The sequence below is a fragment of the Nasonia vitripennis genome, chromosome 3, assembly GCF_009193385.2.
Source record: "Nasonia vitripennis strain AsymCx chromosome 3, Nvit_psr_1.1, whole genome shotgun sequence".
NCBI classification, from domain to species: domain Eukaryota; kingdom Metazoa; phylum Arthropoda; class Insecta; order Hymenoptera; family Pteromalidae; genus Nasonia; species Nasonia vitripennis.
The window spans coordinates 12,219,676-12,796,391 of record NC_045759.1 but is presented as its reverse complement, the minus strand read 5'-3'; the positions used below and the strand labels follow the sequence as shown (position 1 = coordinate 12,796,391).

The 576,716-nt window shown below is 45.0% G+C and overlaps 19 protein-coding genes and 3 long non-coding RNA genes across 47 annotated transcripts in view; 10 read left to right on the top strand and 12 right to left on the bottom strand.

Annotated features, from left to right (window-relative positions):
• The first annotated feature begins 116,458 nt into the window (after window positions 1-116,458).
• On the top strand, window positions 116,459-157,214 carry LOC100679089 (neural cell adhesion molecule 1). Its single transcript, XM_003428019.5, has 9 exons — window positions 116,459-116,793; window positions 152,116-152,289; window positions 152,395-152,762; window positions 152,842-152,992; window positions 153,096-153,517; window positions 153,588-153,813; window positions 153,903-153,932; window positions 154,028-154,161; window positions 154,231-157,214. The coding sequence occupies exons 1-8, from the start codon at window positions 116,739-116,741 to the stop codon at window positions 154,123-154,125; spliced, it is 1,524 nt and encodes a 507-aa protein (XP_003428067.1). The 5' UTR covers window positions 116,459-116,738; the 3' UTR covers window positions 154,126-154,161; window positions 154,231-157,214.
• On the bottom strand, window positions 141,494-142,521 carry LOC116416763. The gene is made up of 3 exons (XM_031926329.2): window positions 142,333-142,521; window positions 141,785-142,237; window positions 141,494-141,711 (listed from the first exon to the last, which is right to left on the bottom strand). The coding sequence occupies exons 1-3, from the start codon at window positions 142,414-142,416 to the stop codon at window positions 141,613-141,615; spliced, it is 636 nt and encodes a 211-aa protein (XP_031782189.1). The 5' UTR covers window positions 142,417-142,521; the 3' UTR covers window positions 141,494-141,612.
• LOC100115524 (endoplasmic reticulum-Golgi intermediate compartment protein 2) lies at window positions 156,907-173,919 on the bottom strand. 5 transcript variants are annotated; one of them, XM_032597899.1, is made up of 7 exons: window positions 173,594-173,748; window positions 159,830-159,879; window positions 158,950-159,076; window positions 158,495-158,867; window positions 158,169-158,419; window positions 157,843-158,103; window positions 157,008-157,760 (listed from the first exon to the last, which is right to left on the bottom strand). In XM_032597899.1, exons 3-7 carry the CDS (start codon window positions 159,047-159,049, stop codon window positions 157,570-157,572), a joined length of 1,176 nt encoding a protein of 391 aa, XP_032453790.1. In that variant the 5' UTR covers window positions 159,050-159,076; window positions 159,830-159,879; window positions 173,594-173,748; the 3' UTR covers window positions 157,008-157,569. The 5 variants fall into 5 exon arrangements, with proteins under 5 accessions (XP_032453788.1, XP_032453789.1, XP_008214474.1 ...); XM_032597897.1 differs by having other exon boundaries at window positions 156,907-157,760; window positions 158,950-159,879; window positions 173,594-173,919; XM_032597898.1 differs by lacking the exon at window positions 173,594-173,748 and adding an exon at window positions 173,176-173,272 and having other exon boundaries at window positions 156,907-157,760; window positions 158,950-159,879.
• Window positions 160,751-162,574, bottom strand: LOC100114572 (protein lethal(2)essential for life). Of its 2 annotated transcripts, none has more exons than XM_001599970.6 (2): window positions 162,183-162,574; window positions 160,751-161,825 (listed from the first exon to the last, which is right to left on the bottom strand). In XM_001599970.6, the coding sequence occupies exon 2, from the start codon at window positions 161,781-161,783 to the stop codon at window positions 161,274-161,276; it is 510 nt and encodes a 169-aa protein (XP_001600020.1). In that variant the 5' UTR covers window positions 161,784-161,825; window positions 162,183-162,574; the 3' UTR covers window positions 160,751-161,273. The 2 variants fall into 2 exon arrangements, with proteins under 2 accessions (XP_001600020.1, XP_032453791.1); XM_032597900.1 differs by having other exon boundaries at window positions 161,898-162,219.
• Window positions 162,579-165,715, top strand: LOC116416764. 2 transcript variants are annotated; one of them, XR_004227112.2, is made up of 3 exons: window positions 162,579-163,144; window positions 164,894-165,123; window positions 165,212-165,715. It is a non-coding gene; the product is annotated as an uncharacterized LOC116416764 (long non-coding RNA). The 2 variants fall into 2 exon arrangements; XR_004227111.2 differs by having other exon boundaries at window positions 164,894-165,715.
• Window positions 173,920-174,725: 806 nt separating the features above from the next.
• Window positions 174,726-200,854, top strand: LOC100115485 (transient receptor potential cation channel trpm). Of its 7 annotated transcripts, none has more exons than XM_031926326.2 (24): window positions 174,726-174,860; window positions 179,335-179,500; window positions 180,148-180,254; window positions 181,529-181,623; window positions 183,085-183,167; window positions 184,002-184,058; window positions 185,142-185,328; window positions 185,407-185,780; window positions 185,880-186,016; window positions 186,095-186,251; window positions 186,345-186,501; window positions 186,601-186,909; window positions 187,029-187,569; window positions 187,822-188,033; window positions 188,520-188,687; window positions 189,735-189,797; window positions 191,368-191,586; window positions 191,989-192,337; window positions 192,960-193,105; window positions 193,329-193,663; window positions 193,787-194,042; window positions 194,121-194,663; window positions 194,793-195,304; window positions 195,486-200,854. In XM_031926326.2, the coding sequence occupies exons 4-24, from the start codon at window positions 181,561-181,563 to the stop codon at window positions 195,775-195,777; spliced, it is 5,160 nt and encodes a 1,719-aa protein (XP_031782186.1). In that variant the 5' UTR covers window positions 174,726-174,860; window positions 179,335-179,500; window positions 180,148-180,254; window positions 181,529-181,560; the 3' UTR covers window positions 195,778-200,854. The 7 variants fall into 7 exon arrangements, with proteins under 7 accessions (XP_031782186.1, XP_032453786.1, XP_016845133.1 ...); XM_032597895.1 differs by having other exon boundaries at window positions 195,468-200,854; XM_016989644.3 differs by lacking the exon at window positions 181,529-181,623 and having other exon boundaries at window positions 195,468-200,854.
• Window positions 176,912-181,013, bottom strand: LOC103317668. The gene is made up of 3 exons (XR_004227113.1): window positions 180,862-181,013; window positions 178,783-178,919; window positions 176,912-177,276 (listed from the first exon to the last, which is right to left on the bottom strand). It is a non-coding gene; the product is annotated as an uncharacterized LOC103317668 (long non-coding RNA).
• Window positions 200,855-201,057: 203 nt separating the features above from the next.
• On the top strand, window positions 201,058-210,887 carry LOC100115453 (glucose-6-phosphate 1-epimerase). 2 transcript variants are annotated; one of them, XR_001729705.3, is made up of 7 exons: window positions 201,072-201,232; window positions 201,901-201,952; window positions 206,803-206,861; window positions 207,036-207,391; window positions 207,477-207,785; window positions 208,730-208,796; window positions 208,830-210,880. XR_001729705.3 is itself a non-coding variant. In XM_001600124.6 (6 exons), exons 1-6 carry the CDS (start codon window positions 201,067-201,069, stop codon window positions 208,736-208,738), a joined length of 933 nt encoding a protein of 310 aa, XP_001600174.3. In that variant the 5' UTR covers window positions 201,058-201,066; the 3' UTR covers window positions 208,739-210,887. The 2 variants fall into 2 exon arrangements, 1 of the variants encoding a protein (XP_001600174.3); XM_001600124.6 differs by having other exon boundaries at window positions 201,058-201,232; window positions 207,054-207,391; window positions 208,730-210,887.
• On the bottom strand, window positions 210,267-213,525 carry LOC100114538 (putative SERF-like protein). Its single transcript, XM_001599760.6, has 3 exons — window positions 213,068-213,525; window positions 211,636-211,747; window positions 210,267-211,552 (listed from the first exon to the last, which is right to left on the bottom strand). The coding sequence occupies exons 1-3, from the start codon at window positions 213,072-213,074 to the stop codon at window positions 211,477-211,479; spliced, it is 195 nt and encodes a 64-aa protein (XP_001599810.1). The 5' UTR covers window positions 213,075-213,525; the 3' UTR covers window positions 210,267-211,476.
• Window positions 210,977-217,224, bottom strand: LOC100115387 (protein disulfide-isomerase A3). The gene is made up of 9 exons (XM_001599682.6): window positions 216,702-217,224; window positions 216,357-216,588; window positions 216,020-216,228; window positions 215,829-215,945; window positions 215,234-215,760; window positions 213,068-215,123; window positions 211,822-212,798; window positions 211,636-211,747; window positions 210,977-211,552 (listed from the first exon to the last, which is right to left on the bottom strand). Exons 1-6 carry the CDS (start codon window positions 216,854-216,856, stop codon window positions 214,867-214,869), a joined length of 1,497 nt encoding a protein of 498 aa, XP_001599732.2. The 5' UTR covers window positions 216,857-217,224; the 3' UTR covers window positions 210,977-211,552; window positions 211,636-211,747; window positions 211,822-212,798; window positions 213,068-214,866.
• Window positions 217,225-228,339: 11,115 nt separating this feature from the next.
• LOC116416765 lies at window positions 228,340-230,745 on the bottom strand. The gene is made up of 4 exons (XM_031926330.2): window positions 230,157-230,745; window positions 229,033-229,158; window positions 228,646-228,908; window positions 228,340-228,560 (listed from the first exon to the last, which is right to left on the bottom strand). Exons 2-4 carry the CDS (start codon window positions 229,133-229,135, stop codon window positions 228,543-228,545), a joined length of 384 nt encoding a protein of 127 aa, XP_031782190.1. The 5' UTR covers window positions 229,136-229,158; window positions 230,157-230,745; the 3' UTR covers window positions 228,340-228,542.
• Window positions 230,746-240,024: 9,279 nt separating this feature from the next.
• LOC100115281 (protein dead ringer) lies at window positions 240,025-322,992 on the top strand. 2 transcript variants are annotated; one of them, XM_008216238.4, is made up of 8 exons: window positions 240,025-240,606; window positions 270,648-270,839; window positions 270,922-271,374; window positions 305,434-305,506; window positions 317,760-317,943; window positions 318,189-318,878; window positions 318,954-319,153; window positions 319,225-322,992. In XM_008216238.4, exons 1-8 carry the CDS (start codon window positions 240,499-240,501, stop codon window positions 319,377-319,379), a joined length of 2,055 nt encoding a protein of 684 aa, XP_008214460.1. In that variant the 5' UTR covers window positions 240,025-240,498; the 3' UTR covers window positions 319,380-322,992. The 2 variants fall into 2 exon arrangements, with proteins under 2 accessions (XP_008214460.1, XP_016845143.1); XM_016989654.3 differs by having other exon boundaries at window positions 270,922-271,383.
• Window positions 321,097-326,268, bottom strand: LOC100115242 (adenosine deaminase-like protein). Its single transcript, XM_008216234.4, has 8 exons — window positions 326,117-326,268; window positions 324,541-324,742; window positions 324,329-324,456; window positions 324,067-324,255; window positions 323,762-323,996; window positions 323,544-323,679; window positions 323,357-323,457; window positions 321,097-323,279 (listed from the first exon to the last, which is right to left on the bottom strand). The coding sequence occupies exons 2-8, from the start codon at window positions 324,613-324,615 to the stop codon at window positions 323,079-323,081; spliced, it is 1,065 nt and encodes a 354-aa protein (XP_008214456.1). The 5' UTR covers window positions 324,616-324,742; window positions 326,117-326,268; the 3' UTR covers window positions 321,097-323,078.
• On the bottom strand, window positions 324,882-326,265 carry LOC103317667. The gene is made up of 3 exons (XM_016989636.2): window positions 326,257-326,265; window positions 326,191-326,209; window positions 324,882-325,575 (listed from the first exon to the last, which is right to left on the bottom strand). The coding sequence occupies exons 1-3, from the start codon at window positions 326,263-326,265 to the stop codon at window positions 325,319-325,321; spliced, it is 285 nt and encodes a 94-aa protein (XP_016845125.1). The 3' UTR covers window positions 324,882-325,318.
• Window positions 326,269-326,408: 140 nt separating the features above from the next.
• CPR49 (cuticular protein RR-1 family member 49) lies at window positions 326,409-327,783 on the bottom strand. 2 transcript variants are annotated; one of them, XM_008216223.4, is made up of 4 exons: window positions 327,438-327,783; window positions 327,186-327,318; window positions 326,678-327,096; window positions 326,409-326,577 (listed from the first exon to the last, which is right to left on the bottom strand). In XM_008216223.4, exons 1-4 carry the CDS (start codon window positions 327,522-327,524, stop codon window positions 326,527-326,529), a joined length of 690 nt encoding a protein of 229 aa, XP_008214445.1. In that variant the 5' UTR covers window positions 327,525-327,783; the 3' UTR covers window positions 326,409-326,526. The 2 variants fall into 2 exon arrangements, with proteins under 2 accessions (XP_008214445.1, NP_001161326.1); NM_001167854.1 differs by having other exon boundaries at window positions 327,183-327,318; window positions 327,438-327,781.
• A 43-nt stretch (window positions 327,784-327,826) lies between these two features.
• LOC100115104 (enhancer of mRNA-decapping protein 3) lies at window positions 327,827-332,280 on the top strand. Of its 5 annotated transcripts, XM_016989650.3 has the most exons (8): window positions 327,827-328,170; window positions 328,334-329,063; window positions 329,151-329,307; window positions 329,539-329,707; window positions 329,800-330,050; window positions 330,148-330,272; window positions 330,355-330,615; window positions 330,708-332,280. In XM_016989650.3, exons 4-8 carry the CDS (start codon window positions 329,550-329,552, stop codon window positions 331,299-331,301), a joined length of 1,389 nt encoding a protein of 462 aa, XP_016845139.1. In that variant the 5' UTR covers window positions 327,827-328,170; window positions 328,334-329,063; window positions 329,151-329,307; window positions 329,539-329,549; the 3' UTR covers window positions 331,302-332,280. The 5 variants fall into 5 exon arrangements, with proteins under 5 accessions (XP_016845139.1, XP_032454056.1, XP_032454054.1 ...); XM_032598165.1 differs by lacking the exon at window positions 327,827-328,170 and having other exon boundaries at window positions 328,657-329,063; window positions 329,489-329,707; XM_032598163.1 differs by lacking the exons at window positions 327,827-328,170; window positions 328,334-329,063 and having other exon boundaries at window positions 329,075-329,307.
• A 215-nt stretch (window positions 332,281-332,495) lies between these two features.
• Window positions 332,496-342,671, top strand: Nedd4 (neural precursor cell expressed, developmentally down-regulated 4). 5 transcript variants are annotated; one of them, XM_031926047.2, is made up of 16 exons: window positions 332,496-333,132; window positions 333,610-333,793; window positions 335,980-336,180; window positions 336,265-336,425; window positions 336,638-336,815; window positions 337,019-337,134; window positions 337,259-337,397; window positions 337,787-337,921; window positions 338,368-338,418; window positions 338,524-338,794; window positions 338,872-338,930; window positions 339,007-339,072; window positions 339,144-339,373; window positions 339,458-339,579; window positions 339,693-340,332; window positions 340,891-342,671. In XM_031926047.2, the coding sequence occupies exons 2-16, from the start codon at window positions 333,632-333,634 to the stop codon at window positions 340,991-340,993; spliced, it is 2,634 nt and encodes an 877-aa protein (XP_031781907.1). In that variant the 5' UTR covers window positions 332,496-333,132; window positions 333,610-333,631; the 3' UTR covers window positions 340,994-342,671.
• Window positions 342,672-346,985: 4,314 nt separating this feature from the next.
• On the top strand, window positions 346,986-559,737 carry LOC100114760 (semaphorin-1A). Of its 2 annotated transcripts, XM_008216230.4 has the most exons (14): window positions 346,986-347,882; window positions 364,578-364,580; window positions 391,585-391,747; window positions 392,073-393,036; window positions 546,841-546,937; window positions 548,679-549,088; window positions 550,018-550,106; window positions 550,452-550,593; window positions 551,054-551,402; window positions 551,753-552,078; window positions 552,600-552,890; window positions 552,976-553,186; window positions 553,272-553,810; window positions 553,911-559,737. In XM_008216230.4, the coding sequence occupies exons 4-13, from the start codon at window positions 392,928-392,930 to the stop codon at window positions 553,555-553,557; spliced, it is 2,310 nt and encodes a 769-aa protein (XP_008214452.1). In that variant the 5' UTR covers window positions 346,986-347,882; window positions 364,578-364,580; window positions 391,585-391,747; window positions 392,073-392,927; the 3' UTR covers window positions 553,558-553,810; window positions 553,911-559,737. The 2 variants fall into 2 exon arrangements, with proteins under 2 accessions (XP_008214452.1, XP_008214453.1); XM_008216231.4 differs by lacking the exon at window positions 391,585-391,747.
• On the bottom strand, window positions 530,902-539,338 carry LOC116416797. Its single transcript, XR_004227129.1, has 3 exons — window positions 539,035-539,338; window positions 537,929-537,931; window positions 530,902-530,914 (listed from the first exon to the last, which is right to left on the bottom strand). It is a non-coding gene; the product is annotated as an uncharacterized LOC116416797 (long non-coding RNA).
• Window positions 538,351-538,971, bottom strand: LOC116416796 (trafficking protein particle complex subunit 11-like). Its single transcript, XM_031926517.2, has 2 exons — window positions 538,736-538,971; window positions 538,351-538,663 (listed from the first exon to the last, which is right to left on the bottom strand). The coding sequence occupies exons 1-2, from the start codon at window positions 538,840-538,842 to the stop codon at window positions 538,579-538,581; spliced, it is 192 nt and encodes a 63-aa protein (XP_031782377.1). The 5' UTR covers window positions 538,843-538,971; the 3' UTR covers window positions 538,351-538,578.
• A 5,540-nt stretch (window positions 559,738-565,277) lies between the features above and the next one.
• On the top strand, window positions 565,278-567,470 carry LOC100114498. 2 transcript variants are annotated; one of them, XM_031926422.1, is made up of 3 exons: window positions 565,278-565,540; window positions 566,552-566,798; window positions 566,892-567,470. In XM_031926422.1, the coding sequence occupies exons 2-3, from the start codon at window positions 566,580-566,582 to the stop codon at window positions 566,970-566,972; spliced, it is 300 nt and encodes a 99-aa protein (XP_031782282.1). In that variant the 5' UTR covers window positions 565,278-565,540; window positions 566,552-566,579; the 3' UTR covers window positions 566,973-567,470. The 2 variants fall into 2 exon arrangements, with proteins under 2 accessions (XP_031782282.1, XP_008214477.1); XM_008216255.3 differs by having other exon boundaries at window positions 565,281-565,540; window positions 566,546-566,798.
• A 3,974-nt stretch (window positions 567,471-571,444) lies between these two features.
• LOC100114681 (homeobox protein 2-like) overlaps window positions 571,445-576,716 on the top strand; it is a 7,180-nt gene continuing 1,908 nt past the window's right edge. The window contains exons 1-5 of the mRNA XM_008216229.3: window positions 571,445-572,323; window positions 572,432-572,617; window positions 574,151-574,234; window positions 575,669-575,863; window positions 576,037-576,353. Of these exons, the coding sequence (XP_008214451.1) occupies window positions 574,172-574,234; window positions 575,669-575,863; window positions 576,037-576,353 (575 nt within the window). The 5' untranslated portion in view covers window positions 571,445-572,323; window positions 572,432-572,617; window positions 574,151-574,171. The remainder of the gene's footprint in view (window positions 572,324-572,431; window positions 572,618-574,150; window positions 574,235-575,668; window positions 575,864-576,036; window positions 576,354-576,716) is intronic.

Genomic DNA, 576,716 nt, shown 5'->3' with positions numbered 1-576,716 from the left:
CGACACATAAAAGGAAGGTGAGATTAGCGAAGAATAAATCAAAAACCAAAATGTGTAAACGCAATTACACCACGCTCCCCGATTATAATAATTTATTTTAAAAACGCATCGACACATCAAAGGAAAGTGAGCTTAGTGAAGAATAAATCTAAAACCTAAATGTGTAAACCCAATTACCCCACGCTCCCCGAGTACAATAATTTACTTTAAAAACGCATCGACACATCAAAGGAAGGTGAGCTTAGTGAAGAATAAATCTAAAACCTAAATGTGTAAACCGAATTACCCCACGCTCCCCGATTATAATAATTTATTTTAAAAACGCATCGACACATCAAAGGAAGGTGAGCTTAGTGAAGAATAAATCTAAAACCTAAATGTGTAAACCCAATTACCCCACGCTCCCCGATTATAATAATTTATTTTAAAAACGCATCGACACATCAAAGGAAGGTGAGCTTAGTGAAGAATAAATCTAAAACCTAAATGTGTAAACCCACTTACCCCACGCTCCCCGATTATAATAATTTATTTTAAAAACGCATCGACACATCAAAGGAAGGTGAGCTTAGTGAAGAATAAATCTAAAACCTAAATGTGTAAACCCAATTACCCCACGCTCCCCGATTATAATAATTTATTTTAAAAACGCATCGACACATCAAAGGAAGGTGAGCTTAGTGAAGAATAAATCTAAAACCTAAATGTGTAAACCCACTTACCCCACGCTCCCCAAATAAAAAAAAATTTATTTTAAAAACACGTCGGCACGTCGATCGAAGGTGAGATTAGCGAAGAATAAATCAAAAACCAAAATGTATAAACGCAATTACACCACGCTCCCCGATTATAATAATTTATTTTAAAAACGCATCGACACATCAAAGGAAGGTGAGCTTAGTGAAGAATAAATCTAAAACCTAAATGTGTAAACCCAATTACCCCACGCTCCCCGATTATAATAATTTATTTTAAAAACGCATCGACACATCAAAGGAAGGTGAGCTTAGTGAAGAATAAATCTAAAACCTAAATGTGTAAACCCACTTACCCCACGCTCCCCAAATAAAAAAAAATTTATTTTAAAAACACGTCGGCACGTCGATCGAAGGTGAGATTAGCGAAGAATAAATCAAAAACCAAAATGTATAAACGCAATTACACCACGCTCCCCGATTATAATAATTTATTTTAAAAACGCATCGACACATCAAAGGAAGGTGAGCTTAGTGAAGAATAAATCTAAAACCTAAATGTGTAAACCCAATTACCCCACGCTCCCCGATTATAATAATTTATTTTAAAAACGCATCGACACATCAAAGGAAGGTGAGCTTAGTGAAGAATAAATCTAAAACCTAAATGTGTAAACCCACTTACCCCACGCTCCCCAAATAAAAAAAAATTTATTTTAAAAACACGTCGGCACGTCGATCGAAGGTGAGATTAGCGAAGAAACATGTGTAAACGCAATTACACCACGCTCCCCGATTATAATAATTTACTTTAAAAACGCATCGACACATCAAAGGAAGGTGAGCTTAGTCAAGAATAAATCTAAAACCTAAATGTGTAAACCCAATTACCCCACGCTCCCCGAGTACAATAATTTAATTTAGAAACACGTCGATCGAAGGTGATCTTTACGCAATTACCCCACGCTCCCCGAGTACAATAATTTACTTTAAAAACGCATCGACACATAAAAGGAAGGTGAGATTAGCGAAGAATAAATCAAAAACCAAAATGTGTAAACCCAATTACCCCACGCTCCCCGATTATAATAATTTATTTTAAAAACGCATCGACACATCAAAGGAAGGTGAGCTTAGTGAAGAATAAATCTAAAACCTAAATGTGTAAACCCACTTACCCCACGCTCCCCAAATAAAAAAAAATTTATTTTAAAAACACGTCGGCACGTCGATCGTAGGTGAGATTAGCGAAGAAAAAAGTGTAAACGCAATTACACCACGCTCCCCGATTATAATAATTTATTTTAAAAACGCATCGACACATCAAAGGAAGGTGAGCTTAGTGAAGAATAAATCTAAAACCTAAATGTGTAAACCCAATTACCCCACGCTCCCCGAGTACAATAATTTACTTTAAAAACGCATCGACACATCAAAGGAAGGTGAGCTTAGTGAAGAATAAATCTAAAACCTAAATGTGTAAACACAATTACCCCACGCTCCATGAGTACAATAATTTACTTTAAAAACGCATCGACACATCAAAGGAAGGTGATCTTAGTGAAGAATAAATCTAAAACCTAAATGTGTAAACCCACTTACCCCACGCTCCCCAAATAAAAAAAATTTATTTTAAAAACACGTCGGCACGTCGATCGCAGGTGAGATTAGCGAAGAAAAATGTGTAAACGTAATTACCCCACGCTCCCCGAGTACAATAATTTACTTTAAAAACGCATCGACACATCAAAGGAAGGTGAGCTTAGTGAAGAATAAATCTAAAACCTAAATGTGTAATCCCACTTACCCCACGCTCCCCAAATAAAAAAAAATTTATTTTAAAAACACGTCGGCACGTCGATCGAAGGTGAGATTAGCGAAGAAAAATGTGTAAACGCAATTACACCACGCTCCCCGATTATAATAATTTATTTTAAAAACGCATCGACACATCAAAGGAAGGTGAGCTTAGTCAAGAATAAATCTAAAACCTAAATGTGTAAACCCACTTACCCCACGCTCCCCAAATAAAAAAAAATTTATTTTAAAAACACGTCGGCACGTCGATCGAAGGTGAGATTAGCGAAGAAAAATGTGTAAACCCAATTACCCCACGCTCCCCGATTATAATAATTTATTTTAAAAACGCATCGACACATCAAAGGAAGGTGAGCTTAGTGAAGAATAAATCTAAAACCTAAATGTGTAAACCCACTTACCCCACGCTCCCCAAATAAAAAAAAATTTATTTTAAAAACACGTCGGCACGTCGATCGTAGGTGAGATTAGCGAAGAAAAAAGTGTAAACGCAATTACACCACGCTCCCCGATTATAATAATTTATTTTAAAAACGCATCGACACATCAAAGGAAGGTGAGCTTAGTGAAGAATAAATCTAAAACCTAAATGTGTAAACCCAATTACCCCACGCTCCCCAAATAAAAAAAAATTTATTTTAAAAACACGTCGGCACGTCGATCGTAGGTGAGATTAGCGAAGAAAAAAGTGTAAACGCAATTACACCACGCTCCCCGATTATAATAATTTATTTTAAAAACGCATCGACACATCAAAGGAAGGTGAGCTTAGTGAAGAATAAATCTAAAACCTAAATGTGTAAACCCAATTACCCCACGCTCCCCGAGTACAATAATTTACTTTAAAAACGCATCGACACATCAAAGGAAGGTGAGCTTAGTGAAGAATAAATCTAAAACCTAAATGTGTAAACACAATTACCCCACGCTCCATGAGTACAATAATTTACTTTAAAAACGCATCGACACATCAAAGGAAGGTGATCTTAGTGAAGAATAAATCAAAAACCAAAATGTATAAACGCAATTACCCCACGCTCCCCAAATAAAAAAAATTTATCTTAAAAACACGTCGGCACGTCGATCGCAGGTGAGATTAGCGAAGAAAAATGTGTAAACGCAATTACCCCACGCTCCCCGAGTACAATAATTTACTTTAAAAACGCATCGACACATCAAAGGAAGGTGAGCTTAGTGAAGAATAAATCTAAAACCTAAATGTGTAATCCCACTTACCCCACGCTCCCCAAATAAAAAAAAATTTATTTTAAAAACACGTCGGCACGTCGATCGAAGGTGAGATTAGCGAAGAAAAATGTGTAAACGCAATTACACCACGCTCCCCAATTATAATAATTTACTTTAAAAACGCATCGACACATCAAAGGAAGGTGAGCTTAGTCAAGAATAAATCTAAAACCTAAATGTGTAAACCCAATTACCCCTCGCTCCCCGAGTACAATAATTTAATTTAGAAACACGTCGATCGAAGGTGATCTTTACGCAATTACCCCACGCTCCCCGAGTACAATAATTTACTTTAAAAACGCATCGACACATAAAAGGAAGGTGAGATTAGCGAAGAATAAATCAAAAACCAAAATGTGTAAACGCAATTACACCACGCTCCCCGATTATAATAATTTATTTTAAAAACGCATCGACACATCAAAGGAAAGTGAGCTTAGTGAAGAATAAATCTAAAACCTAAATGTGTAAACCCACTTACCCCACGCTCCCCGATTATAATAATTTATTTTAAAAACGCATCGACACATCAAAGGAAGGTGAGCTTAGTGAAGAATAAATCTAAAACCTAAATGTGTAAACCCAATTACCCCACGCTCCCCGATTATAATAATTTATTTTAAAAACGCATCGACACATCAAAGGAAGGTGAGCTTAGTGAAGAATAAATCTAAAACCTAAATGTGTAAACCCACTTACCCCACGCTCCCCAAATAAAAAAAAATTTATTTTAAAAACACGTCGGCACGTCGATCGAAGGTGAGATTAGCGAAGAAAAATGTGTAAACGCAATTACACCACGCTCCCCGATTATAATAATTTATTTTAAAAACGCATCGACACATCAAAGGAAGGTGAGCTTAGTCAAGAATAAATCTAAAACCTAAATGTGTAAACCCACTTACCCCACGCTCCCCAAATAAAAAAAAATTTATTTTAAAAACACGTCGGCACGTCGATCGAAGGTGAGATTAGCGAAGAAAAATGTGTAAACGCAATTACACCACGCTCCCCGATTATAATAATTTATTTTAAAAACGCATCGACACATCAAAGGAAGGTGAGCTTAGTCAAGAATAAATCTAAAACCTAAATGTGTAAACCCAATTACCCCACGCTCCCCGAGTACAATAATTTAATTTAGAAACACGTCGATCGAAGGTGATCTTTACGCAATTACCCCACGCTCCCCGATTATAATAATTTATTTTAAAAACGCATCGACACATCAAAGGAAGGTGAGCTTAGTCAAGAATAAATCTAAAACCTAAATGTGTAAACCCACTTACCCCACGCTCCCCAAATAAAAAAAAATTTATTTTAAAAACACGTCGGCACGTCGATCGAAGGTGAGATTAGCGAAGAAAAATGTGTAAACCCAATTACCCCACGCTCCCCGATTATAATAATTTATTTTAAAAACGCATCGACACATCAAAGGAAGGTGAGCTTAGTGAAGAATAAATCTAAAACCTAAATGTGTAAACCCACTTACCCCACGCTCCCCAAATAAAAAAAAATTTATTTTAAAAACACGTCGGCACGTCGATCGTAGGTGAGATTAGCGAAGAAAAAAGTGTAAACGCAATTACACCACGCTCCCCGATTATAATAATTTATTTTAAAAACGCATCGACACATCAAAGGAAGGTGAGCTTAGTGAAGAATAAATCTAAAACCTAAATGTGTAAACCCAATTACCCCACGCTCCCCGAGTACAATAATTTACTTTAAAAACGCATCGACACATCAAAGGAAGGTGAGCTTAGTGAAGAATAAATCTAAAACCTAAATGTGTAAACACAATTACCCCACGCTCCATGAGTACAATAATTTACTTTAAAAACGCATCGACACATCAAAGGAAGGTGATCTTAGTGAAGAATAAATCTAAAACCTAAATGTGTAAACCCACTTACCCCACGCTCCCCAAATAAAAAAAATTTATTTTAAAAACACGTCGGCACGTCGATCGCAGGTGAGATTAGCGAAGAAAAATGTGTAAACGCAATTACCCCACGCTCCCCGAGTACAATAATTTACTTTAAAAACGCATCGACACATCAAAGGAAGGTGAGCTTAGTGAAGAATAAATCTAAAACCTAAATGTGTAAACCCACTTACCCCACGCTCCCCAAATAAAAAAAAATTTATTTTAAAAACACGTCGGCACGTCGATCGAAGGTGAGATTAGCGAAGAAAAATGTGTAAACGCAATTACACCACGCTCCCCGATTATAATAATTTATTTTAAAAACGCATCGACACATCAATGGAAGGTGAGCTTAGTCAAGAATAAATCTAAAACCTAAATGTGTAAACCCACTTACCCCACGCTCCCCAAATAAAAAAAAATTTATTTTAAAAACACGTCGGCACGTCGATCGAAGGTGAGATTAGCGAAGAAAAATGTGTAAACCCAATTACCCCACGCTCCCCGATTATAATAATTTATTTTAAAAACGCATCGACACATCAAAGGAAGGTGAGCTTAGTGAAGAATAAATCTAAAACCTAAATGTGTAAACCCACTTACCCCACGCTCCCCAAATAAAAAAAAATTTATTTTAAAAACACGTCGGCACGTCGATCGTAGGTGAGATTAGCGAAGAAAAAAGTGTAAACGCAATTACACCACGCTCCCCGATTATAATAATTTATTTTAAAAACGCATCGACACATCAAAGGAAGGTGAGCTTAGTGAAGAATAAATCTAAAACCTAAATGTGTAAACCCAATTACCCCACGCTCCCCGAGTACAATAATTTACTTTAAAAACGCATCGACACATCAAAGGAAGGTGAGCTTAGTGAAGAATAAATCTAAAACCTAAATGTGTAAACACAATTACCCCACGCTCCATGAGTACAATAATTTACTTTAAAAACGCATCGACACATCAAAGGAAGGTGATCTTAGTGAAGAATAAATCTAAAACCTAAATGTGTAAACCCACTTACCCCACGCTCCCCAAATAAAAAAAATTTATTTTAAAAACACGTCGGCACGTCGATCGCAGGTGAGATTAGCGAAGAAAAATGTGTAAACGCAATTACCCCACGCTCCCCGAGTACAATAATTTACTTTAAAAACGCATCGACACATCAAAGGAAGGTGAGCTTAGTGAAGAATAAATCTAAAACCTAAATGTGTAATCCCACTTACCCCACGCTCCCCAAATAAAAAAAAATTTATTTTAAAAACACGTCGGCACGTCGATCGAAGGTGAGATTAGCGAAGAAAAATGTGTAAACGCAATTACACCACGCTCCCCAATTATAATAATTTACTTTAAAAACGCATCGACACATCAAAGGAAGGTGAGCTTAGTCAAGAATAAATCTAAAACCTAAATGTGTAAACCCAATTACCCCTCGCTCCCCGAGTACAATAATTTAATTTAGAAACACGTCGATCGAAGGTGATCTTTACGCAATTACCCCACGCTCCCCGAGTACAATAATTTACTTTAAAAACGCATCGACACATAAAAGGAAGGTGAGATTAGCGAAGAATAAATCAAAAACCAAAATGTGTAAACGCAATTACACCACGCTCCCCGATTATAATAATTTATTTTAAAAACGCATCGACACATCAAAGGAAAGTGAGCTTAGTGAAGAATAAATCTAAAACCTAAATGTGTAAACCCACTTACCCCACGCTCCCCGATTATAATAATTTATTTTAAAAACGCATCGACACATCAAAGGAAGGTGAGCTTAGTGAAGAATAAATCTAAAACCTAAATGTGTAAACCCAATTACCCCACGCTCCCCGATTATAATAATTTATTTTAAAAACGCATCGACACATCAAAGGAAGGTGAGCTTAGTCAAGAATAAATCTAAAACCTAAATGTGTAAACCCACTTACCCCACGCTCCCCAAATAAAAAAAAATTTATTTTAAAAACACGTCGGCACGTCGATCGAAGGTGAGATTAGCGAAGAAAAATGTGTAAACGCAATTACACCACGCTCCCCGATTATAATAATTTATTTTAAAAACGCATCGACACATCAAAGGAAGGTGAGCTTAGTCAAGAATAAATCTAAAACCTAAATGTGTAAACCCACTTACCCCACGCTCCCCAAATAAAAAAAAATTTATTTTAAAAACACGTCGGCACGTCGATCGAAGGTGAGATTAGCGAAGAAAAATGTGTAAACGCAATTACACCACGCTCCCCGATTATAATAATTTATTTTAAAAACGCATCGACACATCAAAGGAAGGTGAGCTTAGTCAAGAATAAATCTAAAACCTAAATGTGTAAACCCAATTACCCCACGCTCCCCGAGTACAATAATTTAATTTAGAAACACGTCGATCGAAGGTGATCTTTACGCAATTACCCCACGCTCCCCGAGTACAATAATTTACTTTAAAAACGCATAGACACATCAAAGGAAGGTGAGCTTAGTGAAGAATAAATCTAAAACCTAAATGTGTAAACCCAATTACCCCACGCTCCCCGAGTACAATAATTTACTTTAAAAACGCATCGACACATCAAAGGAAGGTGAGCTTAGTGAAGAATAAATCTAAAACCTAAATGTGTAAACCCACTTACCCCACGCTCCCCGATTATAATAATTTATTTTAAAAACGCATCGACACATCAAAGGAAGGTGAGCTTAGTGAAGAATAAATCTAAAACCTAAATGTGTAAACCTAATTACCCCACGCTCCCCGATTATAATAATTTATTTTAAAAACGCATCGACACATCAATGGAAGGTGAGCTTAGTGAAGAATAAATCTAAAACCTAAATGTGTAAACCCACTTACCCCACGCTCCCCAAATAAAAAAAATTTATTTTAAAAACACGTCGGCACGTCGATCGAAGGTGAGATTAGCGAAGAAAAATGTGTAAACGCAATTACACCACGCTCCCCGATTATAATAATTTATTTTAAAAACGCATCGACACATCAAAGGAAGGTGAGCTTAGTCGAGAATAAATCTAAAACCTAAATGTGTAAACCCACTTACCCCACGCTCCCCAAATAAAAAAAAATTTATTTTAAAAACACGTCGGCACGTCGATCGAAGGTGAGATTAGCGAAGAAAAATGTGTAAACGCAATTACACCACGCTCCCCGATTATAATAATTTATTTTAAAAACGCATCGACACATCAAAGGAAGGTGAGCTTAGTCAAGAATAAATCTAAAACCTAAATGTGTAAACCCAATTACCCCACGCTCCCCGAGTACAATAATTTAATTTAGAAACACGTCGATCGAAGGTGATCTTTACGCAATTACCCCACGCTCCCCGAGTACAATAATTTACTTTAAAAACGCATCGACACATAAAAGGAAGGTGAGATTAGCGAAGAATAAATCAAAAACCAAAATGTGTAAACGCAATTACACCACGCTCCCCGATTATAATAATTTATATTAAAAACGCATCGACACATGAAAGGAAGGTGAGCTTAGTGAAGAATAAATCTAAAACCTAAATGTGTAAACACAATTACCCCACGCTCCCCGATTATAATAATTTATTTTAAAAACGCATCGACACATCAAAGGAAGGTGAGCTTAGTCAAGAATAAATCTAAAACCTAAATGTGTAAACCCACTTACCCCACGCTCCCCGATTATAATAATTTATTTTAAAAACGCATCGACACATCAAAGGAAGGTGAGCTTAGTGAAGAATAAATCTAAAACCTAAATGTGTAAACCCAATTACCCCACGCTCCCCGATTATAATAATTTATTTTAAAAACGCATCGACACATCAAAGGAAGGTGAGCTTAGTCAAGAATAAATCTAAAACCTAAATGTGTAAACCCACTTACCCCACGCTCCCCAAATAAAAAAAAATTTATTTTAAAAACACGTCGGCACGTCGATCGAAGGTGAGATTAGCGAAGAAAAATGTGTAAACGCAATTACACCACGCTCCCCGATTATAATAATTTATTTTAAAAACGCATCGACACATCAAAGGAAGGTGAGCTTAGTCAAGAATAAATCTAAAACCTAAATGTGTAAACCCACTTACCCCACGCTCCCCAAATAAAAAAAAATTTATTTTAAAAACACGTCGGCACGTCGATCGAAGGTGAGATTAGCGAAGAAAAATGTGTAAACGCAATTACACCACGCTCCCCGATTATAATAATTTATTTTAAAAACGCATCGACACATCAAAGGAAGGTGAGCTTAGTCAAGAATAAATCTAAAACCTAAATGTGTAAACCCAATTACCCCACGCTCCCCGAGTACAATAATTTAATTTAGAAACACGTCGATCGAAGGTGATCTTTACGCAATTACCCCACGCTCCCCGAGTACAATAATTTACTTTAAAAACGCATAGACACATCAAAGGAAGGTGAGCTTAGTGAAGAATAAATCTAAAACCTAAATGTGTAAACCCAATTACCCCACGCTCCCCGAGTACAATAATTTACTTTAAAAACGCATCGACACATCAAAGGAAGGTGAGCTTAGTGAAGAATAAATCTAAAACCTAAATGTGTAAACCCACTTACCCCACGCTCCCCGATTATAATAATTTATTTTAAAAACGCATCGACACATCAAAGGAAGGTGAGCTTAGTGAAGAATAAATCTAAAACCTAAATGTGTAAACCTAATTACCCCACGCTCCCCGATTATAATAATTTATTTTAAAAACGCATCGACACATCAATGGAAGGTGAGCTTAGTGAAGAATAAATCTAAAACCTAAATGTGTAAACCCACTTACCCCACGCTCCCCAAATAAAAAAAAATTTATTTTAAAAACACGTCGGCACGTCGATCGAAGGTGAGATTAGCGAAGAAAAATGTGTAAACGCAATTACACCACGCTCCCCGATTATAATAATTTATTTTAAAAACGCATCGACACATCAAAGGAAGGTGAGCTTAGTCGAGAATAAATCTAAAACCTAAATGTGTAAACCCACTTACCCCACGCTCCCCAAATAAAAAAAAATTTATTTTAAAAACACGTCGGCACGTCGATCGAAGGTGAGATTAGCGAAGAAAAATGTGTAAACGCAATTACACCACGCTCCCCGATTATAATAATTTATTTTAAAAACGCATCGACACATCAAAGGAAGGTGAGCTTAGTCAAGAATAAATCTAAAACCTAAATGTGTAAACCCAATTACCCCACGCTCCCCGAGTACAATAATTTAATTTAGAAACACGTCGATCGAAGGTGATCTTTACGCAATTACCCCACGCTCCCCGAGTACAATAATTTACTTTAAAAACGCATCGACACATAAAAGGAAGGTGAGATTAGCGAAGAATAAATCAAAAACCAAAATGTGTAAACGCAATTACACCACGCTCCCCGATTATAATAATTTATATTAAAAACGCATCGACACATGAAAGGAAGGTGAGCTTAGTGAAGAATAAATCTAAAACCTAAATGTGTAAACACAATTACCCCACGCTCCCCGATTATAATAATTTATTTTAAAAACGCATCGACACATCAAAGGAAGGTGAGCTTAGTCAAGAATAAATCTAAAACCTAAATGTGTAAACCCACTTACCCCACGCTCCCCAAATAAAAAAAAATTTATTTTAAAAACACGTCGGCACGTCGATCGAAGGTGAGATTAGCGAAGAAAAATGTGTAAACGCAATTACACCACGCTCCCCGATTATAATAATTTATTTTAAAAACGCATCGACACATCAAAGGAAGGTGAGCTTAGTCAAGAATAAATCTAAAACCTAAATGTGTAAACCCAATTACCCCACGCTCCCCGAGTACAATAATTTAATTTAGAAACACGTCGATCGAAGGTGATCTTTACGCAATTACCCCACGCTCCCCGAGTACAATAATTTACTTTAAAAACGCATCGACACATAAAAGGAAGGTGAGATTAGCGAAGAATAAATCAAAAACCAAAATGTGTAAACGCAATTACACCACGCTCCCCGATTATAATAATTTATATTAAAAACGCATCGACACATCAAAGGAAGGTGAGCTTAGTCAAGAATAAATCTAAAACCTAAATGTGTAAACCCAATTACCCCACGCTCCCCGAGTACAATAATTTAATTTAGAAACACGTCGATCGAAGGTGATCTTTACGCAATTACCCCACGCTCCCCGATTATAATAATTTATTTTAAAAACGCATCGACACATCAAAGGAAGGTGAGCTTAGTCAAGAATAAATCTAAAACCTAAATGTGTAAACCCACTTACCCCACGCTCCCCAAATAAAAAAAAATTTATTTTAAAAACACGTCGGCACGTCGATCGAAGGTGAGATTAGCGAAGAAAAATGTGTAAACCCAATTACCCCACGCTCCCCGATTATAATAATTTATTTTAAAAACGCATCGACACATCAAAGGAAGGTGAGCTTAGTGAAGAATAAATCTAAAACCTAAATGTGTAAACCCACTTACCCCACGCTCCCCAAATAAAAAAAAATTTATTTTAAAAACACGTCGGCACGTCGATCGTAGGTGAGATTAGCGAAGAAAAAAGTGTAAACGCAATTACACCACGCTCCCCGATTATAATAATTTATTTTAAAAACGCATCGACACATCAAAGGAAGGTGAGCTTAGTGAAGAATAAATCTAAAACCTAAATGTGTAAACCCAATTACCCCACGCTCCCCGAGTACAATAATTTACTTTAAAAACGCATCGACACATCAAAGGAAGGTGAGCTTAGTGAAGAATAAATCTAAAACCTAAATGTGTAAACACAATTACCCCACGCTCCATGAGTACAATAATTTACTTTAAAAACGCATCGACACATCAAAGGAAGGTGATCTTAGTGAAGAATAAATCTAAAACCTAAATGTGTAAACCCACTTACCCCACGCTCCCCAAATAAAAAAAATTTATTTTAAAAACACGTCGGCACGTCGATCGCAGGTGAGATTAGCGAAGAAAAATGTGTAAACGCAATTACCCCACGCTCCCCGAGTACAATAATTTACTTTAAAAACGCATCGACACATCAAAGGAAGGTGAGCTTAGTGAAGAATAAATCTAAAACCTAAATGTGTAAACCCACTTACCCCACGCTCCCCAAATAAAAAAAAATTTATTTTAAAAACACGTCGGCACGTCGATCGAAGGTGAGATTAGCGAAGAAAAATGTGTAAACGCAATTACACCACGCTCCCCGATTATAATAATTTATTTTAAAAACGCATCGACACATCAAAGGAAGGTGAGCTTAGTCAAGAATAAATCTAAAACCTAAATGTGTAAACCCACTTACCCCACGCTCCCCAAATAAAAAAAAATTTATTTTAAAAACACGTCGGCACGTCGATCGAAGGTGAGATTAGCGAAGAAAAATGTGTAAACCCAATTACCCCACGCTCCCCGATTATAATAATTTATTTTAAAAACGCATCGACACATCAAAGGAAGGTGAGCTTAGTGAAGAATAAATCTAAAACCTAAATGTGTAAACCCACTTACCCCACGCTCCCCAAATAAAAAAAAATTTATTTTAAAAACACGTCGGCACGTCGATCGTAGGTGAGATTAGCGAAGAAAAAAGTGTAAACGCAATTACACCACGCTCCCCGATTATAATAATTTATTTTAAAAACGCATCGACACATCAAAGGAAGGTGAGCTTAGTGAAGAATAAATCTAAAACCTAAATGTGTAAACCCAATTACCCCACGCTCCCCGAGTACAATAATTTACTTTAAAAACGCATCGACACATCAAAGGAAGGTGAGCTTAGTGAAGAATAAATCTAAAACCTAAATGTGTAAACACAATTACCCCACGCTCCATGAGTACAATAATTTACTTTAAAAACGCATCGACACATCAAAGGAAGGTGATCTTAGTGAAGAATAAATCTAAAACCTAAATGTGTAAACCCACTTACCCCACGCTCCCCAAATAAAAAAAAATTTATTTTAAAAACACGTCGGCACGTCGATCGTAGGTGAGATTAGCGAAGAAAAAAGTGTAAACGCAATTACACCACGCTCCCCGATTATAATAATTTATTTTAAAAACGCATCGACACATCAAAGGAAGGTGAGCTTAGTGAAGAATAAATCTAAAACCTAAATGTGTAAACCCAATTACCCCACGCTCCCCGAGTACAATAATTTACTTTAAAAACGCATCGACACATCAAAGGAAGGTGAGCTTAGTGAAGAATAAATCTAAAACCTAAATGTGTAAACACAATTACCCCACGCTCCATGAGTACAATAATTTACTTTAAAAACGCATCGACACATCAAAGGAAGGTGATCTTAGTGAAGAATAAATCTAAAACCTAAATGTGTAAACCCACTTACCCCACGCTCCCCAAATAAAAAAAATTTATTTTAAAAACACGTCGGCACGTCGATCGCAGGTGAGATTAGCGAAGAAAAATGTGTAAACGCAATTACCCCACGCTCCCCGAGTACAATAATTTACTTTAAAAACGCATCGACACATCAAAGGAAGGTGAGCTTAGTGAAGAATAAATCTAAAACCTAAATGTGTAAACCCACTTACCCCACGCTCCCCAAATAAAAAAAAATTTATTTTAAAAACACGTCGGCACGTCGATCGAAGGTGAGATTAGCGAAGAAAAATGTGTAAACGCAATTACACCACGCTCCCCGATTATAATAATTTATTTTAAAAACGCATCGACACATCAAAGGAAGGTGAGCTTAGTCAAGAATAAATCTAAAACCTAAATGTGTAAACCCACTTACCCCACGCTCCCCAAATAAAAAAAATTTATTTTAAAAACACGTCGGCACGTCGATCGAAGGTGAGATTAGCGAAGAAAAATGTGTAAACCCAATTACCCCACGCTCCCCGATTATAATAATTTATTTTAAAAACGCATCGACACATCAAAGGAAGGTGAGCTTAGTGAAGAATAAATCTAAAACCTAAATGTGTAAACCCACTTACCCCACGCTCCCCAAATAAAAAAAAATTTATTTTAAAAACACGTCGGCACGTCGATCGTAGGTGAGATTAGCGAAGAAAAAAGTGTAAACGCAATTACACCACGCTCCCCGATTATAATAATTTATTTTAAAAACGCATCGACACATCAAAGGAAGGTGAGCTTAGTGAAGAATAAATCTAAAACCTAAATGTGTAAACCCAATTACCCCACGCTCCCCGAGTACAATAATTTACTTTAAAAACGCATCGACACATCAAAGGAAGGTGAGCTTAGTGAAGAATAAATCTAAAACCTAAATGTGTAAACACAATTACCCCACGCTCCATGAGTACAATAATTTACTTTAAAAACGCATCGACACATCAAAGGAAGGTGATCTTAGTGAAGAATAAATCTAAAACCTAAATGTGTAAACCCACTTACCCCACGCTCCCCAAATAAAAAAAATTTATTTTAAAAACACGTCGGCACGTCGATCGCAGGTGAGATTAGCGAAGAAAAATGTGTAAACGCAATTACCCCACGCTCCCCGAGTACAATAATTTACTTTAAAAACGCATCGACACATCAAAGGAAGGTGAGCTTAGTGAAGAATAAATCTAAAACCTAAATGTGTAATCCCACTTACCCCACGCTCCCCAAATAAAAAAAAATTTATTTTAAAAACACGTCGGCACGTCGATCGAAGGTGAGATTAGCGAAGAAAAATGTGTAAACGCAATTACACCACGCTCCCCAATTATAATAATTTACTTTAAAAACGCATCGACACATCAAAGGAAGGTGAGCTTAGTCAAGAATAAATCTAAAACCTAAATGTGTAAACCCAATTACCCCTCGCTCCCCGAGTACAATAATTTAATTTAGAAACACGTCGATCGAAGGTGATCTTTACGCAATTACCCCACGCTCCCCGAGTACAATAATTTACTTTAAAAACGCATCGACACATAAAAGGAAGGTGAGATTAGCGAAGAATAAATCAAAAACCAAAATGTGTAAACGCAATTACACCACGCTCCCCGATTATAATAATTTATTTTAAAACGCATCGACACATCAAAGGAAAGTGAGCTTAGTGAAGAATAAATCTAAAACCTAAATGTGTAAACCCACTTACCCCACGCTCCCCGATTATAATAATTTATTTTAAAAACGCATCGACACATCAAAGGAAGGTGAGCTTAGTGAAGAATAAATCTAAAACCTAAATGTGTAAACCCAATTACCCCACGCTCCCCGATTATAATAATTTATTTTAAAAACGCATCGACACATCAAAGGAAGGTGAGCTTAGTCAGAATAAATCTAAAACCTAAATGTGTAAACCCACTTACCCCACGCTCCCCAAATAAAAAAAAATTTATTTTAAAAACACGTCGGCACGTCGATCGAAGGTGAGATTAGCGAAGAAAAATGTGTAAACGCAATTACACCACGCTCCCCGATTATAATAATTTATTTTAAAAACGCATCGACACATCAAAGGAAGGTGAGCTTAGTCAAGAATAAATCTAAAACCTAAATGTGTAAACCCACTTACCCCACGCTCCCCAAATAAAAAAAATTTATTTTAAAACACGTCGGCACGTCGATCGAAGGTGAGATTAGCGAAGAAAAATGTGTAAACGCAATTACACCACGCTCCCCGATTATAATAATTTATTTTAAAAACGCATCGACACATCAAAGGAAGGTGAGCTTAGTCAAGAATAAATCTAAAACCTAAATGTGTAAACCCAATTACCCCACGCTCCCCGAGTACAATAATTTAATTTAGAAACACGTCGATCGAAGGTGATCTTTACGCAATTACCCCACGCTCCCCGAGTACAATAATTTACTTTAAAAACGCATAGACACATCAAAGGAAGGTGAGCTTAGTGAAGAATAAATCTAAAACCTAAATGTGTAAACCCAATTACCCCACGCTCCCCGAGTACAATAATTTACTTTAAAAACGCATCGACACATCAAAGGAAGGTGAGCTTAGTGAAGAATAAATCTAAAACCTAAATGTGTAAACCCACTTACCCCACGCTCCCCGATTATAATAATTTATTTTAAAAACGCATCGACACATCAAAGGAAGGTGAGCTTAGTGAAGAATAAATCTAAAACCTAAATGTGTAAACCTAATTACCCCACGCTCCCCGATTATAATAATTTATTTTAAAAACGCATCGACACATCAATGGAAGGTGAGCTTAGTGAAGAATAAATCTAAAACCTAAATGTGTAAACCCACTTACCCCACGCTCCCCAAATAAAAAAAAATTTATTTTAAAAACACGTCGGCACGTCGATCGAAGGTGAGATTAGCGAAGAAAAATGTGTAAACGCAATTACACCCACGCTCCCCGATTATAATAATTTATTTTAAAAACGCATCGACACATCAAAGGAAGGTGAGCTTAGTCGAGAATAAATCTAAAACCTAAATGTGTAAAACCCACTTACCCCACGCTCCCCAAATAAAAAAAAATTTATTTTAAAAACACCGTCGGCACGTCGATCGAAGGTGAGATTAGCGAAGAAAAATGTGTAAACGCAATTACACCACGCTCCCGATTATAATAATTTATTTTAAAAACGCATCGACACATCAAAGGAAGGTGAGCTTAGTCAAGAATAAATCTAAAAACCTAAATGTGTAAACCCAATTACCCCACGCTCCCCGAGTACAATAATTTAATTTAGAAACACGTCGATCGAAGGTGATCTTTACGCAATTACCCCACGCTCCCCGAGTACATAATTTACTTTAAAACGCATCGACACATAAAAGGAAGGTGAGATTAGCGAGAATAAATCAAAAACCAAAATGTGTAAACGCAATTACACCACGCTCCCCGATTATAATTTATATTAAAAACGCATCGACACATGAAAGGAAGGTGAGCTTAGTGAAGAATAAATCTAAAACCTAAATGTGTAAACACAATTACCCCACGCTCCATGAGTACAATAATTTACCTTAAAACGCATCGACACATCAAAGGAAGGTGAGCTTAGTGAAGAATAAATCTAAACCTAAATGTGTAAACCCACTTACCCACGCTCCCCAAATAAAAAAAAATTTATTTTAAAAACACGTCGGCCGTCGATCGAAGGTGAGATTAGCGAAGAAAAATGTGTAAACGCAATTACACCACGCTCCCCGATTATAATAATTTACTTTAAAAACGCATCGACACATCAAAGGAAGGTGAGCTTAGTCAAGAATAAATCTAAAACCTAAATGTGTAAACCCAATTACCCCACGCTCCCCGAGTACAATAATTTACTTTAAAAACGCATCGACACATAAAAGGAAGGTGAGATTAGCGAAGAATAAATCAAAAACCAAAATGTGTAAACGCAATTACACCACGCTCCCGATTATAATAATTTATTTTTAAAAACGCATCGACACATCAAAGGAAGGTGAGCTTTAGTGAAGAATAAATCTAAAACCTAAATGTGTAAACCCAATTACCCACGCTCCCCGATTATAAAATTTATTTTAAAAACGCATCGACACATCAAAGGAGGTGAGCTTAGTGAAGAATAAATCTAAAACCTAAATGTGTAAACCCAATTACCCACGCTCCCCGATTATAATAATTTATTTTAAAAACGCATCGACACATCAAAGGAAGGTGAGCTTAGTGAAGAATAAATCTAAAACCTAAATGTGTAAACCCACTTACCCCACGCTCCCAAAATAAAAAAAATTTATTTTAAAAACACGTCGGCACGTCGATCGAAGGTGAGATTAGCGAAGAAAAATGTGTAAACGCAATTACACCACGCTCCCGATTATAATAATTTATTTTAAAAACGCATCGACACATCAAAGGAAAGTGAGCTTAGTGAAGAATAAATCTAAAACCTAAATGTGTAAACGCAATTTACCCCACGCTCCCGATTACAATAATTTACTTTAAAAACGCATCGACACATCAAAGGAAGGTGAGCTTAGTGAAGAATAAATCTAAAACCTAAATGTGTAAACCCACTTACCCCACGCTCCCAAAAAAAAAAAATTTATTTTAAAAACACGTCGGCACGTCGATCGATAGGTGAGATTAGCGAAGAAAAATGTGTAAACGCAATTACCCCACGCTCCCCGATTATAATAATTTATTTTAAAAACGCATCGACACATCAAAGGAAGGTGAGCTTAGTGAAGAATAAATCTAAAACCTAAATGTGTAAACCCAATTACCCCACGCTCCCCGAGTAACAATAATTTATTTTAAAAAACGCATCGAACATCAAAGGAAGGTGAGCTTAGTGAAGAATAATCTAAAACCTAAATGTGTAAACCCAATTACACCACGCTCCCCGATTACAATAATTTATTTTAAAAACGCATCGACACATCAAAGGAAGGTGAGCTTAGTGAAGAATAAATCTAAAACCTAAATGTGTAAACCCACTTACCCCACGCTCCCAAATAAAAAAAAATTTATTTTAAAACACGTCGGCACGTCGATCGAAGGTGAGATTAGCGAAGAAAAATGTGTAAACGCAATTACACCACGCTCCCCGATTATAATAATTTATTTTAAAAACGCATCGACACATCAAAGGAAGGTGAGCTTAGTGAAGAATAAATCTAAAACCTAAATGTGTAAACCCAATTACCCCACGCTCCCCGATTATAATAATTTATTTTAAAAACGCATCGACACATCAAAGGAAGGTGAGCTTAGTGAAGAATACATCTAAAACCTAAATGTGTAAACCCAATTACCCCACGCTCCCGAGTACAATAATTTACTTTAAAAACGCATCGACACATCAAGGAAGGTGAGCTTAGTGAAGATAAATCTAAAACCTAAATGTGTAAACCCAATTACCCCACGCTCCCCGATTATAATAATTTATTTAAAAAACGCATCGACACATCAAAGGAAGGTGAGCTTAGGGAAGAATAAATCTAAAACCTAAATGTGTAAACCCACTTACCGCACGCTCCCCAAATAAAAAAAAAATTTATTTTAAAAACACGTCGGCACGTCGATCAAGGTGAGATTAGCGAAGAAAAATGTGTAAACGCAATTACACCACGCTCCCCGATTATAATAATTTATTTTAAAAACGCATCGACACATCAAAGGAAGGTGAGCTTAGGGAAGAATAATCTAAAACCTAAATGTGTAAACCACTTACCGCACGCTCCCCAAATAAAAAAAAATTTATTTTAAAAACACGTCGGCACGTCGATCAAAGGTGAGATTAGCGAAGAAAAATGTGTAAACGCAATTACACCACGCTCCCCGATTATAATAATTTATTTTAAAAACGCATCGACACATCAAAGGAAGGTGAGCTTAGTGAAGACTATATCTAAAACCTAAATGTGTAAACCCAATTACCCACGCTCCCCGATTATAATAATTTATTTTAAAAACGCATCGACACATCAAAGGAAGGTGAGCTTATGAAGAATAAATCTAAAACCTAAATGTGTAAACCCAATTACCCCACGCTCCCCGAGTACAATAATTTACTTTAAAAACGCATTGACACATCGAAGGAAGGTGAGCTTAGTGAAGAATAAATCTAAAACCTAAATGTGTAAACGCAATTACACCACGCTCCCCGAGTACAATTATTTACTTTAAAAACGCATCGACACATCAAAGGAAGGTGAGCTTAGGGAAGAATAAATCTAAAACCTAAATGTGTAAACCCACTTACCGCACGCTCCCCAAATAAAAAAAAATTTATTTTAAAAACACGTCGGCACGTCGATCGAAGGTGAGATTAGCAAAGAATAAATCAAAAACCAAAATGTGTAAACGCAATTACACCACGCTCCCCGATTATAATAATTATTTTAAAAACGCATCGACACATCAAAGGAAGGTGAGCTTAGTGAAGAATAAATCTAAAACCTAAATGTGTAAACCCACTTACCCCACGCTCCCCGAGTACAATAATTTACTTTAAAAACGCATTGACACATCGAAGGAAGGTGAGCTTAGTGAAGAATAAATCTAAAACCTAAATGTGTAAACGCCAATTACACCACGCTCCCCGATTATAATAATTTATTTAAAAACGCATCGACACATCAAAGGAAGGTGAGCTTAGTGAAGAATAAATCTAAAACCTAAATGTGTAAACCCAATTACCCCCACGCTCCCCAATTATAATAATTTATTTTAAAAACGCATCGACACATCAAAGGAAGGTGAGCTTAGTGAAGAATAAATCTAAAACCTAAATGTGTAAACCCACTTACCCCACGCTCCCAAATAAAAAAAAATTTATTTTAAAAACACGTCGGCACGTCGATCGAATGTGAGATTAGCGAAGAAAAATGTGTAAACGCAATTACACCACGCTCCCCGATTATAATAATTTATTTTAAAAACGCATCGACACATCAAAGGAATGTGAGCTTAGTGAAGAATACATCTAAAACCTAAATGTGTAAACCCACTTACCCCACGCTCCCCAAATAAAAAAAAATTTATTTTAAAAACACGTCGGCACGTCGATCGAAGGTGAGATTAGCGAAGAAAAATGTGTAAACGCAATTACACCACGCTCCCCGATTATAATAATTTATTTTAAAAAACGCATCGACACATCTAAGGAAGGTGAGCTTAGTGAAGAATAAATTTAAAACCTAAATGTGTAAACCCAATTACCCCACGCTCCCCGAGTACAATAATTTAATTTAAAAACGCATCGACACATCAAAGGAAGGTGAGATTAGCGAAGAATAAATCAAAAACCAAAATGTGTAAACGCAATTACACCACGCTCCCCGAGTACAATAATTTACTTTAAAAACGCATCGACACATCAAAGGAAGGTAAGCTTAGTGAAGAATAAATCTAAAACCTAAATGTGTAAATACACTTACCCCACGCTCCCCAAATAAAAAAAAATTTATTTTAAAAACACGTCGGCACGTCGATCGAAGGTGAGATTAGCGAAGAAAAATGTGTAAACGCAATTACACCACGCTCCCCGATTATAATAATTTATTTTAAAAACGCATCGACACATCAAAGGAAGGTGAGCTTAGTGAAGAATAAATCTAAACCTAAATGTGTAAACCCAATTACCCCACGCTCCCCGATTATAATAATTTATTTTAAAAACGCATCGACACATCAAAGGAAGGTGAGCTTAGTGAAGAATACATCTAAAACCTAAATGTGTAAACCCAATTACCCCACGCTCCCCGAGTACAATAATTTACTTTAAAAACGCATCGACACATCAAAGGAAGGTGAGCTTAGTGAAGAATAAATCTAAAACCTAAATGTGTAAACCCAATTACCCCACGCTCCCCGATTATAATAATTTATTTTAAAAACGCATCGACACATCAAAGGAAGGTGAGCTTAGGGAAGAATAAATCTAAAACCTAAATGTGTAAACCCACTTACCGCACGCTCCCCAAATAAAAAAAAATTTATTTTAAAAACACGTCGGCACGTCGATCAAAGGTGAGATTAGCGAAGAAAAATGTGTAAACGCAATTACACCACGCTCCCCGATTATAATAATTTATTTTAAAAACGCATCGACACATCAAAGGAAGGTGAGCTTAGTGAAGACTATATCTAAAACCTAAATGTGTAAACCCAATTACCCCACGCTCCCCGATTATAATAATTTATTTTAAAAACGCATCGACACATCAAAGGAAGGTGAGCTTAGTGAAGAATACATCTAAAACCTAAATGTGTAAACCCAATTACCCCACGCTCCCCGAGTACAATAATTTACTTTAAAAACGCATTGACACATCGAAGGAAGGTGAGCTTAGTGAAGAATAAATCTAAAACCTAAATGTGTAAACGCAATTACACCACGCTCCCCGATTATAATAATTTATTTTAAAAACGCATCGACACATCAAAGGAAGGTGAGCTTAGTGAAGAATAAATCTAAAACCTAAATGTGTAAACCCAATTACCCCACGCTCCCCAATTATAATAATTTATTTTAAAAACGCATCGACACATCAAAGGAAGGTGAGCTTAGTGAAGAATAAATCTAAAACCTAAATGTGTAAACCCACTTACCCCACGCTCCCCAAATAAAAAAAAATTTATTTTAAAAACACGTCGGCACGTCGATCGAAGGTGAGATTAGCGAAGAAAAATGTGTAAACGCAATTACACCACGCTCCCCGATTATAATAATTTATTTTAAAAACGCATCGACACATCTAAGGAAGGTGAGCTTAGTGAAGAATAAATTTAAAACCTAAATGTGTAAACCCAATTACCCCACGCTCCCCGAGTACAATAATTTAATTTAAAAACGCATCGACACATCAAAGGAAGGTGAGATTAGCGAAGAATAAATCAAAAACCAAAATGTGTAAACGCAATTACACCACGCTCCCCGAGTACAATAATTTACTTTAAAAACGCATCGACACATCAAAGGAAGGTAAGCTTAGTGAAGAATAAATCTAAAACCTAAATGTGTAAACCCAATACCCCACGCTCCCCGATTATAATAATTTATTTTAAAAACGCATCGACACATCAAAGGAAGGTGAGCTTAGGGAAGAATAAATCTAAAACCTAAATGTGTAAACCCACTTACCGCACGCTCCCCAAATAAAAAAAAAATTTATTTTAAAAACACGTCGGCACGTCGATCAAAGGTGAGATTAGCGAAGAAAAATGTGTAAACGCAATTACACCACGCTCCCCGATTATAATAATTTATTTTAAAAACGCATCGACACATCAAAGGAAGGTGAGCTTAGTGAAGACTATATCTAAAACCTAAATGTGTAAACCCAATTACCCCACGCTCCCCGATTATAATAATTTATTTTAAAAACGCATCGACACATCAAAGGAAGGTGAGCTTAGTGAAGAATACATCTAAAACCTAAATGTGTAAACCCAATTACCCCACGCTCCCCGAGTACAATAATTTACTTTAAAAACGCATTGACACATCGAAGGAAGGTGAGCTTAGTGAAGAATAAATCTAAAACCTAAATGTGTAAACCCAATTACACCACGCTCCCCGATTATAATAATTTATTTTAAAAACGCATCGACACATCAAAGGAAGGTGAGCTTAGTGAAGAATAAATCTAAAACCTAAATGTGTAAACCCACTTACCCCACGCTCCCCGAGTACAATAATTTACTTTAAAAACGCATTGACACATCGAAGGAAGGTGAGCTTAGTGAAGAATAAATCTAAAACCTAAATGTGCAAACGCAATTACACCACGCTCCCCGATTATAATAATTTATTTTAAAAACGCATCGACACATCAAAGGAAGGTGAGCTTAGTGAAGAATAAATCTAAAACCTAAATGTGTAAACCCAATTACCCCACGCTCCCCAATTATAATAATTTATTTTAAAAACGCATCGACACATCAAAGGAAGGTGAGCTTAGTGAAGAATAAATCTAAAACCTAAATGTGTAAACCCACTTACCCCACGCTCCCCAAATAAAAAAAAATTTATTTTAAAAACACGTCGGCACGTCGATCGAAGGTGAGATTAGCGAAGAAAAATGTGTAAACGCAATTACACCACGCTCCCCGATTATAATAATTTATTTTAAAAACGCATCGACACATCAAAGGAAGTGAGCTTAGTGAAGAATACATCTAAAACCTAAATGTGTAAACCCACTTACCCACGCTCCCCAAATAAAAAAAAATTTATTTTAAAAACACGTCGGCACGTCGATCGAAGGTGAGATTAGCGAAGAAAAATGTGTAAACGCAATTACACCACGCTCCCCGATTATAATAATTTATTTTAAAAACGCATCGACACATCTAAGGAAGGTGAGCTTAGTGAAGAATAAATTAAAACCTAAATGTGTAAACCCAATTACCCCACGCTCCCCGAGTACAATAATTTAATTTAAAAACGCATCGACACATCAAAGGAAGGTGAGATTAGCGAAGAATAAATCAAAACCAAATGTGTAAACGCAATTACACCACGCTCCCCGAGTACAATAATTTACTTTAAAAACGCATCGACACATCAAAGGAAGGTAGCTTAGTGAAGAATAAATCTAAAACCTAAATGTGTAAATACACTTACCCCACGCTCCCCAAATAAAAAAAAATTTATTTTAAAAACACGTCGGCACGTCGATCGAAGGTGAGATTAGCGAAGAAAAATGTGTAAACGCAATTACACCACGCTCCCCGATTATAATAATTTATTTTAAAAACGCATCGACACATCAAAGGAAGGTGAGCTTAGTGAAGAATACATCTAAAACCTAAATGTGTAAACCCACTTACCCCACGCTCCCCAAATAAAAAAAAATTTATTTTAAAAACACGTCGGCACGTCGATCGAATGTGAGATTAGCGAAGAAAAAATGTGTAAACGCAATTACACCACGCTCCCCGATTATAATAATTTATTTTAAAAACGCATCGACACATCAAAGGAATGTGAGCTTAGTGAAGAATAATCTAAAACCTAAATGTGTAAACCCACTTACCCCACGCTCCCCAAATAAAAAAAAATTTATTTTAAAAACGTCGGCACGTCGATCGAAGGTGAGATTAGCGAAGAAAAATGTGTAAACGCAATTACACCACGCTCCCCGATTATAATAATTTATTTTAAAAACGCATCGACACATCAAGGAAGGTGAGCTTAGTGAAGAATAAATTAAAACCTAAATGTGTAAACCCAATTACCCCACGCTCCCCGAGTACAATAATTTAATTTAAAAACGCATCGACACATCAAAGGAAGGTGAGATTAGCGAAGAATAAATCAAAACCAAAATGTGTAAACGCAATTACACCACGCTCCCCGAGTACAATAATTTACTTTAAAAACGCATCGACACATCAAAGGAAGGTGAGCTTAGTGAAGAATAAATCTAAAACCTAAATGTGTAAATACACTTACCCCACGCTCCCCAAATAAAAAAAAATTTATTTTAAAAACACGTCGGCACGTCGATCGAAGGTGAGATTAGCGAAGAAAAATGTGTAAACGCAATTACACCACGCTCCCCGATTATAATAATTTATTTTAAAAACGCATCGACACATCAAAGGAAGGTGAGCTTAGTGAAGAATAATCTAAAACCTAAATGTGTAAACCCAATTACCCCACGCTCCCCGATTATAATAATTTATTTTAAAAACGCATCGACACATCAAAGGAAGGTGAGCTTAGTGAAGAATACATCTAAAACCTAAATGTGTAAACCCAATTACCCACGCTCCCCGAGTACAATAATTTACTTTAAAAACGCATCGACACATCAAAGGAAGGTGAGCTTAGTGAAGAATAAATCTAAAACCTAAATGTGTAAACCCAATTACCCCACGCTCCCCGATTATAATAATTTATTTTAAAAACGCATCGACACATCAAAGGAAGGTGAGCTTAGGGAAGAATAAATCTAAAACCTAAATGTGTAAACCCACTTACCGCACGCTCCCCAAATAAAAAAAAATTTATTTTAAAAACACGTCGGCACGTCGATCAAAGGTGAGATTAGCGAAGAAAAATGTGTAAACGCAATTACACCACGCTCCCCGATTATAATAATTTATTTTAAAAACGCATCGACACATCAAAGGAAGGTGAGCTTAGTGAAGACTATATCTAAAACCTAAATGTGTAAACCCAATTACCCCACGCTCCCCGATTATAATAATTTATTTTAAAAACGCATCGACACATCAAAGGAAGGTGAGCTTAGTGAAGAATACATCTAAAACCTAAATGTGTAAACCCAATTACCCCACGCTCCCCGAGTACAATAATTTACTTTAAAAACGCATTGACACATCGAAGGAAGGTGAGCTTAGTGAAGAATAAATCTAAAACCTAAATGTGTAAACGCAATTACACCACGCTCCCCGAGTACAATTATTTACTTTAAAAACGCATCGACACATCAAAGGAAGGTGAGCTTAGGGAAGAATAAATCTAAAACCTAAATGTGTAAACCCACTTACCGCACGCTCCCCAAATAAAAAAAAATTTATTTTAAAAACACGTCGGCACGTCGATCGAAGGTGAGATTAGCAAGAATAAATCAAAACCAAATGTGTAAACGCAATTACACCACGCTCCCCGATTATAATAATTTATTTTAAAAACGCATCGACACATCAAAGGAAGGTGAGCTTAGTGAAGAATAAATCTAAAACCTAAATGTGTAAACCCACTTACCCCACGCTCCCCGAGTACAATAATTTATTTAAAAACGCATCGACACATCAAAGGAAGGTGAGCTTAGTGAAGAATAAATCTAAAACCTAAATGTGTAAACGCAATTACCCACGCTCCCCGAGTACAATAATTTACTTTAAAAACGCATCGACACATCAAAGGAAGGTGAGCTTAGTGAAGAATAAATCTAAAACCTAAATGTGTAAACCCAATTACCCCACGCTCCCCAATTATAATAATTTATTTTAAAAACGCATCGACACATCAAAGGAAGGTGAGCTTAGGGAAGAATAAATCTAAAACCTAAATGTGTAAACCCACTTACCGCACGCTCCCCAAATAAAAAAAAATTTATTTTAAAAACACGTCGGCACGTCGATCGAAGGTGAGATTAGCGAAGAAAAATGTGTAAACGCAATTACACCACGCTCCCCGATTATAATAATTTATTTTAAAAACGCATCGACACATCAAAGGAAGGTGAGCTTAGTGAAGAATAAATCTAAAACCTAAATGTGTAAACCCACTTACCCCACGCTCCCCGAGTACAATAATTTATTTAAAAACGCATGACACATCGAAGGAAGGTGAGCTTAGTGAAGAATAAATCTAAAACCTAAATGTGTAAACGCAATTACACCACGCTCCCCGATTATAATAATTTATTTTAAAAACGCATCGACACATCAAAGGAAGGTGAGCTTAGTGAAGAATAAATCTAAAACCTAAATGTGTAAACCCACTTACCCCACGCTCCCCAAATAAAAAAAAATTTATTTTAAAAACACGTCGGCACGTCGATCGAAGTGAGATTAGCGAAGAAAAATGTGTAAACGCAATTACACCACGCTCCCCGATTATAATAATTTATTTTAAAAACGCATCGACACATCAAAGGAAGGTGAGCTTAGTGAAGAATAATCTAAAACCTAAATGTGTAAACCCACTTACCCCACGCTCCCCAAATAAAAAAAAATTTATTTTAAAAACACGTCGGCACGTCGATCGAAGGTGAGATTAGCGAAGAAAAATGTGTAAACGCAATTACACCACGCTCCCCGATTATAATAATTTATTTTAAAAACGCATCGACACATCAAAGGAAGGTGAGCTTAGTGAAGAATAAATCTAAAACCTAAATGTGTAAACCCAATACCCCACGCTCCCCGAGTACAATAATTTACTTTAAAAACGCATCGACACATCAAAGGAAGGTGAGCTTAGTGAAGAATAAATCTAAAACCTAAATGTGTAAACCACTTACCCCACGCTCCCCAAATAAAAAAAAATTTATTTTAAAAACACGTCGGCACGTCGATCGAAGGTGAGATTAGCGAAGAAAAATGTGTAAACGCAATTACACCACGCTCCCCGATTATAATAATTTATTTTAAAAACGCATCGACACATCAAAGGAAGGTGAGCTTAGTGAAGAATAAATCTAAAACCTAAATGTGTAAACCCAATTACCCCACGCTCCCCGAGTACAATTATTTACTTTAAAAACGCATCGACACATCAAAGGAAGGTGAGCTTAGTGAAGAATAAATCTAAAACCTAAATGTGTAAACCCACTTACCCCACGCTCCCCAAATAAAAAAAAATTTATTTTAAAAACACGTCGGCACGTCGATCGAAGGTGAGATTAGCGAAGAAAAATGTGTAAACGCAATTACACCACGCTCCCCGATTATAATAATTTATTTTAAAAACGCATCGACACATCAAAGGAAGGTGAGCTTAGTGAAGAATAAATCTAAAACCTAAATGTGTAAACCCACTTACCCACGCTCCCCAAATAAAAAAAAATTTATTTTAAAAACACGTCGGCACGTCGATCAAGGTGAGATTAGCGAAGAAAAATGTGTAAACGCAATTACACCACGCTCCCCGATTATAATAATTTATTTTAAAAACGCATCGACACATCAAAGGAAGGTGAGCTTAGTGAAGAATAATCTAAAACCTAAATGTGTAAACCCAATTACCCCACGCTCCCCGAGTACAATAATTTATTTTAAAAACGCATTGACACATCGAAGGAAGGTGAGCTTAGTGAAGAATAAATCTAAAACCTAAATGTGTAAACGCAATTACACCACGCTCCCCGATTATAATAATTTATTTTAAAAACGCATCGACACATCAAAGGAAGGTGAGCTTAGTGAAGAATAAATCTAAAACCTAAATGTGTAAACCCAATTACCCCACGCTCCCCATTATAATAATTTATTTTAAAAACGCATCGACACATCAAAGGAAGGTGAGCTTAGTGAAGAATAAATCTAAAACCTAAATGTGTAAACCCACTTACCCACGCTCCCCAAATAAAAAAAATTTATTTTAAAAACACGTCGGCACGTCGATCGAAGTGAGATTAGCGAAGAAAAATGTGTAAACGCAATTACACCACGCTCCCCGATTATAATAATTTATTTTAAAAACGCATCGACACATCAAAGGAAGGTGAGCTTAGTGAAGAATAAATCTAAAACCTAAATGTGTAAACCCACTTACCCCACGCTCCCCAAATAAAAAAAAATTTATTTTAAAAACACGTCGGCACGTCGATCGAAGGTGAGATTAGCGAAGAAAAATGTGTAAACGCAATTACACCACGCTCCCCGATTATAATAATTTATTTTAAAAACGCATCGACACATCAAGGAAGGTGAGCTTAGTGAAGAATAAATTAAAACCTAAATGTGTAAACCCAATTACCCCACGCTCCCCGAGTACAATAATTTATTTAAAAACGCATCGACACATCAAAGGAAGGTGAGATTAGGAAGAATAAATCTAAAACCTAAATGTGTAAACCCAATTACCCCACGCTCCCCGATTATAATAATTTATTTTAAAAACGCATCGACACATCAAAGGAAGGTGAGCTTAGTGAAGAATAAATCTAAAACCTAAATGTGTAAACCCAATTACCCCACGCTCCCCGAGTACAATAATTTACTTTAAAAACGCATCGACACATCAAAGGAAGGTGAGCTTAGTGAAGAATAAATCTAAAACCTAAATGTGTAAACCCAATTACCCCACGCTCCCCGATTATAATAATTTATTTTAAAAACGCATCGACACATCAAAGGAAGGTGAGCTTAGGGAAGAATAAATCTAAAACCTAAATGTGTAAACCCACTTACCGCACGCTCCCCAAATAAAAAAAAATTTATTTTAAAAACACGTCGGCACGTCGATCAAGGTGAGATTAGCGAAGAAAAATGTGTAAACGCAATTACACCACGCTCCCCGATTATAATAATTTATTTTAAAAACGCATCGACACATCAAAGGAAGGTGAGCTTAGTGAAGACTAATCTAAAACCTAAATGTGTAAACCCAATTACCCCACGCTCCCCGATTATAATAATTTATTTAAAAACGCATCGACACATCAAAGGAAGGTGAGCTTAGTGAAGAATAATCTAAAACCTAAATGTGTAAACCCAATTACCCCACGCTCCCCGAGTACAATAATTTACTTTAAAAACGCATTGACACATCGAAGGAAGGTGAGCTTAGTGAAGAATAAATCTAAAACCTAAATGTGTAAACGCAATTACACCACGCTCCCCGAGTACAATTATTTACTTTAAAAACGCATCGACACATCAAAGGAAGGTGAGCTTAGGGAAGAATAAATCTAAAACCTAAATGTGTAAACCCACTTACCGCACGCTCCCCAAATAAAAAAAAATTTATTTTAAAAACACGTCGGCACGTCGATCGAAGGTGAGATTAGCAAAGAATAAATCAAAAACCAAAATGTGTAAACGCAATTACACCACGCTCCCCGATTATAATAATTTATTTTAAAAACGCATCGACACATCAAAGGAAGGTGAGCTTAGTGAAGAATAAATCTAAAACCTAAATGTGTAAACCCACTTACCCCACGCTCCCCGAGTACAATAATTTACTTTAAAAACGCATTGACACATCGAAGGAAGGTGAGCTTAGTGAAGAATAAATCTAAAACCTAAATGTGTAAACGCAATTACACCACGCTCCCCGAGTACAATTACTTACTTTAAAAACGCATCGACACATCAAAGGAAGGTGAGCTTAGGGAAGAATAAATCTAAAACCTAAATGTGTAAACCCACTTACCGCACGCTCCCCAAATAAAAAAAAATTTATTTTAAAAACACGTCGGCACGTCGATCGAAGGTGAGATTAGCGAAGAAAAATGTGTAAACGCAATTACACCACGCTCCCCGATTATAATAATTTATTTTAAAAACGCATCGACACATCAAAGGAAGGTGAGCTTAGTGAAGACTAAATCAAAACCTAAATGTGTAAACCCAATTACCCCACGCTCCCCGAGTACAATTATTTACTTTAAAAACGCATCGACACATCAAAGGAAGGTGAGCTTAGTGAAGAATAAATCTAAAACCTAAATGTGTAAACCCAATTACCCCACGCTCCCCGAGTACAATAATTTAATTTAGAAACACGTCGTTCGAAGGTGAGCTTTACGCAATTACCCCACGCTCCCCGAGTACAATAATTTACTTTAAAAACGCATCGACACATCAAAGGAAGGTGAGATTAGCGAAGAATAAATGAAAAACCAAAATGTGTAAACGCAATTACACCACGCTCCCCGATTATAATAATTTATTTTAAAAACGCATCGACACATCAAAGGAAGGTGAGCTTAGTGAAGAATAAATCTAAAACCTAAATGTGTAAACCCACTTACCCCACGCTCCCCAAATAAAAAAAATTTATTTTAAAAACACGTCGGCACGTCGATCGAAGGTGAGATGAGCAAAGAATAAATCAAAAACCAAAATGTGTAAACGCAATTACACCACGCTCCCCGATTATAATAATTTATTTTAAAAACGCATCGACACATCAAAGGAAGGTGAGCTTAGTGAAGAATAAATCTAAAACCTAAATGTGTAAACCCACTTACCCCACGCTCCCCGAGTACAATTACTTACTTTAAAAACGCATCGACACATCAAAGGAAGGTGAGCTTAGGGAAGAATAAATCTAAAACCTAAATGTGTAAACCCACTTACCGCACGCTCCCCAAATAAAAAAAAATTTATTTTAAAAACACGTCGGCACGTCGATCGAAGGTGAGATTAGCGAAGAAAAATGTGTAAACGCAATTACACCACGCTCCCCGATTATAATAATTTATTTAAAAACGCATCGACACATCAAAGGAAGGTGAGCTTAGTGAAGAATAATCTAAAACCTAAATGTGTAAACCCAATTACCCCACGCTCCCCGATTATAATAATTTATTTTAAAAACGCATCGACACATCAAAGGAAGGTGAGCTTAGTGAAGAATACATCTAAAACCTAAATGTGTAAACCCATTACACCACGCTCCCCGATACAATATTTACTTTAAAAACGCATCGACACATCAAAGGAAGGTGAGCTTAGTGAAGAATAAATCTAAAACCTAAATGTGTAAACCCAATTACCCCACGCTCCCCGAATAAATAATTTATTTTAAAAACGCATCGACACATCAAAGGAAGGTGAGCTTAGTGAAGAATAAATCTAAAACCTAAATGTGTAAACCCAATTACACCACGCTCCCCGAGTACAATTATTTACTTTAAAAACGCATCGACACATCAAAGGAAGGTGAGCTTAGGGAAGAATAAATCTAAAACCTAAATGTGTAAACCCACTTACCGCACGCTCCCCAAATAAAAAAAAATTTATTTTAAAAACACGTCGGCACGTCGATCGAAGGTGAGATTAGCGAAAGAAAAATGTGTAAACGCAATTACACCACGCTCCCCGATTATAATAATTTATTTTAAAAACGCATCGACACATCAAAGGAAGGTGAGCTTAGTGAAGAATAAATCTAAAACCTAAATGTGTAAACCCATTACCCCACGCTCCCCGAGTACAATTATTTACTTTAAAAACGCATCGACACATCAAAGGAAGGTGAGCTTAGGAAGAATAAATCTAAAACCTAAATGTGTAAACCCACTTACCCACGCTCCCCAAATAAAAAAAAATTTATTTTAAAAACACGTCGCACGTCGATCGAAGGTGAGATTAGCGAAGAAAAATGTGTAAACGCAATTACACCACGCTCCCCGATTATAATAATTTATTTTAAAAACGCATCGACACATCAAAGGAAGGTGAGCTTAGTGAAGAATAAATCTAAAACCTAAATGTGTAAACCCACTTACCCCACGCTCCCCAATAAAAAAAATTTATTTTAAAAACGCTCGGCACGTCGATCGAAGGTGAGATTAGCAAGAAAAATGTGTAAACGCAATTACACCACGCTCCCCGATAAATATTTATTTAAAACGCATCGACACATCAAAGGTGAGCTTAGGAAGAATAATCTAAAACCTAAATGTGTAAACCCACTTACCCACGCTCCCCAAATAAAAAAAAATTTATTTTAAAAACACGTCGGCACGTCGATCGAAGGTGAGATTAGCGAAGAATAAAAAAAAATGTGTAAACGCAATTACACCACGCTCCCCGATTATAATAATTTATTTTAAAAACGCATCGACACATCAAAGGAAGGTGAGCTTAGTGAAGAATAAATCTAAAACCTAAATGTGTAAACCCACTTACCCCACGCTCCCCGAGTACAATAATTTACTTTAAAAACGCATCGACACATCAAAGGAAGGTGAGCTTAGGAAGAATAAATCTAAAACCTAAATGTGTAAACCCACTTACCCCACGCTCCCCAATAAAAAAAATTTATTTTAAAAACATCGGCACGTCGATCGAAGGTGAGATACAAAAAAATGTGTAAACGCAATTACACCACGCTCCCCGATATAATAATTTATTTTAAAAACGCATCGACACATCAAAGGAAGGTGAGCTTAGTGAAGAATAAATCTAAAACCTAAATGTGTAAACCCATTACCCCACGCTCCCCGATAAATAATTTATTTTAAAAACGCATCGACACATCAAAGGAAGGTGAGCTTAGGAAGAATAAATCTAAAACCTAAATGTGTAAACCCATTACCCCACGCTCCCCAATAAAAAAAATTTATTTTAAAAACCATCGCACTCGATCGAAGGTGAGATTAGCGAAGAATAAATCAAAACCAAAATGTGTAAACGCAATTACACCACGCTCCCCGATTATAATAATTTATTTTAAAAACGCATCGACACATCAAAGGAAGGTGAGCTTAGTGAAGAATAAATCTAAAACCTAAATGTGTAAACCACTTACCCCACGCTCCCCAAATAAAAAAAAATTTATTTTAAAAACACGTCGGCACGTCGATCGAAGGTGAGATTAGCGAAGAAAAATGTGTAAACGCAATTACACCACGCTCCCCGATTATAATAATTTATTTTAAAAACGCATCGACACATCAAAGGAAGGTGAGCTTAGTGAAGATATATCTAAAACCTAAATGTGTAAACCCAATTACCCCACGCTCCCCGATTATAATAATTTATTTTAAAAACGCATCGACACATCAAAGGAAGGTGAGCTTAGTGAAGAATAATCTAAAACCTAAATGTGTAAACCCAATTACCCCACGCTCCCCGAGTACAATAATTTACTTTAAAAACGCATGACACATCGAAGGAAGGTGAGCTTAGTGAAGAATAAATCTAAAACCTAAATGTGTAAACGCAATTACACCACGCTCCCCGAGTACAATTATTTACTTTAAAAACGCATCGACACATCAAAGGAAGGTGAGCTTAGGGAAGAATAAATCTAAAACCTAAATGTGTAAACCCACTTACCGCACGCTCCCCAAATAAAAAAAAATTTATTTTAAAAACACGTCGGCACGTCGATCGAAGGTGAGATTAGCAAAGAATAAATCAAAACCAAAATGTGTAAACGCAATTACACCACGCTCCCCGATTATAATAATTTATTTTAAAAACGCATCGACACATCAAAGGAAGGTGAGCTTAGTGAAGAATAAATCTAAAACCTAAATGTGTAAACCCACTTACCCCACGCTCCCCGAGTACAATAATTTACTTTAAAAACGCATGACACATCAAGGAAGGTGAGCTTAGTGAAGAATAAATCTAAAACCTAAATGTGTAAACGCAATTACACCACGCTCCCCGAGTACAATTACTTACTTTAAAAACGCATCGACACATCAAAGGAAGGTGAGCTTAGGGAAGAATAAATCTAAAACCTAAATGTGTAAACCCACTTACCCACGCTCCCCAAATAAAAAAAAATTTATTTTAAAAACACGTCGGCACGTCGATCGAAGGTGAGATTAGCGAAGAAAAATGTGTAAACGCAATTACACCACGCTCCCCGATTATAATAATTTATTTTAAAAACGCATCGACACATCAAAGGAAGGTGAGCTTAGTGAAGACTAAATCTAAAACCTAAATGTGTAAACCCAATTACCCCACGCTCCCCGAGTACAATTATTTACTTTAAAAACGCATCGACACATCAAAGGAAGGTGAGCTTAGTGAAGAATAAATCTAAAACCTAAATGTGTAAACCCAATTACCCCACGCTCCCCGAGTACAATAATTTATTTAGAAACACGTCGTTCGAAGGTGAGCTTTACGCAATTACCCCACGCTCCCCGAGTACAATAATTTACTTTAAAAACGCATCGACACATCAAAGGAAGGTGAGATTAGCGAAGAATAAATAAAAACCAAAATGTGTAAACGCAATTACACCACGCTCCCCGATTATAATAATTTATTTTAAAAACGCATCGACACATCAAAGGAAGGTGAGCTTAGTGAAGAATAAATCTAAAACCTAAATGTGTAAACCCACTTACCCCACGCTCCCCAAATAAAAAAAAATTTATTTTAAAAACACGTCGGCACGTCGATCGAAGGTGAGATAGCAAGAATAATCAAAACCAAATGTGTAAACGCAATTACACCACGCTCCCCGATTATAATAATTTATTTTAAAAACGCATCGACACATCAAAGGAAGGTGAGCTTAGTGAAGAATAAATCTAAAACCTAAATGTGTAAACCCACTTACCCCACGCTCCCCGAGTACAATTATTACTTTAAAAACGCATCGACACATCAAAGGAAGGTGAGCTTAGGGAAGAATAAATCTAAAACCTAAATGTGTAAACCCACTTACCCACGCTCCCCAAATAAAAAAAAATTTATTTTAAAAACACGTCGGCACGTCGATCGAAGGTGAGATTAGCGAAGAAAAATGTGTAAACGCAATTACACCACGCTCCCCGATTATAATAATTTATTTTAAAAACGCATCGACACATCAAAGGAAGGTGAGCTTAGTGAAGAATAAATCTAAAACCTAAATGTGTAAACCCAATTACCCCACGCTCCCCGATTATAATAATTTATTTAAAAACGCATCGACACATCAAAGGAAGGTGAGCTTAGTGAAGAATACATCTAAAACCTAAATGTGTAAACCCAATTACACCACGCTCCCCGAGTACAATTATTTACTTTAAAAACGCATCGACACATCAAAGGAAGGTGAGCTTAGGGAAGAATAAATCTAAAACCTAAATGTGTAAACCCACTTACCCCACGCTCCCCAAATAAAAAAAAATTTATTTTAAAAACACGTCGGCACGTCGATCGAAGGTGAGATTAGCGAAGAATAAATCAAAACCAAAATGTGTAAACGCAATTACACCACGCTCCCCGATTATAATAATTTATTTTAAAAACGCATCGACACATCAAAGGAAGGTGAGCTTAGTGAAGAATAAATCTAAAACCTAAATGTGTAAACCCACTTACCCCACGCTCCCCAAATAAAAAAAAATTTATTTTAAAAACACGTCGGCACGTCGATCGAAGGTGAGATTAGCAAAGAAAAATGTGTAAACGCAATTACACCACGCTCCCCGAGTACAATTATTTACTTTAAAAACGCATCGACACATCAAAGGAAGGTGAGCTTAGGGAAGAATAAATCTAAAACCTAAATGTGTAAACCCACTTACCGCACGCTCCCCAAATAAAAAAAAATTTATTTTAAAAACACGTCGGCACGTCGATCGAAGGTGAGATTAGCAAAGAATAAATCAAAAACCAAAATGTGTAAACGCAATTACACCACGCTCCCCGATTATAATAATTTATTTTAAAAACGCATCGACACATCAAAGGAAGGTGAGATTAGCGAAGAATAAATGAAAAACCAAAATGTGTAAACGCAATTACACCACGCTCCCCGATTATAATAATTTATTTTAAAAACGCATCGACACATCAAAGGAAGGTGAGCTTAGTGAAGAATAAATCTAAAACCTAAATGTGTAAACCCACTTACCCCACGCTCCCCAAATAAAAAAAAATTTATTTTAAAAACACGTCGGCACGTCGATCGAAGGTGAGATTAGCAAAGAATAAATCAAAAAAATGTGTAAACGCAATTACACCACGCTCCCCGATTATAATAATTTATTTTAAAAACGCATCGACACATCAAAGGAAGGTGAGCTTAGTGAAGAATAAATCTAAAACCTAAATGTGTAAACCCAATTACCCCACGCTCCCCGATACATAAATAAAAATTTAATATTTAGAATACACGCTCCGGATCACGATCGATCAAAGGAAGGTGAGATTAGCGAAGAATAAATAAAAACCAAAATGTGTAAACGCAATTACACCACGCTCCCCGATTATAATAATTTATTTTAAAAACGCATCGACACATCAAAGGAAGGTGAGCTTAGTGAAGAATAAATCTAAACCTAAATGTGTAAACCCACTTACCCCACGCTCCCCAAATAAAAAAAAATTTATTTTAAAAACACGTCGGCACGTCGATCGAAGGTGAGATGAGCAAAGAATAAATCAAAAACCAAAATGTGTAAACGCAATTACACCACGCTCCCCGATTATAATAATTTATTTTAAAAACGCATCGACACATCAAAGGAAGGTGAGCTTAGTGAAGAATAAATCTAAAACCTAAATGTGTAAACCCACTTACCCCACGCTCCCCGAGTACAATTACTTACTTTAAAAACGCATCGACACATCAAAGGAAGGTGAGCTTAGGGAAGAATAAATCTAAAACCTAAATGTGTAAACCCACTTACCGCACGCTCCCCAAATAAAAAAAAATTTATTTTAAAAACACGTCGGCACGTCGATCGAAGGTGAGATTAGCGAAGAAAAATGTGTAAACGCAATTACACCACGCTCCCCGATTATAATAATTTATTTTAAAAACGCATCGACACATCAAAGGAAGGTGAGCTTAGTGAAGAATAAATCTAAAACCTAAATGTGTAAACCCAATTACCCCACGCTCCCCGATTATAATAATTTATTTTAAAAACGCATCGACACATCAAAGGAAGGTGAGCTTAGTGAAGAATACATCTAAAACCTAAATGTGTAAACCCAATTACACCACGCTCCCCGAGTACAATTATTTACTTTAAAAACGCATCGACACATCAAAGGAAGGTGAGCTTAGGGAAGAATAAATCTAAAACCTAAATGTGTAAACCCACTTACCCCACGCTCCCCAAATAAAAAAAAATTTATTTTAAAAACACGTCGGCACGTCGATCGAAGGTGAGATTAGCGAAGAATAAATCAAAAACCAAAATGTGTAAACGCAATTACACCACGCTCCCCGATTATAATAATTTATTTTAAAAACGCATCGACACATCAAAGGAAGGTGAGCTTAGTGAAGAATAAATCTAAAACCTAAATGTGTAAACCCACTTACCCCACGCTCCCCAAATAAAAAAAAATTTATTTTAAAAACACGTCGGCACGTCGATCGAAGGTGAGATTAGCAAAGAAAAATGTGTAAACGCAATTACACCACGCTCCCCGAGTACAATTATTTACTTTAAAAACGCATCGACACATCAAAGGAAGGTGAGCTTAGGGAAGAATAAATCTAAAACCTAAATGTGTAAACCCACTTACCGCACGCTCCCCAAATAAAAAAAAATTTATTTTAAAAACACGTCGGCACGTCGATCGAAGGTGAGATTAGCAAAGAATAAATCAAAAACCAAAATGTGTAAACGCAATTACACCACGCTCCCCGATTATAATAATTTATTTTAAAAACGCATCGACACATCAAAGGAAGGTGAGCTTAGTGAAGAATAAATCTAAAACCTAAATGTGTAAACCCACTTACCCCACGCTCCCCGAGTACAATTACTTACTTTAAAAACGCATCGACACATCAAAGGAAGGTGAGCTTAGGGAAGAATAAATCTAAAACCTAAATGTGTAAACCCACTTACCGCACGCTCCCCAAATAAAAAAAAATTTATTTTAAAAACACGTCGGCACGTCGATCGAAGGTGAGATTAGCGAAGAAAAATGTGTAAACGCAATTACACCACGCTCCCCGATTATAATAATTTATTTTAAAAACGCATCGACACATCAAAGGAAGGTGAGCTTAGTGAAGAATAAATCTAAAACCTAAATGTGTAAACCCAATTACCCCACGCTCCCCGATTATAATAATTTATTTTAAAAACGCATCGACACATCAAAGGAAGGTGAGCTTAGTGAAGAATACATCTAAAACCTAAATGTGTAAACCCAATTACACCACGCTCCCCGAGTACAATTATTTACTTTAAAAACGCATCGACACATCAAAGGAAGGTGAGCTTAGGGAAGAATAAATCTAAAACCTATATGTGTAAACCCACTTACGCCACGCTCCCCAAATAAAAAAAAATTTATTTTAAAAACACTTCGGCACGTCGATCGAAGGTGAGATTAGCGAAGAATAAATCAAAAACCAAAATGTGTAAACGCAATTACACCACGCTCCCCGATTATAATAATTTATTTTAAAAACGCATCGACACATCAAAGGAAGGTGAGCTTAGTGAAGAATAAATCTAAAACCTAAATGTGTAAACCCACTTACCCCACGCTCCCCAAATAAAAAAAAATTTATTTTAAAAACACGTCGGCACGTCGATCGAAGGTGAGATTAGCGAAGAAAAATCAAAACCAAATGTGTAAACGCAATTACACCACGCTCCCCGATTATAATAATTTATTTTAAAAACGCATCGACACATCAAAGGAAGGTGAGCTTAGTGAAGAATAAATCTAAAACCTAAATGTGTAAACCCACTTACCCCACGCTCCCCAAATAAAAAAAAATTTATTTTAAAAACACGTCGGCACGTCGATCGAAGGTGAGATTAGCAAAGAAAAATGTGTAAACGCAATTACACCACGCTCCCCGAGTACAATTATTTACTTTAAAAACGCATCGACACATCAAAGGAAGGTGAGCTTAGGGAAGAATAAATCTAAAACCTAAATGTGTAAACCCACTTACCGCACGCTCCCCAAATAAAAAAAAATTTATTTTAAAAACACGTCGGCACGTCGATCGAAGGTGAGATTAGCAAAGAATAAATCAAAAACCAAAATGTGTAAACGCAATTACACCACGCTCCCCGATTATAATAATTTATTTTAAAAACGCATCGACACATCAAAGGAAGGTGAGCTTAGTGAAGAATAAATCTAAAACCTAAATGTGTAAACCCACTTACCCCACGCTCCCCGAGTACAATTACTTACTTTAAAAACGCATCGACACATCAAAGGAAGGTGAGCTTAGGGAAGAATAAATCTAAAACCTAAATGTGTAAACCCACTTACCGCACGCTCCCCAAATAAAAAAAAATTTATTTTAAAAACACGTCGGCACGTCGATCGAAGGTGAGATTAGCGAAGAAAAATGTGTAAACGCAATTACACCACGCTCCCCGATTATAATAATTTATTTTAAAAACGCATCGACACATCAAAGGAAGGTGAGCTTAGTGAAGAATAAATCTAAAACCTAAATGTGTAAACCCAATTACCCCACGCTCCCCGATTATAATAATTTATTTTAAAAACGCATCGACACATCAAAGGAAGGTGAGCTTAGTGAAGAATACATCTAAAACCTAAATGTGTAAACCCAATTACACCACGCTCCCCGAGTACAATTATTTACTTTAAAAACGCATCGACACATCAAAGGAAGGTGAGCTTAGGGAAGAATAAATCTAAAACCTAAATGTGTAAACCCACTTACCCCACGCTCCCCAAATAAAAAAAAATTTATTTTAAAAACACGTCGGCACGTCGATCGAAGGTGAGATTAGCGAAGAATAAATCAAAAACCAAAATGTGTAAACGCAATTACACCACGCTCCCCGATTATAATAATTTATTTTAAAAACGCATCGACACATCAAAGGAAGGTGAGCTTAGTGAAGAATAAATCTAAAACCTAAATGTGTAAACCCACTTACCCCACGCTCCCCAAATAAAAAAAAATTTATTTTAAAAACACGTCGGCACGTCGATCGAAGGTGAGATTAGCAAAGAAAATGTGTAAACGCAATTACACCACGCTCCCCGAGTACAATTATTTACTTTAAAAACGCATCGACACATCAAAGGAAGGTGAGCTTAGGGAAGAATAAATCTAAAACCTAAATGTGTAAACCCACTTACCGCACGCTCCCCAAATAAAAAAAAATTTATTTTAAAAACACGTCGGCACGTCGATCGAAGGTGAGATTAGCAAAGAATAAATCAAAAACCAAAATGTGTAAACGCAATTACACCACGCTCCCCGATTATAATAATTTATTTTAAAAACGCATCGACACATCAAAGGAAGGTGAGATTAGCGAAGAATAAATGAAAAACCAAAATGTGTAAACGCAATTACACCACGCTCCCCGATTATAATAATTTATTTTAAAAACGCATCGACACATCAAAGGAAGGTGAGCTTAGTGAAGAATAAATCTAAAACCTAAATGTGTAAACCCACTTACCCCACGCTCCCCAAATAAAAAAAAATTTATTTTAAAAACACGTCGGCACGTCGATCGAAGGTGAGATGAGCAAAGAATAAATCAAAAACCAAAATGTGTAAACGCAATTACACCACGCTCCCCGATTATAATAATTTATTTTAAAAACGCATCGACACATCAAAGGAAGGTGAGCTTAGTGAAGAATAAATCTAAAACCTAAATGTGTAAACCCAATTACCCCACGCTCCCCGAGTACAATAATTTAATTTAGAAACACGTCGTTCGAAGGTGAGCTTTACGCAATTACCCCACGCTCCCCGAGTACAATAATTTACTTTAAAAACGCATCGACACATCAAAGGAAGGTGAGATTAGCGAAGAATAAATGAAAAACCAAAATGTGTAAACGCAATTACACCACGCTCCCCGATTATAATAATTTATTTTAAAAACGCATCGACACATCAAAGGAAGGTGAGCTTAGTGAAGAATAAATCTAAAACCTAAATGTGTAAACCCACTTACCCCACGCTCCCCAAATAAAAAAAAATTTATTTTAAAAACACGTCGGCACGTCGATCGAAGGTGAGATGAGCAAGAATAAATCAAAAACCAAAATGTGTAAACGCAATTACACCACGCTCCCCGATTATAATAATTTATTTTAAAAACGCATCGACACATCAAAGGAAGGTGAGCTTAGTGAAGAATAAATCTAAAACCTAAATGTGTAAACCCACTTACCCCACGCTCCCCGAGTACAATTACTTACTTTAAAAACGCATCGACACATCAAAGGAAGGTGAGCTTAGGGAAGAATAAATCTAAAACCTAAATGTGTAAACCCACTTACCGCACGCTCCCCAAATAAAAAAAAATTTATTTTAAAAACACGTCGGCACGTCGATCGAAGGTGAGATTAGCGAAGAAAAATGTGTAAACGCAATTACACCACGCTCCCCGATTATAATAATTTATTTTAAAAACGCATCGACACATCAAAGGAAGGTGAGCTTAGTGAAGAATAAATCTAAAACCTAAATGTGTAAACCCAATTACCCCACGCTCCCCGATTATAATAATTTATTTTAAAAACGCATCGACACATCAAAGGAAGGTGAGCTTAGTGAAGAATACATCTAAAACCTAAATGTGTAAACCCAATTACACCACGCTCCCCGAGTACAATTATTTACTTTAAAAACGCATCGACACATCAAAGGAAGGTGAGCTTAGGGAAGAATAAATCTAAAACCTAAATGTGTAAACCCACTTACCCCACGCTCCCCAAATAAAAAAAAATTTATTTTAAAAACACGTCGGCACGTCGATCGAAGGTGAGATTAGCGAAGAATAAATCAAAAACCAAAATGTGTAAACGCAATTACACCACGCTCCCCGATTATAATAATTTATTTTAAAAACGCATCGACACATCAAAGGAAGGTGAGCTTAGTGAAGAATAAATCTAAAACCTAAATGTGTAAACCCACTTACCCCACGCTCCCCAAATAAAAAAAAATTTATTTTAAAAACACGTCGGCACGTCGATCGAAGGTGAGATTAGCAAAGAAAAATGTGTAAACGCAATTACACCACGCTCCCCGATTATAATAATTTATTTTAAAAACGCATCGACACATCAAAGGAAGGTGAGCTTAGGAAGAATAAATCTAAAACCTAAATGTGTAAACCCACTTACCCCACGCTCCCCAAATAAAAAAAAATTTATTTTAAAAACACGTCGGCACGTCGATCGAAGGTGAGATTAGCAAAGAATAAATGTAAAGCAAAACCTAAAATAATTAAAAAACAAACAAAGGAAGATTAGGAAGAATAAATCAAAACCAAAATGTGTAAACGCAATTACACCACGCTCCCCGATTATAATAATTTATTTTAAAAACGCATCGACACATCAAAGGAAGGTGAGCTTAGGAAGAATAAATCAAAACCAAATGTGTAAACCCATTACCCACGCTCCCCGATAAATAATTATTTAAAAACGCATGACACATCAAGGAAGGTGAGCTTAGTGAAGAATAAATCTAAAACCTAAATGTGTAAACCATTACCCACGCTCCCCGAGTACAATTACTTACTTTAAAAACGCATCGACACATCAAAGGAAGGTGAGCTTAGGGAAGAATAAATCTAAAACCTAAATGTGTAAACCCACTTACCGCACGCTCCCCAAATAAAAAAAAATTTATTTTAAAAACACGTCGGCACGTCGATCGAAGGTGAGATTAGCGAAGAAAAATGTGTAAACGCAATTACACCACGCTCCCCGATTATAATAATTTATTTTAAAAACGCATCGACACATCAAAGGAAGGTGAGCTTAGTGAAGAATAAATCTAAAACCTAAATGTGTAAACCCAATTACCCCACGCTCCCCGATTATAATAATTTATTTTAAAAACGCATCGACACATCAAAGGAAGGTGAGCTTAGTGAAGAATACATCTAAAACCTAAATGTGTAAACCCAATTACACCACGCTCCCCGAGTACAATTATTTACTTTAAAAACGCATCGACACATCAAAGGAAGGTGAGCTTAGGGAAGAATAAATCTAAAACCTAAATGTGTAAACCCACTTACCCCACGCTCCCCAAATAAAAAAAAATTTATTTTAAAAACACGTCGGCACGTCGATCGAAGGTGAGATTAGCGAAGAATAAATCAAAAACCAAAATGTGTAAACGCAATTACACCACGCTCCCCGATTATAATAATTTATTTTAAAAACGCATCGACACATCAAAGGAAGGTGAGCTTAGTGAAGAATAAATCTAAAACCTAAATGTGTAAACCCACTTACCCCACGCTCCCCAAATAAAAAAAAATTTATTTTAAAAACACGTCGGCACGTCGATCGAAGGTGAGATTAGCAAAGAAAAATGTGTAAACGCAATTACACCACGCTCCCCGAGTACAATTATTTACTTTAAAAACGCATCGACACATCAAAGGAAGGTGAGCTTAGGGAAGAATAAATCTAAAACCTAAATGTGTAAACCCACTTACCGCACGCTCCCCAAATAAAAAAAAATTTATTTTAAAAACACGTCGGCACGTCGATCGAAGGTGAGATTAGCAAAGAATAAATCAAAAACCAAAATGTGTAAACGCAATTACACCACGCTCCCCGATTATAATAATTTATTTTAAAAACGCATCGACACATCAAAGGAAGGTGAGCTTAGTGAAGAATAAATCTAAAACCTAAATGTGTAAACCCACTTACCCCACGCTCCCCGAGTACAATTACTTACTTTAAAAACGCATCGACACATCAAAGGAAGGTGAGCTTAGGGAAGAATAAATCTAAAACCTAAATGTGTAAACCCACTTACCGCACGCTCCCCAAATAAAAAAAAATTTATTTTAAAAACACGTCGGCACGTCGATCGAAGGTGAGATTAGCGAAGAAAAATGTGTAAACGCAATTACACCACGCTCCCCGATTATAATAATTTATTTTAAAAACGCATCGACACATCAAAGGAAGGTGAGCTTAGTGAAGAATAAATCTAAAACCTAAATGTGTAAACCCAATTACCCCACGCTCCCCGATTATAATAATTTATTTTAAAAACGCATCGACACATCAAAGGAAGGTGAGCTTAGTGAAGAATACATCTAAAACCTAAATGTGTAAACCCAATTACACCACGCTCCCCGAGTACAATTATTTACTTTAAAAACGCATCGACACATCAAAGGAAGGTGAGCTTAGGAAGAATAAATCTAAAACCTAAATGTGTAAACCCACTTACCCACGCTCCCCAAATAAAAAAAAATTTATTTTAAAAACACTCGGCACGTCGATCGAAGGTGAGATTAGCGAAGAATAAATCAAAAACCAAAATGTGTAAACGCAATTACACCACGCTCCCCGATTATAATAATTTATTTTAAAAACGCATCGACACATCAAAGGAAGGTGAGCTTAGTGAAGAATAAATCTAAAACCTAAATGTGTAAACCCACTTACCCCACGCTCCCCAAATAAAAAAAAATTTATTTTAAAAACACGTCGGCACGTCGATCGAAGGTGAGATTAGCAAAGAAAAATGTGTAAACGCAATTACACCACGCTCCCCGAGTACAATTATTTACTTTAAAAACGCATCGACACATCAAAGGAAGGTGAGCTTAGGGAAGAATAAATCTAAAACCTAAATGTGTAAACCCACTTACCGCACGCTCCCCAAATAAAAAAAAATTTATTTTAAAAACACGTCGGCACGTCGATCGAAGGTGAGATTAGCAAAGAATAAATCAAAAACCAAAATGTGTAAACGCAATTACACCACGCTCCCCGATTATAATAATTTATTTTAAAAACGCATCGACACATCAAAGGAAGGTGAGCTTAGTGAAGAATAAATCTAAAACCTAAATGTGTAAACCCACTTACCCCACGCTCCCCGAGTACAATAATTTACTTTAAAAACGCATTGACACATCGAAGGAAGGTGAGCTTAGTGAAGAATAAATCTAAAACCTAAATGTGTAAACGCAATTACACCACGCTCCCCGAGTACAATTATTACTTTAAAAACGCATCGACACATCAAAGGAAGGTGAGCTTAGGGAAGAATAAATCTAAAACCTAAATGTGTAAACCCACTTACCGCACGCTCCCCAAATAAAAAAAAATTTATTTTAAAAACACGTCGGCACGTCGATCGAAGGTGAGATTAGCGAAGAAAAATGTGTAAACGCAATTACACCACGCTCCCCGATTATAATAATTTATTTTAAAAACGCATCGACACATCAAAGGAAGATGAGCTTAGTGAAGACTAAATCTAAAACCTAAATGTGTAAACCCACTTACCCCACGCTCCCCAAATAAAAAAAAATTTATTTTAAAAACACGTCGGCACGTCGATCGAAGGTGAGATTAGCAAAGAAAAATGTGTAAACGCAATTACACCACGCTCCCCGAGTACAATAATTTACTTTAAAAACGCATCGACACATCAAAGGAAGGTGAGATTAGCGAAGAATAAATCAAAAACCAAAATGTGTAAACGCAATTACACCACGCTCCCCGATTATAATAATTTATTTTAAAAACGCATCGACACATCAAAGGAAGGTGAGCTTAGTGAAGAATAAATCTAAAACCTAAATGTGTAAACCCACTTACCCCACGCTCCCCAAATAAAAAAAATTTATTTAAAAACACGTCGGCACGTCGATCGAAGGTGAGATTAGCAAAGAAAAATGTGTAAACGCAATTACACCACGCTCCCCGAGTACAATTATTTACTTTAAAAACGCATCGACACATCAAAGGAAGGTGAGCTTAGGGAAGAATAAATCTAAAACCTAAATGTGTAAACCCACTTACCGCACGCTCCCCAAATAAAAAAAAATTTATTTTAAAAACACGTCGGCACGTCGATCGAAGGTGAGATTAGCAAAGAATAAATCAAAAACCAAAATGTGTAAACGCAATTACACCACGCTCCCCGATTATAATAATTTATTTTAAAAACGCATCGACACATCAAAGGAAGGTGAGCTTAGTGAAGAATAAATCTAAAACCTAAATGTGTAAACCCACTTACCCCACGCTCCCCGAGTACAATAATTTACTTTAAAAACGCATGACACATCGAAGGAAGGTGAGCTTAGTGAAGAATAAATCTAAAACCTAAATGTGTAAACGCAATTACACCACGCTCCCCGAGTACAATTATTACTTTAAAAACGCATCGACACATCAAAGGAAGGTGAGCTTAGGGAAGAATAAATCTAAAACCTAAATGTGTAAACCCACTTACCGCACGCTCCCCAAATAAAAAAAAATTTATTTTAAAAACACGTCGGCACGTCGATCGAAGGTGAGATTAGCGAAGAAAAATGTGTAAACGCAATTACACCACGCTCCCCGATTATAATAATTTATTTTAAAAACGCATCGACACATCAAAGGAAGGTGAGCTTAGTGAAGAATAAATCTAAAACCTAAATGTGTAAACCCACTTACCCCACGCTCCCCAAATAAAAAAAATTTATTTTAAAAACACGTCGGCACGTCGATCGAAGGTGAGATTAGCAAAGAAAAATGTGTAAACGCAATTACACCACGCTCCCCGAGTACAATAATTTACTTTAAAAACGCATCGACACATCAAAGGAAGGTGAGATTAGCGAAGAATAAATCAAAAACCAAAATGTGTAAACGCAATTACACCACGCTCCCCGATTATAATAATTTATTTTAAAAACGCATCGACACATCAAAGGAAGGTGAGCTTAGTGAAGAATAAATCTAAAACCTAAATGTGTAAACCCACTTACCCCACGCTCCCCAAATAAAAAAAAATTTATTTTAAAAACACGTCGGCACGTCGATCGAAGGTGAGATTAGCAAAGAAAAATGTGTAAACGCAATTACACCACGCTCCCCGATTATAATAATTTATTTTAAAAGCGCATCGACACATCAAAGGAAGGTGAGCTTAGTGAAGAATAAATCTAAAACCTAAATGTGTAAACCCACTTACCCCACGCTCCCCAAATAAAAAAAAATTTATTTTAAAAACACGTCGGCACGTCGATCGAAGGTGAGATTAGCGAAGAATAAATCAAAAACCAAAATGTGTAAACGCAATTACACCACGCTCCCCGATTATAATAATTTATTTTAAAAACGCATCGACACATCAAAGGAAGGTGAGCTTAGTGAAGAATAAATCTAAAACCTAAATCTGTAAACCCACTTACCCCACGCTCCCCAAATAAAAAAAATTTATTTTAAAAACACGTCGGCACGTCGATCGAAGGTGAGATTAGCAAAGAAAAATGTGTAAACGCAATTACACCACGCTCCCCGAGTACAATTATTTACTTTAAAAGCGCATCGACACATCAAAGGAAGGTGAGCTTAGGGAAGAATAAATCTAAAACCTAAATGTGTAAACCCACTTACCGCACGCTCCCCAAATAAAAAAAAATTTATTTTAAAAACACGTCGGCACGTCGATCGAAGGTGAGATTAGCAAAGAATAAATCAAAAACCAAAATGTGTAAACGCAATTACACCACGCTCCCCGATTATAATAATTTATTTTAAAAACGCATCGACACATCAAAGGAAGGTGAGCTTAGTGAAGAATAAATCTAAAACCTAAATGTGTAAACCCACTTACCCCACGCTCCCCGAGTACAATAATTTACTTTAAAAACGCATTGACACATCGAAGGAAGGTGAGCTTAGTGAAGAATAAATCTAAAACCTAAATGTGTAAACGCAATTACACCACGCTCCCCGAGTACAATTACTTACTTTAAAAACGCATCGACACATCAAAGGAAGGTGAGCTTAGGGAAGAATAAATCTAAAACCTAAATGTGTAAACCCACTTACCGCACGCTCCCCAAATAAAAAAAAATTTATTTTAAAAACACGTCGGCACGTCGATCGAAGGTGAGATTAGCGAAGAATAAATCAAAAACCAAAATGTGTAAACGCAATTACCCCACGCTCCCCGATTATAATAATTTATTTTAAAAACGCATCGACACATCAAAGGAAGGTGAGATTAGCGAAGAATAAATCTAAAACCTAAATGTGTAAACCCACTTACCCCACGCTCCCCAAATAAAAAAAAATTTATTTTAAAAACACGTCGGCACGTCGATCGAAGGTGAGATGAGCAAAGAATAAATCAAAAACCAAAATGTGTAAACGCAATTACACCACGCTCCCCGATTATAATAATTTATTTTAAAAACGCATCGACACATCAAAGGAAGGTGAGCTTAGTGAAGAATAAATCTAAAACCTAAATGTGTAAACCCACTTACCCCACGCTCCCCGAGTACAATAATTTATTTAAAAACGCATGACACATCGAAGGAAGGTGAGTTAGGAAGAATAAATCAAAACCAAATGTGTAAACGCAATTACACCACGCTCCCCGAGTACAATATTACTTTAAAAACGCATCGACACATCAAAGGAAGGTGAGCTTAGGGAAGAATAAATCTAAAACCTAAATGTGTAAACCCACTTACCCCACGCTCCCCAAATAAAAAAAAATTTATTTTAAAAACACGTCGGCACGTCGATCGAAGGTGAGATGAGCAAAGAATAAATCAAAAACCAAAATGTGTAAACGCAATTACACCACGCTCCCCGATTATAATAATTTATTTTAAAAACGCATCGACACATCAAAGGAAGGTGAGCTTAGGGAAGAATAAATCTAAAACCTAAATGTGTAAACCCACTTACCGCACGCTCCCCAAATAAAAAAAAATTTATTTTAAAAACACGTCGGCACGTCGATCGATGGTGAGATTAGCGAAGAAAAATGTGTAAACGCAATTACACCACGCTCCCCGATTATAATAATTTATTTTAAAAACGCATCGACACATCAAAGGAAGGTGAGCTTAGTGAAGAATAAATCTAAAACCTAAATGTGTAAACCCAATTACCCCACGCTCCCCGATTATAATAATTTATTTTAAAAACGCATCGACACATCAAAGGAAGGTGAGCTTAGTGAAGAATACATCTAAAACCTAAATGTGTAAACCCAATTACACCACGCTCCCCGAGTACAATTATTTACTTTAAAAACGCATCGACACATCAAAGGAAGGTGAGCTTAGGGAAGAATAAATCTAAAACCTAAATGTGTAAACCCACTTACCCCACGCTCCCCAAATAAAAAAAAATTTATTTTAAAAACACGTCGGCACGTCGATCGAAGGTGAGATTAGCGAAGAATAAATCAAAAACCAAAATGTGTAAACGCAATTACACCACGCTCCCCGATTATAATAATTTATTTTAAAAACGCATCGACACATCAAAGGAAGGTGAGCTTAGTGAAGAATAAATCTAAAACCTAAATCTGTAAACCCACTTACCCCACGCTCCCCAAATAAAAAAAAATTTATTTTAAAAACACGTCGGCACGTCGATCGAAGGTGAGATTAGCAAAGAAAAATGTGTAAACGCAATTACACCACGCTCCCCGAGTACAATTATTTACTTTAAAAACGCATCGACACATCAAAGGAAGGTGAGCTTAGGGAAGAATAAATCTAAAACCTAAATGTGTAAACCCACTTACCGCACGCTCCCCAAATAAAAAAAAATTTATTTTAAAAACACGTCGGCACGTCGATCGAAGGTGAGATTAGCAAAGAATAAATCAAAAACCAAAATGTGTAAACGCAATTACACCACGCTCCCCGATTATAATAATTTATTTTAAAAACGCATCGACACATCAAAGGAAGGTGAGCTTAGTGAAGAATAAATCTAAAACCTAAATGTGTAAACCCACTTACCCCACGCTCCCCGAGTACAATTACTTACTTTAAAAACGCATCGACACATCAAAGGAAGGTGAGCTTAGGGAAGAATAAATCTAAAACCTAAATGTGTAAACCCACTTACCGCACGCTCCCCAAATAAAAAAAAATTTATTTTAAAAACACGTCGGCACGTCGATCGAAGGTGAGATTAGCGAAGAAAAATGTGTAAACGCAATTACACCACGCTCCCCGATTATAATAATTTATTTTAAAAACGCATCGACACATCAAAGGAAGGTGAGCTTAGTGAAGAATAAATCTAAAACCTAAATGTGTAAACCCAATTACCCCACGCTCCCCGATTATAATAATTTATTTTAAAAACGCATCGACACATCAAAGGAAGGTGAGCTTAGTGAAGAATACATCTAAAACCTAAATGTGTAAACCCAATTACGCCACGCTCCCCGAGTACAATTATTTACTTTAAAAACGCATCGACACATCAAAGGAAGGTGAGCTTAGGGAAGAATAAATCTAAAACCTATATGTGTAAACCCACTTACGCCACGCTCCCCAAATAAAAAAAAATTTATTTTAAAAACACTTCGGCACGTCGATCGAAGGTGAGATTAGCGAAGAATAAATCAAAAACCAAAATGTGTAAACGCAATTACACCACGCTCCCCGATTATAATAATTTATTTTAAAAACGCATCGACACATCAAAGGAAGGTGAGCTTAGTGAAGAATAAATCTAAAACCTAAATGTGTAAACCCACTTACCCCACGCTCCCCAAATAAAAAAAAATTTATTTTAAAAACACGTCGGCACGTCGATCGAAGGTGAGATTAGCAAAGAAAAATGTGTAAACGCAATTACACCACGCTCCCTGAGTACAATTATTTACTTTAAAAACGCATCGACACATCAAAGGAAGGTGAGCTTAGGGAAGAATAAATCTAAAACCTAAATGTGTAAACCCACTTACCGCACGCTCCCCAAATAAAAAAAAATTTATTTTAAAAACACGTCGGCACGTCGATCGAAGGTGAGATTAGCAAAGAATAAATCAAAAACCAAAATGTGTAAACGCAATTACACCACGCTCCCCGATTATAATAATTTATTTTAAAAACGCATCGACACATCAAAGGAAGGTGAGCTTAGTGAAGAATAAATCTAAAACCTAAATGTGTAAACCCACTTACCCCACGCTCCCCGAGTACAATAATTTACTTTAAAAACGCATTGACACATCGAAGGAAGGTGAGCTTAGTGAAGAATAAATCTAAAACCTAAATGTGTAAACGCAATTACACCACGCTCCCCGAGTACAATTACTTACTTTAAAAACGCATCGACACATCAAAGGAAGGTGAGCTTAGGGAAGAATAAATCTAAAACCTAAATGTGTAAACCCACTTACCGCACGCTCCCCAAATAAAAAAAAATTTATTTTAAAAACACGTCGGCACGTCGATCGAAGGTGAGATTAGCGAAGAAAAATGTGTAAACGCAATTACACCACGCTCCCCGATTATAATAATTTATTTTAAAAACGCATCGACACATCAAAGGAAGATGAGCTTAGTGAAGACTAAATCTAAAACCTAAATGTGTAAACCCAATTACGCCACGCTCCCCAAATAAAAAAAAATTTATTTTAAAAACACGTCGGCACGTCGATCGAAGGTGAGATTAGCAAAGAAAAATGTGTAAACGCAATTACACCACGCTCCCCGAGTACAATTATTTACTTTAAAAACGCATCGACACATCAAAGGAAGGTGAGCTTAGTGAAGAATAAATCTAAAACCTAAATGTGTAAACCCACTTACCCCACGCTCCCCAAATAAAAAAAAATTTATTTTAAAAACACTTCGGCACGTCGATCGAAGGTGAGATTAGCGAAGAATAAATCAAAAACCAAAATGTGTAAACGCAATTACACCACGCTCCCCGATTATAATAATTTATTTTAAAAACGCATCGACACATCAAAGGAAGGTGAGCTTAGTGAAGAATAAATCTAAAACCTAAATGTGTAAACCCACTTACCCCACGCTCCCCAAATAAAAAAAAATTTATTTTAAAAACACGTCGGCACGTCGATCGAAGGTGAGATTAGCAAAGAAAAATGTGTAAACGCAATTACACCACGCTCCCCGAGTACAATTATTTACTTTAAAAACGCATCGACACATCAAAGGAAGGTGAGCTTAGGGAAGAATAAATCTAAAACCTAAATGTGTAAACCCACTTACCGCACGCTCCCCAAATAAAAAAAAATTTATTTTAAAAACACGTCGGCACGTCGATCGAAGGTGAGATTAGCAAAGAATAAATCAAAAACCAAAATGTGTAAACGCAATTACACCACGCTCCCCGATTATAATAATTTATTTTAAAAACGCATCGACACATCAAAGGAAGGTGAGCTTAGTGAAGAATAAATCTAAAACCTAAATGTGTAAACCCACTTACCCCACGCTCCCCGAGTACAATAATTTACTTTAAAAACGCATTGACACATCGAAGGAAGGTGAGCTTAGTGAAGAATAAATCTAAAACCTAAATGTGTAAACGCAATTACACCACGCTCCCCGAGTACAATTACTTACTTTAAAAACGCATCGACACATCAAAGGAAGGTGAGCTTAGGGAAGAATAAATCTAAAACCTAAATGTGTAAACCCACTTACCGCACGCTCCCCAAATAAAAAAAAATTTATTTTAAAAACACGTCGGCACGTCGATCGAAGGTGAGATTAGCGAAGAAAAATGTGTAAACGCAATTACACCACGCTCCCCGATTATAATAATTTATTTTAAAAACGCATCGACACATCAAAGGAAGATGAGCTTAGTGAAGACTAAATCTAAAACCTAAATGTGTAAACCCAATTACCCCACGCTCCCCGAGTACAATTATTTACTTTAAAAACGCATCGACACATCAAAGGAAGGTGAGCTTAGTGAAGAATAAATCTAAAACCTAAATGTGTAAACCCAATTACCCCACGCTCCCCGAGTACAATAATTTAATTTAGAAACACGTCGATCGAAGGTGAGCTTTACGCAATTACCCCACGCTCCCCGAGTACAATAATTTACTTTAAAAACGCATCGACACATCAAAGGAAGGTGAGATTAGCGAAGAATAAATCAAAAACCAAAATGTGTAAACGCAATTACACCACGCTCCCCGATTATAATAATTTATTTTAAAAACGCATCGACACATCAAAGGAAGGTGAGCTTAGTGAAGAATAAATCTAAAACCTAAATGTGTAAACCCACTTACCCCACGCTCCCCAAATAAAAAAAAATTTATTTTAAAAACACGTCGGCACGTCGATCGAAGGTGAGATTAGCAAAGAAAAATGTGTAAACGCAATTACACCACGCTCCCCGATTATAATAATTTATTTTAAAAGCGCATCGACACATCAAAGGAAGGTGAGCTTAGTGAAGAATAAATCTAAAACCTAAATGTGTAAACCCACTTACCCCACGCTCCCCAAATAAAAAAAAATTTATTTTAAAAACACGTCGGCACGTCGATCGAAGGTGAGATTAGCGAAGAATAAATCAAAAACCAAAATGTGTAAACGCAATTACACCACGCTCCCCGATTATAATAATTTATTTTAAAAACGCATCGACACATCAAAGGAAGGTGAGCTTAGTGAAGAATAAATCTAAAACCTAAATCTGTAAACCCACTTACCCCACGCTCCCCAAATAAAAAAAAATTTATTTTAAAAACACGTCGGCACGTCGATCGAAGGTGAGATTAGCAAAGAAAAATGTGTAAACCCACTTACCCCACGCTCCCCGAGTACAATAATTTACTTTAAAAACGCATTGACACATCGAAGGAAGGTGAGCTTAGTGAAGAATAAATCTAAAACCTAAATGTGTAAACGCAATTACACCACGCTCCCCGAGTACAATTACTTACTTTAAAAACGCATCGACACATCAAAGGAAGGTGAGCTTAGGGAAGAATAAATCTAAAACCTAAATGTGTAAACCCACTTACCGCACGCTCCCCAAATAAAAAAAAATTTATTTTAAAAACACGTCGGCACGTCGATCGAAGGTGAGATTAGCGAAGAAAAATGTGTAAACGCAATTACACCACGCTCCCCGATTATAATAATTTATTTTAAAAACGCATCGACACATCAAAGGAAGATGAGCTTAGTGAAGATAAATCTAAAACCTAAATGTGTAAACCCAATTACGCCACGCTCCCCAAATAAAAAAAATTTATTTTAAAAACACGTCGGCACGTCGATCGAAGGTGAGATTAGCAAAGAAAAATGTGTAAACGCAATTACACCACGCTCCCCGAGTACAATTATTTACTTTAAAAACGCATCGACACATCAAAGGAAGGTGAGCTTAGTGAAGAATAAATCTAAAACCTAAATGTGTAAACCCACTTACCCCACGCTCCCCAAATAAAAAAAAATTTATTTTAAAAACACTTCGGCACGTCGATCGAAGGTGAGATTAGCGAAGAATAAATCAAAAACCAAAATGTGTAAACGCAATTACACCACGCTCCCCGATTATAATAATTTATTTTAAAAACGCATCGACACATCAAAGGAAGGTGAGCTTAGTGAAGAATAAATCTAAAACCTAAATGTGTAAACCCACTTACCCCACGCTCCCCAAATAAAAAAAATTTATTTTAAAAACACGTCGGCACGTCGATCGAAGGTGAGATTAGCAAAGAAAAATGTGTAAACGCAATTACACCACGCTCCCCGAGTACAATTATTTACTTTAAAAACGCATCGACACATCAAAGGAAGGTGAGCTTAGGGAAGAATAAATCTAAAACCTAAATGTGTAAACCCACTTACCGCACGCTCCCCAAATAAAAAAAAATTTATTTTAAAAACACGTCGGCACGTCGATCGAAGGTGAGATTAGCAAAGAATAAATCAAAAACCAAAATGTGTAAACGCAATTACACCACGCTCCCCGATTATAATAATTTATTTTAAAAACGCATCGACACATCAAAGGAAGGTGAGCTTAGTGAAGAATAAATCTAAAACCTAAATGTGTAAACCCACTTACCCCACGCTCCCCGAGTACAATAATTTACTTTAAAAACGCATTGACACATCGAAGGAAGGTGAGCTTAGTGAAGAATAAATCTAAAACCTAAATGTGTAAACGCAATTACACCACGCTCCCCGAGTACAATTACTTACTTTAAAAACGCATCGACACATCAAAGGAAGGTGAGCTTAGGGAAGAATAAATCTAAAACCTAAATGTGTAAACCCACTTACCGCACGCTCCCCAAATAAAAAAAAATTTATTTTAAAAACACGTCGGCACGTCGATCGAAGGTGAGATTAGCGAAGAAAAATGTGTAAACGCAATTACACCACGCTCCCCGATTATAATAATTTATTTTAAAAACGCATCGACACATCAAAGGAAGATGAGCTTAGTGAAGACTAAATCTAAAACCTAAATGTGTAAACCCAATTACCCCACGCTCCCCGAGTACAATTATTTACTTTAAAAACGCATCGACACATCAAAGGAAGGTGAGCTTAGTGAAGAATAAATCTAAAACCTAAATGTGTAAACCCAATTACCCCACGCTCCCCGAGTACAATAATTTAATTTAGAAACACGTCGATCGAAGGTGAGCTTTACGCAATTACCCCACGCTCCCCGAGTACAATAATTTACTTTAAAAACGCATCGACACATCAAAGGAAGGTGAGATTAGCGAAGAATAAATCAAAAACCAAAATGTGTAAACGCAATTACACCACGCTCCCCGATTATAATAATTTATTTTAAAAACGCATCGACACATCAAAGGAAGGTGAGCTTAGTGAAGAATAAATCTAAAACCTAAATGTGTAAACCCACTTACCCCACGCTCCCCAAATAAAAAAAAATTTATTTTAAAAACACGTCGGCACGTCGATCGAAGGTGAGATTAGCAAAGAAAAATGTGTAAACGCAATTACACCACGCTCCCCGATTATAATAATTTATTTTAAAAGCGCATCGACACATCAAAGGAAGGTGAGCTTAGTGAAGAATAAATCTAAAACCTAAATGTGTAAACCCACTTACCCCACGCTCCCCAAATAAAAAAAAATTTATTTTAAAAACACGTCGGCACGTCGATCGAAGGTGAGATTAGCGAAGAATAAATCAAAAACCAAAATGTGTAAACGCAATTACACCACGCTCCCCGATTATAATAATTTATTTTAAAAACGCATCGACACATCAAAGGAAGGTGAGCTTAGTGAAGAATAAATCTAAAACCTAAATGTGTAAACCCACTTACCCCACGCTCCCCAAATAAAAAAAATTTATTTTAAAAACACGTCGGCACGTCGATCGAAGGTGAGATTAGCAAAGAAAAATGTGTAAACGCAATTACACCACGCTCCCCGAGTACAATTATTTACTTTAAAAGCGCATCGACACATCAAAGGAAGGTGAGCTTAGGGAAGAATAAATCTAAAACCTAAATGTGTAAACCCACTTACCGCACGCTCCCCAAATAAAAAAAAATTTATTTTAAAAACACGTCGGCACGTCGATCGAAGGTGAGATTAGCAAAGAATAAATCAAAAACCAAAATGTGTAAACGCAATTACACCACGCTCCCCGATTATAATAATTTATTTTAAAAACGCATCGACACATCAAAGGAAGGTGAGCTTAGTGAAGAATAAATCTAAAACCTAAATGTGTAAACCCACTTACCCCACGCTCCCCGAGTACAATAATTTACTTTAAAAACGCATTGACACATCGAAGGAAGGTGAGCTTAGTGAAGAATAAATCTAAAACCTAAATGTGTAAACGCAATTACACCACGCTCCCCGAGTACAATTACTTACTTTAAAAACGCATCGACACATCAAAGGAAGGTGAGCTTAGGGAAGAATAAATCTAAAACCTAAATGTGTAAACCCACTTACCGCACGCTCCCCAAATAAAAAAAAATTTATTTTAAAAACACGTCGGCACGTCGATCGAAGGTGAGATTAGCGAAGAAAAATGTGTAAACGCAATTACACCACGCTCCCCGATTATAATAATTTATTTTAAAAACGCATCGACACATCAAAGGAAGATGAGCTTAGTGAAGACTAAATCTAAAACCTAAATGTGTAAACCCAATTACCCCACGCTCCCCGAGTACAATTATTTACTTTAAAAACGCATCGACACATCAAAGGAAGGTGAGCTTAGTGAAGAATAAATCTAAAACCTAAATGTGTAAACCCAATTACCCCACGCTCCCCGAGTACAATAATTTAATTTAGAAACACGTCGATCGAAGGTGAGCTTTACGCAATTACCCACGCTCCCCGAGTACAATAATTTACTTTAAAAACGCATCGACACATCAAAGGAAGGTGAGATTAGCGAAGAATAAATCAAAAACCAAAATGTGTAAACGCAATTACACCACGCTCCCCGATTATAATAATTTATTTTAAAAACGCATCGACACATCAAAGGAAGGTGAGCTTAGTGAAGAATAAATCTAAAACCTAAATGTGTAAACCCACTTACCCCACGCTCCCCAAATAAAAAAAAATTTATTTTAAAAACACGTCGGCACGTCGATCGAAGGTGAGATTAGCAAAGAAAAATGTGTAAACGCAATTACACCACGCTCCCCGATTATAATAATTTATTTTAAAAGCGCATCGACACATCAAAGGAAGGTGAGCTTAGTGAAGAATAAATCTAAAACCTAAATGTGTAAACCCACTTACCCCACGCTCCCCAAATAAAAAAAATTTATTTTAAAAACACGTCGGCACGTCGATCGAAGGTGAGATTAGCGAAGAATAAATCAAAAACCAAAATGTGTAAACGCAATTACCCACGCTCCCCGATTATAATAATTTATTTTAAAAACGCATCGACACATCAAAGGAAGGTGAGATTAGCGAAGAATAAATCAAAAACCAAAATGTGTAAACGCAATTACACCACGCTCCCCGATTATAATAATTTATTTTAAAAACGCATCGACACATCAAAGGAAGGTGAGCTTAGTGAAGAATAAATCTAAAACCTAAATGTGTAAACCCACTTACCCCACGCTCCCCGAGTACAATTACTTACTTTAAAAACGCATCGACACATCAAAGGAAGGTGAGCTTAGGGAAGAATAAATCTAAAACCTAAATGTGTAAACCCACTTACCCCACGCTCCCCAAATAAAAAAAAATTTATTTTAAAAACACGTCGGCACGTCGATCGAAGGTGAGATTAGCGAAGAATAAATCAAAAACCAAAATGTGTAAACGCAATTACCCCACGCTCCCCGATTATAATAATTTATTTTAAAAACGCATCGACACATCAAAGGAAGGTGAGATTAGCGAAGAATAAATCAAAAACCAAAATGTGTAAACGCAATTACACCACGCTCCCCGATTATAATAATTTATTTTAAAACGCATCGACACATCAAAGGAAGGTGAGCTTAGTGAAGAATAAATCTAAAACCTAAATGTGTAAACCCACTTACCCCACGCTCCCCGAGTACAATAATTTACTTTAAAAACGCATTGACACATCGAAGGAAGGTGAGCTTAGTGAAGAATAAATCTAAACCTAAATGTGTAAACGCAATTACACCACGCTCCCGAGTACAATTACTTACTTTAAAAACGCATCGACACATCGAAGGAAGGTGAGCTTAGTGAAGAATAAATCTAAAACCTAAATGTGTAAACGCAATTACACCACGCTCCCCGAGTACAATTACTTACTTTAAAAACGCATCGACACATCAAAGGAAGGTGAGCTTAGTGAAGAATAAATCTAAAACCTAAATGTGTAAACCCACTTACCCCACGCTCCCCGAGTACAATAATTTACTTTAAAAACGCATTGACACATCGAAGGAAGGTGAGCTTAGTGAAGAATAAATCTAAAACCTAAATGTGTAAACGCAATTACACCACGCTCCCCGAGTACATTACTTACTTTAAAAACGCATCGACACATCAAAGGAAGGTGAGCTTAGTGAAGAATAAATCTAAAACCTAAATGTGTAAACCCAATTACCCCACGCTCCCCGAGTACAATAATTTAATTTAGAAACACGTCGATCGAAGGTGAGCTTTACGCAATTACCCCACGCTCCCCGAGTACAATAATTTACTTTAAAAACGCATCGACACATCAAAGGAAGGTGAGATTAGCGAAGAATAAATCAAAAACCAAAATGTGTAAACGCAATTACACCACGCTCCCCGATTATAATAATTTATTTTAAAAACGCATCGACACATCAAAGGAAGGTGAGCTTAGTGAAGAATAAATCTAAAACCTAAATGTGTAAACCCACTTACCCCACGCTCCCCAAATAAAAAAAAATTTATTTTAAAAACACGTCGGCACGTCGATCGAAGGTGAGATTAGCAAAGAAAAATGTGTAAACGCAATTACACCACGCTCCCCGATTATAATAATTTATTTTAAAAGCGCATCGACACATCAAAGGAAGGTGAGCTTAGTGAAGAATAAATCTAAAACCTAAATGTGTAAACCCACTTACCCCACGCTCCCCAAATAAAAAAAATTTATTTAAAAACACGTCGGCACGTCGATCGAAGGTGAGATTAGCGAAGATAAATCAAAAACCAAAATGTGTAAACGCAATTACCCACCTCCCCGATTATAATAATTTATTTTAAAAACGCATCGACACATCAAAGGAAGGTGAGATTAGCGAAGAATAAATCAAAAACCAAAATGTGTAAACGCAATTACACCACGCTCCCCGATTATAATAATTTATTTTAAAAACGCATCGACACATCAAAGGAAGGTGAGCTTAGTGAAGAATAAATTAAAACCTAAATGTGTAAACCCACTTACCCCACGCTCCCCGAGTACAATAATTTACTTTAAAACGCATTGACACATCGAAGGAAGGTGAGCTTAGTGAAGAATAAATCTAAAACCTAAATGTGTAAACGCAATTACACCACGCTCCCCGAGTACAATTACTTACTTTAAAAACGCATCGACACATCAAAGGAAGGTGAGCTAGGGAAGAATAAATCTAAAACCTAAATGTGTAAACCCACTACCGCACGCTCCCCAAATAAAAAAAAATTTATTTTAAAAAACACGTCGGCACGTCGATCGAAGGTGAGATTAGCGAAGAAAAATGTGTAAACGCAATTACACCACGCTCCCCGATTATAATAATTTATTTAAAAACGCATCGACACATCAAAGGAAGGTGAGCTTAGTGAAGACTAAATCTAAAACCTAAATGTGTAAACCCAATACCCACGCTCCCCGAGTACAATTATTTACTTTAAAAACGCATCGACACATCAAAGGAAGGTGAGCTTAGTGAAGACTAAATCTAAAACCTAAATGTGTAAACCCAATTACCCCACGCTCCCCGAGTACAATTATTTACTTTAAAAACGCATCGACACATCAAAGGAAGGTGAGCTTAGTGAAGAATAAATCTAAAACCTAAATGTGTAAACCCAATTACCCCACGCTCCCCGAGTACAATAATTTAATTTAGAAACACGTCGATCGAAGGTGAGCTTTACGCAATTACCCCACGCTCCCCGAGTACAATAATTTACTTTAAAAACGCATCGACACATCAAAGGAAGGTGAGATTAGCGAAGAATAAATCAAAACCAAAATGTGTAAACGCAATTACACCACGCTCCCCGATTATAATAATTTATTTTAAAAACGCATCGACACATCAAAGGAAGGTGAGCTTAGTGAAGAATAAATCTAAAACCTAAATGTGTAAACCCACTTACCCCACGCTCCCAAATAAAAAAAAATTTATTTTAAAAACACGTCGGCACGTCGATCGAAGGTGAGATTAGCAAAGAAAAATGTGTAAACGCAATTACACCACGCTCCCCGATTATAATAATTATTTTAAAAGCGCATCGACACATCAAAGGAAGGTGAGCTTAGTGAAGAATAAATCTAAAACCTAAATTGTAAACCCACTTACCCCACGCTCCCAAATAAAAAAAATTTATTTTAAAAACACGTCGGCACGTCGATCGAAGGTGAGATTAGCGAAGAATAAATCAAAAACCAAAATGTGTAAACGCAATTACACCACGCTCCCGATTATAATAATTTATTTTAAAAACGCATCGACACATCAAAGGAAGGTGAGCTTAGTGAGAATAAATCTAAAACCTAAATCTGTAAACCCACTTACCCCACGCTCCCCAAATAAAAAAAAATTTATTTTAAAAACACGTCGGCACGTCGATCGAAGGTGAGATTAGCAAAGAAAAAATGTGTAAACGCAATTACACCACGCTCCCCGAGTACAATTATTTACTTTAAAAGCGCATCGACACATCAAAGGAAGGTGAGCTTAGGGAAGAATAAATCTAAAACCTAAATGTGTAAACCCACTTACCGCACGCTCCCCAAATAAAAAAAAATTTATTTTAAAAACACGTCGGCACGTCGATCGAAGGTGAGATTAGCAAAGAATAAATCAAAAACCAAAATGTGTAAACGCATTACACCACGCTCCCCGATTATAATAATTTATTTTAAAAACGCATCGACACATCAAAGGAAGGTGAGCTTAGTGAAGAATAAATCTAAAACCTAAATGTGTAAACCCACTTACCCCACCGTCCCCGAGTACAATAATTTACTTTAAAAACGCATTGACACATCGAAGGAAGGTGAGCTTAGTGAAGAATAAATCTAAAACCTAAATGTGTAAACGCAATTACACCACGCTCCCCCGAGTACAATTACTTACTTTAAAAACGCATCGACACATCAAAGGAAGGTGAGCTTAGGGAAGAATAAATCTAAACCTAAATGTGTAAACCCACTTACCGCACGCCTCCCCAAATAAAAAAAAATTTATTTTAAAAACACGTCGGCACGTCGATCGAAGGTGAGATTAGCGAAGAAAAATGTGTAAACGCAATTACACCACGCTCCCCGATTATAATAATTTATTTTAAAAACGCAATCGACACATCAAAGGAAGATGAGCTTAGTGAAGACTAAATCTAAAACTAAATGTGTAAAACCCAATTACCCCACGCTCCCCGAGATTACAATTATTTACTTTAAAAACGCATCGACACATCAAAGGAAGGTGAGCTTAGTGAAGAATAAATCTAAAACCTAAATGTGTAAACCCAATTACCCCACGCTCCCCGAGTACAATAATTTATTTAAAAACGCACGTCGATCGAAGGTGAGCTTTACGCAATTACCCACGCTCCCCGAGTACAATAATTTACTTTTAAAAACGCATCGACACATCAAAGGAAGGTGAGATTAGCGAAGAATAAATCAAAAACCAAAATGTGTAAACGCAATTACACCACGCTCCCCGATTTATAATAATTTATTTTAAAAACGCATCGACACATCAAAGGAAGGTGAGCTTAGTGAAGAATAAATCTAAAACCTAAATGTGTAAACCCACTTACCCCACGCTCCCCAAATAAAAAAAATTTATTTAAAAACACGTCGGCACGTCGATCGAAGGTGAGATTAGCAGAAGAATAAATCTAAAACCTAAATGTGTAAACCCACTTACCGCACGCTCCCCAAATAAAAAAAAAATTTATTTTAAAAACACGTCGGCACGTCGATCAAGGTGAGATTAGCGAAGAAAAATGTGTAAACGCAATTACACCACGCTCCCCGATTATAATAATTTATTTTAAAAACGCATCGACACATCAAAGGAAGGTGAGCTTAGGGAAGAATAATCTAAAACCTAAATGTGTAAACCACTTACCGCACGCTCCCCAAATAAAAAAAAATTTATTTTAAAAACACGTCGGCACGTCGATCAAAGGTGAGATTAGCGAAGAAAAATGTGTAAACGCAATTACACCACGCTCCCCGATTATAATAATTTATTTTAAAAACGCATCGACACATCAAAGGAAGGTGAGCTTAGTGAAGACTATATCTAAAACCTAAATGTGTAAACCCAATTACCCACGCTCCCCGATTATAATAATTTATTTTAAAAACGCATCGACACATCAAAGGAAGGTGAGCTTATGAAGAATAAATCTAAAACCTAAATGTGTAAACCCAATTACCCCACGCTCCCCGAGTACAATAATTTACTTTAAAAACGCATTGACACATCGAAGGAAGGTGAGCTTAGTGAAGAATAAATCTAAAACCTAAATGTGTAAACGCAATTACACCACGCTCCCCGAGTACAATTATTTACTTTAAAAACGCATCGACACATCAAAGGAAGGTGAGCTTAGGGAAGAATAAATCTAAAACCTAAATGTGTAAACCCACTTACCGCACGCTCCCCAAATAAAAAAAAATTTATTTTAAAAACACGTCGGCACGTCGATCGAAGGTGAGATTAGCAAAGAATAAATCAAAAACCAAAATGTGTAAACGCAATTACACCACGCTCCCCGATTATAATAATTATTTTAAAAACGCATCGACACATCAAAGGAAGGTGAGCTTAGTGAAGAATAAATCTAAAACCTAAATGTGTAAACCCACTTACCCCACGCTCCCCGAGTACAATAATTTACTTTAAAAACGCATTGACACATCGAAGGAAGGTGAGCTTAGTGAAGAATAAATCTAAAACCTAAATGTGTAAACGCCAATTACACCACGCTCCCCGATTATAATAATTTATTTAAAAACGCATCGACACATCAAAGGAAGGTGAGCTTAGTGAAGAATAAATCTAAAACCTAAATGTGTAAACCCAATTACCCCCACGCTCCCCAATTATAATAATTTATTTTAAAAACGCATCGACACATCAAAGGAAGGTGAGCTTAGTGAAGAATAAATCTAAAACCTAAATGTGTAAACCCACTTACCCCACGCTCCCAAATAAAAAAAAATTTATTTTAAAAACACGTCGGCACGTCGATCGAATGTGAGATTAGCGAAGAAAAATGTGTAAACGCAATTACACCACGCTCCCCGATTATAATAATTTATTTTAAAAACGCATCGACACATCAAAGGAATGTGAGCTTAGTGAAGAATACATCTAAAACCTAAATGTGTAAACCCACTTACCCCACGCTCCCCAAATAAAAAAAAATTTATTTTAAAAACACGTCGGCACGTCGATCGAAGGTGAGATTAGCGAAGAAAAATGTGTAAACGCAATTACACCACGCTCCCCGATTATAATAATTTATTTTAAAAAACGCATCGACACATCTAAGGAAGGTGAGCTTAGTGAAGAATAAATTTAAAACCTAAATGTGTAAACCCAATTACCCCACGCTCCCCGAGTACAATAATTTAATTTAAAAACGCATCGACACATCAAAGGAAGGTGAGATTAGCGAAGAATAAATCAAAAACCAAAATGTGTAAACGCAATTACACCACGCTCCCCGAGTACAATAATTTACTTTAAAAACGCATCGACACATCAAAGGAAGGTAAGCTTAGTGAAGAATAAATCTAAAACCTAAATGTGTAAATACACTTACCCCACGCTCCCCAAATAAAAAAAAATTTATTTTAAAAACACGTCGGCACGTCGATCGAAGGTGAGATTAGCGAAGAAAAATGTGTAAACGCAATTACACCACGCTCCCCGATTATAATAATTTATTTTAAAAACGCATCGACACATCAAAGGAAGGTGAGCTTAGTGAAGAATAAATCTAAACCTAAATGTGTAAACCCAATTACCCCACGCTCCCCGATTATAATAATTTATTTTAAAAACGCATCGACACATCAAAGGAAGGTGAGCTTAGTGAAGAATACATCTAAAACCTAAATGTGTAAACCCAATTACCCCACGCTCCCCGAGTACAATAATTTACTTTAAAAACGCATCGACACATCAAAGGAAGGTGAGCTTAGTGAAGAATAAATCTAAAACCTAAATGTGTAAACCCAATTACCCCACGCTCCCCGATTATAATAATTTATTTTAAAAACGCATCGACACATCAAAGGAAGGTGAGCTTAGGGAAGAATAAATCTAAAACCTAAATGTGTAAACCCACTTACCGCACGCTCCCCAAATAAAAAAAAATTTATTTTAAAAACACGTCGGCACGTCGATCAAAGGTGAGATTAGCGAAGAAAAATGTGTAAACGCAATTACACCACGCTCCCCGATTATAATAATTTATTTTAAAAACGCATCGACACATCAAAGGAAGGTGAGCTTAGTGAAGACTATATCTAAAACCTAAATGTGTAAACCCAATTACCCCACGCTCCCCGATTATAATAATTTATTTTAAAAACGCATCGACACATCAAAGGAAGGTGAGCTTAGTGAAGAATACATCTAAAACCTAAATGTGTAAACCCAATTACCCCACGCTCCCCGAGTACAATAATTTACTTTAAAAACGCATTGACACATCGAAGGAAGGTGAGCTTAGTGAAGAATAAATCTAAAACCTAAATGTGTAAACGCAATTACACCACGCTCCCCGATTATAATAATTTATTTTAAAAACGCATCGACACATCAAAGGAAGGTGAGCTTAGTGAAGAATAAATCTAAAACCTAAATGTGTAAACCCAATTACCCCACGCTCCCCAATTATAATAATTTATTTTAAAAACGCATCGACACATCAAAGGAAGGTGAGCTTAGTGAAGAATAAATCTAAAACCTAAATGTGTAAACCCACTTACCCCACGCTCCCCAAATAAAAAAAAATTTATTTTAAAAACACGTCGGCACGTCGATCGAAGGTGAGATTAGCGAAGAAAAATGTGTAAACGCAATTACACCACGCTCCCCGATTATAATAATTTATTTTAAAAACGCATCGACACATCTAAGGAAGGTGAGCTTAGTGAAGAATAAATTTAAAACCTAAATGTGTAAACCCAATTACCCCACGCTCCCCGAGTACAATAATTTAATTTAAAAACGCATCGGACACATCAAAGGAAGGTGAGATTAGCGAAGAATAAATCAAAAACCAAAATGTGTAAACGCAATTACACCACGCTCCCCGAGTACAATAATTTACTTTAAAAACGCATCGACACATCAAAGGAAGGTAAGCTTAGTGAAGAATAAATCTAAAACCTAAATGTGTAAACCCAATACCCCACGCTCCCCGATTATAATAATTTATTTTAAAAACGCATCGACACATCAAAGGAAGGTGAGCTTAGGGAAGAATAAATCTAAAACCTAAATGTGTAAACCCACTTACCGCACGCTCCCCAAATAAAAAAAAAATTTATTTTAAAAACACGTCGGCACGTCGATCAAAGGTGAGATTAGCGAAGAAAAATGTGTAAACGCAATTACACCACGCTCCCCGATTATAATAATTTATTTTAAAAACGCATCGACACATCAAAGGAAGGTGAGCTTAGTGAAGACTATATCTAAAACCTAAATGTGTAAACCCAATTACCCCACGCTCCCCGATTATAATAATTTATTTTAAAAACGCATCGACACATCAAAGGAAGGTGAGCTTAGTGAAGAATACATCTAAAACCTAAATGTGTAAACCCAATTACCCCACGCTCCCCGAGTACAATAATTTACTTTAAAAACGCATTGACACATCGAAGGAAGGTGAGCTTAGTGAAGAATAAATCTAAAACCTAAATGTGTAAACCCAATTACACCACGCTCCCCGATTATAATAATTTATTTTAAAAACGCATCGACACATCAAAGGAAGGTGAGCTTAGTGAAGAATAAATCTAAAACCTAAATGTGTAAACCCACTTACCCCACGCTCCCCGAGTACAATAATTTACTTTAAAAACGCATTGACACATCGAAGGAAGGTGAGCTTAGTGAAGAATAAATCTAAAACCTAAATGTGCAAACGCAATTACACCACGCTCCCCGATTATAATAATTTATTTTAAAAACGCATCGACACATCAAAGGAAGGTGAGCTTAGTGAAGAATAAATCTAAAACCTAAATGTGTAAACCCAATTACCCCACGCTCCCCAATTATAATAATTTATTTTAAAAACGCATCGACACATCAAAGGAAGGTGAGCTTAGTGAAGAATAAATCTAAAACCTAAATGTGTAAACCCACTTACCCCACGCTCCCCAAATAAAAAAAAATTTATTTTAAAAACACGTCGGCACGTCGATCGAAGGTGAGATTAGCGAAGAAAAATGTGTAAACGCAATTACACCACGCTCCCCGATTATAATAATTTATTTTAAAAACGCATCGACACATCAAAGGAAGTGAGCTTAGTGAAGAATACATCTAAAACCTAAATGTGTAAACCCACTTACCCACGCTCCCCAAATAAAAAAAAATTTATTTTAAAAACACGTCGGCACGTCGATCGAAGGTGAGATTAGCGAAGAAAAATGTGTAAACGCAATTACACCACGCTCCCCGATTATAATAATTTATTTTAAAAACGCATCGACACATCTAAGGAAGGTGAGCTTAGTGAAGAATAAATTAAAACCTAAATGTGTAAACCCAATTACCCCACGCTCCCCGAGTACAATAATTTAATTTAAAAACGCATCGACACATCAAAGGAAGGTGAGATTAGCGAAGAATAAATCAAAACCAAATGTGTAAACGCAATTACACCACGCTCCCCGAGTACAATAATTTACTTTAAAAACGCATCGACACATCAAAGGAAGGTAGCTTAGTGAAGAATAAATCTAAAACCTAAATGTGTAAATACACTTACCCCACGCTCCCCAAATAAAAAAAAATTTATTTTAAAAACACGTCGGCACGTCGATCGAAGGTGAGATTAGCGAAGAAAAATGTGTAAACGCAATTACACCACGCTCCCCGATTATAATAATTTATTTTAAAAACGCATCGACACATCAAAGGAAGGTGAGCTTAGTGAAGAATACATCTAAAACCTAAATGTGTAAACCCACTTACCCCACGCTCCCCAAATAAAAAAAAATTTATTTTAAAAACACGTCGGCACGTCGATCGAATGTGAGATTAGCGAAGAAAAAATGTGTAAACGCAATTACACCACGCTCCCCGATTATAATAATTTATTTTAAAAACGCATCGACACATCAAAGGAATGTGAGCTTAGTGAAGAATAATCTAAAACCTAAATGTGTAAACCCACTTACCCCACGCTCCCCAAATAAAAAAAAATTTATTTTAAAAACGTCGGCACGTCGATCGAAGGTGAGATTAGCGAAGAAAAATGTGTAAACGCAATTACACCACGCTCCCCGATTATAATAATTTATTTTAAAAACGCATCGACACATCAAGGAAGGTGAGCTTAGTGAAGAATAAATTAAAACCTAAATGTGTAAACCCAATTACCCCACGCTCCCCGAGTACAATAATTTAATTTAAAAACGCATCGACACATCAAAGGAAGGTGAGATTAGCGAAGAATAAATCAAAACCAAAATGTGTAAACGCAATTACACCACGCTCCCCGAGTACAATAATTTACTTTAAAAACGCATCGACACATCAAAGGAAGGTGAGCTTAGTGAAGAATAAATCTAAAACCTAAATGTGTAAATACACTTACCCCACGCTCCCCAAATAAAAAAAAATTTATTTTAAAAACACGTCGGCACGTCGATCGAAGGTGAGATTAGCGAAGAAAAATGTGTAAACGCAATTACACCACGCTCCCCGATTATAATAATTTATTTTAAAAACGCATCGACACATCAAAGGAAGGTGAGCTTAGTGAAGAATAATCTAAAACCTAAATGTGTAAACCCAATTACCCCACGCTCCCCGATTATAATAATTTATTTTAAAAACGCATCGACACATCAAAGGAAGGTGAGCTTAGTGAAGAATACATCTAAAACCTAAATGTGTAAACCCAATTACCCACGCTCCCCGAGTACAATAATTTACTTTAAAAACGCATCGACACATCAAAGGAAGGTGAGCTTAGTGAAGAATAAATCTAAAACCTAAATGTGTAAACCCAATTACCCCACGCTCCCCGATTATAATAATTTATTTTAAAAACGCATCGACACATCAAAGGAAGGTGAGCTTAGGGAAGAATAAATCTAAAACCTAAATGTGTAAACCCACTTACCGCACGCTCCCCAAATAAAAAAAAATTTATTTTAAAAACACGTCGGCACGTCGATCAAAGGTGAGATTAGCGAAGAAAAATGTGTAAACGCAATTACACCACGCTCCCCGATTATAATAATTTATTTTAAAAACGCATCGACACATCAAAGGAAGGTGAGCTTAGTGAAGACTATATCTAAAACCTAAATGTGTAAACCCAATTACCCCACGCTCCCCGATTATAATAATTTATTTTAAAAACGCATCGACACATCAAAGGAAGGTGAGCTTAGTGAAGAATACATCTAAAACCTAAATGTGTAAACCCAATTACCCCACGCTCCCCGAGTACAATAATTTACTTTAAAAACGCATTGACACATCGAAGGAAGGTGAGCTTAGTGAAGAATAAATCTAAAACCTAAATGTGTAAACGCAATTACACCACGCTCCCCGAGTACAATTATTTACTTTAAAAACGCATCGACACATCAAAGGAAGGTGAGCTTAGGGAAGAATAAATCTAAAACCTAAATGTGTAAACCCACTTACCGCACGCTCCCCAAATAAAAAAAAATTTATTTTAAAAACACGTCGGCACGTCGATCGAAGGTGAGATTAGCAAGAATAAATCAAAACCAAATGTGTAAACGCAATTACACCACGCTCCCCGATTATAATAATTTATTTTAAAAACGCATCGACACATCAAAGGAAGGTGAGCTTAGTGAAGAATAAATCTAAAACCTAAATGTGTAAACCCACTTACCCCACGCTCCCCGAGTACAATAATTTATTTAAAAACGCATCGACACATCAAAGGAAGGTGAGCTTAGTGAAGAATAAATCTAAAACCTAAATGTGTAAACGCAATTACCCACGCTCCCCGAGTACAATAATTTACTTTAAAAACGCATCGACACATCAAAGGAAGGTGAGCTTAGTGAAGAATAAATCTAAAACCTAAATGTGTAAACCCAATTACCCCACGCTCCCCAATTATAATAATTTATTTTAAAAACGCATCGACACATCAAAGGAAGGTGAGCTTAGGGAAGAATAAATCTAAAACCTAAATGTGTAAACCCACTTACCGCACGCTCCCCAAATAAAAAAAAATTTATTTTAAAAACACGTCGGCACGTCGATCGAAGGTGAGATTAGCGAAGAAAAATGTGTAAACGCAATTACACCACGCTCCCCGATTATAATAATTTATTTTAAAAACGCATCGACACATCAAAGGAAGGTGAGCTTAGTGAAGAATAAATCTAAAACCTAAATGTGTAAACCCACTTACCCCACGCTCCCCGAGTACAATAATTTATTTAAAAACGCATGACACATCGAAGGAAGGTGAGCTTAGTGAAGAATAAATCTAAAACCTAAATGTGTAAACGCAATTACACCACGCTCCCCGATTATAATAATTTATTTTAAAAACGCATCGACACATCAAAGGAAGGTGAGCTTAGTGAAGAATAAATCTAAAACCTAAATGTGTAAACCCACTTACCCCACGCTCCCCAAATAAAAAAAAATTTATTTTAAAAACACGTCGGCACGTCGATCGAAGTGAGATTAGCGAAGAAAAATGTGTAAACGCAATTACACCACGCTCCCCGATTATAATAATTTATTTTAAAAACGCATCGACACATCAAAGGAAGGTGAGCTTAGTGAAGAATAATCTAAAACCTAAATGTGTAAACCCACTTACCCCACGCTCCCCAAATAAAAAAAAATTTATTTTAAAAACACGTCGGCACGTCGATCGAAGGTGAGATTAGCGAAGAAAAATGTGTAAACGCAATTACACCACGCTCCCCGATTATAATAATTTATTTTAAAAACGCATCGACACATCAAAGGAAGGTGAGCTTAGTGAAGAATAAATCTAAAACCTAAATGTGTAAACCCAATACCCCACGCTCCCCGAGTACAATAATTTACTTTAAAAACGCATCGACACATCAAAGGAAGGTGAGCTTAGTGAAGAATAAATCTAAAACCTAAATGTGTAAACCACTTACCCCACGCTCCCCAAATAAAAAAAAATTTATTTTAAAAACACGTCGGCACGTCGATCGAAGGTGAGATTAGCGAAGAAAAATGTGTAAACGCAATTACACCACGCTCCCCGATTATAATAATTTATTTTAAAAACGCATCGACACATCAAAGGAAGGTGAGCTTAGTGAAGAATAAATCTAAAACCTAAATGTGTAAACCCAATTACCCCACGCTCCCCGAGTACAATTATTTACTTTAAAAACGCATCGACACATCAAAGGAAGGTGAGCTTAGTGAAGAATAAATCTAAAACCTAAATGTGTAAACCCACTTACCCCACGCTCCCCAAATAAAAAAAAATTTATTTTAAAAACACGTCGGCACGTCGATCGAAGGTGAGATTAGCGAAGAAAAATGTGTAAACGCAATTACACCACGCTCCCCGATTATAATAATTTATTTTAAAAACGCATCGACACATCAAAGGAAGGTGAGCTTAGTGAAGAATAAATCTAAAACCTAAATGTGTAAACCCACTTACCCACGCTCCCCAAATAAAAAAAAATTTATTTTAAAAACACGTCGGCACGTCGATCAAGGTGAGATTAGCGAAGAAAAATGTGTAAACGCAATTACACCACGCTCCCCGATTATAATAATTTATTTTAAAAACGCATCGACACATCAAAGGAAGGTGAGCTTAGTGAAGAATAATCTAAAACCTAAATGTGTAAACCCAATTACCCCACGCTCCCCGAGTACAATAATTTATTTTAAAAACGCATTGACACATCGAAGGAAGGTGAGCTTAGTGAAGAATAAATCTAAAACCTAAATGTGTAAACGCAATTACACCACGCTCCCCGATTATAATAATTTATTTTAAAAACGCATCGACACATCAAAGGAAGGTGAGCTTAGTGAAGAATAAATCTAAAACCTAAATGTGTAAACCCAATTACCCCACGCTCCCCATTATAATAATTTATTTTAAAAACGCATCGACACATCAAAGGAAGGTGAGCTTAGTGAAGAATAAATCTAAAACCTAAATGTGTAAACCCACTTACCCACGCTCCCCAAATAAAAAAAATTTATTTTAAAAACACGTCGGCACGTCGATCGAAGTGAGATTAGCGAAGAAAAATGTGTAAACGCAATTACACCACGCTCCCCGATTATAATAATTTATTTTAAAAACGCATCGACACATCAAAGGAAGGTGAGCTTAGTGAAGAATAAATCTAAAACCTAAATGTGTAAACCCACTTACCCCACGCTCCCCAAATAAAAAAAAATTTATTTTAAAAACACGTCGGCACGTCGATCGAAGGTGAGATTAGCGAAGAAAAATGTGTAAACGCAATTACACCACGCTCCCCGATTATAATAATTTATTTTAAAAACGCATCGACACATCAAGGAAGGTGAGCTTAGTGAAGAATAAATTAAAACCTAAATGTGTAAACCCAATTACCCCACGCTCCCCGAGTACAATAATTTATTTAAAAACGCATCGACACATCAAAGGAAGGTGAGATTAGGAAGAATAAATCTAAAACCTAAATGTGTAAACCCAATTACCCCACGCTCCCCGATTATAATAATTTATTTTAAAAACGCATCGACACATCAAAGGAAGGTGAGCTTAGTGAAGAATAAATCTAAAACCTAAATGTGTAAACCCAATTACCCCACGCTCCCCGAGTACAATAATTTACTTTAAAAACGCATCGACACATCAAAGGAAGGTGAGCTTAGTGAAGAATAAATCTAAAACCTAAATGTGTAAACCCAATTACCCCACGCTCCCCGATTATAATAATTTATTTTAAAAACGCATCGACACATCAAAGGAAGGTGAGCTTAGGGAAGAATAAATCTAAAACCTAAATGTGTAAACCCACTTACCGCACGCTCCCCAAATAAAAAAAAATTTATTTTAAAAACACGTCGGCACGTCGATCAAGGTGAGATTAGCGAAGAAAAATGTGTAAACGCAATTACACCACGCTCCCCGATTATAATAATTTATTTTAAAAACGCATCGACACATCAAAGGAAGGTGAGCTTAGTGAAGACTAATCTAAAACCTAAATGTGTAAACCCAATTACCCCACGCTCCCCGATTATAATAATTTATTTAAAAACGCATCGACACATCAAAGGAAGGTGAGCTTAGTGAAGAATAATCTAAAACCTAAATGTGTAAACCCAATTACCCCACGCTCCCCGAGTACAATAATTTACTTTAAAAACGCATTGACACATCGAAGGAAGGTGAGCTTAGTGAAGAATAAATCTAAAACCTAAATGTGTAAACGCAATTACACCACGCTCCCCGAGTACAATTATTTACTTTAAAAACGCATCGACACATCAAAGGAAGGTGAGCTTAGGGAAGAATAAATCTAAAACCTAAATGTGTAAACCCACTTACCGCACGCTCCCCAAATAAAAAAAAATTTATTTTAAAAACACGTCGGCACGTCGATCGAAGGTGAGATTAGCAAAGAATAAATCAAAAACCAAAATGTGTAAACGCAATTACACCACGCTCCCCGATTATAATAATTTATTTTAAAAACGCATCGACACATCAAAGGAAGGTGAGCTTAGTGAAGAATAAATCTAAAACCTAAATGTGTAAACCCACTTACCCCACGCTCCCCGAGTACAATAATTTACTTTAAAAACGCATTGACACATCGAAGGAAGGTGAGCTTAGTGAAGAATAAATCTAAAACCTAAATGTGTAAACGCAATTACACCACGCTCCCCGAGTACAATTACTTACTTTAAAAACGCATCGACACATCAAAGGAAGGTGAGCTTAGGGAAGAATAAATCTAAAACCTAAATGTGTAAACCCACTTACCGCACGCTCCCCAAATAAAAAAAAATTTATTTTAAAAACACGTCGGCACGTCGATCGAAGGTGAGATTAGCGAAGAAAAATGTGTAAACGCAATTACACCACGCTCCCCGATTATAATAATTTATTTTAAAAACGCATCGACACATCAAAGGAAGGTGAGCTTAGTGAAGACTAAATCAAAACCTAAATGTGTAAACCCAATTACCCCACGCTCCCCGAGTACAATTATTTACTTTAAAAACGCATCGACACATCAAAGGAAGGTGAGCTTAGTGAAGAATAAATCTAAAACCTAAATGTGTAAACCCAATTACCCCACGCTCCCCGAGTACAATAATTTAATTTAGAAACACGTCGTTCGAAGGTGAGCTTTACGCAATTACCCCACGCTCCCCGAGTACAATAATTTACTTTAAAAACGCATCGACACATCAAAGGAAGGTGAGATTAGCGAAGAATAAATGAAAAACCAAAATGTGTAAACGCAATTACACCACGCTCCCCGATTATAATAATTTATTTTAAAAACGCATCGACACATCAAAGGAAGGTGAGCTTAGTGAAGAATAAATCTAAAACCTAAATGTGTAAACCCACTTACCCCACGCTCCCCAAATAAAAAAAATTTATTTTAAAAACACGTCGGCACGTCGATCGAAGGTGAGATGAGCAAAGAATAAATCAAAAACCAAAATGTGTAAACGCAATTACACCACGCTCCCCGATTATAATAATTTATTTTAAAAACGCATCGACACATCAAAGGAAGGTGAGCTTAGTGAAGAATAAATCTAAAACCTAAATGTGTAAACCCACTTACCCCACGCTCCCCGAGTACAATTACTTACTTTAAAAACGCATCGACACATCAAAGGAAGGTGAGCTTAGGGAAGAATAAATCTAAAACCTAAATGTGTAAACCCACTTACCGCACGCTCCCCAAATAAAAAAAAATTTATTTTAAAAACACGTCGGCACGTCGATCGAAGGTGAGATTAGCGAAGAAAAATGTGTAAACGCAATTACACCACGCTCCCCGATTATAATAATTTATTTAAAAACGCATCGACACATCAAAGGAAGGTGAGCTTAGTGAAGAATAATCTAAAACCTAAATGTGTAAACCCAATTACCCCACGCTCCCCGATTATAATAATTTATTTTAAAAACGCATCGACACATCAAAGGAAGGTGAGCTTAGTGAAGAATACATCTAAAACCTAAATGTGTAAACCCATTACACCACGCTCCCCGATACAATATTTACTTTAAAAACGCATCGACACATCAAAGGAAGGTGAGCTTAGTGAAGAATAAATCTAAAACCTAAATGTGTAAACCCAATTACCCCACGCTCCCCGAATAAATAATTTATTTTAAAAACGCATCGACACATCAAAGGAAGGTGAGCTTAGTGAAGAATAAATCTAAAACCTAAATGTGTAAACCCAATTACACCACGCTCCCCGAGTACAATTATTTACTTTAAAAACGCATCGACACATCAAAGGAAGGTGAGCTTAGGGAAGAATAAATCTAAAACCTAAATGTGTAAACCCACTTACCGCACGCTCCCCAAATAAAAAAAAATTTATTTTAAAAACACGTCGGCACGTCGATCGAAGGTGAGATTAGCGAAAGAAAAATGTGTAAACGCAATTACACCACGCTCCCCGATTATAATAATTTATTTTAAAAACGCATCGACACATCAAAGGAAGGTGAGCTTAGTGAAGAATAAATCTAAAACCTAAATGTGTAAACCCATTACCCCACGCTCCCCGAGTACAATTATTTACTTTAAAAACGCATCGACACATCAAAGGAAGGTGAGCTTAGGAAGAATAAATCTAAAACCTAAATGTGTAAACCCACTTACCCACGCTCCCCAAATAAAAAAAAATTTATTTTAAAAACACGTCGCACGTCGATCGAAGGTGAGATTAGCGAAGAAAAATGTGTAAACGCAATTACACCACGCTCCCCGATTATAATAATTTATTTTAAAAACGCATCGACACATCAAAGGAAGGTGAGCTTAGTGAAGAATAAATCTAAAACCTAAATGTGTAAACCCACTTACCCCACGCTCCCCAATAAAAAAAATTTATTTTAAAAACGCTCGGCACGTCGATCGAAGGTGAGATTAGCAAGAAAAATGTGTAAACGCAATTACACCACGCTCCCCGATAAATATTTATTTAAAACGCATCGACACATCAAAGGTGAGCTTAGGAAGAATAATCTAAAACCTAAATGTGTAAACCCACTTACCCACGCTCCCCAAATAAAAAAAAATTTATTTTAAAAACACGTCGGCACGTCGATCGAAGGTGAGATTAGCGAAGAATAAAAAAAAATGTGTAAACGCAATTACACCACGCTCCCCGATTATAATAATTTATTTTAAAAACGCATCGACACATCAAAGGAAGGTGAGCTTAGTGAAGAATAAATCTAAAACCTAAATGTGTAAACCCACTTACCCCACGCTCCCCGAGTACAATAATTTACTTTAAAAACGCATCGACACATCAAAGGAAGGTGAGCTTAGGAAGAATAAATCTAAAACCTAAATGTGTAAACCCACTTACCCCACGCTCCCCAATAAAAAAAATTTATTTTAAAAACATCGGCACGTCGATCGAAGGTGAGATACAAAAAAATGTGTAAACGCAATTACACCACGCTCCCCGATATAATAATTTATTTTAAAAACGCATCGACACATCAAAGGAAGGTGAGCTTAGTGAAGAATAAATCTAAAACCTAAATGTGTAAACCCATTACCCCACGCTCCCCGATAAATAATTTATTTTAAAAACGCATCGACACATCAAAGGAAGGTGAGCTTAGGAAGAATAAATCTAAAACCTAAATGTGTAAACCCATTACCCCACGCTCCCCAATAAAAAAAATTTATTTTAAAAACCATCGCACTCGATCGAAGGTGAGATTAGCGAAGAATAAATCAAAACCAAAATGTGTAAACGCAATTACACCACGCTCCCCGATTATAATAATTTATTTTAAAAACGCATCGACACATCAAAGGAAGGTGAGCTTAGTGAAGAATAAATCTAAAACCTAAATGTGTAAACCACTTACCCCACGCTCCCCAAATAAAAAAAAATTTATTTTAAAAACACGTCGGCACGTCGATCGAAGGTGAGATTAGCGAAGAAAAATGTGTAAACGCAATTACACCACGCTCCCCGATTATAATAATTTATTTTAAAAACGCATCGACACATCAAAGGAAGGTGAGCTTAGTGAAGATATATCTAAAACCTAAATGTGTAAACCCAATTACCCCACGCTCCCCGATTATAATAATTTATTTTAAAAACGCATCGACACATCAAAGGAAGGTGAGCTTAGTGAAGAATAATCTAAAACCTAAATGTGTAAACCCAATTACCCCACGCTCCCCGAGTACAATAATTTACTTTAAAAACGCATGACACATCGAAGGAAGGTGAGCTTAGTGAAGAATAAATCTAAAACCTAAATGTGTAAACGCAATTACACCACGCTCCCCGAGTACAATTATTTACTTTAAAAACGCATCGACACATCAAAGGAAGGTGAGCTTAGGGAAGAATAAATCTAAAACCTAAATGTGTAAACCCACTTACCGCACGCTCCCCAAATAAAAAAAAATTTATTTTAAAAACACGTCGGCACGTCGATCGAAGGTGAGATTAGCAAAGAATAAATCAAAACCAAAATGTGTAAACGCAATTACACCACGCTCCCCGATTATAATAATTTATTTTAAAAACGCATCGACACATCAAAGGAAGGTGAGCTTAGTGAAGAATAAATCTAAAACCTAAATGTGTAAACCCACTTACCCCACGCTCCCCGAGTACAATAATTTACTTTAAAAACGCATGACACATCAAGGAAGGTGAGCTTAGTGAAGAATAAATCTAAAACCTAAATGTGTAAACGCAATTACACCACGCTCCCCGAGTACAATTACTTACTTTAAAAACGCATCGACACATCAAAGGAAGGTGAGCTTAGGGAAGAATAAATCTAAAACCTAAATGTGTAAACCCACTTACCCACGCTCCCCAAATAAAAAAAAATTTATTTTAAAAACACGTCGGCACGTCGATCGAAGGTGAGATTAGCGAAGAAAAATGTGTAAACGCAATTACACCACGCTCCCCGATTATAATAATTTATTTTAAAAACGCATCGACACATCAAAGGAAGGTGAGCTTAGTGAAGACTAAATCTAAAACCTAAATGTGTAAACCCAATTACCCCACGCTCCCCGAGTACAATTATTTACTTTAAAAACGCATCGACACATCAAAGGAAGGTGAGCTTAGTGAAGAATAAATCTAAAACCTAAATGTGTAAACCCAATTACCCCACGCTCCCCGAGTACAATAATTTATTTAGAAACACGTCGTTCGAAGGTGAGCTTTACGCAATTACCCCACGCTCCCCGAGTACAATAATTTACTTTAAAAACGCATCGACACATCAAAGGAAGGTGAGATTAGCGAAGAATAAATAAAAACCAAAATGTGTAAACGCAATTACACCACGCTCCCCGATTATAATAATTTATTTTAAAAACGCATCGACACATCAAAGGAAGGTGAGCTTAGTGAAGAATAAATCTAAAACCTAAATGTGTAAACCCACTTACCCCACGCTCCCCAAATAAAAAAAAATTTATTTTAAAAACACGTCGGCACGTCGATCGAAGGTGAGATAGCAAGAATAATCAAAACCAAATGTGTAAACGCAATTACACCACGCTCCCCGATTATAATAATTTATTTTAAAAACGCATCGACACATCAAAGGAAGGTGAGCTTAGTGAAGAATAAATCTAAAACCTAAATGTGTAAACCCACTTACCCCACGCTCCCCGAGTACAATTATTACTTTAAAAACGCATCGACACATCAAAGGAAGGTGAGCTTAGGGAAGAATAAATCTAAAACCTAAATGTGTAAACCCACTTACCCACGCTCCCCAAATAAAAAAAAATTTATTTTAAAAACACGTCGGCACGTCGATCGAAGGTGAGATTAGCGAAGAAAAATGTGTAAACGCAATTACACCACGCTCCCCGATTATAATAATTTATTTTAAAAACGCATCGACACATCAAAGGAAGGTGAGCTTAGTGAAGAATAAATCTAAAACCTAAATGTGTAAACCCAATTACCCCACGCTCCCCGATTATAATAATTTATTTAAAAACGCATCGACACATCAAAGGAAGGTGAGCTTAGTGAAGAATACATCTAAAACCTAAATGTGTAAACCCAATTACACCACGCTCCCCGAGTACAATTATTTACTTTAAAAACGCATCGACACATCAAAGGAAGGTGAGCTTAGGGAAGAATAAATCTAAAACCTAAATGTGTAAACCCACTTACCCCACGCTCCCCAAATAAAAAAAAATTTATTTTAAAAACACGTCGGCACGTCGATCGAAGGTGAGATTAGCGAAGAATAAATCAAAACCAAAATGTGTAAACGCAATTACACCACGCTCCCCGATTATAATAATTTATTTTAAAAACGCATCGACACATCAAAGGAAGGTGAGCTTAGTGAAGAATAAATCTAAAACCTAAATGTGTAAACCCACTTACCCCACGCTCCCCAAATAAAAAAAAATTTATTTTAAAAACACGTCGGCACGTCGATCGAAGGTGAGATTAGCAAAGAAAAATGTGTAAACGCAATTACACCACGCTCCCCGAGTACAATTATTTACTTTAAAAACGCATCGACACATCAAAGGAAGGTGAGCTTAGGGAAGAATAAATCTAAAACCTAAATGTGTAAACCCACTTACCGCACGCTCCCCAAATAAAAAAAAATTTATTTTAAAAACACGTCGGCACGTCGATCGAAGGTGAGATTAGCAAAGAATAAATCAAAAACCAAAATGTGTAAACGCAATTACACCACGCTCCCCGATTATAATAATTTATTTTAAAAACGCATCGACACATCAAAGGAAGGTGAGATTAGCGAAGAATAAATGAAAAACCAAAATGTGTAAACGCAATTACACCACGCTCCCCGATTATAATAATTTATTTTAAAAACGCATCGACACATCAAAGGAAGGTGAGCTTAGTGAAGAATAAATCTAAAACCTAAATGTGTAAACCCACTTACCCCACGCTCCCCAAATAAAAAAAAATTTATTTTAAAAACACGTCGGCACGTCGATCGAAGGTGAGATTAGCAAAGAATAAATCAAAAAAATGTGTAAACGCAATTACACCACGCTCCCCGATTATAATAATTTATTTTAAAAACGCATCGACACATCAAAGGAAGGTGAGCTTAGTGAAGAATAAATCTAAAACCTAAATGTGTAAACCCAATTACCCCACGCTCCCCGATACATAAATAAAAATTTAATATTTAGAATACACGCTCCGGATCACGATCGATCAAAGGAAGGTGAGATTAGCGAAGAATAAATAAAAACCAAAATGTGTAAACGCAATTACACCACGCTCCCCGATTATAATAATTTATTTTAAAAACGCATCGACACATCAAAGGAAGGTGAGCTTAGTGAAGAATAAATCTAAACCTAAATGTGTAAACCCACTTACCCCACGCTCCCCAAATAAAAAAAAATTTATTTTAAAAACACGTCGGCACGTCGATCGAAGGTGAGATGAGCAAAGAATAAATCAAAAACCAAAATGTGTAAACGCAATTACACCACGCTCCCCGATTATAATAATTTATTTTAAAAACGCATCGACACATCAAAGGAAGGTGAGCTTAGTGAAGAATAAATCTAAAACCTAAATGTGTAAACCCACTTACCCCACGCTCCCCGAGTACAATTACTTACTTTAAAAACGCATCGACACATCAAAGGAAGGTGAGCTTAGGGAAGAATAAATCTAAAACCTAAATGTGTAAACCCACTTACCGCACGCTCCCCAAATAAAAAAAAATTTATTTTAAAAACACGTCGGCACGTCGATCGAAGGTGAGATTAGCGAAGAAAAATGTGTAAACGCAATTACACCACGCTCCCCGATTATAATAATTTATTTTAAAAACGCATCGACACATCAAAGGAAGGTGAGCTTAGTGAAGAATAAATCTAAAACCTAAATGTGTAAACCCAATTACCCCACGCTCCCCGATTATAATAATTTATTTTAAAAACGCATCGACACATCAAAGGAAGGTGAGCTTAGTGAAGAATACATCTAAAACCTAAATGTGTAAACCCAATTACACCACGCTCCCCGAGTACAATTATTTACTTTAAAAACGCATCGACACATCAAAGGAAGGTGAGCTTAGGGAAGAATAAATCTAAAACCTAAATGTGTAAACCCACTTACCCCACGCTCCCCAAATAAAAAAAAATTTATTTTAAAAACACGTCGGCACGTCGATCGAAGGTGAGATTAGCGAAGAATAAATCAAAAACCAAAATGTGTAAACGCAATTACACCACGCTCCCCGATTATAATAATTTATTTTAAAAACGCATCGACACATCAAAGGAAGGTGAGCTTAGTGAAGAATAAATCTAAAACCTAAATGTGTAAACCCACTTACCCCACGCTCCCCAAATAAAAAAAAATTTATTTTAAAAACACGTCGGCACGTCGATCGAAGGTGAGATTAGCAAAGAAAAATGTGTAAACGCAATTACACCACGCTCCCCGAGTACAATTATTTACTTTAAAAACGCATCGACACATCAAAGGAAGGTGAGCTTAGGGAAGAATAAATCTAAAACCTAAATGTGTAAACCCACTTACCGCACGCTCCCCAAATAAAAAAAAATTTATTTTAAAAACACGTCGGCACGTCGATCGAAGGTGAGATTAGCAAAGAATAAATCAAAAACCAAAATGTGTAAACGCAATTACACCACGCTCCCCGATTATAATAATTTATTTTAAAAACGCATCGACACATCAAAGGAAGGTGAGCTTAGTGAAGAATAAATCTAAAACCTAAATGTGTAAACCCACTTACCCCACGCTCCCCGAGTACAATTACTTACTTTAAAAACGCATCGACACATCAAAGGAAGGTGAGCTTAGGGAAGAATAAATCTAAAACCTAAATGTGTAAACCCACTTACCGCACGCTCCCCAAATAAAAAAAAATTTATTTTAAAAACACGTCGGCACGTCGATCGAAGGTGAGATTAGCGAAGAAAAATGTGTAAACGCAATTACACCACGCTCCCCGATTATAATAATTTATTTTAAAAACGCATCGACACATCAAAGGAAGGTGAGCTTAGTGAAGAATAAATCTAAAACCTAAATGTGTAAACCCAATTACCCCACGCTCCCCGATTATAATAATTTATTTTAAAAACGCATCGACACATCAAAGGAAGGTGAGCTTAGTGAAGAATACATCTAAAACCTAAATGTGTAAACCCAATTACACCACGCTCCCCGAGTACAATTATTTACTTTAAAAACGCATCGACACATCAAAGGAAGGTGAGCTTAGGGAAGAATAAATCTAAAACCTATATGTGTAAACCCACTTACGCCACGCTCCCCAAATAAAAAAAAATTTATTTTAAAAACACTTCGGCACGTCGATCGAAGGTGAGATTAGCGAAGAATAAATCAAAAACCAAAATGTGTAAACGCAATTACACCACGCTCCCCGATTATAATAATTTATTTTAAAAACGCATCGACACATCAAAGGAAGGTGAGCTTAGTGAAGAATAAATCTAAAACCTAAATGTGTAAACCCACTTACCCCACGCTCCCCAAATAAAAAAAAATTTATTTTAAAAACACGTCGGCACGTCGATCGAAGGTGAGATTAGCGAAGAAAAATCAAAACCAAATGTGTAAACGCAATTACACCACGCTCCCCGATTATAATAATTTATTTTAAAAACGCATCGACACATCAAAGGAAGGTGAGCTTAGTGAAGAATAAATCTAAAACCTAAATGTGTAAACCCACTTACCCCACGCTCCCCAAATAAAAAAAAATTTATTTTAAAAACACGTCGGCACGTCGATCGAAGGTGAGATTAGCAAAGAAAAATGTGTAAACGCAATTACACCACGCTCCCCGAGTACAATTATTTACTTTAAAAACGCATCGACACATCAAAGGAAGGTGAGCTTAGGGAAGAATAAATCTAAAACCTAAATGTGTAAACCCACTTACCGCACGCTCCCCAAATAAAAAAAAATTTATTTTAAAAACACGTCGGCACGTCGATCGAAGGTGAGATTAGCAAAGAATAAATCAAAAACCAAAATGTGTAAACGCAATTACACCACGCTCCCCGATTATAATAATTTATTTTAAAAACGCATCGACACATCAAAGGAAGGTGAGCTTAGTGAAGAATAAATCTAAAACCTAAATGTGTAAACCCACTTACCCCACGCTCCCCGAGTACAATTACTTACTTTAAAAACGCATCGACACATCAAAGGAAGGTGAGCTTAGGGAAGAATAAATCTAAAACCTAAATGTGTAAACCCACTTACCGCACGCTCCCCAAATAAAAAAAAATTTATTTTAAAAACACGTCGGCACGTCGATCGAAGGTGAGATTAGCGAAGAAAAATGTGTAAACGCAATTACACCACGCTCCCCGATTATAATAATTTATTTTAAAAACGCATCGACACATCAAAGGAAGGTGAGCTTAGTGAAGAATAAATCTAAAACCTAAATGTGTAAACCCAATTACCCCACGCTCCCCGATTATAATAATTTATTTTAAAAACGCATCGACACATCAAAGGAAGGTGAGCTTAGTGAAGAATACATCTAAAACCTAAATGTGTAAACCCAATTACACCACGCTCCCCGAGTACAATTATTTACTTTAAAAACGCATCGACACATCAAAGGAAGGTGAGCTTAGGGAAGAATAAATCTAAAACCTAAATGTGTAAACCCACTTACCCCACGCTCCCCAAATAAAAAAAAATTTATTTTAAAAACACGTCGGCACGTCGATCGAAGGTGAGATTAGCGAAGAATAAATCAAAAACCAAAATGTGTAAACGCAATTACACCACGCTCCCCGATTATAATAATTTATTTTAAAAACGCATCGACACATCAAAGGAAGGTGAGCTTAGTGAAGAATAAATCTAAAACCTAAATGTGTAAACCCACTTACCCCACGCTCCCCAAATAAAAAAAAATTTATTTTAAAAACACGTCGGCACGTCGATCGAAGGTGAGATTAGCAAAGAAAATGTGTAAACGCAATTACACCACGCTCCCCGAGTACAATTATTTACTTTAAAAACGCATCGACACATCAAAGGAAGGTGAGCTTAGGGAAGAATAAATCTAAAACCTAAATGTGTAAACCCACTTACCGCACGCTCCCCAAATAAAAAAAAATTTATTTTAAAAACACGTCGGCACGTCGATCGAAGGTGAGATTAGCAAAGAATAAATCAAAAACCAAAATGTGTAAACGCAATTACACCACGCTCCCCGATTATAATAATTTATTTTAAAAACGCATCGACACATCAAAGGAAGGTGAGATTAGCGAAGAATAAATGAAAAACCAAAATGTGTAAACGCAATTACACCACGCTCCCCGATTATAATAATTTATTTTAAAAACGCATCGACACATCAAAGGAAGGTGAGCTTAGTGAAGAATAAATCTAAAACCTAAATGTGTAAACCCACTTACCCCACGCTCCCCAAATAAAAAAAAATTTATTTTAAAAACACGTCGGCACGTCGATCGAAGGTGAGATGAGCAAAGAATAAATCAAAAACCAAAATGTGTAAACGCAATTACACCACGCTCCCCGATTATAATAATTTATTTTAAAAACGCATCGACACATCAAAGGAAGGTGAGCTTAGTGAAGAATAAATCTAAAACCTAAATGTGTAAACCCAATTACCCCACGCTCCCCGAGTACAATAATTTAATTTAGAAACACGTCGTTCGAAGGTGAGCTTTACGCAATTACCCCACGCTCCCCGAGTACAATAATTTACTTTAAAAACGCATCGACACATCAAAGGAAGGTGAGATTAGCGAAGAATAAATGAAAAACCAAAATGTGTAAACGCAATTACACCACGCTCCCCGATTATAATAATTTATTTTAAAAACGCATCGACACATCAAAGGAAGGTGAGCTTAGTGAAGAATAAATCTAAAACCTAAATGTGTAAACCCACTTACCCCACGCTCCCCAAATAAAAAAAAATTTATTTTAAAAACACGTCGGCACGTCGATCGAAGGTGAGATGAGCAAGAATAAATCAAAAACCAAAATGTGTAAACGCAATTACACCACGCTCCCCGATTATAATAATTTATTTTAAAAACGCATCGACACATCAAAGGAAGGTGAGCTTAGTGAAGAATAAATCTAAAACCTAAATGTGTAAACCCACTTACCCCACGCTCCCCGAGTACAATTACTTACTTTAAAAACGCATCGACACATCAAAGGAAGGTGAGCTTAGGGAAGAATAAATCTAAAACCTAAATGTGTAAACCCACTTACCGCACGCTCCCCAAATAAAAAAAAATTTATTTTAAAAACACGTCGGCACGTCGATCGAAGGTGAGATTAGCGAAGAAAAATGTGTAAACGCAATTACACCACGCTCCCCGATTATAATAATTTATTTTAAAAACGCATCGACACATCAAAGGAAGGTGAGCTTAGTGAAGAATAAATCTAAAACCTAAATGTGTAAACCCAATTACCCCACGCTCCCCGATTATAATAATTTATTTTAAAAACGCATCGACACATCAAAGGAAGGTGAGCTTAGTGAAGAATACATCTAAAACCTAAATGTGTAAACCCAATTACACCACGCTCCCCGAGTACAATTATTTACTTTAAAAACGCATCGACACATCAAAGGAAGGTGAGCTTAGGGAAGAATAAATCTAAAACCTAAATGTGTAAACCCACTTACCCCACGCTCCCCAAATAAAAAAAAATTTATTTTAAAAACACGTCGGCACGTCGATCGAAGGTGAGATTAGCGAAGAATAAATCAAAAACCAAAATGTGTAAACGCAATTACACCACGCTCCCCGATTATAATAATTTATTTTAAAAACGCATCGACACATCAAAGGAAGGTGAGCTTAGTGAAGAATAAATCTAAAACCTAAATGTGTAAACCCACTTACCCCACGCTCCCCAAATAAAAAAAAATTTATTTTAAAAACACGTCGGCACGTCGATCGAAGGTGAGATTAGCAAAGAAAAATGTGTAAACGCAATTACACCACGCTCCCCGATTATAATAATTTATTTTAAAAACGCATCGACACATCAAAGGAAGGTGAGCTTAGGAAGAATAAATCTAAAACCTAAATGTGTAAACCCACTTACCCCACGCTCCCCAAATAAAAAAAAATTTATTTTAAAAACACGTCGGCACGTCGATCGAAGGTGAGATTAGCAAAGAATAAATGTAAAGCAAAACCTAAAATAATTAAAAAACAAACAAAGGAAGATTAGGAAGAATAAATCAAAACCAAAATGTGTAAACGCAATTACACCACGCTCCCCGATTATAATAATTTATTTTAAAAACGCATCGACACATCAAAGGAAGGTGAGCTTAGGAAGAATAAATCAAAACCAAATGTGTAAACCCATTACCCACGCTCCCCGATAAATAATTATTTAAAAACGCATGACACATCAAGGAAGGTGAGCTTAGTGAAGAATAAATCTAAAACCTAAATGTGTAAACCATTACCCACGCTCCCCGAGTACAATTACTTACTTTAAAAACGCATCGACACATCAAAGGAAGGTGAGCTTAGGGAAGAATAAATCTAAAACCTAAATGTGTAAACCCACTTACCGCACGCTCCCCAAATAAAAAAAAATTTATTTTAAAAACACGTCGGCACGTCGATCGAAGGTGAGATTAGCGAAGAAAAATGTGTAAACGCAATTACACCACGCTCCCCGATTATAATAATTTATTTTAAAAACGCATCGACACATCAAAGGAAGGTGAGCTTAGTGAAGAATAAATCTAAAACCTAAATGTGTAAACCCAATTACCCCACGCTCCCCGATTATAATAATTTATTTTAAAAACGCATCGACACATCAAAGGAAGGTGAGCTTAGTGAAGAATACATCTAAAACCTAAATGTGTAAACCCAATTACACCACGCTCCCCGAGTACAATTATTTACTTTAAAAACGCATCGACACATCAAAGGAAGGTGAGCTTAGGGAAGAATAAATCTAAAACCTAAATGTGTAAACCCACTTACCCCACGCTCCCCAAATAAAAAAAAATTTATTTTAAAAACACGTCGGCACGTCGATCGAAGGTGAGATTAGCGAAGAATAAATCAAAAACCAAAATGTGTAAACGCAATTACACCACGCTCCCCGATTATAATAATTTATTTTAAAAACGCATCGACACATCAAAGGAAGGTGAGCTTAGTGAAGAATAAATCTAAAACCTAAATGTGTAAACCCACTTACCCCACGCTCCCCAAATAAAAAAAAATTTATTTTAAAAACACGTCGGCACGTCGATCGAAGGTGAGATTAGCAAAGAAAAATGTGTAAACGCAATTACACCACGCTCCCCGAGTACAATTATTTACTTTAAAAACGCATCGACACATCAAAGGAAGGTGAGCTTAGGGAAGAATAAATCTAAAACCTAAATGTGTAAACCCACTTACCGCACGCTCCCCAAATAAAAAAAAATTTATTTTAAAAACACGTCGGCACGTCGATCGAAGGTGAGATTAGCAAAGAATAAATCAAAAACCAAAATGTGTAAACGCAATTACACCACGCTCCCCGATTATAATAATTTATTTTAAAAACGCATCGACACATCAAAGGAAGGTGAGCTTAGTGAAGAATAAATCTAAAACCTAAATGTGTAAACCCACTTACCCCACGCTCCCCGAGTACAATTACTTACTTTAAAAACGCATCGACACATCAAAGGAAGGTGAGCTTAGGGAAGAATAAATCTAAAACCTAAATGTGTAAACCCACTTACCGCACGCTCCCCAAATAAAAAAAAATTTATTTTAAAAACACGTCGGCACGTCGATCGAAGGTGAGATTAGCGAAGAAAAATGTGTAAACGCAATTACACCACGCTCCCCGATTATAATAATTTATTTTAAAAACGCATCGACACATCAAAGGAAGGTGAGCTTAGTGAAGAATAAATCTAAAACCTAAATGTGTAAACCCAATTACCCCACGCTCCCCGATTATAATAATTTATTTTAAAAACGCATCGACACATCAAAGGAAGGTGAGCTTAGTGAAGAATACATCTAAAACCTAAATGTGTAAACCCAATTACACCACGCTCCCCGAGTACAATTATTTACTTTAAAAACGCATCGACACATCAAAGGAAGGTGAGCTTAGGAAGAATAAATCTAAAACCTAAATGTGTAAACCCACTTACCCACGCTCCCCAAATAAAAAAAAATTTATTTTAAAAACACTCGGCACGTCGATCGAAGGTGAGATTAGCGAAGAATAAATCAAAAACCAAAATGTGTAAACGCAATTACACCACGCTCCCCGATTATAATAATTTATTTTAAAAACGCATCGACACATCAAAGGAAGGTGAGCTTAGTGAAGAATAAATCTAAAACCTAAATGTGTAAACCCACTTACCCCACGCTCCCCAAATAAAAAAAAATTTATTTTAAAAACACGTCGGCACGTCGATCGAAGGTGAGATTAGCAAAGAAAAATGTGTAAACGCAATTACACCACGCTCCCCGAGTACAATTATTTACTTTAAAAACGCATCGACACATCAAAGGAAGGTGAGCTTAGGGAAGAATAAATCTAAAACCTAAATGTGTAAACCCACTTACCGCACGCTCCCCAAATAAAAAAAAATTTATTTTAAAAACACGTCGGCACGTCGATCGAAGGTGAGATTAGCAAAGAATAAATCAAAAACCAAAATGTGTAAACGCAATTACACCACGCTCCCCGATTATAATAATTTATTTTAAAAACGCATCGACACATCAAAGGAAGGTGAGCTTAGTGAAGAATAAATCTAAAACCTAAATGTGTAAACCCACTTACCCCACGCTCCCCGAGTACAATAATTTACTTTAAAAACGCATTGACACATCGAAGGAAGGTGAGCTTAGTGAAGAATAAATCTAAAACCTAAATGTGTAAACGCAATTACACCACGCTCCCCGAGTACAATTACTTACTTTAAAAACGCATCGACACATCAAAGGAAGGTGAGCTTAGGGAAGAATAAATCTAAAACCTAAATGTGTAAACCCACTTACCGCACGCTCCCCAAATAAAAAAAAATTTATTTTAAAAACACGTCGGCACGTCGATCGAAGGTGAGATTAGCGAAGAAAAATGTGTAAACGCAATTACACCACGCTCCCCGATTATAATAATTTATTTTAAAAACGCATCGACACATCAAAGGAAGATGAGCTTAGTGAAGACTAAATCTAAAACCTAAATGTGTAAACCCACTTACCCCACGCTCCCCAAATAAAAAAAAATTTATTTTAAAAACACGTCGGCACGTCGATCGAAGGTGAGATTAGCAAAGAAAAATGTGTAAACGCAATTACACCACGCTCCCCGAGTACAATAATTTACTTTAAAAACGCATCGACACATCAAAGGAAGGTGAGATTAGCGAAGAATAAATCAAAAACCAAAATGTGTAAACGCAATTACACCACGCTCCCCGATTATAATAATTTATTTTAAAAACGCATCGACACATCAAAGGAAGGTGAGCTTAGTGAAGAATAAATCTAAAACCTAAATGTGTAAACCCACTTACCCCACGCTCCCCAAATAAAAAAAATTTATTTAAAAACACGTCGGCACGTCGATCGAAGGTGAGATTAGCAAAGAAAAATGTGTAAACGCAATTACACCACGCTCCCCGAGTACAATTATTTACTTTAAAAACGCATCGACACATCAAAGGAAGGTGAGCTTAGGGAAGAATAAATCTAAAACCTAAATGTGTAAACCCACTTACCGCACGCTCCCCAAATAAAAAAAAATTTATTTTAAAAACACGTCGGCACGTCGATCGAAGGTGAGATTAGCAAAGAATAAATCAAAAACCAAAATGTGTAAACGCAATTACACCACGCTCCCCGATTATAATAATTTATTTTAAAAACGCATCGACACATCAAAGGAAGGTGAGCTTAGTGAAGAATAAATCTAAAACCTAAATGTGTAAACCCACTTACCCCACGCTCCCCGAGTACAATAATTTACTTTAAAAACGCATGACACATCGAAGGAAGGTGAGCTTAGTGAAGAATAAATCTAAAACCTAAATGTGTAAACGCAATTACACCACGCTCCCCGAGTACAATTATTACTTTAAAAACGCATCGACACATCAAAGGAAGGTGAGCTTAGGGAAGAATAAATCTAAAACCTAAATGTGTAAACCCACTTACCGCACGCTCCCCAAATAAAAAAAAATTTATTTTAAAAACACGTCGGCACGTCGATCGAAGGTGAGATTAGCGAAGAAAAATGTGTAAACGCAATTACACCACGCTCCCCGATTATAATAATTTATTTTAAAAACGCATCGACACATCAAAGGAAGGTGAGCTTAGTGAAGAATAAATCTAAAACCTAAATGTGTAAACCCACTTACCCCACGCTCCCCAAATAAAAAAAATTTATTTTAAAAACACGTCGGCACGTCGATCGAAGGTGAGATTAGCAAAGAAAAATGTGTAAACGCAATTACACCACGCTCCCCGAGTACAATAATTTACTTTAAAAACGCATCGACACATCAAAGGAAGGTGAGATTAGCGAAGAATAAATCAAAAACCAAAATGTGTAAACGCAATTACACCACGCTCCCCGATTATAATAATTTATTTTAAAAACGCATCGACACATCAAAGGAAGGTGAGCTTAGTGAAGAATAAATCTAAAACCTAAATGTGTAAACCCACTTACCCCACGCTCCCCAAATAAAAAAAAATTTATTTTAAAAACACGTCGGCACGTCGATCGAAGGTGAGATTAGCAAAGAAAAATGTGTAAACGCAATTACACCACGCTCCCCGATTATAATAATTTATTTTAAAAGCGCATCGACACATCAAAGGAAGGTGAGCTTAGTGAAGAATAAATCTAAAACCTAAATGTGTAAACCCACTTACCCCACGCTCCCCAAATAAAAAAAAATTTATTTTAAAAACACGTCGGCACGTCGATCGAAGGTGAGATTAGCGAAGAATAAATCAAAAACCAAAATGTGTAAACGCAATTACACCACGCTCCCCGATTATAATAATTTATTTTAAAAACGCATCGACACATCAAAGGAAGGTGAGCTTAGTGAAGAATAAATCTAAAACCTAAATCTGTAAACCCACTTACCCCACGCTCCCCAAATAAAAAAAATTTATTTTAAAAACACGTCGGCACGTCGATCGAAGGTGAGATTAGCAAAGAAAAATGTGTAAACGCAATTACACCACGCTCCCCGAGTACAATTATTTACTTTAAAAGCGCATCGACACATCAAAGGAAGGTGAGCTTAGGGAAGAATAAATCTAAAACCTAAATGTGTAAACCCACTTACCGCACGCTCCCCAAATAAAAAAAAATTTATTTTAAAAACACGTCGGCACGTCGATCGAAGGTGAGATTAGCAAAGAATAAATCAAAAACCAAAATGTGTAAACGCAATTACACCACGCTCCCCGATTATAATAATTTATTTTAAAAACGCATCGACACATCAAAGGAAGGTGAGCTTAGTGAAGAATAAATCTAAAACCTAAATGTGTAAACCCACTTACCCCACGCTCCCCGAGTACAATAATTTACTTTAAAAACGCATTGACACATCGAAGGAAGGTGAGCTTAGTGAAGAATAAATCTAAAACCTAAATGTGTAAACGCAATTACACCACGCTCCCCGAGTACAATTATTACTTTAAAAACGCATCGACACATCAAAGGAAGGTGAGCTTAGGGAAGAATAAATCTAAAACCTAAATGTGTAAACCCACTTACCGCACGCTCCCCAAATAAAAAAAAATTTATTTTAAAAACACGTCGGCACGTCGATCGAAGGTGAGATTAGCGAAGAATAAATCAAAAACCAAAATGTGTAAACGCAATTACCCCACGCTCCCCGATTATAATAATTTATTTTAAAAACGCATCGACACATCAAAGGAAGGTGAGATTAGCGAAGAATAAATCTAAAACCTAAATGTGTAAACCCACTTACCCCACGCTCCCCAAATAAAAAAAAATTTATTTTAAAAACACGTCGGCACGTCGATCGAAGGTGAGATGAGCAAAGAATAAATCAAAAACCAAAATGTGTAAACGCAATTACACCACGCTCCCCGATTATAATAATTTATTTTAAAAACGCATCGACACATCAAAGGAAGGTGAGCTTAGTGAAGAATAAATCTAAAACCTAAATGTGTAAACCCACTTACCCCACGCTCCCCGAGTACAATAATTTATTTAAAAACGCATGACACATCGAAGGAAGGTGAGTTAGGAAGAATAAATCAAAACCAAATGTGTAAACGCAATTACACCACGCTCCCCGAGTACAATATTACTTTAAAAACGCATCGACACATCAAAGGAAGGTGAGCTTAGGGAAGAATAAATCTAAAACCTAAATGTGTAAACCCACTTACCCCACGCTCCCCAAATAAAAAAAAATTTATTTTAAAAACACGTCGGCACGTCGATCGAAGGTGAGATGAGCAAAGAATAAATCAAAAACCAAAATGTGTAAACGCAATTACACCACGCTCCCCGATTATAATAATTTATTTTAAAAACGCATCGACACATCAAAGGAAGGTGAGCTTAGGGAAGAATAAATCTAAAACCTAAATGTGTAAACCCACTTACCGCACGCTCCCCAAATAAAAAAAAATTTATTTTAAAAACACGTCGGCACGTCGATCGATGGTGAGATTAGCGAAGAAAAATGTGTAAACGCAATTACACCACGCTCCCCGATTATAATAATTTATTTTAAAAACGCATCGACACATCAAAGGAAGGTGAGCTTAGTGAAGAATAAATCTAAAACCTAAATGTGTAAACCCAATTACCCCACGCTCCCCGATTATAATAATTTATTTTAAAAACGCATCGACACATCAAAGGAAGGTGAGCTTAGTGAAGAATACATCTAAAACCTAAATGTGTAAACCCAATTACACCACGCTCCCCGAGTACAATTATTTACTTTAAAAACGCATCGACACATCAAAGGAAGGTGAGCTTAGGGAAGAATAAATCTAAAACCTAAATGTGTAAACCCACTTACCCCACGCTCCCCAAATAAAAAAAAATTTATTTTAAAAACACGTCGGCACGTCGATCGAAGGTGAGATTAGCGAAGAATAAATCAAAAACCAAAATGTGTAAACGCAATTACACCACGCTCCCCGATTATAATAATTTATTTTAAAAACGCATCGACACATCAAAGGAAGGTGAGCTTAGTGAAGAATAAATCTAAAACCTAAATCTGTAAACCCACTTACCCCACGCTCCCCAAATAAAAAAAAATTTATTTTAAAAACACGTCGGCACGTCGATCGAAGGTGAGATTAGCAAAGAAAAATGTGTAAACGCAATTACACCACGCTCCCCGAGTACAATTATTTACTTTAAAAACGCATCGACACATCAAAGGAAGGTGAGCTTAGGGAAGAATAAATCTAAAACCTAAATGTGTAAACCCACTTACCGCACGCTCCCCAAATAAAAAAAAATTTATTTTAAAAACACGTCGGCACGTCGATCGAAGGTGAGATTAGCAAAGAATAAATCAAAAACCAAAATGTGTAAACGCAATTACACCACGCTCCCCGATTATAATAATTTATTTTAAAAACGCATCGACACATCAAAGGAAGGTGAGCTTAGTGAAGAATAAATCTAAAACCTAAATGTGTAAACCCACTTACCCCACGCTCCCCGAGTACAATTACTTACTTTAAAAACGCATCGACACATCAAAGGAAGGTGAGCTTAGGGAAGAATAAATCTAAAACCTAAATGTGTAAACCCACTTACCGCACGCTCCCCAAATAAAAAAAAATTTATTTTAAAAACACGTCGGCACGTCGATCGAAGGTGAGATTAGCGAAGAAAAATGTGTAAACGCAATTACACCACGCTCCCCGATTATAATAATTTATTTTAAAAACGCATCGACACATCAAAGGAAGGTGAGCTTAGTGAAGAATAAATCTAAAACCTAAATGTGTAAACCCAATTACCCCACGCTCCCCGATTATAATAATTTATTTTAAAAACGCATCGACACATCAAAGGAAGGTGAGCTTAGTGAAGAATACATCTAAAACCTAAATGTGTAAACCCAATTACGCCACGCTCCCCGAGTACAATTATTTACTTTAAAAACGCATCGACACATCAAAGGAAGGTGAGCTTAGGGAAGAATAAATCTAAAACCTATATGTGTAAACCCACTTACGCCACGCTCCCCAAATAAAAAAAAATTTATTTTAAAAACACTTCGGCACGTCGATCGAAGGTGAGATTAGCGAAGAATAAATCAAAAACCAAAATGTGTAAACGCAATTACACCACGCTCCCCGATTATAATAATTTATTTTAAAAACGCATCGACACATCAAAGGAAGGTGAGCTTAGTGAAGAATAAATCTAAAACCTAAATGTGTAAACCCACTTACCCCACGCTCCCCAAATAAAAAAAAATTTATTTTAAAAACACGTCGGCACGTCGATCGAAGGTGAGATTAGCAAAGAAAAATGTGTAAACGCAATTACACCACGCTCCCTGAGTACAATTATTTACTTTAAAAACGCATCGACACATCAAAGGAAGGTGAGCTTAGGGAAGAATAAATCTAAAACCTAAATGTGTAAACCCACTTACCGCACGCTCCCCAAATAAAAAAAAATTTATTTTAAAAACACGTCGGCACGTCGATCGAAGGTGAGATTAGCAAAGAATAAATCAAAAACCAAAATGTGTAAACGCAATTACACCACGCTCCCCGATTATAATAATTTATTTTAAAAACGCATCGACACATCAAAGGAAGGTGAGCTTAGTGAAGAATAAATCTAAAACCTAAATGTGTAAACCCACTTACCCCACGCTCCCCGAGTACAATAATTTACTTTAAAAACGCATTGACACATCGAAGGAAGGTGAGCTTAGTGAAGAATAAATCTAAAACCTAAATGTGTAAACGCAATTACACCACGCTCCCCGAGTACAATTACTTACTTTAAAAACGCATCGACACATCAAAGGAAGGTGAGCTTAGGGAAGAATAAATCTAAAACCTAAATGTGTAAACCCACTTACCGCACGCTCCCCAAATAAAAAAAAATTTATTTTAAAAACACGTCGGCACGTCGATCGAAGGTGAGATTAGCGAAGAAAAATGTGTAAACGCAATTACACCACGCTCCCCGATTATAATAATTTATTTTAAAAACGCATCGACACATCAAAGGAAGATGAGCTTAGTGAAGACTAAATCTAAAACCTAAATGTGTAAACCCAATTACGCCACGCTCCCCAAATAAAAAAAAATTTATTTTAAAAACACGTCGGCACGTCGATCGAAGGTGAGATTAGCAAAGAAAAATGTGTAAACGCAATTACACCACGCTCCCCGAGTACAATTATTTACTTTAAAAACGCATCGACACATCAAAGGAAGGTGAGCTTAGTGAAGAATAAATCTAAAACCTAAATGTGTAAACCCACTTACCCCACGCTCCCCAAATAAAAAAAAATTTATTTTAAAAACACTTCGGCACGTCGATCGAAGGTGAGATTAGCGAAGAATAAATCAAAAACCAAAATGTGTAAACGCAATTACACCACGCTCCCCGATTATAATAATTTATTTTAAAAACGCATCGACACATCAAAGGAAGGTGAGCTTAGTGAAGAATAAATCTAAAACCTAAATGTGTAAACCCACTTACCCCACGCTCCCCAAATAAAAAAAAATTTATTTTAAAAACACGTCGGCACGTCGATCGAAGGTGAGATTAGCAAAGAAAAATGTGTAAACGCAATTACACCACGCTCCCCGAGTACAATTATTTACTTTAAAAACGCATCGACACATCAAAGGAAGGTGAGCTTAGGGAAGAATAAATCTAAAACCTAAATGTGTAAACCCACTTACCGCACGCTCCCCAAATAAAAAAAAATTTATTTTAAAAACACGTCGGCACGTCGATCGAAGGTGAGATTAGCAAAGAATAAATCAAAAACCAAAATGTGTAAACGCAATTACACCACGCTCCCCGATTATAATAATTTATTTTAAAAACGCATCGACACATCAAAGGAAGGTGAGCTTAGTGAAGAATAAATCTAAAACCTAAATGTGTAAACCCACTACCCCACGCTCCCCGAGTAACAATAATTTATTTTAAAAACGCATCGACACATCGAAGGAAGGTGAGCTTAGTGAAGAATAAATCTAAAACCTAAATGTGTAAACGCAATTACACCACGCTCCCCGAGTACAATTATTTACTTTAAAAACGCATCGACACATCAAAGGAAGGTGAGCTTAGGGAAGAATAAATCTAAAACCTAAATGTGTAAACCCACTTACCGCACGCTCCCCAAATAAAAAAAAATTTTATTTTAAAAACACCGTCGGCACGTCGATCGAAGGTGAGATTAGGCGAAGAAAAATGTGTAAACGCCAATTACACCACGCTCCCCGATTATAATAATTTATTTTAAAAACGCATCGACACATCAAAGGAAGATGAGCTTAGTGAAGACTAAATCTAAAACCTAAATGTGTAAACCCAATTACCCCACGCTCCCCGAGTACAATTATTTACTTTAAAAACGCATCGACACATCAAAGGAAGGTGAGCTTAGTGAAGAATAAATCTAAACCTAAATGTGTAAACCCAATTACCCCACGCTCCCCGAGTACAATAATTTAATTTAGAAACACGTCGATCGAAGGTGAGCTTTACGCAATTACCCCACGCTCCCCGAGTACAATAATTTACTTTAAAAACGCATCGACACATCAAAGGAAGGTGAGATTAGCGAAGAATAAATCAAAACCAAAATGTGTAAACGCAATTACACCACGCTCCCCGATTATAATAATTTATTTTAAAAACGCATCGACACATCAAAGGAAGGTGAGCTTAGTGAAGAATAAATCTAAAACCTAAATGTGTAAACCCACTTACCCCACGCTCCCCAAATAAAAAAAAATTTATTTTAAAAACACGTCGGCACGTCGATCGAAGGTGAGATTAGCAAAGAAAAATGTGTAAACGCAATTACACCACGCTCCCCGATTATAATAATTTATTTTAAAAGCGCATCGACACATCAAGGAAGGTGAGCTTAGTGAAGAATAAATCTAAAACCTAAATGTGTAAACCCACTTACCCCACGCTCCCCAAATAAAAAAAAATTTATTTAAAAACACGTCGGCACGTCGATCGAAGGTGAGATTAGCGAAGAATAAATCAAAACCAAAATGTGTAAACGCAATTACACCACGCTCCCCGATTATAATAATTTATTTTAAAAACGCATCGACACATCAAAGGAAGGTGAGCTTAGTGAAGAATAAATCTAAAACCTAAATCTGTAAACCCACTTACCCCACGCTCCCCAAATAAAAAAAATTTATTTTAAAAACACGTCGGCACGTCGATCGAAGGTGAGATTAGCAAAGAAAAATGTGTAAACCCACTTACCCCACGCTCCCCGAGTACAATAATTTACTTTAAAAACGCATTGACACATCGAAGGAAGGTGAGCTTAGTGAAGAATAAATCTAAAACCTAAATGTGTAAACGCAATTACACCACGCTCCCCGAGTACAATTACTTACTTTAAAAACGCATCGACACATCAAAGGAAGGTGAGCTTAGGGAAGAATAAATCTAAAACCTAAATGTGTAAACCCACTTACCGCACGCTCCCCAAATAAAAAAAAATTTATTTTAAAAACACGTCGGCACGTCGATCGAAGGTGAGATTAGCGAAGAAAAATGTGTAAACGCAATTACACCACGCTCCCCGATTATAATAATTTATTTTAAAAACGCATCGACACATCAAAGGAAGATGAGCTTAGTGAAGACTAAATCTAAAACCTAAATGTGTAAACCCAATTACGCCACGCTCCCCAAATAAAAAAAAATTTATTTTAAAAACACGTCGGCACGTCGATCGAAGGTGAGATTAGCAAAGAAAAATGTGTAAACGCAATTACACCACGCTCCCCGAGTACAATTATTTACTTTAAAAACGCATCGACACATCAAAGGAAGGTGAGCTTAGTGAAGAATAAATCTAAAACCTAAATGTGTAAACCCACTTACCCCACGCTCCCCAAATAAAAAAAAATTTATTTTAAAAACACTTCGGCACGTCGATCGAAGGTGAGATTAGCGAAGAATAAATCAAAAACCAAAATGTGTAAACGCAATTACACCACGCTCCCCGATTATAATAATTTATTTTAAAAACGCATCGACACATCAAAGGAAGGTGAGCTTAGTGAAGAATAAATCTAAAACCTAAATGTGTAAACCCACTTACCCCACGCTCCCCAAATAAAAAAAAATTTATTTTAAAAACACGTCGGCACGTCGATCGAAGGTGAGATTAGCAAAGAAAAATGTGTAAACGCAATTACACCACGCTCCCCGAGTACAATTATTTACTTTAAAAACGCATCGACACATCAAAGGAAGGTGAGCTTAGGGAAGAATAAATCTAAAACCTAAATGTGTAAACCCACTTACCGCACGCTCCCCAAATAAAAAAAAATTTATTTTAAAAACACGTCGGCACGTCGATCGAAGGTGAGATTAGCAAAGAATAAATCAAAAACCAAAATGTGTAAACGCAATTACACCACGCTCCCCGATTATAATAATTTATTTTAAAAACGCATCGACACATCAAAGGAAGGTGAGCTTAGTGAAGAATAAATCTAAAACCTAAATGTGTAAACCCACTTACCCCACGCTCCCCGAGTACAATAATTTACTTTAAAAACGCATTGACACATCGAAGGAAGGTGAGCTTAGTGAAGAATAAATCTAAAACCTAAATGTGTAAACGCAATTACACCACGCTCCCCGAGTACAATTACTTACTTTAAAAACGCATCGACACATCAAAGGAAGGTGAGCTTAGGGAAGAATAAATCTAAAACCTAAATGTGTAAACCCACTTACCGCACGCTCCCCAAATAAAAAAAAATTTATTTTAAAAACACGTCGGCACGTCGATCGAAGGTGAGATTAGCGAAGAAAAATGTGTAAACGCAATTACACCACGCTCCCCGATTATAATAATTTATTTTAAAAACGCATCGACACATCAAAGGAAGATGAGCTTAGTGAAGACTAAATCTAAAACCTAAATGTGTAAACCCAATTACCCCACGCTCCCCGAGTACAATTATTTACTTTAAAAACGCATCGACACATCAAAGGAAGGTGAGCTTAGTGAAGAATAAATCTAAAACCTAAATGTGTAAACCCAATTACCCCACGCTCCCCGAGTACAATAATTTAATTTAGAAACACGTCGATCGAAGGTGAGCTTTACGCAATTACCCCACGCTCCCCGAGTACAATAATTTACTTTAAAAACGCATCGACACATCAAAGGAAGGTGAGATTAGCGAAGAATAAATCAAAAACCAAAATGTGTAAACGCAATTACACCACGCTCCCCGATTATAATAATTTATTTTAAAAACGCATCGACACATCAAAGGAAGGTGAGCTTAGTGAAGAATAAATCTAAAACCTAAATGTGTAAACCCACTTACCCCACGCTCCCCAAATAAAAAAAAATTTATTTTAAAAACACGTCGGCACGTCGATCGAAGGTGAGATTAGCAAAGAAAAATGTGTAAACGCAATTACACCACGCTCCCCGATTATAATAATTTATTTTAAAAGCGCATCGACACATCAAAGGAAGGTGAGCTTAGTGAAGAATAAATCTAAAACCTAAATGTGTAAACCCACTTACCCCACGCTCCCCAAATAAAAAAAAATTTATTTTAAAAACACGTCGGCACGTCGATCGAAGGTGAGATTAGCGAAGAATAAATCAAAAACCAAAATGTGTAAACGCAATTACACCACGCTCCCCGATTATAATAATTTATTTTAAAAACGCATCGACACATCAAAGGAAGGTGAGCTTAGTGAAGAATAAATCTAAAACCTAAATCTGTAAACCCACTTACCCCACGCTCCCCAAATAAAAAAAAATTTATTTTAAAAACACGTCGGCACGTCGATCGAAGGTGAGATTAGCAAAGAAAAATGTGTAAACGCAATTACACCACGCTCCCCGAGTACAATTATTTACTTTAAAAGCGCATCGACACATCAAAGGAAGGTGAGCTTAGGGAAGAATAAATCTAAAACCTAAATGTGTAAACCCACTTACCGCACGCTCCCCAAATAAAAAAAAATTTATTTTAAAAACACGTCGGCACGTCGATCGAAGGTGAGATTAGCAAAGAATAAATCAAAAACCAAAATGTGTAAACGCAATTACACCACGCTCCCCGATTATAATAATTTATTTTAAAAACGCATCGACACATCAAAGGAAGGTGAGCTTAGTGAAGAATAAATCTAAAACCTAAATGTGTAAACCCACTTACCCCACGCTCCCCGAGTACAATAATTTACTTTAAAAACGCATTGACACATCGAAGGAAGGTGAGCTTAGTGAAGAATAAATCTAAAACCTAAATGTGTAAACGCAATTACACCACGCTCCCCGAGTACAATTACTTACTTTAAAAACGCATCGACACATCAAAGGAAGGTGAGCTTAGGGAAGAATAAATCTAAAACCTAAATGTGTAAACCCACTTACCGCACGCTCCCCAAATAAAAAAAAATTTATTTTAAAAACACGTCGGCACGTCGATCGAAGGTGAGATTAGCGAAGAAAAATGTGTAAACGCAATTACACCACGCTCCCCGATTATAATAATTTATTTTAAAAACGCATCGACACATCAAAGGAAGATGAGCTTAGTGAAGACTAAATCTAAAACCTAAATGTGTAAACCCAATTACCCCACGCTCCCCGAGTACAATTATTTACTTTAAAAACGCATCGACACATCAAAGGAAGGTGAGCTTAGTGAAGAATAAATCTAAAACCTAAATGTGTAAACCCAATTACCCCACGCTCCCCGAGTACAATAATTTAATTTAGAAACACGTCGATCGAAGGTGAGCTTTACGCAATTACCCCACGCTCCCCGAGTACAATAATTTACTTTAAAAACGCATCGACACATCAAAGGAAGGTGAGATTAGCGAAGAATAAATCAAAAACCAAAATGTGTAAACGCAATTACACCACGCTCCCCGATTATAATAATTTATTTTAAAAACGCATCGACACATCAAAGGAAGGTGAGCTTAGTGAAGAATAAATCTAAAACCTAAATGTGTAAACCCACTTACCCCACGCTCCCCAAATAAAAAAAAATTTATTTTAAAAACACGTCGGCACGTCGATCGAAGGTGAGATTAGCAAAGAAAAATGTGTAAACGCAATTACACCACGCTCCCCGATTATAATAATTTATTTTAAAAGCGCATCGACACATCAAAGGAAGGTGAGCTTAGTGAAGAATAAATCTAAAACCTAAATGTGTAAACCCACTTACCCCACGCTCCCCAAATAAAAAAAAATTTATTTTAAAAACACGTCGGCACGTCGATCGAAGGTGAGATTAGCGAAGAATAAATCAAAAACCAAAATGTGTAAACGCAATTACCCCACGCTCCCCGATTATAATAATTTATTTTAAAAACGCATCGACACATCAAAGGAAGGTGAGATTAGCGAAGAATAAATCAAAAACCAAAATGTGTAAACGCAATTACACCACGCTCCCCGATTATAATAATTTATTTTAAAAACGCATCGACACATCAAAGGAAGGTGAGCTTAGTGAAGAATAAATCTAAAACCTAAATGTGTAAACCCACTTACCCCACGCTCCCCGAGTACAATTACTTACTTTAAAAACGCATCGACACATCAAAGGAAGGTGAGCTTAGGGAAGAATAAATCTAAAACCTAAATGTGTAAACCCACTTACCCCACGCTCCCCAAATAAAAAAAAATTTATTTTAAAAACACGTCGGCACGTCGATCGAAGGTGAGATTAGCGAAGAATAAATCAAAAACCAAAATGTGTAAACGCAATTACCCCACGCTCCCCGATTATAATAATTTATTTTAAAAACGCATCGACACATCAAAGGAAGGTGAGATTAGCGAAGAATAAATCAAAAACCAAAATGTGTAAACGCAATTACACCACGCTCCCCGATTATAATAATTTATTTTAAAAACGCATCGACACATCAAAGGAAGGTGAGCTTAGTGAAGAATAAATCTAAAACCTAAATGTGTAAACCCACTTACCCCACGCTCCCCGAGTACAATAATTTACTTTAAAAACGCATTGACACATCGAAGGAAGGTGAGCTTAGTGAAGAATAAATCTAAAACCTAAATGTGTAAACGCAATTACACCACGCTCCCCGAGTACAATTACTTACTTTAAAAACGCATCGACACATCGAAGGAAGGTGAGCTTAGTGAAGAATAAATCTAAAACCTAAATGTGTAAACGCAATTACACCACGCTCCCCGAGTACAATTACTTACTTTAAAAACGCATCGACACATCAAAGGAAGGTGAGCTTAGTGAAGAATAAATCTAAAACCTAAATGTGTAAACCCACTTACCCCACGCTCCCCGAGTACAATAATTTACTTTAAAAACGCATTGACACATCGAAGGAAGGTGAGCTTAGTGAAGAATAAATCTAAAACCTAAATGTGTAAACGCAATTACACCACGCTCCCCGAGTACAATTACTTACTTTAAAAACGCATCGACACATCAAAGGAAGGTGAGCTTAGTGAAGAATAAATCTAAAACCTAAATGTGTAAACCCAATTACCCCACGCTCCCCGAGTACAATAATTTAATTTAGAAACACGTCGATCGAAGGTGAGCTTTACGCAATTACCCCACGCTCCCCGAGTACAATAATTTACTTTAAAAACGCATCGACACATCAAAGGAAGGTGAGATTAGCGAAGAATAAATCAAAAACCAAAATGTGTAAACGCAATTACACCACGCTCCCCGATTATAATAATTTATTTTAAAAACGCATCGACACATCAAAGGAAGGTGAGCTTAGTGAAGAATAAATCTAAAACCTAAATGTGTAAACCCACTTACCCCACGCTCCCCAAATAAAAAAAAATTTATTTTAAAAACACGTCGGCACGTCGATCGAAGGTGAGATTAGCAAAGAAAAATGTGTAAACGCAATTACACCACGCTCCCCGATTATAATAATTTATTTTAAAAGCGCATCGACACATCAAAGGAAGGTGAGCTTAGTGAAGAATAAATCTAAAACCTAAATGTGTAAACCCACTTACCCCACGCTCCCCAAATAAAAAAAAATTTATTTTAAAAACACGTCGGCACGTCGATCGAAGGTGAGATTAGCGAAGAATAAATCAAAAACCAAAATGTGTAAACGCAATTACCCCACGCTCCCCGATTATAATAATTTATTTTAAAAACGCATCGACACATCAAAGGAAGGTGAGATTAGCGAAGAATAAATCAAAAACCAAAATGTGTAAACGCAATTACACCACGCTCCCCGATTATAATAATTTATTTTAAAAACGCATCGACACATCAAAGGAAGGTGAGCTTAGTGAAGAATAAATCTAAAACCTAAATGTGTAAACCCACTTACCCCACGCTCCCCGAGTACAATAATTTACTTTAAAAACGCATTGACACATCGAAGGAAGGTGAGCTTAGTGAAGAATAAATCTAAAACCTAAATGTGTAAACGCAATTACACCACGCTCCCCGAGTACAATTACTTACTTTAAAAACGCATCGACACATCAAAGGAAGGTGAGCTTAGGGAAGAATAAATCTAAAACCTAAATGTGTAAACCCACTTACCGCACGCTCCCCAAATAAAAAAAAATTTATTTTAAAAACACGTCGGCACGTCGATCGAAGGTGAGATTAGCGAAGAAAAATGTGTAAACGCAATTACACCACGCTCCCCGATTATAATAATTTATTTTAAAAACGCATCGACACATCAAAGGAAGGTGAGCTTAGTGAAGACTAAATCTAAAACCTAAATGTGTAAACCCAATTACCCCACGCTCCCCGAGTACAATTATTTACTTTAAAAACGCATCGACACATCAAAGGAAGGTGAGCTTAGTGAAGACTAAATCTAAAACCTAAATGTGTAAACCCAATTACCCCACGCTCCCCGAGTACAATTATTTACTTTAAAAACGCATCGACACATCAAAGGAAGGTGAGCTTAGTGAAGAATAAATCTAAAACCTAAATGTGTAAACCCAATTACCCCACGCTCCCCGAGTACAATAATTTAATTTAGAAACACGTCGATCGAAGGTGAGCTTTACGCAATTACCCCACGCTCCCCGAGTACAATAATTTACTTTAAAAACGCATCGACACATCAAAGGAAGGTGAGATTAGCGAAGAATAAATCAAAAACCAAAATGTGTAAACGCAATTACACCACGCTCCCCGATTATAATAATTTATTTTAAAAACGCATCGACACATCAAAGGAAGGTGAGCTTAGTGAAGAATAAATCTAAAACCTAAATGTGTAAACCCACTTACCCCACGCTCCCCAAATAAAAAAAAATTTATTTTAAAAACACGTCGGCACGTCGATCGAAGGTGAGATTAGCAAAGAAAAATGTGTAAACGCAATTACACCACGCTCCCCGATTATAATAATTTATTTTAAAAGCGCATCGACACATCAAAGGAAGGTGAGCTTAGTGAAGAATAAATCTAAAACCTAAATGTGTAAACCCACTTACCCCACGCTCCCCAAATAAAAAAAAATTTATTTTAAAAACACGTCGGCACGTCGATCGAAGGTGAGATTAGCGAAGAATAAATCAAAAACCAAAATGTGTAAACGCAATTACACCACGCTCCCCGATTATAATAATTTATTTTAAAAACGCATCGACACATCAAAGGAAGGTGAGCTTAGTGAAGAATAAATCTAAAACCTAAATCTGTAAACCCACTTACCCCACGCTCCCCAAATAAAAAAAAATTTATTTTAAAAACACGTCGGCACGTCGATCGAAGGTGAGATTAGCAAAGAAAAATGTGTAAACGCAATTACACCACGCTCCCCGAGTACAATTATTTACTTTAAAAGCGCATCGACACATCAAAGGAAGGTGAGCTTAGGGAAGAATAAATCTAAAACCTAAATGTGTAAACCCACTTACCGCACGCTCCCCAAATAAAAAAAAATTTATTTTAAAAACACGTCGGCACGTCGATCGAAGGTGAGATTAGCAAAGAATAAATCAAAAACCAAAATGTGTAAACGCAATTACACCACGCTCCCCGATTATAATAATTTATTTTAAAAACGCATCGACACATCAAAGGAAGGTGAGCTTAGTGAAGAATAAATCTAAAACCTAAATGTGTAAACCCACTTACCCCACGCTCCCCGAGTACAATAATTTACTTTAAAAACGCATTGACACATCGAAGGAAGGTGAGCTTAGTGAAGAATAAATCTAAAACCTAAATGTGTAAACGCAATTACACCACGCTCCCCGAGTACAATTACTTACTTTAAAAACGCATCGACACATCAAAGGAAGGTGAGCTTAGGGAAGAATAAATCTAAAACCTAAATGTGTAAACCCACTTACCGCACGCTCCCCAAATAAAAAAAAATTTATTTTAAAAACACGTCGGCACGTCGATCGAAGGTGAGATTAGCGAAGAAAAATGTGTAAACGCAATTACACCACGCTCCCCGATTATAATAATTTATTTTAAAAACGCATCGACACATCAAAGGAAGATGAGCTTAGTGAAGACTAAATCTAAAACCTAAATGTGTAAACCCAATTACCCCACGCTCCCCGAGTACAATTATTTACTTTAAAAACGCATCGACACATCAAAGGAAGGTGAGCTTAGTGAAGAATAAATCTAAAACCTAAATGTGTAAACCCAATTACCCCACGCTCCCCGAGTACAATAATTTAATTTAGAAACACGTCGATCGAAGGTGAGCTTTACGCAATTACCCCACGCTCCCCGAGTACAATAATTTACTTTAAAAACGCATCGACACATCAAAGGAAGGTGAGATTAGCGAAGAATAAATCAAAAACCAAAATGTGTAAACGCAATTACACCACGCTCCCCGATTATAATAATTTATTTTAAAAACGCATCGACACATCAAAGGAAGGTGAGCTTAGTGAAGAATAAATCTAAAACCTAAATGTGTAAACCCACTTACCCCACGCACCCAAATAAAAAAAAATTTATTTTAAAAACACGTCGGCACGTCGATCGAAGGTGAGATTAGCAAAGAAAAATGTGTAAACGCAATTACACCACGCTCCCCGATTATAATAATTTATTTTAAAAGCGCATCGACACATCAAAGGAAGGTGAGCTTAGTGAAGAATAAATCTAAAACCTAAATGTGTAAACCCACTTACCCCACGCTCCCCAAATAAAAAAAAATTTATTTTAAAAACACGTCGGCACGTCGATCGAAGGTGAGATTAGCGAAGAATAAATCAAAAACCAAAATGTGTAAACGCAATTACCCCACGCTCCCCGATTATAATAATTTATTTTAAAAACGCATCGACACATCAAAGGAAGGTGAGATTAGCGAAGAATAAATCAAAAACCAAAATGTGTAAACGCAATTACACCACGCTCCCCGATTATAATAATTTATTTTAAAAACGCATCGACACATCAAAGGAAGGTGAGCTTAGTGAAGAATAAATCTAAAACCTAAATGTGTAAACCCACTTACCCCACGCTCCCCGAGTACAATTACTTACTTTAAAAACGCATCGACACATCAAAGGAAGGTGAGCTTAGGGAAGAATAAATCTAAAACCTAAATGTGTAAACCCACTTACCCCACGCTCCCCAAATAAAAAAAAATTTATTTTAAAAACACGTCGGCACGTCGATCGAAGGTGAGATTAGCGAAGAATAAATCAAAAACCAAAATGTGTAAACGCAATTACCCCACGCTCCCCGATTATAATAATTTATTTTAAAAACGCATCGACACATCAAAGGAAGGTGAGATTAGCGAAGAATAAATCAAAAACCAAAATGTGTAAACGCAATTACACCACGCTCCCCGATTATAATAATTTATTTTAAAAACGCATCGACACATCAAAGGAAGGTGAGCTTAGTGAAGAATAAATCTAAAACCTAAATGTGTAAACCCACTTACCCCACGCTCCCCGAGTACAATAATTTACTTTAAAAACGCATTGACACATCGAAGGAAGGTGAGCTTAGTGAAGAATAAATCTAAAACCTAAATGTGTAAACGCAATTACACCACGCTCCCCGAGTACAATTACTTACTTTAAAAACGCATCGACACATCGAAGGAAGGTGAGCTTAGTGAAGAATAAATCTAAAACCTAAATGTGTAAACGCAATTACACCACGCTCCCCGAGTACAATTACTTACTTTAAAAACGCATCGACACATCAAAGGAAGGTGAGCTTAGTGAAGAATAAATCTAAAACCTAAATGTGTAAACCCACTTACCCCACGCTCCCCGAGTACAATAATTTACTTTAAAAACGCATTGACACATCGAAGGAAGGTGAGCTTAGTGAAGAATAAATCTAAAACCTAAATGTGTAAACGCAATTACACCACGCTCCCCGAGTACAATTACTTACTTTAAAAACGCATCGACACATCAAAGGAAGGTGAGCTTAGTGAAGAATAAATCTAAAACCTAAATGTGTAAACCCAATTACCCCACGCTCCCCGAGTACAATAATTTAATTTAGAAACACGTCGATCGAAGGTGAGCTTTACGCAATTACCCCACGCTCCCCGAGTACAATAATTTACTTTAAAAACGCATCGACACATCAAAGGAAGGTGAGATTAGCGAAGAATAAATCAAAAACCAAAATGTGTAAACGCAATTACACCACGCTCCCCGATTATAATAATTTATTTTAAAAACGCATCGACACATCAAAGGAAGGTGAGCTTAGTGAAGAATAAATCTAAAACCTAAATGTGTAAACCCACTTACCCCACGCTCCCCAAATAAAAAAAAATTTATTTTAAAAACACGTCGGCACGTCGATCGAAGGTGAGATTAGCAAAGAAAAATGTGTAAACGCAATTACACCACGCTCCCCGATTATAATAATTTATTTTAAAAGCGCATCGACACATCAAAGGAAGGTGAGCTTAGTGAAGAATAAATCTAAAACCTAAATGTGTAAACCCACTTACCCCACGCTCCCCAAATAAAAAAAAATTTATTTTAAAAACACGTCGGCACGTCGATCGAAGGTGAGATTAGCGAAGAATAAATCAAAAACCAAAATGTGTAAACGCAATTACCCCACGCTCCCCGATTATAATAATTTATTTTAAAAACGCATCGACACATCAAAGGAAGGTGAGATTAGCGAAGAATAAATCAAAAACCAAAATGTGTAAACGCAATTACACCACGCTCCCCGATTATAATAATTTATTTTAAAAACGCATCGACACATCAAAGGAAGGTGAGCTTAGTGAAGAATAAATCTAAAACCTAAATGTGTAAACCCACTTACCCCACGCTCCCCGAGTACAATAATTTACTTTAAAAACGCATTGACACATCGAAGGAAGGTGAGCTTAGTGAAGAATAAATCTAAAACCTAAATGTGTAAACGCAATTACACCACGCTCCCCGAGTACAATTACTTACTTTAAAAACGCATCGACACATCAAAGGAAGGTGAGCTTAGGGAAGAATAAATCTAAAACCTAAATGTGTAAACCCACTTACCGCACGCTCCCCAAATAAAAAAAAATTTATTTTAAAAACACGTCGGCACGTCGATCGAAGGTGAGATTAGCGAAGAAAAATGTGTAAACGCAATTACACCACGCTCCCCGATTATAATAATTTATTTTAAAAACGCATCGACACATCAAAGGAAGGTGAGCTTAGTGAAGACTAAATCTAAAACCTAAATGTGTAAACCCAATTACCCCACGCTCCCCGAGTACAATTATTTACTTTAAAAACGCATCGACACATCAAAGGAAGGTGAGCTTAGTGAAGACTAAATCTAAAACCTAAATGTGTAAACCCAATTACCCCACGCTCCCCGAGTACAATTATTTACTTTAAAAACGCATCGACACATCAAAGGAAGGTGACCTTGTAGACTCGGCCTTCCACGAGCTCGGCGATCTTCTTCGTCGGGAGAAACTCCTTAATCTTGGCGACTTCGTTCAGCTTTTGTAGATCCATTTTAACTACTGCTGCTGCTGGTGGTCTTTCTTACTTGCTGCTTTTGTAGCTTACTACTGCTGCTAGTGCTGCGAAGCGAATGAATTCTCACCGGCGACGGCTCGACTTATATTCGCTCCATCGCTCCCCTCCACTTGAACTCGTTTGGCGCTCTTTTGCGCATCTCGCTGTTGAGATCGATGTAGTCCTTGAGCCAAGCCTTCTGATTGAAACTGAGGATTCTGTGAATTTTCTTTAAGCGGAGACCATGTTTGAGCGCCTGCTTAAGACTTCTGTAGTGAATGACGTAACGCTCTTTGTCGTGCAGCGTAGTCATCAGCTTCTCTTGCAATCCACTTGAAGCTGGAGCAAGGCAGGGATTGCGTCATGGCCCACCCGTAGAGGTTATTAACGTCAAAGTACATCAAGTACTTGGACTTAGTAGCATCTCCATATCGGTGAGCAGCTCGAGTTCAACGCCCGTAAACTTGAGCATCGCGTCCCACGAGAGACCGGGTGTCGTGTAGTAGTGAGCATCCAGACCGTAAGCCTTATTGCAGTTGTCTCGAAAATTCTCAAAGATCTCGGTGAGTAGTAGCACATCTGTCTTGAGATACAGATCCGAGTATTCGCCGAGCGTTTGAATGTCGAAAGCCTGCCAGACTGCCTTCGCGTGCTCGTAGTCGTCGCTGACGATGTCGCTGTCAGTCAGAGTGCTGTAAAATTCCGACTGAGCTGGCAGACAAGTCTCGTCGAGTTTGTCCAGCTCTTGCAAATAGTATGCCAACTTATCCAAAGACGAGGCCATGAAGCGAATAGAGTTGATGAATCGAAAGTTCACCTCGCTCTTTCCCATGTATTTGCTGAAAGAGATGTAACGCTCTTTCATCTGCGGCAACATCACAATACGGCCCGAAAAGGCGTTAGAGATCTCCCTAATGAAGAGGTGAGTCGTAGCTGTCTAAGATGTGAAAAATAACTGGAATCGTCCGCGAGTCTTTGTAATTTATATTGCAGCCGCTGTGGGGGCCGGTCCGCGATACTTTCCCGTGAAGTGACAATGATCCTTCACTTTCTTGTCCTGCTCACTGAAAGGTCAATTCATCTATGGGTACTGAATGCTCGTAGAGCTGCTCGAGTTCTTGACCGAGCTCGTGAAGACTCGTAGCGAACCATTTAGCTGCTTCCTGTTCACCAACGGCCGTCTTCCTGTAAGTCTTGTACGTCGACTTGGATTCGTTGAAGCTGCACTTTACGTAGTAGCCGATGCTGAGCGCTTCGTGCTCTTGATAAGCGCGCTTGTCTGCTACAGGTTTGAGCAGACATTCAAAGTCAGCGTAATGTTTTAATTTCAGCTTGTTATTCGTCTCGTTCGGCAGTTTGAAGCTGTTGAGCTTCGCACAGTCTCTCTCGTGCTCCGATAGTTTGTCGGCAGTCCAAAAATAGTGCAGACAACGATCGCAAATGAATTGCTTCGCTTCGCGAGAGCGCAGCTGAGACAAGACCAATCGCGATAAATATTTTATCCACACATAGTGGAATTTCAGAGAGGGTACGTCCTCATCGTCATCGTTCTGCTCTTCCTTGTCCTCGTAATGGTCTTGTACGAAGAGAAGATTGACGTGCTTCTCTCTCTTCAAAGCTGTAACGTGACAGAGAGATACGTCGAACTGTCCTCCACCTTTCTTCATCAGCATGTACAGATTGACCGAGATCTCGTTCTGTCTCTCAAACTTTGCAATCTGCTTATGCATGACCGGGAACTCGATACCCGTGAAATCGAGCTCGTTCTCGAAGGCTTTGTACTTGCCAACTCGGCTTGAATTTTTCTTAACCGGATGCAAGGCTGAGAGTATGGCTCACTTGAAATACTGATCGTCAGCGTCGTTTTGCACGTTGACACAGGCTTTCCTCCTCTGGATCGGTGATGAACCCTCCTCTTGAAACTCCTCTATTTCTCTTTCGATGGGCTGACTTACGTTGCTCGAGAACCACGTATCGAGATTCGTAGTCTGGAAGATTGACTGCGATTTTGTATTGAAGTGCTTGATCGCAGTCGTCTCTTCCTCGGTGGTGGTGATGACGTACTCGGCGGCGAGCTCGGTATTGACCTTGATCGACTTGTGTTCGGCCAAAGCGAGCTCGATCTGCTCTTTGAAAAGGCTAGCAGCATCCTTCATGAAGCTCTTGACGTCGATGTGCTGCACGTTTGCGATGATGCCACTTCTGATGCGGCTTTGGAAAGCCGAATGCACATCATCCCAGACGACTCGTGGCTGCTGCTGCTGCTCCAGGCCACCTCCTCGCTTCAAGCCGCCTTTGAGAATTCTCCAAACGCTCTGGAGATAAGTGTGAAAGTTCTGCAGCTGTCGAATTTTACCAACGGAATTCGTTGGCTGCTCCAGCAGAGTGTACAGCGAATCGATGGCTGCTCGTGCAATATCCATCCAACGCTGGATATCCTTGGCGTTCGCCTCAAGACGAGCACGCTCTCAGATTGTCGATTGTAAAAATATAATATTCCGCGGAGATCATGTTGCTCTTGTCGCTTCGGCTTCAAGAATGAATACTAGCGCTCGGTCGCGACGACTTAAATACACGCCGTTGTCAGCCTGTGCGCGCGCTGAATAGAGGGATATGCAAGTATAAGCTTGTTCTACGTTATTTTTTTTATTTTTTGTCGTGAAAACAACAGTTTTTATGATTTTATCACAAAAGAAAATACATAAAATATTAGTAACACACATCTTCTCCAAAGACACCGCGATACGTCTGCATCCACGATCTCAATGCGTGAACATTTCGTCCAGCACATTGAGAATCGGAGGAGGAGAGCCAAGTCATTAACTTTTATTTCATTCGGTCATTAATTTAATGTAATAGTGCAAAATGTTTTGTCTAACAAGACTGAACTCAGAATACACCCATTGGTACATTCATTATGGCATCGAGTACATGAGATAAGAATAAAAATAATGCCATCTCTTCTTACACTGGCGTTGCGCGTGCGTTCGCGCGCGCGCGCGCGTGTGTGTGTGTGTGTGTGGGTAGAGATACTGTACCGTGCACAGCTATAATATAATATACTAGAGCTTGAACAGCGCGCTTCGCGCGCCTTAACCTAAAAGACTTCCTGACTTAGATGCATGCGCAATAAATGAGCCAATCACAAAACGTCTATCTTGGCTTCACAACATCAGGCCATGACTTTTTTATTTAGGGAATAGCCAGGAAGTAAGAGAGAAGGAGACCAAACTCCTATGGCGCCGGAGACTAGAAGTGGTCCTACTTTTCCGTCAAAGATCGAGACGAATGCCCGAATGGCGACAAAGTGTACTATATAGCACAATTAATTATGAAGCTGCGAACCCAAGTTCAAACCCACCACTGGGAATTTTTTTTTATCAGTACACGCACTACTTATTAATAAATCGAACTTACACTAACAAAATTAATTATAAACCCAATACAAATTAAACTTAAACTTAATCACATATCTCAAACCCCAACCGGGGAGCAATAATCATATACGACTTCAAGTTTCAGAGGTATCAATGACCGAGGTGTTTAAGGCGTTGGTCCACAAATTTTTTACCTGGGGTTCGAATCCCACACTCCGAATTTTTTTTTTTTTTTTTATCAACAATCCTCAAGTCATTAAGTATTAATTTCGGAATAAAACAACAATAACAGGTAAGGATACAACCTACTTTCAGGAATTAAATGCATATGAAAAACGAAACGAGACTTTTACCTATTTAGTCCGGGAGCTGGTGACACCGTAGTATGCATTTTTAGGTTCGTACGGTAACTTAATGTTTTCTTATGATTTTTGGGTCGTAGAATCCAAATTGTTTATTATGTACAGGTAACTTTTTTCTGTTTCAATCCTTATGCTATATATATATATATATATATATATATATATATATATATATATATATATATATATATATATTTTTTTTTTTTTTTTTTTTTTGGAATTTCTACAACAATGGGAAGATAAAGCTAAAAACAATGGAAAAAAATACGAATTCATCACTGATTCTACATGTTATGGACTGAAGATTTCGTTGCGCGGTGCTCTTGAAATCTGTGACTTTCTTGTCTATGAGTGTGGTTTTATTTATTTAATGACGTCGCGCTTAAATCAAGACAACCTAGAGGTAAGTGAACGTATTGTACACTGCAAAATTTAAACCATCCGTATTTGTATTATTTTTATTCAAAATTGTTCATATGCTTATATGTATACATTTTAGCGGTTCTTTGGAATGATGAGACATTGTTGCGGATCGAATGACCACCCCGACTCTGCACTATTTATACAAATGTATAAATTGATTTCAACATACTCCCTAATAAAGCCGCCAAAAGGTTCGAATATTTCTAGTGGAGAAATAGTCGATGTGTTATTAAAAATAAAAGACATGAAGGATGAAGATGATCCGAAACGAAAACAATGGGATGCGCAAATTGACACCATCCTTGATAAAGGATTGAATTCCGATGCGCTTTATAAATCCGCAGAATTAATAGAAGAACACGATTACTTCCAGTGCTCTACCTCTGACTACGTTTTAGCGTATGTTGCTGGATTTGTGGCTCGAAAAGGGAAACGCTTTGCACGCATAATCCAAAGTGATCGCAGAAAGTTCGTTGTTTGCGAGAACTGCATCTCTTCTCTTAGCTTACAAGAAAATGAGGATGTGACAGAGCATTACAAGCTAATAGAAATGCGCTCGAAAGGCTATATGTACAAACCATCCATGAAGCTGTTTCGATTAATTAGCACTTTGGAAAGAGCCACATTGAATGTTTTAAATACGTGCCCCATCAATTCCGATACACTTTTTCAAATTACAAATGCTCTACACAACTTGTCGCCTGTTCCTTTAGTTGGATGCAAAGATCATGAAATGGCATTCACACATAGAATACTTGCTTTTTATTTGACAACGCGAATGTTTTTTTATAACAAAGCAAGCAAATAAGAACGACTGCATCGAAAATAAATAACACGAGAAAAAAGAAAATTATCTAAATTATCATATGTCAACAATGACGAAACAATGTTACAGCAAAACAATACGCAAGCCAAACAAAAATCCAAGAAAAGAAATATTGTTATTAAATGTTCAGTACCGCAGAAAAGACAAAAAACAAATAAAATAAAATAAATTTTCAAAAAAAATGTCATACATCATTTTATATATGGCTCCTTTATTATTACTTCTTTATTAATAAATGTATTTAAATTCAAAATAATCATTTATTTGCAATTTAACAATGTCTTAAGGATTCTTGATAAAAAAAAAATTTGGAGTGTGGGATTCGAACCCCAGGTAAAAAGTTTGTGGACCAACGCCTTAAACACCTCGGCCATTGATACCTCTGAAACTTGAAGATTGAAAGTCGCATATGATTATTGCTCCCCGGTTGGGGTTTGGGATATGTGATTAAGTTTAAGTTTAATTTGTATTGGGTTTATAATTAATTTTGTTAGTGTAAGTTCGATTTATTAATAAGTAGTGCGTGTACTGATAAAAAAAACTTCCCAGTGGTGGGTTTGAACTTGGGTTCGCAGCTTCATAGTTAATTATGCTATATAGTACACTTTGTCGCCACCAGGAGCCTCTGACTTCAGCTAAATGCCCGATCTTTGACGGAAAAGTAGGACCACTTTCTCGGCCATTAAGAGTTTGGTCTCCTTCTCTCTTACTTCCTGGGAATAGCCTCACTCTCCCGCACTCCCCGATCCCCGTCGGTCACTAGTCACCACCGCTGCTCAGCGCCACTTGGCGGCGCGGACGGCGACTACCTAGTCGGCCGTATACCTATAGAGTAAAGGTACTGCACCGATACACGATGCGTATATACGCCATACGGTATGCGTAGGTACTATACAGCATACGCTATAGTTTATACAGCCAACCCAACAGACAGCTCTGGCTCTGCTCTCCTCCCTTCCCTTGTGGTCGCTCTCGTGTGCCGCGGCGGCTTGCACAGGCACAGCTCTCAGAGTCTCAGCCCAGCTCAGTTCGAATCTCGCGGCCCGGCGTAGCGCACGTCTCTACTCTGCTTCCTGCAAGTATACCTGTGCGCTTTCTCTTCGATAATCCTTCGCCTGTGCTTACCAGAGCTGTTAGCCGAGTGTCACAGCTTGCATAGCACGAACGTCCGCAGTGTGTGCGAAAACTGACCAGTGCGCGATATATACCTACATTTATATTTATATAATAGCCTGTAGTGTCCGAAGGAGAACGGGAGCCAAGATGAACCGCCGCCTGCTCGTCGCCGGCTTCGCGCTGCTGCTCTGCGTCGGCCAAGGTAAGAGAGACGATCCGCGTTAAATAAATGCTGAAAACCATCCTTTCACAAGCAGCGGCAATCTTCGGCCCGGCCTTTCTATACGATCTGCAATACTTAGTTCGACAGCTTTGCGCTTTTTCCGAATTCCAAGCATGGCCGCCGCTAGCGACGATGATTATAATTTATAGAGTATAGAATGAATATATATATATATATATATATATATATATATATATATATATATATTCATACATATATATATAGCACATGCGCATCAGCGACGCCTCGATAATCCGGCCGCACAGGCGGCGGGAGAGATAAGAGCTGACTGGCAATTTACTTCGGCCCGCACCGACACGTCGCGCACGCGGCATCGAATTTTCTGATCCACCTCTCATTGTTCACCGATTGCCCCCTGCTTCTCTTGACTACTTATGCGGCTCTTTTCCTCCAAGACGAGAATGTCGAGTTATGCAGAAAGTGACGCTTTTCTTCGAACTCTGTCCGCATTGAAGATACGTCGGCCGTCGCTTGCTATATGCCGAGACAAAGATCAGCTGGCCATCAGGAAGGTGCGCGCGCGGATTTTCTCGGAAAGCTAAAACTATACAATCTTGTACAGTAGACCGCGCGCATAATACACCATAATACGACAGCCGAGCCGAACAACAATAAGAGAATGGAAGGTGCAGAGAAACGTAAAACTAGAAGGGGACCATCCGCTCGGCTCTTTAAAGCGAAAAGCGAGACGAGACAAGAGATTAAAAGAGAATCCGGCCGGAGGACGAGTTTGTGCGTGTGTCCACTGTCCACTGCGTACGGTCCAGGTGAAGGCCCATGCCGGCATACCGAAGGGTACTTATGTACTCTCGTGTATAATAGTGCAGGTTTAGTGCGGCGGGGGCGTGCTCAGAATCAGCTGGAACGTTCATGCGCGCACAAGCCCACACACATATTTAAGCAAGTCTTACTAGTACTATGTATAATAAAACGAGCAAAAGTGAATCCACGGCAGCGAAAGCGAAAAGTCAGCGCGCGGAGACGCATCAGTCATCAGACGTACACGGGACACTCGGTCGCAATCGATCTCCGAATCTTATTCTCTCTCAGCAGCTTCTCTTTCCTGCTCGGGCTTTCGCAGTCTGGCCGGCAGCTGGCGGCTTTTCGCTTTTCCGAGGGCACGCGCACGGAGAGCCCCCAAGGTATCGAGAAAAACACTGAACGCTAAGCGAGCACGTTAAGAGACGGTGCATAATGCTGTGTATTTTTTCGGCGCGCGTTCACTGGAAATTTGGCTGAACGACACCGTCTTTTTGCGTGCACGTTCGCTACTTCACGGTGAATGTTCATCAAAATAAACCCTGCGCGCAGGCTCCATCGTTACGTGCTTTTCGAAGAAAAAGATAGCCTTTGTTGCGCCCCGGGTAATTCGATTACCTGGCCCGCGAGCGAACATTATGTTGTATATAGCCCCTATGTCCCTATCAAAAATGCCTGAAAAGCAAGAATTTACACTTTTTTCTCGGATTTTCGCACTATTTTAAATTGCTCGCAACTTTCGATGGGGACGGTCAATTTCAATGATTTTCTTTTGTTTTCTTTTTTTTCTTCTCAGCAGTCCATTGATGCCGGAAAAAATAAGCGCATAATAAGGCTATTTTGGCCACCCACGCTTTATACATGTTGTATCTCCGAAGTCGCCCGTCGTTGTTCAGTTTTAATTATTTTATGGAAAACAGCGCTCAGTCTCCCTTCTTCCTCTCGTACAATATCTATTACACAGTAGTGATCGGCTATATAATCCATGTGGCAGCGCTTGCGGGGCCGTTTCTCGCGAATTATTCGCACAAGCGCGGGCTGGTCCGCTGCCAGCGCTCTTATTCCAGCGTAGTTCGGGGCACAGTATACGGGGCCGTCACGTAGCTGAAGATAAAAAAGCTCGTGAAAAAGCTTATAAATCGGCTCTGTAATAAGTGTAAAGGATGCGTAAAGTCGCAAGAGCGGAGCTTCTAGCGGACTTTTCTTTCTTCTCGATCTCTAAATCTCCTAAACAATATTATAATAAAGGGGTGGCGTTGCGCGCGTGTACATCGATATCGATCTCTATATCTTAGCATATAGCTTCTCTCTCACGCTCCAAAGCGTTCGCGCCGCGCGCGCTTTCCAAATTGAAAATGCGATGGTGGATTTTCGGGGGGGGGGGGGGGGCAGATGAGGCGATAGCCCGGCTGCCGCGGCGTTCTTTTTTCTGTGTTTTTCTCTGTCATTCGACACGAGCAGCGCGACTTGTGATAGTGCGGGCAGTGTGACCGATGCCATCGAATAAGGAAATTCGGCTGTGCCGCGGCAGCAGTCCTGCACTGCGCAGAGGTTTACAACATTATAATATATTATATACTTACTCAACAGCAGAACGCGCAGATGGTGCGGCTGCATGACGTCACAGAGCGCGCCGAGCCGCTTCGAGTCCGCTCGTAAAGCGCCTATAGGTATGTAATGTATAGAGGCGGGAGTGAGAGCTTGCAGTGAGAGCTCTTTCATTCGGTCGTCGGAATAACTTACGCGAGAGAGAATATTTACCGTTTCCGCCCGCTGCCCCTTCGCCGCCGCCGGCGGATACAGGCCTCGGGGTCAAAGAGATCGGGGTCGCGTCGCGTACAGTACACGTCCTTACCTCGATCCTCACCTGCACTCTATGTGCTTAAAAGTACTCGATCTCGTTTCTATATGAGCATTCTCCGCAATGGCTGTGCTGCTGATATGCTCGATATCAGTCTCGCAAAGCGCAAGCGCGGAGGAAAAGGAAAGGATGCGAATGATTGAAGAATACTGCAGGACGTGTGCGCGTAATCTGATATCCCGCCGCGTGCATGTCGCGGCCTGCAGTAGGAGGAGAAAATTTATGCTCGAAATCGGCATTCCAATGAAAACTTGGATAACGAGCGCGCACGCTCGTTCCACCCTTGAAATGAAGCTAGCTGCGGGGAAATCGGGGGAGCCCAGCCCATATGTCGAAATCGAGCGTGCGCGTGTAGCGTGTAGGTCTACGTTCTATTGTACTGTAAGTGTACGCGAGTCGCGCTTAGTAATGAGAAGCGGGCGTGCTGATGTCATCGCGGCCTGAGAAGCCCACTGCGTCGCTCTTCTTCTCTGTCTCTCTTTTTTTCTCGAGAGATAAGCTGCGCCGCGGAAAAGCCGACGTCATTCGCGGAACGTCTGCGAGAGAGAATCTGTTAATATCCGCCGCCGTCGGACTAATTGATGCGATGCCGCTATTTCGGGAACTACGTTGCTGCATTTGACTCGCTATTCATTCGCGGTTCGGTGACTAATAATTACACCAGCTATGCTCTCGTTAGTCAAAATTATCAAAAGCCCCGCGCGATGAGATCGCCCGTCATCCAAGCGATGTGAACTTATTGCATTACTTTTACTTTCAAGTGTAATGAGTCAAAAACGTGCGATCTCGCTGTAACGGCCAATACGCGCGCGCGTTTTTATTTTCTAACCTCTCCGAGCGCGCGCCAGTGGATTGCTCAACGGCAGAAAGTTTTTTCTCGAGCCTCGCCTCTTTAAATGCTCATTAAGCGCAAGCGCCCAAGTAATTCAGTAAATAACCTAGACATCCTTCACATCAGTTGCGATTGTTTGCTGCTGCTCCGCTTTCTTACAGCTTTTGTCTAATAAATGGCCTGCTTCGTTACTCTTTATCGTCCGAGTACTTAACGAGCGTTCCATTTTTTTAAACGATCGAGATATGAGCTAGAGTTGCGCTACGAGAGCTTCTTGATTGCTGTATCACCGCGCAGTTACGAGACTCTCGCAAACTTATATTCTGCAGGCTCGAGCGCGCGCGAGCCTCTTTACTTCGAGGAATAGTAGGATTTCTTTCAGCAGTCACTTTGTGCGCCCCCGGTCGAGGCTGGTCTGAATATCTTGCTGCGGTTCTCCCGAGCCATTGATCGATCGGGTTCTTTCTGCTTTTCGTGCGGGGGAGCGCTATATATAGTATATGTATATAAGCAGCGCAAGCAGTTCCTTCTTTCTTCTTATTATATATTTCAATTCATGTTCCGCCTTAGCGCAGCGCACGCATGTAACCTATATCTGGATTCCAGTTGAATTTTACTCACCGCGCGAACGTCGCTTCGCGAAAAGCGAGGAAAGCGCTTTGAAGCGCCTCTTCTGCTCTCTAGTCGAAATACCTCGAAAAGTGAGCGTTTAGGAGGGAATTTGAATTTCAAAGCTCGCTCCATTGTCAAGCGCCGAACAAACAGCTCGGCTTCTCCATGTGTTCTCGGACTCTATTATTTTAGTGAAAGAATAGAAGGTATGCGTCGACACGTAGAAGAGCGTATGAAGATGCGCCTGGATTTTTCAAAAACTTGCGACTACAAAGCTCGGCTAATTGAAGTGTAATTGTAAAGGAACGATTGCATCATGCGAGGTGAATTGGTCGCTATGGTAAAACCGACAATTAGATTAGGATAGCGAAAGTCCATCAATACGTTGGCTCGACGAGCGATAAACGGGTATCTTCTCGAAGGTGTGCTTGCTCGCGCCGACATATACAGCCTTGTGTCGGCGTGGCGTTTCGATCGAAAGGCAAACAGAGGAAACGTGCCGTTTGAAAAACAGGCCCAGGCCCCGCAGAGGCGAATGCGTGGGCGAGTCTTACACCTGCCGCTCGTGTCCACGAACCCCAACTTCTCTCTCTCTCTCTCTCTCTCTCTCTCTCTCTCTCTCTCTCTCTCTCTCTCTCTCTCTCTCTCTCTCTCTCTCCCTCTCCCTCTCTCTCGCCCTGCAATGGCTTCCGCATATTCTGCTGCTTGGTCGTGTCCTCTGCCGTGAATCGTCACACGCGGCCGCACGTTATTTTTAACTTCATCATCTTGCCTATTCCTGCCATTTTGCAACCGGTTATGCGAATAAAACTCGTTCGATATTGAGTCGCAGATATCGTGTGCAGAAAATTCTTCGAGCCGAACGACTTTCCGGCTGGCCTCATTCTGCGCAAGTATCGTTCGTTCGCGCGCGAAAGTAAACAGAAAGTGCATCCGATGTGATCACACGCTTGTTGTTGTTGTTACGCAACGCTTGTAGACGAGCGAGCGATAAAATCTTCGTACGGGAAACCGCTTTCATTCACGCAGTGCCGAAGTCGAATCCACAGAGAAATGAGCGAGTAAGAGCTGTTGAGTGATACGATCGAATGAAGACGATAAGAGATTGTAAAGAGCCATCAGAGGTGCGCGCATTCCCGCAATGTGAGTCGCAGCGGCGGTCGCCCGTTATATATATATATATATATATATATATATATATATATATATAATAGGTGCGAGCAGCAGCGCTCTCAGGAGTGGAGCCTGAATTATTTATGACACACGTTCGGTATATAATGCAGAGATTGCAGCTCTGCGCCAGCGTTAACGACGCTAATTATGACGCGATGTTGTGCGAATAATATAAGTACTAAGTAGTTAGCGAATCGTGCACGCCGTACACGCAGAACGGACGATTGTACAATGTGTCATTCGATTTCATTTGCAGAGCGGACCTGCTCTTCTGTTGAGATTTCAATATTAAGTCATCGAGCAATTTTCCAAGCCCATTTCCTGCACGCATCTTCGTGAATCATCGCCCCCCGAATGAACATTTCTATCTGGACCTGGCGATCCACTCACAAGAAGCATCCCGGGAATCCGAGCGCGCAGATAGCGCTCTCGGGAAGTTAGCTTATCAGAGGGCCCAGTTCTCAAGAGTCCTCCTACTCGCCTCTATGCCAGGCCTGTGTGTTGTCTCCCTGGCCTGCTGCACGCTCAGGAAGAAAGCGATACGCCGGAGAGTGGCTGCTAGTCTTACTCTATTTACGGACTGGCGGATAAGGAGAGCTTTTGTCTCGGGATATTCGGTTCCACGATAGAGGACGGACATTGGACAAGTCATGGACAAGTCTGCCTGCTTAACCGATGTATAGTTGTATAGTCATATTCTTCGAATTGCTTTCTACTGTTGTTTTGACCAGCTTATCAAATCATACTCCTTCTTGGGCAATTTTTCTGCAATTGCTCTGCAATGTAGTTAGAGAGAGAGAGAGAGAGAGAGAGAGAGAGAGAGAGAGAGAGAGAGAGAGAGAGAGAGAGAGCAAATATGCCGAGCACAAGCTCTCCTTTGTACTGGCTTCCTATGCGACTTTCCTTTCTGTGCCTGCAGTGCCGCCTGCACAGCTCAATCTCGTGTTTAACTTTTTAACTTTTTCAAGCAACTTAGCTATTCGTGCAACCGTGCAATCCCGAAGATTTCCCGACGAAAGGATCGCACAAAGTCGAAAAAGTGTGCCGCGATATCGCACCCCCAAAAGGGGACAACAGCCCAGAGGGAGGCGCGTGTTACCGGAAGCGGATATTACATTAGTGCACCATCTGCCGCGTTTTATGAAGAGTACCCTCGCACATGCGCGCGGCTGCGGCGGAGTAATGCCCTCTCGACGACGCTTTCTCGACAATCGGTATTCTTCTCTCAATCAATTGTACCCGATAATAAATGTTGTCGCTACGATATTCGGAGCGATGAAAGTGCGTTGATTGAAGCAGCCAAAGTAAAAGCATAAACGATGTGCAATAGGAAAAGTCGGAAAAGCGCACTATGCGCACCGTACTATACAAGGCGACGCGAGAGAGAGAGAGAGAGAGAGAGAGAGAGAGAGAGAGAGAGCAGTGTAAAAAGAGAATTCCGCTGAGCGTGCACAATTGAATTACCTGGAACGAATGACTTTGATAATTGAAGTCTCGGCTCTTTCCTCCCCTCGTCCCGCTCTCTCTCTCTCTCTCTCTCTCTCTCTCTCTCTCTCTCTCTCTCTCTCTCTCTCTCTCCCGCTCTCGACGCGTACCGAGATAGCTTCAGGTCCAGTCTGGCCTATCATCTTGAGACGACTGGGCGCTGCTACGTACACAATAAGACTCGTTAAGAATGACTCGATATAAGTAAGATTCGAATCGCCAGTTCTATCCGGCGCTGCTGCAGCTTTATCGACTCGTTTTATCTGAATCTCCGAGTGCGCGCGGGCTTACGTAACTCGTGGGCTTACGTATGATACTGCGCGCAGTCGGTGACTTTTTCTCCCGTTAATCGGAGAGCTCGAGACGCGTAAACTCGATACAGAAATCGCACTGGCTTCTGCTCCAGATATCTCTGCTGATCCGTCAAAAGCGATACTTATACGCGGCGCGAAGGTCGATCTAAAACCGGGAAATCGGAGCGGAAATTCGAGCTCGTGCCGAAGCTCAAAGATAAGTATCGCGGTGTTATCTCTGTACATATCAGGGCTTAGAGGCACGAGAAGTGGAAAAACGGAATGCTCTTTCCGGGCTCTCGACCGGACACCAGGAGTATAGAGCGCGCATATAGTATGGAGCACGATTGGTAGTGCATTAAAATAAAGCAGAGTTCGATCTCGAGCCCTGCAGCTCCCCGAAAAGGGAGACGAGGATAAATCAGAGGAAGGCGCGCTGTGCGCAGACAAAAAAGACGGGAAAGGAAGAGATCCATCCAGCCGCTCCTATTATATTGAGCAATCAAACGCAGCCGAATGGGAAAAGAAAGTCCGTAGTCACGCGGAGCTGAGCCGCGAGCCGCGCGCGCTCGGGGTCGAAGTAAAGAGCCGCAAGTTCAAGGCCAGCTGCTGAAAAATCCAGTTTCTCTCTCCCCTCGGTCTGCACTCCAAGTCTACGCGCTATCCCGCGGCGAGCGAGCGCGTGCGCAGTTCGCGCAGTTTGCGCACGCCCGCGCGAGGCGCCCCGGGTCTTCACTCTTCCTGCGTGCAAAGAAGGTCCTGCGCAGTTCCCATCCGAGTCCTGACGGCGCGGCGGCCGCGGCGGAAGACAGCGCTGCAGCTGCGCGCTCGGGCGACGCACCTCGTCCTGTGTAATGCGGCAATAATCCTTTTTTTTCCTTCGCGAGCATGGCCGCGCCGGATTATATGCCGGGGCTAGGTTGAGGTCGACGTTCTTCCTCTCCTTTCTCTGCTTTCTTTTCGTTTGTTTTGTTTTGTTTTTTATGCTTCGACAGCGGAACTCACGTATTTTTCTTCCGAGCTGACGCCCGAGAGCTGCATTTCATAGGCTGCCTAGATATTGTCATTGTGATTTACTATCTTACTTTCTCCTGCGATGCAGTTGCACCTTCCGTTCCGCAAAGCTGTTATTCAGGACACGCAAATGGATGTGTGTACACTGTGCAGTACGTATCTCGCGCCGGTTTAAAATTTTTTGAGCAGTCACAAAGCCGAAGCTACTCCCAAAGACGTTGGCGATTCGCGCATCTTCGACGCCCACTACGAAAATGAACCAATTTTTCACAGCTTTGCGCGCGCGTGGATAATCGATTTATAGAGCCTCTCGCTATGCCCCCATGAGGGCACGACGCCGACGTCAGCTCTAATTGCATGCGCATTGTACAACGCATCCGGGCCGTGGCTCCGGACGCTCCTCTCGAGAGTCAGTTACGAGAACGACGAAGGTGGTTTCCAAATGTCTAAAGTCTCCCACTTGATGCATTTTTTCAGCCTTTTTCACAAAAGAATAAATAAAAAATAAATAAAAAATAAGCGAAATATAAGAAGAAGACTGCTGCACTTGGCCCGACAGATCTGGTAACGTTTCCGCGTCCCAAATGAGTAAGCCTTATATTCCGCTGTATTTATATAATCTCGATTTTTCAACGGTAAACATTGCGAAGACTGTCGAGGCGGCTCTCTAGACAGAGCGGACAAGAGAAAATTGGAGCAACTGCAGTATGAGACACGCAGCCGGCGTCGTAAATAAAGGCCAGAAGAGCAAGTACACTGTCAAAAAAAACACAGTCATTTCTGCTGTAAAGTCCGATAGTTTTAACCGTTCTGCCACCGTAACGACTCTTCAGTAAAAACAACGGTGTGCCACTGGTAATTTTGGCGAGTCTTCGTACAATGACGGATTACTGGTGCCATTTCAGTTAAAATGGTTGAGTTTTTTTTTCAGTGTAGGCATCGCATCGGGGCTTTTGCCTCCGCGATCAGAAAGAAGCTCTCGCGAAGAAGCTATAAATACCCGCGCGCGAAAGTCGCCTCGCCGCGCCTCAAGACTCCGCTCGGTGTCGCGTGATAGAGAGAGAGAGAGAGAGAGAGAGAGAGAGAGAGGGGGGGGGGCGGATCGAGCCCTCTAGACTGATCGGATTGAAGGCCAGCGTATGTTCGAGCGCATTCGCGGTGCGACTTTCTTTGCGAAGTAAAATGTTGTAATGCACATGCAAAGAGTCGCAGAAGAGGACTCGGCCGCGGGAAGAAGCAAGAGTAGCTATATACACTATACGGATTACGGGCGAGCTGCTGCGAGGTGGATGACGTCAGCGTCTAAAATTTCGAGCCAGTCCAAGGTCTCTCTCGCGCCGCAGTGTGATGCAGCCTACCGCATGAGTTGGCGCGCTCTCGTATACAAAGCCCGCCGGGGCTCTTGAACTCGGACGAATCGGCGAGACTATGCGCTCGCATACGCCTACTTAGTCTACTTACTTACTTTATCGCTTCCTTACTATACTCTGCTCCTCTTGTATGCGGGCATTGCATTTGATGCGGCATATATAGGCGCCCGAACCGTATCAATCAGGATTTTTCAGGACATGGCGTGAATAACGTTGTGTCAAAATGCACGTCGATCGAATCTTCAGGCTATGCAATCCAACCAACTGCTGCGATATAAAAGCAATCCTCTCGCGTGGTACGAATATCGCCGTGAAATTGATAATAAAACTCCAGCTCGCTTCGTAACGCAACACAAGACTTTCATTAATGTTCAACTCGATATCAGCTAAAATTTGATTGTTTCGCGATTTGCAGAGAAAAGGGCCTTTTGATGATTTATATGTATATCATTATATTATATGCCAGCTTATTGAGCCTGATGTGTGCCGTGTGTCTCCTCCTTCGATATACTGAAGAATCAGCAGCGCACACACGCTTGCTCACAGCTTGCGAAAATCGTCAAAATCGATCGATCGTTCAGAAATCGTTCAAATATCGTTATATACTGCCCGCGCGAGGATAACGGTGCGGCTGCGGAAAAAGGATATTAATTGTAAACACAGCGAGCACGTATAGGCAAGTTGTTCTCTTCTTGAGCCCCCGGCTATGCCGATCAATTCTGCCAACGATATCGTTTCGAGCGCGCTCGCGACAACTCGCCTTTATTTTCCCCTCTCGAACGCCTTGCAGTTCCAATCGGATTCAGTAATGGCGGAGTTCCCCCACCCCTCCCTCACCACTGTATTCCGAGCGAGCGAGCTTAATTGATATTGGAGCTGTTTATTCCGCCGCGACGAGTGGGATATAATTTTCTCTTGTTACAATCAAATATTCGCGGATCCTTCGCTCATTATAGCAGCTAATGCCAGTAGCTGATGTACAAGCCGCACGGCATTCGACTAACGAAAGCTCGCCGTTCTAATTAAGCATTCAGCTCTCGCCCTCGCCGATAAGTCATGAAAGCCTGAAAGCAGCTGCGCAGTCCGTAGACCGAATCGGGACAAATGTCGCTCTAGCCGCTCCCCGAAATTTCCTGTCACGCGAGACTTTGGTAAGCTCGCGTCCGCGCTGCCACATTCGAATTTCGGCGGCAAAGCGGCCTCCCTGCTCTTTATTAAATATTAAATTAAATCGTCCTTTTGCGTGGAAATTTCGGCGCGAGCTAAGATCTCATTTCATTGCAACGATACTCCGGCGCCTCTTCCGAGAATACAAAAAGAATTCCCCGAACGTCCCGATTAAGTACATCCTCCGAGCGCATCAGGCTTCGTGAAAGGCGAGCGATTGTTTTGTTCACCCGCAGCGTCAGCGCGAGAGTGAAGCCGCTCTACTTACACGATTACTTTTTCTTCTAATAGCGCATTCCCTTTGTTTGTTCCAGGTAAGCATGCAGAAAGAGCGCCAAGTAGAAGTGATTTGTTGCTTGAAATCAAAGCTGTCCCATCCGCGCGAACGGTGAAGTATTATTTTGGATGAAAAATATATGCAGTACACAACCCTATGGGGTGCAAGTATACACACCTGGCTACGCTGGAAATTTTCCAACTTATAACAAGCGTGAATAACGCGCGTTGTTTGCGCAGATGAAGCACAACTATGCCCTTATCTCCGTCAAATTCCTCTGCGCGCTATATGGAATTACATAAGCTACACGTATTAGAGCGCCGTTAACTGCGCAGTTAACGAAGCTGAAACAATTATGCGATCGGCGTAGGCATTAATGTACAATATATAAACTAGCACAACTCACGATTTGCTGCGAAGAGTAGCACAGTTTAGAAATACTGTCAACAGTAGCACAACTCGCGACTTTATATTACTTAAAATGAGTGAGTATTTTACGTTTTTATTGGGTTATTTTGTTGGTCAAGTTCATGAAAACCTTGGACAAAGACAGACAAACCTCAAAGTTTAAAAAAGTTTCGGAAATTTTAGGAGCTTTCTAAAAAAAGTGAATAATTTAAAAAAATGTTTGTAAAAAATTATTGTACTTGTGAAAACAATTTTAAATTCGGTTAAAAGTTGTAAATTGTGAATATTTAAAAATATTCATTAGGGACAGTTTCGCAAAAATCGGGAAATTTTGAAGAAATTCGTTGTTTAAGTTGTGCTAGTCTTCGCGGGAAATTTTGAGTTGTGCTAATCTAGCGTGCGTGAAATGAGTTGTGCTACTTATGACGGGAAATTTGAACAGTGCTACTCTTCGTAGGGAGCGACGATATGTTCAATCGGCCATTATCGCGTTTCCTACTAAGTATGCCTGCCCCTGGTTTGTTGACCCAACAGTATCGCCAGCCTACATCAAGTGGCGCGGTAGCGCCACGAAGGCGAGTTTGAGAAGCAGACGGAGCCACGTTGCCCGTGACACTATTTACTTCTATATTGCTGTTCGGATTATTCATGATACAGAAAAAAATGCTTATCGTTTGGCTTATTAGTATCTTTTCTTAGCTGAACTATGATTTCAAACGAACATTTTTGTACATAAGCCGTTTTTTTAATAATAAACGAGTGTATATATCGCGAATGCTCGGAACAGTTTCTCTACATTTTTCTCCAGTGTGGTAAGACCGTGAAGTTGGCTTCCTAGCTGAAAAGTGGTAGGAGCGTGAAGTTGGCCGCACAAGCTATTATGTGTAATACAGTTGGGTATAATCGCTTTCCCAGAGAATAAATGTGTTTACATTGTCTGCTTGAATTTAAGGTTATGTTTTTGAGGTCTGGGTGGTGCGCTCCGTGGTTTTTCGTGTCTAAGAAAATAAATCATACGAGGACGGCGTCTACGTGGACAGGGTGGCCGATGACGAGGTCTAGGTAGTTCGCACTTGGTTTTCGGTGTCTAGGTGTAGAAATCATTCGAGGGTAGTATATCAGAACAATCACTTTAGGGATAAAAATGTTACAAAAAGGCCATGGTCGAAAGGTGCTAAAGATGCTTATTTATTTTATTTTTAGGACAAATATGAAATACTCAAAAAAATTTACTAAAAAGTAAAAGGTTAGGCGAGTTTAATATATTCCTCAACGAAATAACTGATAAAAAAGAAATGAGATCAATCAAACAAAGTCAAGTTTATTATATTGGATCATAATGAAGCATTAACATTTTTTTTTTTTTTTTTTTTTTTGTCAATAAAGGGCTTACTTAACTTAAAATTAAGTTATATAATGATGAATTAAGAACAACTCTCAAGATACTTACTAGGTAACTTGCCATGACCGTTAGTTTAGTTGTGTAGTAGTGTGGGTAACCTGTTAGTTATTAACAATTTATTGCAAAAAAACGCGATTTTGGTCTTTTTTGGCTTATAACTATAAATCTAAAGGCGCTGTCAGAATGACTCAACGAGATGATTTGTAGAGAATAGAAATATCTACAAAATGAGAGGTCGAACGCCTCAATCGGATAATTAGGTCCTGAGATAATTAGGAAAAACCGGAAAATCCGATTCTTTGGTCTGTTTTCGGAAAAAATCATTACAAAAGGTACAGTGGGATATTTTTGTCGAACTCTCTGTTCCTATTTATAACCGACGCTCTGCTCATCGGTATGTGTCTGCTCATCGGTGCGCGCGCTCGGCCGATTTTCGCGAACTTTACGATGGTTTTTCGCATGCTTCCAGGCACTTGATCGAAAAACTGAAATCTACGTTTTGTAGTGCACGATGTCAACTTTTCGACCCTTTTTTTGCACCACAAACTTTGAATCGCAATTTTGAAGAAACTAATAATCCGACAGCACCTAACTTTTGCACATATAAAGAACATTATAATCCCTACTTTTCCCAAAATTGTAGCGCTTCTGCTCAAAAAATGACGGAGCTATGAATTTTCGAAAAAACGCCTAGTTTTCCGGTTTTCTCTAATTATCTCAGGACATAATTATCCGATTGAGGCGTTCGACCTCTCATTTTGTAGATATTTCTATTCTCTACAAATCATCTCGTTGAGCTTATTCTGATAGCGTCTTTAGTTTTAAAGTTATGAGCAAGAAAAGACCAAAATGGCTTTTTTTTTTTGTTTTTTTTTTGCAATAGATTGTTAATAACTAACCATAAGGAACGGGCATGCGAGTGAAAAACATATACCTTTTCATCTGCTTATCATCCTTTGCATGATCGCACAATCGGTTTGCTGCAACAAATTATGTCACAATAAGGCAGTTTTAAATCCCTATCATTTTTCGCTCGACAGCAAAAATCAGTGGTTAGATAATCATCTCGCTATACTATTTGGCAGCGACGGCGCTGTATTAATTTGCGCTGGATTTTACGATGCCACGCACACAAGTGTCTAGCGGGTGAATCAGCGTCGTGCGTCTGCGATATGCGGCATCACGCGTTCATTAATGCGCGCGGATTCAACTCGCGCGTCTGCTTACTACGCTAGAGTGCGTCTTTGAGAGTAAGTAAAGCGTACGGATGACTTGCCGCGTGGTTTGCTATATGCGATAGAATAAGTACCGTTTACATTGGCTAGCTCAGAGAAATCCGCTGATCATGCCATTGACATAGTGAAATTATCAAAACTCAAAGTACAAAATATCATGATTATGAGAAAAAAACCTATATTTATTTACGCTGTATATAATATGGAGTAATCGGGTAGCGCGCTGTTATGTGTACTATCATGAACTCGTTACTATTATACAGAAACACTAGAGACGATAACGCAAAAATAAGGTATCAAACTTAAAAATCTGTAGTTTCTAATGATTGCGTCAGAAATGGGGTAGCCGAATTAATTAAAAAGATATTTGCTGTAGAAACAATGAAAAAATATGATACTCTAACCTCTTCCGTCGCATCTTTCATTCATAATCACGAATTTTCCTCTTGCCACGAGCTCTGTATGTCATGGTTTGACTTTGGTGACATTTTTTAAATAAATAACAAATAAACTGCGTAGCAAAAACTCTCATGACATATCGCCTCGCGTCGAGTAGAGTGAGGTTATGCGACTCAGTTTATCGGCTGCTCGCTACCTACCACGAATTCAAGCATGCGACGTTGCCAAGTTTATCTGTGCATGAATAACTATACGTGTGTCGTTGCTATACGTATGTAGAAGCAAAATTAATGCTATTTTAACATTATTGGTATTAAATCACTAATATCAACTATAACCACCTTAAAATCTATAAATAATGTTAAGAAACGTCGGTTATAAAAATAGATAAAAAATGTTGCAATATTTATTTTGCACGCTCAGTTCACTAGAGAGTCCGTGAAGAACTGCCTTAACAGAGGCCGCCATCATTGATCCACATAAAGCAGCGCGTAAAACACGCGTGATAGGCTCGCTTTGCATTCCAAGAGCGCGGCAAAACAAGAAAAATAACCGGACCGGCGTAAAACCTTTCGCCCGTGCAGCTCAGTTGCAAAAGCGTCGGCTCGCGCTCGACTCACTATACTATACAATAAAATCAACGCGCTCCGGTATATACAAGCGGTCTAATCTCGCTGCACGCCGAGGCTGTGCTGGAGTTTTTACGGCTGCGGCGACGAGATGGACGACTGGTATGCTGCTTTCGAAAACTGAAATTACGCGGACGATGATGACGAGGTACGTCTCAGGCTCGATTGCGCGCGGTTTAATCTTTGTCGCTGGCGTTTACTTAGCCGTAATCTGATTCGGTCCGCGCAACTGACATACAGCTCAAGCTTTTTTTCGCGCGCAGCGCGTTGAATAACTATAATACACAAGACTCCCCGTGGCAGATAAAGCCTTGAAATCTCAGGGCAAAAATGTTTACGGTCGCGGTCGCCTCCCGTAAAGGCCGTAAAGGCTGTCTCTTCTTTCGCTGGCGGGGGCGAGACACTGGTGAGAGTCGATGCGTCGCAGCCACAACCGCAGAGAAAAGTCGAAATGAGTTCCTTCCTCGGCCGTGTACACAGTCGCGTAAGAGCTTACGCAACTGGTATTTATGGTATTTGCAAGTGCTGTAGAAAGAAGCGTGCGAGCGAAACAGATAGCAGCGCGTGCGCAGTCTCCTCTTGCCTCAGCTGCGCGAGGCTATGAATCAGGCGCACCCGGCAAACAAAAGCCCTGCGCCGAAAAGCCATCCTCGGCTTCGGTGCGCAGTGCGGCTTCCTCGTCGACGCCGTCTCTCGCGTCAGGAAATTTCGTCGGTATCGCTCTCGCACCACTCCCTCTTGCCTCTGCTGCTGCCGCGTCTACATTACCCGTGCATCTGAGGCTTTTTTTAAAAGCTCTTCTCGTACTCAAACGCGAGCGAGTTATTGCATTCGAAAGGCGGGATGATAAGGCCGGAGTCGACCTTGTCTGGGCGAGAGAGCGGTTCGCGCCGGAGTGGCTTTTATTGCGAAACTTTTCATTGTTCCTTTGCCTTTTGTCGGAAAATTAATTGCCGATTGAAATGCGCCGGAATCAACGTTATATAATATATAGGCATACTGCAGAGTCGGAGCGCGGCTCGCCGTGAAATATGCATGCTACTTCTCCGGGGAATGCGACCGAGTGACGGCCGGATTCTCGGTCGTCGAAAGCCTCGGCGAGTTGCGCGATATCATAAGTGCTCGTCCTCGCGCGCTTTACATGCCTCGCGGCGGCGCCCACGATATTGCCTCGTATAATAGTGCTATACTCTGCGGTGCCAGGAGCGCGACTCGCAGGACTGTCTGATGCATGGCGCACGGAGAGTGTCTGAGTGTTTGTAAGCGAGTCCCGCGCGCGCCAGCTGCGAGATTTGGATTTTAGGTCACAGCGATTCGAATCCGGAAGTGCTCGCGCTCGTCACTTTCCGTTGCGCAAGACGGGGATACAGGCTAATGGAATGATTGAGCGCGCGCGATGAGTCGCTTTCGACATTGACATTTCGATTGCGCGAGAGCCTGCTTCATTGTCGCGCGCTAGTTCTGCGGATGCTGGAGGCGATGAGGAAACATTGAAATTGAAACATTGGGCGATGATCGACTCGCCCGGAAAAGCATTGGACGTGAAAGTTCCCGCACGCTCGATAAGCAGCATAGAGGGATCTCGTATAAACGCCTCAGGCTGGGCGGCAGTTCGGTTCTCAGACCCATCGAGAGCCTTCCCGTGCAGAATCGGCTGTTACCTGCGATTAACTGAAATTTCTGTACAGCACACGCGCGCATCGCGCTCGAATGTACGCAGCTGGCCTGAAAATCCATGGTTATGTTATGGCCGGTTATGGGAAACGCTCGAGGAAGGAATCGGCCCGGAAAGATTGCCGCGCTGACGCGCAATCGAAAATCCGTTTCGATTGCAATCCTGTTCTCCGGCTTCTTACACGCAAGCAGCAAAGCAGACTGGAGAGAGATAGAAAAGAAACCTAAGAAAATCCTCATAATAGTCCATCAATTAGCCAGACTCGCGTGCCGATGCGACATAAGCATCGCCGGGCAAGCGCAATTAGTGTACATACACATACGTAATGCAGTAACGATTGTAACGCGAGAGGATGAATGAAGGGATTCCGAGAGATTCACCGTCGCCTCGCGATGGAGACGCTATCCACAGATGTGCGGTAAAACTAGTTTTTCTCGCAGAGGCTGCAAGTGTGCGTAGCCTAATTCTGAAGGCAGAAAGTGAAAGCCTCATTATAAGCTAACCGTATACATTTTTTCCGAATCGATTCCCATCCGAAGCTGAACGAGGCAAATGGATTTATCAGTCCCGCTACTGCTGATGTAAGCGTGTAATATTCGATGCTGTCCACTTCATTATAGGAATGCCTAAACGCGCGATAAACCGCCCTGCCCGCCTCGCCGTGGTTGTATGTGCTTGTTAATTAATGTAGCATCGCTGGCAAAGCAATCATATCGTTCGATTTGCTCTCGCGCCTGGTATTTCTGATGGACTTGCGGCTCGGATAGGGTTAACGGTATCCACAACTTCATTTCGAAACGAAACAGCCAGCGCGCGCGCGCTGCAGTCGACCCGAGTTCTGCTGTAAAACATGCTTCTCATCGCGCGCGACCCGCAGCCCTCGGATAAGAAATCGGACGAGAAGAAAAACACCTGTTGAAGAGAAGCTCAGCACGCAGAGTGCGCCTCTTGCTCGTTTTATCTGGTTTCACGACCGCCTGCCCCCCCCCCCCCCCCCCCGCTCTCGCTCTCTCTCTCTCTCTCTCTCTCTCTCTCTCTCTCACTCGGTCCCCGGAAAATCAAAGGCGGCGGGGCCGGCGCGCCTTACACTTCATCGCCGGCTTGTAAGAGAATATTATAAAAAGCTACATCGTCACTCCTGCACGGGATGAGCGACACAGACAGAGGGATTACGATAATTCGATGATGCTCTAGCGTCGACCAACGACACTCGCTGACGCTTATTTCTTTATTTGCCTTTTACTCGGAAAATAATCATCGTCCTCTAAAACTTTCGATGAATGTGCTCCGTTCACCTCTAAATTACGAAGCGATGTATTCGACGGCGTCGCAGGTGCCTCGATTTTCGAAACCCATGCATCACACACTCTCCTGTCTTCACGCACGAACCTCCTCCGTATTCCGTCCGCGCGCGCTACTCGGCTACTCCTAGCACAGGAGCTGCGGGTAATCTATTTGAATTAATAATGCACGTGAAAAGCTCTCTTTCTCTGTCCTTCGTATGACTGTGCGCAGCGAGGGTACAATATGTAGCATGGGCGATTCTCTATTGGTAAGAATTCCGTAAAGTGCGCTTACTTTACAGCGGCGCGGCGCACAGGCACGTATGCGCTGTATATCGAGCATGAAAATCGAAAAAAATTCTCGCCCCACACACACACGCGCGCGCGCGCGAGCGAGCGAGCGGTAAGCAGCGTAAACCGATGACTCGCCTTGCATTACTCATGAGCCGAAAAACACTTCGTATACATACATTCGTGGCATAATTACACATACCTACTGCGTGCAACAGCTCGTCCATTCGTAAAAGCCGCACAGCCGCGCGCACACGTATGGATTTCGGGCGATTGAAAATGAAATAGTAAAAAAGACGGGAATGCGCGCGAGGATCGACTATTCTCGGATTAATCAACGCCCCGCGTTGAGAGATCCACTGAACTTGGCATTGTTTTCCGGTTATTAATCGATCGGTTCAGCGCTTCTGCGAACGTTTTATATAATAGTGCGCAGGCATAACGCATCGAGAGAGGCCGCGCTTGAATGGCTTTGATTGAGGGGAGCTACCCTGACTCGAGCGCAGCTGCGGCACGCGATATCAAGTGCAATTGCGTTCTGCTTGGCGAGAGATAGCGCCGCAGCCGCGAAAAGTCGCAAAAGTTCTATACGGGAGCTCGGGCGAGTATAATACTCGGCTGCGCATACTTGCATACTCATATACAACCAATCGCGCAAGCCATTAGTCACCACAGGGGATACGCGATGCGGTGATTATTCATCTGTAGCGGACGATCGAAGCGATGACGCAGCTCTGAGAGTAATTCGCTTTCGAGTCGCACGCGTATCAGCGGCAACAGCGACAAGGGAAAGCTTGCACTCGACGCGTGTTTTTCTTGTCAGCTGTCCCCCCAGCAATGGAGCTCCGGCGGGATAAGGAGAAAATATTCTCCTCTTCGTAGCGGCACGCGAGACTGGCGTTTGTGTGCTAAACAGGGTCAGCGGAAATCCAAAGACACTGTACGGAATATTCCAGCTCGAGTCTTGTCGTGCGCGCGTTTACTGGGTCAGCGACAATTATATATATATATATATATATGAAATCGCGATCCCGAGCTGATAATGCAATTCACGGTGTGCGCTGTGCTGCGAGCGAATGCGAGAACCGCCTATCGTTCGGTCGACTGTTCGATTCAGTTCGATTCAAGCGGCGACAGCCATTACGCAGCTCTCCTATAGTAAAAAGTCAGGCGCGCAAATGGGCCGCATGAGGTGCATGCTCGCCGCTGAAAAATGGACTTTGGCTCGGCAGGTTCGTGCGCAGCTGTTTGTCGGGCGACAATGAGGACTCTCCGCCCCTCCGAAAAATCCGCTTCTACCTGTTACGCAATTCTCTCGTGATTATTCAAGCGATTCGTATGCAGCGCGCCGCCCCGAATAAAGCAAAGTAATACATCAAGCGCATGATTCGCTTCGGGTGAGTCAGGTAAGCCTCGTGTCGCGGCTCACCTACATGCCGCTGCAGGTAAAACGTGGCGCTCGTAAAATGTGTGTACGAGCGCCACGACGTGGATATATAGAGGAAAAAAGAATTGCGCGCATGCATGCCGTAAAATGTAGGCTTATATTAGTGCCGTTGATGCAAAGGCCTGCAAGGTCTCCAGATATGCTAATTGAATTCTCGACTTTCTATATATACACAGCGTTGGAACGTCGAACGAAGCTGCGCGCTCGCGCGATTGGGAGGAGTGCGCGCGATGTAAAATGATCGGCGGGGATTGCGCCGTGCGCCTCGCAGACTCTGAGTGCACGCATTAGTTACGTCGAGACGGGGGAGAGCGAGTGACCGAGTTGCCGGGCGCCGCTCGCGACATTATGCGGAAATGACGCGTTTGTAATACTAATGCTGGCTATGCCGACCGATAAGCACCGAACTTGTACAGTGGAGAGCGGGGGAGGCCGCATGAATAATCCCCGCCACGGCGGAGGTATATAATCGTCGTTGCGGCTATACACAACTCCGGGACAAAAGTAGCGACGCGGCGGGCGTGGAGGTGAAAAATAGTGCCAGCAACGAAAGGGATTGATGAGAGCAAAGTGACGGCGCGACATCAGCGTCAACATGTGCCGACGAGGCCTCGTGCTTCCCGAGAGCGCTGAATTCTATCGGCTCTCTCTCTCTCTCTCTCTCTCTCTCTCTCTCTCTCGTCTAAGAATAGAAACTCCCCATTTCCATAGAGCGTCGGCTCCGCTTTTTTTACCCTTTTTCCGGACGCTCCGCGCGGCTCTTTCCATTCCACTCGCCTTTCCTTTCTTCTCCACTCTCGCGCGCGCTCCCCGCGTGTGAGGCGCGCCGCATCAGAAAAACGCGTAGAACAAATACGAGCGATAAACGCGCGAGATACACCTAATCTCGAGGAGTAAATATCGGAAGGCACTCCGCGGCCTAATTAATTAGCTCGTTAGCACCACGCGGTCGGAGCGATATAACTAGGAGCTCCGCTCCCCGTACCAGCGATTACCGCGCTGACTATGCACACGGAGCGAGAATCGCCGGGCGTCAGTGGCTTCTTTGTTCCGCTGTTTGCCTACACTCGCGGCGGCGGAGGTGCCTGCACATACCGCTTACTTATGCGGAGAGAGAGAGAGAGAGAGAGAGAGAGACGAGGCCCTTTCCTGACGATGCTCCGTCGAGCTTTTCACAATCGGCTCGTCACAATGAATCACCGGCGGCTCTGATTCAGCCGCCTCGGCATATGCTGTGATTAGCCGAGGAATTCAAGAAGAATCGCAGCCCTATCAGCAGCCAACTAGAGCTATCCCGACGCGGTGCGCGCGGCGACCGCACGCAGTCGAATGGGTCGACGAACTCTCGAGGGACCGTCGGCCGTCTCTGCGCAGCGCGCGCGTACGAAGAAGGGCTACTTAAAAAAAGCTGCGGCTGGCCGCCGAAAAGAAGAATACTCTCCGCGGCAATTAGCCGTTCGGCTAGATTCCCCCGACGAATCAATCGCGAGCGTGACTCAGTCTCTCGCGCGAGCCTTTGTATAGCTCGGCCGCGTATTCTCTCTCTCTCTCTCTCTCTCTCTCTCTCTCTCTCTCTCTCTCGTCTTTTTCTGCCTTTTACACGCATACTTTCTCTCGTCCGGGCTCTTCCGCGCGCTGCGCGCGACGAATATAGCCAGAGGGCTTCTCCCTTTTAACCACCGCGTAGCAGCGACTACTGCAATCGCGAGTACGGTGCGCGCGACACCGGCCGCCGCTTCGCGGAAAGATTCCAAAGTTAGCGCGAGTCTGCGGCTCCTTCCACGAACTTGACTCGTCGAGCTGCTACTTTTCCTCGGCGGCCGCCGCGCTCTTTATGCGCGCGCGTACGCTACGTGAGATCGAGACTTGAGATTGCTAGAATACTGCTATACTTGCTATACAGCTCGCCCGCACATGCTCCGAAAAAGCAGGCTGCACGTATTACCTTGCGGGGGCGGTAGCAAGGCCAGTCGAATTACACGCTCCTCGAATGGCGATCGTCGCAGTCGGCGGCGGCAGCAGCAGCGAAAATCTCCGATACGTGACGTCGCGCACTCCCGGCGAACGTTTTCCCGGAGCTCCGACACTGCAGGAATGTTTTCGGACCGCGCGATCAAACGCGTCGGGAATTGCCTGCCCGTATCCCGTATCTCTGGTGCAATCGCTCATCTCTATCATTTGAGAACTGTTTCGCGCATCCTCAACCCCTTGGACATCCGGCCGGCGGCGAGTGTAATCTCCCGCATCTCCTCCTCTCATCGCGCGCGGCACTGCATTTTTCTGTTTACGCGACTCGGCTTATTCGACTCCGCGGCATGAAAAAAAAAAAAAAAAAAAAAAACGAGGGAGAGAGAAGGGCCGCCTTGTGCTGCGCAAATATTATACTTATAGTCACGCGCCCCTGTGTAGCATCTCTGCAGGTCTCTCCCGCGCGCTCTGCTTCGCAAACACATGCGCGCACGCGAGCGGCCACTTTTCGAAATGGCGCATTCGCGCTCGGCCGCTAATTTTACTGCGTCCAACTTTTTCATCGCTTATTAACGAGGCTTCGCACCTTCGCGGCTGCGCCTGCAGGCTCTTGGGCTTTCCCTCCCCTTTTCTACGCCCAATTGTGCAATTTCCATTGCGTATAATTACCTGTTGGCTCCACTTAGCTTCAATGCAAACTCTCTCCTCCTCCATGTCTCGACTGTCGAGAGCACAATGAAAGAGCGAGCCGCGAGCACTCGAGGATAATCAAGCGGCCTCGAAGCGCCCGCCGCTCCTTCGCCACAAGCTGCACTGCGCAGAACGGGAAAAGAATGATCGCCAGCTCTGCATGCATGCATCTCCGCAGAAAAATGACGACGGGCGCATTTCAACCATACAAAGACGACGATTACTCGTGCGAATTTTCCCTGGTTTCAGGAAAGCCATGCAGAAACGAATCGCCTGCATCTCCTTCTCCAACGTGATTTGCGACGCCGACAATTGCTTCTCGTAAAGATCGCAACAACAGAGAGCGGGGCTGACAATGAAACAGCCTCATCAGAATCCTGCTCTCTGATGAAACAGTTCCTGCGCCCGCTCGAGCGAGCTTTTTTTTAGCTCTATATAATACGCCAAAGCCCCTTGACCGCCGCGGCAGCGCGTCATAACGGCCGCGCTTTGCTCCGTAATAGGCGGATGTCGATCGGTCAACTGTGACGCCGCGTCGCTTTTTTCCTGGCTTCGTCGGGCCTTACCACGCTTCGATTGAGAGAGAGAGAGAGAGAGAGAGAGAGAGAGAGAGAGAGAGAGAGAGAGACAACGTGCGCGCGTGATCATTGTTTTTCCCCCCAGTATCGGCTTTCCTCGGAATCGTCAATTAGCCCGCAGTGTCCGAGGCGCGAGGCGAAAAAGCCATTGATCATTGAGAAACTCCCAAGCGGCAGACTTTCGAGCGAGTTCAACGCCCGCTCCCGCTGAATGGAATACCTGAGTTGCCGGCTCGGCAAAAAGCGCTCGCGCGCAAACACGATTTCGGGCCCCCTCGAAGCGCGCGCAAGTACACAACATCGGCGCGCGCGACGCTCGTGGAATACTTAACGGTGCAGCGACTGCACACACGCGCTGTACACGCACGCGAGCGCCTCGGCCTGCAAAAAGCATTTATTCGAGACTTCCCTTTTACTCCGAGGCTGCGCAAAGACTGCGCAGCAGTGCGTTCTTCGGAGGCCTGCTCGTTTGTAAAATAAAAAAATAAACGCTTTTTCTCCACGCCGTTATCTCTGCCATTCCACGCTCGCGTATGCTGGATACACAGGGAGAATTCATCTGCGTAACTCGAGAGCGCACGCCCCCCAACGAGCGTATCAGCTCCACCTATCACGCGACGTCGAGTCGAAAGCACTGGGGGCCAAAGTGTCGAACCGAATTCCACACCGGCCTATACACTTTTTCTCCTCTTTCTCCACGATCTAATTCTATCCTTCTTTCTGTCTTCCCTTCGCCTTCGGAATCGGATTCGGTCTAATCTGGCGTCGCGACGACGATAGCGGCTCCGAAAGTAGGTCACTTTCTCCGACTCTCCGGGCTTTTCCGCTTCGAAGGGAGACGCGCCGCGCTATGTGGGCGAGAAAAAACTCGACAATGCCGCCGCCGCCGCCGCCGCCGCCGCCGCCGACGCTTTCGTAATAAAGTTCCGTTCCGAGTACGAGTGCGGGAGGAGCTGGCGCGACCACTAGAAGCGCTGCGCACGAGAGTCGAGGAGGGGCCCCGGCGTTTTATCGCGGGAACGTGAGCGCGCGCGGCTTGGCTCGGCGGACAAATTCCAGTGGACCCGCGCGCGGAGTGCTTGAATTGAGGCTTTCTCTCTTGCCGCAGGCATTAAAGGCTGCCTTTGAGCGGCTTTCAAAGCGCTCGTATTAAACTCATTTTTCGGCCAGTCTGTTTACACTTTCCCAGTGTCGAGTACTCGGTGCACAACTTGGGGAGTGTAAACGTATTTCTTCGCGGCTTCAATTTTCTTCGAGAGAACGGCATAGAGGAATGCATGCATGCGCGAGTCTGCCTCTTCAAAATAAATTTAGACGCGGGCCCCCTCTCCGCGCCCCTCTCATTTCCTCGGTCTCCTTCTTCGCTCTCGCGGTCCCCGGCTCCGAAGCGGAGACAAAGCCGTAAAGCGTAATATTGCATGTCTCGGGGTCGATTTCGGCTTCGAGGAACGAGGAGACGCCGATCCATCGGGTGGAATCCAGCTTATACGCTGCATCGATCGAGCCGAGGTGCCGCCTATACTTGTGCGCTCGCCGTGCCCGTGGGGGCTCCCATCACGATAATTAAGCGTATAACAACTGGCCCCGAGAAACTCGGCGCGTAGATTTTCGCAAACGAGGAGAAGCGAAGGTGTATAGCATCAGTTTGACCTCGCGGGGATCGTTCGCTATGCACGAGTCAGCAAAGTGGCGCGAAAAGTGGCTCGCAGGATCGCTTCTCGCGCCGCGCGAGCTGTAGAATTATTTGTAGAAAGCGAGACCGACTGCCGCGTAGCCTTCGGCTCTGATTTTTCGATTTTTCACATATAGCTTCGGTTAGCGTCTTTTGCAATAATTTATTTCTCGTACAAAAAATCTACCTACAGCTAGGAAAATAAGTTAATTGCCTAATGGAATTCGCCAGTCGTCTGTCTCTTCCGGGCGCTAAAACTAAAAGCCAGCCAGCGCCGTGAAAGCGTTGAATATCCTCGTCCAGTGCTCCCAGCTGGAGCCGAGGCTGGTCACGGTTTGCCACATCTGAGAGAGCGCCTGGTCGACGGAAAGCTAATTATTCACCAACACAGCTACGTTAAAGTTCTCAAAGTATCCTCTGTATACTCACACTGAAGATGCCGCCAGCGGCCGGCGCAACGTCGCCAACAGCGGATTGAAGCTCGTCGTCCTTCTTCAGCTTGTCGCTCGCTGCCGATCCTTTCTCGGCGCCAGCCTCTTCCTCCTTGCCGTTCTTCTCGAACTCGGCTTTGGATTCTCGATAAAGTTCCTCGACCCCTTTTGGCGCTACTGCCGGTTCATCTTCATCGTCGGACTCCTCTTCTGCTGCTGCTGCTGCTGCTGCTGCTGCTGGCAGTGATGGCTCCTTAGCTTCGCCGATCTCCTCAACTGCCTCGTGCTCCTCGCTCTCGAGCTCCTTGGATTCCTCCGAGTCGCCTCCTCTCTCTCCATCAGATTCCGCAAGCGAGTCTTGCTTATCTCTGCTTTCCGAGTCGAGAGTTTCCAACTTCTCCAGGCTCGGTTCTTTTTCCGCCGAGACCGTTGCTTCCGTTGCCGTTTCAGACTAAGATTGCAAGCAACGCATAGGTTACCAAGTGTTAACGCCTGCCCGTTTCCTTCTTCGAAATGCGTACGATTGAACAATTGTGTGTCACAAACCTGCCTCCTCGTCCTCTGCACGGGCGTCGAGTAGCAGCCTTCGATCAGCAGGATCGACAAAATGATGATGCACGTCTTGTTCATCTTCGCGAATTATACTCGTTCACTCGCAAACGAAGCTTGACACTGACGATTGAACCGGGGTTCGCTTTCCTCGGCGAAGCAGAAAAGGAAAATGTCGCAGTTCGGCCGTTCGCCTCGCCTTTATAAGCTGCGCGCGTTGTTGTCGTTGGAAAACGTGTTTAATCGCCTCCGAGCTGCCGCTCCAATCTCGTACGCGTTTTACATCCAAGCTGGAACTCTCGGCGCCTTATCGAGGCATATACGATCCAGTTGCGTCAAAATTTGGGATATCTCGCCGAAGAAATGCTCTTTGTCCTTGGTGTTGGTAGTGCGCATGAGATGCGATCCTACATTTTTGAAAGCTTGAGATGTTTTTCTCGGAAAATCGGGCTATCGCTTGGCAGACAAGAGAGCTTGACATTTTTCCAGCTTGACTGGCTCTTGCGATTTTCTCTTTTTATTTGAAATGACAAATCAGCATTTGATGCCTCTCAACTACTTGTGGAACTGGCATAAGGAAGAAATCACCTCAGTTGAATGCGACTGCTCATGCGAGAGACTAAAACACTTGACAAAGGGTCTCCACGTATTGCCCTCGACGCGTATGCGCTGTTTCCTCTCTTCAAGTTCTATACTCAAGTTTCAGGCTACAGTTCTGGACCTACACATAAGCGAGTATACGTATGATATAGCAAGTCGAGTGACTTTTCGTCCGAGGCGAAGGGGGAAGGGGCCGGGGGGTCTAAGAAGATAAACCGAGTGCTCGTGCATATCGATAAATCTCGCCGATGTTAATTTCGAATCCCTATCTCGCGCGACGCGTACATCTGAGTCGCGCTCGTAAATCGTTGTCGGCCCGCGAGCACGCGCGTCTCCGCGCTTCCGCTTACTTGTGCAATGCGCGTCCTCGCGGCGATGGAAAGTACAACGGGCGAACGGCGACGGTCCTGCACTTTGTCCGAAGATTTCGACTTTTGCCGCCATCGCTGCGAACGGACGCTGAATTCCTCGGCCTCAGAGTCGGCGGTCGCGTTCGATTGTTCGATCGCATTCCCGGCGGTCATCAGCATACCTGCACGCGCTACGGTTTCTTGCGTGAAATCGGCCCGCGAGATTGATGCCTTATCCCGGCTGTCCCGCGCACGGGCTTCCATATACCTAATTGATTTATACGCGACGTCGGCGAGTACATGCTTTCACCGCGAAACTTATGCCGCCATTGTTTTGCAAATATCAGCAGCGTTGCGGGCATAAAGAAATAGAGCTCTCCCCCGTGCCGCGAGCCTCCATTGTGCGCAGCCGTGGCGCCTTCGCAGGTTGCGTGCGTGCCTGATGAATCGCGTCTGCGCGCGCGCAGGTACACGCGATCCCCATTGAGCTTCGCAGATGTGGGGCGTCGCCGCGTTGAATTTCGTACGCATAATAGGTAACCTGTCCTGCACTGGGCGGCCGGCAGGCTTTTGCTCGCGTTAGCGGGAAAAATCGTGCGACAATCGAGCCTATTGATTTGCAATACGTGCTGTGCAGCGGGTATTTATACAAGATCGAATGCTACTTTTAAAGCAACTAGTAAATAGCTGGGGCTCTGTCTCCGCGACGCCCTTGCTGCTTTTCACAGCGGCCCGCGAGGAGAGCTACGTGCGGGCGTACGGAGCAGCTGCTGCAGCGAGGGCTATTAGCCAAGTCGGCTCCCTGCCCGCATGCGCGCGTCGGAGGATCGGGAATTGGGAATAATGGGAGCAGGCCGAAGATTCGAAGCGAGCATCTCGAGGCACGGGCTTGTGGAGCAGAGAGACGCGATTCTCGAGCTCGCAGCGATCATTGCAGGATTCCACTGGGATCGAATTTATCGTATCGAATTTCACACCTGTTGTCCAGTGCAACGACCTCTGAGAATACAGCAAATTCAATTGTCCCCATGCCGCACTCCGCCTCGTCAGCTCGCTCTCCCTCTGCGCGAGCGTTCCACACATACACACACATAGCCGTGTCGTCGTCGTCGTCGTTGTCGTCGTTTAATTGACCGGTTCGCGTCGTCGTATATAGCTGGCGGCGCACATTCATGATGCGAATGCGGCCGCGCTCGACGACAGTTTTTCTCTCTCGCTCTCTCGCTCTCTCAGAGGCTTTTTGCGCTCTTGGCGCTCTCGGCAGCATTGACCTCCGTCCACTGCACTTCCGCCTGCCGATCGCGCGCCGCCAGGGAGATGAGAAGGAGAAAACGAACCTTGTTGACTGCTGCGCGCTGCGATAGGGAAAAGAGCCCGGGGTGCTTATTACAGTCAGCGAGCGATTCTTTTTTCACGGGCCTCGTTATTCCGCCACGAGATGCAGTTGAAACTTCGTCATCGAATCATGCGAACGATTTCGCGAGGAAATAAATTAGATTTTCCATTCGGACTCCGGACACCACTTGAGAGATTGAATTATCGCATGAATAATTCAGCGCTCTTCGTCTTTTCTCCTCGCTGCCCGCTAGTTAAAAATCAAGTGTTTTTCGAACTGACGCGATTCGCTATTTATTCCAGCTTACGCAACTCTCTCTCTCTCTCTCTCTCTCTCTCTCTCTCTCTCTCTCTCTCTCTCTCTCGCTCTCTCGGGTAAAATTAACCGCCTATCTGCCAGCTGGCCCGTTTCAAGAACAATCGTAAAGCCATTCCGCGTATATTTGCTTTAATTGAAATCAGCCGGGAATGTCCAATAATCGGCCGGGAATTCACTGGCCAATTAACGGGTTCATCTTGATATGCGAAAACGCGATTCGGCTCCAGTATTTCAAACTTGCAACGCTAATTGATCCATGCGCGTTACGCTTTTTCCACCGCACGACTCATTTCACTCACTCGTTGACCGACGCGCGAAGGCCTGCTGGGGTATTATTAAAGAGCGCGCGATATATCGGCAGAGGCCTTACGTAATAGCCGCAGGGTGCGTTATCGCGTATTTTTTCTGCTTCATTCTCGAGGCTGATCCAGCAGAAAAACGCTGCGCGATCTCGCCTGGGTATTATTGTACATAGTTATTCGCGCGATAAATTTTTCCGCCGCTCCGGACTCGGTTATCGTATACGCTCGCAAACGTACACATTGTGTAACGGGTTGAGTAAGGCGGCGCAAGTTTGTAAACACTGATCTCCTTCTTCAGTCTGCAATTCTAAGCGAAACTCTTTTCCAAGTGCGAGTTCTCCCGCTCTTGGATTTAACGCGTTGCCAGAATCGTCACTTTATATTATTGGAGTATCAATTTTCAGAGGCGACGATCGCGCCTGCAGCTTTTTGGAAGAGTTTCAAAACGCCTCCGGCCCGCGCTCGATGATGCACAGCCGAGTCGAGATATCTTGGCTGCCGCGACCCAAATCTCGGCCGCGTAATCTCTCTCTCTCTCTCGAGAGAGAGAGAGAGAGAGAGAGAGAGAGAGAGAGAGAACGCATCTCGCAGGCGCGCGCGAGCGCATTCGAATTTCGAAAATCAAAATTGCCGCTCCGCGCGCCGATAACGACGAGAGATCTCGAGCCGTTGAACTCTGCGGCTGGAGAGACTTTCGGCGCGCTGGGCTGGAATTTTCATCGAGTGACGCAAACCGCTGAGATTCGCATTGAGAAACGCAAGCGTTATACGCTTCGTTCTCTATTAATAAAGATGATGATCGCTATGTATACATTTGTGTAACCGTACGACGATGTTTCAATGTACCAAAATATCTTTCGCTCTCGAAATAGCATTACTGCGTGTATAGAGGCTTTGCTCCTCGCTCCGCTTTCTGGACGTGCAGAGGAACGCATAAAAAATGACGCTACCCTACCGTAGAACTAATAGTCAGAGAGAGAGAGAGAGAGAGAGAGAGAGAGAGAGAGAGAGAGAGAGAGAGATTCATCTTTCGCCCGCATGTCGCCTCGCGCGTCCATCTTCATAAAAAATTGCTTCGACTCGACGACTCCGAGTGGCTTCGGAATCTCGAAACACGGAGAAAAGAGCCGTGTTCCCGTGCGATGATTATAATATACTCGCTCATTCGATTCGATAATAAGGCGAAGAAAAAATTAATGGGAACCGACTTTTTTTCGTTGGACGCGATAGAGTGCACTGACTCGCATCGTCTCGATGCTTGTTTTTAATGAATCACAATTACAGCCGAACGTGTTGAGTGGCGGCTCTCTATCCTTGCAAAAACGGAAAGCGGCGTTTGCTTCCTTTTTTTGTAGGCTCAGTGATTTATTTGTTTATCTGCGCATAATGGCGGTGAGAGAGACTAGAGAGAGAGACTAGAGAGAGAGAGAGAGAGAGAGAGAGAGAGAGAGAGAGAGAGAGAGAGAGAGAGAGAGAGAGAGAGAGAGAGGTATCGATCGAGCATTCTTCTCTCTCCGTACTTGCCGTCCATCATCCTCTTCTATGCCGCAGCCAGTGTCAATTAATTACACTCGCCTGTCGCCTGCGTATCCCCTGAAAAACGACATCTCCCGCGGCTGGCGCGCCACAGTGACTCATTCACTCTTGCGCGCGTGCGATCGCACATAAAGGATAAAAAATAGAAAATTCATTAGGAAAATTCATTCGCGAAAAGCACAACTCTCGACGGGGACATTATTTCGTTATGTTTGTATGATTCACCTCGTCGTGCACACGAGGGAGAGGAATTCTGCTCGTGATGCTCTCATCAAGCCGAGGAGTAGAGAAGAGAGATCGATGACGACGCTCCGCGCGCTGGCCTCGTTGCCTTCCGGATGCGCTTTTTCTCGCTTTCGACGACTGTTATGACGTGTCGTTGCCTCTGCTGCTTCTATTCGTGTAACGCCCGCGCGCTCCGCTGCTAGCGGGGAATCTCGCCGATTGACCGCGCAGCGAAGCTATAGGACACGCGCTGCACACTGTATATATAGGTGCGCAGCCAGTCGAGAGGACAAAGAGCGAGGATCCGCTACTTTTTCCGAGAAGCGCCGACTCGCCAAACAAGACTCGGCAGGTATTACCGCGCGCGTGACGCGCCTGCGAGATGGCTTCTTCAAAGGTCTCTGCAAGGCTCTCGCGGCCGATTACTCGCGTTCATTGTTTTCGGAGTTGCCGAGTGGAATAGCGTACCTAATTCCCGGCCGTTGATCGCGCCCGAATCGATTATTCCGCGCGGGCACTGAGCGAGCCCTCCCTCCCCCGAAAAGTAGGAAAAAGGCCAGCTGCACAATCATCGGCGCGCTCGATCTGCCCATTCGGACGCGGCGTATTTTGCTTCGGGAGAAGCCTTTCGAGGTCGAGTGTTTGGTCGAGATCTTGAGAAAACAGAGGTGTACGCGCACCGTCGAATCGACTGCGAACGGTAAACGTGTGCGCAGCAAAACAATGCGCTCACGAGAGCGCGTTTCGTAGACGGCGATAATCGTTCTGCGACGATTAACAATGCTCATTAGTATTTTCAGCTCGCTTCGAACAAAGTAGAAAAGACAAAAGCGGCGGACTAATTTTCGAGCAAAGCTTATTTATTAGAACAGTTAGCGGGCATCTAGCTCTAGCGGGATCTTAACGGTTTTCCAGCAATCAAATATACTTTTGCACATAGACCGGACTGATACACGGCCGTTGAATTGAGGCCAATAAAAAGAGTGTACGGCAGAGGGAAAAAATTCGTGGCCGTAACTGAAATTATTCCGAGGATGACTCACAGCCGTGTATAGCCTAGGCAGTTAAACTCGTCTAAAACGTGCGCGCGTATAATATAATAATGTTTGTTTTCAGCAGCACCTGGCTTAATTGGCGTCAATTCCACAGGGTCACGATGTACGAACGTAGTTGTATAGGAGGGAAAAAGTGGAAGTCGGTCTCCCGCTCGAAATAGGATTAGAAGCAATTAGAATAAGTTATCGCAAGTGCGCAAGGAGTCGTAAGCATAAATCATCTCCCGAAAGCCTCTCGATCGCTTGGCGTCGCGTAGCACAGCAGCAGCAGCAGCAGCAGCAGCAGCAGCAGCAGCCGGCTAGCGCTTATTACGGCCGAAAAAAATAGAGGCACAAGCACCGCCGGCCAAATTGCTGATCTGGGGCGCGCGCTAACACTATAACGACTGAGAGAGTATATGCGCGCTTGCAAAAAATAGCCGATGAACTAAGCCTGCGCGCTCACGGCCGTGCGGTAATTTTTCTCCCTCTGCCACAGCTCTGTTTCGTCTGCGCGGCCTTCGCTGGAGCAAACAGACTCGGAAACGAGGCTTACGTAATCGCGCGGGCATATTTGCATATCGAAGGTGAACCAATGGGCCCCTCTGCGGCGCGCTTGTCTATCGCGCTGCTTTCCCGATTTCGAGGCGAGGCTTCTTCTCGGCGGCCCCGCGCGCAGTCACAAGTGCACAGTCTTGTCGCCATCTCTCTCGAATTACGAAATCGGGGCGAGAAAACGTGCGGGCTCGAGGCAGAGTTTGTCGTCCGTAGGACAAATAAACAATGACTCGGCTATGGCCTACGGTGCATCGCAGCAACTTGGAAACGCGCCAAAATCTCTCCGCGGCTTGCCTGCAGGCATTAATAGATTGTTTAGACCGCGGGATTTTTGCCGCCGAGCTTCCGGTGTTCGACATCCGCGTTCCCTTCGGAAGGAGAAAAACCCCGTCGATTGCGAGAGTCGCGCGATGGAGGAGCTGCCTGAATAACGAACGCCCGCCGCGCGGCAGCTGCGTGCGCTTGGCCCTCCCCGAAAGCCCTGCATTCACAAACATAAATAAGAGAATGCAGGCGCAGCAGCAAAGGCGAGCTCGAAGGAGCGAGAGCGCGAAAAGAGGCCCCGCACCGGACGCGCATAATAAGCGCTGGGACGCATTTCATGGCTCGCTCGCGCGCGCAAAGGAGAGGAGCCACTCCCTCGCGAGTCGCGGCCGTGCACACTGCAGTCTGCATAGCTACGCGCGCACCGATGCATATACGCCCTTCTGTCGGAATCCTCCTGCTGATGCCGCCCGCGAGAGAGCGAATGAAACGGAGTGACGCCAGGCCGCGCATTCTCTCACGCGCTAATGGTCATTATTGACGGGGGGCAGGCACTCTGGCACTGCAGCTCGTCGCTGAATATATACATACGCTACAGAGCAAGTGCGTGCGTTCGGCTCGAAAAGATAAGGATCGGGCGTTTCTCTCCTCCCGCGGCGAAATCTAATCGACATCTTATATGCATGAATCGGCCCTGCGGATTTATTCGCGACGACAAATTGTTCGTTTGCCCTTAGAGTACGATAAAGTATTCGGCTTATCCCCGAAGAAGCCCATAACTGACGCTGCACGCAAGGCTGGGAAGATAAAAAATGAATGACCCAAATGCTCGATCACGCGCACACACTCGTACAACTCAGGGATCATGCTGCCGTCGCCACCCCGTATAACGTCGGCGTCGGAAAGTCGGCTACGCGACCCGGAAAACAGACGGACGGACGAGAGAGACAGAGAGAGAGAGAGAGAGAGAGAGAGAGAGAGGGGGGGGGGCTGCCATCAGAAAAAGTAGGGAAAAGATCGAGTAAACAGAGACGTCGTCCTCGAGACGCGTGTCTATACGCGTGTCTGTCGAGGGAGTTGCCCGATCGATAGATACAAGATCGAAAAACACGGGGTGGGATATAATCTGCTCTCGATGAGGCTCGACCGCGGAAGGAGGGCTCGTTTGAATATTGGCTCGTCGTTTTTCTCGTCGCGCATTCAGAAAACAAAGAAGACGAATCGAAACCAGATTCGCAATAGATTTTTGCCGTGCTTGATATTTCCCCTCGTGGAAGACGTCGTGCAAACAAATCCAGACTTGCGCAAGAAAATACACGCACGCGCACACACTCGCGCGCGGCGCATCACGTCATCGCCTCGGGCGTGACCAAACCTGCGTGTGCCCCCAAAAATTATGTCATCCCGGCAGAATTACCCGCGCGCTGCTCTCCGCATCGGCGAAAATACTTTACTTGGCGCGCATACGTGAAACGTAGTGTTACGCGACAGTCGGGAAGATTTTTCAATGTGTTTGTTTGCTCGCGCGCGAGAGAGCGGCCGGCTTTCAGATTTAAACAATATTTATAGTAGAGCGCACAATTCGCTCGCAGGTCCGTCGGCTCTCTCGCGTAGCGCGTGGAAGGTCCGCTTCTGTTCGGAAGTCTGTTAAAAGCGCCCGTTGTTACCAAGCGCGGCCGCGCCTACGCCGGCCGAGAGAGGGAGAGAGAGAGAGAGAGAGAGAGAGAGAGAGAGAGAGAGAGAGAGAGAGAGAGCTACACTCTCGCTAATCCGCCCAAAGACATTAAAAGAAAACGCCCGCTGCTGCGGCCACTGGACAGAGCGGCCTCTTTTAGAGTCGCGCACAATTGCGCGCCAGCTCGCCGATTAGAAATGGGTCGCGCGTGTGGCCTTGGCAATCCATTACACAGACACATCTATTAACGCTCGCCGGGACTCGATATGGAATTTTCAAATTTCAATGTCCTCCTGTCTAACTGCATCGCGCGATTCGTATGCAGGCTGCGGCCCGGCCTCCGCGGGCTAACAGTAGTCTGTCAAAACTTTCAAAGCCATTAAAATCGACAGAGTTGTATCTAAGCTGCGCCGCAGGGACTTTTTTGGCCAGAGCCGCGATGACATCACGCGCCTGTCCCCTCCTATTCGGAAATAGAGTCACGCCGGGCGCTGCCGTTAGGCCTGTATAATATTATAATGTACATACATTGTACGCAAGCGCCCGATAGATTTCGTTGAGACTATTCTCAGAGCTGATCGAATATGCGCATCCGGGAAAAACCCGCGTGAAATTTACCGAAATCGCGCCACGTGCTCGTAATAGCTCGTAAATCGCGTCCAGCAATCGCGAGGTAAGAAAGGTGTGAAGCGCGTTTTAAAATGAAATCGCCGCGAAGAGTCGGTAATAACCGGCAGGCTATTAAAAATTATCCACCGAGGTATTATAGTGTATGCGCCGCTGCAGTCGCAGCGAGTTGAGTAATCGCTCCTTCTCACGCGATCGCGCGCTAAAATCGGCGCCGTTCCGGCATATAATTGTGCCGACTGAATCTGGGTCACGCAAAATCGATACGCAGAGGCTCGCAGACCCTTAGGGCGCTTGGAGCGAGAGCCGACTCGACCGATCGGACTGCAGCTCGTCGTCGGCCGTCATCGCGAGCGCTAAATAATAACTGATTTACGCTCGCCCTCCCGCCTGATCTCTCGCAGTCATAATAATCGTGGAGAGCGATGAGATACGAGTGTATAAGGATCGTCGATGACACGATTTACGCTCGGCCCTCCCTGCAGTCCCCTGTCAAAGACGAGAATATGCAGATGGCCTATTTTTCCCGCTCCGCGCGCCTACACTGCAGGGTGTGGCTGGCCTGTTTTTATCGATTCACCCAGCGTTTTATCCATCTCTCTATTCTTAATTGGATTTCCAGGATTCCCTTATTACATTCTACAGCGAGGATTAAGATATTACAGGTTACGCAAGCGTGCCGGCTCGGAGTAGTTTCTCCTCATCTCGATAATGCTCGAGCGATAAGGAAGTCGGGGCAACGAGTGCAATGAAAGTGGTACACGTGTTGCGCGCGCGCGTCTCTATTTTTAGGGCCACGGCGGAATCGGGCGCGGTCCACAAGTCTAATTTCATCTCGACGCGCGCGCGCGCGCGCGCACACACACACACACACACACACATATAGGCAGCGCTCGCGGCTCGAAACGACCGAATGCAACGACTTCTAACGAGAGGAATTCCCGCCGTTTTTCAGGCTCGAGTTTGCCGGCGGAGAAGCTGCCGCAAGACCAGGCGGACGACGATGCCCCGGAGGCGGCCGACGAAGCCAGAAAGAGCGGCCCGGTGCTGCCGCTCACCGAGTCGCACCTCTTCCGAGTCGAGCTGGGCGGCGCCGTTCGCATGCCTTGCCAGTTCAGCAACGTCGACCGTGAGTATAGACGCATTATACATATCGTTATATATTATATGACGTAAAGTCGTGAAAGTTTGATCGGCGATAACGATTGCGGACTGCGTTGCTCGCTGCCTGCAGCTGACGTGGCGATAAGCTGGAAACGGGACGACGAGCTTCTCTTCCTGGAGGAGACCAAGTTCGCGGGCGACCCGGAGAACCGCTTCAGTCGCCTAGCCGACAACAGCCTGGAGATCTCGAACGCCAATGAAGCCGACGGCAGGGCCAAGTTCGTGTGCACCTACCTGGAGGAGGAGCGCGGGCCCAACAACCCGAAGATCGTGCACCGGATCGAGATCGCCTCGGCCGGCAGCGACGACGAGGGCTTCATCGTCGTCACGCCCAGCGCGATGAACGACGTCGAGCAGGGCGCCAACCTGACCCTCGGCTGCGAGGTCCGCGGCCAGAACCTCATCGACAAGACCAAGAGCATCTCCTTCGCCCGAGAGGCAAGCCTGTTTTCCCTCTGATTATCCAGTCGTCCAATTTTCCAATATTCCAATTTTCTAATTTGCCAATTCGTTTTAGGGCCACCGCGTCAAGCTCGACGAGGAGACTCGACACAGCATCGCGCTGAGGGTGAGCAACGCCACGAGACACGTCGCCGGCGACTACCAGTGCCTCGTCGAGATCGGCGCCGCCCGGCCGCTCATCAAGCACCTCAAGCTTCGCGTCAGACGTGAGTGCACGATTATTGTCTCTGATAATTGCCCGCAGCAGTCTCGTACTGTCTCTACTGGCCACCAGATTATAACCATTCACTGCTGCACTCGCACACGCAGACGTGCCGGAGATCGAGCACGAGAAGGAGCAGCTGGGCGCGCAGGTCCGGGCGAGGGACCACTACTTCACCGGGCTCGGCAGCGGCGTCGTCAGCAAGATCGGCTGCGTCGTCCACGCCCACCCGCCGGTCACCAGGATGCACTGGCTCAAGGACGGCCAGACGCTCAGGACCGACGAGCGCCACCTGATCAAGAGCGACGAGGTCAAGAGCCACCACGTGCTCACGATCAACGGCACCTCCAAGGCCGACCTCGGCGAGTACCGCTGCAAGGCCTGGAACGAGCTGGGCGAGGCCGTCGGGCCCGCCATCTACCTCACCGACAGCCCCAGCCAGCCCGTCTTCAGGAGCGGCGCCGCCGTCGACGACTCGATCGAGCTCCAGTGGAGCGTCATCAGCTACAAGCCCATCGTCCAGGCCGACGTAGGTTGCTCCTCCCGCCCCCGCCGAGCTAACCCGCCTATTAAGCCGTCGCTTCAATCTCTCCTCGCAGGTCGTCTACCGCAAGCAGGCTGAGTCCGCGGAGAACTGGATCGCGGCCAAGGACGTCAAGGTGGTCAGCAGCCTGGGCAAGGAGCACGTCATTCAGGGCAGGATCCAGGGCATCGCTCCGGGCCTCTACGAGGCCAGGGCCAGGGCGCGCAACGACGAGGAACACGCCGACGACAGCCAGGGACTCGCCTGGGGGCCTTTCTCCGACCTCAAGAAGTTCAACGGAGGTGAGTTTCGCGATTCGCGTCTCTAACGATATGACAATTGCGCGATAACGATCTAATGCTCGCTCTCTCTCTCTCGATTTTCTTCACAGAGTACAAGGACGACGCCGATGCCGCCAGTGGTAAGCCATTTCCTGTCCAATATCGCCCGATACATGATGCGGGTACACCCACGGCCACGGCCATTCGCAGCTCTAAAGTGTCTTTTCGTTTTCAGTGAGGGGCTCCGCGGCCAAGCCGAGCGTCAGTTCGATGACGCTGCTGCTGCTGCTGCTGCTCGTGGTCTCGCCGTTGGCCTTACGCTCGCGCCTCTAATCGTCCTCGAGTACTTACTCCACCGAGCCGACATAGGTATTTATCGGCGCCCCCGCCACCCCGCGCAATCCAGCGACGCCTCGTTTCAATGAGACAAATCCACAGGTACACAATTTGCAGCCAAAGCGTTCACCAGCAGACCTCGTGATACAGACGGACGTCATCGCGCACGAAACTACTTACTGAAGAGGAACAGTCGCAGCCGTTCTTGCATCCCGCATAGAGCCAAAGACGAGCCCAGCGGCAGCGCCAGCCGATCAGCTCTCTTTCATCTATGGGCTTCTTCTCCTCATCGCACGCCTGCGACTATTCCGGCAGCTCATCGCACTGCACTATAAGTAATTAGCAACGACGAACGACTATCCCAGAGCACGACTACACCTACACTGCAGCCCACAAACAGTACGATGCCATAGCTACATGCCTAACGTCTAGATCGTCGTCCTATATCCTAGAGAGGGAGAACGAGAGCGAAAGCTCGCGGATCATGCATATGTCGCCCATATCATGCGAGTACAACTCTACGAGTCATATAATCTATCTCTAATTTTTCTTCCCGAATTTTTATTCCTTTGTGAATAGTAGAGACCGGACACGCAGTAGTGGACAGTTGCAATTTCGCGCAAGCTGCATCCCCGTCTGTAAATGTTGCCCATTTCGTCTCTGATGGATATTCGCCGACGCAGTGAAAAAGAAGCTACGAGTTTTCCAATAGTTTCGCGAGTAGAGCGGAAGAGGCCCTGCATGCGGGCCTGTGCTTCATTCCGAGATAGATCTTCGCTCTGTCTTCGCGATTCGATTCGTCGCGCTCAAGAATCATTCGAAAACTGCAGTTTCGCCAGTCTTTGTATTTATGCAACACGTCACGAGTCTCCTAGGTGTGCCATTTTAACGTTCGCGTTACGTACATTACTTTATAGCCGAGCCGGTCATTAGGCGGAGAGATAAGGAGAAAATGATTAGCGATGGCAGAAAAGCATTTTACTTTATGAAACCTACGAGTATAAGGTATATAAGAGATATATTCTATACATAAATATATTTTAAATAATTTATATACAGAGTAAAAGAGAAGAAGAAAAGACACACCGACGCTCTGCAGCAAAAAAGTATTCGCCCCCATGCGTACACGTTGATAAGTCAAAAGCAGATTTATGTACGCGATCGACGCTATAATTTATTTTTGTATGCTTGACTTATATTTTGTTGAGGAAAGAATTTTGAATCTACTGCGTTCTATTAGAATTGCTTACATGCCACACACGTTCTTCGAAGCAGTAGTTTGGCAAGCAAACTTTTATCTTTTTTATTTATACTTTTTAAGCATGCCTTACGTAACTTATTTCGGAAAGTTGAGAACTTTTCGCGTCAATTGTGTAAGCGTTCTTATCAAAAACGATGAAGATATTCTCTGATCAGAGCAATTGTTTTAAATAATGCTCTGATGTCATCGAATAATTCTTTCGAAGGAGAAATTAGTTTTGTCGCGAACGACCCTCCGACAATTTGCCTTTCAAAATAAAAAGAAAAACAAATAGACGATAATATTTTTGCAGCCACGTTTAAAACTGCCGTTCAATCGCTGCTACTTGAGCGAGAGAAAATGACGAGATACAAGTGCCGTTAGTCGAACGTTTCGCGTTACGATGCGTAGTTGAAGGGAAGAACGAGAAGAAATGTCGTTTTACGCGACGGTTTACGAAAGTATAACAATGCCCGAGAGTAAATTGTTCTAAACTACTACTATACGCTATATACAATTTAAAATAAAAGTTAGACAAATAGAGATATCATATACGTTACCTAAGATAATGCATACCTATTATACTGTAATTGTAATTGTGCGATTGTGTCAAGGAGGAGTGTATGTTATAATAATGTGAATACATGCGAGAAAGGAGCTCGTTGATGCTAAGCGCGGCATGCGTTCTATATTATTAATATTATTATTATTATTATTATTATTATTATTATTATTATTATTATTGTATTAAACAAATTAGGATTTATTTTGAAAATTGTCCTGCTGAAGATATTTTTTTAAACGGCAGCGTCGATTCAACGCAATCAAACGATACAACAAAGAGCGCACGACGCAGGCATACGCCAAACGAATCAAAATTGAATTATTCAAATGAACAGTCATTGACATGCCAGTGTTTTTAGACAAAAATATCTTCATCGGTGCACTTAGTGTAAGAGAGGAGGCCAGGCATTTCAATTATTGCCCCGTTGATGGCCAGAACATCGCGAATTCTAGGTGCGAAGCCTTAATTCCTTGCGTCCATTATGATCTTTAGAAGAATTGCAGAGGCAGCTAAACTCTGCAAGGCATTGAACCTTAAAAGGGCAAAATTACTTGTGGAATTTTTATTTAAGAACAACATTTTTTATGGTAAACAATGGATATTATAAGCATTAGCTCGGTCAACTAGTTAAATTGCTTCTTTACCAGACAGTCCAAATGATTAGGTGGTTTTATCAACGTAGCCTTATTATTAACTATGAAAAATCGTTTTCCTTTACGACAATATATAAAAGAGAAGATTACATTTAGCATTATATGTTACTTGTGATGTGCGCTAGGGAAATCATTTTTACTGCGTATTTGATGAGTATGATAGATTTATTTCTTCTTGTCCGTTAAAGGTGCAGAGAACTGTATATATAGGTATATACGCGTTCTCTTTTCCTATATTTTTACTTGCGAACTTTTCCTGTAATATCGAACCAATCTGTATAATCTTGTAAAATACGCTTATACTATTTTTTGCTATAAAGACTTCTGTGTGACAGTTACGATGCATTGCTATCGACTAATACTTTTAACGCGTTGGCACATTAATTGGCACGTTAATTAATACTTTTGTTTTTTATACCTGTCACTTTTTTTCAAATCTATACTTACGAGGAAAGGATCATGTTCGACGAAAGAAAATAGAACATAAAATATAACTGTTGAACAATCAAAAGAATCTTTATGGACTGCTTTGCAGTTTTCAATCCACACAATACAGCTTATCGTTGCCTTAATGTTTGTAACTTGTACAATCACAGAATAATGTAAAATATATGTTATAATCATAAAATTTGTTGATTCGATTATTATATAATCCAACCTCCTTAAATTTATATTCGTCAAAAATTCCCTTTTCTTTTTTTAAATTCACATCTCAATTAATTTCAATAGTTTTCTATTTGATCCACATTCCTTCAGAAACTTTTTCGCATTTTAACAGTATACATACAAGAGTAATAAAAGTCGCGCACACAAATTTATCGAATATTATTAAATTACATCGAAGCATCACTCTATAACACCTATTCCAAGCTGATAGTTTCACTTTTGTGCGTTGAATAGTTACTCTAAACAGATCTGTCCTTTAATTTCACTTACGTCGTATAAAAATCGCAATGGCAACATAGTTTTTCCGTTAAATTTTACTAAGGTTTGGAAAGTAGGTCTACATCGTCTATACTAGGCGGTGCCATCACGTTAATCAAATTAATCGGATTTCCAATAACTTTTCCTTTGCTATCTACTGTAACCTTTTCGTCACTCTTGCCATTACTGTTTTGTAAAAATTTATAGCAAAATAAACACCAAAAGTTCTGGACAATGCTGTTTAGTATACCTAAATTCAGAAAAGAATGGAAGTAAGTATTGAATGTCAGAAAATTGCTTTTCATAAATCGTCATTATATTTAAAATCTTACCATTAGTAACAAAAATGCAGCCAACAGTGGCACATAATTTAACGAGAAATTGACCAATGGAGTCTCGTTCTTGGCTAACTTTAATCTTTAATGCACTAGTGTCGTACTTGAAAAATATTCCAGGTATGCCGTGTGAACCTTTTGCGTGATTGATAGGCCTTTGATGATCTTTCACACTGTACTGGTATGTTTTGGACTTGTGCATCAACATGTTTATGTCGGTAGATACAACTTCAATAAAGTATTGAAATAGCATCATATCTAACAGAAAAATAGTGATGAAATTGTGTTATAAGTTTTAAATCAGTTGGTACTTAAAAACTTACTATCAGTCGTAATTTTTTCATCCCCTTCCAAAGGATGAATGATTCCTGGACTTGGCTTTCCAAAGGAAAAGCGATTTATTCTATGCGTGAAATTGTACGCAGTACTTGAATGGAATGATGTGAAGTGAAAATGACCCCTTGGCAGAATTACTGATTTGCCTGAAGTCACATGAAAGTTTCCAGCTACTTTATTAACATCCAAACTGCCATATATACGACAAGCATTTGACGGATAGCTAGGTATATAGTCTCTAGAACAATTACAAATCATTTGTGTCAAATATCGCATATTTACTGAATTTAATTTAACTGAATCGGGCTTTCACCTCTTTGGCATTTCATTGGAAAATGTTAACTGATTAGATTTCCACAGAAGCTCATGAAGAGCATGATACTCTTCTCTAAAATAGTAGTTCATGTGTTTCAAGGCTTCAAAATGAGCTCGTTGATCTGGAGTCAGATCCCACCATGTGTCTTCTAGATGAAAATTCTCTGAAGTCATCAAATTTTGATTTGTAGAATCTAAAATGTCTGCTCCGATTCGATCGCATGGTGTTGCTACGGTTATATCAATATTCATCTGCAGCTGGCTGTCATACTCAACATCTGGTTCGAACTTGAACTGCAACCGGCTGTCCAGGAAGTATGAAGTCTCTGCATAGATGAGGTAAACTATTATACAGAAGCTGGCCAGTGAAACTAAACAGAAAAATTCAGTTTTGATCTTGAGAATTATTGATCGAGTGTCGAAATTGGATGTTACAGCTGATGGGTAACTTACACGTCCCACCAACTGCTGACTGCTTCCTATAATCCTCTGGAATTTTAGTAAATGCATCCAACTCCTTCACAACCTTGATTATGTTCCTTTTTCGAAGCATTGTTGATAAAAATAACGTTGAAAACTACTAGAGGGGCAAATTTTGCAAAAATAAATAAAGCACGAATTTTGGCTTTGAATAGTATCAGACCAAAAGAGCTTAGAAGTAATAAGTGTTGCACAGTCGTAAGATGCGTATAGTGTTCATTATGATTTGCAGTGAGGTTAGATCCGCCCAAACAATAACAAGCAAATCTATCTATAGCTTATTGTTTCTATTTAAATTCCATCAACTCACGAATGCCTTAATTATAGAACTTTTGAGAAAATACGTAGGCATCTGACTCACGTACCAAAAAAAGAAGTATAAAAAGGCTATCGGCCCAACAAGTGCGCCGCGATGATGACAGCTCGCCCTCGCCGCGACATTTTTGTTCCACGTGTTGACGTCTGCGCCGTCCGCTACAGTCTACACGGTATATATATTATAGGCTACTTCTTAATTTCCGCGCTTTTGGCGTTTCGCTTTTTTAGCTCGGAACATACCGTAGCATGCTATTATCATATATATATATATATATATATATATATTCGCATACGACACGTAATAGTGCTCGACGCCCCCTCTACGAGCCCACGCTGTTACTAATGATAGGTAACTCCAAGTCCGCAGATGGTTCGTTGCTGTCTTTTGAAAATAGGATATTCCGCAAGAGTTATTTGCGGTAACTGCAGCCGCGATGGCGATTATTGTAGTCGACGGGTCAGGCTGAGTTGTTACCGGTGCGTTTTAACGTAATAATTGATCAATGAGAAAGAATCTGCTACTGTAAACTGTTACCTCTGTGTTGTTTGAGTGAAAGATCCGTTAAAGGATAGGTGTATGACGCACTGAAAGCAAAAAATATAAGCAAATCAGGAAATCGCGTCCATTCATCAAGGAAATAGTGTATATGAATGTTATAAGGAATATAAATAATGTTGAGTAAACGACGAGACGGAATAAACAATATGATTATTATACTTTCTTTGTCAACAATTTTTTTATCCGGGGGTATAATGTTATTCCTATGAGCAGTCGACTAAGTGGGAAAAACGAAACGACTGCAATACTCAATTTTATGAAAATGAAATTATTAGAGACACGGCATCAGCCGATGAGCGTCTAATATATAATACATAAGAAAGAGCACGAAAATTCGCAATGCTATCGCCTATATACGCGTGACTTCTCAAGTTTCCCCTCGCCAAATTCGGCCCTTCTTCCTCTATACTCTATAGACGTCCTGCGCACGTTACTCATCTCGCTTGCAACGAAAGCAATGCAGGCGAAAGTGTCGTTGACCCTGGTATACTCGGTCACAACATAGCGTCGTACCTGCGCCTACGGATCTACGATGCAGATCCGAAATTAGAATTAGGCGCGCTTGCCCATCACAACCTGATCACAACGCGCACTCTACTCCTCTCGAGTCTCGCGCACGCAAGATGACGATTGACAATATTTCGCGGGCTTATAAACGAACTCGCGCGTCGGTATATGACTTGATGTGTGTGCGTGTGTGTGTGTGCGCGCGCGCGCGCGCGAGTATCACGCTGCTCGTGTTTATTTTCGAGCGATTCGACCAAGTCTCCGTCCAAGAATAACGAATTCATCTCTGCGTAGTGAGCTGCCACGCTTGTGGAAGCTATTATTCGATCGATCCGCTGAAAGCGAATTGCGGAAAGGCTGCACGAAATAAACAAAGACAACGCTTTGACCTTTTCAGACTGAACTTGAGACGTTTATTCGTACAGATGAAAAAGATGAAAATTATATAAAATTTGTTTCATCGAGAAAATGCTGTGACAATTTTGAGATATACATTAACGGTGCGAGTAGAGTACGGCTAAAAATTAATAAAAATTGTTCGGCATCCAGGCGATATAGTACGCATACGAGTACGGCAGATTTACACACGCAGATTTGGTACGATACATTATAAAGCATTCGTTAGTACGGCATGGGTTCAACAGTATGGTACGACGCGATGGGTGCATATCACAAATGCGCAGAAGAGTAGAGATTCGTGGAAAACCGAGTAGAAAAACTCTGGTTGGCCCTTGTTCTCCATACCATAGCTATACAGCCGACAGCGAGGCTGTGTACCGCTACACAAGAGATATGAAAAGTAACGAGGCCAAACGCGTGCCTCGTCGAATACAACAACAACGCAGTCAGTCGCATACGAGTGTTGTACAAAACGTTGCAGAGTAGGGAGTATTTTGAAAAAATCCGGACGCCCTTAGACGTTCTTGACGGCGGGCGCTGCGGTGTGCTGGATGGGAATGATCTTCTCGCCCGGGGCCGGCAGCGCGAGAGTCGGCGCGGTGATGGTGAGCACACCGTCAGAGGAGAGGCTGGACTGGACGTTGCCGATGTCGTGGCCCTCCGGGAGGACGTAGCGGCGCTGGAACTGCCGGGAGATGAAGCCGTGCTCGTCCTTCTTCTCCTCGTGCTTGGCCTCGACGATGATGCAGTTGTCGACGGTCTTCACGCTGATCTCCTGCGGGCCGAACTGCTGCACGTCGATGATCACCTGGAACTTGTCCTTGTCGCTCTGGACCCTGGAGACGCCGCCGGTCTGCTCGAGGAGGTTGCGCCACGGGCGGAAGTAGCCCCGGAACGAAGGCACCGACAGCGTGTGCAGCAGCTCGTCCCGGGTCAGGCCCATGCCGAAGTGCTGGTCCATCAGCCGGCTCGGACGGTCCAAGTCGTCCCACCAGTCACGGAACATCGTTGGAATCAAAGCCATTTTTGGGGCTTATATTCTTACGCGCTGAGTAAGCTGCTTCTCCTGCAAAATTAAGAGGATCATTCGTTACTTCAACGTACCTATAAAACGTCGAAAAATCAACAGGACGCGAACTCGAGGTAAACGACGAACGCAACGAAACGTTATTCCGATCGCACACGCGATCACTCAGGGCACTGCCGATATTTTGTCGATAGTTGAGGAATCGTTGACGAAACGTTGACTTATGCGAACGTATACTTGTGTGAAATCGAAAGACGCGAATCAGCTCTCTCGGCCGTAGCGAAAAACAAATAATACACAATTCCGAGATGCAACGGACACAGGCAAAAGCCGACTTGCAAAGATAACCGCTAGGAAGTGTAGGTACTCAGGTATGGAGAAACTGGAATAACTCACGTGTTATCGTATCGACGTTCGATTTCAAACTGAGTACTGACTGTCGGCGCTGCGCGCCAGCCGGCTTTATACGAGCGCCGCTGGCTGCAGCCCCTACTCCTTCGAGATGTTTCTGCGCTTGTCTCTCGCGATTCGCGCGCGTTATACGCACCGTCTGTGTAGCGGCCAGCGGGGCGCAGCGCGTTTTTCGACTACCACTATAAGTTGACCAGTCCCTCCCGAATTATCTCGGCTCTTCTCCGCGTGCAAACTCGGCCGCTCCCTCTCCTTTATTTCTTCATTTCTCCTGGTGCATTAACAGCAAAGGGAGCTTTCGCGAATTTACTAGACGCCGCGCGAGTAGCCCAGCAACAAGAGTACAAGTTAGTTGCGATCGGACCAGCTGTACGCGCGACTCCTGCGAGTTATAAAAAAACAGAGATGATATGAGTATAGAGAGAAGTGGAAATTTCGCGAAAAAACAGCTGCCGGGCGAAATTTCGTCATTTTTTAGAATTTATATAGAACGTAGTAAATTATTACAAAATATAAACATTCATTCAATACTGGAGCGACTTAAATAAACGCATACGTCAGATCCTGAAATTCAAAACAAGCCGTTGCATAAGCTGATCTAAGCAAGGCTCGAAAATATTTCCTAAAAAACCTGCGCGAAACATACACCTTGCCATACTCTCTCTCTCTATATATATATATATATATATGAATTCTACACCCACGTGAAAATACATATAAATACATGTATGAAGCATATCCACGCGATTAGCGCGCGGTGAATCAGCGGTGCCTGATTTGGAAAAGCGAGTTTCTCGCGCCAGCGGGAAAACTTAGCGGTCACTATAACGCGGCGCGAAAAATAAAAGCAGAAGGTCGCAGCAGCTGATGCTGGGAGTCAAGAGAGCAAATATTCGCGCTAAGAGGCGCGGCATCTTCGGTCTATTGTAATTGTATGGTACACACATGTAAGTAACAGTATTGCCGAGTTGGACCTGGCTTTTTTTCGATAGAGTTCAATTGAATGTTGCTTGTAATAAACTTTTTGAGGCTGCACCAATGCTGCATCTCATGCATGGCTTCAAAGTTATCGGGGCGAGTGTGGAGCGCTCTTATCGCAGTTTATACACGTTAGTGTTCGCAACACGAAAACATCGTAATTTTGGGAATTTTAGAACTTCTTTTCTCGTAAATATAATAATTATAATGCTGGTTATTCGAGAAAACGTCTCCTAAAATATTTGCTTAAACATGACGTTTTCGGGCGTGTACACACACACGCACACGCACACACACACACACACACATATACTTATAATATTTTTGCATTTATGTAAACATCTGATAAAAGCAAACCCATCTGCGGTATCTTTCGCGATAAAGCCGAAATTCAGATTCAGTCGATAATTGTGTGCAGATCAGCCTTACTCCTGTACTTATGTTACTTGCGCAGAAAGTTCGCGAACTTGCTGGAAATCATCCGCAATATGATACAGTCAATGCGTATATCCGCAATTCGGTTGCTTGCACGCGTTTATATACATCGCGATGTATAATATCAAATTGATTACACATAGCGGCGGGGAGCGCCGTCCCTCCACTCTATTTTTAGCTGCGAATTCTTTTTGAAAATGTATAAGTATAGATTTGCGAAGAAACGAGTCGGCGCACAAGACAATGCGTGTTCTCGATTCTTCTCATTCACGATACGATAAAGTTTATCCTTTATTTATGCGTACAGTCCGAGAGAGCGTTGACATACTTCGAGCATCGTTGCATCCTCGATAAGCACACCTTGAAAAAAGCATTCATAAAGAATTTTCGAATGTCCGCATTAATTAAAGACTTATCGTATTAAAAAAGTATTCATAAAATTATCAAATATATACAAAATGGTATTAATCAGAAGCAAAGTATTTCGTAGTAGTAAAAGTATTAGTAGTAGATAGTATTAGTAGACACCAGCAAAAACGACCAAACTGATTCTTTAAAACTACTGAACTCTACGGTAATTTTGGCGAGTCTTCGTACAATGACGGATTACTGGTGCGATTTCAGTTAAAATGGCAGTGTAGATAATAGTCAACTCTAGAAGTTGATTTAATGAGTTCACATACAATTTACAATAATTGGTATTTAAAAATTGACTAAAAATACTAAACACCCTTATACCACCAATGTAAACAGAGACTTTGTCGACGCCATGTTTTCTAATTCCCGAAGCTGCCGCTAGTATCGCATTGCAATAACTTAAACTCCCAATAATTAAAAAACACTTAAAACTGCTAAAAAGGCACTCTGCGTCGGTTGAATTTATGTAAATTCGCTATTTTTAGCTTTTATGACAGATTTTAGGGTTGATGAAGATCGAACGACACGTGAACTTGTGTCGTTGAGATGCGTGTTTACATGGACAATTTTATATGAGCTCGTAGACACACAGCTCGCGAAGCAACAATGTGTCGTTCAATTTTCAACCCTTAAATCTAAAAATTGCGAATTTACATAAATCCAACCGACACAGAGTGTCTTTTTAGCAGTTTTAAGTGTTTTTTAATTATATGCGTCGCTTATGTGGACTGTGTGGAACCTTGTGTGAACTATGTATTGGCGGTATTGTTGCATTGTAACAGGTAGAAACAGTTTTGAGCTTATCATTTTTTATCGTCTTAATTTATTTTTATAATTTGATGTATACAATTTTATCATAATTTCAGATTTTATATAGATGATTCTGAAGTTCTGTCCTGCTCTGACACAAAATGTATATGGAAAGAACCTCAGAATGAAACTTTGCAGCAGTATAAAGCCACCAAAGTACAATGTCATGAGTGCTACAGTCATAGGTGTATAAGGATTGTAACGGTATTCAGTTATCTGATGTACAAATTAACAAAATTAAAGAAATTTTACAAGAATCTGGTGACAATGCTTTTACGAAGTATATGTAAGCACAAATATTTGAAAGTTATCGCTTAAATTGTGTATATACCCTGGTAGAATATACAACATCTTTTATATTATTTTTTTACAAGTAATGGAAGACACGCTGTGATAGATATCAATAAGAATGTTGAAGTTAGAAACTAACAGGTAGAATTAATAAATTCAATAGTAAATAATGAAGAATCAGATATTATGAAAAGAGTATCTCAAGTTCCAGTAAACAAGATGCAAAATTATTGCTATAACAAGATTACCAAGCTTTATGAAGAAAATGTTTTGCTGGCTTGTATTAATACAGAAAGTTCACTTTCTCAATGGACTTAGACTTAGACAGTTTTGTATCACTGGATCAAGAGTTTATAAGATATATACTTATTGTTCAAACAAGAATCCAGATTGGAAAAAAAAATCTTTGGGTTATTTACATGGGAAAAAATATAAGTTGATTGCCATTGCAGAATATGAGAAGCATAAAAAAAAAAGTAATAACATGTGGAGCAGTTATTTCTCAATCAAATGCATGGATATCATACAGTCCAGATGGTATTGTAATGGAAAATGGTAAACCCTCAATATTGGTAGAAGTGAAGTGTCCGTAGGACGAAAAAGACAACAGCATTATGACTATACTACCAAAGATTAAATATATTAAAATTGAAGGTAAAGCAGTAATATTCCGTAAAAAGCATGATTACTATTGACAGATACAACTGGGAATGGCATTACTAAATGTACAGTCGACTGATTTTATAATATTTGCCTCTTTCGATTCTTCATACCTAATTTTAAGTGTATTAATTGACAATGACTATATTGAAAATGTTTTAACAACAGTAAAAAAAAGCATATTTTAATTTAATGATACATTACATACCTTTGTATGCAAGAAACGAATTGTAATAGCAATGACGATATACAGGAAAATTAATAAATAAAATTACAAAAACATACGTTTTATTATTAATTAAACTTATCATCCTTTAATATTGAAGAACTTAAATTAACAACTGCACAAATTATAGTAAATATCTCTTCAATTTTCGGTACAAGATAAGAAGGAAGTTTCCTGTTTAATATCTTGAACACTTTTATTCTTTGATTTGATCGCTCGATATGAATCCGAGCTTTGGCTATGGCAGCATTTAATAAAGCATCTGCCTTTGAAAATTGCTGATTATTCTTTAAAAAGGGTGGTCTTATTAATTTTATGTCACTTAAAAGGCATATCTCATCAATTAAAAAACCTTTATCAGTCATAAGGTCATCACCTGCATCCAATAATTCTATTAAATTGCTCTCTTCAAATATGGCTTTATCGGAACGTCTTCCTAGGTAATTAAGCCTGCTGGAAAAACCGCTGTGACAAATCTTACAGTGTTTGTATCTTTGTAAGAAGAGTATGATGCTATTCTACAGCATAATTTTTTTGGCTGTTGAATGTAAATTTCTATGCCATCTATAACAGCTCTTACATTCTCAAAATTTCTGAAACATTCTGGAATATTTTTTAACACTTCTTCTTTTAATATCCAACGAATAGCAAATTTCAGTCCATTAGATAAAATGTCGATCATTTTTATCACTACTTTTCTACAGTTTTCTTCAGAACAAATTTGAAACATAGAACTTAAAATACTGTAACTAATGTTCTGCTTCAATTTAATAAAAGTCATTATTATTTGGTCCAACACTGAGAGCTTAGTTACTTTGTTCGATGTAGAAAATAGAACCACATCAACTATATTTTTAATTACATTCAAAATTTGAAAATTTGTAATGCCTGTCATTGTTACTAGATCTTTTTCTGAGATTTAATCATATCAAAATATAGTTCTGAATTCGCTTGAACACTTTGATCTTTCACTTCTACTCTTGACTCAAAAGGAATTTGTACACTATCTCTTTGAATTTCACAGTCACTTAGATTATTATGATCACTGAAATCTGCAGAACCAGTTTTATTTAAATTATTACTTTGGTTTTCACAATCAATAATCAACGTTTCATTCTCAGCGTCCATATCTTGATCAACATATTTGTTAGCTTTTCTCGGTTTTTTTGTTATGCTTGTATACAAATTCAGTTTTTTCTTGCATCTTTCTTCAGACCTTTGTTTTCTCTTTAAAGCATTTTTTTATTTTCTTTAAATCTTGACCTAGAATATTAAGGGACGGTACTGCTGATACTTTCAAACGTCTTCTAGCACTGGAAAGATCTGCATACGTAAAATATAACAATATTATTTTTTGCTTTAATTTATAAATCAACAACAATTGTTCATTTACCTGGAAATGCATAATCTTCTTTACAAAAATGTAAAGAGCATACACGGGCATGGTCACTCAAAACATTTTTCAACTTCAGACCTTTTTAATTTTTACTTTTCTTTTTCCACTTTTAGGGATTTTATGGAAACGTAGGGTTGGGTGCGTTAATGCAGAAGTCTTGCAATCAAAAACACAACAATACACCCTACTTACAGTTTTGTGAGGTGACAATTGCACACCCCTATCATCTAGCCTATCGTCACTTATCTTATCACCTTGCTCCATTTCGTGTCAGTTTAATTGTTCAATCATAATTTAAAGAAAAAACAAATCCGTCCCATACAAATCGTGCACTGTTATCACGTCTACGGCCGCCATGTTGATGACGTATCATTGAGAGCAGACGCTCTCACGCTCTTGGTTATATTGCCAATCGCCCGATACACATAGAGGAAAAAACCTCATTTGCTGATGACTGCTCCTACCGGAATTCGACTCCGCGACCCCTACTTGAGCGGCCGTGCTTCCGCCGCGCTGCATGCGCCTTAACCAACTGAGCCACGGCCCACCGCCTACGGCTAGTGGCCCCATCTATCGGAACTGTCGTGAGATCGTACTTCGTATAACATGAATGGGACACTCAGGACACTATATGAGTATACTGACCGGACTACTCACTACACTAGCACTGGGAAAAGAAATGAGATCAGTCTATCGACTGTCTTATATACGTATTTATTTTTGAATCAAAATTATTATTGCTATAATATGCGTACGTATACGTACGGGGAGAGATAAAGAAGGGAAGGAATAAGCGACAATGTAACGAGTACGTGGTCAATCTGAGAAATTAACTATTTTTTCAACAGCTTTAAAAATTTTAAAAATAACACGATGAATCGTGCGAAAATTAATATTCGGGCATCTATTATGATTTATTTGTCGAGCTGAAAATCGAACGAGCTTTGTCCCGTGCATAATACTTGCGCGCACAAGATATAAGTGAACCTGAGACAGCTGACAGTCGCGCGCCTGAATTAAGCGATTCTCTAATCCACTATATCACCACCTATCACGCCGTCGTTCGAGAGGCAACGGGGAGGGGGACAAAAGCTCCAAACACACGCGAAAAAGTCCCTCTCCATCCCCTATACCAAAATGGCCTGCTCTTTTTCAAGCTCTATCGATTTCTCTCGGGATCGGAAAGACGCGCACTGCTGTGCCTGTGTGCTACGTACAGCTGTATGCAATACCTACGTATTATAACGTTCCAAAGGATCGACCAAGTACGAATAATGCCAAGGTCGTGAAAATGAAATTCGCCGCCTCCCGCATGTGCGCAGCGCGGCGGGGCCGAGTGTGGCGCACCTGCGCGCACATACCCGACAGCTGAAGAGTTAACGGGTCGTCGGGATGACGTAGGCGGCTGGATGGCATCGGGCTGCGCGCTCGAAGCTCGAGCCAGTTCAAGGGAGGGCTTGCAAGCTCCGTGTCGCTGTCGCGTGACACGGGACCCTTATAATATTATATATATATATATATATATATATATATATATGCGTATTTGGACACACAGCAATATGTAAAAAGTTACTAATTACAGAAAAATAGTAGCCGTTAAAGGACAGCGGAGCCCAAAATCTTGAATTAAAAAAAAATCGTCGAAAACGACGACCCCTATCAATAAAGGTTATTTTTTGGTAGTTAGTACAATTGGTTATTGCAACTTTTTTTGGCATATGGTATAGAATAGCACATATATGAGCGTATGCACAATTGATACTTTTCAGTTAACGAGGATTAACGCGTCATCGAGTTAAAAAGCTCCAATGGGCTGATATACCAAGCTGTGCCAAGTTAGCTCCTTTAATTAGCTCCCATTCCGAACCACATTGGATAAAAATCATACTGCTGCAGTGCATTTGCCGAGAGCAGTTAATTATCCGCTGCCCTAGAAGAGCTCAACTCGCAGATATGCAGAGGGAGATATTTCGATTCTTAAATTATTTTCAAAGGTTACGTTTCACTGAGCTATATAAGTATTTTTCTCTCGAATCGAGGTCGCAGCTGGTCGCAGCTTATCGCCTCACTATGCATTCACAACAATGTATAGGTAATCGATAAAATAATCATCCCATAATATAACAAGCTCTGATCGTACATACCGAGTGTTCAATCAAGGTATGCTGCACTTTCGCGCGTCGCCCAACATACAACATCCAATTATCGCTGCCTTCTTATTGGATGCTCGCTCGGCATGTATCTCTCTCTCTCTCTCTCTCTCTCTTAAAAAAATGATGGCCTTTGTTGTGAAGCATTTAATACGTGATTCTGATTAGTTGCTGGTTGGTTGCCTAGGCAACGAGATCAGAACCGCGCTTTAAATTCATAACCCTCAAAACAGTCATAACTCATAACCCTGGTAGAAATATTTGAGGTGTTTAAAATGAAATGCGGAAACCTTGATAACAGATAAAATATATGTAATATAACTAGCAACAAATTTTAGTAAAAATTAATCATTACCAAGAGTGTGTAGTATTATCCCTAACCCTATTTGAAGTAGTAATAAAGTGTGTGAATATTATTTTGTTTTTTTTTTTTTTTTTTGAAATGTCAGTGAGAAGTTCAATTAAAAGAATAAAGAGTTTGAAGATATACTGTGTCTCTGTGCCCAAAGTCGCCCCGGTGAAGTTTGAGAGGTGAATTTAAAGAAAAGTTCAGTATCCGAGTCAGTAAGTTTAAGTCTATCATTATACAATGCTCTTTGAATTGTAAAAAAGCTACTAGACAACTAAAATATGACACTGCCACTTCCTATGTTACCTAGAAATATGTAACCTAGATGATTCTGATTTTTAAACTGTTTTCGTTCATATTTTCACATCCAGGCTCATGCGAATTTTTTAATTGAGCAGGTCAAATTTTACTTACAGCCAGTTACGCAGAAACTACTATCTCTAGCACATTGTATTTCTGGTTTCTAGCATATTTTTACATGGAGAAAGTGATAAATGTTTTGGCTTTTTAGTCAAGGTTTTAGGTAATTAGAATTTTGATTTTTAATAGTTGTGAGAGATTTTTTTGACCGATATCTGTTTTTTCATTTTTGCATTTATTCTCATTCGAAAACTAGCAGGTCTAGAGAGCTCATATTTTGCATATAGATTACTTTTGTGATTGTGGAAAGATATTTAAAGTTGAATCAACTGAAATACTTTTGTGTTCGACTATAACACTGATGTGAATGCAAACTCATGCTATACGACTAAATAATTATCATGAGTGTTGTAGTCGAACACAAAAGTATTTCAGTTAACGTTGATTCAACTTTAAATATCTTTCCACAATCACAAAAAAAATCTACATGCAAAATATGAGCTTTCTAGAGCTGTTAGTTTTCGAATGAGAAAAAATGCAAAAATGGAGTAACAGGTATCGGTCTCAAAATCTCTCACAACTGTTAAAAGTCAAAATTCTAATTAATGCCTTGACAAAAAAGCTAAAATACTTATCACTTTTTTCATGTAAAAATACACTGGAAATCAGAAGTACAATGTGCTAGAGATAGTAGTTACTGCGTAACTGGCTATAAGTAAAATTTGACCTGCTCAATTAAAAAATTCATATGGGCCTGGATGTGAGAATATGAATGAAAACAGTTAAATCATGATCATGTAGGTTACATGTTTTCTAGGTAGCATAGTAAGTATCTGTGTAAAATTTCAGTTGTATAGCTTTTTTATAATGCAAATAAATGGCATTGTAACGATAGACAAACGCACTGACTCTCATACTGAACTTTTCTTCAAATTCACTATTCGAACCAATGATGACGACATTGAGCATTATTAATATATTTATTAAAAAATAGTTTTGAGGGATTTATTAACATGTTACATGCTTATAAAATATTAGCAGACGTTAGTGTGCCGCACAACACTTATAATAGATTTTCTACCAGTGTTGTTAGACAGAGATAGACTCAAGAGCGCGCTTCGCGGCCTTCATTCCTTGTAAGAGAAAAGAAAAGGTGGCTTGTGTATAGAGAAAGAGCAAGAGAGAGAGAGAGAGAGAGAGAGAGAGAGAGAGAGAGAGAGAGAGAGAGAGAGAGTGAGAGAGAGAGAGAGAGCGCCGCGTGCTAAGCTAGCGCTAGAACAAAGAGCTCGGGCAAGAATGCTTATGTAATATGACAAAATCGAGCTCTTGTAATTTTGAGGACACACTCTTGAGCATACAGTATGTAAAAAACATGGGTGCCACTTCCAAACCCTATGCCAACAAATAGTTACGGGCCAAGATATCCTTCTTACCAAAAAATCGGACCGATCGAGAGACATTTTTAACAAAAATATGAATTACATATAGTTAGCAACAAATTTTGTTATCTAAAAAATATCAATTAAACATTGCTAGCAATTCGATAAAAATGGTGTATATTTTATATATTTTCAATAGAATTTTTTTTTCAAATTACATCAAATCAAAAATTTGTTGGTAAGAAGAATATCTTTTTGTTTTTTTGCAGGATTTAACCCAGGCTTGACCCCTTAATGAACAGCGGAGCCCGAGATCTTGAATTTAAAAAAAATCGTTGAAAATGACCACCCCTATCCAAATTTGCGAGCAATTTAAAATATAGGGTAAAAGTCGTCGAAAATGGGAAAAAATGTGGGCCTGAAAAGCCCGAATTTTCACTTTTTTCTTCGATTTATTTATTTATATTTTAAATTGCTTGCAACTGTCGATACGAGACGGCCGTTATCGACGATTTTTTTTAAATTCAAGACCTCGGGCTCCGCTGTTCATTGATGCCGGAAAAATAACGATTACTCGGCCAGGTAATAAATAAATTACCCGAGGCGCAATATCAGGCGCAATAAAGGCTATTGGGTTTGGAGGTGGCACCCATGTTTTTTACACATTGTATGTCCAAGCGCATGTAAAAAACTTGGTCTGGTCAGTCTGTCCTCAAAATTACAAGAGCTCGATTTTTCGACCTCGTATATGCTGTGCACATACGTACATACACGCGAAAAATTCCGATACGCCGAGTTGTATCAGGTGTAAATTAAATGCGCTATTTTTCACCGCACTTGAAGCTATGTACCTATAATGTGTAGTGTGTACGTGTACGTGCGCGCGCGATATTTTCTCCCACGTCCAGACACCCCCCCGAGCTGAGAACTAGTAGGGGTCAGGCGTATACACGATACACTTATACGCTGTGTGCAGTACATTGGGGCCAGGGCTAGGTTAGGTTGAGTTACGACGACTGCACGTATTCGTCTCTCCACACGACTATGCAGCTGTATTGTATGCACCTATGTACCTGTAGGGCTCGTAATGCTCCTTTATATATATATTCAGATATATATATATATATATATATATATATATATATATATATATATATATATATATATCTGAATGTGTATTACGTATTAGGTATCTTACACACGCGCACGTTCATTCAACCGAAATAAGGACAGGCTGTCTCTTTGAATCCGATGAAAGCGGCGCTCCATAGCTCTGCAGTATCATGCATGGAATAAATTTGCTTCGAGCTGATTGCGCCAGATAAGTAATTGCTATTTTTTGCATCGCAGCTTCGATCAGGCGGCTGTAGAAGCTGATCAGGTGGATGCATGCATAAATGCCCGCGTGTTATTACATCTTCGAGATGTTACAACAACAACGATTCGATATTATTTTATCATATAACGTCTCAACGCACAGTGTATACGTGCGCTATTACGAATAAACAGTTAGTCGTTAATAAATACCTAAATCCCGCGAAGCTCGGTCCCCTCGCTTTGCACAAGTGCAAAATTTAAACTTCAATCAGTGGCGCCCTCTGGCCCGTTAAGCTGGAAATCGGCCTGGAAACACGCTAGTTGACTAGTTGTGCCGTCGCGCCGCGCGCGCAGTCGCATAATTACACACGCACACAGCCGCGGAGTCGGAGATGAGATGAGAGACAGCTGAGGCTGCCGCGAGCGTGAAGCGGGTCGAGACTCGAGGCGCATCGTCGGCTGCACGAGCAGCACGAGCAGCACGAGCGGCGTCACCTGCACACCGTCGTGCACGCGCCTTCATATAGCATCTCTCGGTGTACTTAACCCTCTCGCTCGCGGAGCCCGTCCTCGTCGCGTGCGGTTGCGCTCGGTCTGATAATGCATTGTAAGTACCTGAAGTACCTACATGCTACGGCGCATCGTGTCTCGTGACGTCTGCACAGCCGCTGCGTGAGCCGTCCCGTCGAGCAGCCAAGCGCCGCCGCGCTGATGCCAGTATTGCCAGTGCCAGCCAGCTCCGCTATAGCAGTACTCAGTATAGTTCGCTCACCGCTGCGCGCCTACTCCTCCTCTCTCTCTCTGTCTCTTCTCTCTGTCTCTTCTCTCGTTCTCTTCCTCTCGCGCGCACACACGCCACTGATCTGGTATACCTCGTACACTCTCTTTTTTATTCGCGTCGCTTTCGACTGCCACCAAGTGTTCTCGTGTCTTGCGCTGCAGAGTCGCATCTGCATCTCATCGTAGCTGTACGCGGAAGTATAACCTAAAAGTCTTCGACGCTGGAGAGAGAGAGAGAGAGAGAGAGCTGCAGCACCGTGTGTCGAAACTGTGCACGCGCACACTTAGCTGTGCTGCGGGTATAACTAACGAGGTGAATTGAATTGCGCGTACTCGCCGACGGGGCCAGAGATAAGCCAGCCACTGCACGCTTCCTAACCTTAAATCATACACTTACGCCAAGAGCCACGAGTTGTGTGTGTGTGTGTGTGTGTGTGTTGTGTGCAGTATATTCTCAATAGCTACAGTGCGCGCACGAGAGCGGAGGCGAAGGTTATCTCGCTCGCTGCCTCTCCGGATATCGGACAAACGTCCGCGTGATTCCGCGCCAATTAGCGCTCCTATTCCCGCTCATTAGCGGGGCGAGAAAATGAATTCCAACAATAAAAGAACTCTCTGCGAGTAAGCGCGGCCCGAGTGAGAGCTGGCGAGAGAACAGTGCGCGCCTTTATTCGCTCTATAGCTGCGGGAGCGAATAAAGTGGAGCAGAAGCGCGTGATGCGAGAAGAGCGTCTCGTTCGACGCGAGCCGATTGGCGTTAATTGCGGCTGAAGGAGAAAAGAATATACAGCCCGAGGGACTTCGGAGCCGGAGCAGTCTGCGCGAGGGGGAGGCTTGTCAATAAAGAACAAGCGTGCGCGCGCGCGCGCGATCCTCAATGAGAATAAGCGGCTGGAGGAGTCGTTGTCGTTGTCGTCGTCGCCGTCGCTGTCGCAGTCGCGGAGAAGAAGGAGAAGACGAAGAGGAAGACTCGTTGGCGCTTGTTGTCGACGAGCTGCCAGAGTTTTATTGTAGCGCGGGAAATATGTTGTTCGCCGCCGCCGCCGCCGCCGCCGCCGCCGCCGCAAAGTGTCAGGACAGCGAGAGCTCCCGATCTTTCACTGCTCTGCGAGGAGGTGAGTTTAAGGATCCCTTCTCTTTTCTCCAACTGCGCGGCGTTTCTCGTTGCTCGCACGAGTGCAAATTCGGGTAGAGAGACTACGTAGCTGGGATCCGGGAAAGCAGTGGACAACGCGCCGCGTGAATCACAAAACGCGTTGCCCCCTAATTCGAATTGGATTCCGAGATTTATACGTGCGAAGCACCGACACTTGCACCGTGAACGCATATACTTATATGAGACGCGCCGAGACAAGAGAAAAGTACGTTGGTTAGAGCCCAGGCGAGAGATTTCTCGCACTGCTGCGCTGTCTGCGCAGAATTATCTGCCATCGATTCGACGGGACTTTTCGCAAAACAAAAATAAACGAATGTGGGTGGCTAATTTTGATTTTTGCGCGCGGTACGGCAAAACTCGTGAGTCATCGCGCCGCCGGGACTTTATCACTAATACTGGCGTGCGCGGCGGCAGCAGCCTGCTGACCCGTAGGTCTCTCCCCGAACTGATTCATGCATTATTATATTGTATGCAGTACTGCTTTAATTTATTGGGCAGTATTTTTCTCTCGTGCGGCTTCGTCAATGTTTGTTGTTTTGTTTTGTTGACAAAGTCGAGAATAGTGTATCCGTTTGTTTCGAAACTGCGCACCGTCTTTCTCGGTAAAATAATAGTACATTACGATACGTGTGACTTAAATGGTTCTTTTCAGATTTGAATTTTTCCAATAACTTTTGAACTAATAGTGATAAACTAGTTGACATATACCATTTTGGAAATGCCAGAGGCTGCTTAATCAGTTGGAATCACACACGTTATTGGATTTCTAAAACTACCAGATCTGGCATTCAGACCCAAAAGGCCGATGAAAGACACAATTTTGAATTTTGATATTATATCATTCCAAAGGCACTTTGCATGCTTCCTAAGGTATATTCAGTTGCTTTCGTTCTATTATTAATGATTTATGGATTACTCATGATAAATAAACCCTCAAGAATATTTTTTGTATGAAAGAGGATGACGGATTTTGAGGTTAGGCGGTACGAGAGAAACGCCATCTACACGCAACACTACGCACGATAGCCATGAAATTCATATGTTAGCTATTAACATACAGATAACAGATATTTCCTGCAATATTTTGTATGTATACTATAGAAATCTATAGTATACATACAAACTGTTTTTGTTTCGTATAGAATATTTGTAAGATGTACACGAATATATTAGCAATCACTGCTCCTAACGTGTGTACATGTACGGCAATGATATCTTTCTCTCAGTGTACGAAGATAAACTCAACGTTCGAACGCTTTGAAAGTTTGCAGTTTTTTAATTAGCTTTTGGTTCGAAAACGTTCAACGTCACAAAGTATCCGCAAGCACTTGCAAATTCGAACGGTCTAAATGCATGCTGCATCAATTGCCCCTATTTGGAAAATGAACTAACGCTATTAGCATCCTGCTCACAGGTCAGTGTATTCTGGGGAAACAAATCAGTTTCGTGTCAGTTATATACTTAATTACTATTCGTCATAATTCGTAGCGCGAGTATCGCGATATCAGGATGTGATTTTTCTAAGCAGAATCAATAAGGGTTATTAAGCGCTCAGAATCATGCAATCCCTTGTGTGCGCGTGCAGCCAGCAATTTTGCCAAATGTCTGCATCCACGCGAAAATTGGCCTAGTTTTAAAACCGCGAAATTGGGCAAGCGGAAAAATCAGCGATTTATGCTTTCACTTTTGTCAGCGCAGGTCGTAAAGTCGTTCTCTTTTTTTATTTTGCGTGAGGCGCTCGCTTGATTGAAAGACCAATGCATTTTTTGACTTGCGCTTGATTCCGAGATCGAGATGAGTCGTGTCGGAATTTCTTCTCGTGTACAGGGCGTACCTAAAGTTCAACCGCTGCGCGTTTCTTAAATTTCGCCTATACGACGGCGCTTTTTATCGCACATAAAATCTGCAGCAGCTGGCTCAACGTTTCTGAAGAACAGCAAATTTTATTAGGCACATAGTGAATTTAAGTGAAGCAGAAGTGATAGCTCCGTCATGAATAGAAATTGAAAATTACTTTTATTTACACGCTTTATTGGCAATTGGATTATTTCTTAATTCGTTGTCTCAGAAAGTGCTAGGCGATAATAAAGGTGTCAGCTTATCAGTTTTATTAACATCGCTCCCTTCCAAAACTTTCTCACGGCACGTGTATAGAGGTGCTTTGTGTTTCGCTTTATTTTTGCATGCTCCACGTTTCCGAATATCAAATTTCTTTTAACGTTGCAAGAACCGCCTCTAACAGCTACTTCCTTCATTCGCAACGATACGTATAGGTGTCCTGGCATGAAAAATAAAAATTTCCCGCCGAGTCGTAGCAACGGTTTCGCACTCTTCTTTGTCGTCCAGGAATTTCTTTGCAGCGTCTTTGCATTTGCCTGCAACAGTTCAAATATTGATCAGAGAAATAAGGCGCAAAGATTCTGTTGATGTTCAATGAAAATTTTTTGCCGAACAACGAACGAATGTTTTTCTCGTTAAGTAGTAACTAACTGCACTGCATCATTCTTAAGTTAACCATTATAATTTAACGAGATAAGTACTACGTTCTAAATAGAGTACTAGAAGTGTCCCGCATTATTGGTATAATTTCAGGCTGCAAAGCTCATCAGATCGGGAAAAAAAATTAACTGTGCCCCACACGCACACAACAAAGGCACATCTTATACTCCACATTGTGCAGCTTTAATCGCAACGTTTCTCTATTCCTTTTTCCATTCTCTCTTCGTACGAAACGAGCCTATAGTGCGCAGGTTTAGAAAATCAGAGAAATTGAAAACTCGAACGGCCCTGACGTCAGAGGGACATGAAAATTTCAGCGCTTCTTTAATGCATCGAGCAAAAACTTTTTTTGCGGTTGAATTTCGTTTTACAGCTGCGCTGCTGCCTTGCGGCAGTTTTATAGACCATGGCTTGCCCTCACCGCCGATGCGCATGAAGCTATCAAGAAATGTTTTAACTCGCCGTACAATGTCATACTTTTTCTAGGATATCTTTCAAAATATTGTGACCCGAGGGTATTTGTTATGCTGATATTTTTGCCTCTCGTACACAGGAGTTTCCTTAAAAATAAACAAGGTTGTTTATCACGAATGGCTAATTTTTCAAAGCAACATATTCCAAGCTCCAATATAAGTGAAACACAAACGGGTGTACGGCGGCCAAAGGAAGCTGTCATTCAAAGCACCCTTTGAACCGCTCCGTCAGATTCTTGCAGTGGAGTAGCCCAGCGCATCCGAAAACAACCGCAGAATTCACGCTCTCGCGCGAAAGGAAACAAAGCCCAGCTCAGAATTCATGACTTTAAAGCTCGACGGCGCGCGCAAAGCCGCTGAGCAAAGCCCTCGACTCGCTCTGGCCGTGTGTGAAAAGCTGCCGACGACGCTGACGACGCTGTGCACGTGATACGAGAGAATTCGTTTGTGAGCGCACGCGTATGCGCGCGAATAAAGCCTGCGGCTCTGAATGACTTAGGAAAAAAGCGGAGTAATGAGAAAGCCTGCTGCTGTCATTAAACTAATGCCCGGCGACAAACGAGGTCGCGAGCGCGTGGCGCACTGCTTTTACATTCCACGAGAAATCGAGTAAACTCTTAATCGCTCGCGCCAGCCCCGACGCGCGCGAACCTATCTATCGCGAGCCGATAAGTATACCTATAGGTGGAGATTGGAGTCGACTCGCGTGCGATTGTCGCGCGAGGCGAACAATGCGTTATTGCCTCGACTTTCTCGAAGCTGCTGTCAGGCGCGCACTTGTCGCATTCCGTACGTCTATACCCTGAGAGACAAGCTTGCGCTCTATCTCTGGAAAAAATCATACGTGATGCGCAACGATCGCGATGAGAAAAAAGCTCGCAAACGACTCGAAAGTACTTTTATACCTACGTGAATTTTCACCCCTGCCTGCGCTTGAGGAGAATTCAATTTTCTTGCTTGCCCGACTACTCGAGGTCCATATATTCCGGATTTTTTCCCCCTGCTGTAGAACTGCACTCTGAAGTGTGATATATGAGATACATAACCTGAAAAACGTTTTGCTGTCTTTTATTAGCATTAATATTCGATTATAATGATTATATTTGCAAGTACACGACGAACGATTCTACCAGGGTTTCTTTATTCGTATAATATTTATTGGAAAATGTGAAACGCCGGCGCGCCGATATCGAGCGATCGGATTATATCCGCAGGCTTGAAAGATCGGCTCAATGCGTGAGCGCGCGTACGCAGCTCGAACAGCGAGATTAAAGTCTTGGTATATGTGTACGCGTGGAGCTTTGTGAAAAGCGCACCTGCATCATCGGCAGAGGCGGCACGAGAGCTGTTCACGGGGGGGGGGGGGGTGGTTTTGACAGTGCGGAGCTATCGAAAATCCGAGCTCTGATGAAAGCTCGTGCGCGCAGCGTCCTACATTTCTTCTTTTCTTTCTGTTCGCAGCAGGAGTAACACACATGAACCCGCTGAAAATCCACGGCTCCAACCTTGCCTGCCACCAGCTCTACGATTATGTAGTAACCAAGCCTTAATTTATCCAGCGGACCAGCCTCTCGAAAATGAAATAAAGTCGCAGCTTTATCATCCGAGACTGTACCTTCAGCAGCAGGTATGTGCAAATCCACAGAAAATCGGACACTTCTGGGGGTCTGAGTGAAAACAGATTTAAAATTTCAGAGCACACCTACGAGATTTTTTTTTTTTTTTTGTCGGGCAGTCGAAATTCTCTTATGGGAAATTAACATGGGAAAGATAACATAACGAAAACTAGCCTTTTCTTAACTGTAGGTACTCAATGTCCGGAGGCGCAATCGAAAAACGTTGTGTATTAATACGATCAAAGTATCCGAAGAAAGCTTTAATTTGAGGGCTGGTGAGTTAAAAATGGTTTCCTAGGTTAAAAGTTACAAAAATCCAAGTATTCATATGGTAATACAGATTTTTGGATTGCGTCTTTATACACTGAGTGGATAAAGTTGAATCGTGGCTAGTTTTCTTAAATCTTTCCCACGTTAATTTTCCATAAGAGAATTTAAACCCCCCTAAGGTTTTTCGAGTTCTGCACGGCCTAAGGAACGCAAAAAGGTTGGTCTGGTAGGTGTGCCCTCAAATTTCAAATTTGTTCACTCAGACCCCCTGATGTCCGGTTTTCTGTGGATTTGCAGGCATATGCAACGCGGCAAAAGGGCTCCATCTGGATAACCACGAGCCATCGTCGATGTAACGTTTTGACAATGCAACTCTCTTCTCCCGCAGATGATCCCGTGTGTTTGGTCTTTCGCGATATGCAGAGCGTGTCTACTAGCCCAGCAGCCGCAGTGTAAATTGGAGGAATGATTCACAAGAGCAAGAGCATCCGAGTGGTACGTGGCGCGAACGTAGGAGGACATTAAGAAAGAAAAGAAAAGCGAGACAGTATTTTTTCACTCTTAGCCCCCCAGTGCAGCGCTACAGTGCTGCAGCGATGTCACGCGCATCTTTTACCCTCTTTCTGCAGCTTTCACGTGTGTATACGTGTTACGCTCGCACTGTAGTCTTCCTGCTTACAATCAGTATTTATGCGAGAGCCCTGCAGCCCGGCCGCATGGAAGTTGAGAAACTCGCGTAAGGGTTTTCAAACTAACGGATGTTCCGGATGGCCTGGTTGTACTTTTCCAAAAATCCCCACATGTAGAGCAGGAGCAAATAGTTTTTTTCGCGAAAGTATACCGCCTCTCGAAAAGCTCGGTCACATAACCCCGGCAGTGTTGCTTCTCCGGCATCTCTCTGCATATGTATGTGCATATAGCTCTACTTTGTTCGCACTTTATTTATTATTTTTATGCGCATACACATCAGCCCTGGAGCTAAATCTGTTTGTACGCAGCTGCGCATGCAACTTTCACCGCAGAGCAAGGTCAAAACGGATTTTTCTCGTCTTGATTAAAATCCAGTAAAGACCATTCGCCTGTCACAGGGCGCACACATTACTTTTCAATGCACTTGCACGCGATTTCGTCAATCGAATACACTACTATCAGAAAATTGACAGACGACAGTAAACTCCCGATGGGCAATCAGGCTCGTCCCCGTGTCGACTGTTCGCGCACAGAAGTAACTATGTATCTCGACTCGAGGCGCTGTGTATACACCATCAGCCACTTCTTATCTGATACAAACTATCTTATCTCCCTAACGCGCCATTTGACAAGTGTGCGTGTGTGCGGTCCGTGCGATTTCGTTTCGCCCCGCCTCTGCTGGCTTCTCTTCTTTTTTTATCTTCATTTGTGAGCGCTCGGGTCGGTCATTCGGCGCCGCGACATCGTCGAGTTTCAGTTCTGTAAGCTCGCCGCCAGCAGAAGAGAGTAAGGCCGCCGAGAGCGAGTTTTCTTCGCGAGCGATGGCACACGTGGATTAGACGATACGCGATGTGACGATGTGCATCATGTATGTCATACTTATACTTTGCGGAGCAAGCGTAACTACCACCGATTATACTCTTTTCGAAATTGCTTCTCGTTTTTCGCACATGCATAACCTTTTATTTAATACACTGTTTTATTTCTCGGTTATCTCGTCGAGTTTTCGATTGTTATCATTTCATTTTGCTTTTTTTTATTTTATGTTGCTTTCCGATTGGCGGAAATCACGTATACAGGTTGAACACGACAAGCGTCACGGCTCAGCGAAATGGCGATCGGCAGCGTGATCTGCGGAGCTAACACTCCGAAAACCAAACGAAAGAAAACAAAGGTATATTTTTTTTCACAAGTTTTTTTCCACCTCGCGAAGAGAGAATCCTGAATTTGCTTTTACCCCTCCGGGACTGTTCTTCTATTTCTGTCCTTTTCTCGCGTGGAGCCTGCGTGCAGCTTTGCTTCATTTCTGTCTGCCGCGAAGTCTGCGATATTCCAAGTTTTTGCGCGTCATGTGATCAGTGCATGATGCAAAATTAATAAACTCGTAACTCGCGCGCGGACGGAGTCGATCGGGCATGATTTTTTACGCGGAGCTGCAAAATCGTAGCTGTGAATTCGATCAATAAGTAGTCAATAAAATAAATACGGCGTTGAGCCTACAATCAGTTGTCAGATCGTCATCTGTTTATAGTAGTCACGTGTGCGCCCACAGATAATACGTTTGTCTTGAGTATATGTATGCGTGAGTATAACTAGGAGGTGATAAACTTTACGTGTCCGGTGTACTTTGAACGCGGACAGATAAAATTTGTGGATACACAAAAATTAATAATATAAACGAATTATTGTTATAAACTAAACATAAACTCGGTCGTATTGGATAAATTGGAGTTGTTATCTCAATTCGCGTTATAACAAGGAAAAAAGTCCTATTTTTAACCATTACGTTATACCTTCTCAACAATCATGGAGCTTGAATTTCCTCGGCAGACTAAGTATAGCGCAGGCGTGCATTCTTTTAATATTCCAACCAATCATCTGCATGCTATATATACAATTATTTGATCAATGTTATCTAACGTGCGCTCCGAGTACGACCGCGTAACGCAATGGGAAAGAAAGAGATCGGCTGGAGCAGAAGGGAGTGAGGTCATAGAAAAACTTCATCAGCATCAGCCTATAGCTGGTCTCAGAGATATATGTGTATAGGGCATAAATCAGCGCTCGCACGTGGTGTGTACATGTGTGCACAATGCAACGTAAGTAAGCGCATGTACGGCTGTGAGCAGCCTGCAGGAATAAGTGTGTAAATATGCGCCGAAGAACCGGATGTGCACTTACTCACGTAATTGCGATTCTCTTTGATAATATGTTTGCATCGTAGCTTGTATTGCATGTGTATGTGGCGCGCGATGGTGTGGTCTATAACGCTTATTCGCTTAATCCGATGAGAAATTTATCAGCTTCACCCGTTTCGCGCATACACTACATATAGAACATTAATCAGGCCTGGATCACGCATAAATTATCCAATAAACTTCCGCTCTAACAGCAGCTCGTGCACAAATATTTAATTCTACCAATGCCAATAAGCTCTCTGGCCGTGTTCACTTGTGAATAGCCCTGCGTTCGAGTGTTTTTCGACTTTTAACATATAAAGAGCGCCCAGCTTCATCAACGTCATCGGTTAAAAACGCTCGACAACCGTTAGCGCGCGTACCAGTCTTGCTCTACGTGGTGATGGTACACTGTCAAACCCTCGTACGGTTCAATAATTCTCATGAAATGTTTTCAGACGACGGAACGAAGCTGGATCGAGGCCACCTTCCAGAAGCGAGAATGCACGAAATTCATACCGAGTGCCAAGGACGAGCACCGGTGAGTCTTTTGCCATAGTTGAGCTTATTATTACTATTCCCTCCTTTGCAAATTCCTCAACGATCCGAGTTACGATTGAATGCTCGTGTCGGTTGATGAGGTGACTCGGGCATAGAGGGAAATACTTCGAGTACTGCATATAGGTGTAAGCCCGACAACGAAACAATCGCCGAAATACAGAAGGCTTTGGCAAACGTGCATACAAAACGCCTTATTTGCGCTCATATTTTTCTATTTATTTTTTTTTTTTTTCATACTTTGTCTGTGCTTAGGGATCGACTGAAAGAATGCGTAAGAATCGTGTCTAATTTTTGCGCATATTTTACGTCCGTGACAGGCGTTGTTGGCTTTTGTGCGATTGAAGTCGATTGAAACAACTGAAATAAAAGGGGAAGCGTGGGGGAGGGGGGTGGGGGGAATAATTGCACAAGATTCACAGCTTTTTCACGATTGTCAATCGTCATTTTCTAACCCATCTGTATAGATTTAGCGCGAAGCCTCCTTCTGTTTACACGTCCGTCATTCTCTGTGTTTTTCTATATAATTTCACACGTCATTCACATTTGTATACACTCATGAAATCGAAAGCCGTCGGCGCCGCAACTCGGCCTGCGCTGCTCGCACTGATCATCAGAGGCACCTGATGCCGCGCAGCTTATAAGTATTATGAGCAAGTCGAGTCGCCGCGCTTGCATTTCGCTATGTACATCAAAATGCATTTGTGTATGTCTCGAAATATCAGGCGCGAACTTCAGAAAAAACAAACAATGTGTTATCTCATATCATTTTTCTGTTATGATTTACTTTTGTTCTCTGTTCTCATTACGTTTGTAGGTTACAAGAAGTACACGGCGATAAGAATGCAGAATACGATGTGATCACTACTTCAAGGTGAGGCACAAAGAGACAATTGTGCATCCCCCTATACTTATATACGATCCTCCCGCTCGATCTACATCTCCATATGCCTGCGCATACACAGGCGCAACCACTCATATGCAGCTACACAGACGCACACACACACACGCGTGCTCGCGTCGACGGATCATCAGGCTTTGGATTATTTGAATTTTTATACGCGTATGTACTCGCGCGCGCGCACACACACACACACACACGAACACACGAGATCTATATAAAGTGTATCCGTTCGACTGCGCGTCCACCTGTTGCTCGCGAGCGCGCGGGCACACGTCGAGCCGCGATCGTTAATGTGATGCAGAATAAAACGGAAAGGGAAACGACGTTGCAGATAATTTGCTGCTGCTGTCACCGCTACCGTTTCCAACTTCCGCTGGATCAGCTATCACTTTAAGCTTTGTCTCTGACTTTTTACTTCGTCTTCTTTATCGCTGCTTCGAAATCTCGCAGAGTGGACTCATCTCACATTAAACCTCTCTGTATAATGACTGTAGCATTGATTTTTCTCAATAAATCATCTGACCCGCACAGCTGAGCTCCGCAAGGTTTCGAAGTCACCATCTTTCATTCTCCCAAAGTTTGACGTTTGGTTGGCTAATTTCTTCATAATCGCGCATAACTCAGCACCAGCAGCCTCGTATATTAACCCGCGCGCTCATTTACACTTTGGTTTGGTTCTCTACACTCATAAAACTCATAAAACTCATAAAACTCATAAAACTCATAAAACTCATGTATCGCTGTAGACTGGCAATGCCCTCGTAATACCGCTTCATAGCCTGATGATTATAATAAAACGAAGACGAAATAGAGCAGCCGAGCTCGGGAGTACGCGACGTAGTATGCCTACAGCCATCGAGGCGTCGAACGAGTCTCTCGCATATGCTGCTTCAATGAGCGGCTTTTGCTGCGTTATCCTGTGAAGATCTCACACACGCACACACACATAGAAGTTTATCGAGTGATTTGGGTAGCGAAGAGTATGCGCGAGAGTTGGCGACGGGGCCCAGCGGGGCTTCTGGATTGATCGACACCGGACCGTTGAGTTTGCAGGTGCTGCTGCGGCCACTCGTACACGCACCACTGCGGCACCGGCGCGGATGTCCAGAGCTTCGCGAGCAGTGCCGCGGCCGAGGCCGAGAGGGACGAGTGGAGCCCGGGAAAGAACACCAAGCACTGTCCGACCGATGCCTACGGAACCATCGAGTTCCAGGGTCTGCCGCATCCCACCAAGGCTCAGGTATTGCCCGCAGCGCATCGCAGACAGTGGTCGGGCCTGTGACGGGCCTGTTCTAATCTCCATTATCGTGTCACGCAGTACGTTAGGCTAGCCCACGACACGAAGCCGGAGCCCATCGTCCAGCTGCTCTGTCGGGAGTGGAACCTCGGCCTGCCGAAGCTCCTGATCACGGTGCACGGCGGCCGCTCCAACTTCGAGCTCCAGCCCACCCTCAAGAAGGTCCTGCGCAAGGGCTTGCTCAAGGCCGCGAAGACCACCGGCGCCTGGATCTTCACCGGCGGCACCAACACGGGAGTCACCAGGCAGGTCGGAGACGCTCTGCTCTTGGAACGATCGCAGAGGCAGGGTCGAGTCGTCAGCATCGGTATCGCTCCCTGGGGCATCCTCGAGAAGAGCCACGAGCTTATCGGCCGCGGGAGAGAGGTCCCCTACGACTCGCTCGCCTCGCCATGGTCAGTGCAGGACTCTCTCTCTCTCTCTCTCTCTCTCTCTCTCTCTCTCTCTCTCTCTCTCTCTCTTCCCCTCTCTAATACTCGCTCTTTTATCGCCAGGTCGAAATTCGCCGTGCTGAACAATCGACACGCGTACTTTTTGCTGGTCGACAATGGGACTGGAGGTCGCTACGGCGCCGAAATCGTCCTCAGGAGGAAGCTCGAGAAGTATATATCGAACCTAAAGCTGCAGCCATGTAAGTCACCCTACTCCGCGGATATGCGAGCGCTGCTCGGAGAGGAGTGTTGAACAAATTTTTTTTTTCACTCGCCAGACACGCACAGCAGTATTCCCGTGGTAGCCTTAGTAATCGAGGGTGGAACCAACACGATACGCTCCGTTCTGGAATACGTGACGGACGAGCCACCCGTGCCCGTAGTCGTCTGCGATGGCTCCGGCCGTGCAGCGGATCTTATTGCTTTTATGCACAAGTATGCGATTTCACGATTTTCCTCGTATGTACGCGTAAGTGCGCAGTAAGTGAGTAGTGAGTTTACTAATCTTTGCTAACGCGAAAATCGCAGATATGCCTCTGAAAATGAAAGCGAAGAGGAGGAGGGACCACTCGAAAGTATGAGGGACCACCTGCTGGACACGATAAAGCGGACGTTTAAAGTCTCTCCGGAGCAGGCGAATCAGCTGTACTCGGAGCTGCTCCAGTGCGTGCGTCGAAAGCACCTGGTGAGTTCGAAGGAAATAAGGCAGTAACGCACTGCCCTAGGCATACTCGATTGATCACGCAAGCCTTGATTCTTCTCTCTTCTTCTGCCGTCTGTACAGATCACCGTCTTCAGGATATCCCAGGACCAACCGCAGGAGCTCGATCAAACCATCCTCACGGCGCTCTTCAAATCCCAGCAACTCTCGCCTGCCGAGCAACTCTCCCTCGCGCTGATTTGGAACCGAGTCGACATCGCGCGCAGCGAGATCTTCGTCTACGGGCAAAAGTGGCCGCCTGGCGCCCTCGAGCAGTCGATGATGCAGGCGTTGCAGCATGACCGCATCGACTTCGTCAAGCTGCTACTTGAGAACGGCGTCTCCATGCGCAAGTTTCTCTCTATTCCGCGCCTTGAGGAGCTTTATAACACGGTATGTTATCCACGGGTTCGCAAATTCAATCAAAAGCTGCAATTGACTCGGAACTCTTGCTCGGAGTTATTTGCTCGAAGACTTTTAAAACTTTTACTAATTTCCTTTTTCTCCAACAGAAAGAAGGCCCATCCAACACCTTGGGCTACATCCTGCGGGACGTCCGACCGCACATCCCGCGCGGATACATGTATACCCTTCACGACATCGGTCTCGTGATTAACAAACTCATGGGCGGCGCTTACCGCTCGCAGTACACGCGTAAGGAGTTCCGTTTCCTCTACACGCGCGTCATGAAGCGCTCCGGTGGCTACCAGCAACATCACGCGCACCGAAACAGTTGCGCCATAGCCCTCAACAGCCGCTCGTTCTCTGGCTCCGGAGGAAAGTCTACCATGAGTCTCTTGGCCGAGACGATACCCGCAACTCAAGAAACCGCGCTGTTCGACTATCCTTACAATGAATTGTTGATTTGGTCGGTCCTGACCAAAAGACAGCATATGGCTTTGCTTATGTGGCAGCACGGAGAAGAGGCTTTAGCTAAAGCTCTTGTAGCTTTAAAACTCTATAAGGCGATGGCGCATGAAGCTGCTGAAGACGATTTGGAAACAGAAGTTTACGATGAGCTCAAGGGATATGGCAAGGAATTTGAGAATATCGGTCAGTGCCTAAGAAAATAAATTATTATCACAACCACCATACTTTTGTAATCGAGACAATCTTATGAAATCGCCGACTAAGGCACGTTTATACTTTCTGTAGCCGCGTAACCCGCGTCAAATACATCGTCGGTGTGTATTATTGCGTATTGCATTAACTGCATTTGACTCGACATAGTTTCTCTTACATATCCTTCGTATACAATGCTTTCATAAAATGTGTTAAAAAATGTTCTATAATCAAATATCACAGCCCTGGAATTGCTGGACTACTGTTACCGCCAGGACGACGATCAAACTCAACAGTTACTGACGTCGGAACTAAAGAACTGGTCTGGCCAAACGTGCCTTTCTCTCGCGGTGACCGCCAATCATCGGGCTCTCCTCGCTCACCCCTGCAGTCAGATTATCCTCGCAGATCTCTGGATGGGTGGACTTCGCACTCGCAAGAGTACCAATTTCAAGGTAAATGCACCTACCTCAATTCCATAGGACATAAAATAGTCGTGTTTCAAGATTTTGCTTCTGTTAAAATTGGACAATCTCCCTCTTCATCGACCTGGAATTTTTTCGTATAACAGTTCTTTTCTTCGTCATCGTTTATACAACAAGAACGAAATTATAGAGGCACAATCCAGTTGATTATTGTTGAAATAGTCTCCTTTGTGCTAAACGAACAGCAGACTCTGTATCAGTCCGTGTTTTAATCAGCTAAGTGGACCACCAGGAAGCAATTTAAAGCTGACCCGGTGCTGCAACACAGAGACCTAATCAATGTGCTTTGCGTTGGGCTGCGGTAAATCACAACAGCGCGTCGTACATCGATCGAACTCTCAGCCCAAACACTGCTCGAGTTAGTTGTTTATCGGTCAGCACGAGTTAGGTGGTGTTACTACGGAAAATTGCTTCGAGAACTTTGCGTATGAACGAGTCTGTTGAAATGCGTTTCAGGTGATACTGGGACTGTTCTGTCCGGTCTACATAACGCAACTGGAATTCAAGAGCCGGGAGGAGCTGCAATTGATGCCCCAGACAGCTGAGGAGCATCTTATCGCCCTCGAAGACGAGAACGAAGACAGCGAGTCAGAGCATGGAACACCTACCGGACCTGATGTCGAGGTATCTACTCTATTTCCTTGTATAATTAATCTTCTACTTTTTAATTTCAACAAGAAGAAATCAAGATGATTCTAGTCACTTTTCTTATTAAAAGAGAATTCGATCGTATCGACTAATATATTCATAAGGAAAGAATCGTTCGAATTCAATCAATTGCATACTCTGCGCCACGAGGAACTTATAGTAATGAGATTAGCAAGAATAAGAATAATCAATTGAAAAAAGATAGCATTGACGGCAGGATATTGAGAAAAATGACTGGAATCTGTACCGTCCTTGGCCGCGCGCGTCAACGGAAGCTGCGGTAGCCCCGTATATATAATGAAATATCGACTAATACATTAGAGCCTCGTTGAGAGCGCCATAGGAGGGAAACAGCTTATAACTAAAGCGCAGAACTTCCCAAGCTCTCTCTCTCTCTCTCTCTCTCTCTCTCTCCCTCCCCCTGTAGCTATATGTGCACTAAGTCAAATATTGAACAGAGGTGTCAATTTATAAATCCTTATTTTTCGTTTCTTGGTCTTCCGAATAACTTCTTTGTATAATACAACTATGTCTAAAGACATTCACTTATTATAAGCTTTGTACTTACTCGCACTTTGCTATACGAAGACTAAACTACATTTAACGCTAACAATCCGTAGAGCCTGGTACTAATAAAGATCGTAACGATAGGAGCTGGGCTACGCTTTGAGCAGATGCGCTACTTTAATACCTTACATGCATTACACTCACCTGAAACTATGATTATTCTCAGGCTTGTAATAAAAGGAGAAAACACGTTGAAATTTTCGTTTTCCCAAGTCTCCTCGGAAGCAGGCATAGAGAAATCAAACTGAATGGGCTCCGAGCTCGGCTATTCTCTTTCTCTCTCTAGCGTTTACTCGCTACCCGCTTTCTCCTCTCTTTTTTTCTCAAACACAATACAAATCTACGTAGGAATAAAAGAAAAGAGGAAACTGCTAAATGTAAGACATAGCAGGTTGTGTTTTGAGGTGCAAAACAGGCCTGTTATCCCGTGCGTTCCGCGCTGATTACTTTTTTTAGAAACGTCCACCGTGCAGGAGCCTGAGCATTCGTGGCAAAGCCAAGAGCCAGCAGGGGGCCAAGGTATAAAACCGACACGTCTGCTTTCTTCCCCATTGCACACCATCTTATATTAAAACTCTTTTTACTCTCATCTTCTTCTCTCTCCCTTTCTTTGCTATTCTTCTCTCATTCGTCTCGTAATTTCTCTCGCCTGCCTGTGAACGATAAGAAAGATAATAGCAATCGTGACGTCAGTCGCTCTGTGCTGATGCTGTACCCAATACATTGAGCTGTACGCAAATCGATCGCTGGTTTGCCCTCGTGTTTGCCCTCATCGCGACAAGATTTTGGCACCTATATTCCTAAAATAAGCCGTGCATACACTCACTTGCTTGCTTCATTTTTTACTTATTTCTGATCATCGCGTCTATCGCCCGCTTATCCATCTATTCTAGCTAATATTCTGGTTATTGATTGCCTGGGAGCTTTTTAAGAGTGACGGAAGATTGTAGACTCGCTCGTATGATTGAACTTAAAGAGAGAACTTTGATCTTGTACGTGTTGTCCGATGCGCTTTGCTTAAAGAGGTGGCGGTCTGTGGGCTCTAAATGTCCGATGACACGGCGTGCTCGAAGAAACTTAAATTGACAATCAAGTGCAAACTCTGATTTTTAAAAAACAGTTTCACGTTGCTCATTGAAACATTACACTCTCCAAAAGCAACAGGTGCTCCCCTTTTATCTATCTTTTCAGCAGTTGCTTTCGATCAGATACTTCTCTCATGCTGACTACTGTTTTCCGTTTTCCTTCAGCATTTCAATATTTTTTCAAATTTATCCGCGACTCGAAAATCTTGCGCATTCATTTTTTCCACGCAATAATATAGACACTCAAATCTTAAAGTCCACTTGAAATATTTTACTCTCTTTATTATCTTTTACACGTTTCCTGTCAACCTTTGGTTTTCATCGAATGCTTTTCGTCTCGATTGTGCCTTTCTATAATCTATTTCTGTCCTCTCTTTCTCTGTTCGATATAGCATTTAATCTTAATTGTGATATTTGCCTGCTAGATATATTCTCCTATGTAAGCATAGAAATTGCATTTCAAACGCTACGTCGAAATCTGTGTAAATAGTTCGAATGTGTGTGTGTGTGTGTGTGTGTGTGTGTGCGCGCGCGCGTTTGTGTACAATTCTCTCTTTTGAGTTTGTAAAAGAAAGATGCGAGTCTTACAGAATGACTATTCTTATCCATTCTACCTTTTATGACTGTTAAACTAAGGTATACTTTAATTTAGTGCTAATGTGACCAGTTGAAGCATTTTCTGCATCCACACTACATTTACTGTACGCATACAATCTAGAAAGTTTAACATAGTAAAGAGTGCAAATTCAGCAATTCAGTCTGTGCCAAAAAAGCACTTCATTATCTCTCTTACTGTCTCGCCTATCCTCCCACGCATAAGTAGTTGTCAGTTAAGTTTTAACGAAGATCTATATTTGTTTCAAATACATGAGAATCGCAAATGTACTCGTCTGGACACGCATATGCATATAACTGTCTTTATTGTTGTCATCGTCTATATCAGTGTTATTGGGATGTCCATTAGAGCGTCACGCGCTCGTTTTCTTTTTTTTTTCGGCAAGCAGGCACTGATTGGCAACGAGCACGGCCTGGGCAGCGCCGCGCCCAAGGAGACGATTGTCCACGAGAACGGCAAGGTCTTGACGGATAACGACGAAGGAAATCATCGGGCCTACGGGATACTGTCCGAGTACTACGACAATAAGAATAGCAGGCCACTAAGACTGAAGAAGAAACTTTACGAGTTTTACACGGCGCCGATCACCAAGTTTTGGGCCAATGCTGTAAGGCTTTCTTATCTTTTTACCGTCTTTACTGCAATTATCATCGCTGTAGGAATCGATCAACATATTCTCAGAATTCTTTATGATTTATTGATTTATCGGTTTCATTGAATATTCCAAACAATCCCCTGCAGCTCTGACGCATATTTTAAGCTCCGACAAACCGCAGCTCACTAAATTCAAATCAATTATGCCACATTATGGCGGGACTGGTAAAAGCATCCGATGGATTGAAAATTTATGCATTTCGATTTGAACAAAGATTGCAAAATGCTGAATTTTTCATTCAAGTTTGGTTATATTAATCAAATCGCTTGGCAGACAGCTTCGAAAGTGGTCTAGACAAATCTGACAGTACCGAAAAAAGAACGATTTTCTGAAGTGAAAAGATGAAATTTTCAGATAGCCTACGTCATATTCCTGCTGCTATTCTCCTACTCGATTTTGGTGCGCATGGGCGACGTGCCCTCGTGGGCGGAAATCTATGCGATCGCCTACATCTGCACAATGGGCTGCGAGAAGGTGCGCGAAATCGCGACCTCCGAGCCCGTCGCACTCTCGCACAAGTTCAGCGTTTGGGCCTGGAACATGTGGAACCCCTGCGACGCTGCGGCCATCATCTTCTTCATCATTGGATTAGTGCTGAGACTCAGGCCTTCGACTTTCGACGTCGGCAGGACCATCTATTGTGTCGACTGTATGTACTGGTATCTCCGGATGCTCAATATTCTTGGCGTGAATAAGTACCTTGGTGAGTTGAAAGACAGTTTTTATGCTCAATAAATACCTATGCAAACTCGACAGCGAGTCGTATGCGCGATAATTAATTCGCCTTTCCTTCGTATTCAACATTTTTATGCGTCGCCTCCGTATCCACTCAATTTTTTATTTTTTGCTTCAAGCATGTCGGATATGCACTCAAATGCGCGTGTATCAGACTCTTGGCCGACGCGCGTCGTCAATAGCGAATAGATCCATATACCAGAGGCTTTAGATAGATATGTGTGCATACGTTATTTGAATCATGTCTTGACGTCGTTCGCGAAGGCTCACATCGTACAAGGATATACGCGCGCGGATTCAAAGGATTCTGCGTACTCGCGTGGAATTTTTTCAAATTCAATAAAATGTGTCTCGTGCTTGCTTCTCACCTCATTTATGAAGCAATAATATTCTACGCCTAGATATGGGCCAAAGAGAGGAATTTGTCCGTGCTATTTCATATTCGGGAGAAATCGAATTTTTACAGAAATATATTTACAGTTTACAATCAATGTTGAAATGAAAAAATGACCTACCTAAAGTAGATTAGTTTTACGTAATTAACCAATTACCAAATTCAGCATTCTCCTAATACCTACAATCTTATGCAGGTCCATTGGTCACCATGATGGGAAAAATGGTGAAGAACATGATATACTTCGTGGTGCTTTTGCTAGTGGTATTGATGAGTTTCGGTGTCGCCAGACAAGCCATTCTGAACCCCAACGCCGAGCCCAACTGGAGGATTATCAGAGACGTAATGCATATTTTTTGTATGAGTTATTAGCATAAAATATAAGTATATCAGTCGTAAATGCCCAAACTGTCAAATCAGCAGCAAGCCCTTCAAGCTTGATTGTCTCACACCCTACACTATCAAGATTATAATGAACTCATCCCAAAATAAACACCTATCTAAAAGCAGGCCACGTTCACACTCCAATTCCTGAAATCTAACGCTGTAAATCTTACCCCCTCAGGTGTTCATGGAACCGTACTTTATGCTGTACGGTGAGGTGTACGCTGATCAAATCGATCCAGACTGCGACAACAACCCGGGTATGGAGCCATGCTTACCCGGCCGCTGGATTACTCCGGCAGCCATGTCGGTTTATCTATTGGTGGCGAATATCTTGTTGATAAATCTGCTCATCGCCGTCTTCAATAACATCTTTATCGAGGTGAACGCAGTGGCCCATCAAGTTTGGATGTTTCAGAGATTTACTGTGGTTATGGAGTACGAGCAGAAACCCGTGCTACCGCCGCCGCTCATTGTCGTTTCTCATCTTTATCTTATTATTAGATACATATTGAGGTAAGACTTGATTAAAATTTTCACGCAAGCCCGATTATATCTCAGAGTTTTCAATTTCATAAACTTTCACGCAAATCACGCAAAATTTTCATGCTGCAAATCATGCCACATCTTTCTGCGTAGGTACGTGACACAGGGCCGCTTGCAATCGGGCGAAACGAGTGACAACGGGCTCAAGCTTTTCCTCGAAGCTGACGATAAGGAGCGACTCTACGACTTCGAGGAAGACTGCGTTGAAGGCTACTTCCGTGAGCAGGAACTCAAGCTGCAGATGTCTACCGAGGAGCGGGTCAAGGTCACCACTGAGCGCGTTGAAAACATGCACCAGAAGATCGAAGATATCGACAAGAAAGAAAGCAATCAGTCATCTTCTTTACAGGTGCGCTTATATTATCGAAGCTCTTATTAAAAATTTGTAATTGCAAAATCTAGAAAAAGACTATAATGATATTTTCAGACTGTAGAGTTTCGCATTCGCAAGCTCGAGGAGTTAAACGAACAGACCCTGGCGCATCTTGGGGTAATCCACCGTTTCATGGCAACTTACATGCCAGTTGGTGGAGGAGGAGCTGGCGGTGGCGGTGGTCCTGGAAATGAAAACAGTAGCAGCACCGAAGCGCTTCGGCACTTGGACGTAGAACTCATACGACCTCGCCGGGTATCGGAACGTTCTGAGGCTGGAATGTCGGAATCGGATTCGCACGCGCAATTACCTTGCATCCCATTGCGACGCAAAAAGCTCATCCGCGCAATGACCGATGCCGCCTATATGAACATGGCAGCTGGTGGCCTCGTGGGTCAACAGCAGCATCGAGAGCAGCTCCAGGAACAGATGGAACAAGACGAGGCGACAGATTTGAATAGAGCGGTTGAAGCCATGGTTGGGGACAATCTCAGCAGAAACGGCTCGTCAGTCAGCGGGGAAATTGCGACGTTGCAGGACGAATCCAAGGAAAATACAAGTCACGATGAAAGCGATCTGAGCAAAGCTGTAGGAGAGGTAATTTGAGCTGCGATCAAGACAGTCTTTTTCTAATTTCTTCGCTTCATTGTCTTAATGATTGTTCGAAATCTCAGTATATTTTTATAAGTTTCTTTGAGTAAGGTATAATGATTTCTCTCTTTACAGTTAAAAGACTTGAAAGCAGAGAAATCCGATGATCGCGATACATCTGGCGATGTCACAGCCACCACTGATTCTCGCCAAGACTCCGTTGAGAAGTCCAGCCGTCAGAACAGCCGTACGCGTTCGGAATCACTTGCAGATGATGCAGCGGCTGCTGCAGCCATAGCTGCGAGCGTTTCGGGTGTAGTCGTACCGTCAGCAAGCTTTCAACGGGGTGTAACATGGGCCGAGCCTCGCGTCGCCGTCATTCAATCCTCGGGCTCGAGCAATTCGCGGTCACTCCTGCTAGCTATGCGAGCCGAATACACAAGTATCACTGACGAATTAGAGAGCTACTGCGGACTGCTAAGCCCACCTAGAACACCGCCTGTTTCGCCACCTCCCTGTAGAGTCAGAAGTGTTTCAGAAAGAAGTAACCAGAACCCTGTAGAGATAGCCTGGCAGATTGAAAATGAACATCTTAGAGATGCCGAAGAGTGCGATTATCAGCAGATGGAGGATCTGATTCAGAGGAGGTACTTTTTAACTAAATTTTATTATTCACACCTTTTTCTCAAAGTAATTGCTTCTATTAGTGAAATGAATTAGCTTCTATTACGGATTCCTAAAATTTAAGCAAACACTAGTAGATAAACACATACCAAACTTAATTAACCACATGGTTTAACTTCGCCTAAGAAGATCATCTTTCCACAGGTACCATATTAGTGATGAAGAAGACAGCAGCCACGACGATCCGGCAGTAGTAAACACCACGTCCTTCTTCATCAGCAGCGAACACCATCCACGTCTGCGTCGCGCATCGGCTATCGACGAGGATACAACAACGCGTCGTCGTTGCCATCGGTCTCCACCTTCCATCAATGTCACTCGTGAGATCGAGCAGACGCTTGCGCGACCCGCCGCTACTCGTGATTCCGCCGAGTCGGATCCTAATGATAAGGGAATGAGCGGTGTTGCTGCCCCTGCTTCCGAGACTATGTGCTAAGTTGTTCCATTTAGTCAGGTTGATGATGAAGTGGGAAGGTTTCTTCAAAGGAGATTATTTATTTCCATATACTTTAAAGTGCAGTGTGCATAAAAATGACATCTCGAGAGTGAAATTCGATCGTTTCGAGTCGGGGTAAAATTTCGAAATAGTACATTACTATACGTGTGACCTAACGCGATAAAACACCGTGCAATAAAGGGCTACTTAGGTCACGGATAGGCGTTACATAAACGCGGATTTATGCCACGCAGTGCTATAAAATAAATTCAAAGATAGCATATTACGCATACTTTGTGAAGTCTTATCTCGGACTTCTTTCATGCAACCTCATTTTAAGAATAAAATTAATTATTACATATATTGCACTCGGTAAAGAGAACACCCAATGAACTAAAAGTCGTTAAACAAGCTAGATGATTTTCTTTAAAGAAACACTCACCATTCGCACTAATTACTTCACAGACGTTCCATCTTTGAGATTGATTTTGTGTGTATGTTTGCATACGAAGAAAATTGAACTAGCTGAGGTGTAAGGAAACCAATCGCCTATGTGATAGACATACGCAATAGCATACATAATTCCACGTCGATGGAAAATTGCGCAACTTTAGACAGATCGTCAAAGTTTCACTCTGCCACTTTTTGCTGAATATGTAGTTGTACTACGTTGTTGTAATGTGCGGTAAAACAATCAATGGTGCATCTTATCGAAGATTAAGTCACCGCCTATATTTAAATTGAATTGCGCAATTTCTATTACCCTCGTAGATCGAGAAACTCATGCTTATCACAGTCGATAGAAGAGAATAAATTCCACTTTTTTACCTGATGGGAGCGTGGTAATAATTCGAATGAGGACTTGTTGATTTCTGAAGCAACCTATATCAGAGTTTTAAAATGCGCAAATTAGTTTACAACGATTCCACATATGGCGAAACAGTTTCAACAAATCGCATGGAATAACGACAAAAATGAAACTTAAAAAAAAACACAAAGTTTTAAAAAACGATTATGTAGAACCGAAGGACACGATATTCATCAAATTCCGGAATGAAATTTATCTATACTTCGTGTACGATTGTATATAAATATTTTCTTCGGGAGTGTGCAAAACTTAACTAAATCTATTGCCTAAGATTTATCCAATTTATTAAGGTACTTAGAATATTTGACTAAGAGAAAACGATTCGGCTATTTGCCCTCGTTTGATCGGGACATAAACTAGACAAGTAGATTTTTATTAACTTTGAGCTATTCGTTACTTAAAACCGAAGACTTTACGTCGATCGGTCTTTTACAATTTACATTGTTTATTTTATTGTTGTTTTCACAACAAAAATCTACGTGATCAATTACTTAATGTCATAGTTTGTCTTTGCTATAAATGATTTTTTAAAGAAATTGTTGACGATAAAATAAATGCACCATTAGCTTATGAATGCCCCAAAAAGTTATACGCGCGCGACTTGCATATTTCATGTAAATAAACGAAATCAAATACTGCACGAAAAGATTGTTTGGCGCCGATTCTTTTGAGACGTTCAACTAGATGAACTAGATGCTGATGGTGAATTACAATAAATTTACTCGTTGCTAAGCCGAACTGATATTTCCAGCCCTAGTGCTTGGTACTGATTTACTAAACACCAAGAGTGATCTCTAGTAGATCGATGACGACTTTTTCGAGGCTTTTATAGTTTTAATTTTATCATTTTGTAGTATATTATTATATGCGCATCGTCAGCATGTATATAATCAATTTAGTCGAATTTATAGAAATGAATGAAATATATCATTTGAACTGCATATTGATTGATTTTTAGTGTATCAAAATATTTAAACATTTACTACATAATATAAAGCTTATTTTGATGCACCAAAAGTCGGTTTGAAAGCGATTGTTGATGAAAATAATTTTAAACGCAAGGGATTGTGTGTCTTACGTCCTGTAACGATGAAGTGTACACCACATCGAATCTATAATGTATAAAAGCATACGGAAAAGTAACAAGGAAAGCAAAATATTTTGTGCGATTGAGCCAAGAATGCTATTTTTATCTATAATGCGGCATATTTATTAAATTAAAAAAAATGAAATTTGCGTAGAGTAAAGTAAGGCAACAGAAACAACCTGTATGAAATTTTGTCCCGTGGCGAGTGTCAAAGTCCTTTTAATCAAACAAATGGAAATATGCGTGATACTCAAATTCTTTCGACTTGATTTAGTAAAATGCTTCGCTAAAACGAAAGAGTATTTACAAGGACCATACATTCGTCCATATCACGCGCGGTGAATGAAGTATATAAAACATATTCCCCACGTATAAAAAGGACTGCGCCAAAATCTGTGTTATATAAAACTTAGGATGAATTTGCCGAATATAATACCGGCCAAGAGAAGAAATTATATTTAATTATCTTGAGGTATAACATTTGCATGAATTTGATTTATATGTTTTGTATACGTAATTGTATGTCACACTATCACATGATACTGTCAGCACTATTCTATGCATGTGTGTGTGTGCGCGCGTGTGTGTGTGTGTGAGAGAGAGAGAGAGAATCGTAATGTAACAATTAGATTTTTTCAACGGTATAATGTTGAGTAATAATATATTCCATAATATTATTTGTAGTCAATTGATTCATATTCACGAACGCTGGAGATGTTATCACATCCAAAGATCATTGCTACTTTGATCCCTCAAAAATCATAAAAATCAATTTTTTAAGAGGACAGTATGTTTATTTGTCTGAATATGTTTCATACGTAATTTTATATAATTTTTTCTCGGGCGACATTGGATAATTGTAAATATATAGCGTTTATTATTGTAAACGAAGTATCAAATCAAACGTTCAAGCAGGCCTGAACACTCTTCCTTCAGAATGTAATGATAATATTTTATCAAGACATAATATTTTACCATCGTGTAGCCAATTTAGAGGAATTTCTTCAAGTTTAGCGATTTTCAGGGTAAAAACAATAGATGTACTGTGAAATTAAAAAAGAAGAGAGCATAATGACGATTATAGAATTCTTCTAAATTTCCATAATGCATCAAATGTTTTTTATTTAAAATAGAATTTTAAAGAAATTTCTCTATTAAAAAAAAAAACGGAAAATATGTGAACAATAATAACGCAAATCGCTTTGGTTTATAATTTTCATCCCTCTTCTTTTGAGTTATAAGAGTGTATTTTCGTGCATATATGAGATAAGTAAAAATGAAAGAAATAAAAATAATCGAGAAATCTCGTGCTTGATAGTTGAGATATATATTTATTGATAATGCTATCATTAAAAAAGCGATTCTCGAGAAAGGCCTAATAAAGAAAGAGTAAAATATGTGTCATATCTTTGTGAAAAATGCCGAGAAAAGTATACAAACTGGACACACCGCCGAGCGGAGGTAGCTTTCGACGAACGACAATATATTTTTTCCAATTCGTCGCAAATTACTTCTACCACGGATATCGATATAATCACCACCCATTTCCAATCTCTCTTGGATTGCATATTACATTGTCTAGTCAGTAAAAAAATTTGCGAATTACACACGTTCATCAGGATAACTATTGTTTTTTCGCTTTTCGTGTATGTTTCCTGTGTAACGCCGTCATAAAGTGCATGTTTACTACAACATTAATGAAATGATTATTTACCAAACTCATTTGTGTTTCACAATTTTCCCAAGTAAATTACAACAAATCCAAGCAATATTCGTATACTATTCGTCGTGCATGCCAATAAATAATTGTACGAAATGTCTGATAAATGGAGATGAAATGAAAAGCAATACGAGCTCTGCGAAGCATGCCAAACATCTCGATTCTCTTTTGCCAATCATTCCCCGTTTATTTAGTACACGCTGCATCAGTCTCTAATCTCATTTTTCGTGCATATGGCCTCCTACGCATGTATGTATGTACTTTAAATTAGACCGAAATGCATTTATGTCATTTCAACTTGTCGACACTGTACACTCGATGTATAATGCGATGCTATTCTAAAGTTTAAGGTAAACAATTCTGACTGACTGTACTTATATAATTATGGTTATATGCACTTATTATCTTATGAAAAGAAAAACTTAATCGTACCGCGACTCTCTAAGTCCACTATATTACGTACCGATTACCTAAATCCGGTTGACGAAGCTTTCAAAGTTTTACTCGGTGCTTGCAAGACTAACCAAACGATCGCCGAGCACGTTAATTCTAAACTGTGAGGAGATTCTGTCTACCATCTCGTAATTTTCTAAATCGTGTTTTAATTTGTGGCGGAAGCTCGACTCTGTGGAAAGCTTTAGTTTTCATACAATAGTTCAAACAGACTGTGTTGAATGCCTGAATAGTCAACAACTTTGTTTTTATAGCAGTTTTTCTCTCCTGTGAAAATTTTGCACGAGCGTACAATGCCAGTTGGCTCGCGAATGTATGAGTAATGAGGAGTATAATGATAAAAAAAAAGAGTTGTATCGGTGAAATTTAATTGTTAACTGCGCATCGTCAGCAGTTAACAAGTTCAAGGGGAAAAATTGTAACGCCTATACATATCTTGGACGAGCACTAGCTGAGCGACTAACGCGCTTGTAAGACGTTATCATTGTATGTGTTAATTAGCCTTTTCGATATGTATAAGCGTATTTCTACACTAATTTTTTGAAATCCGAGGGGCGGGGGGGGGGGGGGGGGTAAGGCTCGCGTAGACGACTACATCGGAATTAACCGAGAGGGATGTATTTTTTTACATTTCACTGATTATAACTGTGTGCATACAGTATGAAGATCTGCGATGTGTGAGGCGTAATTGAAAAGTGTCGTGTGAAAAACAAATGCTACGTCTGAGGGGGGAAGAGTACGCGGAGGGAAAGAGACATTCAAACAACTTATTTTCCTAGTCATCAGAGACAATATAAGCTATAAGAAGGTCGTGCCACTGACTCTGTATATTTACATGCGTGTATAAATTAGCACAAAGGATGCGGTTGAATCGATATGCGATAATATGCGCGCGATCCAAAATACATAAAATACAAATGTCTATGAAATAAATATATTTAACGTGAAACGAGTGGAGTTGATCTTTATTAGCCTCGGTATAACAGTTTGAATTCTCCCGCGGGGCGAAGGTGACGGTCAGCCGACGCAGCGTTCCAGCTACCTATATATAATATAGTGGTACTGTACTGACTAGCGAACTGCGAACGGACGCAGCACCCCCCTCCGCACGGACTGGCGGCGCGCACACACATGACACAGACTGACTGTCTGACGCACACCATGAGCGAGCCACGAGAGCCGTCGAGTAGAGCAGCCGGGAGAGCAGCGGCTTGCGCCGCGACTCGCGAGTGCAGCGGCGGCATTCGCGCTTCTAACATGGCAGCGGCTACCAGCGTTGTCGTGCTCGACCGGGGCAACAACACCACCTGTACCATCAACCTTCACGGTGCGTCTTGGCTCGTCGGCCTCCTCGGCGCCGCGACGCCGCGCTGCGAAAGCTCGGCTGCCCCCAGGCTCCGACCAGCCACCGCAGCGAACCTCTCTGTGCGCGTGTGCCAATTCATATCGCATATACCGTCCATTCGGCCAGTTGTTCGTGCGGCGAGTTGTTTTCGTTGTTGTTTTTTTTTTGTTGTCGTCGTCGTCGTCGTCGTCGTCGTCGTCGTCGTTGTCGTTGCCGTTGTATCGTCGCTGCTGGCTCTTTCGTCGTCGCCCTCGGCGCGACGGTGCACGTTGTACGCCGCGCGGGACGTGCGCTCCGCTATCCCAGAGCCGGGCGCGGGCCGGCGCTGCGTGCGGAAGAAAAAGGAAAAAGGAGAGGCAATTATTATTGTCTATTTTGCTCGTCGCTCGGAGCTGGGGAGAAAGATCGGCGCGCCGGCCGGTCCGCGATGACGTTGTACGTCGATTCGAATGTTCCGCACGTCGAGTGTGACATAACGCATATTCAAATGCGCTGGGTCCGCGGTTCCGAGTCCATGCAAGCGCCTGAGAGATTCGAGCGAGCGTCGCATAGCGCAGGCCCGAATCGGATTCGAACGACTTTTCCCGCGCGCTCGTTTACTCCTGGCTCAGGCAGAAGGAAACTAAAGAAGCTGACGTTGTCTTTTGCAGGTGCGACCGTGGTGTCTTGGAGGGTGAACAACCAGGAGCAGCTGTTTGTCAGGTGAGTGCAGAGTCCGGGCGCGCGCGCTTCCTGCATCGCGCATAATTCATAATTCATCAAGGCCGCGAATTAATTTGCGCGTATCTGATGCAGACGCTGAAAAAAGGCCGAGGCGAGAGAGCCGTGGTCGCGGGCTCGGCGCGCAGATAATAAAGCCTTCGAGGCTGTTATCGCGCGTCGTGTCTCTGTGTCTGCGCGCGGCATGCGGAACACGTGCTCGAATATTTCCGACGACTCGAGCGGCCTGAACGCTCCTCTCGGAGCCTCTCCGAAGGAATGTTCGAGGGTACAGCCGCGTAAAAACGTCTAACCGCATCGTCCGAGCGCGCGACGAATCGCCGCGAGAGATAGAAGAGAACAATCGGCCGACGAGTCGTGCTTACGTCATCGCGGGCCGCTCTCGAACTGCAAGCTCATCTACGGCGCGGCTGCTTTTTCCTCTCTTAATTCTCTCGGCCGCGCTCCCGAGGATTTTCCGAAAAATCTCGCCTTGATTCACGCGGTTATATACGTATATACGTACAGTCGGAGGCAAAAAAGCTCGAAAGGTACTTTTTTCCTTCGCGCTGCGAACTCGTTAGCGGCGGCTCTCTCTCTCTCTCGGCGCTGCGTCGGCTGCGCGCATGCCGATTGACATACGGGGGGGGGGGGGGCAAAAACTCGGACCACGGGAGCGAGTGAGAGAGTCGCAGCGCTGCAACTCGAAGGAAAGGAAACGCGGCCCGCTTTGCGGCCTCAATTAGCCGCGATCTAAATAATCCGAGATTTGCCAATAAAACGTGCGCCGAGCGTATGATGATGACGAGAGGAGAGGCGAGTGTGCTACACACGCGCGCGTCCTTGGACGCGGAAAGACTGATGCCTTTTCGAAGCCGCCGCGCGTCATGTTATATTCTCTTATATTTACAAACAAAATCCGGCGGCTCCGAGCGACGTCTGAACTTTTGTTGTTGATAATAACGGCTCGATACGGGCTGTTATTAACCGGCTCTCGTGCAGCGGCGCGACGCGTTGTGCAATTTCAGGTCACGAGGTCATCGTGCGCGGTTTTTTGTTTTATCGCTGAAACGAAAGTGCGGAGTGAAAAAGCCTCGCGCGCCCACGGCTGATCGATCAACGTGGCGAGGGACGCCGCGCGTGTGCGCGCGTGAGACGGAGAAAAAGAGAGAAGAGCGCTCCCGTATCGGCGCTTTCTCAGGGTGCCCGATCTAACTGTACCGGGCCTTTTACGGTTACGCGCAGGGATCCTCTGCGCGCGGGAAAAGGGCCTGCCCCAATACGCATACGCGGGGTCAATATTAATTTATTTAAATGCCGTCGCGCGCACGGGTCGGGGGGCCGCGTATTTAACTTTTTACGCGTGGGAACGGCGTCGCTCCTGCGTAAATCTCGCGCGAGCGTCTCGAGATGTATCCGCGCGGTGACGCAATATAATGTATTATAACGCAGGCAGCCGCTATTAGCGGAGGATGCAGGCTTAAAGGCCGATGATGATGGATCCCAGCAGCCAGGCAGCGGCTCTCCGCTTCCTCTCTCCCTCCCATCTGGGCCACGGCGCTGTTTGTGCCAGCGTGTATTTTGTAACGCGAGCAGGATATTGTCTCGTCCGCGAGCGCGTATACCGTTTTTCCTTTCTTCGCGCTCTCCGACTTGCCAGTTGAGTCAATGTTTTGGGGCTCGCTGGTTACCCCCTTTGGTTACTCGGCGCTTTCTCCCCCACAACGTGTTATACCTATAAGTCCTAGAAGTATGGGCATGCCAGTATAGGAAGGAAGGAAGCGAGGACCGAGGATCCACACTCGGCGCGTATCGCGTTCTCCGCTCGCGATGCGAGAGGAGAAAAAACGTCTAGAATCTTGGCCGGCCACATGTGCCAGAATAAATACCGTAATAAGTCGTAAGAGGGGAAAAAGCCGGGAGAGTCGGGGCGAACTGGATACAGGCGGCACTAACGATGCAGTATCAGAGCTCAGCGCTGCGCAGTCCATTTGCACGTGCTTTTTTGCGATTCGCGCGCGTTTAATTCCTCTCGCCGTCGCGTTTTTTGCCGGCCTCGTCGCTATACGATATGCAAACGTCAGGCCGGGAGATCCTTGCGCAACTTTGCGATGAGAGAGAGAGAGAGAGAGAGAGAGAGAGAGAGAGAGAGAGAGAGAGAGTATGATTCGTCGCGGATCCGAGCGAAGGGACAATCAAGGCATCTGTCGAGAGGGCTCGCTCCCTCGGGCGCGACGCCAGTCAAACGCATAGCCCTCATGAATTAAAGATGCGACGACAAAGACACGCGCCCTCGAAAAAAGGAGCCCAAGGATCGAGGCGCGCGCGCGGCCATTAATCGGAGAAACGACGAAAAGGGGACGGCTGGTGCTTGGTTGAAACAACAAACTAGCCGAAAGCTCGCGCTGGAATCGAACGAGCGCGCGCCGATGCGGCGGCGAGCGAGGAGCTGCGAAGCGACTCGGGAGGCTGCTGCTCCTCCCGGCGAGCTCAATGGGAATGCAGTAGAATGTCGGCAAAAACCGCAGGCTCTGGGATCATTAGTCTACGCTCTCTCTCTCTCTCTCTCTCTCTCTCTCTCGCCGGGCCCAAGTAGAATGCGCCAGTATACCGGGTACGCCGCGCGGAGGCGAAACATTTCTCGCTCTGCTCGGCGTTTTCTCGAACAGTGCAAGGAGCGCGCGTTTTTTCCCCGCGACGACTTCCTCGATTTCACGGATGAAAAGCCAGCCGAGCCGATCGCAATCGATTTCCTCGCGCGCCCATTCGAAAAAAACGCCCGCTCTCGTTGGGAAGAAAGCGAGCGGCCTTATTGTTTTCATTCGCGCCGGAGCCGAAAAATCCGTCGCGGCAGACGAGAGCTGATGCGCGGTGCGAAGGAAACGGAGCGCGCGAGAGAGAGAGAGAGAGAGAGAGAGAGAGAGAGAGAGAGAGAGAGAGACTGAAAGCGGAGGGACGGCAAAAAGCTCACGACGACGACGCCGGACGTGTAATTTCGCTGCGTTTGTAGCCGCTGATGAAATAATTCATTGCCAGCGCACTTCTTCCCCAGTGAAAGCTCAGTGAAAGCAAATGCCGATATCGTTTAGAGGCTGCTGCATAACGGATGAGTTTTTTGCCCGCGCGCTCGACCGCCGGAATCCGCGGAATAAGCGATAACAACCGCGCGCACTTTATCGCCCGTCAAATCAGTTTAACGCGGCCCCGCGCCAGGTAAAATGTATCGGCGACAATTGTTATCGGGCTAGGATTTGCCGAATCGTCGATCGCGCGATAAATAATCCGTAGAGTCTGGACACCCGTTGTGCACAAGCTCGCTCGCGCGCATATATATATATAAGCTATATACGCAGAGCGCGTCGGCAGCGTTTTTGCTCCTCCCGAGCGGCAGCAGCAGCCGCCTCCTCCCGCGGGCGGCCGTCGTCCTTCGTCCCGAAACTTTGTTTAACTAAGGCTGGCAAGAAACGAGGCTATTTATATCGCCGCGTTAAAACCACCCTCTGCACAGAGAGTACACACGCGGAAGATGATTGCGCACGAGCAAAAAGTCCGCAACGCGTGAGAGACGTGCGCTGGATATGTACTATGCGCGCATATACATGTTGAGGGGGTGGGGGGGAATTGCGCGTCCGTTTTTTCGTCGGCCCGACTGCGCGCGTTGTAATTGATCGATAGACGCCGGCTGACACTCTCGCGCCGACCTACAATTCGCGCGCGCTCGATCTCTTTCTCCGAGAGTGTACTTCTAATCCGCGCTGAGTGCGCGTCGGCATGTAATGTCGCGCAGCCCATCGCAAGCAGAGAGACAGAGTAGAGCGCAGGGAGGAGCTGGGCTCCGGAGCGTCGGTTGCTGGAAACTGCGGCTCGTCGCAAAAAGCGCACCAGACAGCGCCGGGGCTTTTTGCCGCGCGTTCCTCCTCCTCCTCCTCCTCCTCCTCCTCCTCCTCCTGCTCTCTTCTCATTCTCCGCTCTGCTCCCTACTGGCCGCTTTTTGTCTCTCCGCGCGGCTTATTCGCTATCTTGCTCTGCCTCCTTCTCCCCTGTTCGCCCGTCTTTTTGCCTCGCAAGCGAGAGCGAGAGAGCGAGAGAGCGAGAGAGCGAGAGAGAGGAGCGAGTCTGAGGACGATTTTCTCGCTCGCGGGGAGATTGATGTCTAAACGCCGCACTGTTACTCGCGTGTCGTTATAATTCCTCTTGCAAAGCCGACTCGGCTCGCTCTCTTTCTCTCCGCGGCTATCTCTGCGCGAAAGCTCATTTGTTGGCTCGTCGTTAGCGACGAGGACCGGCAGAGCCAGCCGCTGCAGCCCATCGGAGATAGCGCGCGCGTCCTGAGGGGGAGACTGATCGCTGCAGGACGACCATTAGTCAAGAGCTGTCAGACGCCCGAGATCCCGGGAGGGAGAGCGAGAGAGAGAGAGCGAGAGAGAGCGAGAGAGAGAGAGCGAGCCTGCGTCTCTCGCTCGAGCCTCTTTCGGCATAACCGAGGCTCCCGTAATCGGAATAAGCAATGCAATTTCATAAATACGCCGGAATTAATTAGTGTACTCGCAACCCTTCTCTGCCCCGGCCCCGCAGCCGCGACTAATCATCGCGGGCAAAAAGCTGACCCTCCGGCGCAAAAACGCCCCCCTCTATCTGCCGCGAGCGCGCGAAATTTTGCGTAATCCGCGCAAGGCCGCGCGTATGTTTGCGCAGGGAGGGGGAGCGGCATGAAAAACTAGTTTGCCTCCGCGCGCCGAGCGAGATCGTTAACGTCCGCTCGGAGCTGCAACCGATCGGCTTTTGTTTGAGCCGATCGCTGCGGGAGAAAAATGCAACAATGACTTTGGATAATTTGTCCCTCTCGTTTCCAGCAAGCAGGCGGTCTTCGACGGCAAGAAGGCGATCCGAGGCGGCATTCCATTCGTCTTTCGTAAGTGTGCACGCAGCCTGTCTGTCTCTCAGATTTCTCTCAAAGCATCTTCTATGTACTATTATGCTCTTGTACTATCGTACTATCGTACTATCGTACTATCATACTATCATACACACGCACGAGCATCGCCAGAGAAGCAACCTTGTAACCCGTAACCGTCAAAACTGACAGATAACTCATGTTGCGTAGCGCAATTCGGGGCCTGGACCTTCGGCCCCGGCCACGGCTTCGCCAGGATAATCCGTTGGACGGTGGAGAAGTCGCCCGAGCGTCTGCCGAGCGGCGACGTCGAGGCCATCTTCTCCCTCATGGACAACGAGTTCACGCGCTCCATGTGGAATTACCCCTTCAGGTTGACCTACAGGCTGATCCTGCGGGAGAAGGAGCTGCACTTCAACATCGGCGTCTACAACCCGAGCAAGGAGCACACCTTCAGCTTCAACCTGCTGCTGCACACGTACTTCAAGGTGCCGGACGTCAGGCGCTGCCAGATCACCGGGCTGCACGGCTGCACCTTCATCGACAAGGTCAGCGGATTCGATTTCGTCAGCGATTATTATATAAAGCCATATAAAACGGCCGCCTGTACTTACGCCGGCCACTTACTTGCAGACGCGGGACAACCAGATCTTCCAGGAGGGCCGGGACGTGGTGACGGTCTGCGAGTGGACGGACCGCATCTACCAGAACACCCAGCCCGAGCACATAATCACGAACGTCGTGTCGGGCAGGAAGATGCGCGTCCAGAAGTACAACTTCCCGGACACGGTCGTCTGGAACCCCTGGCTCGAGAAGGCCCGCGACATCCCGGACTTCGGGGACGACGAGTTCCCCAACATGATCTGCGTCGAGAGCGGCCACGTCAGCAGTCCCGTCATCCTGCTGCCGGGCACGGCTTTCGAGGCTAGCCAAATTCTTCAGGTGCGCTGACAAATATCCGCAAACAACTTACTTACCCGCGACTCCCTTCGGAAAGGTCTACTTATGCAGCGCGCGCGCTTAATAACCGGACAGCCGCGAGGAGGAAAACATTTATTCAAAAAAGAGCAGACCTTTCATTTGAGCTCAGAGCCGATCCTTGAAAATGCTCCCAACTTTGCTGCAGTATCGAACCTCGGTTCCGCTTTTATTACCAGCGCTAATTGCCACATACTTAGGTCATCATATACCTACGGGAAAAAGCTTGCACTCCGATTTCTGTTTTAGATACTATAGTACTTATATATATATATATATATATAAGGTGATTTTCAATTCGTTATTAGTTTAATTATCTACTTGAACATAATGTCGCGGAATGTTGTTAAAAAGTATGGTATAACAACGAATAACTCGAATTCAACACCTATCGAACAGCCAGAAATAAGTAGGGAAAAAGTCGTGTCTATCGTTTTAGAGGTCAAATCCAAGTAATTATGCGGAAGCGTTTGATCAAATGTGCATCAACTATATTTAAGTAGTCAACTTAGCAATTGTTTTGTGATACACTTACCAAGTCCTTGGTATAATTGACGAAAAATATTGTTGGTGTCATTTTACCGAGCGCTTATTGTTAATGCAACCCAGCACCTTTTTCCACGAAGCTGAACAATGTAGCCATGTCCGGGTCAACAATAATAACGAATCCCCAACTAGTTATTCGCTCGTGCCCAAACGAGCACACAATCGAAATTTACCGACTATTCTGACACTCGGCGTGCAAAGTTACATTCTTCGATGCAGAGCGTGCGCGAAATCGGGCTTAGTGCGTGAATCCGGTATTTCGCACTCTCTAAATACCAAGGAGTAAATACTTATGCTCTTCAGCTACTCTTATGTTCGTCTTGCGGCCCGCCGATTATTAAGTGCAAGTGCTTTTCTCGCAGGTGATGTGAGTAGAGGGTGGCGGAGGATCCTCGCAAAACAGCGGCTCCGGCGGTGCTCGTGGCAGCGGCACCAGCAGCACCACCACCACCACCAGCAGCAGCAGCAGCAGCAACATCGGCAACGCGGTCCTTAGCAACGATCTCTTCGGCGGCAACAGCGCTGCCGGCACTGCCGGCAACTCCATGCTGTGGCCCAGCGGTGCCAGCTGGCTGTACGTCGCGGCGCCTCCGGCCTCCTCTCACGTGCCGCAGTCCGTCCAGCAGCATCACCATCAGCACCATCAACACCACGTGCACGCCCACTGCGTCGCCCAAAGCTGCGCCATTTGCTCGCTCAACCTCTAGCTGACGCAGGAGATGGACGAAAGCTGAGTGTGATGCGCGGGATCCCATTCCGAGTACATAGAGATATGATTAGTGCGTCTTTCCAAATTGACATTCGCTCGCGGAGCTCAATGTTCCGAAAGGCTCGACATACTCGAGTATCTCTGACGCGCGAGTATCGACGCCCCAACACGCGAGCGCGCGCAGTCTGTGAGATTACGCGCCTGTCTCTCCGAAAGTCGTGCATATGAGTAATGAGTATACATACGTATGTGCGTTAACAATTACGCTCGCGTTACTTGGGACTACTTGGGAGACAGAATGCATGCATATAATTGAAGGATCGAATAAAGAGTTCTTTCATCCGAAATCTACTACGATTCCACTATTGAAATATTCTTGCGCATGTAGGCCGCGCGGGCAGATCCGCTCGTTCTACTGCATTGAAAACCATGCAGATAATAATGCTTGCAGGATTACGGATGATCACAAGCGTTATCTATAGTATACATGTAGCAGTTAATCGAGATTTTTACATTTCACATTCAGATTCCTCGATAAAAGAGACAGGGCGCTTTTTGTACGATTGAATAGGCAGATTATGGTGCTATAGCTCTATATCCAACTTCCCACGATAAATACTTGAATGGTTCACAGACTACGAAATCATCAAACAAATGCAATACGCACAGACGTAAAATGTACGCGGTACGAGACGAGTTATGAGAGAAAACAAATAATATGCCTCCTGCCAAATTTTAAATACTATAGCAATAGAAAAATGTTGAGTATATCTGTGAGTCTTGCGCCGTTTAATCATGGCGAAGCATCGAAGTACATATAAGCAATAATTACATTCTAGTATACAGTCGATATCTATACAATAAACGAAACAAAAATATATTTGGTGTGAGTGTTCAGAATCGATAAACAAAAGTTAGCGTATATTATAAATGAAAAAAGTAGCATTTCAGCGTCTAAAAGTGAGGGTTAATAATATCCATTATGCACGGCGGAGACCGGTGAATTTTTAAAAACGAACAAATAACATTCAATTGCTATTATTGCCGAGATAATGATTCCTTCTACAGGACAATACTAATTATTTTGGATCGATTAAAAATCGACGTGTTACTTCAAATATAAGTAGGCTTAGAGGATAATTTTACATCGGTGCTTAAGTGGGATATTTAAAAAAAAAATGACATCATAGTGCCATTTGCATCATTTTATTTAGAACAATTTTTTTTTTTACTCATTTCATCTCTCGATTTATACTACATTACTACATCGACGAAATTTCCATAAAAAGTTTCCTTTTTTCAAAATAAAATTCGACAAAGATCGATGTATCGCTCGTATACTCCGGTTCCTATATCTTACTTTGCTACGATATATTACTTACAGCAGGTACATAGTACATTATTAAAGAGCGCAACGTTGTGGGAAATGAAGCGATTCAACTGCTTTTAGTTCAATTAAGATTTTAAAATATATAATGTAACAAGTGGATTGTGTACAACGCTGTAACACTGTTACAAACTTTGGTTTTGTAGAGGCTAGTAGTACCTTTCATCGTTATGATACAAGATTTATTGATTTTTATACCTTTCTTTCCCATGTTAGCACTATGATATATAAGATTCAGTCTTCCATTGTATTTTTCAGTTTGTTAAGAACGTTCTGCAACTTTATGCCGAACTATCGATGTAATATTTTGTTTTTGTTTCTATTTTCAACGAATACAAACGCAGAAAACTCAGAGTTCTTAAACATGAATTAAAGTGTACTTTTTTTTGGGAAAGTGCAATAAAAATTTGGAAAATATTTTCAATTGTGCTTTTAATGCAATCTGTATGTATTTCCTTTATCCAATAGCAAATCGGTGGGTATGGCGATTAAAGAAGAAAAAGACCATTTATGTACATTTTTTCTATTAAAATTTTAACGTTTGATAGATTTATTGTGAGTTAAGATTGATTGACTAAAATATAACATTCAGCACACGCACCAGACATTATTGAAATTAATCACAAAGTTCATTTAATCGAAGATTCACATTTACAAGTTTTCAAACTCATTGATAAGGTACATTCGTCGCATCTCAAACACAACTCCTAAATCTAAAGTGCTTGCTTGCACAAGAATTCAACTCGCATCAATGATTTTATTCACAATATCTATTATTGAACAGTTTATGATAATAATTCATATAGGCTATAGCACTTGTCATGTTTTGTACGGCTTGTAAAAGTTAATAATGCTGGATTGGAAACCGTACATCATAGCTTCGTGTGCACCTTTGTTCTTCAGTGTTTACAAAGCTGCACAAGAAGTTACTAATAAATGAAAATTCCTTTGCGTCAGAATTATAGTTGGATAATTTTTCTTTAAACTGATTTTCAAATTAGTTTTCTGGTTAGTTATTTTACAGCCTGTTTTGACATCTCAGCATCTTGTTGCTTTTTCAGTTGTTTTTCTCTCATTCTCTCTGCATCTCTGTAACAAAATGCATTGTTGAAGCATTGCCCATTAACGATAGCACATGAGAAATGCTGCTTGTTTGATAAAAATTATATTACCTTTGCTTTCTTTGTTCAAGGGTGAGGCCCTTGTTACTTTCTTGCTCGGCAGCTGCCTTCTTGCCACTTTTTTTCATGTTTTTGGCACGAGCCAGTTCACGTTGATTACCCCCTGGAAAAATAATGAAACAGACTTAAGAACATTGCGAAAAAAAGAATTTTATTAAGTACGACTCAGAAAATGACCTGTTTCCACGCCAAGTAATGTTCTTGGATAAAGTTCAACTATCAATCGTTGTGAATTTTATAGTACGCATGTATAATGTCAATGACCTGATTTAAACAACTCTCGTTAAAAATGATAAATGTGAGCAAAGATGTAAATCCAGAGGGTTGATATGGCAATTTTCAAATCCTACATGAACTCATTCATTTTGTAACTATAAGGTTCATGTTTCGGAGAGAGAAATACAGTCGTAATTTTTTCTCACTTTTCACTCGTATAGTGCGAGATAATTATTGATAATGGGTGCTCATTAAGGAAGTCAACAAAAGCAGTAGATAAGCCATCCATAAAAGTTAGCTATGAGAAATAGAGCAAAAGATTGCATAATAGACTGGAAAAAAATAAAATTTGTTGTTGAATTCCAAGGAAAATTATAACGTGGGCATTTTACAAAAATTGTCAACACTGAGTCTCAGCTGTTACAAAATCAGCGACGTGCTTCTTCGGATTTCCAAACATCAGCAGTTGATTGCGCAGTGAGTGGCTATGCCAATCGCATCTAATCTCAACAATCAAAAAGCCGCGGCTTGCGCGTGCCTGTCGCAATTTTCGATTTTTAAAACAATCGGGGAGTCCTGCGCGAAAAACGTGCGGCCCAATCACAACACGCCGTACTACCGTGTACACGCCAACACGCGTAAGCACAATCTCACATCGACACAACAAACTCGCGCAATGTCCGCATTGAGAGCAGAAGCGCAGCCGAGCAGACGTGGAACGTGAGATTTTTCTGGAAGCTTTCTCAAGCCTATAAAGAAAGATGAAAAGAACATGCCTGCCGGGTGTCGAATTTCAGGCCACGTAACGATTCACGAGGCCAGAGTTTGGCCGTGCATGGGACAAAATACGGCCCTGACTCGGACCGCTTCATACGCCTTTCCTGCAAATGTGTCGTTTGAAGAAAGAGAAGATCCAGGGTCTAGACTCGCTATCTGGTCTGCAATACGTAAACAATGTAAATACTTGGAGTGCGCGCGCTCTCGATGGAGCAAAGCCTCGTGCACATGTTGGTTGCCTGTACGGAACTCAGCACGGCTACGTACAGCAACAACAGAGGGAAATATGGAGGAGGAGGCAAGCTGTATGTACAGCGAAAACATGGAGGAGGCGCCAATTTCTTTTTCCCGCTTGGAAACTGGCATCTCGCAAATAATGTAGCAAAAAAACTCCATGTAACGGATGAGACAAGTGTAAATTGTTACTCACGAGTCATGATTTTTAGCCTTGGTCTCCGATAAACAAGAACTCGACGGTTCGGACGCGCAGAAGTTGTACGTGCGCTGCTGGGAGGACTCTCCGCTGCACTCTCGGACGCGCGCACTGAAAACTACTTATGGGCTCCGGCTCGAACTCGTCGCTCGAGTCTTCTTCTCCACGAGAGTCGAGATGAGCAGCGACGGCGACGACGAGACGAACAAAAAAAAGACGTAAGTAAGTACAGAGCCTGTCTGTCGCGCGCTGTTCCGATGTCCGATATATATATAGGCCGTCCGCCTTCTGCCGCCGCCGTCCTCGTCTCGTCCTCCCCGTCGTATTCTGCTCTGATGGCAAATTGGCATTTGGCATGGGCTGGTTCGTTGGTTGAGGCAAGCGACGGAAGGGGGAGTTGCGTTGGCTTTTGGCCTTTGATGCGCATGGCTCATGTTTCAACACGCACGGTACGCTCCTTCGCTGATCGCTCTTTTTATATAAGTAAGAGTGCCGCACGGAACTGGAACTTGGACGAGGAACCAAGAATTAGGAATGATAACACAGTTTTAGACTTTAGACAGTAGACTTTAGACTATAAGTACTCTTGGCCGCTTTCAGTTTATATTTTTCTTCTTTTTCTTCAATACTTGTGAAATATAATTTTTCGAGAATACCACTTTAATATTTCCCATCTCAATTTTTCAATTGATAAATTTACTTTCACGCATACGCATCGGTCATTAATTATTTCTTGCGTTGCGTGAAGCCCAAGATAATTATTGTAATAGTTCCTGCAGAAAACTTGGGAGATAATTAAGTGCTATAATATACTATCGAACGTAAAAAAAAAGAAATTTTAAATGCTGTACACTTATCAAATCTGGGGCTTTTACGCAGAACATAATGTATGCATAGAACATAAAGTAGGCTTAAAAAAATCAAAGTATTATTTTTCATATAAAACAATTTATTGACTTCTGTATAAACATAATTGAATGCATTCGTTAAGACTTACTTTTATAATCAGACGCGCTCGCGCGCGAAACAAAATATATACGATTGACGGTATAATTTTCCAAAAGTAATCTCATTGCATAATCTGGGAAAATATATCTATAAAATGCGGTATTCTTAAAAATTTTCACCCATCACTCGTACCTCGTTAAAATTCAAATACATTTAGCGATGACGTGCTTTTTGTCATTTTCTTATCTGAGAAGCATTAAGAAGATACACTCCTTGGTTTGACATTCATTCGGCAAATACAATATAGCAATAATTTCATGGTACCACTTCCACACAAAACGATTTTTGCGAGCTCTTGTTACATAGTATCATTCGATCTTGTCCTTGGCATGACAGTGTGATAGATTGGCGCTACATTGAAAAAACAAAAAGCACAGCTTCGGCAGGAATGATCGTCCCAGCTTTTTTACACGAGAAATGCAATTTTTGCAAGAAACTGGAATGAGTTTATACGATAGGAGGTAGGCTTTTTTCTTGCTATACTCAAGGTGGTATTAATAACTTTCAAAAAGTAGCTCGCGCTGGAATTTTTTTTATTCGCTAAGAAAACCTCGGAGCTATGTTGAAAACTAGAAAAATCTGCAGCAATTTAGATAATGAAAATGAAGCTCCGAAATCTCGTAATGAAGTTTTCCGTTTTTCTTTAGCCAAATCACAAAATTATGAAATAACACGGAAAGTTATTGCATAAGAAAGCTCTTGAAATCACAATGAAACGCCAGCATAAATACAGCACGAACGTTCATGAATTCGCCACTTCTCAATCGTACGACGGAGGAAGAATTTCTTTACAGCTCGTCTTGTGGGGCCTTGGTCGGTTTTCCGCTGCGATCGTATCCCTTCAGAGGATTGGTAGCGTGCTTGGCAATGTACTTGACAAAATCGTCAAGATCTCGGCCACCCTCGTACTTAACTGGACTATCCTTCGAATCCTTTGGCACCCAGAACAGCGTAGGGAAACCGCGAACCTCGTAGGGCTGCGGAACGTCGTTGGCGGTCGCGTCGAACTTGACGATCTCTACGTCCTCATCGACGAGCTTGTCACCTGATTAAACAAACGAAAACATGAGTATTGAAAATAAAAAAAAAAAATAAAAAATAAAATAAAACGTAAACCATCGGAACACTTGTTAATCGAACGAGATAAGTCCTTACCCAATTCATCGAAGATGGGAGCAAGTTTTTTGCAGTGTCCACACCATGGAGCGTAGAACTCGATAAGCGTGTCCTTGCCATTGTTCGTCACGACCTCGTCGAAGTTCTTGGCAACTGCTACTTTGACGCTACCAGAGTTGTCCTCGGGAATAGGCTCAGATTTCTGGTAGGGCTCAAGAGATCCAGCCTGCAAGTCGTTGAGGAAGATTTCAAAGGCCTCAAGACTGAACTCTTCTTGGAGAGCGAACTTCTGGTTGCGCTCGTCGCGAGCGAGAATGACGGGCTTGTCGCCCTTGACGAAGTCGATGCCAAACTCGTTGAGTTCGTGTTGGAACTCATCCTTGGACGAGATGGCAAACGTGTAGTCGTATTCCTTCGCGAAGTCCTTGGCCACCTTCATGATGCGGTTGCGCCAGTAGTTGGTGCCCTTTGGATTCTTAACATAGTCAACGGCGTAGTAGGCGACGATCAGGGGGTTCTTGAACTCGCCAGCGTTGTCACGCGTACGAACGCCAACGAGACCGTAGCTGCAAAGGAGAGTAATTTTTATTTTCGAGTCGCCTTTTAACTTTGTGTTGCGATGAACGACACTTACTAGTTTTGTTTGATGAACGCGCTGACTTCCGAGATGGAATCTCCGCCTTCGTAAACCTGTTTGCTAGGCTCAAATTTATTTTGTAGAACTTTAGGCCGGAAAATGACGATGTTGTTCCTGGAATGGAGTAACATCATGATTATAGTTAGCAAGTTGGGACTTTGTCGACCATCATAGGATGAAAAACTCACTCGAGTCCTTCCTTTTCAAGAACTTCCTTGGCGATAGTGTGTCCAAATCTGACCTTCTCTCTGAGCTTCTTAGCAACGTTGTGGAAGGCAGCAGACAGCGGGGAGTCATCCTTCTCGAAGAATCCAACAACGCTGATTTCATCGCTGTTCAAGAATTCTTCGAAGGCAGCAAGAGTCTTGAGCTCCTTCGAGGCTGGTCCAACTTGACCCTGGCGATAAACAAATTCCTTATGAGACAATGTGAAGCCAAGGGACAACACCGTCCAGGTCACAAAACGGTCTGGATTATCGAGATCCAACAATTATCAGCGGGTTACTGGATTGTCGCACAACTTACCCTCATGTACTTGGCAATACCGGCAGCCTCCCTTGGTCCATTGTAGTCGTTGACCAGCTCGTCTTTGGCGAAGATCTTGAGAGTCGGGTAGCCACTGACGGAGTACTTGTTGCACGTGTCCTTGCCAGCTTCCGTACAGTCGACCTTGGCCAGGGTGATGGGCGGATCGCTGCCCCTCAGCAGTTCGGCGGCCTTGGCGTACTCGGGCTTCAGGCGTTTGCAGTGTCCGCACCTGCGTGCACGAGCAAGATCGCCATTGACGGAAGGGTTGATCGAACGAACTTGCGATACGCAGTTGCACGAGAGAGCAGAGCGGAGTCGGGAGGGGAAGGCGAATTGACTTACCAGGGCGCGTAGAACATGACGAGCGTGTTATCATGGCGCCGGAGCTCCTCGGCAAAGTCGCCGTCGCCCCATTCGAAGACGTCCTCCTCGGCGGCCCAGGTGCCGGTGCTCGCGACGAGCGCGAGGCCGAAGAGCGCCAGGTACTTGCCTACCATGTTTGCGACTCCGGAAAGGCGGAGGATAACGGAGTGGAAAGTGTTTTTTCTCTGCTTGTAGATCGTAGACTGCGCGAGTGAGCTCCTATTGCTCCTAACCAAGAGTGCCGGCAGCGGCGGTGGCGCGTGAAGACGTGGCCTTAGCTCTCCTCTGCTCCGCACACACCAGTTCACGGACTCGGACTACGAATGTACACGCACATAGTCGCGCTCGCGAGCTCTTTAGTGCTGTCGCGACGTGATTGGACGAGCCGGCTATACTCTATACCGCTATAGCCGCCGGTCGCGGCTCGTGTCATGTCCTTTCCTTCCTTCTCTGTTGTGCTTGTGCTGCGCCGGCTGCGCGGCGCGCGCGCGCCAACTTTAGATTCGCGCATCGCTGATCGTGTTCTGTATGAAGCGTATACGTGGCTCAGCTCTCATGGGCGCGTGGGCTATTAAACGTGTTCGTACTTCGTTCCAGCTGCGCGATTTAGCTTGTGATTGTTGGCGAAAGCTGTTTTCCCCGATGTAAACATGCTGATCTCGTTTAACCATAATAAAGGACTTGCTTCGATCGACGATGATGAATACTTGCGTAGTTGCGTTGTTTCGGAAGAATAAAATGCGAATCAACAATGTCCACGTGCAGCGTGAATTGACGCGGATCGACGACGGCGGGTAAGGCAGTGAGCCACCTTCCCTCTAGGGCTTTAGCAGCTCTTTCTGTAGCTGACCGCTGACGTGGCGCACTTAGTCGGCAGGTAGCGCCACCGGGCATTCGTGGCCCCGAGAATTAGGACATTTATAGGACAGATAATAAATGATAATATTAAATGTCGGTATTTGCGTTCGGTTTTTCGCGCACAAGGCCGGGAGCGAAAATGTCCAGTCGAGGCGAATCTTGGCAAGTGAGCAGTAGGCACTGGATCGAGAGCGAGGAAAAAAGAGGAAAAAAATGAGCTGCGGAGCAGCTGGGGAAAAGTGGAGGCTCGTAAAATTCATGCAGGTACAAGGTGTAAGCGCAGTAGAGCCGAGCGGCCGCTGCATATCGCCGGATTTGCATACCTTAGCTCGGTAGGTATAATATTGTGCGCGGCGCAATCTATATTATGGGTGCAGCCAGGTCGAGGGGAAGGAAGGAAGCTAATGCGAGGGGGGTGTGGTTTCGCGATGAACCGATTTTTTCCGATTTTTTCTCTCGCGCGCGTCTCGCTGTCGGTCTGCCTCGCACATATTGCGAAGCAGTGACGCTGCAGTTTGGCCGCGGGACGCGCGAGGAATACTTGCGCATTAGAATTGGCCGGAGGGCGGCTTTTTCTCGCGCGCGCGCAACCGGCAACACGTATACTCGCTGCTGAGAAACGAGAAACTCGAGCATCTGTAATTGGGCGCGCGCCCGCGCGGCCATCAATCGCCTGCCTGCAATGGAATTTCTGCAATTATTGCGGGCGACATCTTTTCCCCGCCGATGTAATTAATGACCCCCGTCTCATGCGTGCACGTACTTGTAAAGTACAGCAAACTTCACACGGCAATTAGAGAGAGAGAGAGAGAGGGGCGTCGGTCGATAGCTCCTCAATAAGATGAGACACTCGCGCTGGGAAGCTGGAATTTCCGGTTGATTCGCCGCGCGCTAACGATGGGGTGCAGGCGCCCTTGCTCCCGCTGATGCCATTTGCACAATAATGCGGCGCAAATTAGCTCGCGCGTCGTCGCCTCTCGAGTCCACAATAGCACAGCGGCTACTATCTGGTTCGTTTCGATCGCGGACTCTCATCGATTCGCCGGCTCTCTCGCTCTTCTCCGCGGCCGCGCGGCGCATTAGCATATTGGCGGCGGCGGCGGCGCGCAGCCATCTTGTCGCTATAGGCCCGCTCGCTCGATTCAATATTGATATAGGCCAGCGGACGCCGCGTCGTTCGCGGCTCGCCACTTTCCCGGAATCGATGCAGTCCCCTGTTTTTTCTCACTCGCGAGTCGGAGACGTGAAAAGTGGACGGCGAAGCTCCCTCTCTCTCTCTCTCTCGAAACTCCGATCCGAGGTGAATACATTTATTTAGGACTCGTCTCCAGAGACAATTTAATAAAAAGAGAAAAAGCGAGCTCTTTGTTCGTTTGGTGCGCGCGAGAGATTATCCGTCACCCGTGGGAACTGCGCCGCGCGGTAATAATATAAACGCGTATGTGCGCTCGTTTTCTCGCGCGCTCGCGCGACGCTCATTTCGATGGAAGGATGTTTAACATGCCGCGCCTAAACCGCCGTCGTCGCCGCACTGCCGCTGCCGCGCCTCAAAAAGCCCACTTTTTCTCTCTCATTCTCTCTCTCTCTCTCCCTCTCCTGTGCCTATGCGCGAGTCATACGTACACCTACTTCGCGTTCTTCTTTCCTTCGGATAAAGGAAATCAATATAGCCGGCCGCTGTATGTCTCGCGGTGTTTCACTGCAGTCCTGCTTCACGAATTATACTATGTGCCTCCGCAGCCAAACTGCAGCGGTAAACGTTAAACATAATTCCATTTGAAAAGCTGTTGCCACCCCGTTGCATATTTTTATTTTATGCATTCAGACTCCGTTGGTTTTTTTTCACGTTAACTTTCGAAATGGAAATGAATCTTTCTTCCTCTCTTCTTAGTCTAGGCGCTCGGCACTTTTCGTCGGACTTGAATGGCCAGTAGATCACCAAGGTTTTGTCGTATGTATTTTTGCCTCCTGAACACGAATTTCGAGGGTGCAATGCCCAAAAGTGGTCAGGTAATTTTTTATTAACGCAAAAAATTCAACCCAAAAACAGTTTTGTAAAAGAGTAATAAAATCAATTATTTATGCAAAAGCAAAGCCTTTTTCAGAAAATCTTATGAGAACATTTTTGATTTAGAATCATGTAAAGAATCTAAAAAAATATTTTCCGAGTTGAAATAACTTAATTTTGTTGAATATTAACAATTAATTTGTTAATAACAAACCATCGATTCCACCCTCGAAATTCGTGTTCAAAAAATGCAAAAATACATAGACAAAACCTTGGTGATCTACTGGCCATTCCGAGTTTCTGTAAAAACATGAAGGAAGTGTGATTTGATGCATTTTTAGTCGAAAAATCGTATTTTTGGAAAATGACCCGTTCGTCCATTCGTTCGTATACATCCATATGTATCTCAGCTTTTACTTAGTGGATTTCAATTCACCAAGTCTCTTTTTCTTGGTTTCTGTTTGTACTATATCATGATGGGAAAACAGTTCGTTTTTACATTTTGTAGCAGCGTTTTTATAGCGATTTTTTAGTCTCGAGATTTAAGTTTTTTCTAACAAAGTCATTGAAAAAGTTGACAGACAAGAGAATAAAATAAGCTATTTTTTTACCGCGGAGAATTTGTAGTATCGTTCCTTAATCGTTTTAACTCAAAAACTAAATGTCGAACCTTTCCAAAAATTAACATGCGTAATTGTTAGGTTATTAAAATTCTACACCACTTCAAAGATAACTAGAATTAGAAGGCAGCTGTATAACTGAAAACTGCATCGCTTTGATCTCTCAGTTTAATAATTATAGCTACGCGAAAGAAGGAGAGAGAGATAGAGAATTATAATTGAACAGAAAAAAACACTTTATAAAATTATATATCAAGTAAAAACATAAGTTTGATATCAAAGCAATACAGTCATACATAATGTTGAAGGAAGCTACGTGCCAAAGAACTGGCAGCGATTTTTATCTGTTGCTGCAGTAAACGGAGCTGTCAATCCCGAGGACGAAACCAAGAAGAGTAGGTAATTTTATTTTCTAATATGCGTTGTAGCCAACTTGTTTGTAATAATCATGGAATGATAAAAAAATGCAAAAATGTTTTTGCTAAAATAAAAAATACGGCCATAAAACAAAAAGAAGTTTGCATAATTCAATATAACTTTTTTTTCCGAATTCGGAATCCAAAAATAAAACTGCATGTCAAATTTCATTGACATAAAGATAGTGTAGTTCCAGAAACATGACGGTATACGTACACACACACACACACGCGCGCGCGCACTATTTATGCGAGCATCTTTTGTCATAACGCCTCTCCGAGATAATCGAAACATGTAATTCACACATCCTTATACACTGATTCAAAGATTATCTCCTCAGTTATTGAGGCATTGAGTAGCAGACCAGAGCGTACGGCCCACCGCTCCACGGGCTGTGCCGCGTCCGACGTGGTAGCCAGGGCCCGGGGCATCTCGTCCATTGTAGTCTGTATATGTGCAAATCCACGGGCAAAAAGCAGTGTGTGGTAACAAAGACTGGAGGATTCTCGACAGTACGTAACTTGGGTGTTGGAAGTTGCAAATTTCAAATTGAGGACACGCCTACCAGACCAACTTTTTTGGGTCTTTGAGTCACCTGGAGTAAAACAATGTCCGCATGTACCGCCGATAGCTTCCCAAACTTTTTTACGGGACAGTTAAATTCTCTTATGGAGATTTAACATTAGGAAAAATGAGAAAAAACCAGTCACGATTAAACTTCACCCACTCAGTGTCTTTAAGCGTAATTCAAAAATCTGTTCTACTAGGATCGGGGTATCTGAAAACAGCTTTAATTTGACGACTGGTAAGTTAAAAATGGTCGCCTGGGTCAAAAGTTGTCTAGGCTTGAAAATACGGAGAGTAAGATCTGCTATCTAATCAAATTAAAGCTCTTTTCTTCTAATTTTGTTTTAAAAATTTGGATTAACATTTTATTTTTACAAGCAGCTACGTATATGCCTATCAATCATGGCCGTTTTTTGACCATTTTCATCGTCATATATATGGGGAATTCTACGGGAAAAGTACCATTTTCTGGTTAAAGAAACCGAAAAAACCAAATGTTGGGCACCCATCCGCAACTTTTTTCTTATTTTACATGTTTAGAACAATGCAAAACTACGTTCTAACACCGAAAAAAACTCAAATTCGTCTGAAAATGGCCATTGTTCAAGGGCACGCACCTAATGCATAAGAGCACAAACGGAAAATGTATTCCGGTAGAATGAAAGAACGGGAAAAAAGCTTCAATTTGAAAAAAATTACGTTAAAAATGCTTGATTCGGTCAAAAGTTATGCACAATTCAAAATGCGGACAAATCACGAAAATTGCAGGTTTTTCAGTCAAGAAATTTGTATCATTTTTCATGATTTTTCCGCATTTATAATTGTGCGTAACACTTGGCCGAATCAAGTATCAATAACGTATTTTTTTTCAAATTGAAGCTTTTTTCCCGTTCACTTATAAGGTGCTCTCGGTAGGTTAGCACGTTTTCTCGTTAATCTAACCTACATAGGCTCAAAAAGGACGCAAAAAAAACGCAAAACCAGGTAGCTCTGTACCACCCACACTTGCTGCTAAGAGTCAAACTATCGGCCCGGACTGAAGGCTGTAAACCTCGCGTTTCTTGGGGTTCACTTATCGAGCGTTCTCGGTACCTTTGCACGTTTTCTCGTTAATCTAACCTACCTAGACTTAAAGAGGTCGGTAAAACACGCAAAACCAGATAGGTCTGTACCACCAGCAGTTTCTGCTAAGAGAGAAACTATCGGCCCGGAGCGAAGGCTGTAAACCACGTGTTTCTTGGGTTTCACTTATCGGGCTTTCTCATTACGTTTGCACGTTTTTTCGTTAATCTAACCTACCTAGGCTTAAAGAGGTCGTTAAAACACGCAAAACGAGGTGGGTCAGTACCACAGGCAGTTTCTGCTAAGAGACAAACTATAGGCCCGGACCGAAGGATCTAATTCACGTGTTTCTTGGGGTTCACTTATCGGGCTTTCTCATTACGTTTGTACGTTTTTTCGTTAATCTAACCTACCTAGGCTTAATGAGGTCGGTAAAACACGCAAAACTAGGTGGGTCTGTACCACAGGCATTTTCGGCTAAGAGACAAACTATCGGCCCGGACCGAAGGCTGTAAATCGCGTGTTTCTTGGGTTTCACTTATCGGGCTTTCTTATTACGTTTGCACGTTTTTTCGTTAATCTAACCTACCTAGGCTTAATGAGGTCGGTAAAACACGCAAAACTAGGTGGGTCTGTACCACAGGCATTTTCTGCTAAGAGACAAACTAACGGCCCGGACCGAAGGCTGTAAACCACGTGTTTCTTGGGTTTCACTTATCGTGCGTTCTCATTATGTTTGCACGTTTTTTCGTTAATCTAAACTACCTAGGCTTAAAGTGGTCGTTAAAACACGCATAAATAGGTGGATCTGTACCACAGGCAGTTTCTGCTAAGAGACAAACTATCGGCCCGAACCGAAGGCTCTAGATCAAGTGTTTCTTGGGTTTCAATTATCGGGGTTTCTCATTACGTTCGCACGTTTTTTCGTTAATCTAACCTACCTAGGCTTAAAGAGGTCGGTAAAACACGCAAAACTAGGTAGGTCTGTACCACAGGCATTTTCTGCTAAGAGACAAACTATCGGCCCGGACCGAAGGCTGTAAATCGCGTGTTTCTTGGGTTTCACTTATCGGGCTTTCTGTTAGATTAATCCTAGTTGGATGGTTGGTGAGGAGAACTCGTAATTAAACAAGGCTCTAATATTCTGTTATAACTCTCTTTATTTTCTTCTTATATATATAACTCGGGCGAAGGAGCTGTTGCTTCGAGAGCGGTCGGCAGGAGAGTGAGTACTTTGCAGAGCACGCGTGAATACCTAGCGCTGCCCGCATGGTGGCGCTAGATTAGCCCTGTAGTCTACTATAGACGGCAAGCGGCGCGAAGACTCGCCAACGCTCCCTCCCTTCGGGGCGCTTGTCCTCCTGTACGTCTGCGTTTTTTATTCTCTGAACTTTACTCTGAATTAGTTTCTCCTTGGTTTCCTGTATCTGAAATATGTACAAAAATTCTTATTCGTCTGATATATATATATATATATATATATATATATATATATATATATATATATATATATATGTATAAATAAAACTCTGAAAATTATAATTAAGTGTGAATTTCTATGTTCAATATTTTATCTCTGAGGTATTTATGAGTATCATTAGGCAGAGGTTTAGTCATAATGTCTGCCACATTGTCGGTAGTAGATATCCATTTAACTCTGATTTGCCCCTTTAGGACACACTGTTTTATGTAGTCTCTGTGTGTTTCTGCCATGTGACTTTTACTACCTGTCTTTTCTCTGATTTGTAGTTTTCTCTGAATTGTTTCCAGATCATCATCAAAGTTTTTCAACTTGTGATTTCCTTCCATCTGAGTGCAGTCCCCTGCAGATTTGTTATCGCACCACAGGGTAACAGGATACATAGTTTTCCCTGTTATATCTCTGATAGCTTTATCCAACGATACAATTTCTTGGCAAGCATTGCTCATTGCCAAGTACTCAGCTTGGCAGGTAGAGAGTGATACGTAAACTTGTTTATAGCTTCTCCACATAATTGAGTCGCCATACAATTTTATTACATATCCTCCAGTTGAAGATGAATCTTCACAATCTCTAAAGCTAGCGTCTGTCATTGCTTCCATATACTCATTTTCTGCTCTGAAAATCAAACCTATTTCTGAGGTTCCTCTGAGGTATCTGAAAATCCTTTTTACTTCCTTCCAGTCACTTTCAGTGGGTGACAGCTGTTTTCTTGATAGAAAGTTTACTGCAAATGCAATATCAGGTCTGGTGGCATCTGCCAGATATAGTAAGCTTCCTATAGCTTCCCTATACGGTGCATGAGTTGCTATCTGAGCTTCTTCTGAATTTATGAGTTCTCTTTTTCGAACCTGTCTTGTAACCATAGGTGTTTTCTGTGGCTTACTATCTTTCATATTGAAACGTTCAAGACATTTCTCTATGTACTCTGATTGTGACAGTTTTAATATTTTCTGATCTCTGTCTCTGGTTATTTTCATGCCTAAAAATAATTTAGGTTCTCCTAAGTCTTTCATCTGAAAGGTAGAACATAATTTTTCTTTTATCTGTTTTAGTTTCGTCTGATTGTTGCCTGCTAGAATGATGTCGTCTACATATAGCAGTAATACTACCATCTGATTTTGTAATCTCCACGTGAACAGACATGGTTCATTTATGTCCTTTTCTAGTCCAAGTTCCAAAGCAACTTCTGAGAAGCGTTTGTTCCATCGCTTGGGACTTATTCTGAGGCCATACAAGGATTTTTGGAGTTTACATACTTTATTTTTCTTAATGGATGGGTCTATTTGTATACCATCTGGTATTTCCATGAATATGTCGTCTTCAAGCGTTCCATTCAGAAATGCTGTCTTGACGTCCATCTGATAAGCAGTTAAATTTAACTTATTAATGATTGCAAAAGTCGCTCTAACGATTGGCAATCTTGAGACTGGTGCGTAAGTTTCTCTGAGTTCATATTCTTTTCTATCCTTGAATCCTCTGATAACTAATCTTCCTTTGTAAGTCGTCTGACCGTCTTCTGAGATTTTCCTTTTGAATACCCATTTGGAATCAATGATGTGTGCCTTTTTGCCATCTTTGTCTAGAGAGGGTCTGTCTACTATTGTCCACACATTGTTGTCTTCCATAGACTTTAACTCTTGTTTTATTGCTTCTGACCATTTATGTTTGTCGTCTGATTCAATAGCTTCTTTATAACTGACAGGATCTCTGTTCGTTCGTGCTATAAAAATATATCCAAGTTCATCTTCTTCTGAGTGTGTATCTCTGGTTTCTCCAGTTGGAGTAGATACTTGTGGCAGATCGTGATTGGTATTTTCTACTTCGACTACTGCTTCTCTGAGATGTGTCCAAGTTCGTCTGTTTGTCTTGGCTTTTCTTTCTAGACAAGGTCGCTTTTCTGGTTCAGGTTTCTTAGCCTTTGAATCTTCTGAATTTTTGTCATCTGCTTTTCTCTTCTGATTTTTCTCTTTCTCTGATTTTGAATCTTTTGGTATATCTGGTTGTGTTTTGACAACATCTGTTGATATTTCTAGTGTCTCTGATTTTTCTCTTAGGTCAGTTTTATACACATCCCTATACACCAGTTTTTCATTAAATCTCACGTGTCTGGATGTAATGAATCTCTGAGATTCAGAGTGCCACAAAACATAACCAGTTTGAGAATATCCAACCATGATTGTACGGATTGCTCTGTCTGAAAACTTGTTCGTCGCATTCGGTATTTTGGCATAGGCCAAACATCCGAAACGTCTGATTTTGTCTAGATGCATGTTTCCATTTGGAACCATTTTCTTGATTGGTATCTCTGAATCGATTCCTTTGTGTGGAGTTCTATTATAGATATGGACCGCCACTTCCAAAGCTAGTATCCACATGCTCTTGGGTAGACCAGAGTCTATCATGAGCGCTCTGATTTTCCACTGTATGGTTTTGTTAAACCTTTCAGCGGTTCCATTATGTTGTGGAGTGTAAGGAGGTGCGAACTCTCCTTCAATTTTCTCCTTTTCCATAACTTCTGAAAATTTACCTCCAGTAAATTCAGTGCCATTGTCCGTTCGGATGAAACACACTTTTTCTTCTTTGCCCAGTAAATTTCTTGTAGTTACCAAGAATTTTTCTAAGCAATCTCCAGCTTCACTTTTGTGTTTAGTAGAGTATGCTTTGGCAAATCTGGTGTAATCATCTATAAATCCTATTATGAATTTATTTTCCCCAGGATACGAGACTGGTTTAATTGGTCCCATTGTGTCTGTGTGTATCCTTTCTAATGGCCTTGTTGCTCTGACTCTGACTTCTGAGAACGACAGGTTTTCCATTTTTGCTAGGACGCAAACTTCGCAGTCTGTAATGGACTTGTCGAATTTTACCTTTCTGAGTTTATCTTCTGACTTTTGTAGCAATAGTAAATATTGCAGAGAAGCGTGACCTAATTTGATATGCCAGAGCATTCCTTCGTTCAGCTTCTTTTCTTGTCTATCTGATTTGTTGTTCACATTGTTTTGTAGATATTTCAGCATTTCGTCTGACGAGTCGTCTATGTTTAGGATTTTCCTGTTCAGAATTTGTTCATCTAAGTTTGTATCACAAACTTCTCTCTGACTAGATGAATTTGATTCTTGTACAGTTCGTTCTTGCTGCTTCTCCCTCCCAATCTCAGTCGGATTCCTCTGAGTTTCCTCTGATGCGTTAGTTTCATCTGATTCGTTTTGATCCTCAAGATCCTTGATATCTGACTGAGATTGCTGCAAGAACTCGTCTACCGAGACTATGTTAGCCGTGCATGAATACTTATCGTAGACTTCTTGTTGCTCATCTGATTGTTCATGTTTTGCTACGTTTAAAGAAATTATCCAGTTTGGCTTTTCATACGTCCCAGCTAAATACTCTTCGTCTGAATTTTTATCGTAGATTTTAAGTATTTTATTATCCAAATAAATACTCAAACCTACGTCTGCAAAACGTCTGAGAGAGATCAGATTATCTGAAATATTTTTGGCAGAAATTACATTTGTCAAAATTATTTTGTTATTTTCATTTGATTCTGATTTTAAAATTAAATCTCCTTTGCCGTCTATAGAGATGTTTGCAAATTTATTTTTATTTGCACTTCTGATATATTCGCCTGAACTTTTTCTGAAGTTACTTAAAATTATGCTCTTATTTACTATATGCTCTGTTGCGCCAGAATCCGCAATAAGTACTAGTTTTGTAGGTGTTTTATTAATTATATGTGTGTTGTTACCTGTTAGCATCGCTTTGACCTTGTATCCCTTCTTCTGATTTCGGCCTGGTGTTTGTACATCGACCTTGTGTTTGAAAGATCCCCTTCTTACATTATTTCCACTACCTCTGACATTATTATTAACCACCCCTTCCTCTGTTACCTCTACCTCTGAAGTTATTACTGTTGTGTTTGTGTTGTGTGTTTGTGTTGTTATATGTATAAGATTTTACATACCCATCTTTGTGATTGTCCTTATTTGGACAATTATCCCCTTTGTGTGGAGCTACAGCCTGGCAATAAAAGCAGTACCATAGATTGTACTCTTTAAGAGGACAAAAGGCTGCTCTGTGTCCCACCTTATTGCAGCGATAACACTTGTCTGTGATTATCGCCTGTTTAGCTGCAATTTTTTGCCTGTCGTCTGAAGGCTGACCGTCTGATTTGCGTCTGTCTGATTCCAGCTGTAGTATCAAAGTTTTTATGTCATTAAGGCTCATCTCTGATTTGGTTGCTTGAAGTCTGATAATATTAGCCGATCTGATTTCTTTAAATTTTATACTAACAGCTTGAATGAAGGCCGATCTTATCTCTTCCTCCGTCAGAGGTGTTTTGGTAATACAATTTTCAAAATCTCTGATAATAGAGTCAAAATGATCGCAAAATTCGTTTACTGATTCTCTATTGTTCATTTTGAGACTATATAATTTTTCTCTGACTGAAGAATCGGTAACATTGGCCTCTGCTCGTCTGAACTCTTTGATTTTAATCACTATTTCTAATGGGTCTTTTATTTGTAAAATCTTATTATGGTAATAATCATCTACGCGACTTATTAGAATGTCTCTGACTTGGTCTTTTCTGTTTTGTCTTTCTATTACTGTCTTTGAAACGTCTGATTGTTGAGAATCGTCAAGTATGTCTGCAAGATTATTAGCTTTTAATTCAGCATTTATATTGTCTAACCAAATGTTAAGTGGTACTTTTTTTGTTAATTTATAATTTCTCTTTATGTTTATTTTTGAATTAGTTGCGTTTAGGGCAATAGATCGTCTGAGTTCATTACAAGCTCTGCTGAGGTCGCCTAATGCGCTTGTTCCGTCTGATAAGTTTGTTGAATTGATATTTTTACTAAACTCTGTCTCACTTATGTCTCTGAGTGTGGAACTGGCAGGGTGGATAATTACCTCTGAAGTTAATTTTCCTATTTGTTCTGTGAGTTTCTGTATGACGGTGTTTAGGTTGTCAATATTTTCCTTCATATCGAGTATGGCTACTGTTTGATCTCTGATTATTTCAGCATGATTGTCGAGTATATCGGAGTGTCTCTCGAGAGCATTCTCCAGATTATCCATTCTCCACTCCATTTGTGAGTCAGTAGGTTGAGACTTTCCCTCCATATCTCTTTTTGGGGGTGTACCCGGGGGTGTATACCCTTCTATATCTGAATCTGTATTATAAACAATTTCTCTGATTAGCATTCAATTTTTATTTATTATTTGAACTCTGAATTTTAGGCCTAACTTCTGATTCTGAATTAATTGTTTATATTCTGATTTAAAAACACTTTGTACCTTGGTGGATATTCAAATGATCGTCCACTTGATTTTCGTTGCCTTCGTTGGCCACCTCTTTCTCATTTGATGGTAATGGGTCTGAAAAACTCCAATCAGACATAACGCTTCTGATGTTCTTTTCCTCTGAAATAAAGTTAGAATGCTCACTCTGACAGCTTTCTTTGATTTCTGCCAAGTTGACCGCACTGCAAGTCAAACCAAGCTTGAAAATCAAGCACTAGCACCGTGCCTCCCGGACGCCACACACGTGCTCCCTCCCAGTCTAAGTAAACGAACGCAATTCACTTAATAATTTGCGAGGGGGCGATCGCACACGCGTATGTCGTCCAAGAAATCACGAAAGAAAGTGTAATTATCTTTTAATAATTTTAAATTTTATAGAAATTCAAATTCACTGCACCGCCGTTTCATTGAAATTTCTATCAAGGCGTGTTTTTAAAATTTATTCGAGTGCACCTGAACACTAATAAGCCAACAAAAAAATTGAAGCTTTTTGATTTACTCGAATAACTCTGACATTCTGAATAGGAGTGAGAACGATATAACTGGAATTATTTTTCTCTGATTTTATTTATTACATATATACACCGATAGCCAATCTAATCCGTTACGTCTGATTCTGATTAGACCATATATTTTGAAACTCAAAAAGGAGAAAAAAATTTACGAGAAAAATCCGTGCGTGTAAAATTTGTTTTGATTCCGAGAGAGAGAGAGAGAGAGAGAGAGAGAGAGAGAGAGAGAGAGAGAGAGAGAGAGAGAGAGAGAGAGAAAGAGAGCACAACAAACCGTGCGCTCGACTCTGACAGCGTCGCTAGTCGCGGCTCACCTCCCCCCGATTCCCGGAATCGGCTCGTGCAGGCTTTTGCCGGCGACTTCTCGTGCGTTTCGTTGTCGCGCGCTTTTGTCTTGTGTTAAGACTTTTGATTTTCTATAACCTTCTGATCTATTCTGTAATTATTAAGACACCGCACTGTCTTTTCCTACTATTCTTTACGCAACTCTCATTTTTCTTGTCGATGCGGTAACACAACACACTCCCGAAACCGATCAAAAATTAAACTTTCTTTTGCTATATCTGATTACTACTCTGACTACACCTTACAAAAGCTTGTACTTACGTTTTCTTCTGAAATTTGTCCTCTAGACCTCTGATACGTCTGATTTATTTTCCTCTGAACAAAGATAAAAATAAAAACTTCTGAGTCGTCTTCTTCTCGGTTCTTCCTCTATTCCAGCGAGCTGGCCCACAACCTGTTAGATTAATCCTAGTTGGATGGTTGGTGAGGAGAACTCGTAATTAAACAAGGCTCTAATATTCTGTTATAACTCTCTTTATTTTCTTCTTAGAGAGTGAGTACTTTGCAGAGCACGCGTGAATACCTAGCGCTGCCCGCATGGTGGCGCTAGATTAGCCCTGTAGTCTACTATAGACGGCAAGCGGCGCGAAGACTCGCCAACACTTTCTCATTATGTTTGCACGTTTTTTCGTTAATCTAAACTACCTAGGCTTAAAGAGGTCGTTAAAACACGCATAACTAGGTGGGTCTGTACCACAGGCAGTTTCTGCTAAGAGACAAACTATCGGCCCGGACCGAAGGATCTAATTCACGTGTTTCTTGGGGTTCACTTATCGTGCGTTCTCATTACGTTTGCACGTTTTTTTGTTAATCTAACCTACCTAGGCTTAAAAAGTACGTAAGAACATGCAAAATCAGGTAGGTCTGTACCCCCAGCAGTTTCTGCTAAGAGAGAAACTATCGGCCCGGACCGAAGGCTGTAAACCACGTGTTTCTTGGGTTTTACTTATCGGGCTTTCTCATTACGTTTGCACGTTTTTTCGTTAATCTAACCTACCTAGGCTTAAAGAGGTCGTTAAAACACGCAAAACTAGGTGGGTCTGTACCACAGGCAGTTTCTGCTAAGAGACAAACTATCGGCCCGGACTGAAGGCTGTAAACCTCGCGTTTCTTGGGGTTCACTTATCGGGCGTTCTCGGTACCTTTGCACGTTTTCTCGTTAATCTAACCTACCTAGACTTAAAGAGGTCGGTAAAACACGCAAAACCTGATAGGTCTGTACCACAGGCAGTTTCTGCTAAGAGAGAAACTATCGGCCCGAACCGAAGGCTCTAGATCAAGTGTTTCTTGGGTTTCAATTATCGGGGTTTCTCATTACGTTCGCACGTTTTTTTGTTAATCTAACCTACCTAGGCTTAAAAAGTACGTAAGAACATGCAAAACCAGGTAGGTCTGTACCACCAGCAGTTTCTGCTAAGAGAGAAACTATCGGCCCGAACCGAAGGCTCTAGATCAAGTGTTTCTTGGGGTTCACTTATCGTGCTTTCTCATTACGTTTGCACGTTTTTTCGTTAATCTAACCTACGTAGGCTTAAAGAGGTCGGTAAAGCACGCAAAACCAGATAGGTCTGTACCACCGGCGTTGCTGCTAAGGGACAAACTAACAGCCCGAACCGAAGGCTGTAAATTGTGTGTTTCTTGGGGTTCTCTTAAAGGGTGCTCTCGGCACGTTTTTTCGTTAATCTAGACTACAAAGGCTTACAGATTACGTATGGAATCGCAAAACCAGGTAATAGGCTCAAAGAGTACGGAAAAACACGCAAAATCAGGTAGGTCTATACTACCGCCAGTGACTGCTAAGGGGCGAAGTATCGGCCCGAACCGAAGCCTGTAAATCGTGTGTTTCTTGGGGTTCACTTCACGAGCGTTCTTGATGGCTTGGCACGTTTTCTTTTCAATCTTACCTTTATAGGCTTGAAAAGGACTAAAAATACGCATAATCATGTAGGCTCGAACTTCAGGCACTCTCTGCTAAGGGCTGAACTATAGGCTCGTGTGCACTCTTGTAAACTCCGCGCTTTACTTATCGGGCGTTTGCGTTGCTAATAGTATATTGTGAACCGGGGGGGGGGGGGGATTGGCTTATTCTATCGAGGGTGATGTCTTAAGCACGAGTAGGAGTCAAGGGCGCCGTAGGGGCCCGAGACGGACACCGTACTTTTTATGATAAGTGAACGAATAGGCCACTTATCATTCATATAAGAGGAATTAAAGTAAAACAAAAGTATATTGAAAATTTTGATAATTTTGAAAATTTCGAAAATTTTTAATATACTTTTGTTTTTCTTTGAAAAGTCCTGGAATTTCACATTCCTTTCATATGAATGATAAGTGGCCTATTCGTGTACTTATCATAAAAAGTACGGTGTGCAACAAGGGTGGAGTGGCTTTCTCAGACTCGGGTGATGTTTTAAGCACTCGTGCTTAAAACATCACCCTCGCTAGAAAAAGCCAATCCCCCCCCCCCCTAATGGCACAATATACTATTAACCCACTAGCCCTTAAATTAATTCTTTTTTTTAATACTTTGATTCTATTAAAACACATTTTTAGTTTGCGCCTCCAGACAAAAAGTGACAATTTTCTGGTCTTCGTTAATTTTCCCTGTGTTAAGGAGGTTCGTCTGATTTAGAAATAACAGATTCGGGGGAAAAAATTCACACACGTAGATATGTATAAATAAAAAGCTTATGTAAAATTTTGAGTCGTTTGGATACCCTAGAGGCGAGATATTAATAAAAGTATTTTTTCCAATTTTACATGGAGACTTAAGGAGAATTTCATTATCCCTGGTTTTAATTTGCAAATATTTATGGGATTAACAAACAGTTTTTGCAAATTTTTGTAGAAGACAACTAATATTCGTCGAATTCAAATTGGTTTTGAAAACGATCAATGGGTACCTCTATGCATAATATATAGTTAGTTTGATAAAAAATATGTGTACTTAACCTCAAAAACAGAGTCAAATGTCGTCTGCATTACATTTTTTTATTGCATAAATATTTCTATTTCTTTTATCTAAAGTCATTATTTGTTATAAACTAGCTTTTCATTAATCTTAAATGAATTATATCTCTTGTATCAAAAGGAAATAAGAAATAAAAAAAAACATCCTTATTTTGACTAGCGACGTACCAGATCGGTGAACTGCTACGTAAAAAAGTTTGGCTAGCGATCGGCGATTCACGCGGGAATTTTCTCACTCCAGTTGACCCAAAGAACCAAAAAAAGTTGGTCTGGTAGGCATCCCCTTAATTTGAAATTTGCAACTTCCAACACCCAAGTTGTGTACTGTCGAGAATCCTCCAGTCTTTGTTACCACACACTGCTTTTTGCCCGACAAATATGACCCGATCCACTGGGTTACCGCCCTGGAGAATCATATACTAACCATCTTGCACAGTAGCTTGTCGTGTGATATCCTGTCGAAATCATGGCTAAAGTCGAAGAGCAGCAGCACCGTTAAAAGCTTCTTTCTGTCATTTATGCCCATGTCCTCAGTTAATCTTAGGAGCGCAGTCTGGGTGCTGTTGAACTGTTGAAATTCAGTCTGGCAAGGGTCAGAGAGTTTATGCTGTGCTAGATGGTTGGTGATCTTGTCATGAGCCAGCTTCTCCAATACTTTAGAGAGGAATAGTCAAGAAGAGCAATCGATCCAAAGTCGGGAGAGAGGAGAGAGAGAGAGAATTAGAATTAATTTACGGCTAAAGACTCAAGGTCCGTAACGGCCACAAGCTGTACATTTGTCTTACAGTTCAAATAAAAATGTAGTGCGAGGAGGGCTCGCTGCCCAACTAACGGGTGCGCACAAATAGCAGTAAAATAATAATAATAATATAAAATAAAAGTTAGTATCTAAAGTTAATATCTAAAAAAACGCTTATAAATAAATAGGTATTTGAGCGTATGCAAATAAATAAATTAATACATACGACTATAGAAATATAATTTGGGGCTTAAAACTAAAACTAAAGTGACAGACTAGATCCGCCTTGCCTAGACAGAGAATAGTGACGAGGTGTGTTTACAATGCTAAACGGACGAATTACACAGATCACATAGAAATCAAGATCTCGCTAGAAGGTGCTGGTTCAATTGGTTCTTGAAGCAGGGGCGCTTGTACAATAGACGCAAATTGTTAGGGAGATCATTCCAAATGTATGCGGTGCCTATACAGAAAGAGTGCCTAAAGCACTCCGTACCGAACGAGTTGACCACGATATCGAGCTCCGAGCGCCTCCTCACGGAAAAAAAATGGTTGGTAACAGTAACAAACCGCTTGGCAAAACACGCACCAACTATTTCTTTGGTTAAAGGTCGGTCCAAGTACTGGGTAAGTATAATAAAATAATTGGTAAGTTACCTGCTTTTTTGGTAACATTTATCAAGTTATCGGTAAGGTTAACCACATGAAAAAAAAAAAAAAATTGTCGATGCGTATTTTGCCAAGCGGTTTGTTACTGTTGCCAACCATTTTTTTCCGTGGCTGCTTCCGGATTTGTCCTTGGGAACAAACTTGAGCCTCTTGGCGAGATAATCAGGCGATCCTGTGCGCATGATAGTAGCCAACAGGCAGATCGCCAAAAAGTCGCGTTCCGCAGGACATTTTAAGATCTCGAGCCTTTTGTAGGTGGGCGAGATGTGCTCGAAAACTTTAAATCCGGTGGCGAAGCGTACGGCCGCATTTTTGCATCGACCTAACTTAGTAGCGAGCTCGTTAGAGAGGTCCAGAAAGATTCTCGCGCAGTAGTCGAAGTGAGGAAATACTAGAGTCTTGATTAGTGTTAGACGAGTGGAAGCGGGCAAATAATCAGCACACTTGCAAAGCCGTGAAAGAGCCGCAAAACTACGCTTGGCAATGGCATTGCATTGGCCACGCCAGGAGAGCGTACAGTCAAGGATTACGCCTAGGACCTCGAGGGAATCGTCAGTCACGATAGTAGTGTCGTTGAAGACAATGTCTGGCAGGTTAAGATCTTGCAGCCGGCTAATAAACCCTCGAGAACCGACCCACATAGCTTGTGTTTTTGTGGCATTGATGACAAGCCCGTTGTCCACTGCTCATAAAGAAATGGCTGCGAGGTCCTCGTCGATCCTGGCAACGATGCTACTTGGAAATAAATGAGCAAGTCGTCCGCGTAGAGAGAGATTGCGCGCGCTATTCGAGTTAAACAAGGAGATTGTTATTTCGGAAACAGCGAGTGTGTTACGCTCGTAGTGAAGATCGATTTTTCAAGAGCTTTCGACCTAATGAATATCGACCTGCTGGTTGCTAAGCTGCATCGACTTGGATTCGCGGATGGGGCGTGCACGTGGATCAGGACGTACCTTACCGACAGATCGCAGGTTGTCGTCTTCTCCAACGGGGAAACCTCATCGCCTCTTCGTCGGTACACTGGAGTTCCGCAGGGCAGCCTTTTAGGACCTCCGTTCTTCTCTCTTTTTATCAACGACTTGCCGCGAGTACTTGAGCACTGTAAATGTCAGCTCTACGCTGACGATTGCATAATCTACATCAGCGGTAAATTCTCAGAATTAAATGGCATCGTTCAGAAGGTCAACTACGACCTTGCTAAAATTTCCCGCTGGGCCTTAGACAACGGACTAGTGATCAGGGTTTCTGACCTCTCGGGGTTTCATTAGTAGACTTGCGAGGGTTGACACTCCGGACATGATACTTGACGACACGGTTATTGCGACGTGTTCATCCCTGAAGATTCTCGGCGTTGTTATTTATTTATGTTATATTTTCTTTTTTTATTTTTTTTTTTTTTTTGTAAATAATTTTGTATAGGATTATAGCGTGCCCTACTGGAATGCCAGCCCATTATGCATAATATACTGTGTCTGAGGCAATTAAATTCAATTTAATTCTCTCATAATTCTCTCTCCCTCGGACACCTCGTGCGTAGTAGCCACTGTTCGTCCTAGACGAACGTTAGTGATATAATTGTTTTGAATAAACGTCAGCATTAAGTTTTTAATCAATCGCGTGTTTAGTCGCACCTATCCACGAATCATATTTGACTCGGCCGAGCTGTGCCTTCTGCACGCTCGGCGCTGGCCATCCACTCAAAATATAATAAACGTGGCTCTTCTAGCAACGAATGTATATACGTTGTACACGGCTGAGACTTATTGATATTAATTAAATAGCCAAGCCAAGCCAGCCGTTACAACACATACGGATATTTTTTTAAAACACGTGATTCGAACTCCGAAAATTGGACAATTACAAAGTTTCCACCAGGAGAAAGCAAAATCGGCCTTAAAAGGTGTGCTTCCACTGCTTTGAAAACTGATGTATCGAAATTTCCTTATATATCTAAAGAAATGTGGAAAATGAATGATAATACGCGAGCTGCGCCAAATATGGACACACTTATCGTTTTAGGCTACAACTTTTGATTACAAGCGTATAATTGTTGGTTCAGCTCAGGTAATTTACTTCTTTTCAAGGACCGGGACCTTTAAGTTTCGTACTTTGTTTCCTCGCAAATTCACCAGCTTAGCTTAATAATATTAACAAAAAAAAACTTCAGCGTCTCCTTTTGGACAATAGAATAAACTTCACCCCGTGTATAAAACGTCATTTTATATTTGCAATAATCATAACACTTATACATTGTCAACAACTAAAAAGTATTGAACTTGTTTGCTGCATATAAAAAAATTGCTCGCAGTTTCTTTTCGACCTTCTCTCAATTCATTTTCAAGCTAAAAAAATGCTTTTCAGGCAACTTTTTCTCCTCTCATCTTGTATCAAAATGCTACTTAGGAACTAATGACATACCGAACTGGGCAACATCCTATACTGAGCGCATCTCGCTTCTCGCCTAATAGAATTGACAACGCGCGTATATATAAGCAATTCTACGAGAAGTCGGGCACTTCTCGGTCGAAAAATCAAAATCATGTGTCTTAAAAAAAGTTATGGACCAATTAGCCAATTAGATCTCGGGCTCATCTATCCATTAGAGTTGGAGAAAACATATTTGCTCAGCCAGGTAATAAATTACCTAAGGCGCAATATGTAGGCTGTTTTTTGATGCCTGATAATTGCAGGCCCGTAACTTTTTGTTGTCACACGATTTCCATTAGCTACCCTTTTTCTTTACCTTTTGTATTTCCTAACGAATGCTAAGAACTTGGCCCAGTGAGTGTGCCCTCAAAAGCTCAAGACTTCGATTTTTCGACCAAGAATTAGTGCGCCGGACATATCCGGTTTTTCGTAGAATTGCTCGTATCTGTTATACCGTTGAATAGAAAATAGAATCAGAGTAGAAAATAAAATGTGTTTATATACCTATATATTTAAATGTGCTTGAATCGACGGAACGCAATGAAAAATGCTGTTTATGCGATATATAAGTGATGACTCAGTCTTGTTTGAAATGGAAAGAGAAATCAACGCATATATAACGCGTTGCAGATAAGCTACGTATTACATTTCTGTCTCGGCGTGTCAAATAAAGATAATGAAAAAGTGAAAAGTGTTTGTTTCTTATTTGTCATTTGACATTTTTCTAAGGTGCGATGCCTAAGATTATTGCTGATGCTTTATCAGGATAGATATCTATTTCTGCGGCTGATAACCCAAATGCGACACAAGTCCACTTTTCGCAAGATTCGAGATAACTGTGGATTTCATTATCTTCAAATAGGCCCTTTTCATGTAAAAATGTCGGGAATCGCTCAAAGTTTTCGCTATAAAGCTAAGATATACCTAAGAAGTAAGTCCATGTAAGAATGCGATTTTCAGATTTTGTATAACCCGACATGACTACACAAGTCAATATTTTGAAATAAATTTTTCAGGTGCTATAGTGACTACCCTGGGACGCGGTTATGTTCATTTTGACGTTCCAAAAGTTTTTTCGGAAAAACAACGCATAATCGATCCGACTCTTCAGTAAATACTCTGGAAAGAAGCGGAAAATGAACTTATGACTGGTGTGCCGATTGCCTCGCAATAAATCTTGCAATGTGTGTTTCGCGGGCGAGAACCGCAGTGTAAATAAGTCCAGGAGCTCCTGCGGATACTTTTCCGACATTGCACAAAGGAATAAATCTATCCATAACCTGGTCACAGGCCATAGCGCCGTGTGTATGTACGTGTGTTAAATGCGTGAATTCATCGGTACACCGCATTATGCATTATGCAAGTAAGTCTGAAAATTAAAACCGTTTTCTCTCGCGAAAACACAAAAAAGTGAACCTATGCAATTTTGGCTGTCAGCTACAGATTTGTTTCGAAATTTCCTCAAAATTCTTTTAACTTATATACATATAGGCATATGAGTAGTTTCACGAAAATAATACACATCTCTGCCCCTAAAACTATGAAAACAAATGTCGTAGCACTTTTTTCTAATTCTACATTATGTTTGAAACAATGCAAAACCAACGCGCAAAAAGTGCCTCATCACGCTGTTTTCTCGACTACTCAAGTTCAATGAAAACTAGCCATTGTTCAATGGCATATACCAAATGCAAACAGAAAATGTATAATATGAGCAGAATAAAAGTTTATTTGATAATATCGAAAAATCATGAAAAATAGGTACGCGAATTACTTGACCTTGAACCATCCTGAAATTTTGATGAATTTTCAAAATTTTTCTTTGTACGTAACTTTTTACTAGATTATTGCAAGCATTTTTAACGATTTTTTTCAATCAACGCTCTATATATCACATCTGTGTCGTTAGATTCAAAATCGTAACTATGCATTCGGACCGAATGTTTGCATTTCTTAACCACCAATCAAATCGCTTTATTATAACGGCTCCACAAAATTGGGTTATCACTTTTTTTGATTGATGGAGGTAACTTGCAAAACATATACAAAATTCAAATTTCGCGCCAAAATATTATCGACTAGCTTATCGTCGTAAAAGTTTTATGTAATATTACATACATGTATGTATCAATAAGTATCTCGGTAAAGTGGCATTAGGTATAAATGTGATCTTCCAACTTTGTAAAACGACATAGGTGCATATATTAAGTATAGTTGATCAAACATTTTAGTGGCGCGAAATTAGAATTTCCGCGTGCACAATATAGGCGCGGGTCATTGCGTCCAAAGTACTTAGCTTCGTGAGAAGAAAGGCACGGAGAAGGGGTGGAGAAATCGATAAGAATAATTGGCCTGTGCCGGTGGATCCACGCCGGCGCTTTTATATATATATATATATATATATATATATATATATATACGCGATAGGCGCGCGCGGGCTTTTGAAAAATAAAACAAGCTGCATGGCATATACGCGGATAGTTTCTGAAATTACCGGTAATTGCGCGGCTAGCAGCTATACTCGCACAAATTCTGAAACGCAGGCGCGGATTTAGCCCCCGCGCTTGCGATACAATCTCGAAGCCGAGTGCAGAGAGCGATGATTTTCCACTTATTTGCATGATTCGCCGCTTAGTCTAACGGGTCCTGCATCTCCGTGCAGCCGTGGCGTGTGCTGTGTGCGTCGGCTCGCATGCAAACCGATGATTTTTTTATACACACGGCTACACGCATGTGCTCGGGGATTTCGAGGAATTGGATTTATTATTTAAAATCGAAGGGGAAGAGGAGGCAAAGTTCAGCGCGTGTGTGCAGCGCGCGTCGGAATTCCGGATAATGAGAAATGGCATTGGGTAATAGGGTAATAGCCGCGCAATTTCGCGAGAGCGCGCGCGGAAACAGGAGCACATCGCGGGGGGATGATCGGCACTTGCCCTCGGAGCTCCATTACCGGCGCGCTTTACGAACTTGGCGGCCCGTTAACACCCAGCGGCCGATCCTCCGTAGCCCGTATACGCGCCGCGCGCGGCATAATGAGCTTTTATTTTCATTCCTACGCTGAGCAGCACTTTTTCCGAGCTTTTCGCCGCGCTCGCTCGCCGATCGAGTCGTACTCGTGCACCCTGTACACGGGAGTCCTCCCACTCTCTCCCTCCATCAGCAGAGCGCAGAGCCGCAGCGGCCAGCGGGAACGCCTTTCTCGCGCACAACAGCAACACAACCTAACCTCTGCGGCCCTGCCGCGGCAGCTAGCGGTGGCGGCGGCGCCGAGCCGAAGCTGCAGCGGCCGAGTGGAGGGGGGCTGGCGCTGCGGACCGGCAAACTCGGCTCAGACCGCAAGTAGACGCGGGAGCGTGCGCGCGCGTTTCTTCCGGACACCGACACCGTCGCCGTCGTCGTCTCGCAATTATTGTTGTTGTCAGTTGTCGTCGCGCTCGTATCGGCAGGATCCCCCAGGTTGCGGCGCCCGCCCGCCCCTCGTCCGGCTTTTCGCGCGCGCAGGGCTGCAGCATGACAGTTGCTATTATGAGCGAGACTCCCGGTGCAGACAACTGACTCTTGCGACAGTGGACGCGACTTAGCAGCAGCAGCAGCAGCGGCAGCGGCATCGGTCGAGTATACAATACGCGCTGGTGTGCCCCGCAAGTGAAAGAGAGAGCCAGCTAAGCGCAGTACGCCGGACAGAGAGTGCGGACAGTCGGTGCACTGCAGCAGAGTCAGCAGCGAGCGTCCCGTCGCTCGCTCCCAAAAGCAGCCAAGATTCGGATCAAGAACAAGGAGCCGGTGCCGTCCTACGCGATGGAGATCCTGGACGAGTACCAGGACTCGATGGGCCAGCCGGTTCCAGGGGACGTTGCCAACATGGCCAGCATGGCTCACCACCGGCACACGCCCGACAGCCCCATGGTAAGTGCCCTTCACTGTGCCGAAAATTCGACTCTCCTCGAACAAACAACGAATTAATGCCTCGATCACGATTCGCAAATCCGACACACCTCTGCGCAGTTCGCTCTGTACGTCAACGGCGATTTCTCCCAATGCGACATGTGTACATCGTATACTAATTCGGAATCACTTGGCACCTCGTTGCGAAGAAATCTCTCCGAAATCCGAGTCCACGTAATTCCCAGACGTTCTCACGCTGTGCCTCCGTGTGCGACTGTGTGTGCGCGCGCGATACGCGACCGCACATCAATTAAACAGTCGGCTACCGTTTCGCGCGCACCTTTTTATCCTCGATAATGGACTGCGGCTACCGTGAGCCGCCTTTTTTCCTGGCAGTCTTCGCAATTCGCAGCGTAGCCTCGCAACGAGATCGTTACACTCTTCGATTTCGGACGCTGCACCCAACCTTAACCGGGCTGCGCGTCCGCGAGGGAATATTCCGCGAATCGGCAACGCCGCACGAGTGGGCCCATTAACTCTCGAGGTCGATCAAATCGCGCGCGTAGCCTGCAGGAAGATAAAGCGCAGAACGTATTTCAAAGTATAATACGCGATGCGCATCGCTCGCATATTCGATTGCGTGACTCTCGCCTCGCGCGCATTTCCCATTCAAATTCAATTCGCAACAAGGCTCTTATATTTTATGTCATTAATATTAATTTTATAATTGAACCTGCGTGAAATAAGAGGAGCGCGTGTTCTCACAAATCCACTTGAATCACAAAGCCCCGGGGAGAGCTCTGCACTCGTTCTGCGATGCCCTCGCGCGTGCAAACAATTTCTGCCGCATTACACATCAGCGATTAAATCCGAGCATAATTTTTTCTCTCGCGTCTCAGGGACGTCTCCGCAGTCAGCGGGAAAAGGGCCGCTGACGGGAAACGGATCTGTCCGCGGCAGCAGCACGCGCGCGCGAGCGCGGGGAGGGTCGGGGGGGGGGGGCAACAACGAGAGGTCGCGCGCGAACGAACACGATAAATCGTTCGAGCGCGCGCGCGGAGACTTAACAAGCCGATGACACGATGCGCGCAAGTGAGTGCAGGCTTTTGCTTGCACTTGTGTTGCTCGGCGCTCGCGCGCGAGAGCGTATTATGTAAATTGCTGCCGGATCTTTAGCGTCTCAAACTGCTGCCTCGCTCGAGTGAAGATGCGTGGAGATTTTTCCCTTTTTTCGCCTGTACGCTCGCGCGCGCGCGATATGCTAAGGAATGAATCATCGCTCGGTTCGTTGAATCGATCGATTGAAGCGCGGCACTCGTACGCGAGCTGCGGTCCTTTGTGCGAGCTGCACAGGGATTGCGTTATATTCGACTCTTGTTAGCACTCGCGTCGATTAATGCGCGCTGAACACTCGACGCGGCGATTTTTTCCTCCTCGAGTCCTCGTGCTCTTGCGCCTTTTTCGCTCGCGCGCGAATTCATCACGGTGAATTAATATAAAAGGAGAGGAGGAGATTGACGCAAGCCGAGAGACGTACGTATCTCGCGATGCTAATAGATAGGCGGGCAAATATTTGCGGTGGCTCGAGCGCACCGCCGCAGCGAGAAAAATATCTTATCTCTCGGCGTACCTACGCGAACCTGTAGCATCGCCGGAGTCGCTATAATATATCGATTGGCTCTTTCGAATATATACACATTCGACATGTGTGCGCGTGTGTCGTCGTTAAATGTGGCCGCGCGCACGAGGCCGTTAATGCGTTATATAAGTTATAAAGCGTGTCGGCAATGATTCTTTTCTTCTTACTCGTGTTTCCTGCACAATTATTTGGAAGCAGAGAGGACTCGTGTTTGTCAGGAAATCACAATCATCTTCTTTTATTGTCCTCGTCGTCGCTTTTTTCAGCCTCGGCTTTTCAAGACTCTTTTCAGCGCGCGGAGGAATTATTTGAATAGCGCTGATTTCTAAAAAATTCCCGAGCCTATTCATCGCGGCCGATGTATAATTTCGCTGAATATTCAAGGACAGCGCAATAAGTAAGCCCGGCGTTTCTGGGAAGAAAAAATCGTAATAAAGTGTAATAAACGCCGATACTTATGCAGAAGCATGCGCGCGGCTTGAAAAATCCAAAAGCGACGGCCGCGATGTCGCGGATCAATAGAATGACGAAATGGCCAAGAACGAGCGAAGTACACCTATTCGCCACAGCCCGTTCTACCTCGTTCTACGCGCGCGCATCTGGGACGTCGGGTATATTTATAACGCCGAGCCGTGCGTGTGCCTCATGACTAGCTCGGCGACTGTCAGTTCGCCTGATTTTGACGAGTGGACGCAAGAGCGGCCGATGATATTGAAATGTTTTTCTGCTAAAAATATTCGCCTCGCGCCACCCGGGGTGGTGGTGGCTGTTTGTCGAATTTCTTCTCGCGAGAGGATTGCTTTTCTACGTACAATCGTAAAGCGCTAATGGCCCGATATACTAGTCGCATCGATCATTTAATGATTTAACGCTCGCCGATCGCAACTCGGCGCGGTGCTCGCTGCCCAGCGCATCGATGTAACAAGCTCGCGGCGCTCACAGGCGCAGCTGCGGTGGCGCCAGGGGCTCGCTCGCGCGAGAGGGAATTCGCCCCTCGCAGAGAGGCGGGGATTTTCCGCGATCGGCCAATCGGCGCTCTCTCGGCCCGCGGGTTCACCGTCGATATTCGCTTCGCCGCGCGTTTTCCGCGCCAGAACGGAGTCGCGTCTCTTGTTCACGTAGAGCGCAGCCCTTGGACGATTCACTCGTCGAGGCTGGCTCGCCTCCGTAATTGAATGAGAAGGGTATTTCGCAGACCGCAGCTGTGAAAGAGGCGGGCCCTCTGCGGAGCAAAGCGCATGAGCGCGTGTATAATGAGGCACTGCACACTGTTAACTCGCTGCACGCACATGCCGCGAGCCCTCGTTTTTCCCCCGAGTGCTGCATGCGCGGCCGTTGACAATTCCTCGCGCCGCGCCGCGAGACGCGGGACTTGCAGGGGATATCACAGGGCCGTCGTGCTTCCAAAGTGTATCCGAAAATTGGCCGCCGGCGTAATTGGTCAATCATCGGCGACCGAATATCGCGCCCGCGCAGGTATACGCGAGTCTCCCCTCGGAGCGAGCCAGCCAGCCAGAATAAACTCGTTTTACGATGGCCCTATAAAAATCTCATAATTAGATTTCGGAGCTAATTTCCTGGCGGAACGTCCGAGCGGCTTACACGCACACTCTCGCGCCTTCTTTAGAATTGCAAAGGGTCTCTATCTCTCTGCATAAAGCGGCTCGATTTTTTGCTCTCCTTGCGAGTCCGCAAAAGCGGCGGCGGCGGCGTTGCGCAGCTTTCGGGCCTCGAGTGTTAATTTTAATTGCGGCGTTCCGATTTTTTCCAGCCTCTTTAATAGCAATGCGGTGTGCGCGATAAGAGCGCGCATGCGCGGCGCAGCGTAGGCGCACCATAGCTCCGTGTAGCTGCCTGTGTACATAGGACGTGCGCGCGAGAGAGGCTGATCGCACACATCGCGAAAAGCATCGCGGCCGGCGGTGGGGAAAGCCGCGCGCTTGCGCGCTAGTGGGGGCAACGCGCGCGACGGGCGTCCGATAAAAAGAGGGAGGCCGCCTGCCCATTGGCTGGCTGCCCCCGCCACTCGGCTGCCGGGCCACGCCCAGTTTTATTCGTCGCGCGCGGCGGCGCACCCTTCGCTCTGCATCTTTTTCTCGACTCGGCCTGCAGAGCGTCAACGCTCGTTGGATCGGAGTAGAATTCGACGCTCCGAGAGCGCATATAGGGGTCAACAATCTCGAGCGTCGAAGGCCGCCGGGCGCAAAAAGGCTCATAACTCGTAATGCAAACGCGATACACGCTGCCCTCGCGCGCAAACGAGCGTGCAAGCCCGCCGCGGATTGAGCCGTTCCGGTGCGCGTCGAGAGCTTTTTCAGCCCCCACCTCGCGTGCCCGCGCTCCTGCACGGGCATGTCCGATGACGCGGCGAGACGAGGAAATTAACCAATTTACTCGCGCAGTTGAAGCCGGGATTGAAAGAGAGCGCGAGCGTCTCCTGGCTAGCACTATCTTCGCCAGCGCACGCGATATCGCATCGGGCCGCTGTCGCCCACGCGCGAGCGCGCTTCTCGTGCATTTCGATAAAACGGAACGTGATTGCCGCACGTGTAGGTTCGCCGTTAGTTTGGCTTTCGCGCTCGTTTTGTCATTGACGAGCCAATAATGTCTTTATTGCGCTGCTTCACGCCGCACGCGCGGTCACATCTCCAATGCGCCTCGGTGCGCTGGAGAATTAGTCGGGAAAATCGAGCGTGAAATCGCGGCTGCATCGGCAAACAAGGCTCCCCCGACTTTCGCCGAGCCTGCTGCAGAGACGATAAATCCCGCAGCGAGCGCAGGTAGGGCCGCAGCTGTGTCCGCGCAGCCGAAATTATCCGGAAGAGTTGGGGGAACCGCGCGAAGCAGCGTGAAAATCGGCTTAGAGGCGGACCCTCTTGTCTATTGTAATCTCCGGAGGCCGGCTCGTGCCGGGACTCTGATTACCCGATGCGCTCTCTCCGCGTGAGGTCGCCCCGCAGTCTCTTCTCCTCTCCGACCTTTTTTTCTCTCCCTCGACGCTCGACGCGCCTAAGCAGGCGTGCATTGTTTTGGGGCGCCTGCGACGTCGGTGCCCAGCAGCGGCACTTGGACCGTTGTCAATAATTTGGAATAAGTAGCGGCCGACGATGTACCGACGCTGGGAGAGATTCTCCTTTCCTCGAAGTGAAAAACCCGTTCGTCGATACGAGCCATCAAAGAGAAGAAGAAAGACCGAGGACGATTCTCTCGCGTGCTCGGTTTACTTAGGACCGCGGGAGCGTTTATTATGCTCCCTCCCTCCCTCCCTCCCTCTCTCTCTCTCTCTCTCTCTCTCTCTCTCTCTCTCTCTCTCTCTCTCTCTCTCTCTCTCTCTTTCCTTCGTTCTCCGCTCTCCGGCCCAAAAGTCAAATATCGCCGCGCGCGTATCAACCGATTTCCTCGCCCGCGCGCACATTAGCCTCGAGAGGCGCAGCGAGGGAAGAGCTCGAGCGCTCTTGAATCTATAAACTCTCTTACTCTGCCGCGAGCGCGGACGGAGCTTATTTTTTCTACGGTCGTTTCATATCTGCCGCCCCGACTCGGACCAGAGAGCCGCGCACGTGCGTGCATTAGCCTTCTAACGCGACCGCTCCGCCACACACGAAAAACAATTGGCCGGACCCGAGGACGACTATAATTTATTACGAGAGACTTGGAGTGATTCAGATGGCGTATTAGGCTCGCGACTGAGCGAGACTGTTATGTAAACATTGGGCTTATTGGCGTGCCGGAACACCCGAGCGGACTGCGCGTGCAGACCCTGAGCACTGTTTTGTTTCTCGTTCGTAGGCAGCAGTGAGTCTCGATCGATGAGAGTTTTATTTTCCCGTTTTTCTCGGGAAAACAACTGGGGCATTATGTAGTCGTCGCTCTCGCGTCATTGGAACTCTGCGTGAAGCAGCTAGCGTAAACAGTTTGTGTGTGCGCGCGCGTCTATTTCGATGAATTTCACTCATCGCCGCGGAGATCCGAGAAAAAGTAAGGAGAGGAAAGGTCGGCTCGCGATATGCGCGTGTGTACGACAATTATACATCGGCTCTCTCTCTCTCTCTCTCTCTCTCTCGGCTCGTTTGTTGACTCTTTCATTTGGCCTCGCTCGCTGCTCGCGGCGGCGGTCATCGACTCCCACCTGCGCCGCGAGGCAGAGAGAGAGAGAGAGAGAGAGCGAGAGAGAGAGAGAGAGAGAGAGAGAGAGAGAGAGAGCAGATATCACGTGTGTGTGTTTGGCCACACACTCGCCCGGCTTTTCGGGATAATGCGCTGTACACCTATCAGAAAGCGGCCCCGCGCGCGCTCATTGACTTTGCACTCTGCCGGGCTCTCCTGCAGCCCGAAATTCAATTTGAAGAGCGAGTTCGCGGAACTGACTCGCGGCGTCGATTTCGGGAAGCGAGTTACACTTTCGAGGAGATTTATTCAAAGCGAGAAATTCTTCGATTTCGAGACGACGCGCGAGGAGCTGTACTTACGTTGCGTGAACAGACGCACAACGAGACTCGCGCGACTGCTTGATCCTGGCAAACAAGTGTCGCGGTGTACCGCTACGCGCGCGCCGAGCGCCATTTTCCTGGAATATGCAAAGTGTAATCGAATCATAGCTGGAGCTGGGAATGTTTGTCTTGCGATTTATCTTGGAAATTCTCGTCGAGTTCGCACAACCGAATATTAAGAAGTCCTTGTGTCTCGTGCGAAATTGCAGCTCCCCGCGAAAGAGAGAGAAAAACGGGCTGTAAACAATGAGGCATGCCATTTTTGCCGCGGAAAAATCGGCATTCCGTGTGGCCTTTTTATTCGAGCGCGCAACACATGCGCGTTCGCGAACCGACTCGACGTGTTGCGCGCGGAAAAAGCAGCGACGACGATTTTTTCAATAGCTCGTGGCTACACAGTGTACAGTGCATATTCCGGCAATTATCCTCCGCGTAATGCCGCAACTATCATTTTTCTATTTTTCCCCCGTAAAACGCGATTAATAATCGCTCCAAGACTCGCCTTGTCCTCGATATCGACGGCTCCCCCTCCTTCCCTCTCGTTATATTCCTTCGCGTTTTTTCTTCATTACTAATTTTCACGGCGCAATTACATAGCCGCGCCGCATTGTTATACTCGCGACGTGTATACGAGCATATCACAAGTGGCACGTGGCGATTGTTATTGGCTGAAATGCTTGCCAATGGCCTTTTGTTGCCGGGATTAGATTGCCGGGGGCCCTCGCGAGAGACACTACTCGTATAATAACGCGGGGGTCATTGATTGCACAAGTGCACTTGTTCCGTTTCGTTGACCGCTTCTCGGGAGGAACGCTCGCGACGGCGATCGTTTGCAGGGAACCGCGCGTTGAATCAACGATGAATTTATCATTGTAAAACCCTCGTGGGAACGCGATCGCGCGGGGATGTGCATTTTTGTATATTAAAGTCAACAGAGATGGAGTTTGTTTACGACACTTTTCAAAGTCATATAATTTAGAAGACTATATTATATGCACGTATGCGAGCTTTTCCCAATATAAAAAGCGCATGAAGTAATGCGGCAACGCCGGCGATTAAATTTTCGTGGGAAAGCCTGACGTCATAATTCAAATTCGCCATTAGCAATTATCTCCTGTAATTCTCGTAATAACGCTCGCTTGATAAAAACGTAACGAGCAGCTCTACTGCGAGCTCTAAAGAAAATCGAAATTAGACCATTATCGACCTTTCAAAATCAGTCCGCGATATCGCGTAACAAAAAAAAGGTGTAATAAAAAAAATCATCTCGACAAATACGCGCGAGAGAGATGCTCGGAGTGAAGGTTCGCGCTTTTTGCGCAAGCGGTGCAGCTCCCCGTGCTTTCAATGCCTCAAAACTTTTACCTCCGCGCGCGAACGTACACACACATACATACACAGCCGAGGCATCGACGAGTGTCATAACGCCGGCAAAGCCGGCTGCACGTATCATTATCCGCGAGTGGCAGCAGCGGCGGCGGCGGCGGCGGCGGCGGCGGCGGCAGTGCCTAGATAACGTTGTTGCAATCGACGCAATTATATTTTTACGATCCGAGCCAAGGCCTCTATTCTGTGACTATTAATGCGCGGCTCGCCTAGGGACTCGTATAACTTTCCTGTCTTTTTATTATATCTGTATCCGCGCTCGTGCGTGCGTGTGTGTGTGTGTGTGTGTGCGCGCGCTCGCGCGAACGAGTCGGCAGTGTGCAGCCCGTGTGTCTGCGGCATAACCTAAATACTTGGATATTAAAGTTGCAGCCGGCTTTTTTAGAGCCGTGAATGTACGCTAAGCGCCGCACGTTCCTGCTGCTGCTGCGCTGAGTTTTTTTGGTTTTCAGCCGTGCTTCGCAAAATCTAACTTTTTTCAGTATTGGCGATATGATAGAATTCGCTCGTATATTACATGCAAACGAGCCGCAGTGATAAACATTGGTCGACGCAGCTCGCGCGCGTGTACTCTGCATAATTACGGCCAACAAGAGCAGCCTGGCCTCTCAGGCCGACGAGAAAAATTAATTTCTCGATCAATGCGTTGAAGCGAAAGGATGAACACGGCGATTGTCAGAGAGCAATAATTAAAGTAAAAAAAAAGAACTCACGGGTCTAGCTGCAAAAGTCGGCGCGCACTCGATAATCGTTGGCCGTATAACCGCTATACAGCGTGGACGTGAAGTCATTATTCTCGGAAAATCGCCTATGAATCAGGAGCGCGCGCGAGCGAGCGAATTATCTATTTGCGCTCCGGGTACAAATGGGTTAGCCAGTCGTTTTATTGCAGCGAGCCCCGGCCTGCGACGTGTGCTGCGCATAGGTGTAATGCGGCGAGAGAGGGACACGACCTATGCGCGACACTGTCTCGCCTCGTCTGCCTTCCGAGAGCGAATTGCCTTTTTTACGTCCGCTTGCGTGCGACTAGTGTCATAATGACTGCGCGCGGAGAGCGAGCGGGAGAGGGGCGGCGAGGATAACGGCTGCGGTCGTGTTTGAATTTCCAATAATTATTCCTCGAGTCGAGTTCTCGAGTGCGTGAGACATTCGAAATTTCGTGTGTGCTTTGGACTCGCTGTGTGGTTCTTATTAATTTTTCTCCTGCGGCTTTTGTGAGATATTTAATACGGCCGAATCGTTACATTTAGACGCGGCGGTTCTTGCGCGTATGTATAAGGAAAGCATCGCGCGACCGTCGACGAGAGTGTCTTTGCGCACGTTCACGGAGTTACTGCTAGCTTTCTCTAGGCCGAAGCCGTCGTCGGGTATTGAGAAAAACGTGGAAGTTTGTCAAGAGTTCGACGCGCGCTCGCGGCATTGATTTAGGGTCAGGGACAGTATGCGGGGGCCTGTCGAGTGGATGATTTTATAAGCTCCTTTTGGGTAGAGTTGTTAGTTTTTTGCCGCTACGCGTTCGGGGGGATCTTCGGCACACTGTCCGCAGGTAGCCTCGTAAACGCCCATATATTATATTCCGCGGTAGCCCGGCGACTTTCTTGTTTTCCCCAAACGGTTGGAGTGCGGCAGCACAGGGCTCCCAAGGCGAGGTCTCAATCGCCCCTTGAGATGTTTTGAAGAAAACTGTCCGCTGCAGCGCCCCCTGTATAGAGAAACGATTCGCCACGCGCTCTCGATACACAGCGCGGCCGGAGCTTCCTTCTCGCGAATTAGCATCGGCGAGCCATAAGTCAGGCCGGTGCGTGTACCGTTAGCCGCATAATATGCAGACGGCGACGGCGATCGGGAGATTTAGCAGCAGCACGGCGATATCGGCTGCAGCGATCCCGCTTTCGAGATCGAGGGCTGTAATGTTATCTTGTCGATCGCTACATCGTGTCTATAGGAAAGTTTTCGAACCAGAAACACAAATAGCTATATTAGGCTGAAGGTTTGTCCTGCGGATCGAGGCACACATTTCTCAGTGTTTACACAGCGTTTACACAGTGTTTACACAGTGTTTACACAGTGTTTACACTGCGTGTTTCGAGCCGGGGTTTGTTGTCGGTTCCGCGTTCGCGCAATGTTTGGCTTTTTTCTCCTCGGACATCCTACGAATTTTCGGAATTCACGCTTCCATCGAAGCGTCTCTCGTTGTTTATCACTCGGGCTACTTATGTGTTTTTTCGGCCAATGAGTCGGCGTAATTCCGCTGTACAGCGCTGTGTTGTGTGCAGAGAAGCGAAAGCCCGGTAGGAGGCTCGATGCACTTTCAAGTTTCAATCGCTCTCGCTGCAACGTCGTGGAATCGTTAAAGTAATTGGCCGGCTTAAGCGAAATGCTTTATAAGCGGAGGTTTTGCAGCGGTTTCCCAAAACAATAACCGCGGCCATTCTCACGTCCAGCGCGCCATTCGGCTGCTGCCTCTCGAGATCACGCGGGGATGATGGGAAAAACGCCGCCGATAAGAGTAGTCGCGGCGGGAGAGGTCGAGGTGCGATTTAATACACGCTCCGCTTTTATCTCTTGCCACTTTCTACTCGGCGGATTTTCACACGATTATCGAACCTGCAGCAAAATATATAATACATTATTTGGACGCGGCGAGCCGAGCGTGTTTTATTAGGCTTATAAAACTATACCTATACGGGAAGCTGCGGGGAAGATAAGAGAAGAGGCTCTCGAATCACAGCCGAAGAACCGCGGCGACGCTAGGGGGCGTAACGGCTCGGAATAATAAAGTGTTTACGGTGCGCCGACGATTTTTTATTTTCACAAGGGCGGAAATCGAAGGTCCTCTTTCGGCGGCGGCGGCGGCGGCATATTCCCGAACATGCGGTCGGCACGTGCTCGGCACGAGTTGCAGGCCCTCTTTTTCCTCGGCCCCGGCGCACGCGCCCCGCACATAATCTATCTCGCGTCAGTGTGTCCCGGCTCTCGAGAGAAGTCGTCGCCGGGAGGGCGCGATGCTTCGTATACTAAGTATTCCGATATGCAGGTTTCTACCTTGCAACGCGTTTGATTGACGAGCATTTAATAATTCAGCTGATGGTGATGATGATGATGGCTTTCATTATTATTCATGAGGATGAGCGTGGAAACTATCGCGAGAGAGAAAACCTGACGTGCAACGATTGCGCATGCGTATTGACATTAGCAAGGATATAAATTCACCGCCTGTCCGATATCGCATACAGACTGCTATTGACTCTGTTTGCTCGATGCAGCGTTGTTGCGATGAGGCAGTTTCCACTCGCATTTCCATCCGCGACTGTCATTCAGAGAAATCGGCAATTATATAACTCCCGCGTCTTTTTTGCTTCGTAAATCCGGCGTGCACTCAGTGCCTTGTCGCGGCCGCAGTTTGACGAGCGCTCTCAAGGCAGCCGCGGCTTTTCCTCCGGTGTGAGATTCGGGTGCGATCGCGCTATACAGAGACATCATCGTCGCGGTGGCGGCAGCGGCCGCGGAGGCCCAGGGGCCGAACGATCGCAGAAGCGGCGTACGTGCGGAATACAATTAGCAGTAAATTAGCATGCGCCATATCGGCGGGCCGGCCGCGCCGATAATAAAATCCCGCATATTACAATGATTGCATCGGATTTTACAATGCTGCGCTGTCGACCACAAATTATTAATTTAATGGCCCGCGGCCGCCGCCACTGCTGTCGGTGAGAGGTTCCTTCTTTCATTCGTCTTTGTATACTCGCTCTCGCTTCTCTCTCACTCTCTCTCTCTCTCTCGCTCGGATTCGTACGCTGCTCGAATGCAGCAGCAGGTGCAGTGCCGTCGTTCCCAGAGCGCGAGTCGGCGCTGTGTGCTGCAGGAAACGCGCGCTCCGCTCTTTATCGAAGTTTCGTCAATGTTAATTCATTGAGGAAAATGTATAAAAAACTATGATCGGCCAAATTAATATGTTGCGCGAGTATCGATAGCAACGACATATTACCGGCGATTATTCCTCGCGCGTCCTTCGAATCGCTATAGCCTCTTTTACGACGTTTTCGAAAACGATAGCAGTTTTATTGTGAAACGCACGCCGCGGCTGCACTCGTAAAATATTCTCTCTGCCGCTGCCGCTGCTGCTGCGTTTAATATCACTTTGTATTGTTATTGCGAAAATGATGTTACGGCGACGTACGCATGATATACGCCTCAATGAAAGCGCGGTTACGATGCGTGGAGCGTAAAAAAACTTTTCTCCTACATCGGCGTCGTAACGAAATTTCTTCTTCTTCTTCTTTTCGTTTTACGTAACGCGCCCTCTTTGCTTGACTTTCACCGCGCGCTGACGTTTCTATCCTCGAAAAGTAGTCCGAGCCCTTTTGTGCAGCTTGTAACGGCGGATGAGATTTCTTTCTTTCCTCTCTCTCTCTCTCTCTCAATCCTTTGTCTTCTCAAGCAAGGCAAAAACGCATCGACAGTCGCGCTCGCAGGTGAAAAGCACTCCGTCTTCCGTCGTCGCGCGCAGCGGCAGTCTGAGTTATGTGACGTTTGTTTTATTGTCATTTATACACGCATAGGCGCGAGAGGGAGAGGAAGAGCGAGGAGAAGAGGCAGCTGCAGTCGTACGCGACACCGGAGGAGGCGCCAACGAGACGCGGGAAGGGGGAGTATCATTTAATGGCAGTGCGCAAATTGGATTCTATTCAGCGCGTTAATTAGGAGCAGCTCGTTTACTTTGTAGCGTCGCGTTTGACGTTGGCAATTACGAGGGAGAGCTGCCGGCCGCGACGTTTCCGCAGGCGAGGTGTCGAATCCGAAGTGGGCATCAGCGCAAATCGAAAGGTTCTCGAAAAAGAGCGTCTGCAGCGCCGCATTAAAACTGTTTGCGCGATTCGAAAGCTTCCATTAAGGACGGAGGAATTTCCTCTCTCGAGAGGGGCGGATATTTCGGAGGAGGTTAAGCCTCGTCGAGTGTGTGCGCGCGCTCGTCGCGTCCGAGTCTGCGAAACTCTCCGGATCTTTATCTCTCTCTCTCTCGTGGTGCTCTCCGAGCGAGAGGGAGAGAGAGTCGACGTCTGGCGCGCGAGTTGCGCGCGCTCGTAAACGCGTCTCGTAACTCGAGGCGTTATAGACATCGCCGGGGTATATAAACGTCTCCTCCTATGTACTTACCGTGCGCGTCCCCTCGCTGCTTTCTCCCCCCCCCCCCGCCGCTGCCTCTTCTTATTCATCACGCGCGAGAGGGAGAGAGACGGAGAGGATGAAGATAAAGACAGTATTTGCCTCGGCGATGCTCATCCGCCGAAATTGCGCTCCACGCGCGTTCGCGAAAAAACGTAATCGTGCGACCCGAGTCTCCTCTCTTCTCGCGTCGAGACGCATATAGAGGAGAAATGACAAAGCCGCACTCGAGAGCGACACCGTGTGTGTGCTCAACGCGCGATGCGATCCGCCTCGAGCGAGCGAGCGAGAGAGAGAGTCGTATATAGCTCTCCCTGCGCCCGGCCGCGCGCACGCAACTCGAAATCGTATGCGTTAGCGGTAAAGTGCTCGGCGGCGGCGCGGCCGCATTATACATGTCTCGCTCTATTATTACGCGCGCATTATGATGCACGCCGCCGTGGAATTCCGCGCTATTCGTGCGCTCTGCTCTCCTCTCGCGCGCGCGCGAGATGATGCGCCAGCCGCGCTCTTATTCCGGCACTCGCGGCCTCGCGTCGACGCGGTGCGCAGAAAAAGCTCGATATCAAGCTCTCCCCCACGGCGGCAGGCGCATGCACGGGCCGATGAAAAAATTCATCCGCGCGCGGGCCGCGATTGGACGTGCATCGCTGCTCGGGCTCGGCCGCGTCTGCCTCCTCTCCTCTCCGCCGCACCACGCCTCTTTATCTTCCTCTTCCTCACACTCGCTCCGCTCTCGCGTTCTGTGCCCCTTGGCTCCTCTTAACTCTTCTTCGCTCGCTATATCTCGGATCTCTCCTTGCTCCCTCGTACGTTTTCTTCGTACTTTTGCGCGATAATTTTCAATTTTTCCCGGCGGCCGATCGCGCGGAACTGCGGCAAAAAAGGCCCGGCGAGCCGCTGCAGCGAGTCGTTCGAAAAATTTGCGTAATTATAGACGCAGCTGATCGGAGGCCGCTGCTTTCTTCGCGATGATGCACGACGCGCGCTCGGCGAGCATGTGCCCGCGTGCTTTTATTCGCTGCGGCCTGACGGGGGAACGTATGATTCGCGCACGTATGGTATATTTTCGACTGTTTCACGTGTTTTACGAGACGAGCGCAGTAAATGAACCGGTTCATGCGCGCGCGCGCGCGTATTTTCGCGTTTTTACGGGCGCAAAGTATGCGAGGTCATCGGCGCGGCGGGCGAGTATCGCGCCGCAGCGACTAATGCACAGATTGCCGTGTGCCCCGTAAAAACGCCGCGAGCTGATTGCTACGTACGTGTGGGACGGCGCGCGATGTATCGATGAGCGTCCGTTTGAGAAAGAGTCTTCTTATAAATCCGTCTCTCTCTCTCTCTCTCTCTCTCTCTCTCTCTCTCTCTCTCTGCTCTCATCCAGCCGGTCTATCTGCGCGCGCGGCCATAAAAAATCTCGCTCTCTCACACGCGGCCGCGCGGACGAATGAGCGATGCAGCCCGCGGGAATGAAAGTGCCACGAAAATTATATGCCGGATAATGCGGGAAAGAAAAAAGAAGCAGACACCTGTGCTCGGCTCGACGCGCGCTCGAGAAGGAGACGAGGCGGCGGGGGGGGGGGCAGAAGACCATAACCGCAGCGCTTAATGCATAGCCGTTCCTGGCCCGCCCGGCTGTTGCCGTCGCTGCAGATCGGCGAATTTTATAGGCCGTTCGGGCCTCGCCGGCTTTAATAGCCGAAATTCTGCGCGCAGCTCTTCCTCCATGTTTCGCCGACTCCATTCGTTCTTGTCTTGGGGGTTGGGGGCAGATTCGAGCTCTCGAGAGCAGCTCATGCGTGTGCGCGCGTGTGTGTGTGTGTGTGTTATTATAGGTGGAAGCGTTTTGCCGGGCCGAGATTTTTTGCCCAAATGACACGCCGCCGCGAGATGTGTTTCTAGCATTGCTCACGTGAACTTTTTCTCCCTCTCCCTCTCCGTCAGACAGCTGCTAATAAGCGCTCTGCGCGCGGAACGGATTTTACAATTTCGCCGACAACTGCGCTCCCGCTGCAGACGTCTACATTATATCATTATGTTTCTGCGCGCAGCCCCGACATATATAGGTACGCGAGTTTCCAGCTTCGGACGCTTTTACGACTGCTTTGCACTTGCCTCGAAATTGCGGCCAGATTAGAGCCAAATGGAGATTATAGACTCGCCGGGCCGCGAGTACGTGTATCATAGGAGCGAGTAATCGGATTCTTCAATAGGGCGCAAATCGAGTTAGCCGAAAGCGAATTACAGAGAAAGAATCTCGAGGAAGCGAGACATCGGCGAGTGAGCATTCCTTTTATATCTGCTTTCGTGCTATTTCTGGGCTTCTTCGTTCTCCCGAGACGCGTTACGCAAGCAGTGCAGGACGCGATTATGATGTGCGCGGAGAAGGAAAGTCGAGTCGCGGTGTCAAAGGGCTGCTGCGGGGGTGACGACACGACACGATGACACCGCCGCCGCCGCCGCCGCCGCCGCGACGGATTATGCAAGGTTTCGAGGCACATAATCGATTCGAGGCAGCGGCAGCAGAAGAAGAACAGCTTGGTAATATCAAACGCGAGCTGCGACGCGCCTTGTACGGATTCTGTTACTAATATGCGGCGGCGAGAGGAGAAGAAGAAGCGGCGGCGAACCCCTTCGCGCATATTATCCGATACCAATAATGCGACTAATTGAGTTACCGACGCCGGCAGCCTTAAGCTGATATGCAGCTTTATATTAGCAGGCAAGGTAACGATTGCACACGCGTGTCGGCCATGTTCCTCCGCGTTATGCATTTTACAATACGCACACGAGCGAGAGAGCGGATCGCCCTCTCTGCTCTGCTATCCTAGCGAGCATCGTCCGTGCGCGTATGCGTGTTCACGTGCACACATACACAGCAGTCAGCGTACAGTGCAGCGCGGCTGCGTGCGCGCATGTGCGTGATGCAGCCCTATACGCTTTAATTAAGTATGCGCGCGAGAGAGCGATGCTTTATCGCCTGGCCCCGAGCGGGAGCGCGCGGCGGCGGCGGCGGCGATCGATACGCCGCTGCACGCCTGTTGAGCGCGACTGCAGAAAAGAGGGGACCTCGCGAATAATTTTTGCCCCGCTCGCTCGAAAGTAATACTCGCATTTTCGTCGCATTGCATCTGCGCGGCCGCGAGGGCCGACGACGGGAGAAATGGGATACATCGCGCGCGGGGCTTCCCCCCCTCTCCACTTTATTATTGCGGCGCCGTCGTCTTCGATTTTATTCTCAGCGGCATCGGCGAGAAGGTTCAAGTCCTTCGATTCAAGCAGGAGAGGCTAAATAGTCCTGCGCGGCCATTACGCGTGCCGTGTTTACAGCTGAGAGGAAGCAAAGGAAACATAACAAGTGTGCGACGCCGCCGCCAGAGAGGGAGGCGAGGAGGCAAGTGCGTGCGCGGGGAGCAGAGAGAGAGAGAGAGAGAGAGAGAACGCGCGCGTGACCCGCTCTCCCGCTGCTGCGCTCGCTAACGCGCGCGACAGGCGGCGGCGCCTTTGAAGAGCGAGCGGTCACACCTCACGGCCACGTGCTGCTGGGCTGCTCTGCTCTCTCGGAAAGCCGATCACTTAGTTTTGCTTTGATTTTTGCTGCTGCTGCACCTGCGCTGCGCTTAGTTCCGCTGCCCCCGCGCGCGACCATCGCGTGATTCAGGAGAGAGAGAGAGAGACGTTTTTTCTCGCTCGCGAGCTCGCTCGACTGCTTTGGATGTAGCGATCGAGGCGCGCGCGCACAACCCCGATAAATAAGCAGAGCTGACTGTTATTGAGCCAGCTCTCCCCCGGCTTCGCTGCGGCGAAATTGGCGCGCGCAGTTAATTGAGATTTTCGGGGGGATGATTCGAGCCGCTGCGCCTTTGAAGTTCCCACTCGTATACTTGTACGTATAGAAGAAACCACGGGGGCTTTAATTGATCGACCGGCTTTATCGAGTATGACCAATTCCTAATTTACTCGCGGGAATTTCCAGTAAAACATTTTAACGAGCGAAAGCTCCTTCGCCGGCGGATCGTCATCGTCGGAGATGTACACAAACATCTGGATTGATCCGTCAGTGCTGCGCGAGAGCGGAGTCTCAGGACACAGTGAATTCGAGAAACAGCGGCGACGGTGGCGGCCAATTTGGCCGGGAGCCAGCGAGCGGAGGGCGTCCTATGCGCGAGCTGGCCCGCGAGGCAACAAACAAGCAGCGCGCGCGCGCGCGAGAGGGAGAGAGAGAGAGAGAGAGAGCCGTGTGTCTCGAACACGCGTTCCTCGCGATGTAAACAATGTCAACCGTCGCCGGGGATCCGAAATCGATGTAGACGCGCTGGCCACTCGATACGGGCTTGTCGACAAGTTGTACGTACACACTACGTCTTCGAGTCGTACAAAAAGCCGCGCGGCGGAGAAAAAACTTTCCAATAAAAATCCCATCATAAATTGCCGCCCGAGATTGTTATTACAGGGGGCCGCGAGCTGCCGCTGACGATCTCGTGATCGGACACGGACGGACGTCGGGAGGCCAGCCAAGCACGCTAATTAATCTAATTATCGGCCGCTTTGTAGCATTATGAAATAAAACGCCGAGAAGCGCCGTTATTATAATATACGCATACATATAAGCCGCGATCTCGTTATTTATAATGCGAGCGCCCGATGCGTGTCGTGTGTGTGTGTGTGTGTAGGGATTTTGGGACGGGATTTCGGCGGCGGCGGCGGCGGCGGCGGCGGCCAGTCACGCAATGCATCGAGCGTAATTCGTGGAAGCCGATATCCTTTATTTTTAACAGAGCGGACGGGATTTTTACGACGAGAGTGCGGTTCCTGAAGATTTCAGTGCGACTCTCCCTCCGTACATTTTCGTTTAATACGTCATATCGAGCGGCCGGAGCTCTCTGCGGTCTACTCCATATAGGTATATAAAAAAGCTCCTCTCTCTCTCTCGCACCTTTTTCTAAAACACGATCGATCTCGTAAATCCCTCTCGCTCGTTTTTACAACCAAGCGAGAGGGAGAGAGCCCTTCTCTGGGGGCTATACAGCGTGTAATTTCATCGATCGTTTTTTCTCCTCTCCCTCGCTCGAGTCTCGTCCGTTCGACACTCCGCCGGCGGATTGTATTATCCCGGTAGTTAATGCTATTTCGCGAGTATCTGCCTCTCTCTCTCTCTCTCTCTCACTCGAGCTCGTCCGCAGCTCTTTGACGAGTTTACGAGCGGTGCACGCGCGTGTATGTGTGTGTGCGCGCGCGCGAATAGCTATGCCCGAACGTGTGAGAGAGGCGTTATACGTTAGGAATGTCTCGGATGGACGGACGTCGGACGGATGGCTCTGCAGGGCATATAGCCGCCGCTCCGCTGGCTCTGCGCTGCACACATGTGTGCACGAGGACTTGATGCGCATTGATTTATGCCCGACGTTACCTTTGCCAATGGATTTACATCCTGATATTTATTATTCGGAATATTATCGCAAGCGCGTTTATTGCGTTAGTCCAAATGCGCCGCTGCTTCTTCTTCGTCTCCCTCTCCCAGCTCTCGTTCGTCCGGGGGGAAAGAAGGCTGCGAGTGTTGTTGTATTGAGTGCCGACTAAAAATATGTTTAATGGCGCCGAATTGCGACTTTATCGCCCGGCCGCGTCGTGAAAATATTATGTATTAAAGCCGGCTTCGAAATTCCAACGTGTGTTTCATCGCAAGTGTGCAAGTTTTTGAAATACAAACTTCACGAAACTGTCTCCCGAGCCGCCGTTGTTTCATATTATACCTACACCGGACGTTAATTGCGCAGAGCCGGGGCAGTGTCGCGTGCGTCTACGCGCGAATAATCGAGAGAGCGAGAGAGCGAGAGAGCGAGAGAGCATACCGAGAACACTGCTTCACGCGTTTGTGTAATGCGAATTTTTGAATGGCGGCACAAGCCTCCCGCTCGATCGGCGCCAGCCTTCCGCGAAGCGAAATTTTATCGGCGAAATAAAAAATTGCCTCGCCGGCCTGCGGGAGAGCGCAGCTCTTTTATAATTTTCGGGAGGCCGATTATTCATCGAATACACGTGTGTATACTTTTTTGTTATATTCAGGGAGCCGCCGACATTCGGCTCCCGGTTGTTTCGCTCTGCTTCGACATGCGATCCCGGCCCGTACTCCGACCTTGGATCACGCTATCCTCGCCGATTATTTTTTTCCCACCTTCTGGGGAATCTTCATTGTACTCTCTTCCCCTCTATCTCTATCTTGCATACTGCGTCTCTTTTCACAACGAGATCGTCTGCGGGCTCCTCGAAAGCGCAAGTCGCGCGCCCTTCCTCCCCTGAAGCCGATGCGCACCTGCGCGCGACGACGGGGGTATGGTGCTCACCGGCGCATATAAACAGAGCGCGCCGCGAGTAATGATTGTAATTCAACGACGTATTTGCGCGAGCAAGAAAAGTGGGCTAAACGACGGCCCATGTGCGCGACTGACCTAATAACCGGACTCGGTTGCCCCTTTGTGCGCGCGACTTCTTCTGTCCTTTTTCCAAGTTTAGGCAATTCAAAGAGCAGCGCCTTTGTTTTTCGCTGCGGAATAAGGGCCGCCGCTTCGCATTCTCGGGGATTCTCTTTTCTCTTTGGGCTTTTGTTGGCCCCCGATGCGTAATTGCTCTCGGCGGTTATGCCGGGCAATTATACAACTTTTCGGAGAGGATGCTCTTGCGCTAAGCATTTTTTTCTTGCTCCAATTATTGTCCTCGGCAGAGGAGGCTATACACTATTTATTACTCCTTATAGACTTGTCAAAAGGAAGTACGCGAGACATCCGTTATGCAAGTGAGTCGAAAGAGAGGAGGAGAAAAAGTTGACGGTATACACAGCTCGGCGGGGCAAAAATATGGAAATTTATTCCATAATCACTTCCGAAATTGCCAGAGGAAGCAAAACAATCCGGCTCTCCCACACGCGGAGCGAGAGCGCAGATCATTCAAATTCTATTGGACATAATGACACGTTCTCCCGCGCTAGCTCGGCGCTCGGATCATTATATTGCCCCCTCGATGCCGCGTGCACTTCTCGCGTGGGCTGCAGCTGCACGCGACGCGAGAGACAGCAAGAGAGAGAGAGACCCTTATTTTAGAATTAGGCGCGACGTCGCGACGGCCTTGATCTTCCGAATAATTTTTCGCGGCTGCGTATAAGGGGACGATAGTAAGGCGTGATGAAATTTGCCGTTTGAAAAAGCGATCGCGATATATCGAGAGCCGATCATGAGTGACGCAAGGATCTAATGACTGCGTATACGAAAATAAGTCTAATTGTCTTTGCGCAATCGGCCGCTGCACGAGGTACCGTTTGGAAACGCTGCACTCGAGAATTCGAATTCCCAACGTCGTTACGCAAAGCATCGAAAAACCTCAGATCCGCGGTGAGCGAGATATGTGTGCACAATATAATATCATCGGCAGCCCGCAGAGTCGGATTCGCCGGCTCATTCAGCGGCGTCATGCGATCTGCGGTCGCAGATGCCGGTCTGGCCCTTCTGTCGGGGATTGCGGATTCCTTGGGAAAAGTTCATCCCGATTTACCGTGCGCGCGTGCGATTTTAACCAGATCTGCCGGCTACAGCGTAATCCAACTAGGGCGTGCGACGACAGAGGAACTTTCTCAAACAAAGTATATTCGCGGGCGCGCGCGCGCAATGAGAAAGCCAGCTGTTCAGGAAATTGATCGAGGGTCGCTGCAAGAAGCCCATCAGGCATCTATAGCTATATACCGCGCGGCGCATATCCGAAACCGCGCGGCCGCGACTTCCGCCAACGCGCTGTCATCCTCCTCTTTCTTCTTCTCCGCTGATTCTCACCGCAGTGTATAGACGATGTATGTATGTTGTAACATCGTATATACGCTTTCAAAGCTGCGCTGCTGCGGCGGCAATCACTATTTCTGCGCGCCGATTGTTCCCAGATATGTCGGCCTATAAGAGCGTTTACCGTTAGCCGCGCGCGCGCGCGCGTACGGTGATTTACACTTTTCCGTTTGAATAGGCTATTTTCGCGCGCGTATTTGAATACGCTTCTCGGAATCGACGGCTGACCTTTCGATATGCTGATGCGCGGCCGAGCGTAATTTACGGCTGATTTTCATCGGAGCGAAAATAGGCCGCGGATCTTTTGTTCTCGCGAGTCCAATTTTGCGCGAAATCGCGCGGAATTATTATTCTCGAGTGTGCTTGTCAGTCAGGTCCCTCGGCCGAGCTCTCGAGCGCTATATTTTATTAATAAACGTCCGGCTATGATTAATGGACGGGTGGCAGCTCTAGCGCTGGCGGCCGACAAAAAATAATAATATCTCCGCAGAGAGGCGCGGGCGTGTACGCGTGGCTGACGACGACCTCGAGCTGCTCGAGGGGATTTCGTTTTAGAAACTGTAGCGAGCTACGAAAACGTCGATCGGTGCACAATGGGGGGGGGGGGGGGGGAGGGAGGCCGCTAGAGGAAAAACCTATTGTTTCGTGGAAATCCGGGAAGGAATCAAGCCTTGCGAGGCTTATTAGTGTAGCTTCGGCGGCACATCCAGCAGCGGGAGAGGAAGAGAGAGAGGAGGATGGAAGATTGATTGCAGCCTCGGCGGCGCTGGCTCGGGCGCACAAGACGACGCTCACGTGGCGGGCAGATGTGTCGGGGACCGCGCGAGTCAGTTTTTCCGTATTCCGGCCGGGGGCTTTTCCGCTCGTCCTGCCTGCCTGCCGAATTTCCGAACTACGTACGCTCGAAAATAAACCCGATGAATCTCTGGATCGGCGAGGAGCTCGTAACTGAAATCGCAGCCGCGTTCCTCGGCGGCAGTAAAGCCTCTTGGCTCCTGACCATCCCAATATATTACATGCCCCTTACGCAAAGCGGCATCGGGCGCGCATTGTGCAGCGCTCCGTAAATCCAATCGAATCCCGCCGCCGCGGAGCGCATCACCCACGCGCGCGATTATTATTCTCGGCGAGACATAATGCGCGTGGAGCGGAGGCGAAATTTTGGCCGAGCCGCGCGCCAACGTTCCCAATTTAATTTTACGATCGGATTTCAAGCGCATGCCGGAACGTGTCGACGCTCTCTCTCTCTCTCTCTCACTCTCTGCGTTTCTCGGCGAGCGGAGCGCCTCGTAAATTAGAGCGCCTGGTCCTTGCGCCGCGCGGCGAGCGCAGTGTCGTATTATGCTTTGAGTATACTAAATTGCATTGTGCAGTCGGCAGCGGCAGCCTTGCTTTTCCTGCTCGCCGCCTGCAGCCCTCCGGCTTTTATAACCTTTAACTTTTGCAGTGTATACGCCTGACGTACGCGTCTGCGGCCGCGGCCGCGCACCGTCTAAATCCGGACGCGCGCGCGCTCTCGCAGGCTTTTTATTGATCTGCAGTCGCGTCTCGCTGCTTATACTGTTGCGGCGAGCGAGAAGTCGATGAATTTTATAAGCGCGCGATCCCGATGCGGCGCAGCCGTTAAAATCACTCGGACTATAAATCGCCGAGAGCTTTTGACGACTGCTCTCGGGCGTCGTCCTTTCATTTGCATCGCGAGCGTCGCGTCGTAAGTCAAACTTTGACGAGCGAGCGCAGAAGGGCGGACGAGAGAGAGAGAGAGAGAGAGAGAGAGAGAGAGAGAGAGAGAGAGAGAGAGAGAGAGAGAGCCTCTGACTCGTTCGATATCGGACCGCGGCGATGATTCACGACCCGCGGGCTGTATTTTCTCGCGCGCGAAAGGATTTCGAAAACCTTTCGATTACTCACGCGTTACGTCCAACCCCGCCAGCGTCGCAACATCGATAGCGTGGGTGGCTGGATATTGTTAGAACTACGAGGGCCAGAGCGGGACGGAGGAGGAAAAGCCAGAGGAGGGAGGCCGGAGAGCGAGCCTCGCTAATGGGGTTTTAATGACGGCCAGCTGTCCGTCAGTCATACAGTTTTAGACAACTATTTCGTCGTCGTCGTCGTCGTCGTCTTCGTCTTCGTCTTCGTCTTCGTCTTGGTCTGCGATATCGCATTGGTTCCTTTCGATCTCGCGTTGCCGAGCCGCCGTGCGTCACGTGTTTGCTGTATACAGGGGGGGGGGGGGGACAACGTCCCCGATTTTCCTTTTCCTCGCTACCTTGTGATTGTTGCTCTCTCCGGGGCAACTTCTCAAAAATCTCATTAACGCGCGGGGCAGAAAGTTTAATCCACCCCAGCGCGATGAGAGGACAGACGACATCGCTCGAAATTTATTTTCGCTTCGTCGCCCAATGGCGAAAAGAAGCAAGAGGAGATCTCGCTGCTCGAGCGCAGATTAATAGTCCAAATAATCAAAATAATTCGTACACACAGCCAGTCGACCACCGAGGAGCGCGCTATTTTCGGCCGCCAAACGTTTTATTCGCCCCTTGCTTATCCGTCATCCGCGCGAATACTGCCTTGCTGCTAGATCATTGCACACCGATTCGGAATTTTCGACACGTGTATGGGGCCAGACGAGCGTGTCTCGCGAAAGCGGGTCAACCGGAGACTCGGAGGAGCGATGCGGCTGCTGCTGCTGGGAATAGGATAATTAAACGGCTTGTTGTATACTCGACGCTTTTTGGCTGGATTCAACATTGTTTTGACCTACCCTCTGCTGTAATTGATCGATCGCAGATCAAGTTAATTTTCGGCTTGACTATCAAAAGACGGATATTTTTTTTTTTTTTGTTGCAATTCGATCGCATTGTATTTTTAACAACTGAAGAAGCAACTGGCTGGTTGAAACAACCAGCTATCTATCAGAAGCCGGTACATGCTGAGATCAAACGATCGATTTGCTTCTCGCGAACGCGTACAACACGTTGCCTGCTTCTTCCACACTTTGTTCTTTCCCCTGCTTATTACCCGCGTTTGGTCGCACAGCGCTGCCGGCGAAACTCTCTTTCGCTCTCTGTCTGAGGCAGTAGCGGCTTTTTTCTCTTGTGCGTGGGTTATAAATAAAGCTTTCCGCGAATCCAGCCAGGAATTTTATTCGCAAGCGCGCGCAGATCTGCACGTGGCTCCGTATAGTATAACGCCGATGTCGAGCGCCTTTGTGTTTTTTCGGAATAGCGCCGATAAAGACATAAAGAGAACGGAGCATCGCGTATTTGCGAAGCAAATTTCGCCAAATACACACATGCGACGATCAAATATTCATTCGTTATATGCATATTCGATATTTATTAAAGCCAAGTGCAAATAACGACTTTTCGTGTAACTATAAATTCATTATTCAGGAGCCCGCGCACGATTTCAGTGTAGGCTTACGTTTTTATCTGTCACATGCATTTTTCATGCAATTTAAATTAAAATTTCAAATTTCATGCGCCTCCGAAACGCTGCAATATTCCGTTGATTGCGCATACCGCGCGAGGGCATAAGAGAGAAATACGCTTCTTCGAAATGAAAAGTCTGTTGAATATTGGACGGAAAAAAATCGTTGAATATTGGACGCGCGCTGGCGGCGGTTGACAATCCGCGCGGATATATTTTTACGATTTGAATAGGAAAAATATCACTCTCTCTCTCGCGCTTTGCGCTTTGCGCTTTTTCGCGAAGAGCGCACTTTGTTCTCGCGGATTTATTAGACGATAAATTTCGACCGGGAACAACAATGGCGCGGCTTTCGTCGCGGGCCCGAGATAACGAGTAATGAATTGCGTTGTTTTCCGCGCAGAGGAAACAAGTTTCGCAAGTGCGTAGCTCTCCGTACGTACGCGACAACAATATACGTGCGCTGCGGAGCACTTTATATCACTCAATTTATTGTTTAGAAATCTCCTGGCAGATGACAATTGTTTGCAGTGGGAAAAACGCAATTAGCATAAATCTGCGTTTGAGAAAATTCAATTACCGCGCGCGAGTGAAACTCGGTCCGCGCGCAGGAGATCGCACTCGCGAGATCATTAGTCGAATCGACACGAGGGCGAAGCGCGCGTTGGTCCGCCGTGCAGGATATCGAATGTCTCAACGGACGGCGGCAGCAGCGCCCCATGCCGAGCGGCATCTCGCATAGTTGCATAAGCGACCGAATCTCTCTCTCTCTCTCTCTCTCATTATAAAAATAAATCGCCTTGCGCCGACGGCCGGGATCCTCGGCGGGTAGGAGAATCTGGCGGACACGTGAGGGACCAGATGCAGCTACTTTGTGCGCCGCTCCGCGCGCGCCCTTTTTATACCTACTGCAAGATGCCAACATACCGAGAATCCACCCGTGGCTTTCTCGTTTTAATAGACGCGCCTCGACAATTTATTCGATTCCCAGTGTACACACGTACTATGCTTGCGCGCCGAGATAGGATCGAACTCGCGAAGCTTTCGTACAGCGAATTTATATCTGCCAAGTCGAGGGAGTCGCGGGCATAAATCAGTGCCGCGCGCGGCTACCGTTAAATGGGATCGTCGCTTATTGATTCGTGCGTGCGCGTATAATGCGATATACACTCGTACGCGGCCGTATCTCCCTCTCGATCTAAATCGACCGAGCGACTCTCCGAGAGTTTTATTCGAGAGAGAGAGAGAGAGAGAGAGAGAGAGAGAGAGAGAGAGAGCGATCGATGCAGCCGCGCAACAATGCGCAAACTTCGATCTCGCTATTGGCGTGTCTATGTTTTTATCGCGGCCTGCTTGGTATTCATTGGATCAGAGAGATCGAAGGAATAATAACGAGGATCGATATCGCCTCGATCTGCGAAGCTACATCGATCCCCCTCCGGACACGAGCTTTTAATTAAGCACCAGTGTTGTTGTCGCGGTAGTATATTAATCTGCTCTTGAAATACAAACGCCGCAGATCGCAAGGAAGAAATCGATCAAGAAAAGCAACATCCGCGGCGTGCAGTCAGAGTGCCCTATTGTCTCGTCGGCTCTCGGACGTATAATATACTCTCTCAGGTAACCTTTCCCTACGGGTCAATAGTTAGATTAATTTGACGTCCGCAGCGGCGACGTGGGAACTCCGCGGGAGGTCGTGTCGCGAATTCCCTTTTTGCAGGAGGCCCCGGCTCGGGATCGGCCCGCGCCGCGCTATCGGCACTTCGATAAATGTATCGATCGCTATCGATCGAAAGTGATGGATTCGACGCGTGTAGCCGCGCTGCAGCGCGGGGAGGAAGCGGGTGGGTGGGTCAGGGATCATCGTCGCGGAGGATCGATGGATCGCTGCTCGATTTCGGATTTGCATGTATCATCCCGCGAGTCGCTAGAAATAGGCGCGCAGTCGGCAGACGAATGATTAATCTGCAGCCCCGCGTATGTAGTTTAAACATCTTGAGGATAGAAAAGAAGAAAGGAGCAATAAATCTTTCCGGCAGCTCCGCGTCTCTCTCACGAACTGCTGCTAAATAGATAAACAGACCGTTAGCGACTCCAGCGGTTCTCTCTCTCTCTCTCTCTCTCTCTCTCGCTCTCTCGGATGCCCGTCTATTTACGTATACGCACGAAGGAGGAGGACGTACGGTGGGGAAAATCAAGCGGTAAAAAACGATCCACGGAAAAAAGGCAAGACGAGACCAACAGCGAGCCCGCGGCGTTTTGACACTGATGGCCAAATATTTCTCCGCTCTCTCGCGTCTTATATACCTCTCCTCCCACTTTGCCGGACTGACGTTTCATCGCGCGGATCGTATACAACTCCACTTATTGCGGCTTTTTTCGCTTTGGCTCGCTGCATGCAAAAGTTACAGACTCGCTAATTTATACGCGTAAATTTCTTGCGACCTCGGCTTCGTCGTATTCGTCTCCTTTTTTCACCGTTCGCGCGCGATCGCGTTCGATTCTCGCTGGAACGCGCTACACCCTGAATATCGCATTTCCAGTCCCTTCTGCGTGCACGTGTCGCATTTGAAGCATTGAAAGAAAAAAACGCCCGTTACACAGCGAAGGAGTAGCGTAACATTCATAAAAGAGTATTGATGTCGCCTTAGGTAATCTCTCGAGAGTATGTGTGTATTGTTTTAAAAAGGTATTGGCAGTCTTGTCTCGGGCTTCATTCGACTCGGTGTATAATTACGCGAAGCCGCAGGAAATACATAATATTGATTTGCACGCATACGTGACATTTGCTACCTTTCAGTCGATATTAATGCACGCCTCGTGAGCGTCGTCTGGAAAAATTCTCCTTCTGCAGCGGGAAAAAAATTCCTCGGCTGCCTATTATGTCCTTAATCAACTCATCCGCGCGAATGACTCAATCTCCCCGCCGGCGGACATTTTAGAAAACTGACAAAGGGCGTCTCGCCAAACATCCGCGTTTGTGTTCGAAGGCAATGAGAGAGACAGGCATTATGGTAATTCTTAATGGAGCTTTTCTGCCGAAGCTGAGAGCTGCGTTATGGAGAAGAAGCCAATAAGCCAGCGAAGCATCGATTTCCCCTCCGCGCGCTGTCGTTCGAGCGTCCTGGCGATAATTCATTCGGACTGTCGCGCATATCCATATTTTTCGTCATTCCCAAGCGCGCGCTGTACATTTGAATATACGAATACGTATACGCGAAATACTTGCGCAAGCCAGCTACATAATTGCGGCGCGATAAATATGTATTCGCACGGAAAATGACGATTATTTTCGAGAATAAAGGGACTGCAGCTCTGCTAAAAAGAGCTAGGCCATTTGGCGCGAGCTATTTCGTAACGCGCGCGCGCGCGCGCGCGCCACAACGGAGAGCGTGATTAAAACAATGAAACGCGCGCGGCCGTTATTCAAGTGAATTGCGCGCTAACGCTCTGCGTACGTGCATTATGTATCGTTTCTTGCCAATGAAGCCGTACACGCGCGGGATCTGAATGAATTGCACCGGACGCGGCTGATTTTCCACTTTTCAGCCAAATCAATCTCGAGGCACTAGGGGGCGATGTTGAAACCGCGTCTGAACGGTGACAAAAAGAGTGGGCCCTTATTAGACACAAAGAGCCCTCGCTGCGAGCTGCCGGCGCACCTCGCGGGGCTCCCGGCCCCCTCCCGGCCTCCTCTTCGCTTCCTCTCTCGCTCTTCTCGCTCTCCTCAGCTCGGCCGAAGCCGCTTTATATAGACCTATAACGCCACGAGACACTCGGCACTTTGTCACGAGGCGCACGAGCGAGCGGCAGTAGGCGCCGGCGTGATTTGTGAGGCGAATCCGTGCCTCGCTCCTTCCTCCGTATGGAGCGTAGCGCGCAGGCCATTGTCGGCGGCGATTAACGGCGATGCGAGGGAAATCGAGCTGACGGACGACGTTCGAATGACGGCTTTCTGGCCACTCCGCGGCTGATCTGCCGCGCGTGATTTAGGCGCCCGGGAGGATTTATCGCCCGCGCCGCGGAGCAACGCAAGCGGGCAAAACGTAGTACGGAGCTCGATTCGAAACGCAACGCGCGCAGCGGGAGAAGAAGCAGGAGCGCGAACACGTTAATTGGAAGATTTTAGAGAGACCTCTCGCCGAGCCTCGGCCGGGAGAGCCGCTTAGGCGATGATTTACGCGCGCGGCTCTCTTAGCTCCCGTTCGACTAGCCGAGCTGCAGCCATACTTTGATGTGCCAGCGTAAAGCCGCGAGGAAAAGAGGCGTTACGACATTGAAAATGCATTCCTCCGGCGATTCTCCGGCCAGCCGCGAAAAATGGACTGACCTTGCGAAACGGATCAGCCCGCCGAACGGCGCTGTGGTTACGGCGCCGTTCGGCGGGCTTTATTATTATTTTCATACGCCGATAAAATGCGCAAAATGCAGGCCTCGTCCGCGAGCGGCGGCTGATGGAATTTCATTACGAAAGCTCGCCTTTTACTGCGGCTCTATAATAGACGACGATATCGCTTTATAATTTCCCAAGCGAGAGGAGCTGCATCGGGCACAAAGTACACGATGCGGCAATAACCGCAATAACTGCGCCGGCTCGTAAATCGATTGGCGCGATGCGCTATACCGGCGCGCATACATCTGCGAATGTCTGTATGTATAGCTATATATATATATATATATATAGCCCGCCGCTGCGTCGTGACTAATGCATCAAATCTCGTTAAGACGTCTTCTTCGTGCGCGCGGCGGCTGCGGAGAACCGGTTACTCCCATCGAGCAGAAATTTTCTCCGCGACGCGAGCCGAGTTCCGCGACGAGGCGCCTGTACCATCAGGCATTGATTCGGAGAAAATCACAATCTGACGCCGACTTTTCCATCATCCTGATGCTGCACAGCTTCGCCCGAGTCGAAGATTACCATAATTTTCCGAATCGGGCCCACTCGTAGTATTGAAAATGAGAGAACATAGGAGCTGGCCCGAGCCGAGATCGAGAAACGATCCGTAAGATATTCCAATGAATTCCGCTCGGACACCCACGCGCGTTTGGGATTGAATCGTCGCGCGCAGACAATGGCCCTCGGGCCCGATCGATCGGCAGATCTGATCGGACCGGAATCGGTCGCCGAGCATTCTCGCTTTCAAGGACGGCCCTGCGTCCGTCCGCTTTGACTAATGGCGAAACTCCCGCGTCCCGATCGCGTCGAGCCAACGAAGAAAGGGAGGAACGGTTGCGCAATGGAGACGAGAAAATCCAAAACGGAGCGAGCGAAAAAAGCGGCGCGCGCGGGGACTGAATAGGGGTGGATCCCCGGAGCGGAGAGCCGCGCCCACTTGTTTGCCCGCGGGGTGACACTCTATTCTTACCTGTTTAGCGCTCTGGGGTGGCTCGGCATTATATACGCGTACACGGCCGGGCGATGTTCACCGGAAGGTGTAGAGCGTGACTCGGCGCCTTCGCGTCGTCGCGTCCACCTACGGATTCGATATACGCCGGAATAATTCGAGCTTTGATTTCGGAGCTTGTTCGTCCGCCTCCTACTCCACTCTCGGATTACAGCGCATATGCAAGTCTAATTTTATGGATATCAAATAGCGGGGCTATAAAGAGTGGTCTCGAGAGCGGCGGCGGCGGCGGCGGCGGCGGCGGCGGAGGCAGCAGCCCCTGCCCCGGAGATCTGCATTATCTGCGTCGCTCATTACAATAATTATGGACGCGCGCGGGCAACATCCGGGGACGAGTCGCTCTATTGTTGTCGCGTAGGCGCAGTCGTCGCCGAGATATATTATCCTCGATCCGCGCTATAAGTCGATAAGTCCGTGGAAAAGTCGAAAGACACGTCGGAGAGCACGTGCAAAAATATTGACCCTCGGCGTGCACACGGAATTTGCTGAGCGATTATCTCGGCAAGAAATCCGAAGAGCCGCACAGTCGCGTAGCTGCGCGCAATCTTTTCCCCGCGCATGTTAACTCGGCGCTTACGACGCTTATCGACGCCGCTATACCGAGAAGACGCGCCGCGCTCGCGCAATTTTCCCAGTTAATCCTCGATATAGCGGCATTATCGGGCGACCTGCTACTACGTACCCTCCGACTAATCGCTCCTCGATTCTCTGCTTGCAGTCGCACCAGGAGGAGGACCTGTCCGACCCGGACCGCCAGGACGAGGAGAGCGGCGAGGAGCTGCCGCAGCAGCCGCTCCAGGCTAACAACCACTCGTCCGCGGACAACACGCCGGTGCCCACGCCGCTCTCGCACCTCAACAGCCTCATGAGCTCGAGCCACCCGCACTTCCTGGCCAAGATCAAACTCGAGGTAGGTACCGGCCCATATTTTGTAAGCCTATCATCTAAACTTGCTCCTCCGAGACGCTCACCCGAGAAATCCAAACTCGCAGAACGAGATGGACCTGCTGAACAACAAGAGCGGCCTGGAGGCGCTGCAGGCGGTGCAGGCGGCGATGGGCGGCGGGGGCTTCAACCTGCCGTTCTCCTTCCCCAACCCGAGCGCCTTCCTCGTGCCCAACCAGCAGCACGCGCAGCTGGCCCCGGGCGGCATGCCGCTCAACCCCTCGAGCAACAACAACAACAACAACAACAGCAGCAGCAGCAGCAGCAACAACAACCAGAACCTCGGCGTCGGCGGCGGCAACAACGTGCCCTCCTCGGCCAGCTCGCACTCGAGCGAGTCGTCCCAGGGCAGCGGCCGCAACGGCAGCGTCCTCGAGACCGCCAACCGGGAGTCCGTTCCCGGAGGCGGCGCCGGCAGCGTGCACTCCCAGAGCGGCTCCCAAGCCCAGCAGGCGCATCAACAGCAGACCAGCTGGAGCTTCGAGGAGCAGTTCAAACAGGTGCGTCAGGCAAGTAACTTCTCTACTTCTTTCTCGCTTTTCTGTGCTCGTCTTTTGTTTCGTCCGTTTTGTTTGCATATCACTGCTACCGCAATTGACAATTCCATTTTTCGCGAAAATCCAGATAACTGTGGATTTAACATATCTTTATGCATCAGCCCTGTTTTCATGGAAAAATGTCTGGAGCTGCTAAAGCTTGCCTTAAAGCTGGAATACACCAAAGAAATAAGTTCGTAAGTCCAGCTTTTCCTGATTTTGTTCCCGAAATAACGACACAAGTCAACTTTAAATTAAGTTTTTTATGTCTGATCACGGCTTCTCTTATGGGGCTTGCTTTTGTAAGGCTATAACAAAATATTGCCTTTCAACTCGTTTCCAGACATTCCAAAGGATTATCATTATTATCTCGGAAAAACAACGAGTAATCGATCTGATTTTAGTGAATACTCCAAAAAGGGAGGAAAACGCGAACTTTAGGCTGGAAGTACAATTTTGAAATTTGAACTTTTTATGGATAGCGTGCGCGTTTCGCGGGCGAGAACCGCATTGTAAATAAGTCTAGAGTTTCCGCGCGGCACAACGCCACGGCTCCATTTTTTTGCGACACTGCACGATGTTGCCCCGATCTTAAGAATCGTTCTTTACTTTATGCTACCGAGAAATTTGGCATTGTGATTTTGACGATTTTTAAAACTTTCAAAATTTTAATAACTATTTAATAACGTAAAAACGACCAAAAACAACGTTATTAAATGTCAGTAAACAATGTTTACTCAGCTCATTTATGTCTTTCGGCGTTCTAATAATTTTGTCACACTTGTACTTGCCAATATAACTATAGGAAGTCACGATTTGGAGTTATAGCAGTGTACACTTTTATGACTTAAAAAAAAAAAACTTTTTTCTGCCCTGTCAAAAAGTACCAAACGACTACTTTTATGTCCTTATTGCTTTCCAGCTAACGGTTTAAATTAGTGCGCGGAATAAGTCCTTGTTAAATACGTGCTTTTGAAGTAATATTTTTTCTAGAGTTCTGTCGACACTCGACAACCGAGGTGTGAAGAGTGGCATACATTTTTTCAAAAGTTTTTGTGTAGCCTGTCCAAACAAAAAAAAAACAGTGACCTAAAACAACGCGACACCACAAATCTTTTGAATAAGCTCAGTTTTTCAATAAACCTTTTGCAATATCTCGTTTATTAAAGCACCTCTACGCCTCACTGTCGACTCGGCTCGTCTGCTTGAACGAGCGTTGTTAATTTTTCCATTATCCAAAGCTGAAATTTCAAGCGAATAAACGCGCACCAGAGAAAGAGAGAGAGAGAGAGAGAGAGAGAGAGAGAGAGAGAGAGAGAGCGTCCGGCCTAATTGCGACCCTCTCTCGCGCGCGCGCGCGCGCGGGATAATTATATCGACGCCGAATATTGAAGAATCGCGCGAGAGTGCCGCCTCGTTAGCGTTTTTCTCCCCCCAGTGCTGCAGCAGGCAGCCCTTTGGCTTTTTGCGGAGGAAGGTGTGGTTTCGGATTAACATTTAGATTGTGTCCCGCTATAGGATAAATAGCGCGATGCGAGGGAGAGAGAGGGTCGCGCGAAGTCGCACGCTCGTGTGCACTTGTACACAGCAGCAGCAGCAGCAGCAACAGCAGCAGCAGCAGCAGCGTAATTGATCGCGCCTCCCGTGCGTAATTGCTAATTGATACGGGATTTTTTGTGCGGTTCGCTGGAAGTAGGTAGCATGAATAAAAGATGAAAAATACAAGCATGCGTGCGAGTGAATTTGGCGAATTGAAAAAGAAACCGTTACGCCGGCAGCTGGGCGCGAGCGGAACTGCGAGGAACCGCAAAACTCTCCTATTCGCGGAATGTATGTGCGCGAGTACACTAGGAGAGAGGGAGAACAAAAAGTATACCGCGCATAATACATCAGCTGCGCGCCTATTGAGGATGCGGGGCACGAGTTGCTCGTGCAAAGGGATCGAACTCGTTTTGCAGATGAAAAGCCAACATTCCGGCGCTGGCCGAACAAAGCCGCCTCGGATTCCTACGCCGACTGTTTCGCGTCGCGATGCGTGCGAAGGTGTTGCGCAGCGGCAGTCGTCGATACGTAGAGCGCGGAGCAAAGGGGTACATCGCTCGTTGTCGGCGCTTGGCTAAAAATGCGCGCTTCGCTCCACCCACTTGAGCGGGCAACAAGGGCGCGCCGCAGCATGGGATCCGTCGCATCCATCATTCCGCGGTGGGGGCGTACTTACAGGGTCTTTAATCTTGCTCTCCGTCCGAGAGCGTTCGCTTTTTGCACCCTCGCTCGCTCGCACAGTCGTTTACGATGATCCAATTCAAAGTCTTGTTCTCGGCTCTCTAGTCCGCAGCGTTTATGATGCGCACTCTCTCTCTCTCTCTCTCTCTCTCTCGGCTCTTACTCGCCGCGCGTATGCGAGATGTTGATGTTGTCGGTCTGGAAGTAATTAAGCGGGGGCTTTTTTTCATTCGGCTGATTACGGCCCGGTTTTATTGGCCGAGAAGAAGATGTAGCTCTTGGCATACAAATATTAATAGTCTTGCTCGAGAGCGAGTTCTTCCGCGCGAGCTCGGAATCGAACGGACGACAGGGGGGAGAGCGGACTCTCGTCCCGCGAAAATTCCGCGCGAGTCTAATAAAAATTCAAACGAGAGTAGCAGCTAGCTCTCCCGACAAGTGCTCGTTGCGCAAAAAGTCCGCCGCACGTAGGAAAGTAGGAACGGACGGAGCGGGAAGGAAAGAATGAAATTGAGCGAGATATATTTTATGCATACGCCGCGAATTACGTGCATGTGCATGTGCACGTGCTGGCCGGGACGTGTGTGCGGCGAACACATCCTCCGCTCCCGTCCGTGTATCTCAGTGTATACTGCGCGCACACGTACGAATATACGTTCTCGAGATCGGCGCAGCGGCGTAATACCGGCGCGCCGTCTACTATACTTTGCAGCCATTGTGAAATAACTCGTAAAGCTGCAAATTGCCGGCTATTTCGCCTGCCGATATGTACGTGCCTCGCTCTCTCTCTCTCTCTCTCTCTCTCTCTCTCTCTTTCCCTCCCTGTGTATCGGTGTACTGCTGTATGCGTCTGCGCGCGAGCGAGGCCTCACTCCGAGAGCGAACGAGAGTGCGATGCTTCTGAGCTACGTGTGTGCCTGGCTTACTTTGTAGCCGAGTCTTTAAGAGGGGGAGGAGGAGGGCACTTTTTTACGCCGGCGGTTGAGAGTTTGTTACTGCCGCTGCTGTGTTGGTTATATGCTGGCTTCTTTATGGGACGTGCGGAGGAATTGGTATCACCGCGTGTCTTCTCTCGTTCGCGAATTCAGGCACTGCGGCGAAATCGAGTCGAGGAAAGCGAGCGGAGAATTTTTTCTTCTTCCTTCCGCTCGGATGTCTCGTCGATGATAAAGCGCAATTTCGTCGCGTCGTTAAGCGACGACATTGTTCGCGCCGCAGCGTCGTCGCTATCGCGTCTCCCCATCGCTCGCTCGCGCAGGCAAATAAGAGCCGAGTCGTCCTTTGTAGGCGCGTATACAGCCAGTAACGGGTCTGCGCGAGAGCGGATACGCGAAAACAGGCATAAGCACAACTCGCCACAATTTTCGAATTCCGCGATCTCGCGGTCCTCGCCTCGTAAAGATGCCCGGCCCGGATAAGCGGCGCGCGCGGAGCTCTGCATTGTGTTCGTTCTGCGCGATGAAAGCGCGCTGATAGCGCCGAGTCGGCTGGGAAATCGCCGGCGCGCAGCTCTTTTGCTTCGTTTGCTTAGCGCGCGCGGAGCAATGTGTCGAAAGTCGCTCGACACCGTCTTCAACGCCGCCGGCGGGAACTTTTCCTTCCGACTTCTAACTTACTACCCACATAGGGGAGCGCTTGCATAACAGTTTCTCACGTTGCAATATCTGCATAGCTAATACGAGGCGTGCTCGTTCTCATTTCGCGACGAGACAGGCCTTATCGAGGCTTCGAATTGATCGGGCCCGCGCGATTAACAAAGAGTCGTCGGAGAATAATCGCCCGCGACACCAATGCATAACTCTTTTATGCGTAGCCTCGCGCGCGCTTCTTCGCTTATCGCTGCTAAATTAATTTTCATTTCATTAGGAAGCTCCTGATAGCGGCGGCGCGCTTTTTTATCTCGGCCCGCACTACGTAAGAGGGAAAAAACGGAGAGGAATTGATTTTTCAAGCGCTTATGGATTTGCGGCCGACTTTATCGTAATTGAAAAGGCAGCTTTGGCTAATGAAAAAAAGAAATCCATTCCCGTTTTACGTCCCGAGGTTTTAATGCGTCAACGGCAGAGCTTGCTCATTAGCAAATGAAAAAAGCGTCGCGCGAAAATAGACGTATTGCAGCACTGGGTATGAGAAGCCTCGCACTCTTCGTGTAAAAAATAATAAATATTCGCGCAGAGCATCGGCCGCCCTAATAAAACTCGGGGCCGTGCGAATTTCGCGAAGAAGAAGAGCAGGGAGCAGAGACGCGCGTGCGTGCCGCGGAGAGGTGAGAAACAAAGGATCGTCGAGGGCGATGATGGGCTGCTGTTGGCGATGACGAGGTGTTGAGTGCGCCGAAGGAATTGCATACGTTTAGCGCAGTCCGGCTCGAGCGCCGGGAGATAAGAGGCAGTTTATGTCTTTGGGCTCTTTCAGGCGCGAATCGTAAATGCAGCTCTTGCGGAGGAAATTCGCGCGTTTTTATCGATCGCGCGAAAATTGGAGAAATTCCGCGCGCACGCGCTGCGCGATGAGAGTGCGAGCTACCGGCAGCAACGATCATCCGGATAAGCAGCGTCCGCTCGTTGGCCATCAACGATTAACGGCTCGTTCGCGCATCTCCAGAAGGCCATTATCCCTCGCACGGCAGCAGCGGAGCATAAAGCGCGAGAAGAGGCGCTCTCTCGTATAAAATCATCAGCTTCGCACGGCCGCGGGCTAACGATCGACCTAGCACAATAAAACTCGCGCGGCCGCGTAAATCCATCCCCAACGAGCTGGAAGCGGCTGCGAGAAAAATTCGCAAAGAGTTGCGGGCTTTTACTGCTGCGAAGAGGAGAGAGAGAGAGAGAGAGAGAGAGAGAGCCTCGGATTCTTAGGGGCTTTTATGTTTCCTTGTTTGTGGTACTTGCAGCGTCTCTCCTCTTTATCTTCTTGTTAGGTTTTTCTCTTTCAACTTTCGGTAACTGTCTTGTAAATAGCTCCCGCCGCAGCGTCGCTCATTTCCACGCGGTAACTCGGCCGTTTGGCTTCCCGCGCTCTTACGCGCAGTTACGCATCGTATCGGCCGGCGCATCGGGAGCGCGCATCGCTCGGGCTCGATTTCCGCATCGTGGCTCTCCTGTACTGTTGTACTGTCCTCTACGACTCGATCGCGTATTCGAACGGGCCTTTACGCACCTTGATGCAGGGCAAGCGAGTAGTCCCCGAAATCCCGTCCCCTCTCGTTGCCACTCCTCGCGATGATTAACATGCCGAAAGACGGGCATTATATAGGAGCGTCGACGCGCAATTATACGCAGGCTGCGAGGACGAATCTCCGACGATTTATCAGTGAGCCGCTAGATTTGAATCCAGCAGATACGTGGACCATTTGAATTTCAATGAGAGAGAGAGAGAGAGGGAGAGCGCGTGGGTGCAAGTGTCGCCGGTCCTCTCCCTCCCGACAATGCCGCCGCGTTAATCACGGCTTTTCACGGCGCTCGGCTCGTCTCTCCCGCTCTATCTCTCTCTCTCTCTCTCTCAAAGGGCCCTCGGCTCGCGAGACGCAGGATGATCAATCTGATGCCTCTTTCTTCCTCCCGCGCCACAATGCCGGCTCACTTTTGTGCGCTTCTTGTATACACGCGTGTAATGACATTGTTTGGCTTATTTTTTATCTCCCTCCGCCAAGAATTTAAAACGCTGCATTCTCCGCGCGCTCTTTGATATTCCCGGGTCGCGCGCCGCGTCTACAATTTGTTTTTCACTCTTTTTTCCAGAAATTTTACATTCAAGCCTTGCTCAAATCATTCATACTTCTGCTGCCGCCGCCGCCGCCGCCGCCGCCACCGCTATTGAAAGGCAGATTTCTCGAGAAAACAAGGACAAAAAGTAGCGACGAGCCGGAGAGAATATAAACTCTTGACAATTTGTTAAATGCCTCCGCAGGCCCAGCTGCACAATGGCTGCTGCTCCGTGAATTATCTTCGATCGGCCATTGTGGACGGATTTTCCATACGTCACATCTCGCGCGGGCATTTATGAGTATGCTTCCAAAGGCGTCCTTCTCTCCCGTTTATTATGTCGGTGAGACGAATCTCTCGCGCCGCTCCGGGACTTTTTTCAAAGCACGCGAGATGAAAAGGTCAAATCCTCTCTCGATGTCACACACGCATTCCGCCCGTCATTATACTCGAGCGGAATTTTAAGGAGTTCGCGCGTGAATACATCATCGAGGCACACGTACCGCGCGCGTGTGATGCCGATAGCGAGTGATATTGAGAGAGCTGGTGTCGTTGAATATGTAAGCGCCTTCTTTTATATTATTTTTCCTTTGAAACGGCGGCGCGGCCTCCTCATCGAAAGTGGCTGGACTTTTCTAAGCCAATTCGCCGGCGAGTCGCGAGGGCAAACAAAGCGCCGATCTGCATTTCACATGAGAGGGTCTGCACTCGAGAGCGGCGCATAATAAGGATAATTGACGGCTGGCCGCGTAGCTGTGCTCTCCGCTCTCGTTATTGTCTCCGGCCGCAGACTCGTGACGGGCGAATTACTTTAATGGCGCCCTTAAACATCTGAAATATATGATAAACCTTGGGGCCCGCCAGCGGCAGCATCGGCCCGTCCTCTCTTTACGATCCTATATATTTTCAATGACAAACGAGGCCTCGTCTGCCTGGCTCTAGACGAAATCTAGACAGTGTGCGCGGTTACGTGCAGAGACAATACAACGTCGGAGACGAGTCGAGCGAGATCCGGGCCGAGAGCGCGAGCCAATTCAGAGATAAATAATTTCGGAAATCAATTATGCAGGCGCGAGGCGAAAATTGGATTTTCCTCGTCCCTTTGCCGAGACTGCAGCGGCAGCAGCTCTCGTTTGCGGTTCCTCGTCGCCGTGCGGTTTCTGATGCTGCGCACGAGAGCAGCTCTCAAGAGAGAGAGAGAGAGAGAGAGAATTAACGGCTACTTTGCCTCGCTGATGAGTCGCGCGCCCGCGCGTGGGTATACCTGCTAATCAGTTATTCGCCCCGGACTGAGGGAGAGCGAGCATCGTCGTCGCTCAATTTCTTTGTTCGACTCGGAAATAACGCGAGCCATTCATCAAGTGTCGCGCGGAGAAGAGATCCTCCTCGATTCAGATTCAGCGGCGCGGTTCCCTCAACTTTTTCGCCTTTGCAAACAATTTATTCGCGCGCACGAGCTAATATAGAGAGATCGCGTCGGACCACTCGAAATGAGCGGCTATGAAAGTCGAGCACTTGACGGGATTATACGCGCAGCGCGTCCTTAGTCTGTGCATGCACGTAGTTGGAGCTAATTGTACGTTGGCAATGGGGAGCTTTATTAACTCGCGCGGACACCTATAGCTGCGCGCGCGCGCGAATAATTGCCTCGCTTCCTCGTACGCGTCTTTTGAAATATAGAGAGCAGCGGCGCTCTATCGGAATTTCATCGTGTGCATACAATGTTCGCTCGGACAGCTGGCGGCGAGTCGGCCAAATGAACATATCGCGCGCTTCGAGCCTTTCAAAGAGCTGGCCCGATGATGCGCGGTCGCGCAGGTGGTCCTAAGGGTCATTATTATAATTTCGTTGGCTAACTCGACGGCCGAACTCGTTCTCACGCGCTTTGAATTCGTGCAGAAAATCGCGCGCCGAGTGACAATTTGCGAAGCTCCAAATTGATTATTCCAGCTGCGAGCTGCCCCTAGAGAGATCTTGCAAAATTGAAATGTGAGCGCGATTAGTCAGGCCGAAAGGAAGATATTAAGGCTCTGTGTGAACGCGAGCAATTGGCCGCTTTACGCCCAGCTCGTAATGCGCTCGCGCGGCTTGCACTTTCCGCGCTTGGTTTCACGCGAGGCTTGGCCGGGCGACACGCGCGCCCGCTAAATTATGCGTTTCGCGTGCACCAAAGCCGGCACTTTGGGGGGAGTGCACTCGCGCGCACGACGTCGAGAGGAATTTTAGTTCCTGGCCAATCTTTCAGCGCCGAAACGGGTCCTCCGCTAACCTGCTTTTCGTCTTTTCGTGTGCTCATGGTCCATCGATTCGACCGCGGCGGCCAGAGCAAATTGCGCGCGGAAGGGTCGCGAGTGAGCAGCGCGATAGGGGCTCGCTGTCTGCGCCGCGGAAAAAATGAATAATGGAATCGCGCGAACAGTGGCGAGCGCGTAAATATAGGCGCGGGCGCGCGGGCGCGCGAGCACAAACGCCGCGGCTCGAGCGAAAGCAAATAAAGAATACACGCGGAGACGAAGCGAGAAGGGCGGCGAGATGAGGACGAGCCGGAGAGGAGAAGCGCGACGTGCGTACGTCGGAGATGGCAGGAGATCTAAGACGCTTACGCTTCCGCTAATCCGAGAATCGAGTCTTTTAATGCACGCTCTCGCTCGCTCTCTCTCTCTCTCTCTCTCTCTCTCTCTCTCTCTCTCTCTGGGGAGGGGATTTTACGATTATAAATATCGAGCGATACCGGGAAGAGCCGAGACCTCCCGGTCCATCGCTGCGCACTATATGCTCAATCTGTCTTTCTCCCGCGGCGCTCTGCGCTATGAGCTTCATTTTTCTTCTCCGCTCTCGCTGCCACCGCTTTTTCGGGGATACACTTATAAGCTTTTATTGAGGATATGCGCCAGCGACGAGTTCGCAATTAGCCCAGAAATAGCCCCTTTCCAGCGAATGATTTTTCTCTCGCGTATGCGAGCGCGCGCGCAAGAATCAAGATAAAAGATGTGCCAGCCTCGAACAGCTGGATGGGCTACTCGCGAGCAGACGCTGCGGCAAATTAAACTGTGTACGTGCGCCTCGATCCAAGGCAGAAAGATCAACCGAATGCGACCCGCAGATTTCCCAGAAGCTCGGCCTCGTGTTTATCATTATTTTCAATTTGCCGACGACAGTCCCGTATCAAACTGATGCTCATTTGTTCGCTCGCCAAGTACGCATCGTCGGATATCGAGGCCGCGCGGCACTCGCGAGCAGATGTCGGGCCATTGTGTCGACTCCGCGTAGGAGCTAAATTTAGCTCCTGAGCCTTGCAAGCAGCGCTAGCAGAAAGAACTCGATCGCCCGATTGTCAAAACACGGCTACGCTACAGCCGAGCAAAAAAGATCGGGCCGATATATTCCTGCCGTGAATCAACAAAGCCGCGGCGCACGCGTCGATCCGTGCGCGATCTCCTTCTCCCGCACAGTTATAGAACATTTAATTTTAAAAGCCAGCCGCGTCCGAGCGGATATAAGTGTAGTTATATGCGCGAAGCTCGGGAGGAGGACTTTTTTGTGGCTCCGCTCCTCCGCCGCGGCAGCTGTCAGCGATTCTCGGTCGAGATAGGACGCTACGTATATCCCCTTTGAGAAAAAAGCGCGTATAACGCGTTACATACGATTCGACACGTTGCGTAGCTTGATCGTCGTAAATCCTCGATCGTTTCGTAAATCTCCGCCTGCAACGACGTGACAAAGTGGAGCGAGATGGAGACGTCTCTCTGCAGCGGAGAAGCACGCGAGCAGAGTCTAGTCCCATTAGCGTCCGCTGGCCATTGTCGAGCCGGTAATTGCCGTACGTCGCAGCTCCGGCGGTTTCCTCCTCGCGCAGTGCCATGTACAAGCTACGTCACGGCTTCTTCTCGCTTTGATGCGCGACACGGGAGGCATTACGCGAGCGCGAGATCTCTCGTCTCGCTCTCGCCCCGTGTCTACTGCTGCGGCTTGCAATCGAACGCGCCCGAGAAATCTCCATCTTTACGCGATGAAAATCGTCGCGACTCTGCCGGCGCGGTCGCAGAGAGCGGGCCCGGCTATGTTTGGCCCATCGTAATTAACGGCCGGGCCAATCATCAGTCATTTAAAAGGGGAAAAAAGATGAAGCGGCAGCGAGAGCTGACACCTCGGCTAGCCGAAAAAATCCCTCCCCTCTACGGCTGGGCGCGCGCGCTAATGAAATCACATTTGACTAATGACACGACGATAAACATCGCGCGTCGGAATTATTTCCGTCCTTTTTCCGCCGCTGCCGCCTCGGCGAGTGTATAAAGTGGCAGTACAGCCGATCAGCCATTCCATTTGTCTGGCTGGAACAGCAAAGAAAAATACACGCTAAAAAAACTCGTTCTACTTACTTTCCGATAAGCGTGACGCGAGCGCGGGCGTTAAGGACCATTAAAGCGACGCCGGGCGATACAAATATAGAAAAGTCACGGGTCCTCGGGCGCGTCGACTTTTTGATATATTCCTCCGAAAAACGAGACGAGCCGATGCTCGATTCTCGGATTTCTCCGATTTCTCCGATTTCTCGGGGGGCCTATTTGTAGCTTCCGGAGTCCTTCGCAGCTTGTTCGGCTGAGTTTCATCTCGTGATTAACAGTTTGGCGGAACGTTTCTTTGTCTCCGGTCGCGCGCGCGCACACTTTGTTTTGCCGGGCAAATGAGTAAATTATAAGCCGCGCGGAGGATGATTAACGTTGACAAGGGCGGCCTTTAAAACTAATGCAATAACAATGCTCCGCTGGCAATAAGGCAAAGAGCAGCGGCTCTCACTCTCGCACACGCGCACACACGCGCGCACACAGGCACACTCCGCTGCGCGAGCGAGCAAAACTCTCGGTTTTGTCGAAAGTCGTATAACTGAAAACCTGTTTCGAGATTGACAGTTTACGACTCGTACGCGGATTTTTATATCTTCATGCCCGTAAAGTACCCCGGCGAAAAAAATTCATTATCGTAAAATCCCTCGAGAGAAGGGCTCTCCCTCTCGTTCGGCTATCGCCTATAAATTATTTTCGCAAATCGAACCCTTTGATACTTTTCAAATTGTACGCTTGCAGATGCAATAATTTATTCCGAAGGCAATCTCACTCGCGAATATTGCTTGCGTAAAATACTCGATATTTCGGCGCTTGTATCTCTCTCTCTCTCTCTCTCTCTCTCTCTCTCTCTCTCTCTCTCTCTCTCTCATTCTCTCGCGAATAGAAGAACGAGGAGCTGATTGTACGGCGCGATGTCGGCGGTATAAAAGCCCCTCGAATACAAGCGAGCGGCAGTCGCACGGCGCACAGCACACACGTGCGTGGCACGGGGGAAGGAAGGAAGGAAGGAAGGAAGGAGAGAGCCGGAGAGATATGAGCGAACGGTGTATACTTACCCGGACATAAAGTCGAAGATGGCGGCACTCGTCGATAAGAGGCTCGCCGCCGATACATCGCGCAAGATCGTAAAGCCTTAAGCGGAGGGAGCGCACGGCATAGCTGCGCAAAAAGCACACCGCTCGCTCGGTGCCCACTTTTGTGTACACAAGAGGGAAAACAGGGTTGCAGGACGGAAGCGGATGTAGCGGCCGTAACTCCCCGCGCACCACACGGGCACACATGCATCCACGCGGCCCCCGCACGTACACACACGCCAGACACGCCGCGTGCAGCTTTGCAGAAAATTTGAAGAAAATTCCTCTCTCAGCCGATGCGATTCGAAAAAGAAAACAGCCAATCTGCAGCTCAGGCCATTCGCTTTGGAAACCACACGTGTATACGCGCAAAATCCATACGCCGCCGCACAAGCGCAGGCACTCTCGACTGATTGAGCGATCGTATAACGCACTCGAGCCGCGAGGTGAAAGAGCGACAAGCATCGCTTTTACCTGGAAACGTCGTTCGTCGCGTTTTCCGGGAGGCTTTGCATCTGGTAGCCGCTCATCAGCCCGGCGCGGAGAAATCGCACACTCTCGCGCCGCTTTGCATATAGGAATTTGAATTTTTATAGGGACTCGCTCGCGCGCGCTTCTCCTTTTTCTTGCGCCGAGGCGAGGAAAATGGGCCCCTTTGTCATTCAAAGCGTCCGGCAGCAGCAGCAGCAGCAGCGGCAGCCATTCGTCCAAGAGCGAGGATGCAGCATACATGTGCTGTACCGATGTTTTTTCATCTCGCCTCGCTACGGCGATTGTGCGCGCAGCCCGCTGTTTGAATAGCCTGCAGGAGACGCTGTACTCGAAAGAAATGTTTTCTCCTTCGACTATTTTTAACTTCCATTTGTCTACTTATGCGCGCTCCCTTGTTTATCCACGGACACGGGCGGCGATACCGATCATCCTTCTTTGCGCCTAATCTCCGTTCCGTTGGCGAATCTCGCTCTATGTGCGCGCGGTGTAATTACGCGCAGCAGGCCAAGTTATCTATAGGGTGATTAGGGCCACTAAGCCCGCCGGGGAGAATTATTTCTTTTCTCTTCGATTCTCAGCGATTTATACCGAATTCGCGCGCGCTAATCGAACGCCGAATGTTTCACGCGCGCATCCGCGAACGATTACGAAATAATTAAAGTTGCTCTGCAGCCTCGATCCCTCCTTGAACCATCCATCAAGCAGTCTGCGCGGATCCGTTATCGGCGAATCGCGCGCACCGGGGCCCTTATCCTGTGCGATAAGCCGCCGCGTGAAATCGCTCTCGGATCATCGTGAAAAAATAAACACGAGCGAGCCGCGCAGATTAGCCCGCTGAAAAATGAGCGTAATTATTTATCCCGCATCAAGATAAAGCTCTCTTGCGCGCAGCGCGCTCGTGCGTACACGGCCCTCTTTACCCGCTTGTACCTGCGCGTAAAGCCGCTGTATGCCGAGGATTCCTTTATTGATTGTAACATCTGTAGATCGTCGTAATTGTCCGGAACATTTTTCTTTTTTCAATCAGCATTCGCATGATTTGTTTCTGTAGAAAAAAGATCGGGAGGCCCAAAACGTTATGCGTCCGTCCGGAGAGACGAATCATTTTTCACCCAAGCCCGCTCGATCGCTCGATTATGGCGATGATGATGCGCTCGTCTGGATCGATTAAATACTCGCCCCTTTATTTCGATTGTTCCGCTGGCAGTATAGGCGCACGATTACGATAATGGCTTTTTTTGGTCCACGTGCACTTTCAATCATTTTATAATGAGCTCGTGAACGTGTCTGCGTGAAAAAGACGTAAAGTCCGATGGTGAGAGAGAACGAGAGAGAGAGAGAGAGAGAGCATAGCATGGAGTATGGACACAGCAGCGGGCTGTGATGGAAATTTATACGTCAGCGATGGCTTTTATTTATGGGGGAATCAATCTTGAAGGATTGAAAGGAGGCTTTTTTTAAATTAATCGCTGAAAGATTGCGTGCGTGTAGTATATCGCTTTGGACTCGCGGTCGGCTATACGATCAGCCGTTGTAATTATAAAATCCCCGATAATTAAGAGGATAGGGATAGTTTATTAAGCATAATTAGTTGTAAAATTGTTTTTCACGGCTCAATTAGCCGCACGCCACGCGGGGCATAATATAATTCACCATGAGATACCTACATTCTCGTACGGGAGAGATAAGCCCGGCGACGAGGAGATGCTACATTATATCAATAGAGGTCGCATTCTATACGGAGCCAATATAATAGCGAGGCGCGCGTAAAAAGCCGCGGGCATAATAGAAAACAGCTCGTCGCTTCTGATCGAAACAAAAGCGGCGAGGAGGAAGAGGGCCGTCCCGCACAATAATCCCGTAAGCTCCATAATTCATGAAACGAGTGCGAGTCTCCGTGAAAGGATCGCGTGAATAGGAACGAGCCGACTTGTCCGCTACCAATCCACATCTCTCACTCTCATTGAAATCGTCGCGGCCAGCGCACGTGCCTCGCATCCCCGCGCGGCCGGCGTGGCGGCCTCTGCAGAAGCTGCCGCTGCTGCCGGACTGAGGGATCCTCGCCGGGTCAACGCTCGCGGCTGTGAAGGGGAGAAAAATCCGCTGCCACCTGCGGCACTAATCGAGACAAATTGAAAGGTGTCATCTCGCGAGAGGATGGTCGCTTGAATATATCTATTATACACGAGAACGTTCGTATGCACGGCCGCGCGGCTGTGTATTCAAAATTAGTTCCGCGAGCTGCTCTGCTAGTTCTGATTTTACCTGCGTACGGCCGATCGATATTGCGAAAATAATAAAATGAGAGCTTGATTATCGCGGGTGAAAGTTAATTAGCCGATCGATCGGCAGCTAAGCCAGGATAACGCCATTATAGCTATTATATACGCAGCAGCGTTTCGTTTCCTGCTTTCGTGTGTACGCGCCTACACGTTGTTATTATAAAATCGCACGTAACGGAAGTTTTATCGCTTCGGCTCGCGAAAATGACCCCCTCCCTGGAACAGTTTTCATAAAACGCCGCGTTTTACAGCGCCGTTTAAAAAAAAAGCAATTCTCGGCTTTGTTTCTTTTTACACTCTGTTCAATCGCAGCTGATGCATATATATATATATATATATATATATATATATATATATATATATATATATATATATATCGCGACGACGAATAGCGAGCTAGTGGGCATAAAAATTTAATGCATGTCCGAAGGATCGATGCATGTGGCAGACGTATAGGTCGCTCGAGCTCGAAAAATACCTTTACGATCGTTATGTAAAGTAATTGCGGTGCGGCTCGACACTTTGCAGCAGTGTCTTCATCCTCTCTTGCTCAATAACTGATGGACAATTTTTACCCCGTAATTGGGGCTTCACTTCGTCGAATCCCAATAAAATGATGCGTTTGCCATTTAAATAATAATAATAATGCGCGCTTGTAATTTATTGCAAATTTAGAAATCTGACACTGATGCAGGACGGATTGATTTATTGGCGTTTCTCATTAGTTTACATAATTCAGGGATGTCTGCGCGCGCGCGCGCGGCCGAGGTGAAAAATGTGTATACGCTAACGTATACGCTCTGGGCGGAAGAAAAGAAAATTCCCGCAGCAGTGGGTGATCATTCGCACGTGGCTTCCGATCCCCTACACTTTCCCTACTTACTTTGGGTCTGCGAAAAACGACTCGTGTCGAATCGACTCGATCGAGGCCTGTGATAATTAAGCCGTTCAATCGTCGATCCACTCCTCGGCCCCCCTCGAGCAAATACGGCGAAGCACTACGCAGAAGCGCGTGTTTCGAGAATAAGCGAGCGGGGGAGAGAAAGCAAGCGCTAATTTTCGTGCGATTTGTCTCGATCGGTGCGCGCGCGGTTGCATGTGCTCCCCTACACACTGTTTTGACTCGCAGGCCGGCTCTGACTTTATTGTGTCGTATTACCCACTCCGCGGGGAAGCGGGAGGGCGATGCATTGTGTATACGCCGGGGACACGCGAGATATGCGGTCTAATTCGTCGTAATAAAACGGACACACGCGATACCCGTCACGCGAGCACAATTTTCGTCGTCGCCGAATCGGATTCGCCGTCGGAAAATTACGCAAGAAAAATGCACTGCGGCGATTTTTCCTTGACCCCGATCGAGCCGACGCATCGTAAATTATCGCGCGCTTTTTAGAAAAAAATGTACCTCAAGCTCGCATACATGTCGCGTATACGTTATAGAGAGACGCCGCGAAATTCCCGCAAAGCGGAAAGGAACCTGCATAGATTATATAGCGTGCGCGTAGAACGAGCGAGCGCGAGAAATCGAAAGTACGCGAGCGTACGACGACGGCGGCGGTCGCGATTATTCCCGCGCCAGCAAAGCGGCGTTATTAATCATTTTACGAGCCGAAAGGCGAAACCGCGGCGAAATGCTCCACAACCGACACACGCTCGCCTGCAACAAAAGAACGAGAAAAAGAAGTGCAGCAACCGATGAAAATCGAGACCGCGAGGGCGCGAAATAAATTGACCCTAAAAACGCGCTCGACGTCGCAGAAAAGAGAGCCGGGAGTTGTAACAATGCTCGCGTTGTTCGCCGTCGCGGAATCGCAGAAATTGTTTTCGAGAAACGCGCTTAATATGCTAATGGAATTATCGGCGCGGCCCCGCGTATAATGGCATTCGAATTTGCGGGAAAACGCGTACAGCGCGCGGCTCGACTTATAATTGTGTTTACGCTTTTAACGCAATTAGTCTAATTGTCGCGGCTGCGCAATTTATTCATGGAGCTGTCCTGAAAAATTGCAAATTAGAATAAGGGATTCTCGCTGCGCACGGCAGCAAACAAAAAGGCGTCCCCAAGCTCGCGCGCGCAGAAGAGGGTCAGCAGCGCGTGCTGGTCAGCCGCGCGTTTACGAGGAATAAAATCGAAGGCGGCGGCGGCGGCGGCGGCGGCGGCACTTGTCAAAGGCTTTCTCCTCGCCTGCCCCGTGTTCTCGCGCGCTCGCGACAAAACAATGTAGCGTCGTCGCGCGGCAGAGCCGACTTTTCGTACACTCCGCTGCGCAAGCGCTCGCGCGCATTGTTTCGGATTTAATGCGCGTACGTGCCGAGTGCGACTTTCTCGCGACTTTTGTGCAGCGAGTGCATTATTCTGCAGCGAGCGCGCGCTCCGAGAGTTTTAATTTTGCATTGGAAATGGGCGCGCGGAGCTTTTTAATGATCGCATGCGGCTTGCGAGAGCGCGACGCGGGATTGTCTATTATGCTAATTTCCTGCTACATTCAGCTCGGTTGATTAATTTTTCTCCCTCTGCTGCACTCTCTTTCTCTATCTCACCGCTGCATGTTGTAGCCAAGTGAGATCACTGCTTCTATTGTTATTCTGTCCACCTTTACACGTATTGATGTTGATTGTGATTTGTGAGCCCGGAGACCGCATCTAATTTGCCACCTTGTTTGTTTGTTTTAGGTATGTATCGTAAACTTTTACTCACGAGCGTGACAAAGGTGGGATCGTCGGATATTCTTCGAAAAGGTATGGTTGATTGAGAGGGCTCGAACGAAAAAATGGGACCGCTTAAGAGACCGATGATCGATGATCCCCGGACGTTTATCAAGCGCGACGATCCCTGTACGCGGGATCATAATATCATCGTGGCGTCCCTTTTCACGCTGGCGCATCACTCGATACGAATAACGAGTGCAAATCGCGAACTTCTCTGAGCTACCGCACCTGCACGAGACCTGTATAAACAGCTATAGATCAAGTACCCCAGTAGTTGGTTGTCAACCCTACAATCAGAACATTACATCTCGAACTTTGCTATCGGAATTGAAACAACCTCGAACAAACCTCGAACGTTTTCAGCAATTTGCAAATAAGGCCACCGCCGCGTACTTACGCAATCCGTTCAGCCAGTACTATCGATACGAATCGATGACAAACGGCCGAGGAAGAGGAAACAAAAATGAAAATAAAAGGAGTGATCGAGGAGGAAGAAGAGCCAGCCGCGCGCGAGTGACGCGACGCACGTGCAGCGCGCAAAAATGTAAACCGCTGGCGTCGCGAGCGCGCGAAAGTGAGACTCGCACCTGGAAGCCATTACCCGGCTGGTTAACAGTTTCTGCGAGGGCGAGTGTGTAGCAGCACGTGCTCTCGCGCTCCCCTCGCCGCCGCTGCTATACTCTCATTCGTTATTCAGCCCCGGACCGGATCTCGTAACGAATTTTCTCGGAAGTTCAGCTTTTTCTCGCTCGATCCTCGTTTTTGTCCATTTTCGATCGCGCTGCACTGCGCAGCCACTTCGATATACGCACGAGCATCGGATCCGCCACGTGTGGTTCGCTCATCGCCCGCAAGAGACTGCAGCGAAGAAAGGAAGGAGAGAGGAGAATTGTTTGAAAGCCGCGACTTTGATCTCGGGGGCCCTCGCGCGTACACACGCGACTTTACGGCCGCGTCTGTGCAGCTCTCGGAATCAAGCTCAACGTTGAAAATCAATCAGCGCGAGTTTGATTTTTTTTCTCCAAAAAGTATCCGAGATCTTGCAATAACCGATGTAAAAGACGCTGAAATAAATCGCAACGTAGTAGGGGCTGCAGCTATATGCCCCCGCTCGCTCGCTCGAATCAATCAAGCCTCCTCAAAACTGCGCTGCAGCAGCGAGCCTCGGTCTCTCTCTCTCTCTCTCTCTCTCTCTCTCTCTCTCTCTCTCTCTCTCTCTCTCTCTCTCTCTCTCTCTAACCGAGCGATCAAGCCCCTTAACAAAGTCATTAAGGCCCCGCGAATCGATCGATCTCGCAAAAAGCCCGTGCGAGGGAGAGAGAGAGAGACAGCTGCAGCTCGGCCCCCGCCCCCCCCTCTCTCTCTCTCTCCCGCTCGTGCGTATAACGTCTATAGAGCGCGCGATACTAATGACCGGAGTTGGCTCGCCGGTAATGCGCGGGGCGGGCTCCGGGGCGCCTCCCTAATCAATTAATCAGCGAATCTTTTACCATGTTGTATTTTTCATTCGACGCTCGTAATCGTCGGGACTTGATTTCGGCTCGATCGGGAATTATTCAAATTCTGATGCATAGATTGACACGGCGCGTATGCGCGGATGGGCGTGTGGAAGACGCGAGCTCGCCGAGGAGGAGAGAAAAAGCGGGAAGGCAGAATAAAGAGGAGCTGCCTCGCTCAGTCTCGGAGCCGGGATCGTTTACACCCGCAGAACCGCGGTCGGCTTAATGCGCCTTGTGCCAGGCCAAGATCTATGGACTGGCCGTAGTTTATATGCTAATCCGTAAAGAGTGTTAAATACTCGATCATTTATCACTCCGTCGCTTCTCCGCAGCTCCTCTTCTCCTTCCTTCCGTGCGCCTTTCTTTCGCTTGCCCCTGCCTGCCTATACCCAGCTGGGCTCTCGCGTTTTCGCTGCTTCTATACCTTTTTACGGCGCCACTTCTTCTTCTCTCCTCGTCTCTCGTCGCGAGCCAGCGTAATTTTCCGGGCCGCGCGGACGGATTTACCTCTTTTTGTTTGCTCTTTAAATTTTCGCGGAAAGCCCGCGCAGCCAATTCCGCGGACGTCGATTCGCACAATAGAAGCGGGACCATTGATTTTTCCGCTCGCGGAGGACGTACAGCCCTCACACGCCCGCGCGTGCTTTACGAGCCGCGCTGCCGTTCGCTGATTTATCGAAAAAAAGCCGCCGGCTAATTGAAAACCGACGCGAGCGCGATTAATGCCGAGTTTAGGAAACGAGTGCGCGGTCAAAATCGTCGTCTCTCTCTCTCTCTCTCTCTCTCTCTCTCGCGCGCGCGTGCGCGCGCGAAAGTCCGAGCCGGAGATCGAGAGCCGGGCAGGCGTGAATCGCGCGCGCTTAATGGCTTTTAACGTTGAATGATTTATCGCGCGAGAGGGAAGGCGCGCCGCGCGCTGATATTGACATCGATTGCATTCGACTTTTTTACTGCTTCTCCTCTTCTTCTTCCCCTCCTCCTCCTTCTTTCCTCGAGAGCGACGACGTAAACCCGAGCGCTGCGGCTCCTTTTTTTTGCACTGTTCAAGGCGAGAGAAACCCCTTGAGACTCTCTCTCTCTCTCTCTCTCTCTCTCTCTCTCTCTCCGCAGTCCGCAGGGCTGGCCAATTTTTCGGGCGGTCACGAGCCGGAGAAAAAAATATCGATTTCCCCTAATAACAATAAACAATCGAGGCAGTCTCGCAGTGGCAGCTCCCAGGTATGCCTATAAGGCTTTATAGTCCGCTGCGGAGCGAGACTGCGAGCAAAGGTCAATAATGTAATTGAGGATTTACTGCCTGCTGCGGGGGTAGTAGTCGCCCCGGGCCCGGGAGAGCGTTTATGGGCGCCGACGATATTTTCGAGATTTACGATTGAAGGATGCGTTCTCGCGACGCCGACGCCGCGCGCGACTACTATACAAGCTCTCCCTCTCTGCTGGACTCCGAAGCGAGCGAGAGCCGCTCAATATTTATAAACACGTGAGCAATTTTCCTAATAGACGCGGTCGAATGCCCTCGCGCCTTCGCTCGGCTGTAATTTCGACGCTCGAGTCGCCGAAAGGAATGGGAGAAAAGTGCGCTGTAAAAATTTCCGCCACACAAATAAATCGAAAGTCAGCGGCTATATGGCCCGCCGACGATGCGCCGACGATGCGCCGTCGCAGATAAGCCGCAGCAGTGAAGGAAAGTCGCAGGACGCTCGTTCCTCCGCCTAAAAATTCGGTTTAATCAATACCGACGCATCGGACTCGCACCTTAGCTAAATTTAATTTGAAATGGACATTTCATCGAGCCGCGCATCGAGTCGGCCATTAAAATTCATAAGTTATGAGTGCCATTCGCGAATCGAACGAGATGCGAGACGCGAGATGAAGAGCCGAAAGGAGAGAAAAAAGACGCGGCATTCCAAAGGGCTGCGCGCAGGCTCGCTCTCGCTCCGGGCGAAATTTTAAGTAGCCGATATGCGCGCCGCGCACTCGCACGCACTTGTAAACAAGCCCGGTTTATTCTCCATAAATTAGCGAGACTTGTGCCGCTGCGATATAATATAACGGCGGCGGGGGAGGGTATATAGGTATAGGTACGGCCTTATAGACGAAAATCTCGGGAAAAAGTCATCGGTCACGGATGAATCGGCCTAATGGCAGGACCCTCTGCGCTTGTTTTCATTGGCCGCGCACCGCCGGCATTGTTTACCTGCGCGCATCCGAGACTCGCAAAAATAATTTGACTCTGACCTCCTTCTTTACACGTCGTGGCGGATCGCTATTGATACAGCGGGCGCCGTCGTCGAGCGTCTTATCAGGCCGGCAAAAGTCCGCGGTTACATTCCTAATCGGCGAGCGCAGGGCGAAGGAGAGCGAGAGAAAGAGATGGGGGGGGGGGGGTTAATACGAGGCTCGAGCGCTCTAGTCTGTCCCTTATTATCCAGCCTTGAGCTTGATTAATTGCACCCTGACCGTACTAAAGCCCATTTTCTTGCCGCACTCTCTCTCTCTCTCTCTCCCGTCCTCTTCTTCTCCCTCTCCCGGCTCACTCGACGCAGCCGACTATTTTTCTTCCTCCACTTTATTATTGACAGATGTTCGTTGATGTTGAGCGGACTTTTGTTTGTATTTATATTCTCGGGCCGCGCGAGCGCAGTGGAAGGTAGGAAATGTGCCGATATATCGAAGTTAGCATCGACGAACGGGCGCACGAACGAATATAAGCGCTGAGGGATTCCCGCGTCAGGTATAAATCCGGACACCAAGAGGTTTCTAATCCCGCGGGAGAAACGAAGATGCGCCTCTCTTCCGCTGCAGCCCGTGACCGTGCGTAGCTCTGGAAATCGAAAAATATTTGCGCATGGGCTGCCTTTTTCCAAGCAATTCTGCATTGTAATCGGCTTTGCCATCGGTTCGCCCTAACTGGATTCTAATCGCCACCCATGCGAGAGACGGGATAATTTGCATTTGCATTTGCAGCGGCGGCGGCGGCGGCGGCGGCGGCGGCGGCGGCGACGCTGGCCGGGCTAATGAGGCTCGTTCCTTAATCGGGAAGTTATGCTATTAGCCGGCTATGCGGATACAGGTATACAGACTGCCTTAATTGCGGACTTATTACCGCTGTCGGTAATGCCAGCGTATAAATAAGAAGTCTAGGGGGGAATCGATCGTCAACGCTTGTATATTTTCGAACGTGACTCAGGCAGTTTGGTGAATCAAACGGCGATCGTTGCGTTGGCAGGAGGACCGCGATAGATGCGAGACCCCCCGGGGCTCGAACGGCGCAGATTCCGCCGCCGAGATTCGAGAAAGGCAGGCAGAGGGGTGGACAATCGAAAGCCAATGCGGGCGCCAGTGCGATTTCCCTACGAATTTTTCGGGCGTGTCTAGAGGGAAAATTTGCCGTGCTGTATACAGTGTATACCATTATGCGGCTACGAGCGAGAGAGGAAAGGACGGCCGCATGGTGGGGGATATCGTGCCCTTGGTGGGGATCTGTCTCTCTCTTTCTCTACCCCATGCGGAGAGAGCAGAAGAAGGAAGGAGAGATAGACTAGAGAGAGAGAGAGAGAGAGAGAGAGAGAGAGAGAGAGAGAGAGAGAGAGAGAGAGAGAGAGAGAGAGAGAGGAGAAGGAGGAGGAGGATAGGACGGGCGAACCCTCGGGGGCTCGAAGAATTCCGAGCCGAGAAGGACAAGCCAGTGTCGAATGGTCTCGGCCAATGCTATAACGCACGCACGCTCCGAGAAACCACGCCGGTGACTGAGGCGAGCGCGCGCGCAGCAACGCTTCTTCCTTCCTTCCTTCCTCTCTCTCTCTCTCTCTCTCTCTCTCTCTCTCTCTCTCTTCTCTTTCCTCCGCGTATCCTCCGCGAGTTCTCCGCCGCGCGGGCAACCCTTTCCCGCACACGGCGCACCGAGAGAGAAAGAGCAGACGACGCGCGCGGATGTGGCCGTGCCGCGCAGTACCCAGAGGACGAAACAGCCGCGCGTGTGCAGTGTGTAGTCGTATAGCCGTATAGTGCCCTGTGATCGAGACTGAGTGCAACCAAGGTCCCGGTACAAGATGTTCCAAATGGACCCAGCGGTGCAGGAGAAGATGTTCCAGTCCTCCGACAGCTGGGACGACGAGGGACTCAACAAGAGCGGAAGCGTCAACGGCTCGAGCGCCAAGAGCTCCGGCTTCGGCGACTCGACTATGAGTTTGCTCAGCAAGGTCTGTACTACATCCGTCTTCTTCTCGATATCTCGATATATCGAGTGTGGCCTTTATCGCACTTGTCAAACTTGTAATTTTATCGAACCGTCCGGCGATAAAAGGCTTCCATTCAAGTTCAGCCGCGATAAGCCAGCGTATCTGTAATGTATAGGTATGCAGAGAAACACAACAAGGCCGAAATAGAATAGGCGGCGGCTTTCGGCCCGGGGGAGCCGAAAAAAGTAATAACGGCGGCTGCAAGAAACGAGAAACGAGAAACGAGAAACGAGATCGTAACCGACGCGCGTTATAAAAATTTTTACGGAGCCGCAGCCTCATTTATATGTTAAGCGCGCCAGCTCGTACGAGATTTCGCCGCTTTTTCTGCTGCTCGCGGCGCGCACGAGTCTATTAAAAGACTCCCTTTTATTTCCCGGATTATGACTGTTTAACGAGCGATACGAGAGAGCCGAGTCGATAGGCGCGACTCTTCTTCGAACCTGCATGAAAAATTGAGATGTTTGTGTATTACGACGGGACGACAGGCAGCACGTTAAACACGCGTCCGAGGAGTCTCCCTGCTCGATTTCTCAATCCAGAAGACGTTTCCGAGAACGGCTTCGATATTTCCCTAATACCGCCAAATTGCATCGCGCTCGCCCGAGCGTCTTCAAGGCCGCCTGTACATTTGTTCACGTTCGCAAGTGCGCGTCTGGGAGGAGGAGAGAGAAGGAGAGACGCGCAAAGGCTGCAGCCCTCTCTTCCTTTTCAGCGGGGTGCCAAGGCCTGCTATGCGTAGCTGCTCGGAAGCGCCTCGTTTATAGGGATTCCGGAGATGACCGACGCCGCCAAGGGAGAGGGCCTTGTTTATTCGGCGGAGCTTCGCATCGGAATTCTTCCGCAAGATCTAATCGCAGAACAGCGAGCACACCGCTAGCGTAGACTGTCGATGCACGACGCCGCGAACGGACTCGGCTATCGAATTTTTTCCGGCTTATCGGAATCTCTCGGGAAAAAAGGGCGCGATAGTGTAAAGCCGATTATTTCCGAGGCGTTTTATCGCTCGAGATATACCGCCGCCGCCGCTGCGCCAGCGAGAGAGAGAGAGAGAGAGAGAGAGACTTAACGGCTGCGCGAGATTTAAATAACCCGATGATCCGCGCTGCCGAAAATTGAATCGAGCGACTATGTGTGCGCGTTGGAAAATAACAATCGAGCGCGCGCTCGCGACTACTCTCCAAAAATAATACGCGCGCGCTTATAAGACGCTCTTGGAGCCTCACCAAAAATTGCGATCCCCGAGCCTGATATCAACGCGCGAATCTGTGTCAGAGATGAGTGGTGGACGCGACGGGCGACAAAGCGACTGTCCTCGCGCTAACAAGGGCGGTGGGGACGAAAACGAGCTTATCGCCGACGATGGCGAGGTAATCGAGAGGCGATTCGCCTCGGGCGCTGGCGCGCTCTGCAATTACACGCTGCCGGTCTAATTCTAGTTTTATCGCGCGCCGCTTGCATAAGTACAGCGAACCGCCGAGAATTTCTCGGGAACATTTTGGCTCGGCTTCGGGCCAACTCCACACGCGCGCAGTTTCCGAGCGATGCATATTTAGTAGAGCCCGCGGGAGAGCCGGCGCGAGATAGCAGCTATGCATGCGCGATGGTATCGCGTGCCGAACGCGATATCCGTTACGCGATTTCTTCGCCACAGCGGAGCCGCATTATCGATTCGAAAAATGCCCCCACGGATCTGCGCAACTGTACGCACACTGCGCGTGCATTCCCACGGCGAGTTTGATAGGTTAGGGTGCAAGCGGGTGCAAGCGGGTGCAAGCGGGTGCAAGCGGTTCTCCTCTTCCTCCGTAATACTAATAGTCCGCAAGTACGCGGGAGCCCGGCGTTTCTTTATTAATACGGTACAGCGCAATTGCAATTGCTTTCATTGCATGTCTTAACGGGCGAAATCGCTTCTGGAATTAAATAAATAGTTACCTGCACTCGCAATAGAGTAATTGCGAGATCGCGCGCAGACGTGCAATTGAAATACTCGAACTTTGCGCCTCGTCGACCACTCGTGCATTATAATCGCGCGCCGCGTATGCAAAATACTCGGAAAAATAGAGTTATGGTAATATCGAGAGCGCATTGTCGCGCGTTTTGAAATTCAAATATGGCGCGCGCGTCAAAGGATGTATCCAAGGGCTCATCATCATGTCAATCGCTATTCAAATCCGAGAGCCTGCACAATAGAAAATCTCGTGCATTATACGTCGCGTCCTGCTCAAAAAAGAGCGGAAAAAACACGTGTATATAGGGTTGAAAGAGAGAACGAGCGACTAGTCGGCCGTGCGCTCCTGGGTAATTGGTCGTCGCGCGCGCATTTAAATATCAATCTTCTCTCGCTCGGACGCGGAGGGTCATTATCGAAGGGTTCGGCAGATGAACTCGTGGCTCGTTTGCGTATCTAAGGGCGCGCGAGTCGTTAAGGCCGCTTTGCCGCTCATGTGTGATGCGGATCTCTCGAGCGTTCACGCGTACGTGCGGTCCGAAACGCTATTTTCCCGCGTAGAAAAAAATTAACGCGCGCGCGTGTGTGCGCAGAGAATCACGGATTCGACCGAGAGCTGAAAGAGATAAGAGAGAGGGGGGGAGGGGGGGGGCTGCCCGGACAAATAGAAACGTTCCCCCGCCGCGGCTGCCTGCGAGAGTTTCTCGGCTACATAACGCTGTCGTGTAAACACGCGCTAACTGCCTGCTGCCGCTCTTCTCTCTTTCTCTTTTTCCCGCTTCGCCTCGGTCTCTCGCGCAGTCTCCCGACTCGCCTGCGGCCAATTTTATCGAAATCGGATTTTTGAGCCAAGATCGCGGCCGGCGCCGGTACCCGGTGTGCCGCGCAGCTTCGCAGGAATCTCGAGGCGCGCGCTGCACCGGGCTTGATTAAGCGCGCAAACAGCGCGAGTCTTCCCATCCCGAGCGCGCGCGCGCGCGCCCGCGATTCGTGGAAGGAGCCTCGCCTCACCGGTCTCGCCGCTCGGCGGGGATCGAGCAAACAGCCGAGCGAAACGATGAACCGCCGACGACGTGTGTGTGCGCGCTCGATTAGCGCGCGGGTGCGACTTGTTTCGCTTCCTCGTTAATAAGGGAGGAGATGCCTCGGGCTCGCTCCGGCCTTTTTCCTTCTCTCTCCCTCTGCAGCCGATTTCACCGATCGATGCGCGCCGAGCGACTGCATGCGGCCGTAGAGTCCGAGGGAGACAATGACGTCGCTGTGCGGATAACGCGTGGGAGCGCTGCGCACAAGTGACTGCGAATCGCTCCTTTTTTCGCTGGCTGCTATCCACATAGCTCGCGTGGGAAGCGCGCTGGCTCGCGCGTCTGCGCCCTTTGTCTGCCGCTTCCGAAGAGCCTGCAGAAGAAGCCTCGCCGAGCTCGCGTATAGCCGACAGGCAATTTTTGCACATCGCGTCGCGGTAATGTGTGTATCAAGATATCTCGCCGACGATGAATCAAACGAGCGCCTGAGTTACGGCCCCGCGCGCTGTATTCAAAATACATCGGCTAATTTACAATCATCGTCGCGCTCGAAAATGATTTTTCCCCCTCCGCTGCAGGCACGGGACATTAATACCCGAGCGAGCATACAAGAGAGAGAGAGAGAGAGAGAGAGAGAGAGAAACTCGGACGTAGAGCATAATAGTTTATAGCTGCGCGAGATTCGATTGCATCTCGTCGCGAGCGCGCGCGAGATAAACCTCTCGCGGTTATTTATGCCTTGATTTATTACGATCGAGCGGCCGAGCAGGTACGAGCGCAGAGCGAGAGCCGAGAACTGAGAAGAGCATCGGGACATTTGATTCGAATAAGTGCGCGCAAGCCAGCCGTACAAAAGGTGCGCAAAATCCAGACTGCTCGATCGCCCTGTGCATCATGATAAATGTGAGAACTGAATGAATCTCTCGATCGCTAACAAACTCTCTCTCCTTCGACGATAATTTTATATTCCATCAGCTCGCCAACGGGCCGTTGTATGCGCGCGCGAGAGATGTGAGTAATTCGATCGAGCGGAATAAAAGCTCGTTTTATTTCGCGCGCGAGCGCGGCGTCGATTTATCGAGCCAGCTCTCTCTCGCGAGATGAATAATGCCCCTCTCCCTCGGGCCCGCCGCTCCTCGCCTTCCTTTTCTCCTTTTTAATTCGCGCCGCCGAGTCCCTCTTCATTTCATTAATTATCATTTCGTTCGCGAGCTGAGGAATCGACGACGATCGCTCAGCGCTGCGCCGAGAAGGTGTGGATATTAATTTGCGCGAGTGTAATTTCATCTCTCGCATCATTTGATCGCTAATCGATAAGTCCGCGGAGCCTCGTGCGCGAAAAACGTCTCTCAATACCGAGAAACTCGGCGCAACGGAACCGCGCAAAACAGCCGCTATCGGGCAGCTCAAAACCGGAAAGCCCTCGTGGAAGCGCGCAGAAGAAAATAACGACAACAATAGAATGAACTTAGATTGAAGTCGGTCGCAGTAGAGTGAGCGCCTCTCCGCTGCGGAACCTTCATTGTTCTCCCTTCGGCGCAAGGCGGCGGCATTATAATACGCGGCGGCGGCGGCGGCGGCGGCGGCGGCGGCTCTTCTTTTCTCGCGAGCGCGCGCGAAAATTGAAAATTTTACGAGCGGGATTTGCATCGCCGACTCGACTGCGATCGCGCTGATTGATTTTCGCTTTTTGCTAATCCCTCGGGGACCTCTCGTCTGCTACAGGTACGTACCGAAAAGAGTCCAACTTGTCTGTGCGCAGACGTGAGTAGTGTGTGGACGAAAGAGCTTTGTGTGCGATGAGAGGGTCCACTGCTCTGCGGTGTGTATCGAATGAGAGCCGGCTCTAACAGCCGTCAATTATCGGCTGCGCAGCGTCTAGCAGCGGGAGAAAGCACTTGGGGATCGATCTCCCGGCGCGCGCCGGAACACATACACACACACACACACACACACACAAACGCGCGCGCGAGTGAATTATAGACACACGTTATAAAGTAGGCGATTTGCTCTCGAGAGCTCGCCTTTCCACGCCGCGGAGAGAAAGCGCGCGATATTACCTTCGCAAATTATCGCATTCTCGAAAGGTCATGAAGGCGCGCTCGAAGAATCGCGCGTCGCATGTACACGACACGTAGAAAGTTTGGAAAAGCACGCGCATATAAAATTGAAAATTAGCCGATAAGCGCGGCGCTGCGATAAGCTAATTCTACCGCGCGCCCGCAGACCGGTACTCCCATATTCGCGAATGCGTAATGTTATTATTGTAACTACGCGTGTTTTTCGAATTTGTGGGGATTTACGCCTCGTGCTCGAATTGAAAGAGGCCTCTCTATCGATAAGATAAGCCCGCCTCGTCGAATATTCCGTCGAATGTATAATATTACGCCGTGCGCGATGTTCCATGAGTCAGCCGTGTACTCGTGAAAAAAATTACTCAGCGCGCGCATTAGTCAATCCAGGCAGCCGAGCACAGTCACGGCGCGCACTAAATGGCCGCGTGAAAAAGAAACTAATCACGCGCGCTCGCGCGCAGTTTTATTCATGAGGAAATAAGCCTAGAAAGCGGCGGCGGCGGCAGACGCGGCTGCTGATCAATTAGTATCCCCGCTGCAGCCCGGCTGGCTCTCTCGCCGAGGCCGTTATTTCGCGCGGGCCGCGTAAAAGAAGAGGTAAACACACGAGTCCGAGAGCTGACGCTGTAGAAAGAAAACGAGATGGAGAGAGAGAGAGAGAGAGAGAGAGAGAGAGAGAGAGAGAGAGAGAGAGAGAGAGAGAGAGAGAGAGAGAGGCGGAGGCGGGGAGAGAACGAGTTAGCGGGGTATTTTTGGAAACGTGCTAATTGAAAGAGATTGAGCGTGTACCGGGGGTAATACAAGCCGCTCTCGTGCTCACCTACCGCGCTGTACGCAAGGATAGTGCGCACTTTTGCTGATGGTGGCGCGTGTGATTCAATATTTCCAGCTAAGCTTTAATTTAATTAATTTTATTCGAGACGCTTCGCAAAAGGCTGGTCGAAACTTTAGTTCAAGCACTAGACGCGACAAACGAACAACGGACGAGACTACAAAGACTGAGACTACATGTCTGCCTATCGGAGACAACTGGGCTATACTTCACAGCCCTTCTCATGCATAAAATTGTTAATATGCGAGAGCCCAGTTACCTGGCTGAATTATTTACTAAGCGCGAGCTCTGATCCTTAGCCATAAGTATTTATCTATGCGACAGCTGGCCAATAGTGGCCACACCAAAAGTTTTATTCGACTGTGACGCGAGCTGATATCGCATAAATTCTCTATAGGGCTAGTCAAAACCAAAAATATTGTTTTGTGATATATTTTATTTGTATGCGATCTTACCGCAATCTGTGATATACCTCATTTTAAGTTTATTGGTATAATGTATTCTACCAGTATTAGCAATATTCGCATTTCAGTATTCGTCAGAAATCATTGTCATTTTCTACTTTATAAGTTTGTAAGTTATGTATTTATTATGTATGTATTATTTTGCCATAGTGCGAATAAAGCCCTATCTATCTATTTATCTATCTCTCTCTCGGATATAGGGATTTTGTCGGGGCTATAAAAAAATGAACTTTGCCAAATTTCGAGAGAGCTTGCAAGCACACAATGCCGGGCGAAAGCGTGTCGAGGGCGACGACACCCGCGCAGCCAAAAATTTGATTGCCCCCTCCCGGCAGGGAAGCCTCGAAAATAGCGCGTTCCGCGAACGCCGGTATGGCCGTTAGATATAAAGGCCGCGGCGCAGCGAGTCGTCGCTCGCGGAATGCCCCGACGACGCCTAGATTCGATTTGTCATGTCGCATCGTCGTCTCGTTTCGGAGTGTATAAACCTCTCCTCGGTCCTTTTGCTTCTCGGCTCTCGCTTCTCGCTTCTCGGCGGCGGCGGCATTATATTCTCGTAGCAGCAGGCGATTCGGGCTCGACAGCTCGTTTGCGCGGACTCTTGTCTCTTAATCTCGACTTAATTATCCCACTGGCGGGAGCGCGGATGAACCGCGGGCTATTTTCGATCGGTTTTTTCCCCGCCGTGTTGTTCGCGCGCAAAGTTTTCCGAAATGCGCGCGCCTTACATTGTGTGCGCCTGTATGCAGCCGCTGGCGTTTCAATTAGCCTAATGGCCCATAACTTTTTGACGTTTGCTAAAAGCCGCGCATAAAATTTTATTGCACCGAACGCTGTCTCTCTCTCTCTCTCTCTCTCTCTCTCTCTCTCGCGTGCAACGAGTTTATTAGAGACGGCGCCGTTAATTGCTTGTATATTTTCGGAGGGCAAAAATCCGATCAACAAACAGCGGCCAAGAGCCGAAGCAACGTGATTTCGCGCGATAATCAAAATATTGCCCGGCGCATCTCGCGCTCAGCGCGCGTTGGCTGCAGTTGGCGCGACGCCAGGCTCGTTTTGCGGAGGCAATAACGCATGTCCTTGTTACACCTCGGCGAGCGGCGAGCGCACTTTGTACCCGCTCGCCGCGTACAAAGTCGTCCGCGCGCGCGGATCGCATATTACAAGCCGCCGCGTTTATTGCACCTACTCCGAAAGGCCGGAATGCCCCGCCGCTCGTAGACTGCCGGATTTGTCGTGGCATCAATTACGCCGCGATATTTCTAATCGAAATCTCAATCTTGCTTTTCATTGCCCGCAAACGAGGCGGACGCGCGGGCTCGTGTTTTAGGCCGCCGGATTAGCCATAATATCGGAGCGGGAGGGACTTAATATTCCCGCGTCTAGTCGCTGGAAATCCGGCCTGCGGTCGGTGTAACACGAAAGAAGCAGAAAAGCGCACAGACGGCGGCTCAGCCCGAGAGAAATCCCCGGACAATTCCGCGTCGTCGTATCTGGCGACCTCATCTGGGATTAGCTCTCGAGCGGCTTATCCGCGCTCGATACATCCGATTGATTTGAGCGCGCCGGCTGCATCGTCGTCGCCGCCGCCGCCTCCACGGCTGCGGGAAGAAAGCCGGCATTGTTCTTTGCGGACTCGCAATTATCGCTCTCGAATCGAATCCTCCGCTGGGCCGCGAAGAAGGATTGCTATAACGCCGCTGCACGCGATGGGGGAAGAGCGAGCGAATGGTTTTGGGCTCTTTTATAGCCTTCTCGAGGACGGCCGTTTTTGCCGTTCAGTGGCAGTCGATGAGATGAATGAAAACCGAGTATAGGCCGCTGGTGAGACTGAATGATCGAATTGCGCAAGAAAGGGTTAATGCCTCCGTTTTTTTGCTGCCTTTGCTGCTGCGCCGGCGCAGGTAGTTTTACGCTCCCAGCAGCAGGCCGATCGTTTTCTCGGGCTCCGGCCTATTTATTTTAAGCGGTTTCGCGTGATATTATATAGCCCGAGGATGTTTAGGCGACTGTTTGCAAGCCTTTACCTCGCTATAAGCCGTAAAGACGAGCGATTCCGCTCGACGACTGCGACGAAAGCGGTGTTTAAGAGGAGCCGAGCTCGGGGGGAAAAGTCCCGATAAACTGCTCGAAGCACTGGCATTACGGCCGAAAACCACCACGGAAGCTGCACGCGAGAGCTTTCGGACAAAGGGCCACTCCCGCACTGCGGGCGATGCGATCGATAGCTCGCGGGCACAGCGCAGTGCAGCAAGCGCGGGATCGAGGCAGCGAGTGCGCAAACACGCCGGCGGGCCGTATACGGGCGGGGATAAAATTTGCATGCGCGAGCGCAACAACGCCGCATTATCTCCCGCGGGGAGGAAATGGAATCGCGCTCGGGCATTAAAAGGAGGGCGAAAAAAGTCGAAAATTAAAAAAAAATCCCACGAGGTCAGAGAAGCCGTGTGGTAGTGAGCATGAAGCACGCTCGGAGAGGCTCGAGCGCGCATAATGATGATAATTACGCGGGGCTCGCGATCTTTAATGCCGCGCGCGCTCGCTGTACGTAATGGCGGTATAACGCGGGCCGCTATTATGGCGCTCGTATAACCCCGCGCAGGATCTTGATATCCCCACTGTTCGCTCTCTCTCTCTCTCTCTCTCTCTCTCTCTCTCTCTCTCTCTCTCTCTCTCGAGCTGCTGCTGCTGCTGCTCTGCGCCGCAGTTTATACGACGTGTATGTGTGCAGTGCGCGGCGTTTTATGCGCGCGAGCGAGCGAGGGAGCGTGTGTGGGCAAAAGGGCCCTGCGGTTGGCTGCGCGGCCAATGTGCACTCGGCGAATGGGACGAGTGATTTCCGAGCTATGGCCAAAGATGTTGCGGCGCGCTTGTCGTCGTGCTGTAATTCACCGAGTTGTTGCCCGCGTCGTCCTCGCGGCTCGTCCTCCTCCCCGTCGCTGCAGCCGCCGATAAAGCCGGGCTTTACGAGCCGCGCTTGTTTGCCCCGGAGACGATAATACTCTCGGCTGCGGAGAGGCCGAATGATACTTTTATGGAATCGTCGCCGCGGGCTGCGCTCGGCCGCGATAATATGCAAAGCTAGCGCTGCCCGTGTCGCTGAACTCCGCGAGCGCGGTGCCCCTACCTTACTATCGAACCTCTGCAGATGCGCGCGTGCATTGTGCTTCCGCTCGTAAAATGTATAAGGTAAAATCGCAGCCGCCGCCGGAAGTATCCTTTCTCCACTTTCTGACCCTCTTCTCGCGAAATTCGCCGGTAATTGCGCGCTGGCTGCCCCGGGCCGGTACATTGTATTTTCGGCAGGTTTTTTGCGGCCGAGCGAGCGTTCTCAGGCCGCGCGGGCGCGGAGATTCCTGCGGCTTTCGCTCGACATATGCGCGCTTTCGGGGGTTCATCGCGCCTACGAGAGGGGAGAAAATCAAAGCGATCCGCGCTGTATACTGTATAGAGCCGGTGTGGCTCCTCGGGCAGCCACCATTTTGCCCGGCGGCAGCAATGAAAAGCCTATCCGCGCGCAGGCGCGCTATCGGCCGCGCGAGATCTCCCGGGACGCTGCAATTTGCGACGCGCGCTATCGGCACTCGTTATCAGCCGGAAGAGCTGAGCGAGCGACGGGCGCAGACCGGCTGCGCGCTAGATTGAGATAGGAGCCTGCAAAAGAGCGCGCATCGATAATTATTGCGCGCACTCGTAAAGGGCACTTCTTTTTTCTGCTCTATCACTGCGTATATACACTTGGAGCCCCCGCACGGCCGCGGAAAATAACAGAAAGCCAGCGATTCGCATGTAATCCCAGGCAGGACTTTCACGGAATTCCGCGATTTGCATACGCATTGGCCGCGCGCAATGGAAAAGAAAGCGCACGCGGGGACTTATCAAGAGCGATCTGCCGGCGCGCGGAAGGAGGGAACGTTTTTAACGCTTATTATCCGCGCGATTTTGCCTGAAAATATCAATTCAAGCGCCGCTGCCGCGCTGCTTTGCATATTTACGATTGCACTCGAGCGCGAGCGATAAGAGCCGCACTTTTTCGCGCGCGTGAGCCAAGCTGGGAAGGAACGCGGAACGACGACGAGTAATAAGCGCCGCAGCGAATATCATCCGGCTGGCCAGTTGTTTAACGGCGCGGGAGCACGTTCGCCAGCTCCTTCTTTTAGATTTTCTCTCTCTCTCTCCCTCTCTCTCTCTCTCTCTCTCTCTCTCTCTCTCTCTCTGAGAGAGAGCCTCGCATTCTTCCGTCCGCGATATGCGGGCCTTTATTCAGCTCTCTCGCAGGCTCGCAGGAGAGCAAGTGCGCGCGTGTGGATAAAACAAAAGAAGGGGCGGAGTCACCTCTCTGGCTCTGCTTTTGTGCTCCGCAATCAATAGCAGCAGCTCGCCTTAATGGAGCACTGCTTGCATTCGGCTGAGAGAGGGAGATTTCTGCGCGGAAAAAAGGCAGTCCGATTCCGCGCGCGACTTAACGAGCGCCGGGAAAGGTCCGAGGCGTGTGTGCATTTATGAAAAGCAGCGATCCGAGCGAGTCCGGCTAATTGCCCGCTAGCTCTGATCGATTCGAGCGATAATTATTCGGAGCGTCGAGGGACTGGAGGCGCCGGCGGTTTAAAGCGCATTAGTGTATACCGAGCGCCGCTGATTGAGCGAAGGTGGGAGGCGCTCCGCATACAATTTTTTTTTCCCTCATTCGGCGCCCGAAAATATTCCTCGGCGATGGACGATGGCGTCATTGCGCGTAACGTCCACGAGCGCACAGAGTCGAGGCGTGGGCCGGGGTCAGGTATCTCGGCATTATAAAAGCAATTAGACGCGCGGCGCAGAGCGTGCGCATGAGGTATAACAAATATGATAATACAACGGCTTAGCTACACGCCCGAGGCGCAGCTCTCTGCTCCCTCTGCTCCCTTTTCTCCACTCGACTCGGCTCGGCTCGCGAGCAGTCGAGCAGGGGGGCAGGTTAAGCGTTAAACGCTATCATTAATAATCGGGGCCCCGACTAATCTCCCTGTTGTCGCTATGAGCGCACTAATTTTCTCTCTTCCGTTTTTCATTGCCACCACTCGATACGACGACGCTAACTCGGCTTTCGCTCATTCTGTTGCAGTTGTACGAAATAAACGACGACCCCAAGAGGAAGGAGTTCCTCGATGACCTGTTCAGCTTCATGCAGAAGCGAGGTGAGTACTTGACATTTTATTCCCCTATTCTCGACGTGCAACAGCGACTTACCGTCCGGCGAGCCCGCGCGACAAGCGGACAATAAAACTCGCCGCCGCCGCCGCCGCCGCCACCGCCGCACGTGCTTATCACACCTGGATTCCTCCCGAGCGATCCCGTCGGTGTAATGCTTAAAATGCGTCCCGCGCCGCTGGCTTTCTATTCGCCGCGCGCGGAACAAGAAATGCCTTTCAAAGCACACAGGCGCAGCATTACGTTATACGGCTTTTAATCATTCGTCAATTAGCCGAGGCAGCGAATTAGCATAGCGAGCGCGACGCGATGCCGGCGGAAATAAGTTCGGTTCACATCCTCCTTATCGAGCGCGCCTTGCGCAATTCTCACGCGCGCAGATGTCCTCCGGTGCGCGGCATGCGGGCCTCGCGGAAGCGCGCACGTGCGTCTCTCATTCGCGGCCGTTTACTCTCTGCAAGGTATCTGCGAATCTCGTGTTAGGAAGGTAGCCAGGTCTGTAGGCCGCGGTGCCTCGAACATTGCTTTTACTTTCGACTTATAGACTTATGTGACCCTTCCTTATCAATAACGAAACCTAAAACCTCAATTTTATCTTTCATAAAATCACATTTATGTCGGTTTAATCGTAAGCCGCGTTCTATTAATCGTTTACATACTTCTCTTAAATTTACCCGTGACAAATATATTGACTTTGTATTTGAAATGCCTTGTATACATTCCTCTATTATTGTTTGGAATTTACTTGGAGCAACCGTGATGTACCTTCCGGCAATTTTGTATATCTGAATAAGCCCGCATGCGTTGTGATAGTCAGATATTTTCGCGATTCTTCTGCTACTGGTATTTGCATGTAAGCGCGAGGCAAATCTAATTGAGAGTACTTAGGTCCGCCCTGTAATACTTCGAATATGTCGTTAATTCGCGGAAACGATCTCTTAGTTATTATTAAGTGGTGGTTCAAAGTTATTTTGAAATGGCGTCACCCACTCGCTTGCATCTACTCTTTCTACGTGATCAGCTTTTTCTAAACGCGAAAGCTACATGTGTTGCTCCAAGTGCCACAGACTCAGTACCTGGGTGAACGTGTAACGTTATTTCATGACGATTATGTATATATATATATATATATATATATATATATATATATATATATATATATATAAGCCTGGCGTGTCGCTGAATAATTCTTCGAATTCTGCTAAGATTCGCTCTCCGACGTTGTTCGTGTTTATATTTAACATCAGGTTTTGCCCTGATACAGTAATGTCGGGTTTTCCTTGAATTTTCAACGGCCAAAGCCCGAATTCTGAAAGCCATTGTCGGCCGATTAGTGGAACTTTTTCACTTTTCAAAACTAAGCAATTCATTCTTTTTGTCATGTTATTCAGCGATACGTTTAATGTCTTTTAATTGGCCCCGTGGCTCCATTCTATTTATATTCTATACATCTTCATACCCGAGTAAGTTTATATGCGCTTTAGTAACCTTGAGATTTCTAAAGTTCTTTTCTACAAAACCTTCCGACATTACTGTATAATGTGTGCCCGAATCGATGCGTACATTAATATACATGGGACCTGCTACTGATCTATTCTTCGTGTAATTAAGTTGAGCATTCGCGGTACCTGTTGCTCGTCGCCGTTGCTGAGAAGGAATTTGTTTGCTGATTTCTGCTTCCTGATGCAGGCTCCCTCCATATGTCCCTTTATCTTGCCGAAATTGCAGGTCAGGCCTCGATATCTGCACTCCTTTGTAGGATGACCTGTGTTTGTCGCCCTTCGTATGCGTCTTTGTGGCCTTGATCTCGTCGTACATTGGGTTTGTCCTTCTGATTGTCTAATTTATAATTTTTGTTAGCCAGAGTCTTCATTACACTTGCCGCGATTTTCATAGCGTTTTCTCTCGCTGTGGCCTCTTTCAACGCTGTATCGAACGTGAGATCGGTCAGTTTCATCCGACTCTTGTTTAGTCCTATTGAATGTGCAGCGCTCCATCACCTCTGATGGTATGGGTTTCAAGTGTTCCCCTTAAGAAGCTTCGCCAAATCGTCGTATGATTTCTCTGCCGGGTTCGCGGGCACGCAGAGATTCTTGAATAACTTATACGTGTCCTCGTCGCAGTGTGCGCAGGAGATGCGCTCTTTTTATGTCCGGAGTAGTTTTCCGTTGCTGTTGCTGCTTCCTTGACCACCCCTGTTTTTGCGTTGTCGACGTCTCGACCGATCTCAACTCGTACCAGTGTGAGTGTAGTGTGTCTCTGGAGCTGGTGCCTTCTACCTCGAACCCTCTTTTTATCAGCTCGTCGATTATCTCCTGTTATTTGGTTTTTTAAGGTGGTAAGCTTCATTCAACGTACGTTAGCCTCGTGCTCTTGCCCGGATCTGATTTGGTTTCGCTGATCGAGATCTAACCGTTGGAGAGAAAATGTCGGTCCGTCGCGCGTCGGTTTCGTTGTTGTGCTTTTCCCCAAAATGGCGTAGTGCTCGTTCGTATTGTCGAAACTCCGCAGCTGGTCGCTTGCCGCAGCTTCCTTGACGAATATTCGCTGGTAATCCTCGTCGCCAATCGGCAAGGCATCACGGTCTTGCGTGGGTTCTGCGAATCTCGCGTTAGGAAGGTAGCCAGTTTTTGTTAACTGTACTTATTTGTAAACTGGACTCGCCACATCTTGTCGCTTAATATCATCACGCATACATGGCACTCTCGATCTCTCGCCGGGACGTTGTCAATGCGACAATTCAAGGCATTCGTCAAACGCGTCGGCAGCCGCGCGGATAAGCCGGCTGCATCAATTAGACTGTGCGCGCGAGTGTATCGAGTTTCAATAAGACTGCGCGCGCTGCTCGCACTAGCCCCATAAATAATGCGCCGCTGCCGCGAATTTCAAATAAATATCTCGCCTGCTCCGGGAACCGTTCATCACTCAGAGGTTCAGAGGTCGGGCTCGTGAGGAATCGAGGAAATATGCAAAATATTATTCCCGCGCGGGGAATATTGTTTCTCCGACGCGGAGCTGCTAAATGATATTCGACGATTTGTTTCAATCGCGCCGCTGGGCTATAACATTAATATAGACATGTAATCGTGGGAGAAGTCGGAAGATGGAAATCAAATAGTTGCCCAACGCTAAGACAACGCAATTAGAATCGGGATTTCATCAAATATTATCGTATTTCGGGCCAGCCGCGGCTCGACTTCAAAAAGCCATGAAATCCGGTTCCTTCGACTTTTCGAGCAAAGATAAATATAAAGACGATCGAGGCTCTTTTCTCTCTCGCTCCTCTCGTCTTTCTCCCGCTTCTTCTGCCTCGGCGGCGGCGCGTTGAGTAAACGAATGATTCGTCAAGTTTTTGACGTTTCTTTATAAATAAATGAGAGCGCGGCGGAAAAAGAGACAAGTGGAATGGGGCAAGCCGGGAAGCGCGAGTTTCGAGGAAAATAGCTCGGCCGCCGCGGTGCTAGTACATTTGCGTATTTCCTGCACTGCAGCGGTCAACAATGAGAGAGTCCTCGATTTGCCGTAGACTGCGGCCGGTGGCCGAGCGAAACATAATCCGCGATCCAATTCTCTCTAATTATTGCTGCGCGGCCACCGCCGCCGCCGTCTTTCCTCTCTCCCTCTTCGCGTTACAATAATAGCACATCTCGCTCTCGGACACGCGTGTCACGGGGGCGCGAGATAGAGAGCGGAGAGAGCGAGAAAGAGAGAGAGAGAGAGACGTCGCATCTTCAAGCGGTTGATTGATGGAGGAGTCGCCATGTTTATAATTAGAGGCCCCGCGCCTCTCGGTTTCCGGTAGTCGACCGACGTCTATGGCGCGTCGACGACGTGGATGCCGCAGGCCACTTCCCCCCCCCCCCCCGCGCGCCCAGTCGAACCTCGTCAAATTGGATTTCCGCGTCGATCCACGCAGTATTTTTAGAGAGGGCAACTCTTACCCGATTGTGTGCTCGCGCTCGATTTGGAAATTTTCAATCCTCCTTCTCCCTGACGCGCACTTCCTTTTCAATTTATAATACGTGCCGTGAGAGAAGCACCTGTCACGCTCGGCGTCGATTAATTACGCGGCTCGCTCCAAAATCCAAGAAAAGCCGCCTACTCGAATTACGATTCAATTACGCGATTACCAAGCCGGCGAATATTGCGCGCGGAGACGAGAGAGAGAGAGAGAGAGAGAGAGAGAGAGAGAGAGAGAGAGAGAGAGAGAGAGCAAAACGAGCGCTCGGCGAGATGGAACTCGATCGAAATAAAATAATACGGCAAAAGGACGAGCGGCCGCGTTCAGCACTTATTTATCGTTCATGCAGCTGCTAGCACCTCCGCGGCGAGCGGGAGGGTGAGAGAGAGAGAGAGAGAGAGCCTCCTTTCGAGCTCTGCGGTTATAAATCTCGAGCCGTTTAATATGCAAATCCGCTGGCGCGCGCGAGCCTCTTCCAGTCCCGCTGCTTTTGTTTTTCTGCGCCTGGCAATATTGTGAGCTGCCGCGGGAGAAAGCAGAGAGATGGATGGATCGAGGGATAATTCGATTATGTCATTAGCCGCGCGGATAATCGACTCTATCGGGCATAAATTCGACGCTGTGGATTCGCATGCTGTTATATGGCGTTGTTTGTCTCGGCGAAAAAAGCGAAAAAAGGCCGAGCGTACATTCGCGAGCGTGTCGCGAACGCGCCAATAACACGTCCGCTTACAATCGAGCGCGCGCGTGCTTTTTCCATAAAACAGCCGCGCGCGTATTTATACGGTGCAATGCACTCTATCGTTATCCGCAATTATCGAAAATGGAGGAAAAGTGGGCTCAATTTTCGACACTTCGCGCCTGATGACAGAGTTCGTTTCGTCAAGTCGCCTTTCAAATTGCGCGCGAAAGAGGAGCCGGGATGAATTTGCAAGCAGCCTTATCGCGCACAACAAACACACGTAGAAAATCGGCACACGTGTCGCACAATGCAATCGTCGCGCGATACGCACGGTAAAATTATTTTCCATCACGCGCTAGCGACATGGAACAAAGGAGCTGAAAAGTCTGATTTTTCTCGCGTTATGTGCGCATATTTTGCGCCGCGGTCACGTACGCTGCACACCGAGCGCAGTGTACGTATATTTTGCCGCGAACAATTGACGTGTCGCCCTTATTTCATTCGAATGCAAAATTTATAGCGCACCGACTCTGCAATTTTCTTATAAAACAAAGCGCAAATCGCCGGGCAATAAAGCGCGAGAAGGTGTGGATCGGAGAAAAAAGCCCCGCGCGATAATTGCCGAGTGCATCAAGGTCTCTCGCGTCGCGAAAAAGGCACGTACAAAGAGAGCGGCGCGGGCTCGATTGAAAAAGCCAACAGCTCCCGCGCGGCCCTTAAACTCGTCTCGCGAGCGCATCAAAGGGGTCGCATCTCGAATCGCAGGCGCACAGAGGATCTAGGAATACACTTTATGAGCGCGTTGCGTCACAGGCGTATACGCGCTCGCCGCCGTCGTATAACTCAGCGGTGGTCTCGCGCGTCTGCTCTGCTCTCCCGCTTCCATCAGACGGCGCATTAAATCTTGCGATTAATTGGGCGCACTCGGTTTTCGACATGTTTGCGCGCGACGCGAGCCTCTCGCTTTGATTTATCGCGCGAGCGGTACGTAATTTGCGACGATTTTTATAACTGGAAACTTTCGGGCCGCGTTTTCAAACTCGGAGCGTGAAATCGCTCGCAATCCTTCCGATGAGCGGTCCGTTACAATCCCCGGGTTATATCCTCAGCGGGGGCGTCCCGGCCGAATATCTCTCGCTTTCCCCTCGGATCTTCCGAGAAGCGGCGAGGCAGACCCGCCGTTTTACGATCGACTCGTCAATGAGCCCCGAATCAGCAGTTTGGGGAAGAAGTGCTTTTATTTTTTTTCATCTTCCGGTCGATTCTTGCCGATGCGCCGCCGCTGCAGCACCAATTGCATAACGAAACTGAAACTGGCGAGCCGTTTTGTAACGGCGAGCGGTGGAATTTAAATTTCATTCCCCCCATTCGCTTCGCCGCCGGAGGCATTTGCAGACTCCGGTAAACGGGCAGATATCGACGTGAAAAACGAGCATCTTTTATTGCTGTCGGCGCGCAACGATTTCCCATGCACGCGCGCACGCACTGACAAAAGATTATTCAAATAACTCGAGATTCATAGTCGCGCCGCCGCGTAAAAGTAAAAGTAAAGTCCGAATGAAGGGGAGCGAGTCGCTCGAGACTCGAGTAAAGCCGACGAGGAGAAAAAACAATCACAAATGTTCCTACGGCACCGGAGGAAGTCCCATAAGGAAGGAGTTGTCGAGTACAGCTCGCGTGTAATACAGGCGGAAATAAAAGATAATGGCCGCTAAGTAGACTGCGGCTACCGCAGTTGCGCGCGTTCGAGAGAAATCAGACCGCCGGGCGGATTGAAAATGTTTTGTGTGTGTGTGTGTGTGTGTGTGTGTGTGCCGAGAGCCGGCTGAAAAATTATGGAAATGACCGCGCCGTTGTCGTTTTTTTTCGAGCTAGTCGAGGAATGCGTGCGGCTACTTTAGCAACTCGTTCTCGGGCGAATCAATCATAGAAAAATGCGGAGCCAGGGAGCTGTGCCTTCAAAGCAAAGAATTAGCATAGCCCTAGAACGCGATACAATGCGCACGGTAGCTCTCCCTCGCATCGCGGGCGCGTCGCTGCCGGGCACCGGGGGCAATTACACACATGCGGTAGCCATGTCGCGCTGTCCGGCGGATCTCCCGCCGGGATTCGCGTGCTCGGGCCAATTTTCATCTCGGCTCGCCGCGCGATTTCATATTAAGCGCGGCAGGTGCAATTTTCGAGGGGGACTGCTATGCAGCCGAGCCGAGAGCGGAGAATCGGCCTGTCACGCTTTAAATAAAATCGACGCGCAGACAAATGATCCATTCGCCGAATTCCATCCCTCATCGCGTCGCGCTCGCGCTGCAACTATTTGCAAAACAGCCGGGGGGTGGGCCGCTGCAGCCCCCCGAGTCGAGGCGCAATTCCAGACACGTACTCTCTCTCTCTCTCTCTCTGGCGCTGCAGGAGCATTTAGCAGAATGACGTCTGCAAGTTCGGCCCGCCGCCGCGCTGGAAAAACAAGCACGGGCGAAAGAAGGATCATCAGTCAGGGGGCGCGAGTGACGTAATTGTCGAATTCTCGGCTGCTCTCTCGCTCTGCTCCAGTTTAGCATTTACTTGCCGGGATCACCTTAGCTGCTATTGCGCGCCGAGTGTCAGTCAGGGTCTGGATTAATCGCTCGGCTCGCGCGAGCTTTTTCGCTTTCCCCGGCTAGATTTATAGCCCCGGGAAATTCGAGGCGCGCTAACAAGCAGGAGCCGTTTTCGGGCGTAATTAATTTTTTCTCCTCGCGCAGGCAATGACCGATTGAACTTGACTGTCTTCTGCGAAACTAGGCGGAAAAACGGGGGGCGCGCGCATGAATAATCGAGAGCGCCCGCGCGCGAGATAAAGAGCCGCCGAGCGAGCGCGGCGTGGGAAGAGTGAATTACGAGCGGGGCCGCCGACGGCTCTCTCCTCTCTCTCTCTCTCTCTCTCTCTCTCTCTCTCTCTCTCGCCCTGTCTGGGCTAATTCGCTTATTAATATTTCACTGCGGCCGCCCGCGTCGCCCCGGGGGTCCTCCGTACTTTTCGCGAGTCTATGCGTCGAATCGAATCGCGGCGCGGGCCGCCGATGCGGTAGCTGCTGCGAACAAATGTCCCATCAGGGCTTTCGAATTTGTCTCCTCGCGGAGCGCTTTCCCATCCGTCTTTCGGCGGCCGCCGCCGCTGGCAGCCGCGAGCGCTTGTTGCTTGGTTTTCTCTCTCTCTCTCTCTCTCTCTCTCCCTACTCCGCGCGCAAGAAGAAGACTGCCGCTCGGGCCACCGCAGAGCTGCGCTAGAGAGTAGAGACTGAGTAGAGAGCCCCGGAAGATCTATGTATTTACTTTAGTTCGCCCGCGCGCGCTCGCGATCGTTTGCCAGAAGTTATGTGCGCCCCGGGAAGATTGAGTGAATTTCGGTGCGGGCCGATTACGAGTGCTGAGAGACGTGCGAGCGCGCCCCTTTTTTGCGCTTTGACAAATTTCCCCCGCGCTGATGAATGACTCGACTTTCTTCTTATCTCCGCGATGCAACCGATCCCGATATATAAGCACTCGCGGCTTTCGGCTCGAGCTGCTCGAGCTGCTCGCCGCACCACAGCGCGGGCGTAAAGCTGCGCTCCGCGTCACATCAAAGCTTCGCCACATTGTTGGCAAGTACTCCGCCGTCTGCGCTTTAAGAGCGCTTTTTTTCGCCCGCGCGCGCCATGTAAAACGACGATCGAACAAAGCCGACGCTCGAGCTCGTAAAACCTGCGGTATCAAAGAGCGAGCACTGCACCTTTATCGTCCGCGCATTATGAAAAATCGAATAAACGAGTGTCTCCGCGCCGCGCAGCACGTGTCTCGCCGCCGCACATCACACAGCGCGCGCATGTGGTAGCCGGCTCAAAGGAATTCCCGGACGCGCGTATCCCTTATAGAAGCGGCTTTTAAAGTCCCGCGCTTTATAACTTGTTTTACAAGCCGCTCGCGCGCGACTTTCGGTAATTTACTGCCTCGGCGGCGGAGGAAAAGTTTTACAAGTCTGGCGGACTTTATTTTATAGACGGGACGGGCTCGATGATGATTCTCGACGCGAGAGAACGAGTTTATATTTATTTATTTACTCGAGTCCGGGCGGCTTTAGTGAGTGTCGGGAAAGTTATACGGCACGGAGGTGTTTAGAGCCTGCTTGCTTCATCGGCCTCGTTTTATGGCTGCGCAGCTTCCCGATCTACTTGTCGGTTTGGACTCGATAAAAATGCTCTCTCGCGTATCGTCGCTCAGTATTGCAGTGGGACCACCCAGACAGTGCCGCGCCCTCTTCCTCTCGAAAACAAACACATAGAGAGCGCGGATTGATCGAATCTGATTTATTGAGATCCCGAAAGAGAAAAAGTGTCCCACTGCTAATGCGCCACAAGTGCGCGAGAGAGAGAGAGAGAGAGAGAGAGAGAGAGAGAGAGAGAGAGAGAAAGGGCGTCCCCGCGTAGGAGGCTATACAAACAGGAGATGCGATCATCGAGCCGACGCAACAAGTGGCCTTTTATTCAGCCCCCCTCTCCGCGCACGCGCGAGGAGAGATTTCGATGCCGCGAAGATTCGATACTAATTCGGTACCGGGAAGCGACAGATTAACGTGAATTACGACGCTGCATATATATGAAAAAATTAATAGAGTTTTATGCCCGATTATATGGAGGAGTCGTAAAACGGCAGACAAAGTTTCGGACCATCGCGCGCGTCCGAGTGGCTGCATCGTCGAATAAAATGGCCAATATATATACGCGATCGTGAATCTATCAGGCGCAGAATAGAGAAGCGCCAACCTCTACATTCGGCGAGAGATAATCAAACAGCCGCTTACAAAGTCACGGAAGGCCAATAAAACTTGGGCGGCGTTTCATCCTCTCCGCGGCCTTTCCCCGCCACCCGGCAGGATAAAAGCTGCGCGTATCTCAGGTTTATGGCTGTTTATCGCGCCGCGGCCGTAATGATCCCCGTCTCGTTCGATCGCGAACTCTTTTAACGACGCAGTCAAAATTAATCCAGCGTGCGCGCGAGGTCGTGAATTTCGCGGGAGGCGTCGCTGCCCACGACTTTTATGGAGAGCGAGAGCTCGATTCTTCTTTGTCGCGAATCCGCCTATAATATCAGAGCCTACTATGTGTGCGTGTGTGCGCGCGCTCGCACTTGTCGCCTCGGCACTTGGTGTGTTCCTCCCCTCGTAAAACGACGCGCCTCGGAATTCCTCATTGTGCGATGTACGAGGCTTCGCGACGATCGTAAATTACTTGAATATTTCCGCGAAATCCTAACGAGATTAGAAGCCTCGCGGCCCTCGTCGGCTTTGTCTCTCTGAGAGACGAGCTGCAGATGTCTATTTCGGCGGCGGGCGTCGAAAAGCTTTGAGCGCGCGCGAGAATATCGAACAATGTTGCAACGGCCGAGCGCGATCGGGAACGCGGCTCGATAAATCCTCTCTCTCCCGCGCCGCAGCCGTTCCTCGTCCTCCTCTCGCCGCCTCCGCGGCGCGGGCAGTAAACGTCGCGTGTATTTCATGCGCGGACTCCACCCCCAGATGCCAATTTCGCTCTTTTAACCCCGACGACTGCTCGTCTCGCTGCCGAGTATGAATATGCGTCAAGAGAAACGCGAGCATTGATTGCGACGAATTCCGTCCGGAGCGCTATTGGAGCACGGAATGAGAGACTTTTGCGAACGGTTAACTTGCTTCGCGAAAATGATATTTCATAGCCGCGCGCCCTCGACGGCCCATAAAAGCGCAAGGAAATTGGAAAGAAACGGGCGAGAATGGAGATATCGTGCATGCGCGGGGGTGCGGGAGAATATCGTTAAAGCGGCTGAGATCACGAAGGCCAATAGGAGAGCGAGCGCGGCCTGGCACGAATCATTCGCGATGTGTATACTCCGCGTGAGAAGAAAAAATATCGAAGCGATTTCTCAATTATGCCGTAAACGGACGCGCGCATACACAGAGCGCAGTAATAATCCTTGAGGGAGGAAAAAAGTACGGCAAATCGTCGGCGCGCGAAATCATATCTCGGCGCGCATGCAGGATCGTTCCTCGGCGGCGGTCGTAAATGCGGCGCGCGCGGCCTCGTGTGTGTTCGATAGATATTCCATGGCCGTCACGCGAGATTCTGGGAAAAGTCGTTTCGCGCTCGCGCCAAAAGCCGCCTAAGCATTAAGTTGCGGCTCCCTCGTCTCCTTTTCCGTGCTGCGCTGGCTTAATAAAGGCCTCGGCCGGCGTGTATATTAGATCGGACACACCTCTGCGCGTCGGCGCATTTTAGGTGTTTTACGCGCAGCTCGCCCCCCCCCCTCTCTCTCTCTCTCACACTCTCTCTCGGGGCGAGATTATAAAAAGAGTCGCGTTTTTCATCCTCCTTTTTTCTCTGCCCCTCGCTGCACTCGTTTTCGTTATTATATGCGCGCAGATCGGCCGGTGATTTACGCTGACGCGATAACTCTCGGCTCCGAAAACCTCTGGCGGCCGGAGATGAGGAAAAAATGTGCATCCAGCCTCCTGTCACAATAAGCCGTAAAATGCAGCGTTTTGTTTCCTATACCAATTACCCCGTCCTACATTGTGCGGCTCCACCCATGCGCGCGCGCGCGCGAGAGAGAGAGAGAGAGAGAGTTTATACGACGTCGTTCCTCATCTCGCTCGGCGGCGGAGAGAAGATGCGCGGCGCTCGATACGCGATGCGCGCTCTGCCCGATTTATCGCGTAATTGTTGTTATTACGTGCAAGCCCCGCGTACCTCGTACGTGATGTAATTGCGCGCGCGGCCGAGCATCGCGGGATTAACGTTGACTGGCTAATGGGGCCGGCGCTCGCATGCCAGCTCCCAGCGCGCTGTTTGCTCAATGAAACGCCGAGTTTATTGCGCGCGCGCGCGCGGCGCAGCCTTGAGGAGAGAAAATCATTTCCTCCTTTTTGCTCGCGCGCGCGCGGTGCAATACTGCAATCTCGATATTCGGAGGAGCAAAGGGCGTCGCGAGTCAAATCGCTCACGTTATTATATATTGTGTGAGCGAGAGAGAGAGAGAGAGAGAGCGGGCTCGAGCCATTATAAAAATAACTGCTGATTGGACGCCCTACCGAGAAAAGTCGTAATCGCATCCGCCGCTCCCCCTCTGTCTCTTCGACGGCTCGCCGCTGTCCTCCGCGCCGCGATTCGCCCGGCTCTTATACTCCGATGCAGCGCGGCTCGAAATTTCAATGCAAACGCGTAATTGTCTCCGCGAAAAAGTGAGCCTGCAAACTGCCGGCCATCCCTCGCGTATATCGGTGTATGGCGGGGAAAAGCGGCTCGGAAAAAACGCAGCGCCTAACCCTAACTAAGCGCGCATGATGTATCGAGCGTCCGCCATTTTCCGCCTCTTATCGCTCGGCCGGTCTTTACATACCCCTGGCCGCATGCACGTGACGCGGGCAGTAATTGCGGGGCCAATAATAAAGCCCGAGGGGCCAAGCCTCGCTCTCTCTCTCTCTCTCTCTCGGTCTCGATAGCCCAAAATTGCCGGTTCCCCCACTACGGCGGGGGAGCCGGGCGCGCGGGAATGGCGGCCGACACACAGCTATAACTATATACTAACGCACGCGTGGACTCTGTTTCAGGAACGCCGATCAACCGACTGCCCATCATGGCCAAGTCCGTGCTCGACCTCTACGAGCTGTACAACCTGGTGATCGCGCGCGGCGGCCTCGTCGACGTCATCAACAAGAAGCTCTGGCAGGAAATCATCAAGGGTCTCCACCTTCCGTCGAGCATAACCTCGGCCGCGTTCACGCTGCGCACCCAGTGAGTCCAGTGGCCTTTTTTTCTTTTTTTTTCGCGCACCCGCGCATCCCCGATTCCCGCGGTGGCGCGCGGCGCAATTACCGTAACGGCCAACTTTTCCGCGGCTCGGCGCACGCCACATCGATTTCCAATTTCATCCTCGCTTCTTTCCACTTCTGCCTCTGGCCGCGCGGCTAGAGATGATACAATTTCACGGGCGGTGCGCGTGGAAGAATGAAAAGCCATAATCGCTGCTCTCGTTTCAGATACATGAAGTACCTCTACCCGTACGAGTGCGAGAAGAAGCACCTCTCGACCCCGGGCGAGCTGCAGGCGGCCATCGACGGCAACCGGCGCGAGGGCCGGCGCAGCAACTACGGGGCGTACGGGGGCGGCGGCGAGGCCGGCCAGCAGCAGCTGATGCACCACCAGCGCAGCCCGCACGCGCCCTCCTCGCTGGCCTCGCTGCACCAGCAGATCTCGCCGCTCTCGCTGGTCTCGGCGGCCGTGCAGCAGGCCGCGGCGGCGAGCGGCCAGCACCAGGTCGGCCCGCAGAACCCGGTGAACGGCAGCGCGGCGCACACGCCCCTGCTGCACCACCCGCACCACCCCCAGCACAGCCAGACGCCCGTCGCCGGCATGGCGCCCGAGTTCGAGGCGCACATGGCCGAGTACGTCAAGCGGCTGCAGCACGAGATGCGGGTGCGCAGGACCTCGCCGAACCGGCTGATCCACCGGCAGGGCAGCGCCTCGCCGCCCCCGGCCAGGTCGCCCTCGCGCGACGCCGCCATCCTCGAGATGTCGCGCTTCACCCTCTGGAACATGTACAACAACAACCTGCACCCGGGCATCGGCTACCCGCCCTCGGCCGTCTCGCCGCAGAACAGCTCGCACTCGCCCCCGCCGCAGCCCGGCAGCCCCGAGCCCCAGAAGGAGGCGCTCGACCTGGGCCTCAGGTACGTAGTACTGCGCTCGACTCCGAGTAGTCGACCCCCCGCTAACCCGCGCCACCCTCTCTCTTCTTCTCGCAGGTCCTCGCCGGGCTCCTCCTCGCCGGCGCGACAGAGCCCGCCATCGTCCGGCGGCAGCATCGCCATCAAGCGCGAGCTCGAGCTCACTAGCGGCACCTCCGCCAGCAAGAGGCTCTGCATGGACGAGGACGGCCCCGCGGAGAGCGCTCTTGGCGCTCTTCCCGCCCTCCCCGGCACGCACATCAAGATCTCAAACCGAGGTAGGCTAGCGATCTTCCTTCCTCCTTCGAGCCCTCGACCGTGCGATTTTCCTCACCTCTCTCTTTTCCAGGGGACGGCCGCGACAACTCGCTCGTCGTCAGCATGGAGCTCAACGGGGTCATGTACCAGGGCGTCCTCTTCGCCCAGACCGACGGCCGGGCCAGCGTCAGCGCCTCGACCAACAACAACGAGACCAAGGCCTCGACGCGCAACGTCGTCTCGTGAACGCTCTCGCCTCCCTCTTCTCTCCTCGCCGAAGAACCTGACACTCACACCTAGACACACTCGCACACCTCTCGAATCCCTTCTCATTTCAGAGCGCACTCTCCGACTCGGCTGCTTGGCGAGCCCTTTCGCGCTCCTCGCGCTTCTTCGATTCGACAAAGAAGCGCACTACACTGTTCGTCGCTGTCACCCCCCTCCCCCTCCCCCTCCCCCTCCCCCTACGTTCACCTTTTTCTTCCGCGACTCGCTCGAGACGTCTCCGGCCGTGCAGTGATGCGTACTACTTCGCTTTTATTACACACCCACACACACACACACACACAGGTCGTGTGCCCGTAGCCCAAGTCTCGATATTCAAAGAGAGAAAATGGAAAGATAAACGACGCTTTCATTTTTTTACCAATAGTATGAACAAAACAAGTGCTTAGATTTTATCGAATGAACGTATTTTCGCTTAGTTTCTTTTATACGAGTGAGGACGACGACAGCAAATTGCGGAGACGTTTCGATGTATGCGAGCGAGCGTTATTCAGTAGGGAATCGTCACACATAGTATTAGTCGTCTCACGAAAGTCAAAACGAACTTTCTTTTTTTTATACATATACATACATGAATGATAATCGTTTAAATCGCCTAATCAAAACGTCCTAATTTATTTATTGTCTCAAAGTCTTAGATTTTTGTGTTGTTTTTTTTTTGCGAGAATCCAATGCGCCTTGCATAATAATGGTAACTTTACGACAGATTAAGCATAATGTAGAAAGTATCCTCGCGTGTAAAATGAGTAGAGATCGCCGATACATTTCAACTCTTAACTTCCCTTTACAGATTTTATATAAGCATTTTATTAATATTTCTATACGTGTACATTCGTTTTATCTACTATGACCAACAAACTATTGATTAATTTTTTGTGAGTGTCGTCTTAAAGGCCTCTGGATACCTTCATTTGTCTCTTACTGAGTTCCACGGTTTTAAATTTGTTCGAATAAAATTTGTCATCTTCGTTAATCTAGCTTCTGACATTTCCATACTTGAAAATGAAAAGGAAAAATGTCATGATCTCTTTTTACACAAGATTTCATAGCTAAATTCAACGGATAACTATTGGCTATTCGAACAAATTACGAGGTATAAAGTATACCTGTCGGAATATTGTAGACAACTTTGTTGGTATCTTGCGTCGTATAAGAGAGGAAATACCCTCATTTTTTCTTATTTCTTTTGCTCTTTTTTCTTTTAAGTTTGTACATATTATTGTGTCAAGATTGATTAGTTAAACAGAAAATGAACGATCTGATGAGTATGTGAGCCTGCGCGTGTGCAAAAGTAAGAGAGAATGAATGAATAGGCGATCGAGTTGTAATTTTTTTATATTATAAATGGAATTATTATTATTATTATTATTATTATTATTATTATTATTATTATTATTATTATTATTATTATTGATGGATATTATCGAGATTTTAATTATTATATATTCGCGCTCGAAAAATTGGATTTTCTTTTTTATCATGGACGAATCTCGCGAATCGTTAGACGTTTGTATTTTTTAAAGAGGCGAGCGTGAGTAAGCGGTTTTAAGGATTAATTTGTTTCTTTGTTTCATATATTGAGTGATTCGCGAGCGTTAAACCTGTGTTTACTGAACTTGAATTTTAATCAAATAAGTGGTCTCAATAGCAATTGAATTTTACATATAAGATTTTTAAGTTTTTTGTTAACATATCGACACAGTGCAATCAAATTATTATCTGATTTTTTAATATTGTTTTTACACAATGATTATGATTTTAAATCCTCTAAAGAGTCGAATTATTATTTTTTTAATTTTTGGTACACACATAATAATGCCATCATCAATTGTAATCAATAATTTTTGTTCCAATTAATAATGGAATTTTTATTTTTGATACCACAAAGAAATAACTTTTCAAGATAACGATTGTTGTTCATTTTTTACGCTAAACTATTAGAGTGCAGGATATCAGCATACTTTTATTCTGTTCTTACATTAAACCTATACTGTCTGATTAAAATTCTCGTTCATTGCACGTAAAGCAGTTTTTTATTAGGAAAAAGATTGTTAAATTGATATAACAATATATGTTAGACACGGCGATATAGCAATTGAATTTACGATTTGACTTTGATCGTAATATAATCACTCAAAAATTGCGCAGACTAGTGCGTAAAATTAGAGTGAAAAAGCAAACAGCAAATGTGCGAACTACATGTGACAGATGTAGGAACGATGAATGTAAACAGGAAGAACCTAATTATATTCGTAGATGTGTAAACAATTTTAAATCTAATGCAACAAAACAAAATGGCAAACATGCGATCGTTTTTTAGTCATAGCTGTTAGGGTACTTAACATGTAAAAGTTAAGGTGTTAGAAGTATAGCGAGATAAATACAGGATATGCGAATGTTCAAAGATGAAAAAACGTCGATTTTGTGGTTCTTTCTTTTTTCGTTTGTTAGAAAGAAAGAACGAGGTATACAGGAAGAAAATGAAAGATGCAGGTCTATAAAGATGGGAGCAGCTAAACGGGAAAGGCAAATTTTTATTGTTCATAGTTCGAAGATTAGCCAAAAAAGACTGTTACATAAGACAAATATTACTCTAGAAATTAATTCTTACTACGATCTAACTATTAAAGATATTATCATGTCATTTATAATAAGAAATCATTTTGCCTAAACTTGACTACTAGCGATAGTTGATGAAAAGCTACCATCACAGCATTTCTTTTTCGACGTTGGCGCGCGAGAATGCGGGAGGCCTTTCTAATCAAAACTACGTTTTTAATAAAGTTATTATTTAAAAATAAAAGGTTTGATGGAAAAATCAAAGAAACGTTTGACTCTTAATATATTATGGTCTCATTGAAAAAAAAAAATTACATTTATTTGAAGAAAATTTGATCCCCGATTTCCATCAGACTCTTTCGTCCAGCTAAAAAAGTCATTGCCCACCTAATTTACCGATCACTAAAATTCTTTTCAAAGAACCATATCCCGTATTGCGGATGAAACTTGAGTACGCAAAATGTAGTAAGCAAAAAGAGGTCTAGGTTATATGAAAAAGATTCTTGCATCCAAGTATTATAAACCGAGAGAGAAAGAAAAAGGTAGAGAAAGTGAAGAAGGTACGTTAGGTGGTTCCTTGTTAAGCGTTTTTTTCTTCTCTTCTCTCTAAGGCTCACTGTGACACGCAATATATATATTTTTTTTTAATCTGTCACGCTCGATTGTGATTCGGCAAAAAGCTCGTGAGGCATTCGTTAACTGTTAGAGCCATCCTGTGCGCGAGTGCCAGCCGGCTATTACTTAGAATATATTATAAATATATATAAATGAATATATAATTATTATTTTTTAACTAAGTAACAACTGCACCATAAACTTACAACGTATAATATTGTAATGATGAATGTGTATATATATATAAATGATATCGATCGACGAAAAAAATGATAAACATAGAACACCGATGACATTTAACTGTATTGTAGTATCTCCTCAAACATAGCAAGCTTAATATTTCTCTGTAAATCAATGTAAACGTGCTCCACAATCATAAATAAAAAGGAACATACTTTTATGTCTTTATTTTATTTATTATTTCAATTTTCTCCCATCATTATTGTGCTTGGAGTGTAATGAAGACGAATTGTCACAGAAAATTATTTATTCAGTAATTTCTCCGCGAGTAGTATCGAATCTATTGATTATTTCTAACAAATTATTTTTTTCAATATCAGTAGCAAAAGTATAATCAACGGTAGATTTCATCAGAGTTACAAGGTCTTCGTTATTTAGGTTGAAATACTTGGCAGCTAATTGCAATTCTTTTGACAATGTGGTATCGAAAACACCTTTATCGTCGGTCTGTCAACGAAATACAGAAGTATTAATTATGAATTGATGTAAAAGTTAAACAATGTATCAAAATTTTATGAACATACACATATACATATGGGATGCTTCGAATCATTCAAGTATTTGAAATGGTGTTCGTCATAAGTCATCACAGTTTTACACTTAACATTGGATGTCAAACATAATTCTGTGAACAAGTATAAATTCCTCTAATCAGATAGTTTGCATAAATTTACAAACTGTGGAAAATCGAAATTTAGAATTGTGACTTACCAACAGGAATCTTAGAATCTAATAAAGCTTGGTATAGTTTTTCTGTCCCATTTGTACTTGGGTGTATGCAGGTACCATGACCAAGCCTTTCAGGCTTAAATTTTAGGATGTCCATTGTTTCAACCTCATTGGCTACCTGCAAATTTTAATCAAAATATATGAGTATCCGTCTACCTTTTTCAAATACCATATGTGTAATGAATTAAATAATTAGGCACCTCAGCACAATGGGCAGCAATCCTCAAGCCAGCTTTTCGTGCTTGACTGAGTAATTCAATAAAAGCATCTCCTTTAGTTGGATCTCCACTCAAGTCAATGCCAACTATGTTCTCATACTCTTTACTCATTTCTATTGCTAAGTGAATATTTTCTTTAGCTGCTTTGAAACCTTGTTTTCGATTAACAGATATTAACAGCTTCACAGTTATGATCAGTCCTTCCATTTTACAGGATCTATTAATTAAAAATTGTGTCATCCTTTGTTTATAGTTAAATTAAAGACAGTGAACAAATATTGACTTACTCAATAGCTCTTAAAATAGCTAGTATATATTCCTTTTTTGTCATTCCATTTTCTGCTCGTGGCGTACTTCTCAATTCTAAATAAATAACATTGTCATCATGAAATTCTCTTATCGTATCATAAGTAGCAGTGTATATGGCTTCAGGTGTGGTGGTAACAGAGTACGCGAATGAAAAAACTTCAAATATTCTGAAAATATATCAGTTATTAGATTACAAAATTAAATAATTATCAAAATTAAAAAAAATAAATATAATTTTACTCTGTTAAAGATTTGCACTTCTCAATATGGAAAATTTCACATTTTTCAGTTTCAACTGGATGTTTCGTTTTGTATAGTTTTGTGAGAGTCTGCCTGCTCAAAGACCCATTCAGATGTGCATGCAGTTCCTAGTATAACATTTAATAAATCTTTAATAGAAACACATAATAAGGAGAAAAAATAAATATAATCAATCTGAAATATTGACTTACAATTTTTGGTATTTGTTGACAAAATCTTTTTAAGCTTTCATTGCTTTTCTCCTGATCATCTTTGTTTGCGCTCATCTTGATTACTTCAGAATTTAAAAAGCTTTTCAAAATTTTTATTTGTCTTTTTATTATTAATTCTCACAATAATTTTAATTCTTTCTATTTATATCCATAATCCTAGACTGATGATATCTCTAAAATCCTGTGATAACAACTTTTTTTAGGAATTCGTTATTGTTAGCTGTATGAAATTTGTCTTTAAAATTAAGATTCAAGGAATGAAAGATAAGGATTTCATTATATCAATGATCAAAAAATAAATAAATAAAAGCTACTAGAAATAAAGAAGATACTATTTATTTTTAATTTTATAATTTATTTAAAATAAAAGTTCTTGGTTTAATAAATAAATAAATAAATAACTATTGATAACTTGTATCATATTCTTAATATGGATCATGTGGAAGCTTAAATCCAACAAGGTTAGCAGTTTCCTTAACGCTTCGTTCTCCCTTTCCACCGTAAAAGCTGCTTATTTCTTGATATTTTCTGAGAGAATGAAGATAACATAAGTAATTCTGAGCTAGAGTTTGCAGTTCTTCACGAGCTTTGCAGAGAACCTCTGATGTTGGCTTATGTGCACGGTTCTGTTCTACAATATATTGCATTACCAAATTATCTTTTGTGTTCTTCTTCGAGGATGTACGGCGTATTTCATTGGCCAACTGGCGCAGAAGTGCCACATTCTTGTTCATTTTTCCAAACTCTTTTATGAGTGTTATTTAGCAGCTATAAATTCAGGATCGCTTTCAGTACACAGCAAATCGTCTTTTTTCTGCCAAAAATCTGTAGGTACTGTATCTAAGCTCTTTTTAGGAAATATGTGCAATGACGTTCCACTGAAGGTATTGGGATGCTCAAAGTTATTCTTTAATTTAATCTCGGTAATGTACGGCTTCAGTTTATGAACATAATATGCAGTTTGCTTGAGCAATGCATCAGTTGTGTGGCATTCAAGTTCCGACCAACTGTTACCTAATAAAATACAATTGCGTATTAAAGGAGTCCAGTTAGCATACAGAAAGTTATTTGTGAGTTGCTTTGAACAATGAGGCATGAAAACAAGTGTAGACCGATTATTTATAGTTCTTTTTCCTTCTTCATTGTTCTCAATTACATGGAGATTCAATTTCTTTAAACTCTCTTTTTCATTGATCGTGAATAGTGGATCGTAAACATAAACATTGGAGGAGTAAATTGATTTAACAGACAATAAAGCAGCTAACTGATACTTTGGGCAAATGTGTTCGGAGAAGTTTCCAAGACCATAACAAACAATGTCAATGATAGCATCTATTTCTAAAGTGTCCACTGTTTTTTCTAATTCGTGAATCAGTGTCTGATGAAATGGTGATTCTGTAAACTTTTGCAAAGCCGATTTTATCTTGGTGACAATCTCGTCCACAGAATGACATTCACCAACGTCTAAATTTTCGTTCGATTTTGATGGAATTTTACGTCGTTGCCGACGACTACTGTATTTAACTAATTTGAACTCATCGTTTTCCGCACTAACCATATCTCAAAGATTGAGTAGCGAATTATTTGATGTAGTGAAGTAAACAAAAGTGTTTGGAAATAAGAAGTTACCTGAGAGAGAGGTTAGCAACTACTGTTCCGCTGCAGGCTGCAGCTGATGGATAATGGCCGGATTGCGGTCGCCATGTCGTTTCGTTACCGGAAGTTAATACAGGTATATATATATAGTTAGAAACATAGTTATCGCAAAGCCGCGAAATTCAAAATGTCTAATCTTCAATAATGGGAATTATCGGCGGTTACGAGAGTAGCAATAAGTAAAGGATGTATTTGGTTGCAAAAGAAAACTGATTTTATTCAGCACAACTTATGTACATACAAGTTTTCTCGTCTTTATCGACAAAGTGATTTTGCGCAATTTATTTTCCCTATCTCGTCGGATCCCTCTCAATTGTCGACTACAACTGGCCGTCCTTCCTGATGGAAGTTCTGCGAAGCCTGTTGGGATAAATATAGGAAAAACATGTTATACGATTTTCGGAAAGAGAGATAAAAAAGAATCGCGATAAAAAAGAATTATAGAAAGAATGATGCGCACCTTATGGTCCGCAGTTTCAGGCTCGACATAGGGGTGGGCCTTGATGTACTCCAAGCCCCTGGCGATTCCGGCGGGAAGCGGCGGTGGAGTTGGCAAATGGTCGCCCTTTGCCCGGAAGCCGAACTGATCGGCGACGTAGGTCAGGTGGTATTGGTTGCCCTCGTGGTCGACGTACGATATCTCGCCCTGGCTCACGGGCACGGCCACATCCTCGACCTGCTGGACTACGCTCTGCTCCTGCACGTCGATGCCGTTGTCCGAGCTCCAGACGTTGAAGTGGCTGCCGTCGGGATTCACTTCCATGTCCTGCTTGATGATTCGGGCACTTCGGGAGCTGGCCACAGATTCGACGTTAGGGACGTTCTGACGATGCCTGGCACCCGACTGCGGCTGATGATGATGCTGGACGTCGGTCGGTTCTGGTATGCAGCGATAAATCGATAGAGTCGATAAATACGCACGTAAAAGTTGTCATAGCCTTTTTAAAAGAGATGCTTATAAGTACTACTTTGCGCGTGAGTTTGAGCGGCTTGAAAACTTGGAGGGAAATTCCTGCCGACCTGCTGTTGGTGCTGATGATCATGCAGCGTCGCGACTTGCTCAGCCGGTGCGGCGAGGGCTGCCGCCGCGAGAAGCAGTACCTGATGCAAAGGTTATGATAGTTAAGAGTAATATAACATTTCCAATCATTTAGCTGGTTTATGTTGCGCTTGTTCAGAGCACGAGAATATAAACGTGTTCAGGTAATAATAGTACTTACACCAAAGGCCAGCATCTCGAATATATGTTTGTCGTGGAATAGACTTGCGGCGGCAGTCGGAATGGGACTGATATCGACTGCAGTCATCTCGGATCTTATATATACCTCGAGCTGCTTTTTTTCTACTCGCACATCAAGTACCCGAAAGTTATCCTTAATTCAAAATCAGAAGACGAAGCGACAAAGTTTAACCGAAACTCATCTCATCATCAATATCTCTAATTATATACGCCGTTGCAATTTGCATGCGCAGAAAAACGCTTAAACGCATAGCGCGGCCTGTCGCCTGCGCGTGCGTGCGACGTTCGACCGTTCTCGAGTGCGATCAGCGCAGCCATCACACTGCAGAGTGCAGGGGTCGGCGCCGTTTTTTGCAGATAGTTCAGATAGTTGCGACGGTCCGAGCGCGAGTGAATATAGGCTCACGGCTGGGTTATAAATAGCCGAGGAAGCGAAAGCACAATAAATTCATGGGAGATGCCTCGACCGAGAGTGAAAGGATCATCGCGTATCGTACACCTAGGGCCACTAGAATTTATATTCCGATCGTCTTGTAATAATTTTTGAATCGCGAATTTGATCGGCCTTGAAACCGCAAAGATTTATGTTTGAGCTCATGTGCATTATATATTACTTTCTAATTATAACATAAATAAGAAAACTTATTATGTTATAATTATGTAGGAGTCAGCTCTGTAACACGCGGAGTAAAACTTGCGTATATGCGATAAAGGTATTTTAAAACTGTTATAAAAATTGATTTTGACGAAAGGGCTGGAAACTCGTTAAATGATATTATAAAACGGATGTTATCTAGCAGCGAGATTAACTGCCACGGATGATTATAGAAAACTTTTTTTGTGAATAACGGTTCTATTTTCCTTGCGTCATTTCAGGATTACGCGATACTAGTGCGGTAAAGCGGTACTAAAGCAGTAAAGTCCTCACGAGGGTGGAATCCCTTTACCCCCATTTTTGCACGAGCGTACTTATATCAGCAGCTTGGCTCATATATATATATTACCTCGCTGCATATGTTTGCATATTATAAGCAAGTTACGTAATATTTATATTTCTTCTAAATGAAAACGGGATTTTGTGTGTCATCACTACATTACAAATGTTTTAAGAAATTTTACGATTTTTCTTTACATTACTCAATTTTCACTTTTGAATTTCCCGCCCTTCAAGCATATTCATGATCTACTGATGAGATATATATATAGGTATTGGCTTTTAGCCGTCATCATATCTCATCGTTTTTTAAATTTATTTATTTATTTATAAGTACAAGTGAGATAAGTTTATTATTCATAAGTATGTACGAATAAATTTAATTATAGGTTAGATTATCAAAATCAAAATACTTTTCGATTTTTTTTCTCGCCAACTTCCCTGATCTGTAGCTAATCGAGCGAGTATAATCGCAAATAACCGTTATACAAGTAATATACGGTATAAATAATTCATGTTTTCTCGCAATATCAAGAGATCTCATCTGCTCGCTCGCGCCGAAAGTCAACTGTAGAGTGTAGACACGGCCTCATGCCTCCTATAGGTATATTGTATCGAAAATACGCGAAGCTGCACTGCACAAGTATAACTATAACACCACTCTATGCGCACGTAAGTATATAGGCGGATACATCTGTTTGCATTTGCGCCTGTCCTATAACCTGTTGTTGCTCTCAGCGTTTTCTCTCTCACCTTCAGGTACATACATACAATACTTACATCGCGTCGAACCGTTGGGTTATAGATCTCGACGAGGAGCGATTACCGGCGACAACGGACTACTCCGTCGCGGAGGTCAACAGTTATAGGCGTATCAAAGGATCACTTGGAGCATCGCTTTCCTCATTTTAGAAACGTAATTGTGCTCGATATTCCAAAGGGCTGAACGTTTGTATTTGTCGTTTTCATTGTTCTGCATCTTTTCTATTTTATCTTGGAGTTTGTCTTGTATTCTTATACTCTTGCTCTTGCCACATAAAGTTTCTTTCAATGACTACATCTAAATAATCTTATACAGACGTTGTTTCTTATTTCAGCTGGAATATCATATAGTCATTCTTAAAGCTTATTTCCTTGCTCTTTCCAGTGCGATTCACGATGTCGGAGCAATTTTTGGGCTGCACTGTGTCCATAAAGTGCGTTGATGATTTAGGTAGCTATCAAGGACAGATTGTTGCCTTGAATGGCCAGAGTGTGACTCTCGCCAAGGCTTTCTGTAATGGTGTTCCTCATAGTTCTTCACATGTAACGCTAAGGTACGCCTCTGCTATTTGTTTTTTGTTAAAACAAAAACACTGCTGCATTGAGTGCAGTTATAAACTCTATGTATACAATATGATATTTTCAGAGCAAAAGACATATTGAATGTAGACATTGTATCAGTAGAAGATCCAAGTACAGCTCAAAAAGATGTACAAGCACAGAGTAAGGTTACTGTTAAAAAGCCGATTGCCAAAAGAGCAGGTAGATCAGTTTCAGAATGCTCTGTACCAATTGTACAACCCCAACCTGCTCAAGTTATGCCTAATGTAAAGAAAGCACCATCCGAGGTCCAGCCTTATGCTGAATTACCCAATACAAATGGAAAAGCTGGTCCAGGTACGAGATTCATATTTTTCAAGTTAAGAAGTGCATGAGTTTGTACAATCCTTTTGCGTTTTATTATAACTTAGATGTCTTGAACATTTTCATATAGGAACATCTAGGACATCTAGAAAAAAGATGAGTGAAAGAGATGAGCAAGCTTTTGGCACACCTATCGATCAGTCTTTACATCAAGAATTTGACTTTGAAAAGAATTTAGCTCTGTTCAACAAAGAGGTAGCTATTGTTACTATAAATTAAACACATAGCACGTGCTGTATGCAAGTCTATCTGGAAAATAAAATAAATAAAATTTTAGGCTGTTTGGCAAGAAATCAATTCTAAAAAACCAGAAGTGGTACAACAATCCCAGAATAGAAGCGGCAACAAAGCCAGATACAGGCATGACGAAAACGTGATTGAATCAGAACCTACTGCTCTAAGGCAAATTGCTGTACCAGGTGGAGGTTCCAAGGAATATGTCACGGATGATGGTTTGGTAATTCCCAGTATAACATTGGATCTGCAACGGCAGTTGATCGGTGCTGCGGATCGGCTCGGAATTAGTTGGGAACGTAGGGTCCGTGTGAATCTTCTATTATATCTATCTAATATAAATTATTCATTTTATTTCAAAATATATTCAAGTTCTGATCGTTATTGTCTTCGCAGGTTGAATTACTTGGTCGAGCAGGTACAGAAATAATCTTACAACTACTAGGCGGCGCTCATCGTCTGAACCCGAATAATGCGCACCAAAGGCCGACGGTTGTAGCGCTTTGCGGCCCGCACAGATCTGGTGCGGCAGGCATCAACTGTGTCCGACAGCTTTCCAGCCACGGTGTCAAAACGGTCGTATACGTCGAAAGTTCAGACGACATTTCTTTGCTGCAGGAACTATCTCTCTACAAGCTCACGGGTCATAAGGTCGAGACAGAGGTTAAGAAGCTTCCACCCGTAGCTGACCTTATAATCGTCGCTCTATACGAGGAGAAGTCGCCTAGAGATGTGACACCAGTAGCCAAATGGGCTAATGGCAATCGAGCCTCAATACTTGCAATCGAGCCTCCGTCTAGCGGCACTCCAGGCATTATCAGCAAGTACAGCTTGGTTTCGGGTCTGCCTCTTTCGCATTGTGCTGAGAATGGCAGACTGTATCTGTGCAACTTGGCCCTGCCCAGCAAAGTTTTTTGCGATGTGGGTATCACCTACAGGTCACCTTTCGGACCTAAGTTCGTCATACCTTTACACCTCAACAGTTCCTAGCAATTTCGCAAAGGCTCCTGAGTTTGTGATCGATCGACTGACGACGAAGAATATGATTAAGATGATGAAGATGCCGCAATGGTTCGATGTACTTTGACAAAGCTTGCGTTTAGTGTAAGCGCGTCGCATATTACATATACTGATGATAAGGAACACGCCTTTGTATACTGTTGGGGCGATGATGATCCTAGCTTCGTCTGAATGATAATACTTAACAATCGCATGTGTATTATCCTCTGAAACAAGACTCACACTACACAATCACCTCTGCGCATGGCGGCAAGAAGAATTAAGCGATTGCTCATAGCTCATATGTCTGTAGGTGTAGTGTTTGTATACCCTGACTGAAATGTCACTTGAAAGACAGTTGGAAATTCGATGTAAATTTGCGACGATTTCTAATCATAAAAGCTTAAACTAATTAAATCTCACTATGTACTAAAATATCATTAACAACCTTGGGGTTTCAATTGTTTCGCGTAGAGACTTTCAACCAGGGTTCATCGTCTTATGAATGTATGAAAGATTGATATGAGGATATAAAGGTGTTACTAACAAGGAAAATAAAAATGAGGCAACACTAGGACGATTGAGAGTGTACAGAAGCTATAATTGTATTCTAAATTTGAGCAAGCAACGCTTGCATTATTTTTTACTATTTTTAAAAGATAGGACTTGGTTCACCATAGTAATTGTGATTTCCAAGAGTCAAGCTAATTTGCGTCAAGAAATCTGCGTCAAGAAATCTATTACGATTCTTGGCCAGAAACACCAATTTCTTTGAGGTATAAATGATAAATATTTTTACTTGTGTTTTTTGAAGGAGAAGTGAACGTCAATTTTAATCGTCGCACTATTAATAATTTATTCACATTTTATACATAATAGTGAAAAATATGCTGACATCCGAGAACTGATTTGTGTAAGCTTACTTATTAATTTCTTATTAAACTATGATATATTAAACTCCCTAAAAAAATAAGTGTATTTAAACACGTCTATTTTCCCATTAAAATTGTTTCGTAAAATGCACGAACTCGAACTTTCCCCGCACTTGTGTATCCGCGACTTTACCTGGCGCTTTTTTACTTACCTCTGCATAATTCATTAAGAAGCTCATTCCATATACGTAATGGGAATCGGTGGCAAGAGAGCGTGCAGCGTTTTCTTTTTTGTCAATACTTTGATAAGCCAGCGTCGACGGCGTCGTTGTCATTGTGATCGTTCGAGCAAGTGCACATTAGGTATCCGCTTTATCTCTTAATACTTCTGCGAAGCTCATAGTACGCGTTATCGCATTCTGATTTAAAGCCATTTCTTATCTATCATCAGCAGAGCGAGTAGTTTAATTTTATATTTTTCCGCCGTGCTTCTATATGTGTGTCGAGAGAGCGATTTCCGTCCGACGAAGAATGCGCTAACAAGTGCGTCGTCATACGTCGATCGTCGTTCGGTTCGGATGAGGTGAAATTTTTTAAAAATCGTCATCTCGCCGCGCGACGCCACAAGTGGGAAAATTTTCAGTCATCGTACACTGAAAGTGGCCTTTTTACATAACGGCGATGCGAGCAGCCGTCTTATTGTTGCAGCTGTCGATTCCTTCTTACGATCTCGTTGCTCTGCCTGTTTTGCGCTGATTCAGTACGTGTCTATATGATCTGCGTTGCTCAAGTGAAGTTTTGTGCAATATGCTCCATGTGTATTGAGTGTACTTGTTTCTGCTCTAAACGTGACAAAAAAATAGTGTAGAATTTTATAACGACTCATCGAGTAATGGACTTGTATTTATACCATATCCGCATGGATAAGAGGCGCAAGTGTGCAAGTTAAGGTGAGGCTCGCGAAAAGTTTCGTTTTTTTTGTCAATTCAAAAAAAAAAAATTCATTTTTTTAAATGTTTAGTGTTGTTTCTGAAGTTGCGATATGCAATGTTAAGTCTATGATAAATTTATAATAATGCAATAATATGAAATATTGATGGTGTCACTGTATATGAGTAATTTTTATGATTCTAACAGTACTATTACCGAATTTTCTTGTAAAATTGAACGTTTCACTATTGAATTACTAGTTTTATAGTGTTTAAATTTATTCTCTAACTGGTATAAGGAAAGGCTCAAACGATTTACAATAATTTATGACCTCAAAGGGGAATATCTATAAAATAATTCTAAAAGTAAGCTTTTACAACCCAGAATCAAATAAATTGCATTTTCAAACAAACAAAATAAAAGGGCATTGTAACTTCTGAACCAATACTCAATTTAAACGATGTATTCTTTCAAATTAACAAAAAGTTTGACGCCAGTTTGACAGGTTTTAAGGAAATAATGCCAGGTACCTTGACATATCCAATGTACGCTTGCGTGGAACCACCTCAACCCAGACGCAGAGCTCACTCATGGACCCATCACCATCGCCTATCATATAATCAGCAGAATGCTGAGCACAACACTAGACCTACCAGAGTCTCGTTAGCCCATCCTCCTGTAGTAAGAGCACACAATACATCTTTCTTAGTCTTAAACGTACTTTGCAGATCTGGCAATACATGACTTATGTATAGCACACTTCCAGATGTGTTTGAGTGTATATGTATACGTGGTTATTATTTAGAAAAAAGTAAACTTAGTGCCAGATTATTGAATAAACAAAAGTGATATTTTGAATATAATACTACAACATACGTATCCATATTGTGGACACACATAAGGCTTCTTAAACTTCCTATTTAACATAAAAAATTCACATACAGAAAAGGTATGTTGATGAGATGCTTTCATTTTTTCCAGTGGTAAAGTTTTTTATGAACGTGCAGTATGCTTCTATTTCAGTACTAATGTTTGCACTACACATATTTAATATGGAAAATTGTTGATAAAAATAAAATAAAATAATAATTGTTTTAAATTCATTAAAAAAAATGGTTTCTTATAATCACGGATTTAGATACCTAATTATTATTAGAGTAAAATACACAGTCGTACTGAATGTAATAGGCAAGCTAAGCGCGATATCGCTTGGAAAAAATCAATATGTAAATTACACTGGCATTGAAAATAATTGTAGTACAGTTAACAAACACTATAAGGTACGCGACAAAGTCCATTTCAAATGAGCAACGCAGTGTTGCCGCAAGCAAACTTTTTGGCGGGAAATAAGTTTAGTTTGAAAAGTCAATATATATGTGTGTGTGTGTGTGTGTGTGTAACGTAATACGTAAATATAGAGTTTATTGCTAAAAACTTACAACAATTTTTAGACAGTTGAGTAAACGTATATTATTGGTCTATATTGTTTATAATATTGCATATTATATCAATAAAACAAGTATAATGAACGTGTAAGAGCTAATACGCAGTGCTACACGCAGTACAGAGAGATAATTTCTGTAATGGAACAGTTGAGAGAACCTCGTTTGAAAAAACGATTTGACAACTGATGATTTGCACTTAAAATATTGCAACAACACAGCACAAAAGGCGTTACAGTAAAAGCCGCAAACTCGTTAAATATCCAATCAATCCTTAGTATACTTGGCTCGAATTAGTGCAAATCAAAGCCAACATCAACGTCGACTTTCCGACCGCGACACAATATAGGGTCCCTATATATACTTATACGTATTATATATAGGTGGTGGCGCGCGGCTGGCGCAGTGTTGGCACTGGCAATCGCTGAATCATGTGGTGATGTAGTCGCAGCTTAATCATACAGTATATGTATAAATATATAGCTATATAGCTACAACGGGCCACAAGTAAAAAGGGGAAAGGCAGCCATCTTTGAAAACGGGCAACATGTCACATCCGTCTCTCTCATGATATTCCGTGACGTAGTGGGGTTAAGAACAAAATAGGTTTCTTGAATGGCAGCCGAGAATTACAAGTGCGAATCCTGTTATTAATTCTCTGCTAAGCTGGGGGAGCGCAAGGGTAAAGTTAAAAGGCGAAGCAGCAAAGCGCGCGGCACGCAGCAGCCGAGGACCCGACAACAGCACCCGCACGTCTCGTTAATGGCAGAGGAAAATGTCTACGGCTACAATCCGACAGTCGGCGCCGACGGGAACGACGTACGTAAATCCCCCCTCATGACAGTTGTCTGACAAGAGGCCAAGCGTCCCGCCTCCTGCCTCTGGTTTTCTATTTCTCAACTGGACTCGCGCTTTTACCGAGTCCGATCCACGCTTTGCTCTTCCTCTCCCTTCTTTGCGCCCTTATATCGCAGTTTGCTCGGTGACCTGCACCTGCGGCAATTGCACACACTCGGCGACGCACGAATAACTGTTGTTTTCAGATTAATGCAAATTCCACCTGCTGATGGGGGATATTGTTGCTCACTCTACTTATTGCACTGGCTTCTTGCCATTCGTGCAATAATACCCCTGCACTGTTTCATCTCCATGTCTTATTGTGATGATTTGTATTAATTGAACACCTGCCGAGTTACTGGATTCTTTCATTTCTCATAGCTCTACCCTTGCTCTTCTTTATGTGATGCTCTGCATTTTATACTCGTACTGTATGATGCTCCAAAAACTACAATGCATTGTCTTGCAAAAAATTCAATGTACCACTAGTAATCGGTGATGCATAGTGCAATTGCCTTTGCACACCACTCGACACTATTCCAATGCACTTGAACTGTTAAAAGCAATTAACTATTTTTGTGCACCTAGAGAGAAGAGGCTACAAGCAGGTTGAGGTTGAGGGTACTCGCAGGCCATAATCTAGCTAGGAAGGACATATTTGGAGCCAGCGATCCCTATGTTCGCTTAGAGTTAAATACCATCAATGGCAATGAGACTGTGGATGCTGTACTTACAAAGACGAAGAAGAAAACTCTAAACCCAAAATGGTCCGAAGAATTTATATTCAGAGTGAGTTTTTATAAGTCCTTTGTGTTGAGTAATGCTTTATGCTTTCCAAAATGTTTATTGATTCTATTATTCGAATCATCCTAGGTTAAACCTCTGGAGCACAAATTGGTATTGCAAGTATTCGATGAGAATAGATTAACAAGAGATGATTTTCTTGGAATGGTAGAACTGACTTTAAACAGCTTGCCAAAAGAACAGGAAGGCCGAACCATTCCCAATAAACAATACATTCTTCGCCCCAGAAAGTGAGTTCTGAACTGTTTTTTTCTCACTTCAATTGCTTATGCATTATGTATTTTATGAGTCATCTTTGATTCATAGCTATGTTATTTTGAATACAAACAATTTTAAAATATTACCATAATTACCATGATAATAATGATAAAATTATCGTCAATGTTTTCTTTATTAGTATACTGTATAGTTTATGCGTTAAAAACATTTTTTTATGTTGCAGTACAAATCAAAGATCCAAAGTTAAAGGAACTTTGGAAATATATCATGCCTATGTATCAGATTCAAATGGTGCCATTGACAACGGCGATGCTGATGCAGCATCCGATTCTGGAGGATGGGAACTTTTGGACCAACCGACACCAACTTCTAATCTCACACCAGAAGAGCAACCTGCTGAGGTAAAAATAATTTTTTTACAGGTTTCTTCAATATTTGTATATGTGTACAGATTTTGAAAGCATTGTTAGTGTTTAAAAATGTTATTTGTTATTGCAAATTTATCAAAGAGCATGGTGCACAAAAATTGTTATGCACACAAAAATGCCAATATACTATAAACTGGTGCAATAAATTTATTCATTTTTTTTTTTTTATTAATCAGGTGACATCGATTGGTCCACTACCTCCAGGATGGGAAGAGAGACAAGATGCCAATGGAAGAACGTATTATGTTAATCATATAGCAAGATTTACACAATGGGATCGACCAACTGTGGCGTAAGTTTCTGAATAATTAGTACTACCTATTTTTCAGACAATATCAATGTCAGTATGAAATTTTGTTGAATTCTCAAATTCCTGTACTTGTAGATTATTTCAAATATGTAATATATTTTCTTAGGAATGTTATGCCAACTGGAGGTGTAACACAAGAACAACGAAACCTGGATACTGCTGCAACAGAATTTCAAAGACGATTCCACATTAGTGTGGATGATGCAGAAAGTAGACAAAGAACTTCTGGTATCAGCATTACGCCGGTAAGATTTAAATTATTTTGCTCTTTCACAATTTTATCGTAACATCTTTGATTTTGTTAGTTAATATCAATAATTGATGCTACGTAAAACTGGGATATTCAATATTCTATGACTCATATCCACATTGTAGCAAATGTAGCATATAGTATAACCTTTCAAAAATTGGCATACAAAACGTTAATAATACGTTTGTCTAAGTACAAGTAAAAGCAAATAATTGTTATGAATATTCATTATAAATTAAAAATTACATCAAATATAAATAAATTATAAAATTGGATTAGATTTTTCTATGCATTATAACAATTGGTTATGAAAATTTAAACAAAAATATATCAAATAAGTAGCATGCTGTATGTAGCATTTTGTGCATGTTTTGTATATATAAGGATGGTGAAATGTCTCCGGAGGTGGATGACGAATGTGAGGGTAGAAATCTAAGGGAGAGGGTAACAGATAATGCATCTGGCGCCCCTGGAGATTCAATCAATCGACCTGATAATGAGGCTGATCATGAGAATCAGGTACATTATAATTTTCCCAATTATCAGGACGAATTTTATTTAGTAAACACCTGAACATATCTGAAACGATTTATTTAATTAAAGTTTTTGTATCCAATGCTTCTGATTTTTTTACTAAAATTTTAATTTCTTTTTTATTAATCTGTATATATGTACAGATTACAAAAGCATTGTTAGTGTTTGGAAATGTTATTTGTTATTGCGAATTTATCAAAGAGCATGGTGCACAAAAATTGTTATGTACACAAAAATGTCAATAGTCTTACAAAGTCAAATAAATTGTTTATAATATAAATGTTAGAAGAAATCAACTCAAGCACACGCAATTTCTTTTACATTTATAAACGTAATAACATATTTAGTGATACGATAAGAAAATATTATGATGTAGTTGTAGCATAGTAAATAAACTAAATGTATGGTAATTTTTTTTCATTTATCTGTAGAACGATGACAATGTAGATAGTCCAGCTGGTTCTAGAAGATCATCTGAACAGGTATTTTATCTCTTAAAATTAACTATAGTTATATTAAGCATATTATACTTTTATACATCTGTTAATAATGCAAAATAACCCATTAACCATATCGAAATAAAACAGATGATAATCGAGAGTCCAAAGCCAGTAAACGACGAAGGTCTACCTCCAGGCTGGAGTATGCAGTTGGCTCCGAATGGCCGAATGTTCTTCATCGATCACAATGAGAGAGCTACGACGTGGGTTGATCCAAGAACAGGCAGACCAAGCTCAATACCCTGGCACAATGTGCCTTCGGCGACACCAAGGAGTGACATTGACCAACTGGGACCGTTGCCTGAGGGGTGGGAGGAAAGGGTACATTCTGATGGCAGAATTTTCTTCATTGATCACAGTATGTAATCGTATTAAAAAGTTGTTTTATATGATCAGGGTTCTATCTTATTACTGATTAAATTATTATCTATGTAGATACAAGAACAACCCAATGGGAAGATCCTCGAATGTCAAATCCTCAAATTGCAGGACCAGTGAGTAACAATGCAAATTGTAATAATTAAAAAGTGAATCTCAAACCTCGGTGATTATGTAATTTTCCATTTTCAGGCCGTTCCATATTCTAGAGATTATAAGCGTAAATATGAATACTTGAAATCTCAATTAAGAAAACCAGTAAGTTTAACACCTTAAGACTTAGAATAATTTATATAAAAAGTTTGGCTTAACGTATCAATCTGTTTTAGAACAACGTCCCGAATAAATTCGAAATCAAAGTTGGCCGAAACAACATTCTGGAAGATTCATATCGTATTATTAGTTCTGTAAATAGGGTTGAAATTCTTAAAACGAAATTGTGGGTTGAGTTTGAGGGTGAAGTTGGCCTTGATTATGGTGGCCTAGCGCGTGAATGGTTCTTTTTATTATCCAAAGAGATGTTCAACCCATACTATGGCTTATTTGAATACTCAGCAATGTGAGTGATTTATTTAACGTTTTTAAAAATTTGTTAATGCAAAACTGCTATACATAATCATGTTTTCAATTGCTTTTTGAATAGGGATAATTATACCTTACAAATCAACCCATTTTCGGGAGTGTGCAATGAAGAACATTTGAATTATTTCAAATTCATCGGACGTATAGCCGGCATGGCTGTATATCACGGAAAACTGTTAGATGGTTAGTTTTTATGCTTTTAAGTGATACGTTTTATGAACTCTACTTAAAAAAATAGATTCCTACTCAAACAATCGCTTTGTCAAGAAGTTTATAGCGTCAACTTGATTTTTCAGCCTTTTTCATACGACCATTCTATAAGATGATGCTGAGCAAGACAATCGATCTAAAGGATATGGAGAGCGTAGATACTGAGTACTACAATTCTCTGCTATGGATTAAGGAGAATGATCCAAGCGAGCTTGAGTTGACATTCTGCGTTGATGAAGAATCTTTCGGTCACACGTCTCAACGCGAGCTCAAGACCAACGGCGCTAATGTACCAGTGACCAATGAAAATAAAGACGAATATATAAGTCTGGTGATACAGTGGCGTTTTGTATCGCGTGTCCAGGAGCAAATGAATGCCTTCCTCGAGGGCTTCAATGCCCTGGTGCCTTTGACCCTCGTCAAGATCTTCGATGAGAACGAGCTTGAACTTCTCATGTGCGGCATCCAACACATCGACGTCAAGGACTGGAAACAGAATACCTTGTACAAGGGTGACTATCACGCAAACCACATAACCGTCCAGTGGTTTTGGAGGGTGGTGCTGTCATTCAATAATGAAATGCGTGCGAGATTACTGCAGTTCGTTACAGGCACGTCGCGAGTGCCCATGAATGGTTTTAAGGAGCTTTATGGCAGCAACGGACCGCAGCTTTTTACTATTGAAAAGTGGGGCACACCCGACAACTATCCTCGGGCCCATACTTGGTGAGTTCTCTATTTAGATTTTTTAAAAACATTATTGTTTACAATAACAAATAATCGTTGCTTTTTATTCTTCTAATAATAATCTCAACTTATTGAGTACAAACGATAAAAGATAAATGCAAAAGTTTTAAATAAATTTAACAAAAAGTAAAACAGAGTAAGTGTAGAGATAAATAAAAAATTTATAAAGAATCCACCGAGTGTCAACAACTTAAACGATTTTTAAAGTAAGCGCACAAAGTATTGATTTGCCCAAGGTCAGCGTTCAAAGAAATTGACTGCTGCCTTTCTCAGTGAACAATTATTTTATAACTTTAAAATTGTAGTACTTCTTTCGTGTCTACTGGGCATTTCAAGTTGGCAAATTAAAGTTCTTAATTATTTTAATAGTATAATAATAACTCTTTATTTGTTGTATAGATTTTTATTTGTTAACAGTTACATATAATATATACTTACATAAAATCTTAGTAGATAATTTGAATTCTTAATTATTGTAAAAATAGTCGTTACTATATTTTCCTTATAACATTTTGGATTTTTTAATTTTACTTACAGTTTCAATCGCATCGATCTGCCGCCCTACGAGAGTTACCAACAACTCAGGGACAAGCTAATCAAAGCGATCGAGGGCTCGCAAGGATTTGCTGGGGTGGATTAGCGCGAGATTCCGTTTTTCATGATGATACCTGTAATATAATGTATATATGTATACGTATATGCATACTAGATGCTAACTTTTTCTCTAAAGCTATATTATTTTACTTCTACTTTTTAAGAAACAAACGAATTGGTAATACATAATTCCATTATCGATGAATGAATTAAAAAAAAGAGATTAAAAAGGAAATCATGTTCAAGGGCGATAGTATTAAAAAAAAAAGAAAAAAACGAAGTAATAATGACGAAAAAATAACAGCTGTTGATAAAACTTAACTATAACTTTTTGAAATTTCCGATTTCGATTCTTATACAATTCTTAATGCATTTACAATTGAAGGCTCGCAAAACTCGACGAGAGTAAAAATATGTGACGATTCTTGTTTCAGAATGAAACTCAACAATCGACTTGACGTATATTTAATATACAAAACACTTTAGTCGTGGGTCGTGGGAATATGCGAGAGAGAAATGAAAATAGAATTATAATAATGATGATGATGATAAAAAAGTAAAAAGATAAATCGAACGTTAGATATTGCATATATGAAGAAAAATTTCTAAGTGATATATTGTTCGGTATTGAACATAAAGTGCTTCATAGATTTACTAATCAATTATAAAATTGTAAATATGTTTCTAACACGAATGAAAATTCTCTAGTTGACTATGATATTCCATTTATGAGTATTGTTTTTTGTTTGTTTGTTTTTTTTTGACGGATCCACTGCGTCAAGCGGAATTTAGTTATTATATTATGCAATGACGAGAATATATAAGAAAACACATTTTAAACGTTTACACATGAAATAAGCTCACATAGATTTATAATGTATTTATTAAGTCGCTCCCATTGGCCTATTGTATGTCGTCGAGTACTCTGTAAAAGTCCAATGCTTTATTTGTTTATCTTTGATAGAAGTATTTTTAAACTTGAAAATATTTATTTGTTATTCTTCCCTCAAAAATATTTATATATAAATGTACATGATTGTATGAATTTGTTTCCTGGCCTTTCGATTACGTAATGACATTTATGCGTGTTTTTTCTCCACTTTATTGTATATTTAGCTGTGAATAAGTATTGAAACATTTATACGCGTACAGCTCAAAATAAAAGTAGAGCAATGTTATGAATGGATATAATCAATTATTTGAAATAAACTCCCATTTTTTATGTAAACTGTTCTTGTAAAGCGCCCTTGTCTTGCATAATTGCATGATTATAATAATTAAATAACTCTACTTTTATTCTGGGTTACCCAGGATATCTGACAATTTTAGATGAACTTTTAATGTTAATTCTTTTAAGAAAAATATCAATTGTTTATTAATTATACAAATTTATTAAATATTTTCTTTTAATGAATAAAAATAGATGAACAATAAAAAAGGATTTTTTTGTATTGATAAAAGTATGATTTATAAGTAATTTTGTTATAAAGTGAGCACGTCAAAACTCGTATGGTTTAGTGGCGTTACTGTACATGTCTGAGAATTTTTAAATTTTAAAAATTGTAGAATAACATTGAATAACATCAAATCTATTGACTGTATAATACCAAAAAAGGAGACTCGTAATGTTTATAGTTTTTTTTTACGTCAGGCTGCAACTGAAAATGTGTTTTTCTGCTAAATTGTTAATAAATTGTTGTCATAGTTGACAAAGCCTTAAAAAACTGTAGCTACATAAAATGTTCAGTTGTACTCAGTCGTTAAATAAAAAAAATGGCTGTAGAAATATTATTGGAATGCGAAGCTATTAAATAGTCAACAAGACAACGAGTTCGGCGAATGCGATAGACCTACGGAGCTCAAAGCTTGAAAAGTTATTGCACTATACATATAATGATAATAATAATAATAATAATAATAATACAGTTTCAATTAAACGAGTATTTTCGAAGCCTGAGGTGTGAATAATAGTTATAATAAGAATAATAGTTAGAATAAGAATAATAATAGTAAGTGCACGTTTCGCAAAATCAAATTTATTTTTGCGTTGACTTTAAAAGTTAGTAATAACATTTTAACATTATTAATGGTATAATACGTAGTAAAAATAGAAAAAAAGTACATCGCTACTTCATTGATTCTTTTGCTGAAAAATAAGTATTATTTGAGTTGCATACGTTTGTAGATTTGAGAACAAAGTATAAAAATTGAAAGTCATGAAATTTTCAAAAGTTTATCTCATTGATGTCAGTCAAAATGGATTCTTTAATGAATCAAACAAAGGAAAGTAACATGGGTGTTTATCTTCATTTAGTGTAGATTATACCAGTTATCGATATCAAGTACTAACATTGTTTCTTTTTATGAGAAAAGAAGCGTGCATATTTTTCTCTATATCTTTATAATTAGCAGAGAACAACCTCTGCGCTCGATTAAAAACATAAATTAATATATGTTTTAAGCTTTGTCTGTCGCATCACAAGTGTGTCAATTATATCAAAAAAGTGTTTTCTGTTTCTTACTGTCGCGTCTTGCGTCATTTTTAAGGCTTGTTGTTTCTAAAGTCAAAAGGTTTGCTTCTCAGATGAAAAAATAATGCAATGCTTTTTCTCTTGTTATCAGTCTCGGAGTTTCCGTTAGTAATATTTGCAAAAAATACACTTAATAATTTTATATTCTTTGTCCTTATATAGCCAACAAAAGTTAACGAAGGTGTTATGTTTTTCTAATTTTATTACTAGATACTTTTATTGAATACTGACCTATAATTGCTGACAATTATGCTTATATAATTTTTTAACACTGAGTTAATAGAAAGTTTTCTAAACCGTTACTAAGATGTATAATTTTAATGTCAGCAGCTTAATTTTGAAAAATCGGGATGAAATATTATCTTTAAAGTACGAAATCACAACAATTTAATTAGTTTCCTTTGGAAAAAAATTACAGTTCTACAAGGTAAATGTCGAAACTTTTAAATTAATGATTGCGTCATTACAATTGTGTCAGTATATAATACACAAACGAGGTTAATACAATTTTGCCGATTTATAAGGATAGAAAAAAAAGGTATCACCGCAATACAAGAAGATGTTACCAAGTTGCTTTTTGGGTTGGCTAACACTTCTATGTAGTATATGTCTTCGTTAATTCTTTGATTGTACCGACGAAAACGTGGTTAAGCTAATTCAGAGTGAAGCCCATTTTGGCCACTGACCATAGGCGAGTAAGAACAACAACAAAAAAAAGTAAATGATACACAGGAAAAAGTACGATTAAAGGTGTTGTCATAAGCGAGTGTATAACAAAGCGTTTGTATTTTAGAAATATCTACTATTTATTTATTGAACCATATGAAATTTAATAATCAGTTATTTTTAACGATTATATGAAACAAAACGAAAAATAAGTTGAAATAAAACAATTGGTCTATATTCTTGTATTCCACAAATTGAAAGGTTTCACATACACTAACTTATGTACCCCTGGTATTAAGTAGAAATTAGAGAGTTGTAAAAAATTAACGTAATATATACATTATGTTACTGCGCAGCGAATGTGTGCCTTGATTCTGTTGAAGAAGCTTTGAAATATGATTATTATGAAGTGTGGCAGGAGTATTTTAACTATGTTTTCACTACGCGCTTTAGTTGTTGCACACACACACGCACACACACACACATACACACATATATATATATATATATATGCGCGTCATAATGGTCTTTTTTTGGTTAAAGAGCCAAATCAGCCTTGAAATATGAAGAATAGGATGAATAACGTAAGGAGGATATCCACAGTTTTTTTGATTGGTCTATTTTGTATTTTCAATTTATTTATATACATACACTTAAGCATAGCAATCAAATTGTATACCCTTTTGCAAAATGTAGTGAACTAGACGAATAAGAAACTGTAGATATCCGAGGTTCCTTAAATAATTGTCTTATTACTAATCACTTTGTATTCATCAACTTGCATACATAAAATTATTAATATACAGATTATGTTATGAAAAAATTATTTTGTGTAATAAATAGTTTATGTAATATTATATAATGATATATAGTACTACACATCGTAATAAAATATTTAAAAATTTATAAACTATAATATATGCAGCATTGTATTTTATTAAAAAAAGTATCAGCAACATTTTGTAATACAATATAGTCGATGAAACTGATTACATTCCGATAGATTTTCACTATGTTTAAACTATTTCTTCAGTATGAAATAATTTTTGTACTTACAAAAGTGACTGAGTATAATAATTATTCTTTCACTCTTCCATGATCTATAGATAAAAAGCTACGAATTTTTAATTAAATAATAGTTACAACATTATTGTTATTATTATTGTTATTATTATTATTATTATTATTATTATTATTATTATTATTATTATTATTATTATTATTATTATTATTATTATTATTATTATTATTATTATAATCAGCCAAATTTTATTGTTTGCATTGTGACATCATTAATTACGTTGAATAAGCTATGTATGTTAACAAGTAATAAATTTAAATGGTAATCATGAAATCGAGTCTAAAATGCTGTTCAAATTCAACGTAAACTACTACAATAGTTTTACTTCAATGGTGAAAAGATCGCAAACGAGAGAGGGAGTGGGAGGGGAGTGTTATTGTACATATACGTACAGATTTAGAAATTTTCCCAGGGTGAGTAAGATGCAAATAATTTAGAACAGGTAATTTCACTACAATTGTCCTCTCTGAAGCTTTCATAACGAAACCAAGCGTTATCAGGTCAAGTTGGACAATAAAAATAACATAAGTAAATAAATAAATAAACCAAGCATATTTCAGCACTTCGAGTTGAAAGAGACAAAGTAATACGAAAAACTCAATCAATTACAATTAGAGCTGCCAACAAGCCAAAAATTACGGCATGTAGCGGCAGCCTAATGCATAGATAAATATAAGCAATCGCATAACTTTGTAAATAAATAAATAAATATATATATATATATATATATATATATGTATGTATGCATAGTATACATATACAAATTTTCGTCGTTGGTCGTGTGTACTTTATATGATGCATACTAATAAATGATGAAAAAAAAAATAAGATATATCTCTTTCGCGATGCGGCAACTGATAGCTGTATATGTCGAAATGTAAAGTGCAATTAACACATAACGAATTCGATGCTAGGATAAAAATAAAAAAAGACAAACAAAAATATAAGCAGAAGATCGATATAACAATAATAAAGATATATAATAAAATCAGATTTATAGGATGAGCGCAATGCAGAAACAAAGAAACAAGTCAGAGTGAGCGATGATTTAATTCCAGTACGTACTGTGTATACTTTAATTTATCGATTAAAGGCAGTGATGATACACACATGTATCTTACTAAGAAGGATAATTAATATAATAAGATGCAAGATACGAGTGGGCGAGCGCAAGCACATTTCTATTATACACACACAAACGCGCGCACACACACACACACCCACACCCACACACACGCGCGTAAGGATAGCCTTTCCGTGGTTTGTAAAGCGCTTGTATACGTATACCGATTAATTTGTTATTTCGATCTATATATATATGTAACTTATTCAGCTCTATAATTACTCCACTTACTTATATCTCTTGTCGTTATATACTTAATTTCCATTGTACCATACACAGTATAAGGAATTGAATAAAAAGAAAAAAATCGAATGACCTCGTTACCTTCATTTAGCCTACCCCAAGCCCCAACAGTGCCTGCAGCCCGTCTGTACTTATGCATAACTAAACCATTCGAATCTCCCGCCCTTGAAGGGCGGTCGCGTTTGTCGAGTTGGTCGGCAGGTGTCTCCCGATTCGGCGGGTGCATGCACTCTACTACTACTCGCCGCTCTCTCTCCTCTCTCTTTCTCATACACTCATAGCCGCTTTGCTCACACCGCTAATGCTATGCTGTCGCACATGTAGCGCATATACATACAAAGAGGCGCAAGTGAGAGAGAGAGAGAGAGAGAGAGAGAGAGAGAGAGAGAGAGAGAGAGAAAGGCGAGGGCGGCCCGAGCAACCGTCAACAAGCTGCGCTGCTCTAGTGTTGTTGCAGAGAGGGAGGGAAGATCGGTTGCGGAGCCGAAAAGAGAGGGACTGCAGCACAGCTGTGTCCGATAATCGCTCGCTTCTCGCGCGTGTGTATGTGTGTGTGTGTGTGTCTGTAAGTGCTCCGTTGTCCGTACCTGACCTGTGGACTTTGCGTGCTCTCGAATCGCGCGCAGCGACTCGGCGAGTTACGGTTGTTTCGCGCGACGACGTCGACGGAGGAGCACACGCAGCGAAGCATTTCGGATCCATCTCCCTCCGCGGGACAACGCACGCGCGTTGATTGATATCGACTCTCTGCTGCTCCGCTGCAGCTCCGAGTAGTCCGAGTCCATCGGCCGCCGTTGCGCTCCTGTGGCTCCCGTGTCTGCTCCAGTGTGTGTGCGCGAGTGCTTTCTTTGCGGCTGCGATTACTTACTCTGCTCGGCTGTGTGCAGCGTCCTCCCAGGACCCAGACGACGAGGCCGCAGGCCTGAAGACTGCTCGCGTCCTCCGCGAACCCGCACAGTGTTGCTGCAGCTCCTCCAGCTTGATAGCTATAGCCATACGCGCGTATTCTGGGGCTGTGTGCGCGAGAGCTATATGTATGCGAGAGCGAGACAGATATAGAGAAGAAAGTGTGAATAACCTTTGGCCGCGCTGTTGTTGTTGTTGTTGTTGTTGTTGTTGTTGTTTGTGTGTTTTCAACGCGTTGCTCATGCGTCTACTCAGCTTGTCAGTGTAAAAGCAAGAGCAAAAAGTAGAAGAATTAAGAGGCTGATAGAAGGTACGTCGCCGTGCGGAGCGGAGGGTGTCGTCCTCTGGACGTCCCGATAGGCCGCGGATACGTTGCTGCATTGCGGTAAGTCACCATCTCTCCCTCTCTCTCCCTCTCTGAAAGAACATCTTTTCTCTCTAAAAAACACGATTTCCGATGGAGTTTTCTGGTATGCACGGTTATTCTCTCAGAGTTTTCACCCCCCCCCCCCCCCACCCTTCGGTTGCTCCTGCGCCCTTACGAACTGTGTTGTATACCTATACAGATATATCTGTAGAATAGTGACTGGTGTGCGAGGATGTGTGAACGTCGCTGTGCGTGGGCGCTGCATATAGTACCGCTGCGAGCTGGGATTTTGTTTATAAACGGCTTGTGTGGAGTCGGTCATTGACACCGGACTCCTTTCTTCTATCATTCACGATGCTACTTAGATATTATGGATGATTCTCAGAAAAACGCGATTTGTTATATGTGTCGCTGATGCATATAACATATAGGACGTATTACTATCTGAGATGCGAAACTCTTCGCTGGGAGCGACATTATAACCTGAAAGTAAATGAATTTACCACATTCCGTTGCTATTTCGAAAATCTTGTATGTTTCTGTATTAGTTTAAAAGTAAACGTTTACCTTACAGTAAAACGGTTTTCCGAACACATAAAAAAAATAATGTGTGTTATTAAAAAAGAAACGTAGTTCGTCTTGGGACGCTCTGCAGAAGTCATAACTTAAATTGATTCAAGTTGAAAGTATTTAAAATTATACTTATCTAGCGTATGAAAGTCTTGTTATAATTATTATTTAAATGAATATTATTTCATTTGATAGGATTACAAATAAATAAAGAATTATTTTTAAAATAGTTGCATATTAAAATATCACTTGAAGAAAATCCATTTCTAAAAGGGAGATTGCGATAGTATTGAATTGAAGCTCTTACAGAGCCAATTCGGACCGTTATAAAAAAATTTCATTGGTGGGTACAGTGTAAATAGGGAGCAACTTCAGAGAGTTCAACAACAACAAAATCAACGCGCGCGGCATGCGCGCTAAGCCAATTTCTAGTTATTGTAAATCTTATAAACAAATACATCAGTCTATTTCTATATTGAATATGTTTGTCAGGTACAGTAAGCCACTTTTTTCATTATTTTATCTTACAAAACAGTAACGATTGCTTCATGTAAAGTTGCATTATGACTAGTAGTAGCTTCATAAATCATGAGGATTAAAAATAAAATGTTTCATCCATGTTTCGCATAAGAAAACAACATTACATCGTTGAGAGACATAATCAATAATATCCAAACTGCTATACCTGCATTAAGGCTTTGGTAATTGATAGTGAAAAGTCAAAGTCCTTTTGCTTCCTCCTAGAGGAAGCTTTGTCATAGTAAAATTTTCAGTTTCGCTAAAACTTCGTACAAACGCATTTGAAGGTGTTTGGAGTTCGAATCATGCGTTTTTTGAAAATGTCCGTGCGGATGGCTTTGTGTGTCTGTGCCTATATGTGTATGTGTGTACGTATACTGTTATCATTCTGGAAAAACGTAACCGATTGCAATAAAATTTGACGTGCATATGTGCAAATCCAGAAAAAACCGGACACTTTTGGGGGTCTGAGTGAACGAAATTGAAATTTGAGGGCACACCCCCCAGACCAACTTTTTTGGGTTCCTTAGGCCACCCAGAACCCGAAAAACGTTGGGCTCCCGCGATTAGGAAATACCTAATATTTTTTTTGCCGGGCACTTTAAATTCTCTTATGGGAATTTAACATGGGAAAAATAAACGAAAATCAGTCACGATTCAACTTTACCCACTCAATGTCTAAAGGCGCAATCCAAAAATGTGTATTACTAGGATCGAAGTATTAGAAGAGAGCTATAATTTGAGGGCTTACATATATATATATATATATGCGCCCATCAATTATAGCTGTTTTTTGATCTTTTTCATTGTCATATATACAGCTGATGAAACCGGTAAAATGTTTAATCCGATTTTTGAAAGCAAAATTATAAGGAAAGAGCTTCATTTTGAGCCGCGGATGGCTTAAATTGACCGTTGGGATCAAAAGTTATAAGGATTTTAAAAATAGGAAAAATCGCTAATTTTCGTTAAAAAGTTGGTGATTTTTTGCCATTTTCAAGCCTAGACAACTTTTGACCTAGGCAACCATTTTTAACCCACCAGCCCTCAAATTAATTCTTTTTTTAAATTCACAAAACATTGCACCGAGTGCCACAATAAGCCAGCAGAGATAATTAAGGTTTTAGCACGGTAAAGTTAACGGTATTTGTACTACATATCACTAAACAAAAATTTTCAAATGATTTACTTTAATTTTGTCATTTTTACTCATAATCCTTTAAAGGTTTTAAAGGCGTCGTGTCCCCTCAAGGTGACTCTCCAGCTAAATTTGGAAGCAAAATAAAAAAATCTTGTTCACAACCTAGGTTAGCTATTTATTAAGAAAAAAAAGACGAAGTTTTACAATCTTTAAGGGTGTACTGTGCGCGTATTGAAGTTTAATTATCTCTAATAAACTCTCTATTATTAAATAAAAACAATTTTTCACACTTATTTGTTTTTAAACCTTTACTCCCATCCAGGCAAACTCTAATTCAATAAAATTGAAATTTGGCTATACACGGAAATGAAAAAGAAACTCGACAAGAGTCTATTTAAGGCAACAAACTTTCATTATTACTCATTTTTTAGAGTGTTCCATGATCGTTCTAATAATACAGTTAAATGTCTTATACCATCTCGTGTCGTTCGATCTATGAATTTATAAGTTTAACTGGACGCACATCGATTTATTATAGGCTTCATTTTTTTCGCTCTACTTATCCCTTCTCTCTCTATTTTTTTGCAGGGAGCAACTAGAAAGGAAATTATACGCTTTAGCGCGGAATTACGTGTAATATAGGAAAAATACTTTAAAGAGTAGGTCATTGTTTGTAATTTAGACGACAAAATACTGGTCGTTTGACCGGTAATGTGAACGGAAAAAATCAATGAGTTGGCGCATTTTTTAAATCAACTACGTGCGAATATACATAGTTTGAACAGCATTTTGTTGTAGTTGTTGTAAGGTTATGCATATTGGTAATCGTGATTTTAAAAACGTATTACTGATATTAATTATAATATGAGGACTGTTTTATAAACGCAGAAAAAATGAATAGTATGTCGCGCAACTTGAGAGGAAAATTGTTATTTCTAGCGAAGACGAGATTTGAGCACGCGCTTAAATCTCATCCAAGATAGAAATTGCCATCTCCTTCTGGTTACATATTGCGCTTTTTTGGCAAGTGCAGGTAAAGACTCCTTTTTCATGCATATAAAATGAATGGAATGTTGCTCATTTTCAGTCGAGCATACCGATAAAAATATAAAAAATTCCAAAAACATTTGAAAAGAGAGTTGTGAGTCGGGTGCAAACTTTTACTTCTGTTTATTTGTTTGTGTTCATTCCATTTATTTTCCGCGTTTAGTATACAAGGTTTTTTTATATAATAAAAGATTTGAAATAAATAAAAAGAAAAAGAATAAACAAAAGTCGTATTTTTCTATGATCGATTTCTGGTATGTCAAAAAATTCTATACTTCTCTCGAGAACAAAGTTGTGCTGTGGTTATCCCTGTGTACACCTTAGGTTTATAAAATACTATTTTACTCATGAGCAGTGCGTGTAGAAAAAAGGCTGAAAACAAAAAAGCTCGAAAGCACCCCTTTTTTCATTGTTTTCTCTTAGTGGCTATGCACTTCCCCTACTTCAAGCTCGGGACCAACAATTTGAAGCAAAGCATTTGTTTCGGTGTTTCCTAATTTCTTTGTTCGTTTGCTAGTCGAGTGGTTTGAATATCAAAAGTTTACGGATACTATAAGAGTTGAGTTTTTTGTTTATTCGAAATACGAGTGGTTTCTTTTTTGCTGTTCCGATAATGCTCAGCGTTAATCACTTTTGTGTGCAGATTTTTTTCACAATGTTTTCTTTTCTGGAAAACGCTGCAGGGGTTTTTGTAAAATGAGAAAAATTGCTGTGAAAATGATTTTCACTCGCGTTTTATTTTTATATCAATAATTATAATAATTTTATGTAGCAACTTCCAGGTAGAAAATTGGCCCTATTTCTTGGCAGAATTGCTGGCCAACAACGAAGTTACTGGAAATACCCTTAAACAAATTTCTCATAGTACTTTATTTTAAAAAATTTTGACCAGAAATTCTGTAAAATTATCAGTTCTCGGAAAAATAATGAGCTTCTGCAGTATTCAAATTGCATCTTTTGTAGGAAAGGGGAAATAGTTATTGTGTACCAAAGGCGTAAAGTGGGCTTTTTTAGACCGAGTGTGGAGTATGCAGTACGAGTCAAGGCGAGTTAGCCCGAGCCGAAGGCGAATGCGTTTCGAGCCGCAGACGAGTACTGCAACCACACGAGGCCAAAAAGCCCGCTTAGCCCTTGATGCAAACCATATTTTTTGTAACGCATGTACTGATTTTCGCGTTTTTAGAATATTTGCCAATGAATTGAGTAGCAGGCGTAAAGTACTTTTATGCCCGCTGGTCGGAAAACGATTACTTTTGTCCCTAATTTTAGGTCAAAAAACGTGAAAATCGTGCATGTGTTACAAAAAAGTTTTTTCTCTCTATAGTACAAGTATTTTTTCCAATATTTAATGAAAAATATAAGTACTTTGAAAGTTCAACAAAGCTGAGTATAGCCGGTGTCGTTTGACCAATCAAACTTCTAATTGCACAATTTTAACGCACATAAATAATATGATGCCTGGTGCAAACTCTGAACCATAAAATACTTCTACAGCTTCATCAAAAGAATAACGACAGCTTGTAAAAAAGCTGAAACTATGCAGAACAGCATCATCAGCAGCGATGTACATCGACCTGAAAAATTAACTCGCGCAAACTACAGTTTGTAAATTCGTTATTTCTGTTTCCTAATAAAAAGGCCGCGTCGACGCTACTTCTGAAAAATAGGTTGGCTAAAAGTTGTTGTTAGCCGTTGCCGGCCCATATCGACAAATTAGCAAAACGAAATTACTCGTTCGTTCCGTCCGTTGTTTAACGAAGAAGAGCGATAATGACTTTTCGCTTCACAAAAGCTCGTGGTTGCTGCATTGGAAAACTATAAATATAAAGGGAAATCTCCGGAGCGCCGTCAGAGAAACTATGGCGAGCTATGCAGGGTACGGCACTGAACTAGCGAAACGAAATTCAATGCAGCTGTCCACAGGAAATATCGTGTTTCGGAAAACTCTGGCCGCGGACATCAATTACACTGGAGTCTCTTCGTATGGTACTAAAGTTTTCAAAACCAACGTCGTCGTTCTTCTCCGCCCTTTGCACATCTTTCTCTTTCCCGCTGTTTGCGCTTTTGGAGATATAGGAGAAAGGAAAATAGAATGCAGAGAAGTATATGTGCAAATCCACAGAAAACCGGACACTTCAGGGGGTCTGAGTGAACAAATTTGAGTGTACACCTAGCAGACCAACTTGTTTGGGTTCCTTAGGCCACCCAGAACCCGAAAAACCTTGGGTTCCCAAGATTAAAAAATACCTATATTTTGTCGGGCAATTCTCTTATGGGAATTTAACATGGGAAAAATTAACGAAAACTAGCCACGATTTAACTTTACCCACTCAGTGTATGAAGATACAATCCAAAAGTGTGTATCACTAGGATCGAAGTATCAGAAGAGAGCTTCAATTTGAGGGCTGGTGAGTTAAAAATGGTTGCCTAGAGAGAAAGTTGTCTAGGCTTGAAAATAGCGAAAAATCATGAATACTTATGGATTCTTTACGAAAATCGGCGATTTTTAACTTATTTTTGAAATCCTTATAACTTTTGATACCAGCGGTCAATTTCGACCACCTGGGGCTCAAATTGTAGCTCTTTTCTTTTTATTTTGCTTTCAAAAATCAGACTAAACATTTTACTGGTTTTAATAGCTATATATATATATATATATATATATATATATATATATATGGCATTGAAAAAGATAAAGAACAGCCATAATTGATGGGTTGATCGAAAAAATAAAACGTTGATCTAAATTTTGAAAGCGAAAGTAAAAGAAAAGAACTTTAATTTGAGCCCCGGATGATGGAAATTGACCGCTGCGGGCTCGTAAAAAATGCGGGCTCATAAAAAAAGTTTTCATGATTTTTCGCTATTTTCAAGCCTAGACAACTTTTTTCCTAGGCAACGATTTTTAACTCACCAGCCCTCAAATTGAAGCTCTCTTCTGATACTTCGATCCTAGTAATACACGAATATACATATAAATTTCATAATTATATATCGGCAAAAATAAATGTTATAAATATTTTTCGCTTATGGTATTGCGCCCCTTGGAAATTTTGCGGTAATTTATTTACCAATATACTGTATATTCGCATAAAATTTATAATATCGAAAAATCTGAGTAGCCTTAGAAAGTAGATGACTACTCGATCGCTGCTGCATAATTGGCTTTGTTAGCAACTATCAAAACTCTGCGGGTACAATAAGGCTGCCCCAAATTTGTTTCTATAACTGCTGGCAATCTAATCACAGTTGCAGACCGACCGCGAAACAGTGAGCATTGAAAACTTGATCGGATTTGCATCGATCAGAGGGCAAGCTCCGCGTTCTAACGGAGCAAACTTCCCCCTTCGTTTCTTTATCGTCAGATTCCAATTGTCGATCTCACATCGTTCTGCGGGGTGGTGTTTTTTCAAACGATTCTACTTTCATTTACATATGTCTCGCATCGTGAAAACTGATCGATCTGCAGTCTGAGTCTAGACCATGCAGCAAAGGGGAGATGCAAACAACACCCCCTCCAGGATGGCGGGTGAATTTTGATATTCCCTCCCGCGTGGAGTGCAAGCTATTTTTCGCGCTGGGTGATTCGCAAATTGGCTGCCGCCAGACGTTATACGCGTTGATTGTACGGAGGAGGAGGAGGAGGAGGAGGACGAGGCAGTAGCGGCGGCGGGAGAGGCCGGCTTGAATGTAAATTGACACTCAAATGGGGCCTTCATTCGATCCTTTATGCGGCGGCGGTGTCGGCGCTCGCTTTGCCATTTAACTATCTTGTTTCTTGGCTTGGGGCGCTTGTGTATAATATAACGACGAGCTTATTGCTTCTCGTGTGTGCTTAACGAGCTGTGCGCAAATTCGCACGTATAAGGAGATCGCGTGACTTTTGCGCTCTCGATGTAACAGTGTTGCTCTCGGGTCGAGGTGAAGTTGAAAACTACTGCGACAGGACAAGTAGATTTTTCAAAAGCTGCACACACTCCGTCAGCTGTTTAACTTTGAGTACGATTTGCGTCGGTGTGAGTATGGAGCGGGACACTCTACTTTGCAAACATGTTTTATGCACTCGACCCTTTCTCGTTGAGGCTCCGCGTCGGCATACGCGCGCTCCGTGTTAATATTAATACTCGACTTTAGAAATTAGGAGGGAGAAAGCAGAAGTTTCTAAATATTCGAATGAAGTGCTCCTGCGTACTCATGTCCTTTGACGCGCGCATAGGGCTTTCGCGTGAAAAATAAATCTTGATATATATATATATATATATATATATATATATATATATATATATATATTACAGGTGAAATTACACTCTAAGACGTACGGGTCAGGTGGAACTCTCAAAAGCGTTGTTCAGGCGTTCATCGCGGAAGAAAATCTTAGTCACATTCACGTTTATGTAGTGAACTCCATGGTTTCTGATGCGAAGGCTTAAGTTCTGTTCGATTTGGTATCATCGGGATCCCCAACGTATCACAAGGGAGCATTGTTAAAGTATATATCTATGGAAAAAGACCACGTCGACGTTTGAAAAAATATTCCACGAATAATCTCCTTTTCGCTGATGTGCGGTAACGTTTATATCGACGACCATTACGCTGCGAGACTCGACTCACACTTGACATGCAGTCGTTGTCGCGCGGCTTGAATGTGGTTTTACTCTCGTTCGCGGGGAGAGCATGTGCATGTGCGTGTGCTGCGTCGTCATTTCGCTTTTCTTTTATCGGAGGGATTTTAGCTTTGCGGGCGATTTGTGTGCGCGCAAGAGATAAAGAGATAGTGAATCGTCGATGCAGTCCGGCAGTCGGAGTCGCTTGGATGTGGATCGATGCAGCCACGCTGGCTGTTTGTTATTCTGCAGGCGAACATACGGTGCGCATCACACGCAACAGTATTCGTTTATAGTCGGGGCATTGCTTAGACTGTGATGCTTTGATTCCATGCACTTCATAACTCAGATTGACACAGGACGCAAAGAAAGAGTGTAGATCGCGGTTATCTCCTTCCGAGTGGAGAGCTCGGAGATAAGTTGCAGAAGCTCGTCGAACAATGGCGAGCCCGGCGGATAAAAAAAGCATCGACGCGAAAAGACGTAAAACAATTGGAGAGCCTCTTTACAATAGTTTTAGACGTCCACAGAGCTCGCGCGCGGTAGCAGTAGCGGCAGTACCGTTAGAATCGTCTGAAAGACTCTGTCTTTCTCCCGGGGCGAATTGAAAGCCGTGACTGTGGATTCCCTAGCTCTTCTCTTCGCTCTGCGAGGGGGCAAAAAAAGAAGTCGCGAAGAAAAGAAGTCCCTCTTTACGATCCAATTTCCGCTTATTCGCGCGTATACATCCTCTCGGCGCTGGAGACTGCGCGACAGAGAAAGCGAGGCAGACAGAGAGAACTCGACGATGTATAAAGTCGGTCGCGCGCAAATGGCAACGAAAACTTTGTAATGCCCGCTGCGTCATATCGAATTCCATCTCTCCTCGTCGCTGTCTCGGGCTGCGCGCGCGGTATATATAGGTCATTTAAGTAGATTTCAAAGTGAGTTATAAACGCGCTTCTTTGACGCGGGGAGGAGGGAGAGGAGAACAATTTTAAGAGAGTTGAAATTACTTTTTCCGACCTTTTTTCCATTATGGAAGCCGCAAGCGCGCCGCGGCGTTTTTACCCGGGCTTTAATTGCTGGAAGGCTGTTTACGACTACATGTGCCGCGCCGATTCGAGAATTTGCATTATTTTTTCGTATACACGCTCGTCGGTCCATAAATCAAAGTAGCTCGGCTGAGAGGGGGCGGAAAAAGAAGCGTCGCGGAGATAGAGAGAGAGAGAGAGAGAGAGAGAGAGAGAGAGAGAGAGAGAGAGAGAGAGAGAGGACGAGGAAGGCCTATAACTCAATCCAATAACGATTGTCGTCGCGCGCGTCTTACAATGCAGCAGAGCAGCAGCAGCAGTCGGTCGGAAGCCGACATTCCGAGAGCAACAGCAGCGGCAGCTCTTATCTAATAAAAGCCCTTCGAAAGAATAGGGAAAAATTCAGCGCCCGGAGAATCCTCCGTTTCGAGCACCGCGACTCGTCAATGGGAATTTTCCGAGCGGTGAATCCGCGACCGCTTGTCTCTCACGTCCTCTCCCGGCGCATTCCCAGTCGTCGTCGCCGTCGCTGTCGCCGCGCTGCTCCTATTGCCATTCCCTCCGAGCGATCCGCGCAAAGAACTTCTTCTTCCTCCTCGTCCTCTTTTTGCTTCCCCGAGATGCATGTGCACTTATACCGCCGCTGCTGCCGTGATGTGTTTACGATGATGAATTAAGGTTGCATGCCCGCGCGGCCAGCGCGCGTGCTTCATCTTGATGCCGCCGCGCTTGTAATGGAATACATTGCGCGGGCGGATTTCGTGCTAAGAATGCACCGGGTTATGCGCGAGTTTTTAAAGATTTTTCCACTCCAGGCCAAAGGCCGGCTCAGTTTGCCGGAGATGAAGGAAAGTAACGGCGAATGCAGGGATTTTTTATCTCGCCGGGTAATGGCTAATTTCGAGGCTAAAGCTGTCGATAAAATTACCGTGAAAACTTTCCACCCCGTCAGCTCGCGACGTGACGATGCGTAGGTATATATCTCGTGACCATGAGTGATTCGGAGCAAGAAAGCGTACTATACTATACCATAACAGCCGCGCTGTCGGGGTTAAAGAACTCGCCGGTCGGGAGAATTTCTGAAAAGTCTTGAGGGCGCGCTGATGAAGCCAATCGGGAGGACAATTATAAATTCATTAAAGCTCTGTACTAATGAGTTTTCGATCGCGCTCGTTATTATATACCCGCGCCGCGGTAGCTCCCGTGCCGTATATAGGTATATATACATATACCTATACGGCACGGGAAAAAAATCGAAGAACGAGGAATAATGACCGAGCGGGAATGATGCGCATACGCATACGTGCAGGTAAATATACTCGCGCGCGAGAGAACATTGCGAACGATTGTTTTCGTCAACACGCGCGCAAAAGAGAGAACGGTGGCAGGGCAAAATAATTCTAACGAGTAATGAAAGCGCGCGTCGATGATGAAAGTTGCAGGAAATGTTTTTTCGATATCGCTGCTCTCTCGCTCGCTTTTATGTGGCTTCGCAGCGCAGTATCATTATCATATTTTATCATCATATTTTATCATCCCGTTAGCGTGGTTAAAAAAAATGCCCAGCGAACGTGCGGAATAGGAAACGCATTCGCGGAAATGAATGATAATGAATCCGCTGATGGGTTAGAGCGACGCGCAAACGCATCTTCCTTCAGCCGCCGCGCTGCGCGTTTGTTTGCCTTCATCGATTGTTACGCGTGATTTATGCATTCCGAGAATTAACCTTCGATCAATTTCAATCGCTCGATAAAACGGGAGACAGATCGAGACTGGCAATTACATTGAGCAAACAGTCGCAGTGCTACGAAGATAATTGAATGAAATGCTGATGTTTCATGGAGCGAGCAGCATGCGCAGGATAACAGGCGTGTTTGCTGAAGCTACATTATGATTACTAATGTTTGAATAATTCCAAGTGCAAAAAGCCTCGAGCCAAGTGATCGCAGGAGCTTGAGTTTCGAGAGAAAAATCGACAGCTGCACGCTGCAGCGAATAATCCTCGCGGGAGAGGGAGCGAGGGCTGTATGGAAGCGGCTATTTTCGGCTCAAAACACGAGGACGCGATGCACCGACAGCGAAGCGCGGCGTACAAGCTGGCACGTAACAGTAGTCGTCGAATCCCTCGACATCGCCCTGTACGTTGCAGCGAAGCGGCTGAAAGCGAGTGAGATATTGGAAGTCAGGGACTTTGCCTCCCTTATTGTATGGCCTAGCTGCGCTGCAACCTGCAACTGGTCCGTTGTCGCGGAATCCAAACACGCTGTTCCGCCTGGCGGCGTAACTAAAGGTCGGCAGAAGACGGGATGTAAAGAGCTGCTCTTTGTTTCCCGGCGAATTTTGATTAGCTTTTCTGCGCTGCAGCTGCCGTTTCGCAAAGTGCGTGTCTCGCTTGTCGCGAGAGCGAGCGCGAAAGAGCGAAGCTGAATAGTGAAAATCTACGACGCGGAGAGAGTGTGCAAGAGGCTATACGCTCAAGATGAGACACGAATCCGTTATTCAACGCGCGGAAATTGAATCGTCCCCGCGTCTCTCATTCATAAGGCATGCGCTACATCAAGGCACGCATACACATAGCCGCACGTGAAAAAGAGGAGGAGTACTTGTTACTCCTTAAAAACGGACCATTCAATTATTCAGCAGCGACGAGGAACTGACACACATCAAAGTCTCGCGCATGGTAATAATAATAATAGCGGAGGAGGTAGTCCTGGCAGCCCATAGTCGCGCACCTATATATTTTATTCATGAGTCGAGGATCGCATAAATTTCCCTTACTGAGCGCGCGTGCGCGCGCTGCCTTCGCCAATGATAAACAAATAACTAACTGCTATTCAATGAAGCCCCTCAACTCTCGCAGGGAAAATACACAAGAATAGAGACGGGCTTCGTAATTTTTCCCGCCAGCTGAGTCTGGATCGTGGGCATTTTGAAAAATTCAAAGATTCAAAGCATCGAAGTAAAGAGCGGGAACGAGCGGACGGGGCGCGCGATTAGAATAGCCGAAGGGATCTCGAGGATGAGTTCGAGTCTGCGTGTACGGGGGGTCGAAGCGGGCCGCGCCTTCGTCGTACATCCGTGCGAGCGCTTTATTAGACGGTATAATAATTGTACGTAAGAGGAGGTTATTGCTGACACACTTTGCGAAATTGTAGCCGGCGGATAGGCCAGAGCCGACTGAATTGGCAGCGAGCTGCCGAGGGATTTGCGCGGTAATGACCGGCGAGTTCGTGTCGGCGCTGATTGGAGCGCCAAATCGGCCTGCAGTGCAGCTCTCGCCGCCTTTTGCATGGCTCGACGCGGCTGAGCTTCTGGGAAACTGGGCCGCGGCCTGCAGTACGGCTTATTTCCTTGGCAAACAGAACCGCGCGAACGACGAACCCATTTTTCCCCGGCTGCGAGGAGACAGCGTTATCGATCAAATCCAACACTCAATTAGACCCGTCCATCACAGCGGGCCGGCTCCGATGCACGAGGAGTAACAAGTACGAGCAACGGAGGAAAGAAAGCCGCGCGCACACACGTAGCTCTCGGCGAATCTTCGGGCGGGCGGGCGGCGGCCATAGCTAGCGCAGTCTGCACTCGGCTCCATTATCGTTCCTCGGCACGGCGCTCGGCTAGTGCCGGAAAATAGGACTTTGATTGGGACAGAGGGAATTTCAATTGAAAACGTTGCTGCGCAGCTACAGCCCGTAAATAACATTTGCTTCTTCGCGTTCGCCAACTTTCGATCCCGGTGCTGCTGCGCTCGTGAGTCGGCATGAGGGGGGCAGAACTTTGCGCGAGAAAGACGCGCGCACGGAAGGGAGGGCTGGAGGGAAAAATAGAGGTGAAAAAAGCGCGCCGATAGAAGTGGAGAGGATGCGAGGAGAAAAGTAGAAACGGGGGAGTAAAAAAAGTGGTGTCGGCAGCGTCCGAGAGGGGCGGCGGCGAGCAGGAGATAAAACGAGCAGAGGGACAGCCGCCGCCGCCGCTACACACATTTCTATCATTATGCCGGGCACGACTCGTCGATATTCCGGTTTCCCCATTTCGGATTCCCCTTCGCTCTTTCAAGCGCTTTCTCTTTATCTCTATTTCTCTCTTTCGGCCCCGACCCGACAAAGTGTAATCATTCGCGGGACTATACCAGCACTACTATGCACGACGGACAGCCGACAGAGCTCGTCATTCGGCCGCCGGATCACGGCGTGCTACGAGGGGACAGCTTTTTCCTACCTCCGGCGGTCTTTGCAGCGGGCTCGAGACATCGAATTTTTTATCCTAATGCGCTGGCTAATTTGTGCCGCGTGTGGCTACGCACGAAATTCGTATGTACTAATGCGCGTTGCCGAGTTTGACAGATTCGGGGCTCGGCAGCTGTGACGCTGCTGCGGCTTTTTTCGGGATGGCGCGCGCGCGTCTATGATGACAGAGAGACGCAGTCGGAAATTGTAAATCGCGGTAACGAACAACTTTGCGGACGAAACCGAAAACAGTCGTCATCGCCCCCCAAGGCAATTCCTCAGTCACGACTTCCACTTATCGACTTGTGAGCTGCGAATTTCCTCCCCCAGTGACAAACTGGCCGTCGCTGGAAGTACAATACACACGTGCCCGACAGGACCGAGAGAACAAAGCAAAGAAAAATTTATTCAGCCGTCGCGGGGGACGGCTTCGGGGAGTCGATAGGCCGGAGAATTACGCGGAATTAATAACTGACAAATACAAATGCGACTCTCTTTCCCGAGTCCATTACCAGTTCGGTCTACTCCTCGTAAGAGAGCGAGAGCGAATCCGGCGCGCTATCGATCTGAGGCCAGTATAGGCGAGCGCGAACGACGTGTGGAGAAGGAGGAGGAGGAGGAAAAGACAAAGCTGGCGCCGGAAGTGATTCGTCGTGCGCGAGCGCGCGCGCGCTTTCGATTGTCTACTGCTGCTGCTGGGAGCAACGTCGCTTTGCGAAAATCTCGGAGCTGAGCACACACGTGACGTTGCCTCCGGGCGACTACGTGCTGCCTGATGAATTCGAGGAGGGAACGATGAGTTTTGGGGCTTTTTTTAGCTCGCCGGCTTTGTTGATTTATTTCTGCTGATTGTCGTTTGGATCGAGGACGCGCTCCTATCTTCCTCGTCGCTAATTTCCACTTCCGGCCTTTCTCGTTCGCTCTATCCCGAACTAAGATTAAAACTCTACTCGTACCCGTGAACAAGAAAGATACGCTTCATTCCAGCTGAGCATTTCGGTTGATTCTCGTCATCGGTCAATCTCAAAATAGCCATTCGTTGCTGCCGAGCTTTCACCCGTTTCCGGGACCCTCCTGCATTGTGCGATCTGCCTATGCACACATGCGTACACGTCTGTACGGCCGAGCGGGCAAATTGAAAGTTTAATTCGTAGCGAAATTCAGTCAATTTCAGACCGGCGCCGCGAATTACTTCATTTGAAGATCAACGCGCGTGCAAACGAGATTCGATCCGACGAGAGATAGCACGATCGACGCTGTTATTGTCCGCGCGTGTGTATCGCGTCGATCTAATAATAACAATCAGCGACAAAAGCCGGGGGGACGATCAAAAGTGCAAGCGAATGTTGATATTCGTGTGTGACTTTTTCCAAGTGAGGGTGTCCGCCGATTTACGCGGGAAAACAAAAGGCCGATTTTGTTTTACTAAAATCGTTTTCCTGCCTATTTTTAATCCATTGATTCATAATTGAGGTGCTTGAAAATGGCCATTTCTAGATAATCTTGCGATGATCTCTTATTGGTCTCCCATAAAATTTTCAAGGTTATGCACAACTTTTTAAACTTTTGCAGTAAGACTTTTGAACTAAAAAATTAATACCATAATACGAGTCGAGGCGAGCGCTTACGAGCCAGACAGTACTGCGACCACACGAGGTCAAAAAACCCGCTTACACGATAGTTTTTGTAACGTACGCATTAATTTCCGCGTTGTTTGTGCCTACAACTGGCATTAAGGCGACTTTTAATGGGAGCACATATCGTCGCTTCCAATAAAGACTATAGCACTTCCCAAATCACTCACGAAGAGTAGGACATTTCATTTCCCGCCGTGAAGACTAGCAGATTTCACGTCTTTGCCGCGATAAACAACAAAACGGTGTATTATTATAGTTTAACTTTAACAGGTTTTTCATTGTTTTGCGAAATGGATTCCACGATATCGAGTAATGAAATAACATTCTCGGTACTAAGGATGTGCGAGACTGAAAAAAGGCTCGAGATTTCTCGTCCCGTCTCGAGAAAAAAATCCCGTCTCGACTTCGAGATCTCGTCTCGTCTCGAGAATCCCGAGAGTTGTCGAGAATCCCGAAATATTTCGAGAATCTCGACGCTTCTTGGGATTCTCGAAATATTTCGGGATTTTCGAAAAACTTCGGTATATAGTTAAGGAAATAAGTAAAGAGTGTAATTTAATTAGTGGACGAAGGAACTAGTGCGCGAAGTAGGTGATTCTCGCATGCGAGTCGAAAAAAGGCCGGAGGCACCTTATATGCGCACGTGTTACGTATAATATACTATCGAACTGTATTTTGAACTGTATTTTTTGACACGACTTCTGTGCAGCTCAATTTTGCATTTATGCTTTTGCGAGGCAGCACACGCGAAACCGTGTTTCAGAAACAGAGTATCAAAAAAATGTTTTACGTTATAACATAAGTTTTAAGAAAGCTAAGCTCTTGATGTTTAGGTGAATCTTCTTCCTAAATACCTACAACGTATAAGTCTTCCAGAACTCTTGAAGTAAATGTACAGGTGTTTGAAACGGCTACCTATTTTCAATGCTTTCTCGACGAAGTCAAAGAGACGTGTTCGCGCGAAAGAATTACACACACCACTTATCGAACGCGCGAATCTCTCAACTGCATCATCTTCATCGGCGAAGAATTCAAAGTAATATAATTTACTTTTTACAAATAACTACCTGAATTAAAAATTGGTTGTTCTGCTGACTGTATTATTTTTCTGTTGATTGTGTTTCTCTGGACTATATAAGCTTTTGAATTCTTCGTATCTTATGTTTGAAAAAATGTTAAGGTTCCTTGTGAAAGCCGAGGCGAAACCACTACAAGAGACTAACAATTTTCCAGCTAGACCAAAACGTATTTTTGAACATTGCATATACGCTTTGATATTATATTTTTTACCGAGGTTTTTTGAGTATCCGAAATTCTTCGATAGAATCCCTGCGGAATACGAAAGCCCGGGGTAACAAGAAAACCATAGAGCGCACTATTAATATAGACTTGATTTTTTCTTGCATCAAACGCCATTTGTATATATTATTATATATGATTTAAATTTATATATTCTAATGCATATTCAGGTTTGTCGGGAACCCCTATTTGTAAGACTAACAATTTTCCAGCTAAAGCAAAACATATTTTTGAACATCGTACGTATGCAAGCGTTAATTTTTTTTACTTATTTTTTTATTGAAACTTTTCAAGAATCTCGAAATTTCTCGATAATCTCGAGATTTTTCGGGATCCTCGAAAAAGTTCGAGATTGTCAGGGGAAACGGAATTACGCCTCATCTCGAAAAAATGCTCGAGATATCTTATCACAATTACACGAGACTTGCTTTCCAAAGCTTGCTGCTTGTTCATCAAAAAGTTAATGCGAGTAGGCTTTTATTACGACATGTAATTCTTCCATTTCTGAAGTCTCATTGGACCATTGTCAAAAATTTTGCAAGACCAATGCGAGAAAATAACACGAATTCTATGATAGGATGTTGTTCAGTCAAATTTATGACGTCGCGAAGAGAATTTTATTCAGGGATTAATTTGTGATTTTCTTTTATTTTGCAGAAGGTGAGTGACGACAACCATCCAAGCCCAAAGTTTGCAAACTATGAGCCATCGTGTAAGTCCAGTTGGAATGTAACAACGACTCCTAAGTTCGATCCATATTCTCGCGGGATTGCGCACACGCATTCGGAAATAATCGACGAGGGGCGCACGTGTGTCGGATCCTCTCTCGAGTAACTTGCCGTGTAAAGCCGCGCGCGCGCGCGCGCATAGGTGTGTGCAGAGAAGAGAGCGAGATAAACGCAGCGCGCCGGCAGAAGAATAACGCGAGTACGTGTAGCTGCTGCAACGCGCACAAGCAGGTGCATTAGGCGCGAGAGCGTGCAGCGCATCGCGCGAAAAGTAAAGCTCGTCACGCGAGCTTTCCAATTTCCTATGGGGTAAATTAATTCCGCCGCGCCACCCCTTTCGCGTTCTCCGAGATGGGCCAGGCCAATTATACGTGCAGCGCTTCGCGCGCGTGCCGACGCTATTTCGCCCATTTATACCAGACTACTGCTGTTGCGGCTGCTGCCGCTGCTGCGCCGCTAGAAGATCGTATAATGCGCGACTCGGAGGCGTGCATTCATTGCTTCCGAATGGCGCCAGCGCTGGCCCTGACGTTTATGCGTCGTTCCACTCGTTCGCGCGGGCGCGAGAAGCGGGAGAAAGTTGCGCTGCACGCGTCGTTTGCGTGGCGCGATGCCGCTGCAGATCTCGAGAATCCCGCTGCGCGATTCCGCTTTTCGCGTGCGAGTGGCTCGGCTTTGACTCGCCGCGAGAGCCTGGCTGGCCGAGGATAAGCTTGATTGGCGCTTTTACGGCCCGCTCCTTTTGGGGTCGCCGTCTCTCGTTTGTCGCACTTCGGAAGTCGCTCTCTCGGAGCGAGGCTTGAGCGAAATTGCCGCGCTTTCGTTCGGCGGAGTATAAGAGGTCCGTTGCATCGCTTCGCGCGAATTCACGCGCTCGATTTAACTAGGGGGGGGGGGGGGGGGGAATGGCCGGTGCACGTAAATAGGGCCGAGCGCGAGCCGTGCAGCGCCAGGCATAAAGGCGAATAAGGGCAGGAGAGCAGCACACCTAGATTATGTGCATACTTAGCTCGAATGTTTCCTGCTTGTCTGCGCGCCGTGTTCGTTGCCCTGCACCGTGTGTATACTCTCGAGCTCCTCCCTCAGCGCGCCAAATGGAAGGAGCCATCCTTCATGCGGCCGGACAGCGGCTCGACCGCCGCTTCCGCGAGCCTTACCCTCGAGGAGGGAGGATAAGGTCGAGGGAAACCGACCCCTGTACTCGCGCATGTACCTTGGCTGTGTGATGCCCGCGGGCTTATGCGCGCAAAGCGCGAAAAATTCACGGGTATACGCAATCGACTTATTTATTACGGCGGTACATAAGTCATTTAGCCGCCGCCAAATCCGCGCCGATGAGATTCCAGCAAGTGCCTATACACTGCAGTCGAGATAAGCTTCCCCGCGCGCGCTATCTCCCTGCAAGCTCTACGACCGACTGTTACGCGGTAGTTACCTAAGCTATAGAGCCGCGCGTAAACTCTAATGCGGAGAAGGGGTAATATTTTCCAGCGTAGCGCTGCATTAGAAGCCGCGGTGTTTGCGTTAAATACTTGTAACACTGCGGCTGTATAGCGTACGATGACGCGCGGGCTTGTCATCCAATTGGGAAAGTTGGCAGTGCGTCAACTAATTTTTTGCGCCCCTTCCTCCCCTGCGCATCTATCCGAGTATACGTGTACGTACGGCTGAGCAGCCGCAGCCAAGAATTTATAAACTTACAGCTCGCGCCCGCGCGCAGTAAAGTCTACATATATATATGCATACAGCTATCGTCGTCGTCTGCAGCTCCGCGAGCGAGGAAGCATAGCCGTCGAGAAGTCGATCGATAAACAACGTAATCGTTTTGTGGGCTGCTTTGTTTTTTCCCTTATCCCTCGCTGGCTCCGCGCTCGGCTCCTTTATTCCACACAGCGGGCTGCGAGAGGAAGACGCGCTCCGCTGAAATGGCGCGAGATGAGCTCTGCGCGTTCGGATTAATTTTAAGTGAAACGTATAGCCCGACGGAGTCGATAAAAGTGATCTGCGTGTATTTTAGAAAAATTCAATTCCCCCGGCTTTCGCTCGATTTGCCTCTAATTGGTCAATTTTTCGCGCTTCGCCGCTCGATTGGGATTGATCGCGTCGCAGCTGTGAAACTCGTAAAAAGTATTATAAAGGAGATACAACAATGGCGATGCTAATTCAATATGGCTATGACGCGCTGCAAAATCTATTATGAACGTATTGTGTCGCTATACTAAGTACCGCCAGGTTATGGTAAATACACGCGGGATTTGCCGAGTTTGACTTTGAGAGCTTTACATCTAATTAATACAACATGCGCACGATGCGCAGCTCGCCGTGGTAACACACAGAGTGCGAAATTATTCAGCAAAGAGCGCGGGTCTCAAAGTTAAACGTCGTTACGCGCGCGGATTATATTGTGTTTCTTCGGCTTTGTTCGCATCGGCGCGCAAAGTACCGAAAAAATAAAATTTCGGCCGCACCGACATATCGAAGCCAGCCACTCGGAAATTCGCGGCGACCCCATACATCACGCACTCTGATCTCGTGCGCAAAGTTCGGAGGTTCCGTTATTAAAACGATTCGCTGACGAATCCGGAAAACTTGCCCTCGTACATCAAGCGGCGACGGCGCTGGCAGTCGCGCGAGCGAGAAAAAAAAAAAAAAAAAATATATATATATATATATATATATATATATATATATATATATATATATATATATATATATATCGGTCATCCGCCCGCTCGCAAACTTGAACGACTGACTTTCGCTCGAACTTTCCTGCAGCTGTGGCGGAAGCGAGCGCGCGCGCGCGACTTCTTCCCCGAGAGGGGGTGCGAGGGAAATTTCATAATCCACCGCCGGCGACGACTCTGTATTCCAGCTTATACCTAATTAAAATTACAAGAGATGGGACCGGAATGAATGGGCCACGCCGGCCCCGCGGCGCTAGAACGTCTTAATCGCGTGCGCGCCGCGCGCTCGCTTTTATTCGGTTTCAAGAGCTGCTTCTTTTTCGAGTGAGTAATTTACGAGAGGCTGATCTTGCGTATTCGGCCGGGCCGATTGAATTTCGAGACGGCTTTATTCGAGCTAAGATATACGCACTAGGCGCTGGCTGCGCGGGAGTTTGAAAGATTTTTTATCTTATCTGCCGCATCGGGAAGCTCATTTCGCTTCTTTGACAGAGGCTTTCAACTTGATTTACCTTCTCCATTACGATTTGCCCTCGGATCCAACAATAACAATGCGCGAGGATCGTATACTGGAGATCAACGATAGCCGATAATTGTCCGTCCGGTTACGAGTATCCAACAGATGCTCGACGCACACGTAGGCCAGCTGCTCTGCTGCTGCAATTATTCAATTTCGCTTATTAAACGCAATGCGCGCTGATGCGCCGAATACACGGCAAACTTCGCTCGCTTTGAACTGCGCTTGCAAAAGAAGGTCGGCCGTTAATCTATTTCGTATACATAATGGATACCGAGAGAACAAGGCTGCAGCGCTCCGACAATAAACATCAAAGCCGAGACGACGTACATAATACGTGCTTTTGTCGTCGAGGTAAGAGCCGAAGCTTTTAAAGGATAATCGTGCGACTGTCAGCTGTGTACAGTAGGCGCGCTTGCAGCGTATATAAGACTCCGGTTCTCCTTTCAAGCCGCGGTGACGTCGTCGCACGGCACATAACTTTATCACGAAAGTTGCCGGCGCGCCGCGAGCGATGACCGGAGAACAAAGCTGCTGCTGCCGCCGCTGCGCAGCCCGCGAGCTTTCCGATAGTTTGGACGCGCGCCGTGCCGGGCCTCCTGACTTTAAGTATAGATAGCGAAACGCAAGACGAAGCTTCGAGAAATTGATTTTCTTTATGCGAGGAATGTCGACACGGCCGAGGCGCCGGGACAAGGAATTGGATTGATTTTTTTACCTCCGGCAGAAACAGCTCCCGGCTTTTATAGCTACCACTCGTCGCGCTTGCCGACTAAGGAATTGATTTTCTTCGTGCGGTGCGCTGTGCTTCGACGTCTTAAAGGAGTAGCAGTTAAACCCCGCGACAACGGGATGCGAGTGCAGGGATTAGATTAGTGCGCGTGAGAAGGACACGAGAAGAAGGTGCGGTTAAGTTTTAAAACGCGGTCGAATCATTCGCGAAGGGGAGGGACAGGTGCGGGCGGTTGGTTCGTTTTTGCCCTCCACTCCGCCGCTCGCGTTATCCCGCAGCCTGCAGCCTGCGCGCGCAAACTTTTATTCTCGCCGGTAAATACGTCCGCGAATTGAGTCATAAAACTCGCAGCGCGAGCGTAAAAAATTAAATCACGTAGTATACACACAGCCTCCCCCGCCGGCAGCGGGAGAGAGTAGAAGGAACTTGGACTTTACAAGATCCCTTAATGCTTGCACATGCCTAATTTATGTATGAAGGCGCCGCGGCGGAGTTGCTCGGAACTACTCCCGATCCCGCCGCTGCCACCGAGAGCAGCAGCGGCAGCGGAGAGTCTTGACGCGGCCCCAGCGTCTTTATTAGCGAGTGCCAAGGAACTTTATACCTGTATATTTTACCAGAAAGCAGTCACGCGACTGCGAGCCTCCACCCGACGCCCGAGTCCTCCTCCTGATGCCAGTAATTTGCCGTATCCGCGGAGCAGCATACGTATGCATTATAGTTGCGCGCGTGAATCCATTCCGAGTTGCAGCTAAATTCATTTGCTCCGAGATGCCTGCTGCTTCTTCGCGCGGCTGTCGCTCTTGTCCGAAGTTCTGCGTTGAATTCGCGCGCCCCATTTCTTCAACTGTCCACGCGATCGATTTGAGAGAGTCCACGCAATCAGTTTATTGGGTCCTGTGTGGATAAAGGAGGTTGGCCGCTCGGTGAAGTCAAGATATTTACTCGAAAATTTCACTTCATTTTCCTTGGCTGTGTTGGTGAACCTGTTTTTTGATAACGCCGTGGCGGAATAAGTAGGTGATCCGGCTCTTGTCCCAAAGGTTGCAGCTTCGAGTCCCGATCGGAGCAGGATTTTTTCCGAGATTTTTTCTAAGGTTCTTCGATTTCAATTAATTTGTAACAAATAAAATTGCAGCAGTTTCTGCTGTAAAGCACGGCAATTTTAGCTGTGTTGCCAGCGTAGCGACTGTTCAGTAAAAACAGCGATAGGCCATTGGTAGTTTTAGCAGGTCTTGGCAAGCTGTCTCTATCTCGAGGATATGTAGGTCACGTATAACCTTTTTAAACATAAAAAAATCTAAATAATTTAATATAAATCTGATCATATAAAAGAGTAAAATACCTTGAATAACAACCATCAACTTGGGATTACCATCCCATTACTGCATGCAGAGTGACTATTAGCAAATGAGTTACATGAAAATTTTTAATTTTGTTACTTATTGGTCCCATAATGGTCATTACTTATAATTTTTTTATCATATCACTGAACAGTCGCTACGGTGGCAACACTAGCTAAAATTGCTGTGTTTTACAGTACAAACTGCTCTGTTTTTTTTTCAGTGTGACAACGTAACGTGGTGAGGCCAGGAATTCGAAATTTATGATTTTCAATCCCTGGTAGAAATTGGCCGATTTAAAATGGTGAAAAAGCTAAGAACTTGGTAGTTTTCTTTGTCAGTTCTTGTTACAAAATGTGACGCTTTTTATCCTAGTTCTTTGACAGCTCTTATATCGAGCCGTTGTCGAAAAGTAATGCCAAAGATAGTTGGTCAAATGACAACGTCTGCGTGGCTCAGTTGGCTAAGGCACGCGGCTATTCTTGTATAGGGCTCGGGTTCCCGAGTCCCCGGTCAGTCCAAATTTTTCGGATGACTTTTCGCATGCAAATCATTATTCTATATACTTTCATTAAAAAAACTCAAATACAAGCCTGCTAGTAATGATTTTCCAATTCTAATCTCACATCGCCATTAACCAAATGCATGATTTAACCAAACTACCTTCGGAAGTAAATAGTTAAGAATACTCGATCTAAAAACTGCCAAAGAACTAGGATAAAAAGCATTACACCTTGTAACAAAAACTGACAAAGAAAACTACCAACTACCATCTTAGATTGACAACCTCAGAACTTGGATTCCGTTTCTACCAGGGATGCCTCCATAAAAAATAGTGTATTGTCCTTTCTAACTAGGTGCATTTAAGCGCGCTCCGCGTGCGCTACATTTTAAGGTTAGAATGTTTAAATTTACCGCCATTAAAATAACTACTCCATTTTCGGCTTCAATTTTCCGGTACCACTTTTTAAAAGAGGAATTGGATTTAACTAGTCCAGTAAAAGTTAAACTATCAGTCTGTGACGAAATTACTGTTCAATATGGTAAAAATTCCTGCAGAATATACTGAATTTTATTGGACGATTTCTCTCCGTGCACTGTCGGTGAATAGCCAAGTACTGGTCACTCATTCATGTATTTATTTACCTCAATATAATTTTATTCCGCGAATTTAAGGATTTCAGAGAAGCGAAGTTAACCAACATCGCGAAAAATTTTAACCATGCATAATTCATAAGTACACTCTCTGCGTGCGTGTAATTTAATCAGCATGTATGTAATAACATTTTTTTAAATACCAGACTCATTAAAACAGTCCGGTGAAATTATAAACAGCTGTTTTACTTCAACGCACCGAGTCGAAGGCGAACGAAACCTCGCAGTATTGAAATTCCTGAAAAAGCAGCCAAGAGTCAAGCTCCATATAACAATTATAATACATTTCTGCGTCATTAACTCGGCTGCAAGAATGTACTTCAATTGAATTATGTTCGCCTGAAGCAAAAAATGACAGCTAACAAGTTTTAAGCGGAATGCTTCCTCGACGAAATCTTAAATGTGTCAACAGTTCATAATTCTCATAAATCAAATCTCCATCCACTTGGCCTCTACGTTTTATCTCGTTCAGAAGAACGCTTTTGCTGCCAAGTATTTAAATCCACATTTTCACAATAGAAATCAAAATAGTGGAGATCAGCAATAATCTATAAGTTAAAATTCCGAGAAATCCATTGCGGTTCATTCGAAAACACAATCCGTTATTGCTTTCGTTCCCATTGTCGTCGGATGTTTTTTCGTCGCCATCGGATGAGAATAATATTGATTATCGATACGCTGTACTGCAGCGGGCTATATTACGTGCCAAAGGAGAAACGAGAGCTTCTTATTTCCGGAGCCGTAAGTGTTGAATAACGAGCTCATACCTACGCGAAGCTGTCATTTGCGTTTTTTGCAAGCGTTTCGATGAATAGCAAATTCGATTTAATGCAGTACACGAAAATAGGAACAATAGAAACCAAAACAAACAATAGCCCGTCGGCTGACAATGAAGAAAAACTTAATAAGATCGCGTACTTTGAGTGCGAGCCAGCCCGAGAAGCGCAGAGCGGAAGGGGGGGGGGGGAAAGGTCGATCCTCGGAAATTTCGACACGGGCCTGCGCACTCCTCGCCGGATCCCATAAGGCACGTATCAGACATAAGAAACGAATGTGCGGCGACCATCCCATAGATTTCCCATGGAACACGCCCGCGCTCTGGCATAATAACCCGACGCACGACCCACATACTTCTATATATACATACACGCGCTCTCTCTCTCGCTCAACACGGCAATGAGTCATACGCGGTATGTGCGGCCCTTTTCTTGCTCGAGCCCTACTCCTCTTCCTCCTCCTCCCCGCGCGTCGTCGTCGTATAGTCGTTTTTACATCTCCTCTTTTTTCCCAACGACGACGACTGCATATGCGCCGCATATAGCTATATAGAATACAGAACGAGCCGCGAGTGCTTTGGCTCCGCTGAGGAGAGTTTCTCCACTTTATACAAATATACGCGGCGAGGATGTACGTAGGCGCGCGTACGTTTCCATATGCGCGAGCTTTTCGAAATCCCCTTTGCGAGGCGGTATGGCGGCGGCAGTAGCGCAATGCGACGTTGTCACGCACTTTCGTGAATGCGAGCTTCCGTATTTCCCGAGAAAATCCATTTTTGCTGGGCTTCCTCCGGTTTGTTATCCTTCTGGGATGCGGCATTCACGGGCATATTTTTTCCCCGCAAGAAATCGTCGCTGTGCGTCATTACGCGGCGGCTCGTGTGTCAGGAATATACACGAAATAATATAAAGTCATGAAAACACGGCGCACACAAGAGGCCCCGAATCCAATCGGAAAGCGAGCAGTAAAAAATAATGCGCGTATCATAGATTCGTCCCCAGGCGGCTGGCGCGCAGCAGCTCGATATACACCCCCGTTCACTCTATTTCTGCGCCGAGCGCGTCTAAGTCAATAACGCCATAAATCCGTGCCGGCAGCGCGGTGAAAAACTGCCACTCGGCGAAAAATATATACGAAAATTATTCGAGCGTAAATCAGTCCGACGTCTTCTTTCCTCCCTCCTCATCCCTCCTCATCCCTCCTCATCCCAGGCAGAAAAAATGCATTACAGCCCATGGAATGACTAATAGCCCAGAAATCTCGCAATCGCGCTGTTTAGCCCCTTCCAACTGTCGCGACTCGCTAAAATCTTCCATACATCAGCCGGCCCGCGCTGCATACCGAGAGAGCCGGGGAGACGGAGTCGGGCGGAGAATCAGCCGGACAGATTCAAGATGTAGAGACATGCCGCCCAACTTGTCCTCTCTCCATTATATCGCGATCCAATAGAGAGCAAACGTATATATATATATATATATATATATATATATATATATATATATATATATATATATATATATCGGGCCTGATTTATAGCTCTAATGACGAGTGCGTAATAAGATTTGGCCGCGCGCGACTGGAAGAAAATTATTGATTCCGGTCGACGGAGCTGCGGCATCCGATACGTATACCTCGACTTCTGCATCGCGCTCTGTATTATTACTTAATAACGACTCCCTCTTCTTCGGGCGGACTCTCCGCCGTTCTCCGCTCCGACCTCGCGCTTCATCGCGCACAGCTCGACGCGTAAATCCAGCATACGGAAGCTATCGATCGGAGGCCATCCGTGCCACAGAGCCTGAGATCGAAGCAGAGAGCAAGCGAGAGAGAGAGAGAGAGAGAGAGAGAGAGAGAGAGAGAGAGAGAGAGAGACAGAAGCGCAAAAGCTCTGGCCCACGCTTCTGGTTTTACGGGCGTCAAGTGCCGTTCGCTTTACTGCTGCCGCCGCCGCCGCTGCTTCTTTATTTTTATCAGAGGACTCGCTCGCTCGCCCGCGCTGTCTCGCTTTGATGGAGTGCGATAAAGGCCACCTAGAGCGCGAGTATCGACATCGGGACGCGGACGAGCTTTCCCGCTCGTCACCTTTCCTCTGCTGCTGCTGCTGCTGCTGCTGTTGCTTTGCTTTCTCTGTGTTTCTGCTGACGCTCGCGCATACGCGCGTCGAGCGTCTCGCTTATTTTGCTTTAGATCTCGAGGGCTCGCTCGCGGCACGGATTAATCAGCTCGCCGGCGGACTTTTCTCTCGGCGTTGAGTCCCGGCCGAATCGGGTTCGGTATTCCGCGGTGCGGTATAAATAGAAAGTTCGCCTGCGTCAGTGGGTCGTAGCTTATGCATGACTCGCGATTTTCGATTATTTCCCGTATTTAGTACGCGAGGAAGACACTCTATTATGAGCCTCGTGAATTATGCCTCTCATGAAATTTCTAGCGCGAGCCAATATAATATGTGAAGACGAAGAGAGTCGCGCGATGGAAATAATTAACGAGATGCGCTTTTGTCTACTTTCTGATTCGCGCTCAATCAGCCATGCGCGGTAACCCGCCTCGATGCGCTTCTGAGCGACATGAATATAAGCTGCATTAATGAGCGACGGCCCACAATTATAGCCGAAACACATCGGGGAGCGAGACAATGACTCGGCGGCAAAGTGCTAATGAAAGCCGAACCCCCCGGTCATCGTCATCGTATGTGTCGTGTTTCTGCGGCGATTAGATATAACGAGGCCGCACACTGTACGCATAAGTATACGCGCGCGATCCCCGAAAATATCGGCACAAAAAAGTCGATGTGATGGACGACTGCCACTGTGGAGGGGGAGGGAAGATCTCTCGAACATGGCGAGCACGCGCCGGCAGTTAGAGGGGATTCCCCGCATTCTTCCGGCAACTCTGCATCGAATTCTAAGCGCGGCGAGCTTGCGCGCATCATGCCGTGCGTAAATGCCGTGCGTAAAACGCGGACGGTGCGTCGAAAATGCCTAATTTCCCGGATATGCGTGCTGGGACGCACTCATGCATGTATGCATGGGAGCAGTCGCAGGTGCCAGAGCTTACCGAGAGTGCAGGATGATGATGCATCGCCCCGAAGCTTTCCTCCTTTATACGGAAGATTCTCGAATCGGGAAGGTCGCCGACGGATATTTTGGGCTGCCTCGCTGAAGCAGGCTGGTGCGGCGAATATTGTATCGATTCAGCGGACGGTGCAGGATAATTAGTATGCAAGTATAGAGTGGAATGCCGTTGCAGCTGAGTATACTCGGCTCATTGTGATTGGCTGTATCTCAAACATTGTTAATGGCTGTCAGCGTAATACGTAAACGTATACCCGGAACACATGGCAATAATCGACTCTTGGGCTTACGTCTGATCGATCGTGCCTGCAAATAGAATCAATTAATTATATGCATCAGCTCCAAGATCCGGAATTATCAGCTTTATATGCTCGTTCGGACTTCGCAGAGTAATGATCGAAGTCTTATAAACAGCGCATCTCTCTCGCACTTGTTGAAAAGGGAATAGGGGGAAAGAAAACGACGACGCTGCACACAACACGAGCACGTTTATCGCGCGTCCTCTCCTGGCGGTCCTCCGCGCGAGTCACAAAAAGCGGCCCCACGCGCTTTACGAGTATCCCAGGAAATTTTACGATGTGCTCGCTGCTCATCACGTTTTACACGGCGGGGATTAGAAATTCGTCGCTCAAGCCCCGGCAGCAGGACTTTCGATTTTTCAACTTTTACGAGCGCGGCGGAGGGGCTGTATCCCCTGGAAGGAGTCCGAGGCCCGCTTGTTTTTCCGACGGAGAGGAAATGGACTTTCCCGCGATTGTGCTCTGTGTGCTTTCGGCTACTTTTACGCGCCGCCGCTGTTTGCGTCTTACCTCCTAGCTCCTGAATGAGAAAGGGAAGATTAGTTGCGCGAAGACCTGCGAAATCGAGTTGAAAACTTGTGGCAACATTTCAACCATCGCACGTGATAGTATTGTCAGCTACCTCTTCCCGACATCTTTTTTTCTTGAAGATCGATAATGCGTTTGCATAATTATAGATATGCTGTGCTGCGGTTGAATGCACTAATAACGTGATACTACGAGTATCAGTCTACCCGCTTTGCATATGATTGCATGTTTTTCAACATGTTTTGTTGTACCCGTACTTTACAAAAGGTTTTTGAAATTTGAAACATTTTTTACACTTTGTATCCAATTAGGTTCGAATATACAACTTTCATTCAATTAAAGTTAATTGGAAACTGCATTTTGATATTGATAAAAATAGTATCAATTTTATTTTGTGTATACAAGCAGCGAGAACCATTAACAAATAATGATTGATTTGACGGATTGTATACAATTTTTGTTGTAAACTTTTTGAATTTTTATTGCAAAGCATAAAATTATCAATAACTAATGAAGTTACTATATTTTGAAACCTCGATGAGGCAATGCACGCGTACACAACGATACTCTTTGTTATTATGTATATGACCTTCACTTATTTGCTACTACAGGATCCATGTTTTTCTCATGCCCTGTGAAAAGTTTGTTTGATTTAAAATCTTTTATTTCGTACAAAACTCACTTAATGGCCGGTGTTTGACATGGAATCTAAGAACCCAATTGTTTTCTGTGCCATTTGTTAGGCAGAATGTAACGCTTTTAACACACTTAGTTGGCAGTTCTTCTATTCAATCTGCTTACCTTGTTTTTCAGTACAAACTGCCCATTATTGTTGACGGGGTAACACAACTGGTGTTACTCTAGTAGAGTTACACGTGGCTCATCGGGGTTTGAAGTTATCATTGGAAAATAGTGGCTAGCAGGCTTGGATTCAAGTTTTTTTGTTTAAAGGAAAGTATAGAATAATTATTTGCATCAGAAAAAATTCTGTCAGACCGAGAAATTAAATCCACACCTTGCACGAGGACAAATAAATATACGGTCGTGCGCCTTAGCCGACTGAGTTTACGCACAAATATTAATAATTGTATATCTTGAATCCAAAAAATTAATTGATTGATTGATACATTTATTTAATATAATTCTCAATATAATTATTGCTACATTTGGGAAATTTAAAATATGTCTAGTTTTTTTGCATTTTACTTCTGGTTTTTGCCAGTTTTTGATTTTACGACCATTTCAAACGGGCGCTTTTCTAGCAGGGTGAGTAAACTCGTTTCTACTTCGTTGTCTTTTTCCAAAATTAATGAGCAAAATTGGCATCATCTTACTCAAAATAGCATTTCATGTTTAATCTTGATGATAAGCAAAGTTTAGTTAAGATCAGTGAATGTATTGTATGTTTTTTGAGATAAGCTTCTCTTATAAGTGCAGCAACCTTGCCCTCTTCTACCCTAATAAACGTTAATTTTCCTTCGTGTGGCATGGTCGTCCATGAGCAGCCGCTTTTCCTGCACTCGAAATATGCCTCATCAAGCCGAACGTGCGTCATCCCGACTTCCGACTCTCTGCAGCGGCAGCAGCACTCTTCATCCCTCTCCCCATTTGCGCCTGTCGTAGTGCCCTCGCGATGCATTCCGCATGTCCCCGCAGGCGCTGGGAAGAAAGCGCCTTCGAGATACGGAATACGGAAAATCGTGAGCTGTTATAGGAAGGCGGAAAGTAGGCTGGTCTGCAGACCATGGGTTTCTGTGGTCGAAATGACTTCTGTCATATACATAAAGAGTAATACACTGTATCAATATCGTCATCCTCAATCGAGAAACGTTCGTGCGAATTTACGTAACGCGTTATATGCATTTTCAATTGTAGACAATGGCTGTATCCCCCAGAGCAGACGCTGGTCGCGCTATATGGGATCCTTTATAAGCTGCTTATATGCGTCTTGATATACCTGACCTCGAAACACGCCACGCGTGTCTCTATATGCACAACTCCGAGCTCTTAAGCCTATGCGCAGGTAATACACTGGGCAATGTGTATGCAAACTATGTGTATACAATACCGTTTCTTTTTCGTTCCGAAACATTGCTGGTATAACGAGAGCTAATCAAAGCCTGGCGCGCGATCGCCGTTGACTCGGGAAACAAATTAATTCAAATAATAATATCATTGCCGTGAGATCGAATGCAACGTACATCCACCTGGTTCTGGCGACAGAGCGAAGGGATGATAAAAAAATAAGCAATACCGTGGCGGGTCGAGGAAATAGAAAGCGAGAAAATCGAAGCCGACGTAAAGATATTTTCACGAGGTCGTGGCAGGTAAAGTGCGGCATTTCAAATTCGGATTTCTCGGAAATGCGACAGGAGACGCGCTCGCTCTTGCCGCGAGTGACGAGCGTTAAAAAAAATTCGCATCTCAGCATTTTGACGGTCGATTATGCCGTATTTCAGTTACCTCATAACCTCATGTCCGAAGAAGCGAATTGCGAGTGTACGATAAATTGAATTTAGCACACAAAGAGCTGATTGCGTTCGTGCATAAAAAATGATTTATTCAAATACGTACACGGGCGATTCGACTCGTCCGTGCATAAAGCGGGGGCTGCACCCCCGCCACCTTTTGACAAAGGCGACCGTATTTTCCATTGTGCCGCCGGAGCAGCGCATATATGTATAGTTGTATACACATAAGGTTTACGTATACGACGGCTAAAGCGAAGCCCCACGATCTTATCAGCTTTGGCGCGCATATGCACCACCGCCATCTCCTCGTTACAGTAGCTCGGCCGCTATCTTTTCTCAGCAGCGCAGCGCTGCACAGAGTGCAGCTAACGGAATCGGGGCTAGACAAAAATCGCGCGCGCGCACACACACGGCTATTCGAGTTACGCGCCGCGGTAACGGGCTTCGCGAGGGTTGATTTATGCGCTGGGGAGCTTCCTTAACCCATTTCTCTCAATATGCTTTCAGCTGTCTCTCGGCGTCGGCGTGTGTCGCTCTCTCAAAGCTATGCTATGTAGCGCGCGCGCGCGCTGCGTCACTCTCTGCATGTGCTTTGTGGCGCGTTTGCGAGCGCGCGAGCATTTCGTGCGCCTCAGCACAGCCCTATTACTCTCCGCACGTATAGCGTGTACTGCGCGCGCCCACCGCAGAATCTTCGCGAATATTAGAAGCCCCTCTGCACTCTCTTTCTCTCCCCTATCATATCTCGCTACATCGAGAAGAAATCAATTATGATTTGTCAACTAGCTGAAAAATCATTTGTTCATTTAAAACATTGTTGAAGATCACAGGGTGTATGCGATAAAAATGTTATGCATATCATTCGATCCCGCGCGCTTGTTTATCTGCGGCGTTGGCACTCGTTGTCGTCTTATTTTATCCCAGCTTTTTTCTACGCGAATCCTGCGTTTTTTACCGCAGAGCTATGTGCAGAGCCGCGAGTTACGCGTTGAGGATGTTGCTGACGGACTCTGTTTATGGGACCGGGAATATTTATTTCAGCAGCAGCACACATCTATCGGATAAAGTATTTTGGTTTTTTGTAGCTTTCTTTCGCCCCAGTCTTCAATATCATATGAAAAACCGACAAAATGTGTCAGATAAGTGTGCTCGCGCTTAAATAAAGTCTAATATTTTCAACATAATCATTGCGGGTTTTAGCGGGATTTGCAGATAGTATGAACCTGTGCATGAACCACGGCAGAATTGGATCCGAAGACTAATATCAATGAAAATCCGCATCAGACTAAGTAATGTGCTTCTGTCCTCGATGATTAGCAAAAGATAGGATGGCTAGAGCAGGTGTGCAACTGCATGGTCAAAGCAAGACGTAGTCACCGGATAAAGTGCGCCAGGGACGTTCGCGTCCGCGTTACTTTGAATGCGCGTAGTTAATCTCGCGCATTCGCAAAACGATTATAACTTTGGGGAGTAACCTAATTTTGATGGGTTTGAAACCCCCGTTTTAGCGCGTCATTTCCTTAACGTGCTGAAATTCCTATTTATCTCGTGGTGTATGTAATTAGTTTTTAAGTAGTTTAGCGTGCTGCCGCTCCTGCACACTCTCCGCGCCGAATCCGAGACAACCGCGGACCCGAATTAAATGGCGATACACTCGTTTCGCGGCCGGTGTAAAGGCGATTCCGGATATTGGAATCGCAGCGCGCGCCATTCAGCGAGATGAACAGGAGCCGTACAACCGAGCGCGAGCAAGCAACTCCTCGCTATAATACGGGGGCGGCCTCTGCGGTACAGTGCGTATTAGGCGAAACTATCGCGCCACTACTATATGCACGAGGTGCGGCAGTGGTGCAGGCGGCCGTCGTCGAGAGACAGGTGTACATAACGTCGCTGCTAATTACTGTCATTCCGGCATCGCGCGCCGCCGCTAGCTCCTTTCGCTGCAGCGAAGGCACAATGCCGCGCGCATAACTGGCGAGATATTCACCCGGTGACGTAGGCATACACGCGCGCCGCGCCACCCCGACGACGAGGGTGTTTGCTGCACGCGCCCTCCGCGCTTCGAGCTCGAGGGATTCTCAGCTCTCTGCAGGCGCTGTCAAACGCGGATCTCGCGCGATGTTTATTGTTGTCGGGCGATGTCGCTGCGCTGTGTCCTATCGCTTGTTTATTTTGCTTCGTACGGAGTTTCGTGGAAGTTAAAAGCGCCGGCGATAATTTGTTGATGGGTCGTTTCGCGGAACGCTTACCTCTCAATTATTACGGTCGAACAGCTCGGGGAAACGATCGTTTATTCATCGATACGTCGGATCGCGCTCGTTCTGCCGCTGTTCGATTTAGACGCTTCGACGTTACCGGATCATGCCTGAATAATAGAGCTTCATACGAAGAAATTTATTTCATCTTCCTGGATATTACCTGGCGAATTCAGCAACGCGAATCGACGTTCGATAATCCATCGAGCTCTGCACGAACAAATTCAATTTCTTCACCTGCAGCTCATACATCGAATCAAGAAACACTAGTCGAATTAACTGTTCGATTCTAAAATGAGTGATTCGTTGGGACCGCGAATGAGAATTTTCGAATGAAGGTTGTCGCAACGTCGTGCGTATACACCGCGTAAGGCCATCTAGTGCAAACTAGTTCAGCACCCCAAACATAGAGAGCGAGGCAAACTTTTATACGAGCGAGTTAACTCTCTCTCTCTCTCTCCCTCGCCCGCGCGCAATTCCATTCACGGCTGAAGATCCAGTCATAACCGCGCATAGCCTCTACGTCGCTCTCCAGAATAATTCGAGCTCCCCTCGGCCCTCTTTCTCTCTCTCTCTCTCTCTCTCTCTCTCTCTCTCTCTCTACCTCTTTCCATCCGTCCGTACATATCCCCGTGAAGCTTCCCTTAATCTCTAATCTTCATTTACGGATCGGCGCGGCGGGCGCTCGTTCGATTTCCGCGCTCGCTCGGATTCTGGAGAGATCGGAACGGACGCCGGATATGGAAGTCCGACTTTGCCGCGGACGCTAGATGCCGCGCGCGTCAGCGCGAACGGATTGGAATGCCGTGTGCTGTATAGTGCTGTACAGTGCTGTACAGTGCTGTATAGTAGTGGCGCGCGATGGGAGGGTGTGCCGGCGCATCGATTCGGCAGCCAAGTCGATGCAAGCGAGAGAGAGAGAGAGAGAGAGAGAGAGAGAGAGAGAGAGAGAGAGAGAGAGAGAGAGAGAGAGAGAGAGAGAGAGAGAGAGACCGAGCGAGCTGATCCCTCAGGAAAATGTGTTCCGATGCCGTCGCCGCCGCCGCCAATGCTCGGGGATATGGAAAACGTGTGGACGTTTCGACGTGATCGCGTCTTGCGAATTGCGAGGCACTCGTCCCCCGACGCCTCCGCGCGCCCCCGGTGTATATATCGTTTATTTATTGACTCGAGTAACTCGCCGAATCTGCGTGATTGTACGCAGCGATGTTTTTTTGCCCGATATAATTATGGGTCTCGATTACCGCGGGCGATCCTACGTATACGTATACTCGAAATATAATGCATGAGCGTAAAACAGCCCCGTTCGCGGCGCGCTAGAAATCAAAAGAAACGCGGCCGTACGCAGCTCCGCGCTCGGGGAATCGTGAAAGAGCATGCACACGTACCGCCACTACGGATTGATGAAATGCGCGATTATTCGCTGCCAAGTGCATTTTAGCTGCCGCCGAGGAGAAAAAAGAAATATAAAGTCGCTCCTGAAAGCGCATGTGATTGACTGAAAATCAATACGACAAGCCAAGCAAACTGTCCATTGAATTCACGAAATATACATTCGACAGAAATGCTTTTTATAACCGCAGCGTATTCCGTGAACTGCGCCGAACACGCGCGCTGGTATTTATAAAAAAGGCCAGCTGTATTTTCGAAAAGTCAATGTTTATTTCGTATCACTGTAACAGAAATTCGTGGTAAATGTAAAAATATTTCTACAGTCTACTCATAATGATTTAGTATTTTCTGCATTCCCATAGTTCTAAGTTCTATACGAAAGCATGTTATGGAGTAGAATTCATAGGTAATGGTTACTATGTCTTTTTCTGCAGGGTGTACAAAAAAAAACTGCAGGGTTATACTCGAATGGGCGAGCGTGTACTACTGTTATATGAAAAAGAAAAACGAGATCGGAGAGAGCGGGAAAAGCTCCGTGGCAGCCGCTTGATTTCATCAGCTCTCCTCTGCAACCTATAGGATATAGTGGACATAGCAAAAGGGCTTGGGTAGCTCCGGCGGCCGCGGTTTCGAGCGCCGTTTTTGCCATTCCAGTGTCTTCCCTAACGCTCTCGCCGCTCACTCCCTCCCCTTCCTCTCCCGCCAAGCGGAAGTATCGACCACAGAGCGCGAACCAGATTCGATTATCATTTCTTTCCTCGCTCTCTCCCGTCCGCGGGGTAGAACGCTCCGCGCGACACGTTTATTAGATTCCCACTCTCTGTACTCGCAGTCCACACATGCGAAAGTGCGAGATACGTGAGCGAATTCCAGGAAAGGAGAATCCCGCGAATTATTTTTCTCTATCTCGCTCCCTTGTTTTTTGTTCGAGCGCGCAGGTGCGAGCGTACGTAACTCGCTTTTAGCGCTAATTGTACTCTATTGTGGTGGGCTAAAAGCCGTGTGCGGCGGGATCCGTACTCGCGCGCAGCGGCGGCGGCGGCGGCGGCAGCGACGCGCGAGCGCGTGAAAAATGAAAGGGCTGTTAAAAGCGATTTCGGAGAACGGACCGGCGGCGCTTGATAAACGACGGGGCGGCGGAAGCGAGCGGAGAGAACCAGCGGGAGCTGGCCTGCGGACTATGATATTTGCTAAGCGCGTTTTTCCACGGCGGTCTCCTCCTCTTTTTTGCTATACCTGCAGCGCCGCGTGCGATTGTCGACGGACCTTTGTTGGTTTTGGGGCCACTGCGCGTCATTCTGGGCGGCTTCGAAAGCGCTGTTGCTGTGATTGAAAAATCGCACTGATAATGTTGCCGTTGAGCTTTTCACGGCGTGATCGATGAGTTTCAATTATTTTTCATTCTCCGCTTGAAGTCGTCCGATCGAAAAATCACGAAAATGAATTAATTATTTTTCGAAAAATTCGTAAATGACGAATCGCGCAAACTTGAGTGCGGATGCGACATAATGGCTTTTATTTAAATTTTAAATTTTCTCTTTTAGTACATACGTGAACTGCGCGAATAGCGATTGGCTGATATAAATCAGAAGCTTTTAAGCTTTTAATATTGATGATGATGATGCGTAATGTAGGACAGCTGTTTAAATGCAAAGTTTATTTCACGCTTGTAACGCTTCTTCGTCCATCGGTTATTTATATTCTTGAGTAATAATAGTCTTCTCCATTAGAGGTTGGACATTCGACTACATCATGAGAGAGTAGGATTGTGCTCTTTAATTTCTTTAACAGTTTTAAATTATTCGTAACATTTTTATTATTCTTATTTCGTTGCCTGCGCGTAGAGAGGAGCGAAAATAGAGTTTTCCGAGCATCAAATAAAATGAGCTATATTTATGAAAGAAAATGTTTAGCGATTTATGCCGTTCTGTACTGGAAAACTCTCACCTTTATAACGTATCGATAAACCTTATTGGCAGATTTCGCTCAACTTTTGCAAGAATAATAACCTAAGTCTCAATTTCTTCTTCTTTTAACAATTCCTTCTCATTCTCACTTGTAATTAATGCTTCACTTGACACGCATAGCCCGAGCCAGGTAATATCATCTGTGTAAGTAACATTTCGGATACTTCTCGTCGGGTTTAACCCCATTTTAAATTGCTCATAGCTTTTCATGTAGAAACAGATATTTTTTTGCTACCTCTTTTCTTTACATTTTCTACACAGGTATACCCTAACGAAATCGTCGATCCGGTGCAAGCATGCTCCCAGAAATACGTAATAGTTCCATTTTTAGGGCAAGAATAATAGTGTCCGACTTCGCGCAGAATGTTCATAAGAGCAGCTCGCAGACGTTTTGTTGCATAGCGAAAAAATAAGCCAACCTTGCCTATATCAGCTTCGAAAACTCGCACAGCATCGCAGCAAGGTCGACAAACGCAAACAATACGCTCTGCCTCCGCCAATCCTTCCTTCCGTGACCCACATCCGAAACTGCGCCGCATGATGCACCCACACTCTCGCTCACACACGTACACACACGCGCTGCCAGTCGTGTCGAGGGCGAGCAACACAGTCGCGGATCGTATGTCGCGATATCGCCCAAAGGAAAACCAGCCCCGCAACATTTCTTTCTTTTTGGCCCTGTACGTGCAGCTCTCGGCGCGCCCAATTCATTAGGGACCGGTGGGACCCACACGATTCATATCCGCGTCCAAGCCGGAGAAGTGCTAAGCGCGCGGGATAACGAGCGTCTAAAGATGGCATTCTACGGATTAGGGGACCAGCGAAAGCGGCTGCTACTGCGTGCTGATGTTAATGAGGAAAATGTCAGGGAAAAAGTTGCATTATGGAGCGGCCGCTGAGGAGAGCCCGCGATGAAAGGCGGGATGTTTTTTGAAGCAGCGATCTGTGCTCTGCTCGCTCTCTATCTCTCCGGTATTGGGCTGGCAAAGCTGGCTAAGTAGTTATTTTGCGTTTGGCGGCTTCTTTCTAAAGGTGCTCAGCTGAGTCCGTAATTAAAAAGTACCAGCGCGGGGCTGGCTTACTTTCGAAAGAAGACGAAATTGGCGCGCATGCGGTTGATTAGAGGTGTTCGTCGTATGCATCGCGGGGTGCAATTTTCGCCGCAGTTTTCAGCGCCGTGATTTGAATTTTTACTCCCCGAATCACGCGGCTTTCGCCGATACCAACCGCAGATAGAGCGGCAGCGGCCCCGAAAAGCCCGCCGATACGCATCTCGACGGCGCGTAAAATTATCATCAAAAAATAATCCGCCGCCAGTGCGCCGCAGCCACCGTGTGATCCGTAAAAAGTCGATAAAAAGAGAAACGTCCTCGAGATAAAAGAGACGATTCTCCGCAGCGTCAAACACCTCTGCGCGCAGAGAGAGAGAGAGAGAGAGAGAGAGAGAGAGAGAGAGAGAGAGAGAGAGAGAGAGAGATGACACGACGCGAGAGTACGGGACGAAAAATCGAGCAAACCAAGTTCGCGCGCGCGCAGTATAAAACTCGTTCCCTTTCCGCGACCTCAGCACATAATCGCGAAGTAATCCCCCTCTGTCAGTCAGCGCAGCGCCGTAGCCGTATCCGAATCGACGGATTCGCCCTCGCGAGCTTTTTATATCACACAGAGCCGGGCTTTTCCGTCTCCTCTCTATGCAGCGGAAAGAGTCCAGTCTGGTCCTGCTTCTTTTTGTCTCTGCTCTTGTGGACGTAGTCCGAGAGCTGTCAGGCTAGCTGGGATCGGGCTGCGATTAAAAACGCTACACTGCGTCGACGACATATATTAATGCCATCGCCGATCGTCGCGCGTAATGAAGTCCGCTCATGCATCCTTACCGAAGGAGTCGAAATCGTTGTCTTCAGTGCTGGAGTTACAGAATTTCGGAGTCGGATTGCCAATATTGAAAGCGCGAATTCGACGATTATGTGCTCCGTTTAAACGCGGACGCTTCCGAGAAACTCACTTGTCTTCGCTAATCGTAATAAGCCTGCGGCAGACAAGCCTGCACAATCGAGTTATCGAGAGAAAAGACTCACCCCCACTTTCTTCGGCGGCAATCATCTCCCTTTCTCAGCAGCAGCAGCACTCCATTTATCCTCGATCGCTCGCTGCAACTTTTTTCATCTGCAGCGCGCGCGGCCTCGAAATGATGAAAAAAGCCGCGCGCGCACACGAAAAGTTGGCTTCTTCGCCGCGCGTGTATACATGCGCATCCTCTTTTCCCTTTTTTTCGCTCTATCCGTGTCGCTCGATGCTTTCGATCTCCCGACTCCACTACTCCCTTTATCCTCGGTTTCTTTCTTTCCTTTTTGAGCGCGAGGACGAGAGGCTGAATTTTGCGCGAGGCGGCTCGCGTCAGCGATTTCCGAAGTAGCGAGAGAGAGAGAGAGAGAGAGAGAGAGAGAGAGAGAGAGAGAGAGAGAGAGAGGGAGAGAGAGAGGAAGAGAGCTAGATTCGCGCGCTGGGAAATAAAGAGCGGGGAATGAAGAGTATTTTCAATGTTTTCCGTCCTTTCGGACGCGCGCGCGCGCGCTCGCGGCTGCTTTTTTCGCCGCTGTCGGGGCTTTGATTTTCCCTCGTCGGATCTTGTGCTGACGCGCGAGCACCGAGCTTTTTTTCCCGATGCTGGTCTTTATAATTGAACGTGTATGGCTGTGTGTGCGTGTGTGTGTGTTTTTATCGATACTCTCTGATATCGCTGTATTCTCTTTCCTTTGTTATGCATAGAAAAAGTTGCGCCTCTTTTTTCGCCGCTACCTCGGGGGGGCCGAACGTTTATTTCGGTCCTATTGTGCAGTTTCAAAGTTTGATTTCCGCTCCATTGGTCAAAAAATCGAAACGCAAACTGCACTTTCCTGCATATAAACTCGCCTCCATAAATTATCTCATGGCCCTACAACTCAGAAGCCGCAGATCTCACGAACGCGAAAACAAGCAGGCACGTGCGCTCGCAGTTAAAAAGGAAAACAACAGTGTGCGTAACGCGTTCACGGCTGATTTCACGCGACACGTGCGCTGATCGATCACTCGGCGTCGTTACATGCGTATCGAGCCTTGGACTCGGCGGCGAAAAATCGATTTCCCCGCGCCCCCTACGTACTTATATACACGGCGAACGAAATGACTGTCTCACACCCTGTCCCCGAGGACGATCCTTGCATCAGCGTTCGCCCCTCCTCCATACATCACACACTCACACGCGTATTCGTGTTCGCGTTCGGTCGACCAGCATATTCCGCGTGTTTTGCCGCGGGTAATGAGGTTGCCCGGCAGCTCGGCGAGAGCGGCGCGGTATCCGAAATGAAAAACGCAGTGCTCCCGTGGAAAAACAAAAGTCGCAGCGCCCATTGTCTCCTTTTTTGTCAGCAGCTGGTTCTCTCTTTTCTGGGCCGCACTTCGAAGCGGGAAAATCTTTGCGAACGCGGACCGAGAGTGTACGTATGTGAGCAGCTTCTTCCGAGAAAAATACCGGCGAGATAAGATTTTATTGTACGAAATTTCAGCCCTGTGCGTATGCGCGAAATAAACTCGGCTAAGAAACGGGCGGGGGTATATTTTTTCGCCCGCGCCGGCGCGCGCGACCTTTGTTTTCGGGTGCCCCCGTGTTTTTCGCGTATACATTACAGGCAACGCGCGAATAAAAATGATTTACCGGACGAGCATTTTGAGCTTTTTATATCGCCGAGTAGTTTTAGATGCGCGAGTATTGCTGCATTAGCCGGAGTAGTGCAAGATTATCGTGCGCAAAGCTGTTGCGAACCTTTTTTTTGACTTGATACGAGCGCAGTGTACACCAGGAAGAGTTAGTTGGCGTATCAGGAAGACGTGGGGGATGCCATTTCGAGGAACTAATCTGCATATGAAGCAATCAAGTTTATCAAATGTTGCACTTTGAAGCTTACCAGGTTATTATGCCGTGCGTGCTTAAATTCTTGGAAGACCTCCGCTATCGCTGAAATGTCGACTCTGAGCCGATTAATAATTTCCCTTTGGGATTTAATTTACTTTGCAACAAAGGAGCTATTTCAATTTCAATTCTATGCCTTTGACCTGCTAAAATTTTCGGAGATAAAAATTTGATGTGTTAAATATTAGTTACTTTGTTTCGCTCGCTACTACACGTGCTCCTAACAGCGTGCGTCATTTTACGGTGCTGTAATAGTACATTACGCAACTAGTGCGAGGGGAACACGATTTACGCACGCGTGGTAGTTCGTGTGCTTAACTACCACAAGTGCGTAAGTGTCGCGGAGCTCGACATTATACTAAATTAGTATATTATACAAATTAAATTTATTTCATAATGCGAAATAGGTCACGCTCCTGTGAAAGCTTATTCATACAAAAAGTTCGTTAAATCATTGTCGCTATATACGAGTGTGATTATACTAAACTAAAATATTTTTGCAAATTTAAAAATGAATTATTTTTAATAGAAAATTATTACATCTTTTATCAAAAAATATTAAACTAAAACACAAATATAGTGTATCGTACATTGTAGTTAATTACGATGATTATGTACATTAATTCTAACATTAGAATTATTAAAATGAAAAGAAATATTTTTGTCGACGCTTTTAATAGTAAATGATTGTTCGCTTTTTTCATCACTGTTTTGTCTACGTTTTTTCATCGGTGAACCACATGTAGCTTGCTGTATTTCGGTTAATCGATAAAATTCATCCTCAGCGTGTGGTTCATTATCATCATCTCGACCTTCTGAATCAAATCTGGTTCTTTTCAACGAAACTGTTACATATTTTTTGGGTTGATCAACTGTAATTTCTGCTCCAGAAGTAGATGCTACTCGATTGTCACACTGCTGTATGCGATTTCGGGTGGAATTTCATTTCCATAATCGGATATATCGTCTGTATCACAAGAACTGTTAACACTCATGTTTACTTTTCGGTTAGGTACCAATAGGTTATAAACAAGACGTCTTGCACTAATGATACACAATTTCGCAATCATACATATGTAAAACAAATGACAGCGACAGGTTAGGTATTCCCACGCACACTGTGAGAGAGCGTGCCTAAGTCGATGACTTTAGCGCCAAAACAAATGACTCTAAAGTCGAGCTCCGCGCACGCTGTTATGAAAAAATATTCCTGATTCTTCACCTCTTGTTCTTTCTCTTCATAAATAAATCGCGAAGGTATGATGTACGGGCCAATCGACAAAAATGCGGCCCCAGCACAGTCGCAGAAACGCCGTAGGTATATGTAGGTTCCGCTTTAATTTGTAATTTCGCGAGTTTGGCAAACTTAGATTCGGCGCTCAGCGGGATAGCGATGCTTAGACAGCTGACGAAATTAGTCTCTCGGTGGTGAGCGACGGGAGAGTGGGCTGACGAGACGCGCAGGCACGCGTGTTTCGGCGCGACGCCCCCCTGCTCTGGGTTATACCTATATACACCCATAGACTCGCAGCCGCGCACCTGAAGTTGATTCTTCGTCTTTTGAAGACTCGAGGGCTGCCGTGTAAGTTTGCTTGTCAAATTTCGCGTCGGCGGGAAAATGTGGCTTTACCCGTGGCGACGGCGCTTAATTTCTCTTGATGGGATGCGCTGTGGAAAAACTTCACTCGGCCATATTATACGCACTCGGGGAGCATAACTTATCTTTGGCGGCTGCGGATCGATCGCGTCATATAATATGTAGAGCGCGGCTCTCATCAGCTTGCATGATTTCTCTTTCCGCGAATGAAGAGAAATGGCTTTTGGATTATTAAGCGGACTGGTTTGCAGCTGCTTCCTCGGTGTCAAGTATCCTGCCTTTTTCGAGCCGATATCGCGCACGACTGTGCGTTAATATTAATTCGCTTGTTTCGAGTCTGCGCGTATAATGAGAGCATTAAATCATTCAATTTCGTCGAAAATACGGAAACATTAGCCCACTTCTCGCGTGGTATTAATGCGATAGCTAGAGCCATGAATCGCAACAACCATTTCTCAGGATTTCCCCCATTTGATTTCCAGAGTGCAATCCTAGCCGAGCAGGTCGGGCCATTTGCATAAACAGCGGAGTTATTAATTTCAATTGATTTAGCGTGCAGCGTCGATTCAGCGCCGGGGTTGGCTCTTCGCCGTTGTACGAACTCGGAGCTCCTCGAGTTTTTCAACAAAACGCTCCGTGTTATCTCTCACGAGGCATCAAAGAAAATAGCACGCTCCCGACGTTATTACGCAATTCAACAGCGGGCGACCCCGCATATCTCCAAACCGCACTGACTCAGCAGCAGCAGCATCGCCTATCTTCCCCCCTGCGCCGGCTGGTATAGGCCGTGAAGGCCGGCGCCATCTACGAGCCGGAAGCGCAATCGGACATTGCAGTCACGAGCCTCGCGCAAGCGCGATCGTCGACCCCGTGCGCGCCGGCCTGTGTCCCCTGCGACGACGATGCGTTCCCCGTGTTAATTAACGCCTCGACTGCTGTATTGTGCGAGCGCTTCTTACTTCCATATTGACAGATTTTTCAAAGTCCCTTCCGCGTGTCGGCGCATCGGCGAATCAGAAAGATCGGGTCAGCGGGCCGGCGCGCACTGCATCGGAATCAATCCGAAAAATTCGCTTTGATCTCCTCGTTCCGATTCGATGACGCGCGCTCGCGCAAACTCCACTCGCCGAAATGCATAGTTCCTTTCTGCCTCGGCCTGCGCAGATATAAAGAACAACAGGGCGAGGGAGATAGAGCTGGGTGAGCTTTTGCACGTTTGATGCGAAACTCGCCAGCCGGCGCTGCTGCTCATCCTCCCCCGGCGGCCGGCAGCCGCGCGCTAGCGTCCAGAGTGTCCGTCCGAGCGGCAATCGCTTTTTTCCTCCACCCGTCTGTCTCCCTCCCCCGCCCCCCCCCCATCCCTCTCCCAACGCCCCTCGTTCTCACGGCTACTGTGTATGCCATTTGTCGCGTCGGATCGTCCATTATCCTTTCGCGTCGCTGGCCGTTCCGGCCGAATAACATTTAAAGGAGTGAGCGCCGGTGCAGCGCGTACGGGCACGCTGCACACGGACGCACGGACGGAGGCTTGCGATACAGCCACAGAGAGCTGCAGCCCGTTTATAAATGCATGTATCGTTGGCTGGCGGGCGGCGGCCGCTGGCGCCAAGGTGAAATAGGCAGGGCGGGGGAGGCCGGGAGGAGTCGCACTGTTTGCCCGACTGTGTAGTGGTAGAAGTGGGAGCGATGCACTGCAGGATTTGGCGCAAGATCACTTGTTCAGGCCGTTCGAAATCATCGAGTTTATTTTATATTTGATTTTTGAGCTGATCTGCGACTCACTCGGATATTTATGACGGCTCCTTTAGGCCGAGAGAGAGAGAGAGAGAGAGAGAGAGAGAGAGAGAGAGAGAGAGAGAGAGAGAGAACGGAGGCAGTATCAAAATGTGCATAGCTCGAATCTTATGAAAAATGTATTGACTCGCGGCGCGATATTACATAAGATGTAAAGTAGGAATCGATTCAAGCCGTTGAATAATATTCAGATAAATTATCTTGGAGTTCGGGAGAGAGCGGCAGTGCCCGAAAAATTTGAACATTTTTTACGAAATCGCGCTGTTTGGCTTTTTTCTCCTCGGCAGAAGCAGCGGCTAAAGAAAGCACGCAGGCGGGAATAATCCCCGTCTCCCCCTCGCGCCACAAAATACTTGAAAATATTTACCCTCTTCGTTTACTTATGCATCCTGCAAAATTTGTTTTAGGATCACTCGCAGCGCGCCCGCCGCTTACGACCATATACACGCGGGGAATTCGCGTTTATATGCCGCCACTGCAAACACAACTTTTTTTCGCACGAGGACTCTCCCTTTCGTCCAGCGACATATCAGCGCGGACGAGCGATTAATCGGCGGGGCTGGAATCGCGGTGAGTTATCAGAACTTTGAGTTACGACGACCGTATAAATTTATATTTAGGACGTGCGTTGCGGCATGAGGGTCTGGGGGCGAATGCTCATAAGCGCAAATACACAAATCAAGCGAACGCGCCGCTGCAGCGTGTACACAGCCGTTAATTTCTACACTTTAGTTCCTGATATTACGCGCGCAGGTGCGCAGCAGCGCGGCGAGCAGGTATATAGGTATCGACCGCGCGGTCCGCGCGAGAAAACGCTCGAATTATTCGACGCAGCCGCGTGCGCGATCACACGCGAGAGTGCGGGACTAATGGAATTTTTAATTTTTGCTTGCAGGTCTGTCGGAAAAGCCGAGCCCAGCAGCCGAAAAAGATAAGCAGCCGAAAAGCCTGCAGCAGCGGCGGCGGCGAGGAAGAGAGACGGCGCCGCGAGTGTGCGCAAACGCGGCGGGGCGGCGAGAGGGGAGAGGGAGAGCCTGCGCCGCCGGCGACGCAACCGGCGAGCGAGTCAGTCTGGCGCTGATCGTCCGCGAGGCGCGATCTCCGAGTGTCGTTTAGCTGGGTGTCTCTTGCAGGCCGAGGAGTGCAGTGTGTGCCCGCGAACCGCACATTTGGCGCAGCGCCGTCGCCGCGTCGGGAGTGCGCGCGCCCCCGCACATGTGTCCGCTGCAGAGTCGAGGAATCCGAGTGCGGTGCGCTAGACCAGCCAGCGAGGAGCACAACGAGCATTAGCCCGGCTGCGCGCGAGGAGCCGATATGCGCCGGAGGACGATCTGCAAAGAAGCAGCAGCAGCAGCAGCAGCAGCAGCAGCAGCAGTGCGGCTGGAAGCCGGCTCCCGCGGCACCGACCTCCTGCCTCGAGACAGCAACGCCGGCGAGGACGCCCTCGAGCTCCGCTTCTTCGCCAAGTGATACACGCCCTGCAGCAGTGCGCGCCTCAGCCGAACACCGCCGGCCCGTGTTACACCCACCCCCGTTGTTCTTTCGTCGCCTTCTTCTTCTTCTCCTCCTCCTTCTTCTTCTGTTGTCCCCCGGTCTCGGTCGATGCTCATGCTTGTGACTTGTGCGTGCGACGACTGCAGTTGAGTTCTCCGCGCTTCTGGCCTCTCGCGACTCGCTCCTCGTCGACCGCGAGCAGTGCGAGTGATCGTCCCCCGAGAGCAGCGCCGTCGCCGTCCTCCTCATCGCCACCATGGGACAGCCGAGCGCGACGCTGGCCTGCTGGATGCTGCTCGTCAGCCTGGGCCTAGGCCTGGCCGCCTGGCAGGAGAACGTCAGGCCCAAGATGTACGTCCAATTAGGTGAGTCTCGACGCAATCTCGTTTATCTTTTGCCTCGAGCCGAATCTGACAAAAGTTCGATGGAGTTGAGCAGCTCCTCTCCGCAAGTTAGATTGGCTCTGTGACGTGTTTAACAATGAAGTTATGCCCATTCTGGCCGAAGTATCGCCGTTCCGTGTGTGCGCTGGAATTCCGAGCGAGCAGATAAGATTTCGAGCAGTCGTGCAGGAAAAGCGGGGACGACGCTTTTACTTTTCCGGCGCCCGTGCGCGCACTGTTTGGGGGTTTACGCGATAAGAGCTCGCGCGGAGAATGGCCGAGAGAGAGAGAGAGAGAGAGAGAGAGAGAGAGAGAGAGAGAGAGAGAGAGAGAGAGAGAGGAGAAATAGGAGGAGAGCGTTTGGACGTCGATAAGTTACCGTTTCAATGGGATTACTTTTGCTTGGGAGGATCCCAGGGAGAGCTCCATTTGTTCTCGAAATGTAAAACTCCATTTACTTATCAGGAGGAGCTTTTCGCGATATATCCCCGAGCTTTATTATTTTTTCTTCTCTTTCCTCCCGACCGCGCTGGCTGCAAAGTTGCGGATGCATTTTTACGACGCTTTTTCTGCTAGTCCTTGTTTGCCGCGCGCGCGCGCGCGAATGTTAATCACGCGATAAACTTTGGAAACATCAACGCCCCGCGCATAATCCGGGAATTTCACGAGCCGCCAAGTTACAGCTACTCTTATCTACAATGCGCATTCCTCCCTCGTGCAGTAAAAAACGACGACGACGAGGTCATTAGGGCCGAGGAATATTTATCAAAGTCACGGGGAAAAAGTATCAAAGTTATTACGCGAGAGGTGCAGCATCAAAATCTGTGCTTGACGTTCTCTCCGCCCGCGACGTTACCCCCCTCACTCCGCGATTCTCGCGTGCATCGCCGCGCCTCAAAGGGAAAAACCTGCAGCGCTGCGCTCGTTGGCTTTTAATTTAATGTAAAGGCAAGCCGTAAACAAAGTTTTCACGATTCCGAACGAAGACCCGTTGCTACTTTGGACATGCCCTCGACGGCGACGACGTCGTTTCTCGTTTGTCGTTAGTGGCAGCTCGCTTTCCCGCGATAACTTGCACGCGTCTATTTACACGCCGACGTGACATTGGAATACTATCTCGAAAGAAAGCATCTGCAGCGTGGAGAGCGAGAGGAAAAAATGACTCCGACGATCGTGTCTGTTTGCCGTGTCTTATGCAGCACGCGTTCTCGTCCTAAGTAAATCTTTCCCGCCGGCAGCCGGACGTCGCACGTGAGAGACTCCGGGTGTCATTGTTACGGCAGCTGCCGGCTCGGATGAGTTTCCTCGCGCCTCGACTCTGAAATCCAAGCCTTCGCCTAACGCCAACGTACGCGCAGTTATATTTTCGGGGCGGCGAGGGGTCGCGGGCGACGTCAAGGATCGTCTTTGCTTGGAGCTGAGCAAAGCGATAAGACCGAATTAAAAACCAAATTCGTCGGCGTAATTTCTCGATGAAATGCGGGATAAGGGCACGATGAAATTTCCCGGTCGCGTAAACCGTTTGACCCGCATCGGGTCCCGCGAGCGCAGAGAAGCTTCGGGATCCCCGCGGGATAGAGTCGCGTGACCTATTATTTCTCATTTCCCCAATTCCGAATCTCGACGTCTCTCGTCGGAGAGAGAGAGAGAGAGAGAGAGAGAGAGAGAGAGAGAGAGAGAGAGAGAGAGAGAGAGAGAGAGAGAGAGGAGTTGCGAAACGGAGATAAACGAGCCAAGTTCGATGACGGACGTGCGGCGCTTTCTAATGCCTTTTTTTGTTACTTTTTAATCGGCGCCATTCCGAGCGAGTAAAATGCCGCCGGTGCGCGAGAGTCAGCGCGGGGCGACTGTCCTCGAGAGAGAGAGAGGAGCGTCGGTGGCGTTTTATGGAACGACGCGATTTTATCTCGAGTGCAGGAGAGAAGCTCGGAATAGTAAATTTAAGGCTTACGGTCGTGCGGCGGCGACTCTCAAGACGCTTCTCATAGATTAAGATCGCATCCGGAAATGTACTTTATGACTGGTCGACCATTATGCTTTTCATATACGAAAGGGACGCACTTGTAAAATATAGCCTATAGATGCCATCCTATTTCGTGCTATCTGGAAAAGTCGTGCTTAAAAAGGCTTAATCTGCGCGATGGGACACAATCTCCCCCGTGCTCCAATCGCTTCGAATAATGAATTTCGTCGAAGCGCAGTAGATGACTTCTAAAAATGTGTTTGTGTGTTTTTCCACTCGAAAAACCGATGACGTTCCCAGCATCCAGAATTCTAAAAGTGGAACACATGATATGAATTCCGAGAGCAGGCTCGAGAGAGCACATGCAGCGCACATGGCGATATAGGCCCTTGATCCCTTCCCCGCGCGCGCATGCACTGAGAGGGAGATAGCGCTGTGGCGGAGAAAACGAACACACCGGGAGGAAGAGATAAGTAGAAACGAGTCAACACTCGGGGCCATTGTCGAAGGCAAATTTTCCGCCCCCTCTCGAGCCGCGGAGCCTTTTAACGTAACCCAACCGACCTACTGCTATACACAACCTTCCCCCCCCTCTCTCTCTCTTTCTCGTTGTCGCCCCCCAGTTTACGCTAGCGCTGCCGCATGCATGGTAATACCTACAGGGCAGGGCTTCTGAGTGCGTTTTCTCTCCGACACACAAACGCGCGCGCGCGCGGCTGCGGTTCGCCCTCTGCAACGGAATCGGTGAAATTACTGGAATGAAATATGTAAAGCGGGTTTTCGAGGAATTATTTTTAGCTTACGAGTGAGCTGCTCGTTTCGGAATAAAAAAATTACACCAAGCCTAATGGCGAGAGTAGAACACGCTGCAGGGCCGCGAGTGGCAACGGCGCGCTTTATTTTTCATTGTTGCAGAAAAACTTTCGTATAATCTATCTCACCCCTTTGGTCACGAGCTCCGGTCATATCCACTCGAAACCGAGAGAGAGAGAGAGAGAGAGAGAGTGAGAGAGAGAGAGAGAGAGAGAGCCAGCGGCAGTCCCGCATCATTCCAAACGGATCATTTTCAGCTACACGCGCTCGCCTCGACGACTATTACTCGTCGAGTACAGCAGCAGCAGCAGCAGCAGCACCGTTCGTTCGTTCCCACAATGCATTGTGTCCCGTACACGTACTATACTCTGAGCCGGCGTCGCCGCTGGTGGAGAGAGAGAGAGAGAGAGAGAGAGAGAGAGAGAGAGAGAGAGAGAGAGAGAGAGAGAGAGAGAGAGAAAGAGATGGGGAGAGGACTGCACACACTAGAGTACGCAGCAGTAGGGGGTAGGTTCATTTCAACCGTCGCTTTTCGAGCGCGGATTTACTTTCTTTGTTTTGACGCATCGGGCAATTTGGAGCCGCTGCCTTTGATTTCTGCTCTCCCTCGCGTGCTCGCGCGCGAAACAACCGAAAATTTCGGCCAAGGTACACGTTTTTATAACCGATCTACGTGTTTCTTTTTTCTCGCTTTATCGAGTAAGACCGACAGCCCGGGCTCTCTTGATATCTGGTTACGAAAATTTCTCGCCCGGTTAATTAGCTCTCGAAATTCCCGCTCCACCGGTGTCAATGGGTCGATCAAAGAACGCGCGCTCGAAATAGGTCAACTATGCGCGTCGGCGCGCAATTATGTTTATCGAGGCATTTTAGCCAACGGAATAATTAGAATTTTTTCACACTTTGGTAAAATCGGAAAATCGAACTCTGCTCTACCGGGTGTCCTCCACCAAGCCGTCTATAGGGGAAGTGCAGGTGGAAAAAATTTACCCGGGAAAAATCATAGTGAAAAGATTTGGAGACCTTCTTCGGATTTTACAGACCATTTTACAGACTGAGGGGAAGATAATCCGCGGAGGAAGGGTCGAGGATGAGGCTGCTGGTTAAGGGGCAATAAACTTGCTCTCCATACAAAACATAGTTTACTAAATTTCTGTACAAACAACGAAATCAAAAATTGTCAAACCAAATTTTAATAAATGAAAAATTCACGTACTAAAATAGTCCAAAACTAAGCACTTTTTATCGTTCAAAATTCGTTGGCATCAAATATGTTTGCCTACAAATATTAATTTATAGATAGTAAGCAATTTTTATTTGTTGGTTATTTCATAAATAAAAAGAGACACTATTGGTGACGGCCGGCGGGAAGGTTAGTAATTGAAAATCATTATAATTTTGTTTATTCTTATCATATTTGTACTGTTTAATTAGTATTCAATAATTCAACAAGCCCTTTATAATATAAACGTTTTTAAATATTTTAGTTGCGTTTTTAGAACAATTTACATACGTCTACACTATTAATAAACAAATAATAATTTTAGTACTGTGAAAGCATTGAGATTTCTCATGCTTCATTAAATCTTCATTAAATTTTCTCTACCTACACTTCCCCTATGGGCGGCTTGGTGGAGGACACCCGGTATACTGGAGAGCGTAGCAGTAGCAGCAGCGGCGGATAATTATATTCCATCTTGTTAAAAGCGCGCGGAATTTCGACGATAAAAGTTTTAATCAATAATTCGAGAGCAAGTGCAATTTATTAAACAAACTTCGATAGCTGAAATCGTATACGCGCGCTTCGGCATGATGATTTCGTGTTTATTAAAAAATAATAATAATAATGAGCGCGCAGCGCGACTTATTCACGACGGATCGGGAGATTAAAAATCCACTGCAGCAGCCAGCGGCTTATGTACATTTCATCACGGTTGGGCGTTTCAATGGAGCCAATTCTCTGCAAGTGAAACGTAATTTCGTTTTGTAATTTTATTCTTATAAATGTTTACTCCTGTGCACCCATACACGATTAAGCTTGTTTCCATATGCCGGACTCTTGGTTTAAAAGTGTGCTGCTTCCTCCGCCGCTCGCACGTCAGAGCGCAAAGTTTATATCCGCGCTCATGAGGCCAGAATCGCTAATTCGAAACCCCATGCAGGTGCAGCGGCGCCATCGGAAGGGAAGTGGCAAGCCCGCCCGCGCGAAACTAGGGAGAGGGAATTCCGATCGGAAGAATGCCCTCCATAATCGTGTAATCGCTAATTGGAAGCCAGTGCACACTCTCGGCTCCCGCGCGCATTATGCAGCCGCCAGCGGATTAGGCGCTCGCTAAAATATTCCGGATCACGTAGAGCTGCTCTGCTCTGCTGGCACATCGGTATAAAGCGCCACGGCCTCGCTTCTGAGTTATGTTATGTTAATAACAAGTGCATCACGAGCGCGCGCGCTCTCGCGCAAATTCACTTTATGAGCCCGAGAATTCGTTCTAATCCTCCGGGGCTGCTGCGCGCAGCGACTATACATACCTAGCACCGCACCGTGCTGCGAGAGGGAGGGGGGGGGGGCAGGGCACGCGCCGCGCGAATTTATGTTTCGCGAGAGTGTTTATAACGTCGGCCAGCTTCCTCTGCTGCAGCTTTTTTCCACTGCTCCTTTTTCGAGAGGCAGTAGGAGCTTGCGCGAGAAGATTGTGATGAAAAATTTTCTCTTTTCGTTGCCGCGCTGCTGCTGCTGCTGCGAGAGAGAGAGAGAGAGAGAGAGAGAGAGAGAGAGAGAGAGAGAGAGAGAGAGAGATAGAGAGAGATAGAGAGAGAGAGAGAGAGAGGCAGGCAAGATTTGAAAGTTAGCCCCGTTGCGGTGCGAGTTGCTCTCGTTCTTCAGGCTAACTTGGAAAATATTGCCTGTTTTCTTTATTTCGCCCGACTTGCTTCCCTTCTTCTTTTTTCTGCTCAGCGCGTTGAAGAATTTTTTATCCGCGCTGCTGGCAGGTTTATACCGCAGATGGCTGCGGCTCGAAAGGGAAAATCAGTCCCTCTATTCAAACGTTCGAACACACTTTTGTACGCGCTCACATAATAACGCACAATGCGGAGGCAAGAGCTCAAATAGTCGAATCGGACGCACCTTTCGCGTAAATTCCGGGCTGAAACGAAAAAAAGTCCCAGCAAAGACAAAAGCACAAAGAACCGCTTGCCTGCGTCGCGTCTCTCTTTGCTCGGCTCGCGCGCGAACAATAAATCAATTACCCGATCCTAAACTAATCTCTTTTTCTTTGTCCGCCGCCTCTCCGTTTCTCGCCGGCGGGGCGGCACACGCGTACACAGAGTTAGCAGCAGCAGCAGCAGTACCGGGCGGCATTATTATCTGGGTGCTATTCGGATTTGCATTAACATACATGCAAGTTACTCGGCGGCGCGTGTGCCCGGCTACACCGTCACAGTAGTATATAGAGACTACGGCTGTTGTGTGCGCGCGTATAGATTATGTACACAGACACACGTCGAAAACTGCTCGGCGCTAGACCTGAATAGATACAGCTAGGATTTAGAGGGCAGCGAAGAAGCTGCAGCACTTAATTGTGAACTACGGTAATTGTCAATTACACACTGCGGCTCGGCTTCTTTGCCTATTTTATATGGTGTCGCGCGCGTCTGTCTGCGCAGGCGTTTTGATTAATGACGCCGTGCTGCGCGGTGGCGTGGGCGCGAGCGCGCGGGAAGATGGATTATCAACGGGATTCATCGATACTCCGAGTTGGCGCTCGCGTCTCTCTGCAGAGAACTGGACACCCTCTGCGCGAACGCCTTTTTTTCTCCTCCAGCTCTCTTTCGCTTATCTGGTTTCAAGGCGGTGTCCTGCTTACGCAATCCAATACGTTTCGCAATGCTCTCGACACGTAATTCGTATGATTTTTGCGCCGCTCCAACGACTGTTTTCAACGCGGGAGATCCGGCTGAGAGAAAAAATTATCGCGCACTTTGCGCCAGATCACATCAGCGACAGCAGCGGCGGTGGCGAACAATCGGATATAAAAACGCGCGTCGCGCGAATGCAAACGTTACGAGCGCGCGTTTTTACGAATAAAAAGCCATTTGCTTCCGCCGCCGCCGCCGCCGCCCCCAACTTTTGCGCGCTCGCTCGTTCGGTTTTTCATTTTCCCGATCGAGTTTCGATTTGCCATTCGCTCGCGCCGGGAGCATAATAATTAACCCTCGGACCGGGCCGTTACGTCACCGGCGACCCCATAAATCCGAATTAAGCCTTTTTCCTCCCACGCCCTCCCTCTCGACGCCACCGCTGTTACTCGTTCGCGTACCACGCGCGCGCGAAATTCGTCGGATAGAGTTCGTGATTCTAATTCTAATTTAATTTGTGTTTGCGCGCCTTTTGAATTCTACCGGCTTATCGCGCTCGCTCTGCCGTGCGGAGGACGATACTTTTTTCTTTTTAATTCGCTGGCTCGCGCAGAGCGAAGAGGTTAATTCGTTATCTTCCGTTTATTTCTGCTCGGCTCTTTTCGTATCAGCAGGGGATTCACAACTAAGGCTAATTATACAAAATACGCGGCGGTGCGATAAGACTAAGTTTCGCGTTTCAAGCGGTCGTTCCGATCCGATACTGACGCGGCGCGACATATGCAACGGAAATCGCCCCAAGGGAAAAAAAGACGCGCGATCGGGTTTTCCACATGCCACACACGCATTATCATAAGAGCTCTCCCTCACTTTCCCTCTCGCTCGCTGTAACGGCCAGTCCGACAAACAGTCGAGGCGAGAGCCGCTCTCTGCTGCTCGCATGCTGATAAGGAGTTGGGTCGGTTGCCGGGGCGGATTACGCTCTCTCGTTCTCCCCGAGTGCGTATGCGCGGGAAGCGCGCGCTTCGTTATGCCGGCGCGTATCGCTTCCTTATCTCCACCACAGTGTCGGCGAAACGATGACAGTCGCGCCGAGGGCTGCCCCGTCGCTCGCGCGCGGCGATTTCCGAACGCGGCGAATTATCGCGCCGGCCGAAGAGAGAGATATCCACGCCGAGCGTATCTAATCCTCGCTGCTGCTCCCTGCAACTGGCTTTCAGAGCACAATGGTCAATTCCGCGTGCGGCGAAGTAGTATAGAGGGGTCGAGGTGAAAAATTAATTAGGGATTATTTCGCGGCTTTGATCGTCGGAGGGAGATTGGTATACAGTTGCGGTATACAGGATGCAGGCACGGACAGCTGTAGTTTTTCATATTCGATTGCCGAGCAGTTTCCGCTCGCTCTCTCGGAGCGACAAACATGGCAGAAGCTGTTTGTCTATGCACAATAACAGCCAGGTTGAATGGAGCGGAATAAATAACGCACGCGCGCGTGCTAGCGGGATCTTTACACCGGCATAATTTCTCCCTTAGCGTCCCGTAGCCTTGGATATACATATTCCGAGGCAAAAATAGCAGCGGCAACAACACAAACTTCGCGATTGCTTTTTAATTTTCCCTACGATAATTGAGCTCGATGCCGCGCTCGCCGGCGAAACTTTTTCAATGCAGCTAAGTAAACTGTCGAGGAGAGCTGGAGTCGCTCGCGTCCGCGCACAAATGAATCGGAAAAAATTGTTTACATTCGCGTTTATACACTGCCTGCCGTAAGAAAGTCTGCAGAGGGAGAAAGGAGAAGTTTGGTCGAGGGCCTAATATATAAGAAGCGCTGATCGATCTCGGAGAGCTTACGCATGTATGAATGCAGGAAGGTCATCGAAAATCAGAGCGGCGGCCCTTGAAAAATTGCCGAGTGGCGAAAAACACCCTTCTGGTCGTCGATTTATATTTATCGCGCGCGGCAGGCCCTGTATATCAATAATGCATCGATCCCTCGGCGATTCTTTCTCTTTCTCTCGGTGTATTTTCAGCTCGCGCGGCGATAGGAGGCCTCTCCCAAATCCTCCCGGACCCCGCCGAGGCGTGGAAAGCCGGACCCCGAGTCTAGCCTCGTATTTTTTTAATTCAGTTACAGCGAAATTGGTTTATCGCGGAATAATGCATGAATTATTCAGGCCGGACAATTCGCAGTCCAATCAATTTGGATTGAAAGCGGCGCGCTGCTGCTGGCTAAGAGAGAGCGAGGGTGTAGTTATGGGGGGATGCCGCCGGCGGAGAAGGGACGAGTCCGGAGGATGTGAATATTTAGAGTCTCTCTCTCTCTCTCTCTATCTCTCTCGCGCGCGCACGCTACATTAGCCAAGAACTGCGGGAGTTTTTGTTAAATCGCGCGCGATGCGCAATTGCCTCCGCGTGCATGAATTATTTCTAAATTCAACGCGCGCCACTCTCGCTTATGGCCAGTCGCAATTAGCGAGTGCGGTCCAACTTGCTTTCAAAAGGTGCGTCCCGCTGAGTCCGCCGCCTAGTTTCTGACCAGCCTCGTCGGCTCGGATATATCATACACCGTACGGCGATTCTGCCGTCTCGACCATTGTCCGCCTCAATCGCCGTTAATGGCTCCAATTAGAGTTCAATTCTGAGAATTTCGCTATTATAGAAGGAGCAGTGAGCGAAGCTCCCTCGCCGGCCTCGAGTTCGCAGCGGACTGTCGCCTCCAAGAGTGACAAATGCAAAATAAACGAGCTCTCACCCACGACGCCCGGCGGCGTCAATGGCCTCTTTGAAAAGTAAACTCGTCAACGCAGAGACTATTATAATACGCGGCGGACGGGAGCTCGCTTATCGACGTCGTACTTACGATGCCGAGAAACTCTCTCTCTCTCTTTCTCTCTCTCTCTCTCTCTCTCTCTCTCTCTCTCTCTCTCTCTGCGCGCACGCAACGCACACAAGGCAGAAATTCTCCAAATAATCATCATTTGAACTATAATTCGCGCGAGGGGAAGGGCAGGAGGCGAGGGCAGGTCGTTACCGAACAGCAAGTACCCCGATAGAGCGCCCGAAGGCGAGAGCGAGCGAGCTAAATGTAGATGGTTAAGTCGAGCGTGCAGTCGGGCTCTTGAAGCTCCGCTCTATCTCTCCTGTGCGCGCGCTCGAGCCGTGTATTGCCCCCACCGCCGCGGCCGTTTCGTCTTTTGCCGAGAGGACGGCGTTGCTTACCGAGTGTGCTTGCTTCAACTGCTGCTGCTGCTGCCGCCGCTGCACATACATGCATATGCATGCGTTTGTGTGCCGGGCTCCCGCCGCAGTCGTTCGGGATTGAATCTTAAGACTCGCTTTGCCGTCCTCCCCTGGCTCTCCCGCTGCTCCGCCGAGCTCCTCCAAGGCACAGTCGACTTGAGCTTAATGATTTTAATCGACCAACACGCCGTTTAGATGGCCTTTCCCCCGAACTTGCCGCTGCTGCTTCTGAATCGGGAGCGACTTTTTGCTCCACGTACCATACCTAGATACTAATGGGTATGGGCTAGCTTTTCAACTATACAAAAAAGCCGCGACGACACGAGCTGTTTTGTACACTAATCGCGCGGCTATAAAGCGTTCTAGTTTGACGGGCTCATCGGTCCGACGTGAATGACCTCAAAGATATCGCTGTGTTTGTGCGGCGTACACAACAGAGCCTATATAATACGATAATCAATATCGCGGAGCTCCCCACGCGCGCGCGCGCTGTATACAGTTATACACATCCACTAGGCCGTACGGCGCGTCACGGATTTGAAAGGGCAAAAAGCGCTCTTCGATTATCATCAAAATATGCATCGTCGCGCGAAACACTATTAGCCTGCTGCTGTGTGCTTCTGCACGCTGCGCGCGACGTGTGAGAAGACAAAGGCACGGAGGGCAACAATTCATTATCGGAAATTGCCTGTGCGTATGTTTGCTCGCTGTATCGATGACGAATTCGATCCTCTCCGTCTACGAATATGCGCAGCGCGTGGTATTTCCATCGCGAAAAAACGACGGCGTTATGGATCGATTTTTCATTTTGCGATCATGCAGTTTGCTAATAATCATGTTATCCCCTGCTGGCGGTAGAATTCAACTATGTACTCAATTCGCACCAATGTAATAATCAAGCTCCGATAATGGCTATAGTCCATAATCACATTTACGTATCTCTACTGTTATTGCAAAGGCCAGAGGTTAACATGTTTTGATTGTATTGACGCAATTTTTAGAAATGTTGACAAAATCTACTCTCGCGACGGAAACAGCTAGCACAGTTTTTCAGCCCACCAGCGCGTTTACACACATACACGCAGCTCCATCTTAATTAAAGGCCTCCGAGCTTTTATGAGCTCGTCGCGCTGCTACATAGACATTGATTTTTACGATCGACGAGTCCGCTCGCTTCGGCGTAGACCAAACGACATCCAATTAATCCGCGAGCATACGATTCCCGGAACGCGCGCTCAAACAAACGCTAATGCGAAACGACTTTCCTCTCTCTCTCTCTCTCCCTCTCGCTTTCGAAGAGAGAGAGAGAGAGAGAGAGAGAGAGAGAGAGAGAGAGAGAGAGAGAGAAAGAGACGTTTAGTGAAGGCGTTCACGTAATCGATATATCGGCTACGTGTATACGTGTGTACACACGTCCCTCGAATTAATTTGGCCAGCGAGTGGAGACAGAGAGGGAGACGATAGATAAGAGGAAAACAGCGACGGGAGAAGGTTGGAAAATGATTAGAAACGAATGTATTTTTTCGAGGAAGTGTGCTGGTGATGGATACGTTGGGGTGTGAAGAGAGACATGACGTCGGGTCGATTGGACCTACCCTGATGAATAAGTGATTAGCAATTATTGGCTGTCGTCTAAAATTTATTACTCGACTCAGAGGATATGAAAAACTACATACTTGTTTGATTGATTAGAGAGTAAGTAAGGTTGGTCACAAATTTTTAGGCCTATGCTGCTACGATTTTTCGTACAAAATACTAGTTAAAAATTGGAGAAACTGCGCGACGATTAGATGTAAAAGAAAGTGGGATTCAAGTAGAATTGAGGATACGTCTGCAAAATTGATCGCCGGAATATACAGTTGACCAATGAATAATCCTGCAAGACGAACATTTTGAGCTATCGCAATTTTAATTAGAACCAGAGCTACCCTGGACGTATTCGGGTCAACTCCGAATAGCAGACATGCTTTTGGCGGCGTAAAAGACACAACTCCGTAATTTCTCCGATAGCGAGTACAGAGCGCGAGAAAAAAGAAAGAAATGAGACACGCGATAGGTACATAAAGAAAGGAAAAAAATGACTCAGTCACACGCGCAGCGGGGGAAACGCGCGAACGAGTCACGTCGGTCCTTTGTGAATCCAGAGCTCCAGAGGGGGATGCGCCGCGATGCGTCGTCGATTTACGACGGGATTAAAGAGGAGAATAGCAGTAAAGTCGGCAGTTCCTCGCTCGCACGCACAGACTCGCGATCAGTCCATTCATTCCCAGAGTCATCGATTTTCCCCATGATCCGCCGGACTTTTTGCGCCGCTCTCTCTCTCTCTCTCTCTCTCTCTCGAGTCATCGACTCCCCGCGCGGCGATGGCAGCTTGCGGAAAGTTGGTAATTGAAAGTTGTCTGAGCAAAGAAGGAGCAGGACGACCCGCCGCAAGACGGAGAAAGAGTCGACGTCGTTTGTTTTAGCCAGGCAGTTCGCTACTCGATTTCTCGCTCCTTCCCTCTCTGTTTTTGCGCTGGGCGAGCTCCGATGCTCCTGGTGTTTTTTCGCTTTTTGCGCCACTCTCTTTGTTGCTGCTACTGCTCAGCTGATGCTCTCGAAGTGGAGAGTATCTTCGGCCGGAGGAGTTATTTTTGCGCTTCGGAGTCATTATCGAATCGTGTCATTGTTGCGAGTTTGCTCTCCGAGATAAAAGAGAGGCGGAGAGCCTCTCGATAAGGAAATGAGTCATGCACGTCAGTCAGTGCACATCGAGTCGAAGCTGTTTTCGAAAAAGTCGCTTCGCTAAAAGCCACTTATCGGAGTGCGTAGCTGATTTGTCTCCTCTCCCGTGGAAATCCCCGCGGCGAAGCAATATAAAAATCACTACAATTTCCGAGCACTCAATCGGCGGAGATATAGTACGCGCGCGCGAGTGCATGCGCGGCAGCAAGTGTGATGCCCTTGTCGATTTCGGGCTAATGCGTGGCAACGTACGTCAATCCCACGGAATCCTTGTCTGGAGAGCTCTCGTAATGCGAAGATCAATACGACTCGGCTGAGAGAGTGTGAGTGAGAGAGGAAGGAAGGAGGTGCCGCCGCCGAACTTTCCAGCCGCGCACTGTCTTCCGATGCACTTTTCCTCGCGCAGCGCTGACGAGCGGCGACTGCGCCGATACAAACTCGATCATCCTGCATCGCTGTATCATTCCCTCGCAAGAAAAAATTGCGGGGTAGAGAGTGCGGGGGAGAAAAGCGGGGGACGATAACGATAAACGTCAAGATCAAAATATGGGAAGAGAAACTTTTCGAAACTCCTAGACACTGCATATGTGTGTGAGTGTAGGTGAAGGGAGATCGTAAAATAAACAGAATAAATGCAAACAACGGAGCCCCTCTTACCGGAGCAGCAGCAGAGCGGGAGTCGGCGCCAAAAAGTGTCTTCCGCACACGTAACCGTTCTGGCGCGGCCTTAAATTTTCACTACCCAAAGATATAGCCAGCCGACGTGTCGCTTCCTCCCTCGATTTTCCATCCATTTCCGTTCGAGCCTGCAGCGGCTCTCTTACTCACCCTCACTCCCCTATACGTCCATCTTCCTCTGGTTCGGCTTTGGCTCCGGCACTTCGACTTGTGCCGCGCGCGGGTCGTTAAAATTTTATCAGCGATGGCCCAGAATCTTCGGGGGCGAGCATTGCCGCTGCCGCTGCTGCTCTTCTGCCGCGAGAAGATCCGAACACTGGCTGCGCTAGCTGCTACGGCCATTACTCGGAGATCGAGTTCGAATCGTCAATTACAGAGAGCCGGAGAGCGCGCGCCTTCCCGACGAAATCACGATAAGATAAGCCGAGCGCGCTGCCAACGCCGATAGTTTCCTTGCACCGGACTAGTTTGCCGCTTCCTGCTGCTGCTGCTGCTGCCGTTCGGTCTTTATTTACCGAGGCACGTCGAGTGTGTCGCGACGATTAACAACAATGTTTCGGAGCGAACGTGTATGGAAAACGCATTACAAACCGAAAGCCATTTCCGAAGTCTGCAGTGGCGCCCGCCGAAGGAAAGAAATCGAATCCTCGTTGCGATAGGCGAAGCATGCATACATGATATAAATCCGCGCTTATCCCCGGAACACCATATGACGCTCTTGGAGCAAAAGCCCGAGCGCGCGCATCACTCGAAATGCAGTTTTCCAGCGGCAGCCGCTGCTGAAAAAAAGAAGCAAACTATCCGCGACATTGTTTTATTCATGAGCCCTGCACGCGCGCGGCTGATGCAAATTTGTTTTTCTCTATGTATATACACGGAGAGACGCTCTCGCGGACTCGGCCAATCTCCATAAAGAGGTTAAATCAGCCGCCGCGAAATATTTTGCTTTACGATGATGCTGCTGCGAGCTGATGATGATGGCGGAGCCAAAATATAGTCATTGTATCGGGATTAATCTCGAGCGTCGCTACAACATAAGCTAAGCGTTATTTTATCTGTATAAGGTACGCGCGCGTATGAAGTTCGGAAAGCGGAATAAGGACGTTTCAAGCGCGGTGTCGTTTTTCAGCAGAAATTTCCGCGAGTCTAGATAAGAAGGCGAGAGGAAGATTCAGTATTACGAATCCATCCGTTCCCCGATATAAAAAGCAAATCCGCAGCTTCGCGAGAGAGCTGCGCACTACCCATCGTGATCCGGCGGCGGCAGCAGCAGCCCGTCGGGTAAACACTCAGCCAGTCGTGCATAATTTCCAATCAGACTACTTAATCGAGCATTTCCAGCTTACGCAATCGGCCTTTCTCTCTCCCTCTCCACTCCATCCCTCTGCAGCTGCAGAGTCAAGCGCGAGACAGAGCTGTGTAGGTATACGCGCGCGCATGCGCGCGCGTGTGTGTGTGTGTAGGCGCGGCGCGCTCTCAGCCAGACTTAATTCTCGTTCGAGGGGCTCGCGCCGAGAGCGAGAGACAGGGACGCTTCGCGAGAGCTAACGTTTTTCAGCGAGGGTTTCCGTTTTGGCAACACCGGCCTAGCTCACGCTTGCGTAGACGCATGCAGTCGAGATCGAAGCTTGCCGCTCGCGGGGGAGCGAGAAAAGAGAGCGAGAGAGAGAGAGAGAAAGAGAGAGAGAGAGAGAGAGAGAGAGAGAGAGAGAGAGAGAGCGAGAGAGAGAGAGAGAGAGAGAGAGAGAGAGAGATACGACGCTGCTAACGTTTTCCCCCACTCATTTCCGTTTTAATCGCTCCATGCAAATCCTCTTACGTCGTTGTCCTCCTCCTCCTCCATCTCTCGAACGTCGAGGCGAATCGAGAGCGACTTTCACAACACCGCGGCGAGTGTGTTGAAATTCTTTGAAAAAGTGATAAGAGAAAAGTACAGCTCTTTAAAACGACGCTGTATTAACCGGATTTTAAAATTCAACGAATACAACTTGTCCCATAAATGTAAAAGCTGCGAACAGGTGTGCTGCTGTTGCCGCAGGCCAAGAATAAAAGCATTCGATATTTATGCAGCGAAGTGTTGCTGATGCCGTTGCCGCTAATTGAACGAATATCGAGGATTCGAAAATGTCTCGTGTCTGGGGTCTGCCCTGAATAAGCTATATGTTATATAGAGCTCGGAGCTGCTCGACTGAATGCAGCCGCGCGCATGAAATGAATATCGCTTCATTTGGCACTCCCCATCAGCGGCGGCCGTCGGTATATAATATCAGAGCGCTGGAGGGGGGCTCTCCTGTCGATATCCGATCGCTCGGATTCCGAGATGATGTTCCCCTGCGGGACCGCGAGAATGCCGGCGCACCCACACACGCGGCGGCCAACAACCGGTTGGTCGGCTTGGTCGCCTCCAGCAGCAGCAGCGGCTCGGATCAGCACTGCTGCCCAACGGAGGGGGACAGAGACTAGCAGTAGCCCAGCCGCAATACGGATGCAGCTCTCAAGATCGACCCATAACCGGATACAGAGAGAGAGAGAGAGAGAGAGAGAGAGAGAGAGAGAGAGAGAGAGAGAGAGAGAGAGAGAGAGAGAGAGAGAGAGCTGGCGCTCTGCAGAGATGGAAATGGGAATACGCGCAGTTCCGCGTCCCCCAGGACGCTTACATGGGTATTGCTGCCACTGGCCGCTCCTCCGACGAGAATGGACCCGATCGACCGACTAAATAATCCATGGAATATCGATAAACTGCATCTGCCGCCGCGTGCAGTCAAAGGACACGACGCGACATTTTTCCAGCCCCCTGCTCGGAACTCGCGCAGCGGAGCTTCTTTCGCGATGCTGGAAACGACGTCTCTATGCTCGGAAAACAATACTGTCGCTTTATTACGGCCCGCGCAGACCAAAACTCAATAACACGGATAAAGATTTTCGAATACCGGATTCCCCGCATTCCTCGCCGCCGCCCGAGAAAAAAGGGGGAGCTAGTGAACGACGATGGAAAAACGGCCTGAGTTTATGGCGCTACCACGTGACGACGGCGGCGGCGGCGAGTCTCTCCGCCATGTTGGCTCGCGGGGGGATGAACCGCAGCGGAGACGCACGAGGTTTGCCGAGCGCGCGTCGCCATGTGGTCCGTCCTTTGCGCAGCCGGCGATCAATACCCCCGAGTGTATACGTGTACAGCGCGCTGGAGCCTACGTAGTCGCGCGCTACAGAGTGAGATAGAGGGACAATCGGGGAGAGCGAGACGGGACCGCTGCCGATGTATCAAAAATTGAAGAGTCACTTGCTTACGCCCGCAGCGCAGCATAATTATATGCGCAGGAGTGACCGGTAGCGAGAGCTAATGGGATTCATAATTGAGCGACGGGTTGCAAAGTTTTTAATTAAAAGCTGCTCGCGGCCGCGCGCCGTTTAATTTTCCATCGAGAACAGCGGATTAGCGAGCTAAAGAAGTACTGGCGGAGTCGTGCGGCTGACATTTCGGCGGACGTTGTATTGTCTTCTTCCCTCGCGCTCCGCTACTCGCTCTCGTGTGTGCGCTTGATTTCCGAGGGCACTCCCGCGGCAACAAACACTGCAGCGGATAGTACACCGCAGTAGTAGCCGAAAGAATGCGCTGCAGGGGCGGACTGTTGTGCAGTGGATATACGATTACCACCGGTGCTCTCTGGTCGAGGGGCGATAGCCCTCGCGCAGTGCGGCTGCTATCTCGCAGCTGGGATTAATTTGTTTTAATGAGGAGGAACCGAATCCAATCTTCATTAGGCCGCGTGTGTACTTTTCCACTTTTCGCGCGGGCACTTTTCTCCCGACAATGCTCGAGCGGGAACTCGCGGGAAGTTTGACCAGCGCAGCGATGGGTCTGCTTTTGAGATGCTCTCAAAAACTTGCTCTCTCTCTCTCTCTGTCTCTCTCTCTCTCTCTCTCTCTGGCGGCCGCAAACATTTTGGCTGATTTGAATGTACGCGCGCGGTGCTTTTGAGAGCTGCCGCGGTCGAGCCGGCGATGGGCAAAGTTTCAGCCGCGCGCGGCCGAATGAATAACCGAAAAATTTCAGAGTAGAGGCTCGAATTGGAAAAACAAGCTATCGCGGAAAGGGCTGTACAGCGTCGCGTGGTTGTATCTAGGCATGCGAAAAACACAGCACTCGAGGTCACGGCTCGGATGCAGTAGGTGCAGGGAAGACTTGCGAGCGTACGGGAGGGAGAGCTGAAAGGAGCTGAGATGCGAAAGAACAAAGTGGGCGAAAGGGGAGAGAGGAGGAAAGTGGGTTGCGCTGACGGGGAACATGAAGGGGACAGCGTGAGCAGAGAGAGAGAGAGAGAGAGAGAGAGAGAGAGAGAGAGAGAGAGAGAGAGAGAGAGAGAGAGAGAGAGAGAGAGAGAGAGAGAGAGAGAGAGAGAGAGAGAGAGAGAGAGAGAGAGAGAGAGAGAGAGAGAGAGAGAGAGAGAGAGGAGAGAGAGAGAGAGAGAGAGAGAGAGAGAGAGAGAGAGAGAGAGAGAGAGAGAGAGAGAGAGAGAGAGAGAGAGAGCTGCTGCAGACCATTCGGACGATCTGCCTTTACTGTCTCATCATGCAAATTGCACGAGTGCAGGGGGCTCTAAGCGCCTCCTGAATCTGCGCGACTCTGCGCGCGCTGTATGCATTCAGTCTCGCTTCCAGTGTTTCCTTTCCTCTCTCTCTCTCTCTCTCTCTCTCTCTCTCTCTCTCTCTCTTTCTTCTTACGTATTTATGCGCACGTGTGTGTGCGGGAGTCGTAGCTCACTCGTGCAGTTGGATTGCCGGGTGGGAGAGAGAGAGAGAGAGAGAGAGAGAGAGAGAGAGAGAGAGAGAGAGAGAGAGAGAGAGAGAGGCGAGTGTATTTTTACCTTATTCGCGATATCGAAAGTGCATTAAGTTTACAAAGCAGATACACTCAAAGAGACAGAAGAGGAGGCGGAGGGAAAGAGGGTTACGGGCCGAGGGAGCGCATAAACTTTGCGCGAAATTTGCATGCCCGAGAGAGCGGGAGAGAAAGGGAAAGAGAAAAAGACAGATATACACTGCGCAACGGCGGAGCAGCAGCGAGCAGCGAGATATCGAATCAAATGGACACGGAAGGAGAATGACACAAAGAGTTAGAGACGACGGATAAAAGCTCGCCCTGCCGTGCCGTAGATGCCGCAGAGATTCCCTCTGCTCCACCCGCCGGAAGAACTCCCGGAGCAGCATAGCGCGTCTCTTCCGCTCGAGCGCGAAAAAGGATCGCTGCAGTCTATATTTATATGGCGCACGCGGCGATAGGTATCGCGGCGGCCGAACGTTCGATTCGCTCGTTACCCACGCGCGCCCTCTACCGTCAATGCACCTACGCGCGAGATCAGGAAGCTTGTACAGCCGGCGCTGGAATAAAAAAGCTTATTTCGAGATCGTTAATCGAGCGCTACATATTGACGGAAACGCTCGGCCCGTGTTTGCACTCTTTGGGCGCGGCCTATTTGACGCACGAGTGTGTGCGTACTTTGTTTTAATTTCTTTCGGCCGCGCGCGGATCGACACGCCGAGAAACGTGATGCGCCAAGGCGATTGGAGTGAAATCAATTAATTCCTTGTTTGATCGACGCCGGCACTCGATGGCCTCTATTTTCGTCCTTTGCCGCCTGCTCCGATCCAACTCTATCTGCGTCAGAATTGAAATAACGCGTCGTCGATAACTTCGGCCGGCTTATGTTCGTTTGAATTTTAAAACAACATACGCACAAAAAAGGTTGCATAGCGGCAAAACGAGCGTGCACACGCCTGAAACTTATCGACGCGAACAATTGCCGAGCGTCCGTCAGTAAATCTAGAGGTTTTCCTCTCTTTGCCTCGAAAGCAGTGTCACCCGGTCTCGATCGGAGCCAAAAAACAGCGCCGAGCGCTATATGCGAGCCCATTGAAATTACGCAAGCGGCCAATCGAATCGACGGGTTTCCGCCCTCGCAGAGGAATTTATCGTGACCGCGGAGCATCAGGGATGCAGGAGTTCCTTTGCATAGAAATAAAATCTGCCACTGCAGCCGCAAGCGGCCCGAGTATAAATTTGCGCGGCTTTCCATCTTATTGACGCGCATTTTCGCGTCCGTGCGCCAAAGCCAGGTCGTACACAGTCGAATTGATTTTTCGAAAAGACGAAGACCGAAGTAAGGGTATCGGTGATTCGCAAATACAGCGTATATAACGAGGCTGCTTTGCCTCCGCCGAGAGAGCACACTAACGAACAAAGACTGTTCACCTATATACATAGGTATACACGACAAGTTCCCCCGCGAGCAAATCTCCGTCAAACGGATTCTCGCTTGCTTGCTTGCTTTCTCGCTGCTGGCGCTGCTGGCCGTCACAAAAGAAAACAAGCAGCTCGCGCTTTTGTTCGACAACGTTAACTGAGTCACCGGGCCAGAGATTCGATTCTTCATTCGTTCGCCACTACTCACCTGTCTATTCCCCGTCTGCCCAACTCGCTCCGGTTCGCCGCAGGAATCGGAAAAGTCGCCGCGGCAAAAAGCAGCGGAAACTTTGCTCCGTTCCCGCCCCCGCCCGCAAGAGAAGAAGTATTCGACGGCCGACGATGTTTGCCGATAGAGTATAAAACTCTCTTCTCTGTGCGAGCTCCTTTTTCTTTTTCTCCTCAGCGCCGCCGCGGCTTCTCTGTCATTACGCAGGATATTAAATTCTCGTCCCTTCGCGGCTCGGCGGCGAGTTTCTTCTGGCGCGGACGGCGATCATCGAGTTAGCGCTCGGCCGCGACGTTTTTTGTACGCAACTTTACCGCCAGTTATGCGATTTTTTCGCCTCAGCTCGTGATCGACTCGACTGGATGAAAATTTCAAACCGATCTTTATGATGGCGCCGCGCGTAAGTAGCCGGGCGGCGGCGACGAACGAAGCCCTTCTCACACTTTTCTCGCTCGGCTGCTGCTGTGTATCTGCAAGTCAAAACGCCGAGGGCGAGTCGTCTAGCGGGTTTTTCTATTTTTCTTTCGGAGTTTGTGTGCGTCTTGCGGATTATTCAAATGAAACAAAAACGGTATAGCTTACCGATGCGGGAAGAAGCTCGAGCCGGCTGCAAAGCGAAGGGAATCGGCTTATTTTAAACTTCAACTCGGCTGTAGCGGCGGCGCGACGCTCCTTCGAGAGATATTTTTCTGAAAAGCCATTCTCCCGAGCGGCGGAACGCGCCTTATAAACCCTTCTTTATGCTGTAAGTTTTCGCGCAGCCGAGAGCGTCTCTCTCTCTCTCTCTCTCTCTCTCTCTCTCTCTCTCTCTCTCTCGCTCCGCCGGGCTGTCAAACATCGCTTACCGTCATTACGCCGCACGCAGCCGATCTCCTATGCACCGAGAAGAGGCCATTCGGCGCGCATTGCGATGCATGTATGCAGATGGAATTTCAGTTTTCCTGCTTCCGCGCGTGTGTGGCGCAACTGCGCTATCAATTGTGAGAGTAGCGCGCGCGCCGCATCCCCGAAAAGTCGATACGCGTCGAAGTTCGCGCGCTAAAAACTCGCGCCCTCTGCGTACTCTCGTATCGGTCAAACTTCGGACTCGGCGCGTCGAACGAAACTTGCACATTTCCGCGACAGAGAGCAAAACGACGGGAAGAACAGGCGGAGAAGAAGAATCACCGAGAGGGAAAAGGGCGGCTGCCGCTGGCTCGCTCTCCGGCGGAGCAATCGCAAAAACTCGCGGCGAAATGAATTCTGCGCCGGCTCTCTGCACGAAACGACGAAACATATCGATCGGCCCGGCCGGCGAGGAGGAGGAAGGGAGAAAGCGCTCGGGCAGATAGGAAGAGGAGGCTGGAACTGGCGCTGCAGCGTCGGATAAAGTTTTTGGACTCGAGTCGCGGGCGCGACTTTTCGGCGGAAAATGGATAGGAGGACCGGCCCCGCGGATGGACGAGCGGGGGCTGGCGTCGTTCGTTTCGCGAGCGGACAGCTGTGCGCTGCACTCGTGCTCCCTCATCGGCGAAAACGAAAGAGAGCTTCGCGATTCAAGCGCGCGGGGGAGGGAGCTCGCGAGCAAACAGAGGCGCAGCTAGCGCGCGGAGTAATACCCGACTACGCGCGCGCATCCGAGCAACTCGACAAACAAACATCGCAAGACTCGCTCTCGCGGCTGGGCGAGCTGCGCTCTCTGTACAGCTAGTGCGCGGGGAATTTCTTCCTCTCCAAATATGGCACGCGCGGAGCTGCGCCGAGGCATACGCTCGCGCAGAATCCTCTCGCATACACGTACGGGTGTGCGTCCCCAGTCTCCGCTCTCTCCCTGCATCCGCCACGGCGTTATCAGACGTAAAGCCGCCCCCCCCCCTCGCTCCCTCTCTCTGCCCCATCTCAGCAGCGCGCGCCATAGTTACGGCGTAGTTACCGGTTACTGGTCGAGAGCGCTGCGGCGTGCCTCGGGGCTTATGTGCGCCGTGTCCCCTGACCTCGACATAATTATCAGTCACCTAAGCACGTAGCGCTAATTGCATAGACCCCCGCTGAAAGGGAACGGGAACATGTCCGAAATAACTGCCTCGGGTTAATCAACACGCCGTGCCCGCGCGTGCAGTCCGGATCCCGATGCGCGCCCGCCTAACTTCTCGATGATCTTCGCGGGCGCGAGCGCTGTGTTTTTCGGGGCGCGCGAGTGCGGGCATTCGCTATATTTTATTCATACGTCAGCAGGCTGTGTACGGCTTGTATTAAAACTTTATTATCGCTCTCTCGGCTTTACGACGGGCTGTTTACATGATACAGGCACGCGTCGCGGCGACCCGTCCACCGCTGCCGCATCATAGCGCCCCCTCGTCATCGCGCGCATTATGCGCGAGGCGCGAGCCTCTTCTGGAAGAGAAAATTAAAGCGCCAAAAAAGCTAATCGGCGAGTTTTCATTTTCGAAACGCAATATTCGAGAGATTTCACGGGCCGATAGAGCCTGCGCTCTCTCGAAAATCTCGCTCGCGGCGTACGCGAGCGCATAATAACGGCAGCCAGCGGCAGGAGCGCCTTGGAAAAAAGCGCTTGGCATGCACATCCTCGCTCGCGCGTGTTTCGAGCCTCTCGCTCTCGCGCGGTATAATAATCAGAGCCTGCTCCTTACGCCCGCTGAATATTACGCCGTTATTAAGCTCCGCGCGCGCCCTGCAGCATCAGCCGAAGCGCCTAATTATCGCCTCCGTACACACCTATACGTCGGCTCGGGTCCTCCTCTTCGCTTTTTGCCCCCACGCGCCCGTGTACTTTTTCGTTTTGGACGCGCTCAGCTAATGAGGCGCGCGACACGGCCGGGCCTCCTTTTTGTCCCTTTTCCTAGCTGTCGCGCGAGTTATCTCGCTCGAGAGGCAATATTATTTCATAGCGGGTAGGGGAGGGGGGGGGGTGTAAATAATTAAGCCGGAGAGCTGCGCAAACTGCACCGCTCTCCCGGTGTTGATTCAATTAGGAGATTGCTCGGATTATTTGCACACGCTTTTCGGTCAAGTTCCCTGATTAACGCGCTTAAATCACCGCTTTCCTTTCAATTCAACACTGACGAACGCACGACGTTTTTCTGTTACAGGTGAGTGTGACAAAGCGCCAACGAGTCGCACGTAAGTAGCGATAAAAATAAGCTAGGCCAACCCTCGAAGCTGAGCTGCAGCATCGCTAAAACGCATCGCCGGCGATCTAAGCCATCCATAACCGGAGTGTGACAGACGTTCAGCGTAGGAAAATGAATCCGCGCTCGAGCGAAAATCGACGGACGTTATCGGGGAGTCGACCCGGGAAAAATAACGGGCGATCCTTCACCTCGAGCGAAACAACTGGGCTGCGCGTGCGATTTTTCGTCCCTCGCGTGCATTCTATTAGCGGGGATGAACGATCGCGGCGTTTTTCCAGCCGTCGATATTATTGCCGCGAGCCGTTTCGTAAAACGCCATAACGTGTCCGCAGCCATTTGCAAAAATGCACTCTCGGTAATACACGCCCGCGCAAATCGAATCAGTCCCGTTGACTCGGCTACTAATTATCTCGCGCGCGCGTCCATCAATCACCGGGCGACAACGTTTTCATTCGAATGAACACCGTGGAGTGACGCCTCCGAAAGTTTTGCTCGCATGCGCGCATACACGCATTCGGCCGATAAGCATCGCACGGAAATGTCCATTCGCGGAGTGTACCTTAATCAAACACGAGCCGCACTCGGTGCAGGCGCGCGCGCATGTGTACCCCGGCAGCGAAAATTTTACGTCCCACCCTGGTAGAAAATTGAGCAGCGAAACTGGTGAGCAGACTAGTGACTGGCCAGTACGAAGTACATGTCACTGGCTAAGAACTGCCAAGTATAATTTATACAAATCTATTATACGAATAAACAGGTATAATAAGAGCAATCAAAACATATTTAATAACGATAATTATTTTTAATTAAAAATTTACTTAAATCTACCGTTTACTCAAATAATTGTGATAATTTTTCAAATGTACGTGTTAAAGAGGCAAAAAGCAACAACCTAACCTAGTCTGCTCATATCTTACTTATACTCATATAGCAGCACAATCAGTATCTAACCATACACACATACATATAAGAGTATATACCACATATAGTATTCAGGTTGTATATGTTGTCTGCTATGCTATACAGCAGAATGACAGATAACACCATACACAGTTCTCACATTCTTAGTCAATGTTAAAAATGATATGGTATACACTGACTCAATCATTGTTGATTAAGTGTAAATTATAAAAAAGTGTCATCTATGTGCCCAAAGTCACCAATGATAAGGTCTGCAAAGTGAATTGCACAGATATTTTTATCTCACTAGGAATGAAGGCGCGCTTCGCGCGCTCTTGATTCTATCCCTGTCTAATAATACTGGTAGAAAATCTACCATAAGTGTTGGGCGGCACACTAACGTCTGCTAATATTTTATAAGCATGTAACATGTTAATAAATCCCTCAAAACTATTTTTTAATAAATATATTAATAATGCTCAATGTCGTCATCATTGGTTTGAATAGTGAATTTGAAGAAAAGTTCAGTATAAGAATCAGTGGGTTTGTCTATCATTAAAATGCCATTTATTTGAAATTTTACACAGATACTTACTATGCTACCTAGAAAACATGTAACCTACATAATTATGATTTAACTGTTTTCATTCATATTTTCACATCGAGGTCCATATGAATTTTTTAATTTAGTGTATCAAATTTTGCTTGTAGACAGTTGCACAGAAACTACCATCTCTAGTACATTGTATTTCTGGTTTCCAGTGTATTTTAACATGAAGAAAGTGATAAGCTTTTTTGTCAAGACATTAATTAGAATTTTGACTTTTAACAGTTGTGAGAGATTTTGAGACCGATACCTGTTTCTCCATGTTTGCATTTCTTCTCATTCAAAAACTAACAGGTCTAGAGAGCTCATATTTTGCATATAGATTTCTTTTGTGATTGTGGAAAGATATTTAAAGTTGAATCGACGTTAACTGAAATATTTTTGTGTTCGACTACAACACCCATGATAATTATTTAGTCGTATAGCATGAGTTTGCATTCACATGAGTGTCGGAGTCGAAATCAGAAGTTTTTCAGTTAAGGTGGATTCAACTTTAAATATATTTCCACAATCACAAAAGAAATCTATATGCAAAATATGAGCTCTCTAGACCTGTTAGTTTTTGAATGAGAATAAATGCGAAAATGGAAAAACAGGTATCGGTCTCAAAATCTCTCACACTATTAAAAGTCAAAATTCTAATTACCTAATACCTTGACAAAAAAGCCAAAACATTTATCACATTCTCCATGTAAAAATATGCTAGAAACCAGAAATACAATGTGCTAGAGATAGTAGTTTCTGCGTAACTGGTTATAAGTAAAATTCAAACACTTTATTCTTTTAATTGAACTTCTCACTGACATTTCAAAAAACTAAATAATATTCACACATTTTATTACTACTTCAAATGGGATTAGGGTGCCACTTTTCAATACACATGTTGTAATACTACACACTCTTGGTAATGATTAATTTTTACTAAAATTTCTTGCTAGTTATATTACATATATTTTATCTGTTATCAAGGTTTTCACATTTCATTTTAAACACCTCAAACATTTCTACCAGGGTTATGAGTTATGACTGTTTTAAGGGTTATGAATTTAAAGCGCGGTTCTGATCTCGTTGCCTAGGCAACCAACCAGCAATCAATCAGAATCACGTATTAAATGTTTCACAACAAAGGCCATCATTTTTTAAAGAGAGGATCAGTATGCGAGCCAGTTACTGTGAATGTCCAAATCTGTCATTATCATGCTAAATCCATGATATTAAAGTTGGATGTCTGTTCTTTTGTGTGAAGACTTGTTAAATTATTTAAAAACTGACTGCCATGTCAGTTTTTACTTAACCATCTTGGTTCGGCTTTTGATCTTGAACCCTATGGCTTTAGCGGCAAAATATACAGGTGGGTCTATATACATGAAAGACGAATTCATATCAGCTAGAATGAATTCAACTCAATATATTATTTCAACATGTCAATACAAATTAAGATGCAAATTTGTAGTCCTCTAGGTATGATAGTTTACAAATGAGAGCAAAATCAAATTTTTATTGGTTTCGATTACTTGTTTCACAGTTTTATTTTTGCTCTCATTTGTAAACTATCATACCTAGAGGACTACAAATTTCCATCTTAATTTGTATTGGCTGTTCAAACAATATATTGAGTTGAATTAATTCTAGCTAATATGAATTCGATTTTCATGTATGAGCCCACCTGTATTTTTTGACGCCGAAGCCATAAGCAGGCTGTTTCTAAATAATTTAACAAGTCTTATTGCAAAAGAACAGACATCGAACTTCATTATCATGGATTTAGCATGATAATGATAGTACTTGGACATTGACAGAAACTGGCTCGCATACTGATGAGGTTGAAATATCTGTTCAAACCTCATCATTGGTGATTTTGAGCACAACGATGACACTTTTTACACAGTACTTGCACTTACACAACACAAAGTCAGTCAGTACCGCATACTTGTACATACTTTCATATATGCTTCTGTAGGGTTAGGTTAGCACATAGCTTTTATACTAAAAGTTTACATTGAAACATTGTCAAAAAAGATATTTTTGATTATTTCTTTTGATTCTAATTCATTAATATTAATTTCCAATGTTAAAAATGGTACGAAACGCACAATTGTCATTAGTTATAATTTCAAGTCTGATTCCCCAGTCCTTGGCCAGTGACTGTATCAAAAATCTGACGAAATAGGCACAGCGACTGGCGAGTCACTGCTGAACGCACTGGCCAGTTCAATCTGAACTGGGCAGTGACTGCTAATAAACTGCTGAACATTTCTACCAGGGCAGCCGCGAGCTGTATTGACACAGTCCTGCGTATGGCCTCGATCAATTAATCCTGCAGCGCCTGCTCTCTGTGCGCAGCGCTTACGTAAATAAAGGATCTTTTCGCAATTAATTCGAGTTTCCACATTATTTCTCGCGCATAGATACCTACTCTTTGCGCGCGCGCGGGACAATCGGAAATTGTGTTTGGGCTATCGATCGCTCACCCTCTACGAAAATAAAGCACCCGACATGCGAGCATTTCTCATCGTCGCTTTGAACCGCGCTCTCGGACTCATCGATGGATTTTACATTATCACGATGAAAATCGCAAAAAAAGCCAGCTCGACGGGGAGCGAAAATTATAGCGTCACGAGTGAGCTTGTAAAAGTTTTAACTAGATTTGCCGCGCTCGCGGATTTTTCCAAGACCGGCTGCGGGAATTTCCGCCGAAAATCCCCGGCCAAGCCTGCGCCCTGTAGTACGCACACACACACACACACACAATGCATAGAGGCAGCGACACACTGCGGAGCAAGTTTAATCTACCGGAGTACAAATATAAAGTCAAAGTCGGAGAATCCACGAGTAGATGCTCCCTCTCTCTCTCTCTCTCTCTCTCTCTCTCTCTCTCTCTCTCTGCAGCAGCGCGAGCGGCGTTTTATCAAAATTCGAGCTCGAGCAAACTGAGCTGCCTCTCTGCCGCCGCTCATAAGCCCTTTGGAGCCGAGGAGAGATAGCGGAGGAGAGGAGACGGGAAAAAAGGAGAGAAGCGCGCGTATATATCGCGAGATATCTCGGCTCGCACAGTAGCAGCGGCAACGGCGCTGGTAGTAGTGGGAAGAGCTTGTTCCGGCTTCATGTACAAGCAAAAATGAACGGAGCGACAGGAGCTGCGCCGGCGCCTTTTTTCGAGATTGTTACTCGAGTGAGATTAAACGCGCCGTTGCTGCGCGCAGTGTCGCATTCTTTCAGCGGAATGTTGCTCTAACGCGTTCATGAGATTCCCGAGAATGAAATGATCTCGCCGCTTGTTACGCCTATCATCAAAAAAGGGTTCTTTGCTGTAATTCTTTTCATCCAGCGCAGGGCAGCGTATCCATCGACGCGCAGGTCCTAAAAAGCCAAAAACCTGCGTGCTTTACCGCCCCATCAGATTTGCCAGGACAGTCTGAGTACTTCTTACATCGCCTGTAGAGTATATAGAGCAGGTCTTAAAAATAAACACGCGTACACGCACGCGGTCGTATAATAAATTCGTGCCGGGGCGCGGCCGTTTCATTTTTCCCTCCGCTCTCGCTCGGCCGAAATTAAAGGGCAAAAAGGAGGAAGATGAGGCCGACGTCTGCAGCCCACTGCTGCTCGAAAATAGTGTCTACTTTTTCTCCTTCAGCCGCCGCGTCGTTTTATCTCGCGCTGCTGCAGCGGGCGTCTTTGTGTCAACTCGCGCATTGTTCCCCGTTGCGTCTGGAACGTGATAGAAATGCGACGGCGAATTTTCCCTCCTCAGCGCGATTGTCTCCTGTCATCGTTTTCACGTTGACAAGCGAGTATCGAGAAATTCAGCGACGAGTCAAGCAATCCCCGCGTTTTCGACTAATGAGCCCGCAGAGAGAGAGAGAGAGAGAGAGAGAGAGAGAGAGAGAGAGAGAGAGAGAGAGAGAGAGAGAGAGAGAGAGAGAGAGAGAGATACAGGCGCGCGTTTCGGCTGCGCAAAAGGGAGCAATAAGCTCGTATACCGGAGAGCTTTGCTGGCTTTTCACGAGGCGCGGCAGCATTAAAAATTTACAGCGAGCAGACTCCGGCACAGCTGTGCACGCTCCACGCAACCTGCGTGCGCGCATGTGTGTGTGTGCAGTCCTCTGGTTTTGTCTCTCTCTCTCTCTCTCTCTCTCTCTCGCTCACGGCTGCTTTTTTCTTCATTTCGGCGTCGCTGGAAGTCGAGGCACGTTGGAATGGTACGTTTTTGTAGGCAGAGGGGCGACGCCGTGACTTATGTCCGCGTTTGCATCGGGAATATGTAAAGAGCGATTCGCGCGCGAGAGAGTCTGCGCTGCCGTGAGAAAAATTTATTGAATGAAGAGATGGGCCCGGAAATTTCCCTGACGCGACGCGCGCTCGTGCAGCGAAGAGGGAGAGTAATTGCGACACGATTGAAAGAAGAGAGTGCTCCGTGAATAAGGCTCGAGCTTCTTTTCCAAGGCTTTTCAAAGTTGCTTAGAACATTAAAAAAAACACATTTTTTTGTTTTTTTAATTACACGCGCTGATGTGGTGTACGTGTCGCGACTCAATGAACGCGCAATTAAAACGCCTGAGCAAATAAGCTGTGTATCGTAAATAAATTATATCAATGGCTTCAGTTTTGCGCGCATAAAGCGATAAATAAGATAAACAAAACGAGGGCAAATTTAATTAACGAGCGCAAATTTAATATTCCGGCTCCGCACTCAAAGCCTCGGCTGCGCTGCAGCAAACATTTGGCCGAGAACGGCCGTTGTTTTCGTAGGATGTACTAATTAAAATTTGAAACGGTTTTTTTTGCCGCCGTAAATTGAGCGTAAACAAGGGCAAATTGAACCGAGCCCACTTTAATATCTTAAATGCGCAGCAAGCAGCGAGACAACGTATTGCAAACAGACACGGCCGTATCTTGACCCGTGCGCGTCCCCAGAACAATTACACATTTTCGAAATTCTGCAGCCAGGCCCAAGCCGGCCATCAGCGCGGCTCTTTCGTCGAAAACGCACTGGTGAATCCTCGGCCCGCTAGTCTCTCCCACTCTCGAGGAGAAGGATATAGTTCAAGCGCTCGGCCTCGCGCGACGTAAAAGGATCAGGAAGTTCAGAATTACGACTAGCAGAATTTCAGCTCGCGGTGTAATTTATCGCCCGACTCTCCCCGAAGTCCGAACGCTCCGGAATATCAGCACCGCAGAGGAGGATGCTGCCTCTCTCCCTCTCTCAACTTTGGAAATTCCAGGCGACCTACCTACGGAACCGGCTCTTCTCTCTCGCTCTCGTAAATTCTCTCTCGCCCACGTACGAGTGTACACGCGAGATGCAGAATTTTCATCCGAATGCCCGTTCCCTCTCTCCCTCTGTCTTTCTCGCTGCGCCTGTCCTCGTTCTTCGCGTCCTCGCGAGAGGGGACAAATTTGGGATTGTCGCGTTGGCGCCGATGCGGTGCTCCGAGCTGGGACAGCCAGCGGTTCGCTGTTTACGGCGGATTGTGCTCGAGACGAGGCGCACGATGAATTCGGAACGAAGACCGCTGCCATTGTGCGGCGTTTTTGCGTGTTCCAGCAGACTTATTAATATCGCTCTTTCGCTCTCGAGATAATCGTCCGCTCAATCATTCATCCATCTCCGTTCTCGGAATAAACAAGCGATCGCCGGCTCAGCCACTCATTTCCACCTCCGCCGTCGAACATCAGCGGCAGCAGCTCGAGAAAATCTCCTCCGCGGACTCTCATTAAAACTTGGCTGCTAAAGCTCCCGCGCCCGCCTTTAAATAAACAATCGCCCGGGGGTGTAAACTAGGAAGCCCCGAAGAATACAGTGCATAGGGAGCTTCTTCGAGCGACGATCTTGAGTGCAGCTGGCGGTCATCGAAATAGTCTAGGCGCTGAGCACTTTTCATCGGACTTGTGGCCGACTGCTGCCTTAAATGGCCAGTGGATCACCAAGGTTATTTCTAAATCGAAAATGTTCTTACAAGATTTTCTGAAAAAGGCTTTGTTTTCGAGTAAAAGAGTACTAGAATCCGGTCCGAATCGCGATTTTTTTCTCAAATTTATCAAAATTGATCAATTGTTAGTACTCTTTTACTCGAAAACAAAGCCTTTTTCAGAAAATGTTATAAGACCATTTTCGATTTAGAATTGTATAAAGAATCTAAAAAAATGTTTTCTGGGTTGAAATAATATAATTTTGTTGAATATTAACAATTAATTTGTTAATAACAAATTACCTGACCACTTTTGGGCAATCCACCCTCGAAATTCCTATTCAGGAGGCAAAAATACATAGAAATAACTTTGGTGATCCACTGGCCATTCACCCGTACGCGCGCCCTCGCGGCCCAGGAACCAGGCGAAATCCGCTAATCGCATCGCGTTCCATATAATTGACCGAGCTCCAGTAGGGCAAAGACGGGATCGGCTCAAAGTCTGGCCGCGGGGGCTGATTCGCGAAACTTGTGCCGGTGACACTTGGCCTTCGCTCGCGCTCTCTGATTGATTAACGTTTCGATAGAAAGCGTTTAATCGGCCGAGTGCTTGTAGCAGCAACGCTATACCAAGATGGCCAAGTGTTTGGTCCGAAAAGTGGGTCAGCGGCAGGCGCTCTGCCGTCTCTGCGATGACAAGACTCGATTCGACGCGGACGCCATTAATCCTCGCGGAAGCTTTCAAATCTTCGGCGAGTCGACGCTACACGGACGCACGCGGCGCGGTAGCCCCTGCTTTGTGGAAAGGGACGAATTTCTAAATTTGTTCGAGCGCTCGACTAACCGGCCCGGCTCGTCCCCGCTCCAAGTAATATAACTTTTTGCTCTCGCTGGCAAGATTTTCGTCAAGTTTTATGATACGCTCGACAAACTTCGGCTTGTACCGCGACCGAGCTCTTTTTCCGCGCGCAACTTTGCCAAGCCTTGTTATCTTGCTAATAAGCTCTAAACATTCCTTTCTTGCGCTTCTTATTTATCATTTGCATCTTGCTCCGCGCACTGATTCACCTCTCTGCAATTGCAGGATTTTATCGGCCGCGAACGCCAAACTGGCTTCTTTTTCGGTCTACAAAAATAGACAGCGGAGCGAGCAAACTTTGAAAGTTTTCCAACGCGAGAAACAAACATTGTTTTTGTAATCGAAGCCTGTATGCACTTCGTTAAAAACGTATACGCACACAGCGGAGCAGAAATTGAAAAAAAGCGACGCTCTTCCGTAAAACACGTAGGCGAGTTCGGTCGCCCAGCACAAAGATCCACGTTTGTAAATAACTCGTAGGCGCGGGGCTTCTGGAAAAGGCGCGCTCGAAACGTATACAGCACGTAGTTCGGTAAATCAGTCGCGCAGGACCCTCGAAGCGGCCGGCGCCGGTGAATCAGAATTTCTCTTGGAAGGAAAAAATTCTATTTTAAATTTCGCTTTCTCTCCCCTCTGGCGCGAAAAAAGGGGTCCGCTATTATTAGCCCGGCTCGACGCGTGCCATCTTTTTTTCGCTCTCCTCTCGCTTGCAATTTCCTCTCTCGGGTTCTGCCGTTCCGGGGAAGAGCGGCTTTCGGGGGGCGAGCGCGTGCGACGAATATTTTCGATGATTGCTTTAACGAGGCGGACGACGACGAGGGATTTGCGCAAAGGCCGCGCCGATAAAAGCGCCAGTTAGCGAGCGTTTTGCGCGCACGGAGCCGTGTGCCACTTTGCCGGGGATCCTGCACTCCTTTTTCTCCGCTTTTTTCGCTTTCCATTACGTACGCGCGAGTATCAAAGCGCGGCCAGGTAGTTTTGGCACGCGCTCCTGATGTTTTTGCGCCTTTTTTCGTTTGCCGCCACGCGGAGGATTTGTTTCTGCGTTCGCACTGGACCGAGAGCGCCGCGCGCGCTCTCTATTAAATTTGCACGCGGACGCGACGTACGCTAAAGACCGCTCGACATGTTTGATCATCGGCCACCTCTCGCTGCTCCTTTCACAAAGCTCGTTCGCTCGGCGGGCGAAGTTGAATTATTTTGTTTGTTAACGGCGACCGCGCTCGCCGCGCGAGTTTCATTAGCATCGGCCGCTCTTATCGTGTACACATAAAGTCCCTTCTATTAAATTCCGTCGCGCATGCAGGCCGCCGGCGACGCAGCTCTCGCTCCCCCTCGCTTATCTCAAATTACAATCGCCATAACTCAAACCGCGAGTTCTTTTGTGATTAAAGCCGGCTAATTAGTCAGCTGCTGCTGTTGGCTGCGCGGCGGCAAGCATCGCGCGGTATTATGAAGTCATTACCGAAGCCGACAACGACTGGATTATTACGAGGAGAGGAAAACCAGAGGCTCCGCGTCCTCGGTGTTTCTTCGGTTTTTTTTTTTAGCAACGATCAGGTTACGGAATGCGTCAGCGTCGGAGTACAGTTAAAATGGCGACCGTCGAGAATAACGATGTGCGTAAAACCCACGCCAATTATGAATAAACGCCTCGAAAATTTGCCGTATCGGGCTATTCCGCTTCTAAAAATAAGCGGGGTCGAGCCGGCCGGCAATCAACGTCAAATCGTTGTCGCCCGACGAGAGCCGAGAAAAGCCCGCGCGAACCTTCGTCAAATCGTCCACTCGATTCCGGCCAAAGCCAGGGTCACTCGCCGTCGTCGGCGTTGGCCAGCAGCAAGGCATTATGCTAAATCAGCCGTATCCCCCTCGGCACATAAAAATAAGCTGCTCGACGCCGCCAGCTGAAACAAAAAAGAGGCGGGCGGGAGTGACCCGCCGGACGAAGGGTCCGAGAAGATGGAGAGCGCGAGATGAAAGAAAGCCAGCGACAGCCGAGTTTCCGGCTTCCGCGTCCCTTATCGCTGCGAAAAAAAGAGCGAGAGCGCGTGTGCAGGGCCGCCGCCGCCGCCTTTATTTTGCAAACAGTATTTGCCAACTTAGCCGTCGCGGCCTCGTTAGTATTCGTCGCTGAGAGCGCGCGCACTAACGGCATTTTAATTTCGGGCATTCCGCATTCGTACCGACAAAGTGCTTCCGGCGCGCGGCACCACCCTTCGTCCCTCTCCCTCTCTCGCGTGCCTTTCTTCTCTCCGCGTGCGCGCGAGCTTTCCATTTCGCGTCCGTGTGTGCAGCCGGTGCGCGCTCGTTTCTGTTCACTTGTTGGTTGGATGCTACGAGCGAGTGTTGGTGCTAGGCATTCCCGCCGGGTTTAATAACGAAAGTTTTTTGCGGGGAGAGAGAGAGAGAGAGAGAGAGAGAGAGGGAGATAGTTTGCGGATTGTTCCGGCCGATTTTTCCTTCCCGGCCTCGACGCTCTTGTGTTTATTTCCGCGCCGCGCGCGAGTTATTATTTGGGCTATTGCAGTAGGGAGTGTCGAATAAACGAGATGTGAGCTGCAATTTTACGCCAGCTGCTTCCGCAATGTTGCGGGTGAATTTCCTTAAATAAACACTGACACCGGGCGGCTAGCGCGCGGGGGTATCGATTGCCCGCTGAATATGCAATGCAACAAATTATCCGGTGTGCAGCAGCCCCTCTGAAATACTGCGGATTAAATTAATTACTGCACTCCGCGCGACCGCCAACAACTCAAAGCAGCCCCGCAACTTCCCCCCGATTTAACGCTTTCGATGTATCCATCAGCCGGCCGTTTGCATCGCAGAGCCCGCGACAAAACAAAACGAAAAATGCATCCCGTTTTTCGCGTGAAGCCTTTCGTTTTCATCCCTTTCCCTACGCTCTTTTCGGAGCCTTTCTCCCTGCTTCTCCCTCCCTCTCCGATGAGTCTGCGCTTTTTTTCGTCTATACTCTGTACCGCAGGCTATCCTGTATTCCCTTTTGCGGAATTCGCGATGCAGCTACAGTGGCGCGTGCACCGGCGGACTCATCGCCTGCATTTTCGGGGGATGCTAATAGCGAGCTCGCCTCCTTCCAAAGAGCCTCGCTGATTATTAGTTTCGTCGGAAAAACACGCCGAGAACGCGTCGCCGCAGTGTGATGTTCTCTCGTGGTTGTTCCTTCGCTCGAATTCGCGGCGAGGGAAAAACAGCGGCAACAAGCCCGAAAGCGAGAAAAAATTAGGCCGTCCGGTTGTACAGCATAATCAGCTGCGTCGTGCGATGCACAGGCGTCTCTTCACAATTTTTTTAAACAACTTCAATTCTCTCCTCGCGCAGCTGCACTTGTTCCGGGGCCCCGGGACTATCTCAACCTAATGAACAGCCCTCGAAAGCGCAGGCGCGCAAAGAACAAAGCCGCACGGCTGCTGCTCCGCGCGCATAAAAAGCGTCGCCTTTTCTCTCCCCTGCAGCTAGGAAAGAGCTCGAGTCACGGAAATCCAGATCCACCCCCTCGCTCCGCGCTCTTTCCATACGTCTAAATATACACTCCATAAACGCGCGCATAATGCGCGAGAGAGAGAGAGAGAGAGAGAGAGAGAGAGAGAGAGAGCCGAGAGCCGAGAGCCGAGAGCGCGCAGAAGCAGTGTAGGCCGTGTAGGTGTGTGTACGCGCGCGGCTCTCGCGTGTTTGCCCTTCCGAGCGAGGGCCAGCCAAGCGAATTACGGGGCGATAACCGAGGCTGCTGCAGAGAGCGACGACCTGCAGCTCGCGGAAAAATTAAAACTAAAGCGCCAGAGCAGCAACCCCTTTATACATGCCAGCGCAGCTACTCTTCCTTTCCGCGGCTCTAGGCCTTTGTTCCAATGCTGCTGCTTCTACGCTATTTCTGTCTTTATTTCTCCACTCGAGCAGCGCGCAGATTAGCCCCGCTGCGAGAGTTTTCTCGCGGATAATGCGCGCGCGACACTTAATGTGCGCTAACAAATAAACGGACGTGATCTTGTTAGCGCTTATTGTCATGCTGATGATTGGTTCTCCGTGCAGTTTATCGCGCGGCTGCAGCAGAATGTGTGTCACGCGATGCACGCGAACTTAAAATAAGGCCGCCGCCTCGCGGAGAGATACCGACGCGTCACGCGCGCTCGCTGCGTTATAAGGTTGCGTCAAAAAAATATTTTTCAACGCCGAGTCGCTGTATAATACGGCGGTACAAATCGTTAATCGATAGCGAAATTCGCCGAGCTCATACAGCTATGTATACTGCGACATCAGCCGAACTTTATGGGGCTATCTATGAGCGTTAGAGCCCGCGACATTACCGGCGCGGGCTCTAAAGGTTATTTTACCAGGATTTAGTGAATTTTATAATGAATAAAACCTGCGGGGAATATCCATACTGTATATTGCCGCGCGCTCGCCGCTCTGCCCCTTATAATACAGAGGAGCTAAAGCTTTTATCATCTACGGCCAGCAGCAGCGCGCGCTCGGTTCCAAGATTTACGCCAGCAGCAGCACGCCCTGCATCGCCGACGATTCATTCGCAGGATAATTTAGTGACGCATGTAATAATAAGCGATCGTCGTCGCAGCGTTTTAATCAAAACTGCAGACGCACCAGTTTTTTTTATTCCCTCCCTCCCCACATCCATCCGTCTGTCCGCTGGTCCATCCTGCGCAGTTTCATCTGCCGCGTGTACATGACGTCAGTGTGTATACGCGGCGGCGGCAGCTCTGGTTAATCAGCGCGAGCTCGAGTCCCGCGACGAGGCTACAATGGCTGAAACAATATCGAACGGATGACCGCGTCGAGCCTGCGGGCTCGCTCTTTTTTACTATCTTCCCCCATATACTCTCTGATCGCGGTTTATATCTGCGCGACGATGATAAAATCTCTCTCTCTCTCTCTCTCTCCTTTTTTCTTGCCATGGCTCTCCCTCTTCATAACTTTATATTATTGTACTCCTCGGGGAGTCGTTTCCTTTTTTTAATGCCTCGGACTTTGAGTGCGCTCGAGAGGAGGAGGCGCTGATGGAGGGAATTGTACGGGTCGCATAACGTGTAATTGAAAGAGCCAAGACAATGGGTCCTGTTGCGTGTATTAGCGAAATTTTTTATCTTTTATTTCCGGCGGCGGCGGCGCGACGCGACACGCCGCTTGAATAAATTCAGCCCGGGGCTGTCCGCTGCATTCGTAAACAATCGATTTCGGATGCAATAAAAATGCAGTGGCTGTTGCGCGCGCTGCTGCTGCAGCTTCGGGGAAACCCTCCGATTGACTGACATTGCCACAAGCGCGGCCTGCATTTTAATCGAAAATATGGAGTCGCGGTCGCGCTGTATCCACTGCGGCTAGCCCTTGATCTCCATATACGATGTTTGAAAGGCCGATAATCCTAATTCTAATATACACTCGCAGCGCCGGCAAAGGATCCTGTACATTGCGTCAGCTCAACTCGTCGGCCAAAACTCGCGTTCATCCGCCGGCGCCGTGGGAATTAAGCTCGCCGAGGCGGAGGGGAATACGCACTCGCACGCACGCTCGACTTCTCAAAAGCCGGCCCCTATCGCGTCAATACACGGTTCGATAATTACCCAGTACAATGAAAGCACAGATCTTCTAATCCTGCGGCGAAGTGAGTGTCGCGCTCCCGAAGCAGGCGCGGGAGAGCCTGGAAGCTGCTGCTGTATAAGCGGCTGCGGAGGTGGAAGACCGGGGACTCTCATTAGGAGCTCTAACGACCCGACTCTGGCCTCGTTCAACCCTCCGCGCTGGCTTTTTTTCTTTCTCCTGCTGCTGCTGCCGCTACTACGTCGCGCCGACGTCGTTGAATCAGTCCTTACGGCCGGGGCGGTATGTATTTCTGGCCGCTGCACACTGCTCGCGATAATCTGAAAGTCAAATTTCTCTATCGCCTCTCTCCCTCGCTCTCGCGCACGCGTGTGTAATGCAATTGATCTCCCCTCTCGAACTTGCGCTGGGCTACGCGACTACAGGGCCTGCTGGAATTGTTGAATGCGGAGAGAAAAAAGTTCCGCCGAGGTGCGAGAAGAGGGACTTTCTTGTTCTTCCGTCATCCATTTCGCGTGTTTTTTTTTCGCCGCGCACTCTCCACGGAGATAAGGACGACGGCTTTCCGTGTTTCGTTGATGTTGGAAAAGTTACAAGACGGTCTAATTTAAAGTGAATAAAAGCACCGGGGACAATGCGCCTGACATTTTCTACCCCCGTAATTTCATGCATACAAAGTTTTCGCTTGCTCTCCGCGAGACGTCATGATATAACCGAGTTTCTTTTTTTTTGTTCCAGGTGAGTAATTACCAGATCGCACTGTCGCTTCGGCGCGCGGTGAGTATGGGAAGCTTTCGATGCTGCATAACAATTCCATCGAGCGAAAGTTTCCAAATTCCTTCGACTGATTATTTTCCAACTTCCTGCAGCGCGGCGTCATAATTTTCCGCGAGAGACATTAATTCGCACTAATGAAACCCTATTAAAAGCGCATCCAGCTAGTTTCATTTTAATTTGTTTCTCATTACCAACTTTGATGCAGCTCTTCCTGGCACTATTAGCGTGCGGCGTTTCTAATTCTGAATGGAAAGGTTCAATCAGCGCGATTAATTTTGGTGCGCGCTCACTCCGCAACAAAAGTGCTGGGAGAGCAGATGGTTATCGAGCTACGTCTCACCCTGCGCGTCATAATTTTTCCTAAATCACGAAGAGTCGCACGCTATCGTGTAGAGGCAAGACGATTCTCAGACCCCTGCACAAACGCATCGACTCGGAGATAAAATTGATAACATCGCCGAAAACGTAATTACGAATCCGACCCTTCGACTCTCCGCGCCATCCCGCCGAGGATACAGGCGTCCGTGGCTATTACTTACGCTTCACCCTACACGATGCAAGCGCGCTACTTTTCTCATTTTCGACCGAGCCCGGCAAAGTTGGACCGAGAGAGGAAGCTTTCTGGCTCGAGGTGTGTGGACTTAATTTTAAGTATGAATTGAAATTAACGAGAGCCCGCCGCTACTTCCGCGCCGCGCAGGGGATATACGAAGAGCTGAGCGCGTGCGGATTCATTTAGTTTCGAATTATTCAAAGAGGCAAATTAAGCTGCGGGAGATGGTGGTTTAGCGTATTTTATTCGGCTCGGCCGGAGCTTGCGAAAATTTCGTGCATAAAGTCGACGTATAGATACGACGAGTCCGCTAAGTGCTTCGGATAGAACGTGCATTAGCGGCGGCGAGTGTGTCTTGTCGGTGAACACTCGATGAATTTTTCAAAGAGCCGCCGCGGACTTTTTCGAGCGAGCGACGGGAGAGCCTAGGCCGCGATAAACGATCGCAGCAGAGCTGAGCGAAGGGGGCGGACTCGCTTGTATTTAAATTGCGGACGAAGCGGCAGCCCCGTGCCTGTCCCCGGCGCCGCCTTTATCTTCAGGTTGGCCTCTTACTTCCTCGAGGAATTAAGCGGATTACGAAATGTTATTATGTCACCTTTATCTAGGCTCGTTTGTAGCCCGCGCGGCTCTTGAGACCCGTCGTCTTCTTCTTCTTCTTCTTTTTTCTTCACAGGAGATCCGAATAAATTGGATGTATACGTGTAGACGCTCACGTGTGCAGAGTAGTCCCTCGCGTGCCGCGCGCCATTTAGATGTATTTGACTCTGTAATTGCGAAATGAGTGCGCGATACTGCGACTGTGTTGCACGCGCGTGTACATTCGTGTGACATGCTCGTTGGGATTGCTAAGCAGTCTCGAAAAGTTGATAAAATTCGTCCCGGAGTCTGCGCTTCATTTGCGCCATCGGCCGGATGTCTGAAAGTTGCACGTCGCTCGGTTTTATTCACCGAACACGCTCCCGTCCGACCCAAGCGGGCTTTTTCCACTGCGCGCCACTTAGCACACATCGATCGGCAATCACCACCGCTCTCTAATGAAACGCGAATCTTTGGCGACTCGATGAATCGATCGGGCTTCTCGCGGCAATCCGACGATCCACTTTTTCCAGCGAATCTCCATCCCGACTTCTCTCGCCATTGAACTCGCCATTGAGTGAGCAGGGGGAGGTAAAGAGACCACAATTTAGTATCTCCTCCTCATTGAATTACGATATTCAGCAAAGTCGCGCGGGCTGTGAAAGCCGCTATTGCATTACCGCGGTCATCATCGAGTGCCGCTGAAAGGCGCCGGAGCCGAGGGGGAGTAGATGCAATTAAGCATTAAGTGCATTTCCAGCGGTATAACGATACTCGTCGTCGGGGACGCCGTCGTACACAGCTCTAAACTTTCGCGCGCTGCAGCGGCTGCTCTGAAGCGACGAGCTTTTCAAACTGCTGCGCGCAAAACGCTCGGGTGTTTCGTCGCGGTTTCTCTAATACCCCGTCTGTTTTTCCCCGCTTATTATGTTTCCGGTGGCTCACCCGATCACCGCGCGCTGAGGAACTCGAGATGTTTCCAATCGGGAAAAACACGAAGATTAAAGAGCATCACGTTGCCGCGTGTACCATGCAGCGAAAAAAAATGCTCGCGCGAACGAACGGAGGCTGTATCCCCCTCGTGTTTCACACGTTGAAAAAAATTGCAGCGTTGCGTCAAAAGCTCGGTCGATAATTACACCAGTGCCACCTTCGTGGCTGCGCTGCTGCAGTCCCGAAAAGGCGCACAATTAAGCCGGGCGGCGCTGCATAAAGCTGCAGCTATATATGCACGCCGGCGCGTCCCGACACACCTAGCACATACAGCAGTGTAATAACCCTCTCCGGCATCGGCCTGCAGTAGCAGCAGTATAGCAGCAGCTGCTGCTGCCCTTAACGCGCGCTACGCGCTTTATTAAATTAACGCCGCTCCCCTGCATTAACGCCACGCTGCCGCGCGTGTCTCTTCGGCTGCTGCTTTTTTCCTCTCTTCCTTCTCCTCGTTCTCTGCGAGTGCAGCCATACTGCGAGGCGAGCGAGTCCTTTCCCCTCGCGTAACACAACGTCGCCGTTGTCCTTTGATCTTTCCCGGATGCCGACCCCTGCCGTTGCTTTTCAACCCCGCGTGTAGCTCTTGTATTTTGCAAGACGCGGAAGCGAGCCATCCCAGCTTCTTCGTCGTGCGATTTTTCTATTTCGGCCCTGCAAGCTGGGTGGATGACATATTTTTCTTGTCGCTGCTTTTGCCGCGTCTCGCGTCTCTTTCGCGGATTATTGCCATCTGCTTGGATTTCACGATGACGCATACCTGATAATAAGATTTGTCTCGAGCTATTTTACACGTACGCAATTACCTCTGGCCAACTTTCTCCCGGCCGCTCCCTTCGCATTTTTCGGCCGACGAGGCGCGCGGGCTCGCGATAACAAGATTTCGCCTGTGTCAGCTGTCGCGCTGTGCGCACGCAGTTTCGCACTTTCTGCCTTTTATTTTTTGACGCCCCGCTGGCCGCCGTGGATTTTTCACCTCTTTGTGCGCGCGTATATAGCCGAAATATTTCAACGCGCTTTTGCGCGAGCAACGGAGATATAGGGAATTCGTATATGCGTATAGCGCTTTATCCGATTTGTAGCGGGCGCTGGAGAGATAGGGAGAGATGGAGGCTAATGCGCGCCGCTGAAACGCGCTTCTCGCTAATTTAGGTAGATGCGCAGTTTTTGCAATACTGCATGTCACATAGGGCTCGACTTTGGCTCTCCGCCCGTTGATACAGAAATCGTCATTATCACGATTTCTGCATCGCAGTAATATTCCAGGAGGCTCGATTACCCTTTGACATAAGCTTACAAACGAATGGACAAGTTGCGAAGGGCGAAAAAGCCGGATCCGAATTTTCACGCGTCCCGCGCCTCAAAGCATTCGAGCTTTTGTCAAGCACTCGGGCGGCATCGGCGCAGCCGCTGTATCGATTCTTGGCAATTAGCGGTGCAAAAAATCCCGCCCTCTCGCTTTGCCGGCTGCCGGCTGCTTTTTTTACACTGGCCTTCCGGCTGCTCCTCTTTGTTTTTCGCGCTACTCATGCAAATCCCGTGAACGCGCGCGGCCTTTCTATCCTTCCAAGAGCTGCGCAATCAAAATTAACCTAGCCGGGGCTTTTGCTCTCGCGCTAGTTTTGTGTGACTTTGACGCTGCATACTCCATTTCGTCAGGGATTTAACAAATAAACGTGATCGTAACAACGGGAACGTACGCGAGCCGTTGTTCAAAAGAATTCAATTGGTTTCCGCGAACTAACGAACGCCTGCGTTCGAATCGAATATCATCGCTGCAATTCTGGGCCGTGTCGATGGCTGCAAAGCAATAAAGCGCGGGGCAAAAAGTCGTCGATTTACTCTTCCCCGCCCATCCGGGCGTGTATATTATCCGCACATCCAAAGTGACCGACGTACATTGAGGCAGCCGGGACAAAGTATCTTCCATAAAGTGCGCGGCTATTCGTCAGGAGATGGAAATAAAGGCGGCTGGATTCCGAGCGAGCTCCGGCGGAGCTGGAGAAAATCCGACGTGTGGCGCGCGGGCGAAATGCTAGCGCCTATCGATCGGCGGGCGCAAAGTATAATCCACGAGGAGGATATGTGCGCGCTCTCGAGGATGCTCCGGATGCCTGGCGCGCTGCTGATTGCGAGCTAGCTCCCCTTTTTGTCACCGGCGGCGTTGTATCGTCAGCCGCGCGCATGTTGCCGATGATCGTTTGCATCCGAGTAAAAGCACTCCCCGACATCGATACACTCGCGCACACGTACACGCGCGAGAGGAGCTTAGGGAGTTTCGAACTAAGTGCGCAAAAGTTCTCTCGGAGAGACGCACGCGGCGGCGCGGTCGTCATCAGCGAGGCAAAGAGGAGAGCGGAAAAAGGAGACGGAGGAGGAGAAAAAACAATCAAAGCCAAAAGCCCGGCTTTAATTCCGAAACAGCAAAGTTAGCGGCTGCAGTATCCATCTCCATCCTGTGTGTTCCAGCTCGGGCGGAGAGCGGAGAGCAGCTTCATTCCTCTCTTCCTCGCTCCCTCTGTCTCTCTCGGCGGCGGACTAAGGTATTCGGGTTACAGAGACCAAGCGCGAGCGAATTCGGCCGAGCAATCTATAACCCGTCCCTAGCCGGCGCTTCATCCCCCTAAGCCATTTCCCTCCTCCCGCGCTCTCCGGCCCTGCATCCCTCTCCCAGTGTTTCCCTCGCGCACACACGCGCTTCGAAACTGCTGCACTGCAGCCGCGCGACGCCGGCACTCCTCGGGCGTCCGGAAGCCTTCTCCCAGCCTACGCACACACGCTTTTCCGAGAGTGCGGACACAACGGATGCGTCGCCGACGGCGATGTCACCGATTCCCTCCTTTTGTGCAGGCACGGTCCTGCATACGGCTCCGCTATACGTATACTTGGTACGCGAATGCGCGAGCCAGGAGAGGGAGAAGCCATTCCCACGCGACTGCGGAACGACGGAAAAACTCGGGAGAAATTTATCGCCGGAATTGCACGCGAAGGAAAAATAAATTCGCCTGGTGTGTGTAGTTAGTTCTGAGCTTTAATAATGGAGTAGATGCCGGCGCTCGGCTGCTGCTGCTGCTTTCTGTCGGAGCCTTTTCTCTTCGGCTCTACGGCTTTGATTTTTTTACTCTCTTCGCTAGCTAAATGATATACATCGCGGCTCGCGCTCGCTCCACACTCGACTCTCCCGCAGTGCGACGTCGGGGCATAGGTGTTATCAAACGTCCGTTATACGCGGAGAACCTTATAATCACATCGGGGAAATAGCTCATACGTTATACAGTCAAACTTGTGTACAGAGGAGAGAAGTTGGCTCGTAGCGGGCTCAATGGGACGCATTACCGCGCGTCACGTCGATCGAAGCACCTGCATATAATGGCGAAGACGCGAGCACCGCCGAGCACAGATAGCTAGACCTTTACATACAGATTCACATGCGCGTCCGATGCCGGGATTGGATCTCGCGCAGGGCTGTATTCCGAGTAAATCTTTACCTCCGCAGCCTTTCGTCAATTTGCGTAAAACTATGCCCATAGTCGACCGAGGGATTGAGCGGGATGGCTCTCTCATGCAGCAACAATGCGCGACAAAGAAATTTTCATCAGGCGAATAAAAAACCGCCTGTCATTCTCCCCGCAGCGCTCCATCAATGAAACAGTTATCACCGCAAATTTCCAGCAGCGCGCGATATCAGCCCTTTTCCGCATGCAGGCAATCGAGTCCTCCCGTTCATATCCACTCGTGAGCCCTTATTTTGCCGGCTGTCTCTCTTCGTTGCGTCAGGCGCAGCCTCAATACTTCGTACAGATTTGTTTTTCGTTCCCAAACAAATTTCCGCAGTAGCACGAAATGCGAGCCCCCGCGAGGTCGGCCTGAAAAGTCGCGGAATCGCCTCCCCCGGCCGCCGACAAAACGTCCGTTCGTGCGGGTGCCGATGACGGTTATTGGTTTTAAAGCCGGGGCTCGCGATAGCCGCTTTTTCCTCTCCGAATTTTCTCGCCGCTGCTGCTGTCGCGCTTTTTTGCAGCGCACGCGTTATACGGCGCCGCGAACGAATTTTTGTAATAATTTAACGATCCGCCAGGCGGAGTTTTCGATTAACGGAATAATCGGACAATCGGATTTTGCTGTGTTATATAAGAGAAATCGTAAATTCTCGCCCGGCGCGCTGCGGTATTACACCGAGCTGTGCGGGTGGATAGCGTGCATATTTTTTGCAGGTAATTTATTATGTTAGCGCGCTTTGATTGCGAAAAATCGCACGGGTTGCGGATTAAAACCGCGCACTGCCGGGTCGTTTCTTAAAAGTGTATTTCTCTCGCTTACAAGCGCGTCGGCGGGTAAAAATAAAATATCCATCGAGAGAAATAAAATACTCCGAGCTCGCGCACTCGAGCAAAGGCCGAAGAAGAAGGAGGAGGAGGCGACTCTTTTCCTCCACTGCTGCTGCAGCAGGGCTCTCGCAAAGAGGCCGGAATCGTCCCGTTAGCCACATTTCTCACGCCCTCGCGCGACGAAAGAGAGAGAGAGAGAGAGAGAGAGAGAGAGAGAGAGAGAGAGAGAGAGAGAGAGAGAGAGAGAGAGCAGAGCAACTGGGACGACGAGGCTCGTTTATTTTTCCCGGGCAAGACAGACGGCCGAGTTTACGACGTCGACAATGAAAACAACGTTTATTACCTCCCTGCTAGCGCGCTCTACAGAGCCAGCCTCGCCGTGTGATCGAATTAATTTTCCTCCGCGAGCACGCTTGCCTTTGTCGCGCCGCCTCCGCGCGCTTTCTTTCAAACTACACCGCGCCGCTGCGGCTTTTCCGCGCTGGCATTTCGTATTATCATTTTCGCCGAGTTTTCCCTTTCCTCCGCGAGCCAGCGCCCGCGCGCCGCGTTTCATTAATTTCGGCTAGACGAAGGAGAGAGAGAGAGGAGTGGGGGGGGGGTCTTGTTTTAAGCAGGAGAGAGCGAGTTTATTTCTCGCCCATTGTTTTGCGCGCACGTCGGGGCCACTAAAGCCTCGGCGACGGCTGAATCGCGGACTATTTAAAGGGCAATTATAATGAAAAGCTTCTACATTGTTCGCTCGCGAGGATTATGTTTAAAAATAGTTAATTAAGCGCCTCCGCCCTGCGTTGTAGGTATTTGGCTGCCCGCAAAGGAGCGCAGCGTTGGAGTATTTGTTTTCTCATCGAGAAAAGTGCGCAGCCACGCGGTAATCCGTCTGGATTCGCACGCACGACTGCGCAGTTGTATAATGCTAATGTAAAAGGGATTTGCGATGCAAAACTTTCACTTTGATAATGTCGCGCCGCGCGCATTATTTCGGCCATTAGCCGTTTATGCTCGTTATCAGCGCTCGTACTTTTCCTTTGTCAAACGGATTATGCGCCGCGCTTTTCAAGGCGTGCGCGCACAAACGGACGGGCAATCCGCTTAATTCTACTTATACCCTTTTGCCGAGAAGTAGACTTCCACACGGCGAATAAGAATCCCAATAATCTCCGCTATTTGCGCAATAATAACGGCAATGCGTGCACCGACGAGACGCTAATAATGCAGAGGCTGGTGTGTCTGCGCCGTACATCCGTCCGCCCCTACTACGATCTGATAATAGTCTGCACGGCGGCGGGGTCTCTTTCCTCCGCACTGCGAGTGACCTCCTCCGCAAATTAGGCTTATATGCGCGCCCGCGTACGGTAAACTTTGACCTCGACGTATGTGTGTGTGTGTGTGTGTGTGTGTGTGTGTGCGGATGGCTCCGCTGCTGCGATGCATCTGAAAAGCTGCTTGGCTGGCTGATCCCCGAACCTTAATGATCCGACCGAGGCCCCGCTCGTGTCGCGCGGAGTTTCGGCTTATCGCGATGACGATGATACGGAGGCGCGTAAACTACCGCGGTGTATAGATGAGCGGCGCTTTTGTTCTCGAATTTAAAAGGCGTAATCAATCGGCCAGTCTCGCGCAGGCAGATTTAATAAGCTCCGAGAGAGCGCGGCGTCGTTTAACTTTATCGGTTGATTAATGCAGGGCTGGCGTGTCTTCTGGCAGTGCTTTCGGCACAGCCGAACAGCAGCAGCAGAAGCAGCGCTAGTTCTCTCGACTCGAAACTTTCCTCAATGGCTCCGGCGCACACGGCTAATTGAGGCGATACCTTTTATGCATTCTGCTCCGGAGCCGCTGTGCAAGAACGAAGAGGGGGGAGAGCCCGCGTGATTTCTTGCCGGCGCTCTCCCCGTTATTAGAGCTCATTAGCAATTGGGCTACATTTGTTTCAGTGAATTACCGCCGTATTATAAGCCTCGTACTCTCGCGGGAGTTGTGTATTTTTACCCGCGAGTAGCGCGGAGGGGATTCGGAATTTAAATTTATACAAAGTGCGTTTTAATGTTTACCACGGGTTGTTCGGCTTCACGCGATTACGCATTGTTTTGGCGCGGAAAGAATGCGTCGCCGCCCGCCGGCTGATAAGCAACTTTGCGGTCCGGCCGTTCATACACTCGTGAAGCCTTATCTTAATGACCTGACGAGCAGGCGCGTTGCCTTTGTGCGCGAAACTTTTTCGGCGACTATCTCTGCGTCCAACTTTGCGACGCGACAATTGCTAAACGATTTAATTATCCTCGTTGAAGCGGTAACTAATTCTCGTGGGACACCGTGAAATGATCCTAGGAGAATTAACCTGGTGCAATTAATGACGATTTTATTAATAACTGATGCTGCTCGAACCGGACATCAAACTCCTCTCAATTCTCTTATTTTGAAAAGTTTTTGTCTTTTGGTTGAAAAAGTGAGGGATCATCACTAGTTTCTAGCAAATCCATAACAAACTCTCGCCTCTGTTGGGCTACGTTTCAGCAGCAGTAGCATCGCAGCTAGCTGGTCGCGCTGCAGAGCTCTTCATACACGGCGGCCGGTCGTTTCCCGGCAAGGAGATTGAATCCATTCAAACACAGCGTTCGTCCTCTCTTGCACGGAGGCAAACAATCAGCCTGCTGCAGCGGTGGAGGCCAAGATCTCCTGGCGATATGGGAGGGTATGCCAGACTCGGCAGCAACGCAGCTGAACTGCGGCTCTCGGGGAAAAAACTCAATTTCGCGTGGGCACACACGTCAAACACGTGCTGCTCCAGCGTACGTGCGAATAAACAGGTCGTCTGGGCAGCGCAGCGGTGCTGCATGTACCAAGGTGTCTATGCGAGGGCAAACATATAAACGTGCAGGCTGCTGTGTGTCACGGGGGAGATCTCTCGCGACGACGCGGGCCTGTTTAGAATGCAACCGCGCGTTCGCGCTCTGCAACATGCGCTCCCTCCGTGTGCTGCAGTTGCGCGACGCTCCTGTGTGTAGTGTAGGCTGCCGCTGCTGCTTTGTGCGTTCCGCCAGCTACGCGCGTGGCTAATTATTGCGCGTCGCTCTCTCTCTCTCCCTCTCTCTCTCTCTCTCTCTCTCTCTCTCTCTCTCTCTCTCTCTCTCTGTGGTCTGGGGGTTTGTGCGTGTGCATGCACTTCCGCACACGTGACAGCTTAGACGCTCCCTCCCTCCCACCCTCTGTGCGCGCTCGACTCGACGACGTTTGCTGTGCAGCGCTCCCGAAGCTTTTTCGGCATATCGATCCAGCATCCGAATCGCGATGTCGAAAGATGCACGACGCAGCAGCATTCCACGTCATGCTCTGCGAGAGAGCGCTTCTCCCCCGCTAATTGATTGGCACGTCGCACTGCCGCCGCGCGGAAGCGGGAGATGGCTTTCCCGTGCATATACATATTTGACATACCCAATGATCGGTCCGTCGGCTTATTACCATTGAAATAGGTTCACGCATAGCGGCGAGACGGCGGGATGGATCCCCCGTTGCCCCTCTACACTGCTCTATACGCATTGCTCGCTCCCGCATACGGCTCGGCGAGCTTTGCCGCCAGCCAATAATGACGCTCCGATGAGCACTGGCTTCGCTCTCCTCCTCGACAGATCTAAGGCTCTCGCGGCTCCTTTCGCCACTTTTCCCTCATAGCGCATGCGCGCAACTTTTTTAATCAAAATAAAGAAAAAAAAACAACGGAGGTTTTCACTCGCGCAAGCGTACATAAGGAGTAAGTGCGAAGGCGTCATGAAAAGGCAATTCGAGTTTTCATCTAAAAAAGTATGCAAATGAAAAATGCACGTCTTCGAGGAGTGGAAACATAATGCCCCCCACCGTAGTACACGCTTTTACGGCTCTATCTGCAGCATCTCTCTCTCTCTCTCTCTCGGCAGTTCAGCCCAAGCCTCGCGCAGTCGTTACGAAACTTCAGACGGAATTAAACTTTAAAGACGGAGTAATAGTCGTTACGCAATTCTGCGCATCGGCGAAAGGAAGAAAAAATCCACGGGGGGCCGCGCGAGGAAATTTTCATGAAATTCGCGCGGCGGTAAAGCCGGGGCAAATTGGCCCTGTTCTCGCGCTCTTTGTGCGACTGTGATGCTCGACGGGGCTGTAAAGCAAGCGGCGCGCTGCGCGTCACAGGTGCGAACGTCGCCTGCAGCCTAATGGCCTGTCTTCTTCGGATAACGTCGCGCCCGCTTTCAGCTACTTCTAGTCGGCTGACGTTATTGATAAGGAGCTGTTGGCAGGAGAACTGAAACCGTTCCGCGCGCTTGTTATCATCGATGGCCAACATTATGCAGCTCTCCCCATCGCGAGAGAACAACCCTTTGCCGTTACGCTCGCGGGCCCTCGACTCTCGGAAAAAGCAATTAATCCGAAGCCAGCACTCGACATGCCCGAGCGCTATCCCTATTATGCTTGTTGTCCATAGCAGGGTAGCGCAAGAGCGACGCGTCTTCTTCGCCTCGGATAATTCATCGATAAGTATGTAAGACTCTGCACGGTCGAGCGACTCTGGAGACTCCGGAGGTCAGGATTCAGGGGCTAAAAATAGAGGAGTCGGGCGGAGATTGGCTGCCTTGCGGAACTTGCCCCCGAGTGCACATCGGGAAATCAAGATCTCGGGGAGCATGCTTAACGAGGAAACTTTGCACCCCTGCAAGACTCTTCTGGGCTTGCCTCCGCTGAATTCGTGGCGGGTTTTTTCAACGAACGCGCCGACTATTAGGTCGTTGAATCGTGGTGAAGTCGTTTTCTAGTCGCATGTAAATGCCCTCTTTTGTTTGTATTGTGGCATGGCTGGCACGTAATATTATACCAAAGCAGCAAAGGTTCGAATCTAATACTATTTTATTATTTCTGTTTCAGGTAAGAAACGATCATCTCAATTATTTTCACTGTGCGCCGTAGTAGCAATAAGTAGGTGAGAAAGTTATCATGATGTACATTAGAGAATTAATACATGTTATCAGCGTTAGCTGGAAAGTTTGCCAAAAACCCAACGAGTGTATGTAATTAGAAAACTTTGATAGAAAAGCAAGTTTTGTAATTGCTCGTAATAAATTAGACGGTAACAGTATACTCTGGGAACTGTACAATTTTAACAGTTTGCTGTTTGAAATTGCATCAATTTCGAACAAAACGAGCCCCGGCAGATGAATATTGCTTCGTCTATACTGCGCTCAGCGTCGAGCCGAAACATGCATTTTAGCTTGCTCCAATGGACCGGATAATGACTTCGGGGCTGTGTCAATGCGAAAAGTCATTATGTACTGCATTATACACACAATAATGACTTGCACTGCGATACACGTGCTTTAAATTTGTTTTTTAAAGCTCGCGCCACACACACACAGGACTGAGCGATTTATCTCTCCTGCTTATTATTCGAGCGAAAATTATTCATCCGATTGTCCGGATATAATATTTGCACTGTCGAATGAGTCGTAAGGGCTGCGCGGCTACGGTGCCACCGAATACCGACAGTCGGTAGCCGGCAAATCTACTTTACCGACAGGCAAATCTGTCATACCGACGCGGGCAGCCTTAATTTGAATTTCTTGCCGATTTATGACGCCAGCTTGCATTCGATGTTGGTAAGATATATTTTTGAAACATCTGATGATGTGGTACGGATGTGATGGCAATCCCCCTCCCGTGTTAAATATAGCTCTTCACCACATTATACAGTGTGCCGAGCTCTCCGCATTGTATCTATACTCTCTTCTCCCCGCAGTCCGATGCGGGCTGCAACGATCTGCCTTACCGACGGCTGAATCTGTCATACCGACGTCCAACGCGGGCAGTCGGAATTTAAATTCGATGCATGTATGGAATTTAAAAATTCGTTCTTATCTGTTTTACCGACGTCCCACGCGGCAGCCTGCATTCGAATTTCTTACCGATTTAATCCTAGTATTATAATTTATTATTTTATGAATCATTTATTATTTGTTAAATTATACGTATAGAAAGAGTTTAAGTAAATACATTAATTTTTTCTTTCTTTTTCTATATCAATGTAGAATTAAGACTTATCCAACTTATAAGAATTCGGAAGAGATGACGGAAAGGAATAATAAATGTATGCAAAATATAAGATTACTTTTTGTTTATTAAAAAATTATAACTTAATACAAACATTATTCTTAACAATATGTATGCTATTATCTCAGAACCTCTTGTAACCTTGCTGTTCTGGCATGGAATTCATGTTGCTGGAATACTTGCTGAAATAATTTTCCCATTCTTTGCTTTTATCAGCAGGCTTAGAACAAGGCTCACCTCGATATGTATTACATTGTTTGCCATCTTGTACTTTTCTAGCGTTCTTATCTTCAACCAGAGGTGTATATGAAACTTTATTTCGACTCATTTTGGAGAAAGTCGTAACCACACTAAGATCTTATGGTTATTTGTACGCTTTATATAGAGAAAAAGGTGGTGGTGGAGGAAAATTATTGTAATTAAATAATTTTTTTAACATCTCCACTTATAGGATTATACTTGACAATGCGATCATGTATAATTAAACAATATGATGTTGTATCAGCGGGTATATTTTCTTTTGATTCAAACTCGAGACGTACATCCACAGCTGCTTGTTTCAATGATTCATTCTGATTGGAACAGTCAATAACTATAAGATGTGCATATGTGATGAATTCTTCCTTGCTTAAAATAGGATTCATATTTTCATGATAATAAGCACTTTGAAATTGTGCATATATGTCATACAACATTGCAAATTGATTATTATCAATATCAAGATTAATATTATTGTATGGATAATTCTGCGAGTTAAGAATAAGTTTTTCATTGCTAATCTTACGATGATCAAAATGGCTACAATTTTTACTATTATGTCCTTTTCTAGCAGTTTGAAATGCTAGGATAATAAAGCATGGTTTTTCCAACAGGTTTGATGTTTTGACGGTCCATACATGCTGAATAGTACGTGGAAGTACTGGATATTCATACAATTCCCAAGACCGAAAACTCATAGCAATGGGTATATCTTTTTCAGTGTAGTTATAAAGTTGTATTTTCCTTTTGTCTGATAAAATTACATAAGGCATAAGCCACTGTATACGAGATATGGTTAATTTAAAATCATCATACGTAGCTCTATTTTCAACCATTATTGCCTCCTGTATAATAACATTCATATCACTCCTTGATCTTGTGAGAATAAGTTCATGTTTAGCATTTACAATAATTTTTCGATAGTCTTCAGCAAAACCGAAAATCATTGATAGAGGTATAGTGATGTCAAAATTTCCATTGTTATCAGTTATTACCCCCTCTTCTGAAACATTAGTCCATCCAGAATTCTCATTATATTTACTCTGACTTGGTGCGAAGGAAATATAACCTTTCATTGTACTAGTTAGGCCGACATTTTTACACCGATCAATTTCAATCGCATTCATTTCACATCGCATTTCCTCGAACAGATGACATATAGCATAGTTCACAAACTTGGTATGTGGCAGCGCAGTACCATCTGGTTTTGTTAATTTACCACAAAAATGAAGTAAACTTTTGGAAGGTAGCAAACATAAATCTTGATGTTGAATAGAAATACGAATTTCATCACTATTATTGAACGATGCTGATGTATAGGGTTGATGTGCATGAATCTCATAATGAGCTACAGACTCATCAAAAATGATTGGTGATTGTATATCAAGGACTCCCTCCATTTTTTTGAGGTATACAGCAGCAAACAAAAACACAATTTATTTTTTGCTCCTTTTTACTTTTCTGAAACCGTTTCCTCTTTTTACCTTGAGACCTAGACTGTAGAAACTGAATGTTCTGACGTGTTAACTGTTTGACGATTCGTTGTCGACTGACTTTCTGACGACATACTGGATTATTAATATAATTTTTTTCAGGCTTGGTATTGAAAACGATTCCCATTATAAAACCTTCTTCAAATGTAGACGAATTGTTATAACTTCTCCACGTAGATTTACCAAATCACCATCTTGATCTACGATCCGCAATTGTAAGTGATCAATAATTTTAACTGTTATCGGTAAATATATAATTTGTTTTGGAACTTCAATTATTTTGTAACCTGGTGGAACTGCAGGGAAAAACTCGTGAATGGTATGAACTTGATTTTGATTAATGTATGCTCCAGATGTGATATTACACTCTACTCGTAGGACATTTACTTTTAGAATGGCTACAGGCAAGTCGGAGTTGTGAGTTATATAGGGTTTCAACAGTCGTGGAGTTCTATGAAACCTAGAAAGAGTTCTGAAATCTAAAAGTCGAGTTATCGAGTCTTTGGGGCGAAAGTCTACTTCGTGGCTACATGTAATGACACTTCTCAGTGTATTATTATTAGGTTTAATACTTAGCGTGATAATTTTTAGGCTGAGAATTTCCTGCAGAGTACGTTCAATATCTTATATTTCATAGCTACCAGTTGGTAATTCAATGATTTCTTGTCCAACATAAAATTTATTGCTTTTGAAGTCCACGTTAGGTATGGAGTTGAAAGTTAGTAATTCAACCAATCCGAGAACGTACATTTTATCTGAATCGAGTTCAATTGGTGGAAAGTATTGAGTTTCTAGAACAGACGAAGTGCCTGGCAGGCTCAAAGTTAGCGATTCAATCATTTTGAATGTAAGTAAGATACTGATAGTTTATTGATCTAATCACTACTTATATAGACGAAAATTGTCTGCCTTACCGAGTTGATTGCATAAAAATTTTAGGCAGAGGTGACCAGAAACAAAAGTATCAAATTATTGATATCTTTTATAATTATATTTAACTTTATCAATTTTCAAATATTTCATAAGATCTTCAGGTGGTTGTAAGTCACCAAAACTGTCGAATTAGAAAACATTATTGCCATTTTTACGATAAACTACCCAGTGAGTACCAGCTCCTTTTTTATCATCCAGATTTATAATTGCAGTTTCTCGATAATGACTTTTATTTGCAGGCAAATCATTTCCCATGAAGACTCCTCGAAAATTTGAAATTTTCAATAAGCACGCGTATTTCAGTAAATCATAGTCAGTCAATGGACGATGTGGTAAACGTATTACGTCAACGAGGTTTTTTTTTGCGAACGTTTTTGTTGCATACGTTTCCGCTTACGTTGTTTCAAACAAATGCCATAACCTGTTTTATGAGGTTCTAAGTAAAGTGTCTTTCCGAGTGCTAACATTTCTATTTTTTTATTATGTCGTTTTTGTTCTTCAATTTGCTGTTTAGCAGCATTTGCCCTATTAATAGCTTGAGTGATACCTGCAGCTCCTCCAGCAAGAGAGCCTACAGCATTCAAGCCAGCAAAAATAGGAATTATTTTGCTAGCTAGAAGCAAAGAGAAGCAACAGCTAGAAGAAAATCACCTACCTTAGGCACAGGTAGTACACGTGGAATCTTGATATTTGTTTTTCCACCTACATTTTTTATATGCGTACGAGCTACCATTAAAGCTGATTTGATTGAACTATATGAATCATTGCTAGGAATGAATGATTTTGCCGTAGACTTGTTCACATTTTTCAATGCTAACAATTTTTTTTTCTTTTGCATCTTTCTTCTCTTTCCACTGAGTCCCATACCTAACTTTGATTTTACTTTCATGATCTTTGAAACAGCAAAAGCAGCTGCTTTTTCACGTAAATTAGCGTCACTGGAGGTCACTCGTTGCCACGCTTTTTCCGCTAAAACTCTATCAGCAACGTTTCTTGCCTGAATATTGTTAGGATTCTGTCAGTAAGCTATATCATGTTCTTTACATGCAGCGTCTAGAGGATTTATTCCAAGATCTCCACGTGCTAACCTATTAGACAGTTTCGTGCCTGGACCACAGTACTGATAACCAGGCAAATGTAATTCTATAGGTAGCTTATTTATTAACTTATTTACAAGACCCGATCTGTTATGGGTGATCATCACTCTCGGAAAGTTTTCTGTAAACTGACGTAATAACTATAAATGCATGTTTTTATACTTATATCAAGTCAGTTGGAATTGATCTTTAAAAGAAGATGGATCTGCAAGAACAATCACTAAAATTACCGGTAATCAATTTTGATACACTCACTGAATCAAATCCTAAACGTTATAAACGACATGGAAACTTACTTCCGGATAGCATTCGAGCTGTTTTTTGCGGACCATCTAATTGTGGAAAAACAATTGCTTTATTATCTCTCATAATACACCCGAATGGTCTCAAATTTGAAAATATATACGTATATTCAAAGTCTCTAAATCAGTCAAAATATAAATTTCTCGAAAGCTTATTGAACCACTAGAAGGTATACAATACTTACCTTTTGGCGAGCACGACCTTGTTGTATCACCTGATGAAGCTCGAGCTAATTCTATATTTGTCTTTGACGATATTGCACGTGAAAAACAAGATAATGTCAAAGCGTTCTACTGCACGGGCAGACATAAAAATGTTGACTGTTTCTACTTATGTCAATCGTATGCACAAGTACCAAAACATTTAGTTCGTGATAACGTTAATTTAATAATACTTTTTCGACAAGATGATATGAATTTGAAACGTGTATATAATGATCATGTGAATACAGACATGTCATATCAAAGATTTAAAGATTTATGTTCATCACGTTGGAATAGCAATCACGGCTTTCTTGTAATTGGCAAAGATTCAAAAATTAATGATGGCCGTTACTGAAAAGGTTTCGATAAATTTATAATAAATATACAACGCACGGAAGTTTAGTATTCGACTGTGAGACTTGAAAGTGACAAGATGGCTAATTTTAATCAACAGATTGCTGTGCTGCGAGAAGTAGAGAAGGCTCGTAATACTATAAAACGAAAACATTGTTTATTGAAAAGTCAGAAAATAGATTTTGAGAAAGCAGTAAATGATTCTGTTAAGCCTATTGTTGATCCACTGGAAAAGTTGATACATGTGACTGAGACAACTAATCACATGAAAGAGAAAAGTGAACCTAAAGTAGAAACTGGGAGAAAGAAAAAATTAAAAATAGAAAAGTGGAGAAAAAAGATGATATTGCATAAGATAGTGAAGGTGATATTGAAGTTGATACTGAAGATGATATTAAGTTTGAGTCAGCTTTAAGTGAGCCTAAAGAAGAAGATCTTGAAGAGACTATTAAAAAGAAAAAAATAAGATAGAAGACGAGTACATAGACTTATTGTTAAATGGTCAAATGCAAACTTTAGATACAGTATATGGTGTACGAAGAATGCGTAACGATAAACTCAAAGTCGGTGATAGTTCCATAGATTTTGATGATAATTTCATTACAATTGGTCGAAAAAAGTATAAGAGGCCTGGTCTGATTCAATTGTTGTTCATGAAAAATCCTGATCAAAGTTTAATTACGGCTGAGGATATGAAAGATTATGATGAAATTTGAAATGATACCAACACACATAGAAAATATTATCTTCCACATGAAGCTATCCGTGTGCAAGACAGTAAAAAGTATACTCATTACATAAGCAAGTCTATGAAGGAAGTCAAGCTTAAAAAAGGTAAAGGCTTATCATCCATATCGTATAAAGTTGCTCGTAAAAACGCATATATGGACTACATTTATTGGGATGATCCAAACGAGCTTGTTGATCGTTTAAGATTGCTTACTGCTGAAACAGCAGCTGGAAATCAGAGTCATATAAATGAAATTTAATCCATTATCGAAGAACTCCGTGAAGCTGAATATATTTATTAATGTGTAGAGTAGAGCTATCGCTCAGTATCAAAATGAGTATCGATGTATTCGGACGACAACTGATCCGTACTGACACAGTTCGCAGTCCACCAGGTCAGGGTTTCAAGCTTACTGCAGACGGACAATTTGACTTGGAAAATAATAAATTGTGTAACGTAGCTGATGCTACGGAAGCAAACGATGTGATAACGTTAAAAGTTATGAAAGAAAATGTTAAACTGGAATCTGAAAAAATTATTCATGATTTTAATCAAATTTTAAACGATAAAAAGTTAGATACAATTGGGAATGATGTATCTGAAATAAAAAAAATCAATCATCGAGTTATATGATAAAATAAAAGTGATTGAATTTTTTATCAATGAAAACTCATCTACTACTACCACTACTACTCGGGCACATTTTATGTAAATGAAAATGAAAGAATCGTTAGTGGAAGAAATCCATAAGCCTGCAAGGCGTAACTACCACGAAATTTGCAGACCGTGGTAAAGAATTTTACAACAAGGAATTTCAACAATTAATGAAAAATTTTAAAATAAACTTGTATTCGACTTATAGCAATTGAAAGCTTCGATATGTGAACGCTTTAATCGTACCCTTAAAAGTAAAATGTGGAAGCGTTTTAGTTTGCGTGGTAATTATAAGTGGATAGATATACTGCAAGCTATAACCTTGCAGTACAATAAATCTAAGCATCGAACAATTGGTATGAAACCTATAGATGTAAATTCCACACATGTTAAAGAAATTCTTACTCGATTAGCTGCTCAAAAAAAATTACGTCAACATAAGGAAGCTAAATTCAAAGTAAATGATAAAGTTCGAGTTAGTAAAAGTAAGCAACTGTTTGAAAAAGGATATACACCTAACTGGTCAACTGGAATCTTTACTGTATATAAAGTATCAAATACTGTTCCACGGACTTACCATTTGAAGGATTATCAAGATAAACCAATAGCAGGTGGATTTTATGAAGAAGAACTTCTCAAGGCTAGATATCCAGGTATTTATTTAGTTGAAAAAGTTTTAAAGAAACGTGGAAGTAAGTTATATGTTAAATGGCTTGGTTTTGTTAACTCTCATAATAGTTGGATAAAAAATACGTGTAACTATCGATATAAGTAAAATAAAAAAATTAATACAAATTTTCTTGCTTATTTATTTATTTTTATACCAATTTCTTTATATTTTCTTAAGAGTACTGGAATAAGAATTGTATGTTTTTTCTCAATCCTCATTTTGAAACGTTCTCGATCACAGGCAGCTTGCTCCCACTCTCCACAACGAGCCTTATGATAGGCAAATTTCCATACATACATTGGATGAACTATGACATCGTCCGAAAAATGTACACGTTTTTTCTCCTCTTTGCTTCTCATGCTTCTGAAATTAAATGTTATGCGTGTTTAAAAAACTAGAAAATAAAAATAATTAAACTGATCTGATAAATAATCATAATTACGTACCTTTCATCGTATAATGACCCCATGTTAAAGTCTGTATATTATCGTCTTGAATGCGTCTTTTATCGTCGTATGGACTTAGAGCGATTTTGTTCTGTCTTATGGTTTCCACATTATGCAGTCGTGAACGTATAACGTGCTGTTTTCGATGTTTGATACATGTGTTTCGAAGACAATCTACATAATCGTCAAATTTAATGCTCTTTTTTACAACGGAACCCTTGATTCCCTTGATTTTTTTCACACAATCTTGACCATTGATCCGAGTGGCATACATTTTACTTCTCAAGCCGACAAACTGAGTAAGGATCTTGCCATTGCACTCGTCCTTCATAAGAACAACAATTTTTTTATTGACATGAGTCATGTTAAATATATTGTCAGCTGGATAATCTGATGTATCAAACCTATGTATGTTTGATTTCATGTCTTCGTAAAAATCATCGCACTTTATAGCGTATATAAAACTGTCGGTGTCAGTGTACAGAAGTTTACAATTGTCTTTATACATTTTTCGCATATAATTGTAACGAAAATCGTACATGAGTCTCTTAGAAAGATCTAAGACTACAAGTCCCACGTAAATAGGTTTATTAATTATAACTTCAGTCTTGCGAAGCTGAATAGCAACCAAATTTTCATTAAAAATAGAACTGCTATGAAAATTTTGGTATGATATATATGCCTGGGCTCCATATCTTCCATCCCATTATTCATTAATTTGAAAAAAAATTTTTCAAATTCATTTTTAGCTTGTGCTCTCATCGAGCTATTCAGGTCTATGTAAGATTTTAACCATGGAGATTGCTTGAATTTTAAAACTCGATGTATTTTTCTCAGACGAATGCCATGAGCAATGACTTGTTTCAAAGCTCTATAATCAATGACATAATTTTTCTTATGCTGAAGTGTAGCCAATAGTTTTTTTTTGCTTAGATCCAGGAGGTGTTAGATGCTCTGGGGAGAAGGGTAAATCATTGTGCTCATCGTGCAATTCATAAGGAATCCTAAATCCACTTCTAAAATATAACCGTTTGGAGCATTATCTGCTACTGAGAAAAAATCGAAATTCTCGCAATCAGTTATCCACTCAAAGTCATCGTATGGAAGATACTGCGATTCTCCATAATCGTAAAGGTTGTTGACATCTAAGTAAATTAAAAAATTGGTTTCTTCTTCAGTCTTATAATCCTGCAGCATGTATTTATTGTTAGCAGTCGCATATCGATGTGAGCATTGACTTAAATCTCCTCGAATACCTCGCTCTATGAATAAAACCATGTCAATGTCTGTCAATAGTTTTAATCTAATACCTGAATGTTTAAGCATAGCATCCCAAGAAAAGCCTGGTGTAGTATAATAATGTGCAGAATCTAAGCCATATGCCTTTATACTATGTAAATGAAAATTTTCAAAAACATCTACGAGTAATAATATATCAGTTTTCATGTATAAATCAGAATATTCGCCCAATGTCTGTATGTTAAACGAATGCCATACATTTTGCGCATGTTCATAGTCTTCCATGCTTATTCCAGAATCATTGAGTGTACTGAAAAATTTGTCTAGATCAGGTAAAGTCGTTTCATCCAATTTATCCCACGAAGTAATGTACTCATATGGGAGTACACCTTTTCTCGTCAGCAGATTAATTTTTTCTTTTTCTAAGACTGAAAATTCTCTATCAACGATCTTATATTCTTCAAGATATGAGGATAATTTTTCGAGCGATGGAGGCATGAAACGAAAAGAATCAATGAATTTGAATTTAATATCACTATTCTCCACACTCTTCGTGAACGAAATGTACTTCTCTTTTGTTATTGGAAGTAAATAGACCTGCCCAGGAAAATGATTTGATACGTCTGAGATTATAAAATGAGCATCATAACCACTTAAGTTGTGAAATGTTACAGGTATAATTCTAGAATATTTTCCCGAAAGGTGACAATGATCTTGAACTTTTACATTACCGTCTAAAAATGGTTTTTCACAAATATGATAGACAGTAGCAGTATTATAACTGATTATTTCATCCGACGTGAGTGGAGTCATAGGTATCACATTTTTATATAAATCAGTCACACTCATTTCAATAATTCGCAGCTCTTCAGCAAACTAGCGAGCGGCTTCAACACCCCTGTAAGCTCTGTATACAGATAGAGTATCATCGTAAGCACTTAAAATAATAGCCAATGCTATAAATTTCGTGCTTTTGCATAGGCGTTGTATTGCTCTCACTGTCCTCTTTACTTTCAAGTGGTTTTAATAGACATTCACAATCAGCATAAATTGTAAATGGCACTTTTTCTTTAAAACCATAGTTTTTAAACTCTACGTAGTCTCTGCCCTCTGTAGGGAGTTTAACTTTACAATCGTTTAGGAGTTTACAGTGTTCTTCATGCATTGCTAAATTTTTTTCACCAAAGAAAAAATTTAAGCATCGGTCGCATATAAATCTTTTTTTCTTTCTACGTGCAAGATTATCACTTACTAAGCGTGATAGATTTTTTATATACACAAAGTGAGATATGTTCTCTTCCAAAGAGTCTCCACTCCACAGTCTCCACTTCAGTGAGTAAAAGAAGATTCATGTGGTTTTCTTTTTTCTCCGATGTCAGATAGAGAGGTACAATACTCTTCTCATCAAGTCCAAAAACATTTACTGAAATTCCATTGTTTTGCTTGTCAAACTTTTTTCAGTGAAACTGGAAATTCAATTCCACGCATATTAAGTTCATCCTCGTATGGAAAATAATTTGTTACTCGATTTGGATGTTTTTTGTTAGAACAGGGTGTAAGGCAGATAGAATTGCCCATTTGAAGTATTGATTATCAGAATTTTTAACATTTATGCATGCTTCTTTTTTAACTAAAAATTCTGACAGAGGTATATACGAGCTACCAGTACGTATTGGATTAAATACATTCATATTAATTTGTATATTGACAATTGAATGTAAAGTCCAACCAGAATCTTGCTCTTCAAACTCCTCTATTTTAGTGAGAAGAGGTTCCATGATGTGATCAATAAACCACTGTTTAACTATAGATGCTGCAAAAATTTCTGTATTGAAATGCTTTGTTTCAATACATTCTCCCTCTTCATCACCATCCACATTTTTCACAATTTTTTTTAATTTACATGCTAAAACTGAATTAATTTTCAGTGGCTTATCATTCTTCTTAAAATAATTTTTTATTCGCCTAATGAATAAAACTGAGGCATCTTGTAAAATGTTCTTTATATCAATATGCTGAATATTAGCTACTATACTGGTACGCATCCTATTATTAAATGCACTATCTACATCCATCCATCTTAGACGGGCATTTATCTTATTTTGCACAAGTCCACCACCGGATTTTGTCAATATCTCATGTAATTTTATGTAAAAACATTCAATTTTACCAATCATATGTATATTGATTGTTTTTCAGAGACAGAGAGTAGTTTGTCTTTCAAGACATTACGTAATTGTTTAAGACATAAAGCACACTGACTTTTCCAACGATTTATCACAATCGTATTAGTAGTAGGTCTGGAAAATAAAAGCTCTTCAGCTTCCTTCACATGATGCACTAATGATTGACAATTATCTAACAGAGTAGCCATGTCACTTGCTTGTTGACAACTAAAAAAATTAAGCATGCTGCTAAAAATATATGACCTGGGGAGATCAAAGCATTTATAAATATTAAAGAAGGGGTGAAATCATAGAGATTTTTTGATAAAGCAACTTAGTATGAATTTAAATAAAATTTGCCTATATCAATTAATGTTTTTGTATTTGTTTTTTATATTTGAATTTTTGCATCAGCATTTTGTAGTGTGTGATTTAATGTAGTGATATGTGAATTATTGTTCTTAAGATATATATATCATGTTACTGTAGGATACAAATCTCGACACGGCGGTGCCATGTACAGTTTTTATATCGTATAAATAGGCTTTCTTATTCTTATTCGATACAGCGAAAATCTAGAAATATATTGTCATGAGAATAGCATAAAACATTTGCAATATAATGTTGGTTTGAGTGGCGACTCCCCTCCATACGCTCCGCATATCATACATTTGAATTTGCAGGGCAAACATAGCGCGCGCCTGACGAAGAGTCAAAGTGAGTATAGGTATGGCTATACTCGGCACGCATAAAACTCGTCACTATGTGCGCGCTGTGACGGTGAGAATATATCTATATCTATACTCAGCGCGCAATATAGCCCGCGCCGGATTGCTGCGGCGAGAAGAGAGTATAGATATACGCGGAAAGCTCGACGACACTGTATGCGTATACAGCATGCGCTGTATGGTATAGTGAAAGAACACATTTTTAAACTCTATACATGCATCGAATTCAAATTCCGACTGCCCGCGTTGGCTGTCGGTATGACAGATTCACCCGTCGGTAAGGCAGATCGTTGCAGCTCGCATCGGACTGCGGGGAGAAGAGAGTATAGATACCTACAATGCGGAGAGCTCGGCACACTGTAGAATGTGGTGAAGAGCTATATTTAACACGGGAGGGGGATTGCTATCACATCCGTACCACGTCATCAGATGTTTCAAAAATATATCTTACCAACATCGAATGCAAGCTGGCGTCGTAAATCGGCAAGAAATTCAAATGCAGGCTGCCCGCGTCGGTATGACAGATATACTTGTCGGTAAAATAGATTTGCCGGCTACCGACTGCCGGTATTCGGTGGCGCCGTAGCCGCACAGCCCCTACTACTCGAATGCGCCGCGGGTCGCGCAACTCTGTCGCCGCTAACAACCATGCCGAGCGAAATATTCATTTGTTTTTTCTCTAGAAACGGTTACACCGCCGCTGGACTGGTGTAACCAGTGTCGTTATATTTGAAACGACACCAGAATGTCTGATGAGGCTGGCCGCGGGTAATATCGAATGAGCTCCGCTGCGTGAGAAATAGTTCAGCGTGAAAAATCCAAGCACGACGCGCGAGCTAAAAGTGCTGACCGAAACTGCAGACTTTTGATCGGAAGACAGCTTGGCAATTATTCGTCGTTCGATCCCCCGACCTGCTCAGTCAGTCACGCGTCCCTTTCCGAACCTGCGAAAATCCTCCTTTATTGCCTCGGGCGTGATTTAAGTCCCTGATTAAAAAACGATAAAATTTTTTCCTAAAACCCCTCCCTATACGAGCATTAAACCGTTAATACTATCTTTCGCCCCCTCCGCTCTTTCCATTCCGGCGAAGAGGGTCGTTAATAATTTTACGGCCCGCGTTCGCATCTTACGGAAGCGAGGGAGAGAGGGAGGGGGGAGGGAGAACGAACGAGCGTAAGACGACGTCGCGCGATATCGACTAACGCGGGTGAGACGCTTTGTGCCTTAGCGCGCGGAGAGTTTGCCCGTAGCGTATTAGAGGGCGCTGCCGCATAGGCTCGCTCGCCCGCGCAAGACATCTTTATGGGTGCTAGCCTTGAATGCGCCAAGTTCGGGAAATTCTCGAAGTGGGAAGTGGTGGTGGTGTTGCTGCTAGTGCACCGAATGACGCCAGTTCCTGGGTATTTCCTTTGATCAATCGACGAGTCGCGCGCGCTGATTTATCGAGTTTCCGCGCTCCTCGCTGATTGGTTTTTGCTTTTTGAAACGGGGACGCGCAGCTTGCGGAGAAGTTTGCGGTCGTGCCGGATATGGAATTTATCGATTTTTGACGAGTTAGGCGCGGCTGAGCGAGTCGCCCCGATGGCTCGGATGTGATCAAGGAGGCGCGCAATTTTTTCCTCATCATATGATAATGACGCGCTCCGCTGATGGGGCTCGATAAAGCTGCCACGTGGATTCGTCGAATCGAGCAGCAATCGCCTTAATTAATGCTAATCACCGCTGAAAATTCGTCAGGTGCTCGCGATGGCTCGGGCGATTTGTCTTGATTTCATTTGAATATACGATTCGATCCATTTAATGTACTTGCTCCGACTTATAAGCTTCGGGACCGCGCGCGGCTCAATTAGTCTCCACAGTGTGTGATATCTCGCCCCGTATTTAAGCGCTAATTATCCGATAAATTTGCCTGCCGATAAAAACGGCAGCTAAAATCTCAATATCGTCGGATGCTCAGCTGCTGGTATGCGCCGCCGCGGAAGGAAAAAGGGAAAACGCAGAAGGAGGAATGCGCGTGCGGCTAAGAGGCCTCGTCAACGGCTCGCACGCTAACGGGAAATTTTATGGTGTCGTGCGCGAGAGAGGCTCGCTACTCTCGAGTGAATTCGTGCGCCGATCGCATGCAGGCTTTTACGAGCCTCGCGCCGGGTTCTTCCGCGAAATATACGCGCGTAAAATTAAATCAGCGAGAAATTCAGCAGGATGGCACGCCGATCGCTCGAGCGAGTCGCAGAGAGCTTCTCCTAATTTTCATCAGAGCGAGGCTATACACGCGTCCTCGCCTCGATGGCACCTCCACTCATCTTCCGCAAACGAATTCTCCTCCCCTAACCGCTTGTGTACACACGCTCGCTCCAAAGTATTTCGCGTACGAGGCTCGTCGCCGTGCAGAGAGTATACATGCGCGCATATAGGCATTCACCCCTTCTCAGCCGGCAGCCTGTGTTCGTGCTGCTGCTGCTTGTTTAAAAGCCACTTGACCGACTAGCTACGCGCGCCTCGGCTCTTCGACCTGCTTCTCCTTCGTTGCGTAATCTTGGAAGAGACGCGGCGCAATTTCCGATAGGCTTTTATAAGCCTCTTTTACCTCAGCACGCGCGCACGCGAGAGCGTTGACCGATGCTGCTGCGGAGGCTAGACGCTCGCTTAAAAGCGATAATAAAGCCGAGCCTTGCTAACGTTTTGTTGATATTGCGCGATACTTACGATCCGAGTTTCGTCTTTCCAACTGCCGCTGCTGCTTTTTCTTCGTTGCCGCGATCACCTAGACGACGACGTAAAAATCGTAACGAGGCTCTACCTCTCTCAAAGCGTTCCGCTGTAGTAGCGGAAACGGGCAGCCTCGGCCTGTAATTAAAGTCTGCTGATTGATTCTTTTCATTATCGGCAGATTTTACGGACTGCTTTCAGCCTCGGTTTGTTTGTTGCACGCGATCAAGAGCTTTGGTCAGCTCACGGCTACCATCCGTGTGGCAGCTTTATCTTTGAGCAATTCTGACTGGAAAGCACTTGAAATTGTTCTTCGAAGAAGTCGAAAAAAGTTCAAAGAGCTCGAGAACTCGCATGGAGCAAGTTATTTATACTTGGGTTCTTTTGAAAAATTCTTCGGGGAGCTGACGGAAACATTTTTTATGCTTGAGAAATTTCAGCGTGAACACTGAGCTGCGAAATTGCAAAGCCGAAGAGGAAATACTTGTCAACTAATTTGACATTCTGCTTTTGGAAAAGAGACGACTGAATAAAGAGTTTTAAATAGCAGCGCAGAGTAATAATTAATGAAGAGCTTCAAAACAGCGCACCGAGATTCATTTAAAAATATTTTTCCCAACACGCGCATGAAATGGGCCTTTTTTCATGCCTATAAGTAGGTATAAAAGTAGTCCATTCCAAGCGTTTTAGAAAAAGTTTGAGCTCAAGTGGGGAGAAATTTTGTTTCTCCCCTCTGTTAATACCCGTTTTTCAAATCCCTCAAATTTCTCAAATTTTTTGTGCACGACTTGAAATGCACGATCTCCTACCCAACTTTCAAACATAAATAGTCTCTTTCACGCCCTTGTTGGAAAGAACACGGTGTGCAACACGGGAATAAAAGCTATATGTCAGATGCCACGCTTGATATAGCTTATTTCCTCCCCTTGTTGCAGAATGTACTATTCAACGAACCTTTTTATTAAACTGGTTCAAACAAGCTGCGTCGCACTCAAAAAAGATGCGTGTCAATAACCCCTCGACGTTGAAAATTTCACAAACTGAGTAGTGGATTCGGACTTCTGCGCTCGCAACTGGTCTTGTTTCTTTCTCCTTGAAAAAACAAAGAAGAAGAGCTGCCTGAACAACACTCGAATGAAATCCGTGAAGCAGACGGGGGACGCCATTATCCCTGTACGGTCATTTACCTTCTCGCGTGGCTTGATCGTCAGCGGCTCAAGAATTGATCCTCATCCCTCTAACCTAGATGTACTTATTTTTGCCATTTGCTCCCGGAACGAGCGCGGAGCGAAGACATCGGGCTATAACGGTCGAGTGGGCCCTCAATTAATAACGTTTCAGTAACCCCCGGGAAAGTTAGTCTAAAATACGCGCGTAGTAGTGCTGCACTCGCCGCGCGCGCCTATAGCGGGAAAAATCCCCGCACCCGCTTAACGACTCAGTGAAAAAGCTGCGGAAAACGCGGCTGCTGCAGTCGAGAGCGAGCGAGAGAGGAAAAAAAGATAATCGCGCGCGCGCGCACGCATCTCCGCTTATTTCCCTCCAGCAGCTCCCTCTCGGCCCCGCCTAGACTCCGCGCGCGCGCTCGATTTGGCAGAAAAAGAGAGACGGCGGCCAGGATCGACGATTACTTCCGCGAGACTTGCCTGCAATAAGAGCATTCTTTCAATTTACGGAATGTAATACCGCCTTTAAGTATTCGCGGGCCCGCGTCGGATATAAAGCGCTTCTTCCGCCGCTCTCTCGCAAAATCTCATTCTTCCGAGCGCCGCACCACCGCCGCCTCCGTCGCCTTCTCGTTTCTTTGCGCGAACACTCAATGAATATATCCGAATGAAATCCGGGCGTCGTATACCTTTTTCCCTTTCCGAGAGAGAGAGAGAGCTAGTATATAGAGGGCGGGGGGGGGGGGGGGTGCTCGGGACAGGGTATTATCGTTTCAATGAAAAACGGCAGAGCGACTGGAAATTCGGCCCGGCTTCTCTCGCCCTCTCGTTCCCTCGCTTCGGGGATTTTCAGGTCTTTCAGGGCCGGGATTTATCCGAGGCCGCCGAAGTTTATGAGAAATTTGCGGCTATTGCTTTTTCCAAAGTTAATTTTTCCGGAGAATTGGCCGCACGCTCGCGAGAGTTATGCGCGACCGATTTTTATCTCGGCCCCCTGGATAAAAAATTTGCACGGAAATATAAGCTTTAATTTGGCGTCGTACGCCTATAAGCTACGTGGCTCCCGACCGATAAAGCAGATCTATTCATCCCCCGCCTGCTCGGCGGCCACGCTTTCTCTCTCTCTCTCTCTCTCTCTCTCTCTCTCTCTCTCTCTCGCAAGTGCCATCCATCCCTCTTGCTCGTGAGCAGATTTAATTATCGGCGCGCGTCCATTACCCGATGCCGAGGCTCGAGCCAGGCGGAATAACGCGCCATAATTAATAATTCGGTCGACGTTGCGCTGCTACAGCAGTACAGCCTTCGGTCGTCCGTACGCTATACTCGTGCACGCTCCATTGCGGAAAATGTCGGCTGTTTAATGAATGAGAAGAGGACGCAGCAGCCTCTCTGTTGTACACACAGACTGGCTACAAGCGCGAGCGAGTTGGATAATTAAGCGCGGCTGCCTGCGCGCAGTATAAGGACCGATAAATCGGTAAAATTCGCGTACGCGCGCGCTCAATTGACCCAAAAGTTTTCGCGCTGCGTAGTGGCGAAATTTATATTATCATAGGAGATCGAGCGGGCAGCCAGCCGAGAGATAGCGCTGTGTAACGGCTCTCCAGCGCTGGGCACCAAATGGACTGGGAATGATTTTATGATAATTCAATTACGAAGCTTTGTTGTTCAAACGTATAGTCAGCTCGCTGCAGGATGTAGCGAAGTGATGTATGCTGCTCAGTCCTGTTCGAGCTGTTATTGTTGCCGCATTGTTTGTTTCCTTTTGTTACTGCCGAGGAATTGGGCCGCGCGTATGCAGCGCGTCTCTCGCTCTAATAGACATACGCAAACCGCTGCCCCGTGCGTTTATTCGATCTCGCACAACGATTAATCTTCCATTATTTTTTTTTATACACGAGCATATGTTTGTGCCAATAAACTGCTACGATTTTTCCTGATCCTCCGCGTTCGCGAATAATTACCGCGAATGCGATAATCCGGTGTCTCATAGAACCTGAAACCCCGTCTCGGAGAAGGAGTAGCTCGTGAGAGCAATTAGTGTCACGCGCGCAACAAGCTCCGCGACAGCTATTGAAGCCTCGATAAACAATAGCTCACGTCATTGTGTACCTAGGCGCGCAGGATGTTCGGGAGAGCGAAATGCGTGCCCTGAACTTGCGCGCCGAGCAGTGCTCACTTTCTCCCTCTCGGAGCCGTCTTCCACGGGTTTCCCTCTTGTTTTCCTCCACGCTATTACTTACTCGCTCCCCTGCGTTTTCGCTTTCGATTCGGCGGTGCGTCTGTCAAAGCTCTCCGTTATAGTCCGAGCGTCCCGTTATTGTTGGCGGATTTTCAGAGCAGCGAGTTTTCCGTACGCAGCTTTTGATGTACGCACAATGAGTGTCCCTCGTTATCAAATTATCTAATCGTCTCTACGGTTACGCGATCCTTGGGCGTTCCCTCGAGAGCGAGAGAGGGACTAAATGTCAAGATTTGCTGAGTAGGGTGCAATAGAAAAGCAATTCTAACCCCCGTTTGCAAGCCTATCGCTCGCGCGGATTATATTATAGGCCGCGTATCACTGGTCGCTGATTATACTACCGGCTCCGCCAATTCAATCGCGGTGATGGCTGCGTGCGTGAGCGATCGCTATCCCCTGTGTATTGTATATATTCGAAAGCGAGTACAGCACGTTTTCGAACGACTGTTAAGCCGTTAATCAATAGAGGTCGCGGCGGGTCCCTCAAAACCGCAGTTGCACTCGAAAATTCCCTTCGTCGGCTAAACCGCTCGGGATCTTTCACGGTCCGTCCTCTATAGTACTCCGCTGCAGCTCGCGCAATTTCTCGCGCTCGCTTATATATACGTTATACGTACACGGCGCCGCGGATTCTCGATACGCTTCTACCGTCGCTCGCGCCGCATAATACCATTAGAGCCCGAGTAAATTATCTCTTTGTCGAGGTTTCCGTGATTGCGCCCCAGCCACTGTTTCTACGTCTACACGCACGCGTTCGCCACGAAAGACTTTCGTCCCTGTACATGTGTCCCTCCCTCTCTCTCTCTCTCTATCCCTATCTGCGCGCAGGCTCTCGCGTACATACACGCGGGGACGAGCTCTTTGTCTCTATTTTCCGGGCCCGCAGGCTTTTCCGCGCGCGCGTCTCAATCTCATTTTGTGCTCTCTAAGAATGAGCAGCGACGATGTAATTAGCTGCTCCGGCTGCCGAGCATTTCCGATGCCACTGCGCTCCTCCCCTCCCCTCCCCCCTCTCGCTCGAAGCTGCAGCTAATTAAAAAGCCCTTCCGCGCGCATGCCGTCAAGCTCGCAGTTCTCCGGCAATCCGCTCTCAAGCCGCATTATCGCGCGAATTCATTTTCGCTAAATCTCTCTGCGCCAGTAGTTCTCCGTTTGTTTCCAAAACAAATTCCGCACTAATTCGAAGAAAGTAGGGATAATAAGCGATAATCAGCAGGTGTCCTATTAAACGAACTTACTCGCCATTGTGGACTGCTAAACCTCTCTCTGGAATTTTCATTAAATTCACTACATCACGCCAAAGTCGCGCTAGAATTTTTAGCGAAGCGCGCGGAGCTCTGTGAATTTTTTCGCGATTCTCGCATACAATACACAGCATGCGTGCCTTTGTATATTTGTAGCGCCTTACTGGTATTCTCTGTTTCGGATATTTAAATTCCACCCATACTATTAACATAAGAAATAGTCTTTGTATTATCAACTTTAAGTAGAATCTCGCAATCACGTTTTTTTTTGCTTCCTCCTAGAGGAAGCTTTGTAATAGTACAATTTTGAGTTTCTTCAAAACTTCTAGAAAATACTTTTTAGTGTGTTAGAAGTTCAAATCAAGTGTTTTTAGAAAATGTCCGTATGGATGCGAGCGTGTGTGAATGTATACCGTAATATTTCTGGAACTACTCCGTCAATATCAATAAAATTTGACATGCATATATATTTTTGGATTCTGAATTCGGGAAAAACAGTTATTTTTTATTTTTTCAACTATTTTTTAATGGCCATTTTTAAATTTTTGAAAAACACTATTTTGCGTTTTTCCAATCATCCCATTGTTACAAACAATTCAGCTATAATGATTTGAAAGAGAATAAAATTCCTACTTTTCCTCGTTTTTTTTTTTGCAAAACATTCAAGATTGCGCTTTTAGTTAGTTCTAGTGAATCGACCATTACAAAAAACACCCCCATCACCTACGAGTCCTAAAGATTCCAGCAGATTTTGTGTAATGTAAATATCTCTCAAACACAGTTCTCTTTTCAGCTATTAATACAAGATCGTCTAAATAGATCACGAGCGAAATCCCGTATGATCTCAATTTCTCCGTAACTGACTTCAACAGTTTGGTGAATATACAATAAGGAGCTATGGAAAGACCAAAAGGCAGAGCGTCAAACTCGTACAATTGATTTTTATATGAACATCTTAAAAATTTTCTCGATTTTTTGCCGATTGGAACAAGTAAATAACCATCTTGTAAGTCTATAGCTGCCATATACAAATTTCTTGATTAAAGTTTTAAAGCCGCTTTGATTCGATATTCTCTTCGAATTTTAAATTGAGGAGCAGTGATGAATTTATTCAAATTTTTTAAATTCAATTTTAAACCGATAATCTTCGTTTGATTTTTTGACAAGCTTTACATTTTGATACTTCGCCTTGGATTAAAGTATTTATAGCAGCTCCTCTAGCTTGGTCTTCATCTTTATAAACAGACGGTTCTACAGGTGCGGCGAACTGTGTGACCTTAAAATCGAACTCAATTTCATAACCTCTTACTCACGATATAATGAAAAAGGATCGTTTGTTATTTTTTGCCATGTTTAAAAAACGTATTCTACCGGCAATCTCACTCACAGGCTCGGTTACTTCTTCCTGTAGTTCTTGGTTTGTCTCTGCCCCCTCAGATGGCGCGAGTTCTTTACGTTGCGGCAGCGGGGGCCTCGGTAGTTTAAATGAACCTCGACTTTGTCTGGTTCCTGTAGAAACCTCTTGTACTAGAGAAGTCACCCTTCTTTTCAAAGCGGTCCTATTTCGTAAGCTCGTTGCCAACCTTTTCAGCCTCTTTCGCGACCTTTAATTTTTCTGAAAAGTTACGGCCATAAAGAAAATCGTCAATCTGTATCACCTTCGACATTGATTGTCAGTTGTTTTAGAGCAGGGTTTACGAGCGCTAAAGCTAATTTTCTACAAGTTATTACGAGTATATGCATGGAAAAAAAGAAGATTCCATATTGTTACGTCAGTCGATTTTACGTTGAAAAATTTGTTACTTTGAACTGATTTTTCAGAGTTAAGATCCCTGGTAGAAACGTTACGCAGTTTTTTAAGTCAATCCATTTCTAATTCGGAACGAACTGGCCAGTTCCTTAAAAGGAGGCTTGTCGTTTATGAAAAAAACGACAGAATGCTCTGAAACTTAAGGATTATCTCAATAAAGTATGCCAATTTTGATTGAAAAAAAATACCATGGTTGACGTCCTTATTTTCAAAATAATCGCTACTAGGGGTGTGCGAGTACTCGAAAAGTCGAGTTACTACGAGTCGAGTACCGGGTCGAGTCCAGTTACTCGAATATTTCAAACGAATTTTTCGAACTACTCGAATTTTCCGAGCTACTCGAATTTTCCGAGCTACTCGAATTTTTCGGGTTACTCGAATCTTTTGAGTTACTCGAGTTTCTCGCACTACTCGAGATTATTTTTTAATCATATATTTATCAAACCACTCGAAACTTTATAATTATATTTTACGCATGACTTTAAGACAGCCTCAGTAAAGCAGGAAGCAATGAAAGTGAGAGCTCATAAAGCTTATACAGGCGAATTGCTTTTCGTTCGTATATATAAACTGAGCAATAAAGAAATTTACACGTTCAAATTTTGACTAGATTGCCGAGTGATCGAAAATTTTTGTAAGCTACTCAAAATTCACATTTATTGAATCATATGCCTCATAATATTAAAAAGTTATAATTTTACTATATTTAATAATATAACATCGAAATATCTAATTATTCAAGGCCCGATAATTTCGATCTACTCGAGTTTTTCGAGTAACTCGGTAAAATACGTGCACCCACGGGGCTCCTCGCTTGATACGGCACCAAAGACCCAAGCCTCCTTAAGCAGTGACTGCCCAGTAGACGCGCCATTTTCGACAGATTTTTTAATACTTCACTGCGCAAAAAATTGCCAGTGAAGTGAAAAATAGAAACTAGTAACCATTGGACGCTTTTTACTAGCTTTAGTATTTAAATTAAATAAAAAGTCTTGGTGTATCGCATTAATTCATCTAAAATGTTTTTGGTGGGCAACCTAACCCTACATATGCATACACTCATATATGAAAGTATGTTCAAGTATGCTGTACTGACTGACTTTGTGTTGTGCTCGAAGTCACCAATGATGAGGCTTGCTAAGTGACTTGCACAGATATTTCACTCCTATCAGTATGCGAGCCAGTTACTATCAATGATCAAATCTCTCATAATCATGCTAAATCCATGATATTGAAGCTAGCCACAACTTCTGAATATTCTCACTTACGAAAGAGAAAAAGTAGAGGACGAATTATACAGGCCAGCAATCGCGGTTTTCCTTGGTAATACATATTAAACGTTGCGCTCAAGAACGAAGATATAGGCGATACACGCTCACGAGTTTCACGGGCTGGGTGTCAATTATTAGGATGGGCTTTCAATCAATCGTGAACCTTCGAAAGCAAAACTCGCTCTTCAAAGTTCACCGATCAAAATGGACTCCTTTCATCAACTAATGACCCTCATCAACTAGATCTCCCCAGACGACAGTCAACCAGATCTTGACATCCTGAAAAACCTTCCCGTAGAAATTTCTTAAATGATCCTGTCCAAATTGGTCAACGACTCTTTGCTTAATTGTGCTCTGGTCTTCCGCAAATGGCTATCCCTTTGCAAATCTAGCCGACCACTACGCCGAAAAATCCGCCTCCATATTCGATCTAAAGAAAATGTTCGCTCTTTCAACCTATCGAAAATTGATTCCTCGAGTACCTCCAACCGAGGCATCTCTACCTTCGACGTCCCTTCCACCTCTTTCGACGCCAGCCGAATCTCATACCGTCCAATGCCCCCCCCCCCCTCCCAGCGACTGCCACCAAATAACCGAAGCATCGTTATCTTCGACGACTTTTCCATCTCTAACAACACAAGCCAAACTTCATCCAGTCCAAGCGTCTCCCAACAACCACCTAGCCAACGCCGCCGATTTATCTCTACAAAATCAGTGTTGAAAAAAACTTATAGCCATCTGCGATTGTAATATGCAGGATAAGTTCGATCGACAAAATATTTTAAATATAACATTGCTAATATTAAATGTAGGTATTAGTATAAACATATAATTTGACAAAATATTAATACAATATGACTATGAAACGAAAGTTCTTTAAACATGGTGTTCGGCGGTAGGATAAGTATATTGACAAAATAGTTGTATTTACTAGTAGAATATAGAGTAGAAATATAGTTTGATAAAATATTAATAAAATAATATCGCTAACAAATTTCTACAATCAACATTAACTCGCTGAAATGCATATTCACATTATCTGAAGAGAAAAATAGAGAAATAATTATACATCCGCTTTTTGTCATCAAAAGACACTATTACAATTCGCCTAAATTCTCTAGCTCTACATTGTAGTCATGAATGAAGTCTAATCATGAAAATAATAGTCTATAGTCTCTCTTTCCTCGACCGTTCATTCATCGACCTCGCGCATTCACAACAGACGACATTTTCAGAGACAAATAGTAGCCATTTCAGTCGAGAGTGGAATAAAGTACTATATGCAACACGAGACGAAAGTAGATTTTGTACCAATCTAACCTCAAAATCACATCTTTAATGTGAATTTTCGGCTCTCGTGGTATAATGGTATATTGTGTACCAAGTTATTACCCATTATTAGTATCCCCATTACCCATTATATAAAAGTCAAATTCATTTTTGTTTTTTTTTTGTGTAAATAAATAATTTATTTTAACAGTACCGAATTTATAATGAGAAAATTGGAAAAAAATGAAATAAAGTATTATGTAAAGGTTTTTAATGAAAAAAATAAGAAATTTCGACAATGTTAATTTATATTTAGTTATAAATTATATATTGTTCAAGAACATAACAGTTTGTACATTTTTTATTTAATAATAAATAATGCAAATTTATCAAAATCAACTTTTTTTTAAATTACAAAAAAAAATTTTGCGGGCAATAAAGACTTTTTAGCGGGCAATAAAGGCCATTATTGCCCGCCGGTCAAAAAAGAGTCACTTTAGTCTCTATTAATAGGTACGAAAAACGCGAAAATCGTTCGCGTGTTACATAAAATATCGTATGTAACTTGTACATAAAGACTGTATTTTCAAAACGAGAGTTATAACGAGTTTTGAAAATACAGTCTTTATGTACAAGTTACATACGATATTTTATGTAACACGCGAACGATTTTCGCGTTTTTCGTACCTATTAATAGGGACTAAAGTGACTCTTTTTTGACCGGCGGGCAAAAAAGTTATTTTAGCGGGCAATAAAAAGCTTCATTGCCCGCAAAATTTTTTTTGTAATATTAAAAAAAAAGTTGATTTTGATAAATTTGCATTATTTATTATTAAATAAAAAATGTACAAACTGTTATGTTCTTGAACAATATATAATTTATAATTAAATATAAATTAACATTGTCGAAATTTCTTATTTTTTTCATTAAAACCCTTTACATAATACTTTATTTCATTTTTTCCAATTTTCTCATTATAAATTCGGTACTGTTAAAATCAATTATTTATTTACAAAAAAAAAACAAAAATGAATTTGACTTTTATATGATGTTTAAACAATACAAGAGCACGGTTGCCGTGTCAAAAAATAGTCACATCAGTCCCTCTTAACACGTACGAAAAAACGCGAAAATACGTCTGCGCGTTACATAAAATATGGCGTGCACCAATATACTATTACACAATATACTATTTTCCGTGTACACAATATACTATTTTCCGCTGGTGATTACTGCCCTCGCTAGAAGATTTTTTCCTCGGGTGCTTACTGCCCTCCAGCAACACTGTAAACCAAACAAATGTAAACCCACCAGCGGGAAAAATCTGCTGCTTTCGACCCTTGTTGCATAATGTACTATTTGGACCAAGTTGTTTTTAAAAGTTCGAAAGTGTCTGGGACGGGTGATAATAGGCGGCGCTTAGGCAGTTTCTCCCATACCAACATGCGTGCTGAGTCTCAACATGGTGGTGTTCCACCAATGCTACAACTGCCTTCTTTGGCCTACTGCTTTAACCGCTCATGCTATAAAAATGCGCGCGAAACAAGGTAAGAGGAAAAAGTATAAGCGATATACAAAGACGCGAGCGCGAGATTTAGAGCTTCTCAGCGCCAGTCGGTGGGATTTTGATGAATTTTCAATTTTTCCGTCGAGACCATTAATTTTTCCGACTCGCGCTCACCGCTTGAAACTTTCTTAATGGATCCACGCGTAAAACTCTCCTTCTCGCGCCCCGCGGTTTACGCCGCTTTGTTTTTTCCTCTACTCGCCTTATTCAAGCGGAGATTTCCCGCCTTTCTAATGTATGCGATTACCGGATGATTTATGCGACGCGTAGGCGATAAAGGAATATTCAATTAGCCTGTCTGTCTCTCTCTCGCGCGCGCCTGCGGCAATTTTGATTTATACGATTTTTCATCGCCCGCACAATCGCGTACGCGATATGTAACGGCGCCGACTTAATTGGGCTCGTGGCAAATGGGTTTTTGCGCGGTGCAGGGACTACAAGGGCTTTTTCTTTAATTAGCCGGATCGCGACGAAGCTTCCGTTTCGGCGCTTATCTCGCTCTAACTTTTGCTATTCTTTAAAACTAATTTTCTTATTTTGTAATCGAGTCAATTACCGCGCTAAGTTAATTATTTTAATATTATTCGGGCCAGAGGCTAAGTTTAGCTACAACGCAGCGACGACACCCATTAATTATTCATGTATTTTGTTCTAGCTAAAATTAGCCGACCCGGAGATACTCGATTGTCGCCAAACTTAGTCAACTTCAGGAGCGACAAACTTTGTGATATTTTTCGGTGACCGCGCGCGCTTTCGTTCAATTTAGCCGATCCGCAAATCCGTGCAAAATAAGAGGCCGCAGCTCCGAGGGAAAGAGATTCGAAAAACGCGCGAAGCATCAACAGCAGGCGAGCAAAGTTCCGCGGAAATCAATTCTCAGCCGCGCACAGTTAAAGAAACAAAGAAAAAGGAAAGTAGCCGAGGCAAACGGAACGTGCAGCGTAGGCCGGAAAGTACAGGTAGCATGAGTGGCAATTAGTCCCCCAGCAGCGGCAGCGCAGTTCTCGACAGAGCGAGTTTATCGCGGCCGTTTACCGATGCGGGCGCGCGATATCGTTTTCCTCCTGTATGTACATTGTACAGACCTACTGCATGCGCGGCAGCAGCTCTGGCAAAACACAAAGTTGACTCTTCTCGTCATTCGTTCTATACACCGAACTTTTTCTCTGTTCATCCTTCTTGTCGCACCGCTCTATGCATGTATTTCGCTATACGCCCTTACACGTAGAGAGATTCTTGAAATTTTGACCTATTAAATAATTTGAAAAACTCGAGGGCGCCTCTCTCTCTCCGACTCTGTTTCTCTTTTCTTCTGCCTCTCGGCGGCCCGAGGGAAGGAGGTCAAGTCATTATTCTTCACTTTTCAGCCGCTGGAAACCGCTTAGAATGAAAATCCTCGAGGAAAATTTAATTGTGCTTTCTTTTTCTCGAGGATTTTCGGAACGCTCCAGCGGACTGCAGCGAAAAAGTGTGTATTTTAAGTCTTTAATATTAGTTCCAGGGATGAAGCGCCAAGCGTTTATAAAGGAATATATTAAATGCCTTGTTCTCTCGGAGAGCTTCGTGCATTTTTAATATTTTCGCGGCCGGGCCGGCTTTTTTTGACCGCTATCTCAAAAAGAAATTCCGCGCGTGAAAAAAAGCTCGATCCATTGTTCATTTTGCAGCAAAGGAGTGGCGGCTTTTTGCATTCATGCAAACACCGTCGCCGCTCTAACTACTAAGGCGGCATTTTAATTTGGGAGAACAATACTTTCGTCTCAATAAAATTGAAGCAGACAATATGCATACGGATGATTTGCTTGTGCGATTTTTTCTCGAAGTCACTTAGCCGCATTGGATTTGAAAGGCCGAGGCGAACAGGTGGAAAGTTTTTTCGACCCACCGACGCTCCACGCCGCTGTTTTCCCTGATTTACGCAGCTCCGGATGATCGCTCGGCCACTCGCCGCGCAAACAGACGCTTTTAAGACATTGCCTGTTGTGCTTTTTTCGCGGAACGCTGGACCGACACCGGGCTGCGGATAAGAAGGGATCGAAGTGCGCTCCAGAAGTGAAAGAGAGAAAGGGATTCTTAATCCATTTAGTTCAACTATTCTGCTTTCGGACTCGAGCGTTACCGCGGCCGCAAAAACTGGCTATTTTAAAATCGCATTTATAAGATTATTTCGAATTTCGTCCGCAACTTTCGCTAGCACGCTGATTCACTTCATTTGCAATTGTATGAGTTGAGCGAACGAGACCGGAAAGTTCCGGAAAGTCGAAGCGAAAGTCGACCAGTCGCTAAAGTGATGCCGATCTTCGAACGCTTTCCCATTTTCTTGCAGTTTGACAATAATTTGGCATGCATTCGCGATTATGACTTTCTCGATGTTTCTTACGAGGATATGTGATAGACAAACGAAGTTACCCTCGCTTAGCGCCGAGCAATTTTGTATTACTGACATTCGCCGATACAATCTGCCACTTGCCTTGTCCATTATCATATTTCTATATAACTGAATGTAACTTCGATTGACTTGATCACACGTGTCTAATCCACTATTTTTATTTCTGTTTCAGGTGAGTAATTGAGAAGCGAACGAAAATAAACTGGCCCCAACAACGTACTGAGTATGGAACAATTCTTTAACCGTAAAATATACACCATCAAGAGCAAACTTCAAAGCTCCTCGAGTCAATATAAACACTCCTCCTAGCGAGTCGCCGGCCTTTTCAACGTTACTAAAATTAGACGCAGTAGTGACCCTCTCAGCGGCTCGCGCTCGAAAAAACACAAGTTCGCGTCCGAATTCTGTCGCGCGAAGAGAAAGAGAGCGAGAGTCACGCAACGACGACGCGAGACCCTAATGACGCTTTATTACGCTTTCGCGCGCGCGCGAGTCAACTTGGCCTTCGTTAAGTCGAAATTTTCTAAACTTGGAGCTTTGCGCGCGTGCGAGACAAGGAGTCGTCGAGAGAGAGAGAGAGAGAGAGAGAGAGAGAGAGAGAGAGAGAGAGAGAGAGAGTAAAATGCGCAGAAGGAACTTTGGGAGTGAGGTGGCACAGGAGAGTGAAGGAGAATGTGTGGTGAAGAAATCGAATATTGCGTGACAAGATTCAAGATCGATTTGCGTGACAAGATCTGGAGGTGATGCGACTCGTGTCGTGGCTCCAGTTGAACTGTTTGTGGTCGGCTCCAGCATCGACCGTCGAAGGTCTCGATCGTTCCGCCTCCTGTACCGATCGCCGATCGGATTGGCAGGGACGGAGCACGCGCGGTCCGGATAGCGCGTCGGTGGCGAGGGCAGCTGGCCCAAACGGCCGGCCGTTTACTGTTTTATTACGCCAGGGATTACCCGCGCCGGCGAGCTTTAGGCGCCCGCGTCGAGGTGCGGATGACCGCAATAAAAGGGTTGGAGCGCGGGCCCGAGCGTTTTACTGCCTCCTCGATGCGGAGGACTTAATTGTTCAAATGCGCTCGGCCGGGCCGGAAAAACCGAGTTCTAATCCGGGCCGCGTCGTTCGAGGCACGGACGCTGGAGTCTTCACGTGCGCGTGCGCGTGAGGTTTGTATATGTGTGCGCGCGTGTGTGAGTGCGTGTGTGTGCGAGTGGGTGGTGTGTGGCCACCACAGAGCAATGGAACGCTGCTGCTATTGCTGTTTATAAATGGCTGCGCGAGGGCTGATACTGTTATTTATGTGCACTGGCTTACTGCGGATTTGAGGAGCTGTCTAAACAATTTTTCACTAATTGGAATTTCTTCAAGTGCGTTGGCTTAATTAATTCTCGAGTCACGATCGCGAGCTACGTATAGAGCAGGGCTAGTTCCATTGTTGTTCATCATAATATAACGCAGTATCATGCCTCGGAAGCCGTTCCCTAACAAATTGACTCAAGTTGAATTTGCCCGACCCGCGATACGAGCCGTAACTCGATTCCCGCATCCTCGCGAAAATTGAAAAATCCCCCCGACATGCAAGATGCTCGCTCTGCAAAACGTTCTCCCCTTCGACAAAACAAGCCCGCCTCTACTTCTTGCCACGTGTCCAATGTAATAAGAACTTTATACACCAGCCACGCAGCTAGCTCTCGAGTCTGAAAATTTATCCGCGAAATTCGTAAAAAGAACCGCTGCAGTGTACTCGCGCAGCAGGAGAAACAAATGGACGCGAGCACGCGCGGCCCTGGAGAGAAATTACGAGGCTCGCAATTTTCAACTCAATTACCGGAAATGCAAGTTCAAGGCTCCACCGCCACGCGCAGTTTATCCTCCTGCATACCCACGCCAAGTTGTGCGCTTGCGAATTCTTTCGCTGCGCGTAGCCGCTATATGAAATTTTCTTTGAGCCGGATTGCATTTGTTTATGCGGCGCTGTATGGAAGCCGCGGGCACGCGAGTGTATAGTAGGCATTGTCGAGCGAATCTCGGCTGGCTGCAGCGCACTGGTTTTGTTAAAGCTTTGTTCAACCGCGGTTTTTCCCCCCAAGGACGTTATTTATTGTCTGAAAATGCTCGCCGGCGCCGCCTGGCTGCGAGTTTAGATTCTCATCTTCATTTTCTCGTGTGCAATTTGAAAACCGAAAAGCAGCTTTCTTGATTCTTTGTGCCTGGCTCGTCGAGCTTCTTAATTAGTCGAAGACCCGCCGCGACGAAAATTTTCCCCGAGACTCTTCACTCGCTCGGCTCGGACGCGTCGAAGGCTCGAGGGACGTCGAAACGAAACGAAGCGGGCGGAAAATGAAAGAAAGAAGAGAATGACGAGGAAAATGAGGGAAAAAAGTAGGCCACGTCCTTTCTCTGTGCTGCCCCTTGGGGCTTTTCCTCAGCCCCGCGCTGCTGGCTCTTACCTCTTTTCCATATATCTTTTGAATTTTAAATAAATGTTCTAAATAAAAAATCCTATTCAACTTTGCCGCGCACAAAATTTCAGTCCGACCGCGACGCTAGCATATTTTTACGCCGGTTATTCTTAAGTTGTTCTCAATCAACCGCACTGCAGCTCATGCTAATAGGGTTTCGCGAGCGTTATTTGCGATCGCGTCCCACTGAAAAACTCGAGATCTATTAGTTAATTTAGTGAATGCAACTGGCGCGGGAAGAAAAAACTCGCTCGCGCTTAAGTGCTCGGAGCGATTTTATGCGTCGCGGCGCTGCACTGCGCGGCTAAACTTTTATAGCCGGCGTTTTGAGCCTTCGACGAGATACCATCGTTGTGGAAGCGCTCTCCCGCCAACGCGCATGCCGCGCGGCTAAAAGCCATGGCGAGTAACTTGCCAGACTGTAAACGCTTTACGACAGGCCTCGTCGGTGTGAAGCCTCTAATTTTGGAGGAAAAATACTTTGGCTTAAGTAATTCCCATATAACTATACACGCTTTCGGCTAATCGCGAGGGGCAAAAATTTCCTACGTTCATTGCACATGAATTGCGCGCAGCTCGATGAGCGGGGGAAAATCCGCGCGCGCAAGCCTGAAATTAAAACGTCATCGGGTCAGAACGGAGCGCGAAATAATTACGTCGAGATGAAAAAGCGGTAATCTAGAGAAAGAAACACGCGCTCGACCCAGTTTTCGGAAAAACTGCCGGATTCCCTCACGGAAGATAACCGATTCGCGTAAAGAAAAAAACTCCCGTCCCGACCGTCCATACGAAATTCTCGAGCGAAAACAAACATATGAAACGGAGTCCCCCATCCGGGCGCATGCACAAAGTCGTTTCTCTTCTCGCAACGGCCCCGGGCTGCTGCGGCGCGCTCGACCCCGATAAGTCGGCTTCTTTCATCTCGGTTGCCAGGCGCGCGCTCCTTTTTCCTAATTATCGGCCGGGCGGCAAATGGAAATCATCGATCGGCTCTCTCGGCCCCAGTGCTGGAATTTCGGCTGCTGTCCTCGGCTACCGGGTATTCGCGAACGAGGTTAGAGTCACTCGGCGTACTATCGGTGTGACGCGACGTTACTCTTGCTTTGCGGCGTACGCGTGACAGCCGAAATGCTAATGTAGGTTAACGAAAAGTCGATAGGGCGCGTGGTTTATTGAGATCCGGCTATTCGCATTATTTGCCTTTTGCCTTTTAGCGCGAGTAATGCGCGCAGAAACGTAGGCATTCATTTTTTTTATTTGAATTTAATTTTTTATCCATCGCCGCTTCTCGGGTCAAAAAGGTCGATCCAGAGGGCATCGGGAAAAAGCTACCTTTTTTTATTCGATGGCCTCTCGACCAGGGGAAATTCGCTCTTGGCTTACGCGCGGAAATGTAAAAGGAACAGATAAACACATTTTCCCTTATCTTTTGGCTCTCCGGCAAACTCGCGTCGCGGCGGGAAGCGAACTTTTGCCTTTAAAATGTTTTTCGCGAGAATTTGCGCGAAAGCAGGTCAATATTGAAATAGAAGTAAATATGTTTGCCAGCTGTAAATGCAACCGCGCCGCCGAAAAGTTAAGCCGCGAGAGAGCAAGGGGGGGGGGGAGAAGCGCGCCGAAAGAGGAAGAGCGAGAGAAAGAGCGTAACATCAGGGGGGCGAAAACTACTCAAAACTATGTCACGTAATTACTGCCGTTTTCGAAACTTTTAATTAACGACGGCAGATCAAAACGGTCTTGAGGCACGAACGGTATAATGTATCTGCGAGCGCAGACGAAATTCTCCCCTTTTTTGGATCCTATGTATACTGTTGTACAGTTGGGAATTCTTTTGAAATTCGGCTTAATTCTTTGTGATAAGGGCTCGTCTCCTTTGAGTCGAAAAAGTTTTTTGAAACTCAAATTTAAAAAGTTTAACTAAAACACTACTCTGAGTGAAGCAAGATAATTATTTAGTTTGGCTCAGAACATGCACGGATATCAAATACGTCTGTGAATTCCCTTCGAAATTTCATTAAAGAGACGGAAATAACGATTATCTATAATGTATAGGGAACACTCTTGAAAGCGATATCCGCTGCTATATTTCTTTATTCATTGCGCAATAATGATGAACTGTTTCATTTAACACACCCACACACACACACACACACACACACGGTATAGCGTAATGTATGACCTGATATTAACGGAGACTGTGCGGGCGATCGATTTTCCAACTTGCGGTTAGTGCGATATTTTCATTCGTCCAACTTGGCGAACATATACTTTCCTTCCGGCTAGACTCCGCGTAAATAACCCTGTCCCACACGTTGCTGCTCACCTCGCAGCCGAGAAAACGTCGCTCGCCATAATTAACTGCTGATTTCATCGCCGGCAGCAGTGCGCCTCTCGCGGGAATAAGTGGTGGAGCGGCGTGCGAAGCTTATTGAGATAAGCTGTGCTTAACTCCGAAATCCCGGCAGCTGATTGGGTATTTCGACCGCGTAATGCAGAGCGAGTACCGCTGCTGGCGCCTTTCGTCCCCCGACAAGCTAGAGCTTACTCAAACTCAATTTTAAAGTCGGCCGCCGAAGCTTGTTTTGACCTTCTTCTGAAGCTGCCAGATCTTGACGGACGCCGAAGGTGCTGTGCACACGGCGAATCGAGCGTGGCTTTTTATTGCGCCCGGCAAGGCTTTTTTCGCGAAGTGAAAGTTTCAAACGTTTTAATTTTCGTTTTGCATTATAAAAAGTCTAGCTAAAGCTGTTACCTCTCTAAAAATATCACGTTTTTCTTTAATGCATTCAGATTAATAGAATAAGAGCCATTTTCGCTCATTTTTATTTAAACATTTTTCACATTAGAAAAGAAGATGTTCAGCTTTTATAAAACTTTCAGACTTCTGGCTAAAAGATCATTTAAATATGACTATACCGGTGTATTTATGAGAACTTTTGGATCGACTATAAAAACAAGAGCTAATTGCTTTGCTTTCGATTGAAAATGGAAGGTTGATAAATACTGTTTTTTCTGCGTTTCGGATAGCTCTTTGTGCAATCGTGATTCAATTGAAAGACTAATTTAGCTCTAAACGCATTTGTAACCGTAGCTCGTAACATAATACTCCGTTAAAGCGTATTCATCGTTCGAATTACAAAAAAGACTTTCCTGCTCGAAAATCAACAGTTCGCGCACGACATTAATTTGTTAATCTTCTTGCTCGTATGAAGGAGAGAAAGAGAGATAGCTGAAGGAAAACATCTCTCACGCTGCAGTCTCGAGACTCAAACAATAACAGAAGCTCCGAAGAAAAGAAAACAGCCGGCGATCGAAAAAAGAAAGCAAATATATATATATATATATATATATATATATATATATATATATATATATATATCGGGGCGGGTCAAAGGACAACGTTCCTCATCCGAAATTAATCATCGCTCGCCTCCGCTCGTACGTGCAGTTCGCACTTTGCCAATTACGCCGGCTTCCAACTTAAAAAGCGGAGCCCGTACTCGTCGCGCGCTCGATATAAAAACTTTGCCTTCCACTTCTTTCTATAAAGACCGAGTGTGGACACACGCTCTCTCTCTCTCTCTCTCTCTCTCTCTCTCTCTCTCTCTCTCGTGCGCGCACAAACGCACACACGCGCGCGAGCGCACTCATACGCTCACACTCATACGGCCGGCGAAAGGGCCGACTACGTGGCGGAGTCGACGAGCTTACGTGTTGTCGTCGTCGGCGCCGCTATGAGGTGGACGATAAATCCGTGAGCGCCACGTCGCAGGTATAAGAGAGCTGCGATATTATTTTGCTCGAGACGTGCCGTGTTTGTTGCTCTTGCCTCTGGCTTTGTCGATACTTTTGAATCTCACACGCTGTAATGAAAATTGACGATTTTACAATATACACGCCGGAGTGAACTGGTTTCAATTATTCAGCGCCCGGGGATCGGAAAATTAATTAATTTCATAATTATAATAATTACATTTAACTGGTGAAAGATCGTTTATTCGCTTTCATTCAATACAGCGATTTGAATAAATTATTCATCTGCGATTGGTGATCATATAAGTGCAAACGGTATTTTCCGATAATAAAAAGTGGATTTCGTTCGTCATTCGTTTAATTATTTTGCTTCCTCTGCGTTCAGCGTTTTTTAATCTACGAACATACGTGACCAGAGTCATTTCCGAAAAAAGTCTCGATTCGAGTCGTTCGCGACATCGCCTCAAAAACAAAGAAGAACAAAAGTCCCGTGATATCGATCTGACTCGAGGCGTTTTTTCCTATAACGGCCGCGCTGTGCGTGTATGCCGCAAATTTTTCGTTGCGTGTCTATGCTTGCTTTGTCATGCCACGTCTACGAATAGATACTTTACTTTAGCCTTTGTGCGTAATGTATAATCGACTTTCGCGTTTATCAATACACACGCGATACCCGAGAAAATTGCGCGTCTGACCAAGCACGCACCCGTTCTACTGGACGTTCTTATGAGGCGAACTTTCGCAGGTAACGTCATTAAAATATTCGAGATCGCGTGGAACATTCCGCAGCCAAACTTCAATTTAGCCGAGCAAAGCGGGGGCATAGTTGGGCAATACCGCTGCACGGCACAGCGAGAAACTAAATTAATTCCGTAGGCAGTGGTTGACGGGAAAAATCCACACACATACACACACTCACACACGTGCACCTGATCCCCTCGACGGCGGCGCAGGCGGCTCTATTACAGGGGCGAAACGTGGAATGGCCACGGTGACCGGGCTCAAACCGAGCGTCTCTAATTCGCCTCGCCGGCTGGCACTTTCTCGAAAGACGGCGTCGACGGGGCACGACGCTGAACGTCTATATAAACGTCCACTCTCTCCGCCACCCCATGCATATTTATCGGCCCTATACTATACATGTACCTGCGTAAACAGTCGAGTTCGAGCGCGCTGCTTTACCTACTCGCACGCGCGTCCTCTCCTCGCCGCAATTATGCATATGGATTTGTACGCGTGCGCGTGCGGCGCGAAGGGAGGGAGATTGTAAATTAGGATATTTACGGGAGGCGTATGTTTATGCATGGCTAGACGAGGAATTGATGGTTTTCGGCCGGCCCGGACACGTGGCAATCGGAGCAGCAGCAGCTTTTTTCTCAAGTGCCGAGTCACGGACAGTGATTGAGCCACTGGCATCTGATTATTTCTTCTGCTGCCGCGCTGCTCCGGTTTTTCTCCGGAGTAATTCCCCGGCGGAAAAGGTTCGTGGAAAGTGTAGTAGTGGCCTGAACTGAAGAGCTGCTGCTACTGCTAACGGCGATCGATGGGGTATTACTTTGCGCGCTGCAGGTCGATAACAACCGACGTGCACTGGAGTGGAGTGGGAGCTTTTTTCGTGCTTTTCGAGGGAGGCAGAAAGAGAGCTCGTCGATTGTATGGATTCGAAATTACCTTCCGGCACGGAGAATCGCTAATCTATTCGCAATATGAATGTTAAACCAAGAGCTCCGAAATGGGCCAGGTTCGCCAATCTCGCTTACGAATCTATCGGTTCCGCAAAGCGCGCACAGCAAAATCTCGCTAAAGAGTCAACAGCTGGAGCTCACCAGCGACAAACTCTTCAAACCGCCGGCGTAAACATCGATTCTCCGGCCCTAATTCTGGCGCACACACGTGGGCTTCACGCCGAGAAACATGTGTCAGCGCGGAAGAAGCAGCAGCAGCAGCTCCGTCGCGTCGGCTTCCGTGACGTATACACGAGAAGTCGCTGCAGTAACGCGACGCGTCGTGGGCTTGTACAGCTTTGCATATTACAAGCCGAGCGCGCAAATTTAGCGGAAAATCCGGGCCGAGCGTGTAATTATAATCGAGTTGCAGCCGCGGACGCGCTTCTAGTTTGGCTTTAGTTAACGGCGGAAAAATTCGTTTAGGAGCGAAAGCTGATTATTCGCGGCGCGGAACCGCGAGGGAGCCAATGTTTGCGGACGCAGTTTGCCCCTCGTGTGGCGATTATGTGCTGCGCGTGTTTAGGATTTGCTCGGCTCTCTCGCGAATTGCTATTTGCGCGCGTTTTACGCCTCAGTGCTGTTTGTCCGCGGCGCTCCGGACTAGTTTGCCCTCCTCTCGTTGGAAGAAAAATAAAGCTCGCTCGCAGTGGAGTAGTGGAGACAGTCTTGGTTTGGTCAGCCAATGCGACCGTGTTCGCTCTTTTTTTTTCATTTTTCAATTCGAATTCCGCGGAGTAGCAAATAAACTGACCGTTCGCTGTGTCCATGACACGAGCCGGTTCGCGGAGCTTTAAATTTTTGCCCCAGCCTTTGAATATGTTTGTCGATAGCTCCCGGAGCCTTTCACGCAGTGTTAAGGTATCCCTGGGGGAAATTGCAGCCTCGTGTTGCGATCACGGCAACAGAATTCCGTCGTAAAAGTTTTCGGTGGAAAATTATCTAGCTATACGCGTATACAAGCTGTGATAATTAGTAACGGCGGCGATAAAATAAACTCGATCGGTACAGCGCCGCGTGTTAAAATATTTAAACGCGCGGCGCAGCATTAAAAGCCGACGTGGGCAGTAAAAAGTTTTTATTTGCTCTCTGTCTGTGAATTTTTTTATTTATCAGCGCGTGCGGCTGGTTCTTTGTTTTCGAGTGAACAGTTAGCAGCGAGAGCCGCGAGAATTAACGCTGAAACGCATTCGAAACACAATGGGATGGTTTTCATTATCGGTGCGCGCGCACGCGGTTCACAGAGAGAAAAGCCTTTAATGAGTTTCCTCGCGCGCACTCAAAGCTTTTCCCTAGCCGATAGACTAACTTTATTATACATCCTTTGTTATTGCTTTCTCAAAGGGAATCGAGCGCGCGCTCGGGCAATAGCAATAAATCCCCTGCTTTCATTATACACAGCAGCTCCCTCTCTCGCACTCTCGCGCGCGCGAAATGAGGCGAAGGAAAAAATGCCGGAATATAATCGATCAAAACTCCACATGCAGTATTGGTCATTTTTCGCATGCGCGCACGACATCGCGGCACACATTCCTCTAATTAATCCGAGAGCCCGCGACAGAACACGCATCGCTCGCAGCAATGGTCACGCGAAATCGTGCTTACACACACACATACGTATAATGTACGTGGCACAATAAAAGTCCGCGGTAATTATACGATCGGCCACCGCAATCCGTTTAATAATTATACGCGCGCACCTAGCCGCGCGCACTCGAAACGGAAAAGTCGTGCGCGCGTGATTTTCCGTCGCTGCAGTCGCAGGGAGAATCCAATTTCGGAACAGCCGGTCGCGAGAGAGCCAGCGGTCGTAAACCGCGGTTTTTCGTTAGCTCACGGAAGGAAATCGATGTACGGTCGTGCCGCGAGAATTTCGCGCGTCGGCAGTTTCCGCGCGCGCGGGGCACTTGGCGCGCGAAAACAGAATTTAATTACGGCTGTGTTCCTCCGCGCGGCGCGTTGCTACACTGCTCTCTCTCTCTCTCTCTCTCTCTCTCTCTCTCTCTCTCTCTCTCTCTCTCTCTCTCTCTCTCTCTCTCTCTCTCTCTCTCTCTCTCTCTCTCTCTCTCTCTCTCTCTCTCTCTCTCTCTCTATCGTTGAATCAATAATAATTTATGGCTTTGTAGCGGCTCACACACGCAGCACCTCGATCTCTCGCGCTCGCGTACGGCCTGATGTGTATGTCGTGCAGTGTAATTCGTGGATACGCACGCCCGGGGGCTCATTTTCAGTTTTATCATCGTTGCGTTGTCGTTGTTGAAAAATTCGATCAGTTCGTGCGCGTTCCTTCGGGAACTCTCGATTAGCCTTGAACATTGCTATCTCGTATGTTCTTGCATGAAAACAACGCACGGACTATTCATTCTCAGTCTTCGCTATAGGCACTACTCCGATCGCCCTCTTAGCAACGCAAATTCGGCTGTTACGGAGCACTGAATTCTCTTCGCCCCCGCGTACGAGTATCAAACCACTAGACCGCGTGATAAAAATCGCGAGCTCAGTTGCGCTTTTGCAATTACCGCCCCGAGGAGAAAAAAGGAGGAGAATCACAATGTAGCTCGGAGCTAAGCCGGAGGAAAGCGGAGCGAGCGGGAAGTCGGAGACGAGAAGGAGGGTGCGGCGCAGGAACATACAGAAGGGGGGCAGCCTCGTCGTTGGGTTATATTGCAGCAGAATCCCTAATTCAGAGTGCGGGCGCATACAGCACACTCGTTTTCGTGTATTGTGTCTTCGCGCGCCCCTTTAATTGATACTCGCTTTTTTAAAGTTTAACGGCGAAAGCGAGCGTAATGTTCATTTAAATATTTAACGAGTGCGTTGCCTCGTTCCGACGACGTCGTTATACAAATAAAATCATCAATTACAATAGAGAGGCGAAATTACATCGCGCGACCTCTCTCGATGATTCGGTTACGCGCACTTAATTAAAATTACATCGCTCGTCGTCGATTTTTAAAACGCGCGTTTGGCCGCTCCCTTTCGCGTTTATAACATATCGCCCCGAGGAGTAAATCGAATGCAACTCGCAAAATATATTAATCACGCGTCAGCTGGCGTAATTGCCTGCGCTGCGCGTCGCGCGCTGTTTCCAGGCAAAAAATATTGACAATCCGGTGCATATTTTAATTAGCCGCATTGTTTTCCATTCGGCTCATTAAAAAAACATCGATTCATCGTTGAAATATCCAGCTACTGCTGCTGCTGGAGGGCGGATCGAGCCGCGAGCACAACGCGCTCGGGTTTTTAATACTTGATTAATTCCACTCTCTCTCTCTCTCTCTCTCTTAAATGTACAGCGTAATATTAGAAAAGTTTAATGTGATAATTAAATATGACGAAATGTGATTTTATGTGACGGTATTTTTACATATTTTATTATCTCTTTTTGTTAGACTGTATGACTGTATGCGACACAGTCTTTGTGATCTAATTTGTATTATTTTTTTGCTTTTAGCAAATAAAGACCTATCTCTCTCTCTCTCTCTCTCTCTCTCTCTCCCTCTCTCTCTCTCTCTCTCTCGTCTCGAGGAAGACGTCGGTTTGATTACTTCGAGCGAAGTCGGCTCGGCAAATACAGCGGCCCTCGGAAATGGAGTGATAAAATAGCCCTCGAATTAAAACGCCGACGTCCTTCCGAGAGCGAGAAAAGTAAAAAGCGAGTGGCGCGCGATAAAGTAAGCTCGAAGAGTCTCCGTATACCCAACGTCTCTTATATACGCGTTCATTGCTCTGCGGTGGCCGGGATTAAGAGTCGCTGCGTTTTTTTCGCGTTTTTCAAACGATCCCTCGAAGTGAAACGATGCTTTTAGCCTGATGACCAGCGATTAGTTGTGATTATGGGCGCGATGCTGCGATATCGATGCTTGGTGCGCGCGAAAATTTCAGCTCGAACTGCGCTAAATGCAGGGTCGTGCCGTTGATTACTGATTGTCGGATTGGTCGATTCTGCTGCTGCCGCCGCTACAGTATTTCAGCGAAATAGTCGGCTACCAGCTGACCCGAAACTGATTTCTAATCGCGCCGAGTCTGTACTGCGCAGAGTTCAATCGAACGCAATCCGCAGCGTTTTGTGTAGCTAACCAATATATAACTAAATTCCCGTCCCATTAATGTTTATCTTTTCTTTGTGTTCCAGGTAAGCCAACAGAGTCGCTGTTGATTGTTTGCGCGAGCGGAATAGTACACATAGGTAAACTGTCGATCGCATGTGCAACGCTTCGCAGGTGCGTGTATACGAGAGCTCGTTATGTTTGACAAATAAAAGTCCATCTGTTATACTGGATGCCGAAATCAATTCTATATCCAGCCTCTCCGAAAAATATCGCTCTGAAAAACATCCAGATCCACCTCTCCACCTCCGTCGCGCGCGCGAACATTAATAACGCATCGGGGGGCAGTGCGCCGCGACGCGTCCCTCCATCTTGCTCGCGAGCGCGCGCAAAAAAGGGAAAATCATCAATGCGCCGCTGCTACTGCTGCTGCTTCATCTATATCAATTCATCCGGCCGTCCATCCGTCAACTCGCTACTTTTGAAATCCCTCGCTCGCTGCTGCTCGCGCTAAAGGCTCGTTTCTCCGATAAAGCGGATCGCCCGGGGCGAGACGAAGATGAAGTCACTGTTGACTCTTCGAATGGTTCGCCCTTCCCCACAGCCCCCCGAACTCTTTCTTCTCGCTTTTTCGCGCTCGCGGATATATCCTTCGGACGTACAGCCGGGCTTTTCTTTCCTTCTTCTTCTTCGTCGCTTTTGCGCCGCCGCCGCCGTGTGGGCTCTTTGTGTTCCCTCCTCCGAAAGAAAAATAATCCCCTTTCGGTCCTCTCGCTCGAGCCTGCGGACTCCTGCGAGCTAGAATGTTTATATCAATCGAGTTACCTTAATTCGCGCTCGGCCGGGCTGGGGATTTCCTCGGCTAAGCGTTTTTCGAGCATAGAAATCCCGATCGATGTTAATAATCCGCGATAAGAAATCTCATGAGCCGTCGCGCGTCCCGTGTCATTCGTCTCGCTGCGCACTGTCCGAAAATAGACTCTGGCCGACTCGTCTCCGCGGCGATAAAGATATCGAGAGGATCGCCCGTGGCGCATACGCAAGAGCCGGCAGCAGCCTACGGGCGTTTGTCTTTCCGCGGCGACGGCGGTTCGCAACCGGCATGCCAAGTATCGCAGGAATCCCCCAAGGTTATGCGACGGCGACGCCATCGACAGACGTACGTACCTATAGCTATATCGCCGGCCCCTTCCTTGACGGCTCTCTGCTCTCTGTGTGTCTCTTTATCGATGCGCGAGTGCGTTCTCTTCATCGACGAGACGGGACGGCTCGGGAACTCCAGTCTCGCGTGGCAGCGGAGAGAGCTCGGCCCATTAATCTTTCCGGTCCGTAATTCGACGAAATTAGAAGCAGCATTTCGGCCGCAAAGTTGGCGCATCTCTCTGCGTTCCGGCGGGGTGATGTATATATAAGTACAGAGGAGGGGGATGAAAATTTTGTGCTGCCGCCGCCGCCGTCGCTGGTGTGAGGAGTTACGGCTGTTTATGAAAAGAGTCGTAAAATGAAGGATAAATAGAGGAGCGTAAAGCCGATCCGGCTGGAAGTAACGCGTGCAAAGTTTTTCGGACGTAAAAGTGTCCCAACGCGAGCTTGTCCTGATAAATTTTCGAAATGGCGAGTCAGCCGGGGGAGAGATAAGACGGGAATTATTTCGGCGCTTGCTCTACTATACTATGATACCCCACTGTGCGACGTTTTATTGGCTATCTTCTGGGTTAAGAGTTCATTCCAAGTGCGGCGGCAGGATAATTGATAAAGCGAATCACCCGAGAATTCCGCGCTTTATTCCATACAATCGCACGATCGAGCGCCACTTTCGCAGACTGGAATGCAATTACGAGAAATTCGTCAAAGACTTTCACCGGAGCGCTTAGTTCTTGAAATATTGGGAGGATCGAATCAAGCGAGTCGAGTACGGATATGGCACCGCGCCAGCGGAGCTCCATCTATTTCGCTTCGGATTAGGCAAATTGTTGTGCCCCGCCGGCGAAATTTACGTGACGGCTTCCTCGATATTACTCATTAAGAAAAATCCAATACACGTTAAATCCCGCAGCACAGAAAAGCACGCAAAGCGAATCAGTTTGAACCCCGGCCAAGGGAAGTCTTCGCCGCCGCGGCTGCATTACACGAGCCGCGCAGCAGCACGCAATACGGGAAATAGAAGGTAATCCCGATCGTTAGCTCGGGCCACTCCTTGACATCGATTCCCGCCGCCGCCGTCGCCGTCTTTATTTCAGAGTAGCATCTTGCGCCCCGCTGGTGTAATCTCATTTCTCTCCGCCACGGCGCGGCGACAGTAACCGAATAACCAGCGGGATCGGGCATCGGAATACTCGATCCAGATTGCCCGGCTATAATTTCCAGCCTGGCTCTGCCGCTAGCACTTTTTCTCCCGCAATGGCAGAAGGAGGCGCGCTCTCTAGCTGACGCTGCGGGAATCCGGCCCTCGAGATAGTTTCCCTTATCCGACGCGAGCCCTACTACTGTATATGTGTACTGGATCGAAAGAGGCGAGATTGGGGGATCGAGATTAGGATTAAAATTTTCCGCAAGCTGATGCCGCTGCTGCATGCGAATGGGTATCGGCTCGGAAACTGTACGCCTTGCTGCTCAGCGGCTCTTTGTTTAGATATAGAGAGGCGCCAGTTGTGCAGTTGCGACTCTTCTTTTGATGTGCGGGTAATCGAATCGTTCGCGATGCGACGTAAGCCGGGGAATCGCATTATATTCCTTTTCTGAGATCTTAAACTATGGCTACACTCGCATGGTTAACTCCTCGATTTCCGCTAGGTGTCGTCAAAGCTCGAGAGCGGAGAGTGGATCGAGAAAATAAAAAACGAGCCAAGTTCACACGAGCGCGAAGCCGAAAGACATAGTAGCGCGCGAGCAAACGAGGGTAGGTACGGGAGGGTTGAATGATCTGCTCGGATTAAGTCGTGCGCGCGCAAGTCCGCGGGGGTGGAGCGAAATCTGGGTTTAGCGGTAAATCGCTAATGACGACTTATGGTTGAGTTAGCGCCGGGCGATTGTGGGCTCCCAAATTTCCGCGGCGCGTTTCGCGACGGCTTCGCGCAGCAGTTGGGGATTTTTCGGGATTCGCCAAAAAAGTTACGCCCACACGCGGGAATTCGCGCCGAGCAGTTATGGGATTTAGAGTTGAACTAATGTTTCGACACTGCTGTGATTATACCGGTTGATCGAGGTTGACTAGAATTAGCTGAGAGGTGAATTCGATCCACGATATTCGATAAATCCGGGGGATCGCGAACAGACGATATTGTTGGGAATAAGTTTGTCGAAAAATTTGTAATCAACTTCAATTGAGGAGAGTTCGCCGTGTATTATCCGCAGCTTTCCTTTCTCCTTAACTCTCGTTTCCCACACAAAGTAAAAGGATACACTCGCGGCCCATTGTTCCGATAATGGAACACGTCATCACGTTCGCCGTGCCTTCGACCGCTGTGTGTATTATGTACAGCAGCTCCTTAGGACGACGGGAAATTCGATATGAAAATGGATCTCGCTCGTTGTCGCCGCGCTGAGAGGAAAATTCGTCCTTTCCTTTTTTTTGAAGATGAGCCGCGCGGGCGGCTTCTCAGCCCGAGCACTTATAACAAGCCGGCGCGGGCCCGCACCTTTTTTCTTTCTCTCTCGCGCGCGACAAACTCTACTATTTATTACTCTCTCGCAAAAGACGCGAAGACTTTCGGCACGAGGTCTAATTAAGAGAGGATATTTATTTCGAAAGAGTCGAGCAGACTTAATTTCAGAGTAATTTCGGGAAACGCGCGCCGACAATTCCGCGGGGCCTGTCCGAAAAATAAGTTTAATTACACTCTCGCTGGCGGAGCTGCAGCTGCTGTAAATTTTAAACAAACCCAAAAGACATTTCGCCGATTCCTACTTGTTATAATGCGCAGTTTGCAATTACACCGGTCCACATAATTAATGAGGTTTGCTGCGCCCTTCTCGCTCCCACTCACTATTTTTCGCGTCATTAATTATTCCCGCATGCAAAATTTCGAATTATACGCCGGGCCGAATAAAGAGAGTCAACGAGAGAGCCAACCTATGCGCCGTGGACATTTTCGTTCGAGGATCGACATAGCCTCATTAGCTTTACACGTTGGCTGAACTCGATCCTGATTTTGATACGCCACCGCCGGTTCTTTTGTGTTTTACGGCTGATAATTAAGCCCGATAAATAAATTTATGTTTTGCAGAACGGGACACGATGCACTTTCCTGATATAAACGTAATCACCTGCTCGCGCGCGCGCGTGGAAAGTCGATGCTGCAGAAACAGCTGTGATGCTGGCTATTCGGATTTTTCGTTTATCGGGATGAAGGATGAATAACTTTGCGTTAAAACAGCCGCGGGCTGCGGCCATCGTTCATAGCGTGGAGCGCATCGTAATATATCCGGTATCCACGTATAGTCGAGATTTTATGCGTGAGATGGAAAAAAGCGAGACGAGATACGAGGGAGCAAAAACTTTTCAATAGTTCTCAGAACGCTTAGCGATAAAAGAGAGGCATAATAAGTACTCCAGCTGTGTTACGAGGCGATTTTGCAGCGTGTATAAATTTTGCACCGAGCAAAAGCGAGTATCCAAGGAGCGTTAATTAATTCGTCGTAATAAATACGTAACGATAACGGGCCACAATGCGGCGCGTTAATCATTTATAAACGCATACCATTACGCTGGATTGTAAAAGTTAATTAACCATGATACGCTCTCTGCCTTGCTCGAGGCAGCATCGATGGCTCCGGTCGCCAGTAGCCGAACGATAGCGTTACATCTAATAATTAATATTTACCTAATCGTGGACACGCGCATACATGCGAAACAGCGCGATAATTCGAGCAGCTCCATGCTATCGCGCGATCCGTACGAATGTATGCAGGGGAAATAGGCGGGCGTATAATAAACACGGCAATAAACAGCGGCAGTAAAAAGTAAAAACAATCGAGTTTAATATTCATACGGATCGCAGTGCCGGTGGCCCGCTGAAAGAGGGGGAGAGAGGAGCAGAAAATTTCTCAAAGAGATAAAGACGGAGCGCGCGCGTGGGAGAGAGAGAGAGGGAGAGAGAGAGAGAGAGAGAGAATGAAAATGGAGGGTCGTCGCGCGCGCAAGCGAGAGCGAGCATTTTATTGATTTTCAAGCTCCGCGCGCGCGGTTTTCCCTTCTCCATGCCCACCCCTGCGCTCTTCATTCTGCATCCCCTCCAGCAGCCAGTCGCGTTGCGCATCTCCCGTCTCGCTCTCTTCTCGCGCGAGCACGTGCTGCGCATCGCCGCGCGGGTCTACGTAGCCAAGACGCAAATCCAGCCCGCGTATTTACGTATATACCGGCCTCGCATTTTTTCCTCCTTTTCGCCCCTTTCTCTCCGGCAGCATTCGGCTTTTCTCAAAAGTTTTAACGCTCTCGCTTCGAGCTGCGCGCGCGAGAGCCGAATAAAAATGCAGACACAAGAGGGAAAGAGACGCTGGATGCGGAAGAAGCAGAGAGAAGAGGGAGTGAGAGCGCCGGCAGCGCCACTCTGCGGCGTGTTATTGATCGACTCCCCATACACCGGCTCGAGTCTCTCTCTCTCTCTCTCTCTCTCGCTCTCTGTCTCCCCCACCCCTTTCCGCCCTGCAACCCCGCGGCGGCGGGGCACGACCACCGCTGCTGCTGCCTTCTCTGTAATTCTGTCTTTCTCTCGTTTTCTCTCTCTTTCGCTCTCTCGCCGCGAGTCACAGGTTTTGACTTTTTCTGTCTGCGTCGTCCTTTTTCCTCTTCCGAGCGGCACCGACTACCACCGCTGACGCTCTGTTACGGCTAATGTGACGTTTTTTTCTGCGAGCGCGACAGCTTACTGACGCTTTCCCAGTCGAGTTTTTGCAGGGGTCAACTGGAGCCGCGTGGCTTCGACACCAGTTTTCGCTTCGACCTGCACTTTATGGTGGCGTGAGCTTGATCTGCGCGAGACCGAAGTTTATGATTTTTGGATCCATTGGTCTGGCTCGAAAGAGAGGGAGGCATTGCGCACAGCGCGGAAAAATTTCTTTGCTACGCCGTGCTTCTGCACCGGGAAAGCTCGTGTGCGTGTATGCTGTGTGAGTTACCGGTTACTCGTGTATAGCCCGAGCGTTCGCGAAAGTTACGAGACACCGGTGACCTGTAAAACACGGAACTTGTTAAAAGGATTTCGGTTTTATCCTCGGCGAGGATAAATAAAAAATCGGGTTTTCCAGTAGCGCCCTCTTCGAAATTGAGTTTTTAATTTTAATTTCCATATTTATAATGAGGGCTCACGCAGATAAACGTTTGGACCCTGCTTTTTCAGCGACGTTTTTAAATAGAATCCGCTTTGTGAATAAAAATTCCAATATCACGTCTCGTCTAATTAAAAGAGCGAACCTACCTGTTTTTCATGTCACAATAATTATACTCTCATTACGTTTTTCGACGTTCATAACAGTTTGATAGTGCGCTTGATGAGTGTAGATTAAAACGAAATTGTTCGTTTGAGCATACACGGAGAATTAATGTCATTGTCGCAGTAATTAAAATTTATTTGCGAGTGGTAGTTTCAGTCGGGGCCTGTTATTAGACTGTTGCAGGAGTTGGCTCCCGCTCTATGATTCGAGAAAATTCGAAATCCACGACTGCATGACATTTCGCGAGCCAGATTGCATCTGTTTTAGCGAAATTAAACAGCGTGATATTGAATTGAAACTCCGGAATCCCCGTGATTTCGATATACTCTCGCTGCCTCTATCTCCGTCTCTTTCAGCCTCCGTCGCTGCGTCTCCGAAAAGTCGACCTTCGATGCGGCAACAGCGGCGCCAGCGCTGCGCCGCTTCTCGAGGATGGCCCTTAGGGCACGAGACGGGAATCGAAATTCCCTCTAATACACTCGCTGCCGCGGCGCGTTCTCTCTGATGCTTCCTCCCTCTCTGTGCACCTAATACTATGGGGGCTCTACTCTATCACACTATACGCTCGCTCGCGCGCGCCTGCAATACTCCAGTTTAATTTACGAATCGAGACGATCATTTCGTCGCGTCACGCGATGCAAATGTACGCAGCTTGCCGCCCTATATATAGATGTGTATAAGCGTGCAAAGGTGCGAGTTTGTGTACGGGGATCGCGTTTTAACGCAACGTTCGCTTTAACGAGTAATTTGTTCTGTCGTATTTTTCCCCCGGCCATGCGCTGCGGCTTTAATTGGAAAGTTTGACTGTTTATCCCCCATGATGAAAAATTAGGCACAGCTCATCCGATAATTTACTGGGTGCTGTCTTGTTCTCTTAAATGGTTTTCTAAAGCATTTATAGCTCTCTTAGCTCTTGCAGGGCAGCTCCTATGAAGTCGAAGAGTTTAATTGCCGCATATCAGAAAAGAGGTGAAAATTGTGTCGAGCCAAATGCGAAATTTCCTGGATTTTTTCTTTTGCAATATTACAATGAAACGGAGAGATAGATAGATAGATAGAATTTATTAAACGACTAAGGACTCGAGGCCACGTTACAGTCACAATCAGAGCATATTTTTACATAAGTGTATAACAATTGGAGAGAGACTTTCGGAGCGGGGTCATTATATTATTATGTGGCAGTAGCGAGAGAGGATATTAAATCAGCCGTCGAAAACAGCGCCCCCAATATCCAAAGTGCAGCAGCAGTATCCGAACAATATTATTCACGACCGGCTGCACAGTCGACTGCGTTACAGCGGCTTTAAATTCTTAGCCCGCAGCCTGGCCGCTCCGCAACAACATTCATCCCGCCGCGATCTAACATTAAATATCCCTCCGTTCGAGCTATCGGTTATACTCGCAGCCGCTCCCCGCCGGATCGGAGCTCGCGCAAATGCACCAAAACAATACCTCGCACAATGCAAGCTCTCCCCCGCCGCCGCCGCCGCCGCCGTATAACGTATATATCCTACAGTCGATAAATATTTCCCCCTCTCGCTTTGCGGCGCGCACAATACGAGCGACAGTGATATTTGTTTGGTCCGACTTGGTGAAAGTCGCCACCGACGACGAGGATTTTTCCACAATATCGAGCGATGCAGAGTCTTTGACGTCGAGTAGCCCTCGTCATTTATTTAGAAGATTGTCAAATTATCGGCAGCCGCGTTGCCGCTGCATAGGAAAGTTTGCACGGCTCTCGGGGGCAGGCAGGCGCTCCTGCATAATTGTCAAGGCGGGCACGGGAGAAGCGGAGAGGGCGCTGCTGTTTGCACTTGTAGCGACAGAAGCAGGGGAGCTTTAGCAATAGCGTTCTCCTGTACCCCGCGTTGTTCGCCAGCCTTTTTACAAGGCAGCCAGCTTGTGTTTCGCTGCAAGGCGCGGCTTTAATCCGACTCATTTTTCCGATACGCTCGCAGCGCGCTCGAAATATACCAGTTTGGGAAGCGCTGACCGCATGCGTGCAGCGAAAGGTCAACTCTCCGTCCCATTTTTGTCCCGCTTCCCTGCGGCTCTGCAGCGCGGAGCAAACACTTTTGGGAATTTATCTGCATAAGGCCGCTTCGTTGCCCGCTTTTTTAAACTTTGACTATTCCGCTATTTTCAGCGGGTAGTGGGCACACGAAAAAATGTTATTTACCTTTGTATATGCGATAGAAGAGTCGACGCGTTAGCAGGCGCGGCTTGAAAATTCAAATATTCATCGAACTCCACTATATGGCGAGAGTGCGCGGGAGTTTCGAGAATCTAGAATACAAAGTCCTCTCGAATATACGTATCAAAGGCGTGTGCGGTATATATTCCGCGAAAAAGGTAAATTCGTAATCGAACGAAAACACGAGGTTGGCCAGAGGCAATCGTTAGAAATCCTCGGAATAATTTCCAGGCGCGCGCAAACAGCTCGATTAATCGAAAGCTCGCTGTCTCTCTGCGGCGGGAAAGAAAAACACTCTCCTCTCTTGCCGCAGTGTGCATAGATATAAAGGAGAGTCGGAAGCGACGACGAGATAGGGAAAAAAGCAAAGGGAAAGGAGATAGAGATCCCAATCCTAGAGGAGACGAGCTGGAGCTGCTGCAGCAGCCTCGAATTTTCAACTCGCATGTGCGCGCGCGCCACGGAAATGCAAATCCAAAAGACTCCCTCAAGACTCGACGGCGCGCGCGCGCGCGCTCGCGCTGGTGGCAGGAACTCCAGAGCAGCCACCCTTCGTCACGGTTCAATAAGACGCTCGCGCGCGCAGGAAAAATTTCAAGGCGATCTCGCTCTCGGCTCCCCGTGGAATTCGACGCCGTGTGCGCTCGGCTCGGCGCTTCGAAGGGATCGGCGCCGGGTATACTTAGTCGCGGCTCTCATGCATACGCGTATGAATTCGCAAAGTAGCGGTAGCTGCGAAATATTTGATGACCGGCTGTGAAAGGGTCCGCTGACGCATAAAGACGCCGCGCGCGGATACACGGAGGACGAGGGACTGACAGAGACGTACACGCGTACGCACGTAACGGCCCTGCAGATTTGTCGTGGCGATACAGCGCATACGGCTAGAGCCTATAAGAGTAATCTGGAAGGAGAAAAACCAAGACTCTGAGTCACTCCCGGGGCAAAGTTAATTATGCAGCGCCGCGGAGCAGCTCTGGGCTCTGGCCAGGGGTACGAGCTGATACAATGCGCGACCCTCACTCTCTAATGTGTACACTGCTGCTGCTGCTGCTGAGCCTGAGAGGAACGACGGAGCGAGATAACTTGAAGGACGGCGCTCACCTATATACTTGACAGCAGATGGAAAGATAGAGGCTGACGAGCCTGAGACAGACGGAGAATTGGGAGAGAGAGAGCACAGCCCTTCAGAGTATCGCGAGAGCGAAGCGGAGGGATTAAGGGAACAAAGACAGATAATGCCGGGGGGGGAGGAGCCGTATGTATACAAAGAAGTTAAAGAGCTCGCGGATGTCGTCAAGAGAGAGAGAGAGCGAGAGAGAGAGAGAGAGAGAGAGAGAGAGAGAGAGAGAGAGAGAGAGAGAAGGACACAGGACTCCTTTATCCGGGCCGCCGCCGCGACTGAGCTGGTAAATTGAAGCCGCGCGCTACGGACGAGCTTAAGCAGATTGAAAGTGCAATATAGCGGCCGGAGATGTCCGGCGAGAAGCAAATTTTAGCCTCGCAGTCCGCTGCAGCCAGTGCGCCTGCGCACATAGGGAGACGGAAATCGGGATATTTACAACAAGAAGGACGATTATGGACGCACGCAGCCTGATTGATTAGCGCGCTATAGAAATTACGGTGTTTAGGTAACTTTAGACCGAGGAAACGGTGCTCTGCTCGTCAAATAGTACTTGGTTTGTCTAATTAGAGGCGTGTATGATCAAAGCCATTACAGACACGCACGCGGGCCGAGCGCGCACGTAAAGCCCTTATTACTTGCCTATTCAGCCGAACTCGGCTCAGCGCTGCCTTTCTCGCCGCGGTACACACACACACACGTGCCAATAATTTCTTATACTCGTTAAGCGGCCCAAACTCTGAATTAGCAGGACAAGTAGCTTTCCGCTCGAAAGATTACAGAACGAAAAGTGCACGTGTCTGCACAGAGGCAGTGCGAAGCTCTCGGTCTATAACCGCGCCATCGCGGACGATAGTCGAACTCGCGGTTCCTCGACATCGCGCGCGCATGCAGCGAAGGAGAGGGGAGGGGAGTCCGGCTCGCCTCAATAACGCGCTAATAACGCATTCAGCGGCGCATCAGCGGGGCTCCGCAGCATCCGGCCAATCCCACAGGAGAGAGCACAATGAAGCGACTGCTCGAAGACTGCGCGTAAATCCGCATTATAGCCGCCTGCAGTGCAGCCACGGCGATGCAACAACGTCTGCAAACGAACGTAAATCAGCGCGAATGCGCCTCGTAAAGTCGCCGCCGTTCGTCTGGACGAGCTCCAAGACGTCGCGAGCGCGCTCTCGGGGAATGCTCATTCTGGTCAAGGTTAATTTATGTCTCTCCCCATGCGCTGCCCGTCTTCCTCCTCCGCCAATGGAATCCGGTATAATTTGATGCGCACGTATAATCTCAACCGAAAGTTTCTTTCGGATTTCGTCGTCGTCGTCGTCGTCGTCGTCGTCGCGCGCGGGACTTAACTCTGGGGCCCGCGTATACAGTCGCGCGCAGATGATAATCAGTTAGTTAGTTAGCTAGTTAGTTAGTCGCGCGGGAAGAAGAACGTTAGTTGCCGAAGTGAGCGCGAACTCGGAACTTGGCGCGCGGGCGCTCTGTTTAATTCTCGGAGGACCTTTTCTGTAATGGCGTTCGTGACAGTTGCGGGAACACGACTGTAACTAATTACAGCCTTCCACGCGACCAAGTTCACGGACGCTAACCGAAGCATTGCCGATTTTACAATTCAGTTCTCTACATTTTACGAGGTACTTCGTATAACACGCTAAAATGCGCGCCGAGCACTATTTCCAGCGGCAGATGCTAATTTTCTGTCGTTAGCGACGAGGGCAGCCCGCGCTCTGGAAAAAATAAACTCGAAATTCTTTTCCATCCGACTATACCGTGCGGGCGTAAGAAGACGTCGTCGTCTGCGTCGTTGCGATCTTATCTCCCGCTCCATACATAGCTCGTCATTGTAATGTGCGGGGACAGTAGTTCTTCGAAGCGCGAGCAGAAAACGCTGCAGTGGGAGTACGCGTCATTACCCGGACTTGTTCGGAAGTGCTTGAGCGGACAATGACGGAGCGCTGCGGTGCGCTTTCTTTGCTTCACTTTGTCTCCCTCTGGCTCCTGCTCCGCGTCTCCATCCACTTGATGGGTTTATTCTCTTATGTGCTCGGTGGGATGGAAAAATTGACCGGGTTGAACGCTCGCGGTGGCGCGCATCGACTTTGCATCGCTCGATTTTTATCTAAATGCTCGGGACCAGGACGCGCACCTCTATCTCTACATGTGCCACTGCCTCACTCTCTAATTGATGCTGCATTTTTATGGTACGCCTCGCCGACTCGCGCGCGAGCATTTTCTTTGCGCCGCTGGTCCTCCGCTCGCACAGGCGGATGCAAATTTTTCCCGCAGTCGGTGGAAAAATGAAGCTGCGCAGAAGCTTTTGTTCGATATTCATGCATCGCTAATCAATCGCTCGATGTTGTTCCCTTCGAGTCTTTGTGCTGCCTGCACTCGCGTATCGAACAGGAACAACCTGCCGAGTTTCTGCAATATTCACGTGAACGTAATTTGTTCAATTATTCAAGCTGCTTCGCGGTGCGCTAAAATACACTGGTTACCATGTACATTTTCTAACAGAATTTCTAATATGCATTGCTGTGTATGAAACAACCGAGCGTCTAAACTTAGAAACCAGTTTTTTCTCTTTATGTGGTACAAAGTTTCATCCCTGACAAATTTGATAAATCTCCTTTCGCATCTGGAGCACGCGCTATACAACTTTTCGGAATTGCCAGAACGATGGAAAATCGAAAAGTTTTCCAAAGTCAAAATGACGTTAGCTCGCCGGGGTCAATCCGGAAACTCGACTCGGCCCTTTTCGCGTCGCCCCGACGGTAAAAGCATCTTTGTTCAAACGAAGCACGGAAAAATCGGACCCAGAATCAATTTAGCCTCGCATCATCGATTCTCTCTTGAAAGGGATGAAGTGGCAAAAAACGCGCGCGACGAGAAAGAGAGAGAGAGAGAGAGAGAGAGAGAGCTGCCGTCGCCACCGCTCCTCCTTCTTTTTTCCGCCTCTCTGCGCTGAGCCGTAGACTCCGCGCGTTATATGGAGATTTTCCGGAAAAGTGGTTCCATAAATAATACAGCAATATGGAAAACGATACGCTTGCTCCGGGGAGGAAAGTTTCAGGGAGAGAAAAAATTAATCTTGCATAATAATACTGAGGCGTTACTTGCAGAAAGCGGCGTTCATCGGTCACTATTTCGGCCGCAAGGTCTTATTTAATAAAACAACTTTCGAGCGAATTGATAGCTTTCGAGAATAGAGTCTGCGTTGAATAAATTAAAATGCATAGCAGACGTGACGAGCCAGTTTTCTCGCACAATACATCAGCCCGACGAATTGAATCCGTCGTCAGGCTCACTTTTCCTTCGACCCCCTGGATGCGTAACGCATCCGATCGTTGCCCTTCCTCCTGCCTCTCTCTCTCTCTCTCTCTCTCTCTCTCTCTCTCTCTCTCTTGTGTGGAAAAAAATGGCTCCGACGGTTCAGAAACGCGTGTACCTCGCTCCGCGGGGAGAAATGGATTTCCCGGGTTCGCCGCCGGCGAAGAAAAACACGCGTGTCGACCCCCTCGGGTTATGAATGGGGGGTGTGCGTGAATGTGTGTGCATGTGTAAACGGCGGCGCCGGGGATGACGCGGCTCGGGGATTATCTAAATAGCCCCGGCAATGACTGCCTGTCGCCGCCGAGATTGCCCGAAATGTGCGAGATGTGAGAGCCAAAGAGAGAGAGAGATAGAGAGATAGAGAGAGAGAGAGAGAGCGTATTATTATTCATTTTTTGCGGCTGATGCCGGATCGTTTTTTATCCCGTGTTCGTTCATATCCTCGAGTTTAGGCAGATGCATTTTTTGCCGCGAGTGAGCAAGTTGAATAAACGCCCTGATCCCAATCGTTGATGGACGAGAACTTTTTTTGCCGCAGCAACGATAACGAGAGGCAAAAAGTTGAATTTTCTCTCGGAGAGCGTAATACGATTTACACTTTGTAATATCTTCTAGGAGAATAAAGCGGCCTACTGTTCACAGCGTAAAAAGGAAATAAGGTCTTAAACTCCAGTAGAGAGTGAGAGAGAAAGAGAGAGAGAGAGAGAGAGAGAGAGACAGGGAACTTTATGGCATATGAGTTTTGTATAACAGATTAAGGCGCGTACGCAGCGTCGTTGCAGAATAAATTGGATAAAAACGCCCTCGCTCGGTGGACTCGTATTATTTGGACTTTTTTCCGCAGTCCGAATCACGTTTTATCCGATGTGGTTGACCTCTGGCCAACGGTCATATCGTCGATTGTCAGCGTGAACTTACCAGAGATATTTTCCAAACGAACACAGCATCAGCCGACAAACAAGCAGAATTTAATAACGTTTTCATCGCGAGCAAACACGTCGCTCGTGCGCGTGGCGGCGGCGGCGGCGAGAAACAAGTTTTCATTTGACAAACTGGCGAAAAATAGTAAGTTTATTTAATTACTCAACTCCGAAAAGTGCGCGCTGCTATAAATGGTTTAATCAACTAAAATTATTTTCTTCTCTGACGGCGTCGGCAACAGCAGCAGCAGCATATGTTCGATACGCGATATGTGTTTGCCCAGGACTGTACATTATTTAAATAGCTTTTCCGATGTTTACTCTGGGAGACGGATTTTTAAAATACAGCGGGAGCTGGGCTGTTTTTGTGGGAAGAAGGGGCGAGCTTTTAGTGGAATAACACATGCCTATTATTACAGGCACTCACTGACGCTGCCGCTGGACGTATGTAGCGTCAATAATACAATTACATCCGTGCAACAACATCAATATAACCGAGCGTGAATTAACAATCGTTCCATTTGCATTCCGTTATCCAGGTTATCCTACATACATTCCACTCTGATGCGAGATTTACCGATGATACGAATCGAGCTCGTAATATTTTGATTCTAATTTCCTCGTATTCACTCAATCTCGCGCACCGAGCGAGCAGTGCAGGAAAAGCCGGAACAGGATAGCGATAGTGGTGGACGATAAGATTACGGCGGAGAAGATGAATGGAGATCATGCGAGAGATAAGCCGCGCGACGTCAAAACTTGGGACAACACTGCCCCCTCGAGGGAACGGGGTCGCCGCGGAAATATATTAGTTTTTTCTCTCCTCCGCACACAGATTGATAAGGAAAATTTGCATAATAGAAAATTTCCACTATCTCGCGCATTCGGTGTAGGACAGGCCCAACGCACATTTGGCGCCATATTTCATCGGCGTTCAATCTCGCGAGAGTAGCGCGGACGCGCCTGATGAATGCGTCAGGCAGTTTTTGAAAAATAGCGCGTCTCGGCGAGAAAAGTCTCTCGAGAGCAGCGAGAGCATAATATCACACACGTAACGCAGAAAATCCGGCCATCTCTCGCCGCGGCACAGCACAAAGGGTTAATAAAACACGCGTACGCGCTCGAGCCCGCCTCGTAAAATGGTCATTCCGCTTTTCGCGGCCGCGAGGCGCACTGCGCGAAAAGAGCTGCAGCGCGAGCTGTTTATCGTACCGAAAAATGACTCCCCCTCGTGTGCATAAATCATTCAAAAAACCACGAGGAAAAGTGCGCCTGGCGCGCGCGCGCGCATTACTTTACGCCGCGTAAAGAAAACGTTACGCCGCGTCGGAGATTAAATATGAGGGGTTCGCGCGTAGATGATGTGCGGCTGCGAGCTCGAAAAAAGCTCGAAAAAAGTTCGAAAAAAGGGCGGAAGAACAACGCGTGTGCGCAGTGGGTACTTGTCGGAGGGAAAGTAGACCAGAGACATGCGAAATGCCCGAGGGAGAGAGCCATAACCAAAAACGGAATAAAAGCGTAGCGTCGAGTCGGAGATTACAGACTAGACGATGCGAAGACGACGGACGGACGGACGGACGGGGCAAAAAAGAAGCAACGGGTGAAAGAAACTGGCGGAGAAAAAAGGGCGACGGGGGTGTGGGAGCCGGGGCAGAGAGTGAGGGGCATGACTGGACGCGTTAATGCGCATCTCGACGACATACGCCCGCGTATGCGCACACATACCAAAATACGCTGTTTACAGAGAGGGCTTTCTCCACCCTGGCCTCCCCTCCTCGCGCGAGCTGACAAAGCTCACACGTTACGAGGGCATTTTATTATTTTTCTCAATACATGCCTGCACTGGTTTATTTTACGTAAAAATTTCGTGCGATGTGCACCAGTATACGGTTTCTGCGCGCGGCCGTAGGAGGAAAAAGACGACGATGACGAGTGTCGGATCTACCACGAGAACTCGGAAATTCATCTATTGTTCGGTGCCGGAAAAAATGGAGCAGAAGCAGCAGCGGCGACTTTTCTTTTACATTTTTATCTCCGAGCTCTTGGAGAGCTATCCGCTATTTCGGAAAGGGAGACTGATTGAGGCCTGCCATTCATTTTTAACTGCAGTCGGAGGAAAAATATTTTCTGCCTTCGCCTGGAAAAAGACTGGAGACGCTTATTAATACCATCGCAGCGAGAGGCTCTACCCTCCAGTTTTCCTCCGTAAAAAAGGGAGAAACGTCCGCCGGGGCTTCAGTGTAAAAGCAGTTCGCCCCTCCCCCCGGTGTGTATACACACAGCATGCGCAAAAGGACTTTTAATTAATAAAAAGGAAGAGATAGTGGTATAATAAAAGCGTGCGCGCCAAATGAGAAAATAGACACGTGGGAATCTAGATGACACCTCCGGCATCGCAAGCTCGAGCCACAACGGTTCGACCGCGTATGGGGGAAAAATGTTGATAAAGGCTGACGAACCAATGAAAAAAAATCCGGAATTCATACGAACGATTTACCCGGAATAAAACGCAATCTGTGCTCGGGAGAGTAGTTTAAAGCAAATCTTACGGAAGTGGGAGTGGAAGGGTCACGCAATATCCAACGGGATAATTAAAAAGCAAGCTGGCAGGGTTGGGAGAAGTTCAAATTAAATCTTCGAGACACCTGACACACGGGGGGCACTCTCTGGATATCACACAAACCGATTTTTCATTATTACACTTGCCTTCTGCGCAAATACTGCGCGGCTTAGCCGGAATAGCAATTAGCCGGGCGGGACTTCCTAGGCTGCATCGCTTAATCGGCCCTTTGACGAATCTTTCAAACTCAATTCCTCGAGAAATGCAGCCGACCAACTTTTCCCTTGGCAGCAAAAAGAAAGCTTTGCCTGCAGCGTCAACAAAAACAAAGTGCAAACAGCCAAAGAGAGAGAGAGATAGAGAGAGAGAGAGAGAGAGAGAGAGAGAGAGAGAGTGAGAGAGGGGGGGGGGGGTAAAAAACGAACGAGGCAAGAGATCCAGCTTGATAATTAAAGCGTGCGCTCGCACAGGAGACAGCAGCAGCAGCGGCGGCAGTGCAGCACGGAAGAAGAGAGCTCGTAAAGAAAAAGGTGAGCGTCCGCGCGTGCCGGGGGTCAAAAGCCTTCCTCTCTCGCTCCGTGCACGCTACAGCGAGTGCCAGCGGAGTCTCTTTCTCTCTCTCGTCATTACACTTATCGCGTGCCCGAGTTAAGAGCGCACGGGCGAGGGCCGGCCAAACAGAGATTCAAAGCGCGCCGAGAGTGCAAAGATAAACATGTGGCGGGGCAGAGGGGGCACGCGTGCACGCGCAAGGTTCTTCTATGCTATTACAGCTGCATCGAGGAAAAAGGTGCGCCGTCGTACTGATTGATTGGCCGTGGAAGATCGGCTGATCGATCGACTTATTACTCCGAATCTTCGGCTTCTTCTACCGAACGCTCTCCCCGTGACAAATGGCGCGACGAGGGAGACGGGCGCGTGGCTTCGCTTCGCCGAGCGGGAGACAGAGTCGAAATTGATTATTTAATTTAACTTTTAATTATTCGAGATGGAGTTTGCGCCGCGGATAATAACTCAGCCTGCGCCGGGCAGACGGAATGGATGGGAAAATGCGGCTGCCAGACAGGCTTACGAGGGTGCGGAGGCTCTCGCCGGGAAAAAACACAGTCGCAATCGCATTCATATAATCGAGAGAGAAAGAGAGATGACTCATCGAATTTAGAATTTCATCAAAAAGCTCGCTTCTCTCTACATTTTCCGTCAGTTCGGCTTATTTCGCAGTAAAACGCCGCTCGCCCGATGATTTATCTTTCCCTGCGCAGAGGAGGCAAGCGCGCGAGCTAAGCCAACAAAAAGCGCCGTCCGACAAAAGCGAGCGCGAAAACGAAAATCGTAAAAATTCGCGTCGTATAAGGTCTCGCTTGGAAAATGAGCGAGACACGTCGAGGGAAAGCGAGTAGGTGGTAAAGTCTCCGATAAAATTAATGCTCGCGCCCCCCCGTCTCGGCCGCCGCACGATGCCTGGCAGATATATCGGGGGCCGGTTTTTTATGCGCGCGCGGGCGACGAGTTTTATTCCGTCGGCTCGGACGTCCGCGTGCGCGCTCTTATCGGCCCTGCGATATAGTTTGCTTTACTATCGGCTTCTTCTTTTCCCTCCGCACTACGTCGCTTCTTCCCTCTTTTTTCTCATCCCAGCCCCTGTCTTTCTTCCCGCTCTGCGAGGGTGGCCCGAGAGCGATATTGCTGTACTTTTTAACTTTTCGAGCGAACTACGGCTGGAGGAACGCGAAAAAGTTGTGTATGCAAGATAAGAATGGGGGGAATGGAGCTTTTGACGCAGCTTTGTGTATGTAGGATATAGTATGAGGCTCGAGTCCGAGTGGCAAATTACGTAATTCGACGCGTGGCAAGTTTTTATGTGCAGCTCGCTCGCGTCGCTCAACTTTTTGTGAATCGCGTTCATCAGATGCTGGGGCTGGCCTCGTTCGAGACGCAGATATGTCGAAGCACGAGAAATAACTTCCGAACGTTATTTTTGCCGAGCGAGTCTATAGCTGTGCATCGGGCTTGTGCATAGCGTGATCTCGAGCGAGTTTCGCCGCGCGGTATTGATTCGTCTTCGGAGAAATAAATAGGAAACGTCAGACACGATCGAGGAATTCCATTTCCCAAGCCCTCGAACACCTTATACACCTTTGCAAATAGCGGCAATATAGCTGCGCCTGCTTTTACCCTTCTTATCGCCGGCTCTTTCCGCGCGTGCGCGGGAGTGAAGAAAATTTATGAAAACACACAAAAGTATCGTCGCTGTTGCCGAATCAGTCAGGACATCAGAGCCTGCAGCTGCACGCGCACAGAGAGTGAGAGAGAGAGAGAGAGAGAGAGAGAGAGAGAGAGAGAGAGAGAGAGAGAGAGAGAGAGAGAGAGAGCACGGCAGGAAGCGAGTGCTTTCACAGTGGCAACGCGTGCAGGTATCGATTGCCGGCCGGGGGACCCAGCGCGATGTGTCTGGCGCACGGAAGGCGACGTCGCGCTGCGGAACGGAGCCGGCACGCGCGTCTCTTGGATTATTACGCGGACCAATCAAGCAGCCGCTCGAGTCGTTTGCACGAAACGTCGCCCTGCAGCCGTCTCCAGCTTGCGTGCACTCCTCGGCGGAATGCCTCGAGAGCCAGAGAGAGCCTGTTTATTATTTGGCATTTGTTTCGCATTACCCTGAGCAGCCGCTGGTTTTTGTTTGCGATGTTCGCCCGTTTATTTTCCTCCGGATGAGCTGCTGTTTATGCGGAGTCGAGAGCTTGTTTGTAAAGTTAATTAACAAATTTAATTCGTTATTCCGTATCGGATTTTCGGCAAATCTGCTGCAGAACACAGTGTGGCGGATTTGTTCGCGAAATTCGTATAATGTTTACAATGCCTCTGAAATATCCCCTGTGTGTTGTTTTTTTTTTGTTTTTCTCATCAGTATATTTTGTTTATTCATACATTATGACGTCGCTCCGTACGAAGACTAGCACAGTTCAAATTTTCAAACTGAAAACTAACACAACTCACGATTTGCCGCGAAGAGTAGCACAGTTCAGAAATGCGGCCAAGACTAGCGACTTTATATTACTTAAAATGTGAGTATTTTACGTTTTCATTGGGTTATTTGTTTAGATGAGTTCATGAAAACCTTGGACAAAGACAGACAAACCTCAAAGTTTTAAAAAGTTTCGAAAATTCCTAAAAAAAAGTGAACAATTTAAAAAAAATTATTGTACTTGTGAAAACAATTTTAAATTCGGTAAAAAGTTGTAAATTGTGAACATTTAAAAATGTTCATTAGGGACATTTTCGCAAAAATCGGGAAATTTTTATAGAAATTCGTTGTTGAAAGTTTGAGTTGTGCTACTTATGACGGGAAATTTGGACAGCGCTACTCTTCGTAGGGAGCGACGATGAAATACTGGTGCTAGTATACTGCGCCTGCGCTTTGTTTCATTTTTGGTTAACCTCTTGTACGCATCAGCTGTTAATTAAATCCGCAAACCGGCAAACATTCGCCAGAGGAAAAGCTGCGCGAGCTGGCGAATTCCAAAGGCACTCAGCACCTCCTAAAGGTTCCTCAGCGCGGCGCAACGACACATCGCACAGGCATATATACTGCAGTCGAGCGCTCGAGCCACGGCCCCGCACACACGTTCTGACGACGACGACGACTCGAGTCGTCAGGCAGCCGAGTTATTTCGTTCGGTAACGAACAATGGCCGCCGCGCGGCAGCAAGTCTCTCGAAATGTCGCCCGCCCGCCCGCTCTCTCGCTCGGCGAAGATGTGCGGGACTTGATGAGGAATTATTGCACTGCCGGATTGTCCGAGCGTACCGCGGAATTCCCACTGCGCCACGGGCCGACGCTTCGTTTTATATATACGCGCGCGCACACCTGAACGCGTTTCATTGTTCGTCCTGAATGGACTACAGTGATTTAGACGATTATTGCGTTTTACATTTTAGTGAGAGAGAGAGAGAGAGAGAGAGAGAGAGAGAGAGAGAGAGAGAGAGAGAGAGAGAGAGAGAGTCTTAATAAAGTGGCCGCGCGATATGAGAGCGGAGAAGGAGGAGACTGTAAAAAGCGGTCATACATACCGTCCGCAGCGCGAGCGGCGAGTTTTATTTTCGCGAGGTCGGATGATTTTTTGACGATCAGAGCTCCTGTTTATTCCGAACTAGATAAGATATGCTTAATTAACGGCTACTTACTGAGGTTCAGAGCTGACGATGATTCAGGATCTTATTGCGGCGAATTTTTAACGCTCTATTACTCGCCGCGGAATTATCGCGTTAATTAGCCTAATTTACTGAATTGGAGCACCACGCAGCTAGAGGAGTGAGAATGTTCTTTTTCACCTGGGAGCTGGCCGCTATATATTTCAATCATAATCACCTTTTTTTGCTTTCCTGCTCCTGTTCCTCGTATTTATAAAAGTGGATCATAATTAGCGAATTTATTTAATGCTCTTCGCGCATCCTTAGTCAGCTAGCAGAATCGGAATGTAATTTACGGAAATAAAAGCGCATGTGCGGACGCGCAGTGTAACGTTCAACGGCAGCATCGCAGATCCATGTCTCGATCTTCCCTCGCAGCAGCTCTTAACTTCTATCGCTCGCTCGCTCGCGCCGCGATAATCCCGCTTGAACCGGCCTGCGTTGCCGAGTTAGAAATGATTACCCCACGCCGCGATCCTATCTCCCGCAATCGCGCCGTCGGCCTAAACGACGAGCGGCTACTCTGCGCTGCAGCTAACTGCACTCTGCCGCGCCGCCGCTTCGTTTCCATCTCGTGCGTAAACGCGCGCATCTGGATGCGAGATCTGCTGCGGAGGCTCTCGGATCGGTTGTGGCTTTTACATCGTCGCCTCTGGAGATGGATCGCGTTGTGAAAGAATAGCATTCTTAATTTTCCCTATTCTCGCGTGACGAGCACAAGAGTCGAGTCAACGAACCGAGCACGAGTGGACGATTCTCGAGTAGTCGAGAAGAAGAGAAGCAATAACGTCGCGCAGGCATCAGCTCGCTTCAGAACTGCGCACTCGTCGACTGCGGAAAACGAGGACTCGCGCGCGCACTTGCGCCTCCCTCGAAACGTGTGTGTGTGTGTGTGTGTGTGTGTCACACCTCGACCCTTTAATCTTCATCTCTCGCCCCGGCATCTCTTTGTCTGCAAAGCGGGGTGCTGCAGTTGCACCTATTTACCGATGTGGAGAGTCGCAGCGCGCTATCTCGATCTGCTGCTGCTGCCGCCGCACACAATCCAATCTCACGGCCGACGATGAGGCGCCGCTCTTCGTCTCCGCAAATCTGCGCGGAAATTTAGGGACACGTCCTGCCGGTTATCTAGATTATTTACTACTCCCCTCTCGCAGTTCGGTTAAACTGGATACGCAGCGGATCAGAGGCGCGATGCGCTTTTGGTGCTGCCGTTGTCATGCTGATAACTCGATTATTTCATCGCGAAAATTAGTCATACTGAAATTAAAAATAATAATCTGGCGACATCGGTGCGATGCCCGTGTTCGATTATGTATAAATCCACATGAGCGAACATCTGTCGCGGATAATTTCAATGAGCCCGGCGCCGGGGAGATAAACGAAAATGCGCGCATATATTCCGACACTCGCGCTGCGGACTAAGCCGCCGTTTTTGTCGGGTGTCAAAGCCGACTTAACGAAATACAAACGTTATCAATTATTTATCAGTCGCCAATCCAGATGCCTTTTTGCCCGTTGCGATATGGGTACATATCTGCTATCTGCTGCATCAGTGGGGTCGAATCGACGGAGCTCTCTCGCCCCTTAGGGGGGCGACGTGATAAAGCCATATGTCGGATTACGACGAGCGAAATGGCCAAAGTGCATAAAATTAGTGTGATCGCGCGAGCAGGGCCGCGCCGTTAAATTTACAATTCGCAGATGTCTCTCTCTCTCTCTCTCTCTCTCTCTCTCTCTCTCTCTCTCTCTCTCTCTCTGCTCTCTCCGGCGCACTTTGCAGCGGCGTTCTTGCGAGGGGCGCTCGTAACGTGAATTCGGCTGGGATTAAGTGCGTAACGAAATTATCATTCAGCGTTGGCCTGCTCTGGACGGAAATGGCCGCGGATATTTATAAGAATTCATTTTGACGGCTTCGCCGGAGAGCTTCTGCTGGAAAGCATAGAGCCGAGTACGCTCGAGCGAGCGATATATGTTCTATAAACGCGGGAAATCAAACTTTCGAACAAAGAGCCAGGAGAACTCTGTGTACATAGAGCCTTATCGAGCGGCTCTCGAAACTCGCAGTTTCGTAAAACCTCTTTAATTAACTCGAAAGAAGCGAAGCGGCCAAGTCCGTGGTATCAGCTGCGCTACTCCTCCTGTAGCAAGGGAGGCGGAAAGATGGATATAGGATTTCGCCGTCCGGGTGAGCCTTATCGCGCATACTTGTCCTTGCGCCGACAAAGAGAGAAAGAGAGAGAGAGAGAGAGAGAGAGAGAGAGAGAGAGAGAGAGAGAGAGAGAGAGAGAGAGAGAGAGAGACGAAGCTGGGGAGAGAAAGAACAACAGAGAAGAAGCCATTAAAGAGTGTAGGGAAGAGAGAGAGAAAGAGAGAAAAGGAGATAAATGCCGCAGCCTCCTTTGTTTTACGAGGAGCGCGAATTAGTATTCGAGACGGAGCCGTAGAAAGAGAACTGCGCGACGATACAGCCGCGTGTAGGTTCGCGCGCAGGAGGCGTTTAAGGGGAGTGCTCGCTATTATCGTCCGCGCGCACTTTCGTGCCTCCCCTCGCGCCTTGCGACGCTTTGTCTTCCGCTCGCACGACGAGTCGATTCGCTGATCAAAGCATAGCTCAGCTAGCTGCCCCTCTCCGCGAGTCACACGCGTTGCTAATCGCAAATTTTCTCTCTGTTTCAGGTGAGTGTTTGTCCGGAAGCGTTGAACACTTCCGAATTTCCCCTGCACATTCAGCGTGAGTATACACGGTTAGATCTAATCTAAAAGAGAGCCAACAGCCTGATGCGTCGGCGGTACACGTATACACGGCCCCGCCGCCGCAGGTCTCGACGGAACAAAGCTGCAGATGCGAGTTGCGCGCAGAGGGCCGTGCCTGCAGACACACGAGAGGCGCTGCATAGTGTCGCGCGAATGTTAATTATTCCGGTTAAACCGCTCTGCAGCGACGCGAAAGCCAGATTAGGAAGCCCGGGCGCACACGCGTGGACGATAATAATTCTACAGTGCCGACGTGCTCCGGATGATTAAGTGAATAAATAACGCCGACGGGTGTCGCGCCCCCTGATGAATCCTCGTTACCGCTATGTGCCATGTGTTTTGGTTTTTCCGCGCGCTGAAAGTCCCGCACCTCCGAAACTTCATTTACACTCGTTAACTTTGTTCGTTCTTACGCTGTGCTGCTATTATCCACCGCGAGCTAGCACTGTGCGATATCGTGCTCTTCTTATTTTATATTGGACGGAGTAGAAGCTGGTAAACGGCTTGTGGATGCTGCCCGCGTAAACAGTAACCGGGAGATCATTTCTTCCAGAGCTGCAGTTGTTATCGATGTCTCACCCCGGCGGGATAAAACTTTCCTCTTTCTTTCTGCCTTTCTTTCTCCCTGGCAACTTTATTAAATTTTCACAGAGAAATCCCGGGAACAGGGATGTAAAGCATTTTCCATTAAGTCAGAGCCGCGCGGCGAGCGGGAGCGTCTTGTAACAATCAGAAATCGCCATTAAAATGGAGAGGAAGCACGAGAGCGAGAAAGAGAGAAAAAAGCAGCGAAAGAATCCGCGGAGCTCACTCGCCCTCTAGAAAGCCCGAACGAAACTTGGAATTACAAACTTTCCGCGAGTGGTAGCCAATGCACTGCACTCTTTCCTCCTCTCATCGTCAATGAATATCGAATTACGGGCCGCACACGAGGAGAGGAGAGAAGAAAGAAATAAAGAAGGAGGAAAGGAAGGAAGGAAAGAGCCCTGGCCTCGTGTATTTGATTTACGGCCTGCTCCCTTCTCGCAGAGGAAAACTCGCGCTGGCTTTTCCGATGTATAAAGTTACGAAAAATCGATGCTTTATTATGCTCGCGCGCATTCGAATTGATGCGCCCGCGCGGCTGTGTAACGAACGCGGACGATTGCCACGAGACTCGGAGAAAAGGCTTACACTTGCATTATTATGCGTGAAGAGAAGGAGCATAAATCTTGGCGCGGACGATAACGCGCTTATGAATTTATCAAGCTCCGCCGGGTTATAATCGCGCGTTTATTGGCGAATCGATAATCGGGAGTCGCAGGCGCGCATAAATCGTTCTCGCGAGGCTGCAGTGCGCCTCGACTCATTATTCTTGCGCGCGCTGTTTCTCTTTTGTCAAGGGTTCGTGTTATTTTTTTTTCATTCTTTCGCCAGCCGTCCCCGCCCCCGCTGAAGGCTGAAATAATGATGACACGGAGAAGAGGAGCGGCTCGATTGTTTCGGGAACTTGAGATGTACACGATGAAAATACTCAACTATATCGCGTAATCGTGCAGTATACGTACATGAGATTGTTGTTATTTCGTTAATGGATCATAGCCCGCGGAGTGCGAAGAGCGGCGCGATGATAATGAAGGGCTTTTGGAATGATAATGAAATTAGCGCGCGAGTATACGGCTTGCCATTGCCTTATAATTCAGGCCTTAATAAGATTCATGCTCGGGAATTATTCATACGGTATTCAAATCACACATTAATATAATTAATACCTCGCGGCCGCGTATCATCCCGGATAATGGCTCGCGAATTTATGCCAGTTTGATTGTTGATAATTACGCGATCCCGCTAGCCAGCTCCCATAAATATCCGGATCGACTTCGATTACGACCTAAACGGTTCCGGGCCGATCTAGCAACGCTGTCATCTCAACGAGAGTATCGCCGCACTCTTCCTTCCGCCGGCGTTCCTTCTTCGTGCCGCCGCGCGCACTAATTCCGCGGCGGTAAACTCGACGCGACGCTTGAATAGCGAGTCGCGCCGCGGGGGATTTTCAATTTTGCACGCAGCGGTGGCTTTATAATTTCGCGTACTTTTGTTCGCGTACGTTTTCTCGATTGAGGGTGAGCCGTAGGAGGAGGAATTACGGTACCGATGTCGGAGCGATGCGCGATGCGTATTCTCGCGTTAATCGAATAAGCCAGCAGTGACACATGGACGGGAAAGTCGAGCTATTTCAATAAATCATCCGCGAAACAATGAGCCGCCCCGCGGCAAAACACCGAGCCGGTGCGGTGTGCGAGCTCCGCAGGAAAATCACACGCTCCTTTCATCGGCTCGCCTTTGAGGTGGAAGCTCACCCTTTGCCGGGGAGCGAAAGAATCCACTTGAAAAGAGCGTCCCCTTGCACCTATAGAGCCTCTGTGTACGTAAGTGCGAATATACAGTGACTCGCGGGAAGAGGAAGACGATAGCGCTGCTCTAGGGCCGACTCCCCTGCCTGCGACGGCGACAATGGACCGGCTCCGCTCTCTCTCTCTCTCTCTCTCTCTCTCTCTCTCTCTCTCTCTCTCTCTCTCTCTCTCTCTCTCTCTCCACTGAAAGACAGAACGCGCCTAGTTTCTGCCGACTGCTGTGGAATTAGCCGCGACGGCCAGTCACGAAGCTGCACAGCGACTCGCCGTCAGTCGCACACAATACCCTGGAGTAGCAGCATAGCTCGAGTATAGTGCCTCAGTCGCTCCTTTGCTCTAATTGTAAATGCCGAGAGCTCGGGAGGGTGTCTATCAATGATTTCTCGAGAGCAGCGCTGGGATTTCTTTGTGTCAGAGTGGCACTTTCGCGTGACGCCGAATTCGAATTGAGGCAGCTCTGACCCTCATTCGACTAGGCTACACGGCTCTTTCGGTTATAATGCGTACACGTCCTCTTACTCACGCGTGGGGAATTAAAAGTGTCGACTTGCAGCTAATTATCCGGCCTCGCAGCGTTCATCTCTCACGCTGTCGTACTTCTGAACTGCTAACTTTGGCCCATTTGTCTCTGCGGCGTGCGCTCGAGCACCTCTCTCTTTGAGGACACGGAGCCCGGAAAATTATAATCCGTCATTAATCAAGCAAGGGTTTTCGCCGCGTCGAAACAGCCAACTTTTCTGCATTATCGGTATTAAAAGGGCGGCTCGAAAATACGAAAATTCACGATCCTTTTGTTCCTCGCGGAGGAGAGAGCCTTATCTCGAGAGTCGCGTCCAGCGGCGGCGGCTCCAGGACTCTAAATCATCCTCGCCTCTTGACGTTACCAACTTTTTCCGTCTCCTCTCTTTCCACGCTCTTTTCCCCGCAGACATATTCCGCGCGGCGGGACACGGCGTATAGAGGAGGGAGGCCGCCCTGCTCTCGCCGCGGTAGGATGTTTGCCTATACGAGCCCCTTTGTCTCGAGTGTGTGGACTTTCGTACCAACTTTGCTTACGGCCGACTTTTCTTCTCTCGCTCTCTCCTCGGCTGAGGAAAAACGCGGCGCAGCGGCGGAGACCGATGTCAATAACTAACTTAGGCGCTCGCGGCGTCTTTGCGAATTCGAAAAGCGCCGAGGGTCGAATATAAGTGGTGCAGGGGCGGCTCGAGAATCGTTACGCGACGCGTCTCTCTTTTGATGAACTCTCTTTTGTTTCCATGTTTGAGCTCTGCGCACACGCGACGCCGGGGCTTGCTTTATTGCGGGGGAGGGTTATGAAACGATTGTGACTCTAGCCCCCGCTCTCTCTCTCTCTCTCTCTCTCTCTCTCTCTCTCTCTCTCGAGTAATGGGTCACGTTTCGTCGACTCGCGTGTACAATCTATACAGTGCTCAACTCGATATTACTTTTTCTTCCTCGAATTACGGGCAATATTGCGTGAGGCGTTGATTCATTATCGGGGTCTCTTCTGCCAGGAAATAAGCAGCTTGACCGAGCTCGAAAAGTTGCCCCGAGAGTACAGCTCGAGTTTCGCATTCCTGGCAATCCTACAAACCGCTAGAGCACGCATTGCCGCTTCCGCGGACGGTGCAGGCACGCGCGAGCGAGCGACGCACCTGTACGTGTAGTGGATGGGTCGCGTGCACACAGTTGCCGGGTGCGACGCATGTGTCGAGCCTTATTCGCAGAAGCCCTCTCCTCGCGAGATACGAATCGAGCTGGGCTGCACGTGCCCCACTTGTTGATACGGAACGCGCGGCCCGGGGAACCAAATCCGACGCACAGGTGCGCCGCGGCTCACCTGTACCTACGTGCGTGCACTCGATGGATTGGCTTCTTCTTTGTTCGACGGACACTCGAGGAGGAGTTCCTTAGATTTCGCGCTGCCGCTGCATGCTGCTTCAGCCGCGGTGAAAAATGACGATTTTACTTCTGCAGGCGCGCGCCGTGAACGGGAGTTTAGCGACTGCGCCTGACAGTGAAAAATCGGAGCTGTAGGCGGGGATCACCCCTGATTGTTTGCAGTGTCGAGTTCTTCGTCCCGTTTATCAAACGCAGCGACTGCTGACTCCAAGTTTTGACTATGTATACACAGAGCTGTCGATCGGAATTCATCAACATTTTGTCAAAAGTAAATACGCACGCACAGTCCACCGAACATTAATGCATTTCGCATCGAACAGTCTCTCTTGCCTCATCGACCCGCTTCGGGTATGTGCAGCTATTCGACTTGCAGCCCATGTTCTCAGTTGAAAATGCGCGCCCGGATTCGCCTCTGCGCGTATACGCGGGTGTACTTTTTCATTCCCGTCGTTCTGCCCGAGAAAATATCTATCGGAAAAGCTTAACGCTGAATGAAAAACAATCCCAACGATTTTTTTCTTTAATAACGAAAACACACTATGCACACGCGCGTGCCAAGCTTTTTATCGCGAAATTGTTCGGACATAGATCATATAAAAAAGCCGTATAGAATTTATCGTAAAAAGGCCAAAGCGAAGCGCGCGGTAATCAACGTCACAATAAAACTCGGCTAATGGCGTGTATTTGCCATCGTAATCTTTCCGCTCGGTCAAAAACAAAACGACGAGAGATGGAGAGTTTTCACGAATGGTCAACGATCCCGGCGGGGAAACCCATCAACCGCCGCCGCGCGAGCGCTCGAATAGCGGGCTGCATAGCTCCGCGTATGTGTATAACCCATACACTCTCCGCGGCCCCAGAGAGTACAGGGCCTCGAAAAGGCTCGAAAATTTGACGCAACCCGTCGCGCATTCTCCCATCGTCCAAAATTTCCCCGCGTCGACACCTGCTTTTGACGTGCACGGCAGCGGCCAATCACCGGGTGTCGACAACTGCGGGCGAAGAAAACACGCCGCGTCGACGATTTTTAGCGGCGCCGAAAAATTCGCGACTATGGGCCGGCGCAGCGAATTTTTCTCCTCGCTTTTCAATCAAGGCTCATTCGGCCCTTCGCGCGCGTTTTTTCTATCGCGCTGTCTCGTCAGCGCGCTAATACCGGCGGGAAAAAAGCAAAAACACGAGGGAATAAAATACAGGGACGCGCGGTCGCGAAGCAAACGAGGCGTGAAACGCTGATGAAGAGAGCAGGGGGGCTGGAGATCTTCGTGATTTGATTACGCGCGAAACTTTGATGAATTTTCGAGACGCGATATCTCGGAATTTGCGGGGATATTATGCGAGTTAACTGGAGTAATCAAGTGTCTCCATCGCCGCCGCGCACAGGGAGCAGGGACGCAGCACAAAACTTGCCTTGGAGCTACTTTAGCATTAATTTTAACGTAAATGTTGAAAATGATATTTTCGAACGAGATTTGTTTGACTGTCTTGGAAATGGGGTAAAATTAAAAAATTCTAACCTAATTAAACTGTCAGTCTCATTGAATAAGAGCATCCTTCGAGAGCTTTCACAAGATGCAGCATAATTAATTGAAATATAAACTTATAACATCGCTATCGGGTTTCCATCCGAGTCAATTCTATTAGATCTAACGACGAGACGTTCTGAATACAAAATTCCCCGGGGCATAGCAGAATGCAGCTTAATGCGCGCGATAACAACGAATTAATACAGTATGTACGTGTAATAAACAAGCTATCGCGAAATTATAGCTTATCAAACAATGTAATACACGTTTAATACGCATCTGCGATTCCTGCAGTATAAAGGCAAATATATTGCAAGTGTATAGAACGGCGAGGGGCGAGCAAAAAATGCCGGGCTGAAAAATCCAAACAACGCTCGGCTCGAACGGGCGGAAAGGCAATCAAAAGCGAGTGGGTTAAATATTTGTAAACAAGCGAGCGGGCGCGCGCGCTTGAAAGTTGCGGGGGCAGCAAAGGGGTTGCTCGCGCGCCATAATAAATTCAGGAATAAATCACAAAGATCGCGGCCCGGCGAACAAAAGGGCTCGTGTGTGCGCTGGTATTTCGAGCGGGCAAATTAAATTACAAGCCGCAGACAAAGGGACGGGCAAATCGAATTAATGTCCTTTGTCATTTTTCATATTTATGGGAATCAGTCACAGGCAATTCTACGCTGTTTGTCTTTGTTTTTCGCAGCGCGACGAACACGTTGACGTTCGGTGCGTGTAATGAGGATGCGCGTTTTCGGGCCTGCGTCCGCGTTCACAAGAACCCGCGCTGCAGTGGCCTGGCTTCGCGCGCACGTATCCATCGCGCGGCAGCATCGACGTGCATTGCGCTGTTCAATCAATCAAGTTGCGCGCTCTCTGGAATAACGAGAACTGCGCGCGATTTACTATTCAAGCTGCATAAATCAATATGTGCGCGATTTCTCCTGTAATGAATCATTCTCGTGCGCGAGTCAACGAACGAAAAACAATAGAGTTTCTTGGTGCCGCCGTTGCATGTGTATTGTGTAGGGTAGCGAAACGTCCGTCAAATGGATATCTCCGTTTGTTTAAATAAACTATAGCTACTTCAAAACTGTGTCCTTAAATTTTCTTATTTACTAGGAATGAAGGCGCGCTTCGCGCGCTCTTGATTCTGTCTCTGTCTAATAACACTGGTAGAAAATCTACCACAAGTGTTGGGCGGCACACTAACGTCTGCTAATATTTTATAAGTATGTAACATGTTACTAAATCCCTCAAAACTATTTTTTTTATAGTTAATAAATATATTAATAATGCTCAATGTCGTCATCATTGGTTTGAATAGTGAATTTGAAGAAAAGTTCAGTATAAGAGTCAGTGGGTTTGTCTATCATTACAATGCCATTTATTTGCATTATAAAAAAGCTATACAACTGAAATTTTACACAGATACTTACTATGCTACCTAGAAAACATGTAACCTACATGATTATGATTTAACTGTTTTCATTCACATTTTCATATCGAGGCCCATATGAATTTTTTAATTTAGCGTATCAAATTTTGCTTGTAGACAGTTACACAGAAACTACCATCTCTAGCACATTGTATTTCAGTTAAGGTCGATTCAACTTTAAATATCTTTTCACAATCACAGAAGAAATCTATATGCAAAATATGAGCTCTCTAGACCTGTTAGTTTTTGAATGAGAATAAATGCAAAAATGGAAAAACAGGTATCGGTCTCAAAATCTCTCACAACTATTAAAAGTCAAAATTCTAATTACCTAAAACCTTGACAAAAAAGCCAAAACATTTATCACTTTCTCCATGTAAAAATATGCTAGAAACCAGAAATACAATGTGCTAGAGATAGTAGTTTCTGCGTAACTGGCTATAAGTAAAATTTGACCTGCTCAATTAAATAATTCGCATGAGCCTGGATGTGAAAATATGAACGAAAACAGTTAGATCAGAATCATCTAGGTTACATATTTCTAGGTAACATAGGAAGTGGCAGTGTCATATTTTAGTTGTCTAGTAGTCTTTTTGTATAATGATAGACTTAAACTTACTGACTCGGATACTGAACTTTTCTTTAAATTCACCTCTCAAACCTCACTGAGAGCGACATTGGGCACAGAGACACAGTATATCTTCAAACTCTTTATTCTTTTAATTGAACTTCTCACTGGCATTTCAAAAAAAAAAAACTAAATACTATTCACACTCTTTATTACTACTTCAATTAGGGTTAGGGTGCCACTTTTCAATACACATGTTGTAATACTACATACTCTTGGTAATGATTAATTTTTACTAAAATTTCTTTCTAGTTATATTACATATATTTTATCTGTTATCAAGGTTTTCACATTTAATTTTAAACACCTCAAACATTTCTACCAGGGTTATGCGTTATGACTGTTTTGAGGGTTATGAATTTAAAGCGCGGTTCTGATCTCGTTGCCTAGGCAACCAACCAGCAACCAATCAGAATCACGTATTAAATGCTTCACAACAAAGGCCATCATTTTTTAAAGAGAGGATAGGCTAGGAATTCATGAATGTAAAAATTTTGTGCTAAAAGCAACAGCCAATCGCAGTTTAGTATATTCAGTTAAAATCTATACTAATTAGATTATTATTTAAAACTTCACAAGAGAGTTCTAGTTGTTACAACTCAGGGCAAACGTATTGTAACTTGAAAAAGTACTGCAAATGAAAAATAATGAAATCTAAATATGCATACGATCAATTGGCGAGGAAACGTGTGAATTCGATATACATTACGATACATTTAATACATTATCGCAATCATTCTTTTGTTTACAATTCACTGTGATACCGTATCCATTTCAAATAACAATCAATAACCGGAATTTCGCACGCACGTACTGAAGCCGTATACCAGCTTGTACATCAGAAGAATGCTCTCTTGTGCCCATATACAGCTCTTCTCGAGCCGCGAAAAAACAACACACAGCGATACTCCTCTGCTGCGCTATTCAGTCGCGAGGCGACGGGCGGCGGCCCCTCGATTCCCCTCGCGCATAATCGCGGTTTTCCCTCGTCTCTCTGCGACTCTGTACAGACTTTCGGCTGCGGCGGCGGCAACCCCACCCGACACTGCTCTTTTGTGCGCGAGCCTAAGATGGCGGTGCGCGGGCGGCTCTGTTATTATTAAAGTCGAACCGCTGTTATTTCGCCGGGAGTGGGCTCTATGTGACGCCCAGCGAATTCGTGCGGCTTGTATATTATGGAGGAGAGTCGCGAGAGATTTTTCTCCGGCTCAACTTCTCATCTCGTACGGAATAATTGATCGAAGCTAAGTAATTGCTTGTTCTCGTTCTCTGCAGCAGCACTGCTATACCTGATAAGAAGTCCACTCTCGGCTGTAGTATAGACTCATCAATTTAGTGTGTGTGTGTGTGTGTGTGTGTCTATATATATATACACACACAATAATGAAGTTATCGGTCAGCGATCCAGAAACATTATTACTTGTAGAGAGAAGTTTGCACCGGTGTGAGATAGGAATCCTATAGCTTCGTAAAAATTATATCTATATCTCCGTTCGATTCTCCGCCGCTGCAGACTCCAGTCAGACGTACTAACTTAAAAAGGTCAAGCACCCGGCTCGCAACTTTCTTAATCCACTTGATCCCCCCAATACAGCGTCGCGGCAACCGAGACAAAATGCCTTAGCCCCGAAAAGAGAGGGAGAAGAAATCACTCGAGCTGCCTTAAAAATCCATCAATCTCGGGATAACATTGAATCTCCCTTATACACAGCTCGTATCAGGCAAACGCAGTCGCGCACACACACATGCGCTCCTTGTCTGCTCATAACTTCCGCGCGGCTGCTGCCGGCGTACACGGGAAGTTGTAAATTCGGCTGCTAGCCGTGTCGCTCGATACATAATCTGAGAAAAGTCAAAGGTCCGGAGGCGAGCGTCTCTCCGCCTCATCCTCCTCGGAGTGTCTGTCACGGCGGCGGCGCCCGTCGCCAAAGAGCCAGAGAGCCAAAGAGAGATAGAGGGCCAGGTCGAGCGTAAGAACATGAAAGGCGATTCTCGCATCGACGTGCGGTATGACGGCGATCCTTCTCGAGCTACATACGAGGAGCTGCTACGGCGACCGGAGGACGCAGTGGCGTTGTGTATAGCTATAACCTCGCCTGTGAGACCCGGCGGAGTGCAGTGTCTCTGCCTCTCGCTCTGTGTGGTACAACTGACACGCGCACATGATATGGGGGAGCGGAAAATATTGATGCCCACGCGTCCAGCGACTCGCTGAGATCGCGTGATTTCTGTGATCAAGTGGGAAATTGCTTGGACTGTGCATCGATCGAAGAATTGACAGGGTCCAAGGCGCTTGAATTGGTACACACGGTAGGGCTTTTTTGCTGAGCGGTTCGAAGCGCATACAGCCGCATTGAGGTTACGCGAATCCCTGGCGGAAACAGTTGAGGAAACTGGGAACAATAGGTGTGTGCGTGTGGTAAACATCGCCCCGAGTTGGCACGATATTAGTTGCTAAACTTCAGCCAGCCAGCTGGGAAACACATTGGAGGGAGAGCGAAAGCGAGAAGTTATTGTGCAACTATAAACGTTTTGAAATACATATATTACGCGCGGCTCTCCGCGCACACTGGAGCTTTCACGCGCGGGCTTTATCGTTTTCAATTATCAGCCTCTCTGCCTTCGTTCCTTTGACGACCCTGCGCGTATTAGGGTCAAATCTATACGTCTTCGGTGTGCTTCCGCCGCGAAAACTTGGCGCTCGCTCCTCTATTTTCGCCGCGTCACTATTTGCACAGAACTCGCGTATAATCGATAAGCCGCCGTGTGCTTATGTGTCAGCCGTGCGCGTACGACTGCGTATATTCGCGCTAATCAATATATCGCGTACGCGTAAAAATCGCCAATGTTTGTATAAACTTTATATAAAGTTCATGTTTAGTCAAACCTTATCTAAATGTAGCCAATGGGACTATGCCAAACTTGGATTTTTACTTCATTCAAAAGTTTGGACAAACTTCACCCCTAGTTTGTTTGAACTTAGCCCACAGTATTTTGAAAGTTTATGGAAAATTGCGTAAATGTCAAGTATTTTTTAATGAATTTATTATAACTTTATATCAACTACAGACAAAGTTTACTTGAACTTTTTTCAAAATATCACTATGCATAGAAACGTAAGCAAGAAGATTTATTATTATACTGTAAGATAATTTTTTGCAATATAACTATTTGGTGCGCGTTTTTTTTTTCAAACTAATTTTAATGAGGTAGAATAATAATAATACTGCTGCACTCTGTGAATATTATTAATAAAATGTTTAATACCTCTACACTTTTGCAGCATTATTTTTAAATTTAAACAAATACATCAATTACTTACCGTTGCATGAGCATTCCGCTAAATTTAATAAAACCAGACAAACTTTAGCTGAACTTTGCCTTAAGTTTACATAAAGTGATAATAAATTTAATAAACATTTGTGCAAGTTTTTCGAAAAGCTGTAGGCGAAGTTCTTACAAACTAAAGCTGAAGTTTATCTAAACATTCATGTAATGTAAAATTGCAAGTTTGGCATAGTCCCATTGGCTACATTTAGATAAGGTTTGGCTAAACATGAACTTTATATAAAGTTTATACAAACATTGGCGATTTTTACGCGATACGTTACATGCGCCCGACGCTAATTAGCCTATTTGAGCAGCATTAGAGGAGGGCCGCCGCGACTTGTTGTATCAATGCTGCGCTGCAGCGCGACAGGGCGAGTGCATTTCAGCGGCCAAGTAAATCCGCGCAGAAGTAAATATGAGCCCCCGGAGCGGCAGATACGTACTTGCAGGGCCGCTGCCAGAGAGCGAGTGTGCGGGCGGTGCGCGCGTCGAGCAAGTCCGGCGGGCACTTTAGCAGCGAGAATTATATTGTCCGAGAGTAGCCAGCGAGTCGCGAGCTTTCCACATGACCCTCTTATGTCTCGGCTTTCCTCGTAAATAGGAACGGCGCGCTTTACGAGCCTTGAAATTCGGCAATACTCGGCCCGACGAGAGATAGAGAGAGAGAGAGAGGGGGGGGGGGGAGAGCGAGCTGCCGAGCGCGCGCATATCGATCCACCTGATGATATGGACCGAGCGCGCGCACAAATTTGTCGCTAGTGCGTTCGTGCAGGATGTATTGTCTGTGGAAGGAGCTGCCCAGATATGGGATATGGGAGCTCACTTTATTAGGTTAGCTCTCTCTCTCTCTCTTGGCTTCTCGCTCGAGCCCTCGGGTTATTATTAGTCAGCCCGAGAATTTTGGCTTTGCATTAGCTTTTATTGCGTCTGGGGAGTTCCGCCGGCGCTTATTGAATTTGCCCGCGTATATTGCTAGCGTTAAAAGAAGAGGGTGTGTGCGCATTGCTTTTATCGCTCTCTCTCTCTCTCTCTCTCTCTCTCTCTCTCTCTCTCTCTCTTTCTCTCTCACTCTATTATAGTCATAACGGTGCTCTCGAATCGACGACCGTTGCTAATGATTTTTTTCGCCTTTTTATGTTCTAGGTAAGTGGATGAGTTTGACCCAGTTATGGTGTGTACCGTGAAGCGAGATGTGATGCCCCGGCGTAAGTAAGTGCCGGATTGTTTATTTAAGAGGAGTTCGTTGTTGTTATTTCCCCGCGCGGCGCCGGATAATGCGCTGCAAGATAAATATTTTCGCCGCATTCAGCTCTCGGCATAAAGGTGCTTTTATTACGGACTATTCTAGAGCGGCGCCCAGCTAGTTTAGCAACTCTATGTTTAGTATCGGCGATATTGAACAGCTGCCGCTGCCTCCACGCTATGATCCAAAGTTTTACAATCTTCCGGGAGAGAACGATATTTGTTTTACTTTTCGTCTGCTCCGAGATGTGCACATAGATACACGTGTGTCGAATTATAAACCGGCATATTTGTTTTAAATTTTGCAAAGAAACAGCCACTGTATACAGTATAAATGAACGCGGCGCGGCAGTTTGATCGCTCGAGCCGAAGGGACAAACTCCTCTCTCGCAGCCGGTGCAGCGCGGTACTTTATATCTATATAGAGAAGGTCGCGGGTGCGGCTCTCTCCGTATGCGCCTCGCGCGCGGTGTCAGATAAACCGCGGAAAAGCGCCATTGTTCCGAAGTAATCGCCGGCAGAAGCTCCGGCTACTCCTACTCGCCTGGCCCTCTCCGCGCGCGACTGCACAGCAGAGAGAAGCCAAGTGCGATGCTCGCGGCGCGATTGTTCTCCGATGCGCTCTATCCGTCGCTCGAATCGTCCTCCGAATGGACGCCGCTGTATCTCTCTCTCTCTCTCTCTCCCTCCTCCGCTGCTGCTGCTGGTATGTATGTATGTATGCGATGCGCGCGGCCTACGAGCCGCGCCGGGGGTCGAAGGCGAGAGTGAGAGAATTAAAGAGACAGTGATAAAGTCAGCTGGCGCTCGAGATAAAGGCCCGCCAAGAGAGCCTTACGACGTCTCTCGGAGGGAGTAAGAGCTGCGGTTACGCTGCGCTGCTGCCAGAACCGGCGGCACCGTTGGCACTTATTTAAAATGCGCCGCGTCGGCGTTATTCGCCCTCCTAAGGCGCTATATATATATATATATATATATATATATATATATATATATATATAGCGCCTTTATCCGCGCCTCGCCGATTGTTAATCGGAAACGAGAAGTGCGCTCTCTTATTCCTTGCCGACGGTACGCGAAGAGTATCGCAGCGCTGCACAATGTCGAGAAGCGTCAGCAAATGCGCGCAGGCTAACTCGCAAATTTAAAGAACATCTACACCGAAGGCGACGACCCACGGGGAGCACAGTCCTCCTCTCTCCATCCCTCTCTCTCTCTCTCTCTCTCTCTCTCTCTCTCTCTCTCTCTCTCTCTGCGCAGACTGCGAGGCGGGGTACAGGGAGGCCAAGTCGTCGCGCGCACTCGTGCGGAATTAACACTTTACAAAGCCAACAGCCTGCTGCAGAGAGTAAGAGCTCCTCCGGCCCTTTTGCCTACTACTCGTCACGGAGACTGGAGCAGGGGCACTATACTGTAGCTGGCAAGTTTCAGCGCAGCGACTGCTGGGGCTACACCGTCTAGCCGGCATCCGCACTGCAGGAATCGACCTGCTCCGCGCAGGGCATTCTTCGCGGCTTCGCCGTTTGCGCTTTTTGGCGCGCTCTTGTTGTTGTTGCTGCTGCTGCTACTGCAACCGAGTCAGCGAATATATCAATCTTTCTTCGCGGTTCGATTTGGTAACTAAATCGCCGAGTATTATACACAGTGAATGCAGCAGGCGTCGTAAATTAATCGGGAAATGCTTGATCGGAATATCGAAATGCATCGCATAATGTGATCAACTTTTTCATTGCGAATTAGGTGTATCGATTATCCCGTCATGAAACTCATATTCGACTCATATTCGGCGCAACCTTCATATTCGACTTGGTTATTCGAGTTAATAGACGAAGCAATAATAATTGACGCTCCTAATTCGCATTATCTTTCAGAGCGAAAAAGACGAAGCTCCCGATGAGCCGTCGATGTCGTCGTTCATCATCGAAAGCCGAGCGACGAAAACGCTGCCCGCGAACAAAGGAAAAAAGCGCGCTCCCATTATACGCACACGTCGACCTCGAGAATGGCGCGAGATTCTTGCGAAGATGGAGATCGATCGCGCGTAATAATAGCCAGGCTTCGCCGGTGAAAATAATCAATTATGCGCGAGGCCAAGACGAACGATGCCCCATCGATTGCTGCATCGTGGCGGTGAGGGGGGGGGGGCGAGGTGGGAAGCTTTATACGCGCGACCTGCATCGAGTCGGCGACGGAAATAGAAGCTCTCTGTTTACCCGATGTGCATACACCTTTTATATACCCGCGCGTGGCTATTAATATGTTCAGGCAAAACTGATTAATGGTACGCACGCGCGCGGGTATATCCATACACTGCCTCGGCATATAGCTCGTAGATGTAAGCAGCTTATTGCAGCGGAGCTCGTGGGCGATGTAAGCGAAAGCTAATGTTAGCTCTGCTCGACTATTTTTATCGCCGCGCGCTAACTAATCGTTTGGCGATTCAACGCCCCGGCCGCGGCTTAACGAGACTGATACAAAGAAGTAGCCGCGCGGCTACCATCGATCTTGTCGGCGTATGAAACAGTCGTCAGAGCAGAGCAATCGAAAGGTCTCTCGCTCATCAGGTTCGTTCGTTCATCAAGCCTCGCTCGCACGCGCGCGCGCCCCTCCGCCGGAATATTAAAAATTACCCGGAGTTCGTGATTCGACTTTAATGCCTACTTCTGCTGCCCGTTATTTACGACCTCCCCGGCACCTCTTTTTTTTCTCCGCTCTATCGCTCTCACTCTCTCTTTTTATTATTATTTGTCTGGGCTTTCCCCGTGTTGAAAAACGATGCGTCGGAGTGGCTGCACAGGTGGTGTACAGCACTATGCGGCATCGGTTATTGAAAAAGTGCGAATTCCGACATGGAAAGGCAATTTATGGCAGGTGAAATATTCAAAGGGAATGCAAATTCCAAATTTATCGACATTACACACAGCGCTCTGCGTTATGCTCTGCAACCCGCGTCCGCATAGACGAGCTGTATGTGTGATTGCAGCAGCAGCAGCAGCGTGCTTTTTTTTTGCAACTCAGTAGCGAAAGCTCGAAATGTCTGAAAAAAACGCGACGAATTTATTAATATTTTTTGTAAAAGCTCGCGCGGGACGTTCACGCGTATTTTCATGACAGCCGTACTGAACATTTGCGAGAATCAGCAGCGCTGCTTTCGGTATTATTTTTTCTGAACTATGAACACAGCGAGCGGCTTTTCCAAACGTCTCTCTTTGACGCGCGCCAATAACAATTTTTGTTCGCGTTCGAAGCTATAACGAAGAAAAAGTTTGATAAAAAAAAAGCGACGCTAACGGCCGAGTTAATTGCAAACTTTACGAGGGCTGCTGCTGCTGCTGCAATCAATCAATCGAAATGAAAAAAGCAGCCCAGCGCGAGGACGCGCTTAATGCAATAAACGCTGCTGCTGCGCCGCTACACGCGGAAGTGCGAGCTCGAGAGACAAAGCCGTGTGCGTAACACAAAGCAAGAGCAGTGACTGCTTCTCCGAGTGGCCGTCGCGTTACACGACTTTTTTGCCTGGCTTTTCCAGTCTGCGGAGTTGTAACGAGAATGGAGTGTATACTCATTAAAGAGCTCGCAGAGAAGTGCCTCGCCGCTCGCGAAATTACCTCGCGCGAGCTGAGCGGGTGAGGTACGGTCCTCTGAAGGATTAAATTAAAAATGGTTTCACCGTGCACGAATAAAAACAATTGCACTGCTACGCGAAGGGGCTTTGACTCGTGTATAAATACCAATCGACATGCATCCGCATAAAGTCTCATCGAGCAGCAATACCGACGCAGCCAGCCAGTTCGCGGAAGGCAACGACTCTGTAAATTCTCCGCTTCAGCGACGACAGGCGTTTTCCAATAACATTTTTCCCCGCGTGTCTCTCAATTTCGATTTACCCCTAGCATTACGGCACGCTGCAGTAGCTGTATATAGGTGCGTCTATACGCGAGCGCAGAGGAGGAGGAGGAGGAGGAGGCGGAGGCGCCCAACGAGGAGGAGAGAAAGGAGACAAGGGCGTCGTCGTCGTCGTCGTTTCATTGTGCGCCCGGCGCGCATCCGGCATTGATCACCTTCCCTCGGGTCCGTCTAATTGCGCGCGTTTGTTCGCGAAGGCGCGAAATGTCGATGCTAATTGCCCGTTTCGGCTCGCACGCGCTCCTCAAAGTTCCTACACGCCGCCAGTGTGTACTTGCGGGGGATGCCACCACGAGCCTCGCTGTCCCTTTGTCGGAGGGGCCGTGGCTCCTTTTTTTTGCCCAGGCATGTCGTTATACACTTTCGCTTCATTTTATACACGCGTGTGCGGGGGGAGTGGTCAGTGCTCATAATGGATGTGCCGGCGCACTGGGAATTCGCAATGCGTTGTATTCCGAAGGGCTGAAATCTGATGAGGCAATGGGTCGCTCCCTGGTTTTTTTCCGAGTCGCCTTGGGGCTACTTTTAGGCGGCCTTGTCCATACTTGTGCAAAAGACAAAATCGCCCGCCCGAAGCCGAATTCGCCGAACAAAGCCAATCTACTGACCTTTTTAGAGCTCTGGAATATATTGTTCCAGCGACACGAGCAGACGTGCGATATGCGCGCGTACCGTTTTAATTACTTCAATCAACCAATAATGAATTCCATTTGGCGGGATTCCTACTTTTGAATTCCCTTGCTCGTCGGCGCCGCGCGCCGCTGTTTGACCCGATGACCCGAGATAATCCCCGTTCGCGCGCGCTGCTGCAAAGCCCTCGACGCTTTTCAGCGGCTGCGCGGCGCGTAATTTGGGAAAAAAATCACGAAACGCTGCGAAGCCAGCTCGCCGTCGCGCTGGAGAAGGCGGTTTTAATTTTTACCGATTTTTCCAGCTCGAATATATCGCGCGGTCGTACACGAGCTCTCGCGCGTGAAAAATCAGCGGTGATCGAACGCAAAAAAGTCGTCTCGCAAATTTTCCGCTGTTTGCGGCAAGATCCGCGTATCGGGAGCGTTGCTTAGCAGCGACAGAACACGTCCACCTGATAGGGCTTATCGAGTCTTTAATTCAGGAAGGCTGCATTAGCGCACGTGCGCCCCTCGTGCATTAGCCCGCATTACGCTTTGACGGTGGAATCGATGCGCCCCTGCCTGCTCCCCCGTGCGATGCAACACCGACTTTCAAGGTGGGGGTGAGGGGGGGAGGCAGCTCGTATGTGTGTGTGTGTGTGTGTGTGTCTGTGCCGCCGCCACCACTCCCGAGAGCGACGTGCGTTTTGACACGTTGATGAGGTCTGGAGGGTCATCGAAGGGTTTCGGCTGCGGCTGCGGAATTGTGATAGGCGATTGGTTAAATTGACTTTTAAGTGCGTGAACTCCCCCGCAGGCTCTCACTCGTGCGCGATTGAGTGACTGAGTTGCCGATGGGCAAGTGGGGGGCTAAAAAGTCATTTGTGTTTCAGCGAGTGTTTTTTTCACTCTGAATATTTCGTGCTGCGTAATTCGTTCGAGAGCTAGAGTATAACCTCAATCGCGCGCGCTTTGATTAAAAACCAATCGCGCGAGACTGCTGTGCATTACAAGCAAATGTTTTATTCCGAAAATATTGATGTCCAAAATTCAAAACGCACATGCGCTTATATTTTTCGCACGTCATTATTGCTAAAATTGCACGAATGCTTGCAAACAAAAACTCGGGAAGAAAGGCGCATATATCCATACGGACAATGCATTTAATTAACGGAAATAGCTACTGAGGCCAGAGAATGAAAATAAACGCAATCATCAGCGAGTGACACAGTCCGGTATCTGATTTAGCTCAGAGCAGCAGCAGCGGCGGCGGCGGCGCATCTTTAATCCACTTTAGTTCTCTTTTTTTACCTGTTCCGCCAATGCATCCATCTCTCGCGCCAGCTACCTAACAAAAGACCCGAGGCAGCGCTGGCCGCGAACCTCGACTACTCCCCCCCCCCCTCCTGCGGTCCGTTTTCTTTCGGCCGCGCGCGCGGATTTTCGGTTGCCGAGAATTTAAAATTGAAACGCAGCTTTTTGTCACGCGGCCACCGACGCGGCTCGTTGCCGCCCGGCCTTTGTATATATTTTCGCATCGCCCGGCACGTATTGTTGAATTCTCCGTTTGTTTCCAAAGCTTTATTTTTTTCGCCTCTCTGGCTATTCTTATGCAAATGAACTTTATGGCTCGTTTATAACGCGCTACTTTTTCCTCACAAAGAGTTTTGCGCCTTGTTTTTCTTCCTCGAATATAGTCATCATGGGTTAGCGCGTGCAGTCGATATCCTTCAGAAGCGCCGATTAGGGTCAGTATTTTTAGAAAAATATAAATATAGGATTCTGCATCATAAGCGCACCGCCAGCCGAGCGGAAAATCGTAAACAGGATACTTTAAAAAAGTATTCATAGCTCGCAGAGTGAAATATTAATTTCGGCATGTACAGCTGCGACAGGAGAAAAACCGCAGCTCGTTACACTGGCCGTAATGGAAGAAATTCCGCAGCTCCCGCGCGTCTGCAATCGTCAGGCGGCAGCCGGCGGTTCTTGACAATTAACAAGCCTTGCGCGCAGCTTCCTTTACAAGACCAGCTCCGCCAAGCGAGCGCGCAATAAGAATACGCCGAGCAAGTCTTATACCAAGAGAACATTAATTATCTCGAAATATTATTTGCTCGTCCATCAACGTCTTATCGCGCCGCCGCCGCTGCGCATAAAATCGTCTTCGCAATTTTCACCGCTCTCTCGTATCTCCGGCTGCTCTCGCTCCCTTCCGATGATAAGGCGCTCGTGTAACCGTGTGACACGCTTCTCCCGGTGAGGATGACGAGTGTCTCATTAACGTCGATACGTGCCGGAGGCCTATACATATATACCCCGATGCCTGTCAACGCGGCGAGAAGACTCCCTTCTTTTCACGCGCTCTGTTTTGCTCCGCACGGGGAGAGAGCCGCAGCTTCTTTTGCACGGACCGCTGCTGTGACAATGGGGGAAATTAATTGAATTATTGATCGGAAAATTGAGTGAAGTATCGTGATATGCTCTTGGATGCTGATGGATGGTTGGGGATTACGGAGCCTCCGGGCTTTTTCGTGTGCGTGTGTAATCAACAAACACCGTCCATATTTATTGGGCTTCAAAGAATTTCGATCGATCCCGATACGCGGTTATTGCAACGGGCTCAGAGCGTGGGACAAATTAGTTTCGAGTGCCTAACAATTTCCACGAGTGTAAACTGGCAAAAACTCCCGTATACAGGCCGACGCAACAAAAGCACTCGACTCTCTCGCGCCCAGGATACGCATCTCGCGCAAACAAAAAGCTCCGACGCGTGCGACAATAAAGAAACACGACGCCTCTCCCGTCTCGCGCATCACCCTCGGCGTCATCATCAGCCGCACAGGCAGAGGAGGCCAAGTCCGCCGGAAGCGAGGCTCGAGTCCCGGCTCTCTTCCTCGCGCCCTCGAGAGGCGTGATATGTAGCAGACAATACCTGCGCCGACGCCGACTGCACGCGCAAGAGCGAGAGAGGGAGAGAGAGAGAGAGAGAGAGAGAGAGAGAGAGAGAGAGAGAGAGAGAGAGAGAGCACATCAGTCGAGCGAAGGTCATGCTTTATGTACGTCGCCACGGCTGCATTGTGCGCTCTGTGGCAATCCGCATGGACGCACACACACTCGCGTACACACGCGCGGTTGCTGCAGGAGTGCGCTTCTGTCTAATTGCAGCCGCAGAGGGAGAAGTGCCATGATCGCTCGGTTCGTCGCACTCTGGCGAGACCGTATGTAGAGGCGGATTGAGTCGCCGGGCGAGCTGGATGTGCGCGTCGGGCTGCGGTTAACTTGACCGACCTGACGATGGAGCTTTTTCCGATCCGAGCGGTTGCGATGGAGAGAAAGCTGTTGCGACCGAATATTTTATTTTCACTTCAAGGCTCAACGATCATCTGTGGGATCACCTGATGACGAATTTCGAGTGCTGTGCAGTCGACGCATAGACTCGCGTCATGAGCGCATTATTGAATCGAAATGCGGTATTTCCAGCTAACCCGTCTGAGATCGGTATATCGTTCTGTTTAAATTTCATCAGTCCATAAATTATTTTTCCGATCGAAATTTGAGGACCAGTGCAGCTGAATAAAAAAGAATAATAGTCGACAGTATAAAATTCTGTTAAGATTCGATTGAGAAGCGATATGGGTCGTGCTATTATCACCTGCTCGCTAAAACCGTGCAATCGACGATGTCAATCAAAGAGCCGCGAGGATTAATTGAGTTTACAGGCATCTGAATCATTCTTTCTATCAAGTTCGTTCGCATCCAGAAAAAGCCGTACGTCGGGAGGATTTCGTTTCATTTTTGAATAACCGTTACATAGTATGCGAGCAGCGATGTGCAGTGTCCCTTTGAAAATTACAACCACCAGACATGATCATATCGACGGACTGCACTCGAAAACGCAGCAGCCTCTCGAAAAGTCATTCGCACTTTTCGCGCGACATGCTTCCAGCCGCAAATAAATCCCGAAATAAAATGCACTAGCGCTCCCTTAGATATACACGTCCCGGCGTACATCACGCAGTGGCGCGTGATTTATTGCGTCACGTATACGGCATAGAGCAGCAGCAGCAGCGACATTACGCGTGCAAACGCGAGTTTCGGGTTACGCTCTCAATTGGCTGCGCGCGCAGCTTTCGCCGGCGACTGCAGCGCATTGTCATGCCTTTTTCGCCGGGCCAATCAAAACAATCCACAACGAGCCGAACGAGTGCCGCTGAGAGGAGGGAAGAGTGGAGCCGCGCGAGGTGCGATGATTCTCAATAAGGTTAAATAATAAACGCGCGCGCGCGCACTGCAGCCATATACGTGATGCGAGTGCCTGTGTGCGTATAGCTGCGCGCGCGCGAGAGAGGCGCTCAGTATGCGGGTCGTTAAACGCCGGGCAATGAAATTTGACACGAGGCTATGCGTCATTTTATATGAAATTTAATGCAGTCGTGCGTCCTCGGGTCCTCTGAGTCTATATATAGGTGCTGCGAGCTACCACCAGCAAGAGGAACGCCCGGCTCTTTAATGCCCCGCTGCACTCTACACATACATAGAGGAGCGCGAGCCTCGTCGTCACCCTAACTCTACAAGTATCACAACATTTATTGCGATCGGGAGTTTTTAAATTGCCGGCCTGGATCGTTTCGTCGGTGCGCGCGTGCAGTCTGTCGCGCGGCTTCCTTTGATAATTGTGGACGTACTATAATTAATTACTATTGATCATTATATTGTGCTATTCCCTGCTCCTGTTTCGATGAGAATTTTAATAAGCTGTTTGTGTATCTCTGCCTTCCATTTCGCGAACCGTTGAAATTATTCTTGATACCGATATGTGTATTATGAAAATTTCGAAATGCTCCTTGCAACGTCAGCGCGGATGTCTGGCGCTACTTTCAACATCGCATGAAATGACGCGAATAATAAATTCTCTTCCATCAGCTCTTTCTGCCTTCCACGTTCTAAAGATTATTTTCGTATACAGTCTGACGAACGAGGAGAGAGAAATTGAAAAAATCTCAAGCAAATAATCAGCCAGCAAAAGCCGGCGCATATCCAACCGGTCAACAGGCTCCAACGAGTCAATCGTGAAAATAACAGTCCTAAAAGAGTGGCGCACAGCCGTACGCACGAGTGCCTCGCTCGCGTTTTACGAATCAAAGCGCCATTCCTTTCTCTCTTTCATCTAATCGATTAATTCTCTCCCCCCCCCCCTCTTTCCCTACTGCCTCCCTCGCACAAAGAAGTCGTTATTGCTCGACTGCTCGGCGCGATGAATCGAGCCCATTATGTGCGCGCTGCGATAATGACGCCTCTTGCGTGTATTATGCCTATATGTACGTATATGCTAGCTATGGGACGAAATTGGAACCGAGACGCCCGGTGTATGCACCCTCTATGCGTATATTGTGCGGCACATGCGCGTTCACAAGTGGCTGGCTGCAGATAGCGCGGATAGGATGCGGCCCGTCTAAGGCGAAGTTATATACAACAGGCTGCGACGGGAGGAATATGACGGAGGTGGCGGATGGATGCGTGACGGGGCCGGGCACGGGCTGAGGAATTTATCGCGACTAATTAGAGCTCTGGCTCCTGATTGTTCGAGGAAGCATGCAGCAGAAATTTTATTAGGCATCGACACGAGGCTGTTTTATATTTTATACAACAGCGAGCGTGAAATTATTATTATTACATACAGCAATATTTTCTCGGGAAACACATCGCGGGCGCGAGCGGCGCACCGAGAACACAAATAAAAATGAAGAATCGCAGTCGGCGCGCATTTACATGCGATAAATTAAACGATAAATTTATATACATAAGGGAGAACTTTGTTTTCGGGAATGTGCCTCCCCCTTGCCCGCAGCCGTATACCCGCGCGGATAATAATCCATTGTGCCGCTTTCTCTCTCTGGTGTCCCCGGTCGCACTTTTGGTTTTTACCCTCGTCCGTTACACCCGCGCCGAAAGAGAGAGAGTCATATTTGCTCGGCTGAATATCGAACGATCGCGCGGCGCACGGCGGCGATAAAAAAAACGTGTCGGAACGAGGATAATAAATGTCCGGACGCTGACGCAAATATAATACAGTCACGCGCGTGTCTATATACAGGCAGATTTTGTAGAGTCAAAATTTCCGAGAATTTTTTGTCCTCGCCCTGCGCTCTGCGGAGTTGAGTTCGCTCGTCGCTGAAAAAACGTTCTGACGGGCCGAAAGTGTACTTTGACTGTTAATGTTCGCTGATGAATTGCAGCTCCCACTTGTGCGGATTTCGGCCGGGGGATTTTTATGATTTCGCTTCGAGGGCTTCTCTTTCGCTGCATTGTGTCGTCGCCGACGTTGGCGCTGTTGTCGTTGTAGTTGAGAGCAATTTGCGTTGATGCATTGAACAAAAGAGGGGCAAATGCGATACTCATCGATAAAGCGTTTTATCTAACTTCTATACAGGCGCTCTGCCGCGGTGTTCTGCGTTCGGTTTTAATACACGTCGATGCACGCGCAGGCGTTAAAAATTAAAGCATCGACCGGTACGAGGCATTCAAGTTCGAACGACGAACGATCGTTATTTACGGACGCATATCGAGGATCATTAATGCCTGGCGCGCGCGCGAGCGCGGGAATCTCAAGGATTCAACGGTTGTCCAGTAATCCATATTATGCGCGCGCAAGAGATAAACAAGAAGGTATTTATAACGCGATAAAGAGCGTGCAGGTAGCTCTGAAAAATGCAGAGAGAATGGCTGTTGGCGCGTGTAGATCGTAAAGTCAGAAGCGAAAGAAGCTCACGTCCGGCTCTTCAGCAGCCCCGCCGGGCCGATTAGCCGCCCCTCGAAAATCGCCGGGCGTTTTAGGGATTAGAGCACGCATTCGAACGAACTCGGGCATGGAGCTGCAGCCGCACACAGCACAGAGCGCCGGAGTCGGTGGAGAACTCTCGGTCGAGCCAATAAATAAATAGGTAACACCCTTTCGAGCTTAGCGTCGTTCCATTCAGCTGTATATGGGAGCGAGAGAGAGAGAGAGAGAGAGAGAGAGAGAGAGAGAGAGAGAGAGAGAGAGAGAGAACGAAGCTCGCGATACTCGCACTGGATGGCTCAATTTAGAGGGGCTCTTTCGAGAGCTAACACGAGGGGAGTGCAATACTATGTTACGCGAATGTACCGACGCGAGAAATCCACTTACCTACCCGATACGCAATATCCCGGGATACGGTAACTTCGCGCAGCTCTCTTTCCCACCCGCACTATCCTCTCTCTCTCTCTCTCCTCCCGCTGCAGCCATCGCGCTTTTTCTCTCTTTCGCCCCCGCGCGCCAGTGAGAGAGTTGATGCTGTTTAGAGGGAGCTTCACACTGTTGATTCGCGAAAGCGCATCCCGCCGGAATGTATATTTTTCCTTTTCCGTTCGGGCTGGCTGAAATTCATCCCCGAACGCGTTGTCTCGAATTGACAGGCTGATACGCGAAAGTAAAGCGAATAAGTATAATGACACTCAAACAGCCTGTGGCCGTTATTTCGTTGTTGTTGATCGACTCGTTTGCTCGCAGAAGCGTTAGTTTGTTGCGGCGCTAATTGATTTACACGATTTACAGTTTTCCGCGTCTCCAATAGAAATTCATAATGGAATTTCAATAGCTTTGAATTGCGCGCGTAAGTAGAGTAAATCAACATGATTCCGAGCCCAGGCGGACTCGCTGCGTATAATAGTTTTCGGATTTCTATAATGACGGATTATAAATGCCAAAATGACGTACAGGGAACGCGCGCGTGCGTCATTTGGATCGCGCAGAGAGATACAATTTATGAGCGGAGCGGGACCGCGAGGGCGTATCAATTTGAGAATAGAATCGATGGACTGCCGTCACATATCGTAATCAACTGGATAGTCGCGTTTTCAAAACAATTTCCCGATGCGCGCATACATGACCCGCGGCGAACGGAACGAACGAACGATTATCAAAGTGCTCGCATATTCCGGGCGGCATATTAGCGCGGGATTGCTCGACAAACTATTATTCATAGAAGCCATACATAGACCGGCTGCTGCTACTGTATAAATGAAAAATAAAATCAATTTGCGGGTGCAGTGTGCGCTTTCCACTTTTCGCGTAACGTTTCACACCTCTGCGCGCAGGCGAAGTATATACGTTTATTTTCCAAAGTTTAACGGCCTGGAGTCCCCTTATAAGGCTTGCAATCTCGCAGCTTTCAGCTCCTTTTTCCTCCAGCAGCCTCACCCCGCTCCGTCGCTATACCTATATCTGCCGCTTGTTCGATTCTTTCTCTTTCATACACACGCGTATAATACCTTTAACTTTGTTTGTTTCTATTTGCACGTATCATTGATTACTCGCGATTCTCCTGGCTTTATCGCTTTCACCTCTCTCCAGATATACGTACGCCGCTCTCCTGCGCAGACAGACAGACGCGCGGATTTCCGAAGGCGTCGCGACGCTCTTCCGCTTTGCCTCCCCCCCCCGTCTTCATACAGCCCGTCATAGAATCCGATAGGTCGTCGCGCAGGTATAGACAGGCTGTGCGCTCGCGTATGGAAGGATAGAGTTTCAGCGAGCGGCCGCGGAAAATTTCATCGGGGTTACACGCGGCTGGCCTTACGGCGCGCAGCGAGAAAACTTTTAATTCCGGAACCGCCCCCCCCCGCGCTGCAGCACAGTCGGGGGATAACGAATTTTGCGATTGCCTCGTCGCCGGAGTGTTTGTGTGCGGCTCCTGCCCTCGCGAAATTAACTTATTATTTCGTTCTGTCCGCGCTCGCGACTTTTTCTCTCCCGCCCTTTTTCGTTCGCGCGGCTGCTCGCGGCGCAGTGTAGCTCGGTAATTGAAACGATGATAGTTTGCCAGAGAGCAGAGTTTGTGGGTCAGCTGCTCGGACGTGTATATAGAGCTGCGGCCACGCCAGAATATTTTACGGGGCCTTTCATTCAATTTGCCTGGAATTTTATTGGATCTCGTCGTCCAAGCAGAGCGCGAGTTGGCAAAGGATGTACAAGTTTTTCATGCGCTGAAAGATTTTCCGCTTTTGCTCGCGCAACATATACATATACGTGCTGCTGTGTACGCCAGCTTGCGTTTAAAATTCATTACAATTACGTACGTAACGCAGCTTGATAATCAGTTTCCCCCTGCAATTTAATTTCCATGATACCCCGCGCTTGTTTTAATGAACTCTTCTATCCATCAAAAATTAATTTATCTTTCGAGAAAAAAGCGTAACGTTCGTGTGCCTATAATTTCAACGAAAAACCTGGATATAGGAGCTGGTTAGCTGGCTGATGCACATCAAGAAAAGCATTTCGTGCTCCCTAAACATTTCTTCGCAAGGCTAAATTAGTACTCGTTATTCAAATCGAGCTCCGTAAATATCCAAGCCACCGCTTCCCTCCCAATAACCCCTATACATTTGGGCAGCAAAATGGCGTATTACAGCTGCTTTGCGTGTCCTCCCTTTTCCCCGACCAGCGACTACTGATGGCGAGGAAGCTTTATGTACTCCCCGCAAAGCTCTGCGATATAAACCATCAGCCGTACTGCTCGCAGTCATTCAAGGCGATCCCTGGCAGAATTCAAAGCGCCGTTGAAGCTCTTCTCCTCTTCTTTGCACGGAGGGCCGCGTTAAACAGTCGGCGATTCGGCGCACGTTCACTGTGTCTCTCTAGCGCGGAGTTGCACCTTTGTGCGGTCTTAGCCGAAGAGAGAGACAGAGAGAGAGAGAGAGAGAGAGAGAGAGAGAGAGAGAGAGAGAGAGAGAGAGAGAGAGAGAGAGAGAGAGAGAGAGTGAAGTAAGGCGAGCAGAGCAAAGTAAACTCGATCCTCGCCTCGAGAGCCATTTGTACGTGTGCGCGCGTGTGTGAGGATGCGCCTTTGGAGTCTCGGTGCTTCTGGCGGGAGCTTTTTTCTCCCTTCCCCTCCCCCTTCTCTCTCTTTCCTCTGGCTGTCTGAGCCTCGGCGCGGCGCTGAATTTTTTATTCACTTATTCCGATAGGCGGCCCGCGCTAGCTGGCTGTCTTTTGCTTCGTGCGCCGGCCTCGGTTTTCGACGCTTCTTTGGAGGATCGCTCTTGCGTGCCGCTCGGCGACGGCGAGATCCTTCGTGCCTCTGCCGAATCGATCGCACTGCTGAGCTATACGTTTGTTCGACGACAATGACGAGGGCTTAAGATAGAAAGCTATTTGCGTTTTCGCTCGACGAGCTATCGTCGACAAGTTGACGTGTACCGTTTTGACACGATCTCTTTTTTATGTTTCAGGTGAGGCTCTACATATACCCGGTATATCCTAAGACGCTCTCTGTGGGCAACGAAAGTTGATGCGCGGTGGTGTACGCGCGCCGAGGCGGTAAGACTAAAATAACCGATGGACTCAAATGGACTTTCATTGTAAAATTCACTTTGATACATGGATGCGAGCAGTGACAAGCCGCTGATTAAATATTGATCAGAATACGTACTTGTACCGCTTCTGAATCGATCGCTCCTAATTCGATTAACATGCTTCGAAAAATCCGCTTCCATTCTCAACTGGCATTCATGTAATTTTGACGTTTTACAAAGCTATTTCAATTGCAGCACGCGATTGAACTGAAATAGCTCAGTCGAGAGTGCATATATTATGTGATTGATGAATTAGACAAATTTGATCATTCGAATATTGAAAAGCGGCAGAAAGTCGCGGGTATAAAAAGCACATATTTTTATCCTCGAGCCGCGCGTGAATCGGGCGAAATAAAACAAAGTTAGCATCCCGCGATGAGGTCCCTTTACGAGCTCATCATCGATTCTCGCAGACAAGGGCCACAAATAAAAGCCGCACGTACGCATCATCAAGTCGTCGCAGGAAGGCTCTCTCTCCCTCGGCAGAGCGCAGAGAGAAAAGAAAGAACGTACGGACGAAAGGGAGAAAACAAAGATGAGGAAGAGCTTGATTGGCTAAATTGTCGGTGGGCTTTGTTTTCCCTGGCGAAATCGCGTGTCCGCCGAGCGGCTCTCATCGATCTAGGCCATCCACGGGAATTAAGGGGGGCATCCCTCGCAATTGCCTTTTTTCCGCTCGCCGCGCCTCGAGGGGGTCTCTCTCGCCACCGCCGCCGCCGCCGACGTCTTGGGGAAAAATCAGTGGAGCGTCCTTAGCTCTCTCCACTCTTCTTTCTTCTTCCGTGCCCTCGATCTCTTTCTTCTTATTTCGCGAGCAGCAGCTCCTCAACGACGACGCTGGACGGCCTGCTGCTACGTAGTCGGGCGCAGAAGGGGGATATCGATTATGCAATCAACTTGCTGCCGCCGTCGCTTCTCCAGCTCCTTCTCCGCCTGCTTTCTTGCGTGATACTAATATTTACTGGATTATTAGCAGTTTGTGTCAAACGTTATTTAGCCTCGCGTAAACGTAGAGGACAAATTTATGGAGACGCGAAAATTGCAAAAAGTGAAATACGGCATGATTACCTTACAAGTGGCGCTGCTTTATGCGCAGGAATTAATCATCCGCCGCCGCGCGCGCGTCTTTTCTCCTTCTTCGTGGCTATGCACGATGCTACTTCTTGTTCCTCTCCTCCTCCACCTCTGCCCTCTACCCCGAGCACTCTACCCTTTGCCGCCGCCGTGAAAATTGAACGTGGCGAGAATTGAAAATATTTGTTAAAATTAATTCTCGCGCTAGCGGTGTCTCCTAAATACCTCGTCGGATGTGTCAGCCTGCTCGCATACGACGCACTATTTAATTAAAATCCTAGTTATCGCTCCTACACCAGCGCCTCGTCCCTAAACTCTTTGTTTCGAACAAGTTCGCAAAAATTTGCAAAAAAAAGCTCCGAACTGCTTCCTCTGAAAATCCCTTAGCCCCAACCACCCTCTTTCAGCTCTACAACTTTTAAATCGCCCGAGCATGGAGACGAGGACACTAATGGTAGCGGAGCGGAGAGATAGAGAGAGAGAGAGGACAGTAGAGAATCCCCGCGCAGAATTCGAGCTTTCAGCCGTCGTAACGCCTCCTTCCGCGAAAATCCGTCGAAAAGGCCCTTTCAGACTGCCCGCCAGTCAGTGCTCGGCAGCGGAAGAAAAAGGAGTAGCGTAATACGAAGAAGGCCAATTTCCCGCTGGGGCGCGCATTCGGCTAACAAGGCAAAATGATGAGGCCGCGCTTTAATCGACGGAAGTGTCAGCCCTGCCGGCGTAAAAGCTCAGCGCGGCTGCTTTTTCGCCCGGCCGCGTGTGGGCTCGTAAAAGCGAACTACGACGACGACGGCGACGGGCCGCCCCCTGTATATATGACAGCTTTATCGCGAGTGACGATAAAACGTGAAAGGATGTACAGACACACACGCGCGCGCACACACACTCCAGATAAGAAAGTAGCGAATGACTCGCTCATTAGCTGCGGTTTACCGATATTTCGACTAGTACGGATTTCCGTGAAATGAAAGCGCGCCAGACATACTCTACTGTCTCTCTACTCTCTGTGTCTGTATATCAACGCTTTTCGGAAAAGCTCACGAGCGGAATTGCGTCAGAGAAGATTCTACGAAGGGCGAAGCAAATTGGCGATGTCAAAAAGTACCGGATGTCGCTTTTTTCCTCGAAGGTGCCCCCGTAAACTTTTATTCCGGCGCTCGCGCGCGCGAAAGGGCTTGGATTTAACTTTAATAGCCAGAGTCATTTGCACGGGTTCCGACAATTTTTCGGAGCTTAGTTTTGCGAGGGGAAGCGCTCTCTTATTTCGAGTGCCTCTCTCAATTTTTTTTTCAAGCTTATACCTCGCGTCTCCGAGAGCTTTCACAAGTAAAGATCGAATTTGATTTGCCTCCTTCTTCCGCTCTAGGTGCAGTAGAAACGGTCGCAAAACATGTTTGCAGTCTTTTTACACAAGACGCGCTGCATAATAAGCTGCTCTCGTATGAACAATTTGATCAAGGTATACTGCATTCGAAAAATGCTTTTTCCTTTCGCGCTGCGAGCATAAAGAGCGTAAATGAAAGAAATACGAGAGTATAGAGTCGTGGCTCGAGGAAAATTTTTAAATTTTTTCGCGAAATTGCGAGCGTCTGCTCTGGAAATTAAAAAAAAACGTATTACACATTTCTACGAAGGGAAATCCTTTGATAAATTATACCTTCTAGTGCATTACAGAGAGCGCGAGATTACCTAATTAATTATTCGATTGGTACTGCTATTAATTGAAAGGAGCTACGCTCGCGTAAAATGATATGACGTGCGACATTTTAGCGCCGCAGTCGGGGGGCAAGCGCGCGTGTGTATAATGTGTATAATCTACGTACTCGTGGAATGCATAATAATTTGAATACGTAACGTATTCGCGAAAACTGGGTTAAACGAAGATAAACAGAGCGATATTTTTTTAGAAAACTATATTAAAGCCGCTGAATTCGCAACGAGAGCGCCGGCGGCCGGATGTATAAGCTTGAATAAGCCATAGTCCGTGATAAGTCTCGATAAACATCATATATCCGTTTTAAACGAGCTCCATTATACGCCAGGCTGCTTCGATAATCTGCGCGAAAAACGTGAAATCCTAGCTCCCACAAATCAACATCGTATACTCCCTACCCGTGCCAGGAGTTGCGTTTAATTTTATATTTCAATCCTCCCGCTCGCGAAACGTGCGCCGCAGTCGCCGATTCTAATTACTCGCGGTGCGCGTAGCCGTAATTATGAGGAGTCGAGCGCGCTGCATTTCGAGAGCTGCGTGTGTATATATATATATATATATATATATATATATATATATATATATATATATATATATATATATATATATATATATATATATGTGTATGTACGTATACAGGGCAGCGAAAAAATAAAGCACAGGCGGAAGGGGTCGTGGCGAACGGAGCGTTAAAAAATAATGGATTAGAGCAAGTGGGCGCGCGAGAGAGAGCGAGTGGAGATGCTCCGGTTGCCCGGCACGTGCGTAATTTTAATGACACTCGCGCTCACGGCCCGGTTATTTATTCAGCAAAAACGAGAGTGCGTGACGCTGTTATTTCCGAAAAGAGCCTCTTTTCGCGCGTTGCCCTCTCCAAAGCCTCTGTACATACGCGTCTAGCTTAATGACCGGTTTGCGCGTCTATATCTCATCACTCTCTCTCTCTCTCTCTCGCTCTTCGGGCTTTTCATTTGCACGCAGCCGCGCATAATTCACCGATTTTTGAGAGCTTCTAGTTGATTATTTACGCGCGCCGCGCGGTGGGCTATAGTCTTTTCCCACACAGTTGCGGCTGGCGAACGAACTGCGGTCATTAATAATAATTGACTGATTAACGCGCCGCGTATTTATTACGCGGCGCGGCAGACGCCAGCATTATTATTCGCCGCGCGAGCTTTTTGCCGAGAAAGTTTCTCGTGCGCCGCCGCGCTGGCGTCGTCGTCTACTCGTGTGGGAAAAATAAATGCTGTATAGGAGTCGCCGCAGCGGCTGAAAATTTTCCTCGATGCCGCTGCGTGCGTGTATAGTTTGTCGGCTGGGAACAGCTAATGGATTAAGAAATTTGATTATGCCAGATTGATGAAATTACGACGCGAGCGTCGGTATTGCAGACTGAAGCAATAATTACCACTTTTAATCATAAACTCCCCCTGAGAAGAAGCTATAAGCCTACAGGAGGCGTCGAAGCGGAAACGCGTGCGCGCGCAAAAAAAGGCGACGCGAAAATTTCAGCCTGAGTGCAAAAAGTTCCCCCCAGCCGCCGCCGAATTCGCAAGCAGGGGAATCCCCTGACGCGCGGCCTCAAGTGCGTTACAGGAGGCTCTCGGCCAAGCGACGCGTGAAACTCGTCATGTTGACGGCGCACTGTCCGACTCGGACAAGCGTGACCCTCTCCAGCCGGACGTGCTCGATATTTTTTTTCGCGCTCTGCAGCCACTGGAATTGCCAGTTGGACTGGAGGACGCGTTCGCTGGCTGCTAAAACAAATATTCTGGACGGTTGGCTGCGGACTGCCGAACTGGCCGCAGTCGGGAATTTGATTTTTCATATAGATATAAATTCTTCGCTCAATCGAATCAGCTGAATTAGAACATCAAAGTAGGGGATATCGAACGGGGTGTACACGTGTGTGTGTATATATATATATATATATATATATATTTAATGGTCCGGAAAGATCGATCGCGCATCGCCGAATCGTTGAATATAGCCGCGAGTTGAATTAATTCGATTCAGCCCAAATTTCAGCGAGGTTGTTGTATTGAAAAAAGAAACCTCGACGTCGAGGATTTTATATACGACGATTCATGCGCGCAACGCAGAGGCAGCGGGGCGCAGTAAGCGCATAGCGCGCGTCAGCTAAATACGCTCACGTATACGACAGCAGTTGCAGGCTCCGCAAGAAGCTGCACTCTGCATATCAGCCGCATACTCCGTGCGCCGCGAGGGAGGGCAATGGTTTTAAGCTGACCTCTTCCCGATGCTCTCGCCATACGCTACATAGCTCATCCCGCACACATCCTCGACTTGCTTCTTTCTCACTTCTTCTCGCCGCGCGGCGTCCGTCCCCATTAGGCTGCGTCCACAATTGAGCGTATACGTTAGGGTTTACGTAGAACATAACGTTTTGGGCAGTACTGCCAATCCACTGTAGCAGACTGCAGTTGAAACGAAGGAACACACCTGCTCAAAATTTAACCTATAAAAATGTTTAAATTTGAATTGTATGGTAATAAATTGTAAAATTCTTTTTTCAAATAAAATTATAAAATTTTGTAAGAGAATGTATTATAATAAATTAGTTTCTGATTAAAAAACAAGGTCTACCACTGTCTCAAAAAAGGAAAGGAGAATAAAAAATAATGCACATTTCCAAATGAAAAATTTATTATTATAATTAGTTAAATAGCATAGGCAATGATTGTATGATTATGTTCTTCATTGTATAAGTAAGCGATTAATAGCTTCAAACTGAAAGACGAATCATACGTATTTTATTTTAAAATAACTTGAAATTTTGCTCATGCTAAAATTTTGTCCAGCATACAGTTTATAATTAATTGAACATAGTTTTGACATTAAATTTGGTTTACAATATATTGCTTTAATCTTCAGAAAAGCCATTTTGAATTGATGTCTTGCAAATAAGTATCGATGGCCAGTTTTGTTTAATTGTTCTCTATGACTCTTATTACTATTCGATATTCTTGATGATAAAAACTTTGGGCTAAGTTGTATAAAACATGCTCTAATCTAAAATAATAAACACAAATATTTTATTTACTGACTTAAAAAACTACTGCTGCTATAATAAAAATTATCTACCTAAATGTGTAGCCTAATAAATGATCTGCATAAGGTAAAAAATAAAGAGTTTTTGCTGGTAACTCGCATGCAGCACAAAGTGCAGTTGCTCGCTCTGTAGCTACCATATCTTCAGTACCAGGAGATGGAGGGGCTTCCCTTTGTATCAATAATACAGCTATTTTTGTATTCCTCCCATCTAAGGCCGCTCTGAGAAAAAAAATATTGATTTTTGATCATCCAGAATATCGAATACTAAAGAGTCATAGAGAACAATTAAACAAAACTGCCCATCGAAAAAGAATTTTACAATTTATTACCATACAATTCAAATTTAAACATTTTTATAGGTTAAATTTTGAGCAGGTGTGTTCCTTCGTTTCAACTGCAGTCTGCTACAGTGGATTGGCAGTACTGCCCAAAACGTTATGTTCTACGTAAACCCTAACGTATACGCTCAATTGTGGACGCAGCCTTATCTTTCGGTCTCCGGCGCGCGGCGCTGCACACATCTGTATCATGTGCGTCTCTGTATCGTTTTCCCTGTCCTCTCTCGTCGTTTCCAGCCGCCCGCGTATACATGGTTTATACGTACGTACGGACGTGTATACGTGCAGCAGCCGCCTGCCCATCTAAGCGTGCGCTCTTTGTCTTCCGCCTCTCTCGCTCTATCCCTTGGCCTCCGCTCGGCGCGGCTTTTGCACACTATCTCGTTCGTCTCTTTCGATCGATACCAGAGCCGCGCACACAGACGATGACCCTCTGCTCGACGGATTGTAAAGAATGTATAGAGACGGGCGCGCACGGAGCCGGAATGCTAAGGATTTATTAGGGAGTTTCGCTCGCTACAGCCAGCCGGACACGGTTATGGCAATCGCGTGTCTTTCTCCTGGAGCGCGATTGCAGACTTATCTGAGTCATGAGAATGGAGTCATCGTTGTGGGAACTCGTCGCCAACGCGCGTTCGCCTGCTATAAGTTAACCTTGCGCCTCGCGTGTGAGAATTGAATACGAGAGTTGCTTTTAATTATTGAGCATATGCTGTGCCTCGCCTCGCTTTCGCGCACACACTCGTCGTTTCAATTGCGAGGAATTTCATATTTCTTTACTCCGCGAGGAGGCCTGCGTTGATGTAGAGACGCTGCACGCTTCTTCGCGGGCGGCAAAGCCCTCGCATAAAGTTCAAATCGATTGCGTTCGCTATTACGAGATGGCAGAACGCAGCGTGTACGGTGTTGGAGTTGTGGAGAGAGTTGCGCCGCAAGTAATTTTAAAACATCGATTCAGGCGCTTTTTTATAGAAACATAATTGTGTATACCTAATGCCCGGAAGCCTTGCGCGCAGTTCGTTGCCCCGCAGCGCATAAAAGTAATTTGCCTTTAAAAAACCTCATTTATACAAGTGAGGCAAGGAGAGACGCGAATAAAAAGTACGACTCGGTTAAAATAGTTGGTCGAGCGCCACGATTTTCTCGTCGGCCCTTCCCTGCATACATAAAGGTCTCTCGGCTGCACCGGTGGCTCGGCACATGTGTACCAGCTGGCGTTAAAATTTCATTACTCGTAGAAGAAAATAGATGTATGGAATCGGAGTCACCTGCTTCTTATTTTCAACCGCGGGGCAAATCAATGATTTGTTCGTTCGAATAATAGAAGATAAAAAATAACATTTCATATTTTATGTCGCTATATCGATCCTCGGCTAGATACTGAAATAGCGTGTACTAAAACAATACAAAACTTTTTGTACCCGTCACAGCCGCAAGATGTGGCACCGCAATGACTGAACATGGCAGGTTCGAATGAATATATGATATTGCAGCTGATGCTTATGTTATATTGTTGGAATACGCCGAAAATGTGTACACTTTATGCACGCACACACACAAGTACAGACACACACATACAGCTACAGACTACAGCGTACAGAGGCCCAAGCAGAGAGGGTCCACTACCTGGACTTTATTGCACCCCCGCCGGACTTAAGCCCCCCAGCGCAGCAGCGCAGCAGCGCGTCAGTTCCAGTACGGACACGACCAGAGCAACATACCGAGCAGAGCATTCAATCATACATACAGTTATTCTAAATATTCAGTTATTCAGTCTTGTACATCTTTTTAATGTCACAGACGCACACGTCTGCAACGCGAGCTGCGAGACGAGTCAGCGATAAGAGTCCGCAGAGCCGTACTACGATGCATAGCGTCCGAATGCATCGTAGACGTTAGCTCAGTGGTTAGAGCTCCCGCTTGTTAATCTCGGGGTCCGCGGTTCAAGCCCGCGTCTACTCTTTTTCGCTTTTCGACTCGTCTCCTCTCCGTCCGTTACATTAATCATTGTTAAATAAATAAAGTATCCTTATATTTGTCACATACTTCACGCATATTCCTGATATTCCAACATATATCTTCGATATTTCACGAGCGATTTAATATCGGGCTCGCGCACGCGCGCACGAAATACTTGAATGATAAAAAATGACCAAAGCGGAAAAGTATTAACAAGCGGCGTTCTCAAGTTAATGACCGCAATGGTGCATCGATTTCGGTATGTTCCAGCAAACACGCGCGATTCACTTCCCTCTGAGGGAATCCCCCGATGGCAGCGGTGCAAGATTCCATGTACCGCGCGGAAGGCAGAGTAGCATTCTTAAAACAGCGTATAGAATCCCCGAGACAGATAGAAACGTATCCCGTCGCGCGCGAAGAATAAAAAGGCGAATCCCGCCGAATGAGAAGAAGAGGAAGCAGAAGAAGCAGAAGAAGAAACGAGAGCAAGACAGAAAATCGAGAGAAAGGCAAAACCATGAAAGTCGATACGATACTTCAGCACCGCTGCTGGTACTGCTGGAGTGTATATCATCTTTCTCCCAGATGCCATTTCGTATATATCCCGCAAGTGGGTAGCAGATGCAGGCCGGTCTCGATTTTCCTTCGCTCTCTCTCTCTCTCTCTCTCTCTCTCTCTCTCTCTCTCTCTCTCTCTCTCTCTCCAGGCGCGTCTTCTCCCACGCTAATAAGGCCCCGACCGCGCCGCGTATTCGCGATGTACATGTATACACGCGCGTGTAACGCTTATATAGCCGCAATCGGAAAACTTGCGGAGTACGCGGAATGCGCTCGGGCGAGCGCAAGAAAGAGGGGGAGAGACTCTTCTTGCGCGATACCGTTGCTGCTGCTGCTGCTCCTCCTCTTTTCAGTCTCTTTGGCGCTGTTGCCGCTGCTTTTTTGGACGACGTCTGTATGGCTTTATCATATCCTGTTTTTGGACCCAAGTGCCTCTCTGGGAATATCAAGATAGCGATCGTATACACATGCGCGACAATTTGATATTGTCTCTCTGCCGTCGACGTCTGTTTATTGAAATTCCTAGGCCAACGGAATGCTCCTTGTAAAATTAGGCTATCTTTCGCGCGAAAGGTTTTTAATAAAAGTATACACTCTCTGGCATAGACGCGTGCATTAGATGCGTTCCCGGAAACATTTTTTGCTTTCAAACGAACCTGCAGTAATAACATTCGAAATCACGACGAGAGGAGAAAAGAAAAATCTAAATTCGTTCGTGTCTCTCTCTCATATTCGTGTCGTTGCCGGCAGATTGCGCTCGGCGCGCTTCCCTACTCATTCGCCGCCACCGCTCTCGGCTTTATCGCGCAAAATCGATTTCGAAGCGGCCAAGGCGTTTGGGAGCTTCCTTCTCCTTCGGAATGCATCGCAAGGAAATTTCGAAAGAATGGCGAGGTACTCGAGCTCACGTGTCGTTTCGTCTGATTATCTGATTGAATTGATTTGAACGATCGAGTCTGACTCCTGCGTGCAGGAAAATATTGCATTCTTGCAGTAATTGCAAATGCTATATACAGCATGCTTTTGAGCGCAATAAAGCCAAGTAACCCGAGTTTTTTCAAATATTCTTTGAATCTTCAAATTACACGAGGGATTCGAGGGGATTTGAATATTCCAATATTTCGAATAGTCACGCGGAGAATTCGCACTTTCGGAATTTTCAGAATATGCACGTATACCGTGTGTGCGCGCGTGGGGATATTCCGTATTTTGTTCGATTCGATATACCTTTTTCGGAAAGCGAGGCACAAAGGACTTTGCAGAAGCTTCATCACAACGGCCGGCGAAATAATCGGAAAAAAGGCTGCGCTCAAAATTACAAGAGTCAGTAATTAGGCCAGAATTGCAGTCGAAAAAGGCCTAAAATGCGCGATCGAATTGAGCAGCCCTATTGAAATTGGCTCCGAGCACGCGCTGCAGCGAGGAAAAAGCTCCTAAGTTGTATACACGCAACGATCTATATGTAACATGCGAATCTCCTTGTATTCTCCGCCGGCAACAAAAGCGTTCATTTAAAAACATCAGCTCGGAAATGGGTTTGCCGGCGCGCATACACGCGTTTAAACTGCAAACAAAAGGCACCCTTTTTCCTCGCAGCGCGACCTTGCATCAGCGAGAGCCGGCTCGCTCGACAAAAAGCGACGACGGCGGCAGCGGGAACGCAATCCTCCGATATGGATTTATCGAAAAAACTAAAAAAAGCCGGCTGAATCAAAACCTGTCCCGGCTGTACTCTGCCTCGGTGCGCTGCTGTATAATACGTAGCTGTACACACGACTGGACTCGGCACCGCGCTCTCTGAAAGTGACGAGTTTTCGCGTCGCCGGGTTATATCTGCAGATATCCTCGCTCACGCGGCTCGCTGTGTAAGTAAAAGAGCCGTATAGAAGTGTTGATGTATACCACTGCGCACAGGCGGGAGCATTTTTCTTTTCACTCTCGACTCGACGGACGCACACGTTGGATAAAAGCCGAAAAGAGAGGCTGTCTCTCTCTATCTCTCTCTCTATCTCTCTCTCTCTCTCTCTCTTTCTCTCTCTCTCTCTCTCTCGTCCGTATATAAATATAGGGAATGGGCCGAACGGTTCGTCCGACGCGGGAGATCTGCCGCTGGATAATGGGATTTTAATTTCAAAGGTAATTCGCGGACTCGTCGTGGGCGTACGTCGCTCGATCTCAAAGAGAATTTATTCTCCGTCTGGACTCTGCCGTGTGTATCTCTGGTGTGACTAATGGACACAGCGTACCCCCTACAGAGAAGAGGCGTTTTGGCTATATTTTGCACAGCAATACACCTCAGGAGCATACCACGCATTGCTATTGATTTCAATAAAAATGCCCAATCCAATTTTACTCGTGTCGCGCGATTGGTTCGATAAGAGGATTGTGGCTTCTGAAAAACAATGTTCCAAAACAGCAATCCCGCGAATTTGTTTCAATATTCACAACACCTTATTATTACAGCGTCGCGACGAATAAAACATCGCGTTTCATCGAGGAGGAACAAAGCTGCACACTCTTGCGTACGAGTGGGGGAGGGAAATCGGTGGAACCGCGCATAACGAACTAAAAATTCTGGGTTTCGCGTAGACTATTGCGTGTAACACACACGGCTTCGAGCAACGGCGCTGCATACAGCGACAGCATACAGGGATAAAAAAAACACAGAGAGCTAGAACATAGGGAATCCGAACAAACCGACAACTGGAGCGCTTCCGGTGTTTGTAAAACAATTCCTTTTTTCCTCTGGCGCCGGGCTCGCTTTCTCCTCTCCTATCTCCGCACTCTCGGCCCTTGTCAATATTTTTCCGTACTACGTGTACGCTACGTGTAAGCTCGGCCCGCGCATGTGCGAGAGCGATTGAAAAGCTCGGCGGGCATTGTATGCAAGCTCCCTTGTGCTGCGCACCGTGACAGATCTTTGACGTACTCGCCTTCGGCATTATGCAAGAATAATACGATTAAAATCTTGCTCCAAAAAAAAAAACGAGCAGTATTGCAGCCAAACAATTTGCGCGAGATGACGAGGTATGAAGGCCGGGCCTCCACAGCCGCGCACACGCGCGTCTGCCTTGATCAAACAAAGCAGCAGCGAGCGCTAGTCCAAAGTGCAAGCAGACGCGAGTCCAGTCACGTCGCATCCATTCAATTCGATATGTGCGGCGCGCGACGGCCGGCCGATTCGACGATTGCCCGTCGAGAGAGAGAGAGAGAGAGAGAGAGAGAGAGAGAGAGAGAGAGAGAGAGAGAGAGAGAGAGAGAGAGAGGGAGAGAGAGCTGCCGCGCTCTGTCCGATGGTCAGCGCGCGGCGGCGTTTTGATCGCGGCCGACTCGAAAATCATCGTAAATCTCGATTAATACCACGAGCGGGCGCGTTCGCGAAATTCGCATGCTAATTTGCCGATAACGAATGTAGATGTCCCGAGGTCCGCGCGCCGCTTGACGTTTGTCGCCCGGCGGCCTTTGTGTATGCGTACACACTGCATCCTTTGCCAAAGGGGGTATAGAGGAATTTTACGATTTTCGCTGCGCGCGCGGGGCCCTGTCGGGGCAGTAAACGCCCGGGCTATGGCTTTGACTATTTATGAGCCGGAGCTGCGGGAGCAGCTCATGCGTTTGTCGCTGCTACCCGCTGGTGGGATATCGGCGAGATTCCTTCGCGCGCTTTTCATGAATGCGCGCGCGCGCGCAGGCGAGCGGTTATTGCCGCCTCCGCCCCCCGGATTTTCGGCCAAACGAGTCTCAGCTATTTTTTTTTTCATACCCGATCCCGGATTCGCGCTGGCTGATGATTGCGTATCTCACGCGCGCGGTATCCGTGTGTGTGTGCGTGCGCGTGTGTATCTGGTTTTGTTTGTAGTGAAATATACCTTTTTGCCACGGACTGCATTGTTTTTTTTTTCACATTGCCCGCCGTTTGTTTTGCGCTATTTTTGGCAGCCCCAACAGCCAAGCGCCCGGGTGCGCCCCCGTGCCTGGAACAACAAACTTTTCTGGCTTCATTTCAATTTGAAGATTTTTACTGCTCCACTGGAGATTATATTGCAAGCGAACAGTTTTCGAAACGCGAAAAAAAGTTGAAAGCAGGCGCAGTTCGACCAATGACTAACTTTTTTTCATTTTGGCTCTTTGCAATTGGGTCTAATAACTCAGATGCCATAAATGGCGAACGAAAATAGGATGGAAATATAATGAAACTCAATAAGAGAGAAGCGTCGAGAGCCGTGTCGTATTTCACGAAGAATACGACGATCATCTCTCTTCATCAGTCCAATTTTTCAATCCCCCGCTTACTCTCCTTCCGCGATCAGCCCAACACTAAAAATAAAATCCTAATTCGCATTCAGCACTCGAGAGGATCCGCGTAAAAAACGTAATTACTCGTTCTCGGAATCACCGGCTCTCCTGTTGCCGACAAAAGACCTCCGATTGAAAAATCAAAGTGTTCAAACATTTACCCGATCGTTGAGAATAGGATTAAACGAAGATATACCTTTCTCTCCGCTCTCCTCTCGGTTATAGCAGTGAGAGAAAAATGTGGAGCCATAAATTTTACTCCCGAGCCAATTCATCATTGAATTGAATTTTGATAAAAAGAAATTTCAGCGCATTTCGGTGCGCGGGTATACGTAATCCCCAGGGCAAAGAAATGAATTTCCCGATACGTAATTTCCCGCTATATAGCCCGGCCGGTACGCGATCGATGGGCCGCTATTGCTCCGCTCTCCTTTTGCCGATTGCGTATCCCGCGATATTCCAATAAATGCTGAAATACAACAATCAAACTCGGTTCGAACGCGTGCAATGTAATCATCAATGCAAGCGCGAGCGTACACCACGGCAACGAGATGCATCTCGGCGGCTAGCCGCAGAGAGCGCAAATAAAGCTTTCAATCATCCTCGCGTTTTTCCAAGTATATGCCCCTTTCATCCTTTGGCCAATCTCGGTGGAAAGTTGTTAGTTGTTATTAAGTCGTCTCTTTCCCGGCTCTGAACTTCTCCTGCTCTCTTTATCTCGCTTCGGGATTCTTATCAGGGCGCTGTCCGCCCGGATAAAGTAACCTTGGCGAGGGAAGAAGAAGAGGCCGGCTTAAAAAAGGAGAAGTCGGCCGAAAGAAGGAGGAAGGAAGTTACCGACTCTCTCCAGAAGCCAAAGAGTGAGGGAGGGAGGGGGGTGGGAGGGGCTAATTAGACGAAGGAGTGGAGTAATTCCACTTTTGAAACGAGTAAAAAAAGCTTTCCTCATTCGCCTCGGGGGCGTCCGTTCGCTTTTTGTTCGCAGGTGCGGAAGATGTATTCAGGTTCACCGGCAACGAGACCCACACAGACTACTTTCGGCTTATGCTCAGAGACGGCAGCTATCTACTCGTCGGCGGAAGGTAAATACATGCATACATTATTACACGCGCGGAGAGCGGGGGAGAGATGTGTGCGGTGGCGCTGTGCCTCGCTCGCTTCCTTCCAGCATCGCCGCTAGATTATGTGCCTGCTTTACGTGTATAACGTACGGACGCTTTAATTAAAAAGTACGTCGGTCCTTCTTGGATTTATACTTTCTTTATCGCGTTTCAGCGCCGCGGGCAGTCGATCTCGCCGTTCTTTTACCGTTCGAACTTAACACTTCGGTGAGCTCCGACTTTTCGCGAGGCGAATTAAAAGAAAATCAACGAAACCGCGCAGAGCCAGCGAATATGATCAAACAGGCCAATCACGCTCCTCGCGTTCATCGGCGCGCACGCATCGTTAAACGTCCCGTCCGTCCGACTACGAGAGAAAGCTCAATAATCGAACGGCACCCCCGTTCCAGCGGCAGCAGCAAAGCTCGCGTACACAATGCTGCGATAACTAGGCCCCGGCGTTGCGCACGCATTTTTAATAACCCTCGTCGTCGCCCTCCTCGACTCGCGCTGAAGGCGCGATAATCAGTCCATACACGCGGCCAGCGCGCACCGCTGGGGGGGGGGGGGCATAATCACACGCTGCACGAATGAACTCCGATATCGCAAGCTCGATCGACGCCGGTCGACGGCATTGATCGGATTACACTAATTGCTCTCGTCGCCGCCGATAATTAACGCGGCAACTCCTGTATCTTTCCGCGCGCGAGCGTGTCTGCCTTGTACGCAAGAGGGATGGTGGCATTCTCGGCTTATGATGCTCGCTCGTGAAGATATTAAACGTCGGCAACCACCGAGGCCGCCGCCGGCACTGCGAGAGCAGGGGATCCTTTGATCACAAGGCTCGCGACTGCGCGCGGATTTCAGCGGTGCGCGCAGCTGCTCGCGACGCTCTTTGGGAGCTAGAGTACGCCCCCGCGCGGGTGATAATTGTTGTTGATTTGCGCTTTTTTCGAAGTCCAGAGAGTACATCGTCGGCTATAATCGCGTTATGGACGTTAGAAGGTCGTTATCCGCGAGCGCGCGTCCAATCGCAGGCGTATAAATTGTCAGATCAGCAAATTGCCAAGTCGTCGTTGGCGTATCGCCTGACAAATCACGCCCCGGAATAATGTATAGCTTCGGCGCTGCCGGCGAACGGTCGGGCGGGCCATTAAAAGAACAGCATCGATCAATTAAAAGTCGGAAGCACGTCTAATCATTATCAATTCCGCGCGATCGAAATCGAGCGCCCGCAATTAGAGTGGCGGGCAACGCTGGAATCTGATTAAATCGTCAAGCTATATACTTCTGCTGCTGCCGCCGTCGCCGCCGCTGCTGATGCGCTGCACCTCTCAATTATTCCACTGCGCGCGATCGAAACTTGTCTACACCGGCTGCCGACTGCAGTTCTCCCTATTTATTCCTTCGTCGGTATCTCTCTAATGCGAGTTTGTCATTCGGGTCACCGCGACGAGCGAAGAACTAAACAAACTCTTTTGTCACGCGTGATAGTAATATCAGATGCGGATATGATGAAATTACGAATCCTTATTACCCGTCATTTCTCAGTTATGCTCATGCGACGAGGCGTTAGATGGGATTATAAACGGCAAACCCAGTAATTAGACGGGGTTATTCATCGAGTGTAATACCGCGCTCGACACCAAAGTGTCGGTCTCTCATAATTGTCTATATATTATTCTTGATAACTGACGCGAAACGCGAATCTGTGCCGCAACAGGAACCTGGTGCACAACCTCAGTTTGACCGACCTGACGGAGCAGCAGCGTCTGACGTGGTATTCGCCGGACATGGACGTGAAGATGTGCCAGATGAAGGGCAAGGACGACGAGGACTGTCAGAACTACATCCGCATCCTGGCCAAGAGTGGCAGCAACAGCCTCCTCGTCTGCGGCACCAACGCGTTCAAGCCCATGTGCCGCAACTACGACGTGCATCCCGGCAACTACAGCATGACCAGCGAGAAGTTGGCCAAGGCCCTGTGCCCCTACGACCCGCAGCACAACAGCACCTACGTTTATGTGGACGGCGAGCTCTTCACGGGGACCGTCGCCGACTTCACCGGAATGGACCCGATAATTTACAGGGAGCCGCTGCAGACCGAGCAGTACGACTCCATGAGTCTGAACGGTGAGTATGAATAACGAAACGATTCTCTCCGTCTCATCTCCATGCCCCCAATCCAATAAAGCTGTAATTTCGGAATATTGGAGTAGTAGAAATTGAGTTAAAAAATGCCGTCTTTTCCGAGTTAAATTGTATTTTGAAATTTAAATGATTACTCTCTGCTTCTACGTAAATGTAACTTTTATTCGCTGCAAAATGCACGGAATACGGAAATAGCTGAGAAAATAATCGGACGGATGCGAGTTAGGTGAGATATCGAGTTTGCAATTCGATATCCTTGTTGCTTCGCATCTCTGCGTACAGATTAAATCATCGATTTTTTATTTCGAACGCCGGCTAATCACAAGGGAAAAAAATTAATCAACGTCGAAGCAGATAAACGACTTTTCACGTTCAGTATCTCTATTTTTCGTCTAATCTCTTACTTACTCGCGTTTCCTCCCGCTCACCCTTTCTTCCTCTATTACCGCTCGCCAATTAGCGTCAATCGCGAATGATCCTCGAGAATGCCTAATGGGAAAAGTTTCTCGAACACTGGATTAACGACCCTGTTCACCTTTTAATCTAGAAAACTACGGAGATACTTTTATCCACTTTTCGAATCCCGACTTGATACCTTGACACCGCCTCCTCGTTGCTTCTTTCTCTCTCTCTCTCTCTCTCTCTCTCTCTCTCTCTAACTGTATATCTCTCTCTGTCTCTTTCCTCTTTTCTTTTGTCGAGCCACGCGAGATCGACCCATTTTTCCACGTCTCATCCGCGAAAACTTTACTTTCCGCGTCGATCGCGCGTTAGTCGAATACTGTATACCATCGGGGAAATGGAGTAAATTCAAATGCGCTGTACGCGTTATTCAAATTTGTTTACCATTTATATACGTATACGACTGCGACGCTAGCTGACCTAATTTCTCCGCATCTTCTCTCTTTCAGCACCAAATTTCGTGAGCTCCATGACGCAGGGTGACTTCGTGTACTTCTTCTTCAGGGAAACGGCCGTCGAGTACATCAACTGCGGCAAGGTTTGTTTCATTTGCATTGATCATTTGTATTCATAAGTGAGAGAGGATATCCGCTCTCTTTCTCTCGGCTGACGCGGCTTCCTCATGAAAATTCAAACAAGTGGGCGGCGGTATTCTTTTATTAGACGTGCAGCTATACGAAAAATTGCCCGAGCGAAATCTCGAAATTATGCAAAGCGCAAGCGTGAAGAGGAAATGCCGCTGCCATTTTTCTCTTGTCTCTGAATATTCCGCACGCCCATTTAATTCGGCTGCGAATAAAAATTCGATCTCGCATGACCTGCGATGTGTCGAGTGTGAGGCGAAACGATTAATGACGCTTTCCCCCTCTGCCCTTGATTACAGGCGGTCTACTCGCGAGTGGCGAGAGTCTGCAAATACGACCGAGGCGGGCCGCACCGTTTTCGCAATAGGTGGACGTCTTTCCTTAAGTCTCGCCTCAACTGCTCCGTGACCGGAGACTTTCCATTTTACTTCAATGAAATACGTAAGTTTATCGACAGCTGGACAGTCTGTGTGTGTGTGTGTGTGTGTGTGTGTGATCGAGCACCGCGCCGACGTATTACGATTCCTTTCCAACTCGCTACAAGTACGTATCGGGCGTAAAAGTGGCGCCTTTGTGCTTTATATGCGATTGTTATCGAGTTTTTCAATTTAAAAAAAAACTCGCCGTACAACTTTTTTACACGCGACAGTTCTGTCCGCGCTCGTGCGTGGAAATTCCAAACTTCAAATATACTTCTTTTCGATTTCTCGAGTGCTGTTGTTTCGCAGTTTTATACGTTTAGAAGGGTCGAAGAAAGTTTCACCTTGTGTACTAAAAAGTTTGCATCGTCGCGCTGAGGGCTGTCTGAGGGACGGGAAAGACGTATCCCCCGGCAGTCAAAACGTTACGATGCGCGTTGGGCTCCGGAAAATCAAACGATATGTTATGCTTTCGAATGCAGAATCCACGACGGAGCTGATATCGGGCGTCTACGGCGGCGTCTCGGCCCAGTTGATCTACGGCACATTCACCACGCCGGTGAACAGTATCAGCGGCTCGGCCGTCTGCGCGTTCTCGCTCCAAGACATCGCCGACACGTTCGAGGGCAACTTCAAGGAACAAAGCGCCTTGAACTCCAATTGGCTGCCGGTGCAGAGCTCCAAGGTGCCCGACCCCAGACCTGGACAGTGCGCCAACGACTCGAGGACCCTGCCGGACTTGACGCTGAATTTCATCAAGAGCCATTCGCTCATGGACGAGTCGGTCAGGAGCTTCTTCGGGCAGCCCATTGTCATACGCACCAGTTTCCAGTGAGTGCAATCAATATTTTCATTTGCTCGTTTTGTTTCATTTATTTTTTACCAGCAAATTTTTACCAGTTACGAGTATCTCGGGGAATTTTAGAAAAGGTAACAAATTGAGAAAACAAACATTCGAACAGCAGCACGCACTATCGATATTGGCATGCCGTGCAAGGGGGGAATTTCGTTGCGTTTTCCCGGAACAGAGATATTCGCGAATTAAATAAATGTTTGCCCTTTCAGTATGCTTTTCGAAATCATACAGCAAAACTTTGTAAAGGCTTTTCGATATTCATGGATTTTTCGAAAGCAAACATCGAAGTGCAATCGCATAAAAAACACCCCTCTCCTGTCCACAGCTATAGATTCACGCAGATCACGGTAGACCCGCAAGTGAAGACGCCGGGGGGCAAGACCTACGACGTGCTGTTCATCGGCACGGATAACGGAAAGGTAATCAAAGCGGTCAACGCCGAGTCCGCCGACTCGAAGGACAAGGTCAGCCCGGTGGTGATCGAGGAGATACAGGCGTTCCCTGCGACGGTGCCGGTGCGTGGCATCAAGGTTGTCAGGGCGACGCAGGCCGGCGACGGCCTCGAGGACGGTCGGCTCGTCGTCATCGCCGACAGCCAAGTTCAAGCCCTCAGGCTACACCGTTGCTACAGCGACAGAATACTCTCCTGCGGTGAGTGTTTCCGAGCCTCTCCGAAATCTAGATGAATTACGAGTTTTTGTTACACTCCCGTGACTCTGGAACGTTGATGAAACAATATCGCGCCTCGGCTGTATTTTTATTGCAATTTTAGGAACTCGCTGGAATAACGCGGCACGGCACGAGTTTGAAAGCAATCCGAAATGCAAGTTTTCGCCAAGCTTCATTGCCTCCATTGAAACAAGTTTCGGTTCACGCGCGGGCGCGCGCGAGCTCTTCGTAATGCGAAAACAATAGAACGCTGTGTATCCGGAGCGCTGGATTTATTCGGCGGAGTATTACAAAAGTTGACTATTACGAAACTCTCTTAAGAAATGATTAATTCAAATTTATGCCTTCCAACGTCGTGCTCGTATTGCTTTAATCCGTCTAGTTTTCGGAAGCGCCAATCTCGGGCGGTTTCATTGTTTTCTGTGAATACTACGAATCTACAACAAAATTACCATCAGTGAGAACGCACAACGATGATTCAACGATCCGATTTGTTTTTGCAGGCGAGTGCGTGGCGTTGCAGGATCCGTATTGCGCTTGGGACCGCGTGGACGGTAAGTGTCGTGCGCTGGTGGGCCCAGTTGCGACGGACGCGAGCCGTTTCCTGCAAAGCGTTGCCACGGGGCTTCACGCCTCTTGTCCGCCCGGCAAAAGCATGAACAAAGACGCCGGTAGCGTCGGTGCCATATCGGCTAACCAGAACAAGTTCCCCCAGGACTCGATGGCCTCGAACAAGGAAGGCCAAGGTGGCGAGATCATCAATATTATGCAAGATGAGGAGCAGAGCAATTCCGGTGAGTTCTTATTGCTACTTCGAGACGTCTCGTCCCTATGGAAGACCATCAGAGTTAAAGGTATGCCTTGATTATTTTCCTTCAGGTCCAGAAGTTTCGGCGGCTGATTCGCCCCCACCGCAGTACTCCGTTGAGACGCTGGTGATGGCAGTTGTGGCAGGCGCCTTGGCAGCGCTTCTCGTTGGCTTCACTGCCGGTTACTTATGCGGCAGAAAGTGCAGAAAAGATGAAGACGACAACATGCCCTATCCCGATACGGAGTACGAGTACTTCGAACAGAGGCAGAACGTCAACAGGTTCGTTTCAAGCTGCTCTGCATTCGAATCAACGAATAGTTTTATATTTCACTCGACTGACCTTGGCGCTTGTTGAAAATTGCAGTCGCCTCGCACCGGAGCCCAAGCTCCTGCCCCAAGAAGAAGTGACGTACGCGGAACCAGTCCTGGTACCCCAGCCGCCAAAGATGCACTCGCCCAAGGGCACGATGCGCAAGCCTCCGCCAACTCCGGCCGAGACGCTGTTCCAGTTCCCGGACGGCTACGGCTACAGAGGCCCGACCGGTCGGGCCGACAACTTCGGCACGCTGCGCTCGCACCAGGGCGACCAGGCCTACCGGCGCCAGGATGGCTTCGCCACGACGCGCAGCGTCAAGAAGGTTTATCTCTGAGAAACGAGCGAGGAGGGGGGATGTAATGCAGCAGCTGCGGCAGCCGCAGCGGCGGCTCAGGCTGCGGCCGCTCAGGGCCGCCATCGCAGTCTGGGCAGGCCCGCGCGCAGCCAACACCGCCAGCAGCAGCAACAGGCGCAGTCGGGCTCGAGAAATAACGGCGGAAATAACAGTAACGGCAGCTCGTCCCACAGGTCGGGCAGTCATCATCATGGCCATCACCAGGGTCACTCGACTCGTGATTTAGCACTAGGTAAGTCCTTTTGTCGCAATCATTGCGTCATTGTTCTTCTTCTCTGAGACTCGGATGATTCGATGAGTGTATGTCTAACGAGCGTGCGCAATGTTTGCAGGTGGCCGTGGAATCGAATCGCCGTCACCGCCGTCAAGCATGTCTTCGAGCTCACCGTCGCCGCCCTCCTCCTCGCCGTCACCCACCCTCGTGCCACTGGGTGGCAATGGCAGTCAACCCGGCCAGGGTAGCAATAACATAATCCAGGGCAACAATTCGCCGCCTCCGCCCACGCCGCCCTGCAGCTTCATCTATCGGTCATAGTGCCAGCAGGACAACTATGACGACGAAGCAGCAGCTCCGGATGCGTCCGAGCCGGGGATGATCGATCATTATTGCCGCGACGAGTGTCCCTCGTACGCGTTCGCTGACACTACTACTACTAATACTAATAATAATAATCACATCGCGCATCGCTGTATGAGCCGCGGTTGACTTAATCACTTGTTTTCGTTTTGTCCATGCGCTGAGCCGGGTGTTTGGTCGAATTGCGCGCTCATTCATCATCCGGATGGACAGACGCACATTAGTGCGATTATTAGTCTGGAGATATTTTTTAAAAAGGAATTGCGATTTCATCACTCAATTTTCGCGTTAACGTACCTATTAACTTTCAAAGTTTTGTAAATATAACAAATACTCTTTCTTCGTGAATTCCTGCATTTTTGAAGAAATATTGCTTTCATCGTTCGACCAAACGCCGACTCAACTTTTAATCGCGTATATGGAAATATACGCGCTTTATGTTTGTATCTCTCTTGGATGTGCTCTTATCGACGATGGAAAAGTCATTTGTTATCGACAAAATTTTAGATGTGGAGTATTTAGGCCTTTCTGCTAGAAATGAAAAAATTTGTTTTTTACTCATACGAAACTTGTAAATTATAATGAACTTCTTTCGTCGATAAGCCGATTTTAAATATCATCAACAAGCTATGCATCGATAAATGAAAGTCATGGGATTTTTGATTCGTACTGCAATTTGTAACGATGAAAACAAATTTAGTACTGTTGAAGTCTTTAAGAAATTGACTTTTGCATTCGATCGATCATAAGCTGATATTACTGCCACATTGAGAGTTTTAACCGATGCTCCGTTACGAAGATCGTAAGGGTCGTGTTTGATCATTTATGATGTACATTTTTTTATGCCGGTGATTTATCTAATTTATACCGTAGCTTCGAGTTTAAGAATACAAAAGCAATTAGCGAAAGTATTTAGTAACTGATAACTGCCAAACATGCATAATCACGATAGGTTTTTTTTTGTAATTATACGTTATGAATGATTGAGCAATGATCCATTGCATAAACCGTTTCTCGCAATACCGTGATCTTAAACTTGGAGCTTCAATTTATTACCCCTTTTCTTAATTTTGAACTTCCTCTTCGTTTTAATAAGTGCGTATTGTTGATAGCGATGTGCAATTTATAATAGGTTCCAAAACTAAGATTATTGAGAATCTTTATTGCTCCGCACGAGCTCGAGATAAGTACATATTATTAATCGCATTCGCTGCGTTCGGTCGCTTCGAGAGCGTGACTTCGACACTTCAAAAAAATTGTATAATATGAAAAATTGTACATTAACGCTTAAGAATTAATTCCTTGTATCTTAGATTACCTATATAAATATAAATATATAAATATATATATGAATGACTTGAAGTGTCTGGAGACTCTCTCGAGGGCGACGTGTTTTCTTTACGAACGACAGCGGATAGATCCCGAGAATAATAAAAGTGAAAAAGTAGCCCAGATGCGGCCTTTTTTATCTTCGACTGCCAAGTTTACGCGTGCGAATGCGGTGCAATAAACCTTCTCTTTTTGCGAATCTCCTTGTTGGGGAGCAGATAAAGAAGCGCAAGCCTTCGCTGACAAAACAAAAGAAACAGATAGAGAAAGAAAGGTGGAAAGATGGAGGAAGAGGACGAAGGAGCTCACGAAAGCAGGCCATCGTCATTTTACGACACCTCCGCGCCCTTAGTATGTAATTTTTAGCGGAAGTTTGTTGAAGGACGCAAAAAAGTGAGCAGAGTGACAGATATAGCCATGCTAAGTAATTGATCGATTGATTATAAAATTAGGCTTAATATAAAAACAGTTATGTATTGATAAGAATTAAGTGAATGCAAAAGTAAACAGTAATCTCCACTTTTTTATTATTATTATTATCGCCTAGTTATGCCGCGACTTGACATGTCAATTAACGCTGAAAATCGACGTCGCGAAAAAAAATTTTTACTAACGGCGACAAATATTTTTCTGAGCCGAGTACGACTCTTGAGTCGCTCCTGCTTTGCATGAAAAAAAGGAGAAATCGCACGAATGGAAAAGCCGTTTAGTCGAGAGATTTATTTTCTTTGTACTTGCGATGAGTTTCGATGGATTTCGCTTCGACATGTCAAGATGTGTCGACAGATTTTTAAAGCCAAAGTGTGTTAATGACATAAACTATATTCCGATAAGTCCGGGGACTTGCGTATTTATATTTGCGTTGAATAATATTATTTTGTTGTATTAATTTTAATAATCTTTCATTCTGAAAACCAACTGATGCGTTTATTATTGTGAATTAAGTTTATTGATCTACAAGGTCTCATTGTCGGTGTGCAATCGTTCGTAATACTGATAAAACGTAAAGCGCTTTCTTGAAATATGGGCTAAACATCTTGACATTCGCATGATTCGTAGATTTGTGTTGTATAAAAACGTGGAGATTGCCCACGTTTTATGGTTTATTTATTTCATCTAAGCTATTAGGCTTGCTTAGAGCATGATGACTAAGTGAAAGAATGAAAAACTCGAGCGATAGGCCGAAAGTGGTCCGATAAGAAATAAGTAAAAACTGAAATTCCATATAATAAACTTTGAAACATCCATTGACTTGTTATCGAAATATCCAAAGGTTGATACTTAGTTTTTGTACGTTTCGGAAACGCGCGTTTCGAACACTCGCATATATACGTAAATAGTTGAAGGAGCGAGTGCAAGAGAAAGAATGAGAGTGTTCGTCTTAAGATTTTTTGAGATCAGAGCAAGTGAGGCTTGATATGTACATAATAATTACACATATATTATTATAAAAAAACCTTATACTACATCAGTTACGAGTTATACGAGAGTGAGGGAAATGATAAAGAAAAACGAGTAAGAAAAAACGAAAAATTAGTCCATCTATTCTGGGCCGGATGGTGCATGTAGACATCTATCTTAAAGTGCTTCTTATTTCAGTGTGTTTAGAAGTAACGCATATGTGATATATTCTATATGACGAGATGTTTTTCTAGGCGAACGGAAGAAAAGTTTGTGGAAGAGGATGATGTGACGGATTTTTCTTTTAAAAAATCTTACTGACGCTCTCTTTGGGTAATTTTTCTTGGGACAAAATTTTTCTTATAATAAATCTACATTGATTGCAACAGTTTATGGGACGTTTACAATAAAAGGAAAGTAATACGCATTTCAAGCTCTTCTGTTTACGGCTCGTATTTTTTAAAAATAAATATTAACGATTATCATAATATGAGATCACCTTGTAATATTAGCATAAAAATGCGTTAATGCATTTGAATTTCAAACGTAGATGTTTAACGAAAGATCAGGAATGATTCGATTTGAAAACAGTAGAGCTTGAGTACGTCTAACACGAATAAATATCTAAAACACCACACAGTAACACACGCATCTCTTATACAACTGCAAATTTGCAGTTATAGAGTTGTTGCGAAATGCATGCATCGGCTACGCTCGTCCGCAACAACGATTTAAATAGAACAAACAAAAAATAAATGATAAATATAAGACTGAACGAACCATTAGCTGCGGATGAGCCTTGAGTAAAATTTTATTCAAGTTTTTTTTTCTGTAGAACAAAGCATTTTTTATTTATTTATTTTTTTGACGGACAGTACAAACTTTTCATGACATTACTTTCTGAATTTCGAGACTGCGAGACTGCGCGAAGAAACTTTTTTCTTTTAATTTTAACTCAATTCTGTAGTCAGAACCTCGTTTATCTGTATGTTTGTAATTTTTTTGTTTGTATTTGTAGACTTGTACGTAAGTAATTTTAAGTTATAATTTGTTGATAAGCAAACCTTACCATATATTATTTAAACGAAATATGTATATTTAAAGATAGATTTCTATTATTTTCTTTTATTTTGACGATAAAAATGTAACAATGAATTTTTGATGGTCACAAGTTGTTTTTTATTTTTCCTTCGCGTGGACGAGCCCCAGATATGCGCACCTATGGCGACTTTTGTGTCGCGTGATTTTTAAAATAAAAAAATATCAAGAGACTGGTAGAATTCAAGACGAGTGCATTTGAGCCACTCCTCTAAAAAAAATATCACATTTTTGTTATTATACAATATCAATCGTATATCAAAAAAACATAAGCGAATGATTTTTTGAAGAATTTGACTTTTTACAGACATTTATAATTACTCCAAACATTTAAACTTGAAATTATAATGCCGAAATCGTAACACTGCTTAAGACTTCGCTTTTTGCTAGGTAAAGTCCAATACCATACGAATGAGTCCACCTGAGTCTTTCGGTAGAGACTTTATTTATCGAAGAAGGATGTTCATTGTACAGAGACAGAGACCTTTTAAGTCAAACTGTTAGAATCGTAAGAGTTGATGAGATTTCAAATATTCTATTTGTCATTGTGCTGTTGTTTGAAATTTACGATATTTGAAAATCGGCGTGTTTGTAGATGTAAAATAAGTGAAGAATACGAGAGAACGGACTATAGTAATGAAATACGAACATACGAAAAAACTGAAGCTGCCATTTCTCCCAAAAATTAACTTGCGCATTTAAAAAAAGTCTTCTTGTATTTGTTTCGGATTATTTCCTACTTCTCATTTAATATTTGATGAATAAACGAAGGACTCAGGCATGATACCAAAGATGTTACAACTATATACTTAGGCTATCGTTGATTATTGTGATGATTATCGTTACAGAGAGAAGGCGCACAAAAATTACAGTGATTAATTTACCGTATTTATAATATGTATATACATTGGCATAAAGTAGCGATGAGCAGATTTTGTCTCTTGAAAACCCTTTAAATTTCCATTACGCAATGCAAACTTGAAGTAACAAAATGACCGATAAAACATTTTTAATTCAGTTTGATTTTCATCGTCACCTCATTAGGATTTCCGTTTTCATGCTCGAACAAATGAATGAAAAAAAAAAAAAAAAAAAAAAAAAATATGTATATTTTTGCATGAACTTTTGAATGAATTGAATGCTGTTCATCGCTTGTATACAGTATCGAGTTTAACGGTGGCCCACACTTTATTTAATTTATCGTGGGGAAGAACATGGATACTATTTATAGTTCACGATAACACACACTACTTTATACATCAGGCACAAGACGATATTTGCGTTGAATTTTTAAAAGAGAGTGAGAAGCGAGAAGAACGAAAGAACGTGAGCGATCAGATAAGAAGTTAAAATTAACGAGTTGTATTAACAAGTTTTAATAATCATGTTGCGAAAAATTAAATACAAACACTAGTTGGGGGACACATAATTAACAAAAATAAAAAAAGTCGAAAAACTTTGCGCAGTTCCTTGGAAGGGAAGCGTCGTGCGAAATGAAAACGTCGACTCGATTTATATAACCCGTCAAAGATGGGCCAGAAGCAACGGATTCCATCCAAAAACAGTGTTTTTTGTCCGACCAGCAGATTTTCGGGCGTCGCTTCCTTCCGAGATTTTCACTCGAGCTATCTGTCTGTATCATATATTTACGGGAAAACAATTGAAGAAAGAAAACGCAAAGGGCACAGCTAGTTCACTGCGATTTGCGCGCGCAAAGTCGACGAGAAAGAGAGAACAAAGTAAATTGAAAAAAAGTAATTATAAGAAGAGCGACGGAGAACATAAGAGATAGGTATTAGACAGGCTGAAAAAAGTTGCTGAATCACGTATGAGTTTTTCGAGAATATGCGAGAGCTTAGTTATTAAGTAGAGAATTAGTATAATATATAGAACGCTTGAAACGTATATAAATATATAAATATATATAAATATATAAATATATATAAATATATATATAAATATATATACACATATATATATATATATATATATATATATATATATATATATATATATATATATATATATATATATATAATATGAAATAATGATATAATTATAATACATTAAAAACTTTTTATAAATATATTTTTCCGTCGGAGTCTAGCCTAGGTAGGGAGAAAAGATGAAACCTACACAGTTACGAGTATTAATTTATCCGATTCAATTATTAACGAGGATCCTAGAAACGTAAGCCATCACTTTAGGCGCATTGCGTAGTTTTTAAAGCAGGGAGCGAGCTGAGAGCAAGAGTAATGCCGCGCGGAGCGAATGATTTGTGCGAGCGAGTAGAAGGGGGTTACGACAAAAAATAACGAGGAGACTCTTTGACGAGTTTATATATACATACACACAATAAGACAGACACACACACACACACACACATTCTAGAATTGTACCTTTCGAAGGGAGGAAGTCGAGGCGTTGGAAAAAAGCGGGGCAAAGTCGCGCCGTTTTGCGATCGTCGTCATAGCATTGGAAACGATATCTTTCAATTTGTCGACTGGCATTTACAAGTCGATCAATCAATTAATTGTTCGGGGTTTCCCAATCGTTTTTTTGCAAGCGACGGTCAGCTGGCGATCAAAGTTTTTCTCTTTTGACCGATCGCCGCACCGTCTGCTGTATGATGGACCCGCCTTTGTTGTCGCGGATAACGCAGACGCGTAACTCGACTTTGCCTCGCGCTTGTACATTAGAGAACAAAAAAAAAAAAAAAAAAATAAGATAACTCGTTTTACCTGCTAGAGATTTCAACGAGTGCGAACGACTGCGGGAGCGCGTGCGTGTGTGCTAGAGAAAGAGAGGGAGAAAGCGTTAACAAGTTTTTTGATCGGGAGCCGACGGTCGTCGGGCTCCCAGTGTTGTAAAAATAGCGATATTACTTATAAACGATAATACTATTGATTGAAGCAGCAAATGCGGCGAAGGCGCGGAGAATGAACCTATTGGGGAAAAGGGAGTGAATATGAATCGATGACGAGTCAGATCGGTACGAACATCCAGACCAGACGAGGTGATGATGCGGGAGATTTTTAAGAAAAATAAATTAAAAAAGTACTATAGCATTTATCAACGATAAAAATAATGAGAATGTAACGTGTATTTTGCTTCTTCCTAATACAGTGCCGTTTACGCTATTTTTTACCGTAACTTAAACAAGAAAAGAAGAAAAAAAAAATAAATAAAAAACACTAGATTCGGCTGAGCTGGTCCCAGCAGCATGCGTTAACGATGTTGGGGGAGGCAGGCCGCGTATTAAACTTTTAAAGGATAATTAAGAGGAGTGAGAGGAGGCGATGGACACGAGAGTTGAGAGCGAAAAAGGCGGCTATTCCAAAAGACAGTGCGACTCTGGCCTGCGAAATGTATATGATCAGCGTCTCTTTTGCGTTCGTCGGAGTACAGCCGACACGAGTACACCCAGCCACACATACACACACTGACACACCAACACATATCCGTTCGTCTCTTTTTGTACTTTTGATAAAAGGAAATCCGTTGTTGTTGTTGTTGACTCTCTCAGTTCATTGAACTTGCCAGCCGTTTCCGTTGTCATCGGTGAGGAGAGGAGCACAGATTATAGGCGGATGGCGTGCGAACGAGCGCAATTTCGCGATGCGTCGATCATGCGATATAGTGAGATTTGCGTATTTTCCAACAGCTGTGTGTGAGTGAGATGCGATGTCCGTTCTTCGACGCTCGCGAGGTTGCACATGGCCGAGATCGAGATAACGTCGATAAAACGTGCACGCGCGCAACTATATCGTAATACAGTTTACCTTCCTGCTTTTGCTCATCGAAAAATTCCGGAGTCTCGCTGTCTGATTTCTGAAAAAAAAAAAATAATAATAAATAAATAAATAAGCACGAGAAAGACTGACCATGGCCACTTTGGCGTTTTATCGATGTTATCGCACAGCTGCTGTCGATTGTTTGTCTTACAAGCTTTGCATCGAACAACCGATACTATAAATACCCATTGTTGTACCGAGACTTGTGCAGTACTTGTCAGCCATCGGAGAGCGAGAATAAAAGTGTCAACAAGCAGCGATACACGTCGGCGAAAGAGATGACCAGAGTTGCGATTGCGACGGATTCGTCGGGCTGAGGATTTCCTTGATTTTGTGAGTCCCACGAATCCAGACTGCATATAGTATACGGAGAGCCCGACTCAGAATTGTGCGCGTGGAGTCATTCCGAGTATTTGTACACACGAGAGACATCTGCACACAGACACACGCATGATTTTTACGACGTTATATTCTACATCGTGCGCGTCACCCAGCTCTATTCTTTCTTTTTTCGAGCGAATTTTCATTGAGGAACGAAAGTTGCCGATAAGCAGAGCGCGAAATCGAACGAAAACAAAGCAAGCTGCACATCCGTAGAAACGCGAGATAATTAATCGAGCGTGGATTTAAATTCAAGTCGGAGGCGAAGGTGACACCGAGAAGAGCGATGAAGACGTGTCGAAGTCGTCTTAATTGGAGAAGCAATGGCGCCGGTATGGAATATATGATTTTTCCGCCGGAGTCGCTATTGATTTTCACTCGCTCCGCGCTTCTCTCGCCGCGAGCGATCGGGGATTCGGACACGCCTCTCCGAGGCTTCGCTCCGGGAGTTTCGTTCTCGAGATCCAAGCACACGAAGCTTTTAGCCGCGGGAATTCTTATCTGTATACAGAATAAATATGTGCGTACAACCGTAATTCGCTTGCTTTGTTTTATCTGGTCGTCAATAGATCCCGGCGCGGTGTCGAGAGAATTATATACAGCCAGGCGCGCAGGACTGCAGTGTAAAAAACGGACGAGTTATACAGAAAGTCGGAAAGTCACTTAGCCAGCGAACTTTGCTGTTTATAGTGCCCTGTTATAGCGGGTTCTCCAGGCAGAGCGGCAGAGTTGCAGGCTATGTGGGAGGGAGAAAAAGGGTATGAAACAACTAACTCTTCCTTCCTTATCCGCTCGCGGGTTATTCGTTCCGCTAAACGCGGCCACTTTTCGTTTCGTCTCGGCTGAGGTACAGCTGGGGAAGGAAGGTACAAGTTGTGACGAGGGGAAACTCGTGTCCAGCCTCCGCCCTCTGCCCATGGGACCCGGATGATCTATTTTTCAGAATAACGCTATTGTGATTAACGATGTAAACCGCAGGTCAAACTTGGGCGAGAACATTCTGCATATTATATGAAAATACGGCCGCGGTGAAATGAAAAAGAAGGAAAGAAAGAAAGAAAGAAAGAAAGAAAGAAAGAAAGAAAGAAAGAAAGAAAAAAGTGCGTGGAATCAATACGAGGGAGAGGATAGTTATTAGGGCGCTTGAGAGCGAGAAACACGTACGTGCGCGCGAGAAAGAGAGAAGTATAATTACCGATGCATTATGCAATTATTACATTTAGTATCATTAGAGAGCGAGGCTGCTACCATATTAATGAATTAAGTACAATATATAATATGAATTCATTAGACTTTATAATATAAATATATAAATATTACTAAACACGCTCTTTGTATATCATTGCGTTGCGTTCGATCGACGACTCGCGTTCATTTTCCTTGTATAACAACAACACACGGTTAAAGAAGTGAGAATGCGGAGAAGGAACAAAACATGATATAATGTAACGGGATAATGCGCGCCTGATTTTTGACGATGAATAAGTAAATAAATGAAGAAAACGACAAAAAAATGAAGTTATAAAACAATGTAACGAAGTAGATGAAGCAAATGAGAAAACATGGAGACTGGACAGCTAAGACATCACGTGTTTTACGATCGCCTCTGACTCAAGATTATATATACTCTTTCACGACGCTATATTTATTGTTCGATCCCCTTTTTTCTTATTCTTGCGTTGTTTTTTGAAAATAAGATGAGGAAAAAACAAACAAACAATCTTTATATGCATTCGACGAGATCGCGTTATCGTTTGTATATCGTAATAGATATAGATTGTACCATGAAATTATAAGTAAAATACATTTGATTAGGTAATAAAATATAAAATGAAAAAAAAATCAGCGACTCAGAGTTATTTACACAAAGATGTTCCTCCTTCCTCTATATTCACATCTGATTTTCATTCATTTTTTTGGACTATTTCTGTCTGCCTAGTTTTTTTTACTTCTCATCGAGGAGATTAACCGGATGCGCAAGCTCGGCATTGCTGGTCGAATTCCAGTGATTCGCGTCTCTTTCCCTCGCCTGCACCAGCAGGCAGCAGGCGTCTCACTTCGCAAAAATGAACGCGTCAGTCCACCATAATCGACGGCGCGCGAGGCCTCGATATTTCACGCCTAGTGTTCATTTTCTTCGATCGGAGGTCGACTTCGGCAGTGAAAGGAGCAGAGCTGAAAAAAGAGCGCGCGAGCGCGCTCGCACATAATACGCATGCCCGCGAACGCCGCGAGGAATAAGGTAAACGTATCGGACGCTCCCCCAGGGCAAGGCGGCAGGAAACGAGCCGGCTGGACCTAAAATTTGAACTTGACTTTTGCAGGCGCGCGGGCCGATGTATTATGCTGATGTACTTCCGTAACAATGATCGATTGGCTCCGGGCGATGCTAATCAATTACCGAACTTCTATTATATTCGCCGGTCTAATAGTTGCATTGTTACGTGATCGATTTTGTTTTGATACTGGGCGTTGGGATCTAGTTGGACGTGTATATGCATTGGAAAATTTGATCGTTATGTAAGCTGTTTTATTTTTCTTCTACCTATATATTCTGTGTGTGGGTATACATAAAGAGCGAATATTTTCTTAATCGGAAACACGCCGAGTACAAAAGTTATTAGATGGAAAAATGTCTTGAGAAATATAATGTTACAGTATAGCGAGATGCATGTAAGGTATTATGTAAATTTCGTTCTACGCAATTTCATCCAGCTAGACGTATAGAAAGCTGCAGTCGCGTATATTTTAAATTCCACAATGCCCAATATGCAACCGGCCTCTCGCGCAACTCGCTCACGTATAATAAAGGGTTGAAGGTTGGAGATAAGCGTCAGCGGCTCGTGCCACTGATTCACTGTCGATTCGCAAAGATAAAGCGTGAAAGACGTATCAGTAGAGCAAAAAAACGAGAAGAAAGATACGCAGAAAACACAGAAGGCGGTTCTCGGGGGCCGTACCCTTGACTCAGTTTTCAGGAGGCAAAGGCGATCGGGTCTCACGGCTGTCTCTTTTTCTCTCTTTCTCTCTTCTCAAGGCTCGCTGTGTGCGCAGCTTATGCGCAGGACCAATGACCAGTTCTCGGTGGCGGATCGCGAAGGAAGGAGAGCGCGGCTGAAAAAAATCATGTACACCGACCGACTGACTGGCTTCCTATGGTCTATATAAGAGACCGGCGAACGCGGAACTCACGGCCAGTTACACGCGAGACTACGCCTTTGTCGTGCTGTCGTTCGGCGGAGCTTTCGTTGGTGCCTCGTTCAAAGTGTGAATTTTTTAGGCTCTCTGTCAGTGCGCCAGGGTGGTTGGAAAATTATCCCAGTGGAACGGGCAGATTTCAAAGGGGTGGTTCAATTCTACTTTGAAGTGAGAGAGAGGATAAGTGAGTTAAAGTGAATTTTATGAGTATGATATATTCCTCGATTAAAGAAAGTGGTAGAGGGATTAGAAGGAATTAGAATACATCAATTTATTTTAGCAAAAAACAATTTAGTACAGTTGTATAATTTTTTTAATAGAAACGAAAAAAGGAGCTTGAGATGGGTAGAAAAATTGAAAGAGTTAAACGCGGAATATGTAAATCCATGTAAATTCGAGCCGCGTGTTTTGAAAAAACACCAATACCGGAACTGCATATTACAACATTTTATAAGCCTTTTCTTACTTTTTTCCGTAGAATGTAAACATACACAAATTGAGTTAAAAAGTAAAACTCGGCCCTCACGGCCATTCGCCTCGCTGGGAACCAGTCTAAATTTAGCAACGACAGCCGACGCAACAGCGGCAAAAAGAAATTTTCACGAGACCGACCATAACAGTTGCAGGGGTTCATTATCTCCTTCGATCTTCCAAACATCGAGCGACCTCGCGCATACTTAATTAAAAAAAAACGCTCTTGAACCGCGTCTGTCCCCTTGAAATCGGCCACGAGCAGACACAGTGACGAGGGGGAAAAAGCTTCGCGATTGCATCATCGGGATCAGTGTCGGAGCGAATTACGAAAATTACGAGTAAGGAGAGAGGAAGCGCAATGCCGCCGTTCGCCCGAGGCGAGTCGCTGCGCTAGCCGTTCACCTTTCCGAGCGAAAACAGGAATTTATATGCCGCTCGTTCGCTCGATGCGTTTCCGATAGCCCCTGCTATGAACAATGTACCGATGCTCGTTTGCGCAGAGGGGAAAAGTTCGGTATAGTTTGCGGGAAAATTCGGGGAAGCGAGCAAATCGAAGACCTATTGTAATTTTTCTTATTTGCATGCGTATTATAGAGATAGAACGGGAGCGATGCTTCCATGAACTTTCTCAACGAACATAAACTTTTCCTATTGTCTCGACTCTTGATTCTCTCTGCACCCGACACAAGCGCTTACGATTCATCTACGAATCAAGTTTTAGCAGCAGCAGCAGATTTATCGACGCAGCCATGCTTCGAGCGCTGATCCTCATCGCCGCGGCCGCCGCGTGCTCGGCAGCTCCACAGTTCCTGATCAGAAACTCGGCTCCTCTGCCACACCCCGCCGTCCTGGAGAACGACGCAATGGAGGCGCTCTTGCCCGAGCATCTGAAGAACGACTTTTACAAGAACCCGCACATCGTCGCCGCGTTGGCCGAGCCCAGCTGGTTCGGGCACAAAGAGGCGCAGGTACTTTTACCGAAGCTAATCCTTATCTCGCAAACGTAAACGTATACGTATACAATAAGTCGATGGTGAAAAATAATTTTCCGTCTGCCGCAGGTAACCAACCGCGAAACCGACATGATACCGCGGGAAAAAGTCTTCCACATCCTACACAACGCCGGATTCATCCGCAGATAATTCACGGATGTTTCCCAACAAATGCCTCGCTGCGCGTCGACAAAAAGAAGAGGACGATTGAACGAACGAACTGAAAAAATTCAAAGCACGTACTTCTGATGTGCGCCGCATGTACTCTCATCTCTCTCTCTCTCTCTCTCTCTCTCTCTCTCTCTCTCTCTCTCTCTCTCTCTCTCTCTCTCTCTGTACGCGAGAGCGGAATATAGCCAGTGGCGCATCGAAAGGAAAATGAAAACGCTCCGCACACTCGATTTCATCCAGCGCGAACTTTATTTATTTTCATTGCATGTGTGTTCATCGACATTTTCACCTACTGCAAAACGCGCAACCAAGAGCGCTGCGAAAAAGTGCGAGAGTGACTGGTGCAGCTCGTAGTAGTTTGCCATGTAATATTTGTAAGTAATGTAAATGCAGAGAATGTTGATATCTGTTTTTGTAATATATAGTATCGTACGGTTAATGTACACGTCGTATAATTAAATCCAACATTCGCACAGCTTGGAACACATACACATTGCAAAACGTCCCGAAACCCTCGAGGAAAAATCTTCCACTGTCTCCCTTTTATCCCTCCGAAATCAAGCCACGATTGATCCGTCGCGGCGCAGCGTATGATATACCTGCGTGCAACTGAGGAAATCGGCCGAATGCCACTGTGACGCCGGCGGTGTATGTAATTCGTAATATTCGGCGCGCGGGCTCTGACGTCGCCGGACGCGATGCATAATAATAAACGCCGGCTTCTCTCAGCTGGAGTGAAAGTGTCAAGCGGACCTACGGGTATACGAGCGCGCGGAATTTTCTCGAAGTATGCAGCGGCCAGGATACACGCGCGGCTAAGTACATGCAGAGGATTCTGGCCTGTACGTTTTGGTGCTCCACTTTTTTTTTTCGAAAACGACGAGATACTATGTACCCTCTTACCCAATGACGCGTTGAAAAGTGACCTTCGCGCTTAATTGAAACGCCCCTTCTCGAGCCAATTATAGCTGGTACAATCACATTCAGAGGATGATATTGCAGAGTGCGAAACCGAGGCTGCAGCTGAAAGGCGCCTTTACACGTTCTCGTTAACATTTACAACTTTTATTTCCATCGCTTGAACGAACCAACTCGGAATTCCCCATGCGTATACACACAAGTTACGCGCGGCGAACTTGTGACCGTTCCAGTTCTAAGTCCTTTGGTAATAGTCGGCGCTGAGTAATTACGTAGCGCCGGATCGAGTTACACGTTAATGGCCGCGTCGAAGTAAGGTTACACCTTCGGCCGCTAATAGTGAGAGCGTAGAGTCAAATCCGGGGGTCTTTATAGTTGTCAGACGATTTTGCTTTAACTAAGTGGTTTGTATATGCGCACTTGCGGCTAATCTACTTTGCATCTGCGTGCAACGTAATATGCAGCGCCGAAGAATTTCGATTTCGCAAACACTGTAGAATACATTTTTATTTTATTTTCTGTTCAGAATTTTTAATTTCCCAAGAACTCAATGCATATTATATATAGAGAGCGCAGAAATAGGCAAATATTCATCATGCTGGAATGATAAAAACGAGATCGCTTTGAAGTGAAACCAGTTTCTTCGATCGTCTCCTAAACTCTGGAATCAAGTATTAACCATGAAGGATCGTGTGACGAATTTGTTCGACATTTTGCACCAAGTTAGAAACAGATTATCATTGAAAATCCCAGCGGCGATGAAAGTTAGGTTCTCCTCGGACGTTTATAAAAATCTAAATGGACTGAGGATATAACATTTTTACCGATCTTCGCAATATTTTAATCTATTTATTTTTCTTAAAGAGAAATTTGGTATAATTAAATCGTACATCTTCTTAAAAATATCTAATTTACCTCGACGATTGCACTCCAACGTTTCCGGAAATCATCAAAAGTCGCATAGGGTACGTACGTCGGCGCAATTCTTTGATCGAGTTTACCGAACTAATCCGCCTGAGCTCGAGCTCCGCGATGCCCACGAGAATAAGGCGAATCCGCAGAAGAGATTTCATTTGGTCTTGCAGTCGTCGAGACGTTATTACCTCCCCTCGCGATGTAATCGTCTGAGCCACTTAGAGTCTTATTTGTTTCTTCGCGAATTTTTCCACTGACACGGAAACTCGTCTCCGTTCTTTCTCTTCCGGCGCTTACGCTAATGGTCTACCATTGCGTTTTTTCACGGAGAGATAAAAGGTTCATTGTTATAGCGCTGTTGGCATATAATGAACTAATACAGCGTTCTTAAATATCTCGCATATCGATCTCATTCATCTTAACCTTTTAACGATTTTCCGTCTCCATTAATCAGAAGCACGTTCAGTTCTCTCTCTCTCTCTCTCTCTCTCTCTCTCTCTCTCTCTCTCTCTCTCTACTGGTATATCGGTTAACCGAATCAGAATCGACACTTATTGCAAACACATGCCGCAGCGGCGCTCGAAAACGAAAGCAAAGTTCCAATTTCAAGTGCCATTATTTCGGACCCTTAAAAATGCGCGTATCCCATTTATCTGCGCGGCGGGCAGCGCTCTCTCCTCTCAAACATTCAGCAGGAGATAGAAAGGCGCAGTAAAGTTCGGTGTAACTCGCGCGAGAGGATCCCATATGTGTGTGTGTGTGTGTGTGTGTACCTGTACTTTACGACTGTGGGCATTGCTGGCTTCTGCACTGGATGGGTTTTTCGCCCGAGGTAGTTTATACCACATTGAAAATTGAAAGGCTTTTTTCGAGTTTTTATTCCTTTTCTGGATGGTAGATAAAATTCAAATTTGCCTTGCGCGTGTATCTTGTAACACAATATCGAGTCATGGTCTTCAAAGAAATGGAATCAGCCTATGCATCACGTTTCCGCGTTATAAGTAGATAAGTTCCGAGATTGCCAAGATCAGCCGCATATCTCGAACAACCGATTCGCATAAAATCACTCGAAAATCTTATCGATATGGCAGCAAAGTCGAAAAATACTTTTGACCGTTACTGTATCCCGGCTTTCAAGTCCACTCCCTCGCGAGCCGCACCGAGCCCGGCCTCCACACGCTGGCGCGCACATCTGCACACATACAGCGCAGTGCAGCATGCAGTACACAGCGGCTGCTTTCTAAATCCAAGTGCGCGATTTAATCTGGAACGCATCTTGGCCGACTCTATACTGCGCTCTTGCTCAACCCGCGCCGCGCATTTTCCCGCTCTTTTTGCGGGTCTCCGTGTAGGCGCTTCTGAACTTTCGATCTCACTCGCGAGCGCGTGGATATATTCAAGAGCGCGCGCCGCGCGGAAGCGAACGGAAGGACTTATGTAACTTGTGTAGGCTCCTCATCGTCTGCTTATACGTGTGGCGTCGCGGTGGGAACGTTTCGCCTCCTTTTTTTCGGGAGCTCTTCGGGGATTTGGTTTGTTTGGATGGGGGAGATGGGCTTATCTTCCATCGGCACGGGAAGGTGTTATTCTGAATGAGGATATGTGCGTGTGGCGAAATAGGACGGACGATCACTCGTGATGCGTTCTTGTATTTTCGTTATCTCCACGATGGTATACAAGGAGTTACTCGATGCTTCGTATTGAAAGCGATAATAAGAATATTAGACCTTACTTATATACTGGCTAGAGATTTATAGATACTTTCTCCGTTATCTCGAACATTTTAGCGCGCAAAATTATCCGTGGGAACACTTCCTTAATAACTTGTAAATAGAGAATAGCGCTTGCATAAATGAAATCGAATAATACAGACGATTAAAAGCGTTGGTAAAATGCTCGCTTCGTACCGAGCGAACATTAGAACGCTTGAAAAATACTGTGTCAATCCGTATTACGTCAACGAAGATGGAAATAAGAAATTCAAATCGAGTGAAACGGTTTCGTACCGAGAAATGGATAATTCCGTGGTGTTACGTCTAATCTAATATTCATGCAATCCGAGCGAGTAAATCACTTTTGCGAACTGTAGCAGCGCGCACCTTCCTTGATTTACCGCGGCTGACAAAAATGTTGAATTCAATAATGCTCGTGTCGACATTTTGCGCGAAGATAAAAGATCGTCGTTTTATTATACGGAAGAAAAGTATTGAAAAGAGTTTTTGGACCAGGCGTTGTCCAACGCATAGACATTTTGCCATTCCCCTTATCACGCAAGACGCTCACAGTGATTATAGCGTGATGCTATCTATGCCAAACGATTTGGTTGGACTCGCCACTTATAAGACACTCGTGTTGTGAGGGTCACGCGTAAAAAAATATCCACACAGAAAGATAAATAATCATCTACACATGAATCTAATCAATGAGATAAATTTTAGGATGACCAAAATAAAGATTCTTCTTGAAATGCGCTTCTTTTACTTATTCTGAAATTTCTTGGATTCTAAATCCTTATCAGTATTCATAAAATCTATCGTAATATTTTTCTTGCTAAACTTGAATTCAATTTAGTCTCCATTTTCTTACGTCGGATTGCAAATGTTGCAAAATTCTGCATTCGTATACACGAGACGGTACCTGGAACAAGGCAAAGTTGACAATTAAAGTTCCGTTAATGTGCTTTCACCGCTCTAACGCGTAACGTCTAACGATGGCCGCGCGCAGCTACTTTTTCCAACTGTCTAAACGATCGTTCAGTTTTATCGCACGAATTCGCGAAAAAACAGCTATGAAGCTACATCATCATTGCATAAAGCTTGCATTACAGAAAAAAAGGCTCTAAAATTTCCCTATAAATAATCTCCGCGGAAAAATGGCCAATTACTCCCGAAATAACACATAACGAAGCGCGCGATTATCTAACGTATAAGCGCGAGCTCGCTTAACGATCTTCGGTTCGCTCCGTATGGATCGTCGTACGAAAATGCTTCCTCTCGAAACCTACTGCTAGAGCATATAATCGCGCCGAAAACAGATACCCCTGTTACCTCATCGATCGCTCATCATCATCGTCGCGGAGCATACAAACGCGAGCGAGCTTTCGCAATGCGTGCAACCCTCCGATCCAAATTCGCGCAATATAATATAAATCGGTTGCCGCATGCTCGCACACATAGGTACACTCACTCGGAGAGAAACAAATCGGCCTCGTTAGAGCGGAATATCCTGGCTCGCGCTCGTGTCGGGAGAGGTAGTCCCGTGCGGGAGAGTGGTTTAGATGGACGGACTGCACACACGTGGGGATGCTCCATATAAGTAGCGACCGCGAGCCTCGCCAACCCGCAGATCCTCTTTCCGTTTCTTTACGACAGTACCGTGGAGCCGAGGCTGCGTGCGTATACAGACGTATCATCAGCTGTACGCGTTGTTGGTGTTTTCGTTGTGCTCGTTCCTTGACCGTGTGCACGTCACGGCTCATCGTCGCTTGTATTTTAATCGTAAAGAGCTTGGTTATATCTGTGGTTGAACAATCACTATTCCATTAGAATTGATTCAAAATAAAAAAAAAGAGGTACTTATCACGATCTGTGACGAAAATTTTGCAGTGCACGAAATAAGCCCGCTCGGAAGTTGTTCAGTGCCGGCCGACGTGATAGATCGTTCGAGATGTAGCTTATATCGGGAGATATAATCTTGACATCCACGAGCGTGCACACGGGAGTCGGAGAGTTGGAGTTCACGTGATGCTGCTCTGTTGATGCATCGAGCGCCGAAGGAATACAGCTAACAAGGTTATACAGCCAGACATTTTTACCGCCCGGGTATAGGTACACAGCGCGATCGCGCGCGACTTGATTGGCTTGGCAAAGCACTGGTAATTGGAAGATGAAAGATACGCTTTATCAGGGAAGTGAGAAACTCGCAAAGTTTTCTCAATTAAGAATTTCTTTCACCTTTTTGTTCTTTCATACTTGGCGCGATTCTTATGGTGGTATAGTAGGTTATACTAACTTGTAGTCGTTTACGTTATTCATGAGTTCGAGTAAATGTACTAAAATTAGCTAAAACTATTGGTCTGCATAAGCATGCCTCGCAGCGCGTTCAATGAGCTATGGCATAGAATTTTATAAAAAGTCCAAAGGTCGTTAAAAAATACTGCAGGTGAAAGCATTAAATAAGTACGGAAGAGAAAGCACCGATTGTTACTTTCCTCACGCTAAAACTGTTAAACATCCAAAGAAAAAGCTTCGGGAGACACGTAAACAATGCGTAATTTATATAAACTGTCAATTACAGCACCTCTCTTATGAAGTATTTGCAGGAAACGCTTTAAAGTCACCGGTATTAACGCTTGCGCAACCAGTGCATTGTTCCGCGAAATCAAACTTCGCAGCTGCGATTTTGAGAGATTACCGATTGAAAGAAGCGATTCTTTTGATACTTGCGAGACAGCTTTTTTCTTTAACTTTTCGACAATCGATTTGTAAAACAATTATTTTTGGTTATTCACCAAAATATGGTATAACAATTATTTTATTATAGTAGCCTTTCGGAAAAAAGGAGACCAGTTTTCGATAAACTTCGTTTCGTTCTCTTTGTCGACGCGCGCGCACAGTTCCTATTTTCGCGCGAGATTACATCGACATCCGTGTGTATAGGCAAAAAGAAGGTCTCCACCATAACACGTCTCCCGAAAGGCACCAGCTACTTGCGTTACTATACACAGCGTACAGAGAGCGAAAGGCGGATGAGCCTCTCTCGGTCCCGGACGATCGGCGGAAGATATCGGTAAACAGCTCTCGAGCGCGATACACATCGGCGCTATATATATATATATATATATATATATATATATACATCCATATGTATTTAGCGCGGCTATATATACGTATTATAGGTTCCTCGAGTTTATGCAACTACATGCGCTACTCCATATTCTCTCTCTCCCTTCCTGTCTTGCTCTCTTTCCCTCCGCGAGCGAACATTGCGAGCGTTTAGAGGATCGTCTTTCATGCGTTGCGTCAGTTGTTCGCTGCCGTACATATGCATGTGCCAGGATCGCGAGCGATGGCGAGGATGAGTTCTCGAGTGGCTATGGGCGCATGTGGAGCAACGCTGGCTTGCGAAATATCGCTCAGCTTTTGGTTTATCATAGCACTGCTGAAAATTGCGGAAGAGGTTTAAACTTTTTAAAATAATTCTTTCGCATCTGAATGATGGATTTCGCACTGTATGTAGAGGCACCTATCAAATCCAAACGCAATCTCATTAAAGCGAAATAGACATCGCATCAGCCCGTAACGCTTTCTCTCTTTCTTTCACAGCGCATCGGGGACGTCGGACAGATGGCGTCGGAAGTGATCAGCGTCCTCATCGCATCGGTTATCGTCTGCGTCTTCGCGGAGCCGGTAAGTCAAACAGCACATCTCCCGCGATATCGTGGTTTGTAATTGACGGCTCGCCAAGCTCAACGTCACGTAATGTCACTCGTCCTCGCTCGGGAAAGTCGCGAACGATCTTTTTTAAAAGCGGCAGCTGCCCGGAATTCGCAATCACACGACGCGAGAGTGATCAGTCGCTTTCTGACGGCCCAGCTTTTCATCGGAAGCTGATAAGTGCAGGCGTCGATACTTCACGGGAAAATCGCGCGCACGTCTGTTTTGCATTTAAATTGAGTTTCTGCGCGTACACGTCTAAATGAAGTGCGACGTGATTTATTTTGTCTTTTATTTCGCTCCATTCGGATTCGAGGAAGTAGCTTTACGACTCTGGCAGCTTTTAGCTCTCAGACAATAGGCTCTGCCTGCGAAAATCTCCCTTTGCTCGATCGGTGATCATAACTTCTCTCTCGCGACTGTGTTATTTTAGGAGAGAACGGGAGAAGCCAAATAAGGTACGCCGATGTACGAAATTTGACAAATGGTGTTAAAAAATACACTTCCGCGTGTCCGTAAATAGCGCTCCAACGACGAACTTTCAAACCTCGCTGGCTTCCTCGTTATCTCAAAATTATGGCATCGGGCGCAACAAACTCCAGCGCGGTTTTCAGGATCTTCTTCGCGCGCATATCACTCACAGCCGCGATGGCTGCACACAACATTGCACGAGATCCAGTGTGTCCCAACGACTACGCGCAGACAGACGGAGAGCCAGATAAAGATACAGAAGGAGAGAGAGAGAGAGAGAGAGAGAGAGAGAGAGAGAGAGAGAGAGAGAGAGAGAGAGAGAGAGAGAGAGAGACACAGAGAGAGAGAGAGAGAGAGAGAGAGACACAGAGAGAGAGAGAGAGAGAGAGAGAGAGAGAGAGATCCTCTCCGGATGATTTACGGCGAGGCGCGCGCGACTGCTCGATATATTTCATTGCATAAGAGCAGCTCTACTCCGCTTCGCTCGCACACGTGTAGCTGCAATACAGATGAAAACGTGAGTCGCCGACTGTCTGGATCGTATACTCGCCTGATATGCCTCTTACTACTTACGCGGCTCACTTACCTTTACTTTTCTCGGCATGTACGTGTGCATGTGTGCGCAGGAGAGTATACAGCTCTACGCGTGACGCAATATTTGCAGAAATGTGGAACGTACATCGAAACGACTTTCTACGCCGTCCGCAGCGATGTGTGCTTTTCTCTTCCTTATCTGTCTTTCCCTGACGGTTCGTCGGCTGACAGAACGTGCGTTTGTCGGCGTCGTGCGCACACCATGGTCATTCGTTGCTCGGCATCTCACGTTTTTCTTCTGCCTTTTGCGGTTCCACACAATATTACGGTTTACGCGTTTCTTCGCACATTTTCTGATCCTTCGCTTTGCTATATACTGATACAACTTTTTTTTTAATACAGCCGGTGCAAATAGACGAGCGGCATCTGCAGCCGAACCACGATCAAGACGATAACGCGGGTAACGGCTGGCAGGACTCGGTTCCGGGTCTGCCCGGCAGGGATTACCCGAATCTGACCAGCATACCCGAGACGTCGTTCACCTGCGCCGGAAAAACGCCCGGGGGGTACTACGCCGACGTCGAAACGAGATGCCAGGTGAGCTGAACCGATTGACCTCGGAATCTTGTTTGAACTTTACTGCGGGCGTGTGCTGAATTCCGATTTCGTTATAGCAGCCGCGGAAGATTTCACTCGAAGGAAGAACTGATGGAAGTAGAGTAATTTTATTGAAGTTTTGTTTCAGTAAAAAACACTCCACTTTGTTACAGGTGTTTCACGTATGCAGCACTAATGGCGCCAAAAGTTCCTTCCTCTGTCCGAGCGGCAGTGTTTTCAACCAACGGCACTTCGTTTGCGACTGGTGGTACGACTTCATTTGTGAGCAAGCTCCCAAGCTCTATGCACTCAATCGCGGACTCGACGATCGCCTCGAAACTCCATCCTCGACGCCGTCCTTGCCCATCGATTCGTCGTTCAATTCCATCGCTGGACCCGGGGGCGATCTGTCCCTCGCCAGTTCCGGTTATCCGAACAATATTAGGGACGATGCTAACTCGATCTACGAAGATTACACTTCCGTCAAGATGTAAAGTATATCGTTTCTGTCAAATGTTAGAAATGCATATTACGCAGCAGTAGATAAGTTCCGAGACTGGCCAGACGCGCGGTGCATAATATTGTAATAATGTTTCCGGCAATGCAAGGAAAGTTACACAGATTTAGCTTACGTTATTATCAAAGTGGAATATAATTGTGCACGAAATCGAGTCTTTCATCTAATATTCATCAAAGCATTATCCCGCCGTGTTACTGCAGCACACATCAAGCGAGCCAATCTTTACGTGACGAAGCCGCTGATCTATTAACTCACAGCTTGCAGCTAGCCCGCAGCAATTACCCGACTTCTCACTCAGATTCGAATTCCCACGATTAATCTGCTAACCATCCG

Coding starts and splice junctions, on each gene's coding strand:
- LOC100114538 (XM_001599760.6), bottom strand. Junction 211,553..211,635: donor CTTGAACAAAGAAAGCAAAG/GTAATATAATTT, acceptor ATTTTGTTACAG/AGATGCAGAGAGAATGAGAG.
- LOC100115524 (XM_032597897.1), bottom strand. CDS start 159,049: ATGCTTCGAAAAAGGAACATAATCAAGGTTGTGAAGGAGTTGGATGCA. Junction 158,868..158,949: donor GTCAGCAGTTGGTGGGACGT/GTAAGTTACCCA, acceptor TTTTCTGTTTAG/TTTCACTGGCCAGCTTCTGT. Junction 158,420..158,494: donor TCCAATGAAATGCCAAAGAG/GTGAAAGCCCGA, acceptor TAATTGTTCTAG/AGACTATATACCTAGCTATC.
- LOC100115281 (XM_016989654.3), top strand. CDS start 240,499: ATGGAGATCCTGGACGAGTACCAGGACTCGATGGGCCAGCCGGTTCCA. Junction 270,840..270,921: donor TGGCCAAGATCAAACTCGAG/GTAGGTACCGGC, acceptor CCAAACTCGCAG/AACGAGATGGACCTGCTGAA. Junction 271,384..305,433: donor AGTTCAAACAGGTGCGTCAG/GCAAGTAACTTC, acceptor ATTCTGTTGCAG/TTGTACGAAATAAACGACGA.
- LOC100114498 (XM_031926422.1), top strand. CDS start 566,580: ATGCTTCGAGCGCTGATCCTCATCGCCGCGGCCGCCGCGTGCTCGGCA. Junction 566,799..566,891: donor TCGGGCACAAAGAGGCGCAG/GTACTTTTACCG, acceptor CGTCTGCCGCAG/GTAACCAACCGCGAAACCGA.
- LOC116416763 (XM_031926329.2), bottom strand. CDS start 142,416: ATGAACAAGACGTGCATCATCATTTTGTCGATCCTGCTGATCGAAGGC. Junction 142,238..142,332: donor TGCAGAGGACGAGGAGGCAG/GTTTGTGACACA, acceptor TTGCAATCTTAG/TCTGAAACGGCAACGGAAGC. Junction 141,712..141,784: donor CCGCTGGCGGCATCTTCAGT/GTGAGTATACAG, acceptor TCCGTCGACCAG/GCGCTCTCTCAGATGTGGCA.
- LOC116416796 (XM_031926517.2), bottom strand. CDS start 538,842: ATGGTAGCTACAGAGCGAGCAACTGCACTTTGTGCTGCATGCGAGTTA. Junction 538,664..538,735: donor TTATTAGGCTACACATTTAG/GTAGATAATTTT, acceptor TTATTATTTTAG/ATTAGAGCATGTTTTATACA.
- LOC100115242 (XM_008216234.4), bottom strand. CDS start 324,615: ATGAGCGCAAACAAAGATGATCAGGAGAAAAGCAATGAAAGCTTAAAA. Junction 324,256..324,328: donor AAGTGCAAATCTTTAACAGA/GTAAAATTATAT, acceptor ATATATTTTCAG/AATATTTGAAGTTTTTTCAT. Junction 323,458..323,543: donor AGATTCTAAGATTCCTGTTG/GTAAGTCACAAT, acceptor ACTTGTTCACAG/AATTATGTTTGACATCCAAT.
- LOC100115485 (XM_032597895.1), top strand. CDS start 181,561: ATGGCGATCGGCAGCGTGATCTGCGGAGCTAACACTCCGAAAACCAAA. Junction 185,781..185,879: donor GACTCGCTCGCCTCGCCATG/GTCAGTGCAGGA, acceptor TTTTATCGCCAG/GTCGAAATTCGCCGTGCTGA. Junction 192,338..192,959: donor TGGCGTGAATAAGTACCTTG/GTGAGTTGAAAG, acceptor AATCTTATGCAG/GTCCATTGGTCACCATGATG.
- Nedd4 (XM_031926047.2), top strand. CDS start 333,632: ATGCCAGGTACCTTGACATATCCAATGTACGCTTGCGTGGAACCACCT. Junction 338,419..338,523: donor CTAGAAGATCATCTGAACAG/GTATTTTATCTC, acceptor GAAATAAAACAG/ATGATAATCGAGAGTCCAAA. Junction 339,580..339,692: donor TCACGGAAAACTGTTAGATG/GTTAGTTTTTAT, acceptor TTGATTTTTCAG/CCTTTTTCATACGACCATTC.
- LOC100114760 (XM_008216231.4), top strand. CDS start 392,928: ATGGGACAGCCGAGCGCGACGCTGGCCTGCTGGATGCTGCTCGTCAGC. Junction 550,107..550,451: donor AGTACATCAACTGCGGCAAG/GTTTGTTTCATT, acceptor CCTTGATTACAG/GCGGTCTACTCGCGAGTGGC. Junction 550,594..551,053: donor ATTTTACTTCAATGAAATAC/GTAAGTTTATCG, acceptor TTTCGAATGCAG/AATCCACGACGGAGCTGATA.
- LOC116416765 (XM_031926330.2), bottom strand. CDS start 229,135: ATGTCTGATTGGAGTTTTTCAGACCCATTACCATCAAATGAGAAAGAG. Junction 228,909..229,032: donor TCATTTGAATATCCACCAAG/GTACAAAGTGTT, acceptor TTTATAATACAG/ATTCAGATATAGAAGGGTAT.
- LOC100679089 (XM_003428019.5), top strand. CDS start 116,739: ATGAACCGCCGCCTGCTCGTCGCCGGCTTCGCGCTGCTGCTCTGCGTC. Junction 152,290..152,394: donor CCAGTTCAGCAACGTCGACC/GTGAGTATAGAC, acceptor CGCTGCCTGCAG/CTGACGTGGCGATAAGCTGG. Junction 153,933..154,027: donor CGACGCCGATGCCGCCAGTG/GTAAGCCATTTC, acceptor TTTCGTTTTCAG/TGAGGGGCTCCGCGGCCAAG.
- CPR49 (XM_008216223.4), bottom strand. CDS start 327,524: ATGACTGCAGTCGATATCAGTCCCATTCCGACTGCCGCCGCAAGTCTA. Junction 327,319..327,437: donor TCGAGATGCTGGCCTTTGGT/GTAAGTACTATT, acceptor CCTTTGCATCAG/GTACTGCTTCTCGCGGCGGC. Junction 326,578..326,677: donor CTGAAACTGCGGACCATAAG/GTGCGCATCATT, acceptor TTATCCCAACAG/GCTTCGCAGAACTTCCATCA.
- LOC100115387 (XM_001599682.6), bottom strand. CDS start 216,856: ATGGTAGGCAAGTACCTGGCGCTCTTCGGCCTCGCGCTCGTCGCGAGC. Junction 216,229..216,356: donor GTATTGCCAAGTACATGAGG/GTAAGTTGTGCG, acceptor GTTTATCGCCAG/GGTCAAGTTGGACCAGCCTC. Junction 215,761..215,828: donor GCGTTCATCAAACAAAACTA/GTAAGTGTCGTT, acceptor TCTCCTTTGCAG/CTACGGTCTCGTTGGCGTTC.
- LOC100115453 (XM_001600124.6), top strand. CDS start 201,067: ATGAGCGAGCCACGAGAGCCGTCGAGTAGAGCAGCCGGGAGAGCAGCG. Junction 206,862..207,053: donor CGGCATTCCATTCGTCTTTC/GTAAGTGTGCAC, acceptor CATGTTGCGTAG/CGCAATTCGGGGCCTGGACC. Junction 207,392..207,476: donor GCTGCACCTTCATCGACAAG/GTCAGCGGATTC, acceptor ACTTACTTGCAG/ACGCGGGACAACCAGATCTT.
- LOC100114572 (XM_001599970.6), bottom strand. CDS start 161,783: ATGGCTTTGATTCCAACGATGTTCCGTGACTGGTGGGACGACTTGGAC.
- LOC100115104 (XM_016989650.3), top strand. CDS start 329,550: ATGTCGGAGCAATTTTTGGGCTGCACTGTGTCCATAAAGTGCGTTGAT. Junction 329,708..329,799: donor TCTTCACATGTAACGCTAAG/GTACGCCTCTGC, acceptor TGATATTTTCAG/AGCAAAAGACATATTGAATG. Junction 330,273..330,354: donor TAGCTCTGTTCAACAAAGAG/GTAGCTATTGTT, acceptor ATAAAATTTTAG/GCTGTTTGGCAAGAAATCAA.